Source organism: Hylobates moloch, unplaced genomic scaffold (assembly GCF_009828535.3).
Source record: "Hylobates moloch isolate HMO894 unplaced genomic scaffold, HMol_V3 SCAFFOLD_13, whole genome shotgun sequence".
In the NCBI taxonomy this organism is placed as follows: domain Eukaryota; kingdom Metazoa; phylum Chordata; class Mammalia; order Primates; family Hylobatidae; genus Hylobates; species Hylobates moloch.
In genome coordinates this window covers 66,183,788-66,760,503 of record NW_026652288.1, presented here as the reverse complement: position 1 = coordinate 66,760,503, position 576,716 = coordinate 66,183,788, and the positions used below count along the sequence as shown (strand labels likewise).

The 576,716-nt window shown below is 39.1% G+C and overlaps 7 protein-coding genes and 2 pseudogenes across 18 annotated transcripts; 6 read left to right on the top strand and 3 right to left on the bottom strand.

Annotated features, from left to right (window-relative positions):
- The first annotated feature begins 103,959 nt into the window (after window positions 1–103,959).
- IGSF10 (immunoglobulin superfamily member 10) lies at window positions 103,960–126,207 on the top strand. Its single transcript, XM_032173851.2, has 6 exons — window positions 103,960–104,153; window positions 105,498–105,627; window positions 108,879–109,269; window positions 113,384–117,730; window positions 118,768–119,668; window positions 123,952–126,207. The coding sequence occupies exons 1-6, from the start codon at window positions 103,960–103,962 to the stop codon at window positions 125,858–125,860; spliced, it is 7,872 nt and encodes a 2,623-aa protein (XP_032029742.1). The 3' UTR covers window positions 125,861–126,207.
- Window positions 126,208–126,628: 421 nt separating this feature from the next.
- MED12L (mediator complex subunit 12L) lies at window positions 126,629–464,743 on the bottom strand. Of its 4 annotated transcripts, XM_032173854.2 has the most exons (46): window positions 464,553–464,743; window positions 463,469–463,692; window positions 434,198–434,302; window positions 427,727–427,918; window positions 422,745–422,904; window positions 394,275–394,444; window positions 392,825–392,935; window positions 391,529–391,798; window positions 387,573–387,722; window positions 386,112–386,211; window positions 385,655–385,791; window positions 365,934–366,065; window positions 363,023–363,149; window positions 360,563–360,777; window positions 358,847–358,951; window positions 357,837–358,013; window positions 209,834–209,981; window positions 205,117–205,235; window positions 204,316–204,459; window positions 202,976–203,139; window positions 199,745–199,876; window positions 195,151–195,378; window positions 194,369–194,510; window positions 192,596–192,716; window positions 192,121–192,222; window positions 190,996–191,109; window positions 187,784–187,983; window positions 186,284–186,472; window positions 185,620–185,694; window positions 185,316–185,503; window positions 184,317–184,478; window positions 182,276–182,387; window positions 179,764–179,853; window positions 178,614–178,723; window positions 178,283–178,418; window positions 177,304–177,465; window positions 174,328–174,690; window positions 172,343–172,499; window positions 167,648–167,859; window positions 159,572–159,622; window positions 153,238–153,327; window positions 151,057–151,286; window positions 149,270–149,426; window positions 146,146–146,256; window positions 132,191–132,272; window positions 126,629–129,768 (listed from the first exon to the last, which is right to left on the bottom strand). In XM_032173854.2, exons 2-46 carry the CDS (start codon window positions 463,565–463,567, stop codon window positions 129,716–129,718), a joined length of 6,594 nt encoding a protein of 2,197 aa, XP_032029745.1. In that variant the 5' UTR covers window positions 463,568–463,692; window positions 464,553–464,743; the 3' UTR covers window positions 126,629–129,715. The 4 variants fall into 4 exon arrangements, with proteins under 4 accessions (XP_032029745.1, XP_058283069.1, XP_058283070.1 ...); XM_058427086.1 differs by lacking the exon at window positions 153,238–153,327; XM_058427087.1 differs by lacking the exons at window positions 153,238–153,327; window positions 159,572–159,622.
- Window positions 177,750–220,330, top strand: P2RY12 (purinergic receptor P2Y12). 3 transcript variants are annotated; one of them, XM_032173864.2, is made up of 3 exons: window positions 177,750–177,811; window positions 216,428–216,594; window positions 218,324–220,330. In XM_032173864.2, exon 3 carries the CDS (start codon window positions 218,338–218,340, stop codon window positions 219,364–219,366), a length of 1,029 nt encoding a protein of 342 aa, XP_032029755.1. In that variant the 5' UTR covers window positions 177,750–177,811; window positions 216,428–216,594; window positions 218,324–218,337; the 3' UTR covers window positions 219,367–220,330. The 3 variants fall into 3 exon arrangements, with proteins under 3 accessions (XP_032029755.1, XP_058283072.1, XP_032029754.1); XM_058427089.1 differs by lacking the exon at window positions 177,750–177,811 and adding an exon at window positions 209,982–210,242; XM_032173863.2 differs by lacking the exon at window positions 177,750–177,811 and having other exon boundaries at window positions 216,305–216,594.
- On the top strand, window positions 227,676–229,589 carry P2RY13 (purinergic receptor P2Y13). Its single transcript, XM_032173861.2, has 2 exons — window positions 227,676–227,723; window positions 228,198–229,589. Exons 1-2 carry the CDS (start codon window positions 227,676–227,678, stop codon window positions 229,212–229,214), a joined length of 1,065 nt encoding a protein of 354 aa, XP_032029752.1. The 3' UTR covers window positions 229,215–229,589.
- On the top strand, window positions 240,265–264,006 carry GPR87 (G protein-coupled receptor 87). 3 transcript variants are annotated; one of them, XM_032173860.2, is made up of 3 exons: window positions 240,265–240,499; window positions 257,407–257,538; window positions 262,560–264,006. In XM_032173860.2, exons 2-3 carry the CDS (start codon window positions 257,505–257,507, stop codon window positions 263,600–263,602), a joined length of 1,077 nt encoding a protein of 358 aa, XP_032029751.1. In that variant the 5' UTR covers window positions 240,265–240,499; window positions 257,407–257,504; the 3' UTR covers window positions 263,603–264,006. The 3 variants fall into 3 exon arrangements, 2 of the variants coding, with proteins under 2 accessions (XP_032029751.1, XP_058283071.1); XR_009209526.1 differs by lacking the exons at window positions 240,265–240,499; window positions 262,560–264,006 and adding an exon at window positions 256,140–256,264 and having other exon boundaries at window positions 257,407–257,661; XM_058427088.1 differs by lacking the exons at window positions 240,265–240,499; window positions 257,407–257,538 and adding an exon at window positions 258,368–258,499.
- P2RY14 (purinergic receptor P2Y14) lies at window positions 279,298–339,371 on the top strand. 2 transcript variants are annotated; one of them, XM_032173867.2, is made up of 3 exons: window positions 279,298–279,640; window positions 331,826–331,933; window positions 337,158–339,371. In XM_032173867.2, the coding sequence occupies exon 3, from the start codon at window positions 337,182–337,184 to the stop codon at window positions 338,196–338,198; it is 1,017 nt and encodes a 338-aa protein (XP_032029758.1). In that variant the 5' UTR covers window positions 279,298–279,640; window positions 331,826–331,933; window positions 337,158–337,181; the 3' UTR covers window positions 338,199–339,371. The 2 variants fall into 2 exon arrangements, with proteins under 2 accessions (XP_032029758.1, XP_058283073.1); XM_058427090.1 differs by lacking the exon at window positions 279,298–279,640 and having other exon boundaries at window positions 331,754–331,933; window positions 337,158–339,324.
- LOC116480428 (protein SET-like) lies at window positions 287,862–293,940 on the bottom strand (annotated as a pseudogene).
- On the top strand, window positions 348,262–353,733 carry GPR171 (G protein-coupled receptor 171). 4 transcript variants are annotated; one of them, XM_032173869.2, is made up of 3 exons: window positions 348,262–348,374; window positions 350,516–350,604; window positions 352,066–353,733. In XM_032173869.2, the coding sequence occupies exon 3, from the start codon at window positions 352,119–352,121 to the stop codon at window positions 353,076–353,078; it is 960 nt and encodes a 319-aa protein (XP_032029760.1). In that variant the 5' UTR covers window positions 348,262–348,374; window positions 350,516–350,604; window positions 352,066–352,118; the 3' UTR covers window positions 353,079–353,733. The 4 variants fall into 4 exon arrangements, with proteins under 4 accessions (XP_032029760.1, XP_032029761.1, XP_058283075.1 ...); XM_032173870.2 differs by having other exon boundaries at window positions 348,282–348,374; window positions 350,512–350,604; XM_058427092.1 differs by lacking the exon at window positions 350,516–350,604 and having other exon boundaries at window positions 348,282–348,374.
- Window positions 464,744–546,702: 81,959 nt separating the features above from the next.
- On the bottom strand, window positions 546,703–547,693 carry LOC116809472 (glycine cleavage system H protein, mitochondrial-like; annotated as a pseudogene).
- Between the last annotated feature and the right edge of the window lie 29,023 nt (window positions 547,694–576,716).

The window sequence follows — 576,716 nt, the reverse complement described above, 5'->3', positions numbered from 1 at the left end:
ACCTCTCTTAAATGTATTTACTCTTCCCCTAACATTGCCTACATCTCTCCTATGAAGAGGAAGGGTGTTTGAGCTTCAACCATCTGGCCTTTGTTTGAGTCACATATTTTGTGTGACTCCCATGCACAAGTGCACATAATAAATATGTATAGCTTTTTTCCTTTTAACCTGTCTATTGTCAGTTTATTTCAGCAGACTCAATTATTGAACCTTCAGAGGAAACATTTGAACTTTCCAACAAACCTAAAATTCTCCTCGTCCTCCTTCTCCCCTTACCGCACTTTTTGTTAGTCTCCTTCATTCATGCATTGAACAAATAAATGTTTTCCTCACAAACCCAAATTCCCACTCTTCCTCTCCTTCTAAAAGACTTTACAACGATCATTTGTGTAAGATGACCAGAGAAATGGTTATCCAAACTGACATGTTATAGACAGAACAAATGGTCAGCCAGACAGGATCCCAAGGCATTAAGCAATAAAACATGACTTCTATGAAAACAGGAACTTACCCTCCCTATGCACATCTTTAATCTGAAAGTTACCTACCATTTCCCCTACCATCCTCTCAAAGGCTGGAGAGGAGATTGTGTCAGCATTCTTCTTACTCTCCAGTGCTAAGTACTGAAATCTTTTTCTTTGAAACACATTCCATTACTCTCTCTGCTCCTTTCTCTCTCTCTCTCTCTCTCTCTCTTCCTTACTCTCTTCTTTTCCCCTCTACTGTATTTCTTTAACAAATTTTGCTGCTATTTACTAAAGCTTCTTACGTCTTGTTCAGTTTTTCTCTTCATTTTTTCATGACTTCAATATGCAAGCAGAAAACCTGTTCTATAGCAAAACCTTTTCCTTAGCATAACTCGTCTGTTTCATCAAAACTCCCATGAGAGAGCAAGGAAAAGTGTGCTCATTGAGTGCATTTTTCAGCTTAGTTTTGCGCAAAGAAAGTTATGATTCCAAAGACTTTCATACATTTTGGATAGTCTCACATTGTTTTAGTCCAAGTTAGTGGTACTTTTACCCATGGAAGTCTCTAAATTTTTTTTTGTGATTTTCCTGTGAATCTGATTAGCATACATGTCATTTGGCAAAATTCACACCATTGGCTACAGAAAAATAAAGATCAAGCTTTTAAAGAATGAAAGTTAGTTTTACTCAGAATTCTTACTGAGGACTAACCAGCGGGGCCTATGTAGCCCCAGAGCAGTTCCATCAGACTGCTGCAGCCCAGTATTTCATCCCACTGCTCATATACAGTTAGTGTGCGTTCAGTATGTGTGAAATCACATTAAACTTGCTCAGAAGTTACCCTGAGGCAGAATCATATCAAGGTTTGAGTGTAAGAGCATATCTGGTTATAGATTACAGATGCATAATCACTAACCCCTTGAGATGTTTTTTATTTACAGGGAAAGGCAAGGACTAGAGTCATTTATCTTTTAAGGAATATAGTGACTCAGGCCAGAGACATGGGGGGCTGCGTGCTCTATCCTGTTTTGTGTTCAAGGCATTTCTGCAGAGAGCTGCACGTTGTTACAGAGGCAGGGGCTTTGTGAAATCACGCTGGCAAGCAGAAATGAGTAAACATGGCTTCTTACATTTGTTGCTTTATCTCACAACACCCATAATTCTTTCGAAACAGGCCCTGTTCTCTAGACTCAATCAGTGCTACTTTGGTTAGGTCAGGCTGCTGGGAGACAAGACCATTATGATTCCTTGTAGGCTCAGTGGTGTACCATGGACCACTTTAATTCCTTCAAAGGTCTTAACAAGAGTTCTTTCATCCACACGCTTGATTTGATCATTTCCTTAATCCCAATATTAGTTCGATAAATTTTTTAACTGACTCAACTAGATGAAGATGATAAATAGCTATATTTTTCCAACCATGTAAGTCCTAGTTCCTCTCTATTGCCTCTAAATTCTGCTTGCAAAGTGGCCAGTGTTTTGTCTGTCTCATCTGCTTTATGTAGCATTTTACCATCTGCAGCTAGTAAAAGATAGTTGACCATTTTAATATTTTGTGTAGAAATCTCAAATCCAAAAAGTTTATTTAAATACATTTTTCATTTTTCCAGTTACCACAGATGACAGTTTTACACATGTTTTGTCACTATTAATGGGACACAATTTTTCCAGTCTGCTATGGCAGTTTCCTTAGTTCTCTTCCAGCCTTTGCTAAGTTTCCTTGCTACTTTAAAGCTTATGCTTGTCACCTGAATTAGAAGATGGTGCCACAAACTTCAGGGGTTTGTTATGCCAGCATTCTGCTTCAGGATACCAAATTCCATATCAATTATTTATTACCACAATGTAGTGCTGCATAACAAATCACCCCAAAACTTAGTCGTTAAAACGGAAACCATTTACTATTTCCCACAGATCTCTGGATAGCCTCGAACCCTTGCAAGCTATGAAAATGGCACTAACATATTTATTAAATAAAAAATTGTTAAAGCTAAATATTTCACTGGAACTCCAGAGGCATTCCTTAGGCTTTGTATAGTACCTGGTTTAAATTTGTTCTGAGGAAATAAGGTCTCAACCGTATCAATAGTGATGATATTTTTTGGTACAATTCAAAGATTGTATGAAATATTTTCTGGATCTGACAAAATATGGAACATCCTGATAAAAATATATGTTTAATGTGACTTTATAACCACTTCAGATGCAATATAGAAATGAAACTAGACAAGATTTTATATGAACAAAATGCAAATTATTACAGATAAAATAGGTAATGAACTATGAGAGTTAGGCGAAATCACAGAAGGTACCCAAACATGGAGAAAATCGCTTTGGCAAAAATTGAAATTTTTTGCTAGCCTTAGTTATTCATTATGAAGTTGTTTAGTACTAAAGATGTTAGCAAAATTTACAAAAAAAAAAAAAAGGCTGATCTGAGATGGGCGATTGATTTTTGTAAAGTATATAATTTTTTGTATTTTTATTTTTAGAGTTAAAATACATTCAAACAATGCAGCAAAGTGCCATTCCAATAAAATCTTTGGAAGTTAAGGGAAAAGCAAAAACTTTTGTAATTTTGACTAGGAAGAAGAAATTCATGTCTAAGAATCTCAATAACCACTTTGTGTGTGTGTGTGTGTGTGTGTGTATGTGTGCGTGTGTGTGTCAGGTCTCACTCTGTCACCAAGGCTGGAGTGGTGCAATCATGGCTCACTGCAGCTTCAAACTTGTGAGCTTAAGCAATCCTCCTGCCTCAGCCTCTGGAGTAGCTGGAACTACAGGAGTACGCCACTGTGTCTGGCTACTATTTTTCTTTTGATTTTTTGTTGTTGTTATTGTTGTTGTTGTTTTAGAGACAGGGTCTAGCTTGTTACCCAAGCTGATCTCTAACTTCTGTCTTCAAGTGCTCCTCCCACCTTGGTCACTCAAAGTGCTGGGATTACAGGCATGAGCCACCATGCCTGGCCTCAAAAGCAAATTCTAATGAAAATATTTTCTGCCCAGTGTTTTTCAACATAGAGTTTGACTGAGGAGACTTTTGAAAAACTTGAGGAATGTATCATTGTTTTGGGCTTGCTTTATAATATGCTAGTATTGAAAAACTCAGAAGATAAAAAATTAAGAAATACTGTATATATTGTAAATATACATTATATATATATATAGAGAGAGAGAGAGAGACAGAGACAGAGACACAGAGAGAGAGAGCTCTGAAAGAAAGTGGAAGTCATGATATACATGGATATACATGATATACATTATAAGAAAATTTAAAGTTTTAAGAATCTGTGATAGCAATTTGTTATAACTGATCACATTCTAATGTTTTAACATGGTATGAAACATTTTTAGTTCATTTCTGAATCTAAGTATTGCTTTAAGAACTTTTATTGACAATTTTAATAGCTACTACCTCAAAAGAATAGTTTTCCAGCTTAAAATAAATAAAAATATTATTTAATGAAAACTCAAGAACGATTATCTTCTCATTAGCTTCATTAGAATGCAGATTATGTGAAAATTTTGATTAGAACAATGATATGTGATTTTGCTGAAATAAAGGAAAGTACATTTTACAAAATATATAAGATAATTTGTCTTTATATTACCATTTATCCAAAATTGCTGACCCTTCAGCAGAACACTCAGATGTATAACCATAATTGTTACAGGCATCTCTATAACCATAAAATTTTATATCTTGAAAATTATTTCTTATATTTGACATCTGATTAACATTTCCTGAAATTAAAGTGCAGTTGACCCTTGAACAACATGAGTTTGAACTGTATGGATCTACTTATAGATGGATTTTTTCTTTCTTTTTTTGTTTTTGGATTGTGTTCAATTGAACTCAGATCAAAAATACATTATTGGGGTGATGCAAAACACATGAAAAAATAGAAGGCCAACATTTTGTGTACGTAGATTCTGCAGAGCTGACTGTGATACCTGAGGATGTATGGATTTTGGTACACTGTGGAGTGGGGTCTTGGAACCAATCCCCCACATACTGAGGGATGACTATAAGTTATTTCAAAAAAATAATAAATTAAATAGGAAACCACTGAACTCATTGAAAGTTTATAAGTGTGCATCAAAGAGAGTTAACATCTATGTTTAAGGGAACAAAGAGGTTTTATTCAGTACACAGCAAATTTCCCTGCAAGCCGAGAAACCACTCTTCACCTCTGGTTGCCAGTATGGTCTGAGTTTGCTTGGCGGGACAAGGTCAAACCTCATAGACACACAGGCAAGTTAGTCTTGAGATGGGTTTTCAGGGGCCACACTGAACCATGCTGGGTTGTTAGCAAGACTGGCCCAGGCAAGTCCATTACAAGGAGTGAGAGCCAATGGGGGACAAGGAGCAGAGCCAAATGACGGCACCAAGGGAGCAACATCAGCCTCAGATTTAACAGGCAAGCATAAAATCGCAGGCAGGAGCTTAGGCCAGATGTCAGGAACCAAGAACAGGAACAGACCAGGATATGAAGGGCCAACAGATAGGAAGAAATGATAGGATCAACTCCAGGGTACATGGACACAATCTAATTTGGTGCTGGCCACATGAAGCCAGATGGTCAGATCAGCTGAGTTCATGGCTCAGGGCATGGTCAGACAGTAGAAACGTAAAAAACAAGAAAAAAATTGTAATGACCAACTTCTTTTTTAAAAATCAGGTCTCTAAATATACCTAAAAAAAGATCTAGTTGGCAGCCATATGTGCCATCTCTATCCCAAAACACCCCTGAAAAGAAACATTTTAAATAGCCATTTGTGAAATTAAATTCTTCATAAATTAATTTTTCCAAGTTGGATCCTTTCCCTCACTGTATCCAGCGGATATGTGTAGCAACCTCAAATGCCCTTTCTCTTGTCTGAGAAAGCTCTTGGAATTTGTTCTCTTCTATTGGCCCGGACACAAGAACACTTAAAAATAAATTCTCAATTAAATATTATAAAAGACAATCTAGAAGATTTCACAACATTTTCCTTGATAACAAGTAAAGAACATTTCCTTGATAACAAGTAAAGAAATTCAAATGTTTGACCACAGGGAAATCAGGATGAAAATGTCAAACTCACTACTCCGGAGATATGCCAAAATGAAATAAGATTTTCTTTTGCCTCAGGTAAAATGGTGAAATTGTGTATAATTCCATGATTATTCATTTTTCTCTTACTATTAGCAGAGTCAAAATATAAGACAAATTATTAATGAACTTCTACAAGTCATTTTCTCCCTTTGTTGCTAAAAGTTCTCAATTTTATTTTTTATATTTAACTACTATAGTTTCTCAACCCAAATATTTCCAGGATTTTACACTTTAATTTTTCTTAAACCAAGGTCTCTCTTACAATCAACATGTATATTTATTGGAAATAGTCTCTTTCTTCAGAGGCTGTTATTAATTTCAATATGCCACTCAGAAATGAATGAATTATAACATTAAAAATTACAATAATCTTATAAGAAAAGGAATTCAATGAGACATATCTAGATTAGTTAACAAATTCTAAATTTTAATATAGAGATTCCTTTGATGTACATATTTTAATTTAACAGTAAAGAAGGTAGATTGAGTACATATATTTACTTTCTCTGCTTCTCTGGTTTCCAGTAAAATCATAGCAAAGAGCTGTCTAAAAAAGCATATCAACCAAAGACAAAGGGAAAAGGAAAGAAAATGACAGTCGCAAAATTTTGGAAGCTGTAATATGAATGAGTGATACTGACTTAGCAGAAGCAAAGCTAAATTCTGAAAGTTAAATCTCAAGGCTGGGCAGAAGAAATAAGTAAATATTTGAATTCACACTGCAAACCCTTAAATGCATAGGAATTGAGGATATCAGACAGCTCTGGATATAAAGAAGAAGACAGGACAAAAACTGGAAGATTGGTTGAAAATCTCTTCATGTTATATGCCAGGTCCATGCAGCTAAACAACTGTCCTCTCCTACTGGGGGCTACAGGTTTGTTCTCTGGAGCGTAAAATAGAGGATCTCTGGGCTGGTAGACAGCAGGCACAGATCGAGGTAAGGAATCACATCAGTTCCTACCACTTCCCTCCAAAAAAAGATAAAAATATTGACACCAGGACTTCCCCCAATGAAATGGCCCAGACAGAATATCAAGCGGTAAAGCCACCAACCAACTACTCCTCTCCATTTTTAGTGTCCTATTCTTAACTGTGAAAAAACAACCAAGGGTCACAAAGCATCAAAGAAAGAGACAAAAACAAACAAATAGATAAAAGCAGCTTTTATGCGACAGAGGCTATGCAAGTAGAAGAAAACTTTAAAAAAGAAAGAAAAGCAAACAAAAAATGATTACTAATGTCCTAGTATAGACAAAAAGAGAAATTGCATACATTTTAGAAAAGACAAAAAGAACAAAATGCCCTTAATAAAAGTGTTGAAAATTAAAACTATGACAAGAATTAGAAAAATAATATTTGGAAATTTTTCCAGAAATTAAAATTTTTAAAGTAAGAGCTGAAAAATAAAAGAAAAAAAGAAGAAATGCGAAAATTAGAAGATTATTAGTCCAAGAGGTCTGGCCTCTAAATAGCAGAAACTCTAAAAATAAAAATTAAATTAAATTAAAAAAAGGAAAAACTATCACTGCCAAAACAATTTGATAAAATTTCTAAGAACTGAAAGATAGGAATATTTTCACATTGAAAGGGTTGACTTACAATGAGTGAAATAACCATCATAAACTTTCAGGACACTGAAAAACAAAAATGAAATCCTAAGAGCTTTCAAAAATGTTTTTAAAAGCCACATACTATTCCAGTCATTAGTGTCATGCAACAAATTCTCCCAACACTTAGTGGATTAAAACAACAATTTTATTATGCTCTTGGGTTTTGTGGGTCAGTAATTTAGGCAGAGTACAGTAGGAACGGCTTATTTCTTCTCCACAATGTCTGTGACTTTAGCTGGGAAGACAACTAGAGATGACGGACAGATGGCTCAAATCATCTGAAGTCTCATTCACTCATATATTTAGCATTTGATGCTGGCTGTCAGCTCAAACCTTAGCTGGGGCTGTTGACAGAGGAACCCCGTGAGGCCTCTCTATTTGCCCTGAGTTTCCTTAGAGCATAATGTTTAGGGTAGTAAGACTTCTTATATTGCCACTTAAGGTTCCACAAACAAGTGTCCCCATGAACAAGGCAAAAGGCATACTGCTTATTCTAAACTAGCCTCGAAATTACCCCAACATGACTTCCGCTATAATGTATTGGATATAAGCAAATTACTGGCCATGCAGATTCAAAGGGAAGGTACACACATCTCAATGGGAGAGTAGAAAGGTCACATTGTAGAAAAGCATGTGAGACAAAGATATTTTGCAACCATTTTTGGAAATACAATCTTCCACACCACAAACATATAAAACTAGAATGACTTCAGGTTGCTCAAACAGTAAAACTGGAAGTTGTATAATGAGGGATTGATGCCATTAAAATATGAAGGAAAATACATTTAAACCTAGAAGTCCATTTGCAAGCTAACTGTGAATAACATGCCGGTGGATTCTTCACATTTTCAGACATGCAATATCTGGAGCATTTGTCTCCCATGCACTCTTTCTCATAAAGTTACTGAAGGATTTGCTCCAAGATGAAGTCTTAAACCAAGAAAGAAGAATATCTGGGATCTAGAAACCGGAGTACTCCATACAACGCAGAGGCAAAGAACATCTCTGAAAGAGGAAAACCAGAGTCCAATGACAACTATGCATCAGGTGCAGTAAGCCTCCAGTCCAGGGTCTAGGAGAAGCTGTTTCACAAACATGAGATTAATAGAATACATGATGTCTATACTGAGAGAAGACCTAGACAATTGGCAACAGTTTAGTTTTGAATAGCGCGCGCGTGTGTGTGTGTGTGTGTGCATTTATATAATATATGGAAAACTAAGGAGAGGAGTCAAAAGTAAGATTAATTACCAACTTTAGGAAGAACATAATTGTGCAAGAACATAATCACTGGCTACGGCATTGCTCAGCTGCAAAAAGCATTTACATACTGATGAACATATTTAACAAAATGAATATTGTTCTAATGAAAACTATTAAAAAGGATGGAGTGGATCTGGGAAGCTTGCATGTGTGTGGGAGGGTGTGGTTGTGAAAGGGAAATAAATCCTTATTTTTCATGGTAGAAAGTTAATAGAAAATGTCTAAAACTGAAACAATCCTGAAGAAGCAATATAAACATATTATTTAGAAATATGGAGAAAAGAGGCCAGGCACGGTGGCTCACGCCTATAATCCCAGCACTTTGGGAGGCCAAGGCGAGTGGATCACCTGAGGTCAGAAGTTCAAGACCAGCCTGGTCCACATGGTGAAACCCCATCTCTACTAAATATACAAAAATTAGCCAGGCATGGTGGCAGTTGCCTGTAATCCCAGCTACTTGGGAGGCTGAGGCAGGAGAATTGCTTGAACCCGGGAGGCGGAAGTTGCAATGAGCCGAGATTGCACCATTGTGCTTCAGCCTGGGCAAGAAGAGCAAAAACTTCGTCTCAAAAAAAAAGAAATATGGAGAAAAGAATTAATTTAAAAAATGTAAAGAGGCTATACTTATGGAATGGGGAAGAGGGACATAGAGGACTTTCACTTTAATCATCAGGCTTGTACAAGCAATTTATGTGCATATAATGTTGCCAAAAATAAACATACGCCAGGCATGATGGCTTACTTTGGGAAGCCAAGGAGAGATTTGAGCTCAGGAGTTTGAGACCATGCTGGGCGACATAGTGAGGCTTCATCTCTACTAAATATTAAAAAAAAAAAATTAGCCAGGCATGGTGGTGGACACCTGTACTCCCAGCTACCCAGGAGGCTGAGGTGGGAGGATCGCTTGAGCTGTGAGGGTCAAGGCTATGGTGAGCCATAATTACACCACTGCACTCAAGCCAAGGCAACAGAGCAAAACCTGTCTCAAAAGTAAATAAACATAAATAGTAAATAACAAGCATAGAAATTTATCAGTTGCTCTTGTTGGTGGGATGGTGGTGGTATATTGGTGGTGTAGATAATGCTGTATTTTGGTAGGAGAGGGTTTTCATAATAGTCTCACTGCATACTAATATCACCCCCTGAGCCTTGCCAACAGAGATTTTTGCTTCATGGTCCAGAGTGAGACCTGGTCATAGATCTGTTTTTGATGCTCCCAGGTTGAGAACCACTGCACTAAAGCTGGGGTCAGCAATATCTTTCTGTACAGAGCTAGGTAACAATTATGCTAGGCTTTTTTTGGCCACATATGATCTCTAATCTAATGTTTTGTTTTGATTTGATTTGTTTTGTTTTACAACCCTTTAAAAATGTAAAAACCAGGCTAAGCTCATCTGCTGTGAGCAACATTTGGATAGGGAGCAGTAATTTGTTAACCCCTGCACTACAGATTCCTAACCAGTTACCCTTCAGCACCCTTTTGCTGCTTCCTGATTCATGACAATTTCAATTAACAAATATTCACCACATGTTTATTTTCTTTCCATCCAAAAATGTTATCAAATTGACAAATGATTTTTAAAGTACAAATTCAAGGACAAAGGTGAGAAAGGTGAGGAGATGACAGCAGATGAGGAATGCCAATAAATAATCGGAAAATATAAATAAATAACAAACAGATGGAAGGCTGGTTCTTGACAAAGCAAAGTGCAGGAATGCTAAAGTGCAGACACCTGCAGAGGGATTGCAGGTGTGAATTGAGCCAATTTTCCCTACGGAAACTTAGAGAACTTCAGGACTTGATGGTCAAAAGTACCACAGAAATTGGGCTAAACCATAAGACCAAAAACAAGGGAAGTGATAGAAAGCCTATTATTTAGCAGTCAGAGCAAAGGCCTTTCTTCATCCTCCAAAGCTGCAAGGCAGAGGATTATAGAATTCTTCACTGTGAAATGGAGTAGCTCAAGAGAAAAATCTCTTAGTCTCTCCTACATGGGAAGAGCACCTTGCTGCCTTATTATCCTACAGTGAATTCTGCCAAACTGCACTCAGTGATTCCATTTGCTTCTCAGGGCCTCCTTCTAACTATAAGTGGGGAGCCAAGCATTGCCAGGTGTTTGAGAAAAGTCTCTAATGTGAAAACGGGCCCAAAATAATAGAAAATCAAGCCCAGAGAAAAAGAGAATATGCAAGGAGCATAAAAAAACTTTCAAAAGTATATAACTAATATCCTCAAAAAGATTAAAGGATATATTACAGTCGTGAAACAATAACAAAAGGCTATTAAGAAGGATCCAAGTAAGATTTTTAAAACACTTAAATGTAGAATAACTAAAATAGAAAATTCAACAGATATGAAAGATAAAGTTGTGAAAATGTCACAGAAACCAAGAGATAGAAGGAAAATTTAAAAATTAAGAAAGTTAGAGAATCAGTATAGAAGACCCAATAGCTCAACTAATAAGAGTTGCAGAGTAGAAAACAGAGAAAACAAAGGAGAGAAGAATCATCATAGAAATAAGACAATTTTCAAAACCAAAACACAAAAATCTTCAGATTGAAGGGCCTATTGCATGCATCATACAATAAATAAAATACACCAAAGGACATCACAATGCATTTCAAACCCCAGGGCATTAAAAAAAAAAAGAGAGAGACAATCTTAAATACTTTTAGAAAGAGAAAACAGGTCATTGAACAGAGGATTTGGAAATCAAATAGCATTAGACTTTCAGCAGCAAAACTAAAACAGCGTGGGTAAGTGGGTAGGGAATGAAATATAGAGCAATGTCTTTAAAATTCTCAGTGAAAATGCTCTCCAATTTAGAATTTTTAAGCCATCAAACTGTCATTCAAACATGGAAGCTGGATATATATTTTCAAACATTCCATGCATTCTTTCTTGAAAAGCTTTAGAGGTTGCTATACCAAAAGAAAGATGTGAGGTAGAGAAAACAGGAAATCCTATGGAGGTGAGAGCAGAGAAAACTCCAGAAAGACTGCTGTGTTGCAGCAGCCTGGAGAGCCACCAGGAGCAATTACAGCCAGTCAGAGGGCCCCTGCAGAATGTTCTCCAGGGCAAACCCAGTCCTGATGTGTTTGAGTACATTGGAAATATTAAAAGACATTTGACAGGCCAGGTGTGGTGGCTCATGCCTGTAATCCCAGCACTTTGGGAGGCTGAGGCGGGTGGATCACTTGAGGTCAGGAGTTCAAGACCAGCCTGGCCAACGTGGGGAAATCCCTTCTCTACTAAAAATACAAAATTAGCCGGGCGTGGTGGTGTGTGCCTGTAGTCCCAGCTACTTGGGAGACTGGGGCAGGAGAATTGCTTGAACCCGGGAGGCAGAGGTTGCAATGAGCCAAGATTGTGCCACTGAACTCCAGCCTGGGTGACAGAGTAAAACTTCGTCTCGAAAAAAGAAAAGACATTTGACAGATCTGTTTGAGCACTTAGGGGTAGGGAGTTGGAGGAAATTGTCAATAGCTACATAGAAAACTAAGCAAATGAGAAAACAGATACTTATTATAAGGTACATGGATATGCTTTGGCCAAGGAATAGGCCAAGGCAGATATCCAGGGCCTGCATGACTCAGCAAGTTTGGCACGCAGGCGCATACCTCCACTTGTTATATAACCTATTTGTGTAAGTTCATACTTGGCTCTGAGCCACTATTGTCTGTAAAAGGTATAATTGCCCTGCTGACACTGTGCACAGGGGCTTGGCTCAGCTCGACTGGTCATGGCTTTTGTTCAGGCGTTGGTATCCAGAGAAAGAGAGACAGCAAACAAAGCTGTTCATCTTGCACGTGAACAGAGGGGAGCCAGGACACAGCTTGGCATGGCACGGCATGGCACAACACTGCTCGTGCTCATGCCCAGAGAGAGAAAGAGTTAAGCTGCTGACCCTGAAGGCAAGGGAGAGCCAGCTGTGCAGCTGTAGGCATGGGGGTGGTAGAAGCCACAGAGCTGGAGCAGTCACCCAAGATAAAGGTGGACAGTGTAAGAGAGCTAATGTGGGTAAGCTGCTGATGAAAAAGCTACTGAATAAAACTACATTTCACCTGCCTATGGCCCCCTGAGTGTTCTTTCTGCCCATCGACCCACTCCTCCCCTTGGACCGCAGCATAGGCTGGACCCAGACCCCTGAACCTTACACTTATTTACTGCAGGAAAACAATAATCATGGACTTAGTCTCCTTGACTAAGGAGAGAATTCTTACAAATATACATAATGTAAAATGTAGTCTTAATTAAACCAAAATTCTGATATAATTATATTGAAAAATTGACTAGGGGAATTAGTAGGAGAGATTTTATAAAAGAGCTGAATCATTTTTTGAACAAAAATATCAATAGACGATGTCTAGAATTGGTGAAGATAAAGGACATTTTTAAAGATGAGCACATTGTTTTGAAATACAGTGGCAATGTCAGAAAAAAAGCTAAAATTGTGTGGCCTCTAGACAGCAGGTAAGTACAAAAATACCTTTAATAAAAACATATTATTTTAATAAGACAAAAGTATATAAAACAAATTACAAATCATCAACAGTAACTTTAAGCATTTCCTCCTTGAAAGGACATAATCGAACAGGATTACAGTATAGTTAGTTTTAAGAACCCAAATCAGAAACTATAAGAAGTTTTCCTTATGTAAATTCTTACTATAAACATTTCTGAGTTTATTTTATTTTTATAGTAAGTATTCAAGTTATATTGTTAGTGGAAAAACAAGGAAAGAACTGTATCCATAGCGGAATATAAATTTTAAGAAAAATACACATGCATATATATTTATACAAAGGGTATCCCTGCAAGGATGTAGCTGATGTTGAAAAGAGTTGATGCCTGTGAGGAAGAGGACTAGAATATGGAGGTCAGAAATGAGAGGAAGACTTGCTTATCCCTATATACTTCTGTGTATTTTCTTACTTTAAAATATACTTACGAATGAATTCTACTTAGGTTAAAGTAGGGAGATTTTCGTTATAGTGAGAAAATACAGTAAAAAATTACTATATGTGTCATATTATGTCCAATATTATATATAAAGAAAATGAGTATTTATATGCATTTTATGGTTCTGACATAAGATATACAGGAAGAAAAGCATTTGAGGACTGGATATATAAAATAATGGATTTATTCTGAAATGTTTTGAGTTTAGTGCCTGTGTGATATCCAGAATCTGGAGTACCTGTAAGTCATTTGGGCTGGAGATAGAGCAAGTGCTGTAAAAGCCACTGAATAAATAAGATCACCTGGGAAGCTTTTAAAGCGTGAATGAGAGGAGAAGGGAGTTGGGTGTGAAAGCAACAGTAATTTAAGGAACAACTCAGGAAAAGAGATTAAAATGAAGCCAAAGAATGTGTTAAGAACATTGGTCATGCTACCTGCTACATACACAATCCTTTCTAAGTAAGTTGTTTTGCTTAAGGGACAGTTACAAGTGGCCATGCTTAGCTTGCTTTGACCCCCATTTTCTCCCCAGCTGATTGGTCCAGCATGGGCCCCAGACATCCACCTATCTATCCACTCATCCACACATATAAATGTATATGTATTTATGTATTGTACTTCTGTATGTCCTTGAGAGAAGGAGGAAATGATGATGAATTTCAAAAGACATGAGGAGGTATTAATAAGAGGAAATAATAAAAAATAGAGATACTACAAAGAAAAAACTAGAACATATGCAGAAAGACAGAAGCCGATTTATCAAAAAGGACAATATAAAATTAGAAATATCAGCCTCCTAAAAGAATAGTGTCAACTTTAAAGTACAACTATGAGCAAATCTCTAAAAGTACTTTGTTTACTCAGTAATGTGTTTAAATCTCATCTATATGACTATAAAAAAACTGAATTTATGGCCTAGCAAATTAAACAAAGAACTTTAGTGTGCTAGCTAATCTCGCTGACATCAAATTCTAAAATATGATTATTTTTGACATGACTCAGCTCTGTATCATAACAGATTTTACTGTTTTGTTAGCCTCCCATATACTGTAAAGGTATACTGTCTTAAAGTCATTCTACTTCAACAGGCACATCTGACTTTCTGCCAGGAGGTTTGTAAAATATGTTTTAGATACTTGTGGACAGTCAAAAACATGACTGATGCAGGAGAAACTGATAGTTTATGAATCTTACTGCTAATCACGTCAGATGTAATAAATTTAAACTGCTGGTGTTTTGAAGGTATTTTAAAGTTTATTTTTTTAACCTTAAACGGAATCATTTGTTCCATACACACTATACAAACTTCAACATGATTTCCACTATCTGGAACTGAGCTCCCTCTGATGTCTCCCCTCTGCAGTTGTTCAAATAATTTCTTCTGTAGCCTTCACACTTAAAATGTGGATGGTTGCTCAGGTTTCAACAGTGAAAAACTGAGGAGATCCTCAGAGAGCAACAGAATTACTAGTGGATCTCCACTGTGGCTCTGAAAGTTCCTTTTGCCACGAAAGGTGTCATATTCACAGATTGCAGGGATTAGTTCATGTGCATTTTTGTGGGGGACTAGGCTTGTGAGGATGTAAAGCAACTGGAATTCTTGTACACTGCTGGTGGGCGTATAAACTAGTAAACACTTTGGAAAACTGCTAACATCCACAAAAGCCAAACAAATACATACCCTCTGACCCAGCAATACCACTGTAGGTATAGAGCCAAGAGAAGTACATAGATATATGTGCACCAGAGATATGAACAAGAATTTTCACATCACTACTATTTATAATAGCTCTAAACTGTCAACTTCTCACAGGCTATCAAAAGCAGAATGGATAACTACAATGTGGTTTAGTTACACGCTGCAGTACGACACACTAATGAGAATAAATGATCTGCAAATATACACAATAATATGGATACATCTCAAAAAAATAATGTTAAGCAAAAGAAGCTGGACACCAGAGCACATACTGTATTACTCCATACATAAAAAGTACAATGCAGGCAAAATTAATGTATTATCTTAGAAATTCAGATAAACTTACCCTTGGGTGAGGGTGACCAGAAGAGAATAATATAGATCAGAAGAACTGGTAATGTTCTGTTTTTCGATCTAGTGTTGGCTACACATGCTCAATTTTTGAAAATTAGCTGAGCTGTACACTTATGATATATATGCTTTTCTGTGTTTATTTCACACTTCTATTAAAAAATTTAAATTATGCTATTTGGTTGTGATGGGTGAGATTTCTTTATGACAATTAATTGAGGGATAGGCTTCTGATTTGTTCATTGATTTAGAAAGTCTTCTTTCACTTCCCGCCACAAAATGACACCACTGATGCCCAGCTAAGGGGATAAAAAACTTACTTAGGTTACTTAGGCTGGGACTAAGGCCAGTTCTGTCAGAAGCCTCTCACTACAGATTCCCTCCCTGCACCCCTTCTTTCTTAGATGAACGGACGGATGAACAGACAGACGAATGACAGACACACACAGAGATGATAGATAGATGATAGATGACAGAAATAGATAGATGATAGATGACAGATATAGATAAATGATAGATTATAGATATAGATAGATGGTAGATAGATGATAGATATAGATAGATGATAGATAGATAGATAGATAGATAGATAGATAGATGATAGATAGATAGATAGATAGATAGATGCTGTTGAAATAATGCTGGGTGAAAGGATTACAGCCTGAGAATAATCACGAAGGATCACTCTTCATTATCTATTGAGAGAACAACCAGCTGGGTGTTGGGGGTGGGGGTGGTCGGATTACAGATTCACATTGACACAATGAGTTTCAAGTGACTATGACATATTTTTTCTGCATCTCCATTTCTTAACTGTAAAAATAGGGAAAATATGTACTCTGCTTGCCATCCTGAGTTTGGGAAGAAGAAGAATATGTAAATATTTTAAGCCAAGATGTGTTAAAAGACCCTTAAGTAGAAACAATGCTCCACTTCTCTGGTTTGTCTAAGCACCAGTTTCTTGTTCCACCCTTAACACACAAACACCCAGGTGGAGTGAATTCACCTATTTGACGAATTTAAAACAAGGACGAGGGCAGTCATAGCTAGCTCCTCTCTTCCCCTTCCTTTTAAGAGCGGCTATGTGAAAGTTCACGTCTGCATCTGGTCTTCTCCCGGGTTACAGAGCAAGCCTCTAAGTGGGAAGCAGAGCGTTTTTCTGGACTGCTGTGACTTGTGACTCTTCTGTAGTCATGTGTAACATATGGACTCCACTGGAAAAAAGCAAGGATTAAAGTAAGTCCCTAATTCTAGGGATCTGTATTTGCGGGTCTAGCCTTACCAAAATCTAAGCCCCTTTCCAACAGCAATGAAGCTGATATTTGATCCCATCTGCCAGAAATTTTTGTTCCTCTTCCAATGTTTTTAAGAACACAGGCAAGAAAAAAAGCTGGCTCTTTATTGCGCCTCTTCAAATGCCCACAGAAACTGAAGTATTATTGTTATTGGGATGTGTTTTCATTTGCTGGAGTATCAGTTCTCACAATGCATGTTTTGTTCTAAAACCTTTTCTTTTTTCCTGAGCCCTTGCTGCCTGTGAAACAATTATAATGGTTTTAAGGGTCCAAGATTTAACTCACATTCTTTATGTGGCTTGTAAATTCAACTCAACATTGTTCTGTGACTACTACATGCCAGACACTGTGCTAGACTTGGGGGTTGAAAGACTAATTTTCTTAAAGCAATATTGTGTCCTGGACATTTTAAATTAAATTTCTTTATGGAAACTCTGCTCAGGGTCTGATGTCAGCAGTGTTAATGGAAAAACAGCATCAAAGTCTTGGTGATTGTGTTTGTTTAAATATTGGAACTAGATACCCTTTTTCTCACTTTTATATTCCAATGAATAATCCGAAGACTTACATTTCTCATTCTACTTAGGCTGTGGTCTTATGTTTCTTCTACTATTACTTGGCTGTGAAGTGAGGTATTTAACCATTTAAACCATTGTAATGTCCTTATTTAAGTGAGAGAGAATTAAAAACCAAATGAAACAAGCACAGACCCACAAAAAATCCAGGTCCTTCTCGTTATAAAAAGGGCAACAGCCTTTTTAAGCTTTTAGTTAATAAATAAATATATTAATGAGTGGGCAATAATGAACTTCTGTGGTCTTTGTGTTTCTGGTGTTATGGTGGTCCCAGGAGTGACCCATCACAATTCTAAGAAACCTCTAAGAATATTAAATATCTTTATCAGTGAAGTCTCAGAATGAGACTTTGACTCTGCATCTGACAATTAGTAGGTCCTTCTGAAGACCCATAACTAAACGTGAAGTTTGGCAACTATTAAGAATCCCACAATGTCGATCTCTGCCAAGTGGTGGACCCAGGAAAAGTGAGGAGTGAGTAATAGTCAGAGGAATCTGAAACTGAGGAAGCAGGAGGGCTCATGAGAGGGATCCTAGCTGCTCTGATGATTTCAAATCTTTTGGCCTAGCTAAACTACATCTTGGGGAACAGAAAGAACGTATGTCTATAATTACTGAACCACTGTGGGTAATTACTGGGAAATCATGGAAAACAGGAGGGGTTCCAGGAGACTGAAGGATGGAAAATGTTGCTCCAGTTTTTAGAAGGGAAAGAAGGTAGATTTATTGAATTACAGATAATTACAGATCAGAGAGCTTGACAAAAATCCTAGAAGGGATTTTTTTTTTTAAGAGTTCATGAACACTTAGAAGAGGAAACAGTGATGACTAAAGTTAGAATGGCTTTGTCAGTAACAGGCCATTACAGACTAACTTCACTGCTTGGTTTTGACAGTGTGGCTAAACTGGTGTATGAAGAAGGCATAGTATAAACCCTATTTCAGTTAATTATTAGTCAAGTGCTTCATCATAGCATCATGTACATGATGGGGAAAAATGAACTAGATGGTAGAACAATTAGCTTTGAATGACTGAATGATGTTGTCTCCATCTAAAAAGTGCAGACTTGCCTAGTGACAGGCTATAGTTCTGTCTTCTTGGCTTCAACCTCATCAATATTTCTCTATAATTTTGACAAAAATCAATAGCTCGTTACTTTCTGCAGCCTTCAGGGGAAAGTCACAAATCTTCGAGCATCTGTCTACCTTTGAGAGATAGTAACAAGCTGATTCTTTACTACCTATGTTGCTATGACTCAGTGCTATACATATTGAGTAAATCCTACACTCCTGCTCTAGCCACAACTGATTGACCAGAGTAACAATGCATGATCAAAGCAAATACTAATGTGCCCAACTTTAGGGAGGCAGAAAAACTGCCTTTGAGATGGCTTACCCAAAAATTTTTCCCTCACGGTCCCCCCATATTAAATCCTTGCAAATCATCCCAAGCAAATATTATTATTGGAAAGAATAAATGCTAGAATAAAGAGCAAACTTAAATTCTGTAGTTTGGGGATCTCACTCTTATTGGGCCTGCTGTTTGAAAAGCAACAGGACCTAGAATAATAGTTCTTTCAATACCCATCAGCCAAGGTAATTTGCCTGTGTCTTTCTGCTATTAAAAGGACTGGTTTATCACCTGCATATCAAATTTAAGAATCAAATGATGCTAGAAGTAGTTCACATAGTTAATGTCATGTATTACAGAATTAAGACTTAAAAATATCAACATATTAAATGAATGGGCCAAATTGAACAAAATGAGCTTCAAGGAGGAAAGTAAAGAGAAAACAAAATCTTTTTTAGCCTCTAGTCAAATCTGGTACTTTAGATTCGGCATTTTTTTGGTGAACATTTTATTGTTAACTTTGGTTAACAGTAACTGAAGTTAAGCTTTACAGTAGAATCAGGACAGATTTACAATGCTAATGAAACTTAAGCTTCGGTGTCCCTTCCTTGCATGGACCCTTTACAAAGCTGTCATGTAGGGCCATAGTGATAAGGTTGCCAAATAAAATACAGGATGCTCAATTAAGTTTGAATTTCAGATAAACAATGAATAACATTTTCACTTTAGTAGGTCCCACATAACCAATGCAACCTACGTTTTTATTTGCTAAATAAACTCTACATGGGAAAGAATCATCAACCTCAGACTGAGGGTCACCCTCTCTGCCCTGGTGGTGGTCTTAGATCCGTAGGTGGAGTTGAGAGGTTGCCGGTCCTACCTTCACATCCACGCAGCCCAAGTGACAACCTTGTCCCAGGGGACCTCTTTAAGTATCCAGACTTTGACTCCAAGGAGAAAGGCACAAATGAGATTTTTTCCCTGCTTCCTGCTCAGAAGTCAATGCTAGACTTCATGGCATTTCACCACCACCTCCCATCCCCTTAATCCCCCTAGGACTAGTAGCCATGGTGGGACAGGACACAGTGGCAGCTAGGACCTAGCCAACCTAGAAATTGCAGCTTCCAAAGAATATGAAGACTGAGATCAAGGGGCTGCAAACATTTGAAAGTCTGCCCCTGAAAGTAGTGCCATCTCAGCAAGAAGCTGCAGCTGGAGCTCCATGTACAGGATTACAAATAATAAACTGTGAAGTTGAAAGAAACTGCGAAACCATCAATTTCAAAAATGAATTTTGCTCTATCATTCTAGAGGAAAGACTTGATTATTTTTCTATTCTCTTTATTGAAAATGTAAGACTTGTGACAGAATGAAACAACCAAAGAAAATGCAGCACAAAAAAGTTAATTTAGAGGCATGTAAGCAAATAATTAGAATTAAAAGATTTCCTGACTTGCACTATTTGTAATACCTACCATATTTTATATATGTGTAATTTATTATAAATTCTAATTCTAAATGTGAACTTTTTATATCTTATTTTAAATAAAATAATTTTAACTTTTATCGTAGATTCAGAGCATACATGTGCAGGTTTGTTACATGAGTATATATAGTGATGGTGGGGTTTAGGATGCGATTGATCCCTTCACCCAGGTAGTGAGAATAGTACCGAATAGTTAGATTTTCAACCTTTCCCCCTTCTAGTAGTCCCAGTGTCTATTTTTGCCATCTTCATGTCCATGAGTATCCAATGTTTAGTTCCCACTTATAAGTGAGAAGTATATTATTTGGTTTTCTGTTTCTGCATTAATTCGCCTAGAATAATGGCCTCCAGCTGCAGCCATGTTGCTGCAAAGTATGTGATTTTGTTATTTTTTTTTCTTTTATTTGGGGTTTTTTATTACAGCCAAACATGCTCAAAAATAAGTTTTTGTGGCCCACATTATAATATCTCTACTAGGAATAAAATAAGGGATGATAACTAGATGTAATAGTTATGGCTTTTGCACTGTGTCAGATGTTGTTACCATTTGAGTTACATTTTCTCATTTAGTTCTCTCAAAAACCTTTAGAGATAGTATCATCTTTAATTTTACAGATGAGAAAACTGAAATGCAGATAGCTTTTTTTTTTTAATTGCCGAAGATCACACCCATAGAAACTGATAAAGCTGCTATTGGATCCCTTATCAGTCTGAGTCCAAAGTTCTTGTATGCTCGTAACTACCGTGACAGAACAGTTGGATGGCACTACATTTTTCATGCATCCAGTGAAGGTGATTCTGTAGTTTCCTCTAGATTCCTATAACCCTGCCCAAACCTTTATATATATAGATTCTAGATTCCTATAACCCTGTGCTGAAAAGGACATGAACTCATCATTTTTTATGGCTGCATAGTATTCCATGGTGTATATGTGCCACATGTGCGCATATATATATGTGTGCACATGTATATGTGCCACATGTGCATATATATGTGTGCAAATATGTGTCACATTTTCTTTATCAAGTCTATCATTGATGGACATTTGGGTTGGTTCCAAGTCTTTGCTATTGTAAACAGTGCAGCAATAAACATACATGTGCATGTGTCTTTATACAAGAATGATTTATAATCCTTTGGGTATATACCCAGTAATGGGATTGCTGGGTCAAATGGCATTTCTAGTTCCAGGTCCTTGAGAAATCGCCACACTGTCTTCCACAATGGTTGAACTAATTTACACTCCCACCAGCAGTATAAAAGTGTTCCTATTTCTCTACTTCTCCAGCATCTGTTGTTTCCTGACTTTTTAATGATTGCCATTCTAACTGATGTGAGACATTATCTCATTGTGGTTTTGACTTGCATTTCTCTAATGACCAGTGATAATGAGATTTTTTTCATATGTTTGTTGACTGCATAAATGTCTTCTTTTGAACAGACACTTCTGTTCATATTTTTTTTTATTATTATACTTCAGGTTTTAGGGTACATGTGCACAATGTGCAGGTTTGTTACATATGTATCCATGTGCCATGTTGGTTTGCTGCACCCATTAACTCATCATTTAGCATTAGGTGTATCTCCTAATGCTGTCCCTCCCCCCTCCCCCCACCCCACAACAGTCCCCAGAGCGTGATGTTCCCCTTCCTGTGTCCACGAGTTCTCATTGTTCAATTCCCACCTATGAGTGAGAACATGCAGTGTTTGGTTTTTTGTCCTTGTGATAGTTTACTGAGAATGATGGTTTCCAGTTTCATCCATGTCCCTACAAAGGACATGAACACATCATTTTTTATGGCTGCATAGTATTCCATGGTGTATATGTGCCACATTTTCTTAATCCATTCTATTGTTGTTGGACATTTAGGTTGGTTCTAAGTCTTTGGTATTGTGAATAGTGCTGCAATAAACATACATGTGCATGTGTCTTTATAGCAGCATGATTTATAGTCCTTTGGGTATATACCCAGTAATGGGATGGCTGGGTCAAATGGTATTTCTAGTTCTCGATCCCTGAGGAATGGCCACACTGACTTCCACAATGGTTGAACTAGTTTACAGTCCCACCAACAGTGTAAAAGTGTTCCTATTTCTCCACATCCTCTCCAGCACCTGTTGTTTCCTGAGTTTTTAATGATGGCCATTCTAACTGGTGTGAGATGGTATCTCACTGTGGTTTTGATTTGCATTTCTCTAATGGCCAGTGATGATGAGCATTTTTTCATGTGTTTTTTGGCTGCATAAATGTCTTCTTTTGAGAAGTGTCTGTTCATGTCCTTCGCCCACTTTTTGATGAGGTTGTTTGTTTTTTTCTTGTAAATTTGTTTGAGTTCATTGTAGATTCTGGATATTAGCCCTTTGTCAGATGAGTAGGTTGCAAAAATTTTCTCCCATTCTGTAGGTTGCCTGTTTATTCTGATGGTAGTTTCTTTTGCTGTGCAGAAGCTCTTTAGTTTAATTAGATCCCATTTGTCAATTTTGGCTTTTGTTGCCATTGCTTTTGGTGTTTTAGACATGAAGTCCTTGCCCACGCCTATGTCCTGAATGGTATTGCCTAGGTTTACTTGTAGGATTTTAATGGTTTTAGGTCTAACATGTAAGTCTTTAATCCATCTTGAATTAATTTTTGTATAAGGTGTAAGGAAGGGATCCAGTTTCAGCTTTCTACATATGGCTAGCCAGTTTTCCCAGCACCATTTATTAAATAGAGAATTCTTTCCCCATTGCTTGTTTTTGTCAGGTTTGTCAAAGATCAGATAGTTGTAGATATGCGGCATTATTTCTGAGGGCTCTGTTCTGTTCCATTGATCTATATCTCTGTTTTAGTACCAGTACCATGCTGTTTTGGTTACTGTAGCCTTGTAGTATAGTTTGAAGTCAGGTAGCATGATGCCTCCAGCTTTGTTCTTTTGGCTTAGGATTGACTTGGCGATGTGGGCTCTTTTTTGGTTCCATATGAACTTCAAAGTAGATTTTTCCAATTCTGTGAAGAAAGTCATTGGTAGCTTGATGGAGATGGCATTGAATCTATAAATTACCTTGGGCAGTATGGCCATTTTCACGATATTGATTCTTCCAACCCATGAGCATGGAATGTTCTTCCATTTGTTTGTATCCTGTTTTATTTCATTGAGCAGTGGTTTGTAGTTCTCCTTGAAGAGGTCCTTCACATCCCTTGTAAGTTGGATTCCTAGGTATTTTATTCTCTTTGAAGCAATTGTGAATGGGAGTTCACTCATGATTTGGCTCTCTGTTTGTCTGTGATTGGTGTACAAGAATGCTTGTGATTTTTGTACATTGATTTTGTATCCTGAGACTTTGCTGAAGTTGCTAATCAGCTTAAGGAGATTTTGGGCTGAGATAATGGGGTTTTCTAGATATACAATCATGTCATCTGCAAACAGGGATAATTTGACTTCCTCTTTTCCTAATTGAATACCATTTATTTGTTTCTCCTGCCTGATTGCCCTGACCAGAACTTCCAGCACTATGTTGAATAGAAGTGGTGAGAGAGGGCATCCCTGTCTTGTGCCAGTTTTCAAAGGGAATGCTTCCAGTTTTTGCCCATTCAGTATGATATTAGCTGTGGGTTTGTCATAGATAGCTCTTATTATTTTGAGATATGTCCCATCAATGCCTAATTTATTGAGAGTTTTTAGCCTGAAGGGTTGTTGAATTTTGCCAAAGGCCTTTTCTGCATCTATTGAGATAATCATGTGGTTTTTGTCTTTGGTTCTGTTTATATGCTGGATTATGTTTATTGATTTTCGTATGTTGAACCAGCCTTGCATCCCAGGGATGAAGCCCACTTGATCATGGTGGATAAGCTTTTTGATGTGCTGCTGGATTTGGTTTGCCAGTATTTTATTGAGGATTTTTGCATCAATGTTCATCAAGGATATTGGTCTGAAATTCTCTTTTTTGGTTATGTCTCTGCCAGGCTTTGGTATCAGGACGATGCTGGCCTCATAAAATGTGTTAGGGAGGATTCCCTCTTTTTCTCTTGATTGGAATACTTTCAGAAGGAATGGTACCAGTTCCTCCTTCTACCTCTGGTAGAATTCGGCTGTGAATCCATCAGGTCCTGGACTCTTTTTGGTTGGTAAGCTATTGATTATTGCCACAATTTCAGAACCTGTTATTGGTCTATTCAGAGATTCAACTTCTTCCTGATTTAGTCTTGGGAGGGCAGATTTGTCGAGGAATTTATCCATTTCTTCTAGATTTTCTAGTTTATTTGCATAGAGGTGTTTGTAGTATTCTCTGATGGTAGATTGTATTTCTGTGGGATCAGTGGTGATATCCCCTTTATCATTTTTTATTGCATCTATTTGATTCTTCTCTCTTTTCTTCTTTATTAGTCTTGCTAGCGGTCTATCAATTTTGTTGATCTTTTCAAAAAACCAGCTCCTGGATTCATTAATCTTTTGAATGGTTTTTTGTGTCTTTATTTCCTTCAGTTCTGCTCTGATTTTAGTTATTTCTAGCCTTCTGCTAGCTTTTGAATGTGTTTGCTCTTGCTTTTCTAGTTCTTTTAATTGTGATGTTAGGGTGTCAATTTTGGATGTTTCCTGCTTTCTCTTGTGGGCATTTAGTGCTATAAATTTCCCTCTATACACTGCTTTGAATGTGTCCCAGAGATTCTGGTATATTGTGTCTTTGTTCTTGTTGGTTTCAAAGAACATCTTTATTTCTGCCTTCATTTCGTTATGTACCCAGGAGTCATTCAGGAGCAGGTTGTTCAGTTTCCATGTAGTTGAGCAGTTTTGAGTGAGTTTCTTAATCCTGAGTTCTAGTTTGAGTGCACTGTGGTCTGAGAGACAGTTTGTTATAATTTCTGTTCTTTCACATTTGCTGAGGAGAGCTTTACTTCCAACTGTGTGGTCAATTTTGGAATAGGTGTGGTGTGGTGCTGAAGAAAATGTATATTCTGTTGATTTGGGGTGGAGAGTTCTGTAGATGTCTATTAGGTCTGCTTGGTGCAGAGCTGAGTTCAATTCCTGGATATCCTTGTTAACTTTCTGTCTCATTGATCTGTCTAATGTTGACAGTGGGGTGTTAAAATCTCCCATTATTATTGTGTGGGAGTTTAAGTCCCTTTGTAGGTCACTCAGGACTTGCTTTATGAATCTGGGTGCTCCTGTGTTGGGATAGTTAGCTCTTCTTGTTGAATTGATCCCTTTACCATTATGTAATGGCCTTTGTCTCTTTTGATCTTTGTTGGTTTAAAGTCTATTTTATCAGAGACTACGATTGCAACCCCTGCCTTTTTTTGTTTTCCATTTGCTTGATACATCTTCCTCCATCCCTTTATTTTGAGTCTATGTGTGTCTCTGCACGTAAGATGGGTTTCCTGAATACCGCACACTGATGGGTCTTGACTCCTTATCCAATTTGCCAGTCTGTGTCTTTTAATTGGAGCATTTAGCCCATTTACATTTAAAGTTAATATTGTTATGTGTGAATTTGGTCCTGTCATTATGATGTTAGTTGGTTATTTTGCTCGTTAGTTGATGCAGTTTCTTCCTAGCCTCGATGGTCTTTACAATTTGGCATGTTTTTGCAGTGGCTGGTACCGGTTTTTCCTTTCCATGTTTAGTGCTTCCTTCAGGAGCTCTTTTAGGGCAGGCCTGGTGGTGACAAAATCACTCAGCATTTGCTTGTCTGTAAAGTATTGTATTTCTCCTTCACTTATGAAGCTTAGTTTGGCTGGATATGAAATTCTGGGTTGAAAATTCTTTTCTTTAAGAATGTTGAATATTGGCCCCCACTCTCTTCTGGCTTGTAGAGTTTCTGCTGAGAGATCAGCTGTTAGTCTGATGGGCTTCCCTTTGTGGGTAACCCGACCTTTCTCTCTGGCTGCCCTTAACATTTTTTCCTTCATTTCAACTTTGGTGAATCTGACAATTATGTGTCTGGGAGTTGCTCTTCTCGAGGAGTATCTTTGTGGCATTCTTTGTATTTCCTGAATCTGAATGTTGGCCTGCCTTGCTAGATTGGGGAAGTTCTCCTGGATAATATCTTGCAGAGTGTTTTACAACTTGGTTCCATTCTCCCCGTCATTTTCAGGTACACCAATCAGACGTAGGTTTGGTCTTTTCACATAGTCCCAAATTTCTTGGAGGCTTTGTTCATTTCTTTTTATTCTTTTTTCTCTAAACTTCCCTTCTTGCTTCATTTCATTCATTTCATCTTCCATCAGTGATACCCTTTCTTCCAGTTGATCACATCGGCTGTCGAGGCTTCTGCAATCTTCACGTAGTTCTTGATACTTGGCTTTCAGCTCCATCAGCTCCTTTAAGCCCTTCTCTCCATTGGTTATTCTAGTTATCCATTCTTCTAATTTTTTTTCAAAGTTTTTAACTCCTTTGCTATTGTTTTGAATTTCCTCCCGTAGCTCGGAGTAGTTTGATCGTCTGAAGCCTTCTTCTCTCAACTCGTCAAAGTCATTCTCCGTCCAGCTTTGTTCTGCTGCTGGTGAGGAACTGGGTTCCTTTGGAGGAGGAGAGGTGCTCTGCTTTTTAGAGTTTCCAGTTTTTCTGCTCTGTTTTTTCCCCATCTTTGTGGTTTTATCTACCTTTGGTCTTTGATGATGGTGATGTACAGATGGGTTTTTGGTGTGGATGTCCTTTCTGTTTGTTAGTTTTCCTTCTACCAGACAGGATCCTCAGCTGCAGGTCTGTTGGAGTTTGCTAGAGGTCCACTCCAGACCGTTTGGCTGGGTGTCAGCAGCGATGGCTGCAGAACAGCGGATTTTCGTGAGACCACAAATTCAGCTGTCTGATAGTTGCTCTGGAAGTTTTGTCTCAGAGGAGTACCTGGCCGAGTGAGGTGTCAGTCTGTCCCTACTGGGGGGTGCCTCCCAGTTAGGCTGCTCGGGGGTCAGGGACCCACTTGAGGAGGCAGTCTGTCCGTTCTAGATCTCCAGCTGCGTGCTGGGAGAACCACTACTCTCTTCAAAGCTGTCAGTCAGACAGGGACATTTAAGTCTGCAGAGGTTCCTGCTGACTTTTGTTTGTCTGTGCCCTGCCCCCAGAGGTGGAGCCTACAGAGGCAGGCAGGCCTCCTTGAGCTGTGGAGGGCTCCACCCAGTTCGAGCTTCCTGGCTGCTTTGTTTACCTAAGCAAGCCTGGGCAATGGCGGGCGCCCCTCCCCCAGCCTCGCTGCCACCTTGCAGTTTGATCTCAGACTGCTGTGCTAGCAATCAGTGAGACTCCGTGGGCATAGGACCCTCGGAGTCAGGTGTGGGACACAATCTCCTGGTGTGCTGTTTTCCAGGCCCTTTGGAAAAGTGCAGTATTAGGGTGGGACTGACCCAATTTTCCAGGTGCTGTCTGTTACCCCCTTTCTTTGACTAGGAAAGGGAACTCTCTGACCCCTTGCGCTTCCCGAGTGAGGCAATGCCTCGCCCTGCTTCAGCTTGTGCACAGTGCGCTGCACCGACTGCCCTGCACCCACTGTTTGGCACTCCCTAATGAGATGAACTGGGTACCTCAAACGGAAATGCAGAAATCACCCATCTTCTGTGTCACTCACGCTGGGAGCTGTAGACCGGAGCTGTTCCTATTCAGCCATCTTGGCTCCGTGTCTGTTCATATTATTTGCTCACTTATTGAAAGGGTTGTTGTTGTTTTCTTGTAAATTTGTTTAAGTTCTTTGTAGATTCTGGATATTAGCTCTTTGTCTGATGGATAGATTGCAAAAATTTTCTCCCATTCTATAGGTCTGCTGTTCACTCTGATGATAGCTTCTTTTGCTGTGAAGTAGCTATTAGTTTAATTAGATCCCATTTGTCAATTTTGGCTTTTGTTGCCATTGCTTTTGGTGTTTTAGTCGTGAAGTCTTTGTCCATGCCTATGTCCTGAATGGTATTGCCTAGGTTTTCTTCTAGGGCTTTTATGGTTTTAGGTCTTCTGTGTAAGTCTTTAATCCATCTTGAATTAATTTTTGTATAAGGTGTAAGGAAGGGGTCCAGTTTCAGCTTTCTGCATATGGCTAGCCAGTTTTCCCAACACGATTTATTAAATAGGGAATCCTTTCCCCATTGCTTGTTTTAGTCAGGTTTGTCAAATATCAGATGGTTTAGATGTGTGGCATCATTTCTGAGGGCTCTGTTCTGTTCCATTGGTCTATATATCTGTTTTGGTACCAGTACCATGCTGTTTTGGTTACTGTAGCCTTGTAGCATAGTTTGAAGTCAGGTAGAGTGATGCCTCCAGCTTTCTTTTAGCTTAGATTGTCTTGGCCATGTGGGCTCTTTTTTGGTTCCATATGAAATTTAAAGTAGTTTTTTCCAATTCTGTGAAGAAACTCAGTGGTAGCTTGATGGGGATAGCATTGAATATATAAATTACTTTGGCCAGTATGGCCATTTTCACGATTTTGATTCTTCCTGTCCATGAGCATGGAATGTTTTCCCAGTTGTTTGTGTCCTCTCTTATTTCCTTGAGCAGTGGTTCTTGAAGAGGTCCTTCACATCCCCTGTAAGTTTTATTCCTAGGTATTTTATTCTCTTAGTAGCAGTTGTGAATGGGAGTTCACTCATGATTTGGCTCTGTTTGTCTGCTATTGGTGTATAGGAATGCTTATGATTTTTGCACATTGATTTTTGTATCCTGAGACTTTGCTTATCAGCTTAAGGAGATTTTAGACTGAGACGACTGGGTTTTCTAAATATACAATCATGTCATCTGTAAACAGAGACAATTTGACTTCCTCTTTTCCTAATTGAATACCCTCTATTTCTTCCTCTTGCCAATTGCCCTGACCAGAACTTCCAATACTATATTGAATAAGAGTGGTGAGAGAGGGCATCCCTGTCTTGTGCCAGTTTTCAAAGGGAATGCTTCCAGTTTTTGCCCATTCAGTATGATATTGGCTGTTGGTTTGTCATAAATAGCTCTTATTTTGAGATTCAGTCCATCAATGCCTAGTTTATTGAGAGTTTTTAGCATGACGGGCTGTTGAGTATTGTCGAAGGCCTTTTCTGCATCTATTGAGATAATCATGTGGTTTTTGTCATTGGTTCTGCTTATGTGATGGATTATGTTTATTAATTCAGGTATATTGAACTAGCCTTGCATCCCAGGGGTGAAGCTGACTTAATCTTGGTGGATAAGCTTTTTGATGTACTGCTGGATTTGGTTTGCCAGTATTTTATTGAGGATTTTTACATCAATCTTCATCAGGGATACTGGCCTGAAATTTTCTTTTTTGTTGTGTGTCTGCCAGGTTTTGGGATCAGGATGATGCTGGCCTCATAAAATGAGTTAGGATTCCCTCCTTTTCTATTGTTAGGAACAATTTCAGAAGGAATGATACCAGCTCCTCTTGGTAACTCTGGTAGAATTTGGCTGTGAATCCGTCTGGCCTTGGACTTTTTTGTGGTGTTTGTAGGCTATTAATTACTGCCCCAATTTCAGAACTTGTTATTGGTCTCTTCTGGGATTTGACTTCTTCCTGGTTTAGTCTTGGGAGGGTGTATGTGTCCAGGAATTTGTTCTTTTCTTCTAGATTTTCTGGTTTCTTTGCATAGAGGTGTTTATGGTATTCTTTGATGGCAGTTTGTATTTCTGTGGGATCAGTGGTGATATCCCCTTTATCATTTTTTATTGCATTTATTTGATTCTTCTCTCTTTTCTTCATTAGTCTTGCCAGCGGTCTATTTTGTTGATCTTTTCAAAAAACCAGCTGCTTTTCAAAAAACCAGCTCCTGGATTCATTGATATTTTGAAGGGTTTTTCGTGTCTCTATCTCCTTCAGTTCTGCTCTGATCTTAGTTATTTCTTACCTTCTGCTAGCTTTTGAATTTGTTTGGTCTTGCTTGTCTAGTTCTTTTAATTGTGATGTTAGGGTGTCAATTTTAGAACTTTCCTGCTTTCACTTGTGGACATTTAGTGCTATAAATTTCTCTCTACATGCTGCTTTAGATGTGTCCCAGAGTTTCTGGTATGTTGTGTCTTTGTTCTCATTGGTTTCAAAGAACTTACTTATTTCTGTCTTCATTTCATTATTTACCCAGTAGTCATTCAGGAGCAGGTTGTTCAGTTCCCATGTAGTTGGGCCATTTTGAGTGAGTTTCTTAATCCGGAGTTCTAGTTTGATCGCACTGTGGTCTGAGAGACTGTTTGTTATGATTTCCATTTTTTGCATTTGCTGAGGAGTGTTTTTAATTCCAATTATGTGTTCAGTTTTAGAATAAGTGTGATGTGGTGCTAAGAAGAATGTATGTTCTGTTCATTTGGGGTGGAGAGTTCTGTAGATGTCTGTTAGGTCTGCTTGGTCCAGAGGTGAGTTCAAGTCCTGGATATCCTTGTTAACTTTGTCTCATTGATCTAATATTGACAGTGGGGTGTTAGTCTCCCACTGTTACTGTATGGGAGTCTAAGTCTCCTTTTAGGTCTGTAAGAACTTGCTTTATGAATCTGGGTGCTCCTGTATTTGATGCATATATATTTAGGATAGTTAGCTCTTCTTGTTGAATTGATCCCTTTACCATTATGTAATGCCCTTCTTTGTCTCTTTCGATTTTTATTGTTTTAAAGTCTGTTTTATCAGATACTAGGATTGTGACCCCTGCTTTTTTTGCTTCCCATTTGCTTGGTAAATATTCTTCCATTTCTTTATTTTGAGCCTATGTGTGTCTTTGCACGTGAGATGGGTCTCCTGAATTCAGCATGCAGAACAGTCTGTGTCTTTTAATTGGGGCATTTAGCCCATTTACATTTAAGATTAATATTGTTATATGTGAATTTGATCCTGTCATTATGATGCTAGCTGGTTATTTTGCCTGTTAGTTGATGCCGTTTCTTCATAGCATCGATGGTCTTTACAATTTGGTATGTTTTTGAAGTGGCTGGTACTGGTTGTTCCTTTCCATGTTGAGTGCTTCCCTCAGGAGCTCTTGTAAGGCAGGCCTGGTGGGGACAAAATCTCTCAGCATTTGCTTGTCTGTAAAGGACTTTATTTCTCCTTCGCTTATGAAGCTTAGTTTGGGTTTGGCTGGATATGAAATTCTGGGTTGAAAATTCTCTTTTTTAAGTATGTTGAATATTGCACCCCCACCCCCACTCACTTCTGGCTTGTAGGGTTTCTGCCAAGAGATTCGCTGTTAGTTGCTTCCCTTTGTGGGTAACCCGATATTTCTCTCTGGATGCCCTTAACATTTTTTCCTTCATTTCAACCTTGGTGAATCTGATGATAATGTGTCTTGGGGTTGCTCTTCTTGAGGACTATCTTTATGGTGGTCTCTGTATTTCCTGAATTTGAATGTGGCCTGCGTTGCTAGGTTGGGGAAGTTCTCCTGGATAATATCCTGAAGAATGAAACTAAGTTGGGAAACACTCTCCCCATCTCTTTTAGGTGACCCACCCTATCAAACATAGATTTGGTCTTTTCACATAGTCCCATATTTTTTGGAGGCTTTGTTCATTTCTTTTCACTCTTTTTTCTCTAATTTTGACATCTTGCTTTATTTCATTACGTTGATATTCAATCTCTGATATCCTTTCTTCTGCTTGATCAATTTGACTATTGATACTTGTGTATGCTTCATGAAGTTCTTGTGCTGTGTTTTTCAGCTCCATCAGGTAATTTATGTTCTTCTCTAAACTGGTTATTCTAGTTAGCAATTCATCTAACCTTTTTTCAAGGTTCTTAACTTCCTTGAGTTGGGTTAGGACATGTTCCTTTAGCTTGGAGGAGTTTGCTGTTACCCACCTTCTGAAGCCTACTTCTGTCAATTCATTGAACTCATTCTCCATCCAGTTTTGTTCCCTTGCTGGCAAAAAGTTGTAATCCTTTGAAGGAGAAGAGGTGTTCTAGTTTTTGGAATTTTCAGCCTTTTTGTGCTGGTTTTTCCTCATCTTCGTGGAATTATCTACCTTTGGTCTTTGATGTTGGTAACCTTTGGATGTGGTCTCTGAGTGGACGTCCTTTTTATTGATGTTGATACTATTCCTTTCTGTTTGTTACTTTTCCTTCTAACAGTCAGGCCCCTCTGCTGCAGGTCTGCTGGAGTTTGCTGGAGGTCCACTCCAGACGCTGTTTGCCTAGGTATCACCAGCAGAGGCTGCAGAACAGCAAAGATTGCTGCCTGTTCCTTCCTCTGGAAGCTTCATCAGAGGGGCACCTGCCTGATGCTAGCCAGATCTCTCCTGTATGAGGTATCTGTCAGCCCCTACTGGGAGGTGTCACCCAGTCAAGATATTCAGGGGTCAGCAACCCACTTGAGGAGACAGTCTGTCCCTTATCAGAGCTTGAATGCTGTGCTGGGAGATCTGCTGTTCTCTTCAGAGCCATCAGGCAGGGATGTTTTCATCTGCTGAAGCTGTGCCCACAGCCGCCCCTTCCCCCAGCTGCTCTGTCCCAGGGAGATGGGGGTTTTATCTATAAGTCCCTGACTGGTGGTGCTACCTTTCTTTTTTCAGAGATGCCCTGCCCAGACAGGAGGAATCTAGAGAGGCAGTCTGGCCACAGCAGCCTTGCTGAACTGTGGTGGGCTCTGCCCAGTTCAAACTTCCTGGCAGCTTTGTTTACACTGTGAGGGTAAAATCACCTACTCAAGCCTCAGCAGTGGTGGACTCCCCTTCCCCCACCAGGCTCAAGCATCCCAGGTTGACCTCAGACTGCTGTGCTGGTACAAGAATTTCAAGCCAGTGGATCTTAGCTTGCTGGGCTCCATGGGGGTGGAACCCACCAAGCCAGACCACTTGGCTCCCTGGCTTCAGCCCCCTTTCCAGGGGAGTGAACGGTTCTGTCTCACTAGCATTCCAGGTGCACTGGGGTATGAAAAAAAGAAAAAAAAAAGAACTCCTACAGCTAGCTCGGTGTCTGCCCAAACAGCCCCTTAGTTTTTTGCTTAAACCCATGGCCCTGGTGGCATAGGAACCAGAGGGAATCTCTTGGTCTGCCAGTTGCAAAGACCATGGGAAAAAGCACATATCTGGATACCATTCCTCCTGGTACAGTCTCTCACAGCTTCCTTTGGCTAGGGGAGGGAAATCCTCCAACCCTTTGCATATCCCAGGTGAGGTGATGCCCCACCCTGCTTTGGTTCACCCTCCATGGGTTGCACTCACTGTCCAACCAGTCCCAGTGAGATGAACTGGGTACCTCAGTTGGAAATGCAGAAATCACTTGCCTTCTGCGTTGGTCTTGCTGGGAGATACAGACCGGAGCTCTTCCTATTCAGCCATCGTGCCAGCAAGTCCCCCATACCTAATTTTTATTCATAGTATTGTATGCTTTCTCTTTAAAAAAAAAAAAAACCTTATAAATTATATGAGCTTTAGGCCCTTCAAAATCTGGATCAGTCCCTGAATAGAATGACCTAATAGAATAAAACTATCAATGACAGCAAAAAGAATGAATAAACAGATAAAAGTGGAGGAAACCAACATTTCTGAGAGTCTATTATGTTTCAAGTTCACTGCTAATAATAATAGCTAATATTTATTAAGAGCTTTCTTATGCCAGGTCCTATCTAAAGAGCTTAACCTACTGTATCATTGCATTTAATCAGCATGATACTAGGAAAAAAAGCACTATGGGTATTATCTTCATGGTGTAAAGAAATGAGGCTAAAAACATAAAATATTTTGCTCAGGTCATGCAGCTATTAATTGATGAAGTTAAAATCTGAACCCAGGTTTCAATTTTTTTCTTCAAGACAGGATCTTGCTCTGTCACCCAGGATGGAGTATAGTGGCATGAACACGGCTCACTTCAGCCTTGACCTCCCAAGCTCAAGTGATCCTGCCACCTCAGTCTGCCAGGTAGCTGGGACTACAGGCATGCACCACCATGCCCAGCTAATTAAAAAAAAAAATTGTAGAGACAGAGTCTCACCATGTTGCCCAGGCTGGCCTCAAACTCCTGGCCTCAAATAATCCTTTCACCTCAGCCTTCCAAAGTGCTGGGATTATAGGCATGAGCCACTGCACCTGGCCCAGATTTGGATTTTAAAACAATTCTTTTTCTCCTCCTTATTCCTTTTCTTTTTTTTACACTAGAAATTATCTTCTGGGCAATTAATACCGGGACTTAAATATCCATTTGTTCCTTTTTCAGTCAACTAGCATTTTTATTGGACCTGTAACATGTAAGGTAATACAAAAGTTATGTAAGTCAAAAAGTATTTATGGGGACATTTTAATATCTGCCTTATCACTGCTATATAAAAAATCCATTGTCGACTCTTCAGAAATTTATTGGGCCCAGAAGAATTCTGACATTGTATTGTTCCTTAGGAATAGATGACCCCACAGACATGTTTTGATGAGGGAATTGCTTGAGAATGGAACGAGCATGAAGCATAAATGAGCCAAAAACAAAGAGTGAATCCAGCTCCCACTGGTGTCATATGGGCCTATTAGGTTAGGTGAGCCAAAAATCTTCCTATTTTCCAGAGCCAGGCTGGGCTGAGTTTTCTGTCACTTAAAGGCAAAATAACTTCAACAGGTATAATATCTAAAGGAAAAAAGTGACTTCTAAAGTCAGTAGTGGTTTTTGTATCAATGGAATAGGGAAAAAATTTTTTTTCTACAAATCCTACCAAAAGTCAGGAAGACCAGATCTGTACAGGGTTTAGGTTAGGTCAACAAAAAACAAATTCGGCAACTGAACTCTGCTCAGTTGTCACCCACATACGCTGGAGCTACATGAACTTCTCCTTCACATATGTTCATACCAGGATCAAGATGGTGGCCACAGTGCAGGCAATTTTGGCCTCTGCAGTGCGCACATATTCTGTCCAAGCACCTGATACAGAGGGTGGAAAGAAAGGCTTCCAGCAGGGACTAGGTGAAGATGAGGCCAAAAATATTAAGGATAACCAGGATAATTCGTTTGAAAGAAAGGGAGAAGACTGGAGTAAATCTGAAAGCAAATGCATCAGAAAAAGAAAAAAAATGAGATAATGAGAAAAACATCAAGGAAAGAAATTTAAATTTTTTTAATATTAGAGGAACTAGAAGAACCTAAATAACTTATGCAGAAAAATTAAGAGAAACCATGAATCAGAAAATTGCCAGAAGAAGCTAAAATTTTTTTTCAGTGTTTTATTTTTTATTTTTTATTATTATACTTCAGGTTTTAGGGTACATGTACACAATGTGCAGGTTTGTTACACATGTATCCATGTGCCATGTTGATTTCCTGCACCCATTAACTCGTCATTTAGCATTAGGTATATCTCCTAATGCTGTCCCTCCCCCCTCCCCCCACCCCACAACAGTCCCCAGACTGTTCCTCTTCCTGTGTCCATGAGTTCTCATTGTTCAATTCCCACCTATGAGTGAGAACATGTGGTGTTTGGTTTTTTATCCTTGCGATAGTTTACTGAGAATGATGTTTTCCAGTTTCATCCATGTCCCTACAAAGGACATGAACTCATTATTTTTTATGGCTGCATAGTATTCCATGGTGTATATGTGCCACATTTTCTTAATCCAGTCTATCGTTGTTGGACATTTGGGTTGGTTCCAAGTCTTTGCTATTGTGAATAGTGCCGCAATAAACATACGTGTGCATGTGTCTTTATAGCAGCATGATTTATAGTCCTTTGGGTATATACCCAGTAATGGGATGGCTGGGTCAAGTGGTATTTCTAGTTCTAGATCCCTGAGGAATCGTCACACTGACTTCCACAATGGTTGAACTAGTTTACAGTCCCACCAACAGTGTAAAAGTGTTCCTATTTCTCCACATCCTCTCCAGCACCTGTTGTTTCCTGATTTTTTTAATGATGGCCATTCTAACTGGTGTGAGATGGTATCTCACTGTGGTTTTGATTTGCATTTCTCTGATGGCCAGTGATGATGAGCATTTCTTCATGTGTTTTTTGGCTGCATAAATGTCTTCTTTTGAGAAGTGTCTGTTCATGTCCTTTGCCCACTTTTTGATGGGGTTGTTTTTTTCTTGTAAATTTGTTTGAGTTCATTGTAGATGAAGAAGCTAAATTTAAATTGACAATAGAAACTTCATAGTACTAAAACTCTGTGGAGTAGATACTCTGAATTCAAAGAGACTTCACAGTTTAAAAAGTTATTAAAAGATAAAATGATGCAACATTAAACATTTTTTCATTATACCAAGTCTCAACATCAGTTTGAGATTAGTATATTTCGGTGTTAATTTCCTAAAGATCACCAATTTATGGACAAAGTTATACAGCTAAAAAAAAAAAAAAATCAAGAAAAATGACAAGAAGAAAGGTCTGGCTTCTGGAGGGAAGGTCAAAGGCTTCCAGGCTTAGACAATCCAATAGACCGTGGAGCTCTGACAAGAAAAATAACAAGACTGGAGACATTTCCTCTTCTAAACCTTCACTCTGTTTCCCAATCTCTTCAACAGGTAGCTCAAATTTTCCCTTTCAGTTCTGCCAAAGGTTAGTCAGAAGTATCATGGTTATGTGCTAGATAAATAGTTCACTCCTGACACTAAGGTGCTCAGTGATGAGGGGCCTTGGAGCAACAAGGAGTTAAAATTGGTGTGGCAGGAAGAATTCTGAGATGACCTTTGAGATTCCCTCTCCCCGGTGTACATGTTCTGTATAGTCCCCTCCCCTTGAGTGTGGGTAAGATTGACTATGATGAACTTCACTCCTGTAATTAGGTTACTTCACATGGAAAAAAAGGTAAGGGATTTTTGCAGATGTAATGAAGTCTCAAATCAATGTACTTCGAGTTAATCGGAAGGGAGATTATCCCTGGTGGGCCTGACCAATTTGGTAAACCCCTTAAAAGAGTTTGGGCTCTTGTTGAAGGAAGGGATTCAAAGGGTAAGGGTATGGAGTGGGCCATGTGGTAAGGATGCTTAGGGTAGTCTCCAGTCACTAGTAGGCAAGAAAACTGAGATTTCTGTTCTACAGTCACAAGGAACTGAATTCTACCAACAATGTAAATAATCTTGGAAGCAGTTCTTTCCTTATTCATACCCTCAGGTAAGAATGCAGCTGGCTGGAACCATGATTTCAGCACTTTTGAGACCTTAATAGAGTACAGACTACTGGCCCACAGGAAATGTGAGATAATAGATTTGTGTTCTTTTAACCAGCTAACTTGGTGGCAATTTCTTACACAGCAATAGAAATTAATACAGTTAGGAAACTTGGATGCTACTCTATCTTAAACAAAAATCTTAAATAGTGTTTTTTTGTGGCTACCTGAATTCAGAGTGGCAACTAAATTGGAACTAAAATGTATATGTTATGCATATTCTGTAATATAGCCTTAATTGTACTTCCCTAAACTACTCGAATTTGTCAGAAAAAGGTGTTTGCAATAAAATCTAAACGGTTTTGTGTTAAAGATGATTATAATGATCGAGGCAGGGTGGCTGGTGCCTGTAATCCCAGTGACTCAGAAGGCTGAAGTGGAAGGATCACTTGAGCCCTGGAGCTCAAGACTACAGAGAGCTGTAATTGTGCCACTTCACTTCAGCCGGGGTGACAGAGCAAGGCTCTCTTTAAAAAAAAAAAAAAAAGAATGTAAAGCATTTTTAAAATTGTTACAAAGATTACCCATTTCATATTGACAATATTACAGCTGGAAAAGACATTTGATACTAAAAAGGAAAGAAGGAATGATGGAAGACAAGGAAGAAGGAAAAAATCAAAATCCACTCAGGTGAATCTGATAAAGTAGCTTTCCATTACATGTCTCAAATCAACCTTTGGAATATCTATGTATTTTTAACTTTTTAGGTTCAAGGGTACATGTGAAGGTTTGTTACACAGGTAAACTTGTGTCACAGGGGTTTATTGTACAAATCATCACCCAGGTATTAAGCCCAGAACCCAATAGTTATCTTTTCTGTTCCTCTCCCTTCTTCCACCCTCCACACTCAAGTAGACCACAGTGTCTGTTGTTTCCTTCTATGGGTTCATTAGTTCTCATCATTTAGCTCCCACTTATAAGTAAGAACATGTGGTATTTGGTTTTCTGTTCCTGTGTTAGTTTGCTTAGGATGATAACCTCCAACTTCATCCATGTTCCTGCAAAATACATGATCTTGTTCTTTTTTATGGCTGCATGGTATTCCATGGTGTATATGTACCACATTTTCTTTAATCTATCATTGATGGCCATTTAGGTTGATTCCATGTCTTTGCTGTTGTGAATAGTGCTGCAGTGAACATTCATGTTCCTGTGCCTTTATGGTAGAATAATTTATATCCCTCCAGGTATATGCCCAGTAATACATTGCTGGGTCAAGTAGTAGTTCTGCTTTTAGCTCTTTGAGGAATCACTAAGCTTCTTTCCACAATAACTGAATTGATTTACATTCTCACCCACAGTGTGTAAGTGTTCCCTTTTCTCTGCAACATCGCCAGCACCTGTTATTTTTTCTACTTTTTTGTAATCGCCATTCTGACTGATTTTGATTTGCATTTCTCTAATAATCAGTGATGTTGAGCTTTTTTAAATATGCTTGGCCACATGTATGTCTTCTTTTGAAAAATGTTCCTGTCCTTTGCCACGTTTTAATGGGGTTTTGTTTTTCTCTTGTAAATTTAAGTTCCTTATAGATGCTGAATATTAGACCTTTGTCAGATGCAAGGTTTGCAAAAATTTTCTCCCCTTCTGTAGGTTGTCTGTTTAATCTGCTGATAGTTTCCATTGCTGTTCAGAGGCTCTTAAATTTAATTAGATCCCACTTGTAAATTTTGGCATTTGTTGCAATTGCTTTTGGTGTCTTTGTCATGAAATCTTTGCCAGTTCCTACATTTAGGATGGTATTGCCTAGGTTGTCTCCCAAAGTATTCATAGTTTGGGGTTTTACATTTAAAAAGTTGCATTGATTTTTGTATATGGTGTAAGGAAGGAGTCCAGCTTCAATCTTCTGCATATGGCTGGCCAGTTATCCCAGCACCATTTATTGAATAGGGACTCTTTTCCCCATTGGTTGTTCTTGTCAGCTTTGTCAAAGATCAAATGGTCATAGGTGTGGGGCTTTATTTCTGGGATTTCTATTCTGTTCCATTGGTCTATGTGCCTGTTTTTGTACCAGTACTATGCTGTTTTGTTTACTGTAGCCCTGCAGTACAGTTTGAAGTCAAGTAACGTTATGTCTCCAGCTTTTGTTCATTTTGCTTAGGATTGCCTTGGATATGTGGCCTTTTTTTTTTGGTTCCATATGAATTTTAAAATAGTTTTTTCTAGTTTTGTGAAAAATGTCATTGGCAGTTTGATAGGAATAGCATTGAACCTATGAGTTGCTTTGGGCAGTATGGCCATTTTAATGGTATTGATTCTTCCTATCCATGAGCATGAGATGTTTTTCCATTCGTTTGTGTCATCTCTAAATTATTTGAGCAGTGTTTTGTTATTCTTTTTGTAGAAATCTTTCAGCTCCCTGGTTAGCTGTATTCTTAGGTATGTTATTCTTTTTGTGGCTATTGTGAATGGGATTGCCTTTCTGATTTGGCTCTCAATTTGGCTGTTGTTGGTATATAGGAATGCTAGTGATTTTTGTACATTAATTTGCTGAAGTTGTTTATCAGCTGAAGGAGATTTTGGGCTGAGACTACAAGGTTTTCTAAATAAAGAATCATGTCATCTGCAAACAGAGATAGTTTGACTTCCTCTCCTCCTATTTGGATGCACTTTCTTTCTCTTGCCTGTTTGCCCTGGCCAGAACTTCCAAAACTATGTTGAACAGCAGTGGTAAAAGAAGGCATCCTGGTCTTGCACCAGTTTTCAAGGGGAATGCTTCAAGCTTTTGCCCATTCAGTATAGTGTTGGCTGTCAGTTTGTCATAGATGGCTCTTATTATCTTGAGGTATTTTCCCTGAATACCTAGTTTGAGAGTTTTTAACATTAAGTATGTTGAATTTTATCAAAAGCCTTCTCCACATCTATTGAGATAATCGTGTGGTTTTTACTTTTAGTTCTGTTTATGTGATGAATCACATTTATTGATTTGTGTATGTTGAACCAACCTTGCATCTCAGGGATGAAGCCTACTTGATTGTAGTGGATTAGCTTTCTGATGAGCTGCTAGATATTTGCAAGCATTTTATTTAGGATTTTTGCATTGATGTTCATCAAGGATATTGGTGTGAAATTTTATTTTTCAGTTGTGTCTCTGCCAGGCTTTGGTATCAGGATGATGCTGGCCTCATAGAATGAGTTGGGGAAGAAGTTCTCCTCCTTAATTGTTTTGGAGCAGTTTCTGTAGGAATGACACCAGCTCTTTGTACATCTGGCAGAATTTAGCTGTGAAGCCATCAGGTCCTGAGATTTTTTTGATTGGCAAGCTATTAGTGATTCAATTTTTGATCTTGTTATTAGTCTGTTCAGGGATATTCTTCCTGGTTCAGTCTTGGGAGGTTGTATGTGTCTAGAAATGTAGCCATCTCTTCTAGGTTTTCTAGTTTGTGTTCATAATGGTGTTCATAGAAGTTTCTGATGGTTATCTTTATTTCTGTGAGGTCAGTGGTAACATTCCCTTCGTTTCTAATTGTGTTTATTTGGATTTTCTCTTTTTTCTTAGTAGTCTAGCTAGTGGCCTATCTTATTTTTTTCAAAAAGCCAACTCTAGGGTTCGTTGATCATTTGGATGGTTTTTTTGTATCTCAATTTCCTTCAGTTCAGCTCTGATTATGGTTATTTCTTGTCTTCTGCTAGCTTTGGGGTTGATTTGTTCTTCTCTAATTCTTTCAGTTGTGATATTTGATTGTTAATTTGAGATCTTTCTAATTTCCTGTTGTGGGCATTTAGTGCTATGAATTTCCCTCTTAACACTGCCTTAGCTATATCCCAGAGATTTTGATATGTTGTATCTTTGTTCTTATTAGCTTCAAATAACTTCTCAATTTCTGCTTTTGAATTTCATTATTTACCCCAAAGTCATTCAGGAGCATGTTGTTTAATTTCCATGTAATTGCATGGTTTTGAGTGATTTTCTTAGTCTTGAGTTCTATTTTTATTGCACTGTGGTCTGAGAGTGTGTTTGGTATGATTTTGATTTCTATTGCGTTTGCTGAGGATTGTTTTATGTCCAATTATGTGGTCAGTTTTACAGTATGCACCATGAAGCAATGAGAAGCATGATAGTCTGTTGTTTTTGGGTGGAGAGTTCTGTAAAGGTATATCAAATCCATTTGGCCCAATGTTGAGTTCAGGTCCTGAGTATCTTAATTTTCTGACTCGGTGATCTAATACTGTCAGTAGAGTATTGAAGTCTCCCACTATTATTGTATGGGAGTCTATGTCTCTCTCTGTAGGTCTCTAAGAACTTTCTTTATGAATCTGAGTGCTCATGTTTTGGGTATAAAACAGGATAGTTAGGTTTTCTTGAATTGAACCCTTTACCATTATGTAATGCCCTTCTTTGTCTTTTTTTGATCTTTGTTGGTTTGAAGTCTGTTTTGTCTGAAATTAGGATTGTAACCCCTGCTTTTTTGTTTTCCATTTGCTTGGCAAATTTTTCCTTCATCCCTTTGTTTTGAGCCTGTGGGTGTCATTATGTGTGAGATGGGTCATTTAAAGTCAGCATACTATTGGATCTTGCTTTTTTTATCCAGATTGCTACTCTGTGCCTTTTAAGTGGGGAATTTAGCCCATTTTTTATACATTCAAGGTTAGTATTGATATGTGTGGATTTGATTCTGTCATTGTGTATTAGCTGGTTATTATGTTGGCTTATTAGTGTGGTTGCTTTATAGGGGCACTGGTCTTATATTTAAGTCTGTTTTTGTATTAGCTAGTATTAGACTTTCATTTCTGTATTTAGTGCTCCTGTCAAGATCTCTTGTAAGGCAGGTCTGGTGATAACAAACTCATTCAACACTTTCTTATCTGAAAAAGATCTTATTTCTCCTTTGCCTAGGAAGCTTAGTTTGGCTGGATATTAAATTCTTTGTTGAAGATTATTTTCTTTAAAGATATTGAATATAGGCCCCCACTCTCTTCTGGCTTGTAGGGTTTCAGCTGAGAGGTCTACTGTTAGTCTTATGGGGTTCTTTGGAATATCATGAATGTATAAACAGTACGGTTTTTAATCAGAATACTTCTACCAGTGACATTTTTCATAAGAAGAATAAAATTTTTTATCAGTTTTGTCTGCTTTACATGTCTGAGAAGCAAGTTCTCTTTCATTCTCTTAAACTGCAATAGGACTACTTTTACCATCCTTTCCTAGCCAAGATATGCTAATAAACTGGACCACTTAAATATACTTTGGCAAGTTAACAGTTATGACCTCTGCAGTATTTTATAAAACATTTAATAAAGTCACCATTATGAAGACAAAACAAATTGAGGCAGGATTAGCTGGCAACAACAAAATATATCAATAAAATAAAATCGTGAATATCTGAAAAAGGTACACCAGAGTGCATTTTGTAAGCTACCACTTTTTTCAAATGGAAGTACATACATTGACTATCACTGAGGGGATACAGAAAAAAAAAGTGGAAAGGGAATCTGGTGAACCGAAGATTGGATTAGAAGACTTAGTTATCACTTTATACTCTTAGGACTTTTAGAATTCTCAAAACTTTCAGGTATTATTTCAGTATGAAGCAAAATAAAATCTTTAATATGTACTATAGCAAAATCAATATATTAGTCTTTCTTTCAGCTTGAAAAGTCAGTATGTTCTCACTGGGAGAGGTTTACTGAAAGAACGCACACAGTAGCCTACAGGCCCAGTATGTCTAAGACTTTACTGTCACCTGGGACAGTGGCTCTTTATCATTCACAGTACAGTAGCAATCAAAACTAGTCATTTTGTTTCCCTTCAGAAGTAAGAATTCATTGCTTTATTTTGCCTTTTTAGCATGCCTTTCACACTCTATACCTCAAAGAAAAAAGATGATGTCTATTCATTATCATTCTGCATGCAGCCCATCCATTTGTCAAAGTCTAGCACCAAAGTAACCATATTCTTAACAATGGGATGGCTGGCATTACTTAAATTTAGGGTAAGTTGAAAGTGACTCCCAGTCATATTAATATAACCCACCAAACCTAAATAAAATATATCCCCCAACTTAACCTCCCTTTAGCCAGGTACCAAACTGTGGCTATTCTAATGCGGCCTAACACAAAAATGATGAGGAAAGAGGATTGGAAAGAGACAGTGGTCCTAAATTGCAGTTAAAAATCTAACTTTTGAAATTTTTACAAAAATACATGACCCATGCAAGTGAGGGCTCTAAAACTTTAGCTTCATTAGCTTCACAGAAAAATGTGCCTCTGGGTGGCTGAATGTATGGAAGACCTGAGGCTGGCATAAAAATTAAGTTGCCGTAGTCTCCACAGACACATGAACAAGAAACAAATGCTAATTGCTTCATGTCACTGAGATTTTTTGTGGTTGGGTGTTTTACAATATTATTGTAGCAATAGCTAACTAATACAAATACAAGCAATCATACATATTCTGTGACCTCCCATCTCATCAGAACCATTTCATTTCCTTTATATTTTTAAGTATTCTGCTAGTTTTAAGTGTAAAGTCCCAATGCAGAGAAGCTGTCAAAGATAGCTGGCACTGTGCACATATAAATCAAGTCACCATTTTGGTAAGAGGAAGGAAAGAACCAAGTGAGGATGGAAATGTTCCCCCACTGAACACTAAATCTATCAAATTTAGAGCCTCAAAATACTAGCATACTCTTTAGAACGTCTCGTTCTTTGACATTTTTCCAATAGAGTGCCTCTCAGTTATCAATACCCAACTTTCATAGAACATACACATCTCTCAGTACAAAACTTTTGGCTGATACTTACATAGGAAATATTTATATTATGTCCCAAAACTCAATACAACATTTTAAATAAAACAACATGCAGATAAAGTCCTATGTGACATCCCAAATACAACTGGTGAGAAATCAGAGTTATATCCATATTTTGAAAAACACCCTCTCTGTCAATAAAGGGGATGTGTACTGCATTACTGCATTAAAGCAACTGTTTTGGTGACAATTGTACTCATTGCTTAGTGATTAGAAAATGGTATTTTAAACATTTTCTTCTTAACCTAATTGTTTTTACTGTTAAAAGAAAAACTTTAGCCAAATTAAATTTAAAACAGTTTAATTGAGCAAAGAACAATTCATGAACTGAGCAGCCTCCTGAGCCAGAGTAGGCTGAGACTCCAGTGCAGCCATGTGGTGGAAGATTTCTGGACAGAAAAAGGAAAGTGAAGAACAAAAAATGGAAGTGAGGTACAGAAATAACCAGATTGGTTATAGCTTGACATTTTTCTTATTTGAACACAGTTTGAACAGTTGGCCACCTTTGGCCAAAACTCAGTGATTGGCACAAGAGTTGACTACAGTCTGTATAAACTCCACTTAGGTTATAGTTTATGATGTACAGAAAAACCTTTAGGCTGAACTTAAAATATATAAGTAGGCAGCTTTAAGCTAAGCTTGATTTAACAATTCCCCCTTTTGGTCATCCTCTCAATTTTGCGAGAGTGGTTAGTCATTAAAAGCACCAAAACCATTGTAATGTATTTATTTGTCTTGAAACCCACTAGGAAATAACAGGACACTGGGGTTTGTAAGGTGAGAACAAGGACTTCAGGTTATATATTTTTTGTAAGGGTCAGTGTAGAGCATACTTCCTTATGCTGGAATGTCCTGTTTACAAGAGAAAAAAGCAAAACCCAGTCTGTTCTAGTATCTATGTTTCCTTAAAGTCTTAGTTTGATTATGTTACATTTAGCACAAGTGACTCCATTTTGGTTTGATCTGGTCTTTTGGTACTTAGTGCAAGAGCTCATTCCAGAACAATGGCCTCCCATAACTTTGTTTAAAAATTCCTCCCTTTTGGTCAGATTCTTACTTAGGTGAGAGTGTAACCAAAACATAGGGCCTCAGCGCCACTCTGTTACTATCATAGTGGATTTCCATTCTCAGCATGTCATTCACAGGTTACACTGCCCCCATGGTCACACATTTCTTTCAGCTCTTTTCAGTTGAAGGGAGACCATTTGACATTCTAAAGATGACTGCATGCAAACATTTAAAACTTTTGAGAGAATACAGTGCACCAGGGAGACTACTATTATGACTATCAGGAGGATAATACCAAGAGTTTGGAGTACCCTCCTTGGCCGGGGTGCCTGTAAACCAAACGACCTAAAATCAAGTAGATGAAAGAATGAGCTAAACAGTCTACTCACTTTAAGCAATCTCTTTGTTAATCCCCTACAACTAAATCTCTATAATACCTGATGTGATGTATTTCTCCATGGTCAACAAGAAGGGCCAGCAGCTGCAGAGACACTCCTGTTTAGTCAGTAAGTAATCTAGAGTGATTCTATTATTTGGCATAACTTTCACAATAGAATTTAAACTCTGTTGTGTAACCATAGCCTTTACAATATAATCTACTACAGAACTTATCATGAAGGATAAATTTCTAATCATTGCCTCATTTACTTCCAACCATAGAAAAAAGAACTTAACAAATGATGCCCTTCTAGAAGAGTGAAGACTTCCAGGCAATGTCACATAAATGTCCTATGTGACATCCCAAATACAATTGGTGAGAAATCAGAATTATATCCATATTTTGAAAAACACCCTCTCTGTCAACAAAGGGGATGTGTACTGCATTAGTGCATTAAAGCAACTGTTTTGGTGACAATTGTACTCATTGCTTAGTGATTAGAAAATGGTATTTTAAACATTTTCTTCCTAATCTAATTGTTTTTACTGTTAAAAGAAAAACTTTAGCCAAATTAAATTTAAAATAGTTTAATTGAGCAAATGTTCCAGGCAATGTTCTCTTCAACTCATGATGTAGGTTAAGAGGAGTGGACCAATGTTCTGCTTCTGGAACTTAACAAATGATGCCTTTCTAGAAGAGTGAAGACTTCCAGGCAATGTTCTCTTCAACCCATGATGTAGGTTAAGAGGAGTGGACAAATGTTCTGCTTCTGACTGATTATGAGACAATGTCTGTACCTTTAAAATTTCTCACATACATTGGGCCTTCATCTTCCATCTGTCAAGGCGTTAGTTTATCCACATATAAGCCTGGCTGCAAAATCCTTCACAGGTTAAAGTATACCCCACAAGTGCACACAACAGACTCCCTTTTCACTTCTATTGTTCATAGAGGCATAAGTGGGGCTGGGGAGGTGGGGAATTGAAAGACAAGGGTCTTGTGATAGTAATCTTGATCTGTCAAGATTGATATTGGACAGCGATAAAGCTACTCACGTCAAGGATGTCATCATCTTCCAGGGAGAAACTTCCCTGGTTACTTTTACCTTAAGGTTTCCAATGGGTGTACAGTTCTAAGAATGTGGAGGAACCTTCTGAGTTGTGAGATTATGAACCCAAGTTTCAAGGTCCTGAAGTTCTGCTGTAGCGTTGATGGCAAGGGCAGTCTACTTCAGAAGATCCAGTCTTTGGGTTCTAGATTATGAGGGTGTTGATTGTCCTCAGTCAGTGAACCATGAAAAGCTTTCTTTATTTGGTGAAAATGAATATGCACTGTGGCATAATGAGCATAATGTGTACTGTCAGCCCTCTTGCCCTCTTGCATGGGAAAGCTTTTATATAACCATGAAACATGAATTGAAAATGACAATTGAATGAAATCCCTCCATAAATATTTAAATGGCCCATCAGATAATGGAATATACCTGAAGTTTTTATTGGTTTGTCAAGCCCAAATTCCTGGGAAGACAAATACTGGTCATAAGCTATTTACCAATTTGGAAGTCACCATACACACAAACACACACACATATATGTAATATATATTATATATTATATATAAAATATTATATTTGATATATTTTTAAAATTATATATTACTACATATATTTTAGTCATTTTATCTTCTCCATGATGAGTCACAGAATGCAGAACTTTTATATTTTTATTATTATGATACTTTAAGTTTTAGGGTACATGTGTACAATGTGCAGGTTTGTTACATATGTATACATGTGCCATGTTGGTATGCTGCACCCATTAACTCGTCATTTAGCATTAGGTATATCTCCTAATGCTATCCCTCCCGCCACCCAACAACAGGCCCCGGTGTGTGATGTTCCCCTTCCTGTGTCCATGTGTTCTCATTGTTCAGTTCCCACCTATGAATGCGAACATGCGGTGTTTGGTTTTTTGTCCTTGCAATAGTTTGCTGAGAATGATGGTTTCCAGCTTCATCCATGTGCGTACAAAGGATATGAGCTCATCTTTTTAATGGCTGCATAGTATTCCATGGCATATATGTGCCACATTTTCTTAATCCAGTCTATCATTGATGGGCATTTGGGTTGGTTCCAAGTCTTTGCTATTGTGAACAGTGCTGCAGTAAATATATGTGTGCATGTGTCTTTATAGCAGCATGATTTACAATCCTTTGGGTATATACCCAGTAATGGGATGGCTGGGTCAAATTGTATTTCTAGTTCTAGATCCCTGAGGAATCGCCACGCTGATTTCCACAATGGTTGAACTAGTTTACAGTCAGACCAACCAACATGGTTTTTGTCTTTGATTCTGTTTATATGCTGGATTACATTTACTGATTTTTGTATGTTGAACCAGCCTTGCTTCCCAGGGATGAAGCCCACTTGATCATGGTGGATAAGTGTTCCTATTTCTCCACATTCTCTCCAGCACCTGTTGTTTCCTGACCTTTTAATGATCGCCATTCTAACTGGTGAGAGATGGTATCTCATTGTGGTTTTGATTTGCATTTCTCTGATGGCCAGTGATAAGGAACATTTTTTCATGTGTCTTTTGGATGCATAAATGTCTTCTTTTGAGAAGTGTCTGTTCATATCCTTCACCCACTTTTTGATGGGGTTGTTTTTTTCTTGTAAATTTGTTTGAGTTCATTGTAGATTCTGGATATTAGCCCTTTGTCAGATGAGTAGGTTGCAAAAATTTTCTCCCATTCTGTAGGTTGTCTGTTCACTCTGATGGTGGTTTCTTTTGCTGTGCAGAAGCTCTTTAGTTTAATTAGATCCCATTTGTCAATTTTAGCTTTTGTTGCCATTGCTTTTGGTGTTTTAGACATGAAGTCCTTGCCCATGCCTATGTCCTGAATGGTATTGCCTAGGTTTTCTTCTAGGGTTTTTATGGTGTTAGGTCTAACATGTAAGTCTTTAATCCATCTTGAATTAATTTTTGTATAAGGTGTAAGGAAGGGATCCAGTTTCAGCTTTCTCCATATGGCTAGCCAGTTTTCCCAGCACCATTTATTAAATAGGGAATCCTTTCCCCATTTCTTGTTTTTGTCAGGTTTGTCAAAGATCAGATAGTTGTAGATATGTGGCATTATTTCTGAGGGCTCTGTTTTGTTCCATTGATATATATCTCTGTTTTGGTACCAGTACCATGCTGTTTTGGTTACTGTAGCCTTGTAGTATAGTTTGAAGTCAGGTAGCATGATGCCTCCGGCTTTGTTCTTTTGGCCTAGGATTGACTTGCAAATGCAGGCTCTTTTTTGGTTCCATATGAACTTTAAAGTATTTTTTTCCAATTCTATGAAGAAAGTCATTAGTAGCTTGATAAGGATGGCATTGAATCTGTAAATTACCTTGGGCAGTATGGCCATTTTCACGATATTGATTCTTCCTACCCATGAGCATGGAATGTTCTTCCATTTGTTTTTATCCTCTTTTATTTCATTGAGCAGTGGTTTGTAGTTCTCTTTGAAGAGGTCCTTCACATCCCTTGTAAGTTGGATTCCTAGGTATTTTATTCTCTTTGAAGCAATTGTGAATGGGAGTTCACTCATGATTTGGCTCTCTGTTTGTCTGTTATTGGTGTATAAGAATGCTTGTGATTTTTCCAGATCGATTTTGTATCCTGAGACTTTGCTGAAGTTGCTTATCAGCTTAAAGAGATTTTGGGCTGAGACAATGGGGTTTTCTAGATATACAATCATGTTGTCTGCAAACGGGCAATTTGACTTCCTCTTTTCCTAATTGAATACCCTTTATTTCCTTCTCCTGCCTGATTGCCCTGGCTAGAATTTCCAAAACTGTGTTGAATAGGAGTGGTGAGAGAGGTCATCCCTGTCTTGTGCCAGTTTTCAGAGGGAATGCTTCCAGTTTTTGCCCATTCAGTATGATATTGGCTGTGGGTTTGTCATCGATAGCTCTTATTATTTTGAGACACGTCCCATCAATACCTAATTTATTGAGAGTTTTTAGCCTGAAGGGTTGTTGAGTTTTGTCAAAGGCCTTTTCTGCATCTGTTCAGATAATCATGTGGTTTTTGTCTTTGGTTCTGTTTATATGCTGGATTACATTTATTGATTTTCATATGTTGAACCAGCCTTGCTTCCCAGGGATGAAGCCCACTTGATCATGGTGGATAAGCTTTTTGATGTGTTGCTGGATTCAGTTTGCCAGTATTTTATTGAGGATTTTTGCATCAATGTTCATCAAGGATATTGGTCTAAAATTCTCTTTTTTTGTTGGGTCACAGCCAGGCTTTTGTATCAGGATGATGCTGGCCTCATAAAATGAGTTAGGGAGGATTCCCTCTTTTTCTATTGATTGGAATAGTTTCAGAAGGAATGGTACCAGCTCCTCCTTGTACCTCTGGTAGAATTTGGCTGTGAATCCGTCTGGTCCTGGACTTTTTTTGGTTGGTAAGCTATTAATTATTGCCTCAATTTCAGAGCCTGTTATTGGTCTATTCAGAGATTTAACTTCTTCCTGGTTTAGTCTTGGGAGGGTGTATGTATTGAGGAATTTATTCATTTCTTCTAGATTTTCTAGTTTATTTGCGTAGAGGTGTTTATAGTATTCTCTGATGGTAGCTTTTATTTCTGTTTGATCAGTGGTTTATATCCCCTTTGTCATTTTTTATTGCTTCTATTTAATTCTTATCTTTTCTTTATTAGTCTTGCTAGCAGCCTATCAGTTTTGTTGATCTTTCAAAAAACCAGCTCCTGCATTCATTGATTTTTTTGAAGGGTTTTTTGTGTCTCTATTTCCTTCAGTTCTGCTCTGATTTTAGTTATTTCTTGCCTTCTGCTAGCTTTTGAGTGTGTTTGCTCTTGCTTTTCTAGTTCTTTTAATTGTGATGTTAGGGTGTCAATTTTGGATGTTTCCTGCTTTCTCTTGTGGGCATTTAGTGCTATAAATTTCCCTCTACACACTGCTTTGAATGTGTCCCAAAGATTCTGGTATGTTGTGTGTTTGTTCTCGTTGGTTTCAAAGAACATCTTTATTTCTGCCTTCATTTCGTTATGTACCCAGTAGTCATTCAGGAGCAGGTTGTTCAGTTTCCATGTAGTTGAGTGGTTTTGAGTGAGTTTCTTAATCCTGAGTTCTAATTTGATTGCACTGTGGTCTGAGAGACAGTTTGTTATAATTTCTGTTCCTGTACATTTGCTGAGGAGTGCTTTACTTCCAACTATGTGGTCAATTTTGGAATAGGTGTGGTGCTGGGAACAATGTATATTCTATTGATTTGGGGTGGAGAGTTCTGTAGATGTCTGTTAGGTCTGCTTGGTGCAGAGCCGAGTTCAATTCCTGGACATCCTCGTTAACTTTCTGTCTCATTGATCTGTCTAATGTTGACAGTGGGGTGTTAAAGTCTCCCATTATTATTGTGTGGGAGTCTAAGTCTCTTTGTAGGTCACTCAGGACTTGTTTTATGAAACTGGGTGCTCCTGTATTGGGTGCATATATATTTAGGATAGTTAATTCTTCTTGTTGAATTGATCCCTTTACCATTATGTAATGGCCTTCTTTGTCTCTTTTGATCTTTGTTGGTTTAAAGTCTATTTTATCCAAGAATAGGATTGCAACCCCTGCCTTTTTTTGTTTTCCATTTGCTTGGTAGATATTCCTCCATCTCTTTATTTTGAGCCTATGTGTGTCTCTGCATGTGAGATGGGTTTCCTGAATACAGCACACTGATGGGTCTTGACTCTTTATCCAATTTGCCATTCTGTGTCTTTTAATTGGAGCATTTAGCCCATTTACATTTAAGGTTGGTATTGTTATGTGTGAATTTGATCCTGTCATTATGATGTTAGCTGGTTATTTTGCTCGTTAGTTGATGCAGTTTCTTCCTAGCCTTGATGGTCTTTACAATTTGGCATGTTTTTGCAGTGGCTGGTACCGGTTGTTCCTTTCCATTTTTAGTGCTTCCTTCAGGAGCTCTTTTGGGGCAGGCCTGGTGGTGACAAAATCACTCAGTATTTGCTTGTCTGCAAAGTATTTTATTTCTCCTTCACTTATGAAGCTTAGTTTGGCTGGATATGAAATTCTGGGTTGAAAATTCTTTTCTTTAGGAATTGGATATTGGCCCCCACTCTCTTCTGGCTTGTAGAGTTTCTGCTGAGAGATCAGCTGTTAGTCTGATGGGCTTCCCTTTGTGGGTAACCCGACCTTTCTCTCTGGCTGCCCTTAACATTTTTTCCTTCATTTCAACTTTGGTGAATCTGACAATTATGTGTCTTGGAGTTGCTCTTCTCGAGGAGTATCTTTGTGGAGTTCTCTGTATTTCCTGAATCTGAATGTGGGCCTGCCTTGCTAGATTGGGGAAGTTCTCCTGGATAACATCCTGCAGAGTGTTTTCCAACTTGGTTCCATTCTCTCCGTCACTTTCAGGTACACCAATCAGATGTAGATTTGGTCTTTTCACATAGTCCCAAATTTCTTGGAGGCTTTGTTCATTTCTTTTTATCCTTTTTTGTCTAAATGTCCCTTCTCACTTCATTTCATTCATTTCATCTTCCATCGCTGATACCCTTTCTTCTAGTTGATCGCATCAGCTCCTGAGGCTTCTGCATTCTTCACGTAGTTCTCAAGCCTTGGCTTTCAGCTCCATCAGCTCCTTTAAGCACATAAGTCCATGTTTAACATTGGACTGCTGTCCTTTAGAACACCAGTTGTTTCTACTATTTAGGTGCATAGCACTGATAACTGTTGGGTTATCATAGGTAATTTGACTGAGACTGTGGAGTTCATTCAAATTGTATATCTAAACAATTTAGTATTGGCTGATTTAGCATGAAAATCTGACAAAGTGTTTTCTTGGAATTCAATTAAATTTTGTTTTGCTTGGTTAGCAGTTTAATAAACCTGTCAGTCTTTTCATTAAAGCTCTAGGAATTCTTACCCAGTCCAAATGATGTGATTCTAAAGTTTTCAGATACTGATATTCAAGAGGGTTTTTCAGGGTACTTTCCATCCTTTCATGAATCTTCTTAAAGATACCTTATTCTAGGATTGTGTGCTGTGAAGTTTTCAGACTCTGCATCAGAGTTAAGCAATTAACTGTGGAAATGACTTTAGTAAAGACACAGTTGACAAGGAAATTTGCTTATTTCTGTGGTCTACAGTAACATAAAAACCATAATTATAATTGATAGCATGTACTCAAGACATATTAGAATTTTAGAAATCCCATACAATTTTGAAACATATATAATAACATTCATCAAAATATAACCTGAAGAAGGTTAAACATTATTTCTTATTTGACAGTGCTTCCCATGTAACTTAACATGTCAAATAATCCTGTTTGTTTCTCTTTTGGATGCTCCACGGGCCCTCTGAAGCATCCCAAAGTTAGAGGTCAGAAAGGACTTAATTTCAAAGCTGAAATTTGTTTTTGGAAAGCTTTTCAAATACGGCAAAGATTTAAAATATTTGACCACCATTGGATCACAGATAACTGTAAAACAATAGTCATTTAACCAGAGTACTAATTAGAAGATTTTTAAAAACAAAAACCTATACACTTTGATAAAGGAGACTCAGTTTTCCAAACAATCAAAGGACCTAAGACAGCATGAGACAGAATCTGTCTCTTTCCTCTTCCACACTTTTTTTCCTTTTTGCAGTTTACTCAAAAGGTAAAAAATACTTTATGTCTTGTTAATGCTATGCAAAATTTTTGTCAAAAGAGAACCAAATTTTATTTTTATATTAGTGTGTTATCAATACTGAAACTAATTTTAATAAAACCTCATAAAAACTTTCCATAAACCTTTCATTTTATGTTTTCCATAACTTCCTATTTTTATCTTGTTGTATCTATTTTTTACCCCTTCAATTTGAAACTTTTAAGTAACTTTAAGCCAAACAAAATTTTTAATACACATTTTTATGCCTTTATAACTTCCTCATCAAATGCATATTTTGCCTTTGTTTATACACTCTGTATATAGAATTGCTTCTCTCGTATCTAGTAGTTTTTAATGCTTAGTAGCCCAAATTTCTAGTAAAAACTCTAGAAAGTAATTTTGAACTGTTTTATATTAGTATTTGTAGATAAAACCATTTTATAATCTTTTAGAAAAATAGTTCTTCAAATTACTTATTGACAGATCTAGATCTAAATTTATTGACAGACCTTCATATTATTGTCAATTATTTATTGACAGCCTTTTTATACCATATAAAAATACTGTCCAGGTATATAGACTTAAACTCATGTTTAATAATTGATATTTAATATGATTTAACTGTGTCCTCACCCAAATCTCATCTTGAATTGTAGTTCCCATAATCCTCATGTGGGCAGAGGGACTTATGGGAGGTAATTGAATCATGGTGGTGGTTACCCTCATGCTCTTCTTATGATAGTGAGTTCACATGAGATCTGATGGTTTTATAAAAGGCTTTTCCCCTTTTGCTCTGCATGTCTCCTTCCTGCCATCATGTGAAGAAAGACATGTTTACTTTCCCTTCTGCCATGATTGTAAGTTTCCTGAGGCCTTCCCAGCCATGCAGAACTCTGGGTCAATTAAATCTCCTTTCTTTACAAATCATCAAGTCTCAGGCAGTCCTTTATAGCAGGATGAGACTGGAGGAATACAGTATTTCAGTATCTTACAGATTACTCATATTTTAAGATTATCTATTTAATATAACATGACTCTAAGATTTTAAATTACCAAAAAGAATTTTGAAACTCTGACACAGGTAGCTTCCCTAATGTCTTCCCCCAGTAAGTCTAGGTCCCAAGTAGCCACGTGGCTCCCAGGAGGAATATGAAGGTCAGGGCCCTTCTGAGTCTATCAGGACAGAAGACAGAACTGTGAAGACTATACCTAGAGGATCCAATCCCTCTCAAAATAACCAGGAGACAAAACAGGGAAAGCAGAGGAATAAAGGGCCATATTGGACTTGATTCTGGCTTGTAGCTGCTGGTCTAGGCACTAAGAACATGTCACCGGACTTCATCATGGCCACCTATCCAGACCCCTGAATCTAGAGACTAAACCAAAGCCATAAGCTCACAATCAAATCAAGCAAGTATCTAATTATATTTAACTGATAATTTTGAAACCAGTTCTATTTTTACCAACTATTTAAAAACTATAATAGCTTTATTTACCAAATATCACATATGCATATAGGCATACAAATACATAGAAGCAGATCTTATAGCTCTCATAAAGAATGTTCATTTGTCAGTTTTGAAATAGTTTTCTTTTTCCACATTTGGTCTATCAATCTTCCAATTACTGTTTTTGTTGCCATAAGAATTGTTAACTAGGCAATAAATTTACATTTCTAAAGGGACAACTCTTAGGTGGAACGAAAAATATTTTATATCTTGTAAGCACAGAGCTAAGATTTTAGGCCTACATATTGTTCAAACCAAAGGAATTTAGGCCTACATTTCATCAAACTAAGGGAAAAGAATCTGCTCAAATAAAGGTTCACTTAGGAGAAGATGGCCAGAAAAGAACCTTAAACAAAAGTATGACCTCTTATGTCAATTTAAAAGAATGGTAAGAGTTTTTATTGTACATAGGCAGAAATCTTTAAAAATGATTTCCTTTAATAAATGTAAATTCCTTTGACAAAAGAGTTTCAAAATAGCCAATTAAAATCCAGAAAGGTGTATTTGAGTTTAACAGGGTGTTCCTTTTAAATTACCTACTGTTTTTTAGCTAAAATTATGGAGTTCAGCGTAATTGGTGGAGTCCATAAAGGAACAGGGCCAAGAAAGCATCGTATGCCTGGATTCAGCATGGATAGATCTGAAAAAGAAGCAAGCCTAGGCCGGGTGTGGTGGCTCATGCCTATAATCCCAGCACTTTGGGAGGCCGAGGTGGGTGGATCATGAGGTCAGGAGATTGAGACCATCCTGGCCAACATGGTTGGTTTCACCCCATCTCTACTGAAAATACAAAAAAAATTAGCTGGGCGTGGTGGCATGTGCCTGTAGTCTCAGCTACTTGGGAGGCTGAGGCAGGAGAATCACTTGAACCTGGTTGGCAGAGGTTGCAGTGAGCCGAGATCAATGCCACTGTACTTCAGCCTGGCAACAGAGCAAGACTCCATCTCAAAAAAAAAAAAAAAATCAAGCCCTCCTAGTTTGCCTGCAGGCCTATGTTTTATATAAACACCTTATCTAGGTTAGCTTACTTTGCACCTTTGGGATGGAATACTAATTAAGCCAAAAGATTAGCAGATTTAATTTTTTATCAAATAGTCACTTAATCATTTTATTTGCCTTTTATAAAGCCTTTAAATGTATATATGGAAAATTTATAGAAAACTTCTGCATATTCATAGGTATCCCTAGATGAGACTAATTTGGGAGGCCTCATTTTCAAATGCAATTCAGTGCAGTGTTGTTCATTTGGAATGTCCACTGTAACTTATCTTTAGAAAGATTTCACCATTCCCATAAGACTTTGCTGTTTCCAGGACCTAACACCTATGCGTATATAAGCCAGAAAGAACTTAGTTCTCAGGGAACTAAGGATCCCCTTTTTACCTGATAATCTTGAAACCAGTTCTATTCAGTTCTATTCTATTAGTGAATGATTTTTTTCCTCACCTAAATGTGCAAATCTCATTGAATTGTTCCCATAATCCCCACTTGTGATGGGAGGGACCCGATGGGGGATAACTAAATCATGGGGGTGGTTTCACCCTTTCTATTCTCGTGATAGTAAGTTCTCACAAGATCTGATGGTTTTATAAAGGGCTTCCCACTTCACTCGGCTGCCATTCTCTCCCCTGTCACCATGTGAAGAAGGACATGTTTGCTTCCCTTTCCACCATGATTGTAAGTTTCCTGAGGCCTCCCCAGCCATGCAGAACTGTGAGTCAATTAAACCCCTTTTCTTTATAAATTACCCAGTTTCACACAGGTCTTCATAACAGCATGAGAACAAACTAATACAGTAAATTGGTACCATAGAGAGTGGGGTGCTACTATAAGGATACCTGAAAATGTGGAAGCATCTTTGGATGGGTAATAGGCAGAGGTTGGCAGAGTTTGGAGAGCTCAGAAGGAGACAGGAAAATGTGGGAAAGTTTGGAACTTCCCAGAGACCTGTTGAATGTCTTTGACCAAAATGCTGATGGTGATATGGACAATGAAGTCCAGGCTGAGGCGGTCTCAGATGGAGATGAGGAACTTATTGAGAACTGGAGAAAAGGTCACAGCCAAACCTTATCGGTACAGAAACAGCCAGATTGATTATAGCTCAGCATTTATCTTATTTGAACACGAACAGTTGGCCACGTTTGGCTAAAATTTGGTGGTTGCCACAAGAATAGACTACAGTCTGTATACAATTTCATTTAGGTTATAGCTCATGATGTGCAGAGAAACCTTTAGGCTGAACTTAAAATAGATAGCTTTAGGCTAACCTTTGTTTAACATTATTTATATATAGATGCTTGTATATGTTGTGGGAAATTGATTGGAAATGTGAGTTTGATATGTAACTATTGTAACTTTCATTTAAAATAATAGGAAATAGACCTCCAGTCAATATTTAAGAGAACAATTGATTTTCATGACGGGATTATTGACCATAAGCAAAAAGGATCCAGATTTTTTTATTAATCGTAAAGAATGTTCAGACATTATCTCTTCAGGTATTACCTCTGCCTCATTTTCTCTCTGCAAATTCTGAAACTCTGATTAAACATGTTAGAATTTCTCATTCCCAACTCTATGATGAAACCACCTTTGCAAACATTTATAACAGTGAGAAAAATTATGTCAGTAAAAGACCTAACCTAACCAACTCCATCTTGCCTTTAACCTCCAAACTGCCGTTGTTCTTTCCTGGGCAAAGACTAAATTAATATAGGAGGAATTTGTAGTTTAACTTTGAAACAGATGGGTAATAGGCCTTTCCAGAAACAAACCCCCTTCTTCTTGCCTGGGGCCAGACCACCTCTATAAGGTTAACAAATTAGCCACAAGATTAGAAATTATGGTTTCGGTGTCATGCAGCCAGAGGCCACTACATCCCCAATTGCTCCTAGGGATAACATCACTATTATAAAACCTAAGGTTGGTGTTTGATATATTTTCAGACCCTTCATTCTGATGCACCAGCAGGCACCACCCAGACTGGTAATTGGGCTCAACCAGTTCTGCAATCCCACCCAGAAACAGAAGACAGCAAGAAGAACTCCACCCCCCGCAATTTTATCTCCTATCTAACCAAGCAGCTCTCCCCTCTCCCTAACCCTCTGCCTGCCAAACTATCCTTAAAAAACTCCAGTCTCCCAATTTTCAAGGAGACTGAGTTGAATAATAAAACTCAGGTCTCCCATTTAGCCAACTTTGCGTGCATTAGACTCTTTCTCTGCTGCACTTCCTCTGTCTTAATAAATCAGCTGTATCTGAGCAGCGGGAAAGGAGACCCACTGGGCAGTTAAAATGTCATGAATTATTCTTTGTTTCTTCCTATCTTTTTATCTCTCTATGCTGCATTCTACACAATTTTTTCTAATATATCTCTTAGTTTACTCATTCTTTGTCTCTAATCTGTTAAGGCTATCTATTGATCTTAATTTTTATTGTATATAAGTGTATTTTATTTCTAGAAGTTCCACTTGTATTATTTTCAAATTCATGTTTTCATTGTTTCTTGTTCCTGCAAATATCTCTAAGTTTGCATTATATTACTTTAAAAACATAGTACTTGCAGTTAATTTATTGTCTGTGACTTATGTTTTAGCTGAAGACCTTGTGAATCTGCTTCTGCTCATTCTGTTTGTTCTCACTCTTGGTGTCTTATTTCCTAGTGGGCCTGATTATCTTTGAAAGTATGCTGGTCATTGTACTTGAAGATTAATTTGTAAAGCATTTTAGGGCCTAAGATAAAAGTATTTTCTTCCAGAGAGGATTTGCCTTTGCTTCTGCACTGCCAGCCTGGGGACCCTTTAGTTCAGGTTCGAGTCTTAAAGTTCATTATTTTTTGATATGATCTCACACAGAAAACATGAAGGTTGTTTTATTTCTGATTTACTCCGAGAGTGATGATGGAGTCCCAATTTATTTTGGAGAGAGTTTGCTATTTGCCTTCTACTTCAAGTAGAGAAGGCCCTTTAATTTCTGTCCTTCTCACTAAAGGACCTTTCAAAATAGAAGTTCAAATTTGCTAAGGCCACAAAAGCTCTCAAGACGAAAGCACCTTTCTGGTTTTCTTATCACTCTAGCTTTTGTTCAGTATTTTCTTGCTATATTGTTAGCTCTTCATAGATTTTAAGGAAGATTTTAAAATAATTTACATGAGCTCTTTAGTTCCTTTTAGTAAGAGGTTGGTCCAAATAACCAAGCCTGCCAAAACTGGAAGCTGGAAGTCTTACTTCAAGTCTCAAAATATTTTAAAGTAATAGAAAAAATTTTAATATATAGTAATTTTATAATATTGATAATAAAATGGAGGATTGAGCCATTATAAAAACAGATCGAATTAAATACCCTAGGTTCTGAATTTTTCCTTGCTAAAGTGTAGTTAAAAACAGGAAGCAGCTGTGGCAAAATCTATGGAGAGAGTTTTTGTTTATCTGCTTTTTTAGTGGAGCTAATATTCTACAAATACCATGCCAAAATACTAGGCCAAGAGAGACTAAAATACAAGCATCACTCCATAGGCTATTTTCTTTACCCATCTTCCCTTACACTTGAATCCATGACTTTCTCTAAACTCCAGAACATTAAGATTTTTACTGTGAAAAGGATTTATTTACAAAATGTTAAGATTTTTTCCTGAATTTGTTGTGGATACTATGAAAAACCTTCTGGCAAATCATCAATTCTTACTAACATAATGAAAAAAAAAGATCAAACTTGCTTCACACTTTGTGGATAAGAAAAACAGTTTACTGAACACTTGGTTCCATAGAAACGTGGCTATGGAGAGTCATAAGTGTAATATGAGCACTTAAATAAGGCCAAGAGTAATACATTTTAGACATGTGGCTGGATATATGGGGTTGGGTAGGAAGATCTATTAAGTAACTTCTCACTATCTTAATAGTTCTTAGGTCTGTAAAAAGTGATACATCCAATCTAGGACTCCTTGATTTAAATTAGAGAAGAAATAAAGAGAAACATGCTGAGAAATAAATGCTGAGCTGTTATCAATTTATTGTGTAACTTTACTGGCAAGAACAAAAGAGCTATTTCACTAATTTTTTCAAAAACAATGCTGATATTGTATAAACAATATCTGAAAAGGTCAAGGAAACATGTTTGTGAACTGTATTTTTCAAAGTGGTTACCTACATAAACACTCAATGTTCCTATGAAGACTCTTAATCATTTCTGGGACAGATTTGTTGACTATCATTTTGTTTGTTGGTTTGTGCAAAATCTCTAAAATTCTGTATCAACATTTTACAAATTTTGGCCAAACCACCAACCCAGCATTTCTCAAACTAAGGAGCCTGCAGATATTCTGTCCTGACATTCTTAGGTTTCAAGTTTGAGAAATACTCTAATACTTAGAAGGAATCCATTTACTGATGACTAACTTGAATAGATCCTTGAATGATAATAATCTTGGGTACTATTTTTTAAATGCCTTCTGCATACCAAGCTTTATACTAAGTTCGTTATTTTCAATATATTATCCTTTTTCTAATCCTGGAAGTTAGATGTTATGAGGATCCCTATTTTACATATAAAAAAGATTCAGAGAGACTGACAAGAACAGTAGAAATTAATAACTTGTTCCAGCTCTTGAATGAATTAGCTAGAATTCAAATCCTAGTCTGCATAACAAAAGTGCGGAAGACAGGGAAGCTTGAGGCAAACCTAAAAAGAAAAAATAAATAAAAAATAAAAAGTCCTCAAACTGCCTTACGGATCATTTCCAATGGTGTAAGCAGCCCTTGAATTTTGGGACAGATCTTTTTGGTATTTTATTATCCACAGGCTTATAATCAAGCAGGCTTTTGTTACCACTGTGGTAGACTGTATTTTTGTTCAAAATATCCATCCTTTTTGAGTTGTCCCTCTTCATGGGAGGATTATATATCCATGGTTCCTTGACCTTATAGATACATAATATCATGTGACTTCTAGCACCTTTCCCTGAAGGGAAATTTTACCCAATGGAAGTCAGGCATGGCCATGTGATTTGTGACCAGAAATATATGAACAGAAATGACAATAGAACCTGTAAGAGGGAACTCAAGATCTGCTATGATCTCTTAGTTGTTCCCTTGAGTTTGACAACAACAACCCCATAAATGGCTGCTCATTAGAGTTGAATACCAGAGAAAAGACAATATAGAATATATGTGCAAATGTGATGGATAAGTAATATCAGTGAGAAATACTTCTTTGTAACTACTAAACTTCGGAGTCACTTATTGCTTTTTTGAGTCTTGATTTCTTCGTTTGTAAATTGGGATGATAATACCTGTTTGTAGATATTGTGAAAAAAATTTTTTTTTTTTTTTTGAGATGGAGTCTTGCTCTGTCACCCAGGCTGGAGTGCAGTGGCGTGATCTCGGCTCACTGCAAGCTCCACCTCCCGGATTCACGCCATTCTCCTGCCTCAGCCTCCCGAGTAGCTGGGACTACAGGCGCCCGCCACCACACCCGGCTAATTTTTTGTATTTTTGGTAGAGACGGGGTTTCACCGTGGTCTCGATCTCCTGACCTCGTGATCCGCCCGCCTCGGCCTTCCAAAGTGCTGGGATTACAAGCGTGAGCCACCGCGTCTGGCCGGTATTGTGAAAATTTTGAGAATTGTCTAAGAAAATGAATTTAAAAAGCTGAACACATTGGTATGTGCCATGTCTGGCCATTACTATTCCCCGTTCTATTATTGAGCCATGTATTTAAGCAATTAAGTAAGCAGATGTATCTGAGCTTTCTTATGTCTGGGATGGGCTTGCTGCCCCAAAATAAAATCAAGATATCCCCATGTGAAATTTGGAATTCAAAATCTTTCTTCAGAATTCAAAAAAATAATAGCAAAATACACTGGTCCATTCCGCAAATATTAATAACTATCATGTATCCGATATTGTTTAGTGCCTAGGTCATACACAATACATGATTCATTCTCTTTTCCTAAAGGATGGCTAATCTAGTGCATTTATGAAACTTGTGGCAAATTAAAGCTTAAAATAGAAAATAAGATTACATTTTTTGACTGCAGCCGTATTTCTTTCCAGTAGAATAATTTGAACTACCAAGGTGCTATTCCTAAGAAGTTGAGTTGGCTACAATGGATAAATAAAATTCATTGGTAATTAATGTCAACATTGATATTAAATAATCATGCTGCTATTTTTAAATGATTTTATGACAATAGTGTAATTCTGTTTTGTTTATGCTATAATGTCTTTGCATCTTCTTTATACTACAATTTCTTTCATGGAAATCAAAATAGTATAACTTCAACCAAAATCTAAGAACACCAAGTCGTTCATCATTAAATTATAAATTGATTATAATTTGCTTTTACATGTAACATGGCAGCAGGCAAACCCATCAAGTCCTTAGATGTACATTTCTTTGCCTGCAGGGCCCATATTTTATTCTTCAGTTTTCAGAGCTCAGACAAATTATAAAGTGCATTTTAATCCCATCAAAAGCTACAGAGTTGGAGCAAATGGGGCACCTGAAACCACTGTGTGAGCTGAATCACCTGAGTGCGACAGACAGGAATAGAATGTCCTCTGGTGGGGTCCTAGATCCACACTGCTTCTTTATGAGTCTTAAGAATTATTTATTAAAATAAAAATACTAGGCATCCATTATGAACACAATTCTCTTGTTCATAGAGAGTTTATAGAGTGCCACAGATACTGAAGTCACAGTCCTTGACCTCGAACTCAGCAAACTGCTCTCTGAGCAAAACTCTGCTGTAATCCTCAGTTGCCATTTACTGAGAATTGGGTGGGGCAAGCAAAATCAGTTCTCTAGATCCTTGGAAAGATTTACTGTGTAATGCCACATGTTTTCTATTGCAGAAAACAATGTACAAAGTTCCCTGCCAATGCCAAACTTGACATCACTAAATTAAGTATTCTAAACGTATGCTTTCATTCAATTCCCCGTCGGCATTACCTTTTAGCAAAAGATCTGCAACCACTGGCAAGACTTTTTTAGTCAAATAAAATAAAGGAATTGTTCAGGGTATAATGCTTTTTGTTGCCAAATGCTCTCGACAAGATTAATAATTCAGATGAAATACATAGCCAAAGGAATTGTATGCTTTCTCTCATTTGAACAAATGTTTAATTATCTGCAGATGTGCAGGAAAACATGTACAAAAGTAAAATGTACTCACTTGCTATTACTTTAAATGTAAATGCATCCTATGGCTTCCTTTGCATATTAAGAATTTTAAAGGTAAACATTTGTTACAGATCTCTTGAAATAAAATCCTATTAAAAACAAATACAATATGAGCCAAAATGTCCATTTTAGCAGCCAGTTCCTGAACTAATATTATCCTGTATTGAGCAAAACTTTGATGGAACTGAAATCAGTATGCTCAAGTCTAAGTAGATATTCTGAAAATACACAAATGCAAAGTTGTTAACAATGAGGTCCATTAATGGGGAAAATTTCTACCTCATTGTCCAGCAGGACATCCTCATTCAGCTTCTGAAATGGCTGTCTGCTTTTAGTTCATTTCCCAATAAAAATTAAGATGTGTAAATTTTTAGTTTGTCTACTTTTATAACTTTAAGATGTCCCATTACTGCATTCGCTATACATTGTATAACAAATACCACTTCAAAGGCCTCTTCTGCATCTATTGAGATAATCATGTGGTTTTTGTCATTGGTTCTGTTTATATGCTGGATTATGTTTATTGATTTGCATATGTTGAACCAGCCTTGCATCTCAGGGATGAAACCCACTTGATTATGCTGTATACGCTTTTTGATGTGCTGCTGGATTTGGTTTGCCAGTATTTTATTGAGGATTTTTGCATCGATGTTCATCAGGGATATTGGTCTAAAAACTCTCAATAAATTAGGTACTGATGGGATGTATCTCAAAATAATAAGAGCTATCTATGACAAACCCATAGCCAATATCATACTGGAATGGCAAAAACTGGAAGCATTAGAAAACTGGCACAAGACAGGGATGCCCTCTCTCACCACTCCTATTCAACATAGTGTTGGAAGTTCTGGCCAGGGCAATCAGGCAGGAGAAGGAAATAAAGGGAATTCAATTAGGAAAAGAGGAAGTCAAATTGTTCCTGTTTGCAGACGACATGATTGTATATCTAGAAAACCCCATTGTCTCAGCCCAAAATCTCCGTAACCTGATAAGCAACTTCAGCAAAGTCTCAGGATACCAAATCAATGTGCAAAAATCACAAGCATTCTTATATACCAATAACAGACAGTGAGCCAAACCATGAGTGAACTCTCATTCACAATTGCTTTAAAGAGAATAAAATACCTAGGAATCCAACTTACAAGGGACCTGGAGGACTTCTTCAAGGAGAACTGCAAACCACTGCTCAATGAAATAAAAGAGGATACAAACAAATGGAAGAACATTCCATGCTCGTGGATAGGAAGAATCAATATTGTGAAAATGGCCATACTGCCCAAGGTAATTTATAGATTCAATGCCATCCCCATCAAGCTACCAATGACTTTCTTCACAGAATTGGAAAAAACTGCTTTAAAGTTCACATGGAACCAAAAAAGAGCCCACATTGCCAAGTCAATCCTAAGCCAAAAGAACAAATCTGGAGGCATCATGCTACCTGACTTCAAACTATACTACAAGGCTACAGTAACCAAAACAGCATGGTACTGGTACCAAAACAGAGCTATAAACCAATGGAACAGAGCAGAGGCCTCAGAAATAATGCCACATATCTACAACTATCTGATCTTTGACAAACCTGACAAAAACCGGAAATGGGGAAAGGATTCCCTATTTAATAAATAGTGCTGGGAAAACTGGCTAGCCATATGTAGAAAGCTGAAACTGGATCCCTTCCTTACACCTTATACTAAAATTAATTCAAGATGGATTAAAGACTTAAATGTTAGACCTAAAACCATAAAAACCCAGAAGAAAACCTAGGCAATACCATTCAGGACATAGGCATGGGCAAGGACTTCATGTCTAAAACACCAAAAGCAATGGCAACAAAAGCCAAAATTGACAAATGGGATCTAATTAAACTAAAGAGCTTCTGCACAGCAAAAGAAACTACCATCAGAGTGAACAGGCAACCTACAGAATGGGAGAAAATTTTTGCAACCTACTCATCTGACAAAGGGCTAATATCCAGAATCTACAATGAACTCAAACAAATTTACAAGAAAAAAACAACCCCATCAACAAGTGGGTGAAGGATATGAACAGACACTTCTCAAAAGAAGACATTTATGCAGCCAAAAAACACATGAAAAAATGCTCATCATCACTGGCCATCAGAGAAATGCAAATCAAAACCACAGTGAGATACCATCTCACACCAGTTAGAATGGCCATCATTAAAAAGTCAGGAAACAACAGGTGCTGGAGAGGATGTGGAGAAATAGGAACACTTTTACACTGTTGGTGGGACTGTAAACTAGTTCAACCATTGTGGAAGTCAGTGTGGCGATTCCTCAGGGATCTAGAACTAGAAATACCATTTGACCCAGCATCCCACTACTGGCTGTATACCCAAAGGAGTATAAATCATGTTGCTGTAAAGACACATGCACACATATGTTTATTGGAGCACTATTCACATAGCACATAGCAAAGACTTGGGACCAACCCAAATGTCCAACAATGATAAACTGGATTAAGAAAATGTGGCACATATACACCATGGAATACTATGCAGCCATACAAAAGGATGAGTTCCTGTCCTTTGTAGGGACATGGATGAAGCTGGAAACCATCATTCTCAGCAAACTATCACAAGGACAAAAAAAAACAAACACTGCATATTTTCACTCATAGGTGGGAATTGAACAATGAGAACACATGGACACAGGAAGGGGAACATCACACACCGGGGCCTGTTTTTGGGTGAGGAGAGGGGGAGGCGATAGCATTAGGAGATATACTTAATGTTAAATGACAAGTTAATGAGTGCAGCACACCAACATGGCACATGTATACATATGTAACAAACCTGTACATTGTGCACATGTACCCTCAAACTTAAAGTATAATAATAATAAAAAAAAAATACTACTTCAGAGCTTCTGACAAAAGCTGTGTGACCTTCAAATGAGACCTACTTTGCTGAAACGACATGTACATACAAACCAAGAAGGAATGTATCCTCCAATTTAGATGCAAAAGTGGCTTCTAGAATGGCCATATATTCAAAGTGTTTCATAAGTTTTTTCCTCTAATGGCACTGTATAGAACATGCATATCAGACTGAACCTTAATCATAGGTTGACTTTGACCAGTAGCATTACAGATATAAGCAAATATGGTAAAAATCCACCAAATCTCAATACAAACTTTAATATCAGTAGCAGAAAATGAAACAGGTTGATCCTATTCAGCCTGGTGCAGATGTACATATTGGGAAGTGGGAATACACTCACATATAAGATTGTGTCTAAATAGTTCACCAGTTTCAGGAAAAATATGTTATTTGGTGGTTTAGTATCCAATTTGTGAGAAATCCACAGTCTTTGGCTCATGTTCCCTTTTTCCCCTCTGGCTAGATGCCTTTTGGCCATTTCACTCCATGGGCCTATTTCCAGCAATGGCTAGAAAGAAGGAATAAAAAAAGGTAAATATCAACTTTAGTCATTTGGGATGCTTGTTATTAGTTCTATGAATGGTCTGATAAAAAAAACAGTGAAAATTAAATTTGTGATTTATTTGTCATTCTTAATTTTTCTCACTTTAATGTTGTCACGTATAATGCAGAATTGGTGTTTTAGCCCAAATTCTACCATTAAGCTTGACATGCTTTCATTGACGTTCATGGTAGATGATAATCACAGCCATAGTAGGTTTTGTTCCACAGATCCCCATTTAGTTTTCACATAACTGCATTTGTGCTATTTTTACTTTGCAACTGACCTTCTCTGTTATATGAGAATATAGTTAGAATTCAGTACCTTGATGAGCATAGGAAGTTTCCCATTCTAGTCATAATTTCTAAATTGCCCATGTCGCAGCTTTGGAATGATGTGGATTAAGTCAGTTAATGCCCAGAGAAAAAGTTTTGCTTAAAAGAGAAAACAGTAATCACATTTATGTAAGTATTAAACTGTGTCAGAAAGTATAAATGTCATTTCCATTTTCCAAGCAAACTTCAATATATGCTTTGGTGTTTTGGCACCACATGATAGTATGTACAACCAGACCAGGAGAATGTTCATCCTTACCTTGCATGTACTGTCTGGGCTCTCAATTTATTCTTTCTAGGTTTCTCAAAAAGCCCAATATTGAATTACATAAAGTACTAAGCCTTTCCCAGAAGGCTTCTGAAAAACATTTGGAATATTTTTTCCTAAAATGTGTTTGTGATTTAATGGCACTGACTTAAAATACAATTGTTAGACAAACCCTTGCTGATTATCTTGTTTTGCCAGCAAATCCTGGCACATGAATTTTATAGAGACATGTTGAAATTCATTACCATCAAGGAACAAGAGAATTACATTTAAAAGTAGGCCCTATTTTTGACAGAATCTATGAACAAAAGGTAAACTTTTCAGTATTTTCAATATGGAAGGATAATTACCTTGTAAGTACAATCAAGTCCAGTTACCATCAAGATCTGATTATTAAATTGTGAACTAAAATAGAAATGTAACCCTGAGTCATATTTACATTATTTGCTCATAAAATCAGCCCAGATATTCCATGAACAATTGAAAAGTCATCACTAAACAATGCAGAGGGGAAGAAAAAAATCCAAGTTTTTAGTTATTTGAATTAATAAGGCTGCCTTATGATTATTTTTTAATGCAGTTAACATTTTCATCGGAATTTAAAGCCATTCCCATTCAAGATATGCCTGAGGTTTTTGCACATACCTCCCCTCCTGTCTTTCTTCTTAACTTAGTAGAAAATTCTAGTTATATTTAGAAGACGTCGAAAAATCATTGTTTCTTCTTTTTTCTTTATTTTACAGAATACAACATTTTAGAATTAAAGGACTATTCATGTTAACCAATAGAATACTTTTGAAAATTTGGAATCCTGGGTCTCTTTCCAAGAAATAAAATTTTAAAAGGTATTTTGGAGAAGTCAAGTTGTAGATGTGGTATCTTAAAGCTACTAAATTAGAAATTTCTCAGTGTTTCTTATTTTCTCTTCCTAAATGTATTTATTAAACATCAGTAATAGTCCAGAACTACAATATAAATTGTTTTTTGTTTTTTTCTTTATAATGCTCTTGAGTTCTACTGTTTTAGTCATCTATGGCTGTGTAACAAATTACGCCCTAAAATTTAGTGACTTAGAGCAACGAATACATACTTGCCATCTCAGTTTCTGTGGGCTAGCAATTTTTTTTGTTTGTTTTTTAAACAAAAAAAGAAAAATTTGGTAACTTTTATTTTGTATATGTGAGGTTTACACCATATTATGGGAACATATACAGTCAGGTGTCACTTAACAATGGAAAAAAAATGTGTCCTTAGGCAATTTCTTCATTATATGAACATTATAGAGTGTACTTACACAAACGTAGCTGGTATATCCTACTATACACCTAGGCTATGTGGAATTAGTTTTATTGCTCGTAGGCTACAAAGAATACAGCTTAGAATTACAGCATTTTAGCATTCTGTACTGGATGTTATTGTACTGAATACTGCAGGCAACTGCAACACAGTTGTAAGTATTTGTGTATCTGAACATATCTAAACATAGAAAAAGGACAGTAAGAATATGTTATAAAAATTAAAAATGGCACATCTGTACAAGGTTGCTTCACTAAAATCTTGTGGGACCACCAGTGTATATGGGGGTCATCGTTGACCAAAATATTATTATGTAACACATGACTATAGATAGTAAAATGGTTACTATAGTGAAGCAAACTAATATATGAACTCACAGTGTTACTTTGGTGACAAGAGCAGCTAAAATCTACTTATTTAACAAAAACCAGTAATATAATTTTATTAACAATAATCCTCAGGTTGTACATTAGATCACTTGTTCATTCTATATATCTGCTACTTTGTTTTCTTTGACCTCTGTCCTCACCCCAGTAACCACTATTTCATTCTATGTAACCCTTTTTTCCCCCTAAAGACTCTACATATAAGTGAAATCATGCAATACTTTTGTTTTTGTGCCTGGGTCATTTTACTTAGCATAATGTCCTCCAGTTCCATTCATATTGTGGCAAATGGCAGGATCACTTTCCTTTTTATGGCTGATTAATATTTCTTTATAAACTATATACCTATGCATATATAAGCATACATATGCATATATAAAATATATATCTCACATTTCCTTTATCAACAGACAATTTCCAATCTTTACTATTGTAAATAATGCTGCAGTGAACATAGGAGTACAAATATCTTTTTGAAGTGATGATTTCATCTTCTTTGGGTATATATCCAAAGATAGATTGCTGTGTTATATGATGGGATTTTTTTGTTTGTTTGCTTTGTTTAATTTGTTTGAGAATGAGTCTCAGAAAACACTGAAAGCCTGTACTGTCACCCAGGCTGGAGTGCAGTGGCACGATCTTGGCTTACTGCAACTTCCACTTCCCAGTTTCAAGTGATTCTCCTGCCTCAGCCTCCCAAGTAGCTGGGATTACAGGCGTGCACCGCCACACCCAGCTAATTTTTGTATTTTTAGTAGAGGTGTCAGGTCGGTCTCAAACTCCTGATCTCAAGTGATCCTCCCAACTCAGTCCCCCAAAGTGCTGGGATTATGGTTCCAATTTTAATATGTTTAGAAAACTCCATGCTGTTTTCCATAATTGCTGAACCAGTCTACATTCTCATCAACAGTATGTTAGGGTTCCCTTTTTCTCCATATCCTCACCAACATTTGTTATTTCTTGCCATTTTGATGATAGTCATCCTAATGGGTGTGAGATGACATAGGGGTTTTAATTTGCATTTCCCCTAATCATTAGTGATGTTGAGCACCTCTTTATATACCTGTTGGCCATTTATATGTAGTCTTTGAAGAAATGTCTGCTCAGGTATTTTGCCCATTTAAAAAAAATCGTGTTATTTGTTTTTCTGTTATTGAGTCACAAGAGTTCTTTATAAATTTTGGATATTAGCTCTTTATCATATATGTGATTTGCAAATATTTTTTTCCAGCCTATAGGTTGCCTTTTCATTTTGCCGATTGTTGCCTTTGGTGTGCAGGAGTTTTTTAGTTTGGTGTGGTCTCATTCATTTATTTTTGCTTTTGTAGTCTGGGGTTTTGATGCAATATCCAAAAGAATAAATAATCATGACATATAATCTTTTTGATGTATTCTTACACTTGGTTTGCTAATGTTTTATCGAAGGTTTTTATATCAATTTTTATCAGAAATATTGGCCTGTAGTTTTGTTTTCTTGTGGTATCTTTGTATGGTTTATGTATCAAGGTTATGTTGGCTTCATGTGTTTGGAAGTATTCCCTCTGGCTCTATTTTTGGAAGCATTTAAGAAATACTGATACTCTTCTTTGAATGTTTGGTAGAACTCAGCTGTGAAGCCATCTGGTCCTGGGCTTTTCTTTGTTGGGAGATGTTTTATTACTTACTCAGTCTCTTGCTACTGGTGTATTTCTTCCTGACTCTATTTATGTATTTATTGTTTGTTAGTTTGTTTGTTTATTGTGACTGTGTCTCACACCATCACCCAGGCTGGAGTGCAGTGGCACAATCTTGGCTCGCTGCAATCTCTACCTCTTCGGTTCAAGAGAGTCTCTTGCCTCAGTTGCCCAAGTACCCGGGATTACAGGCACGCACCACCACACCTGGCTAATTTTTTGTATTTTTAGTAGAGACGGGGTCTCATCATGTTGGCCAGGTTGGTCTTGACCTCCTGACCTCAAGTAATCCACCTCCCATGGCCTCCCAAAGTGCTGGGATTACAGGCTTGAGCCACTGCGCCTGGTCAGCTCAATCTTGGCAAGTTATATTTTCCTAGAAATTTATCAATTTGCTCTAGGTTATTCAATGTGTTGGTATATAGTTGTTCATTATAATCCCTTATGATCCTTTTTATTTTTGAGGTGTCTGTTGCAATTTCTTCACTTTCATTTTCTGTTTTATTTATTTTTGCCTTCTCTCTCTTTTTCTTAGACTAGCTAAGGGTTTGTCCATTTTAATTTTCCAAAGAATCAACTTGGTTTTATTGATTCTTTCCATGGCTTTTCTGTTTTCTGTTTATTTCTGTTCTAATCTTTATTATTTCCTTCCTTCTGCTAATTTTGGGTTTGTTCATTCTTTTATATAGTTCCTTGAGGCATAATCTTTTACTATTTATTTGGAATTTTTTAATGTAGGTATTTAATGCTATTAACTTCTTCCCAAAACTGCTCTTACTACATCCATAAGTTTTGATATGTTGTGTTTCCATTGCCATTTGCCTCAAGAAATTTCTTATTTTCCCTTTTGATTTATTTATTAACTTATTGGTTGTTCAGGAGCATGTTGTTTAATCTCTACATATTTGTGAATTTTCCAAGATTCTTCTTGCTGTTTATTTCTGATTTCAAACCATTGTGGTCTGAAATAACATTAGACATTATGTCAATTTTCTGAAATTTGGTAAGACTTGTTTTGTGGCCTTTACATATAGTCTATCATGGAGAACGTTTTATGAATGCTAGAGAAAAATGTATATTCTGCTGTTGGGTGGAAAGTTCTAAATATGTCTGTTAGGTCTTTTTGGTAAAAAAAAAAAAAAATGCAGTTCAAATTCAGTAATCTCATATTAGTTTTCTGTCTAATTGATCTATCCATTGTTGAATATGGGATATCAAAATTCCCCACTATTGTATTGCTGTCTATGTCTCCCTTCATGTCCATTAATAGTTATACGTTTAGGTTCTACAATGTTGGGTGCAAATACATTTGCAATCACTCTGTCCTCTTGATGAATTGACCTCTTTATCATTAAATAATGACACTGTTTCTTGTGAGTTTTTGACTTAAAGTCAACTTTAAGTGTAGCCACCCCGATACCTTTTGATTACCATTCGCATGGACTATCTTCCTCTATCCCTTCACTTTCAGCCTATGTGTGTTCTTAAAGCTTAAGTGAGTCTTTTGAAAGCAGCATATAATTGGACCTTGTTTTTAAAACTTCATTCAGCTACTCTTGAGTGGAGAATTTAATGTTTAAATTAAAGGTTATTATTGATAAGTAAAGACTTATTACTGCCATTTTATTGTTTGTTTTCTGGTTGTTTTGTAGCTCCTTCATTCCTTCCTCTTTTATTATTATACTTTAAGTTCTGCGGTACATGTACAGAGTGTGCAGGTTCATTACATAGGTGTAGACGTGCCATGGTGGTTTGCTGCACCCATCAACCCATCATCTACATTAAGTATTTCTCCTAATGCTATCCCTCCCCTAGCCCCCAACCCCCAAACAGGCCCCAGTGTGTGATATTCCCCTCCCTGTGTCCATGTGTTCTCATTATTCAACTCCCACTTATGAGTGAGAACATGTGGTGTTTGGTTTTCTGTTCTTCTGTTAGTTTGCTGAGAATGATAGTTTCCAGCATCTTCCATGTGCCTGCAAAGGACATGAGCTCATCCTTTTTTATGGCTGCATAGTATTCCATGGTGCATACATGCCTCATTTTCTTTATCTAGTCCATCATTGATGGCATTTTGGTTGGTTCCAAGTCTTTGCTATTTTGAATAGTGCTGCAATAAACATATGTGTGCATGTGTCTTTAAAGTAGAACGATTTATAATCCTCTGGGTATATACCCAGTAATGGGATCACTGGGTCAAATGGTATTTCTAGTTCTAGATCCCTGAGGAATCACCACACTGTCTTCCCAATGGTTGAACTAATTTACAGTCCCACAAACAGTGTAAAAGCATTCTATTTCTCCACATCCTCTCCACCATCTGTTGTTTCCTACTTTTTAATGATTGCCATTCTAACTGGCATGAGATGGTATCTCACTCTGGTTTTGATTTGCATTTCTCTAATGAGCAGTGATGATGACCTTTTATTCATATGTTTGTTGGCTGCATGAATGTTTTCTTTTGAGAAGGGTCTGTTCATATCCCTCGCCCACTTTTTGGTGAGGTTGTTTCTTTCTTTCGTGTAAATTTGTTTAAGTTCTTTGTGGATATTAGCCCTTTGTCAGATAGATAGATTGCAAAAATTTTCTCCCATTCTGTAGGTTGCTTGTTCACTCTATGATAGTTTCTTTTGCTGTGCAGAAGCTCTTTAGTTTAATTGGATCCCATTTGTCAATTTTGGCTTTTGTTGCCATTGCTTTTGGTGTGTCAGTCATGAAGTCTTTGTCCATGCCTCTGTCCTGAATGGTATTGCCTAGGTTTTCTTCTGGGGATTTTACGGTTTTAGGTCTTACATTTAAGTCTTTAATCCATCTTGAGTTACTTTTTGTATAAGGTGTAAGGAACGGATCCAGTTTCAGCTTTCTCCATATGGCAAGCCAGTTTTCACAACATCCTTTATTAAATAGGGAATCCTTTCCCCATTGCTTGTTTTTGTCAGGTTTGTCAAAGATCAGATGGTTGTATATGTGTGGCCTTATTTCTGAGGCCTCTGTTCTGTTCCATTGGTCTATATATCTGTTTTGATACACATACCATGCTGTTTTGGTTACTGTAGACTTGTAGTATAGATTGATGTCAGGTAGCGTGATGCCTCCAGCTTTGTTCTTTTTGCTTAGGATTGTCTTGGCTATGCAGGCTCTTCTTTGGTTCCATATGAAATTTAAAGTAGTTTTTTTCTAATTCTGTGAAGAAAGTCAATTGTAGCTTGATGGGGATAGCATTGAATCTATAAATTACTTTGGGCAGTATGGCCATTTTCACAGTATTGATTGAAGGGCCTCTCCTTGAAGAGGTCCTTCACATTCCTTGTAAGTTGTATTCCTAGGTATTTTATTCTCTTTGTAGCAATTGTGAATGGGAGTTCACTCATGATTTGGCTCTCTGTTATTGGTATATAGGAACGCTTGTGATTTTTGCACATTGATTTTGTATCCTGAGACTTTGCAGAAATTGCTTATCAGCTTACGGAGATTTTGGGCTGTGATGATGGGGTTTTCTAAATATAAGATCATGTCATCTGAAAACAGAGACAATTTGCCTTCCTCATTTCCTAATTGAACACGCTTTTTTCTTTGTCTTGCCTGATTACCCTGGCCAGAACTTCCAATACTATGTTTAATAGGAGTGGTGAGAGAGGGCATCCTTGTCTTTTGCTGGTTTTCAAAGGAAATGCTTCCAGTTTTCGCCCATTCAGTGTGATATTGGCTGTTGGGTTGTCATAAATAATTCTTATTATTTTGAGACATGTTCCATCAATGCCTAGTGTATTGAGAGTTTTTAGCATGAAGGGCTGTAGAATTTTGTCGAAGGACTTCTGCATCTATTGAGATAATCATGTGGTTTTTGTCAGTGCTTCTGTTTATGTGATGGATTACATCTATTGATTCGAGTATGTTGAACCACCCTTGCATCCCAGGGATGAAGCCAACTTGATCATGGTGGATAAGCTTTTTGATGTGCTGCTGGATTTGGCTTGCCAGTATTTTATTGAGGATTTTTGCATCAATGTTCATCAGAGATATTGGCCTGAAATTTTCTTTTTTTTGTTGTGTGTCTGCCAGCAATGTATCAGGATGATGCTGGCCTCATAAAATAAGTTAGGGAGGAGTCCCTCTTTTTGTATTGTTTGGAATAGTTGCAGAAGGAATGGTACCAGCTCCTCTTTGTACCTCTGGTAGAATTCAGCTGTGAATCTGTCTGGTCTTGGACTTTTTTTGGTTGGTAGGCTATTAATTGCTGCCTCAATTTCAGAACTTGTTATTGGTCTGTTCAGGGATTCGACTTCTTCCTGGTTTAGTCTTGGGAGGGTGTATGTGTCCAGGAATTTATCCATTTCTTCTAGATTTTCTAGTTTATTTGCATAGAGGTGTTTATAGTATTCTGTTTTGGTAGTTTGTATTTCTGTGGGATCAGTGGTGATATTTTCTTTGTCATTTTTTATTTTATCTATTTGATTCTTCTTTCCTTTCTTCATTAGTCTGGCTAGTAGGCTATCTATTTGGTTGATCTTTAAAAAAATAAAACAGGTCTTGGATTCATTAATTTTTTTTTGAAGGGTACTTCATGTCTATCTCCTTCAGTTCTGCTCTGATCTTAGTTATTTCTTGTCTTCTGCTAGCTTTTGAATTTGTTTCTCTTGCTTCTCTAGTACTTTTAATTATGATGGTAGGATGTCAATTTTAGAACTTTCATGCTTTCACTTGTGGGCATTTGGTACTATAAATTTCCCTCTACACACTGCTTTAAATCTGTCCCAGAGATTCTGGTACATTGTGTCTTTGTTCTCATTTGTTTCAAAAACCATCTCTATTTCTGCCATCATTTCATTATTTACTTCTAATCTTGTCTTCTTGCTTTATTTCGTTGAGTAGTCATTCAGGAGGTTGTTCAGTTTCCATGTAGCTGTGAGGTTTTGAGTGAGTTTCTTAATCTTGGGTTCTAATTTGATTGCACTGTGGGCTGAGAGATTGTTTGTTATGATATCTGTTCTTTTGCATTTGCTGAGGAGTGTTTTACTTCCAATTATATGACCAGTTTTAGAATAAGTACAATGTGGTGCTGAGAAGAATGTATGTTCTCTTGATTTAGGGTGGAGAGTTCTGTAGATGTCTATTAGGTCTGCTTGGTCCAGAGGTGAGTTCAAGTCCTGGATATCCTTGTTAATTTTCTGTCTCGTTGATCTAATATTGACAGTGGGGTGTTAAAGTCTCCCACTATTATTGCATGGGAGTTTAAGTCTCTTTGTAGGGCTCTAAGAACTTGCTTTATGAATCTGGGTGCTCCTGTATTGGGTGCATATATATGTAGGATAGTTAGCTCTTCTTGTTGCATTGATCCCTTTACCATCATGTAATGCCCTTCTTTGTCTCTTTTTGTTGTTTTAAAGTCTGTTTTATCAGATACTAGGATTGCAATCCCTGGGTTTTGTTTTTGTTTTTGCTTTCCATTTGCTTGGTAAATCTTCCTCCATCCCTTTATTTTGAGCCTATGTGTGAGTCTTTGCATGTGAGATGGGTCTCCTGAATACAACACACCGATGGGTCTTGACTCCTTATCCAATTTGCCAGTCTGTGTCTTTTAATTGGGGCACTTAGCCCGTTTACTTTTAAGATTAATATTGTTATGTGTGAATTTGATCCTGGCATTATGATGCTAGCTGGTTATTTTGCCTGTTAGTTGATGCAGTTTCTTCATAGCATGGATGGTCTTTACAATTTGGTATGTCTTTGCAGTGGCTGGTACTGGATGATCCTTTCTATGGTTAGTGCTTCCTTCAGGAGCTCTTGTAAGGCAGGCCTGGTGGTGACAAAATCTCTCAGCATTTGCTTGTCTGTAAAGGGTTTTAGTTCTCCTTTGTTTATGAAGCTTAGTTTTGCTGGATACGAAATTCTGGGTTGAAAATTCTTTCCTTTAAGAATGTTGAATATTGGCCCCCACTCTCTTCTGGCTTGTAGGGTTTCTGCCAAGAGATCTGCTGTTAGTCTGATGAGCTTCCCTTTGTGCATAACCCAATCTTTCTCTCTGGCTGCCCTTTACATTTTTTCTTTCATTTCAACCTTGGTGAATCTGACGATTATGTGTCTTGGGGTTGCTCTTCTCAAGGAGTATCTTTGTGGTGTTCTCTGTATTTTCTGAATTTGAATGTTGGCCATCTTGCTAGATTGGGGAAGTTCTCCTGGATAATATCCTGAAGAGTGTTTTACAACTTGGTTCCATTCTCCCCATCACTTTCACATACACCCATCAAACGTAGATTTGGTCTTTTTACAAAGTCCTATACTTCTTGGAGGCTTTGTTCATTTCTTTTCTCTCTTTTTTCTCTAATCATTTCTTGCTTTATTTTATTTAGTTGATCTTCAATCTCTGATATCCTTTCTTCCACTTGATCGATTTGGCTATTGATACTTGTGTATGCTTCACGAAGTTCTTGTACTGTGTTTTTGAGCTCCATCAGGTCATTTATGTTCTTCTCTAAACTGATTATTCTAGTTAGCAATTAATCTAACTTTTTTTCAAGGCTACTAGATTCCTTGCATTTGGTTAAAACATGATCCTTTAGCTTGGAGGAGTTTGTTATTACCCACCTTCTGAAGCCTACTTCTGTCCGTTCATCACACTCATTCTCCATCCAGTTTTGTTCCCTTGCTGGTGAGGAGTTGTGATCCTTTGGAGGAGAAGAGGCTTTCAGTTTTTGGAATTTTCAGGCTTTTTGAGCTGGTGTCTCCCCATCTTCGTGGAATTATCTACCTTTTGTCTTTGAAGTTGGTGACCTTTGGATGGGGTCTGTGAGTGGACATCCTTTTTGTTGATGTTGATTCTATTCTTTTCTTTTTGTCAGTTTTCCTTCTAACAGGCCCCTCTGCCACAGGTCTGCTGGAGTTTGATGGAGGTCCACTGCAGATCCTGTTTGCCTGGGTATCACCGGCAGAGGCTGCAGAACAGCAAAGATTGCTGCCTGTTCCTTCCTCTGGAAACTTTGTCCCAGAGGGGCACCTGCCAGATGCCAGCCAGAGCTCTCCTGTATAAGGTGTCTGTTGGCCCTTACTGAGAGGTGTCTCCCAGTCAGGATACACAGGGGTCAGGGACCCACTTGAGGAGGCAGTCTGTCCCTTATCAGAGCTCGAACACTGTTCTAGGAGATCTGCGGCTCTCTTCAGAGCCATCAGGCAGGGACATTTAAGTCTGCTGAAGCTGTGCCCACAACTGCCCCTTCCCCCATGTGCTCTGTCCCAGGGAGGTGGGGGTTTTTATCTATAAGTCCCTGACTGGGGCTGCTGCCTTTTTTTCAGAGATGCCCAGCTCTGAGAGGAAGGAATCTAGAAAGGCAGTCTGGCTGCAGTGGCCTTGCTGAGCTGCAGTGGGCTCTGCCCAGTTCAGACTTCCAAGTGGCTTTGTTTATACTGTGAGGGTAAAACCGCCTATCGAGCCTTAGCAATGGCAGATGTCCCTCCCACCACCAAGCTTGAGCATTCCAGGTTGAGTTCAGACTGCTGTGCTGGCGTGAGAATTTCAAGCCATTGGATGTTAGCTTGCTGGGCTCCGAGGAGGTAGGACCCACTGAGCCAGACCACTTGGCTTTCTGGCTTCAGCCCCCTTCCAGGGGAGTGAACAGTTCTGTCTTGCTGGTGTTCCAGGTGCCACTGCGGTATAAAAAATAAAAATAAAAACTCATGCAGCTAGCTCAGTGTCTGCCCAAACAGCTGCTCAGTTTTGTGCTGGAAACCCAGGGCCCTAGAGACATAGGAACTGGAGGGAATCTCCTGGTCTGCAGGTTGTGAAGACCATGGGAAAAGCTCAATATCCGGGCCAGAGTGCACGGTACAGTCCTTAATGGCTTCCCTTGGCTAAGAGAGGGAGTTCCCTGACCCTTGTGCTTCCTGGGTGAGGCAACACCCCACCCTGCTTCAGTCGCCCTCCTTGGGCTGCACCCATTGTCCAACCAGTCCCAATGAGATGATCTAGGTACCTCAGTTAGAAATATAGAAATCATCCACCTTCTGTGTCTATCTTGATGGGAGCTACAGACCAGAGCTGTTCCTACTAGGCCATCTTGCCAGCAATCCCCCCTCTTTTCTTTTCTACATTTGTGATTTGTTAATTTTCTATAATGCTAAGCTTTGATTCCTTTCTTTCTCGTTTGTATATCTGCTGTGTTTTTTTATTTTGTGGTTACTATGAGGCTTACATAAAATATTTTATACTTACAATCTGCAATTTTAAGCTAAAAATAACTCTGTCACATAATGAAACTCTAGGTTTTTATCCCTGCCCTATTTATGTTTTGAATGTCATAATTTACATCTTTTTATGTTGTGTATTCCTTAACAACTTATTGTAGCTTTTGTTATTTTTGACCATTTTCACTTTAAACCTTCATATTGAAGATATATGTGGTTTACACACCAGCTTTAGAATATTGGCACATTCCAAATTTGACTCTAAATTTATCTCTACTAGTGAGTTTTATACTTTCATATGTGTTAATGACAGTAATTATCATCTTTTCATTTCCATTTGAAGAACTGCCTTAAGCATTTCTTATAAAATAGGACTATTGATGAATTTCCTCAGTTTTTGCTTATCTGAAAAGACTATTTCTCCTTCATTTTTGAATAACAGATTTGCTAAGCATAATATTCTTGGCCAGCAGGCCTTTTAAAAAAAAAAAAAAAAAAAAAAAAAAAAAAAAAAACACTTAGACTATATCATCCCATTCTCTCCTGGCCTGCAAGTTTTTCCCTGAGAAATCCACTAATAGTAATGAAGGTTCTCTTATCTATGACGTAGGTGCTTTTCTTTTGTGGTTTTTAGAATTCATTTTGTCTTTGACTTTTGACTGTTTTATTATAATATGCCTAAGACAGGACTTCCTTGGGTTGAATCTATTTTGAAACCTATAATCTTGATGTGTCTGCATGACCACATCTCATCCAGGACTTGGGATTTCCCCACAATTATTTTATTAAAGAAGCTTTCTTTGTCTTTCTCCATCTCTTCTTCCTATGGAATCCCTATAATCTGAATATTTGTTTGCTTAATAATGCCCTATAGACTGCCTTTATTCCTTAATTTTTTTGACCCTCTGAGTCATGTTAAAAAACCAGTCTTCAAGTTCATAGATTCTTTCCTCTGATCAGTATGGTCTGCTGTTGAAGCTTTCAATTGTATGTTTTATTTTATTCATTTAATTCTTCAGCTCCAAGATTAGTGGTAGTGGTGTTGGTGGTTGTTGTAATGATACCTGTCTCTTTGTTAAATTTCTCATTCTAATCATGAATTCCTTTTCTGATTTCATTGAACTGTCTATTTGTATTCTCTTGCATCTTGCTGAGTTTCCTTAAGATCATTGTTTTGAATTTTTGAATTTATTTTTGGGCAATCTATAAATTTTCATTTCTTTAGGGTTAGTTACTGAAGAATCATTGTGTTCCTTTGGTAGTATCTTGTTTTCTTTTTCATGCTTCTTGTGTCCCTGCATTGATATGTATGTCTCTGGTTGTGCAGTCAACTCTTCCAAATTTTATCAATTGGCTTTCATAGGGAAATACTTTTATCTGCAGATGTGCTTGGGTGTGTCGGTTGGGCAGGGTGTGGTGACTCTGGTTCCATGTGGGTATAGTGGAGTAATCTCCATGCAGTTTCTTTGGCTGTGATCAATGTTAACAATGACTGGGGGTGACTCAGTGATCTAGGCTGCAGGGGTTGTGGCAGTGACAGTAGCTGTATAAGTTATTAGGGTAAGGGCTTTAAGAATCCTCTTTGGTTAAAAGGTTTGCTAAGAGTTCCTCACAGTGGGAAATCTTAGTTGAGGGGATCTCTGTTGGTGCTGAGTCTTCCGTGGCTCATAGGTAGCCACAGTGGCACTGCAATCCAGGACATAGGTGTTTGGAGTAGCTGTGGAGTCAGGTTTGTGGACTTGAGGTCTTACAAAACTATTGCAGCCCTGGGGATTTAAGGTGCAGGTTCACTTTCTGAGGCACAAGTGAATGCATTTCTCCCACTAAGCCAGGGTCTGTTGCTCTAAGATACACCCAAGTTTTTATCCAGAGTCCTGAGATATAGCTGTGATTTTGACCCTGAGGGGTAGGGTGCAGCACTAGCCTGTGCAAGAAGGAAGGGATGCTTCAGAGCCTCAGGCCTTGAATTTAGGACCGCTTCAATTTGGGGCTGCAAATTAGCTCTGTGAGGCCAGGTGCAACAGCAGCAACATGGACCCAAGAATGGAAAGATGCTGCAGTTGCTTGGACCCTGTGGGTAGGGAACAATGCAGTGATGATACCCCTCCTTACAGAGGTGGAGTGCTGCACCTTAAACTGCAGAAGGCTAATGTATTTCCAGATAGGCAAGGTGCTATACCTATTCAGCCTGGAGAGTGAGGTTACACAGCTCATGCAAGGGTATGATTCCCTGGGATGCAAGGGCCTGCATCTGCTCAACCCCAGAAAGTGCAGCTACATGAGTCAGCAGAGCCTCTGGATCTCTGGGGGTCAGGCACCATGTCAGCTATGGTGCTGGGAAATGCAACTGTTCTGATGGGCTAGAGGCTCAGACTTCCTGGGGGGTAGCATGCTGTTGCCCTCAGCTTTGGCACTAGGGACACAAATAATTCCTTGTGCAGGAGGACTGAGGTCCCTGGGGGACAGGGTACTATGCCTGTTCTGAGGCTGAAGACACATTTCTCCAGTGTGCTGGAGATGCAGGTTGCTGGGGGAATGGGGTGCTACCTTGGCTGTGGTGCTGGGGGCACAACTGTTCTGGTAGTTCAAGCCTGTGGGTCGGCAGGGGTGGGGTATTACTTCAGTTCAGCCCTATAGGGAGACTCCAGCAGTAACTGGAATGGGGGGCATGGGGTGGCTTTGCAGGAGCTTGGCTCTGGGCGTAGGGCATAGCAGCAGGTCTGCTTGGGGATGGTGCACTACTGGGTGGGCATGGTGCAGCGGCAGCCGAACCTCAGGGATAGATAGATGCAATGGCTGCTTGCCACTGGAATAGCATGCACTCTACCTGTGCCTCTGCTTAGAAGATGGTGCAGAGCAATAGTAGCAAGGGCCATAGGGAGGTGGGCAGTGCACAGTGTCAGCTCCATCTCTGAAAGTAGCTCAGTGTGTGGACTCCTGGAGCTCTCTCAGCTGGGCTTAGACCCTGTGAGGACACCTATGAGGACTGAAAGTGTCCACGATGCTGATGGTGGCTGTTGGCATCCTATTTCTTACCTTTTCCCAGCAGAGAGAAGTCTCTCCTAGTCCCAAGCTGATCTCAACTGGGAAGATGGGGGTAGTGAGGGCAAGGTATTTCCTTCCCTTCTCCAGGCAGCATCCTGGGTTTCTGTGCTCTGCAGGATTTCTGCCGCTGCTTTGCTATTCTATGGTACTCTTCTTTATTTTGGTCAAAATATAGTTGTTTATTTGCTGTTTCGGGGGAGGATTTAGTGGGGAAGAAGAGCTCTAGGAGCTTCTAGTCAGCTATCCTGCTGACATTCTCAGGCAACTATTATTTTTAAAATCAAAGCAGTAAATGCAGACTTACCTTCATATGTGGCTATTTGGATATGCACTCCTGAATAGATGTGTGTGAAAAAAGGTGTGATAAAAGTAATGATTTCTCACTTATTTTTTTTCTTCATTAGATTACTAACTCTTCAATGCAAAGACTATGTCTCTTCATGATATAAGTTTCTATAGACTGCCTGGTATGAGACTAGAAGTGTCACTGATGTAAATAGCAGTGGCATAGAAGAGGAGGATACAAATTATATTCCATATTTATAGTTAAATGTGTCTGTTTGCAGACCTTTCATTCACTCCATAGCTATATTTTCCATATTCCCTTGCGTTGTTAAAAAGTGACATATTTATGAGCCACATATTTGGAGTTCTCAGATTCCAGTAAACACTCTTGGCCCTAACAAGGAAAGGTCTGTTCTGTGTTTCACTTTAGTGGAGGACATGTTTAACCACTGTGCTAGCTGGTGAATTGCTCTAAGTGTCCATGAGATTAGCCAGGAATTTCTTATGCTTTATTATTTTTATTAAGTAGAGAATTTAGTGTTAAATAGTAGTCAGGGCTGTCTTGACTCACTGTTCATTGTCCATCAAAGGAATATAAAAGAGCAGAAAATAAACTTAATAAAAAGACATTTTAATTAATTAGTTAATGACCCAAAAAGAGTAGAAAATAAATTTAATTAAAAGACATTTAAAACTTTGCTTTCACATTAAACAGAAAGAAACATTTGTTTCCAATATGTGCAGGAGTCACCCAGAATTTCCAACGATTTTTCTCATTAAGACTTGGGGTAAATCTGTCCTAGCTTGTTAATTACCAGCATCCTACTTTCCATCTAGTATTGTGTTTAATCCATGTACACGACAAAAACGTTGATCTACGTGAACTCTTTCAACTTTAGCTCTTTCACCTCCTACAACTGGGATTTCTTTGACCTAGACTACCGGATTGGAAAATATCTTGCTGCTATGTATTTGCAGGCATGACTTTCCTAAACTTAGCAGAAAAATAAGGCTTGCAAAATATTAAACACTATTTACCTGAGAGCTTAGGTGTTAGGAAGTTTTAAGAATTTAAAATGCTTCTTCTGAATATTTGATGAATCTTACCCTTGATATTTTTGGTTTAGGTTAATGTTCTCTGAGCATATATCAATTTTATTTAATACAAAAATCTTGTATTTTATCTTATCCAAAGCTACATCCATGACTTCATCCTATCACTTAAACACTTTCTCTCATATCACACTCTTTTTTTAGTCCCTAAGGATGGGCCTTGTGTGTGCTTTTATCTTTTAGTGTTTATCCTTCTTCTCAAATGCAAAATGATTCATTGTTATACAGCATTGGGATTTGATTGTCTTCTTATGATGATCAGAAGTAAATTCTCTCTTTTCTAAATATAGAATTCTGAAAAGAAAAGGGCATTTACTTGCAGACTGCAAAGTTTTAAATTATCTGTCTAGTTAGGCATCCTTTAAGACTGCATCAGAATCTTGTCAATGCTGGAATATGTTACTCTGGTATGCTGGCAGGATTCTCATGGAATACTGCACAAGAAACTCCCAATTACACAATGGCTATGATCTGTCCAAAAAGTGACTTTTGACTTCTAAAGATAAATCTCTTAAGGCAATGTTTAGACATTTAGTCCTGGATTTTAAGTGAAAGAAAACCCTCAAACTGTTCCCTTTTGTATTAGAAGTGCTAGATCAAAGTTTAATATGACAATAAATGCCAGTGTCCAGATAATGTCTCCATAACAAAGAACACCATGGGAATGTTCAGCTCTAACACAGGAGCAGGCAAACTATGGCCAAATCTCACCTCCTGACTATTTTGGTATGGTGAGCTAAGAATGGGTTTGTTTGTTTTGTTTTGTTTTGCCACTGCCTTGTCACTTTAATGGGTTTTAAGGTTTAAGGGGCTGCCTGAGGGTGTGGGGGCAGGCAGCCCGGTTCCTGCTCTGCTGGTGCTGCAACTGGATCCCCTGCACACCCTGGAGAAGGCAGCATGTAAGAATGGTTTTTGAATTTTTAAATGATTAAAAGCAAAATCAAAAGAATAATATTTTGTGATACATTAAAATTATATGAAATTTAAATTTCCATGGCTATAAATAAAGTTTTATCGGAGCATAGCCATGCTCACTTGTTTACGTATTATCTATGGCTGCTTTCCCTACAAAAGCAGAGTTGGGACTTGTGAAAGAGACCATATGGCCCACAAAGCCTAACATATCACTATCTGGTCCTTTGCAGAAAGTTTGTCAACCCCTTCTCTAACATCATGAACTTTGATCTGCATTGTTCAATGGTTATTCTCAGAATGTATTAAATTTAAATCTCTGTTGAAGGAAGTGAAAAACAAAGTAACTTCTCTATGATGGTCAGTGATTTTTGGAATCCTTTTTACTGGATCTTTCCATATAAAGCTTTGTTCTCTCATAATTTCCTAATACATGTCTATAGCTTATTTCAAGAGAAGAATGTCTAATATATTTTACAACATTGTTTAGTGACTTAAAATAACAATGAAAAATAAAAGCTTCTAAATATTTTGTGAATTATGTATATGAAGATAAATCCTTAAAATCTAAGACACCTCCCCTAAGAAACTCCCCCATTTATTCTATTTATACTTAATTCTGCAACATACTGGAAAACATTAGTACCTCTTGTATATATATAAAAGCATATAAAGCTTTCACAAAATTTTGGGACTTTGTTACTTTTCCCTACTATCAGAGAAACTGGGTTTGAAGAATCATGGCATTTTGGTATTAGAGAAGAATGGGCAAGGTTCTAATAAAATATAGTATTAAATCAATGACACAGCTGAGACTGAAAGAGGGAAGAGATAATAAACAGTGTAATTGTTGGCTTTAAAAAAAATTTGTAAAGCAGCATCCTGACAAGGATATGATTCTCTAGACCTTACCCTATTCAAGATTCCTACAACCCATGTTAGTACAACTCCATACCCCAGAATGCCTCAGTGGTGTAGAAAGGTTTATACCATAGCTGATGGCCTAACCCAGACACTGTGTATGGTTTGCCCATAATTTTGGTTTTGGATTCCTTCACTCTTCTTCCCAGTGGCTGACATCAGAAAACACCTGATAGGCATCCTCTAAACACAACTTCTAGGGTGGTTATGGAGGTTAATTATAGTGCACTTGAGTCTACATGTGCTGACAGCTCTGGTTCACTCTCCACTTGCTCTTAGAAAATGCTCATGAAATCCTGACTATATTGTATTGCCACCTCTCTAAACATAGCACATTCACTTTTGGACAACCTCTGATGCTTTGTCTCAACAAAACTGGAGGGGAAAAAAGATGACAGGCCTGTGGTGAGTGTAAGATTCTCCCCGGGGGCCTGAAGGCCTGAAAGCTTAAGGAGATGAATTAACTCCTCCCTTCTTAGGCCCAGTCCCAAGGTGCAAGGCCACTTGGCGTCAGCAGCGTGTGTCAGCAAGATAGCAGAAGCAGTAAGAGAGCCGGCCGGAAGATACCTACTCTGGCCGGAAGATACCCCTGAAGATCGAGAAAGAGGCCATCCAGGTACAATGTAGCAGTTACATCAGACTAGGATGCTTCCTGTTTGTAGGAGACTATAAAACCTTTGCCCCATCCTCATTTGGGGCAGAGGCCTATTAGGCCTCAGCCCGCCTGCACCCAGGCGCTCATTAAAACAGCATGTTTCTCCACACCTATTCGTGTTGTCTGTTGGCACACTCTCGGGGTTCAAACCGATACAAGAACCTTACAGTGAGGAGTCGACAAGGGATGAAAATTTGTATGTCTAGAAGCAGTTTAAAAGCAGTTTCTCTTCAAAACATCTTTTTTTATACCACTTTATAAGTATCTCAATACATCATAGCAGTAGCAGCAGTAAAATAGGTGATATCACAGATAATTATTGTGAAACATTTATTTCCTATCCAAAATGGAGCTTTGTAGTGTATCTGTCATAAATGTAAGTAGTCTTCTCTACCAGATGACTATAATTGCAAAGTCGAGTTTGATGCGATGTCTGCTGGAAGGATGATAGTACACTACCGCCCTTCTATGGACATTCCGTATGAACATACAAAACATATCTCTTGACTAGATCCTGTGCATAATAATGAAGAAACACATGATCTGGGGCTGAAAACCAGATTAGAAGAAAAAGCTGAACACCTTGAGCAAGGACTCATGACAAGTTAGCAAAATGTTCTTTACTACTAAGCGCTGTTAAAAGAAAACTTCAGAGAAATTAAATTTAACAAAGTTTAATTGAGCAAGAAAAAAAAAGAGATTTATGAATCAAGCAGTCCCCAGAATCACAGCAGATTCAGAGAGATTCCGGGGATTCCTCGTGGTCAGAACAAACTTACAGACAAAAAATGCAGAAATCAGAAGTGAGGTGCAGAAACAGCTGGACTGGTTACAAGTTGGCATTTGCCTTACTCAAACACAGTTTGAACACTCAGCAGTGTATGAGTGGTTGAAGTATAACTGCTAGGATAGGCCAATTGTTACAGGCATACACTCCTAAGTTAGGTTTTCAATCTTGTTTACTTATTAAGTTAGGTTATGGTTCATCCCCAAGGACTCTAATATAGAAGTATGAAATCCTTCTCAGGCCATATTTAATTTGCATTAACATTTCCCCCCTTTTGGTTAACCTCTCAATTTAGAGAGATGCACCAAAACTTTAGGCATTGACACCAGTCTCTCTCACAATCGAAAAGACTTATTTGGTCTCACTGCGGAGTTTACAAGTCCTCTTTAGTTTTAGTATGGAGCTTCACATGTCTTCTTTGGTGTCAATATGAAATTCACAAGTCACATCTTTTTTCCAGCTGAATGCATCTTTGTTCTTGCTGACCCAGTTGGAGTGAGACTATTAACTCTCAATGGATGGCTACATACAAAACATTTAAGACTTAAGAGGATACAGTGCACCAGGAGGGCTATTATTGTGACTATCAAGAGAATAATATCAAAATGCCAAGACATGCTCCTTAATAAAAGTTCTGATATAGTTTGGCTGTGTCCCCACCTAAATCTCATCTTGAAATCCCACATATTGTGGGAGGGACCCAGTGGGAGGTAACTGAATCATGGGGGAAAGTCTTTCCCATATTGTTCTCATGATAGTGAAATAAGTCTCACAAGATCTGGTGGTTTTGGAAAGAGGAGTTCCCCCACACAAGCTCTCTGCTTGCCTGCTGTCATCCACATAATATGTGACTTGCTCCTCGTGACTTACTCCTCCTTGCCTTCTGCCATGATTGTGAGGCTTCCCCAGCCATGTAGAACTGTAAGTCCAATTAAACCTCTTTCTTCTGTAAATTGCCCAGTCTTGGGTATGTCTTTATCAGCAGTGTGAAAATGGACTAATATGAACTGAACCAAATTAACCAAGTTAAGGTTTATACAATATAGGCAGTTCAACAATATTAGGGTCTAATTGGTCCTAGTCCTCATTTGGAGTGTGATAGCAACTAAAGACCCTAGTTTGCTGGAAAGTAGCCTAATTTAAAGAGGCGATCATTTTCCTTGTTACCCTGGTATAATACAAATCATAATAACTTGGAAACTTATTGGAAGAAATATAAAGATTAGAAACCCTTGGAAAACCCAAGCGTATGATCCACCACTTAGGATTATGTGCAAACCAACTGTTGCTCCTGTAAACACATCATGGGTTTCTTTCTCTTGAGAGATTTCTTTAAGGTATTTGGTAGTAGTGTCTAAGGAAACAGCAGTATCACCCACCTTTTAAATTAAGCTTTCTGTAGTAATGAAATCAGGGGTGAGATAAGTACAACATTCAGTTCTGTTTAACACCAAACATATGCCTTCAGCTTGAGCAAAAAAAGATCTAAAGCTGCATGATGTTCCATTAAGTGCTTGTTTTGAATGTGTATGTTGTCATCTACTTTTCAGAGGTAGCTTTTACCCACCTGAAACTCTGGGAGGTCTAATTGGCTACAAAATCTAAGATTCTCCCCAATTCACAAATTAGCTTTAAATTCCATACAACTGATACCCTACTACCACCAAGAGTGAGCCCCCAAGAACCCCACTGGAATATTTCCTCAGTGGAAACTAGCTTATCCTTGTCTTTTTCAAAGCTAGTGCTAATTTCAGTTATTGATCATTTTGGCCTCCAACTATAAGGGCTATCGTGAGAATTTTCAGGGAAAGCTATTCAAAAAACAGGAGCAAGCCAGGCAAAATAACAAGATCCAAACCAACGAGGAGGTAGAATAGAATATGCAGATTCTCCACAGACCCAATATAGATCCTCAGGGCTTGGAAAAAAGGGCCCCCTAGTTGCATTTGAGCAGGGGTCAGTCAAGTTTGTTCATCCATAAATCTGCATAGCTCCTGAACAACATCCAGTGGGAAATTTACTTTTTTTGTGGCTCCTTTATAGTATATAGTAAGGATGTATAATCACATTTATTAAGAGCAGACCCTACTGGGTTTAATCCAGTTACATTATACAAGCAATTTCTTGTACCAACATAGGTAATTCCCAAATCTTGAGTGCATAATACCTTGGAAGCACAATATACCTTTTGCTTGCATCACTTGGATTTTTTTTTATAATTGGTAATGATTGAGTTATCAATTGAAAAAGTTAGAGTGTTGTCTTTAGTGAGTGCAGGAAAGCAAATAGCAGTGGTGTTTAGAATATCAATAATAGTTTTCCATTCCTCCCTTGGAGTTTCAGGGTGATTCTCACTGGGAACACAGAGAGGCATTGGCATCAGCAGAATCATTTCCTGATTTTTTGGCATTAGCCCACAAACCCAACAATTACTCTGGTTTTGTGCTACAGCACAAGCTTGAGCTAAAGCCATCAACTGATTATGGTCCCATGGATTTTCCTGTAGGGCAAATAAAGGATTAGGGCAACAAAAGATGAGGAAAACAAAAACACATAAGGCTTTCATGATGGTAGAGAAGTCTTGATCCATGATCTTAGGAAAGCTGTCCACAACTAGGATGACGTCTGCTCTTGGAGAGAGATTTCCTTGGTCAACTTTATCTTAAAGTCTCCAACAGGTGTACAGTTCCACATGTCAGAGGGGTCCTTTTGAGTTGTGAGATGTGGATCCAAGGTTCAAGGCCCTGAAGCTTCGCTGCAGTGTGGGTGGTAAGAAGAACTTGGTATGGTCCTTTCCAACAAGGTTCAAAAGTAGTCTTCCTCTGATATTTTTTCCAGAAGACCCAGTCTCCAGGTTCTAAAGCATGGAGGGGCCGATTGTCCTCAGTTAGTGGATCTCAAAAAGTTTCCTTTACCTGGCAAAAGTACACTTGGGCATAATGCATTAAAGCCTTGCGGTACTTAGTTATATCAGAGTTTAAGACAGCAGTAGGAGCATGAGGACTTCCAGTGACTATTTCATAAGGGGTCAACTTATGTTTTCCAACAAAAGTGGATCTGATTGCCATTAAAGCCAAAGGTAGTACTTTTGGCCAAGGCAACCCAATTGATTCAGTTAACTTTGCCAACTTCATTTTTAATATGACGTTTGTTCTTTCAACCTTTTCAGAAGAGTGAGGGTGGTAGGGACAATGGTAATGCCACTGCGTTGGTAGCACCTTATATAACTGCTTTATAACTTGCCCAGTAAAATGAGTTCCTCTATCACTGGAAGATTTTTCCAGGGATCCCCCAATAAAGGAAAAAGATTTTCTAATTTCTTAGTATCACAGCATCAACTTTACTACATTGGAAGGCCTCTATCCAACCAGAAAACATGCAAACTATTGTAAGAATATGCTGATATCCCATTGAGGGTGACAATTGAATGAAGTCTATCTGTAAATGCTAAAATACTCCATCAGGTGGTAGACATATATTACCTGAAACTTTGATTGTTTTTCCAGGATTATTGCTTTGACAAGTCAAACATTGGTTATAAACCATTTTAGCAGTTTCGGAAGTCACCCCACCAGTATTTTTTTCATAATTTGGATCATTTTGTCTGTTCCATGATGAGTTGTGGAGTGCAGAGTTTTCAACAATGGAAGCTTCAAAGACTCAGGAAGCACCAGGCAGTCATCTGGGCTCTCTGTGAGTCTGCACTTTACATTAAATTTTCATCCTTTCAGATACCAATTTTGTTTTTCCAAATGAGATGCATTGCATTGTTTATTAAATAGGTCATCGTAAGGAAGCTGGCTTGGATTAATCTTATGTAGTTCATTCAGATTGCATATCTTAACAGTTTCAGCACTACCTGATTCAGCATAAAAATCTGCTAAAGCATTTTCCTGACTTTCAAGTTCCGTTCTACAAGTATGAGCTTCAATCTTAATAACAGCAATCTGCAATAGTAAAAGGATAGCAGAAAAGAGTTCATCTACTTTGAGTCAATTTTTGATGGGGGTTCCAGTAGATGTGAAAAACCGTCATAGCTTCTGTATCATTCCAAAATCTTGTACTACTCCAAAAGCATATCTGCTATCTGTATAAATATTTACTGACTTGTCCTTAGCTATATGACAAGCTCAGGTGAGGGCAAAAAGCTCTGCAGGTTGGGCCAACTTAAATTGAGGAAGAGTTCCCTTCTCTATTAACTCATTTTGGGTAGTAACAGTATATCTTGCCTGAAATTTTCCTTCTGAGTTTCTGGCATAGGATCCATCAATAAAAAAGTATTAATTCAGGATTATCCAGTGAAGTATCTTACAAATCAACATGAGGGGCCACTATTTCTGACACTACATGTATTATTCTGTTCTCACTGCTAGTAAAGATATACCTGAGACTGGGCCATTTATGAAGGAAAGAGGTTTTTAATTGACTCATAGTTCCACATGGCTGGGGAAGCAGAAGGTGAATGAGTAGCAAAGTAACGTCTTACATGGTGGCAGATAAGAGAGCATGTGCAGGAGAATTCCCCTTTATAAAACTATCAGATCTCATGAGGCTTATTCACTATCATGAGAACAGCATGGAAAAGACCCACCCCCATGATTCAATAATCACCACAGGGATTATTACAATTCAAGGTGCGATTTGGGTGGGGACACAGAGCCAAACCATATCATTACACTTACACAATTGTGGTCTTCACCATCATCGGGCAGAGATAACAGTATCAGGGTTAAGTAGATTACGGTGTTTTAGATGAAGATTAGAAGGAGATAGGAGAAGTAATTCATAAGATGTTAGTCTGCTTACTGAAAAATGCTGGGTTTGGTTGGAATTTAATAGACTTTACACAGTGTGTGGGACTTGCAAATTAAGTTCATTTCCTAAAACAAGATCTGATGAAGTTTCTACCAGCTTGGCCACTGCTGCTGCTGCTTTTAATCAATTAGGATATGCCTTAGTGACTGAGTATAATTGCAGGCTATAGTATGCAATGGGCCTATGTTTACCACCATGTTCTTGAGTAAGGACTCCTAATGCCTGATTGTTACACTCATGAACAAACAAGGTGAAAGGTTTAGTGTAATTTGGAAGTCCTAAAGATGAGGGCTGTTGTAAGGTCAACTTCATTTGGCCAAGAGCCTGCTCATGACTGTCTTCCCAATGTAAAGGCTCTGGTATAGCATTTTTAGTGAGCTCATACAATGGTGAAGCTATTAAGGAAAAAATTGGAACTCAGAATCTGCAACATCCTGCAAGTCCAAGAAAACTTAATTGTCTTTTGGTTGCAGGTCAAGGAAAACTTTGAATAGCTGTTATCCTCTTAGATGAGAGGGAAATTCCTTCAGCAGCCAAGTCGTGTCCCAAATAGTGGACTTTTTGCCTTGAAAACTTAAGTTTTTCCACTGAAGCATTGTGACCTTTATATGAAAGTTGCTGTAAAAGGTAAACTGAGTCCATTACACAGCATTCCTTAGTGGGACAGCATACATTCATCTATGTACTGAATGAGAGTAGAATTTTGAGGAAACTGTATTGCCATTAAGTCTTGATGCAATGCCTGGGAAAAATAGAAAGGGTTTTGGTAAATCCTTGTGGCCATACAGTCCAAGTGTACTGCTGATTTTACCAAGTAAAGGCAAACTAGTATTGACTCTCTTTATAAACTGGAATGCTAAAGAAGGCTAAGCAGAGATCTATTATTGTGAACACTTGGAATCAGTGGGTACATTAGATAATAAAGTATTAGAATTTGGGACTACAGGACATCTTGGTATTACAATTTTATTATTGCCTATAAATCTTGAACAAATCTTCAACCTCATCCTTTTGGTTTTTTAACTGCTAGGATTGGAGTGTTACAAGGGCTCCTGCATGGGAGTATGAGTCCTTGTTTAATTAAATCTTCTACAATTGGTTAGAGCTCTTGAATTGCTTTAGATTTTAGTGGATATTGGGGCAATTTAGGCAAAGGTTTAGGATGATCTATGTGGACTTTCGTAGGTTGCACACTTTTAATTCTTCCCATATCAGTTGGGGAAGAGGCCCATAAACATCTAAGTATTTTTGAGAGATCAGGGGTATTATCGGCCTGAGTTTCTATCTCATCAATTTATTTCTGTAGCCAGCATAACAATTCTGGTTCAGGAGAATCAGGAAACTCTGAAGAAGGTTTACGTGCCCTTTTAGCTTTGAAAGTAAATCTCACCCTAACAAGTTTACTGGAGCAGCATCACATAGTACAAAAGTATATTTTTCTGAAAACAGCCCCAATGTTAATTGGATGGGTTCAGATACAGGAATGTCTTGAACTTGATTTGAAACCCCCACCACAGAATGTAAATTATTTCAGCCATTGTGGAAGACAGTGTGGCAATTCCTCAAAAACCTAGAAACAGAAATACCATTTGACCCAGTAAACCAATTACTGGGTATATACCCAAAGGAATATAAATCATTCCATTATAAAGATACATGCATGCATATGTTCATTGCAGCACTATTCACGATAGCAAAGACATGGAATCAACTCAAATGCCCAACAATGATAGAATGAATAAAGAAAATGTAGTAAGTATACACCATGAAATACTATGCAGCTATAAAAAGGAATGAGATCATATCCTTTGCAGGGACATGGATGGAGCTGGAAGCCATTATCCTCAGCAAACTAATGCAAGAACAGAAAATCAAACACCATATGTTCTAATTTATAAGTGGGAGCTGAACAATGAGAACACATGGACACAGGGAGGGGAACAACATACACTGGGGCCTAGGGGGCAGGGCAGGGGGAGGGAGAGCATCAGGATAAATAGCTAATGCATGCAAGACTTAATACCTAGGTGATGGGTTGATAGGTGCAGCAAACCACCATGGCACACATTTACCTATGTAACCTGCACTTCCTGTACATGTATCCTGGAACGTAAAATTAATTTTAAAAATACAAATAAAAAACCCTCACCACAAAAATGACCTTTTTTACTTTGAGGGATTTACTGGCTTATTAAAGTGGGGTTTATGGTAGATAGAATAACTCCGGTACCCACCGGGACTGTACACGACTCCCCATTTATTTTAACCTGTTTCTCCATGTTCATTTAAAGGTATTAACAAGAGCAATTTAGCAGAGAATCCCTCGGAGCCATGTCAATGTCATTATTAGGAGGGCTAAGGTCTCTTGGGCTCCCTCTAGTGGAGAAACAGTTCAGCCTAAAGGGAGGCTTATTGGCCGACCTCTTATATAAAAGCGGTCAATCCCTTTTCCAATGCCCTGGTTGTTTGCAATAAAGGCAGACATCTTGGGGTAAAGAATTTCTTGTTCTAGGACCTCTCGGTTGTGATTTAAAATGAGAATGAGAAAGGTCCCTTTGGTCCCAGCCCCTGTAGCCGTTGTAACTGAAGGGTCAGCTTGTTAGCTTTTTGAGTTCTTTCTTGCTCTAGAGTCCTCTCAAAATGTTCAGCTAAGGCCACCAATTCAGTCATATCTGTAACTTCCCATCCAAGCTTATGTTTTTTAATTAAACTGCTAAGTTCAGGACGGAGTCCATTTATAATAGAGCAGTTAACGCTATTTCAGTCCCTGCAGGAAATACTCCTTGCTGTACTTTGAGCCCAGAATGTTCCACAATGTCTCTAAGCGAGTTCTGTAATCTCAAACTGGTTCATCCTTTTTTGTTGTTAACAAGATTGTATGACAGACTAATCAACTTTTTGCAGAAAAATTTTAGAAATTGAATGTAAAATGTTTTCAGCCATTTTAAACTACTTTTGGTCCTTCTCATGAGGGGCTTTTGGAGGGGTCTTTAATACCCTCCTCAGGTTTGTCCCGTTCTGCTGCTGCCATCCGTTCTTGAGCTTCACCAGGCCCTGATATCATGTGAATAAACTGGTAAAGGTCAGGAAGCCCTGGATCATAAGCTCCTACGAGGATTCTAAATTTCTCAGTAAATTTTTGAGATTTTCCCTTGAATAAGGGAAGTCCTTCACAATGGCTTTAAGCTCAGTTTTAGACCATGGAGTGAAAGTAGTTACAGCAGGCAGGCCTGGCTGATCATGTCTTACTCTGTAAGACATCTAACTTCCTCCTTTTCATCATTTTCAGGGTGAAAGTGTGTCCAGAATTGGTGGGTTCTTGGTCTCACTGACTTCAAGAATGAAGCCACGGACCCTCGCGGTGAGTGTTACAGTTCTTAAGGCAGCCCGTCTGGAGTTTGTTCCTTCTGATGTTCAGATGTGTTCGGAGTTTCTTCCTTCTGGTGAGTTCGTGGTCTCGCTGGCTCAGGAGTGAAGCTGCAGACCTTCCCGGTGAGTGTTACAGCTCATAAAGGCAGCGTGGACCCAAAGAGTGAGCAGCAGCAGGATTTATTGCAAACAGCGAAAGAACAAAGCTTCAACAGTGTGGAACAGGACCGAAGCAGGTTGCCACTGCTGGCTCAGGCAGCCTGCTTTTATTCTCTTATCTGGCCCCACCCACATCCTGCTGATTGGTAGAGCCGAGTGGCCTGTTTTGACAGGGTGCTGATTGGTGCGTTTACAATCCCTGAGCTAGACACAAAAGTTCTCCACTTCCCCACCAGATTAGCTAGATACAGAGTGTCCACACAAAGGTTCTCCAAGTCCCCACCAGAGTAGCTAGATACAGAGTGTCGATTGGTGCATTCACAAACCCTGAGCTAGACACAGGGTGCTGATTGGTGTGCTTATAAACCTTGAGCTAGATACAGAGTGCCCATTGGTGTATTTACAATCCCTTAGCTAGACATAAAGGTTTTCCACGTCCCTAGCAGACTCAGGAGCCCAGCTGGCTTCACTCAGTGGATCCCGCACTGGGGCTGCAGGTGGAGCTGCCTGCCAGTCCCACGCCCTGCGCCCGCACTCCTCAGCCCTTGGGTGGTCGATGGGACTGGGCGCCGTGGAGCAGGGGGCCGCGCTCGTCAGGGAGGCTCGGGCTGCACAGGAGCCCACGGGGCTGGAGGGTGGATGGGGAGGCTCAGGCATGGTGGGCTGCAGGTCCGGAGTCCTGCCCTGCAGGAAGGCAGCTAAGGCGCCGGCGAGCAATTGAGCACAGCAGCTGCTGGCCCAGGTGCTAAGCCCCTCACTGCCTGGCTGGCCGGGCCGGCCGCTCGGAGTGCGGGGCCTGCTGAGCCCACGCCCACCGGGAACTCACGCTGGCCCGCAAGCACCGCGTGCAGCCCCAGTTCCCAACTGCGCCTCTCCCTCCACACCTCCCCGCAAGCTGAGGGAGCCGGCTCCAGCCTTGGCCAGCCCAGAAAGGGGCTCCCACAACTCAGTGGCGGGCTGAAGGGCTCCTCAAGTGCCGCCCAAGTGGGAGCCCAGGCAGAGGAGGCGCCAAAAGCGAGCGAAGGCTGTGACGACTGCCAGCACGCTGTCACCTCTCAAAAGGGTAATTTAGCAAAAAAGTTAATGGACTCAGTATACAGGCAGAAATACGGATAAAGAGAAGAAACAGTCCAGGTTCAGTTAGAGCACAGTCCTCTTTTGTCATGTCCTTGGTCTGTTGCTTAAGCTTTCCATTTGCTTTTTGCAAAGAATCTTTCAAGGAGTTAATTTTTTATTCATTTAGTCTTTTGGAGACCTCTGCATACCAATGAAAAACTATGTCCCACTGCTTTTGGGGGCTTTCGGATGCCCCTTTTTCCAATATGCCTCACAAATAAACAATTTTTTCCAAATTAAAACTTCCTCATTGCGACCATCTTAATTCTAAGTTCTCTTTACTGAGGTTAACCCATTTTTCTAAAAATGCACATGTTCGGCTGGGCACAGTGGCTCGCTACCGTAATCCTAGCACTTTGGGAGGCCGAGGCAGGGGGATCACCTGAGATCAGGAGTTCGAGACTAGCCTGACCAACATGGTGAAACCCCGTCTCTACTAAAAATACAAAAATTAGCCGGGCATGGTGGCAGGTGCTTGTAGTCCCAGCTACACGGGAGGTGAAGGCAGGAGAATCACTTGAACCTAGGACGTAGAGGCTGCAGTGAGCTGAGATCGTGCCATTGCACTCCAGCATGGGAGACAGAGTGAGGCTGTCTCCAAAAAAAAAACAAACAAACAAACAAACAAAAAAACGTGCTGGGTCCATAATTTTTATACATAAAATTAGCTGGAGTCCCAGAAGGTGGAGTCCCAGACTCCTTGGACTGAGATTATTCCATTATTAAAAATAAAGTACCTACCCGAGGTCCAAGGCCTCTAACTGAATTCAATCCAGTTAATTATCAAATTCAATTTGATCTTAGACTCAGTGCAGTCTAAGTATTGCTCAAGTAAACTCAGAGACCCCAAAACACAAGTTTCAGAATCTGAAAGAAAACTGAATCTGGAGTTCAGAATCTGAGAGAAAACTCACCCATGACCTCCAGTTACAATCAAGAGAACAGTGAGCACAATGGGCTCAGCGGGTACCTCTCCTGGTCACCTGGTATTTCTGGCGGTCGCCAGAGTTTTACTTGTAATCCCACTTCTGATGCTAGATCTGTTAAAACTTCAGACAAATTAAATTTGACAAAGTTTAATTGAACAAGGTAAAAACACGATTCATGAATTGGACATCTTCCAGAGAGACTGCAGGGATGCCTCGTGGTCAGAACAAATTTATAGACAAAAAAAGGAAAATGATATACAGAAATCAGAAGTGAGGTAAAGAAACAGCTGGATTGGTTACGGGTTGGCATTTGCCTTATTTGAACACAGTTTGACACTCAGCAGTGTATGAGTGGTTGAAGTATGGCTGCTAGGATTGGCCAAGACTCAGCAACTGTTACAGGTGCATATTCCTAAGTTAGGTGTTCAATCTTGTCTACCTATTAAATTAGATTACAGTTCATCCACAAGGACTCAAATATAGAAGTACAATGTCCCTCTCAGGCCATATTTAGTTTCCTTTAACAGCACCATTGGTATCCTCTGGATATGACAGATGTCATAAGAAATTAAATCCTCCAAAAGACAGATGATACTGAGCTTCCTGGAGAAATCAGAAAAATGTGCCTAATTTGCCATTTCCCATTTGAGAAAATACAAGCTGGTCTATTCACTAATATGTTATATAGTAAAGTAATAATAATGTCTTTTCATTAAAAAGAAGAAGAAACTAGAAGAGTTCTCCAATCTCTTAGGTGCATCTCCTACCCAGGCTTAAGAAATCATGGGGAGTTCTGCAAACCTCAACCAATGGTTCTGATACAATACTTGTTATGAAAGCAACACAGAGCATTTACAGCGACCAGAGTACACAACTAAAGGCAGCAGAGCTACTCTTCAGGCATCTATTTCTAAACTCTTGACAACAACAATGGTCATTCTTGTGCTCCTTCTGCCTTAGTCTTCTCTCAGGTTTGCATCTATATGACGTTTCTAACTTTTATCTACTTCAGCCCTAGCTTTCCTAGGATCCTTGGATGTCACCAACAAAAATGTGAGATTCATCCATCATCTCTTTTATTCCCCATGTAAAATCTTAACTCTTGTTCCTCCAGATCTAAAATCTTTCTCTATTCTCACAACCACCACTTTAATTCATTGTCTTAAGGCTAGACTATTGTAATTGCCTCCCAGGTAGTTTTTCTATTTCCTATAATCCAGAGTCCATGGACTTATAAGAGGACCATGCATTTGCTTCAAATTTTTTTCCAGATCTTCCCAAACTGTACCCATATATGGTGTTCTGAAAGTTCTGAAAGGTTAGAGATCTGGAATACTATATATAAAGTCCTCAAGTCATGTAGTTTGACTTTAATTGGTGGAGTTGCAACTGTATTGGAAGAGAGATGATACTGATTTTCTTTCTACCTCCTTTTCCTGCATTATTTCTCTTCACGGCACTTATCACTTACCCTGCTAGTCTGTAACTTCAAAAAAGGAAAGGCCAAGATGTCAGTCTACTTCACTGCTATTGGAATCACTAAGTGGAGGTCTTGACTGTTTGGTTAATTGAATAATATGAAAATTGTGGAGCTGGGAGTTGGTAATGATTGTGCCTGATTAAAAGATATGTAGCAATTTTGGCATTTGGTTATCTGTTGACACATATGTAAGTCAGCTTTAAAATTCATAGCTTGTTATGATTGTCAGGTGATCTATGACTTGTAACTGCTTGGGCTTGGTTGGTTGGTGTTAAATACTCTGATTAGGAGGGTGATGTAAAGGATGGTATGGATGATAAATTAAGGATGAGGAGTAAGAAGTATGTAATTACTAGAAAAGACAGCAAATAATGTCAAAGACCTGGAGATGAGGGGAGATGTGATTCTCAGGGGTGATATAAAAGGTGAAGAAGATGTATATTTATTGTTATGTTTACTAGAAAAAATACAAAGCCTGAGAATTTACCAACAATACGGTTTAAGAAAAGAGTAACAAAAAGAGGGGGATGATTTAAAGAAAATCATTAGGTAAAACTATAGTGAGAGGTAATTAAAATGTCAAGCCATCCTTAAAGTGTAGGTAAATGACCATAGTCCAGGAAACACAGGTTTAGGAGTTCAGATTAACAATTAACTCAGAGTCTCTATGCTCAGCTCTGAGATCCTGGCAAATTGTACACTCAATTAACTTCTGCAAAATAAAGTTACAACTACAAAATAAAGTCATTATCATTGAATTTCATATATTTCTTATTAAATGAGGCCATATTCAAAGGTGAAAGTGATTTGTAAACCATACGAATCTATAGAAACATATTGCATTATTAAGCATGGTTAGAAAAAAGAGTGGTGAAACTTTTCTTTGATATGCTGTGGACTCTCCAAATTTTATAAATAGAAGCAGGAAGAAGTTAGAAAATATAAGGCTTTTTTTGTATTTTTGTAGAGACAGGGTTTCACCATATTGGCCAGACTGGTCTCAAATTCCTGACCTCAGGTGATCCTCCCGCCTTGGCCTCCCAAAGTGCTGGGATTACAGGCGTGAGCCACTGTACCCAGCCATGGTGGCATGTGCCTGTAATCCAAGCTACCCAGGAGGCTGAGGCAGGAGAATCGCTTGAACTCAGGATGCGGAGGTTGCGGTGAGCCAAGATCGCAACATTGCACTCCAGCCTGGGCAACAAGAGCAAAACTCTATCTCAAAAAAAAAAAAAAAAAAAAAAAAAACCAGAAAGAAAGAAAATGTAAGGCTTAAGAGCATTGGTTTTACAATTTTAAAATTAATTCAGTATTGTATTTTGGCTCTGAATCATTTAGCATCCTTTATTCTCAGCAATCTCATCTGAAAAACTGGTATAATTTTAGCACTTACCTCATCAGAATATTTCTGAGAACTAAGAAATACATATAAAGGCTTTGACACATATATACTCTAACTATAAAAGTAATTACAAATATTAGAATTGTTATTAAGTGGAGCAAATTGAACTAGAATTGGTGGCAATATGATTCAGGTTTCTAATAATTCTGCAAGATGACATGAAAAGTAGAAAATACGTCAGAGAAGAGCTCTGACATAAAGCAATTGTAGAGATTTATCTCATAAAAATTCTTGAGAGAAGCAAACATCCCTATCAGGAGTTCACTTTGAAATTGATAGCAAGAAAATGACCCCAGGCAACAAGCCTAGGAAAATAAGTTTAACATGTTGCTGTCATCTTTCTGTGGTTCATCCTAGTTGAGGTCCGGAAGTCCAGACCTGGGTGAGAAATTGACTAAAGAATACGAAGCCATGAGGTTGGTCACCACCAAGGAGCTTTGGGAGAAAGATAAACTGTGGCTGCCAAAACCCGACAAATATGCCACATTTCCAAAGCAAGCATCCAAGTTTGGACATCACATGAATTTTTAATTTAAAAGAATCTTGTCAGCTCTGCAGAGCTAAAGACCATGTTCATATACATGCTTCTAGGGTTACTTCTAACTCTGAGTCTCTGATTCTTTAATTCTCCTTTGGTAACTGACTTATTACTAACCATAAATCACGTGAATGCTCGGCATGGGATATGGCACATTATCCATGTTTAGCTAAGTGAGGCAGCCACAACTTTATGGTTAAACGTTCAGACCATAGGGCAAGACTGCCTGAGTTTGAATTAACGGCTTTTCTACTCACAAGCCACATGGCCTGGAGTTGTGTCACTTTCCTTTATGTACCTTACCTGTAAAATGGGAATAACATAAATACTTTCCTGTTAGGCTTTTTGGTGCTATGGTGAGGTTGAAATGAGGTGGTATTTGTAAAACATTTTTCAGAAGTTTTTTCACTAAACCAGCAATTCTCACATTGTGGCTGCATCAGAATCATGTGGAAGGCTTGTTAACACATGGACTCCTAAGCCTCCTTCCTACAGTTTCTGAATCAGTGGGTCTGGGATGGATCCCGCAAATTTTTGTTCTTAACAAAGTCCAAAGTAACGCTGATACTGGACCCATGACCTTATCTTGAGATCCACTGCCCTAAAACATTCATTGCAAATTGTCATCAGAAGCTTAAATGCAATGTAACTACATGGAAGGAAACAAGGTCATTTTAGTTATGTTAACTCAGTGTTTATGGGTATTGGGAGCCCCATCCAGAATTGCAGGAGATATTACATGTGGACAAGTTGGTAGAGGTGATTCTGGAGGCATCTCTGCCTCCAGATGGCAGGGGTGGAGATGAGACAGGAAAATGTAATCCAAGGAGAAACAGTAGTATTTAAATCCGGTTCTGTGATAATGATTTAAAAGAATTCCTCTGAGACATCTATATATGATGTAATATTATTTGGCAGTTAAAAACAAAAAAGGGAAATATTGCCATTTGTCACACACATGGATGAACCTGGAGGACATTATGCCAAGTGAAATAAGCCAGAAACCAAAAGAAAAATAGTGCATGATCTCACTTATATATGTGAAATCTTTTTCTAAAACGTGAATTATACAGAGATAGAGAATAAAAGTTGTTATAGGGGTTGGAGAAAGGAAATGGAAAAACGTAGATCAGAGAATACAAAGTAGCATACATGTAGGATGAACCAGTGTATAGATCTAATGTGCAAGAGGACTATAGTTAATAAAATTGTATGGTATTTGGGATTCTTGCTAAAAGAGTAGATTTTAGCTGCTCACGTCACAAAAACAAAAATGGTGTAACTATGTGAGATGATGGATATGTTGTTTCACTATAGTAACCATTTTACTATCTATATATAGCCTATAATATGTTGTATACCTTAAATATACGCAATATAATTTACTTATTTTTAAAAGAGGGGTTTAAATAAAACATTCACACTGCAGGCACCACAGGTCATTAACACTAACTTAGCCTTCAAATAGAACTTTGGGAGCCACAGGACCAAGGACAGCCTGCGGCGATTTACGTACACCCTTAAACCAAAAGGCCCACCTGTCAACAGGTGGAAGAGGTCAAGGAGGAAATGAACGGGCGGCCACTGAAACTGCTCTGCCACCCAGCCAGGACCTGCCAACTTGCTAGGAGAAAGCCCTGGGAATTTAAAAACGAGGAGGAAGAGTGAAGGCACGGCGAATTAGCTTCTCCACACGCTCGTAAATATAAAGAGGGGCCCGGTGGTCCTTTCTCATCCTTGTGCTGCTGAGCCCCGGCCGCGTCCCGAGACACAGAAGTCGGGCTCATCCCCCGCCCTCGCCCCGCCTTCCTTACTTCCCTCCCAGGGCTCCGGACCAGCTCCGCAGGACCCCAGCAGCTGAGCCCGGGACCTAGCCCGGGCAGCTCGAGCCCATTGGTCACCAGGGCAAACAGGTGAGCGCCTCGGCCAATCCTTCCCTGGAAAGGGCTGGAACCCCACGCCGGGTGGGGCTTGGCGTGGGAATGGAGCGAGTACCGTGGCTGCAGGAGCAGCCGCTGGAGCGGGGAGGACTGAGGATGGGGGAGGGAAGACGCACCCGGAGAAGGTAGGGGTAGGAAAGCACACGACAATTCTTCGGTGACTGGTGCCAGGCAAAAAAACACACACTGAGGAAAGACAATCAATAGATGGAGACATCTGTGACAGATTTGTCCAAAAAAGACAATTTGAGGAGAAGCTCTTGGGACTTTGGAGCAAAATGGAGTGATTAGTAGTAGTTAATATTCAAGTGACAACTTTAAGGAGTACTAAAGTACACTATTGAGGGAGGAGAAAGGAAATTTAAAACCCTCCACTTAGCCTTTTGTTTCTGCAACAGCAAGCATCATAATAAAAGAACGCTTCTGGGTTAATGTGGTTATGGGTTATAGAACTTTGAAGCTGTGGAAGCGGCTCCAGGCCTGCCTGAAGAGCATTACTCCTGAGCTGTAAGCCAAAAAGAATAAGGCTTTTTGCTCACTTTGGAGCAGAGAACTTCTCCTCCCTCAGGTTTGGACACAATTTTCCATTTCCTGGGAAGATTTTCTGTCTCTGCCTATGTCACAAGAGGATTCAGGACCTGAAAGAAGAGCTCAGGTATTGCTAATTCCTATTTCATTATGTACATTTTCAGGCTTACGTTTGTGAGAATCCCTTATTCATATGTTGTCTTATGCTTTTGATCCTCTTTTAAATAATTCGACTGTGGGCATACCCAGAACTTTTGGGCATACCTAGAACTTTTATTTAAGCTGAATGAGAGAATTACCTTCATCCTGCTGTTCCTTCCTTTGTTTATCTAATGATAAGGTGGAAATGCTGTCTCCAGTCATACAAAGCTTATTTAAAATTTTTGTAACCAGGTGGTTACAATGGCAAAAGTGGTCATATGATTAATCCTATCTTAAATTTTAATTTGGACTAAATTATAATAATACATCCATCATCTTTTTATCTGTATGAAAATCCAAGCAGTTCAGCCCCAGTGTTATTTCTCAGTGTAGTTTGTAGCTAAAGGGTGGTTGCTGGTGGAATCCAACATCATGCTATTCCACGGAACAGTGGGATTTATTACAAATTATGAAGGTCATTTTGCTTGGAAAAGCACAATAAAGAGTTTATTTCAATCCTGCATTTCAGGAGAGAATTAGGTTTGAATTCCTGGGCTTGCCCCACATATGGGTAACAGATACCATTTTTTTTTTTTTTTTTTTTCTGACAAGCTGAGCATATTTCTTCCCTGGTTATGCTCCCCACCTCCTGTGGCAGCCATGAGCTGGAGGAGGGACCAGGGAAAAAGGCAGAGAGATGTCCTAAGCTGAGCAAAAAAGACAGCATCACGCCTGCACAGGGTCAGCATGGCTCAAGCCCTCTCAGCTGGTCAGTCGCTGTTGCTTGTGATCATTACTTGGCAGTGAAGTGTTCGATGTATCTTTTTTTTTTTTTTTTTTTTTTGGCAGGGACTTGAAAACCGGTTACAAAGAGATTTATTCTCCCTTCCAGTAGATTATTACAATCTTTAAAAAATGTTTCTGAAGAAGGTTTAATAAAATGAAAAAACATATTATATATGAAATGATAAAACGTGTTACAAAATTGAGTTTGATCACATGTACACATATACACGTAAATGTATGTACACCTATACATATACACACAATAGATGAAAAAGGCTGGAAAGGAATACAACAACATGTTTAAGGATTATATAAGTGGTGAGATTGAGTAATTTTTTTCCTTTTTACTGCTTAATTACAGTTTCCAAATGTTTTATTAAGCACAGGTATTACTGTTATAATCAGTTTCTTGAAAGTTACTCTAAAGGAATTAATGTATATAAAGGAAACTAAATTCTATATATTTTAGTTGTCACAATATCTTTCTTATGGTTTCCAGTTTTCCTTTTAATGAATGCCTGAGTAATAGGGATTGCTGGTTTTCATTAAGAAGTGAGAAGCTGTGAAGAAATTTTCACAACAGTAAATATCCCACTTGATCATAAAGCATAGTGTGAGGCCAGCAGCACACACTATGGTTTTGTAAAGAGTACATATGACCACAAAGGGTAGGAATGGAATCGGCCACTTATGACCCTTAAAGAAGGTCTCCCAGATTCCCAGAGTGACTGTGTGGTGGTCCTGGGACTTTGCTCCACTGCTCTTTATAACCCTGAGGTGTGATGTTTTTTCAGGATGAAGGTAAAAGGCAGAGGAATTACCTGCTTGCTGGTCTCCTTTGCTGTGATCTGTCTGGTCGCCACCCCTGGGGGCAGGGCCTGTCCTCGCCGCTGTGCCTGTTATATGCCTACGGAGGTACACTGCACATTTCGGTACCTGACCTCCATCCCAGACAGCATCCCGCCCAATGTGGAACGCATCAATTTAGGGTGTGTGAGACCCCATGTTTCCTCTTCTCAGAGAGGGATCAATCACAGCGGTGACTTGTCCCTCAAACATCTGTGACTTTGGGAGATGAATCTCAATTGTTTTAACAATATTTCTTTTCTGAAATGAGCTCATGAGAATTTTGTTTGTTGGGGGCAATAAGAAAACTTTTCCTGGTAAACTTTTATTAGGAGAAAGTTCTTCTAGAATTTGAAGTCCCTCTTGGTAGGTTGGGAGACTCATGGTGGTAAAAAGCTTCATTCTGGCTACATTTTTGCTGGAAAATGATATAGTTTCTGTTAACTATTGGGGTTATGATCATTCATCATAAGAGATGACAGGGTAACTGGAAGTGTCTGCCTGTGTAATACACACACACACACACACACTATATATATATCCTTTTTATAGGCCCTTTGGTTTCTTTCCATACAAACTTATTTAAAATGGATGCCTAATTAAATTTTTTAAAATATGACTGTATTTTAAATGTTCATGAAAAAAAAGTCTGTGTCTGAATACACATGTTGGACTTAACATCGTTTATTTGACATTAGTGAGCATGTACTATGCACTGGGGATACAGTGGTAAGATATATTACTCACTTCTAGGAGGTGTATTGATAGTTAAAAAGACAAGAGAAATGTACGGTCAATACAATTAATAAAAACTAATATAGCATACAAAGTGTTTTAGAGACAGACACTGATATTAAGAGCTAACACTAAGGTTGTGCTCAGTAGGTGCTGGCATTAGGTTAAGCACTGCATCCATTTAATCCTCATAACCCCTTTGGAGTGGGTTCTATTATTTACATTTTATAGATGAGGAAACTGAGGCACAGAAAGGCTGCTGATTTTACCCGGGTTGCACCGCTACTCAGTTGAGTCTGAGCTCATAATCATACCCAAACCATACGCCCAAGCCTGGGCTCCAGAGCCCAGGCTTCTTAACCACTGCTGACGAATTCCACCTGGGGGAGTGGTGAGGCGATAGTGTCATGAAACAATGGGCTAGATATTAAGTGTTCACAAATAGAAAAAGATGAGGTCAAGGGCATTCCAACCTGAGGAAACAGCATATATATAAAAGTTTGAAAATGAGAAGAAATGTGACAAGTTCCCAGAATGTGAGGGGGGTAATTGTAACTGAAACGGCAAGAACTGGGTAGAGAGTCGACCTTCTGTGGCATCAGGTGAATTTCAGTATTTGAAGCATTTGATTGTCTCAATAGAGTACAGTTATAAAGAGAGGTATTGAGTTTTTTTGTGTTTATTTTGGTTATGACATGTGAACTTTAGTTGACAGACTTAGCTTATGCCTAGAATGTCATTTTTTATTTCAGATACAACAGCTTGGTTAGATTGATGGAAACAGATTTTTCTGGCCTGACCAAACTGGAGTTACTCATGCTTCACAGCAATGGCATTCACACAATCCCTGACAAGACCTTCTCAGATTTGCAGGCCTTGCAGGTGAGACTGATGGAGAGAGGGGGCAGGTTAAAGAGGTAAGGTGGGACCTGTGAGATAGACCTTCAAAGGCTGCCTATCTCTACACAATACGAAAATCAACATTCTATAAATTAGAAGCAAACCTCAATGGAGAATGTTAACGGATTTTTAACTGTGGAACTGTGTGTGTAAATTAGAATAATAAGAAAACTCTGAGGCAAGTTTTCTAATACCTCAAGCTAATAGAAAGAAACATCAATACCCAGAGATGATAAACCTTCAAAATTTAATCCTAAAAGGATACTTCTAGTCATGTTTATCTGGGAATTGAATGTGGTTCCTAAAAGTAATGACTATCTTAGACAGATAATAGTTTTATATAAATCAATGTACTGTTTTCAGTTTCATTTTATTTACTTATTCATGTTCTACCTTGTTCAAACAATTTTTTAAAGTTATGAGGACTCCCAAGGATGCATAAAATCATGCAAGAATGATCACAAAAGTAAGTGACAAAGTAAAAGGTAAAATAAGCCTAGAGATAAGAATAAAGGGAACACGAGGAAATGCATACATAGAGACCTTTATGTCTGCTGTAAGTAGGACTTGAAGCTTTTGAGACGCTAACAATACATGACATCTATTAAAACTTAAACTGTTCAGGAAAAGCACAGCCATGTATGATTTTAAATCAGAAAGAAATGTCTTACACAGCTCCTCATAAAATACAGTGTCATAAAATAAAGTCAATAATATCCTTATAAAAGATAAAGTACCTGTGTTCATAGAGCCTTCTAACATATACCAGAACTACGTAAGGGAGGTTATAACCATGGTGGAGAGCAATAGAGTATAATGCAGCTATGTGATTGTGTTGATTTGGTTAATCAGGCTCTATTTGGAATGTATGTCTTTGGAGGAATAGATGGATTGTGTGTCCTTTATAGAATTCTCTACATATATTTATTCTCTCGACCAAATTTTCAATGGATATTGAGGAACATTGAGTTGGAGATTGAACTCCCAGGTTACATTTGGGGCAAAGCTCTTCTATGTTGCCAACTTATTTTTTTCTTATTAGGGGTCTTGGCATTCTAGAAAAGCATTTTCAACAGAGATGATTGTTCAGGCCAAGTCAGGAAAATATGATGAGAAATTGTGTTTATTAGCATTTCTTTTTTCTTTATGGGAGAGAGTATGTTCAACTGGTAATTGGAGAGGGAATTGGAGAATACCTGAGCACTACTGAAATATTCAAAATTATTTTAATTGCAACTCAAAATTAGTCGTATTACTCATATCCAAAAAGTATAAGACAACCTCTTAATGTCCATCAACCAATGATAGATAAAGTGTTGTGCGTGTATACAGTAGAATACTATTCAGCAAAGAAAGGAATGAAGGGCTGATACATGCTATGAGAGGGATGGGTCTTGAAAACATTTTGCTAAGTGAAAGAAGCCAGACACAACGCCATAGAGTGTATGATTCCATTTATATAAAATATTTAGAATAGGCAAATCCATGGAAACAAAGTATATTCGTGGTTGTGAAGGGCTAAGAGGATGGGAAAAATGACTGCTAATGGGTATTAGTTTTTATTTTAAGGTGCAAAATAAAGTTTATTAGAAACTTTAGGCCGGGTGCAGTGGCTCACACCTGTAACCCCAGCACTTTGGGAGGCCGAGGGGGGGGCAGATCACCTGAGGTTGGGAGTTCGAGACCAGCCTGACCAACATAGAGAAACCCTGTCTCTACTAAATAATACAAAAAATTAGCCAGGCATGGTGGCGCATGCCTGTAATCCCAGTTACTCGGGAGACTGAGGCAGGATAATCGCTTGAACCCAAGAGACGGAGGTTGTAGTGAGCTGAGATCACTCCATTGCACTCCAGCCTGGGCAACAAGAGTGAAACTCCATCTCAAAAAAAAAAAAAAAAAAAAAAAAAACACAAAAAAGAAACTTTATTTAGAAGTTTCTGACAGTAGATATGGTTGCACAACTCTATGAATATATTAGAAAACAATAAATTGTACACTTTTTTATTATTTTTTGAGACAGAATCTTGCTCTGTCACCCAGGCTGGAGTGCAGTGGTACAATCTCAGCTCACTACAACCTCCACCTTCCAAGTTCAAATGATTCTCTGCCTCAGCCTCCTGAGTAGCTGGGAGTACGTGTGTGTGCCACCATGCCCGGCTAATTTTGTGTGTGTATACGTATTTTTAGTAGAGATGGGGTTTCACCATGTTGGCTAGGCTGGTCTCAAACTCCTGGCCTCAAGTGATCTGCCTGCCTCAGCCTCACAAAGTGCTGGGAGCCACCATGCCCAGCCAGTTGTACACTTTAAAAGGTAGATTTTATGGCATGTGAACTATAACTCAATAAATTAAAATCAATAGTCTCTCTTATGAAAAATTTATGTTTAAGAAATCCTAAATTTACTTGAAATACTAAGACTTAAAAAAACCTTATAAAAATTTTCAACCATGGAGAAAAGTAGAGAGAATATAATGAACTGTAATGGACCATTACCCAGCTGCAATAGTTATGGACTCATAGCAGATGTCTCACCTGCACCCCTACCCACTACTCTCCACTCCATTCAATTATTTTGAAACAAATCCAAATTTTCATAATACTCATCTGTAAGTACTTCTATATATCTCAAAATTAAGAAATATTTTTTAAATAACCACAATATCATTCATATATCTTAAATTTTAACAATCATTCCTGGCTGGGCGTGATGGCTCGTGCCTGTAATCCCAGCACTTTGGGAGGCTGAGGTGGGCGGATCACCTGAGGTCAGGAGTTTGAGACCAACCTTGCCAACATGGTGAAACCCCATCTCTACTAAAACTACAAAAATTAGCCGGGCATGGTGGTGGGTGCCTGTAATCCCAGCTACCCAGGAGGCTGAGGCAGGAGAATTGCTTGAACCCAGGAGGCGGAGTTGCAGTGAGCAGTGATCACAACACTGCACTCCAGCCTGGGCGACAGAGCAAGACTCTGTCTCAAAAAAAAAAAAAAAAAAAAAAAAAAGAAAATATATCTCATTCCTTAATATCAATAGGCAAATGTTCATGAGTGTTCTAATTTTTCTGATATTGTCATATTTAATTTGCAACGAATTTGATTGAATTGGGATCCTAAGAAGGTATACAAATTGCACTGAATTAATTTCAACATGTTTTGTTATTGATAGGACTTTTTCCTCTTGTGAAAATTCCTTTGACAATATAAATATGTTCTTTTTTTTTAATTCATAGGTCTTAAAAATGAGCTACAACAAAGTCCGAAAACTTCAGAAAGATACTTTTTATGGCCTCAGGAGCTTGACACGATTGCACATGGACCACAACAATATTGAGTTTATAAACCCAGAGGTTTTTTATGGGCTCAACTTTCTCCGCCTGGTGCACTTGGAAGGAAATCAGCTCACTAAGCTCCATCCAGATACATTTGTCTCTTTGAGCTACCTCCAGATATTTAAAATCTCTTTCATTAAGTTCCTATACTTGTCTGATAACTTCCTGACCTCCCTCCCTCAAGAGATGGTCTCCTATATGCCTGACCTAGACAGCCTTTACCTGCATGGGAACCCATGGACCTGTGATTGCCATTTAAAGTGGTTGTCTGACTGGATACAGGAGAAGCCAGGTATCTATATTGTTTATTTTTTTGTCCCAATTAAATGGAGGAAATCTGCTTGGAGGTGTTATAGTAGGAAGTGGAGAGGCCAGGATAATTTAGGAGAGAAAATAACATCTCAGAAATAATTCAAGAATAATTATTTACACATCATCTATGGCTGTGTTTTGGCTACTGTGGCAGTCAAGTAGTGTCAGAGAACTGTTTCACAAAGCCTAAAAATCCTTACTATCTGGCTCTTTATAAAAATGCTGCTGATCCCTGGCTTAGAGAATAAATCTCATGCTCCCTAGGCTACAAGCCAGGTCCTCCTAGTGTGGTGCTGGCCTATCCTCAGCCTCCTTTCCCTCCTCTCCAACCCTCAGCCCCGCCCATCCCAGGCACACAGGCAGTTTTTGCTCTTAACAACTCTGGACAACTTCTGCCACACCACAAACTGTTTTACCTCCTCATACCTGCTGCTGCCCCTGCCTGGAGCCCTTCCTTTCTTTTTCTGCTTGATGGTTCTCAGCCAGCCAGCAAACTGCTCAGTCCTTCTGAGAAGTCTGGCTGCTTCTCCACCCACCCCATCTCCATCAGAATAACCATTTCACCACTTGGGTTGTTTGCCTATACTTCCATTCTTGAATGGATAACATTTGGTTATATTTACTACTATTAGAAGTCTTTTGCCTTTCCTGTATCTAATTTATCTGTAACTGTGGTCTCAATATGTCCCAAACTTACATATATGTATAAAAACACATCATATATGCATTTATACATGTCATATGTACATATACGTATGCACACACACGTAATCACACACTGCATACTGATATCTCAGTCAACAACAGATGGCATATATAATGATGGTCCCATAAGATTTACAATGGAGGTGAAATAAAACTATTGCCTAGTGACATTGTAGCCATCATAAAGTGGTAGTGCAACATGTTACCTTTTCTAAGTTTAGATACATAAATAATTCCAATTGTATTACAATTGCTTAAAGTATTCAGTAGAGTAATATGCTGTATGGGTCTGTAGCCTAGGAGCAGTAGGCTTTACCATATAGCCTAGGTGTGTAGCAGGCTATACTAACTCGGTTTGTGTAAGTACACTCCATAGTGTTTGCACGACAAAATTGCCTAATGATGCATTTTTCAGAATGTGTCCCTGTTAATCAATTCATAACTCTATATATGTAAAATGATTAAACCCATAGGGGCTCACATCTTTCAGTCTTAATAATCAAGTGTTATCCTTTTGACTGAGATGACTTAATAATTTTTACAAGACCCATGGGTCAGTCACATCAACCTCTTCTGCTTTGAAAAATTTTCGTTGATTCCAAGAGATTCGACAGTTGTTCATGCCTTCAGTTGCCTCACTTGGCATGTGGTAGGCAATCCTTTTGCACTGATCTCAGTAGTTAAATGTAACACTCCTTTATCTACTTGTGGTTATCTTCTATTCTTTGATTCCGCAAAGATGTTGATGCAGCATTTCTATAAAGTGAATTTGTGGCTGTTTCTCTAATGAGCATTTATTTCATGAATATGAAATCTATGTTCTGCTGCTCTGTTTCCATTCTTTTTTACATACTTGACAACCTGTTTTAATGCTAAATCATAGTGTAATCTTAATTAAAACATTTTAAAGGCAAATTTAATATATGTCGTAGCACCAATACATGTGATACAATGGAAAGCAATGACAATAGCTATGACAGTCTTTATAGGTATACAAGCTGTGATAGCTATATTGATTGCCAATTTGTCAGTTGTTACTGTAAAACGTCTTCAATTGTAAGGCACATCTCAATTTATAAGTTGAAATGTGAAAAAACAAACAAAAAAACATGGTCATAGAATTAGGCACTTTTTCTTGCCTGCCTGTCTGCCTTTCTTCCTTCTGCTGATCTTTCCTGAGCATCCATTGGCCAGGGCTGGGGACATACAGATGAACAAGAATGAAGTTTATAGTTTAATGGGAAGACAGATAAATAAACAGGTTATTCTAATAGTGAATAATGAAAAAGTAGGATATAAGAGGTGAAAGGTACCAGAAGACTATAAAACAGGGAGCCCACCCAGAAGAAGTGCTGTTCAGACTGGGTTCTGAAGCATGATTGGTAAGTACTCGGGTCATGATGAAAGACACCAAGTGTACAGGACATAGAAGGAACAGCGTATGCCAGAGCCAATGGGGCATGGCAGGGTTGAGGAATGGAAAGGATTTCCATGGGGCTGGAACCGAGTATGATGGAGGGAATGGAGGTGATGTGGTCAGGTTTGCATTTGAGGCAAAATACCTGATGTCCAAGGCCTGCTAACTCTGGCTCAGTGTAAGCAATAATAAGCATGCCACAGTGTGAGCATATTCTATGATGAGGTTTCATTAAGCCAGAAGTCTGCCATGTTGTCTTAGCCCAGGGTACTGATAAGTAGGTAAAGGAATACAGCTTGTTGGCAAGTGGGTGATTGGGAGGCAACTCTTTTTTTTTTTTTTTTGAGACAGAGTTTTGCTCTTGTTGACCAGGCTGGAGTGCAATGGTGTGATCTTGGCTCACCACAACCTCTGCCTCCTGGGTTAAGTGATTCTCCTGTCTCAGCCTCCCGAGTAGCTGGGATTATAGACATGTGCCACCATGCCTGGCTAATTTTGTATTTTTAGTAGAGACGGGGTTTTTCCATGTTGGTCAGACTGGTCTCGAACTTCCAACCTCAGGTGATCCGCCCGCCTCAGCCTCCCAAAGTGCTGAGGTTACAGGCGTGAGCTATTGCGGCCGGCCAGGAGGCAACTCTTATGATTGTTCAAAGGTTTCCCAACTTGCCAGCCTCCTCCTCTGCATAGGTTTAGACTATAAAATTTGCGGAAGAATGCCTACTGGTCAGGCATCTGTCACATTACCTGTCACACTGTAGTACACACAGAATAGTTTGGTGTCCTTGGTCAGAGTGAGTTTCTTAAGCCTTTGAGAGGACATGTGCACACATGGGAAGGAGATTTGACCCTATCTAGCCACTCTGACAAATTAGATCTTCTAAGAAGTACAATGCTTTTTTAAGTGCTGTGTCCAGTGCATCATAGAAGAGCTACTACATGGAACGGCATGGATGTCTCGGGCTGTATTTTGTGTAAGGGAAAAGTCTATACCTCTTACCAAGTATTCCAGTGATGAGCCATTTTAAATAGGCTCACCAGAGCAGAGCTTTTAAATGGTATGTGATATCCAAATATTTGAAAGACAAGGCACCTATGACTTAGAAATTCTGGTCCTTATAATGCTGGTCCTAGTGCTGTAAGACTTGCAACCTCTGACTTCGCCAGAATGTCAGACCTTTAATGGGCCTCCCCACTGCCTTGGCACAGTGTTCTTCCCTCCCCCTTAAACCTGAACCTGCTCTAGTGCATCTACCTCATCCAAGGGAACCATCAACCATCCAGTTTCCAAAGTCATAAAATGGAGTCTTCCTTGACCCTTCCTTTTAGTCACTGTCCGTATTCAATCAATCCTCACCTCCTATTGATTGATTCTACCTGCTTCATTGTCTCCTGCATCCATCTGCTTCTCTTAATTCCTATTGCTACTAAGCTACACCAGGTCAAGGTACCCTGTAATTCGGTCAATATTCTTTTGGATAATGGAAATAAACTTGGGTTTTTTAATGATATCCAAGGAGTTATAAATAATCCTTTAACAAACAGCTTACCTTTTAGAGAACAATGAGGTCCTGTGGCCATATTAAAATGTTAAAATGAAGAAATAGAACTAAACTGTTATTAATAAAAACTGACAAACATGAGCATATCATTTTGTTTCCCTAGATAAAAAAAAATGACTAATTCAACTAATATTTACTGAGTACCAAATATATATCAGGCATTTGCTGAACATGGGAAATACTGCAGTGAATAAGATAGACAAAATTCTATGTCTATGCATATTATGTTGTAGCAGGGTATACATACATAGCTTTTTAAAAAATCAATTCAGAAGCAAAAAATCAGAAAACTTTCTATTGAACACTAAAATTTCCAAATTGTTTCAGCTTCTAGCAAAAGCTATTTCTTCAAAATGTTTATGTCAATTCATAAAGAGGTCATGACTGATAACTCAATTGTGATTTTTTTCCAGATGTAATAAAATGCAAAAAAGATAGAAGTCCCTCTAGTGCTCAGCAATGTCCACTTTGCATGAACCCTAGGACTTCTAAAGGCAAGCCCTTAGCTATGGTCTCAGCTGCAGCTTTCCAGTGTGCCAAGCCAACCATTGACTCATCCCTGAAATCAAAGAGCCTGACTATTCTGGAAGATAGTGGTTCTCCTTTCATCTCTCCCCAAGGTTTCATGGCACCCTTTGGCTCCCTCACTTTGAATATGACAGATCAGTCTGGAAATGAAGCTAACATGGTCTGCAGCATTCAAAAGCCCTCAAGGACATCACCCATTGCATTCACTGAAGAAAATGACTACATCGTGCTAGATACTTCATTTTCAACATTTTTGGTGTGCAACATAGATTACAGTCACATTCAGCCAGTGTGGCAAATTCTGGCTTTGTACAGTGATTCTCCTCTGATACTAGAAAGGAGCCACTTGCTTAGTGAAACACCGCAGCTCTATTACAAATATAAACAGGTGGCTCCTAAGCCTGAAGACATTTTTACCAACATAGAGGCAGATCTCAGAGCAGATCCCTCTTGGTTAATGCAAGACCAAATTTCCTTGCAGCTGAACAGAACTGCCACCACACTCAGTACATTACAGATCCAGTACTCCAGTGACGCTCAAATCACTTTACCAAGAGCAGAGATGAGGCCAGTGAAACATAAATGGACTATGATTTCAAGGGATAACAATACTAAGCTGGAACATACTGTCTTGGTAGGTGGAACTGTTGGCCTGAACTGCCCAGGCCAAGGAGACCCCACCCCACACTTGGAGTGGCTTCTAGCTGATGGAAGTAAAGTGAGAGCCCCTTATGTCAGTGAGGATGGACGGATCCTAATAGACAAAAGTGGAAAATTGGAACTCCAGATGGCTGATAGTTTTGACACAGGCATATATCACTGTATAAGCAGCAATTATGATGATGCAGATATTCTCACCTATAGAATAACTGTGGTAGAACCTTTGGTCGAAGCCCATCAGGAAAATGGGATTCATCACACAGTTTTCATTGGTGAAACACTTGATCTTCCATGCCATTCTACTGGTATCCCAGATGCCTCTATTAGCTGGGTTCTTCCAGGAAACAATGTGCTCTATCAGTCATCAAGAGACAAGAAAGTTCTTAACAATGGCACATTAAGAATATTACAGGTCACCCCGAAAGACCAAGGTTATTATCACTGTGTGGCAGCCAACCCATCAGGGGTTGATTTTTTGATTTTCCAAGTTTCAGTCAAGATGAAAGGACAAAGGCCCTTGGAGCATGATGGAGAAACAGAGGGATCTGGACTTGATGAGTCCAATTCTATTGCTCATCTTAAGGAGCCACCAGGTGCACAGCCTCGTACATCTGCTCTGATGGAGGCTGAGGTTGGAAAAAACACCTTAAGCACAAGTAAGAGGCACAACTATCGGGAATTAATACTCCAGCAACGTGGAGATTCAACACATCGACGTTTTAGGGAGAATAGGAGGCATTTCCCTCCCTCTGCTAGGAGAATTGACCCACAACACTGGGCGGCACTGTTGGAGAAAGCTAAAAAGAATGCTGTGCCAGACAAGCGAGAAAATACCACAGTGAGCCCGCCCCCAATGGTCACCCAACTCCCAAACATACCTGGTGAAGAAGACGATTCCTCAGGCATGCTCACTCTACATGAGGAATTTATGGTCCTGGACACTAAAGCTTTGAACCTTCCAGCAAGGACAGTGACTGCTGACTCCAGAACAATATCTGATGGTCCTATGACAAACATAAATTACGGCACAGAATTCTCTCCTGTTGTGAATTCACAAATACTACCACCTGAAGAACCCATAGATTTCAAATTGTCTACTGCTATTAAAACTATAGCCATGTCAAAGAATATAAACCCAACCATGTCAAGCCAAATACAAGGCACAACCAATCAACATTCATCCACTGTCTTTCCACTGCTACTTGGAGCAACTGAATTTCAGGACTCTGATCAGATGGGAAGAGGAAGACAGCATTTCCAAAGTGCACCCCCAATAACAGTGAGGACTATGATCAAAGATGTCAATGTCAAAATGCTTATTAGCACCACCAACAAACTATTATTAGAGTCAGTAAATACCACAAATAGTCATCAAACATCTGTAAGAGAAGTCAGTGAGCCCAGGCGCAATCACTTCTATTCTCACACTACTCAAATACTTAGCACCTCCACGTTCCCTTCAGATCCACACACAGCTGCTCATTCTCAGTTTCTGATCCCTAGAAATAGTACAGTTAACATCCCGCTGTTCAGACGCTTTGGGAGGCAGAGGAAAATTGGCGGAAGGGGGCGGATTATCAGCCCATATAGAACTCCAGTTCTCCGACGGCATAGATACAGCATTTTCAGGTCAACACCCAGAGGTTCTTCTGAGAAAAGCACTACAGCAGCATTCTCAGCCACAGTGCTCAATGTGACATGTCTGTCCTGTCTTCCCGGGGAGAGGCTCACCACTGCCACAGCAGCATTGTCTTTTCCAAGTGCTGCTCCTATCACCTTCCCCAAAGCTGACATTGCCAGAGTCCCATCAGAAGAGTCTACAACTCTAGTCCAGAATCCACTATTACTACTTGAGAACAAACCCAATGTAGATAGTGAGAAAACAACACCCACAATAAAATATTTCAGTACTGAAATTTCCCAAGTGACTCCAACTGGTGCAGTCATGACATATGCTCCAACATCCATACCTGTGGAAAAAACTCACAAAATAAATGCCGGTTACCCACGTGTGTCTAGCACCAATGAAGCTAAAAGAGATTCAGTGATTACATCGTCACTTTCAGGTGCTATCACCAAGCCACCAATGACTATTATAGCCACTACAAGGTTTTCAAGAAGGAAAATTCCCTGGCATCAGAACTTTGTAAATAACCATAACCCAAAAGGCAGATTAAGGAATCAACATAAAGTTAGTTTACAAAAAAGCACAGCTGTGATGCTTCCTAAAACGTCTCCTGCTTTACCCAAAGTCTCCCCCTTCCATCTCACCACACTTTCAACAAGTGTGATGCAAATTCCATCTAATACCTTGACTACAACTCATCACACTACCACCAAAACACACAATCCTGGAAGTCTTCCAACAATGAAGGAGCTTCCCTTCCCACCCCTTAACCCTATACTTCCTAGTATTATAAGCAAAGACTCAAGTACAATAAGCATCATATCAACGCAAACAGCAATACCAGCAACAACTCCTACCTTCCCTGCATCTGTCATCACTTATGAAACCCAAACAGAGAGATCCAGAGCACAAACAATACAAAGAGAACAGGAGCCTCAAAAGAAGAATAGGACTGACCCAAACATCTCTCCATACCAGAGTTCTGGCTTCACTACATCCACTACTATGACACCTCCTGTTCTAACCACAGCTGAAACTTCAGTCAAGCCCAGTGTCTCTGCATTCGCTCATTCCCCACCAGAAAACACAACTGGGATTTCAAGCACAATCAGTTTTCATTCAAGAACTCTTAATCTGACAGATGTGATTGAAGAACAAGCCCAAGCGAGTACTCAGACTTTGAAGAGCACAATTGCTTCTGAAACAACTTTGTCCAGCAAATCACACCAGAGTACCACAACTAGGAAAGCAATCATTAGACACTCAACCATCTCACCATTCCTGAGCAGCAGTGCTACTCTAATGCCAGTTCCCATCTCCCCTCCCTTTACTCAGAGAGCAGTTACTGACAACGTGGCAACTCCCATTTCCGGGCTTATGACAAATACAGTGGTCAAGCTGCATGAATCCTCAAGGCACAATGCTAAACCACAGCAATTAGTAGCAGAGGTTGCAACATCTTCCAAGGCTCACCCAAATGCCAAGTTCACAACTGGAACCACTCACTTCATCTACTCTAATCTGTTACATTCTACTCCCATGCCAGCACTAACAACAGTTAAATCACAGAATTCTAAATTAACTCTATCTCCCTGGGCAGAAAACCAATTTTGGCACAAACCATACTCAGAAATTGCTGAAAAAGGCAAAAAGCCAGAAGTAAGCATGTTGGCTACTACAGGCGTGTCAGAGACCACCACTCTTGCTTCAGATTGGGATGGACAGAAGAATGCAAAGAGTGACTTTGATAAGAAACCACTTCAAGAAGTAACAACTTCCAAACTCCTTCCCTTTGACTCTTTGTCTAGATATATATTTGAAAAGCCCAGAATAGTTGGAGGAAAAGCTGCAAGTTTTACTATTCCAGCTAACTCGGATGCCTTTCTTCCCTGTGAAGCTGTTGGAAATCCCCTGCCCACCATTCATTGGACCAGAGTCCCATCAGGTATTTGAAACTTTTTCTTTACACTTAGTTTTTGTTAGAAAACAAGAAGAAGAATGTTATGTTTTGGGATTAAACATCCAAAGAATCAGTTTCAAATTTTTCTAAGACATAGAAACTATTAATATCCTCATTTGACACTGGCATATTTTCACTCATCAGAAGGGCTTAAAATATGTTAATGAACATTTTTTGGAATGCCTCAACAGCTGATTCAAAGTAATATGATTTGAAAGAGAGAGAGTGGTTATTGTGTTGAACCATCTGGCTTTTAAAGTAAAATTATATGAATAAAAAAATCCAGGCTGGGCACGGTGGCTCACGCCTGTAATCCCAGCACTTTGGGGAGGCCGAGGCGGGTGGATTACCTGAGGTCAGGAGTTCAGGATCAGCCTGGCCAACATGGTGAAACCCACTCTCTACTAAAAAAAAAATATAAAAATTAGCTGGGTGTGGTGGTGTGCCTGTAGTCCCAGCTACTCGGGAGGCTGAGACAGGAGAATTGCTTGAACCCAGGAGGCGGAGGTTGCAGTGAGCCAAGATCACGCCATTGCACTCCAGCCTGGGCGACGAGTGAAACTCCATCTCAATAAAAATAAAATAAAATAATCCAGGAATAATTTTAGCAATCTGAAGACTAGATGTCCTAATTTTTTTTTTTTTTTTTTTTTTTTTTTGGTCTGTCACCTAGGGTGGAGTGCAGTGGTACAATCATGTCTCCAGGGGCTCAAGCGATCCTCCTATCTGAGCCACCTGAGTAGCTGGGACTACAAGTGCACACCACCATACCTAGCTAATACTTTATTTTTTGTTTGTAGAGATAGAGTCTCACTATGTTTCCAAGGCTGGTCTTGAACTGCTGGGCTCAAGTGATTCTCCCACCTCAGCCTCCCAAAGTGTTGGGATTACACAAGTGAGCCATAGGGCTGGGCTTTCATTTTAATTTAAGTGTATTCTTAGTAGCCCAAAAAACGATAGCTTTATGTTTTCTGTCTGAACTTTGATGACCTATAGCAATAATTTTCTTTTTTTCTTCTCAGGACTTGATTTATCTAAGAGGAAACAGAATAGCAGGGTCCAGGTTCTCCCCAATGGTACTCTGTCCATCCAGAGGGTGGAAATTCAGGACCGCGGACAGTACTTATGTTCCGCATCCAATCTGTTTGGCACAGACCACCTTCATGTCACCTTGTCTGTGGTTTCCTATCCTCCCAGGATCCTGGAGAGACATACCAAAGAGATCACAGTTCATTCCGGAAGCACTGTGGAACTGAAGTGCAGAGCAGAAGGTAGGCCAAGCCCTACAGTTACCTGGATTCTTGCAAACCAAACAGTAGTCTCAGAATCATCCCAGGGAAGTAGGCAGGCCGTGGTGATGGTTGATGGAACATTGGTCATCCGCAATCTCAGTATTTATGACCGTGGCTTTTACAAATGTGTGGCCAGCAACCCAGGTGGCCAGGATTCACTGCTGGTTAAAATACAAGTCATTGCAGCACCACCTGTTATTCTAGAGCAAAGGAGGCAAGTCATTGTAGGAACTTGGGGTGAGAGTTTAAAACTGCCCTGTACTGCAAAAGGAACTCCTCAGCCCAGCGTTTACTGGGTCCTCTCTGATGGCACTGAAGTGAAACCATTACAGTTTACCAATTCCAAGTTGTTCTTATTTTCAAATGGGACTTTGTATATAAGAAACCTAGCCTCTTCAGACAGGGGCACTTATGAATGCATCGCTACCAGTTCCACTGGTTCAGAGCGAAGAGTAGTAATGCTTACAATGGAAGAGCGAGTGACCAGCCCCAGGATAGAAGTTGCATCCCAGAAAAGGACTGAAGTGAATTTTGGGGACAAATTACTACTGAACTGCTCAGCCACTGGGGAGCCCAAACCCCAAATAATGTGGAGGTTACCATCCAAGGCTGTGGTCGACCAGCAGCATAGGTAAGTCTATACCTTTGGGTTGGAATTATCTGCTTTATCTATTTAGCTGTACAACTTCTGAAATAGAAAAAGTGACACAGTGAGGCTAGCAGCAGTTTTAGAGTACAGATAGACTTTGGACATAAAGGAAACTCTCTCGAAAAAAACTAATCTTTTGAGATCATTTGAATACAAAAACCATTCTTTTCACATGCTTAACTCAAAGGGTCAACTTCTTAGGGTTTTTGTATATTTTAGGCAGAATAAAAAAATCTCATTTATCTCCATACTTGGCACAGTCTTAAAATAGTAACAGTAGGACAGGCACGGTGGCTCACGCCTGTAATCCTAGCACTTTGGGAGGCCAAGGCAGGTGGATCACCTGAGGTCAGGAGTTCAGGACTAGCTCGGCCAACATGGTGAAACCCTATCTCTACTAAAAGTACAAAAAAAAAAAAAAAAAATTAGTCGGGCATGGTGGCGGGTGCCTGTAATCCCAGCTGCTTGGGAGGCTGAGGCAGGAGAATTGCTTGAACCTGGGAGGTGGAGGTTGCAGTGAACCGAGATTGCACCACTGCACTCCAGCCTGGGCAACAGAGTGAGACTTTGTCTCAAAAAAAAAAAAATAGTAATTGTATAAATATATTCATACTCTCTATAAACAAAACAGAGAAGGGAATTTTTGTGATGCATTGGAGATTCTGGAAAGAGACACTCCGTTATTTTACTCGTCTGAATCCCCTATTTGACATTTTAAACTTCATTATAATCAGTACTTAATTTTTTCTTTCCTAAAATTACAAAGCACTTTGTGAAAGTCACAATATTAAGACCTCCACCAAGTGAAACGTATTCAGGGCCCCTGCATTCTGATGTGATGAGACACATATATACAAATACACACTTTCTCTGGTCTGTTATAGGCATAGGAATATATATATTTTTTTGAGACGGAGTCTCACACTGTTGCCCAGGCTGGAGTGCAGTGGCGTGATCTCTGCTCACTGCAAGCTCCGCCTCCCGGGTTCATGCCATTCTCCTACCTCAGCCTCCTGAGTAGCTGGGACTACAGGCACCCGCCACCACATCCGGCTAATTTTTTGTACTTTTAGTAGAGGCGGAGTTTCACCATGTTAGCCAGGATGGTCTTGATCTCCTGACCTCGTGATCTGCCCACCTTGGCCTCCCAAAGTGCTGGGATTACAGGCATGAGCCACTGCGCCCGGCCTCAATATTCATTTTATAGCTGGCTTTCTATATAAATTCTATCTTCAAAAATCAATAATTATAGCTTATGAGGTTTTTTTTTGCAAGTGGCATGACTTTACACAATGGTTTTCCATTACATGACAAAAAATGAGGATGAGAATTTCCATCTTATATATCTGTTTATTCATTAATAGAAAATATCCATGCAAAAAAAATTACACATAGTAAATGTGAATTTGTACTCATGCTTAGGAGTTGAAGATTTTTTTCTAATGACATGAGTTGATACTGAATACAGCTAATAAATTTAACTTGTGATCTTTAGTTCAAAAGTAAATGTTAATTTTCAAGTTTTTCAAATGTCATCAAAAATCACCTAAATTAAATTGAAATTTGTTTAGATTTAGAATTTTTAAATGCTGAGTTATGAAATGTGAGTTTTGTGCTTTGGAGAGGCTGAAGATGCCTCTACATTAGTCTTTATTAAGAATTCTGTCCTCCACTCTGGGAAACCTTCTATTTTCAAAAATATCTCTGTCAAAAATATTAGTTTATAAAAAGAAACATCAATAGTTCTGTCTCTTATATGTCACAATCTCCAGTTGCATCCAATGTAGGGGATATCACTCTAAGCCAGTCTTTCTCCAAGGGAAGATCCCCCTACCAGTAGCATTAGCATTGCCTAGGAATTTGTTGAATCAGGAGCTCTGATTTTGTTTTAATAAGCAATCTGCTCTTAAAAGCCCTCTAGGTGATTTTGTTGCTAAAATTTGATGCTTGTTTTCAAACTTAATTTTTTATGTTAGCTGGGAAGTTTGTTAAAGAGTGGGTTTCTATATCCTTGGCGAGACCTATTGAAACAGAATTTCAGGAAACCAAAGCCAGGAAATATGCACCTTAAACTCGGCCCATGTAATTCTAATGCAGCTGATGAGGGATCTTCACTAAGAACCAAGTTAGAACAGTGGTTCTTTGCTGCACATGGAAACCTTTAATCTGGAAAATTTTAAGAATCCTGATGCCCAAGCCATGCTCCACACATATTAAGTCAAATTCTGGAGGTGGGACCCAGACATCAGTATTATTTTAAACTCCACAGGTGATTTTAATGTTTAGCCAAGTTTAAGAACCAATACTTTTAGAAAGCATTAGGAAAGAATGCCAGTATAGCATGGTGGAAAGCATAAGGCTTGAGAACCAGCCCTGTGACCTAAGGCAAGTGGCTAAATCTCTCTAAATACCAATTTTTCAGCTGTATAGTGAGGGAATTACTTCAAGATTAAACAACCAGTGCAAAGCACCTGGCAGTTTCCCTTCATTTTAAGTGTATTCGTATTGATTTTACCTTGGTTTATATGCCAGAGAACTTCCTTCCATATTTGGGGAAAAAAAAAACTTTTTCTAATATTTTACTATAATACTTTCCATACTTACCTTTGCTGGAGAATAACAATGACTTGATGGCTGAGTGTGGTGGTTCACGCCTGTCATTCCAGCACTTTGGGAGACCAAGGCAGGAGGATCTCTTGAACCCAGAAGTTGGAGACCAGCCTTGGCAACACAGTGAGATCCTGTCTCTACAAAAAATAAAGAAATTAGGAGAGCATAGTGGTGTGTGTCTGTAGTCCCAGCTACTCAGAGGTTGAGGTTGGTGGATTGCTTGAACCTGGGAGGTGGAGGCTGCAGTGAGCCATGATCTCACCACTGCACTGTAGCCTGGGCTCCAGAGTGAGACCCTGTCTCAAAAAATATATAAATAAGTAAATAGAAAATAGGAGAGAAAGAAATGACTTGAGGCTGTTTGACCTGGTTAGCACTTATGCTATGAAAACAGTTTTTACTTTTCTCTCCAGTTTTATCTACCTGCTTAGCCCATGTTGCCCAAAAATAAGAAAGACGTTTTCTCATGTAGGTATCCCTGATAGCACTTTTAGCACCAGTTGAGTTTCCACTGGTCTAAAAAACTAGATTTAGTTTTACCAGGAAAGATCTGCCATCTGGTGGTTAAATTTGGTAATGGTAGGCTGTGCAGCCACTGTACATCTGGAGAAAAATGGTATTCCACACAGCTCAATCCAGTGCAAAAACCAGTCACTCTACAGGTGCCCATAGAGGGCAGATGCTGCTGCAACAACCTTCTAAGGAATCTTGCGTTGGTATTCTCTTTATAACAAAGTAAAATTTATTTTTTTTCTAAAACAGAGTTTCATTTTTGTCACCCAGACTAGAGTGTAGTGGTGCGATCTCGGCTCACTGCAACCCCAGCCTCCTGGGTTCAAGCGATTCTCAAGCCTTAGCCTCCCAAGTAGCTGGGATTACAGGCATGTGCCATCATGCTCAGCTAATTTTTTATATTTTTAGTCGAGATGGGGTTTTGCCGTGTTGGCCAGGCTAGTCTCAAACTCCTGCCCTCAAGTGATCTGCCCACATTGGCCTCCCAAAATGCTGGGATTACAGGTGTGAGCCACTGTGCCCAGCTAAAGTAGAATTTATTTTCTAACCAAATGATTCAATAATTGTTTTGTTACTAATAACTTTTTAGAAAGTATCATCTGGCATCTTTTCTGAGCAATTGAGTTTACCTACATATATTACAAAATGACCATGTTTGTGGATCCAGTTAGTTTGCTTGATATGTGAAATGGTCAAGGAAGTCATGGTGTCTAGAAATTCCATATTTCTAGCACGTCCCTCATCATTAAGATTTTTCTTAAATTACTATGTAACTGAGATTCATTTGAATTCCATCTGAGAAATACTTATTTGCACTAAATTATACCTGTTCAATTAGATAATTTCATCTTTCAGCAAATGGCTTAGAAGACAATAAGCTGGTAGTAATTTTATTTTTTATTGCAACAATTTAAAGCTAATCACACAAAAACAGGTAACTATGAGGTGATGGATATGCTAGTTAATCATGGTCATTTCAATATATATACATACCTCAAAATGTCATGTTCTACACCTCAAAGATACACAATTTTCATTGGTCATGCTTCAATAAGGCTGGGGCAGAGGGAGGCAATCCTGAGTAAAACAGTTTCCCTCATTGCTGACAGCTGCACACTCAAATGAATCCCTTTTCTCCTTAGAGTGGGCAGCGGGATCCACGTCTACCCAAATGGATCCCTGTTTATTGGATCAGTAACAGAAAAAGACAGTGGTGTCTACTTGTGTGCGGCAAGAAACAAAATGGGGGATGATCTGATACTGATGCATGTCAGCCTAAGACTGAAACCTGCCAAAATTGACCACAAGCAGTATTTTAGAAAGCAAGTGCTCCATGGGAAAGATTTCCAAGTAGATTGCAAAGCTTCTGGCTCCCCAATGCCAGAGATATCTTGGAGTTTGCCCGATGGAACCATGATCAACAATGCAATGCAAGCAGATGACAGTGGCCACAGGACCAGGAGATATACCCTTTTCAACAATGGAACTTTATACTTCAACAAAGTTGGGGTAGCAGAGGAAGGAGATTATACTTGCTATGCCCAGAACACCCTAGGGAAAGATGAAATGAAGGTTCACTTAACAGTTATAACGGCTGCTCCCCGGATAAGGCAGAGTAACAAAACCAACAAGAGAATCAAAGCTGGAGACACAGCTGTCCTTGACTGTGAGGTCATTGGGGATCCCAAACCAAAAATATTTTGGTTGCTGCCTTCCAATGACATGATTTCCTTCTCCACTGATAGGTACACATTTCATGCCAATGGGTCTTTGACCATCAACAAAGTGAAACTGCTCGATTCTGGAGAGTACGTATGTGTAGCCCGAAATCCCAGTGGGGATGACACCAAAATGTACAAACTGGATGTTGTCTCTAAACCTCCATTAATCAATGGTCTGTATACAAACAGAACTGTTATTAAAGCCACAGCTGTGAGACATTCCAAAAAACACTTTGACTGCAGAGCTGAAGGGACACCATATCCTGAAGTCATGTGGATCATGCCAGACAATATTTTCCTCACAGCCCCATACTATGGAAGCAGAATCACAGTCCATAAAAATGGAACCTTGGAAATTAGGAATGTGAGGCTTTCAGATTCAGCCGATTTTATCTGTGTGGCCCGAAATGAAGGTGGAGAGAGTGTGTTGGTAGTACAGTTAGAAGTACTGGAAATGCTGAGAAGACCGACATTCAGAAAACCATTTAATGAAAAAATAGTTGCCCAGCTGGGAAAGTCCACAGCATTGAATTGCTCTGTTGATGGTAACCCACCACCTGAAATAATCTGGATTTTACCAAATGGCACACGATTTTCCAATGGACCACAAAGTTACCAGTATCTGATAGCAAGCAATGGTTCTTTTATCATTTATAAAACAACTCGGGAGGATACAGGAAAATATCGCTGTGCAGCTAGGAATAAAGTTGGCTATATTGAGAAATTAGTCATATTAGAAATCGGCCAGAAGCCAGTTATTCTTACCGATGCACCAGGGACAGTAAAAGGCATCAGTGGAGAATCTCTATCACTGCATTGTGTGTCTGATGGAATCCCTAAGCCAAATATCAAATGGACTGTGCCAAGTGGTTATGTAGTAGACAGGCCTCAAATTAATGAGAAATACATATTGTATGACAATGGCACCTTAGTCATCAAAGAAGCAACAGCTTATGACAGAGGAAACTATATCTGTAAGGCTCAAAATAGTGTTGGTCATACACTAATTACTGTTCCAGTAATGATTGTAGCCTACCCTCCCCGAATTACAAATCGTCCACCCAGGAGTATTGTCACCAGGACAGGGGCAGCCTTTCAGCTCCACTGTGTGGCCTTGGGAGTTCCCAAGCCAGAAATCACGTGGGAGATGCCTGACCACTCCCTTCTCTCAACGGCAAGTAAAGAGAGGACACATGGAAGTGAGCAGCTTCACTTACAAGGTACCCTAGTCATTCAGAATCCCCAAACCTCCGATTCTGGGATATACAAATGCACAGCAAAGAATCCACTTGGTAGTGATTATGCAGCAACGTATATTCAAGTAATCTGACATGAAATAAAGTCAACATCTGGGAAGAATTTATTTTTTGGAAGAAGTTTAATCAAAGGCAGCCATAGGCATGTAAATGAATTTGAATACATTTACAGTATTAAATTTACAATGAACATGCAAAATAAAAGGACTTGTAAATAAATGCATTATGAACTGATGATACTGATTTCTTTAACGGATCTCAAAACAAACTTTTAACTTAAGGCACTTTTATTTTGCCAACAAATAACAATAAACATTAAAACGGTCCACTATAAAATAACAAATGGCTAATGTACCTGAATTTTTCAGTAAAAAAATGAACTTCTTTTAATACCAGTTGCCTAGTGTCCACCTCCTATCAATCAATCAATCAATCAATGTTACAAGCATGGCACTCAGAACAGAGACGACAATGGAAAATATTAAATCTACAATCTTTATGTAAATTTACCATCCTGATGTATAAATATTTTGTGGTTTATAAATTTTTTTGCTAAAACCTACAGAAAATAAGCACTGAACTGTCTTGATTATGATTCACCATTTGTTCACACTGAAAATTTTCATTGATTGATGGGGAATACAAAAATGTTTTAATAACTGCATTTAAAAATAAATGCAGGCTCACTTTTCCACATGTAAAAAGCAATGTAATACCTGCACATCATAAAATGTGAAAAGGGGGTTATTTTTGTCCAAATACACCCATTAAAAAGGTTTTAAAAATACAATGAAACTTCTTTATAACGTTAAGATCTAGCTCAGGCACCCCTGGTTTGGAGCTGTTTATAGGGAAATTTTTCTGAGGAATCGTTGCTCTATAAGCATTTCATTTCATTATTAATTAATTCTTTATGGGATGGGAAAATGCTTGGGAGGGTCTAGATCTATTATATATAATGAAGTTTCACTGTATTTAAAATCTGATCAATCCTACACAAAATGTTGCGTTTTTGTAATTCACTGAATTTATATGATTGATTGATCTTATCTAAATCTAAGGGTGGGGTTTTCCAGTGTAATTAATGTCTCCAGCATCTATTCAAACATTCACCTAGTACTTAAGAATTATAGGAGCTTTATAAATGGGAAAAAAATGCCATAGGTCTTAGATATCTCAGTGCACAAAACCGAGAATTACTAATAAATATGTTAGCCCCTGCCAATCATTTGAGCCATGTGGAATAGTACCCTTGGGTTTTCATCACACTGACTTTCAGCTAGCTCCATCTAAGCCTAAAATGTGACCTGGTTGCAACTTACTTATGTCTGATGTTAGTACCCTGTGGCTGGAAGTGGTCAAAGATAGATATGCATTGAAATTGATCTCCTCTACTTCCAGGCCAAGAAGGATAAATGCAATGACAAATGCAACCCTGTTAACCCTGCTAGGAAAAAGCCTACAGTGTAAACAAGAGAGTCTATGGGCTTCTTATATCCAAGAATTGTGATAGGTATAGCTGACTCCATTTGATTTCAAGGTCTTGTCTTTCTTTAAGGGGAGTTGGGGTCTCCATCTTATTCTAAGGTAATTTCCTCTGCTAAGGTAAAGTACCAGGTTCTGCCACAGGGCTTTCCCTTGTGACCAAAAGAATGCATTTGCAAGAAAAGGAAAAAAAAAAAAAAAAAGAAACCTCTCAAGATACAGAATTAACAGGGAGAAAATCTGAAGACTAAAGTAAAGTAATTCTAGTTATTTTCTTTATAATGCGCAGGGGTAAAACAGCATTCTTCAACTTTCAATAGAATCTTGGAATTAGAGTCGTAGCATAACTTCCTCACCTAAAAAAAGAACAAAGATATGCCCCACAGCTTTCATGTGCAAAATGATTAATAATTTAACTCACCTCTGCAAAGTATAAAGTGCATACAAATGCTATGCAATTATAACACTCATTCTTAAAACAGTATTACTGTTTGCAATGCTGAGCTACAAAATATATGGTTCAAACTGAACTGGCAAAGAAATCTGGAAATAACAAGGATGGAACATGACTCACTCACTAGGCACAACATTCACATTTCGGTTGTTTTGCCAATGCAGTCATTATATAGATATATTACTTTGAAGAAAACAACTTCATTAGCTTATCTAAGTATGATTCTTGAGAGGAAAAAATCTGATATACAAAACCAGCAAAAATGTGTACAGATACGTCTTCTGAAAGCAGATAGACTATTAATTTAGTGAAAAGAATGGTTTTTAATGTTTTGGCAAAGTCTTTTCCAGCCCAGAGTAAACACAAAATAGGCAGGCTGGAGTGAAATATTTTCACAGTGTACAAAGCAGTTCACATGGATGTTGCCACAGCAAAGTAAGCTGACATGTATTTGAGGTCATTTGCATGAGTCAAACTTTGCAATGAGTAACTCACCTAGGAAGATATAAATTATTTATATATAATGATTTGCAAAAGAAAATGTCTACTAAAGTTGTACTAGCTACATTTTAAAAAAGTAGATTTACATGGTCTGCTCATTATAGACAAGTCTATTCACAGTATGCTTGACTATATTATATGTAAAATCATATGGCAAAAGAAAATGAAATAACAGAACATGGGAAAATACCCCCCACATGTTTTAAAATGCCCTGCAATTTTCACATTCAAAATTTTATGCATCTAAATCTAAAAAAATATTATATGGAATACTCTTAAGTTACACAAACTGATAATTTACTGGTTTCTTTTTTACTCTAATAGGAGCAAATTACCACATATTTGAACAAAGTTAAAATAGTTACTATTTCTTTATAATAAATTTGATGTATAATTTACTTGTGCTTTCTGCACCAATTTATAAATACAGTATATGCAATACACAACCAAGACTGACACTGACAGTAATAATTAAATTCAAAATAGCAAATACTTACCATACAAAATAAACAGCAAATACACCTTTTATGAAAACCAGAGCCTTCTGGACTTTGGGGCCAGATTCTCTGGAAACCATGTCAAGTGTGAGCACTGGAATCTCAAGCCAGCTACTGGATTTTTTTTTCCCCTTAAGGTGGCATAAGGTTCAGGAGAACCAAAACTGGCAATAAATAGTTGGACGATTCCACTGCAGTTCTTTCAGGCCTTTAGGATTTACATGTTGTACCTTCACAATGACTCTCATCAATGATCTTGCCTCAAAACAAATTTAAGTACAGCTACTTCTAACAGGTTTCCGCACATCTTAGGGCAGCTCTCAAAGAAACCTTGGTTTAGGTTCTTGGTTTAAGAAGTTTAAGTACTAAGCAACAATCTGTTTCAGCACCTTTTGACCACAACAAAAGCAAAGAAAAGTCCTACATAAATAAGAACAAAGTTTATAAAGTGCTTATGAGATTCCAAACGTTTCAAATTAGAGCGATGCAAATAAATGTCCGTTTCACCATCACAGATGAATGCAGAATAAACGGGCCATGTTTCTGTCAAGGTCTGACATGCCTTTCAAATCAGTAGTTTGGTCCAGCACAGTTTGTAAAATAAAATTAAAAAAAAAAAACTTCATCATTAATGAATGAAATATATAAATACTTTAAATCCATCATAATCCATTCTTTCTAGAAATGTGAGATTCAAAAAAAGCACCAATTTCAAAAGGTCTGCTAGCACACTCTTCTGGGAGTAGGCCTGCCTGCATGATTCACATTTGTAAACCTACTATAGAGGTGAATTCAACAAAATCAAACCACAACTTCTCCTTGGCTTTTTGTCTAAACACCTTTTTTTTTTGTGTGTGTGAGATGTAGCATAAAATATAGTAAAATGTCAAATGAAAAAACAAAGGGACATTTTTAAAATGACTAATGCATTAAATTTGATTTTCTGTTTTTCAGTGCAAACATAAAACGTCATGTCTTCTCCTCTTGCAGATTCAGAAATGTGAAGGATGCCCATACGGAGTCACTCCTTGCTGTGGCTGGTTGCCTAAGGAGAAAAATAAATTCAACCAAAATTACAGATACAAAACTATTGCACAGATGGATGCTACCCTCTTGTCACTGCTCTCAGTACCAGCTGCAGGTACAGGGAAACAGAATGGCCAGAGAGTACTATCCTTGTCCTGAAAAACCCTTGTGGTGGGATTCAAGTACCACCCTGCAGAGGGGACAACTTTATTCACAGTCCACACTTGCCAATGCAAGGCTGCAGGATTTAGGTTACTGGCCCATCCAGAGTGTCTCCCTCTGAACTAAACTACTTGGTATTAACTTTCAAAAGGAGTACAGCAAAAGTTTCATAAAACATTGAAACTTCTCAAAATGCTTATAAAAGTCAGCTATTCTACTTTAACACATAATTGGTAAGAAAAAATTAGATTGGAACTGGGCAATTTTCTGCAAATGGCCACAAGGTATGTGCAACAGAACTGTGCAAGAGTACATGCAGGTGCAAGAGTGTCCGTGTGTGACGACTCGAGCATGTGCCTATGTAGACATGCATGCCTGCACATGCATACAGAAACAAGGAATGGTCAGTAGATACCAAAAAATGACATGGGCTTAGAAACAGCTACTGCGTGTTTAACTCTGGAGTATTCAAATCCGGAGGCCCCATTCACATGGGCCATGCTATCAAAGGAGCCCTCTGGAGCTGTGTGGTGAGCAGCTCAGTTCAGTCACCACCCTTCAACAATGAAGTCTGGCATAACTGCTTATCAGGCAGCTGAGTATATACTGTGGTTAAGAGGTGGGCTCTGGAAGGAATGCTTCTGAGTTCAAGTCTCAGCTCTATTAGCTGAAAAACCTTGGGCAAATTAGTCAATGTCCCTGTTCTTCAGTTGTTTCCTCATCTGTAATGTGGGAACAGTGATAATACGTAATCTCACAGGGTGGGTTAAAAATAAAGTAAATCAATACATGGAACAGTAATAATACGTAATCTCACAGGGTGGGTTAAAAATAAAGTAAATCAATACTAGGACATGGAAAGTCCTAGTGCCTGGGTCCTAGAAAGTACTCCATAAATGATGGCTTTAACAAAAAGCTGAGCTCTGGTAGACAGGAACTAAGAGTAGACATCTTTCCCCAAACAGGTGCCACTTTATAAAAATCATAGGTACCTATTTCTAAACACTAGAAGAAAAAATCTGCCTTAAGATTGTATTTTCTATAAGGACTCTGGAATTAGTGAAACATAATGAGATTTTAATTACAAATGTGTTTTAATAGACCACATCTATTAAACAGTAAACAGTAGCTAGAAATGAAGATTTACTTGATTTAACTGACATTAAATGAGGCCATAAGAGGAAAATATTTTTAAAGAAGAAAAAAAATCTTGGGTATCCACTGGTAGAGACACTAAGGTGTAAGAGGGACATCCCTCTGTCAGAAAATCAACTCACACAGCAGCCAGGCAGAAAATTAAGACAAAACCAAGCTGCCCCTCAGTAATTACATGACCTGTTTCCTTACCTCTCAGCAGGCTACCAGACCTGCACCACTGCCTTCACCACAAACTGGTCTTCACTCTGGTACCTCACAAGTACATAATCCAAGACCAAGAGGAAACTGCTAGTCTCACTCATTGCACGGATGGAAAAACTACACAATCCAGATAATGGTGGCCAAGTTGACACCAAAATTTACATCTCCTGACTTCCAGGCTAATATTCTTTTCATCGCAGGGAGCTTGCTCCCACTTCTAAAAGGATTTTCTGTCCTATGACACCAGCCCAGGGATGATTCAATTCATGGGAGCACACTGCTGGCATTGAGATGAGGTATGATGAAATGGGCTATTGGTAAATTCTCTAGAAAGGCAGCACATTAAAAAACAAAACAAAACCAAAAAAAACACCACATCAGCACTACAGGCAAGATTACTAGGGAGAAAACACTGTCTCGCCATGCTGTCTATGATGTTATAGGTTTTGATTTGTGAGTCACTATCAGAAGGGTAGGATGGTGCAGTGGTAAGAATATTCACAGTCTGACAGTTTAGTGCTGGCCTCTCTGTATCTGAAAATCTTTGGGAGGCCAGCTAACTTTATCTGTATAATTAAGGGCATTAGCTGATGCTTCCTGAACTCTCTAGCTTTAAACAAAGGACACCTTTGATTCCATAGGAGTCCCCCCAATGAGAAGAAATATTTCTAGGTACTGGTGGAAGCAAAAAGAAAGTATCTTCACTGAATTTGAGAACAACTGGGGCTTTCCCAGGAAAGGAAGCATTCAAGCCAAAACCAAAACAAGACAGAATGAAAATACCTTGGGCTAAACCAAATAACATGAACATTGTACTGAGGAAGATGGTACCATCTTGGGAGAGCCGCCACTTTATGTTTTGCTGGTTTATTTTTAATTTTCCAGGAGCCGTCTGTTCCATGACACACAGGGGTACTTACTGGAAAGCTGCTTCTGGAGCTGCCGCACCAAGGCGGCCGTCTGCTGCTGCTGCTGGGTCTGCTGCAAGCCTTGCCTGGGAAACTGTAATGGTGACAGGAGAAAGGACAGAAATCATCCCATGGTGCCAATCACAGACAAGAACAGATACTAACTCGCAGGGCCAGACAGTCTGTAAGGCACTTCTCAACACTTCACGGAAAAAGGGCCATGACAAGTGTGTGTGGATTAATTTTCATCTACACCTTGTTGTACATCTGGTGAACATCTGAAGTACCCCATCTATTCAGGAACCCACGCTCCAGGTTATCAGTTGGCATTTATTTGAAGAGCCCCAATGAAGAACTCCACACTACAGATATAGCTCAGCAGCTCAAAGATCCTGGTCATCTCACCCTTCACCAGCTAGCTCATGAGTATCATGATATTAATTTGGTAAAATGAAAGCTCTCTGGTTGGAAGATTTGTTCAAGGACTACAGGCTGTGCCTTGCACAAATGGGAGAAAATAATCTGGTGAGGCAGAGTGGTGCCCTAGGACTAGGGCTCATTTGAGACTACACCGTCCCCATATGATGGAGGATGAAGGTTCGCTAATCCCAGCCTCAGAGCCGGGGCCTAGGCAGGATGAGTGAGTGAGGCCCTAACTTTAAGAAAGTGCTAATTCCCAGGGCCATGCAAATACAGGCTCTGTAGGAAGAACCAGGTTAGAGGCACAGTATAGGGGGCCACATGCCCTGATTCTATCCATTAAGTTGATGCAAGAAATTGTGGTTATTCCAAAGAGGAAAAAAGTCAGCATCTACTAGAAGCAAAATTACTTTTGGTTAGAATCACTGGTAGTGCCAATTTGCTTTTTTATCTTAATCTTCAAATTTCAGACTATCGTTTTCTCCTTTTCTTTCTTCCCCTTCTCTCCTCCCCCGACCCTCTTCTCTCCTCCTGGTCTGTCACTGTCATAAAGGAGGCGTTCTGACACAGGCACATACACCAGCACTGTGCTGGCTGTTTCCCATGTGCCCACGCTCTGTGTGCTCACCAGGCTGCCTGTGTGGAGGGCATCAACAAGGCTGGCCCCTCTGCCCTCCAACTTCTAGGTGGGGAGGGGGTGTTCCCAGGAGACTGGAGCATAGGAACACCGTGAGGCTGGGAGGGAGCAGAGTGAAGTTTTGTTTTTGCCAATTTTCCTCCATGAGAGTCTCTGCTGGCTGGCCACGCCCCACTCCTGGAAGGTTGCAGCTCCCATCAGGTAGCCTCCCTACCTCTCTCCCCTTCTCGTCCTGCTGGGATTAGGGGCAGTCAGTGAGTGCGCCATCACCCCCGGCTGGTTTTCCATACCTTTGTAATTTGTCTTTTGAAAAAGACTCCTCAATTACCCAACGCCAGTGCAAAATCTATTTCCTCCTCAGAGCTTGCCAAGAATAGCCCAGGATTGTTAAGTACAGTTGCCAGATTTAGCAAATAAAAACAAAGCATGTCCAGTTAAATGTAATTTTCAAATAATAATGTTTTAGTTCCAAACATGTCCCAAATATTGCACATGACAAATACTGCATTTAGTATAAGTATATCCCATGCAGTATTTGGGATATACACTAAAGTGTTATTCATTGTTTACCTGAAACTCAAATTTAACTGGGAGCCATGTATTTTATCTGGCAATCCTGTCTTATCCTCTATTTAGAGGGCACTACCAAGCTGATACTTTCAAAACTGAATATTTGGCATGACAGCTGGTTTAACTGTTTCTCTCCCACTAGTCAGTGAGTGACTGAAGGACAAGGGCTTGGCATATCTACTGATGTATCTGTAATATCCAGCACTGCCAGGCACACAGCAGGTGCTCAGTAGCAACTGATGGAATGACTAATTCTAAGAGCCTTCAATTCCCACAACTTTCCTAATAACAAGATCCACAAAACTAATGAACTATTTCCTCCACCAATGTTACTATTTTCCCCAATACAAATTAGAGAAGCAGCAGCTTGCCATTTTTTTCCATTGCCCAAATCAAGAGTAAAAAATAAAAATCAATCTTTCATTTATATGGAAATGCTAGTATTCTTTTCTATTCAATAGTTTTTATGCTTACTTAGGGAAACTGTTGTACTATGTGCCAGGTACTGTTCCAGACATTCTATGTGTCTATTAGCATATTTAATCCTGACTCAGCTGTAACTGTCCTCAATCTCTTATCCAAAGTCCTAAGACAGGTATGTGCTTTGGAATCTGAACATATGCAGTTTACTAAGAAACATTCCTAATATGCAGACCAGGCAAAATGTAGGACAGCACTCCATAATCAAGCATATTACATTTCTGTAGCAAGCACATGAATAATTCTATCAGGTAGGATAAGTGAAAAGAGCCTCATGTCTATTCAGGTCAGCCTTTGCCACCAATGAGTTCACGTCAAATTTTGCTGTTCACTTCTGACTGGTTAAGACTGCTGCCCCCAGAAAATGTCCCATATCTATCACATCTATCATCTTACAGACTGATTTTGGTGAATACATTTAAAATCTACTTTTAGCAATTCTGGAATATACATTATTAACTATAGTCACCTTGCTATGCAATAGATCAACAAAACTTATTCCTCCTGTCTAAATGAAACTTTGGACCCTTTGACCAACCACTACATTCCCCTCAAGCCTATCCGTGATTGAAAATACCAGCTTCCAAATATCACTTATTCGGAAATAATTAGATTCTAAAAGGCTGGCTATAAAGATGTCTAAGCTGACTGAACAGCATATTGGGGTACATGGTATATAGTCAACATTTATTCACTCAACAAACACATAGCTGCCTTCTTTATGTTCATTTAAAGCCTGCTTCAAATAGAGTATTTCACAGAATAAAACACTATAGTGGTTGCCTCAGACACTATATTTTGCAGCACCTAGGCAGTAACTAGGTATACCCTAGGAAGCTTGTGTATACGTGTGTGCGTGTGTGTGTTGGGGAGTGCAGGGTGGTCTGAGGGTGGCTTAAGAGGTAGTACATAGTCAGAGGACCTCAAATTGTGATCCAGGGATTCCTGGGAGAGGTCCCCAAGACTCTGTCAGGTTATCTGCAAGGTCAAAACCATTTTCAAAATAAATACTAAGACATTATCTGCTTTTTTCACTTATTTTCTCATGCACATACATTACAGCTTTTCCAGAGCCTACATAACATGTGCTATTACAACAAATCAAATGTTCTCTATTAAACCAAACATTGAAGAAATGTTCAAAAATGTAAACCAGGCAAGGCACAGTGAGTCACACCTGTAATCCCAGCACTCTGAGAGGCCAAGGTGAGCAGACAGCTTGAGCCTGGGAGTTCAAGACCAGCCTGGGCAACATGGCAAATCGCCATCTCTACAAAAAATTACTAAAATTAGCCAGGCATGGTGGTGCATGCCTGTAGTTCTAGCTACTTGGGAGGCTGATGTGGGAGGATCACTTGAGCCTATGAGGTCAAGGCTGCAGTGAGCCGTGATTGTACCACTGCATTCCAGCCGGGGTAACAAAGTAAGACCCTGTCTCAAAAAAAAAAAAAGTAAAACCATGTCATTCTCATATAACTTTATTTTGAAACATGTGCCTATTTCTCATAAAAGCATGTTACTTCTAGTAACATGAGTTTATCTTTAGGTACCAAACATAACAATATTCAGTATTAACAGATATTTGTTTTGATTTCTAACATGGTAAATACTGATACACAAAAGGTCTTTGGGTCCACAATAATTTTTGAACATGAAAAGATTCTGAGGCCAAGAAATTTGACCAGCTTCCTTAAACTGACCAGAAGTACATGGTCTATATCTACAATCTTCTTACAGTGTTTTACCACATCTACTTCCTCTCAAGGCCTCTGGATACTAATTTTAATTTGCTTTCACCTATACATGCACAGGCACTAGGCCCCAGATGCAATTTCTCTGGGCTCTGGAGCACCTACCACTAGGGGACGAGGGCTGCCTCCAACACCCTACAGAAGCCTCACTACTGAGCATTTCAATTCAAACTGAACCCTTCCTGTGAAGAACTGAACCCTGTATGTGGCTAAGGAAGCACAAAATCACTGGGGGAAATGTAAAGGATTATCCCTCTGGGATTCCTCTCTAGACTTCCTGAATTAGAATTTCTGTAGCTAATGTGCTAGAAATCTGAATTTTTAAAATGGCTCCCCCAAGTGGTTCAGGTGCTTGGTGAGATTCTGGAATCATCACTGTGGTGGCAGTTGAATTTTTAATTTACCAAAACAGGTCAATAAATAGGTTCAGTGAGGTTTACTAGAGGTCCCCCAAATCATAATCTATGTATGTTTTGCCTTCCCTATTCAAATGTGATAAATGAAGTGGGAAAGATTTTTTGGCCCATATCCATACAGGAGATGATCTCTCCCCTCTGTGCCTTTGCAGATATTCATCCCTTCTCCTGGAATACACTTCCTCCCCACTTCATTCCACTCTACCCTTCCCATAAATCTACTCATCCTTCAAAGATCAGCTGAAGTTATCATCCATTCCCTCACGCATTTAAAGAGTGAATCACTGCTTTTGTACCCTTAGTACTATGTAAATGCCTCTATTAGCAAACATATGGTTTAACATGATAATTGCTTCTCTCTCTAGGATTCTGGATTTTTACTTCTCAGAGGCAGAAGCCATGCCATGCTCCTGCTGTAACCACAAGACCGAATACCCAGCTTAATACTGTCAGGTATAACTAATCAACATGGTATAACCACTCTCCAGGAAATATCATTGTTTGCTGAATTTAAAAAAAAAAACAAAACACAAAAACAAAAACAAAAATGTATTTACTGTAGTTCCCAGCTACTTGGAAGGCTGAGGTGGAAAGATCACTTGAACCTAAGAGTCTGAGACTGCAGTGAGCCATGGTCACACCGCTGCACCCCAGCCTGGCTGACAAGAGTGAGACTCTGTCTCTAAAATAAATTAAAATTAAAATTCTGATAATGTATTTTTATGTATTTTGACTGATCGCTAAATTCCGATTTTATTCAATAACATTTACTTCTTCTGCTCAATCACAGCATAGGCAAAAATGTGCTGCTAATTAGTAATTTCTATTTAAATAAACATCATTTAAATATTTTTTGTCTCAAAACTTGAGCTTGCCCCGTCAGCGAAAGCATATGCTGACAAAATCAGCCACAGGACTGATTCAGTGATGGACCTACGGATGCTCAGATGGTCTGGACACCCTGCCTCCTGAATTGTGATTTCCCTTTCTTATGGATAATGTGTGATTTTAACAAAGGTTTTTTTCATTGCTTTGACATCCAACAAATGAGTCATTCAACAAATATTTATCAAAATCCAGGCAATCTCCTGGGTTCCAAGGGCACCAGAGTAAAATACATCCCTTCCCTCATGACAGTTAAGAGGTTTTTGCTGTGACCACTACATGTGTTACCAAAAGAACAAAGCAGCAAGGCAACACTTATTTTAAAACTGCACTACCAGCTGACGGAGTCCACAGACAGATTCCTCCGATGAATGAAGCATGGTCGTCCGTCCATACAAGCGGCAGCGGAAGGAACAACAACGTATAGGGTTGTGCATGCACTCAGCCACACCTCCACTCTCACAGGGTGGCACACTCTCAGTCCACACTCTCAGACAGAGCTAGCAGCTGATGTGTTTCAGAATCTGTTACGTGTTTATTTTCAAGGTAACTAGTAACTTGCATAGAGTCTTTTTTTTTTTTTTGAGACAGAGTTTCGCTCAGTCGTCCAGGCTACAGTGCAGTGGCACCATCTCGGCTCACTGCAAGCTCCGCCTCCTGGGGTTCACACCATTCTCCTGCCTCAGCCTCCCGAGTAGCTGGGACTACCGGCGCCCACCACCACACCCAGCTAATTTTTTGTATTTTTAGTACAGACGGGGTTTCACCGTGTTAGCCAGGATGGTCTCAATCTCCTGACCTCGTGATCCACCTGCCTCAGCCTCCCAAAGTGCTGGGATTACAGGCATGAGCCATCGCTTTCGGCAGAGTCATCTTTTTAAATCTGTACACAGTTCAGTAAGAAAAAAGTACTATATCAAATATATTGGCTATCCAGTTACCAGAAATCTCCTGATATTTCTTCCCCAACCTCTTTCTATAAATATTAGTTCTTCTTTTCCTTCAAAAAGAAAAAAAAAAATTTTCCAAATTCATGCAAAGGAAGGCAACATAGCTCAATGTTCTCTGGACCTAATTTCTTCCACTTCAAAAGGAGAATCATATCATCTGTACATGCTACTTCCCAATTCCAGAGGCAGACTGAAAAAAATCTCAATTTCTCTGAATGGAACAAATGAATTTCTTGAGGAAGAGTAAAGGACAATTTCACAAGTGATCACTGACTAAAATTTAATGGAATTAAGTAACTATTGCTACCATTATGCATATTTTTAAAAGGCAAATATTCAATACAATATGAAACAGACACAAGGATCAGTCGATGTAAAAAGCCAACTATTTAAAGCTTTCTGTTAGCATATTTTTTTAAGTCACCAAACTAACACAACCTGAGTTTAAGATGAAAGGAAATGACGCAGCGGGATGGTGTCAACATTATTTTCTTAACACTGGAAGTTTTAAAGAAAAGATCATGGTCTGTCAACATATTTAGTTAAGAGCTAATTTAATCATAACAACACATAAGCATTAAAAATATTTTTCAAGTCAAGAACTATAATTTAGGCCAAAATTAGACATGCCAAATATATTTTCCCAGCAAGGGCACCCATGTCTTTATCTCCAGATGTTTTCCTTCACAGAATACAAGCAACTTAAGTAAGTAAATGACAACACAGGCATTGATATTAAGTCCAGACCAGATTTAATTTGTAAACATAGGCTTTTCTTAGTCTTTCTTGCTCTTTTCACAGAAAAACTCTGTTTTCTGGTGACACGTTTTAAAGAAGCACTAATTTCTGTCCTGAGTCACTTTTTACAAGTTGTTAACTTTTTATAAGTTTTTAAAGTGATTTTTTACAGCCAAAACCAAGGGCTGATCATTGTCTCACATATCTCAGCTGATGCCATCAACAAGCAAAGAGATGAACAAAATAGTCAAAAAGCAATGAATCCATTCTGCACATGTACTCCAGAGCTTAAAGTATAAAAAAAAAAAAAAAATAGCTGGGTGTGGTGGCAGGTACCTGTAATCCCAGCTACTCGGGAGGCTGAGGCAGGAGAATCGCTTGAACCAGGGAGGCGGAGGTTGCAGTGAGCCAAGATCACACCACTACACTCCAGCCTGGGTGACAGAGCAAGACTCCATTTCAAAATATATATATATATATATATTTTATGATCTCCTAGAATGCATTAAAATAGAATGGACTTGTGCAAAAGCTAAAAAAAAAAGAACTAGTTCTGTTCCTCTTACAACAGCAACAAAAGAAAAAATATATTTTCATTAATTCTAAATAAAACTTGAATTCTAACTCAAAAAAATTAACATTCAACTTTTTCTTTTCAAAAAAAAAAAAAAAAAAAGCAATGAATCAAATCCTACTGCCTTCAACATCTGCCACATTCAGCCTCCTCTCCGGTCAAGGCTTCCCAAACTTCTCTCACCTTCTGACCTGTTATTATTTCGGTTGAATTATGTTCCCTAAAAAAGACATGTTGGAGTCCTAACACCCTGTACCTCAGAATGCGACCTTATTTAGAAACAGGGTCTTTACAGTGGTAATCAAGTTGAAATTAGGTAATTAGGATGGGACCTAAACCAATATGACTGGTGTCCTTATAAAAAGTGGAAATGTATAAGGACTGGTGTCCTTATAAAAAAGAAGACATGTATATGCCCAGGGAGAATGCCTGTGAAGGTGAAGGTAAAGCTCAGGGTGCTGCTTCCACGGGCCGAGCGATGCCAAAGAGTCCCAGCAAGCCACCAGAAGCTGGAGGAGAGGCATGGAACAGATTATCTCTCACAGCCCTCAGAGGGAACCAACCCTGCTGACACCCTGATCTTGGACTTCTGGCCTCCAAAACAGACAATACATTTCTGTTGCTGAAGACATCTAGTTTGCGTACTTTGTTAGGGAGTTCTAGCAAACTAATACAATGCCTCCAGCTCTTCTATCAAAAATTCAGCAACCATAAACTCCTTTCCACAGGCAGTGCTGCCATTGAGCCACTTCCTATGATTCTAAGTCCTCCAGTGGCAGGACGTGATGTTTCACTGGCACGCTCTATAACACCTGGCAGGGTGCTGGTCTCCACCACACACAGATGACCGCAATGACTTCTGCACTACCCTAAGAAAAAAGCATTTATTGAATTCAACTGTGAATGTCACCAGATAGCAGCAGGACAAGTCATGGGATGGGGGGCATTGTGTTACCATTACTACTTCTGCTTTGATACAGCATGAAGCAGAAAGAATCCCAAAACAGGAAGAGTTCACTTATCTTCAACAGCTACCTTACCACCCTCTTCTCTAGCAAAGAAAAAAACAAAGAATGGAGAGCTTTGGCTAGTACCAAGAACTGACTCTGCTGGAGATGTTTATAAAATATAAATAAATATATTTATAATACCTATAATGCATCTTAGTGGAACTATTGAGAAAAAGAAAAATACCAAAAGATAAAAGGAAATATAAAAATTTTCTTGCCAGGTATGGTGGCTCACGCCTCTAATCCCAGCACTTTGGGAGGCCCAGGCAGGTGGATCACTTGAGGTCAGGAGTTCGAGACACCTGGCCAACATGGTGAAACCCCATCTCTACGAAAAATACAAAAATTAGCCTAGTGTGATGGTGCGTGCCTGTAATCTCAGCTTCTTCGGAAGCTGAGGCACAAGAACTGCTGGAACTCGGGAGGTAGAGGTTGCAGTGAGCCAGGACTGCGCCACTGCACTTCAGCCTGGGTGAGAGAGCAACACTCTGTCTCCAAACACAAACAAACAAAGAAAAACACAGTAAAGCACAGGAGGAAGCATGATTGGAAAACTAGTGACAAAGAAATTTGGGGAAGAGGTATGTGGATGGACCTCTCTGAGTGGTTGAAAACTGTGAAGATATTTGTATTCCATGTGAGTGCTCGCCAGTGGGTGACCTCAGCAGAGGAAGATTTTAATCAAGTGGATAGGATGACCCATTCTGTGGACACCACTCAGCCTCTTTCCCCAGCCACCACTTTCATTCCTCAATGGGCCCATGAACAAAGTGGCCATGGTGGCAGGGATTGAGGCTACGCACAGGCTCAGCCACATGGACTTCCACTCACAAAGGATGACCTGGCTACGGCCACCACTGAGTGCCCAATTTGCCAACAGCAGAGACCAACACTGAGCCCACGATATGCCACCATTCCTCAGGGTGATCAGCCAGCTACATGGTGGCAGGTTGATTATATTGGACTTCTTCCGCCACAGAAATGGCAGAGGTTTGTCCTCACTGGAAGACACTTGGATGTGGGTTTGCCTGTCCTGAAACGCAACGCTTCTGCCAAGGCTACCATCCGTGGACTCACAGAACGCCTTATCCACCAGCATGGTATTCCACACAGCACTGCCTCTGACCAAGGCACTGACTTTACAGCTACAGAAGTGCAGCAGTGGGCTCATGCTCATGGAATTCACTGGTCTTACCATGTTCCCCATCATCCTGAAGCAGCTGGATGGACAGAATGGTGGAATGGCCTTTTGAAGTTACAATTACAATGCCAATTAGGTGACAATACTTTGCAGGGCTGTGGCAAAGTTCTCCAGAAGGCCATGTATGCTCTGAATCAGTATTCAATATATAGTACTGTTTCTCCCATAGCCAGGATTCACAAGTCCAGGAATCAAGGGGTGGAAGTGAAAGTGGCACGACTCACCATCACTCCTAGTGATCCACTAGCAAAATTTTTGCTTCCTGTTCCTGCAACATTACGTTCTGCTGGCCTAGAGGTCTTAGTTCCAGAGGGAGGAACACTGCCACTAGGAATACAATGATTCTATTAAACTGGAAGTTAAGATTGCCACCTGGACACTTTGGGCTCCTCCTACCTTTAAACCAACAGGCTAAGAAGGGCGTTACAGTGTTGGCTGGGGTGATTGACCCGGACTATCAAGATGAAATCAGTCTACTACTCCACAACGGAGGTAAGGAAGAGTATTCATGGAATACATGAGATCCATTAGGGCATCTCTTAGTGTTACCATGCCCTGTGATTAAGATCAATGGGAAACTACAACAGCCCAATCTAGACAGGACTACAAATGATCCAGACCCCACAGGAATGAAGGTTTGGGTCACTCAACCAGGAAAAAAAACACGACCTGCTGAGGTGCCTGCTGAAGGTGAAGGGAATACAGAACGGGTAGTAGTAGAAGGTAGTCATCAATACCAGCTATGACCACATGACCAGTGGCAGAAAAGAGGACTGTAACTGTCATGAGTATTTCCTCCTTCTTTTGTTAAAAACGTGTTTGTACAGGTATACACTTGTACTAACATCTTAATTTTATTTCCTTTTCCTTTATCATGTGACATAGGATTTACTGACTTCATATCAGCATTTAAGTATTGTTAACTTTATGTAAGAGTATTTGGGTTGGGGATTGGTGCGTTTCCGGTTGCATGAAGGATAGTTGTATTGTTAGCTGTAATTACAACCTTACTACTATTGTCTTTATTTGAAGATTATGTCTGATCTCAGGACGTATGTATGGGCTCAAGTTGACAAGCGGTGGACTTGTGATGGTTAGTACTGAATGTCAACTTGATTAGATTGAAGGATGCAAAGTATTGATCCTCGGTGTGTCTGTGAGGGTGTTGCCAAAGGAGATTAACATTTTTAGAGTCAATGGGCTGGGGAAGGCAGACCCACCCTTAATCTGGTGCGCACCATCTAATCAGCTGCCAGCGAATATAAAGCAGGCAGAAAAACATGAACAGGAGAGACTGGCCTAGCCTCCCTGCCTACATCTTTCTCCCGTGTTGGATGCTTCCTGCCCTCAAACACCGGACTCCCAAGTTCTTCAGTTTTGGAACTCAGACTGGCTCTCCTTGCTCCTCAGCCTGCAGACAGCCTATTGTGGAACCTTGTGGTGGTGTGAGTTAATACTTAATAAACTCCCCTTTATATATATACGTATCTATTCCATTAGTTCTGTCCCTCTAGAGAACCCTAACTAATACAAATACCAACTGCTAAATGCAGAAACATAAGAGTAAGAAAATCACCATTTTGTACCCATCACAGAGTAAGAACTAGTGTTTGGTAGTACAATAGGGCAACAATGGTTTACAACAATTTACTATATGTCTCAAAATCACTAAAAGAGTAGAAGTGGAATACAAAGAAATACAAAGCAACACGAAGTAACACAAAGAAATTAGAAATGCTTGAAGCAATTATGGGTACCCTAATTACCCTGATTTGATCATTACACATTGAAAGCTTGTATCGAAATCTCACGTATCTGTACACAAATATGTACAAATGTTATGTATCCATAATTGAAAGAATTAAAAATTAAAAAAAGAAAATAATTTTTCCACATCCATAGTAAAAATGAATTTAGGCAAGAATAATTTAATAGATGCTAACAGTAGTGTGTGAAGATTTGATGAGTAATGACAGATTTATCAAACTATTCTCATAAATTATTAATTACAAAGGGAAAATAATAAGTTCACAGTGGGGAGATCTATCAGACACAAGACACACAAAAGGATTCCAGTAATATCACCAACAATGTATATCCTAATGCCATACACTGAAAAGGACACAATGGCACCTCTAATATTGTTGCCAAAAATGTATAAACTGAATCTAATCATGATTAATCTAGGCAGATAAATCAAATTGAGTAGCATTCTACAAAATAAACATTCCATAGACCTTAAAAATGTCAACTTCATGAAGACAAAAAGGCAGCTTTGGAGTTGGTCTAGATGAAGGTGAGTAAAAAGACATGAAAGCTAAATGCAAAATGTGATGATCCTGAACCAGGGGGAAAAAAAAAAAATCAATGCAATAAAGAGCATTAATTTGTCTATTTGCAAAAGAGTTATCGGTTATAAAGCATTGTAGTAATGTTCAATTTCCTAATTTTAATAATAATACCCAGTTTTTATAAGAGAATATCTTTGTTTTGGAAAAAAACAAGCTAAAGTACTTGGAGTAAAGAGGCACATGTATGTTTAAATGGCAGTAGGTGGGGGGAGTGAAAGCGAATAATAAAGCAAATGTGACAAAATGTTAAGAATCAGTAAATCTAGGTAAAGGGCTTATAGAAATTCTTTGTACTATTCTTGCAACTTTTCTGTCATTTGAAATTATTTCAAAACAAAAAGTTGTATCTCGTTCTTGTATATGGGACACTAGACTCAGCTAACAGTGGTGCATCCAAAGGAACCTCTTCTACAACATTTGCTAAGTAACAGCCAGTTCCTGCTAATACACATTGGATAAGTAGGCAGTCAGTGCAGTTTTACATACTACCTCTACTTTAAGAAGGTTTTCTGAAGTAGATTGCAATAAATGTCACAAACATATGTATTTTTTTAATCAGAGCTGGAAAAACTAGATCCATAATTAAAAAGAATTAACTTAAAAATGGGGAATAGGCTGGGCACAGTGGCTCACGCCTGTAATCCCAGCATTTTGGGAGGCCAAGGTGGGTGGATCACCTGAGGTCATGAGGTCAAGACCACAATCTGGCCAACATGGTGAAACCCCATCTCTACTAAAAATACAAAAATTAGCTGGGTGTGGTGGCAGGTGCCTGTAATCCCAGCTACTTGGGAGGCTGAGGCAGGAGAATTGCTTGAACCTGGGAGGCAGAGGTTGCAGTGAGCTGAGATCCCACTGCACTCCAGCTTGAGTGACAGAGTGAGATTCTGTCTCACAAAAAAAAAAAAAAAAAAAAGGGCTGGGGGAGCGGAACAAACTGGCTTAGGCAGAGTTTGTTAAATGTACTATGGATGCCCTATTCCAGTTGACCATGTTCTGGTCAATCTGATTTGGACACAGTTCTTTAACCACCTAACTCTACTCTGATCCCTCCTCAGGTACTATCTCTACACCACTTTGTTCCCCCTTTTCTACAAGTTGTGAAATCAGCCAGTTTAAAAATCCTGTGCTGAAGGCAGTCTATACTAGTGTTTCCCAAAGTGTGAGACATGAGCAGTAAGCCAGCTCGTCGTAGGTAGGACTCATTCATGCAGTTCACATCGCTCAGTTAAATGGAGATTCCCTTCTAAATTCTTTTTGAATTTACTTTCATAGATATTTCCAATATGTGGCAAGTGATATAATTATGGATGGTAGTGATAAAATGCTTCTTTGAAAAATACATTTATTTAAGCAAATATAATAAGATGACAGTTTAAAAAAAGTAATTAATGAAACAGGAATATGGCATTGCAAAAGTAAATGCTGTTGTAAATGACTGAGGTTTAGAAAATTTTGATGGCTATGCATATGACATTTCCAAATTTGATTTATGAAGCTAGAGAAGTGAACTACCTGACTGCGAGTTACATGAAAATTCTTGCAGCAAGTGCTAACTGAATGAAAAACAATTTCCTATTGAAGATAATAGATAATATTTTAGAAAGCGTGCCCATCGTTTTTGAGATTATAGTAAAAATCAAAGTATGGTAAGATAATCTTTTAAACATACATAGTAAATCATCATTTTAACATTGTTTAGGAAAAAAAGACCATGTCTCAATGTAAAAATTTTTGTCTGTGGAATAGTCCGAAAAATTTTGAAGAAGAACAACAGTATAACCTACTGAATCCCAAATATTTGCTTGTATCTTCCTACGAAAATAAATATACCAACTACAATGACAACAAAACTCTAGTAAAGTTCTAGGAAAAATTTTTAGGGTATATTTAGGCTTTGTCGATTCTTAACAATCTTATGAACAATGCAACCTGCTTTTAAAGAAGAAACCCACATGTCTGATTCCAAAACACCAGGCCTTACCAAGGGTTGCTGGGGCTGCATTGCTTGGAGACCAAGGGTCTGACTCTGGGGCTGTGAGGACTGCTGGGGCTGGGGAGGCTGCTGGGGCTGGGGCTGCTGGGGCTGCTGCATCTGGAAAGAGGGTAAAAAGGTTATACACTTAAAAGGAAGACGGTAACAGCATTACTGAATCTGTTTCCCCCATATACCTTTTATCTAATTTTTATGTTGCAGTAAAAACAATATATACCTGCCTGCTGCATCTCTACCTTGCTGAACCTCATTCATCCTTTTGAGGGCAAGACCTAAACCTGCTTATCCATAAAGCCTTCTAGGACCACCCCAACCCCACGGATCTCTTCCAGTGGCAGTCAGTACTGCTGTCTATTCCACACTGTGCTGTCTGGGGCCATCCTTTCTGCTTACTGTTTTAATTCCTTTCATGTCCTTTGTCCTTCCACATGTTTTATCCCTTCTTACACTACAGGTTGGACACGGACTGCTCAGTAGTAATCTTCTCATTCCTTATGATATCTGGCAGAATTCTTATAGGTTTTTTTTTTTTTTTTCCCAAAAGGAAGAGGCAGGCTAGTCACCATGACACCTTCTGGCATAATTTACGTCATAAATTCAGAAATCACGTCAGTAACAGGGTTGGCTCAAACACACAGCTCTTGGAAAATGCTTCCAAGTCACAGAAGAAGCAAAGACCAGACATCCACCAGGTGGGACACAGAGGAGAGAAAAATATTAATAGTTGTTTTGTTTTGTCTCAATGACCTTTAAAATTTCCTCCACCCAAACACTTCATCCTGATAATGACAGTCTAGACATTTCTTCATCTTTTGCACTTTTCCAACTTGGTTTGCATACTATCCCCTCAGTTACTGGTCTTCTTTACAGCCAAGTAATAAATAGCTATTGCCATTTGGCATTTCTCACTAAGTGACAATGCTCATGGATCTGGAATCCTAGCAGAGGTCTGGGTAGCATGATCCCAACAGGAACAATGCAAGTTGGACCAAAATCACAATGATTGCAATATGGTTCTCCAGTTAGCCCTCTAGAACCTCTTCTAAGAAAAATTAACCCAACTTCATCATTATTAACTTTTTACTTTACAGAGGTGGCCAGTCACCAAAAAAGAAGTATAATCCTGTTGTAGAAGCAAATCACTTATCTCCAGGGAAGAATGTGTTGATGATGAAAAAAATTACCAGAAGGACATATTATGCTAATTAGGATAAAAAGTACATATGGTCCAATAAGAAAAGGCTTTCCGTATTTGCAGCCTTGAAAAACACCAACATAAGATTTAAAACTGATAAGTAAACAAATAATGTGGTAACTTTCCTCAGTGATTTGGAAATAAGAAAATCTAAACTACAGCAAAATATAAATTATCAATCCTAAAAAATTCTGAAACATAGCCTCAGAACTTGGAAAAAAATGATTTAAGGAAGTGAGTACTAATGGTTATATTAATGATAATAGTCATAACATTAATCGTAAAATTATCAAATGAGTGGTTTACTTGAATATTCTTATTTAATCCTTTCTACATATTTAAGAGATAGGTACTATAAGTATTTCCATGACAAAACAGGATTAGAGGGCTTTTACCATTGGAAACAACAACTATACAATGATTGAGATTGCTATCTGAAGGCCATACTCTCCTAATCGGTTACCACATGTTATCAATTTTGTGATACAACTTTTTTTTTTTTTTTTTTGACATTTTTAACAGGTCACAAATTGGGATGGAACTAATGACATCTTACTACTAATGGCATCTTATAATTGGGAAGCCCAGTTCCAGAGGGTGTGTTGGCTTTTGCCTGTCACCTGGGCACTACCAACCAGAATTTTGCGGATCACACTGAATTCAGACTCAAACCCACCTGAGCTTGTGGTTCAAATGCTCAGGGGAGATATTTGTTTCTCCCCTCTATCCAGTGTCAAGGATAAGACATCCAAGCTCCTTTGTGTCCCTTCCTGCATGGCAGGTTTACTTCTCACTGACCTCATACCGAGCTGAGAGTACAGCCCTTGGGCACTCCAGCTCTACTAGACTCCTCATTTTTGGTGTTCTGTTCTTGGTAGTATATAAAATAAGAGTGTATCTCAAGTTGGACTGCTGGTAAGATTACAGCCCACTGTACAGTCTCCTTAGGAAATCTCCAATCCAATAACATAGGACAAGCTTGTTAATATTAAAGACAAATGACACAGGTAAACATAATGGCCTATATTTTTTAAATAAGCAAGTCAGAAACAAGAACGTATCAAGGAAGCTGGGTGTGGTGGCTCACACCTGTAATCCCAGCACTTTGGGAGGCTGAGGTGGGCGGATCACTTGAGGTCAGGAGTTTGAGACCAGCCTGGCCAACATGGCAAAAACCCGTCTCTACTAAAAACACAAAAAAATTAGCCAGGGGTGATGGCGGGCGCCTGTAATCCCTGCTACTCAGGAGGCTGAGGCAGGAGAATCACTTGAACCCGGGAGGTGGAGGTTGTCCAGCCTGGGCGACAGAGGGAGACTCCGTCTCAAGGAAAAAAAAAAAAATGTATCAAGGGGAAGAACCCTTTATCTAAGTGACTTAAAATGTACATCAAATAAGTGAATGACAGTTCTCTGGATTCTAACAAAGACAAGATGAAATATCCTTTGAAACAGTCCATGTTCCTCCCATTTCACAGCCTTATCAGACCAGAGGTGTAATAGAAATGTTTTTAGATTACAGAATGCTCTAGGAATCTGATGAAAGCTCTGGATGGCTCAGTTTTTTGTTTCCACATTTATGAAACTTTTAAAAAATCTGCATGGCTCCTACTTAAACAGAGACTGGGTAATCTGAGGCTAACTCTATTAAAGGCATTCGTCTGCCCTCCCAAACCTTTGTGAAATGGGAAGAACGTTCTGCAAAACGTACTCTTCTGCCCATAACCGGGTAGATACACAGAGAAAATAAAATTCTTGCCAAGTTGTAACTAAACTGTACCAAGGTAGCTCCTAGCATCAAATACACAGGGATCCTTGGAATTTGGCAATTGACATCTACAGTGTTTTTCATTTTTTATGACTTGCATATTTGCACTGTCTGAAGGGTGATGGCACTGCCCTCATCTCCCTGCCCCGTACCTGGAGGAGTCTCTGCTGCTGTCGAACTTGCGGCTGTCTGGGTCTCATGGGATCCTGAGGCAGGGGCACGGAGGGAAGGTTTGGATGTGCAGAAGTCAGCACAGCATCAATTCCCCCGCCCACCAGAGGGCTCTGCTGTAGAGCCTGATGGTTCAGTCTGGCAAAGAATAATGCAACTTGGTTCAGGCCCAAGTATAATGTCAAACTTTTAATCAGTGCTACCAGCACATGACATACACCACCCAAGAAACAATCAGTGCTCAATAATCCTTTGCACAATTCAAATAGACTAAAGCCCAGTGGTTAAAATAAAGATGTGACCACTTGAAGAAGTACAGCAAGCACATGACTTAAGGTAAAATTGTAGTCATGCAATAAATCACTTTTTAAACATTTAATAGTTTTTAATAACAAGGAATATTAATTGAGCATTTACTTTGAAGCAGGCACTGTACTAAAGATCTGAAATGTGTTACTTCATTTACTCCCCACCAGAGAGCCCTTTAAGGTCAGCAGTTTTGTTATCCCTACTTTAAAAATGAAAAAACAGAGCTAGAGGTAACTTATTAAGAAAGCAAATGGCACAGGTGGGATTTGAACCCAGAACTTTGGGGCTTTGAAGTTCAAGTCTGTGGACCATGCTATGCTGCTATTTATTATAAAAATTGTACATACAATGCACATTTTCCAAATTATTATCCAAAATATCTATTTTCTCAAATGTGTTACCATCAACCTTGCCAACTTTCCAAAGAGCAATTACTTGGAGTCGTCATGCAGACATTGATGGTAACAGATGGGAGCTGTGCTGCAATCCACTAGATTGACACGTTTTACATGATACTTCTAAGACAGTACTATCCAACAGAACTTTCTACGATGGCTGCAATGTTTTCTCTCTGCACTGTCCAATAAGATAACTACTAGCCACAAGAACTAACTACATAATTTTGGGGTCTCAGTGAATAACGAAAACACAAGGCTCCCTGATCAAAACTTAGTAAGAATTCCCACAGAGAAACTGCAGAGCATTAAACTAAGCATGAAGCCTTTTTAAACACAGGCCCTTCTAAACACAGCGCACATCACACACCATTGAAGCTAGTCCTGCTGGCCACATTTGGCTACCACTGAACACTTGAAATGTGACTAGTGTGACTGAGGAACTATATTTTTAATTTAATTTTAAATAGTCTAAATTTAAACAGCCACAGGTGGTTGGCAGCCACTACAACAGATAGTACAGTTATACACTCTAAGGGATCTAATTAAACAAGAACAGAAAAAAGTCTATCATAATCCTGTTTTGCCAAACATCTTTGAAGTGGAAAAGGTAGAAACTAAGTTATGACAAAACTCTCATGTGCATCATGCACAATTAGTATTGCAGTCATATATTTTATTGCTCCAATCAATAAACTGTAGTAAGGCATTCCTAACAATAATCAAGAGTTTTCTCTGTTAGATGTGTTCAGAGAATTTTTAAAAGAGAAGAGGAAAAAAAAGAATACTGAAGCAAACACACTATCAATTAAAGACTGTTACATTCATGTCTTGGAAGATATGAGTCAAAACTGTAAGGATCTTTAATGAAATAAACAAGATGGAACATTCTTTATGTTGAACCTCTATCTGGATACTACTAAAAACGAGATGACAGAATGCAAATTATTTGCAAATATGCAAGCTCATAAAAACAATGATAAAGTACCATGCCCTATAAGAAGCATAAGAAACCCAAGAATGTGACTGTTCACTATTGCCATCATCATTTCTACATGTATCACCTCTGAGAGCCAGTCAGGGGCTGCAGGTACGGCGAGGCCTGCTGCTGAACATAGCCACTCGGCTGCTGCTGAATCTGTCTGAGTCTTTCCATTAGCACGGGGTTGGAATGTGCAGCCGGATAGGCTCTGGAGTTATAGCTGGGAGACATGACCACACTGCCAGCCTGCTGCTGCGATGTCTGCTGCAAAGGCATCTGTGTCCCATACATTGTATAGCCCTGGGGCATGGTCTGCAGGTAGGCACAAGGGAAGAAGTCAGTGTTTCAATTTATCACCCAGCTTTCCCATCACTACGATATATGGGGCAAAAACAAACCCATGATGACTCCCCTGAAATTCACTGTTTTCAAAGGTTCTCATAACTCAAAATTTGAGGAGGACTACCCTGGATGCAGGGAATCTGGTCAGAAAAGCCACAGAATGATCTGGCTGTGTAATGATTCACCGGAAATATCAACTTAAAAAAAATGAATCCTCATTTAGTTAAACTGGCTTTTAAGATTAGCTGCTTATTTTTAGAGAAGAAAAGGCATGTTTCTATATAGAAATAATCAGGCAAGCATCTAAATCTTCAGTGCACAGATGATATCAAAGTTCAACAGATCCCAAATATTATTAATATCATTTCCGAAATTAGAAAAGCTACCCATGCTCAAATGTAAATTAAAATAATGAAATACACTTTCCCAATATGTGACTACACCTTTTCAGGTCTGATAAATGTGTGTGTAGTAACTAACCAGTTCCAAAATAACAAAAAACTATTAATACCTTAGCCAGGAATGGTGCAATTGGTAACTCTTCATTATCCTCTACTACTGGCTGGACCTAGTTTGGCACTCTACTAATAATGTGAACACTTAATTTACCTAATGAATATTAATATACAAGTACCTAGTTCTTTGTATATTGTCACCTTATGGAAAAGAGAAACCTGAAGTTCTGTTGGATCACTAGGTACAATTTATGGAACACAATGCTAATTAAGGTAGAACAACATTGCTCTTCAAATCCTCAAAGCACCACATTTTCAGGTAGTTTAATGCCTCTGACTTGGAAGACAGAGAAATGGATAATGAACTTCTAAGCAGGCAACATGAATGGATCCAGGCTGAAGGACTCAGTGCCTGTGTAGGTCAATGTGGGCTTTTCTTTCAGCTATGGACATAGATTGAATTGCCAACCCAACTAGCAATCTTGCCAACACCCCTGTGTTCCTGATTCCCAGAGGGATAGGGTGAGAGTATATGAATACAGAAATAGCAAAATTATTAGTAAAAGTAGCTCAAGGTTTGCATTATTGTGTATCAGGCACTATGTTAGTTCCATAGGTTGTTCCATAGGTTGTCCTCATACCCTTCATCTCTATTTTACAGAGAAGGAAACCAAAGCTCAGAGTAAGTAACTCACACAATGTCACACAGATAGTTAAGTTGCTAGGAACTGTGCCAAAGTCTGATTTCAAGCCCCGTTATTTTGTTATTCTACCGTGATTCCTCATTGATGCTATCTTTGAATATGACAATTTCTATTTATTTATTTATTTTGAGACAGGGTCTTGCTCTGTTGTCCAAGGCTGAAGTGCAGTGGTCCGATCACAGCTCACTGCAACCTTAACCTCCCAAGCTCAAGCCATCCTCCACTTTAGCCTCCTGTGCAGCTAGGACTATAGGTGCATGCCACCACGCCTGGCTAATTTTTTAATTTTTATTTTCTTTTGTAGAGACTGGGTCTCACTATGTTACCCAGGCTGGTCTCAAATTCCGGGGCTGAAGCAATCCTCTCACCTTGGCCTCTCAAAGTGCAGATTACAGGCATGAGCCACTCAGTCCAGCCCAAATATGACAACTTCAAAACTGAATTACATCATTATACATTATCATAAAAGAAGTAACTCTGGGATTGTTAAGTATTTCAATATCTACAATCATCAATAATAAAAGGTTTGAATTTACACTTTTAAAGGGTTTTCTAGAATGTTTTATGCTCTTTAATCAATCCTAAGACTTGTTCAACAACCCTGATAATGCTTTTTTGAAATGTCAATTATAATCTATAAGTAGAAGAAGTAATCAAGTTCTAGACCCTATAGGGAGTTGATATATTCTATTTACTTAATTTCCCACCTCCAATAAACAGCTTTGAAAATCCTGTCAGTACCTACGAAGCAAATGTGGGTACCTGTGCTTGCTGCAGCCCTGGATACTGAGGGAGCTGAGGGGAGGGCCGTGCTTGCGCAGCAAAGAGAGCAGCCTGGTCCCCCGGCTGGCCCTGGAAAACAAAGCCAAAGCAAACTCTTGATCATAACAGCAAGGGCTTGATTTGAGCTTCTGGTTAATAATCCAAATAACCCACATCTAATCTCATTACATGGATAAAGAACTCAAAAAGATTTTCAAAATGTATTAAATATTATTTCTCATCAATATCCTATGTGTGTTTAGACTGTTGAACTTATTCCTTCCAAAAAAGACTACAGATTTTCTCAATGATAACAAAGACATAAATGCAAGCCTAAGTTATCAATGGTCTGCTCAGCAGAGAGGCTGTCAGCTGGCTTCCAATACATGCCAGGGTATAAATGTACCGCTAAGTGTGAAATCTGGAACCACAGGGCTGCACTACCCAGTGTCTATACAGGGAAGAGAACATGTGGTACAGACACATGGTGGCATATAAAATTTTTATGACTTTTTAATGAAGCTTCTTCACAGTGACCTACTAATTGCCTATTTAGCCAGATATTCAAGGAATACATTTGGTACTTTCTATGACTCTAAAAATCAATGAGAATATAGTCGATAAATTTTGTAAGTTAATGGCAAACATAATTCCAACCAACTACAATGCAAAATACAACCAATTAACATCTGTTCACCAATCTTAATCTAATACATGTTTTGGCCATAAGAAAACAAATATATTCACAAAAGCAATGGTATGTGTGTTTTATGTTTTGGTGGCAGAAGTTACTTCATGGAAGCTTGCAGTAATAATCATAAAAAGAAGCCTAGTTTCCTACCACTCTGGTTTTTTTCAGGACTTACTGATTATAAAGAATAAGATTTATTGTAGGATTATTTTACTACTGTCTTTAACAGAGATTCTCATTTTAAAAAGTGCTAAATTATAGTTACATAAAGCTATTTTAATGTACTTGAAAAGTAGTGTAGGTATTTCTAGCAGGGGAAAGGGATAAATATGTAGCTTAAGAGGAAGGATATCAACGATTATTAAGAATCAATCATATTTCAGAGGCTGGGCTTCTGGTTCTTACTCTCATTTTCTCACAAGAACCCTATAGGAAAGGAGCATCATCCTCATCTTCTTCAGACAGGAAAAGCCAGGCTCAAAGAGCTTAAGCAACTTAGCAAGCTTGCCCAGCAAGACCTGGCAATGCCATGATCTAAACTCCAGGAAGTCTGACTTGAAAGCCTAGGACTCTTTCCATTATCATGAGATGCCTCCATGTGTGACATTAAGGATGAAAATACTTATTTGGTGCTTATTCTTCAAGGACATATAGCCTCTTAAAATCATCCTAATGAGAAACCAAAAGGACAATCTCTATTAAGACTTACTAATGAGATACCAAAACCAAATGCATACCTAAGACAGTTAAGCCCTTTCTCTGATCCCCACCAAAAAAATCACGGGGCCATTTACAAAACTTCAGCATCTCTCTAGGTGACTATCTATCTACGCATGAATGAAACATAAATTTTTGAGTGTACCTCTGAGGGTATATCTATACATACAAGAATCTTACTTTCAGAGAGGGCTATCATGAAGATACTCTTAGTCTCTAGCTCATTAATGTGTTAAAAAACAATTCTATCTCCATTTGCTTGAGTTAGAGAAAAATAACCCAAACTTCCTCTGTGAGAACCCATACCATGACAGTATGACCATCAGGAGCCTAAAACTGTTCTTCCCAAAGAATCCAAATGGCTCTTGATCCTCCAAACACTATGCCAAGGAATCATTACATCAACCAGATCCTTAAAGACCACTCCTGGACACTAGCATCATACAAGGTCCCTGAGACATACTGTTGTGCTTCTTTGTAGAGACAAATATACGTATATTACCATTTTTATAAAACAGAAAAATCAACTATTTATATATGAGTTAGAAACTAGGGATCGATAGCCAACACTCGTGCCCTCTTTTGGCTTTGTGGGAAACGGGATGTGATCTGCATGTGACAGCTGCATGCAGATGCATAAAGCAGATGTTTTCTAACTCTTTGCTCTTCTTTTGCTTTTATTGAAGAACTTTATGAAACACATTATGACTTACATGGTGGGGGGAGCTAGAATACTAATAAGGTATATATCTGAGCTATTGGGCAATACTCTTATTTACATATATTAGTTGAGATCATGGGAATTTAAGAAATAGGAACTGGGCAGGTGTGGTGGCTCACGCCTGTAATCTCAGCACTTTGGGAGGCCGAGGCAGGTGAATCACTTGAGTCCAGGAGTTCGAGACCAGCCTGGGCAACATGGTAAAATCCCATCTCTACAAAAAATACAAAAAATTAGCTGGATGTGCTGACACATGCCTGCAGTCTCAGCTACTTGGAAGGTTGAGGTGAGAGGACTGCTTGAGCCTGGGAGGCAGAGGTTGCAGTGAGCCAAGATTGTGCCACTGCACTCCAGCCTGGGCACCAGAGTGAGATCCTAGCTCAAAAAAAAAAAAGAAGAAATGGAAACTGAAAACTATTACTCTACATTTTAAAAAATCACAAAGCATTCAGAAAATCGTGCCATACTTTTAAAAGGAAAAAGAAATACAAACTGAAATACAGTTTTTGTATATAGTTTTATACCATGTTCAGGTACACACCCTAAAACTTTCCACTTTTATATCTAAAGGTGAACTATTTATATGTGAGCATATTATGTTCCCTCCTGACCACCAGTTTGTCTCAACATACTACTTAAGTATGGAAAATAATTCAGATATGCAATATTCTCCCTGAGAAAATCACAAACACCCCTATTTGACTAGCACTTCCCAATTTTGCCGTGCACAGCTGTTTTATCATCATGTGCTCCTAAAAAGAAAACACCCTAATCTCTCCTATCAGAATGAAATGGATTCCTACTTTGTTTTTCCCAGAATAATGTCAGGAACACATTATTTCAATTTGTAGAAACAGTTCAATTAGTTGAGAACAGAATAAATAAGTTCTTTAATAACTTGAAATATTTTACAAATGTTAAATAAGAACCACAATGTGGGAATAATCAAGGAAACTAGAGACTGAGAATTAGTAAAAAACTTTTAAATGTCGGTAGGCATGGGTTTGGCCACATTAAACCAAGAACAGACGATCTAACATGTCATCCAAACTAGGACAAGATGGGCAAGAGAGCAAAGTGACAGACCATGCCTGGCAAATCAGGACATCTGGTCACCTTAGTTATCTGTTAATTTCTGAAAATTTTTCAAGCTTTATTTTTAATTAGTGCCTAGCACATATAGTAAGTGCTCAGTAAATATCTGTTCAGAATAACTAAGATCTAATTTAGTTTATCTGTTAACCAAGAAATCCAGAGGCAAATTAGGATTTATATTTGAGCATCAATTACTTTACCAAGTGCTTTCTAATTGCCTCACAGTTGTCAGCACCATCTCTTGAAAACTCAAATTTAATGTTTAGCATCTATCATTCTACTGATCGCTTCTTTCTGCCAGCATTAGTATCTGAAGAGTAACTTAATTTCTCCCTATTTATTCTGCTCAACCAAAACAATTGAGGCCACTTCAACTTCCTATTTTTTAATGCATGGAGAGAACTGTCTGGGAACATGATTTGTTTGTTTTTGTTTATGTGAAACACAAAGTGAGACAGCATCTCACTTTGTTGCCAAGGCTGGAGTGCAGTGGCAAGATCATACTTCACTGTGGCCTCAAATTCCTGGACTCAAGAGATCCTCCAACCTTGGCCTCCTAAAGTGTTGGGATTACAGGTATGAGCCACTGCATCCAGCCTGCAGGAAGATGGTTTTTGGTGGCATATTTGTGTCTAGCCAGGTGCTATGTGACTTTAAACATATCACTAAGAGAGAACAAGATATTTGTTCCCTGCTCAAGCTTCTATGGCTCAGATACCTGACTTGTATGTGCAAAGGGAATGATCTACAGAGAACTGGGACTGTCTAATAATTATATAAGCCCATCTCTACATTGCTACCTGAAGTAAATTCCTACACATGGTCTCTTTACTTCATTTTTATGCACTTTGCTTTGGGCTTACCTCTATAAACAAAATATAACATTAAATAAATATGTACTTTCTAAAATTTTTAAAAAATTTCTAAAGAAGCTGTGCTGTTCGATATTGACCTATCTTCCTAACCTTTATAAGAAGAGTTCTCTCTCTTACTGGTATATTTTTTAATTAGACAGAAGTATGTGAGCTCAGAGAGATGTTGACTCAAAGGCTTTTGGCATAATTTGAAATGAATGCATCCGATAAGTTTTAAATTTTTGATAAATGATCCTCAAACATAATTTTCATTCTTCTGTGTCTTAATCTGATCTGTATTAGCAACTACACCCTCAATCAAATGAGAAAATGTGACGATCTCCTTTTCACGCAGGACTGGTTATACCTCCAATTAGCAATCAGTAAGGATTATAATCAGAGCATTTCAGAATCAGGAGTTTCCTATCCACTCAATTTACTAGTAATGATTCAAAGCCTTATTTAGTAATTTTTCAGTAGTGTTTAAGGGTTACAAGTAGAGAGACAAGTTATATCTATGAAAACCACAGCCAGATTTTGTGACTTGGATTCTGGAAATACTGATTTGGAAAAAAGTAATAAAAGGCACATAACAAAAATCAGTGGGTAATGTTTTACGAGTCACCTAGCAGAAAGGGTTTTATTTATAACTCCTAGTTTGGAAGTTACTGAGTGCTTTAGGCTAAAACAACACATGGTATGAACTAGAAGTTGTGGTCATCACATCATACTGGTTTATTTCAACTGCAGACAACAGAGAGAGGAAACTCTAAATTATAAGAGGTCTTGTTGGCTAGTTATGCTTGATACTTTTAAAAGTTTTCACCTCAAATACAACTTGGTTGAGAATCAATGAATAGTAACTAACTGCTAGAATAGTCTGATTCATTCTAAAACAAACACATCCCATACAGTAATGAACCTTTATGATATTAGCATATCCATAAATTATAAGAACTGATTGAGTATATACTCATTAACTTCCTAAGAAAGCAGAATATTATAGAAAAATAAGAGTGGTAAAATGGATAGCAAAAATACACATTTTCATTACTTTGAATTAATATAGAAATCATGGAACCTTCTTTTGACTTTAAATACTTATAAATAAAATAGCTGTCAATAAAAACATTTTAAAAAAAGCCAGTGATTGATGCAAATTGTTTTCTATCTGAATTACATTATCATCTGAATAATAAACAATGCCCCATAGCAAACATAAGCTGTCTCCAAAACATTTTTGAACTTCATAGTTTAAGTTTTTCAATAAAATCCTCATCTGCCCCCTGAATACCATAAAGTGTCAAGAAAAACTGAGTATTTTCAGAAAAGTTTCCAAGCTTTCCTTTGCTGAAATAACTATTGGAGAAAATGCCTATACAACAAGTATTAAATAACCGAAATATTTTCAAAGTTTGAATATGCAGTTAAGGATATTTTTATCAATGTATAGATAATGTTACCCATTAAATTGGCAGTGAAACAAGTTAACTTACAGTCACATCTGAGATGTGTGCTCTTTTTTATTCTAATGCTTCTCGGGTTTATGCTGTGGGTTGGCTACCTAATACAGAAACCTATAAGTAATTTAATGTAAAACATGCATTCTTAGCTAGCCCAGGCAAAGCAGCAGAGATGAAGTCTTATGACATGCATGCACAAGACCTATGCTCAAAAAAAAATCTTCTCCATACTGGAAAGAAAATAGAGATGATGTGTTCCATTGAGATTTTGGGAATAGGCAGTGAGTGGGATGTGATGACAGGGTAAGTTTCATAACCACAGTTTTCATTATCTTGCATTGGCCTATGAATCAGCATGCCATGCGTTCCTCTACTAATGATATAAATTACCATAGAGAGAAGCAAGAGCTCAGGAATAGACAGGTTCAAAACTGGGACTGAGATGAAGGTGCATGAACTGGTCTATGTTCCCAAGCCCAGGCCATGAATGTCTATTGGTTTCTATACCATACATGTATATGATGGAAATCATGAGGCGATCAAAGGGGTGCACTTTCAGAAAAAAACTTCCATTAAATTAAACATGGTCAATGCATTCATGATTCTGTGTTACAGTCTCAAACATAAACCGAGTGAGTTACAGTGAAATGAAGACTATAATTATTACCAGCTACAGAAAAACCTGCTTCTCATTTTGACGTTCAAAGGGCAATGCTATAAAAATTTATTTAAAAAAAAAAAAAAAAAGAAAAGAAAAGAAAGAAAAAGGAAGGAATGACAGCAGGGGTGTTACCATTATGTTGTCAAAGTCTTCCAGAAGGGAGACAGCAGAGTTACAGAAGTCCTACAGAAAGGGGACAGCAAGAAAACGGCAGACAATACAGATAAGATTTTTTAGCCTAATGACGTGGGTAGCCAAAATACATATGAACTATTTCATTTAAAACAATGTTGCAGGAAGTCAAGACTTAAAAACATAGGCCCTATAAGGGTCTTATTAATTCATATGTCAAACATCCTCACTACAGACTGCAACACTGATAAACAATATGGTGATTTTCATGTACTAGAATAGCACAACATGGAGGTTAAATGGTGACATAAAAGAAGTAGAGGAGATATCAGACACCGAAACGTGCTGCAACTAAGGGGCTTAGGAACCCCCATGTGACCAACAAGGGGCTAGGGTCCTTCCCGCCCTAGGGCCAGTGGGGGAGCTCAGGACATGTGGGTCACATTAAGCAGACAAGACATTAAGTAAACAAGTCAGCAGGCCATATGTTCTTGAAGGATGTAATTAGCTCCATCCCCAGTAAATCCAAGTAAGAAGAGATCATCAGGTTAACCACACATTCAACCAATCACAGTAGACAACAAATATTTATAGTGCCACCATTGTTTGCACACTAAGAGGGAATCTGATTTAGGAAAAGTCAACTGAATACCTGGGGAAAATTGCTATTTCTCAACTAAATGAGTCCCTTTCTAAACCATTTATATATTCAAATTCCAAAGGATATATTACTGAGATGTTAAAAATTTCCCTGAGCTCACTGAGTTCTGGAGATAGAGATGAAGCAAAGGATTTCACCAATAACAGAAAAAGCATTTCACTATACTGAGGATTAGAAAGCATAGGAAGAATTTCCCAGGCAAATAATACCTATTCTCACCATTTTACATATAGGTACATAATTCATTGCATTTGTACATTGGTCTTTAGATCCAGCTGCCACGCTTGTATTGGTGATTCATTTCCTCACCCCTCCATCCAATCTTCTGCCCTCTCTCATAAAAATCAAGTTGCAAACACTATCTCCGAGCTCATTATATTTGCCTAATCACAATTTTAGCAAATAAAATCAGCACCTCCCTCATCATTCAAATAAACAGAGAAATACCAGATATAAGTAATAAGCGAAGCACCCACTTCCCTGGACATGCTTTCTACCCAAAAACCAAAATAACAGGGTTTAGGACATAATTACCAGGACAGTGGTTTTCTTCTCCTAAGTTCATTTTTGTCATTGAAATGTATATTAATTACACCCTCTGAATAAACACATTAGTTATCAATACTCAAAATATGTTTCAACAAGACTATTTTGCCTACCTTTAACAAATGAGACTATAATTTGAAATATGCTCTATTTATATGATCAGGAAATTTACAAAAGGGAAAACCTGAATAGCTAGCAAAGTTATAAAAAATGGTTAAACTCACAGGTAATCAGGACAATGCAAATTAAGATGTCATAATATAATACCATTTCACCTGCTCTGATTGAGAAAAATAAGGTCTGACAATACCAAGCATTGGTGGGAATATGGAGAAAGAAAAATGCTCATATACTATTCTAAGAGGAATCACCACCACTTTCAAAATAAATCAGCATTTCCATGTTCAGGTACACACCCTAAAACTTTCCACATGTATAGAAGAAATGCAAAAGAATGTTTACTCTAACAGTTAACAGTAAAAAAAAAAAAAAAAACTGAATAAATTAAATGACCATCAACTGAATGAATAAATAACATATTAATATTCATAATGAAATAACATCCAACAGGATAAATGAATGACTATAACATGAAGCAAAGTAGAAATAATTAAAATGTTAGCTACAAAAAAGCTGCAAAATACTATAACACGTGTGAGAACATTTACATAACATTTCAAATCTACAAACACTGTACAATGTTTATGCTGATGGATGCAAATGTATATATTAAAAGTATAAAAACATGCATAAGAAAGTAAAACACTAAATTCATGATGGGGATTCCCACTTTAGAAGAAGGGAGGGAAATGATGATACAAGGAGACTCATCCACATCTGTAATGTTTTGTTTAAAAAATAATCTACAGCATTATGGAAGAATATTATTTAATAAAGCTAGTAAGTGCATTAGTGATTATTACATTATTTTCTATTCTTGTCTCTATGCTTCAAATATGTATACCATTAAAGAGTGAGTGGGAGGGATAGAGAAAATAAACATATTCCAAGGTGATACCATTTCCTTAGGGTGGGAGATCAATTACCGAACAAAGGGTAATTGCTCAACTTAAATGGTAATCCAAGAGCATGTTCTCATGAAGTCACAGATTCATTTTTGCCAAGGAGCTAACAGCTCTGGGAGGTTCTGACTCAGTCATCCTTCCTTCTTTAAATTACCTATTTCCTTGATTTGGATACACAAATGATGGGACCTGCTCCACGGTGGATAATCTAACCTCTTTACAAGTCGCTACATGTACTAGCTATAACTGGGCACACATTTCTGTCCTCCGAAAGGAATCTTCCTCTTTTCTGTCCTGAAAAATCCTTATGATTAATGATCTGTATGGAGCCTATAACCAAGTGCATTTTTGAACCAATTTGTCTGAATCTATTCAAGCTAAACATATCTTCTGTCTATCCTTCTTTGGACTCTTGAAAATATGCTGTCTGCAATTATTACAAAGAACAATAAAAGAATTTACTATACTGAAAGGAAAAGTCAGGATAAAGAAACACCATAAATCAAGGCATAAAGTTCTTTTCCTGGGTCAAAACTTTAGATTGCTTCTGCAAGCCTCGTCCCTAGATGTTGATATTGTGAGAGGTATGAAAGTTCCTTAAGGCCTGGCGCAGCGGCTCACGCCTATAATCCCAGCACTATAGGATGTCGAGACAGGCGGATCACCTGAGGTCAGGAGTTCGAGACCAGCCTGGCCAACGTGGTAAAACACTGTCTCTATTACAAATACAAAAATCAGCCAGGCGTGGTGGTGCATGCCTGTAGTCCCAGCTACTCGGGAGGCTGAGGCAGGAGAATCGCTTGAACCTGGGAAGCAGAGGTTGCAGTGAGCGGAGATTAGGCCACTGCACTCCAGCCTGGGCGACAAAGGGAGACCCTGTCTCAAGAAAAAAAAAAAAAAAAAAAAAAGAAAGTTCCTTTAGATTCCTTCTGCAAGCTCCTTCCCTAGATGATTGATATGGTGAGAGGGATGGTGAGGTGAGATGAAAAAAAGTTCCTGTTGTCAAAAGAAAAATACCGAGTATAAGAAAGGAATGAGTGGAAAATAATTAAAGCAGTGTTTTGCATTATAACCAATATTCTATATTCTGTGATAGTTCTAACAGAATATGTGAAAAATATAATACAGTGATACTTTTAACAATGAGATTGGAATGAGTCTCTCAAGTATCACAGTATTTAAAGAACAAAAACACACCACTCTAAGAAGCTAAAATGACAATCAGGATGACAAAACAACATTCCTTTTTATCAGTTTGTTCTATTGGTAACCGCTAAGCAAATGAGAATCAAACCAATCCTATTAATGGCAATTTATGTAATTATACAAGCAAACCATTTGATATGCTTTTATTTTAAAGCTTAACATATTTAAGAAAACAATATTATTATGGGAAATGAATTTCTTTTGAAATAACAAACCATAAAAATACTAATAAGCAGCAACGATAAGTATGACAGCTAACACTTTTTGAGCACTTACTATGAGCCATCCACTGTTCTAAGGGCTGTTTTACACATACTTAATCATTAACTTCACAACTACCCTGTAAAGGAAGTACAGTATAGTATTAGCTCCATTTTATACATGGGACTCTGAAGCACAGAAAGATAGTGTAACCATTGGACTGAGTCCCATCTAAATACAGGACATTGAGTAAGAAATAGAAATAGTTTTTTTTTTTTCCAGTAGTCGCCACTTCTCTGCGGTTTCACTTCCCACAGTTTCAGTTACCTGCAGAAAACCGCAGTCCGAAAACAGGTGAGCACAGCACAGTAAGGGATTTTGAAAAAGACGACATTTACACGTTTGTTACAGTATAAATGTTCTATTTTACTATTAGTAAGATATTGTTAATATCTTACTGAGCCTAATTTATAAATTAAACTTTATCATATAGGTACCTATACATAGGAAAAAACATGGTCCATATCAGGTTTGGTCCTCTGTGGTTTCAGCAACCACTAAAGGTCTTACAACGTATTCCCTGTGCAGAGTGATGAGACTACTGTATTTTCCTAGATGAAGACTGCAACCAAGAAGAATGAAAACAGGTTTCTTGCCAAAACATCTTTCTGCATGTCCATATGCACTAAAGCTATAGGAAAATATACTCAACTATAACAATTATTACATCAAATAATCTCATTAAAATACTTAACTATATCCATGCTATTCAGCACTTGTTGTCTAGGTACTGTGTTAAACACTGTCTTAACACATCCCTGAGGAAATATAAGACAATCCATGACAGAATATTCCATGACTGACTGAAGCTCATGTACAATCTCTGCGGTGGAACTAGAGGGTTATTTTATGGAATTCTAGTTTTCATTGTGTATCACTGAAGGCTGGATGGTTTCTGCATATGCCAACTTCCCCCACTAGACAGAAGGAGGATAAGGGGATTCTGTGAGGTCTTAGATATATCCTGAGTTCAGGAATTTATGTTTACCTTTCCCATTTAGGTTTCCAAAACAACCGTGGCAGACGTCACTAGAAGGGTCAGTTTCTGGAAGCACTGGGAGGGAAAGCTATGAGAAGGGTGTGTGGATAAAAATCAGAGTGCTGAGGATTAAGGCTACTAAGAAACTTTAGGCTCCTGGAAGCAACTGTTCAAATCTTACATTATTCATTTGATACACCGCTCACAGATTGTACCGTGTGCTTAGCAGATGAAAGGATAATACAAAATAGTGTACAGCCCAGTGTCTGACCTCATAAGAAAAGGGGGTAATCAGTGGGTTACTAGAAAACTGTCGTAGGAAGCAGTCACATCCAAAACCTGGAGAAACTCATCAGCTTGTAAAAGCATCTGCTGAATTCCAAAATCAGTTTTGAAGGTTAATATAAATGGAAATTCTCTAATATGTTTGTTATGTTTAAGAAAATGGACCTCTGGAATAAAAATGTATCTACTTACTTTTCTCTACAAGAAGCCAAAAAATGAAAAAATAACTATATTATTAGTCCTTATATAGCTAGAGAAATTCAAATCATATGTGGGTGAGTAACCTGAGAAAATCTTCCTGCCATAGCATGAAATGGTCAGTACTTACTAGAAAAGCAAATTGTGCCCAGCAACATATATTAAAACAATTGATCAATATTGCTTATATTCCATATAATTGTCTTTAGATTTTGAAGGATTATCACAAGAATTTTTTTCTGCTATAACACCATATTTAGCTAAATTCCAGTTATATTAATAGCTTATACATGATCTATTAAGAGAGAGGAAAGGCACTAACATTTCCTCAGAACCTCCTAAGTACAGCTGCCATGACGGATGCTACATGCAAATCTCATTAGCTCAATGTACTACAGGATCACTGTACATTGTGACTGCATAATGTATGCATTTCTCTTCCTTTAAGAATACTATTTTCCTCAATTATCTAACACTTGAAGAATGATAAGAGAGAAAAAGACATATCCTATTTGTGAAAGCCCTTCAGAGACTCCATAGTTAAGTTTCAACTGTTAAAAACAATATGAAGTGAGTTTGAGATGAAGAGGTGAATATTGTACAATCACTGTTATGAAGTAGAGCTTTTACTATTTGAAAATGGCATTTCTGGTCTTAAAAGTTTAAAAAGAGAAGAATAAAGAAAAAAAAATCCAACATTGTAATGGAGTTAGCACAAAAGAATCAGAAAAAGAATGAAATAACAATTAATTCCCATTGGTACAAGCAGTACAACTGTAGGTGGTACAAAAAGATACAGCCAGGTATTTTTGGTAGCAGAAAGAAAAGTAATGGTGTCATCCAGGTACACTTCCCCAAATATGCAAGGATATCTTTGATTACATGTAGATTATTCAATTAAATGCTTTAAAAAAATTTCTAGCTGAAATCGTTTGTCATGGCTTATATCAGGAAGTGAACCTTTTAAAAACAGGTATATTTACCCATAAATGGCCCAGTGGGCTTTCCCCCAGTGCTAGGAACAATTTAACAGTATTTCAAAGTTAACTTGGCAGTAACAGTTTGAAAGTGGGCTATAAATAAGAAAAACTATGCCTTGTGATAAAAAGGTAGATATGAAAAAATGAATTAAAGTGGCAAGTTTTACATTATTCCATTTATTATTTTATTTATTTTTCTTGAGATGGAATCTCACTCTGTTGCCCAGGCTGGAGTGCAGTGGCGTGATCTCGGCTCACTGCAAACTCCACCTCCCAGGTTCAAGTGATTCTCCTGCCTCAGCCTCCCAAGTAGCTGGGATTACAGGCATGCTCCACCATGCCTAATTTTTGTATTTAGTAGAGACAGAGTTTCACCATGTTGGCCAGGCTGATCTCGAACTCCTGACCTCAAGTGATCCACCTGCCTCAGCCTCCCAAAGTGCTGGGATTAGAGGCGCAAGCCACCACGCCTGGCCGTAGGTGTTACTACTTTGAAAGAGGGCTAAATTCATTCTAGTGGGATGATTTTTCAACTTCTAGTGAAGTTTTTTAACTCAAAAATGATTTGAAGCAATAGTATAACTCTATTTTTGCTGATTCCCAAAAAGAGCTAAAAATCCCAATGAGGTTTTAAATGGCTCTAAACATGTTGCTTATTTAGGCAAATTAAATAATTTTTTCATATTTTAATCAAATGTTCATCATTTATGTGCAAGCAGCAGCTTAGGCCCATGTTTTCTGACACTCAGGGAGCTAAAGCAATTGTTAGAGGTCAGGGAGAGACAAGCACGTGGTGATAACTGTTGCTTGCGTCATCATACAGTTCAATTAGTTTCTTCTCTCTTGTTGTTATAATGACTAAACTTGTCATCACCATCCACCAAAATCATCACTAAGTAGCCCAAATGCAGGGAGTGCTGTAAATTACACAATGGAGATATGCCTAGAAAGTTATCCAAAAGACAAAGAATATTTTTTAAAGCATTTGAATTTCTTGCTATGTTGAAAGTATTATGGTTATTCTCAGAGCAGGATGTACCTGTAGATTCACTATTTCCATGTGATGATCACAAAGGTACCTAACTCAAAAAGTTACCCTGGTATCTTAAGATAGCTAATACATCTTAAGTGCTTAGAAATGTTTTGGCATATAGTAAGTGCTCTATTAGTGTTAGCTATTATTATCAAAACAGTGCATGACCATTTTAGAAAAGCTAGAAAATACAAGTATACAGAAACTAGAAAAAGAAATCCCCATTCTCACTTCACACTTTATTTTAATGTACAGACGCATAGGTTTTTCATGAGTTTGTACTAAGTGCTGACGTTTTCTTAAACATGGATCACTGTCTTCTATGAAGAACATTGGGTTATAGGCCACAAAAATAGAAATATAAATCAAAAATTAAATTGAATGTGTCCAGATCCTGACTGTTGTTTATAATTTATCTGCTCTAGACCTTATTAAATATACACTAGAAACAAAAATTAAAGGCAGGGCACTATCAGAGAAAACCTAAGAAACATCAGGGCTTCAGAGACATAACCTCACAGTAATAAGTCTAAAAATAATACATGAAACAAGAGCTGAAAGTAGTACAGAATACGGTGGTAATTATAATAGAAAAATGAGTGTTCAGAGAAGGTCACCTCAAGGATAAAGGCCTGCTTCTTCGAATTGACCTAAAAGTCATCAGCCCTTCTTTTTGTTTTGAGGTATACTTTTAATAAACCTAAGACATATCAAATTCTTATTTGAGCAATGATACAATGGAGGAAAAGTATTTACAAGCCTGCAACAGAGAGATAGACCTGCACTCACACAAGTATACAGGGATATGCATACAGAAAGAATATGCCACATACCCCAAACTTATCCCAAGCTAGCAGAGGTAATAAAATGCAAAGGACTCCGTTGCTGGGGTCTGGACAAACCTGTTGGAAAGGCCGAGTCTGGGCTTGCCTGAGAAGCCGCTGTTGCTGCTGCTGCTGCAGAAGCTTCATCTGTATCAACTGCTGCTGCGATGTGATTGCATGAAGAGAAGGCGGCTGCATCATGGCGCCCGAGCGCCGCTGTAGCATGTTTGACAGAGCTTGTTTGGTGTTGGTTGGGACAAAGGAGCCTGCAGGGTCCAATCTGGAGCCACCTACAAAAGCAACCAAAAGGAAACACTTTCTAACTACGTTAATGCAACAGGTCTTATTTATCAAAACACAGAAATTTCACCTTCTAAGTCTCACTTTATGAACAAAGTAGAAAAAAATGCACTGTCCCACCTGCCACAAATATTATAGACCTGTTGAGCTGCACAATTTACAAAAGATGGGGGGAGTGATGTAGAAGTGAATTATACTACTTTGATATAACTTCATGGAGGTCTTCAGTTCATAAATTGAAATGCGTAGAACATACAGTTGTTGGCATAATTTCATAATTACATGGGTTTTAAATTAGGCAAGGCCCTCAGGAACATATTACTTGTATAAAACATACTGCCTTTGTGATGTATTTTGCCAAGTTCTTAAGCCATTCATATAAATCCTTTTGTACTTTTCATCAAATCTGAAGCTCATGTCATTGAAGCCTTTTCACCACGGCAAAATGAAAATGCCTGTTTTATAGTAGAGGCATGAAAATACTTTAAAATCTTGAAATGCTTGCAAACTTCAAATACTATGATTGTAATGACAAAACATCTTTTTTGAAGGCTAAAAATCAAATAAACAAGCAACTATTATACTGATGCTTAAGAAACCACAGGAAATCCTTTACATATTTGTATATTATAATTTGTCATATGCCTTTAAAAGTTAGGGGGAAAAAAGTCGACATTTGCTGGCTTCACAATACATGTCAATTCTTCATTCACCAAAAATAGTCCTTGATATACATAAATGAAAAAAAACCTCTACATAAGCACCTCACAAAAGTTGTTTTATCTTTTCTATAAAGCAAGGTGTATGATGAAAACAAACATTTTAAAGCTGTTTTTTTGGAAAAACCCACATTCTTTTAAAGACTCAGTGCCACAATCAGCAATACAATTTATGAAGTTGTGAAAGGAAACTAAAAATCTTGGGATGCCAAACTCACTATGACAAAGGTAAAAGTCAATGTTGGGAACTGAGTCATGCAAAACTATCCCCCGGTTTGTTTCCTAAATAGATAGCTGCAAAGATAGAAGGCTATATATCTCCCTAGGAGGCCTCCCTCATAATTTGCTCACAAGGAAATTCCTTGTAGGCTCCAAAAGATTTACCCTAAAATTAACAGCTTATCTTTACGGTGGGAGGGGGGGTTGTGGGGGAGCAGGACAGAACTAGAAGTCATCCCTCCACTTATCAGAGACAAATATATACTTGACCTCTTCCTCTACTCTATGTTTACTTAATCTTATGTAAAAATGCAGATTCAACACCATAATTGACTAAACCTTTAACGTGCTTCTTTCATATGTAAAATGTAGATTCAGGGAATGCTGATCAAAGCCTCAAAAGAATGAAACTGCTTAGTCCTTTCATCTACTTCCCCTTCTTTTTCTTTCTTCTTTCCCCTACTGCCTACTCTTTCCCCTTTAAATACGGAAGTCCCCAAATCCTCTTTGGAAAAAGCACAGATGTTCCTGTGATTCTGTGTTCCTTTTTCCCAGGCATGTCCTCAACCTTGGCACGAGAAACCTCTAAAATGAGTGAGATTTGTCTCAGTCATCTTCTTCTATTTACAAAGTCATTCAGCAGCATTTGAAGAGCATTTGGAAAAAAACAGAAGATCAATCTAAGTAACACATGGCAGGGTAACTTCTGTTGAAGCAACAATCAGAATGTATATTACGTGTTAAGAATTATGTATATTAATATGTAAAAACAGACTCATTATAGAAAAGGGAAATTCTTTTTAAAGATTAAACTATAATCTAATTTTTAAAAATTTTCCTAACTCTATGATCTTGTACCTCTGAGAAACTACTGGAAAATATTACAAATATGGCTGAAGCCCTTTGTACACCTAATTACTTTCCTCACTTACTCCTACCAAATGCTACTCTGAATCTGGAGTTTGCTATCCTATGCATTTCCTTACAACTTTATCATACTGGTGTGTATATATGAGAAAGATTAGGAAAGATACGTTATGTTTTTGTATGTAAGTGATGGTGGGAGATTGTTTTGCATTTAAACCCTATATGAATGGAATCATGCTGTACATACTGTCTTGTAACTTTAGATTGTGCTTGTTTAAATGAAAATAAATTCGCTCATATAAATCCTCAAAAATAATATTTTTTCAAAATTTATTTATTTATTTTTACTTTCTGAGATGGAGTCTTGGCTCTGTCACCCAGGCTGGAGCGCAATGATGCAATCTCAGCTCAAGCAACCTTTGCCTCCTAGGTTCAAGTTATTCTCCTGCTTTGGCCTCCCAAGCAGCTGGGATTTCAGGCACCATCATGCCTGATTAATTTTGTTACTGTATTTTTAGTAGATAAGGGGTTTCACCATATTGGCCAGGCTGGTCTTGAACTCCTGACCTTAGGTGATCTGCCCACTTTGGCCTCCCAAAGTGGTGGGATTACAGGTGTCAGCCGCCGTGCCCAGCCCAAAATTTATTTTTTAAATGCCATCTCATACCTAAAGTTCCTCAACTTATAAAAAGCTTTCTATAGTATTCTACAGGGAGAGATTATGTGCTTTTACAAGCAGTTAGCTTTCAATTCACAGACAGTCCTTGTGTGTCAATATCTACAAACAAACTTCTACATCTCCAAAGTTTAAAATGGCTAAAAATTCACATGGAGCTTGGCATTAAAAAGAGGAAGTTTAAAAGGATGATGATTCCATCCTTCTTTTTCACTCTGAGTCTAGTTTGTAGTCTATATTCATTCACTCAACAATCTATTTTTAAAAGCCTACTATAAAGCCAGAGGTTCCTCTAAGTTCTGGGGATACTGCAGTGAACATAATAGAAAAAATATCTGCTACCAGGCTTACATTCTGGGAAGATAATAAATCAATAAGAAAGTAAGATATAAGCAAGTCTGATGCTGTAGAGCAAGCTCGTCCAACTCATGGCCTGTGTGCTGCATGAGGCCCAGGATCGCTTTGAATGCAGCCCAACAAAAATTCGTAAACGTTCTTAAAACATTATGAGATTTTTTTTTGTGATTTTTTTTTTTTTTTTTTTTGTAGTTGATCACCTATTGTTAGTGTATTTTATGTGTGGCCCAAGACAATTCTTCTTCCAATGTGGCCCAAGGAAGCCAAAAGATTGGACGCACCTGCAATAGAGAAACAGAAGAGAGAAACAGAGGGTACAGAGAAGGGGTATGGGTCTACAATTTAAAACAGGTTAGTGAAGACCCCAGTGAGAAAGTAATGTGACCAAGCCCAACGGAGACAGGCAGGAAGTGATGTAGATATCTGAGGGAGAGCACTGCAGGCACAGGGGTCAGCAAGTACAAATGCCCTGAGCTAGGAATATGTGAAGATCGCTTACTGAACATGTCTGTGGGGTCAGGCTACCTTCCAAAGGCTACATAACTATTACAATTTACTTTTAAATCTTACATATGTATGCGTGTGTAACATAAACTTTATTTCATCTTTTAAAAAGTAGGTATTTTGCACATTTTAGTCACTGCAATATCCTAGCATCCAAAACTGGGTCTGCTATATCATGAAGCTCAATACATTCTTGAATAAATAACTGAATCACCCACCCTATGGGAATAGGTATTAGCATATTCATTTTACAGATGACCAAAATGAGGCACAGAGAAATTAAAATTTGGCCAAGATTATATAGCAAGAGAGTGGTAGAACCAGATTTGAATCTAAAACGCTTAACTACCAGACCAGTTCCTTTAACCATTAATTTAGAGGACAAAATATGGATTTCCCCCTGCTATAAGCCATAAATGAAATATTTTCTTCCACAGACCTCAAAATGTCAAACTCAAGTTATAATAAAAATCACAATAGAAAAATTTTAAAAATTATTTGTTAAAATGGCACATCCTAACAATGCTGACAGAGTTCAAATAATTTAAATATGCTAAAACATGCAATGTTTCATATAGAAAGAAAATTGAATTCATTTTTAATTAAGAGATGTTTTCATTTAGAAAATTTTCATCTGGGACGAGAAATCTACTTGGGCTCAAACCAAAGCAATACTAAAATCAGGAACATTTACTATGGTAGTTTTCCTTGTTGTTATCTAAATCTTGCTGAACCAATTTTCTTAGTTGTCATGATAATTCAGAACAATAAAAGACACTGTGAAATATTGTGTAATCTTTTAAAACGCCAATACGAATTATATCTGATAAAAATACACACACATTTTATAACATAAAACCTTTATCAACTTTTATATCTTACAGCTTAGATTTTAATCACTGGCTAATTTCCTTTTAACACTAAATAAAAGTTCCAAAATCAGTACATAAACTCGTAATTTAACCTATTTTAGAAAACAAAAAAAATTTCTGTGAGAAGAGAATTACAGAAATGTCAACTGAGCACTCAGTAGTTGAAATGTCCAAGTTTTGTGGAGGTTTCAGGTTAAAAGCAAAGAGAACCACAAGCTGTTTCTCATCTCTGAGTGATCTGTGCTTTCTCATTACATACCTGGAGTAAGAGATTGGTTCTGAAGGAAAAACCCAGGCTGCTGGGGCTGGCCCACGAGGTTGTAACCCCACAAGGTGGACTGTGGATGGTGCATCATTTGGGAGGAGATAGGCGAGTAATTAGGAGGCACTCGGTATATGTTGCTCTGTGGATATTCCTTCAACATAAAGTTTTTTAAAAAGTTACTTAACTCCACATATTACACAGCTAATTAATGCAAATAACTTCAGTAAGCCATCTGAGGTACCCCCTATCCCAATGTACAAAGCTGTTTTTTATAAAGGAGAAGATGGAAGGAAGAGTGCTTCCTGGAAATCCCCTGGAAAATATTCATTTGAGGTAAACTTTTCCTTGACTTAAACAGTGCTTGGCTTGCAGTGGGCAGAGATGGAAAAGGATCTCTTCTGAATTCTGTTTCAAAAGACTACAAGTGTGTCAGGAATACCAATACTGAACAACACTCATCACTGAAAAAGCACCTTCAGTTGCTAAGACTTATGATCATTTCATCTTAGAAGGCCTTTCCACTATCTTGGGTCTGGAGAATTACGCCAGAGAGCCCTACAGTGCTTCAGAACCACTCTTTGGCCAAGATGGTATTTCACTTGCAATTTTCCAGACATCATTCTAAAGAAGTAGACACTCCCCTCATCCCCTATGCTTCCTCTTCCTTATAGTAGCTGCAAAGCCTGTAAGGATCTCAATTTCCCGACCTTCCCTGAAGGTCTCAATTTCCCTACCTTCCCTCATCTAGTCTAGCCCTAGAGGATGGAAGAGAAACAAAATCTCATTTCCCTGCAATTTTACCAAAGAGTATATCTCATTGAAAAGAGGGAGCTTCAGGAAGAATAGAGGAAGAGGGGACATGACCAGACTGACTTGGGGAGCAGGACTGGTTTCAGGGCTTTTGCATCTGAAAAGAACAAAAACCCATCCATGTGGACTGACAGGCTGGAAACCCCAAATTTGAGGGAGTGTCAGTCTGGACCATTTTAAACTTCCCTTCAAGACAAAGGATACTGGTAGGAAGACTGAATGAGAAGGGGGGCACTGATGCTCAAGTGGCATCCTAAAGTGGTAGTGGTCATTTCTAGAATAGTATTAATCACCAAGCTATCAGCTAGGAAAAAATATATTTTAGTTCTCACATAGGTAAACAATAACCAATCATGAATATCTGAATGAAATGGTGAATATTTCTTCCACTGTGCAGCAAGAATGCTGTGGAATTTCATTAAAAATGTCTCAAATCCTCTATCAAATATTTTCCAGGTTTTAATTTAATTTAAATAGAAAGATATTTTATGCATTACTTCTCAAGGTTTATAAAATTATTTCTAAATCACCATCAAATAGATTTCTGTTGTAATGAAAACTTTGTTATACGTGGGGAACACTAATAGAGAAGCAAGAAATAAAACTATTTTAAATTAGGCTTATCTTCATCTTTTTTAAAGTCTGAAAACATGGGAAAGAAGTAAAATATATGAAGGTAAGATGGAATAGTAAAACACAAAATCTCAGGAACATCCTATTGGCTATGTTAACTCCAACTTTTATCAAAGAAAAAGCAAGTAGAGCTTTTTATGTTAATTTACTGAAGGTATCAACCACATGAAATACAATAAATATTTTAGACATATTAAAGATATGTGAGAGAGTGGGATTGATTAGTTCTAAAAATTTCAAGTTTCAAATCTGAGGAAATTAGGAGGCACTGAAATATTAACTAAATATCACAATGGAAGCCTACAATTAAAATAAAATTATTAAAAGTGGAGAAGGGAAAATCAAAAGCTTTAATCTTTTGTCTGTGACAAGTCATTGTGTGCCATTCAGTTAATTACTGCAGAAACCTGTTAGGAGAACTGTCATAACAAAACTTATCCTGCTCTTGGTAATGTTTCGAGGGATATGATTTGGGCACGAGTAAATCTCATACTAAATGCTAATGAGCCAGGGTTCTCCTTCCTTTCCGCACTTACATCAACTCTTGAGCTAGATTTCGTCTTGCGCTTCCTTCCCTTTGTTTTCTTTTCTTCATCTGTTGTGGTTTTTCCCTGATCTGACAGCTCAGCTGACTTCCTTTCTGGTTCCTGAGAAACTGGAGATGTGGGCTCTTCCTCTTCCTCCTCAGGAGGCAGGGGCAGTGGCTGGAGGTAGTAACTGCGGGGCTTGGGCATGGGGTGTGTGTGATACAGCAGGAGATGATGCTGCTCCTCGTACTTGATCACTCTTCGGTCCACTCGGACTGTCCCAAACCAGGCCCAGGACAGAGGAGCTGGGTTCTTCTGACCCTCAAACAAGTCCCACGGGGATACCTTCTGCTTCGTAGAGACCTGGAGACCCTGTGGGAAAATAGCACTGTAAGACAGCACACTCAGATCTTTTCCTTATTCATAGGCCAGGCTTGTATGGGATATGGAGTCAGAGAACATTTTGGCTGGCGTGAGCCCTAGAGAACCCGAGAATACAGCAGAGAGGGTTACATAGCTACATCACCGGAGAGCAGTGGCTAGAATTCAGACCTTTGTAAATCTGGTTCTACAGTTCTTTAACCACATGATGCTCTGTTTAGGCAACATAGGCAGTCTAGCATATTTTATTGTTAATGTGTATTTCCTCTTTTTGCTAAAAAAATTCTAAAAATTTTTTGCTAAAAATTCTAACACTGCAAAATTAATCTTACTAAATTATAATCAGTTCTAAATCTCTGTATCTATTTATAATTTTGAAGATAATATCAAATTTAAGAGTCAAGTTATAGTCAACCTCTAATTGGGTTAGTATTAACTTCAATCCAAATCTGTATGAGCTTGGTTCAATATGGGGGCCCTGTACTTAATAAGCCATACTCTGAATATAATATTATTATTAGAGAATTAAATTGTAGCAGCAGGAATAAGTAAAGTCTTTCAACTCAAGCTTATCTTTACTGACTCTAAAAAAAAAAAAACTGTTACTCTGTTTTTATTCTTAACATTAATTGGTGACATCTCTTGGCACTTGCCTTAAAATCTCAATTTAAAAATATTTTTCCTTAAATGGCCCCCAAATAACTACTCAGTCATTCCCTAAGATGTGAGTGCTACTGTTGTTATCTATATGCATTCTTTTATGAGTAGCTTCATCTAAAACCAAGGTTCAGGCCAGGCACAGTGGCTCGTGTCTGTAATCCCAATACTTGGCGAGGCTGAGGTGGGTGGATCACCTGAGGTAAGGACTTTGAGACCAGCCTGGCCAACATGGTGAAACCCTATCTCTACTAAGAATACAAAAAAAGGCTAGGTGTGGTGGCTCACACCTGTAATCCCAGCAATTTGGGAGGCTGAGGCAGGTGGATCACGAGGTCAGGAGTTCAAGACCACCCTGGCCAAGATGGTGAAACTCCGTCTCCACTAAAAATACAAAAATTAGCCAGGCATGGTGGCAGGCACTTGTAATCCCAGCTACTCAGGAGGCTGAGGCAGAGAATTGCTTGAACCCAGGAGGTGGAGGTTGCAGTGAGCCGAGATCACGCCACTGCACTCCAGCCTGGGCGACAGAGCAAGACTCTGTCTTGAAAAAAAACAAAAACAAAAACAAAAACAAAATTAGCTGGTCCTGGTGATGCATGTCTGTAATCCCAGCTACTCAGGAGGTTGAGACAGGAGAATCGTTTGAACCCTAGAGACAGAGGTTGCAATGAGCCAAGATCGCACTACTGCACTCCAGCCTGGGCGACAGAGCAAGATTCCGTCTCAAAAAAAATAAATAAACAAATAAATAAGTAAAACAAAATAAAACCAAGGTTCAATTGCCACCTGTAAATTGACTGTTTCCTAATATTCATCTTGAGATGAGAACTTTTTCCTTGGTGTAAAAACCACATATCCAAAGGGATTCCAGATGTCTTACTACCAGGAAGTCCACTGACACTGCAAACTCAAACTTGACCAGGACTTTAGCTTTTTTTCTTTACACAAACTAGTATTAGATTCTCAGGCTACTCTAAATTCCCTGGTAAATCTGATTCTTTCATGTCTTCATATAAATTCTCCCTTTGTTTGTACCACAATTTTCCCTACCTCCCAGCTAACTCTTAATCCTTCAAAATGACTCGTGTCAATTTTCCTGGGGACCCTATTCTATCCCCTAATACTCTCTCTGTACCATGACACACAAATCTCATTACACTGTAATTGTGTCTACTTCCCCCTTGAGGGTAGGAACTCTGTCTTTCATCTTGGTGATTGTGGAATGTCTGTGGTTGCTTACTGTTCGTTAAAAGAATAACTGACCACTTTTCTCATATTTTAGAGAACCTTTTTAATATCTTATATAAATGTCCATTAAATACTGTTTGATAGGAATAGAGAATATCCTAACAATTAAAATAATTTTTACTTGAAATAGCTTACTACATGAAGGTTTTTGTTTTGTTTTGTTTTTTTTCCCAGAAACAGGGTCTCACTTTGTTGCCCAGGCTAGGGCGTAGTGGCTATTCACAGGCATGAGCCTAGCACATTGCAGACTTAAACTCCTGGCTTCAAGCAATCCTCTTGCCCCAGCCTCCCAATAGCTGGAACTAAAGACATGTGCCACCATGCTCAGCTTACAAGAAATTTTTTATTGATAAATATACTCTGCTTCTAAATCTGAAGTAAAATCAGAACTTATTTTTGCTTTTTTTTTTTTTTACACTAAGCTTTTACTTAGTTTTCTCTTGGTAGGTTTCCGAAAATTTACTTAAATTCAGGGAAAACATTTTAGGTCCTTTAAACATATAAAACGTAGATCTTCAAAGATATGACCTCTTTATATGATAATGCCAATGACTAAGTACACTTAGAAGACAAGAATATACCTTAAAAACATCAACAGCAAAATTGACATATTTTATATATCCTATGGTAAGACAAGAAAAAGTATTTCATTTTTTGTAAATAAATTTATATATAAGAAAAAACATTTACTCTTGCCTGTTTTTTATCTATAGAGTCAAATCCAGCAATTTTGTTTCCTTTTGTGTCAATCAAGGAACCCATAGGTTCACAAGTGATGACATCACATGTCTGTTTCGGCAAAGGTAGTAACTGTCGAACTTTGTCAATACTTTCTGATCGCTTGTCTCCCAGTTCTTTCTAAAGAAAAAAGAGAGAGAGAGAGAGAGAGAGAGTGAGAAGTGAGACAGAAATTACAATGAAGGCAAAAGTTAACCAGAAGGAAGTTCCCCTATGAAACATTTCCCTTTTTATAGCTTAGCGCATGTTCTTTAACCCTGAACATGGTCTACAAGGCAGTTCCAAATAGACTAGTGAGTGTTTCATTTCTTCTATTTAAGTAGAAAATAGAACACATACAAAGGCACTGTTGTTACACAACAAACATCATAGTGCTGAAATGACAAAAATCCAGGGAAGCGATCACAATCAGAAGGCAGGAGCTGCAGAACAGAACACTTTCTCATGTCCAGGGTCAGATTACAAGGTAACCATTGATTTATTTGATTGGTAACGCATCAGATTTATTTGGTTTCTTTTTTGCACTGTTTTCTTACAATTTTTTCTAAAGAGTCTGTTAGTGGTCAGTCAAATGAATCGATTTATAAATTTCAATGCAGATGGCTATTTTTTCAATTACACATGCCAGTCCAAGCATAGAGTTATCTTAAATCTATCTAATGTTAGTATTCTGGTTATATATTTAACAGTGGATTTCTAAAGTTCTTTAAAAAATTAAACATGTTTTATAATGTAATTGTTTTCAATAAAAAATAATCAAGGTTATGTGCATGTAACTTCTGGGTACTGATAAGGTTAGGTGAAACAAATAGCAAATAATCACATTAAATTAAGTTGAATACAATTAATAACATTTAATGAGTAGTAAATTAAAATGCACTAGATAATAAATCCATAAACAACTTGAGCTCATAATATAGGCTGATCTCAAACTTACTTTCAGTTTCTTTACTAAATTCATATATGCACGCTTGTTCTCTTCAGATCCCCCAGGGGATGCATTTGATAGGTCAGAGGCTAATGTTCCATTGATTAAAACACCCAGCATGTCAAGAACTGTTGTGAATAATTCACTAAGAAAGAAAATAATTATTTTCATCTTAAAGTGAAACTGAAATACACTTATTTAACTGAGTATTTTTATTCAAGTTCCAGAATTTTTAATAGTATCCAAGTAAATAAGATGTGGCAGAAATCATCATCAGTATATCAAAGCTTATAGCATGCATATATGTAACAAAATAAATGTGAAATGATAAAAAACATACTTGTTGGTGTGCATGTCAACAGTTCCTGAAGTAATGATCTGAAGGAGCAGGAGGGCCCAGTCTGTAGTCCACTGGGTGCTCCTCTGCACCGTGTCAAACATTCCTCCTACCTAGCAGACAAAATACAGTAAAATATCTGCATTCTGTAAAACAGAAAGTAACACCCCATTGCTTTATGTTATCAAATTTTGATTGTTTTTATTTAAAAAAACAAGGGATGCTCTAGTTTAGAGATTATCTTATCTTTTCTCTCACTTACCTACATGTTTATCACTATTTTCAGTTCTTTCAGCACAGTTCAGTCATTCAAAAATTAAATAAAATGAAGAAGGGAAGTGAGTAGCTGAATGTGGGCACCAATAAACTTAGCTTTCTTTTGTTCCAAATCTTTTATGATGTCCAGTTTTATGATGCAATTATAGTTGAATTAAACCTGAATAATGCCAAAGTCATGTAATCCAATTATCTGCAACTTTGTGTTTGCTGTACAATTACCATTGAATCTAAGCCTGCTATCATAATACCATATGGAAACATCCACTATCACAGCAGGGGTAGGCAGGAGGCTTGGCCTGCACACCTACCAGTTCACGTGTTGGGACAAGGTTAGAAACAACTGCAAAAGTATCAGACAGGCCATCCCCCAGAGGGGCCTGCACTTGGGCCTGCCTGATGGGAAAAGAAAACTCAAGGAATGCACAATATGTGAGACATTTTAAATTTCTATAAAACTTCTCCGTGGGATTTGTCTTTATAATCAATTTGATGGAAAGTTGGACAAAACTTTGAGTTAAAAGACTTTTTAAATGGTTTTAAATAAGTATAGTAGAAGCTAACACTGATCTTATAATAGTCTTCTCAGACTTACTCTTAGCACAAACTGAAGAGAAGGAGAGATTCACTGGGGTAGAGGTAGACAAGGCAAATCAATGCTTAAAATACCTAGCACTGTCTAGATGTCTGACCAGACAGGAAGGAAAGCAGCAAGGGAAACAGAAGGCTTTAGAAATAGGGAAGTAATTACAGAGAGCAAAGAGTGGAAGGCCTCACCTTGTAATGCAGACTTTGCACTTAGGAGAAGTGGAAAGCTGGAGGTATTTTCACATGTAGATATGTTTAATGGAGGGAAAATAGTAGAAAGGTCACTTACCAAATTTAGGCGGAGTTGCAATGCTTCGTGCATCATCTGCCGCGCTTTTATGTCATCTTGGTATCGTTCTTCTCTCCAGTTACTTAAAATCTAAGATCCGGAAAAAGAAATCTTTTTCTCCCCATTAAAGTTTAATTTTTCTCTCATTTAAAGATAAATTGAGCTTTATACTGATAGCAAAAAACAACTTCTTATCTTTAACAAATTAAGAAAAATAAAATTTTAGCTTTCTTCTTCCTCCATCCAGACAGAAATCTGGCTATTCATTTGTGCATTTGCCTTTCTAGGTGGAAGAAGAAAATCTTATATAATTATATAGCCTATGATTAAGTCTGGAAAAATGCTTGAGAGGGCCATCAAATTAAGCATTAATAAAAACTTTTAAAATACGTTACCTCATTGGTCTTATGAAGAAAAACACTGGAGAGACAGAATTACATTTTGCCTCCGTCCTGTGTTATATTTCTAGGGACTTGCTGAACCCTAGCAAATGTATTATTTCGATGTTTTATAGAAGAGAAAGTCTGCTATCTTATGTATGTGTCTTCCTTGATAAAGAGAATACACAGTACTTTGAAAAATATGGCATTGTAGACATCAGCCAAGTGGCTTTATCAGTTTATAAAGTGGGCTGCTTCTTCACTTCCTCACTGATTCATACTAATGCTGGAAAAGGAAAAATTTGCTTAGGAAAGGGAGCCACAAGTGGGCAACACCCTAAAATCAGACGAGATGAGCCAAAAAAAAAGAGTGCAATTCAAAACAAAAACAAAAAACCACCAACGAAAACCCTACCATGCTCTGAAATATGGTCATTGATGAGAGTCATCTTAAAAGAGTTCAATTGAGTCACATGCAGAAGTACTCCATCCCAACAGATGACCTGTAAGTACCTTGCATGGTGAGATGAAAGCACTTCCCAAATCTCATCAAAAGAAATGAACCTCTCCCTAAGGCTGGCTTAAGGGGGCAAGGCAGTTAACTAAACAACAAGCTCTCATGGAGCTCAAATAATAGTAGTGGGACAAATAAAACTAAGTGTAACAAGTGGTTTGAGGCATGGCAATGGCATAGAGAATGGCTGTGGTCCTATTTTTAGAGGGTGATCAAAGGCCTCCCGAAGGAGGTAACATCTGAACAGAGAACTGAATGAAGGGAGTAGGCCATGCTAATCTCTGGAAGGGAATCTTTCCACCTAAAGGGAAGAAAAGACGCACAGGCGCTGAAATGAGAATTTGCTCAGCAAGTTCAAGAACAGTAACATGGCCAGTGCAACAACAGTGGAGGAAAGAGGGCCATGACTGGTAGGAGACAAGGTAGGAAAGACAGCCAGTGTCAAATCATGTCTGGCCTTATCAGCCCGAATTTTTTATACCAGGTATACTGAGGTAATACGTGACTTACATTTAAAAAGCTTCACTATGATTGCTATATCTAGATCTCTCCTACCCAAAAGGTGAGAAATGACAAGAGGATCAAATAAGATTAAGTGTCCTTGTCCATGTCCATCTAGTAGCAATCGAGAGAAAGACATGGTGTCATAGAAACACAGCGCCACAAGAAGGGGTCAATTAGGCTCTGTATCAGTATAAAACACCTCATAAGACCAATCTATCCACTTTGCTTAATTCCATGCTCTCCAATTTCTACTGTGAATGCTCAGTTTCCTTACAGTATATAGATGCAAGAAACTCAAACAGTGACCAGGAGAACTGTGTTTGGTGAAAAGGCAATGCCCAAATTATTTCTAAATAAACCAATATGCCTTCTGATTTATTTCTTGTGTACTTGGTTGGCATCAATACAACTGAGTTTCTGAACCTACAGATTTCAAGCTGAAAACGTGCCTGATAACGTGGCATCCAAGCTTGAGGAGCTGGACTCTCTGCCATGCCTACTGAAGCACAGACTGCTCCAGGTCCTCTCCTATGAGGCAGAGTTAGGAGACGGGCAGATACTTCAAAGTTATACACAATATGTAAAATTTTACTTTTATAGGCAGTACACATTTATTATACATATCATTAATATAAAGTTGTTAATCTTGTGGTGTCTAGAATGCCAGGTAGAAGAATAAGGCATGGATTGTTTCTCAGCATCTACTGAAAACATTTTGTAACCTTACTAGTTTTTTTTTTTTTTTTGAGACAGAGTTTCACTATTGTTTCCCAGGCTGGTGTGCAATGGTGTGATCTCAGCTCACTGCAGCCTCTGCCTCCCAGGTTCAAGCAATTCTCCTGCCTCGGCCTCCCGAGTAGGTGGGATCATAGGCGCACGCCATCATGCCTGGCTAATTTTTGTATTTTTAGTAGAGACAGGGTTTCACCATGTTGGCCAGGCTGGTCTCGAACTCCTGGCCTCAGGTGATCCACCAGCCTCAGCCTCCCAAAGTCCTGGGATTACAGGCATAAGCCACCGTGCCTGGCCCTTATTAATCTCAGTATTTGAAAGGCAAATAAATGAATGCCATTAGAAAGATATTTGCCTGTCTTAATATTATACTATACTTTACCTGGTTAACTTGATTCTGGAGAGATGTTAGGAGGCCTTCCCTTTGTTCATCTTGTCCCTTAAGGCAGGTAAGTACCAGTGAGAGGAAGGGTTGTTGACTCAAAAGAGACATACTACAAAGGAAGTAATAACAACAGATCTAGTTAGAAATAATGCATTACTTCCTCTGGCAACATTCATTTCTTTGCCTCACTATTAGATAAATAAGAGAGGTGGTAAACAGCCAAAGACTGCTTGAAAGTTTAAATCATACCTCTACTTATGAGATTAAAAGCCACTGTAATGCTTCTAAATCACTTGGTATGCTCTAATTGCCCTCGAAGCCATTCTCAAACTAGCATCAATCCATACTGTATGTGAGCATGCTGGGCAGTGAGGGTAGAAGACAGTGAATTCATCTTCTACATCAATATGCAGAATTTTAAAATATACGTCAGAAAGATTATCAATTTATACACAGGATAAAATTTAAAATTTTTAAAGTTCTCATATAAAACTCTTGTTTTAGAGTGGGAAAACATGCCTATATGACTGTTGAGCTTGTTTTGGGGTTTGATTTTGTTTTTCAGCACATTTCCCAAGACCAAAAAGCAGGGTGTTAGTAGAGCTAATTTAGCAGGCAGGACTGAGGACTCCAAAAACAGTGTATTTGCTGGCGGCCTCTAGTGTGCAGCTCCAACACAGCCCACAGGCTCCAGCATAGCCCGCAGCATCCACTGGTAGAGGGGCGTCAAGGCATTTGGTTAAAAATTCTGTTTTAAATTGGCATTTTAACAAAATGTCTCCAATTAGAGAACAATCAACAAATCATATTGACAAACAAAGCGCCATGTCGGAAAGAAAAATTTCTTAAAATGAGACCTAGGCCAAAATATTTCAATCAGCATCATCCTCCATGGGCAGAATAAAGAGCCCCTGACGTGGGAAGAGCGATCTTTCAAGTCTCTTCAATACCATCTGTCCTGCCTATGGGAAGTTAGGCAATGCACATACACTCACCTATTAGCAAATATGATTTGAAAATTAAAATTATGCCTTCTTGTTGGTTAATTAATCCTGGCCAACATGGTAAAACAACCAGATGTAAAATAAATACAGTACATACAATGCTGGGTCTCTACCCAAATGTACCGTAGTTAAGAGCACAAGCTCAGAAGCCAGACCTCCTGGATTTAAACCCAGGCTTTATGTCCTCCACTGTGTGTCCTGGAGCAACTCAAGTAACCTTTAAGTGCCTGTTTCAACATGATATAAAGAAGATAATGAGAGTACCTACCACATGATTGCTATGAGAATTTTAAAAGCTCAGGTACATAATGAGTTTTAGAGAGGAGTTGCCATTTTGTAAGTGGTCAATAAATGGTGGCTACTATAGTATTATTCATTAGCAGACAAGAAACCTATATGCTTAATTTTTTTTTTTTTAATGGAAGAAATTATCAATTTTTTTCCTTTACTCCTAGGTTTCTTGGCATTTTCACATTAGGGTGAGGTTTCTTTCTTTCTCAGTAACACAGTTTTCAAATATAATTACTTGAAACCTTTTCTTGGGCATAAAATAAATTAAAACATTAGTTGTGGTGGCCTATGAGTTTTAATGTCTAGTCTAGAACAGGAGCCCTAAATATTAAAAATATGAGCAACTAATTCAGACACCAACATGCCAGAATTATATATTATATTTATTTTAAACACACATATCTAAGTAATAAAAAAATAGAAATAATTAAAAATAAAATACAGGGATCAGGTGGCTATCCAGATCTGATTCAGTTGGTCTAAAGCGGGTCTCAGAAATCACTGTTTTTAACAGTTCAGCAGTGATTTGGATATAAAGGCAGAATTGAGAACTAATGTATTAAGGATTATAACCTGAAACATTTTAGGAATAAGACAGCCTTGCCTAACAGAATATTCCCAGTTCCATTTAAAAACTAAACTTCAGTGGACTGTGGGTACAATGACCACACAGGTTTACAGGAAGTGAGACTTTCTCAATTATTCTTTAAATTCTCACACAGACGCACATCTTCCAGCCACACCTTTTCTGTTTCTGTCTGTCCCTTTCCTTTTTGGAAGAAGAACCCAAGTGCTGTCCCTTCTCCAGCTCTTCCCCAGCAGCTTTCAGCACTCTTCCTTGCACAGAAGTTGGCAGCCTGGCGATGAGGGGGGCCACCAACCATACACCCCTGCGTTCGGAGGAACTAAAATCAGAAACAGGTGTTACACCAGAGAAAGCATCCTTTCCCCCGCTCTCAGTTATAACAGAAACTCCAAAGCAAAACTTTGATGTACGAGACACACAGACTGTTCTAAAATTTCTCTTTTATTTCTGTATTATCTTTCCTTTTTCCGAACACTAGGCATTTGCATGAGCTTTCCACCTAAGCTTACAGAAAGCAATAAAACACGCAGTTCTGGAAGGATATTGTAACTAAACTGATTTTAATGTTTTCCTATGACCCTCTCTGATTAAAAACAATCACTTTGTCCAACAAACAATATACTTTTCTGTCACAGTTACAATAAGAAATATTATATGTAAGCATACTAATAGCTAATTTTTAAGGTTTAAAATTCGCTAGTTATACTTTAAACCAAAATGATGAAACACAAATCAATCTGCCTTTCGTGATTAAATAATTACTTTAAGATTTTATATGCCTACTGGTTCTAATTCTGCACAAAAATTACCAGGATATATTTGTGCAAAATGATAAATTAATAAAAATGGTGGAAAAAGCATTTCCCATATAATGAATACCACGTAACACAGTAGACTAAGGGACACTGAAAGCATGAACGAAACCTGAGTTCACCTGCAGTTTCAAGGTGGTTAGGCCTACTCAATCAAATATTCCAAATGCTATCATTCACCCCAGCTTTACTCATTAACTTATTAAAATAACAATAATCGCCACTTACAAGTAACTATGTTCTTCACATTCCTGTGACTTAAAGAAGAATCACAGTGCCACACAAAATTTACCATAACTTGTGAAAAATTCGTGATAGCTCAATAAAACAACAGACAAAAATACCTTAGGAATGTCTTTATTCCATTCTGTCTCGTGCTACTTGTATCAGCACTTCCAATACTGTTTGGGTTGAATAGGCTCATGCCAGAATTAGAAGAATTATTTAGGTCTGCAGACTGCTGGAAGACCTCTATTGTTGCCTTTGCAATATTGTCCAGTAAGTTGTTCATTTCGGCCACAGAACCAGAGCCCTAGAGTTAGATATAAGAATACTGGCACATATGTGTATTCCTTTATCTTCAAACATCAACGTGTTTTTGCTTTTTATAAAATTTCATACAGAGATAAGCTTTCAATATAAACTCACAGGGTCCTTCAAGCACTGTTTGATCATTAGCTGGAGTTCTAACCAGGATTGCCTCAGTGTCCACTGCTCAAGATTCTGGGAAAAATGGAAAGAATTAAAACATTATGGGTATCGAATGTGTTAAAATACAGTAATTCCTTATAGTACGCCTTCTCTCAAGAAAGAGCAGAATAATCATACACAATAAAATAATTTACATGAGTCAAAAGGTTCCTAATCTTGTTGCATATATATTCAGTAGCGATACAAACCAATAAACAGAAACATTAATTATTAATTAGTTAATACTATTCCTGACTCAGCTATGCACTGAAACTAAATAAGCATTTCTCCTTTCAAAGTCTATTTAACCAATCCATTCCAAAACGATTTCAATATTTCTTTAATAATATATTTAACATAGCCCCTCTCTGAAGCATATTTCTCACGTAAATACCACACTGATTTAAAATATCAATATTTGTTTGATGATCACATACAATTTGCAGCATGTACATCCACCCAAAAATAAAGTATGTCAATTCCACAGAAAATGTGTGGGGAATAAAAATCAGAATTAATTGAAATCACGAATTAGCAAGGACAAAAAAAGAGAGGAAGTAATTATTTTTATTATTACAAAGAATTTATCAAATGACAGAAAAACAATCTGTATATGACTGACCTGAAGAATACGCTTAATGTGCTGTCTTTGCAGGTTGTCCCCCTCGGTACATTCTTTAATGCCATGAGGATAACAGATAAGCTGCAGTAATTTCTGTGCTTGCATATTTGAAAGCACAGGGTCCAATATAAGTTCTTTGTCTGTACATAATCTTTCAGGTTCTTTTAAGCAATGCTCTCCTACCCATTCCTAAAAATAATATGGCAATTAGATTGACAGGCACTGGCTTTCGGTATATATACATATGCAGTAGGACCTCATAAATATATATATTTACATATATTTATGTGTATGGATATATTTTTCTTCCTAGCTTTGTCTGCAGACAGGTCATAGAATTAATGATACTCCATAACCATGAGCATACATAATACCCAGATCTTGGTTTCTAAGTAACATTCTCTGCTAAATAGAACCAAGGGCTCCTTAGAGGAATAGTTGATTCCAAGCCCGGGGCAGAGAAAGTACAACATGGGCCAGAAACTATGAAGATACCATCTATTTTTAAAATGTCAAATGATGTGAGAGACAGGATGAATAGATTCCTGCTGGACAAATCTGGGCCAGTCTGAACATGAAAATAACTAAGTACAGTATATTATAACCCATATGGATAATAAATAGATAAACAGGGAAGAGGAGGGCAGGCTCTTCCTTAAAATAGGACACAAACTGATATTATGAAGGGAGAGGAGGAGTTGGGGAAAAAAAAAAACCACCATTTTGCAACCATCATAGTAAAGACTAGATTGGGCAAATGAAAACGAATGCTTATGAGGGGTGGGGGAGTTAGATGAGGAAAAGAAAATTTGCACTGTCTCAAAGTATCTCCTCAAAGATTGCTTACTGCAAGGGGAAAATTAGTAACTATACAGTGGGGAAATCTTGAAACTATACAATGGAAACATCTTAATCAAAATTAACATCACCCTTGAGGTGCAAATGGACATCACATGCCTTCAGACATGATTACCTGAAAGAACTCAAGATTACTTCTGTAGTATCTTGGTCAGGGATGCATAATCTGAAGCTAATCTACAGGAAACCTCAGACAAATCCAACAATACTGGGACAATTAATAAAATCGAACTGTGGTCTATAGATGAGAAAAAATTACTGTACCAAAAGCTAAATTTTCTGATGTTTAATAGCCATATTTTGGTTATGTTATGAAATAATGCAATATTCAAAAGAATAAAACATACAATCTACTCTTAAATGAATGATTCAGAAAAAATAGGTATATGCACCCACATCTCCACATACAAATTACAAAGCACATGTAGCAAAATGTAAAAATTAGTAAATCTGTGTAAAGGATGGACATGAGTTTTTTTAAAAATAATTCTTGCAACTTTTCAGCAAACTTAAAATTATTTCAAAATAAAGTGAGAAAGAAAAAAAAGGCCCACCTATGCACAAGTTTCCTATAAGTGTAAGTAGCTCTCTCCAAAAGAAGAGTTACGTATTCAAAGTAAAAGGCAAATTAAATTAGAATACCTGTTGACAGATAGTCCTCAGTACGTATCTAGCGTATTCTCTTAAATTGGCAGTTTCTATGGAAATGCTTTTCCCACAGGATTTTGGATTTTGTGAGGCAGTCCAGATATCATCAGCATTCCCATCACATCGCAAACCTCTCATGGTGAAGTCATCATTCTTTAAAGAGCTGACACTGCTATTGCCAATTTTGGCATCTCCTAAGTAATAGAATCACAAAAGCAAAATCACAGAAGTTCATAATATTGCCAAATAATTGAGGAGCAAATAAGGATAGCTTTCAGGGATTTAAAATATGTGAATAATATTATTATTGAATAGCCAGTTGTTCAGGAATAGAGAGAATGGATCAGGAGAATAAATGCATGAACCCAGAGAAGTTTCTATCAGAAATGGAGAAAAAGCAAGTTCAAGACTCGGTCCTTATTTTGTTTGTATAATTATAGTTTCACCAAACTTGGAGAGGCCATTATGAATCACACTAAATAATCACAGAACATTGGTTTCACCAATACTTCAAGCACGAATGTATTCAAATTCATTTGACTTATAGACAAGGAAAAAATGGGTTACTCACCCTTCTAGATGTCCCTTTTCCATTTCTTCTCTTACAATGACTTATTTTCTATCCATAGGTCAAGAGAAAAGTTTTGCCTTAGCCCACCTTACTATCAACTTCTTGACAAGAGAGATTTATTTCCCTGGGAATGGAAAAGGGCAATGCATACTAAGGAAGCCCTGAAAAGTAGGGCATTCATTGAATAACCCCTGTTTTTTTACCTTCCTCTCTGTAACATACAAATTAGAAAACCTTACCTGATAAATATTTAGTATACTTAGTGAAATGAAGCTAAGGGAAGTGTTTTCTTCATAACAAAGTTCTGGGAAAGAAACTAAACAGAATGTCTGAATAGCTAGAAATAAGAAATCTCTAGCCATGAGAGACAAATAACTATCATATTTTAAAAGTGAGTGAGTAATAAAAACTCAAAATAAGGATTGCTAAATGACAACACAGCCTTCAAACTTCTGCCTGTTTACTCACAGGATCATAGGCCTTGACAAGAAAATTTCCTGGAACCAATAAATGCTTTTACAGTAGGCCTTCACTGCTTGCAGCAAGTGGGCAAAACAATGCCCAAGTTAATGGAAAAAGCCTTTTAAAACCCACAAGTCAACCACGAAAAAGTTTTGACTTTGCTGAAAAAATGGCTTAATGGGTATTTCCTAACAAAATCTTAAGCAGAAGAGAGGAATAAATAATGTATTTCAATTTATCAATATATAATCATATGTTTCTCATTAAAATACAAACACAAAGAGTACCAACTTCACTTTACCCACAGAATTTCATTTAATAGATCACTTCAGGAGCTGAAAGAAAAGACTAAACTCTACAAGTACCAAAATGTAGTATGCTTTCACTACCATTAGGTGATGTAAACAACTACCTCTATACCTTGAGTTATATTGTAGAAATTAAAAACCAAATTTGATATAACAGTCCCATCTCCCTAACTCAAAATATATCCTGGTGGATAGGACTTGAGAGTTGGTTAGAGCATGGTAGGGTGGATAAATTAGAGCTTCTGCAAATAAGAAAAGAGAAGAAAGGAAAAGAAAAGAAAGAGAAAAAACAGTATCTGCTAGCCCCATACTAGGAGATCCTCATTTAGTTTAGATGTTAGGATAACAGAGAAGGTATGAGAGTCTGTGCCAGGCCTTCTGCAATTGCATCGACAATAGAAAACATTGAGCATTCAGTGCCCACCTGGCTCAAAGCTCTGCTGACATTAAACTGACCTGATCCTGACTTATTAGACCGAGGGAATCCTCCAAATTATGTGGATGAAGAGGTGGGCAAATTTCACTTGAGATTAGACTAATCCTACAAATCATGGGGCCAGTGTCTAGAAGGTATTCATCTTGGTTTCTGCCATTAACATATTTGTCACTTATAGATTCACACTTCCAACATAATTTTATTGAAAACTGATTCTTTGCTAGTTTCTCTGATGAGCACTAGAAATACCACAGGTAAAAAGGCCAGTCCCTATCTCCATGGTCCCTACATTTATTAAGTAGAACCGACCAACTGACTTTCCCTTCAAATATGATCACAGTAGGGAAATTTCACTCACTGAAATGAGCACTTAATGTTGGCTGTATAAATCTATAAGCGCCTACACTCAGAGGAGGCTGTGGTCCTTGACGTGGCTCTACTTTCCCTTTTTACTACAAAATACACAGGCCCGTGTGTGTGTATCCTTTCTTAAGGTGAAGTTTTAATAGCTTGTTTTATGAAAATTCTGTTATCCTTCCTCATCATCACCAAATAACATTTCCCAAGCAGGGCAAGATTATAGCCCAAAACATGTTATTTAGGACTCATCTAAAGCAATTCCTACCCACTCAGTAATTTCTGTTCTAATGAAGGGGAGCTACTTCTGAACATAAGAGTCAAGACCAAAAGAAGGTACCCAAAGTTGGAATTAGGCACTCTGACTTGAAGACTTCCTAATCATTCAAAGCTTTTATGATTTACAGAATAATGTTTTAATGTATTGCCCTGTAAATGAAGAGAAAAGGCAGTGCTATTATTCCAGGAAAATTCTTACAAATAAGGATGTAAAGAACATCTTGGACATTATGAATTAAATGAAAAAAATTATTGTGAAACTTAATATTGATTTATCAATAATATCAACATCATTGCAACTATTGCCTGGGTCATCAAAAAACGAACTTAGAAGGAAATATACTCGTTCAGGGTCATGATAGGAGCAGAAATACTAAGATTAAGACTCAGATTTTCTGGTCTTCTGCTCTTGAAACATAATCTGGATAAAATGTAAACATTTAGTTAGATTATCAAGCATCCCTGTCTCTCACAAAGTGTGATTTCTGCCACCAAAGAAGGCAAAACAATCCTGTGGGTCTGAGGACCTATTTTACATCAGAATGAGACATTATGCAACTAAAATACCATAAAAAATATTACATGTAAGTTCCCCCAGAGACGCTAGATAAGGGACGGAATCTTCAGAGTCTGATGTATTTGGTCTAGGAGAAACCACTAATTTTTCCAGGAGAATAAGCGATCAAACAATATCATGTTTCCAATAATATTACTAGATTTAAACCTGAAAATAAATTATTTTGCCTTCATTTCTGGTGATTAACCAAGAAGCTTAGGGTCAGAATAATCTTACCAAGCATCATAATTGCTTTTAAGACAGCAAACACGGCTCCCACTTCAATGCTGTTGTGAGCAGCGGCTAAGAGGTGTCTATCACAAGATGATCTTATTCCAGGGAAAGGTTTGCCTACAAAAACAACAAATCTTTAATAGTCTCATCACCATCATTAGTAATGTTTTGTAATTTTTTACAGGCAGTCAGTCTTTCATTGTTAGACTGTGGGTGCTTAATTGCCATTAGCTTGCTTTAATTGATGCTTCATGGATTCACTAAGAAACACGGCCAGTACTCCTCACTTATCCTTTACATTTATTAAAACAATGTCGTTCCTCCTCAGAGAGCTACATCAACAAGATTAGTACGACCTTCACATATCTGTGTTGATTCTTACACAGACACACACCTATCTATATGGAAATAATCTTTAGGAACAGACTTCACCAACGCCCCTAAAATTCTTACTTTATTCCTTTTACTTAGTACAAGAATAAATGAGGGCCGAGTGTGGTGGCTCACGCCTGTAATCCCAGCACTTTGGGAGGCCAAGGCAGGTGGATCACAAGGTCAGGAATTCAAGAGCAGCCTGGCCAACACAGTGAAACCCCCATCTCTACTAAAAATACAAAAATTAGCCAGGCATGGTGGCACATGCCTATAGTCCCAGCTACTTGAGAGGCTGAGGCAAGAGAATTGCCTAAGCCCGGGAGGCAGAGGTTGCAGTGAGCCGAGATCACGCCACTGTACTCCAGCCTGGGTGACAGAGTAAGACTGTCTTGAAAAAAATAAAATGAAATAAAATAAATCACCATTGCCCTAAGCTGCTGTGATGTGGTTCAGAACCAACACACACAGTACGTGAGAGGACCATGCTGCCCACCAGCATGGCTTGGCCTAAGAGCAGAGGTATTTTTATTGCTTATTAACTCTTGATTCGTATTTCTCAGTATATCCTGATATTACACGGATAAAAGGTGCTGACAGCCCTCTCAATGAATAGTATCATCTCACCCTTCATCACCCCCAGGGCATGCCCAAAAAATTAAGAAGGCAATTACAGAAAGGGACAGCCTATTTGGTCATGTTAGAAACTTTAGCTACCAATGAAAAGGTAATCAGATTTTTCAGCAGTCAGCTCACCCGTTGCCTGAGGTAAGAAGCAGGCCTGGGGAGCTCGGAAGAGATGAAGCAGGAGTCGGCATGTCATTCTCGCCCCAGGCTCGGCGTCCGCATCTCCACAAGCTAGGAAAGGGGGATTGGAAAAGCAAGTTTTCTAACACACTTGGGAACAAATCCTTCAGGTTTCCTATTAAGCTAAATTTCCTGGAATAATTTAAATAAATTCTCCTTAAGGTAAGAAAATAAGGCCCTGGCTATTTTTCTGAGAAATCTTAGTGCTTCCTTAAAACAGACTATAACATAGCAGTTTCCCACCTTTTTCATGGTGATCCATGTTAATTTGTATAAAGTAACTATTACAATTCTACTATGTCTACCTTGATACTACACCACTTCCCAATATACATACCCTCAAATACTCCTTTCCCTGTCTTGTAATGTTAGAAACCACTCCATCAAGACAACAATCAACTGATGTTCATGGATGCTGCCTTACCTGCTGCTAGAAGAGAGGGAAGTGCGACATGCTGCACGACGTCCTCCAGGGAAAAACACTGTCGTGCTATCAGAATAGCAATGAAAGTAGCTAATGAATCATGGAATGAAAGGTCACTCACCTTCAAGAAAAACATTGACAGGTTTTAATACCTAACAACCTTGTAAGGAGTATCTAAGATTAATAACTAAGAGAATGTAGGCAATACCAATAAGATCTCAAATCCCAACATGAACCAGAAGAGGGAAATGGTAACATACCATGATGATTATCCTCTAGGCCTATTTCTATTTTATAAAACAATGAATGAGGTTTACCCACATTCCAATGCTGTAAGAAAATATTGAGCTTTGACTTGCATACATGCAAATGAAAAACAAAACAACAAAAATGCAAAATCAGGAAACCACTACAAGATGTAACATCATTAAAACATTTTGACAGAGTACAACAAGATATACCATTTAAGAGTCAGATAATTAGAAGGCAGGGAAAAACTAGGAGGCTCCACCTAGTTGAAAAACAAGCCTCACTAAGGTTTTGGAGTTCCTTTCAGTGATAACTACTAAGGATTCTTTAATGATTAAACTCGTTTTAAAAACAACTCTGAAAGTTTCCAATTGACTCTTAAATTTAAAAAGAAGAAAAAGAGACGGGGGAAATTAATTCAGTCATAGTGAAATCTTTACCTTTCCAGATCTCACGTGACCTTGGCAGAAAATAAGAAAAACAACTACAGTGGCAATCTTCATACTGATTCGTACCATATGCCAAGGACTATGGTTAACTTGCAAAAATCACCTTATTTATTAGCACACCACCATAAGGTTCACGCTATTATTAATTCCAATTTTTTAGATGAGGAATTGAAGCAGAAGGTAAAGTGTAACTTAAAAAAACAACTAAGAGACTAAGAAACTACATTAAAGATAAAAATTTAAGTCTCTTCTGTACAGAAAAGCAGGCCACATCTATGAATTTTATATACATAAATTCTTAAGTCTTCATATAATGAAGATACAGAGATAGGATTATCCAACCAGTCCTGATTAGCAGAATTCAGAAGTAAACCTTCAACTGAGAGGCAGGTGTAAAAATGTACAAAGAACTATGCATAAGAGATACTAATGTACGACAAGAGACTACTCCAATAAGTGGCAACAGGAGAAGTAAAGAATCAAGACAGATTTTTAAAGAAATATACACATCATGGATGCAACATGATATCCAAGGAAGTCAGTGATATATAAGAGGGGTATCTTTTCATCATCTTCCAGGCATTAATTGCCAAAAAACACTGGACATCCTCGGAATCTAGACCTGGACATTCTTATGTAACCCAACAAAGCCTTCATTTGTATACTAGGCCTTGCACTTAAAAATATCAAAGTGGCTCTCTTCAGACTGTGAACTGCTTTAGTTAGATTATGTCCCATGCTATGAGGAATCCAGGGCAGTTGGCAAAAAGAAAAAACAGCTCTGAAGAGACTATCCATATGGAAGAAATCTCAACTAAATGGAAATTCCAGGAAACAAAGAAATTCTTGGCCCCTCTGCTACAGATTAAACTATGCATTTTATTTATTTCTATTTTTTTCATGTATTTAATCCCTGGCAATGTCATTGTGGTTTATTGCTTTTGGACAGAGAAAGAAAAAATATTTTATAACATTTCAGTTGAATCAATTAAATAAAAGCCAAAAGCAAAAAGATTACCCACTAACTAAATATTTAATTGCACAGTTCAATTTTTAAATGAAAAAGAAAACTTACATCTACAGTGCAAAGTACATCATTAAACCCCCACACGTGATTTGAAGAACAACAAAGAGCCTTCAGAACCCCCAGCCATTCTGAACTAAGAACAGTGCAGCAAGCCGTAAGCTCAGAGGAGAAATTGGCTATGTCGTTAATCCTAGAAAAGAAAAAGAAAACACAGAAAGTAACCTTGTACAAAAGAGAAATACTCACCTGTGATATACTTAATTAACATATATTTCACTAACATCAAACAAGTCATTTTCTTAGATTCACAGATAAAATACTCATTTGTCAAACAACTTAGTAGAATCTTGAGAAGATAAAAATGGCTTCAAATATTTTTGACAATGCTGTTAAGCAACAAACAATAATCAGTACATATACGAATTAGAATATTTTTAGTTTCGTGAATAAATCTGAGCTACGATTTACATTTTTAAGGGCATCAAAAAATTTATAGACACTATGTAATTTAGGTGGACCCAAATATGGTTTTTTTCAAAACACAGGCATTTTTATTTATATCTTTATTATATGTTTTTGAAAATAAATCATGTAATTGTTGGCCATATTGAAAACATCTCATGCCAGAGTAATAAATAAGAAAGCACGGTCTCTCAGGTTAAGGAAATTAAAAGATAGTGCAGAGGTAAATTAAGGAATAAAAGAAGATTTAGAAAAAGCAAATGATAGCCAAATGTGAGTCCAGACACTTACTAACGACATCAATTTCAAAGAAGCACCGAGGCAACAACTCTTTGGTTAATCATGAATTCCAGGGTAACCCATCTCACCTGCCAGCATCCTGATGGCCCATACATACATTCATGAGTGTATTGCAGACAAAGCTGTAGCGATTGGCCGCATTGTCACTGAGGATCTTGCCCAGCATTGAGTAGTTGATGCTGCGGGCTGAGGGATTCTCAATAAAATCCATCATGAAGTCTGGATCCCATCGCAAGTTCGAATTTGCAGGCATCACATTATTATATATGGTTTGCTTTACTTTTGAACAGGCACTACTGAGGTTATAAGAAAAAAAGTTAAAACAGAAAAATGAAACTAGAATAACTAGAAAACTATTTCACTTAAGGACATATTAAATGGCAGGAACTGTAATGCATTCCTAGAGAAGATTCACATTATGAGTTCTTAATTTGAACTTCTTACTAATTGGCGCTAATCAAAGTACTTTGGAATGTAGAAATTCCTCAATAAATAATTTCTAAATAGGTGGAAGAACAAAACAGAAATGAAGTATTTGGTTATAAATCTTAATTATTTCCTAAATATGGTCTACATTTTACATGCTTTAAAAATCAAAGAAATTACTTTGGCTTCCAACAACTGTGTCTTAACAGTTGTTGAAAAGTGTTATTACTTAAAACTAAAAAAGGATTCAATTACACATAAGAGTACTCTTAATTACATATCTTACAAAACTATTTCTCTGGTATAGTGTACGGAGTAGAAGTTCGTGTGCTAAGACTATTCTGGAGACTATGGCACAGCTGTGAAAAAGAGAGGCACATTCCTTGTCTTCAATGAACTTACATTCTAGTAAGGGGATATGGATAATACATAAATTCTATGAAAGTGAAATAACTATTATATCATTCATAAAAACTTATCATGTTGTATTTCTCAGAGGCATTAAGAGATTTTTAAAGACCCTGGTCTATCATATAAAAACAGTTTATGTTTCAGTGAGTTACGTCTGAATCAGATATAGACTATTAGAAGTATAAAAGGAATTAGAATCTATCTCCTCCAAACCTGCTCTGTGAATGAGACTGGCAGAAGGATTTGATACAAAATCTCAGATTCTATATAAACTTAGCCATTTGTGCTTACCTTCTGTAGGTAGCAAATCCATAAACAACATTCACCCTCTCTATTCAAAAGCTCTTTTATGCATCAGAAAGTCTGTTTTATAGATTAAGTTTTTGGCAGCAAAAGTATTTGTGGTTTGTGGTGACCTATGGCTTTTTTTTTTAAACCCATATTGTTATATACTTGCATCAACGGCAGCCAGGAATGAGTCCCTCGAAGATGAAAAGTCATAAAGACTCTCTATTCTAAACTATTGCCACTGTCAACAGCTTTAAGAAAACAGAGATTGTTCAGTTCAATGTTTACCAAAATGTAGCTTCAGCTCTACTCCTTGAGAATCACCTTTGGGGTGTTTGTTAAAAATATAGAATCCCGGGCCTCCACTGTAGGTGTATAGAGTCTGTATGTGTAACAAGATCTCCCACATAAATCAAGTGCCAAATAATAATTGGGAAGCACTACTCTAACAAAGAGGACTAAAGTCATCTACTAAATGGCAGCAATTTCAATCTTCTACATTCTCTTTCTGTGTAGACAACTTATATTTTAAAAAATGTGTTGGCTGTCATTGAAGGATACAAGTTTGCAATTCAGGGTCATGACATTTTCAATTTCTTGAGGTTGATGTGAGAATTAAAGCTCTTGATGGAAATAACCCAGCACAGTGCTTGGCACACAGCAGTAGCTCAATCAGTGGTAGAGGTGACCAGTGTTGTATCTCCCCCAAATACTCCTCTCACACCACTGTGTGAATGGTGTTTCAGAAAAAAATACTCCTCTCACACAGCTTTATGAATGGTGGTTCAGATAAAATTATTAAAGTTGTTTTATCAGTACACTGATAGAAATCTCTCTGTGTATCTAGCTTTTGTTTGCCTGTTTTTCTTAATCTCAAACTACAAATAGGTCTCTGACTTCAAGATATCCCAAGAAAGTTGTATTTCTCTTTCATTTTTTTAAATAGAGGAAACTTTAGACAGTGCCAATCACTATGATGTGCCACTCTGCTGACCCCTAAGTCATTTCTCTATTCACTGTGTGCTGGTACCGTAAATTTCCACACACCCCACACCCAGAGCATGTTACTTGAATTACCTCATTTAACCTATCTGCACCACAATGCAGGAGTATTAAGGGTCAAATAGGCTATTGGGGCTGTCTGAGGAAGTTCACTATTAAAAAAAGGGCTGCTGTAAGAACTAAATCATGTAAGAGAAAGCTCTTTGAAAAATGTAAGCTGAAATGGAAAGCTCTATGTAAAGTAAGAGAAGAATGTAAGTATTTTCAAATTGTGACACAATTTCTGTGGAAAGATATTTCCTAAGACCCACTCAAATATTTCACAAAGGATTATTTTGAAACCTAACCCAATTCATATTTTCACTTTATTAATACCATTAAAAATATGAATTGTCTTAGATATAACTATCATTCAACAGATTTTTTTTTTCAGTGCCTACTAAGAGCAACATACTCTTCAAGACACTGGGATACAGCAGCGAAAAAAATAGAAAAAGCTTCTGCTGTCATCAAGTATACATTCTAAGGAGGAGCCAGACCATAAATAAATATAGAATCTATAGCAGGGGTAGCAAGTGCTGAGGCTGAGAATGATGACATGGGGGTGCTATTTAAAATGGTGTGCTCAGGGAGGCAGTCGTGAGTGAAGTGTGGGAGTGGGGCACACAAGTAACTGAGGACAAGTATCACAAGCAACGTAAGATAAAGTGCAAAAGCCCTAGTGTGGGTTGTTCTTAGAGTGTTTGATCAGTAAAGAGGTCTGTGTGGCCACAATAAACAGACGGAAAGAGATGAAAGAGAAGATGGGACCCTGCAGATCCTGAAGGCTAGGTAGGGATGGTGAATTTTATTGAGTGGGTGAAAAATCACTGAAAGCCTGTGAATCATTCGTATATTAAAAGGATCACTTTAGTGGATATGTTGAAAATGTGTTTTAGAGTTAAGGGTGCAAGCAAGGAAACTAGTTAGAAGAGCTCCGCAATGGTCCAAGCAAGAGGTATCCACAGTGGTAAAGAGAGGGTGAAGAATGGGCAGGTTCTAGAGACGCTTGGAGGGCAGAGATCACAGAATTTACAAACAAACCGGATATGAGGTATGACAAAGGAAAAAAAACGGTAGTTGAACATCCTTTCCCTACCTCCTTCTGGATTCCAAATTTGTTTTGTTAGCTATTACCTTCTACCACTCTCCTCCTACCCATCTATAGTTAATAATTGTCCTCAAAATAACATTAAATAAGCATTTACTCTCCAGCCCTAGTGCTGCCTGTGGGGGTAGCAAGGGCTAAGATGCAACGAATGACAGGAAGTTGGGGATGCTATTTGAAGTAGGAATGGCCATGGAAGCAGAAAGACAAACGGAGTGAAGAAGTCAGCATGCAAATAGCTCTGAAAGAATGTTCTGAGTGGGGTGATTCCAAGAGCAAAGCACAGAATATTGTCTCTCACACTTACAGTAATTTGTAATAAAAGGTTATAGCTACAGCAAAAAATAATTCAGTATGAATTCTGGATAAGAGTATTAAGAAAATAAAAATATTTATAAAAATGCAATTTTCTGGACTCATTAAACAATAAAATATTCCTTCAGCAATAAGATGTATTGACAGGAATCAAATACTACTATCATTATCGGGTCATGAATTTTAAGTCTAAGATAGCGAGTAGGTTAACTGCAGAATTTACAGTACCTTTTTGTGATTAATTCAGTTCTATTTTTTTCATACCAAGAAACATTAGATAGCATTTATCAAGCTGAACCTGAATCTAATACAATCTGTAACAGAAACCAGGTTTCCTACTTTTAATGCACATTGATTTAATGCTATTCAGTGAGGGTACTGGTCATTTTAAAAAAACTCATTAACACATGAAAAAGTTATCTGCTAAACAGCAAAATTGTTTTTGTGAAAAAAGAGGAAAAGTAAACAGTCTGAAAAAGTTCTAGAAAAGTGAATGGGGATATAGAACCTTCTATGAATCACTAGGAAATAAAAAATGAAACACTGTAATGTCCAAAGGATATTAAAGCTAATCCAAGTAATGCAAAAAGTCAGCTCAGAAAAGGTAGATATCAAAATCAAGAGGGATACAAATAAAGCAAAATACAAAGAGCTGCCTCATTGATCTATTAGATTTATAATCCAAATTGAATTTTAAACTTAAAACAGAAAGATATATCAAATAATCATTACTTCAGGAGGACTTACTTAAAATGCACTGTCTGTACAACATACAGAGAATGTAAAATCTTAAGAAATACTTTATTTATTGAAGAAATAAAATCAGACCTAACATCATTTCAATATTGGAAAAAAAAAACCCTATGATCACACATTTATATTGCATAATAGACTATCGTGTATTGTCCCTGTTTAATATTCAGTTTAAACAAATCATGAGTATATCAAAATTACTGCCTAATAGATACAATTGCAATTAGCTTTCATTATTCAAAAGGATGACAATATTGTCAGGGTCACTAACAAACATAGGCATGATCCTATTTCTGTCCTTTCGAGTCTCTTCTACTCACCTGAAGAGGTCTCCAAATTTACTTCTGAGGTGGCTACATGACACATAGAGATCATAGAGGTAGGCTAAGATGCATCTTTCAGGGGAAGAGCATTCTGAGGGGTTTACGACATGCTTGACCACACCACACAACCTGAGGAGAAAAATACACCAAGAAATGAGACACAGATTTGCTACCATATGGGTTATCATTTGACTCTTCTGGAGTGAAAATATGTATTACTTGGGTAAGAAAAAAGATATCAGATTGTTGAAACTAATAAATAGAATAGTAAATAACTCAGTACAATATAATTTTTCTATTATGACACTGAAATAGATTTTAAAAAAACTTCAGAAATGTCACTGATGACAAGAAACAAAGCAATGAAAGAAATTCCTTCATAAAGAAGGTACGTATGGAGGAATCCACCAATTAAGTTGCTGTGACTGAGACACAAAAGGAAAACTGTTGTAGAAAGCCCCTGCCTCCTCAGATTCACAAATTCAGTCAGTGTGCAAAGATTCCCAAGTTTTCTCCTTTGTAAAGGAGCAATTCTTCAAAGCAGTCAATCTGGGAAACCCATTTTCAAGTGCACAAGCAGTTCATGGTTTGGAGTCACATTCCCCTTATGCATGTATACATTCCCCTATGTATACAAACTAGAAATAAATTTATTTTAGTTTATCATATATAAGAAGATAAAGCCCCTTCTGTTTTGTGATATTCTGTATAACTCCTGTAGTTATAGGCCTCTTTGTCCATAGTTCATACAACACAGAAGTCCATACACTACAGATGTAAACACTCGTGGTCCATTCACCTATCTGTGCATCTGATTCCATCACCATCTTGTATTTTGTTACAGGGCTCAGCCATTATATTACACTAATGGAGTCACAGATGACAGATTATTAAAGATGAAAAAAGCCTTAGAAACTGATTCACCATCCTTATTGTATAAAGGAGGCTCTGAGAGGCAGAAAGGTGGGGTGACTTGCTCAAAGGCAAAGAGCTAGTTCTAGCAGAAGCAAGACAACAGCTTAGGTTTCCAGACTCCCAGATCAAACTCCTCTGTACTATTCAGGGGAAAGGGCAAAGTGGACAGAACATACGATGTCTAGGCCAAGAAGGACAATGGAATCACAGGTACCATAGGTGGAACCAAGGAGACTTCTTGAGGAAATGGCAATGTAGTACCCCAAACCCTGTGAACTGACATCAACAGATGAGACTACCTGGCAGCAGGTAAAAGCTGCCAATTAGAACAAAAGTGTCACACAATTAAGAAGAAAAGTAAGGATTCAACCTGTTAACTATATAAACAAGCAAACCAAAAACTATGCAGCCATAAAAAAGAACAAAATCATGCTCTTTGCAGCAATATAGATGCAGCTGCAGGCCATTATCCTAAGGAAACTAATGCAGAAACAGAAAGCCAAGAACATATTCTCACTGTAAGTGGGAGCTAAACATGAGGTACATGTGGACATAACAATGAGAACAACAGACACTGGGGACTACTGAAGTGGGGAGACAAGAGAGCGGGGGAAAGGTCTGCAAAACTACCTACTGAGTACTACGCTCACTTCCTGATGGTTTCTATCATACCCCAAAACCTCAGCACCATGCAATATACCTTTGTAATAAACCTGTACTTACATGCTCTTATTCTAAAATAAAAGTTAAACAAAATCCTGGTATTATCTATAAAGTGAAGAATTATTTTGTGACTAAAGTAAATAAACATTTATTGAGAGTCTGTTAGGTTTAGGTATCTGTTGTATAGTAGTCAGTGTTTCCTCAACTTCTTTGATTTGCCAGCAATAAGAAAAACTTTTCACATCGTGATCCAGTGTACTCGTTCACATAAGTACAAAGAAGTGAAATAATAGTTTTAAGAATAATACTTATCCTTACTAATATAAGGTAAAAATATAACAAAGTTAATGTCAAATATGATTTTATGAATATTTAACAGGATAAAAATTTTCAAGGCCAAACTAAATGATACTGAAATCAATTTCAAAATAACAATATTAAAAACAAAAAACAAAAACAAAAAAACTTGTCACAACCCATTAAATTCATTTCATGACCAACTAATGGGTTTCAATACACTATTTTAAAAGTAGAACACAGATTAAATAGCATGAATAAGCTTCCAGTTCAAAAGATTTTTATTAAAATCTGTGAGATTTATTAGCTATGTGATTATAGGGTACATCACTTCACCAAACACTTAACAGGCCTGAATCTCAATTTCTTGGGCTATAAAATAATACTAAATTCCAACTTTATACAGCAGTTGAGTTATTAAATAATTCTCTATTTCCTGAATTCTAATATGTAAATGTTCTTACATTCTGACGTTTTTAGGATGTTTCAGATTTCATTCCATAACACGTAATTAATACAAATAAAGGTAGCATTTCCTCTTTCCCAGAAGAGCTACTGTTAAATTGATATCATTCTAGAATAGCATATAAATTGATTACATGTGCTAGATTAAAAAAATAAAAGGTACTATAAAACCAAAGAAGCCCATGATTCTTTTGAGCTCAGAAGGAAAAACTGAAGAGAAAGAAATAACAGGTTGTCTTTCTGTGTTTAAATAAAAAGCCCTGGAGAGTGGATAAAAAGCAGCTTATGTAGGTTTTCGAGAGCTCATTACAGTAATTTGGTGCCCTTAGCCTCAGTCTTTAATGGAGGTGGTATTAGCTAATTCTGCAGCTCAACTTCACTAGTAGAGTGAGCCCAGCCTACAACTGAAAATGAAGTCATTTGTTCTAGGTTAATTCTTATCAAAAGATATCTTTAATCAAAGAAATGCAATTGAAGAACCAGATTTCTAAGATGATAATGTATGCAAAGCTTATCTGATGTTGAGTCTGCAAACATAAACTGAAATAACATGAATAAAGAAGTTACAGCATTCACTATTCATAATATGCTGGGATGCTGGCTAACATTAACCGTAGAGTGCTATAAATGACTAGCTTTGTACTTAGAAACCACGGAGAGGGAAGAAAGGCAAGGAGGAAGGGAGGAAGGAATCACACATTATTAGAAAGAACATACTTTACATGCTTAGATCTTTTTGATCAATGTTTTCTGGCAAGAGTGTTCTTTAACCAGGTGTTAACTGAAACAGGTATCAGTACTATTTTTCTTTTAAAACCACTATAATATTTCATCACTAGTTATACATTCTGAGATTGGAAAAACAACAATGACATGCTATATACCAACCCTTCAAACACCTGGGCTGTCTGATCAGGATTCAAGATCAGACAACTGTGATAGCGCCTGAGAACAGCCACGATGCAGACACACAGTCCTGTTGTATAACTTCCTGCCAGGCTGGAGGATTTTAGGAGCAGTTCAGCTTCCACAACACTCAGTTCATTTAGTAACTGTAACAGGAGAAAAGATTGAATAAAAATGTAGGTGCCAAAACAAATAGAGAAAACATTTATTTTTATAAACCATAGATATACTGAGTTATTACCCTACAAATACATTCCCTGAATTTAACTTTTTAAAAATTTTTAATCCTTTTCCAATTTATAGAGTTGTTCTTCTGTCTAGACAGCAGGATGTATACAATCAGGAAGTACCCAGTGCTGAAATAAGGTACTGAAACTTTATGGCAGTGCAAGGTTCTGGACTGTAATTTTAGAAAACCCCACCCCTCACTTTTCTCCCCTTTGTCTTTTTAATAAAATGAAAGTTATTTGGCTTTTCATTAACAAAGTTAATATCTCCTATAAAATAAACAAAGGAAACCAAGTCTTATTTCTGTTTGCTAATAACAGAAGTAAATAATGAACTCAAATGTGCATAAGAAATAACACAGTGGGGCAAATCAAATTATAAGGTTTGTTCTGGCTCTTAACCTAAAACATGCTCTATTATAAAGAGCAAATAAACTTTCATCTTTCCTTCAGCACAATAACAAAGACCAAAAGAAAAACAACAACAACAAAAAAAAAACAGAAGAAACACTCAGAACTCTCACATTTTTAAATGGTATATATTTTGGCACCAATGATAATTATTTAATTGAAAACTATGAATACAACTATAAATAAAATATTAGTTTAAGACTGTTAATTCACAATGTCTAAATTATTCAAAAATGTACTATGTCCCTAAAATAATGTTAATGCACAGCAATTGGTTCATTTGATTTCTATTTTTTAAATTTTATTTATTTATTATTTATTTATTTATTTTTGAGACAGGGCCTTGCACTGTCTCACAGGCTTGAGTGCAGTTGTATGATCATGACTCATTGCATCCTTGACCTCCTGGGCTTAAGTGAGTCTCCTGCCTCAGTCTCCCAAGTAGGTGGGACTACAGGCATGCAACCAGCTAATTTTTAAAGTTTTTGTGGAGATGGGGTCTCACTAAGTTGCCCAGGCTGGTCTAAAACTCCTAGATTCAAGCAATCCTCCTACCTCGGCCTCCCAAAGTGCTGGGATTACAAGCACAAGCCACTGTGCCCAGCTAATTGGCTCACTTTAAATCGCACAATGCCCGGTGGATTTGCTTTCCTAAAAGTAAGAGAAACATGGTCTCTTTGACACCTGTATTGCGAAGTCAATTAGTCCATTGATGTTCAGTGCTGGCTCCATGAGATCAAAGATGAGCTGAATGTGGTGAGCCAAAGGCAGGTGATAGGATGTTCCCGACGCAAAGCTTGTGATTTGTTCTAGCACATTGTTAGAAATCTGTGCAAACAAAAGTGAAAATATTGTAAGACCAATATGCTAAATAATCTTTTACTAAGATAAATCATTTTTACTTTTTAAGACAGTTGAATTTATACACGATTCTACTTTGACGAAAGTCAAAACATATTTCTATAGAAACTATAAAACTATGTACAAAGAAAATGATTTTTTCATAACTACAATTTTAAAAAAGTACAGAAAGTTGTCATTCAGACCTAAATCTTAAGTATTCTAATGGTAGAATAACTACAAATATTAATTTTTAGACACATCCATTTGAATATTAATGGATTTGTAAAGCAAAACAGATGTGTTTTCTTCTCAATTTCATAGTATTTTATTTCAATCATCAACAGATTTCTCATCAATTGCAATATAGGACCAAACTCTAATAACCTAACTATTTCATTAGCTATTACTTTATATGTCACTGATTATTATCAAAAGGACAAAAAAAGACATAATAAAAATTAATCCTTCTGAGGAAGGCAACCTGACACTTAAAGAACTACTCAATAGTCTGAGATACTTCCAAGTATGTTCATAAAATATATGTCTAAAACCATTAAGGCTGAGAAAATATCCTGCATGGAAAAAATTTTTCAGGAAATTAGAATACTGTAAATGCATAATAAAACAGCTTTAAATGGCTACCTGAGATGTCACTTGATGTTGATCAAAATACGAAAGGAGCTGGAGTTTAGTGAACACAGTCTCCAGTGTTGGAAATGTCTCCTGTTTGTTCTTCCTGGCTTTTTGTCCTTCGTCCCCAACTACATAAACATAAAGCAGATCCATTATTTTCCATTTAATAGAAGCTCTTGACATTTTTAATGGATACTTTTTTTTAAAGTACAGCATACATAGAGAAAAGTGCACAAATTCTATGAATTTCAATAAAATAAATACACAATAAGACTTGAATACAAAGTAACAGAATGGAATCTCAGAAACTCCCTCAGGCCTCTCTAGGCACGTCGTCTCCCTCCCTAGGAGATCAAAATCCTGACATCTAACAACTTAGATTGCTATTGCCTACACTGGAACTTTATATAAAGGAAATCATATAGTGTATGCTTTCCACATCTGGCATCTTGCAATCAACAGTATGCTTTTTAAGATTGACTCATATTGCTGAGGTAATTTTAATTTGTTCTAAAAACTAATAATTCTCACTTATTTACAGTATTCCAATGTGTGACTGTACCAGCATTTACTTAACCATTCTAGTGAGTAGTTTCCAGATTTTAGCTATCATAAAAAGTGCCTTTATGAACATTTCTCACTAAACAACTTTTAAATTATAATGATATCCACAATGAAGGTGGGGAGATCTCCTGGGCTCACTTTGACTTAATCAAACACTTGCTTGGCATCTTCTTTGGAGACTCATCTTGTTACTTTTCTGACACACTTTAACATATTTTTAAAAAAAGAAATTACATGATTCCCTTTTTAATGGCGGCAAAAAATTAAATCACTCCACATTAATGAAGAAGTGCCATGTTTATCAAATTAGCATAAAGAGGTTTGAAGAAAATTCCAATTAAAAAAAATTAACACTGCTTATTCTAGGGGTACTCTTCTTAACTGTTCTAACAATAAGATCCAAAACTAGATTCAATCCTGTTTCTAAATACTTTAATATTTTATATTTACAAAGACAAATCTAAAAACAAAAAGAAAAGTTGGATATACGATTGATAATGTCATTTCTAGCACTGTGATTCTAAGTAGTTAAAGGCTACCAAGACAAGAGTTCTACTCCTCACACTGTCCTCTTCTTTAGGAAAGTTTAATTTCAGAAAACAAATGTTGCTTTATGGATTTCTCTATTAAAGACACAAGAAATGAACAAGACTTCACTGAACTCACAAATATTTTGCTAATGGCAAATGTAATGGTCTTAAACAATAACATGAAAATAAAAGAGACTTCTCTTTCAACAATAAGCAATTAGTAGTTAGAGTCAAAAACAAAATAAAACAAAACACCACAAGGCTGGTTCTTTTCTAATTCCCTAAACAAAGAAACCTTGATGCCAGAGTACATCAGAATTTAAAGGTGCTGGGGTAACATAAGTTAAAAGCTTGTGCCACTTTTGGCCAGTAACACCAAATACAATGCAAAGATTAGGTATTAACAAATTCATTAAACCTGCTTATTTTTTCAATATCTATTCTCAAAAGTACAAATTATGTATGAAATTTTGCCTTCACTGTAGCTGCTCACGTGTCATGAGCATGTTTAAAACAACCAAGTTTTGAATTTTTCATTTACTAACATCTTTGATCCAAGGCTGAAGAGCTAACATCAACAGTTTTGTGTACAAAATGCCTTAAAAGTGAAATTAATGTATTGATTCAGTTCTTCCTGGGACAAAATAAATAAACAATAACAACAGACTTAAAGAAGTAGATCCTACTAAAAACTCCTAAGTGCACCTTTTTATTTGTTTGTGCTAATAGACTCCATTTATCTATGTATCACTAACTTCTTAAAACTTCATCTAAAAGAATGTAATTGGTTCTTTGCAATTTATACTCATTTTAACAGCAAAATGTAAGAAATCAGTGGTGGTTCTCAATGAAATACTTTAATGACATTTACATGAGTAACATTATAGTCAATATATATTTTTTCCTCATCTTTCTTATGTTAATTTGCTTTTATAACATATTATTGCTCTTTCGTTGCTTAATTTTAATTTTCCTTTTTAAAGTCTTTAAATCCTGAAACTTTAGCCTCTTAAAGGTTGTCATAGTAAACTTCACTAATATTTTCAAAAGATACACCATTGACAACCAAAAAAGATAACTGGTCAAGGCAAATGAAAAATGAACTTTGATCATTCAACTGGAAATGTTATTTAAACTTTATATTATAAATTCCCCTAGGCAAGACCTGGCTGATCTGGCAACACTCCTAATGAGTTGGTTCCTCAAAATATTATTTTCATGTGTTCCCCGAAATCAAATACATGCTAACACAAGGTCTGTTCTCCTTACCAGCACTCATGTTGCTGAAAAAAGTGGGCGTATTTCCATTAATATGAAGTACAGTTAGCTAATTTCTGGTGCCTACACTAACTTTTAACTAGTGACTTAAAATTAAGATTATTTACAAGACAGTAGCTCACTACATCCCAAATTAACAACTTTCTGGTTAAGGAACTTTATCTAAAATGAAAGAAAGTCAAAAATCCCCTCCCAACGATGTGGTTCCACAGATGATATTTCTATTTACTGATAAAGGTTGAGGATCCCTATTCTGAGAATCCAAAATCTGAAATTCTCCAAAATATGAAACTTTGAGTGCAGACATAATGCTACAAGTAGAAAATTCCACACTTGATCTCATGTGACAGGTCACAGTCAAAGTGTAGACACACAACACAGTTTATTAAGCATCTCCAAGAGAAAAATAAAATTACTTTCAGGGTATGTATATAAAGTGTATATGAAACATAAATGAGTTTCATGTTTAGACTTGGGTCTCATCCCCAAGATTTCTCATTATATATGCAAATATTCAAAAATGTGAAAATATCCAAAATCCAAAACCCTTCTGGTCCCAAGCACTTCATATAAGGAATACTTAACCTGTTTCTCAAAAGGCAGCACAGAACAACAATGTTTTTCGCTTTGTGAGTTCATATGCTAGAATTGCCTATTTGAGGGACTGCTACAAAGACAGGACAAACTGTAGTGTGGCATTAAAAAGCTGTGAAGGAAGTTAGTAGGCTCAACAGAAAAGGATACCACATTGCTTCCTTCCCCTTCCCATACCCCTCAGCCTTCTAAAAAATTCCGCAGGATCTGGAAAGACCCTCTAAAAATAATTTAAATAAAATATGTATTACTGAACCTCCTGAAGGAAATACTGACTCCCCCCACCCCATTTCCAAGTATACCAAAAAGTAGTTTTAAATATTCTTTGCTAGCTAGTTTCAGGGCTTCTAAATTCAATCTTCTAAACACAACTGTTTCCTCTTTTCTCTAAGACACAGAAAACACCAAAACAACAGATAAACAGTTTTCTTAGACAGAGCACTTTCTTTTTTCAAGCTCAATAATGACATGTCAACAAGAAGGTTTCATTTCCCTTCCACAACTCTTGGTTGCTTCCTCAGAGAGCTGAGGTATTTCAAAGTCCTTAACCGGGAACGGAAGGGAGTTAGGGAAGGTGATGCGAATAGCAGGAAGGATAACTTTCCCACTGTGTTCTGAGGACTATCACCTCTGATATCAGATACCCAGAACGCCATATGCAGACGGAAACACATTGCCACTTGTACCATGTTTCTGCATGTGCATCATGATTGACCGGGAAGAAAGAGAACCTATCTGCATTATTAAGATCTGTATTTTTCTCTAGTAAAGATCTAGGGTGGACAAATTCTAGCAAATTATCCTGCTGAAGTCTAAGAGCTGGATCTCCTGTGAAGAGTCCATAAAAAAGTGTATGTACTACAGAACAGTAGGGCTCCTAGAGGTGGTTTATACCATGTGCAGGAAGAATGTTGTTTACATAGGGTAAACACAAACTTCCTTTTTCCTTCTGCGATTTAAGTATTAGAGAAATAAACACCAGTGGTGGTAGCAGGATACCTAATGATATTTTTAAAATAATTTGATTGCCTAATGAAATAAACAAACCTTAAAAAGAATAATTAGGCAAACGTGAAGTGGATAATTACAAAATTCCAATTATGCAATGTGGTGATACAACATAAAGGCACAGCTTCACTGTAAAAACTATGTCAAAAGGATGAGGAAAGAGCATTCCAACTAAAGAAGACATTATAGAGCAAAGATCAAATTTTCTTTTATTTGAAATCATTTGGAGATATAGGTAGTCATCACTACCTACTGCAATTATTTTTCTCAATAATGTAAGAAAAGATGAGCAAATATGCTGTCATGATTTTCAATTAACATGCAAATGTGAGTGCCCCAGAACAAAAACTAACCACAAGCTTGGAAAATTATGGTAAAGAAACAGAGAAATGGATCTCTTCCAGACTAACGGTTTTCAACTCATTCTTCAGTACTTCATTTATTACTACTACAGAAAATTTGAGAAGTATACCAAAAATCAGAATAAATTACCTACACCTACCTGTGGATTATAGTATTTTAATACAATAATATTTAATATTAATACCTTGTATTAATATTTTAATACAAGAGTTACTATAAATGGAAACAAGGCTTTAAAATTTAAATGTGCTTGTTCACATTTCAATGTGAGAGTCATTCAGGAGGGGAAACGCTCTGTTGACAGTGACATAGAACACTTTGATAAAGACTGTGCTCAGAGGGAAGGCAAAAGGCAATACAATGGGAGTAAATGCATTAAGGTTCTTTACCCCCTGTCTCTGTGGTGCTCTTCTTGTTTAGAATTTTCAGGATATCTTTGGTAATCTTCTTCAGCTGATGCCTTGCTTCATCACGCTCTTTGCCGACTCCATAGAGAAGGATTGTGCGCTGGTTACATTCATGACTTGAAGATTCATCCTGAAAAACAGAAAATGCATTCTGAAACTCTTGTCTGCAGGGGTGGGGTTGCATTTCATATCCCTGAAATGCACTGACCACAGCACCTCCATGCTGCCTTGCGGTGGTGGCATCCCGCCCTGCCTTCAATTCACCTCAACCTCCACTGGCAACACCCTTGTTTTTCCAGTTTGGAACTTGCTAACGTTATTAAAAAAAAAAAAAAGTGTCAACTGACCTGAAGTCTTAATAGAAGCACTTGATGTGGGCGTACCCTACAAAGTAAGTTTTGGCTATTGAAAAACTTTTCATTGTTTAAAATTGAACATGGTATTAATTTCACATCCTGTAACATATTGTCTAGTCATATTTTTCCCTTAAGGAAAATGTTATCTCTTCATAAGCCTGGTTTTATATATAGCAATAGCAAATATTTACATTTAGGGAAAAATATCTTGCTAGGATCCTCAAACACCTTCATAAAAAATATTCCTGGACAGGGTGCAGTGGCTCATGTCTGTAATCCCAGTGCTTTGGGAGGCCAAGGTGGGAGGATCTCTTGAGGACAGGAGTTCAAGACCAGCCTGGAAAAGAGCGAGACTTCATCTCTACAAAACTACACATATTCCATTTATTTCCAATATGACTGTGTGAGATATATGTATATTTATTTCCAAATGACAAAACAATAAAGCGTGTAGGTGTCACTAGGTGTGAGGCAAACAGCTGAAAATGCAAACATGTTCTGACATCACCACTCTTCCCTTCTGGACCACCTCTCCACCACTACCCCATAGGCACAGTGAATCCAAGCACCATTTTTTTCCCACGTGGGGAAGAAATTTAGTCACAGCATAACGAAAGCATATGCACACCACTGAACACATTCCTCAGCCAAAGTAAGAGAGTCCAGGATGTGCCCTCTCTTGTGCCTGGCTCTGAATCTTTCTATAGCAATTTCTCTCTTGGATTTTATAATCTTCCATTTTCTTAGAAAATGTCCAAATCTATCCTTTGGTAAACCTCCTTTTCTTACTCTATGTATATTTTTGCCCTTGGCAAGCACTTACCCTTCCCAACAGCATCCGTCTTATCCGTCTTATCCTAAGGAGCTTATGTGAGAAAAGAATTCCTCACAGAGAAAACAAACTGCACTGTGTTCCTAATTAGCAGTGGCAGCAACAAAGAACAAAAACCTCAGACTAGGAGAAGTCCAATGTTTGATCTGGAGTACTTCACGTGTACTCTGCACAAAGTAACATATTGCTTCTGCAGCGTTAAACCAAGAGCCTGTTTTTCTCTCTCCAATTCCGTTACTTGGCTCTCAGTCTTTGTGTTGGTCTTTCTCAGGGACACACTTGCCACTGCTTCCCATTGCACTGGTTCCTTTTTTATTATACATTACAAGAAATAAACATTTATATGCCCTGCCAATCCATCTATTCCCCACCCCCAAATGATTCTTAATATTTCAGGTGTTCAAATTTGCCTCCAAAAAAAAAAAGAAGCAGCTAGGAGCAAGTTTCTCTTAGAAGCTGTTCTTAATATCCTGAGTACCTCTCCCAAATTTTCAAAACATATTCCCAATCATAGGATACAAATGACATAAGCAGTGATCCCTAGAGCTGGCTGCGCATCTGAATGAGCTGAGCTGCTTGCTAATTTCCCATTTTCGTTGTTGCTACAGAGAATTACTGATATATTTCTTTTTTGTTTTTTTTTTTTTTTTGGTCTGGTGGGTTGTGTACATATGAACCCTAGGAAGGAAACAGGAGGGCACTAAGAAAATTATGAAAAATGAAGGCAGTGCCAGTCACGTGCTTTGGCAATTGTTTTCAGTTACAGCATATATAAAATGGTCCTAATGTAAATGTCCATGTGATGACTTTAGCACAGTTATTCAGTAACTGTTTATAGAATATCTATTTAAGGCAAGACAAAATGCTAGGAGCCCTGAAAAAATACAAGGATAAATGATTCCTGTCTTCAAGAAGCACAGAATCAATGTCATCAAAGCAGTATTTACAGACCTAGAAGTCCAAAGAGGGGTGGTCAAAAAAAGTATCCTAGAAAGAGCCACATGCTCCTCACAATCGCACAGGATCACTATGGCCCCAAATTTACCAATAATAGCCCAAGCTTGGGGTAAGAGAGCTGTGACTGCACGCTGGTTGTGCTACTTGCCAGGTCCATGATCTCGAATAATAAACCTTCCTAAACCTCTGATTCTTCCTCTGAAAAATGGGGTAACATCCCTTCCTTGCAAGGTTTTTGTGAGAAAATCTGGGATAAAGCATGTAAAATGCTTCAAAGCATAATGGACAGTGTTCACTACTGTTAATTCACATGCTAGACTTCTACTCCTCCCCTGCACATCCCCCACACCCACACTGAACTGCATTACTCAACATTTCACCAAGACTCTAGGGCACTTCCTCCCTTTGCTGTTGCTCGTCCTTACACCTAAAATACTCTCATAGCTGCAATTTCACTTGCTGAAATGCTATGTACAAATACAGTGTCAGTTCCCTCACTCTGTCACTCCAGTTTATTGAAAACCTCCCCACAGAAGGAGTAAGGAGGGGAAGTAGACTTTGGAGCATTTATTACAGTATAATTCACTTATTTTCTAGGTATTTGTTTAATGTCTGTCTTCCTCATTAGTGTGTAAATTTTGTGGAAGACTCCATGTCTGTTTTGTTCATTTTTATAATCTCCTTAATAGGAAATGAGTTAGCATTTAATATTTGTTGAACATACTAAATACAAAATAAGTGGACTAATGAACAAATATATAGCTAAAGGAATAGGGCAGAGATGAAGATAAGGAGAAAAACTAGTTTTGTAGGAAACTTTACCTGATGATTAAGTGTTGAGAAAAATGAAGGGGAGATGTGAGAGACAAAGCTAGAGCAAAAAAGTGTGTAGGGTGAACTAAGTTTTAGTGGTGGGAATGAAGACTAAGAAGCAAAATGAAGAGGTATCTAAGAAGTTAGGAAAGGATCAGGCTTTTGAACCCAAGGAGTAAATGTGCATCTCACTGGACTTCGAGATGTATCCACTAGTTAAAATCTATTTATAATGTATAATAATAAATTGTATTGTTTATATTACCAAATAATTATTATTAAATAATCTATTTACAATGTATAAAAAATACATTAACACATTATAACAGCAAGATACTTCTGAATTTACATGTAATTGCAAGGAATTTGAAGGGTAGGTAGAAATGTGTAAACGTCCAGTAATTGGTTTGATATGGGCCTAACACAGAGGTGACAGCTCAGGAATAAGGGCAGTATGTCAAGTCCTGGGAGGGGTGCAAAACCTTCACATTATGTTTAGGGAAGAAGGGCTAAGAGAGCTGAGATGGTGAGGGGGGAAATAAGCCAGCAAATGGTGCACATACACACTCTTTAATTAACAAGATACTATAATTCGGGGTCACACAAGTCAGGGGAGGGGATATGTAAGAAAGAGTGTCACATATATATACTTTATTTATATATATAAAGTATTTATATATACTTTATTTATATAAAGTATATATAAATAAATATATTTATTTATTTTACAAGAATATTACAGGAATGAAGAAATTAACAGGTTTTTTTTAATAATTAGTAACTATACATAGAGTATATTTTCTGTAAATCAAGAAAATAGGAGGCTGATTTAACTAGATTTGTATATGAAATCTTTGTTCTACACAGCTTATAGTCCACAGTATGACTGATATTTGTATATATACTAGTCCTCTACTTACAAGCAAAACACTTAAGACTGGGATGTCAGATAACTAGGTCACAAAAGACGGCATTCTTTTTTGCGAAATATTTCAATGCCCAAGACTCGTTATTTTTGGAACCTGTTGATATCTAACCTAAATTTCTATATTCCAATGGATAAAGCCAAGCTAGCAGACATGACTATGCACTGCTTTAAAACACATACCCTCAAACAAAATATTAATGTCAAAATGACCACATTTAGAATCAGAGACCACTGGAACTAAAACAGCCTAAGAGCTAATCAAATGTCATAATTATATCTCTATCCTCCTGCCCAGTTCCAAAAGACTACAGGTTTCAGAGTAATCCCATTTGAAGCAAACATTTTCAGATGAGCAGACTACCTTTAGTAGACTTGGTAAAATAAACAAACCAATTAAGCCACTTAAAAGTAAAAATTCTGTTCATTTTTCTAACTCATTCAATTATACAAAATAACCAAATCAACCAAAGTTAGCTCTGTTCCCAACACTAACACAAATAACTACAAACTGTATGTGTTGATGTTATTTACTAATGAGAGATTAGAGTATATATAACTTGCTCTGCTTCTATTCATATGAAAATATACTTCTGTAACTGAGATACTTTTCACTTAAAGATTTTAGTCACTTTCAGCATTAAGTGTTCTAACTGGCAGCCTTCCTCCAATGAAAAAATGTTATCAGAGGTGGTTTGTAAATAGGTATGTGGTTGTGAGTTAAAAATCAGAGGAAAGATAAAGTTAATTTAGATCAAGAACTGAAGCCCTTCTTTTATCCCTTAAATCTCTACTGTTAGCCCTTCTAGAGGTTTAGAAATATAAATTCTCAATAAGGTAGTATGACTTAAGTATCCTGAATTAGAAATATGGCAGATTGATTTGTTAAAAATAATCATCACTTTCTTGAATAAGCCTTGTTTCATTTGATGGTCTTAGAAAAAGTATCATAAACATCCTTTAGCATTTACAATTTGCTGTAAGGGCGAGTATGGTCCTTACTTTATTGAAAGACATACAACCATCCCACATGAGATTCACTTCTCACTACTGGGCCTCAGTGGGAGAGGAGTTGAGGAGAGGGTGTGATAGGGAAGATTCTCAGGTACAGAAATTCACAAATACAGATTCTAGGACTAACTACACAGCACAGGTCAGAATGGGGTCTCCATCTAACTTCACTGCTCTGCTCCTCAGTTCCCCTCATCCAGAGACTGAGGATGATATGCGTACCTCAGAGAACAGCTGAGATAATAAAGTGAGTTAATTCATGACAGTGTAAGAAATTAAATATTGACAATTATTATTTGAAGTATATACAGCATAAAAGCTCTTTTTAAAATTTTGAGACTCCAACAAATAAGGAAGGCTAAGATTTGTTTACAAGTCATATTTAAAAATAACAATACAACCCTTTCCAAGAGTTTAATATCAAACCAATCCCTTTAAGATGACCAACATTCGGGGATTATTACGTGTCTGAAATGACTGATAGTAATAGCTTCAAGTTCTAAACGGCAACAAAATTCTTGTTCCATTTAAATCAGTGGTCCTCACATTTGAGTGTATCAAGCATCAATGGAAGGCTCACTAAAATACAGATGCAGGGTGGGGCACCCCAGAGTTTTTGATTCACTCAGCTAGATTGGTGCCCCAAAATGTGCATTTCTAGCAAGTTCCCAAGTGATGCAGAGCTGCTGCTCTGCACTATGAAAACCAATGAAGATATTTAACATGTAAAGACACAAATACTCAAAACGCAGAAGAAACAACCAAAACATGTGTTCACAGCAAAGGCACCAACACAAATGATTTCCACTGGTAACAGAAGGACACTGCAGTTTGAGACACCAGGGGGGTGTGTTTCTGCAAAGCAATATTTACATAAAGTTAAAGCACCAAAACACTTTGCCCTTCAATCTCACCCCTAACATATTTTTTGCCCTTCTGGTTTCAAAGTTAAGTAACTGTAAATAATTGTGATATGAGGATGCCTTAATTTAACGTTATATTTTCCCAAAAACTCAAAATTAGGTAAAGAAACAAAAAAAAATTGTTTTTATTTAAATTCTATTCAAGAAAATCATGAACGACACTGTATATAATAAGCCTGGCAATGGATACAATCACTTTTCTAATGTAATTTTGGAATCTGCTAATTTATAATAGAAGGAAGCTGTTTCACCTACAAAGGAGTTAATCAAACACAGGTTTAAAATAATGACATTATTAACCAAGGAAAAAACAAAGGGCCAGAGACTTAACATCCCTAGCCAGCACACATTTTGAGTTAACGTAATTACTTGCTAGAAGAAAATACATCACCCAGTGTTGTACACCATATATTTCAGATAAATTAACCACCCAAGAAAGCAAGCTTAAAATCTTCTCCAGGAAGCAGACTTCGAAGGCTTGATCTCAACTTGGATTTATCATTTGCATAGAAAATAGCCATAACTCGAAGTTATAAATCATCAACTCTAGCAGGTTTCAGTAAAAAGCCGCAAGATTTTAAATTGCTTTTTAAAAGATGACTTCTCAGCCATCCTCATCCCACATTTCCTGGGAAACAAAAGCAGAAGTCCTAAAAGAGGACAGATAGAAATTCAGTGTCTGCATAGCTTTGAGTCCAGTGTTTGAAGACAATCTCTGATTGTGAAGCCCTCTCTTTCTCTCCTTCTATTTCTCTCTAGAACACTCAAGACTTTACTGATGAAAACTCAGGAAATTCTCTATCACAAAGAGGTCTGGCAACTAAACTAAGACATTAAAAGGAAAATACCAGATGCCACTCTGCAGGTTGCAATAACTGCTACTTACCGGATACATTCAAACCCTCCAGAATCAACACAGTTATCAGGTAATGTTATTTCTACAAGTACTTGACAAATATATGTATTTACACTCTGATACGTGTGTACATTTTTTCCAAGTTTCTCTTAAAATTGTAAACCTTAATAACTATCAATGCAAGCATGTATTTGGAACTAAAATTAAAATTAAAATAGAAGTCTAATTAATGATGTCAGAGACAATTGTTTAGTCTCTTCATTAAGAAAAATTATACAAAGCATAGAAATAAAATATAAATGGTCTTAGTTACTTTGCCTCAAATATAAAATGAGATTTAAATACAGATAAAGGGAGCTGAAATTCTCAATGTCAAGAATACTTGTTAAATAACTTACAGACTACACAAAATGTATATTCACAAAGTCGAATTTCCAAAACTGTCAGGGATGAACTAAGACCACACAGCAGTAGCAGGGAAGATTAAAATCAGTGATCTTGTATTACAAAACATTAGGTTTTGTTTAGCATTATTTTAAAGCGCTAAATAGGTGAGGAGATGTTGAAAATTGAAGCCATACTGTGACAACATGATTCTTAATTGTTTTCCTTCCAGAATTAAGGATAGAAAGGAATTCCATGGACATTTTGGGGAATTTAAGGGCTACATTCATTTATCTAAATATCTTTTACACAAAGTTATCTTTTAAAATTTGTTATTTGTACTTTCAATATATCTGATTATTAAGAATATTTTATACAGAATCAATTTCATTTATCTCTGGTGAAATAAAAAGATTACAAAAGTCATTTCAAATTTCTAAGATGTAGATGCCATATAGCATATTCGAGTCACTTGTTAGTTTTCTTTATAGCTGCCTATTGTGGTAATAACCTATATTTTATTTTAGCTACCATTACACACTCCATAAATCTGGAAAGTATGCCCTGTTTTGAGGAATGCCAACTCATGACCATATATACACAGGCCATCTCTGTCTCTTATTTGTTCTTTACTGTTTTAAAATTTACACTGAATGATATTCAAGAAAATGTATGCAGCAACTTCAAAACACTGAGCAAAGTTGGAAATAAGATACACATGGGTTAAAATATTTGCAGCCGAATAATGAATCTCCACAAGGCCAATTTTTGAATGAGTGACTGAGCAATATAGAGGCAGGAATATCTTCCAAATATAAAGAAAAAAGGTTCAACTTTTTTTTTTAACTGATTCAGTATTTTATTCAATAAGTTTCCCAAGAGTAATTTATACCAATTTCTTCCCCCTTTTTATTACTTTAGGATTCTAACAGGCAATTATCCATCATTTGTCTCTCAACTGTTTTGACGGTACTACAGTAAAAGAAGCTCAGAAATAAGGACGTTGGGGGAAAAGTGACTGTGAATAGAAACCAAAAAGCTAAAAGGCATGGAGGGGAAGCTAGAGAAGAGTAAAGCACAGCCCCATTATTTCTCTTCTAGCTTTTGCATATAAATATGAGTGAGCTCTAAGTCAAAATGTGCTTTAAGAGGCAAACATTCAACAAATAAAAAAATACTAAGCATCTATAACTTCACATATTGTACTTCAGATCATTTCTTTTCAGCAGAGATGCAATATTTGCTGCAATGAAGTATTTTGGGATTCAGTTTTCTGTGTTCATACTAACTAGTACAATGAAGATGAGAAAACTCAACTTTTAGAGGAGGCTGTGTCCAAAAAAGTTACACACAGAGATAACAGCAATAATAACTACCTTAGGCTGAAAATAACCATCCTCTCTTTTGTTCTCTAGGTAACCAACAAGAAATGCAAGCCATCAACAACCTCACCTCTGCACCTGGGAACACCAGTCTGTGCACCAGAGACTACAAAATCACCCAGGTCCTCTTCCCACTGCTCTACACTGTCCTGTTTTTTGTTGGACTTATCACAAATGGCCTGGCGATGAGGATTTTCTTTCAAATCCGGAGTAAATCAAACTTTATTATTTTTCTTAAGAACACAGTCATTTCTGATCTTCTCATGATTCTGACTTTTCCATTCAAAATTCTTAGTGATGCCAAACTGGGAACAGGACCACTGAGAACTTTTGTGTGTCAAGTTACCTCCGTCATATTTTATTTCACAATGTATATCAGTATTTCATTCCTGGGACTGATAACTATCGATCGCTACCAGAAGACCACCAGGCCATTTAAAACATCCAACCCCAAAAATCTCTTGGCGGCTAAGATTCTCTCTGTTGTCATCTGGGCATTCATGTTCTTACTCTCTTTGCCTAACATGATTCTGACCAACAGGCAGCCGAGAGACAAGAATGTGAAGAAATGCTCTTTCCTTAAATCAGAGTTCGGTCTAGTCTGGCATGAAATAGTAAATTACATCTGTCAAGTCATTTTCTGGATTAATTTCTTAATTGTTATTGTATGTTATACACTCATTACAAAAGAACTATACCGGTCATATGTAAGAACGAGGGGTGTAGGTAAAGTCCCCAGGAAAAAGGTGAACGTCAAAGTTTTCATTATCATTGCTGTATTCTTTATTTGTTTTGTTCCTTTCCATTTTGCCCGAATTCCTTACACCCTGAGCCAAACCCGGGATGTCTTTGACTGCACCGCTGAAAATACTCTGTTCTATGTGAAAGAGAGCACTCTGTGGTTAACTTCCTTAAATGCATGCCTGGATCCGTTCATCTATTTTTTCCTTTGCAAGTCCTTCAGAAATTCCTTGATAAGTATGCTGAAGTGCCCCAATTCTGCAACATCTCTGTCCCAGGACAATAGGAAAAAAGAACAGGATGGTGGAGACCCAAATGAAGAGACTCCAATTTAAACAAATTAACTGAGGAAACATTTCAATCTCTTTGTGTTCAGAACTAGTTAAAACAAAGTGCTAAGTAAAAATATTAACTGACGAAGAAGCAACTAAGTTAATAATAATGACTCTTAAAACAAGTAATAGAAGATTACAAAAGCAATTTTCATTTACCTTTCCAGTATGAAAAGCTATCTTAAAATATAGAAAACTGATCTAACCTGTAGCTGTATTAGTAGCAAAACAAATGTCATGCTGCATGCAAAACTACACAGAATTCATGTTTTGCAGAGTTTTGCCAAAATGAGTAATCATATAATATTTACTGTAATTTTTAAAATACATTATTGCTCACAATTTTATTTTTTCATAATCAACTAAGGAAGAATGATCAATTGGATTTAATCTTCTTACCAAAAATGATAGTTAAAATGTATATATATCCTAGTCCCCTAACCAAATCCTGACCTATTGGGATACTTATAAAAATTTAAGTGGGATACACAAAGAATAATAACTATTAACTTTAATTATTAGCAAAAACCTAAGGGATTTAAACTAATTGAAACTGTATTTGATTGGACTTAATTTTTTTATGTTTATTTAGAAGATAAAGATTTAAAGAAGACCTTTACAATAAAGAGAAGAAATATCAAAGTCATTAAAATAAGGAGAGTTACTTTTATGACATTCTAATACTAAAAAATATAGAAATATTTCCTTAATTCTAGAGAAACTAGTTTTACTAATTTTTTACAACTTCAATAATACCATCATTGACACTTACCTTTATTAATTAGCTTCTAGAAATTAGCTGCTAATTAGGTTAATGAACATTTTACCTTAGTGAAAAAAATTAATTAAATATGATTACAAAGTTGCACAGCATAACTACTGACAGAAAAGTGATTGATCTGTTTGTAATTACCTGTTTGTATTGGTGTGTATAAAATACAAAATTTACATTAAACTCTAAATCATTCTTTGTTGTAAATTCTTTGTTCAAAGATATTAGATACCATGCTCACCATACCATATACAACTACATCAAATCCATTTAAGAAAGAATTAATGCCAACACTTTTATTACATGTTATTGTGCAAAGTCTCTTCTGAAGATGATATCTCATTTCAATAAGTTCCAATGTAAATGATAAAACAGGTCAGACTTATAACATGCAGTCTAATTCTACACAAGGCATATTCGCTATTTTAACATAAACAAAACATATAACACATGTGGAAGTTTACATCACTTATCTCTATTTTTTATGATCCTCAGAGGTGACTCTCAAACAGAGGGAGGAACAGACCTCAATATCTAAATATAATGCCAGAAGAAATAAAAGGGTGTACTGTTGTATAAAGTTCACTGAACTTTAATAATAATCACTTTTATTGAAACCCTCTACAACCTCTGCTGAGTTCTATTTCAATACGAAGCTGAACTTATTTAACTACTAAGTGGTATTTATTTCCAACCAGCCACATTTCCTTCTCCAGCACCACTAACAGTGAGCACTTAGTGTCAGTGGAGATACAGAGACAGTTCATATAGTATGTAGCCTATATACTGCTAGGATAAACAGCAGTAACAATTTCTGCTATGTAGACTAATACAGTTCACTCTAAAATCATATGCATAAATTTATATGTTCTACAGGAATACCAGGATATTTGAGGTAGAAGATAATCTAGAGATCAACTAATCTAACCTTCTTCTTTTGCATATAACAAAAATGAAAGGCAGACTCATCCCTCCACCCATTCAAGTCGGGGTAGAGCATGGATTGAAACTGACTACTTCACAGTGTCATGGAGGTCAGATGTTGGGAGACTACAGAGTGGACACAAACTACCCCACAAATCTTTGTCACTGAGATGACAATTTCCACAAGAGATGAAATAAACAGAAATGCTAATAGTAATATGGTATTTTAGTAAAAATAACTGAAAGTATTTGAAATTACCTATGTTTTATGGGTATGTATATATGCCATGGAAATTTTACATGAAACTCTAAAATCACACTTTGCTGGGATTTCTTTGATCAGAGACCTTAGACATCATATACTCCTACATCAAACTAAACCCATTCAAAAACAGTGTGAGAGTCAGTATTTATGGAGTGATCATTATACATAAAACATGCCATTATCTCTAGCTTTTGGCATATTAATATATATATTAACCCCACATTTCACAGTAAGTTTTATTTTTTTAAATGAAGCCAAATTTTGTAGACTCAGGTCCAGACGTGAAAAGTTCAAAAGATGAGACAACAAAATGTAGTCTTGCCCACAGCCTCAGTGGCTTACAAGTCCTAAAGGTAGTGGTTATTGACAGTTTTTCTCAGTGGTTTCTTACAGAAAAGGTCTGAAGCAGGTGTTGGCAAACTATAGCCCACAAGCCAAATCCCAGCCCACTGCCTATTTTTGTACCTTGGGATTTAGGAATGTTTTGTTTTCATTTTTGTTTTTAATTGTCATGGATACATAATAACTGTACATATTTATGGGAGTAGAATGACAGTTACCAGAGAGTCATGGGGAAGGAGGAGATAGAGAGGGACTGGTAAATGAGTACAAAAATACAGTTAGTGAGAAGGAATAATACCTAGCGTTCCATAGCACAATAGGGTGACTACAGTTAAAAATAATGTATTGTATATTTCAAAGTAACTCAAAGAGTGGTTCCTAACAGAAAGAAATGAATGCCTGAGGTGATGATGGATATCCCAGTTACCCTGATTTGACCATTACACATTGTATACTTACATAAAATATCACGTGTACCCCTTTTCAAATGTTTGTGAGGAAAAAAATCAAATGAATAAAGTTTCATGCCGAATGAAATTTATATGAAATTCAAATTTCAATGTCCATAAATAAGGTTTTATTGGAATACAACTATTCAGGTTTTATCCATGGCTGCTTTCATGCTATGACAGAGCTGAGTTGCTATGATGTAGACTGCATGGCTCACAAAACCTAAGTATTTTCTAACTGGCTCTATAAAAAAAAGAAGACTGGGGGACCTGGCGCAGTGGCTCACACCTGTAATCCCAGTACTTTGGGAGGCCGAGGCAGGCAGATCACTTGAGGCCAGGAGTTTGAGACCAGCCTGGCCAACATGGTGAAGCCCTGTCTCTACTAAAAAAATAAAAATTAGCTGGGCATGGTGGCGGGCACCTGTAGTCCCAGCTATGCAGGAGGCTGAGGCAGGAGAATCACTTGAACACACAAGGTTGCAGTGAGCCGAGATTGAGCCACTGCACTCCAGCCTGGGCAACAGAGTGCGACTCCATCTCTAAATAAATAAACAAATAAAAATTAAAAAAGAAGACTGCTTCCCCCTGGACCAGTACTTTAAAAACAGGCGGAAAAAAACCTTTTACAAAAAAACAAAACAAACAAACAAAAAAAAACAACTCTCTTTTTGTACCTAGGTGTTTCAATCATTTTGCACTGAAGACATCTGATCACTGTTCACTGCCAACACTCAAGGTGTGATTACAATACTGCCAGTGGGAACTAAAGATGTGGAAATGCACTTAATAATCAATAGGTAGTGAGAAATCGCCTTTTTTGTTTTTTTAAATGGGGCAAGAGCATGAAAAGGCAATTTCCAGGAGAAATAGAAATGGCAAAAAAAAGAAAAAACACATAACATCATCAATAAGGAAATAAATTTATATTTATATAACATGGCTTTTTCACTTATAGATTTCAAATTAATTTAAAAGATTTTTTTTTCTTTTTTTTGAGATAGAGTCTTGTTCTGTCACACAGGCTGGAGTGCAGTGACATGATATCGGCTCACTGCAACCTCCACCTCTCGGGTTCAAGCAATTCTCTGCCTCAGCCTCCTGAGTAGCTGGGATTACAGGCACCCGCCACCATGCCTGGCTAATTTTCGTATTTTTAGTAGAGACGGGGTTTCACCATCTTGGCCAGGCTGGTCTTGGACTCCTGACCTCATGATCCACCCACCTTGGCCTCCCAAAGTGCTAGGATTACAGGCGTGAGCCACCATGCCCGGCTGAGAATCCCACTCTTAATTGAACAATAAAGTGGTACAATCTTTCTGGAAAACTATTTGAAAATATTATTTAACATTTTGACAAATAACTTTTTCCTAGAAGGACTGAGCCAATAATCCTTCTTCTAGGAAACTTCCTACAAACATGCTAGAAAAAATGCTCAAAAATATATGGACACATACATGCTCTATAGCATTGTTTTTAATAGAGAAAAACTATTATTGTAAACTAACTACATGCCCATCAGTCGCAGCTTAACTATGGTACATTTATGTAGCATAACTGATTTTAAATTTGATTGGCAAGTCGTTAGAGAAATGCAGATCAAAGCCACAATGAGACATCATCTCACACCAGTTAAAATGGCTAACATTTAAAAGTCAAAAAATAACAGACACTGGTGAGGCTGTGGAGAGAAGGGAACACTTATGCACTACTGGTGGGAAAATAAATTAGTTCAGCCACTGTGGAAAGCCGTTTGGCTTTTCTCAAAGGACTTAAAACAGAATTACCATTCAACCCAGCAATCCCATGACCGGGTATATACATAAAGGAATAGGCATTATTCTATCCTAGAGACACATGCATGTGTATGTTCATCACAGCACTATTCACAAAAGCAAAGACACAGAAGCAACCTAAATTCTCATCATTGGTAGACTGGATAAAGAAAATGTGGTACATATACACCATGAAATACTATGCAGCCACACAAAAGAAAGAGATCGTGTCCTCTGCAACAACATGGATGAAGCTGGAGGCCATTATTCTAAGCAAACTAACACAGGAACAGGAAACCAAATACCAGATGTTGTCACTTATAAGTGGGAGCTAAACACTGAATTCATATGGACAAAAAGAAGGAAACAACGAACACCAGGGCCTACATTGAGGGTGGTGGGTGGGAGGAGGGTAAGGACTGAAAAACTACCCAACCGATACTATGCTTATTACCTGGGTGACAAAAAAATCTGTATACCAAACCCCTACAAAACACAATTTACCTATGTAACAAACCTGCACATGTACCCCTGAACCTAAAATAAAGTTAAAAAAAAAAAAATCATGTCAGTCTACATGTACTAACATGGAATGAAAACAAAAATCCAATATATAAATAAATGTAAATATATTTGTACACATATATTGGCATGTATATGTATTAACTTTCACTTTCTACTATATATGTTTGTGTTTCAATTTTTAAACATATAATTTCCTTTTATAATAAAAATGTGAAATATTAAATGTTCCAAATAGCAGTGAATTTATTGCCTATCTCTAGTTACATGTAGATATTTTCTACTATTGTTCTTACTCAGAAAAACAGATTGCTATATTAATAAAAAGTATAACTTATTTCAGCTTATTATTACCACTTTTAGTTTACCACTTTTAGTTAGTCTTGTATGGAATTTTTAAAACAATTTCACATAATCTGAGAAAGTACCATGGTATACTTTGATGGGAAGTAAAAGTCTTTTCTAAGAGTATAGAAGTATAGGAGTTCCTACTTCAATTTTCATCCCAAATGAAAGCAAATGCTTCCTCATCTTTTCACATATTATTTATATGGTACTGGGCCTTGGACTGTCAATTTTGATCCAAATCTCAAATGAGACTACAAATGGAAATAGTAATTTATTCCTATCTGGCTAGAGACTGATTTCTGTGACTTTTCATTTTATCTTCTTTTTATCCCTTCTGATCACACTGCTTTCACTCAATTTACATTGGCATAAAGTTTCACAAGTCCATTAAACATTGTGGCTGATTGTTTCCTTCTCACACATCAGGAACTTCCAGCTCAAGAACTCCAGAATTTGGCAAACAATTCCACTGTCACCCTATCTATGGCTTACTCTGAGGCAGGGGAGTGAGACAGGTTCCAAGCATGGGCTCTGGAACCAGACCGACTGTGTGACTTTATGGCAGATTTGGGTTGCATGATTTGGGGAAAATGGCTTAACTTCTGCATTTCCTTTTTTCTCAACTCTAAAAATGGGACCAATCTCTGGGGACTGTTAAGGATTAAATAAGATAATATAATCACTTAAAACAGTATAGCTAGTGTGACTTTACTGATTTTTAACTACATTTCCTTAGAGCCCTACAGGATCTTAAACGTTTAGTTTATTCCCATTTGATAGGCTCCTAGCTTCTGGGATCTTTCACTGTATCTTCTTTGATTCTTCTCTCCTTTCATGAGACGTTACCATATGTATGCACAACATTCCAATTTTCTTTCAATTTCATTTAACAAGAAACTCACATGATACCTACCACATGACAGACATTATTCTAAGCACTGGTGAATGTTCACTCATTTTATTCTTTTAACAACACTGTAAAGCAAATACTATTATTTATTTTTATTGTAAAGATAAGGCAACCATTTCATAGTGGGCATAAGCAGCTTGCCTAAGGTCACAAGAAAAGAAAGAATTGGAAAAAGGAATTGAGCCCAGGCACTCTGGCGCCTAAACATTCTGCTGAGCAGTTTCTCAGCTGTGTCTTCAAGGGCAAAAGGCCTCCCCAGCAGGCAATAGTGCTGCTGTGAACTAAGGAAAAATCAGCTAATACATAAGAAGCACAAACACACAGAAATGAATGATCTATTGGATATTTACTATGGTCAAACACTTTGACATCTACCACATTTAAGAGAATCTATTTCCATAACTCTAGAAACAGGCACCGTAAGTCAGTTCCTCTTTGGAAAGTTTCCCACACTTCAGTGTTTTGAAATTTGACCAAGAAGTGATTTCCAGTTTTCAGATTGTGAAATTATCCTGCACAGAATTTATCTTGCTTAAAGAAAAACTATTCCAGATCTTCCTTTAGATTATGGATTTGGGGCTATAGGAAAATTTACAATTAATTTTGTAGGTTAAATTTCTCTACTTAAGAAATAAAGGATTTTTGTCCTCTGCTGAAGCAAACAAAAAGATATACATTTATATTTAAGACATACATGTATGTTCTATTACGTTAATGAAATCTTGAATCTATACTCCCAAGGATTAATTTATTTCAATCAAAGAGAAATTTTTCAAACTGTGCCATTATTGGGTAGTCTAATCAAAACTATTAGACATTGTATTGCCTCAAATTTTAAAATGTCCAGGGGGATATTAAGTTTTTCTTCTCAGAATTCAAAGCCAAGTCATCCAAAACTTTGTGATCAACCAACACTAGTCTCATCTAACTCCATGGTAACACTTGTGGCAAGAAACATGAAATGAAACTCACCATGGAGAACTCCACATCCTCCATAAGATCTCCTAATTTCCGCTTTTCCTATGCCTACCTAGCAAGTAGATTTCTGCCATGGACAACAATTTTCTCTATGCAAAAGCACAATTACATCTTTCAAACTTGAAGAGAGTTAAAGGAAAAAATGGACAGATATTGGCCCAATGTTGATTGATGAAATTCCTGAAGTCCTCTGTACTCAAAATACACCAAATACAAAAAAGATTTCCAAAAATGGCCCTCTACTAAGTGAAGGAGTATAATGTCTCTACCTGGATTTGCAATTCATTCCCATGACTAAAAGCCACTAAAAGTGGCTAACATTTTTTAGTGTCTCCTATATGTCAAGCACCATTCCAGGCAATCAATTCATTCTTAGTAACACAGTGTGGTAGATACTATTTTCAAACCCATTACGCAGATGAGGAAATTGAGACACACAGCTGTTGAATCATTTATCTATAATCTAATCCCAATTAATTGGTGGAACTGGGATTCTAACTCCAAAAATCTGGATCTAATAGTCTTCACCTCTTAGAAAACATGATGTTAACTCTCAGAGATCCCCAAACCAGAAGACTAAGACAAATATCTACAAAAATAAACATACCATCCTCCTGAACACAAATTACTGGAAAATCCAGTTTACAAGGATACAGAAGATTATTCTGTCTGATTTTAGATAGACTTATTGTCCTACTTGACAGTAATTTGGGACTATTTTCTTCATCTTTCTACTTCCCACTATATACAAGAGGCACTCAAAAAGTTCACTGAACATGCAGATCAAGAAGATAAACTTCAAGAAAGTTATGAAGAAATTTAAAGATAATTGCAAATAAGCTTCTTTATTCAAGTCACAGATTAACAGTATGAAAGTTTGAACTAAAATAGAGTATTAGCAAATGCCCCAAAGGTCTAAATATGAAGAGGTCCTAATGGGTCACATTACATAAGTAAAAATAAGGAAGGAAATCCACTATAAGAAAGCAGAACATTTGCTTCACATGCTCTTTTGTAGGCTGAACTAATGACTGCCGCCATAAGAAGACAGAGAGAACTGAGTATCCTCCCAAAGGTGAATTTCAATTTTTATTATGAGTGTGCTTGCTTATATAAAAGATAGAATATGCTTAAGGGAAAAAAGGTGCTTTAAAGTTAATATTCTACAAACCATAGTTTATGAGCATAAGAAATTGCATAATTTATAGCAATCTGATGTATTAGCAATAACAATGTATTATTATCTCTTAAACAGTGTTTTGTTTTATGGCTAACAGTAGCACCTGTGAATGAGGTAGAACCTGTTATTTGGATTTCACAAAGATGTGAAAGTAATGGTACTGTTAAAAGTACCAAAAATGTATTATATGCTTTAAAAATTCTAGCCAGAAAACAGTATTTTCCTTCTCAACACATCTATTGAAAGTGTTGGATAAATGTAGGGTGTTAATATGCTATAAACATAAAGTCTGTTTTTAAAAAATTGCATTTGAAAATCATGAAGGGCTTTTTGTTTTCTTTTGTTTGTATATATGTTTATTGGTAACAGGTGATACTGGAAGCAATGAACACCACAGTGATGCAAGGCTTCAACAGATCTGAGCAGTGCCCCAGAGACACTCGGATAGTACAGCTGGTATTCCCAGCCCTCTATACAGTGGTTTTCTTGACTGGCATCGTGCTGAATACTTTGGCTCTGTGGGTGTTTGTTCACATCCCCAGCTCTTCCACCTTCATCATCTACCTCAAAAACACTTTGGTGGCCGACTTGATAATAACACTCATGCTTCCTTTCAAAATCCTCTCTGACTCACACCTGGCACCCTGGCAGCTCAGAGCTTTTGTGTGTCGTTTTTCTTCGGTGATATTTTATGAGACCATGTATGTGGGCATCGTGCTGTTAGGGCTCATAGCCTTTGACAGATTCCTCAAGATCATCAGACCTTTGAGAAATATTTTTCTAAAGAAACCTGTTTTTGCAAAAACGGTCTCAATCTTCATCTGGTCCTTTTTGTTCTTCATCTCCCTGCCAAATATGATCTTGAGCAACAAGGATGCAACACCATCGTCTGTGAAAAAGTGTGCTTCCTTAAAGGGGCCTCTGGGGCTGAAATGGCATCAAATGGTAAATAACATATCCCAGTTTATTTTCTGGACTGTTTTTGTCCTAATGCTTGTGTTTTATGTGGTTATTGCAAAAAAAGTATATGATTCTTATAGAAAGTCCAAAAGCAAGGACAGAAAAAACAACAAAAAGCTGGAAGGCAAAGTATTTGTTGTGGTGGTTGTCTTCTTTGTGTGTTTTGCTCCATTTCATTTTGCCAGAGTTCCATATACTCACAGTCAAACCAACAATAAGACTGACTGTAGACTGCAAAATCAACTGTTTATTGCTAAAGAAACAACTCTCTTTTTGGCAGCAACTAACATTTGTATGGATCCCTTAATATACATATTCTTATGTAAAAAATTCACAGAAAAGCTACCATGTATGCGAGGGAGAAAGACCACAGCACCAAGCCAAGAAAATCACAGCAGTCAGACAGACAATATAACCTTAGGCTGACAACTATACATAGGGTTAACTTCTATTTATTGATGAGACTTCCGTAGATAATGTGGAAATCAAATTTAACCAAGAATAAAAGATTGGAACAAATGCTCTCTTACATTATCCTGGTGTACAGAAAAGATTATATAAATTTTAAATCCACATACATCTATTCATAAGCTGAATGAACCATTACTAAGAGAATGCAACAGGATACAAATGGCCACTAGAGGTCATTATTTCAAGAGCATTTCACTCTAACACTTTGGAAAAGATTAAGGAGAAATGTATATCCCTACAAACCTCCCCTCCAAACACCTTCTCACATTCTTTTCCACAATTCACACAACTCTACTGCTTTTGTGCCCCTTAAATGTAGATATGTGCTGGGGGAAAAAAAAAAAAAAAAAGCCCAACTCTTGAAGTCCATTGTTGAAAACTGCAGCCAGGGTTGAAAGGAATGCAGACTTGAAGAGTCTGAGGAACTGAAGTGGGTCAGCAAGACCTCTGAAATCCTGGGTAAAGGATTTTCTCCTTACAATTACAAACAGCGTCTTTCACGTTACAATAATATACCATAGGAGGCACAAGCACCATTATTAAGCTACTTTGCTTACACCTTAAGTGTGTACAATTCAAGTGTGAGAATGCTGTATTAACTATTCTTTGGAATTCTCCTTCTGTCCAGCAAATACTCTAATGATGGTCAAACATGCCACCTACTCAGCAATGCCTTCCTGGACCACAACCCCTATGCCCCTGCCCCATCCTCCTGGTTAAAAATAATTACTTCTACTGTTTGGGTGTGTGATAGGGTTCTCAATGCAGATCCCCCTTTTCTAGTTAGCTATATTCTTGACTGCATCCGCTAAAAATGTTAAAGCTTCTTGAGAGACAGACATGCCAGATTTTCTCGATATCTCCCACAATACGCCCTACAGTCTTCATGGTCTACAGATGTTTTCAATAGAATTGCTATTCTTGATACATACAGAGATATAATTGCTGACCCATAATCAGTAACATCCATATTGGGAGATTTTTCAAACGATGGTGACCTGCTTGTACTTATTTACCTTGGTATTTTTTCTTGCATCCTTTTGTGATTCAAAAAAGTAAAATGTGGCTTCCTGAAATGATGGATAAGAGTCTATACCTTCTAGAAAAAATACACGAAGGAGTAGTTAAGCTCTGTAAATGTGCCACAAGCTCCAACATGACCATCATAAGGTGAAGCCCACGTTTTCTTCCATGGCCTCAAAGGCCCTAGAACTTGCCTACCTTTCTGGCCTTACCTCCTAGCTACTTATCCATCTCTTGAACTTTATACTCTTGTATAAATTTCTAACTTTCAGAAAATGCCATGCTCCGTTTTGGCACCACACATGTATATTTCCCTCTGGTACACTTAGAAGACTCTTATCCATCTGTGAAACCCTATGTTGCCATCCCTTAGTCCATGAAATATTACCTGGCCAACATCCCACCATCACCTCAAATCCAATCACCCCCTCCTCTGATGCTGTCACACCTATATTATTAAACTTATCACATTGCATTGTAATTACTTCCTGACCTTTGTATCTACTCTTTTAATAACCAATGTATATTTTTGAAAGGAGAGACTGTTTCATTGCGCAATCAATAAATGTTTGATAAAATAAAGCCCATTTGGTTTATTTTAAAAATGCATTAGAGAAGCAAAAGGGAAGCCAACTCTCACTGATGTTTCTATTATCCAAAGACAACATAAATTTCTTGAAATGAAAGCTCAAGCTCTCTCTGGCTACTCTCCTATAACATGTATGTAGGGCCTGAAAATTGTGGTGCTCCTGGGGTCACTAGTGAATGATCGTGACAACAGTAGGATCACGGAATAGCCAAATCCAAAGTAAAGCTATTGACCAAATCCTTTAGCTATGCACTGTTGATAATGGTTAAGTAAAATTTGTAACTGTAGCATATAACAAACACCTTCAGAAAGTACTCTTGATGTCTTGATCTTCATTCTCTCCACTAAAGGAATCAAATAATCATTACTATTAGGGATGTCACTAAATCCATATTACCTCTACTGAGTACATTACACAATCACAAGTAGACTATAGTCTTGTAAATAACTGCATCCAAGCTACCCTTGTTAAACAGCCAGTTATGTTTGGTGGGGTAACCTATGTATTTTGCCTCTAATGACATTTTCAATCTCTACTTAATGTGGGTACACCTAAAGTATACAATTTTTAGGAAAGATCTTCCAAGATAAATTCCAAGACCAAATCTGTCATCCATAAATACAAATACTTCATTCCATTATAATATTCCACTCAAAGGCAGAGTGCCTGATCTGTAGAATAAAATAATCTGTTACATCAAGAACTTGGTGAAGAGTCATAGTAGAGATATCTTAAAATCACATTCACAAAATGAAGAACTTCCTAAACGAGCAATCACAAATACTAAGTTCTAAAATATTAAAAAAAAAAGACGCTACAATATAGTCATAAATGATACACCAAAAAGAATAAAAGAAAATAGTAGCTTTGGATTGATAGAATATGTGAGCTCAGAATACAAAGGCTTTTGTCAAAAATTAAAATGTAATTACTTGTACAAAAAAAATAGGATAAGATCTTCCCAATAACCTTCAGGAAAAGGGGGGGGTTGAAGGAAGTGCAGTTCCCACACACGGAAGAATTCTTGAGAAACCAAAGAAAATAACTGTAAAGTGGAAAGGATGAGGCAGAGAAGGAGGGAGAATTCTCAATTCATGGAAGCCAAAAGGTAGATAAAGTCATTATGTCAAAACTTATAAAAGAATCATTCAATCTTATTAATCCCATTATTTCTTACATTCCATATCCATTTAAAAGCTTTTGCCTTTCATAACTTTCCAAGGTATTCTTTCTAAAATACGTATATCTTACCCCGACATAAACTGTATTCCTTCAGCAAGTTAACAGATCAAAGTTCACACAGATATTAGCAGAATATCCAGAGCAAAAAAACCCAAAGTCAGTATTATCTATTATTTAAGAAAAAACATACTTAGAAGAGAGTAGCCCTACTAAGGAAAGTGCAGAATTTACAAATCATCTGAAGCACCCAGAAACACATCTCAATATTTGAAATATTACATAGAAACCAAATGTAGGAAATATGAATACAGAACACATGTGCCATACTAGTTCGCAAATTTTAGTGGCTACCAGAATCGGCTGGAGAGATTCTCAAAATACAGACTGCTAGACCCATCAAAACAACAAAAGCAGCACATCTGCCTCCTTTAATAATCCCAGGCAGGCTATGAAATGCTTATTATCTTCATTTTAGAGATCAAGAAGTTGAGAAACAGAAAGGCTAAGTAACTTGCATGAGGTCACAAAGCTTGCCATCTGCAGGAATGGGGCTTTGAGATGTGGCTTCTAAGCCCATATTCTTAACCACTGTATTTACAACCTCAGATCTAATTTTCTCAAGAGAATTCACAATTCCAGTCTCTCATGCTATATTTCCTGTTATTTACAAAACTTCCGTAGCCACCCCCATGCTCCCTGACCCCACAAAAACAATACATTTCTGTGTGGGTAGTAACCAGCCCAGATGCTGCCAGGTAATAAGCCCTGGCCTACAGGCTAACAAGAACCTCCCAGGACCTTACCCAGGCAGTTCACAGTCATTTCCTGAATGCCTGCTGTGTGCCAGGCTCTTTACAAAGATTATCATCTTTCTAATTCTTACTACAATCTTATGAGACAAATACTACTAGGCTCTCTAGTTAAAAATAGGAACAAAACTGAAGCACAAAGTAAACATACACCTTACCCATGATGCACATCACTCACCAACAAATGGGGCAAAGCTGGGACTGAAACCCAGGCAGGTGGTCTCAAGACCAGCACCTCAACTGCTCTGGTCACCGCCTCTCTGTCCTGTCAGTCAGACTTAGCAGAATTCCTCAAAGGCCCCACTAGGGAGAATGAGGAGGCTTCTTAAGAGGGGAAGACAGAAGTCTCAACACGAGTGGGCTTCAATAACCTCAGGGGTATGAATGGTGCAATCGTGGCACCTACAATTACTTCGGGGGTCCGTCCAGCACTTGAGAGCTCAGGGGGAGTAAAATCCCCAATAGTGGATTCCTTTGTTCATTTAGCCAGTCACTCCTTCATCATCAACTTGGCTACAGGGCCTTTTGCATCTCTAGAAGGTGAACACTGGTAAGGAACACAGATTTTAACGACTCAAGACGTGATAAGAGGTGTGAGAGACACACCACAGAAGGAATACGCAATTAATTCCACATGGAGAAAATGAAGAAGGGTTCACAGGAGATGGAAATTTGAACTGGAACTTGAAGAAAACAGAGCATTCAAAAGGGAACCCTGCGGCACAATGAGCAGTTTCAAGGCAGGCTTAGGTAGAGGTGGAACGGTGCTGTGGTTGGAGTGTGAGGGTTGCAGGGGGCCTGAGCCTGCAGCACATGACATAGGCAATACATTTGGGACAGAGATGCAGGACTGTACAGCCAAGCACTGTATTGGGACATGTGGTCTTCACTAATGAGTCGCTGAAGGCTTCTAAGATGAAGAACCACATGTTCTGGGCTGTGCTTTAGGAAAATCAATGGACCAACTATAGGATGATTCGAGATTGAAGGAAGAGCAGTGAGACCAGGTCAATTAAAGAGGTCTTCCATGTATGCAGGCAAGAATGATGGGGAAAACATCTGACATGGACCTTCCAGACATTCTCAGGGAGAGAGGTTTCAAGTTCAGAGTCCAAGACCATTGAAAGTGGGGGACTCTATGTAAAATGTGGTTAATATGTAAAATATATTAGCAATGGGATCCATAATGCCTCCACCCCCTTCTCCTCCAATTGAGGGTTGATTTCTCTCAGGATCGTTAGCTTGAATGACTTGCTAGGTCATCATCACAGAAGCGGATTTGGGGTCTGTTCCCTTTGAGGTATCAGTGAGAGAGCTAGGGTCAAAGAGCCCACAGCTGGGCCAAAATATGGACCCGGGCTCCAAAAATAGGACTAAGATTAGAGGTGGAGGGAATAATCTTTTTTGAGACAGGAAGAGAAAAAGGAATGAGATGAGAACCCCAGAGGCCATACTACACAGGTCTCATGGTCAGAACAGACAGAAGAGGAACAGGGGATGATGCCTTGGAACTGGGAGGAGCGGGTAGTGTTAGTATAAAAGGAGAATCAGGAAGTCCAGTGTACTGAATACCAAGGAACAAGAGAGATTCAAAGAGGAAGTGATAGCCAACAGAATTACACACTCTAAATTTAGTCAAAAGTGATGAATCTATAACTATAAGGTCAACGATAACTCTGAGGTGGAGGTGGGGTGAGCTCCATTTGTGAATGGGAAGTGAGGAAGTAGAAGCAACCCTTATCTTCCCATAATGGATAAGTCAGTTTAAAAGAGTTCCATAGGGGGCCAGATGCAGTAGCTCACACCTATAATCTCAGCATTTTGGGAGGCCAAGGCAGGTGAATTGCTTGAGCCCAGGAGTTTGAGACCAGCATGGACAACATGGTGAAACCTCAACTCTAACAAAAAAAAAAAAAAAAAAAATTAGCTGGGCCTGGTGGCATGCACCTGTAGTCCCAGCAACTCGGGAGGCAAAAGTGGGAGAATCACTTGAGTCCAGGAGGTTGAGGCTGCAGTAAGCCATGATCACACCACTGCACTCCAGCCTGGATGACAGAGCAAGACCCTGCCTCAAAAGACTTCCATGGAGAAACAAATCAGCTTTTATATTAGTTAGGCTTTTCCCAGGGATTTCTATGAACATGTAGAATAGTTCCTTCCTATGCTATGATGTGCATAGTGAATATGCTCCATGTGAAATAGGAAACAGAGAAGTACAAATCAAATAGTTGGGTGCAACCACACAGGCCAGAGAACTCAGCCTTGGTCAGAAATTGGGTGTACCAATATCTTCAATATCCATGTAACCCAGGTTTCTGCTTCCTTGCCTCCATTCTCATTCTAATATGAAGTCCTTATAGAAAAAAATAAGATGGGAAGAAAGGAAGTCGGGGGAAAGGAGAGATGGGGACACTAAGAGAAAATGGCAAGGAATGGAAGTTGAGACAACTGGGGGGAGTGATAAAAGGGAAAGAAAAAGGCAAGATAATATGAAAGAGAAAGGAAATTAAAGACTTAAAGAAGTAAACCAGTTCTTTAAAAATTACATCACTTACTCAGCATGTGAACTTTTGCCACTCTTGTAATACAACTCAAACTGACAAACATTCTGAGGCATAATAATAGAATGTCCACCTTTATTTTTGAACTTCAGTTTAAACGTTAAATGTGAGTATATGACTTTACTTACTGGTGTTGATCTTAAGTAATTGTATCTAATGTATTTCTGAAGGCTTTTATAGCTTTGGTTTTTTTTTTTAAATATTAGCTTTATGTATTGACTTTATATCATATATACACATAATGTCACTGGTCTTTAAATCTTTGTTTTTTTATTCTATTTAACTGTACAACTGAGTTTCCTAAGTCCAAAAATGCCCAAACTATGAATGAATGAAGCTTTATCCTGAACACAGTAACCCTACTGAGACGACCTCCCTTCTCTCCCCATATATTCTGACCTCAGCTTTTATAGATTCCCACAATTTCAGATAGTCTGGAATAAAGAAGTCCAAACTTCCTCCTTTACAGGAGAAAAAAACTGTCAAAAAAGATTATAAAAAGCATTTCAAGCAATCATCAATTTGTCACTAATAGGAAACCAGAAGCTTTCTAAAAGCAACCAAAATTATGGATGTACCTTAACTTCTGAGTTGAGGCATATCATTCCAACTCCACCATGCATCAGACACCCCATTCATTCGCTTGCTCTCCCTTCACCTTATGACAAAAGACAAAGTGCTCCTGTACCCTTAAATGCCAACCAAGTTCCAAACACTATGGAACTACCCTGTATATATTTACCCTGAATAGATTACCTCATTTAAGCTTTACAGCCCTACATGGCAGGCATTCCCATGCTCATTTTCAGAAGATATGCCTCGCCCAAAGTAAAAAAAAAAGCTGCTAAGTGGAGATGTTCCAAATTGGAGTTTAACTGACCCCAATCACTAGTCTTCTCACAGCCGGACACTGCCTCTCGCATAAGCAAGATTTACAAAGCAAGGAGATAGATTAAGTTGCCCAGCACAGGAAGGAGTATCAGTAAAAGCACAACAGTCAGAGATGCAGCCTTATCTCCAGACTCAATCTCCAAACCATCCCCGTTCCCTTTAATCAAATGAAGTTCTCATACCAGAAAAAGGTGTTCCGCATAAAGCAGACCTGATAGATACAAATAATTTCAAATGACAGATTAAACACAGTAATTCAAGCATAGGGACCCAATGATACCAATCTTGTCAAAAGACTGACTATTAAAGGGTTTATAATAATTATACTCAGCACAAATTCTCAGCTACTGGATGTGAGCCACAATTAAAATGACTTGTGTACAGAGATGGAACAGTAAGATTTGGGCAAAGGTTTTACTATAATCTTTGTTGCATGTTTCAGCCAAATGGAAAAGACCAACATGGGCATTCAAGAGCGATCACCTTGAGCTATGTTGCAATTAGATCCCTGCTTGTCTTTGTTTTGTAATAACGAGTTAGTGTACTATAAGGGACTATGATGCCCTTTATATGTGCATTTTCCTTAAGAAGAAACAGATACATCTGAGATTAGTGATACAGAAAAGTGAGATTATAACACAAATACTATGCCTACCAACACTGGGAGGAAACATTGTCCCCAGGTCCACACCGATGCAGAAAAGCCAAAGAAAGAAGAGAGGAAAAAGTCACATGCCATGGAGAAACAACTAGAAGACCAAGGGGAGCCTTGGTAATACATTTGCTCAATGTCTCATATCAAAAAAGTGAGAAAACAGAATAAAGAGTTCATTTCAGGACTGAGAAAGGCTTAAGAGTAATCTTACCTAATTTTAATTCCTCTGAAGATGTGACACTTTTTCTCCTTGAGCGCCCCTGTCTCTTTAAGAATACATTTTGAAAAATCAGTAAGATTACAGGAATCCTCATTTGAATTTCTGTGACTAAACCAAATATGTTTGGTTTAGTTTGTTGCCAGTTTGTTGTATTTTGAGTAGAAGAGTTACGCTATGCAGATTTTGCCATTTTTCATGATGATTCATAAATAATAAATGAGGTACTGCTCATAATTTGACATTTTACTGTTGTCAGTAAATATGTTGGGTTGGGGAAGAGTATATTTGAAAAACAGTAACAATTTATAAATCTAGATGAAATCTAGCTGAACACTTCTTTCAATTTGTTTGTAGTCTTAATATCTTTAAAAATAATGTTAGAAAAAAAATCACCCTAGTATAAAAACAAAACAAACAAAATATTTTAAAGTTTTCTGGTGGCCGACACACACACACACACACACCCCAGGATGTTCTGTATTTAAAATAAATTTGGGGTTTGTAATGGCTAAACAAAATTAATAAAAGAGTGCCCTGCACTTCACAGGATTTTCCAATGAAGTGGAAAGGAAATTATTGCTATAAAGATTCCCGGGGCTTTTATGAAATGTGAGACTTGCTATAAAAATCTGCAGGAAAAAAATTATGCTGGTTTACCTTTCGATTATGTGAACAATAATAAAGCTATGGGCTGGCTGTTAGCTGCTCTTTGCATCAAAGTGTTACAATTTTTTCATGACTAAACATGTATTACTTCCCTTTTGGAATGTTAGGTAAGACCAGCTTTCACAAGTCCCAACTTGAGACTGGCATAATATACTCTAAGACTAAACGCATAAAGGCTGCCTTGCGTTAACTTTGTTACTATACTAAATTTGCGCTGCCAGCCAACGAAACACTGAAACACTCCAAGCCAGCTGTTAGGCTAGTCCCGGGCATGTTGCTTACAGAGGTATTGGGGAAGGAAAAAGTGCATCCTATCCCAAGCCCACTTCAGGAGAAAAAGGGGGCCACCTACTGTAGTGAAGGGACATCACCTTATTTCCTACTTAACACCATCACACATAAAGTTAAAGATGCTTCATTACACAGGAAAATTTCATCGGCCCCTCACAAACCCTTCTTCGCACTTAGAAGGGCCTATGATAACCCTTTCACAGTAGGGCCCTCCCTTTTTTTTTAAAGGTCTTTATTATTATAACAGAAGCCTGTCAAATATCTGTCAGAATAAGCTCCCTACTAAGATTTTATACACATCACTGGAAATTTGGGGTGATAATCCTCAGTACCTGCAGCAAAGTTCTTTGCTCAACATACTTTTATGGGGGCCACAAGAGATGCTTCTCCCTTTGACTGACGCCTTTAGTACTTAACAGTTAGTTGTTCTGGCAGTAAAATGTCAAATTATGAACAGTACCTCATTTATTATTTATGAATCATCATGAAAAATGGCAAAAAGGTCAACATAAGAACAAGTCTCCCAAACTAAAGTCTGCATAGCATAACTCTTCTGCTCAAAATACAACAAAGTGGCTTCAAAAAAAAAAAAAAGAAGAAGAAGAAAAGAAACTGGCTTTAAATGCTAAAAATGAAATCAATGGAGAAGTATAAAATAGCACAGAGAGTCAAAACTAAATGAAAGATTGTTTGTAAATCTGCAAATTCTTAAAAGATTGGGCCATTATTAAGTTGGCTAATTGTTATTCAAACACCTTCCCTAGGACTAGCTACTTTTCCATAACATACTTAATCCACCCAAAGCAGAATGAAAAAAAAAAAATTAAAATTGTAGGTGTCTATTTTGGTATGGTTAGGAAGCAGATACGAAAATACAAAACATATAATTTTGATACCCAACTCTAGATTTTTAAGTTAAACACCCATTTGTTTTTCTGTAAAAACATAAGGAAAATCAACTAGTAGGTACACATTATTTCCTTAAGAAGACACAAGTAAACACTAAGTAATACCTATTATAGGTTTACTAACTCCAAAATGGTTTTCACCTTTGATTATTTTCATTTATCTTCATCCACGATAACAGGTTTTGATTCCATTTGATGAAATCTTATTTTTTTAAATTTATTTAAGTGTTGCATTCAAGAAAATATCAGAATCTTTGAGATTCTCATCTGAAAGCAAGAAAATTATTTACAAATCAGAAAAAGTGGCCGGGTGCAGTGGCTCACACATGTAATCCCAGCACTTTGGGAGGCTAAGGCGGGCGGATCATGAGGTCAGGAGTTCGACACCAGCCTGGCCAACGTAGTGAAATCCTGTCTCTACTAAAAATACAAAAAATTAGCCGGGTGTGGTGGCGGGCACCTGTAATCCTAGCTACTCGGGAGGCTGAGGCAGGAGAATCACTTGAATCCGGGAGGTAGAGGTTGCAGCAAGCTGAGATCATGCCACTGCATACCAGCCCAGTCAACAGCGTGAGACTCCATCTCAAAAAAAAAAAAAAAAAAGTGATATGATTATATAAATTTGTCATTGTTGCATGCTTTTTTAAAGCAATAAAATTAATTGTTTTATGTTAAAGGTCAGCATTCAAAGGAGTCAGTGAACCCAGCCCCTGAATAATTTAACATATTTTGAATATTTATCATTGTGTATGTGTAAAAATATGTCTATAGATTTCATGAGTTTCATGAGACTACAAGTTTCCAAAGTTATCAATTACAACAATAAACACATTTTTAGTCTTTAAATAATATGTAGAATAATATTTTCAAAGAATTCATCTGTCATAAAGCATATTCTTATTCCTTTTAATCCAAAATTTAATTGGCAGGAAGGCTGCAAATACATGTTTTCTAGATAGCAATAGGAGGCTGGGAAAAAAAAAAAAAAACCTAAAAATTGGATCTGATGAGTTAGTAGGCCCCAACCTGAGACTTCATCCCCCACTCGTTAAGCAGACTTCTGGCAGTCTAAGCTCCAGCCCTCTGTGTTTCCTTCAGGTGAATCACCATCTGATTCCTGCAGGTTCAGGAAATACTCTTCCCCAGTCGACAAATCTCACCTACTCTTAGTTGTGAGTCATTTACATTAGCAAGACAGCAAGTTGTTCCAGTAGTTGCCGGGCAGGAGAATTTGAAAGGGTGCCCCAAAGGACAATCTCTAAAGGGGTAAGGGAGATACCTACCTTGTCTGGTAGGGGAGATGTTTCGTTTTTATGCTTTACCAGAAAATCAGCTTCCCTGCCGACCTTAGTTTCAAAGCTTATTCTTAATTAGAGACAAGAAACTTGTTTCAACTTGAAGACACCGTATGAGGTGAATGGACAGCCAGCCACCACAATGAAAGGTAAATGAAAAATTTTTCATTTTCTTAAAAGCCCTGGTTGATAAGACACAGCAATGATTAAAAACTGTAATTATACTTCTGCTTAACTCTGAGGTTTGAAGAAAAACTAGAAATTAGAATGCTGACAATAAGATATGAGGCACCACTGTGAGCCATGAAGCTTCAACTGTTTCCAGCTCAGGCAGGCAGAAATATAAACTACATATTGTGCCTTCAAAAGTAGAAACAATGTTTTGGCAATCACTCCTATTTAGCACATTTTTTTTAACCACATTTACTTTATTAGATGAGTAAAAGCCAAAGTCTCTCATAATTGTTTCCCAGGACCCAAAACTTAAAATTTGTTTCATAATCGTTTATCCGTATTTTTTTTTTAAAGAGACAGACAAAGATTTTTCTCTTTCCCAACTGTCTCATTTTGATAAAATAATCTCAGTCTTTTCATTGTACCACAAAGAACAGGGCAATCCTCATTCTGATCCCTGGAGAAGTCATGTTAAAACATGTCAGGAAAGGCATTGAGAAAACTGCCCAGTGACTGACAAACAGGTTAGGAACAGCTTACTTTTGTTCCACATTCAAACTGTTTGGGAAGTTTTCACTGCAGTGAGGAAAACAAGAAGCAAGCATGGAGATCTCAGTTCTTTTAAATTTTAATAAGGACTTTTAAAAGATAGATGAGCCTAAAGTAGAGTGACTTTTTGATTTCTTAAGATTTATCTGCTATAGAATTTTACATCACATTCTCAAGTTGAATCTGCTTTTATGTTAGGTATATTAACATTTTTAACAAGACATTTCTTTCATAATTGTTCTCCAATTTACTAGCAATATGAATAGCAACAAATCTGGTTCTATATTACTTTATACTGGGGGGGAAAAAGCCAGACACCTTGTTGATATTTATTATTTCTGCCAATTGAGATTAACTGTCTCCATGAAGTTAGGGATCAAAGAGGCATATTCTCTTAATCCTTCAGCAACATCTCATCCTCAGACTCTTGTTTCTGACCTCTACTTGAAATGTGTTGCAGGTATACGTGGGTTAAGGACAAGGGCCTAGAAGAGCAGATAGATGGCTGAATTTCACATTTAAGGATACAGCCTACAAAAAGAAAATATCCCGCCAGAAAATCCTTATTTCATGAAGACACTGAGAAAATGCTCTAACCAGAGATAACATGCTAAGAGGATTTACTGCATTCAGAGATGTGGGTGGGAAAAGGAAGACTAAGTTAAAAGGAATGTTCTTATTTAGAGTTGTGCTGTTTGTGCTCTTCAGAGTCTGTCTGCTTTTCTTCCTTAATATCTTGGCATTTAACTCTCTTTAGGAACAACAACAACAAAATATTTCATGCTTAGCTCTTTAAAATGCCACAGAAAGTTAAGATAGAGAAGACCACAATGGCCATTACTTCTTCGTATGCTCCTGAAATAAGAAAAGCCTGGAAAACCCATGAAAATCCCTCAAAGCCCAATAAAGGGTAAGGTTGTGAAGATAGGACAGAAGTGAGGCGAAATCTATGTAAAGTCACCTCCCTAGAAGCATCCCCCAGTCTCCAGGATAGATGTTCTCTACGCAGGCAAGAGGCAGTAGTTTGGATTTAAAGTAGAAAGCCCAGGACTCACAGCAAAATGACCTGGGTTTAAGGGCTGATTGTACCAAATATTATTAGTGTGACTTAGGCAAGTCTCTGAATTCCCCAGGAGCTCACTTCCCTTCCTCACAGGTAAAATGAAGGGATTAGATCAGATGGTCATTAGAGGCCCCTTGTATCTCTAGATTCCCACGATCCAGGTGATACGCTGAGATGCTGGGGTTGGTAATGGAAGAACCTAAGGCTTGAACCAAGCACACAGGAATGCTTGAGAGGAAATGGGGTAGAGCCACAAATGAGGACCTTCCCAATTCTGCCCCTAGCCGGCTACATGATGTTCATCAAATCTCGACTTCGCTAGGTCTCAGATTCTTCCTCTGCAAGATGAAGATGAATGTACTATTTGCTCTTCCTACCTGGCTGAAAGTTTTCCAATAATACAAGTATTAATACAAGTGCCAGCTGCAGTTCTTATACTTGTAACTATCTAAAGCAGGGAGGCAAGAGCAGAAGCAAATGCGACGTGACCCTGCTGTTAAAAACTAGATGAGATGCACCCACCTCTCAGACCTTCTGCTTCAGGCCAATGGTGAAAGACAGGTTCTATCTGACCTTACAAATATTACCAAACCCTCTACCTCCTTATATGGCAAACACAGGCAGAATAGAGTATTTGTTCTCTATCCTATACCTAATTAACATATGTTTTGTTTCATTAATATTCTTATTAGCCAAACATAAAAAAATTACACTAAAATACATTTAAGCGAGAGCACTGAGGGAATAAGTTCCATTTAGTGTAAGTCATGACATTAGGTCATTCATATCAATGATTCTATAGTTTCTCTTAAACAGCAATTTCTAATGATTTCCATCATTTTAAAAGAAGAGCAAAGCTCCTTAAATGACTTTTTCTAATGTACTAGATAGGATCTGTATGGCACAAACGGTCCTTCTATCCTTAATACTAAAACAACAATAATTAGCATACACATCTAGCTTGATATCTGACAAGATTACTGCATATTTTATCATGCATTTTTGTTTTTTTGAGACGGAGTCTCACTCTGTCACCAGGTTGGAGTGCAGTTGCGTGATCTTGGCTCACCGCAACCTCCGCCTCCTGAGTTCAAGCGATTCTCCTGCCTCAGCCTCCCAAGTGGCTGGGATTATAGGCGCCCACCATCATGCCCAGCTAATTTTTGTATTTTTAGTAGAGATGGGGTTTCACCATGTTGGCCAGGATGGTCTCAATCTCTTGACCCCGTGATCCGCCCACCTTGGCCTCCCAAAATGCTGGGATTACAGGCGTGAGCCACCGCACCCAGCCTTATCATGCATTTTTTTTTTTTAACTCAGACATCCTTGAGGTATAAATTACTATTATCCACTTTTGCAGCTGAGCAAACCGAGGCTTAACCAGCATACCAGTAGGGAGCAGAGCTCTGACCTTGAACCACTGCCTACAGTCAACCATGCTCTATTTGCTGTTAACCTCTTTTTGTGGGTAGTTTCATATGTAAAATGATACAGACTTATTGCATATTTACCGTATACTAGTACCATAGTATAGACTACAGTAGATAAATGGCCATCTTGGGTGCATGATCCCCTGCAATCAAGTTGGAGCTATTTTAACTTGCTAGTTTTCCCAAAGGAGGCATCAGATGCTAATCAGCACATGAATACCAAATTTCTGTGCAGGCAGTAGCAAAGCGGCAGTTGGGAGCACAGCACTGAGATGGGCTTACGTTCTGTTCAAATCCAGGCTCTGCCCCTCATTAGTGGTGTTAATGAGGGCAAGCTCTAGCACTCCAGCGACAGACAGCACGTATCTGCTCAAAGAACAAATAACATGTGCAAATAGCCCAAGTATACTGTATTCCAAGTATTCTCTCTAAGCCTCAGGTTTTTTTCATCTGAAAAATTACAGTACTAATTCTTACTACCCACTCAAGTAGCATGTCAATACTGAGTTATTACTACATGTCAAGTTTGAATAAAAGGTCTATGCTATGGTAATACTTCATTCAAAACAATCTTATGAGGACTGTTTTACAGAAGAAGAAAAAGGCACAGAGGGGTTGGGTAACCTGCCCAAGTAAGTGGCAAACCTGTAATGTGAATCCAAAGTCCTTTTAATAAATTAAAATATACATAGGTAATTTAGAACACTTCTAGGCACACAATAATACTAGCCAGCATTTGGGGAGCTCTTTTACTGTTGTTGTATGTAGCAAGATAGACACTTAGACTTCTCAAGCTCCCAGAAAGGGTTTTGCCCTGTAGCCTGAACAGGCTCTCAGGTCAATGATATTACTGTCTCTTGACCACCAGAGCAACTCTCTGGAGGACACAGAACAAACTTGTTTTCCAAGTCCTTGAGTCTAGAGGGTACCCTTTACTGACTATATCAAGATTCGGAAGTCTCCAAAGCAGAGGCCAGTATACCAAAAGGGCAACAGAAACAAAATGATCTGAAGTCCCTGTACTAAAGGAGCTTATGATCTAGTTAAGAAAGAAAAATGTTAACAGAATACTTGGACTGTTTGCACATACTAGAGTATGAAGCTCTGTGGCTCTCAGGCTGAGAACTGAAAAGAGAGATCCAAGAAAACAACGCATAAATATCTGTTGCCTCTAGACTGTAGGCATTTGAGGATTTGCTATACTCTTTTGGGGGTGGACGACCTACCTGTCCAAACTTGTTCCTCCTCAGACCTGCTAGGCCCCAAAATTACAAATAAAACTGAAAATAAATCACTGGGCCTTTCAAAACTTTTTAAGATAAACCAGCTCCAAGACAAATTGGGAAAAACTGCAAAATTAATTGTTTTTCTTGTTGTTGTTTTTGAGACGGAGTCTCGCTTTTGTCACCCAGGCTGGAGTGCAATGGCACGATCTTGGCTCACTGCAACCTCTGCAACCACTGCCTCCCAGGTTCAAGCGATTCTCCTGCCTCAGCTCCTGAGTAGCTGGAATTACAGGTGCCCGCCACCACGCCCGGCTAATTTTTGTATTTTTAGTAGAGACGGGGTTTCACCATGTGGGTCAGGCTGGTCTCGAACTCCTGACCTCGTGATCTGCCCACCTCGACCTCCCAAAGTGCTGGGATTACAGGCATGAGCCACCGCGCCTGGCCTAAAATTAACTCTTTACTAGATATATTTATATAGAAAACAGTGCTACATATCATGACGAAGTAGAATGTGGCTCACAGTAATATGCAATCCTTAAATAATCACAGCAACAATTGTATTCTAGTTGTCACACCCAAGCATTTTAAAAACCTAAAAAATGAAAACTGAGGATAATGGCTTGCATTAGGTCAAAACGGTACATGCCTATATTATATATAGCAAAACAAATTAATAGAAGAATAGTAAATGCCATTTAAAAGGTAATTACTACATCAATGTGTCAGCATATACCATGATGGCTGCTGGAAAAATAAAACTATAGTATCTGTTAAACATCAATATTCCCTTTACTCTAAAACATTCATTCTAATTTCATAATGTAAACAACACTAAATATATATATATACACACACACACACAGTTTATATATATATATATATATATATATATATATATAATTTTAAAAACTATTCATTCTGTACCTAGAGCCAACAGTACAATACCTCAAGTATTATCTCTACTTTTCATCCTAAGACCCAGAAATGCTAATATGTACCCAATCCTTCACAAAGTCATGCTGGATCTTACCATGGTCTGTTTATATCCAGTTTACAGTCTATATGAAATTGCAAATAAGACAGGCACTAAACAACTGGCCAGTGCGGAACTCAGTTTGAGTGCTCACAGTTGCAGGCACCTGAAATATAAATGTCATGGTACACTACTTCTTGCTCTGATGGCTTCCCCATCCTGGAAGATGCTCTCAGCAAAATAACTGTCTCACAGCCAGGGTGGCAAAGCCAAACATCTCTACCCTTAAAGTTTTTCCCCACCCCAGCTCCTATCTAGAGATGGTACATTTCCCATACTGCCTCCCTTTTCTCTTCTGTCAATTACAACCTGATTAACTTCATGCCAACTAAGCTCTCCTTCCAATGTACTCATATAATTATTTTATTTACTTATAATCTTTCTGGTTCCAACAACAACAACAAAAATGAGGTGTTTTATGGGGATGCTTAATATGAAGTTAATTCAAATGAACTTAAATTTAAACAAATGAAGCCTGGGAAAAAGAATAGTCGGAAATTAAAAACCATATGAGAAATTAGTTCACCAAATGCATTCATCCCTATCAGATGGTGTTGGGCCTTAAGGTGGATCTCAACTCCAACAGGAAAACAAGAAGGCAAAATGATTTGGTTTTGATAAATTCATAGCTGGCCTACAGAACACCATTCTTATTATGTAGAGTAGAAATAACTTTCTCCCATGAGTCTTAACATAAAGAACCAATGTCGTACTGAACACCCAAAGAGTAGGCACAGTGAAAAGGGTTGAATTCTTGAAGACACCAACTCAAAGCTTAATCCAGGCAAAGCCATTTTACAGAGGCAGGATAAGACAACATAATGGGGTCCAGGCATGTGGCTCACTTGAAATATTTTCATCTTACTGCTGTTTCTTCATAATTGTTCTAAGGAAACCTTTCTGCCTCCTTCTCCCCAGTGTACTTTATTCTAATTATGAAAATTTCACAAGTGTTAGACATATTAGCTGTCTTTTATTAGCACACTGGTACTGTTGTTTCTTCTTACACCTGGCTGACTTTCCTCACTGACATAACCTGTGGGGCTGCTGCTGGCATTTGAATTTGCAGCCCTCCACTTTAGCTCCCTCAACTTTAGAATGAGCTATTCAGAAACGTCAGCAGGCCCAGCGTTTGATTGGCCTCCTAATGGTTTGATCAGGCCTTCTTCTGGTCTTCGGCCATGCCTTACACAGGTCAATGGCCAATTCCTACCTACTCTTGTCTCCACCCTCCCTGGGTTGTACCCTTTCACTTCAGAAGGCAGAAAAAAAGATTGTTAAAAATAAACAACAAAAAACTGACATATGCCTTCCAATATGAAATTAAGTCAGAGAGAAGGCCAAATTCCATGATTGCCTAATAGTAAGTCAAAGGTGTTTTTGAACTCTGACTCTGTGCCCGCAGGTACTCTGCTAGACCCTGGAAATAAAGGATGCAAGGACACTCTGGTAGTCAGGCAAACAACAAAAATAGAATACAACAGCTGGAGGTATGGGAAACCACAGGGGCTGAGGAGCACTTATGTGGCACATGGGGATAACATGGAAGGCTTTGAGAAGAGGAGGCAGATGAGTTAGACCTGAAGGCAGCATAGACAGCTTGCCTAATAGACAAGGGGGAGAAGAGATTTTCAGGATAAAATGCAAGGTAAGGAGGGTCTGGTGCAGGAGCTAGAAAGTGAGCAGTATACAGGTCAGGTCAGGAGGTCCTCATTACCTGCAGAGGAGCCTGAGTTGTGCCCCGTATAAGACAGTAAGCCAGTGAAGATTGCGACAGAAGAGGACATCAAGCAAAGAAATGTGAATAGCAGGAAAATGCATGTGGCAAATATTAAGATAATACAAATATACAGGTTACTATTTCTCCTAGTTGAGGAAGTTACTACATCTATAAATCAAACCAGAGAAAAATATTTTAATTCAAATATTCCTATTAGTCTAAGAGACATTGTTTAAAAAATGATTAATGCCAGAAGTTGATAAATTCACTGAAGTAGGAATTACTTTGAAGAAACGTTGTGTGTGTGTGTGTGTGTGTGTGTGTGTGTGTGTGTGTTGTGTGTGTGTGTGTGTGTGTGTGTGTGTGTGTGTGTGTATTTCATGAAATGAGTTATATGTGATCCCAGATCCTTTTACTACATATGAGTGAGGTTGGGTTATTTATTTGTATTCATGAGAAGAGAAAAATGAGAGTGAGTGTTTGATGCTGATTAAGAAATGTGAAATATCAGGCCGGGCACGGTGGCTCACGCTTGTAATCCCAGCACTTTGGGAGGCCGAGGCGGGCGGATCACGAGGTCAGGAGATCGAGACCACGGTGAAACCCCGTCTCTACTAAAAATACAAAAAAAAAAAAAAAATTAGCCGGGCGTGGTGGCGGGCGCCTGTAGTCCCAGCTACTCCGAGAGGCTGAGGCAGGAGAATGGCGTGAACCCGGGAGGCGGAGCTTGCAGTGAGCCGAGATTGCGCCACTGCACTCCAGCCTGGGCGACAGAGCGAGACTCCGTCTCAAAAAAAAAAAAAAAAAAAGAAATGTGAAATATCCACTCATATTAAAGACTTCACTTGAGAATTTTTAAATTGTCAATGAAGACAAGTGATGAAATTGAAGGAAAAATGCTCTCTTAGGTAATTGTCTTACTCCATTAACTTAAACCGCATAAAGGTTTGGTTAAGCTGTGATTAGAAGAATAAGGGTAGCTAATCTGACAACAGTTCTAATGGGAAAGGCCTGGAGAATACCTGCACCACACCCCACAGCCCAGAAAACTACGATGACTGTATTAAAATATCAAGGTGACACCACCACCACCACCATGAAGAATGATTATAACTCTTAAGTAGAATGCTTAAGCCACAGGATGCTATTCCAAAACAAGGAACAGCATCTACGTGAACTTGTGAAAAGCATTCTGCATCTTTTAATAGGCTAGTAAACAGTAATCAAACAACTAAAGACTTACCTGGAGTCTTGAATTCTAAGAATATTTTTAAGGGCCAGAAGTCCCTTGAAATGTATTTAGTTTAGAACATATTCATTTAAAACCACTATGGTGGCTACTGGGACTGTGGCCCCTAACCTGACTAGCCTCTTACATAAATGATCCAGAAGTTACCTATATGGAATTTATACTTTGCTTAAACAGAAAATAAAAATACACGTTTCAACTCAGTAAGTTGTAAAATTTGAGTAAAATTCTTATTACTCACAACAACTACATAGTAATGTGATACAGATCTCCTGACCTGACTCATAATAGCCACATAGTAAAGTGAGTAGTAGGAATTTTACTCAAATTTTACAACTTACTGAGTTAAAAGGTGTATTTTTATTTTCTGTTTAAGAAAAGCACTTACCGTTTAAGCAAAGTATATTTGCCATGAATTACACCTTTACATTACTATAGCACTTACAATATAAAATTGACTTAACATATGTTCTCTTACCACATTCACACAGCACCCTTGGGAATTACGTCAGGTATTTATTATTCTCCCTGTTTCATAGATGAGGAGGCTCAAGCTCTGTGAGGTACAATGCTTAACAGGGTCACAGAGTCAAAGATTGAGCCAAAAACTTAACAGCTACCTACTGAATCCAGGTCTAGGATACTTTGTACTGGTCAGGGAATCTCAGTCTAGAACACTTTCTACCAGGGAAGCTACTTCTGACACTCCACTAGGCTAGCAAAGCAACACCACAGAGGCAGCCTGTTCTGGGGTCATAAAACCTAGAAGCTCATTTCCTGGTTTTGCCCCTCACCATCTGTGTGGTATTGGGCAGGTTGTTGAATCTTGCTCAGTTCCCTCACTTGTCAAAAAGAATAGTCAGGTTTGAGGTTAAGGTTATAAAGAACCATTAGACACAAATCTTGTCTTCAGGGAGTTTACAATCCACTTTATATCAACCCCCCATCCGCTCTAAACACACACACACACACACACACACACACACACACACACACACGCACACACACACACCAAGTTACCTGAGGTCACCTAAAAAAAAGTTAACTCTAAATTGTTAACCAAAATAGGTCTATTTGTAAGCTACATGTACCAGCAAAACTATGAGAACAGAACATCAGTGTAGCACCTGAAAAACCTGAATGAAGGGCTGCTGTGCTTTGCATTCCAACACATTTAGGAGACTAACTCCATGCATGCATTAATGAAATGTGCTATGAATACAGTGACCTAATTCCATTACAATAAGAGGTAACTCATAGCCAGTGAGGTAATCTGCCTCTTTCCCCAGGCCTTCAGCAGAGCTATAATCTTAGCATTGTTGAAAAACACACATAAATTTACAAACACACATACACATAAAGTCAGGCTTAAACTGAGAAAGATTCTTAGATTATAGGTGATTCCAAAATAGAAGAGATCCTGTATCTTTCAAATAAACTTTCTATCAGATGGCTTTTGTGAAGACTATCTCTTTACCACAAAAATGCAGGAACTACATGAATATCTCTATATAATCAACCAGTTCAGTATAGCTTTTCAGAAGTAAAGTGGCAAAGTAAACCTTCAGATCTCAAATTCTTACAATTTCAGATGTGAACTTTTAGAGGGAAAACTGGAGAGTGGAGGACAGATAGGAAAGGTATTGATATTATAACTCTGTCATTTGAGAACCACCACTACCAAACACTAAGTCAAAAATTAATCATGAGCAATATGATTAATTTTTTTTTTTAATTTTTACCACAAAAATGCAGGAACTACATGAATATCTCTATATAATCAACCAGTTCAGTATAGCTTTTCAGAAGTAAAGTGGCAAAGTACACCTTCAGATCTCAAATTCCTACAATTTCAGATGTGAACTTTTAGAGGGAAAACTGGAGAGTGGAGGACAGATAGGAAAGGTATTGATATTATAACTCTGTCATTTGAGAACCACCACTACCAAACACTAAGTCAAAAATTAATCATGAGCAACTGCATTTAGGGAGCCAGTTTACTGGCATTGATATTTCAAGATCCTGACCAGAGGGCAATAACAAGAGAGATAAAGCCCAGGGAGAGTGGAAGCATTGCCATGGCATGGCAGGGCACACCTGCCCACTCTTCCTGCTGACGGAGTTTCCCCCAGCATGGTACAAATGACTCCCCACCGATGCCAAGATCCAAACCAGTGAACTGCAACAGCAGGCTGGCTCTGTGTGGACCACAAGGCTGGGTGTCCAAAGTAGCTGTTCAGTAGTCCTGGATGTTGTCCTCCCATAGCCCTTCTGGGGAGAGAGCAAATGTTTGGGTATCCAACACAACTGGGGTCAAGTCCCTACTCCACTACTCAGAAGCTTTTCGTAACACCAGAAACCTCGGTTTTTCCCCACCAAAAGCAGTTTTGTAACACAATCAGTAGGGTTTTCACTTAAAGGCCCCAGTAGAGGGGCAGGCACAGAGAAAAGCTCCACCGTGACTATTAACACATTCTCAGGTGTGAACCAAACAACATGACCTCCTGTCACTACATTTTCTGGGTTGCTAAGGGGTATAAGAAAAACCATTTGAAAAGAAATGCTAAGTGATGGTCAGTATACAAGAAAAATCAGGCATTTGCAGGGAGGAGAGACACAGAAGAAGAGAAAGATATATTTATAATCAAAGTAGAACAATTGGGGACCTATAGAGGTTAAGTATAGCCACATAAGATTAAATGAAAAGCGGAATAATGGTTGCAAAATCAAGTGACTGTAGGACCCAGCAGGTAAGCTCCCGAAAGAGGCGGCCCAGGGATGTCAATGAGTATGCTGTGAGCTGGAGAACTGGAGAGAGCTCACTTCCCCATCAGGAAGGGGCAACAAATACTGCTGGATTGTTCATGCTGGATGCTAGCAAATCTTCTCATCTTTCAAAATGGGATCCAAATCTGGATTCTTATGTGAAATTTCCTGATGTTTTCAACATTGTTCAGGCCAAATAAAACTAGACCTCTAGTTTGGAAGATTAGCAGTTCCTTCACAAGCTTGATGGAGAAAACAGACTCCTACCTCTGCCCAATACTGCCCCCCTCCCACTTCCTGTCCTCTAAAATAACCCCCCAGAATCATTCTTCACTTTTACTCCACAACAGTATAATAGAACTGTAATTTCAGTTTCTATTGTATTTGATATGAATCCCAGCTCTACCCATTACTCACAGTGTGAGTCAGGGCAAGTTAATTAAACTGTCTGAATCTCGTATCTTCCTACCTGGCGGGGGTGGAAATATATCTAGGTCCTAGGGTTGCTCTGAAGATTGCTTAAGTTATCAACCACCAAGTTCGGGGTCCAAAAGCAAGGAGAAACTGAGAATATGTTGATCCTTTTCCACCACCCCCATTTTAAAAGTAGCTTAAACCAACAACAAAGAAACATGGTTAGTAAAATAGCCAAAGGAAAATAGCAATGGGTGGCTGGAAAAAAAAACAGGTCTCTAAGCAGCGATACCATCTAACCTCAGGAATGACTGTGAAACCTGGGCCTACCACAAACATCACATTCTTGTGTGGTTTCATCAGCTCTCAGCAGAAGGAACAGTAGGTGGCAGGGCAGGATTCCCGCCCAGGATCCAGGTCCTGGAACCAAGCTCTTTACTACCACTGAAGCAATCTTCCTTGCAACACCCTGCAAGTGCTGGGACATGCAGACAGTGCACAGCCACTGTAGTAAAAGCACACAGGGAGCCCTGAAGCTGAGGCGCTGATCGTTCAGAAAGACAGCAGGCAGGTGAGGCTCTGAGACAATTTAAAGGAAGGGCAAGCTATTGGAGCAAAAGTATCAGTCAAATGACCCCTGAGAGGGCAGCTGAGGCCACCAGCCACACAGCCATCTCAGCATAAACAAGGTACAAGGATCCACCCCCATCAACCCTCTTGTCCAACCTATGAAGCACTAAATAAATTCAACTGTGTACCTATGATATACAGCAGGAACTAAAACGACTTCAGCTCCACCCTGCACAAGTACACAGGCTGCTTTGTAAACGTTCATCATTTTAACCTCGCAGTCAACCTATAATGGACGAGTCTTCATACCCATTTATACAGGCAGAAATGGAGGGTTAGAAGCTAAAAGCAACAGAGCTGGGGCTATAATCCGAAGAATCAGAGAATCAAATCCTCGCTCTATGCACTCCACCATGGTGCCACCATACTTGGCTAGAGGTCAAGGCAGGATTTTTTTTTTTTTTTTTAATCCAAGCTGGAAAAAAAAATTTTTTTTGAAACAGAGTCTCACTCTGTCACCCAGGCTGGAGTGCAGTGGCATGACCTCGGCTCACTGCAAGGTCTCCCGGGTTCAAGCGATTCTCCTGCCTCAGCCTCCCGAATAGCTGGGACCACAGGTGCATGCCACCACGCCCAGCTAATTTTTGTGTTTCTAGTAGAGACGGGGTTTCACCATGTTGGCCACGCTGGTCTCGAACTCCTGACCTCAGGTGATCCACCCGCCTCGGCCTCCCAAAGTGCTGGGATTACAGGCATGAGCCACCGCACCCAGCCAGAACATTTTTAAATGCCAGACATTGAATGATATGCTTAAGAAAACCCTCCGTTAATCCTTCATCTATCTCCACCTCTCAACCTTCTCTGTCTCCTTTCTGTCGCAGGCATGTTCTTTTTTTGAAAGAGTTTTCTGAGATTGCTGCCTCCACTTCCTCACCTTACAATCATTACTCAGCCCTCTGTCATTAGGCTTCTCTCCTCAAAACACCCTGGGCCCCCCAGCACATGGAGCACTGGCAAAGATGAACAATGACCTTTTTGTTGCTGAATCCCATCCAATGGCACTTTGCTGTCCTATGTCACTTGACTTCCCCCACAGGATAAAACTAGTCACAATTCCTCATTTCTTAAACTCTCTTTTTGGTTCACATGACATTATTCTTTTTCGGTAATCCTCCCAACTCTCTGGCCTCTCCTTCAGGCACTCCCCTCACCCTAAGACTGCTCCATTAAAAAGTCTACATTAGCTCTCTGCTATTCTCACTCCACTGTATGGTTTTGGGTTTTTTGTTTGTTTGATTTGAGACGGAGTCTCACCCTGTCATCCAGGCGGCAGTGCAGTGGTGTGATCTCAGTTCACTGCAACTTCCGCCTCCTGGGTTCAAGCAATTCTCCTACCTCAGCCTCCCCAGTAGCTGGGATTACAGGCGCATGCCACATCACACGGCTAATTTTTGTATTTTTAGTAGAGATGGGGTTTCACCATGTTGGCCAGGCTTGTCTCAAACTCCTGACCTCAGGTAATCTACCCACCATGGCCTCCCAAAGTGCTGGGATTACAGGCGTGAGCCACCATGCACGGCCGACTGTGCAGTTTCATCTTGGACAATCTCATTCATTCCCACAGCTTCTTCTATCACCTATTTTCTATTGGCCTTAAACAGACATCACCAGCCAGCAGTACTTCTCCAAGCTCCAGATCTGTCTCTTTAATCATCTAGTAGACACCTCCACATGCATACTACACAGGCATCATGCAATCAACCAATCCAAAACTAAACTCCACCCATCCCAGTACATGCTTGTCCTTTCATGGGTCCTACATCAGCGAAAGAGACTAAAATCTACAGTCAAATACCTGGGAGGCCTCCAACAACCTTCTAACCCTTTTCACCAGCATCATTCAGCCACAAATTCTTTAAGTTGCCACATATTTTGTCATATATCTCCATCTCTACATGCTGTCACCAGTTCCTCAGCAGACTATACCTTATCTTTGGCTACACTCAGCATTTCCATGTGCTCCTTTCTGATTGGACCTTGGGCAAACCTGCCACAACCTGGGCATAATAGTTGTCATAGAACCTCTGTAATCCTTGCTTCCCCTCAGTTTGGGTACACCTCTGTATCTTCACAGCATCCCAAACCTCTCATTCGATATTGAAATGGTCTGTTTATTTCTGGATTCTCAACTAGACTCTAAACTTGAGGACAGAAATGTACCTTTCTCTTCTTTATAAACTCCAGGGCCTGAAATATGAGCAGACTCTTAGTAAACGACCTTATGAAAGAGATTAGGTTATGGCTGGTCCTGAAGAAGTAGTAGAGATTTCCAAGGTAGGGAGAGAGGGGAGAAAGGAGGCCATTCACAGGGCAGGAATGGGTATGAAGAAAAGTAGGGAACTAAACTCAGGCATATCGCTGAGTGTCTGCAGTTTGGTTAAACCAGAGAGTTCCAATAAGAGTAACAAGATCTTGAATTTAATTTAGGCAAAGATTAATGGAAATAACAGAAGCAGAAACTGGCATTTAGAAAGCACTTAATTTATAAATGTATATTCAATTTAACCTCATGAAGCAGGGATGCTAGATACTATAAAGTAGGTATTATTGTTCCCATGATTCAAAAGAATATGGGGCAAGCAGATTTCTTGAAAGTCTATTGTGACCTCTTAGTTACCAGAATTTAGCATGTTCTGACTTTCACATTCCGTGATCTTTAAAACTACAAGAATAACTCCTAATCTTTAGTTAGTAATTATAATTCAAGAATTGCCTTACCATACAGTAACACAGCATTAAGGTGCAAAAGAATAATATCTCTCATACCCTCCACTCCTGCCCCCAACCCCAGCAGACACTAATCGACTTTCTGCCTCTACAGATTTGCCTTTTCTGGACATTTCACCTAAAGACATGTAGTCTTTAGGTATCTGGCTTCTTTCTCATGCAAAATGTTTTCAAGGTTCATCTATACGATAGCTATATTTCATTTATTTTTATTGGGTAATATTCCATCCTTTGCCTATACCACAGTTGACTCATCTACTCTCCAGTCAGCACTTGGCTTCTTTCTGCTTTTAACTATCATGAATAATGCTGTTATAAACAACTGCATACAAGTCATTGCATGGGCATAAGTTTTCATTTCTCGTGGCTAGATACCTAGAGGTAGAACTACTGGGTCATATGATACATTTGATTTTAACTTTTCAAGAAACTGCCAAACTCTTTCCAGAGTGGCTGTACCGTTTTAAATTCTTATCATCAGTGTATGAGGGGTCCTCTTTTCCCCACCCTCAGCAACACTTGTTACTATCTGTCTTTTTCAGATACAGCCATTCTGGTAGACGCAAGATGGTATAGCACTGTGGTTCTCATTTGAATTTCCCTGCTGACTAATGATATTCAGTGTCCTTCCATGTGCTTTGGTGCAATGTCTAGATAAATCTTTTGACCTTTTTAAAATTGGGTTGTGTTCTCCTTAATAAGAAGCTGTAACAGTTCTTTGCATATTCTAAACAGAAATCCTTTATCAGAAATGTAACATGCAAATATTTTCTCCCAGTCTCCTCTCTCTATGTCCTGCTTATTGGCCAACTGTCTGCTCTCTCTCTCTTACTGCAACTGTCACTGAGGAAGGTTACAGGAAGCCATCTGAAGAGGACAACCATACAACTTGAGAACAGAGAAACATAAAACTAAAAATGTGCTTATCAGGTAATTTCCTTGAAATGTTTCCATGAGAAACTGGATTCAAGCTTTTTAGGCTCACTGAAATCCAAAGATCATTATTATAAAGTCTAGAAAATTAACTGCATCAGTCATTCTCCCCAGTAAACTTTAATAAATAAAAAGAAAGTAGAGTTTTACCTCTTTGCCTTACATTAAAAAATAACGTGATGCTGGCACCCAAAAAGGAGGGCTTCTAAGAACCTTAATCATTGCCTATGCTGCATTAACCGAAAAACACTTTCTGAGTTCTGCTGTGTACCACATACTGGAGCTGTTCAAGGTGACATATGGATAGACTGTCTAAACTCTCAAAAGAGTGGATTCTGGGTGGAGAGAATCACTGAAAAATTAAAAACCATTTTTTCCATCTGCTACCAAATCAAGTACCTTAGCTACATGTGATATTTGCAAACAGAAGAGAAGGACACACACAGGAACATAAAAGGAAATAATAACTGCCTCTCCACTTACTGCAAACTCTTACACATACTCCTGCCTCCCACGTGCCCTTTCCCTGCTATCTCAGCACATATGCAGGGACAAAAGTAACTGCTCACACCAGCCTCAAGTTTGCTCTGTGCTTGAACAGAATGAGGTTACTTGGGGTCTCTTTAAGCAACATCAGTGATGGGACCTGAAAGTCTCACATGGTTTTACTTCATGAGAAAGAGTGTGATTTCCCCTAACGGTAAACTGTCCTATAAGCACATTTTATTTCAGCTGCACTTTCCACAACAGTTCCCAGGAATTCTGCTTTCTATGGTCAATACGTGATGGAACCCAGAGAACAGGGAACAGACCCAGCTGCAGGGGAAGGGGTGGGGGAAATCATGTTTGATAATATCCAACATTGCACACACATATGGTCTCAGCTAGCCTTTATTAAGATGTCGTGAAGAATGCAAAGCTCAGAAAAGTTAAGGTATGTAGCCAAAGTCACCCACAAGACATAACTCCCATCAGGGAATTATGAAAGAGGGCAACTCCGTGTGGCCCAGGTGTTCATCTCCAAAGAGCACATGCTTTCTGAATCGTGGAGGCAACTGCTTTAACTGAAAAGACCAAAATCTTGTATTTTAAAATTCCTTCCCAACTGATTTTTTCCTCATTTTTCATTTTCTCCCCAGAAATCAAACCAGGAATAACCTATGCTGAACCCACACCTCAATCGTCCCCAAGTGTTTCCTGACACGCATCTTTGCTTACAGTGCATCACAACTGAAGAATGGGGCTCAACTTGACGCTTGCAAAATTACCAAGTAAGCCGTCGGAAGAGATACAGAGAAAATCTTACTTTATCAATGACTATCATTTCCACTGTTTGGGAATTTGGGGAGTTTAATGGTGAGAGAACCAACTAACAAAATAAACCAGCATTTAGCTTTGTGTTTCCTTATGTATAAAACAGCAAACATGCAGGACAGTATCGCTGAGATAAATTTAGCTTGCTATCATTTTGTTTTAAACTTTGTTTCATCTAGACATCATCTCTAAAATGACAAGTAGGATTAAATTAATAATATTTATGGAAGATTTTAAACACAAACTAAAATTATGTATTACTTTGCAGATTTAATAGTCTAAACCAAGGTTCATGAGGTTCCCCAAGAGGCCAGAGATAACATCTACCTAATCTACTGGGTAACTACTTAGAAAATGATCATATCTAAATACAAAAAATTAGCCAGGTGTGGTGGCGCACGTTTGTAGTCCCTGCTACTCGGGAGGCTGAGGGACTAGAATCGCTTGAACCCTGCAGACGGAGGTTGCAGTGAGCCGAGATTGCACCACTGCACTCCAGCCTGGGTGACAGAGCAAGACTCTGTATCAGAAAAAAAAGAAAGGAGGAGAGAGAGAGAGAGAGAGAGAGAGAGAGAGAGAGGAGGGAGAGAGAGGAAAGAAAGAAAGAGAGAGAGAAGGAAGGAAGATAGGAAGGAAGGTAGGGAGGGAGGGAGGGAGGGAGGGAGGGAGGGAGGCAGGGAGGAAGGAAGGGACAGACAGAGCTAGGCAGCTGTGCCATGGTAGTGACACCCTATAATTTGAATGACTTTTATTATTTCATTCCCACCTGGCAGGTAGAGCAGTGACATATGTTGATACTTTCACATTTTGTGCCAAGTGACACGTCCCAGTGAACAATGATGTAGCTTCACCAAAGGCAAAAGTGGCAGATTCTTCCCTACTGTCATTCATAATGTGACTCTATTAACAAGACAAACGGTAATTAAGCTTTATGTTATAGAATGCATACCTACTAAGTACTAGATACTGTAGTCAAAACATTTGCAAAGCATTTAACTCTCAGAAGATCCAGTAAGACGGCTATGTATTCCATTTTACAGTTATTAAGAGGCTAAACCAGCAGTGTCAAATAGAACTTTCTACATTGATGAAAATTCCCTGTATCTGCACTGGCCAATACAGTAGCCAGATGTGGTTACCGGGAAACTTGAACATAGCTAGTATGACTGAGGAAATTAATTTTTTAACTTACGTTTAATTTAAATTTAAAAGTTTAAAGCCACATGTGGTTTGTGCTGTATCTGGCTACAAAGCCCAAGCATTCCCCAACACACACACTCAGTCCTGTACACACACATGCACAAACCTATTCCCCCTGCAAAGATAGCTAAAGTTCCCTTACGGCCCAAACAAATACCACCCTCACACGTGGCACAAAATAATTTACTATGGAACTAGTAAACTGAGTTCTTATGTCACTGCATTTGTTAATTTAAAAGGAATTGGAATGAGAGTCAGAGAGAATACCAAAGGAGGTTTTACTCTCAATTATCACACTGTGTCAAGCCCTGCACTACACAACCCAGGGAATACCACCCTAGTAAACAAGAAGAAGGGATGGGGAACTCATGTTTGATAATATCCAACATTGCATGCACATATTGTGAGAAAACAGCCTTTACACTGTAAAATAGCTTCTAATTTTTCTTAATTGAATCACCAAGCTACTGTCAATTAAAGACGTTCCCTAACTTGGCCAAGTTCTTTACTGTCAGGGAAGAACAACATGATAAAACTGCCTGGGTGAAGAAAGCCATTCACTTTTACTGGTCAATATTCCTGAGTGGACACATCATATAGAGAAATGCTTCTGAGTACACCCATACGTTTTGGAAATATTTAAGGCAATGATAGAGAATAAATGATGGGCGTTAGCTGGCAAAAAAGAATATGATATAAACTTAATTCTAAAAAACAAATTAATCACACAAAACTCTCAAAGTTAAGTTTTGAGCCTTCCAGAGCAACCAGATGAGTAATGGCTCATCTGCTTCTTACAAACCATTTTTTGTCTCTACTACCACATTGTTTCAGCAAATAACCCATAACAGGCTTTAACCATTAATTTAAGCTTTGTTGCCTAAATGTGAAATCTGTGAATGAAGTAATAACCAGGCCTAGGCCTATCCCATTGAATTAAGAAGTCCTATAGTCCAAAATGTTAATTCTATACATAAACTAAGGAAGCAAATACCGTGAGGTTACACAGTCAAGTTCAACACCAGACTGTCTCAATGCCACAAAACAGTTCAATAACCACTGTGGAAAGAAGCCAATCCTACGTGATCGTTTTAATTTACAAATATATATATATATATATATATATGTATACACACACACACAACCTTTTTTGACATTCTGATTGGAGACTATCTTTAATAATAACCATAATTGTTAGGCAAATCATCAAAATCATCATTTAATAAGAATGTGTTCATATAATTAAACTTTAAAATATTATAATAATATATGGAACTCATATCCTTAAGCAACACTGTGAAGTAGAGGTTCTTGCACTCCACGATAGGGATGCATAGCAGATCCCCAGGCAGCCAACACCAGCAGTTGAAATATTCCCTGCCAAATATGCTGTAGCTCGTGAACTAATATATTTGTATTTAAAATGATTTTGAAAAGCAATTCATAAGTAATTGTTACAAGGCACAGCCAGCACCTCAGGAGATGACATGGCTGCTCCTTTTCAGGCTGTGTCCATTTAAATTCTGATTTAAACTCACATATCCTCTATTTCCCTAAGAGTTCTATCCCAGGTTAGATGAAAGTGACTGCTAATCATTTAATTGGGTAAATTAATTCAAGCAGACATCTTAACTCAGTTAAAGCCACACATCTTAAGAAGCTCCTAATGTCACTGATACTGATTTGGATCTTATGATGCAAGAACAGCCAAGACTACAACACGTCATTAAGTCAAAATAGGCTTAAATGATACTGTACAAGGAAATATTACAAACTGGCAGCAGTAATATAGATGGCTGCTGAATCAGGCATTTTAACTTGTAAAGCTTAGTAATACTATGGGTCTCATAACAGGCTAGTCCAGATATAAATTACTAGCCTGTGTAAGGATAGTTAGGCCAGGGAAACCAGTTTTTAAAAACACTCACATTAAGGAATAAAAGGGAAAGAATTAGAAAGAGGACAAGGTTACTTAAGAAGAGCCTGCATTTAGATGTCAAGCAGCAATTTAGGAATCTGTTTTTGGATTTTAATCATCAAAACTTTCCTGTTTCTCTTCTCAAAGAAGGGAACCAAAACAGACACTAAACTGCCTATGTGCAGGGCAGTGAGGGCTTAAATTCATGGTGTTATCTCTATAACAAAACCATTTCAAAACATAACTATGACTATAGTAACTATTATTAATTACAGGGAAGTAAAAATTCAGAAATGATCTTCCTTCTAACCTTACCTCCAAAAGGTGAATCTATAAATGAATTTCATTAGTTCAGGTTCCCCAAAAATAATGACGATAAAATGTGCTTAAATGGCCAAGAGATTTACTGGGGAAAATGGCTACCAGGGAAAATGGGGACAAGCAGAAGGCTGGCACAGCCTTCCAACCACTTGTGGGAGAAAGAAGGAAGGAAGATTGAGTAGGAACAGTGCAGTTTGAAGAAAGTTCAAAGAAAAGGTTTGAAGACTGGTAAGTACTCCTCCAGCCAAAGTCTTTTGTCAGAGAAACCCGTCTTCTTACAAAGACAGGTTTGTCTTGGTGTCCCTGCCATGCTCAGTCACAGGCCCCGAGCAGTCCGCGGGAAGCGTGGCAGCAGCAAGAATGTGGTGGTGGATCCACAGCAGGAGCTGCCTGTCCATCATGCTCCCCAAAGTAGGAGACATGAGAGGCCCATGTCCATGGCTGCCACATAAGTCAAATGCTCATGACCCATTTCACTGATTATATGATGCAGTGATATGGTACAGGTCTTTAACAACAGAAACTAAAAATGCCAAAAAAGCAAAAGGTTTAAAAATTCCCACAATAAATACAATAGGTGTAACCTAGCCTTGTAAACAAAAAAAATATACCAGGTTGCAATTACTTTTAACAAGTTGTCCTCTTTGGCAATAAACTGTAAAACTGCAAAACTTAATGAGAAAACAAAATCAGCATTTAATCACTGGACTATACAAAAACATATTTGTGGATATTCTTGACTATACAAATGCATTTTAATGAAGAATTTACTAGATGACGTGTAAATATTTATAATAATCAGCAGTAACTTTACACCAGCCTGCAACTTAAATTCTACTAAGGTGAAAACAGATTTCAGAGAATCAGCAAGTCAGATCTGTATCTATCCAGGACTTTTTTTGTCTGTTCACTTTAGAAGACAGTAGATTTTCTTTCTATTTACAAAAAAATGCCATGACATTTTCTTTCTATTCATATCAATGGTCCCTAAAAGATCTTAAGGAGTATAAGAAAGTCATAGGCAAAAAATTCAGAATGACTCACTAGTTTTACAGCTTCTTAATTCTTAAGATTAAACAGCTTAAAACTCAGGCAAGGGAAGGGAAGATATATTCAAAGAGGGTGCCAAAGACTACACTGAAACAATAACCATGTGCTGGCTATCGTATTTTCTTGTTATAGAAAATTTCAATTTCCTGTCCACATTTTGTTGATTCTATTTGTAATGATATCAAACATGGGAGTAAGAATCGGAATAATTTACACTGGTATGTTTATTTTCAAAAGGCTGGCAAAGGGGATCAGAAATGGGACTTTTAACTCAAGGGTCCTGATATGAGGGAGGCAGGGTAGTGAGAGAGGGTCGCTAATTCTTTGGCCACTCAAAACATTAACAATGTGCTACCTTGACTCTGTAAATCATTGATGACATCTTTAAGTTCACCTGAAATAACAAAAAGTTGGGTCTGTAAGGGAACCTAGTGGCCTGTGGGCACGCTTGCCAAGCACTGAAGTCCTATCTCCCCACTTCTCCTACAGATAACGAGCTGCACGGCCAAGAGAGTCACAATTCAGGCAACAGGAGCGATGGACCAGGAAAGAACACCACCCTTCACAATGAATTTGACATGATTGTCTTGCCGGTGCTTTATCTCATTATATTTGTGGCAAGCATCTTGCTGAATGGTTTAGCAGTGTGGATCTTCTTCCACATTAGGAATAAAACCAGCTTCATATTCTATCTCAAAAACATAGTGGTCGCAGACCTCATAATGACGCTGACATTTCCATTTCGAATAGTCCATGATGCAGGATTTGGACCTTGGTACTTCAAGTTTATTCTCTGCAGATACACTTCAGTTTTGTTTTATGCAAACATGTATACTTCCATCATGTTCCTTGGGCTGATAAGCATTGATCGCTATCTGAAGGTGGTCAAGCCATTTGGGGACTCTCGGATGTATAGCATAACCTTTACGAAGGTTTTATCTGTTTGTGTTTGGGTGATCATGGCTGTTTTGTCTTTGCCAAACATCATCCTAACAAATGGTCAGCCAACAGAGGACAATATCCACGACTGCTTGAAACTTAAAAGTCCTCTGGGGGTCAAATGGCATACGGCAGTCACCTATGTGAACAGCTGCTTGTTTGTGGCCGTGCTGGTGATTCTGATCGGATGTTACATAGCCATATCCAGGTACATCCACAAATCCAGCAGGCAATTCATAAGTCAGTCAAGCCGAAAGCGAAAACATAACCAGAGCATCAGGGTTGTTGTGGCTGTGTTTTTTACTTGCTTTCTACCATATCACTTGTGCAGAATTCCTTTTACTTTTAGTCACTTAGACAGGCTTTTAGATGAATCTGCACATAAAATCCTGTATTACTGCAAAGAAATGACACTTTTCTTGTCTGCATGTAATGTGTGCCTGGATCCAATAATTTACTTTTTCATGTGTAGGTCATTTTCAAGAAGGCTGTTCAAAAAATCAAATATCAGAACTAGGAGTGAAAGCATCAGATCACTGCAAAGTGTGAGAAGATCAGAAGTTCGCATATATTATGATTATACTGATGTGTAGGCCTTTTATTGTTTGTTGGAATCGATAAGTACAAAGTGTAAATAAATGTTTCTTTTCATTAATCTTGCTTGAGCCCATCAAAAATATGAATTCAAAGAACTGAAATAGTATGAAATGGGGTCATAATTTGAAAGTAAGGAAAACATTAAAGCATAGCAAAGAGATAAACAAGAGGTAGCACATGGGTGAATGGCAGGGTTAATGGCTGGAAGTCTGAGGAGCAGAGTGAAAGGCCAGAATGAGCCACAGCAATGTCCCTGCACTGTGGCCATCCTCCAGGAAAAGTTGCTGCTCTGAAGCCACTTTTGCAGAGAACAAAAAGCATAGAAAAGAGAATTATTATCTATCTTTGAAGTTTAAGGACGGGAAAAGAAAATACTACTTTCCATCTATAAACTAAGATCTTTGGCAATCATCCTCTCGTTCTCTGTGTGTGGGGATTTTTTTAAATTATTTTTTTCCTTTACTCAACACTATAGAAATGAAGGTAGAGGGGTGTGTGTGTGTGTGTGTGTGTGTGTGTGTGTGTGTGTGTGTGTGTTTAAGGGCTTCATTTTTAGGACCCTCTGTGTCCAGGTCAGAGCCCACCTTCATTCAGGGCTCCAAAAGCAAGCAGGAATCAGCTGCGGAAATGCTTCTGCCTCCTCTCCCTGCTTCATGCCTCACCCCGACTCCTGTGTTACTACCTTTCATTCCTCTGGGTAAGATATTGCCCTCCAGCATCGTAAATGCCTCGTGGGGGATGCATTAACAGAGGAGGAGTGAAGCCATGTTTGCTGACTAAAAGAAGACGTTATGGTTAACAGTCAAACACACGTGAATAACACAGTACAATACTTCATTTAGAGTCTTGTAAACTGCAAGGTTCTAAGAAGCTCAAAGGAGCAAAAATGAGAGCACAGAATAACTTAGCTCAACACTGACTATCATTGTTAGGTACAGGAAAAGGATTCAGGGACTACAAAGAATCTCACTCTAAGTGTCTAGTGTCTTACTCTAAGTCAGTCAGGTTTAGCAGAGAGGTTAGTAGCAAAAGGGTGAAAAGGATTATCTGAGGACTTCTATCAAAATATCTGTCCATCAAGATTCCAATTCTATAAATGCAATGGACACTGAAGTGCATGAATTTATATATACCTCAGTTGGTCATTTGCATGGCTATCCCCACCCCCAATTGTGTGTCACTAGCTAGATTAAGATAGTCATATTTTAGATCAGCTAATTAAGAAAAGGCATTCTGAAAGGCCAATTCTTTTCTCCACTTTCCCCAGAAAGCCACGGGTAAATTACAGCTTCCCTATATATATATAAAGGAGGAGAAGACCAGCCTGACCAACATGGAGAAACCCTGTCTCTACTAAAAATACAAAATTAGCCAGGCGTGGTGGCGCATGCCTGTAATCCCAGCTACTTGGGAGGCTGAGGCAGGAGAATTGCTTGAACCTGTGAGGTGAAGGTTGCAGTGAGCCGAGATCGTGCCATTGCATTCCAGCCTGGGCAACAAGAGCAAAATTCCGTCTCAAAAAAAAAAGAGGAGCAAGCCGTGCGCAGTGGCTCACACCTGTAATCCCAGCACTTAGGGAGGCCAAGGTCAGGAGCTCAAGACCAGCCTGACCAACATGGTGAAACCCCATCTCTACTAAAAATATAAAAATTAGCTGGGCATGGTGGCACACACCTGTAATCCCAGCTACTTAGAAGGCTGAGGCAGGAGAATCTCTTGAACCCCGGATGGGGAGGTTGCAGTGAGCCAAGATCATGCCACTGCACTCCAGCCTGGACAAAAGAGCAAAACTCCAGCAAAAAAAAAAAAAGAAAAGGAGCAATATTGTAGCTGGGAAAATACCTTCAGTACAACATGTCCTATCCTCTTCATCCTCTGTTTCTACCACACCACAGCTCCCAGTCAATAATCTCAAAAATGATATTATCTACTTTCGTGTTTATATAAGCTAATAAATGTATGACCTCTTTAACAACATCAATTGGCTCCATTCAGCACTCTGAAGTTTAGCAAGTACTTCTCTATCCCATATCTCATTTAATCCTTTCATTCAGGCCTCAATTCTAAGAGGTCTTTAAAACATCTAAATCCCACTTTAATGTTTCTAAAATTAGACTGCTATATAGTTACTAGGCATGTTTAATGTGATAGTAGCTTTATTTCTCCTACATGACATTATTAAATCAATGGAATATCTTCAGACATGGGCTAAAAATATAGAGATCATCCCTATTTTTTTAAAAGTCATATGACAAAAACCACCAATATCACACTGCTTATATTTCATACCAACTCCCCCGCTGTGGCATGAAAAATATTTATCCAGGCCAATGAAAAATGAATCATTTACATGAGCTAAATAACATCATTGGGAATAATACATGATGTTAGTGTCAGAAGTTACATAATACTCTATTAATATTGAAGAAAATAATTACATTTGATTGCTTTTTCCAAACTGCCTTTTGGGAATAATCTAAAATTTGAAATCCAAAATTTCTTACTTAGGGCTTTTGGATTACATTCAGTATTTCAGAATCCTTCCAGAAAGCAACAAATAGTGTATTTATTCTTCCTTTTACGCAGAAAGGAAACATATTCACAGAATTTCCAAAAGGAAATTTTCTATTCTTCATAAAACTGACATTCAGAGAAACTGATCTTGTACAAAATCTTTCAATGTATGTGTTACTGACTGTTATATTCATTAAACCACTTCATAAATATTTTATCCTCAATTTGAAATAGTATGATAGTATTTTGTTTCTCAACCATAGTTTCAAGAGAATGGTGCCTAGGGGAGTGCATAAATTTAAATACTCAAGTCAAAATTTTGTGTGTGTGCACGCATGCAAACAAAAGAATACAGCTTAAACATAAAAAAAAGTAATGACCACCATGAGGAAATGTGATATACTAGGAAAAAAAAAAAAAAAGGACAAAATAAAGCTTAGGAACCATTTAAATCTTATAAAGACTGCCCCCAGACTAAACACCACAAGAAGCCAATTATCAATAAATACTAAGCACATGCCATATAAAAAGATACTGTGCTCAGCATGATACATAAAAGAATCTCTGGATACCCCTAAATGACTTCTAAAATTAAATACATAAGAACAAACATTTTCGATTTTCAACATAATACAAGTATCATAGTAGATGCAGAATTCAGCACACTCTCCAGTCCTCCATCACCATCTAGTGGTAAAATTCACAAAACAGGTGAAGATAATTCAATTTTTGTCCTATATATAGCATTCCAATTCACAGTAACACAGCCTAGCACTTTGCTACAGTTTTCCTTTAAACATCCTTATTAATGCTAATGTATACATATGTGTATCCTGCAGCTGCCTAGTTCAATGTAATATGGAAATGCTTGACGAGAATAATTAATGCTGTCAAGAAGTTTTGTTACAGATGTAAAAAAAAAAACTAACAAGGCTGTAATAACATGAATTTCATGGGAAAATGCTACAAATAGACTGTTCTTTCTAAATTAACTTACAGAAAAATTTTAAAAATGTATAATTTATAGTTTCAAAAGTACACAAAATTCAATCATTAGAATTGAACAGGGAGGAGTGAGACTATCAGTGTTAAATAAAATTTTCCATCAATTTATCAAGAAACTCATAAGATTCATTTTCAATGCAACTTTCATTTTGAATACTCTTAAAGTTTTCTTATATGCCACAATGAAAGGAAATCATCTAAAATTATAAAAATGATTTTAAAAAAATGTCATCCTTAGAGACACACATCTCTTTTTCTCCTTAGCTGGAAACTCAAGATACAGAATTAAACTGGAAATTCCTTTTATTTCAGTTTAGGCAAACATTCTTAATAAAAGTAAACTGGCCAACCTCTCTTTGAATTATGTTAGCGTACGGTTGGAAGTGGTGGCTCATGCCTGTAATCCCAGCACTCTGGGAGGCCAAGGTGGGCGGATCACAAGGTCAGGAGTTCAAAACCATCCCGGCCAACATGGTGAAACCCCATCTCTACTAAAAGAATACAAAAATTACCCAGGCATGGTGGCATGCACCTGTAATCCCAGTTATTCAGGAGGCTGAAGCAGGAGAACTGCTCGAACCGGGGTGAACCCGGGAGGCAGAGGTTGCAGTGAGCCGAGATCACACCACTGCACTCCAGCCCGCGTGACAGAGCAAGACTCTGTCTTTAAAAAAAAAAAAAAAAGAAGAAGAATTATGTTCGAGAAAATTCAGTGGTTGTTGTCTGGACAGACTCCCCAGAAACTCCTAGAATTGAACCATACTTCTGATTTAATCAGCCTATGAACAAGAATCTGCAAATAGATACTAGGTTCCCCAGGGTCTCCAAGTCTAGGTATAGGTTTAAATGTTACATGCAAGACTTTCCAACATTCTGGACACATTTACATAAATATATATGCAGACAAACACATCGCATGTATAGTTGAGGCTAACAAGTTTAGCATAAAGAATGCAAATCAGCCCCTTAAGCCATGATAGTTTTAAAGCAGTCTTAAAAAGCTATATCCAATGCTTAAGATGGTTACTGCTAGCCTAAAGCAAAATATCTTTCATAACATAGAAAGCCATCTGTCAATTACCCAACGATGAATTACCTCTATGTATTTTGCAAAAAACCTGAACATATCATATGTCTTTGAATAGTTCTTGACTTCTCAGTATATAACTTATAGTACAGAGTGAATATCTTTTTCTATGCTTTATAGAATTGTCATGTTCCTTTGCAAGTATGAGTTAACTTCCAACACTTTACCCTTTGTGCTTTCCACGTCATGAAATATTTCAAAAATTCCTTAATTGTGAAGTTTCTTGTCAGCCTCACTTACTCTGGGATATCTCATCCGTTCATTGTAGATGTTAATAACTTTGCCTTCACTAAGTTCATCTAACAGCATATTATAGAGGTTTAACCTTCCCCTGGTTAGCTATTTCTTTTGTAATTCCATATGCCTGTGATTCAAATTTCACTTCCTATATTATCACTTTTCATTTCTCTCCTGAACTTTCATTTTTGTTGGTATATTCTCTTTCAAATATCTCTTTTTGTAAAATGTCATGGAGTTTATTACTGGCAAACAAGGAGGCAACACAACTACACACTTTGCTGCCACATGTGCATGAACTGAATACCAGATGTGCAGTGACCAATCTCCAACAGACTTTGAAAGAAGTGAGATGATCGGCCACTCCTGTATGTTATTTACATGACAATCTGCGAACTAGAGAGCTATCAACTAAGTTTGTACTTTATGCAACTACTTACAGTTAATATAATGTGGTAACTAAAATTTGGACTGTTGCTGGGAGACTGGTATTATTTAACTAAATCATGATAACTCAAATATATGTCAGAACTGTGAAATCAAGGACTGCCTGCCTATAAGTGTATATGTAACCATAATCATAATTCAAAGGAAAAACGGAAAGAAAAATATATAGTGACATGTAATGTAACATGTAAATGCTTAGGCACAATGATTTGAAATAATGTCATTCATTTATTCAACATGAAGTGGTCAAATGCTTGGATCTATACATTTAATTGTGTGAATTTTATCAGATACAAATATTTGTGACCCAAACATAACTTATATTATTACCATTAGTGATGTGGATCTCCAAAATAAATAATTCTTGACAAGATTCCAAATAAACTATTTAGTAGACAGTAGCTACATACTTGGAAAAATTAGGCTGCTGTATATTAAACCAGACAAAATATGTTTATATGTAAAACAGACTTAAATTATAGGCTCAGATATTGATGAACAAGTTTTTCACCCATGGGAAAGTTAATGGGTCACTCCTATCAGCAGCACGGGACAATTCTTCACTGTGTAAGAATTGTGCCTCATACTTTGCATGCTATAAAGCATTCATGGCCCCAGCCACTGAACATAGGGACAACAAGAAAAGATCCTGAAATCAACAAATACTCTCTGGGGCAGTAATGCCTACATTGAGAACCCTGATTTGGATTCCTGAGCCATTTGTGGAAACAGAAAAAAATACGACCAAGGTTTCAAGCAATATAGAAACCCAGACCACTAGATATCAGTAGGTACCAACCAAATTTGGGAAGGGATAGAGTATTAATAAATAAAGGGTAAACTTTTTCTGGGCCGCTTCTATTAATCACAAAAATGGTAAAAAAGAAAGCAATGATTTCTATAAAGTTTATTAAAAAGCTTCAATAGATGCCTGCTTTGAAGTTTTGTACAAATGCCATTTGAAAGATAACTATAGATATATAGATATACTTCCCATAGAAACCCCTAAAGCGGCAAGTTAAAAATAGTGATAATGATCAAATCTTACATAGTGCTCATCAGTCGCTGTCCTACATGCTTTACTTTTTAATAAACCTTTAAATCACCACAAGAACCTTATGTAGTAGATGTCCTATTACAGATGAAGAAACCAAGGCACACCTAGCTAGGAAGTGAAGTGATGGTGGCAGGTTTTGAAGCTCCGGGATCTGACTACAAAGTCCATGCTGTCACCAGGACTGCAACACTTTCTGTCTCCACCCCATCCAAGGAGGCCCCTTACCCTTGAACTCATTTAACAATACCATCATATACCCAGGCCCCTGAACTGAAAATCTGAGTGCCCTCTTTTCTTCATTCTCATTAACAACCTTTTACCAAATCCTGTCACTCCACCCCCAGAAATAGACAAGGCAGGTCTCTGCCCTGCCTGGCCTGGTACCCACTGTAGCTCAACCCCAGTGGTAGCATGTCTGGTCTCATGGATAAGAAAGGATTTTGGAGGTGGGCAGACCTGGATCCCACCTCTTACTTTGTGCCATCTGAGAGAGGAAAAATAAACGCCATGATTTACAGTGATGGCAATACTACTTGAGGTCTTGATTTTTCTGCTCCTTGCCAGTCTTTTGCATACTCTTTTCTAGAACTTTTAACATTGACTGATTATTTTCTAATAATATTAAAATACCTAATGTCTACTGAGCACTCCCTACATACCTGCACCCGACTTATATTGACCCATTTAATCCCCAAAACAAACCCATAAGGAAGTACTAGCATTGCCCCTAATTAGAGATGAAGAAGTAACTTTCTAAGGCTTGGGTTGAAGCTGGGAAGCCCTCTCAACTAAAGCCTGAAAAAACTGATTAATAAGCATAACAGACAACATCTAACTATGAGAACATTAGTTTAAGCCAGTCAATCATACACTTTTTATCATTTTATTCCCTTATAATTATAAATTAGAATGGCTCGTGTAATTTATTGTCAAAACCAGGACACTTTTGAGAGCGAAAGTGTTACTTGCTGAGCTGGCACAGCAGGTTTCAACTGGGACTGTGTGGGCAAACAAGAATATATGCCCCTATGTTCACAATACATAGGAAAATATGTCTATGTTAGGATAGCATTACCTAATAAAACAAGCAGCTTAAGGAAAAAGAACTCCATGAATCCAGCCGTTTCATCAATGAAAAGCTCCCCCTCCTGTGAAGCTTCTTCCATGGAGCTAACACAAACTGTGAACCCCTGGATGCTGGATTAGCAGCTATTCAACAAAAATCTCTCATGGCTGCTTCCTAGGAGCATGGAGAACAGTTTTCTGAGTTAGTGCCTGTTGCTTGAAGTTTTTTGCTTAACACCACAAGAAGGAACACAGCCCATCCAATTTGAATATTTGCTTTTGCTTGCAGAAGAAATAAATAATCTAAATTCTAATTTATATTTTTTCTCGACTCCAAAGCAAAACAAATCTTTCCTAATACTATGGACTGGTAGGTACAAAATTTATGTTCTGTATTGATTTCAAGAGACCTTTAGAGACAGACACTATATTTGTCTTTCCAAGGCACTGGTCTCCCTGCAGACCACAACTAAATGAAAAGCTGATCAGGAGGTAGAGCCATGTGAGGGCACAGAGTACCCTAACTACAACAGCAGGATCACAGGAAGTCTATGATTCTCCTGAGAGAGACTGATGATTGCAAAACCCAATCAAGTAGAAGCTGGGCTCTGAATAAATCCTCCTATCATAACCACACACCATCATACAACTCACCTCTCTTAGTTCATTCCTGCTGCTGTAACAAAATACTTTAAACTGAGTAATTTATAAACAACAGAAATGTCTTGCTCACAGTACTGAAAGCTGGGAAGTCCAAGATCAAGGAGCCAACGGATTCCGTGTGAGGTGAGGACCTATTCCTCATGGATGGTGCCCTGTATCCTTACATGGCGGAAGGTCAAAGGGCCTCTTTTATACAATCACTGATCCCACTCACAAGGGCTCTACCCTCATGGCCTAGTCACCTCCCAAAGGCCCCACCTCTTAATACCAACACATTGGGGATTAGATTTCAACATGTTTTTTTCTTTTATTTATTTTTTTTTTTCAACAGGTTTTTGGGGAACAGGTGGTGCTTGGTTACATGGAGAGGTTCTTTAGAGGTGATTTTTGAGATTTTGGTGCATCCATCACCCGAGCAGTGTACAATGTACCCAATGTGTAGTCTTTTATCCCTGGCTCCCCTCCCATCCTTTCCCGAGTCCCCAGAGTCCACTGTATTACTCTTTTTTTTTTTTTTCTTTGAGACAGAGTTTCGCTCTGTCACCCAGGCTGGAGTGCAGTGGTGCGATCTCTGCTCGCTGCAAGCTCCGCCTCCCGGGTTCACACCATTCTCCTCCTGCCTCGGCCTCCCGAGCAGCTGGGACTACAGGCACCTGCCACCACGCCCGGCTAATTTTTTGTATGTCTTAGTAGAGACGGGGTTTCACCGTGTTAGCCAGAATGGTCTTGATCTCCTGACCTCATGATCCGCCTGCCTCGGCCTCCCAAAGTGCTGGGATTACAGGCGTGAGCCACCACGTCTGGCCAGTCCACTGTATTATTCTTATGCCTTTGTATCCTCATAGCTAAGCTCCCACTTGTAAGTGAGAACATATGCTTGGTTTTCCATTCCTGAGTTACTTCATTAAGAATAATGATCTCTAACTCCATCCAGGTTACTGCAAATGCCATTATTTTGTTTCTTTTTATCAACACATAAATATTAGAGAGACACAAACATTCAGACCATAGCACCACCTCATGACCACTAAGAACTAGACAAGGGTAACCAGCACAGCTGTTCCTTAAATGGCTCATTCAAAGACTAAATATAAAATTTTGGGCTGGGCACAGTGGCTCACGCCTTCAATCCCAGCACTTTGGGAGGCCAAGATGGGTGGATCACCTGAGGTCGGGAGTTCGAGACCAGCCTGACCAACATAGAGAAACTCTGTTGCTACTAAAAATACAAAATTAGCCAGGTGTGGTGGTGCATACCTGAAATCCCAGCTACTTGGGAGGCTGAGGCAGGAGAATCGCTTGAACCCGGGAGGCGGAGGTTGTGGTGGGCTGAGATCATGCCATTGCACTCCAGCCTGGGCAACAAGGGCGAAAACTCTGTCTCAAAAAAAAAAAAAAAAAAAAACAAACCAACAACAAAAAAAAAATTTGGCCTCACTGATTCTTCATTCTGATTAAACTAACTGGTCCATACATAGTAGCCTAAGAATAACTGTTGTGCTCAAATTATTAATTATAAAGATATGCAGCTCTCTACAGCATTAATTGCCTAAAACCACAATTCTAGTCAGGCCACCAAGGAAATTAAATTACCAAGATAACCACATAACCCTCCCACAAGCCAGAAATAAAAATAAGTGTGCTTAGCTAAAATCATTTGCTAGGCAGAGATGACTGACCTACATAATTTCAGGTGCGGCTTATTCTTTGGGTAGAAAACAAACAAACAAACAAAACTCTACATATGATCACCCACAGCACTTCCTTTGATTTCAGTTAACCCTCAGTCAAGTTCCCTGAAAAGTCAACACCACAAATCTTTCCTTAAACTTACTGAGGCCATGCTCCTCCCACACATCGTGGCAGGATGACAAGCAGCACTGTTTATCAGAACAACTGTGGGAAAGTTTATCTGACAAAAACGAAGTATGTTCCTACATTCGTTAAGTTTCATTCCAGCTCACTCAGTGACTTCCCAAGGCCTGTTTTCCTAACTTGTTCTATCACTGTATTAAAAAGCTGGGCAGTTAGGGTACTGAGTAAAGAAACTGTCTGATAAAGCAGCATGTCATCCTCTTAGTTACCTGTCCTAAGTTGAATCATTATGCAGGTCAGGGATTCAGACATCTACAAAACAGGTTCAAAAGAGTACAACTACAAGTGATTAGATGATTTAATACACTTGGGATAATATTATTTAAAATATTCATAGTCGGCCAGGCACGGTGGCTCACACTTGTAATCCCAGCACTTTGGGAGGCCGAGGCGGGCGGATCACGAGGTCAGGAGATCGAGACCACGGTGAAACCCCATCTCTACTAAAAATACAAAAAAATTAGCCGGGCGTGGTGGCGGGCGCCTGTAGTCCCAGCTACTCGGAGAGGCTGAGGCAGGAGAATGGCGTGAACCCGGGAGGCGGAGCTTGCAGTGAGCGGAGATTGCGCCACTGCACTCCAGCCTGGGCGACTGAGCGGGACTCCGTCTCAAAAAAAAAAAAAAAAAAAAAAAAAAAAAAAAAAAAAAAAAAAATTCACAGTCATTGTTCTCAGATGATTTCCATTATCTAATTTATCTTTACTTGCAGAACCAGAGCACGGAGTTGGAGAATATTCTCTGTATTCCCCATATTTTGGTTACAGATATTCAATTAACAAATACTTCTGAGCACGTACTATGGTAGTGAACACCATGGGTACAAAACAAAGCCAGCAAGGACGGCCAGGCATGATACAGACACACAGGCCACATCAGAAGAATAATGACAACACTGAGGTATTAGGGACATGTCCAAAGACGTGATGAGTCTTGCAAGCAAATGGGAACAAAAGGAAGATAATGAGAGATGACACATTTGTGAGACCTCAAGGTGAAAATGAAAATGCTTTCGTCTGCTTCCTCAGCATCTTTCCAAAAAAAATACTGAAAAGAGAAAATACACATACAAAAGTTTTTGTTTTTGTAACAAAGTTCTAAATTCTGACTCTTTGCTAACATCAACCGAGATTCAGTCCTTCTGATTTTCATGATTTAAATCCAATCTAATGCTAGCAATACAGAAAATCGGTTTGCACACTTCAACTAATTGGGATTAGACAATCAACCATGACTCAATGTTAGTATCCATACCAAAGTGAGGTTTTGTGAACTGCCTATAATACATGTACAAATTGAACCTATTAATTTTTTTAAAACTGTTACTTCTTTCAATCTACCAGAAGCGGGTGATATTGTACCAGGCATTTCTCCATTGTAATTCTCAGATGAAGGCAAGTGCACAATTGCCAATGAAGTCCCATGTCCTGTCATTCATTGGAAGAGGTTTAACAAAAAGGCATTATTTTATAATGCAGTGACTTATATCACATTTTAATGATATAATTTCTGCCCCCTTTCTCCACTACTCTAAATCAACAAGCTGGTAGAACTGAATGCTTCACATAGAGAAACATAGAAAGGCATGTCTGCATTCAATGTTTTCCTATCAGATTACATTTTCTCAAAACACTTTTTCAATTATTTTACTACAAAGCTCAAAAACTTTACGGCACACTAAATTAGGAAGTCCTGAGCATGACATTTTGGATCCCCCACATTACGCGCTGCTCCACCTTTGCTGGCTTTCCTAACATTAAACCTCGGCTCACATCATTCTTTTAACACAGTACCAAGTTGAATTTCACCCCCATTCTACAAGTAAAAGAGCCATCCAACAAGAAGCATTTTGGATGCCAGTTCCTTCAGAGACCCTATAGAGGACGATTTCCAAATATGCTTCCTTTAAATATCCTTGTACACTGTATTTTCATAAAATGCTTACACCGGGCCTTTACCAAAATCCTCTGTATTCTTATGTCAACATCTTTCTCAACAACCGGTGAAATCTTTTTGGCAGCCGTGCCCCGCAACACATACAAAACACATGCACAATTATAAATAACTTGCCAGAAAAAAAAAAAAAAAAAAAACATCTAAAAAAAACTAAATTATATAACCCAGCAAATATCTGCTATGGTTAAAATAAATTCATTGAAAATGTTCATATTTATCTGAAAATCCATCAATAGGTACTGATTAAACAAATTATGGAATACTACAAAGCTACGAAAAAGAATAAGGTCCATACAGGGCTCACATGAACAAGTCTCCAAGGGAGCAAGTGGGGACGAGGCCGGGTGCGCTGGTGTCTTACTCACTATGCTCAATAAAGCAACCAGGGAAAGGCAGGGGAAGGGCAGTAACAATGAAGTTGTGTCCGTACTTAAAGAAAAATGATTTCAAAAGACCTATGGTAACAATTATGCATAGTTGAATTCTGGGGTAAGGAGCAAAATAGGACATTTATGGAATCAAGATGTAAGCCAGCCAGCTATTTATGCGCAGTTGATGACGGGCTGGATAGAAACTGACTGGAAACAGTTACAGACATATTTGGGGATTACGTGTGTTAAACTCATTCTATTTGTAGTATGAATACACAAGGGATGTTTATATATAACCAGTCCTATTACTAATAAGGCAGAGTCCTGCCTGGAAATGGTATTGGAGAATGTGTGAGCACGTAGGGTGGGCTAGGGGTGGTTGTCATATCGGGGTATGTTGAGGGCTCTGAGAAAAAGATTAGTCAGGAGGAAATCACAGTACTTTAATCTTAGGATTCCACAAAAGGAAATGGGAATTCAGAACTATTTAGCATAAATCAAAACACCACAGATAAAAGGAAAATATTGACTATTTTAGATTTTGTTTTTTAAAAGATTCTTGCACACAAAGGACCAGACCTTCTATTATTTTAATTATAATGTCGTTATTGGCTATGTTGTAATTATGCCTGGTCTCTAGTGTTGAAAAGAGTCATTACCTATGTTGCTAAAAGTCATAATAAAATATCTTTTTATTTTTTTATTTTTTTTTTTTTGAGACGGAGTCTCACTCTGTTGCCTAGGGTGAAGTACAGTGGTGCGATCTCAGCTCACTGCAGCTTCCACCTCCTGGGTTCAAGTGATTCTCCTGCCTCAGCCTCCTGAGCAGCTGGGATCACAGGCGAACTCCACCACACCCAGCTAACTTTTTTTTTTTTTTTTTTTGTATTTTTGGTAGCGATAGGGTTTCACCATGTTGGTCAGGCTGGTCGGGAGCTCCTGACCTTGTGACCTGCCTGCCCCGGCCTCCCGAAGTGCTGAGATTACAGGCGTGAGCCACCGCGCCCAGCCTAAAATATCTAATTTCAAAAACATATGAAGATAGAATAAATATTGTTTGTCAGGCTAAAATATTTTTTCAAACATTAATACTTACTTCCAATTCTAACAAAAGAAAATGTGTACAAGCTCAACTGTGATTTAAGCATAGCCACAAAATGTCCAGCACAACCTAAAGACTACTTCAAAGTCCAGTCCTGCTACTTTCTAGCTTAAATAACTGTTAGTTAAATTTTCTGAGGCTCTATTTTCTTACTTGTAAAAAAAAGAATAGTTACTTCTCCAAGGGTTGCCAGGTGTTTTGGCTGTGAAAGGATCTAGTAGGGACAGAGTACGCTTCAATCAAGTGTATGAGTATGTGCATTTGAGACGATCCAATCTTTCCAGATGAGCTTTCAAGTGTCTGGCTGTCTGCCCCCTCCCCACCCCTCACCATCCTTGTCCTGCTACGTGCCAATAAAACCACAGAACAGAGGTCACAAGCTGACTGCTCACAAGCCCAATACAGTGCACAGTCAGGTTTTGTTTTAGCCCACAGGGTATCAGGTCTACACTGGTTTGTAAGGTATTCGATTTAGACACCAACAAATGAAATCAGAGGAGACACATAAAGGCAGTAGCAGTGCACAGGCTCCAGGCTCTGCCCAGCTCCAGCGACCTGATGTAACATCTCCATGCCTCAGTTTCCTTGTCTATTAAGAAAAAGGTGGGGCAGAAGTAGTAGACAGACCTACTTTACTCATGGGGTCATTGTGAGTAATCAAGTTAAAACAGACAGAGTGTTTAGAACAGTACATGCAAATCAGCGTTTAATGTTCTGAAGACACTGGCTCATCCCAAGATGAGGCCCATGACTCTGGCAAGCTTCCAGACACAACTGACCCCTGGGTGGGCCCTTTAGCTCTCCATTTCTCCATAATCCCTCTATTCCCAATTGTCTTACATAGAGTCCAACCCATTTGTACCACCTGCCATGAGGGAACCACCTGAAAGGCTATCCTTTTGGCTTTGGACTTTGCAACTCCTGGCATTAAGAGGAAAGCAAGCAGCTCCAGTCAAAGAAATTACCATGTTCTCCCCAGTCATACTCAATAACATGTATGTGGAACACCCCACGGGGAAGTCAAGAAGCACAAAAGGGACCTGGAACAATTAATGGGTGTTTTTGAGACGATCAGAGTAAACAGCATCTCCTGCAATAAATCAGGGAAGTCTTAAGAGTTGCAGCTTAGAGATACTGTTCATCCAGATCATCCATTTAATCAGCAAAATGTTTACATCTGGAGGACTCTGCAATGCACCCTGGTAATAACCAGGCTCTAGCAGCTCCTCCTAACCTCCACTTGTCCTTAAGTTTATTTACCCACCAGATGTCACTGCAGCTGAAGCTAACAAGCCTCTCTATGCACATCAGTATTCTTAGCCCCTCAATCAAAGCATCAGTGAGGACTATTGGGGCCCTCTGGGGGTCTGAAGAAGAGTCCCTCTGGCAGGGAGAAATGGGGAACTTCTCTAAACAAGCTCTGTGTCTTACAGGTCTTTGCCAAGGATCAATAGTGACTAGTAAGTCTGTGAGACAGAAAGTGAGAAAATACTCTTCATGAGGGAAATAACTGTTTGGGTATGTGTTAGTCACTACTCCATCTCCAACGTCCATAACACTGCCTCCTACATAGCAAGTACATATAAAGCAACTAGAATAGTAACTGGCATGTCATAAGCCAGTTATAATTATTATAACTGTAAATGTATAGTTACGTTTTTAAGGCAAGCTTAACTTCACTAGTTGTTACCCATAATTTGGCAATGGAACAGCCTAAGTAAATACACTTAAAATGCAGGAGCCTTATAAAGTAAGCTTTTCAGCCCCTTGTCTTCCTTCTTTCTGGTTCTGAGTTACACACTTTGAAGAGGACTTTGTAGCCATCTTCTGAGAACTTCCAAATCTAATGGCACTAATAGTCAATGCGACAGACAGTGGAGCACTGCAGGACGTCACCAATTATATTACAGAGCCTGAAAGGAACTAAAAATATGAAGACTTTCAAAATAGTAACACAGCACAAACACCAAAATGTTAACACACGAGGAGTTTATCTGAAGTCCTACTTGTGATCTATTTATCAGTAATGTTCAAATATGGGAAAATTCATGTGGAAAAATGACAATGCAACACCTCTTATCTAGAATATGTCGACATTGGTGTCAAAATACTTCTTTATTCTGTTAATTTCGCATTTCCAGGTAGCTCCAACTACCCATATCTGCATGTTATACTGTGAAGCTGCTGACAATTTTCTCTGAGGGTGCTTCAGAAAGAATCATATCTTACACATCAGTTCTCCACCTCATACCACATGTTGAATTTGACAATGGCAAAGGTTAGAAAAGAAAACAGGTTGTTGCCTGGCTGTGCATCAGATGATGTAGGGATGTTGGGAAAAGGAGGAGGAGAAATAAAAACGCAGGACTGTTTTTGCATTACTGGAGGAAAGGAACTAGCTCAGAAGTCAGCCTGACACCCACAGAGATTAAAACGTCTCTTCCTTCCTCTTTGTTTCCACATCCCAGTCTTCAATAAATTCTATCTGACCACAGCAGCAGAGGGACCCACTATCTTGTGGTTTCTGTCAAGTTCCTGATTTTCATCCATAGTTGAAGATGAGCAAGAACTCTGTAACAGTGTTACCTTGGAGCCTACATTGAGAGGTATTTCAAAATGAGTGAAGCGTGACTCTAACAGATGAAGGCCTAGACGCAGGTAAGAAAACAGCTTTTCCATGAAACGACTTGCGTGTATGTGACTGGTACATGGGAACAGAAAAGATTTCTGAGCTGGGCAGCAACAAAGCTGAGGAACGCTGAACCATTGCCACTCACATTTTTCTCAGTAGGTTATTTTTTGTTTGACAACTATAATTGGCATATTAATATATTTCCCCATGCTAACATGGGGATCCAATACTGAAATATTATCGTTTATGATTTAGGATTTCCAGTCATGGCTGTCAAAATATATCTGTGATGAAGAGATATCAAAGAAAATGTTTAAAAGGTATTCATCCAGGACAAACATTTCAAAAGCTCGTAAATGTGTATTAAAATTGCTTCTCAAAACTACAAAATCGATTAGCATAATACTTAGGTCAGTATGTTTTTGTTTGCAATTGCATATGTGTACAGATATACAGTTGCATTTACTTGTACATACACATATAGGTAAAAGTTTTTATCTTTGTCATTATTAGGATAAGTTAACCCCATTAACACCTACTAAAATAAAATGGCTTTAAATTGTAAATCACAAAAATATCTGTCCTATGCATAGCAAATATTTGAGTTCATATGCTACTTATTTATAGTCTATGACTAATCAACTAAATTACTTACAATTCTTTAAACATTATAAATTAAATTACATTCAGGAGAATTAGCACAGACCCACAATGTCAGCTTATTCAACCAAGCCCATGCAATCCATCTTGTCTACACATATTTTTGTTAACCAAGGACAATCAATCCTACAGAGAAAATGAATCAAAGATCACGCTAGTAAAAAAATAGTTAGCATATTCATCTTTCTAAAACATACAAACTTGATAATCAGTTTTAGCACTAAAAAAAACCTAGCCATTAAGTTAAAAAGAAAACAGTGCACTCAGAAAATACCAAAATGGCATATTTTATGATTTGTAAATATGCAATGAATTTTATATTTCGATAAAATTTATGAACACTATATATACAAACATGCATACAATTGTGTGCACACAATTAACACACTGGTATATATGAATGAACTCTATATTGCCATGTCTGGAAAAAAAAAGAAAAACAAGGAGGCCAGGCATGGTGGCTCACACCTGTAATCCCAGCACTTTGTGAGGCCAAGGTGAGTGGATCATTTGAGGTCAGGAGTTCAAGACCAGCCTGGCCAACATGGTGAAACCCCTATTTCCACTAAAAATACAAAAATTAGCCGGGCAGTAGTGGTGCATGCCTGTAATCCCAGCTACTCAGGAGGCTGAGGCAGGAGAATCGCTTGAGCCTGGGAGGCAGAGGTTGCGGTGAGCTGAGATCGGGCCACTGCACTCCAGTCTGGGTGAGAGAGTGAGACCCTATCTCAAAAAAAAAAAAAAAAAAAAAACAAACAGTGGGGAGATTCCAAGGTACTCAAAGCATGAAGACACAGGGGAAGTGGGCAGGGTGCAGAGAAGGAAGTATAATTTCCTGAAGTGTTACGGTGCCCACTTCACAGTTGAAGCAGGTACAGAGGGTGTGACTATCCTGAGCAAGGCCACCTATGATGCTTCTAAAGTGCTGAACAGAAGAAGAATACTGTTCCCTAGAAGAACGTTCACTCTATAAAGTGGTTCTGAGTGAATTTAGATGTTGAGGCTTCCCTAAGCCTAAGGCTCTAAGAACTCAGAAGTCATCAGGTTTATTCCATTTGGCTCCAGGATTTCCTTAGAAGTTAGGTCCGTCACAAGTGAGCTGTTTCAGCCTCCCAGTGTGAGCAGTCCCTAGAATACCAAAAACAGACCAGTCCAGGAGGTAGGTTGACACGAACACAAGCATATTCTGCCATCGTCATGAGCATCCTCACCTGCAGAAGGCTGTCTAGTGGAGGATGATGGACAATAAGGAGAGTTTCCTTTAACTGAAAATTATATTAGTACAAGAGTGCCAAGTTTGTTTGGGTAGAGCAGTGGATCTCAAAGTGTAGATACTAGACCAGCTGAATCAACATCACCAGTGAGCTTGTTAGACATGCAAATTATTGACCCCAAACCTACAGAATCAGAAACAATGGGGGTGGAACCCAGCAATCTCTTTTAACATGCCTCCAGGTAATTCTGCTGCACATTCAGTTTTGGGTGACCCCATGTCCTGGGACAGCTCCAGTTTTCACCTGTTGTCTGGGCATAATTGGAAATAGTGCCTCCTTTCTATCTCAAAAGTGTCCTTGACTGTATAATAAATTAATTATGATCATCAATATGATCACCCTGCCAGTTCACACTGGATGCTAAGAAGGCATTTCATTGGTCAGATGCTGTCTACTACTTGGGATTTCAAATTAGCTTCAAGTCTGGTGCTACACCCATGGCCTCCCCACCATCACCCCGCAATACTAAAAGATGCATAGCCTCCTAAAAGTCTGAGCAGCAAAGCTAGATAAATCAACTTCAGTACAAATATCCTATCTTGATGAGAAAAAATACGTACAACCAAACTATGTAAAATCTATTTTAAATCCCCAGCTTCCTAAGTAGCATGAGAATCAGGTCTCCAAAACCCTCTTTACTAAATTTTCTGGTTCTTCTTTACAGGGAATTTTCTTTTCCTCCCTAGCACCCTTGAAAAGGATAAATCTAGTAATTAATGAATGCTATTTTTATAGTAATCATTTGGTTACATTAATTCACTGAAACACCAAGTTTACCACAGCAAAGCTTCTCAATCCACCTGTTCTTTAAAGTCAAAGTGAAATACTGGTCATATGCTTTTAGATCTGATTAGATTCCTTTGAAATTTTTGTCTTTACTCGGTATAAATTAAATTGCTAGCTTTTTATTTTTCACTGAAACCTCCCATCTGTTATTTTTGAAAAGCATCAAAGGCCTTAGATATCATGTTCTGACCCCTCATCATTCAAATAAGAGAACAGCCAGGGACGGGTGCTGGCTTTTACCCAATTACATGACATCTGCTGTTCAGGTTAAGATATCACAGAAAAGAGGAAAAGATCAGTTAGTCGGCCTTCTGAGGTTGGCCCAAAGCGATCTGTACACTTGTGGTGTGATCACTTAGAAAAAAAATCTGATCCTCGAAACCTTCCAGGATCATACACACACACTTATTTTCATCACATCACTCAGAGCCTCTAGACTCTAGGAGCCATTTATACCAAGCAGATGGGAAATGTGCCACCTTCTATAGTGGGAGAGATACCTGGCTGGAAAGAACTCACCTGTTGCTGATGCAGTCTTCCCAGTGAGTCCAGCCCTAAGGTCAAAGGTTGGTAGGAGAGTTCATACAAGGCTTCATCTAAGAACATTTCCATCCTGCTACAGATGATGAATGAAATCCCCTTCTCATTCTAGGGATATTTCGGCCATTTACTCATTCAACACTTATTCCTTACATGAGGCAGCCAACATTCTAGGATGGTAGGGATGGTGTGATGAAAAAGTTCTGAGCCTCTGGTGGCTTACATTCTAACAGACATATCCACAAACCTTAACATCATCACTCCTAGGAATTGATAGTCATTCAATTATGACAACAATCTTTGGGCATATTATAACTTATAAGATTACATTTTTATTTCCTTAATGGGGATTTGGAGATGATTCTAATCTCATCAGAAGTCATTTACTGACTAGATCCAAATCCCTAACCTTAATCCAGCTGGGAGCTGATAGCCCTGCATGTACAGATGACAAAAACAGAATATGAAAAATGATACTTAGTTCAGTTAAATGTCCTAGGAGGTGGCCTTTAGTGTTGAATTTTCTTTCTCTCCTGGCCCCCAAAACTGCCTACCTATGTTTCTGCACAAGGATTTCACTGCCTCTTTCCCCACTATAAATATGCCTATAAGCACTACCTTTACAGAAGTGAAAAAAGGAAGAGGGAGGATATGGTCTGAGATAAAAAGAAAACCTAAGATGTCAGACCAGCTGTCCCTGTTATCACTGAGTTTGATACACAGCAGCCGTCCTTATAACTGGTACCACTGAGGCAAGTTAGTTAAGGAAAAATACAGGTTAACCAAAATAACAGGTTAAGTAGGAATTATTTTTAGAAACCTTAAATACATTATTTTAATTTGAAATACAAAGTGCACATTCATTGCTTAATCTTTTGGTTTTGTGGCAGCGAGGCCTTTTTTCTGAGTATGGGTTGGTTCATTAGATATCTGCACCAATTTTCTTTCATGAGCCACGACTTTAGCACACTGCCAGTCAAATCCAGTTTCTCAGTTTAGTTCAAGTAGTGTGAGAACTTTAAAATGCTTTAGAAGCCACATGATTTAAAAAATCCAGACCCAGTCCTAGACTTTAAAGTCCCTCAAAAGAACAGACTCTGTCTTAGCCTCATAACACCATGAAGTTTTCAATAAATGTTATATGAATGGACAAAAATGAGGGTCTTAAATATGATTTGAAAACAACAGTCTGCATCACCAATTTTTATTTAAATCCACTCCTACCCCAACTAAGAAATCTAAAAAATCCAGACCCAGTCCTAGACTTTAAAGTCCCTCAAAAGAACAGACTCTGTCTTAGCCTTATAACACAGTGAGGTTTTCAATAAACGCTATATGCACGGACAAAAATGAGGGTCTTAAATATGATTTGGAAACAACAGTCCACATCACCAATTTTTATTTAAATCCACTCCTACCCCAATTAAGAAATGGTATATGCCTTGTTCTAAGGAAGACAACCAGTCCCTATGTGTACAATGCCAAGTAGTATAGCATAATAATGAAAAGTGTGCATTCTAGAATGAGACTTTTTGGCTTTAAATCTTGACTCCACCACTTATTCTAATACAACCTTAATAAAGTCACCTAACAACTCTATGCCTCATTTTCCTTACTGAGTTATGGAGATTAAATGAGTTATATACATAAATTACCCAGAACAGTAATTGGCATTAGAACACAATCAGGCCGGGCACGGTGGCTCACGCCTGTAATTCCAGCACTTTGGGAGGCCGAGGCGGGCGGATCACAAGGTCAGAAGTTTGAGACCAGCCTGGCCAACATGGTGAAACTCCGTTTCTACTAAAAAAAAAAAAAAAAAAAAATTAGCCGGGCATGGTGGTGGGTGCCTGTAATCCCAGCTGCTCAGGAGGCTGAGGCAGGACAATTGCTTGAACCCGGGAGGCAGAGATTGCAGTGAGCTGAGATTGCACCACTGCACCACAGCCTGAGTGACAGAGCAAGATTCCATCTAAAAAAAGACAAACACAATCAATGTTTATTGCTGTCATTGCCAGCATCATCTTCTTTCCCAGTAACATAGTGTGGTGCTCTGATGACTATAAGAACAATGGAAGCCAAAGAGATATACAGGTTGAATATTCCTTGATCAAACTGCTTTGGACCAGGAGCGTTTCAGATTTCAGATTTTTTCAGATTTTGGAATATTTGCATTACACTTAGCAGATGAGAATCCCTAATCTGAAATGTTCCAATGAACATTTCTTTTGAGAGTAATGTCAGCCTTCAAAAAGTTTCGGATATTGAAGCACTTCGGACTTCAGATTTTGGGATTAGGGATACTCAACTTGTATTCAAAATTCCAGTGTGTTCCTTAACCTCTCCCTGCTCAGTTGACTCATCTGTAGAAAACAGAACAAAACCACCTAGAAGAATGGCTGTAAGAGTTATCATGCCTGGTACATAGTTGAGAGTCAAAACCTTATAGCCATTAACACTCATACAAGGAAGAGAATCTACAACTCCACACTTCAATCCATATCCACAGATGTCCCCACCTCCTGCACGTCTGTCAACCTCTACCCACCAAATCTTAACCAGGATTTGGTTGCGTACTCAATATATTACTTGGGGCAGAGGACAAACAACCTTTCCCGAGTATGCACTTTGTAAGAAGATACACACTGAAAAACAGGATATAATCTAGGAAAAATTAAATGGTGCTTTTAATTTATAAGTTAAAAAATGGGAATTTGGGAGGAGGAAATACCACTGTGTGCTGGTGCACCTGGAGAACAGAAGGAGCAGAATTAAGATGAGTCTTGAAAGAGGGACATGATACATATATATGAGAAATGATACACTGATAACTATGGGAATGATACACTGAGTAGAAAAACAACTTCAATTTATGTTTATTGGCCCAAAAACATGTCCTGTTTTATTTTTATCTTGACCTCTTGACTTGAGAAACCTTGACCCTATTTGAGAAATCTTCTCCCCAAGTCCTAAAAACATTTACCTCTTTGCATCTTCAAAACACAGCACCAACCATCTATTGTCCAGAAAGCCTTTTCTGTTTATCCTGCCTTTTCCTGCAAGCTCATGTGGTACACACTGTCACTTCTGCCCTCTTTCAAGCATACTATACCATTTACACACACATTACAATCTGCTCTGTGTATGCTCAACATCCGTATTGCTTCAAGAGCAAGTTTTGTGCCTTTGACTTTTTCCCCTAATTTATATTGGGGTATAAACCACATACAATAAATGAAAATTAGATTTTAAGTGTACAGTTCAATGAGGTTTGACACCATATAATCACCACCCCAATTAAGATAAATAGTATTTCCAACACAAAAATTTCATCATTCTCTTTTCTAGGCACAGCCATCTACATTCCTAATTTCTCTCATTAGAGCTTAGTTCTATCAGTATTAGAACTACACTGAAATGGAATCACAAGGTACATAGTCGTTTGTGTCTGACTTGTTTTGCTCAACATGTTATGAGATTTAACTTGTTTTGCTCAGCATGTTTTGAGATTTATCTATGTTGTTGGCCCGTATCATCCTCCGGATCACCACATGGTATTCTATGAGTATACCACAATTTGTTTACCCATTTTAATCTGTTGATAAGCATTTGGGTTGTTCCCAACTTTTGGCTATTGTGAAAAAAGTTGCTATGAATATTCTAATATAAGTCTTTCTATGGACATACACTTTTATTTCTCCTGGGTAAACACCTAGGATTGAACTTACTAGGTCACAAGGAAGCAACATGTTTAACTTGATAAGAAGTGACCCGTTATTCAAAGTAGATTTACTATTTTACACTATAACCAAAAATATACCAAAGTATCAATTATTCTATTTCCTCGTCAATTCTTAACATTGTCAAGTTTTTTTTCCATTCTAATGGGTGAAAGTACTACCTTATTGTTACTTTAATTTGTATTTCCCTGTTGACAAGTGAGGCTGAGAATCTTTTCATGTGCTCTTTGACCAAACAGCTTCCTTTGTGAATTATTTGTTCACGTCTTTTCAGCATTTTTTTAAGAAACTGAGTTTGTCTTTTTATTATAGAGTAACGAAAATTATTCAAATAGTCTGAGCCTTTAACAGAGATATTTTTGTGAATATTTACTCCCCAATCTATGGCTTGCCTTCACTTTCTTAACGGTGTCTACAAAAAAAACGAAAGTTTTAAATTTGGGGATTTTTTTTTTTTTTTTTTTTTGGTTTTTGGGTATGTGTACACATTTAGTTTTATTCTAACAAAGCAACTTGTACACTTTTAACATTTAAAACTAAGTGTCATCTTTCCTTTCCAGTGAAATAAAAAGAAAATTTTAAAATAGACAGGTACAAAAGTACAATAGAGAATGTGAATTCTAAATAATATCCTGCAGGTTCTGCGGATTGTCCCATCGAGTGGCAGGGCAAGAGTCATCATTAGGAGAAAACTTATTTTAAACGTGTCATGTTAAACTGCAAAGATGTCCATTAAACATCACAATTAAATATGCCAAAGGAAAAGCCATGTTGTCAAAATACACACTTAACCCACCCAAACATCTCAAACTCACCCTTTGCTGAACTTACATAGTCTCATTTTTTGTTTTTTCTTTTTTTAAACAAGTAGACAGATACATGTTGGCAAATGCTAACTATCCATATTCACATAGAGACACAGTGTTCTGAGCCTAATACACAGAGAAAGGAAGAAAAGCGCTAAAATTCTGTGCACTACTACACAGGGGCTTAGCACCATCCAACTTCCAGCAGAGCAAAGGGAGGTTTTTCTTTTTTCCCCAGAGAGTTCAGTAGTATTGAATCCATACAGTTTTCGTTCAGAAAAGAAGGGATAAAAATGAATTTGGAAAGGAAAGGGGTAGAGATCTTTTTCCCATTGTATTCTGCTCAAGTTATTTTCCCCCCAAATAAGTTGAGAACCATGGTGTAGAGAAAAAGAGACTTCAAGAACAAGGCAGCTGAGCCCAAGAAAAAACACACACACACACACACACACACACACACACACACACACACACACACACACACACACACGACAGCTTGCTCCCAGGAACTGGAGAAAATTTTTAAAAAGGAAGGTTGGAACCTATCAGTGTTCTATTTAGTCATTTTCTCCTTCATCCCCCTTTCTTTCCTCCATTTCATCATCATCATCTTCTTCTTCACCTTCATCCTTATCCCCTTTCTTTATCAATATCTTCCCATCCTTCTTCATCATTTATCTCCTTCCCTTTCTTCATCATCCATATTGAAAACCAAGTAGTACTGTAATGGATTTGGCCAAGTATTATCTTTGATGAACTCTCCTAACTCAACAACACCTGCATCAGAACGGTCAGTAAAGCAGGTAAAGAAGCTCTCTGGTTCTTCATGCTGCCTCTTCCTGATGACTTTCCTCTGCGTTTGACTGGAACGTTTTCATCATATCCTTTCCAGATTTGCATTTGATTTCAGTGGACTCTAAAAATAGATCACCACTCTCATTCAGATGAAATTCCTTGGAGATAACTTTATTTTCAAACTAAAGATTTTCATCAAAATAAAAATATTTCTATAACCTGATTTAATACCTCCAAATTCTGTCACTTCAACTCTTCAAATAATACAGTGCCTCTTTGTCTTCCTCCCCAAGTAATGTAGACACTTGTGGATGGCTGACAAATGCTGTTACCCAAAAATTTGAGATTCGGGCAATCAATTTTGACCTCTTCCAAAAAATGGTTGGCAGAATTTGTTATACTTCTGTTCTGCTTTCACAATCTCCCCACTGGCTTGTTCGTTAAGTCTCTGAATTTCTTTTTTTTTTTTTTTTGTGAGAGGGAGTTTCGCTCTTATTGCCCAGGCTGGAGTGCAATGGTGCGATCTCAGGTCACTGCAACCTCCACCTCCCAGGTTCTAGTGATTCTCCTGCCTCAGCCTCCCGAGCAGCTGGAATTACAGGCATGCACCACCACACCTGGCTAATTTTGTATTTTTAGTAGAGATGGGGTTTCTGCATGTTGGTCAGACTGGTCTCGAACTCCCAACCTCAGGTGATCCACCCGCCTCAGACTCCCAGAGTATAGGCGTGAGCCACTGCGCCCGGCCTGTATTTCCTTTTGTACGTCATCAACATATTCAATTGCTTCTTTCTGTTCTTTTTCTCCCTTCCTCGGCAAGCCCAGAGAGGCCAATGTCTCCTCCAGTCTCAGAGCAGGAAGTAGTCTTGGTTTTGGGGGTCACACTGCTAGGAAAGTTCAAGAACCAGACCACAATTCTTTCTCGTCAGGAAGACGCTCAGAAAACTTAATTTTTTTTGTTTTGTGGCTAAAAAATTTTGCATACTAAAAAACCAACTGAAGGTTGGGAAAGTATTTTACATTTTCCTCTAGAAGCTCTGTGGTCTTAGTTTTACCTTTAGGTCTATGATACATCTTAAATTGCTTCCTTGATTCCTCCATTTCATCTGTTAATAGCTCTCTGCAGAGAACAAGTGCTTTGTAAACACTGCTGACTCACTTATAAATGCCCCATAGGTTAGAAGAAATGTGTTTTCAAAGCTTACTAAAGGCTCTATGCTCAGCCTCAGTAACATTCTAGATTTTAAAAACCACTAATAGGAATGAACTCACAAATTAGACAAAATGGAGAAACCTGGAAGCTTCCATTTAGAACTCATGTTATGGTCCCGCCCTAGGACATGCCTTGACTAGTGCAGGAATGAATAATCCAGTTTCATTTCTGTACAAATAGCAGTTTAACTCAGCACAGAAAATGGAGAGCAGTAGGCTCACCATATTTTCTTCCTTTTTGTATATATGTTAGAAAATTACCACGTCATTAGCACAGACTGAATTCTTTTTAATGAATTAGGGAATAAAACAGTAATTCACAGCAGCTCTGTTGAAAACTGACTTATATATATAAGTAATAAATGTTACAAGATACTACTCTCAAGAGACATTTTCTATAGCCTAAAACACTGGCATTATTTTATAGGATTTAGGTAGCTTTAAAAAGTGTTTTACTAATGCTTTGTATTGAAAACATGTAAACTCAAAACATAGAAAGAACTATTCCTACTGTTTAAAGACTACCACCCAATGCACCCAATGCAGAGTAAAACAGAGCATTTCCAGCTATTTCCTTGAGGCTTTACTAAGAACGCATAAGACTGAAAAGAGCAAAAATTACCCTTGTCCATTTTACTGGCATTTGGAGAAATTCATAAATTAGGATAACAGCGCATTTCATAAGTACTAAGCAATTGATAAAATACTCTACGTACAAAGAAATTTTAAAAAGCTATTCTCAAATACTATATTTTGACAGCTGTTTCCTTGACATTATTCAGCCAAAACACGCTCCATGTTTAGCAAGGTTCCTTTCTTATTACTCTGCCTTAGTGCCTAAGTTTCTACACCACAATTAGGCAATTCTTTTTAACGAATTAGGCCATAAAACAGTAATTCACAGCAGCTCTGTTGAAAACTGACATATATATATAAGTAATACGTGTTACAAGATATTACTCTCAAGAGACATTTTCTATAGCCTAAAACACTGGCATTATTTTATAGGATTCAGGTGGCTTTAAAAAAAATGTTTTAAATTCATAAGAAAACTATTTACTTCTAAGCAAGGACGGAGGCTCTCATTTGTAGCTTGCACTTTTCTGTTTTTAACAATTACCCAGATTCACAAGCTAACATTTCAGGGATAATCAATAGTGGCTTAGAATTTTGGGTGAAAAAAGAGAAAGTATCATATAACCTTGATATTGTTTCTTTCTAAAGAGAAAAGGGGATTTGTGATTAGCTACTTAAATTTGATTATGTTATACACTTAAATTCCTTTTCTCATGAAGTATTTCAATGACTACCATTTCCTTATTAGCACTTCATTATTGTTATGCCTTTCTAAATGACAATGTACAATCCTTTTCACAGCCAAAGGTCACAAAGAATAAAGAAAGCAAAAACCTCCCAGTAAGGAATACTGTCATAAGTCACATCTTCCATGAAGTGTTTAGTTAATAGTTCCTGTAACAGTCAAAATAAACTTCACTTCAAGAATGTAAGGAGTTCTAACATGCAAGAAATGCACTCTAGAATGAGCTGCCCAGACAATTTTAAATTAGGAAAAAGTCTTATGTACTTTACCGTATAGATGTAATTTGTCAACATTATGTATAAAGTAAATCCAAACATCTCATAAAATCCATTTTAAACCATACTGAAAACACTCCAGGACAGACTGGATTGACTTCATGTGAAGGTGGGGGTTTATAAAAGTTACAGAATCCTACAATATACTGGGCATGACAGCATACCAATTCCTTCCCAGGAGGAAGTTTTCCCTTCGTAGGACATCTACAGCACTTTTTTGCTCTGACTTTAGCCTTTCTTCTTACCAGGCAGCTAACTATTTCCTGCATGTATGCTTTATTTTTCCCCGTGCCAAGCCACCAAGTCCCAAAGCTTTCCTCCCATGGCTGGAGTTCCTTTCCACTGATACATTCATATCACTTGCTCATCCACTCCTTCATTTACTTAAAATCTTCAAGGTACTAGAATGGGAAAGAATGTTCAAGGAAAATAAGACAGCAACCCCCATCTCTTATATAGCTAACGCTAAGGTGGAAGTCAAAATTGAAATGAGATTTTTAAAAAGGACTGCACTATTATACAACTGCTTCTGTAAAAATATAATTTTAAAAATGTCTAGAGTCTAGGCAACCTGTGTTTAATGTTAAATTCGTTCACTCAACAATAAACTGCTTTCTACCTGGACGGTACTGTAAATGTGATCCTAAAAGTCTCTTCTGTTTGAGATTACCAGATACATGCAGTGATAGGGTTCAAATATTTCACAAATTTGTTAACATTTTGGCTTTGATAAGTTCATGTCCTCATTTTAATAGAAGATGTTGAATACGTTGGAAATTGAGGTCATGAAGGGAAATCTACTTATTTAACAGAAATCAGATGAGCCTTCCTCAAATGCACAGAGGCAGGACCATCATTAGCATAAAGTTGCCGTAACAATGTTGTGCTGCAAACAAAAGCACTAAGGAGAAAGGGGAACTGAAAGGGGAAAGATGGCAGCAAACCCAAGGGCACCTGTGCACACTGCCAAGTCGAATCTAGGTCAGTAGCTCAGGAACTCTTGTAACTGAGTAACTTGAAGGCACAGACAACAATTAAATGCCTCTTTGAACCAGAACCAGTCAGACTTGCCCAGCACTGATGCCCTTTGCCTGCCATCTTCAATTCTAAGGGCCACAAGACCCTGTTCCAAGCCCTTCCATGATTCCCTGAAAAGGACCAAGAGACCCTTCCAATTTCATAGGTGTTCTGACTTTAATTTGCAGGGAGAAATTTTTTTATACAAACACAATCTTACCAATATATAAGACAGAACCGGAAATACTATACTCTTGGTGAGGCTGAGATGGGGACACCATCCGTCTCCCTGGAACCCCTAGAAGGCCTATGAGGACTGCCAGAAGCCAGCCAAAAAACATTTTAAAACCTACTCAGATTCCTCCGTATAAAAAGGAATATTCTTATGATGAGCCTGCTGTATACTGCCTATTTTCTTAGGGAGAAACCCTGAATATACTGAAAATCTGTCATCAGTGATTTGAGAGGAGATGGGGGGGATGATGGCAGTGACTGGCAAGTAGGCAGTTGAGATGAGAATAAAGACTCCAAAAGGCTCTCATGGTGTAAGACACAAATATAAGAGTAAGGAAGCAGAAGATAATGATACTCAAAAAAGAGAAATCAGTCTGTGAAACTTCTGCTTTTTAAAAAATTCTCAGAAATTCCACGTCTGTGTTGGGAAGAATAAACTGAACAGGTTCATTTCCCTGATCTTTTTAACTTTAAAAGCTAAAAGATTTACTCAGTTTCCATGATGACTATTTAAAGTCTCAAAATAGAGCATTGTACATTATATTCTGCGAGTAGCTCCCCTTTATTCCTTCATTAGCTCAACCATTATTAACTGAATACTTCCACTGTGCCAGATACTGCTCTAGGTGCTGGTGACACACAGCATACTAAGTGGTTCTGCACTGAAGAATAATCTAGCAGGCTGGAGGCAGGACACAATGGGGAGTTCTGGAAAATAGGGTGAGAGGAAGAAATCATCATGAAGATGAGAGATCAGAACAGAAATAAGGGAGACAAAGAGGGAGAAAGAGCAAATGGAGAAGATGGGTGTGCTATCTTTGAAGTGGAGGAGCAAGAGCAAGAAGGCCAGTGTGGCTACAAGAGAAGGGCAAGGCAGTGGCCACAGGAGGTACAGTCAAGGAACCAGGCAGGGCCAGTTGGTCATGTAGAGCCATGCAGGCCATGATCAAACTCTGGATGTTTTCTAAGCGTGATGAGACCACACACACACATACACACACACACACTGGGTGGGTCTGAGCAAGGGAGTAGCAAGACTCAATTTGTTTTTACAGCTCCTTCTTGCAGCTGGCTGGGGTAGGGGGCACAGGCAGGGAGGTCACAGGAGGCTCCTGCTCCCAGCATTGATTATGACAGAGCAGTTTTTAATACACAAATTAAACTGCAATTTGAGGGAAACAATTTCAGGGGAAAGAAACCCCATCAACTATAAATGAGAAAACTCTCCATACTGGTTATGGTTATCTTAGAGATGTGCGCTTTACATAATCATAAACCAACTAATGAGCTCAGGTTTGAATTTCTGAGATAGGCCATAAGGCATTTTCAATAAAAGCTCTTAAGCAGTTTCTTCTTTCCTACCTGACAAAATACACTCCTATTGCCCTCGTGAGAAGAGTTCAGTTCTTCCATTTAGAAGATGGCATGTCCAATAATTACTTAATTTTATGCTAAGTGAGCACAAACTCTTTTTGATGTCACAGCAAACAAGTGCTTACAAAATAATGAAATCAATTACAGCAGTTGTACTGAAGACCAATCTCAAAACCCAACCTTCAAAGATTTTAGGGGAATGTGGAGGGAACAAGGAAATACAAGTACAGAGATCTTTAAACGGTGAACAATGAAATAACCCAAATGTCCAGTAACAGAAAAATGGTTATGATTCTTTTCTTCAGTGAAATGAAGTGGAACTACTCAAAAGAAAAAGGCAGAACTTCAAAAACTGAAATGGAAAAGTCACCATGATATACTGCTAAGTGGGTAGGGGAGAGGGAAGGAGTGGTGGTAAGAGATCTCAGCCTCTGTCCATCATTATCTGCCTTTCTACAATTTCTAACATTAACTGAAGGCTGTGCCACACTTTACCCTGCACTGACTTCAACACTGCTTTGTATTGTCTCACTGAATTCTTACCACAACCCTATGGCGTAAAGAGAATTATTACCATTTAACAGATGAGTTAGGTATTTTACCAAGAGTCACAGAGCTGATAAGTGGGGGGGGGTGGTACGTGAATCCAGGAATTCCAACCCTGTAGCCTGCATTCTTAACCTCTATATTACATTAATCTCTTAGAGATGAGTCCTTATTCACTGAACATATTAAATCAATTTGTTCTTGGATTGTTTCTTTCAAATAACACTTAAAAAATTTTAAACTTCCATTTGATGTTCTGGGAAATAATTTCAAGGAAAATTAAATTAACGATAAAACACGCAAAGCTCATGACATTTTGGAAAGTTGATATGACCCAAGTTGGCATTAAACTCAAAATCAAAGAACAAAACAACTTTACAAACGTTATTTAAAGGCTCAGTGACTGACGATAATTCTGTCAGCCTTCACTATGATAGCAAATTGTGAACACCACATTTGTACATTTCCTTCTGGTTCCACATGTTTGTAATAATGCAATGTTATCCAGTTTAACATGAAACAGATGCTCATAAGTTTAAGACACTCTGGGGAGGTCCACTCAGCCGGCATTATTTCAGCAGTTTCACGTGCTGATGACAAAGGACTGAAAGACAGCTGAAGGTGAGGCTGGTTAGCCAAATCACTAAAGGGTGCTGGGCCATCCTAAAAGCACAGAGCCTGTGCACACTCCTCAGCTGTTGATCCATCTCTGCACCCACTTCGCCCATGCGACATGTCCTAATTCTCACTCGTCAACCCCATGTACTCCTACATGGGTCTCTTCCCCAATGCCACCCCACGCAACAGTCATTCATTGCAGTGTTTTCTCTTCCTCCTAAAGACCAGCAGAGGGTACATATTTAAGATGCCCTAGAGAACTATGGTTTCCCCGCCTCAGCTCAAATCCTTACCAGCTACGTGTCTCCAGGCAAAATGCTTAACCTCACCAAGCCTCACTGCCCTCTATCATTCAACTGAGGAGACATTAACAGGACTTACTTTATATAGAAGCTATCGGGTTTTAATGAGTTAATATAAATAAGGAATTTAGAACAGTATCTGGCATACAATAAAAACTCAGTAAGTCTTAGGTATTATTATTATTCCTGTTATTTTCCTAGTGCATTTTACCATTTGCAACAAAATAACAGGTTACCCAAGAATAAATCTGTCAGTGATTTTAATTTTCTGCTTTCTATTTTTCTGTATTTTCTAATGTATCTACATTGCCCATGCATCCCTTAGCAAATTTAAAAAACACATAAACAAACTAAGCTTTTAACATAGGCTTCACCAAATTTCCTCCACAGTGGCTGGCACAGGGACCTCCAAAAGGCTCAACTATGTAAAGTCTATGGCTGAGCAAGCAGGCACCCACTGTTGCCAGCCAGGTGTCAGGGCCACCCCATAGGTACCATGTTTACATTCACCACAGGGCCCAGCATTAATGTCTGGAGATACCTCAGTGTGCAAATTCTTCCAACAAAAAGTTGGGGGCAAATCACAGTCCAGGGCTACTCATGCTACTGGAGATGAACAATAATCAAATTCTCAAATCCAAACTATCACTAGTGTGACTTAAAATCTAATACTTCTAATGGGATACATCTTGAAACCAAAATGTTTCCTTTATAACAGGGGACTTAATCAGGAGAGTTCATGAATTCCCTGCTAGTGCATAAAATATGTCTGTACATTTTTCTAGCTATCTAACTTTCATCAAATTCTGAAAGGTATTCATAACCCAAAGCTACTAAAAAATTGTTGTTTTAACAGTGATTCTCAAACTTTAACATGTTTGTTAAAACATCTACCCCTTCAGCTGAGTGCAGTGGCACATACCTGTAATCCTAGCACATTGGGAGGCCGAGGCGGGTGAATCACTTGAGGTCAGGAGTTCAAGACCAGCCTGGCCAACATGGTGAAACCCCGTCTCTACTAAAAATACAAAAAAATTAGCCAGGCATGGTGACGAACGCCTGTATTCCCAGCTACTTGGGAGGCTGAGGCACAAGAATATCTTGAACTCAGGAGGTGGAGGTTATAGTGCGCCAAGATCACACCACTGCACTGCGGCCTGGATGACACAGCAAGACTCTGTCTCAAAACACACCAAAACAAAACAAAAAAACACCATCTACCACTGGACCCCTCCCCAGAGGCTGAGTTTCAGGAATGGAGGTGTCTGGGAGTCTTGGGTAACTTGCATTTCCAGCAAGTTCTCAGGTAATGCTGATCCAGGCCCAGGAACCACACTTTGAGAACCACCAGCTTAAGGAGTCATGTGGGCATTTTTACTTTATTCTGAAGATAAGCAACCAACCTCTCTAACAGAAGTAATGTATGAAAACTAATGGCTGTTTCTCCATTACTTACCCATGAATTACCTAGCAAGCCATGGCCACCATCCCTCCTACCCTCCACAATTCTAAGTAGGCTACACTTGACTATCAGTTCAGTCCTGCAAATATTTATCATATTCCTTATATCCTATTAGATTAGAAACTAGCTTTGATATTAGGATAAAACAGTGGCTGTGAATGTATCTCCACCTCTGCCTTTTGGGGTTTTTTTTGGTCTCTCCATCATTTGTTCATGCAAAATACCTCTCTAATCTGTCTCATTCATGGGCATTTCCAAAAGAGAATGGGGACGAGTATAATTTAGTTTATAAAATTGCACCCTCTCTTATTTCAGAATTAAATGCATAAATAAACATGGCCCTGAAGATCAAGATGCTTCCCCTCCAAAAACAAAAGCCGATGACATCCCATTGTTAAACATACAGGGATCCTCAGGCCATGCTTGCCCTGCAACACACAGAACCAAAGACACCATACACATCCACACCATCAAAGAAATCAGTCTGGGGAGATGGAAACTGGAAGGCCAGAAAAATGGATGTGACGCCATCAAGATAAAGATAAATGTTGACTTTACTAGAGATGCCTCAGCTTTAAGTATAATTTAATCTAAGTACAACTAAGGCAGGAACAGTATTCTGAAGAGAAAAAAAAGATTACAGTTACTTACAAGAATAAATACAGTTATTTACCTTTTAAAGACTAGGTCCAAATACCTACAAACCTCAGAAAAGTGATCACTGGGAAACAAAGCCGGTCAGCATTGAGCTGTGCTTATGTAAAATGTCATTAAAAACCAGCTTTAGGGCCAGGCGCAGTGGTTCAGGTCTATAATTCCAGCACGTTGGCAGACTGTGGCAGGAGGATCACTTGAGTTCAGAAGTTCAAGACCAACCAGGGCAACATGGTGAGACCCCTATCTCTATGAAAAATTTAAAAATTAGCTGGACACAGCGGTATGCGCCTGTAGTCCCAGCTACTTGGGAGGCTAATATGGGAGGACTGCTTAAACCCAGGAGTTTAAGGCTGCAGTCAGCCACTATCATGCCACCTCACTCCAGCCTGGACAACAGAGCAAGACCCTGTCTCAAAAAACAAACAACAACAACAAAAACTGGCTTTTAAAAGATATTAGTAGACCTAAATTAAGAAGCAAATGAGAGGTTAACATAAGTTCATAATGCAGTTTGGCTATATCAATTCTCAACAGAGCCCATACAATTTCATTAGGCTAGATAAGGTGACGTTGCAGCTATTTTTAAACACCACGTCCATTAAGTTTACTAGCCCTCATTCTTTCCACAACTGAAACACACTCATGATCTGCTACCCTAACCCCACCAATGGTGTCCCCAGTCCCACCCATCACCATATCCCCAGCAGTGAGCTGAATGCTGTGGTTGACAAAAACAAAACAGAAAATAACCCGAGCTCCCCACTTCAAAGTGCCTACAAATCTTTTATGTATCACATGAAAAAAATATTTATCACATACCAAAAAGGGATTGGTTTCCAAACTTAGAATTAAAATACAAGGATTACAGAGAGGACAGAACAGGATGAACTAACACAGTCAGAGACGTCATGAAGGAATCAGCTTTAAAACAGAATAAACAGAGTGGAAAAAGAATGCACTAGGGCAAGAACTATAAACCAGGACTCTAAACTTTTGTTTGGAAATGCTATGAGCTCTTTTAAGTGGAAGAATTCTCCGAAAGATTAACACAGAGTATTTATACACAGTAGAAGTTCAATAAATTTGCACATAGTAGCATTCACTACAAAGAGAGACAAAGTAAAACCTACCTATCTTGAGGCTCATTTTAAGATGTTTATGAAGACTTGAGCTTGCAAAAAATTTTTAGTATTTGAAAATTGTATTTTCATTATCCAGTGTCTACTTATTCTTAAGGTGAACACATACCCCAGTTTGCCTGAGACAGACCCAGTTCACTCCTGCTGTCCCCACGTAATTAAGTCCTCTTTTCATTCTCAGAAGTGTCCAGGTTGACTAATAAGTTAGAAGACCACCCTATCCAAATCAGTACTGGTTAAGCATTTGGTGAATAAAATCTCACTGGAAGTATTTCCTAGGGCTCTGTACCTCAGATCAGAAAATTCCTCCTTAAATCTTAAAGGCTTTAAGAAAAATATAGCATAGTTCAAAAGGAGTGCCTATTTCTGAAGGAAAGCCAGAGGTTGATAGCACCTCACAGAAACCATTGTTCTCAGAGAGTTGTGTGGCCGTAATCCTACAGCAGGATAACTAATCAAACACAAAGAGCTGAAATATGCAGAGGCACCACCTTAGGTGAGCCTTTCAGTCCATGTGTTAAAAAAGGGTTCTCCTTGGCCGGGCGCGGTGGCTCACGCTTGTAATCCCAGCACTTTGGGAGGCCGAGGCGGGCGGATCATGAGGTCAGGAGATCGAGACCACGGTGAAACCCCGTCTCTACTAAAAGTACAAAAAAATTAGCCGGGCGTGGTGGCGGGCGCCTGTAGTCCCAGCTACTCGGAGAGGCTGAGGCAGGAGAATGGTGTGAACCCGGGAGGCAGAGCTTGCAGCGAGCCGAGATCGCGCCACTGCACTCCAGCCTGGGTGAGAGAGCGAGACTCCGTCTCAAAAAAAAAAAAAAAAAAAGGTTCTCCTTATTCCAGTATATTTAAAGTATGTCATTTCCCAAATGCTTTTAAAAATTAAATTTGATCGATTGCTAATAGTAAATACATATATATTACATATGTGTGTGTAGCACCACTTAACAGCACCATTTCACAGGTGGCAAAGGCAAAGCCTGCAGAAGCTAACAGCACACACACACCTGAATCCACAGCTCCTGTCCACAAAGCCTCCTCTACCTTAGAGTAGGCAAAGACCTGACCCTAAAGGACTTTTTTTTTTGAGACAGAATCTTGCTCTGTCGCCCAGGCTGGAGTGCAGTGGCATGATCTCAGCTCACCGCAACCTCCACCTCCCAAGTTCAAGCAATTCTCCTGCCTCAGCTTCCCAAGCAGCTGGGACTACAGGCATGCACCACCACACCTGGCTAACTTTTTGTATTTTTAGTAGAGATGGAGTTTCACCATGTTGATCAGGCTGGACTCTTTTTAAAAAGCCCAAGGATGTTTATTTGTTGAGGCTAGATCTAAAGTGAACAAAGGTAGAAAAGGAAAATCTCCAAGTTCCTCAGGATGTACCACAACCCTAGAAATTTAGCAGTCATTCGAAAAATCAGCTAAGAATGTGAAAATTCTCATTGTTCTGTTGCAAGGCATACCCTGGAATTTAACCCAGGGCCAGCCTCAGATAGCATTTCATGAATCAGTCTTTTCATTTTATTCTTCAAGAAAATAACAGAAAATTTTCTTCACCTGGTTTATACACAATGACCACATTAGAAAGTACTAAAAATTATTTTGTCAGCAACAAGCCAACAAACAGAATTACAGAAAGTGGGAAGAACTAGTGAAATTATATTAGAAAGCAACAATTGTGAGGGTCCAGAGTACTTGATTATGCCCGAGCTAGTTCCCATCTAGCTTCCAGATCTTTCTAATCCATCTCAGAGTGGCCTCATACCATATCAGAACTCCCACTTTGGGCCTCTGGAAGAAAATGAATCCCAGGAGTTTGCCTGTAAATGCCTTGGAGCACCTCAGGGACCCACAGATTGGAATGGTATAGATACTGGGCCTGCACCTTCACTAATCAGGAATATCAAAAATAAATACAGCTTTATGCCAGAAAAATTGAACTTGTGGCCAAAACAAATTGTTTCTTATGTTATCTATTTACAAAGTGCCTAAAAGAAGCTAGAGAGGGAAGGTGGGGAAAGAAGCAGCAAATATTAATTGCCATTCAAAGGCTGTAGTAGGGAGAAAGGAGGAGGAACTTGGAATATAAAAATTTGTGTGAATCTCATCTAAGTCAAGTGATCCACATGACACTTGAACAAAAGGTGGTCTAAAATGTACGCCAGAGGAAAATTGTTGTGAGATATAGCTCCATAAATACCATGTTTAAACTGAATTTCAAAAGCATGTTTTCTCCAAGCAATCATCTTTTAAAGATGGTATGAAGGCCCACACAATGCAAATCTTGAAGCTCCTTTCAGTTCTCCATATACGAAATAATACTGATGACAGACAATATTTATTTTTCTCTTCTATGTGCCAGGCATACAGAACAATATTGCTAACAGTATTCTGAAGTAGATATTACAATCACTTTTGTACAGATTCTCCTAACAATGAGGGTGCTGAAGCACAGAGAGGTTAAGTAATGTGCCCCATGACACACAGCTAATGTGTAACTCAGCCAGTATTCTGGAGACAATGCTCTTAATCATTCAGATATATTGTTTCTCACATAAAAAATTTAAAAAACAGGACTACAGGTCAACAAATGTTTCAACTGTCTAAGAGATTAATATGTGATGGAAAGGTTCTGAAAATATTCAAACTACAACATGCCAACTGGCATACAGTAAACTGAGAATTAAATTGAAGTTGAAGAATAAATGGTACAGAGAAAGAAACTACAAAAAGATGCTTTCCAGGCGAAGTCCCTTCAAAATCATTCCAAATGGTTCTAGAAAACTTAACAGCTCGAAAATGTCTAAAATCTCTCATAAGCATTTCTTTTTAAAACTACACCATTTCTTGTATCTCAGAAGCAGCTGTATCATGTGCTGCTTTTCTGTTGTTTTCAAATCTATGTGCTTCTAATACAGGGTTAAGTATCCTAACTCCCGGCAAATCATACATACTTCGTATGTGGAAATGATAAGTGATATTTGATTTGGCAAATGGCAAGAGATTATTTAGCAAATTCAAACATTATTTTCCCCATGACCCATTTAAAAAAAAAAAAAAAAACCTGCCATTTCCCACCAAGAAAAAAAAGAATAGATTAACAACCAGTCAGGTGAATTAACAAAATATTAACAAAATGCTCTGCTTGTATGAGTTTTTGTTCTCCTTACCTAAGAAAAATAAATGTTTCCTGCCTTTACTATTATTTAGCATCTCTTAGATCTTAAAATAAGAGAAACTCATCTTTAGTGTAATAAGCTTTTGTCTTTCCTGTAGGGCAGCAGTCTGTTGTGATTTCTGGCAATGGAGAGGTACTTTAGGACCACATGTTTTGCCTACATTAGGAAAAAAAATAGCAAAACCCTAATTTCTGTGGTTGACAAGAGGGAAGAAAGATGGAGCCATCCTCATTCGCACTCCCTGTGGAGACACGGTGGGACTGGCAATGGGGGCCAAGGGAAAGACCACCGGCTCTGATTGATCCTGGATGCGTCTCCATCCCTTCCTCACTGAGACCACAGAGTAAAGCACAGATGAGAATATCTCCTATTACCTTAGGCATGTTGAGGCAAAAATGTAAAGCTCCGAGAAGCACTCCATCATGTGTACCCATCCTTAATAGTTTGAGTTTACCAGGTACTGCATATGAGATCTTATTTCCTCTTGTATTATATTTATAATTTGAAAATACTTTCCGTGGGTTATGTACAGCTATGTATCTAAAAGAGCCTTCCTAAAACCACAGTGGCTGGCTCAAAGACCTACTCAAATTTGGCTCTTTCCATAACAATTAACATTCATTAAAAACACAAAGCATAGCACTGTATTTCTATCTAGCATATGTTGAACAATGCAGTTTTGAAAGCATTGTAAAGGAACAATTAGCCTGTCATAGTAAAAAGAGACCCTACCATTTACTGACCTTAGAGCTAGGCATTATAGTAAGAAAATATACCTTATGTGATTTAAACTTTCCAACAACTTTAATAGTGCAGGTAGTACTAGACTCTTTTTGCAGATGGGGAAACAGATTGAGAGAGATTACATAACTAGCCCGAGGTCTCCTGGTTTATAAGAGGCAGTGCTGCTGGCTTTTATATCCAAATTTAACTCCATATGCCACGTTATGTAGCATTAACTGCAAAGAATCACAATTAATCTAATCCTGACTTTGTCTCTATGCTGGAGTAAACAAGTTCGCTGTATTTTTTCTTCATTTGTCCTGGATAAAACACTAGCTTAAGATGGCCAAAGGTTTCATCTCAGGGACCAGTTTTGACAAGACTTTCTAATCTCCACCATAGAAGGGAAGCTGCAGGAAAAAAGGCATGTGTTCAGTTAGAGATGTCTGAAAAGGCCCATAGCAGCACAGACCCTCCTCCCCAGCCATGGCAGAACCACAGCTGGTGGGCATTTATACCCAAACCACCTGTCCACATCCCCGGCCCCCTCCCCCTGGCCTTTCCTGCTGGGCAATTTAACTGCTGTAGACTTTCCGTCTACTCTACTGGATGCTCATTATCTAGAAACTCCCTCCCCCAACTTTTGAACTATGGCAAAAGCTAAGGTAGATATTTAAGTCACACTGCATGTCACATATGAAGGGTACCCATTAGTATAAATCCCAAAACAGCATTTTTACAAAAAATGGAAGTCCCTGTATCCCTCTCACATCCCGTTATTTGGCTGATAGTTCTATCCTCAGATTGCTCCTTCTTACATGAAATTGGTCTCCCAACAGTTTCATCAATTCCATAAGCCAATCCTCAGACTCCTATTTGTGACTCGAAAGTTCCTATCTTTTAAGTGCTTCTCTACATTTTTAAATGAATACAAGCAAAGGCCTTGCTTATTATAATACTATATTTATATTGTTAAGTATAATAGAAAGTTTCCGGGAAAACTACAGAAAAAAAGAGCAGCAAGGCAAAGTATCAGAATCTGACTTAGACTTTTGGTAGCAGACAAGTCTCAACTATCCTGACAAGAATGAAAAACACAGTTTTGGAAGTGTGTATATATATCATGTATGTGACATTTATAAGACAGCAATAATTGCAACCTGCCAAAAGCAAAATGCCTAAAACTGGTAAGCTAGAAGGTCTCTCCAGTGAAATGTAACACAAAGTTATTAACAACAAGCACATTTGTCAACACAAATCTCCTCCGCCTGTTGAGCTGTAATGCTAAGAAGCATCTATGCTGCAAAAGTTTTATCATATACATAAACATGCACTTGGACTTCACATTTCTCTCTAAATGCAGCTATTCACAAAAGTACTTTTAAGCTTACACATACAGGTATAGCTAAGAACTAGATTAAATACAGTTTGGTTCAAGTTATAATACTAAAATAATAAGAGTTAACATTTATATAGCATGTTTACATATCTCAACTAATTATAAATGGGAAAACAGGCAGGCAGAACCCAGAGGGAAGCCTGCCCTCATTAGACCAAGACAGCAAGGTTTCCCCTGATCACGAGATGAAATTAGGGAGTTGCAACCCTTCAAACGTAAATGTTAAGCCCCTGCTATAAATAATACTCATATAGCTCTAAGTTATGTGAATGAAAGATGCTGATTTATCCAATAATTGTAGACATAATTATCTAGGTAAAGGGAAATGTGCACGGTGAGCTAAATCCTCATCTTCCACACAAGGAAGTCAACAGACACTATCAAAAGCCAAGAACCTCCAGTTACATAAGAAATACAGGCACTAATACCTAAAAATAGCTAAAAGGAAAAAGAGGTGGCTGAAAGGAAATAGCTAAAAGGAAAAAGAGGTGGCTACCAGGGCATAAGAAAAGGGTATGGACTTCTATTTTTTTCATTATACGTTTTTTTAAATTGTTTCTTAAAGTACACAAATGCATAACTTTGATAAATCTTAAAAGTTTAGATTAAGAAAAAAAAACAAGAAAAAAATCAAAACAAAAAGAAGGTATATCAAATGTATCCATTTCTTGGACTAGAAGAGAAGAAAAAAAAAGTAGTGGAGGTCCTCACTGATTAAATTAAATCACCTTCTTGGATATGAAAGACCGTTTTCCATGGAGCTAAGTCTTAGGAGTCAGGTGTCCATGGATTGCTCTCGGCAAAAGGATGATGTTTCAAGCCCAGAAAGTCATCCTGGACAGCCTGGCAATATGGACGAGAGAGGCTGCAAAAAAGTCACCTGCCCCACCCCATTCCCCAGACAAGCCAAATGATTCCATGAATGAGACTGGGGCAACATCAGCAAAATACCCACCCACCCCCCTTGCAAAAAAAGAAAAAATCAGAAGACACAGCCATCATCATCTGTGATACAGTACAAAGCCTGAGGGGTGGCCTAAGTAGAATTAAATTAAGCACTATAGGAATTCAGAAAGAGGAAAACCATTCATTCTCAGTAAGAACATAAAGGAAAGCTCCACAAAAAAGTTGAAATTTAAAAGGGCCCATGCCAGGCTTAGGAAACAACCCAACAAAGGCGAGAGGAGGGAGAACAGATAGTGTGTTTGGAAATGAACATGATCTAAGCCATATTAAAATGTGTATCTTATGCTGCTGTTGCTCCACTCTAAACTGGAGTGAGGGGTAAGAGTGGAAGGCCCCAGTGGTTTCCGGCACAGTGCAAAACTTGAGTGCAGTATACGTGCCTCTCAATTAACTCATTTATAGGAATATACTTTCCATATTCAAGTTGGCTTTTCTCAGAACAGGCTCTTAAATCCTAGACACTGACATTTATATCACTATACAGGGTGCCTGTCATGACCCCAGATCTCCAGAAGTCCTTAGCTGCATGCTAGTGGATTCTGTCAATACATTTTCTTTACAATTTCCCAAGAGTGTTGAACTCAAAAGAAAGGGACTTCAGTTTAAGGCAACATAATTTCTCCCTTTAGCTCACAACATGTAATATTTATTTTAAGGGCAAGTTCCCTTAAAATAAATATTCCCCTAAATGTATACACATTCCTTATGTCATTTTAATGTAGTACATGCTCCTTTTAACACTACAGTCACTGTTTTAAATCAATAAAATAGGACCAGGTTTGATCCACACAACCCCAAGTACGAGTTTTGGTTAAAATACACACATTTTACTCAAGGTTTTCTAGATAAGTTCTAGCAGTTAGTAGATTACATACGAACAAACCTACTCCTGCATAGCAAACTGAATATGTACAAAAGACAGTCTATTTGTATGCATCATAAGCCTTCAAAAATAAAAATGAACATATTAACTTTTACTTTTTTACTTTCACTCTGGCCTTTATGAACAGGTTTAGAAGTACCATTTATGAAACACAAGTATAAGTAAAACTTGAAAGAGAAAATTAAGGAAGCAACACATCTTTACTTTTATATTCCTTTAATTAAATGAATAAAAATGTCAGGTGCCAAAGATGCAAAATTAAGACACTGACCTGGCTCTCAACAGCTCACACAATCTAGTTGGGAGAAACAACTGGCAGACAATTAAAAATCAGTATTTATGCCAGAGATTGCAATTATTTTCTGTGAAAAATCAGACCTTAGCGATGACCTTGAGCAACAGGATATGAATAACTCCCATGAGCTTAGCGTTCCAATAATGGAACACTAGGCATAAACAAGTTAAGCACTACTCCTGGTTGTACCTCCCACAGTATTTAATACAGAAGGTTACTAATAAATTATTAGTTGGTTGACTGGATAAAGAGATGGCTAGAAAGATGAATGAATGGAGATATTAATAGTACTTTTTGGTAACAGAGGAAGGTGAGTTTATCCTGCATAGGGAGGGAGGGGATGGGTGGTCCAGGAATAACCTCTCATAGGAAAGGGTGGGCCAACTGCATCTGAAAGTAGTATGTTTCCACAGGGATGATAAACACACAGGTTGAACAGAACTCAGACAAATTTATTAGACAGTTATTTAATAATTTCAAGGTATGTTAAAAGAATCACAAAATCTGTGACTTCAAAGCTATTTTTACTTAGGATGAGGGTAAACATTTAATTTTTAAGGTGATTCCATGTACATAAATATCAGATATAAACAGATCAGGTGGCATGTGGATATAATAAAGACTGAGAAGCAAGTACACAAATAGCTGAAATTTTTAAAAATGCAATTCAAATTCAGAATAAGCCAGGTGAAAGGAGAAGAGAAATTATTCCAGAGAGCTATTCTAGGCAGAGAAAAGATCTTAAGCCCAAGCAAGGGGGCAAGAACCACAGATATTCACAGTGTTCAAACAATTGAGTGTTACTGTGATATACAGACCAAGGCAAATAGTGGCGGAAGAAGAGGTGTCAAATCACAGAGCACTCTACTGAATTAAACACCAAGAACTTACCTTGTAAGTGTTAGAGACCCACAAAAGGGACACAGTGCTGCTTGTATTTTAGAGGGATTCCTCTCACGGGTGAGTGGAGGACACACCCTGTGGGTGGGAGGCAGACTGAAGGCAGGGAACACAGACAAAAAATGACCTGAGGTTTGGTGGGAATAACAATCAAGAAATATTTAAGCGTAAAAAAAAAAATCACCGGGCTTTCGTGACTGGCTAGGAATGGATGAGACAGAGTGTTTAATGGTTGACAGCCTGGGTAATGGGTAGATGGTATTATCACAAATTGAGAGAGACACACTGAGTAGGAAGAACCCAAGAAGCATCTGGGTAGAAAGGTGCAAGGAACAACAGTGTACAGAGGTGCAAGGTGGTGAGAGATGCTGGCAGAGATGTCACAAGTGCTAACAGGGCAGGGCAAGGGCAGAGAAAGGCAAAAGCATGGGGCTCAGGATGGAATCCATAAAATATCAACGTTTGAGGGCAAGCCCTTAATCATGGAGGGAACAGTGTCAGAAAGGTACAAGGGCAGTATGGCAAAGTACCACAGAGAGAGTCATCATCAAAAGCTGCCTTAATGCCTCATACCCATTAAGATGGCTACTACTAAAAAAAAAGAACAAACACAACACACGAATGGAAAACAAGTGTTAGCAAGGATGTGGGGAAAGTGACACCTTTGTGCACTGTTGGTGGGAACGTAAAATGGTTCATTCAGCCTCTATGGAAAACAGTATAGCAATTCCTTTAGAAAATTAACATAGGATTACCACATGATCCAGCAATTTTGCTTCTGGGCAAATAACCAAAAGAACTGAAAGTAGGGTCTTAAGCAGATATTTGTATACCCACTTTCATAGCAGCATTGTTCACAATAGCCAAAAGGTGGACGCTACCCAAGGGACTATGGACAGATGAATAAACAAAATGTGGTATATACATATAGCGGAGTATTATTCAGTCTTAAAAAGAAATGAATTGTCACATGCTACAAAATGGATGAACCTTAAAGACATTATGCTAAGTGAATTAAGCCAGTCACAAAAGGACAAATACTGTATGATTCCAATTCTATGAGATAGCTAGAGTAGTCAACTTCGTAGAGAAGAACAGTAGTTACCAGGGACTAGGGGCAAGGGAAAATGGGGAATTATTATTTAATGGGTACAGAATTTTAGTTTTGCAAGATGAAAACAGTTCTAGAGATGCATGGTGATGATGGTTACACAACAATGTGAATGTAATTAATGTCACCGAACACTTAAAAATAGTTAAGGTGGCAAATGTTACGTGTATTTTACCACAATCCCAAAAAAGCTACCTCAAAGACAAAAAGAAAATCTTTCAAAATGTCAATTGGATTGAGGAATGTGCAATGAGGAGGTCTTTGGCAGTTCTAGAGGAGTGCTGAGGACAGAAGGCAGAGTGGACTAGATTACAGAGTGAATGGGAAAGTGGAGACAGCAAATGCAGACCATTTCCAACAAGTTTGGATAAGGAGATAAAGGTACCATTTGGATGACTGCTAATAAAGAGGATTCACATTTAAGGGAGAGCTTTGAGGGTTTTCGCTTTATTTTATTTGATAATGATAACAGGCATGACTGATCGTGAACATGCCTCTCTAGGACAGAAGGAAGGAAAATGGTAAAATGGGAAAAGTTGATGCTATAGGCCCTAAACTGGATGAATTCAACTAGACGGAGTATAGGAGACTCAGGCCTTTCCTCCTGAAAGATGTATTATGACTGTATTAATCCAGAGCATAATTTCAGAGAGCCCCAGGAACAATTTGCTAAAGAAGGAAATATCCAGGCACTGGGGTCAAGTAACAACCCAGGACAGAAACAGAATGTTGTGAAACCAGATTTAAGTCAAGGAGTAATATGAAGAATGATTGGAGACCCAAAAGCCCCAATTCAAGGCTGGAAATGTGTCAGAATAACAGATGGAGTAGAAGAGGTACTGGCATGCATCAAGTCCATCCCTAGAGCAGGGTAAGTCTAGAGGAGCAAATCCCCCAAGTCCCAGAGGAGATAGCATAGTCTTGGGGATCCTTTCAATATCTCTTCTCATTTGACAGTTATCTTGCCCTGCACCAATCAAGACCCTCAAGTTAACACCTGCTTAAACAGCTTTCCTGCCTCCTCCCCCGGTACTGAAAGAAGGAAACGTGCAGATGTTTTACTCTCAAATATTTTTTGGTTTTCCAACTAATCTCAAGGAATTAGTTTGAAGCCATGTGAATTACAACTTAAAAATACTTCCCAATAAATACAGAAGCTATTATTACAACAGCTTCACAGGAAAAGGTCATAAACAAGCATGGGAAAGATCTATCTTCCTGCTGGCTGGAGCTCTCACTTGCTCGGTCTCCCTTTTCACAGCCGGTTTCATACTATTTACTATTTGGTCAGGCCGTGCTAATCTGTAACCCTAAGCAAATCCAAATCAGGTCCAACTTACACAAGCATATATTAGAGCTGGGCTCCAAAGAATACTGGACATCTGTAGTACCTGACATTCAAGCATTTGGCGAGATGTCAATATTTCAGAGAGCACTTTAAATGTTTTGATTTGAAAGCTAATGCACTGTTTCCCACTGGTCAACACGAGCAGTCCAGCAGAAAGCAAAATCTATTTCCCTCAACATCAAATGCTACACTCAGTTGCTGATCCTATCTTACCTACAGAGAACCTAAGAGACTGGAAAAATTGGTAAGTAAGAAAATTCCATCTAATGCAGAGTACAGTTAAATAATATTTGTGATTCCAGTGTAAAATGGCTTTGTGTAGTGCTGACATCCTGAATTTTTTTTAATGGATGGAGTCACAGAGTTATAGGCTATGCAAGACTTTTCCAAATTCAAGTAATAAATCAAGTCTAGTTAACTTTTCCTTGTAAATATCCTTTTTTAATTTGATAAGCCATGATTTCCTTTCATGGGGCTTGTACATTAGGCATTAGGAAATTCCTATTTTAAAAAATTTGTAAACTTACTATCCAGACAGTCGGATGGGTATGTGGATAGTGAGAAAAATTAGTATTTGGTATGATAAAGTGGACCAGTACAGCTGGGTTATGATATATATAATCTCAGGGCAAAGACAGTCCAATAAAGAATGAATATACTGAAGAAAGAAAACAAAAAACAGACAGTTTGGTTTAAAAGCACAAAATGCTAAAACTCTACAAAAACTGAAACCAAAGGTGAAATATTTCATGCAAGGCAGCTGTGACGTCTTCTCTAAAATATTAAATGCATGGTCACTGGTATGGATTTAATGGTGAGTCACAATTTATTTTCAAAGGAAAGAAATAGGAATCAAATAGGTCTCATAGTTGCTGTTTTATTTTTTATTAGTGTCTTAGGTTTTAATTTTCCTTTCCTTGGTTCTTCTGATTCCTTCCTCTGAGCGTTAAACATTTAAATAACAAACATTCATAGCATTTTTTGTTTTAATTTGTAGATGGCAAGGACAAGGAATATTATTGTGTTGTTTTTCTATAAATTATGTAGTAATTTCCAAAAATCTAGACTAATAGATAATTTAAAAACTTAATACATGCTTAGAATCTACTCCAGATTATTTCCCAGGCAAAAAAAAAAAAAAGAAGAAAGTAAACAAATGAAAATCTTTTTAAAAGGAGCCCTGTCTTCTGAATACATTATAAGAACACTGCAACTAAGGGAAGGCAGAGCTTTTTTAAAAATTGTGACTCTTGTCAACAAATGACTCTCTAAATGGAGAAAATGAAACTTCTTAAGTCCTAATTCATTTTTATACCTCCCAACTTTCTTGCCAGTATTCCACAAAGAAAGCATTCACAAGAGAAAAGTGAAAAAAAATTATGTATGTGTGTATGTGTATATATGTGTGTAAATACATATATAAAATATCCCACTGTGTGTGTATATACACACACACATATATAACCCACTGTGAAAGTGTGTGTGCATGTGTATCCCAGTTAACATAATTAAAATGACTAGACTAGCATTTGCAACTCTCCACATCAGTCCATCAGTCCCATCCATTATAGGGGAAGATGCTTCACTGCCTTTAGTGTTTCTTCAACACTAAACATTTAACAAGTCGCTAGGGATCAACACATGGAACTCAAGAAAGCCTGAGGAGAAAAAAATCCAGAGTAAAATTTTGTTTTGAAAACTATAATAAAATCTAGGCTTACTTGCCTGTTGCCATACTGTCTTTGATATTGATACAAATACATATATTTTAACATTTGTAATTTTACTAATAACTTTTGGTATTGCCATTTTTGGAGGTAAAAAATAGTAAAATATCAGCAATTTGATGACTCAACCTACTAAAGAGATACAGTCTCAAAAGGCAATCCTAGATGCCAAGGGGGAAGGAGAAAACCACTAATGATATTTTACATAATTTTTATGTGATAGCGAGATCTAGGACTTCTAACTAACACTTCCAAGTACAAGTACTAAACTCCCATGAGTACAGTCCCCCGTTTTTAAAGGCTTTACACAGATACTCTCATCTCACTGGATGCTTTTGGTAACCAGGAGACACTGGAAAAGGCCTTCTATTCTTGCCCCTGTTTCACCAATTAGCAAATGGGGTTCTAGAGAGGTTCAGTGATTCAGGCAAGATGACAAAGCTAATCAGACCAAGCATGGTACTTGAAGAATAAAGTCATCTGACTTCAAATCCACTACCCTTTTACCTATCACTCCTTGTCTCTGACCTAAGGAAATGACCAGGTCCAATAAAAACCATGATTAATATATAAATACAAGTTAGATGCAAGAGTGCACAAAATTGGTCAGTCTCTTGACTGGATATTTACATAACAGCAGCAATAATCACACTGTATAAAATAGTCAATATTATTGGGACTCAGATTTTCATAGAAGCAATCTTGCATGGTGGATAAAGGAGATGCTTACAGATAAACAACTAGATTTGAATCTGCCATGATCTTGAGCTACACCTTTTGTTTTGTTTTTTAGCTCTTTCACCTCTGTGACCCTCTTCTGTCCCACTTCCTATTAAATAAATTTAAAAACAGACAAAGCCAAACAGCTGCTGAGAAACTAAGCAAGACATGCTAGTACCTGGCACGCAGCAGCTATTCAATTAAAATGGAGTTTCCTTCCCATCCCTGCTAATAACTTATTAGGATAAAAGTGTAAAATCCCATTGGAAACTGCTTGAGCTGTAATCTGAGAGTCAGAGGGCCAAAAAAGAAATCACAGAAATCAAGGGTAAGGAGTACCTCTCCCAATTTACCTGCTATCACTCCCACAAAAAACTGGGCGTCATGTCAGTACACAGGTAGTGAACATCTATCAACACAGGCCCATTGACTACCTACTACCTTAACTAATATATACTGTAAAAAACGGGGCCACTCCTTCCTGGCCAGAACAATGGTCCTGACAATTATGGAGCCTGGAACTACAGGTCAGGGGCTGTGAGACCCACAGGTGGTGGCCATATACAGAAAAAAAAAAAAAAAAAAAAAGGTGGGAGAAAGACATGAGGATTACTACCTGTTTGATTCACACATCTGGTGGGTAGATAAACAACCTTAAAAATGCTCAAGAAAACAAGGTGAAAGATATGTGTTCTGTACAAGTTACAAAAATGAACTCGGGAAGTTTCGTATATTTTTAAATTTAATTACTCTTCATAAAATGTGGTGTCCTTTTTTGATATTTATAGACAGTCCACTATAATACATATATTTAATAGCTTAAGCGCTGAAGTGCTAAAACAAGCAAACTAACAACCATAACAAAATCTCTTATTAGAAAATATAGCTAAATATATTTTAGGCAAGAATTCTCATTTTGGTCTCAGGATCCCTTTTACTCTTAAAAAATTACTGAGGACCTCAAAGAGCTTTTGTGTATACCTATCCATACTTATTATTTTAGAAATTAAAATTGTGACAGTTATAAAACCTTTAAATAGCATGTTAACACAAGTAACATTTTTATAAAAAATATTTTCAAAAAAATTTATGTCAAGAAGTCGCATTATTCTACATTTTTGCAAATCTCTTTAACATCTGGCCTAGAGAAGACAGTTGGGTTCTCATATCCACTTCCATGTCCAATCTCTTGCAAAAAGTTTAGATTAAAAGTATGTTGAAGAAAATCCAATCTCATATAGATAAATAATGGCCTTCTGGATTTTCTTCTTTGACAGCACAAAACTCAACAGGTGGTTTTTTAAAGCATGATTGCAATATCGGATCTAAAACTATATCAATGAATATTTTATACTTCGTAACACTGAAATCTTTTGGTCTTGACCTTTAAGTCTATGTGTTTTACTTATGCTCAATTTTACAACATCATACATTGGTCATGTAGATAAAACACATTCATGCAGAAATTTGTAAATATAAACACTTTTCATTCTACAGTACCAAAAAATCATACTAATTAATATTGCCCCTCCTCACAGTGTCAATACCAGAAAGCTACGAAACTCACAAGAGCAGACAGAAGCTTTCTAAAATTCTGCTTTCAGTTTGAAAGCTTGAATTTTATCATTGTCAAAAATTGTCTCTTAGTTCATTCAGTTTTGAGAAAATGTTTGCCAAACACCCAAGTCGAATTATTAGTTTGTCATTCGATCAAGTAAAAATGGTGTTCCATGAAAAATGCATCTAATTCAGCTTATAACTCAATTATACAAGTGTTCATTCCTCTAGACAATCATCATAAGTAGCAAATGTACTTTATACATAATTAATATTTTGGCACACTAAACATTAAAAAGACATATTTTTATGGTTGAGATTTAATAAAAACAACTAGCATTGCTTTATTAAGCAATTGGTAAAACCGATTTTTCTTTTCTTGTTTAAGATTGTATGTCAGTAAGGTATAAAATGCAATGAACAGTTGAGTGCACTGCCTTGATCTGTGCTAAGATACCTGAACATTTTACACATCACGGCTTTTGCACCATCAGTGCAAATTTCAGCACGATGAAAACAGCAACATCTTAACACTCTTATAAAGATGGATTTGACTTCACAGTGTCTCTGAAAGGGTGTCAGGAACCCCTATGGTTCTGCAGACTACATTTTAAAAACCACTGTTCTAGGCTGGGCACGGTGGCTCACGCCTGTAATCCCAGCACTTTGGAAGGCTGAGGCGATCACAAGGTCAGGTGTTCAAGACCAGCCTGGCCAACACGGTGAAACCCCATCTCTACTAAAAATACAAAAAATTAGCTGGGCGTGGTGGCATGCACCTGTAGTCCCAGCTACCATGGAGGCTGAGGCAGGAGAATCGCTTGAACCTGGGAAACGGAGGTTGCAGTGAGCCGAGACTGGTACTCCAGCCTGAGCAACAGAGTGAGATTCTGTCTCAAACAAACAAAAAAAAAGTTTGGCATCACTCCCTGAAGTTTAGCATTCATGCTGTCCTCGACTCAGCAATTTAATTCCTAGGTTTATATCCACGAGAAATTTTCAAATGTCCATCAATAGGCAACAAAGATATGCATCTCGGCATGACTCACAATGGCAAAAACCTGGAAATACCCCAAATACAAGAAACTGAATTAACTATGATATGGTCACACAGCAGAATGCTATACAGTGACCAAAACAAAATTAATTATAGCAATACTTAATAACATGGATGTGTATGATATATATGAAATCAAATTTTATATATTTATGTCAGTAAAATATATAGAAAAATCATGAAGAGATTACATACAGTTTTAAAATCATAACTTCACACACACTTTTAGGAATACATATAGACGTTACAAAAATATGTAAAACAGGAAAAGTGAAAGATTGAAGAACACAGGATTCAGGTAATGTGGAATAAAAGTATCCACAGAGATGGCATGGGGGTGGGAAGACGGACCATTTAGACAAGAGCAGCTGCTTACTGTCAAGGTCTTGGCTTTCGTTTTGGTTACCGAGTCTGAAGGAGATTATTAACATCGTTAAGAATAACAAAATAAATCTGTAAAAAGTCATCCTTGCTTGAATGCTGCATAACAAGAATGCGTCCTGAATCAAGAATTATGATTATTCTAATTCTGTGATCCAGAGATTTAAAAGGATATCTATATATGTTAATCTACTATGCACATTGAAGTGACAATTTAAAATATAAAAGTACATTTTAAAACTCTAGAAGTGCTGAACAAACTCATCATTTGGCAGTTAAGGAAATCCTTAATTTGACCAAAGTTGTATGAGTAAGTTCATTCTGAAATTCCATAAATATTCATTGAGCTTCTAACAGTAGAGCAGGCTCTATTCTGGGACCTCCTAATTTTGCCGTTAACAAGAGAAATAAATTCTGGTCTGGCAAAGCTTACCTTTAAGAAGCGCGTATGTAAGAATGGGGGAAAGGAGAATTAAGTTAAAAAATATTAGATTGGTGCAAAAGTAATTGCAGTTTTTGCCATTGAAAGTAATCACAAAAACCACAATTATTTTTGCACCAACCTAATATTTTAAACAACAAAGGGAGACAAGAGAAAACAAACATGGTAAGAGGCTAGAGAATGCCACATAGGGGAAATGGCTATGTTAGATGCTATGAACAGGAAAGGCCTTGCTGAGAAGGTGACATTTTAACAGAGACCAGCATGTGGCAGCCACACAAAGGTACCAGAGACTGACAATCACAGGCAGAAGCCACCTGCAAGGACCTCTGCCCAAGTGAGTTGCTTTTACTTATTTTCTTTTTTTTCTTTTTTGAGATGGAGTCTAGCTCTGTCACCAGGCTGGAGTGCAGTGGCGCGACCTCAGCTCACTGCAACCTCTGCCTCCCAGGTTCAAGGAATTCTCCTGCCTCAGCCTCCCGAGTAACTGGGATTACAAGCACGCATCACCATGCCCAGCAAATTTCTGTATTTTTAGTAGAGACGGGGTTTCACCATGTTAGCCATGATGGTCTCGACCTCCTGACCTCGTGATCTGCCCACCTCAGCCTTCCAAAGTGTCGAGATTACAAGTGTGAGCCACCATGCCAGGTCATGAGTTGCTTTTAGATCTTTTCAGAATCAAACTTCAACCCCACTATAGGGAATATTCAAATTCGCCTGAACATTCCTGCTACTCTTATGCAGAGCTTGACAAAACTCAGCTGGTCATGCTTGCAGGGCCCTGCCCCCATCAGTTTACAAAGGTCCAGAAATCTTTCACAATTTAATGAGACTGAGGAAAACATGCACCTGCTCAGAGTTCTGCCAGGCATTAGATAACCAAAAAGTTCAAGTGGGTAGGTTAAGCTTTTACTTTTTATTTTGAATTTTTGTTCCACTGGACCAAAATACCAAAGTAGCTTAATAATCTACATCTACAAGGAATACTGGTTTGCCTGCCAAAGGCACCAAGTGTCTGCTACCCTGCTTTCTTCACAACCTCCACTGCATACAAAAAAACACACCTGAGCTTTTTCTACAAGTTAACCATGTTCATGACGTGGTTAGAAATAGAAGAGATAGAAGAAAGTTTGCTGGAACGTTTGCTGCTTCAGGCTGGACAGATTCTTATTACAGGTAAAAGAGTCACACAGCTGAGGATAGGCTTCTGCTACCCACCAGGAGAGTGATGGTGACCCCTGGTTAAGGAACTTGAGAGCAGGGTTAATGATAGTCCACATTACATGGGCATCACTTATGCCAGGCTTCTCCCAGCCATTTATTAGAAGAGAGGCATGCAACCAAGTTAAGAACATACAGGTTGGATATTATAGTCACTGAGGCTTTGAAGGGTTGGGTCCTAGTTGTAGGGACTCTGATTATCGTCTCTGGGAACTTACTCAACCCATTAAGCTCCCTTCATCTTTCTTCCTGTGTAAAATAAGGATATTTTTGGTCATTCATCAGAAAGTTTATACAGCACCTAGTATGAACCATTTGCTGGGTTAACTGAAAATACAAAGCTCTCTCCCAACACAGTAAAACAGACAAGCTAGTAAAAACAAATACTTTCAATAGGATGCAATATTCTCTATTGATTAAGGCTGTAAACTGGCAATGACCTCGATTCAAATCTCAGCTCTACAACATACTATTTGCAATACCTAGACAGACAATTTATTCAAGCTCTCTAGGCTTTGTTATCCTCCAATATAAAACACGATTACTTCTATCTTGTCAGGACCACTTGAAGCTTTAAAAGTTACTAACTGTAGTTAATTCAGTTTCACTGCTGCATAAAATTTCACTAGGCAAATAATGGGTTTTTTACCCATTCTCCTGTCAATAATCATCTGGGTTATTTCCATATTTTTGCTATTATAAACAGTGCTTCTATGAGTGTTCTTGGACGTGCTTCCTGGCATGCATCTGCAGTTTTCTAGGGCATACACCTAAAAGTTAAAATGCTCAGCTACAGAGTGAGTGAATGCTCATCTTCACTAAATATTTCCAATTCCCTTTCCAAAGTGATAGACTTTTTAAATTTCTCTACTCAGCATTATGTTTTTACAGTCCTAAAAGATTACATATAGCGTGAACAATTTTTACAAAGGAATGTATGTACATATGGACTAAAATCATTAGTTTTAAAAGGGAGGAAATAAAAAACACACAATTCAGGACAGAGTTACCTCAAGGCAGAGAAAGGCGGATGGCAGAGGAGGAACAGGAACGATCCAAGAGTGCCTGTGGGACTCTCGCTCTCAAGTCGGTGCTGTGTTTTTGTTTTTGTTTTTTTTGAGACGGAGTTTCACTCTTGTTGCCCAGGCTGGAGTGCAATGGCGTGATCTCGGCTCACCACAACCTCTGCCTCCCGGGTTCAAGCAATTCTCCTGCCTCAGCCTCCCGAGTAGCTGGGATTACAGGCACCCGCCACCACGCCCAGCTAATTTTGTATTTTTAGTAGAGACGGGGGGTTTCTCCATGTTGGTCAGGCTGGTCTCGAACTCCCGACCTCAGGTGATCCACCAGCCTCGGCCTCCCAAAGTGCTGGGATTACAGGCGTGAGCCACTACACCCGGCCCAGTGCTATATTCTTTTTGTTGTGCTTTAACTTATACTACATGTAGTCTTTTCAAAGTATCAAACATTCCATTGAAAAGAAAGACTATTTTTAAAAGCAATTAACACTGTGTTTGGTAAAACACAAAACTCAAAATGAATGGTAGCTATTGCTACAGAATGTGATGAGAATAAGAGATGACAAGACAGCATAGCTTAAGGTGAGGCATGACTAAACTCAGAGGGCATGAGTGCTACCTTGTGGAGGTGAGGCAGCCGGGCTTGTCAACATCCAGAGCTGCAAATGACCCAGATCTGCAGAAACCTCAGATGTTCAGGGAAGGAGGGGAAAGAAATGGGGCTGCTCAGATGCCAGAACAGCAGGCTCTGAGCTCCAAGAGGGCAGGGACAATGTTGGTGTTTTTTATTGCTTTATCACCAATAGCACAAACACTGTCTGGCAGTAAGTGTTAGAAGAATATTTGAAAGGTGAAAAGAAAATTTTGTTTTATAGATGATGGTTTTAAACAATATTAAAAAAAAAAAAAAAACTTAGTTTCAAGGGTACATGTGAAGGTTATATAGGTAAACTCATGCCACAGGGATTTGTTGCAGATTTTTTGGTCAGGTACTAAGTCTAGTACCCAATAGTTATCTTTTCTGCTCCTCTCCCCGCTCCCACCCTCCACCCTCAAAGTAGGCCTCAGTGTCTACTGTTCCCTTTGTATCCATGGCATTTCCTAATTGGTTTGGTCTGAGCACTTCCTTGCTTTCTGATCAAAAGATGTCACAACTCAGCTTATACTTTTCCTGTACCTGATCGGAAATCAGTAATTTCTCTTAAGGAGCCCTGTTTCCTTTCAGTGGCTAGTGAGAGTTCGAAACAAGATTAGCTCACTGACACTGGGAAGTCACTACTTCTGCATTGGCAGGGGGGTTTCACTTTTGTTATTTAAAAATGGCTTGAGCAAGTTTACAGCTATTGGGGTGTCATGACTTCCGGACATACAGATTTTATTACTTTTTTTTATTAAGGACTTTGAGCAGGTGTAGCTCCAACTTATAAGTGAGAACATGTGGTATTTGGTTTTCTGTTCCTTTGTTAGTTTGCTAAGGATAATGGTTTCCAGCTCCATCCATATTTCCACAAGACATGATCTCATTCTTCTTTATGGCTGCATAGTATTCCATGGCGTATATGTGCCACATTTTCTTTATCCAGTCTGTCACTGATGTACATTTGATTCCATGTCTTTGCTATTGTGAAATAGTGCTGAAATGAACATTCATGTGCATGTGTCTTAATGGTAGGATGATTTCTATTCCTCTGGGTTTATACTCAGTAATGAGATGGCTGGGTCAAACGGTAGTTCTGTTTTCACACCAATCAGAATGGCTATCATTAAAAAGTCAAAAAATAACAGATGCTGGCAAGGTTGCAGAGAAAAGAGAACACCTCTAGACATTGGTGGGAGTGTAAATGAGTTCAACCATTGTGGAAAGCAACGCTGTGATTGTTCAAAGAGCTACAAACAATGTTTTAAATAAAGACTACTTTGGCATAGATGAGTATATAGAAAGAGAAAAGAAAATGGCCAAGAATAGAACAAGAAACATCAATTTTAAGGATGGGCAGAGGAGACCCTACAGGAAAGTAAGAAGGAAAGGTAAGGAAAATAGCAGAGACACGCAGAAGACTGTTATTAGGCATTTGTTACCTGTCAGGCACTGAGCACAGGACCCTTCCCTCAAAACCAATACACACACACACGTGTGTGTGTGTACATGTATATATGCATATAGGCATGCATATATTAGCAAAAAAATTCCATGAATACACAAGTTTATACACACATACAAACATAACACTTTGTTTTCTTGTACTTAAGTACTTTGAAAATAAGTTGCAGGTAATCATGACCCTTCCCTTCTAACTACTTCAATATGCATCTCTGAATACTCTCTCGCTTAACCACACCATCAATATTTCTGGGAAGATCATTACTCAGTAATATTACCTAATCTAGAATCTGTATTCAGATTTATACAACTGTCTCAAAACAATTTGTATGGCTATTCCCTCCAGTCAACAATCACCACTCATTCATGGTGCTATTTCTCTTTGGCCTGTTTTAATCTACGACTGTCCCCTTCCAGCCCATCATGTTTGTTTCTCGTGGCATTGATTTTTTTAAAGAGTCTAGGTTGGTTGCTTTATCAAGTGTTTCATATTCTAAATTTGTCTGATTGCTCACTGAAGATTTTTGATACAGTTTATTACAAAAGTATGTTGTGTACATCTAATTACATCATATCAGGAGGCACACGATGTCAGATTACCTCATTTTTGGTAAGTTGGATCATTCAGTGACCACCAGATCTCTCTGCTTCAGAGGTATACTTTTTATTACTCTAAATGATGGGGGAGTATGTTTTCAGACTGGAAGATACTATTCTCCCACACCCATTCACCCAGTGGCTTTTGGCCACAATTGAAGATTATTGCCTGAATCAGTTATCACACTGAGGTTGCAAAATGGTGATGTCCTAAATTCTACCCTTCTTCTACCTTTACTAGCCAGCATTCTTCTGTAAATAAGAGCTTTCTCATTTGCATCCTACCTTTTTGTAATCTATACTTTTAATATCACCATAAACTCCTGAATTTGTTTTGGTTTTCAATGTCTTTTCATCTGTTGCTATCATTCTCATTAATGCCCAAACTGTCCCAGATCTAGGAGTGCCCTCAAGTCGGCTTCTGTGTCCTTTTTTGGCATTTCCTAATTGGTCTGAGCACTTCCTTGCTTTCTGATCAAAAGATGTCACAACTCAGCTTATACTTTTCCTGTACCTGATCGGAAATCAGTAATTTCTCTTAAGGAGCCCTGTTTCCTTTCAGTGGCTAGTGAGAGTTCGAAACAAGATGAGCTCACTGACACTGAGAAGTCACTACTTCTGCATTGGCAGGGGGGTTTCACTTTTGTTATTTAAAAATGGCTTGAGCAAGTTTACAGCTATTGTGTCATGACTTCCAGACATACGGATTTTATTACTTTTTTTTTATTAAGGACTTTGAGCAGGTGTAAAGTTTGAAGGGAAGTAGCCCCTAGACAGAAAGAGATGCTGAAAATAGACAAGAGAAAAGCAATAACACATACAGAGAGTTCAAAGAAACATTAGAAGGAAGTGGAAGTGCATTTAAAAAAAAAAAAAAAAAAGCATGGAGTAAAACAAAACTAGTCCTGGCACATTTCACAGTCCAAGGATGTCAATGAGCATCAAAGTATAGTGTATAGTATAAAGAGAAAGGAGTGTTTATCAGAATTTTTTTACATACAGGTATTATATCTGAGGCAATAATGAAATGGCATCTAACAGCTCCCCTGGGGCAGGGCAAGACATAAGACTATTTTCTTACACTGTGCTTGACTGACTCCTATTGAAATCCATGGGAAAGGTGAAATATCACAAGTGGAATGTTCTAAAACAGACACGCATATTCAAGAACAGATCCCAGCCGGGTGCGGTGGCTCACGCCTGTAATCCCAGCAATTTAGGAGGCCGAGACTTGCGGATCACAAGGTCAGGAGATCAAGACCATCCTGGCTAACATGGTGAAATCCTGTCTCTACTAAAAATACAAAAACAAAAATTAGCCAGGCATGGTGGCGGGCACCTGTAGTCCCAGCTACTTGGGAGGCAGAGGTGGGAGAATGGCGTGAACCCGGGAGGCAAAGCTTGCAGTGAGCTGAGATCGCACCACTGCACTCCAGCCTGGCAACAGAGCGAGACTCCGTATCCAAAACAAAAACAAAACAAAAAACAAAAAAACAGATCCCAACACGTGAGCCTAGGACTCATAAAAAGTAAAGGTCTTTGATTTCAAATACAACTTGAACAACATCTTCAAGCTGCATAAAAGTGCATCTTTCACCCTTAAGTCCTACTAAGTTTGAAACTAATACAGTTGCTCCATTGTTGCATGCTCTAGTTAATAAAACACAAATTCGTTTAAGAATTGCTCAATTCGCCTGGCGCAGTGGCTCACGCCTGTAATCCCAGCACTTTGGGAGGCGGAGGCGGGCGGATCACGAGGTCAGGAGATTGAGACCACGATGAATCCCCGTCTCCACTAAAAATACAAAAAAAAGCCAGGCGTGGTGGTGGGTGCCTGTAGTACCAGCTACTAGGGAGGCTGAGGCAGGAGAATGGCGTGAACCCAGGAGGCGGATCTTGCAGTGAGCCAAGATCGTGCCACTGCACTCCAGCCTGGGCAACAAAGTGAGACTCTGTCTCAAAAAAAAAAAAAAAAAAAAATTAGCCAGGCATGGTGGCACGAGCCTGTAGTCCCAGCTACTCGGGAGGCTGACACAGGAGAATCGCTTGAACCCGGGAGGCGAGGTTGCAGTGAGCGGAGATCGCGAAACTGCACTCCAGCCTGAGCAACAGAGCAAGACTCCGTCTCAAAAAAAAAAAAAAAGAATCGCTGAATTTATAAGTTATTACCACAGTATGTTTTATTAAAATCAAAGAACCCTCTAACAGGGATTAATACACAAAACAGGGAGGAAACATACAACACTTTGGGTTAGAGAGTATATGGGAATCACTTCTGTACAGTATTTCCACTCCCACTTAAAATTCTGGATATTTATATTCTTTTCCTTTGGCTATATAAGCCTGAATCTTGAACAAACACACAAGTGGTTGATATTTAGCTAAGCAGTTAAAGCTGTTGTTTTCTCACACATGGAAATTTGTCTTCATCTTCACAGCAAAGGATAACCACTAATGGTCTAACAGCCCCATGATCTGCAGATCTGAGTACCGCTTGCCTGAGAAATGCAAACACCATCTCAGTGAGGCGAAAAGAGGTCATGGATTCATTTCCTTGCCTGGCCCCAGGGAATAGACCACATATTCCAAAACAATGCTGTAGAAGAACAGGCTGGAAAAAATTCAGTAATTCAGGCAGCTCAACCTAGTTCCAGGAGAAAAAGGAATTGGTTCCCAAAACCCTGAAGCCAGGAGTTATGCAGAGCTTTGTGCCACTCTCATGAAAGATTAGCATTATGTACGGACTGGTAAATTAGAACTGAAACGCTCTGGACTTCATAAATACGCTCTGTTGTTGAGTGCCACTTCCTGTGACTAGAACAGAGGGATCATCAGAAGCAAAACCTCTCCCAATTTGTCCCTTGTTCAAGCACTGCTGGGCCACATACTGGAGGAAGCTCAGAGCACTCTGCAAAGGGTTTTGCATTACTCTAAATGATGGGCCTCCTGCAGCCCTGAATTTCAGTGTAGAAGAGCGTCAACTTCAATAAACTTAAAGAAGCAGGGGAAACTGTCAGGAGCCTGACAGTTCATTCTGTTATCAGCTGAGTCACTCCCTGTCTGTGCAGTGTTCCCACTGAGTCACACCCTGCCTCATACCAAGTATTTGATTCTTATGGGAACAGGAACCCTAGAGGTAGCTGAGGTAGCTACTACTTCCCCCCTCATTTTAGACATGTAAAAACTGATACACAAAGGCAGTTAGTAATTATCGCAATATTCTAGCGCCATACATGTAGCCAAGGCCCACTGTATCCCATAAACACGCATGTAATCATTATGCTGCACTGTCTGTCCTCTGTCCACTATTCCAACAGAGCAGTAAGTAAAGCCCACTTCACATTCCTAGACCTTAGCATATGCATTACTTACTGCTGATGAGTTATTCAATTACAGTTAAGGTCTGACCCCAACAAGAAAGCTAAATTCTCTTCCTGTATCAAAATCATCTGAAATATACCTACCATTAAGGGGTCATTCCAGTGGTTCTCAAGAAAATTTAGAAATGTCTGGGGGACATGGCTGGTTGCACAAACCATGGCGTTCTACTGCCACCTCGTGGATACAGGCCAGGGATGCGGCTAAACACCCAACAATACACAAGACAGCCCACCCACAAAGAACTGAAACCCAAAAAAACACTCAACAGTGCCAAGGCTGAGAAACCCTGGACTATTCCAATCATTATCAGCAAAAAATTACAAGTCCATCCTGACTACCAAGATGCAGTCCCTAGAGTAAAGGCTAATAGTGGGTGGCCATTTTCCCGGCCCCCGGTTTGGCATTCGGGAAGACTGCATGACTATGTATCCACAGGAGGTCATGAGATGCCTATGCCACACCTCCCCCTCCACTGACAGCTCCCGTGATCCATTTGCATAATCACAAAGTGAAGACAGGCTGGAGTTCTTAGACATGCCAAATATGTTAGACTTGCACTCTGCCAAAAGCTATGCTAAAAGTGTTTTGAGGGAAGCGGTTAGAATACAAAGTAAAGACTATGTTTGGACATTATCAGTTTATAATCCATCCTAATCCGTCTCCCCTTCCCATTCTCACACATAATCAACAGTTGGATCTGTTTGTAGCAGAAATTCAGATTTCTTTTATCTTCATGGGTTGTAAAGACTGTGAATAGGAAGATCAAGAGGGAATCAAGAGAGGGCCGAGTTTATGCTTTGGTGGAGGAGGAAGTTCTTGGGTATCTGCAATTCAGCCTAAGAAGAATATTTAGATATTTCTAATGTGAAAACTTAGCACAGCTCCTCACTTAAAGTATGTGGCCACAACATTCGGCCAATTTTAAGTTACATTAACACATGTTGGTCACTGACCTGGATTCTAACTGAAGGTAAAGTCGATGGGTCATAGCAGCAGGAGTTAGGATCAAGTGACCTGATCTTGAGCTCACATCTACTGCCAGAGAAAACTGGCTGAAGGTGACAAACAGCAGCAAGCAGAGCTCTCCTTGTGCCAGGGGCCCCGGGGATCTGTGTGTGGCATCCAAACCACATGCAGCAGATCTAGGTTTCTCCCTGCAGAAGAGTTTCCACCATTTATAGGTTAATGTTACCTGTTGTAATCACCATTCATGATAGTCCGACTCTATATCTCTCTTTGGATATCAGCGCAGGAGATAGAAAACTGAGTCAAAAAATCAGAAACTCATTTTAAACACTTTTAGAAACCGGCAAATAAAAATGAGGTTCTCTATGCTGCAGTATCTGGAAGATAACTGAAGAAACTGAAGGCATCCACCTCATGCAAAACCTTAAAACTCAGATAAAAATCAAAAATAATATATATACTCTCAAACATACACACATGTACATTCCTTTCCTGAAAGAAAAATACTGGCTGACTTCTCAAGATGCGACTCCAGCAAAATGTTGAAGGGCCTGTGTAAAGGATCACATTCATATAAAACATGCTGCCCCCACATTCTTTCAGGAGCAGGGGAGCCCTGGCTTGGAGTCAAGCAGACATTAGTTTGAATACTGTCTGGCTACGTGTTAGGTGCCCTTTGATGAATCACTTGACCATTTTAAGCATCACTGTCCTCATTTGTAAGGTAAAGGTTTACTCACTGGCAAGGTTCCATCATGTTACCCAAGAGCTTAGGCCATCCATTTTCCCCCACTGTGACAGCCTCTCATGTCAGTCTTGATGCCTGTTCCTATAGCTCTCTCACCCCAAAACTCCCTCCCTCTTCTTCTTTGCCTAGCTAAAGCCAACTCATGTGTCAATCTTCATTATCACATGCTCCAGGAAGGCTGCCCTGATGCCACCATTTCTGAAACTAGATACGTGCTCACTCTGTTCCTGTGCTTCCTCCTTCAATGATGACCCCGGGTCATACCTTGAAGTGTCCCTCTGTTCAGCCTCCCACTAGACTGGAATCTTCCTGAGAGTTCCCTGATGTGTTTCCATAGGGCATGGCAAGCATGTTCTGATGGCTTTAGTGAGCAAATGGACAAAAGGCCTTGGCAAAGAAGAAATATCAGGGGTACACAGGAGCCAAAGGTTACAATGTACTTTACAAACAGCACATTTCAACAAGGGGAAATCAATGATATCAAATGCTGCAAAGAGGTCAGGAAACAGAATAACTGAGAAAAAGACAACAGACTTAGAAATTAGGTCCCTGACAGCTTCTGAAAAGTGTGGGGAGTGTCAAACATCAAATGCTCTGGGTGATGAAAAAAGATAGGGGGTGGGAGAGTTCCTTCTTCTGGGTGAAGGAGAAAGTGAGATTCTCCTTGACCGGGCCTAGACAGGGCACGGACAAGAGTGCCACAGGAATGCACAACACCGATGAGACAGCTACCGATAGGATCTGACAGAAAGCTGCTATGGTTTGAGTGTCCCTTTCGAAATTCATTTGAAATTGATTTGCCATTGTGATGGCATTAAGAGGCGGTACCTTTAAGAGATGATTAGATCATGATAGCAAAGGCCTCGTGAGCAAATTAATGATATTATTGCAGAAGTTGGCCCTCTTTTTCTCTTGATCTCACATGCTCACTTGCCCTTCCACCATGACGCAGCAGGAAGGCCTCACCAGATGCATCACCTCCATCTTGAGCTTCAGAGAAGCCAGAACCATGAACCAAATTAATTTCCTTTCTTTATAAATGACTCAATATGTAGTATTGTTATAGCAGCAGACAATAGACTAACACAGGAGCTAAGCAGAAGAAGGATTTCTCAGAAACAAGGGGAGTGTAGCCAATTACAGAGAAAGAACAGTCACTTCTGTGAAGTCGAGGGCACCCTGGACAGGTCTATGACTTAGAAGCACAGGACATTGTTTACCCAGCCCTAAGGAGTCACACTGCTGGGGCAGAAAGGCAAGCCCAATGGGCAGAGTGAAAGAAGTTCTAAAATATCCAGCTCTCCTTGGGTAAGAAAGGCTAGGAGTCTGATGACAGAGGGAATTAAATAACACTAGTAAATAATATAAAATATTTTAAAGATGTAAAATGCTGTAAGTTATTTCAGTAACATAAAATGTAATAAGCATGTTCTGATGGCTTTAGTGAGCAAATGAACAAAAGGCCGTGGCAAAGGAAGAAATATCAGGGGGTACACAGGAGCCAAAGGTTACAATGTACTTTATAAACAGCAGATTTCAACAAGGGGAAATCAGTGATATCAAATGGTGCAAAGAGGGTGAGGAAATAGGATAAATGAGAAAAAGACAACAGACTTAGAAATTAGCTCCCTGACAGCTTCTGAGAAGCATGGTGAGTGTCAAATATCAAATGCTCTGGGTAATGAAAAAAGATAGGGGGTTGGAGGAGGGTACCTTCTTCTGGGTGAAGGAGAAAGTTAGATTCTCCTTGATTGAGCCTAGAGAGGGCACGGACAAGAGTGCCACAAGAATGCAGAACAGGGATGAGACAGTTATTTGTAAATTATTTTAGTAACATAAAATTTAATAACACGACTATAAATACACGACACATAAATACTATGAAAACCACGTAAGCGATCGCATCGACACCAAACAAAAAAAAGTGTTAAACGTTAAGGCACGAGAGATTAAAGCAGCAAGAAAATGGCTTCAGTAAGTTTAAAAATGTATAAATGATTACATACATCTATACTATTTTCTATTGATACAGAATCAGCTAGAAAACAAGTATTTATCTCATAGAAAAAGATCTAGAGCACCGTGTATTAAAGCTTTTGATGTCTGGACTGAAAGGAAGGAAAAAATATACAAAAGTTGTACCTTTATAAGAACTGAAAAAAGAAGAGGAAGAAAAATGCACGTCGTAAATGGGTACTGATAAAAGCATTATTTGAAGGCAATCCATTCTCCATAGATATTTCTATTCCTAATTATGAAATAATTTAAATAAACAAAAACAGAAGCGCAGACACTAATGTTGGTAACACCAGTGTACCAGTCACCAGTGTTAATAGGCAGTAATATTAGGCATATTTGATTCAGAATTTAAGAAATAAAATATCACAGATACAGCAAAGTCCAACCACCCTACCACTTGTAAGCTCCTACTTGTAAGTTAAAACACGTGGTATTTGGTTGGGTGTAAGGAGGCTGGACTTGCTCCTACTTCCCTCCCCGGAAGTAGGCAATGTTCTTTTCTTTTTTTCTTTTAGATTCAACAGTTACATGTGCAAGTTTGTTACTTGGGTATACTGTGTGACACTGAGCTTTTGGGCTTCTAGTGAACCCATCACCCAAATAGTGAACATAAAACCCAAGAGTAAGTTTTTCCACCATTTCCCCCCTTCCTACCTCCCCATCTTTGGAGTCTCCAGTGTCTACTGTTCCCATCTTTGTGTCCATGTGTATCCAATGTTTAGTTCCCACTTATAAGTGAAAAGATGTGGCATTTGGTTTTCTGTTTCTGTGTTAATTCACTTAGGATAATGGCCTCTAGCTACATCCATGTTGCTGCAAAGGACATGATTTCTTTTGTATGGCCGCATAGTATTCCACAGTGTATATGTACCATATTTTCTTTATCCAATCCACCATTGATAGGCACCTAGGTTGATTCTATGCCTTTGCTATTGTGAATAGTACTACAATAAACATGTGAGTGAAAATGTCTTTTTGGTAAAACAATTTGTTTTTCTTTGAGTATATACCTAGTAATGGGATTGCTGGGTGAAATGGTAATTTTATGTTTAGTTCTTTGAGAAATCTCTACACTGCTTTCAATAGGGACTGAACTAATTTACAATCCCACCAAGAGTACATAAGTGTTCTCTTTTTCCTGCAATCTCACTGACATTTGGTTTTTCTTTTTTTTTTTTTTGGACTTTTTAATAAAAGCCTCAATGTTGTGAAGTTAGAATATATCATTTACAACCAGCACATGTTCCATACTGCTCTAGGCCACTGAGATTATTACTCCATGCAGAACTTAACCTCTTTCTTTCCAAAGAGAATCTCATGACTTTTTAGAAACATTCTAAGTAAATATAAGATGATCACAATCACCACCTCTCAAATAGTTATAAAATACCAATTTACATTTCCAAGAGACCATAAAGATGGGAAGATTATGATGAAATGTAATGAATAAACTTGGGCAAAGATCCTAGATTTCAGGCCTACTTGGAATATAATTTTTCTTGTCTAAAGTCCTGACTACAACAAAAATATTTTACTATCATCACCTTTATTAAATGTCTCCTGGGCACAGGATCTGGGGAAAAAAAGTGATGCTAACTCAAAGAGTGGTACATGGACCAGCAGCATATCATGGTTTATTAGTCCACTTTCACACTGCTGATAAAGACATACTTGAGAATGGGCAATTTACAAAAGACAGAGATTTACTGGACTTATAGTTGCACATGGCTGAGGGGGCTTCACAATCATGGTGGAAGGTGAAAGGCACGTCTCACATGGTAGCAGACAAGAGAAGAGAGCTTGTGCAGGGCAACTCCCATTTTTAAAACCATCAGATCTCATGAGACCCATCCGCTATCACAAGAACAGCACAGAAAGACCTACTCCCATAATTCAATCATCTACCACCAGGTCCCTCCCACAACACATGGAAATTATGGGAGCCACAAGATGAGATTTGGGTGGGGACACAAAGCCAAACCATATCATTCCACCCCTGGCCCCTCCCAAATCTCATATCTTCACATTTCAAAACCAATCATGTCTTCCAACAGTCCCTCAAAGTCTCAATTCATTTCAGCATTATCTCAAAAGTCCACAGTCCAGAGTCTCATCCCAGACAAGGCAAGTCCCTTCCGCCTATGAGCCTGTAAAATCTAAAGCAAGTTAGTTACTTCCTAGATACAATGCAGTACAGGCATTGGGTAAATACAGCCATTCCAAATGGGAGGAACTGGCTGAAACAAAGGGGCTACAGGCCCCATCCAATTCCAAAATCCAGCAGGGCAGTCAAATCATAAAGTTCCCAAATGATCTCCTTTGACTCCATGTCTCACACCCAGGTCAAACAATGCAAGAGGTGGGTTCCCATGGTCTTGAGCAGCTCCACCCCTGTGGCTTTGCAGGGTATGGCCTCCCTCCTGGCATTGAGTGTCTGCAGCTTTTCCAGGCCAATGGCGCAAGCTGTCAAGGGATCTACTATTCTGGAGTCTGGAGAATGTTGGCCCTCTTCTCACAGCTCCATTAGACGGTGCCCCAGTAGGCACTCTGTGTGGGGGCTCCGACCCCACATTTCCCTTCCACACTGCCCTAGCAGAGGTTCTCCATGAGAGCCCTGCCCCTGCAGCAAACTTCTGCCTGGATATCCAGGCATTTCCACACATCTTCTGAAATCTAGGCAGAGGTTCCCAAACCCCAATTCTTGACTTCTGTGCACTTGCAGGCTCAACACCACATGGAAGCTGCCAAGGCTTGAGGCTTGCACCCTCTGAAGCCCTGACCTGAGCTCTACAAGGGCCCCTTTCAGCCACATTAGAGTGGCTGGGACACAGGGCACCAATTCTCCAGGCTGTACATAGCACAGAGACCCTGGGCGGGGCCCACGAAACCACTTTTTCCTTCTAGGCCTCCAGGCCTGTGATGGGATGGGCTTGCTGTGAAGACCTTTGACATGCCCTGGATACATTTTCCCCATTTTCTTGGGGATTAATATTCAGCTCTTCGTTGCTTATGCAAACTTCTGAGGCCGGCTTGAATTTCTCCTCAGAAAATGGGATTTTCTTTCCTATTGCATTGTCAGGCTGCAAATTTTCTGAACTTTAACGCTCTGCTTCCCTTATAAAACTGAATGCTTTTAAAAGCACCCAAGTCACCTCTTTAATGCTTTGCTGCTTAGAAATTTCTTCAGCTAGATACCCTAAATCATCTCCCTCAAGTTCAAAGTTCCACAAATCTCTAGGGTAGGGGCAAAATGCCTCCTGTCTCTTTGCTAAAACATAACAAGAGTCACTTTTGCTCCATTTCCCAACAAGTTCCATCTGAGACCACCTCACCCTGGACTTTATCGTTCATATCACTATCAGCATTTTGGGCAAAGGCATTCAACAAGTCTCTAGGAAGTTCCAAACTTTCCTACATTTTCCTGTCTTCTTCTGAGCCCTCCAAACTGTTCCAAACTCTGCCTGTTGCCCAGTTCCAAAGTTGCTTCCACATTTTCAGGTATCTTTTCAGCAACGTGCCACTCTACTGGCACCAATTTACTATATTAGTCCATTTTCACACTACTAATAAAGACATACCAGAAACAGGACAGTTTACAAAAGAAAGAGGTTTACTGGACTTACAGTTCCACGTGGTGGCAGGCCTCACAATCACGGCAGAAGGTGAAAGGCATGTCTCAAATGGCAGCAGAAAAGAGAAGAGAGCTTGTGCAGGGCAACTCTCGTTTTTAAAACCATCAGATCTCATGAGACCCATTCACTATCACAAGAACAGCACAGAAAGACCCACCCCCATAATTCAATCATCTTCCACCAGGGCTCCCTCCCACAACACGTGGGTATTACAGGAGCTACAAGATGAGATTTGGGTGGGGACCAGAGCCAAACCATATTACATGCCAAACTCCAGACATAATGGAATCTCGGTCCTCATTTTAGCAAGATCCCAGGTAATGTGTATGCACATTAAAGTTTAGGGAGCACTCACTGGTTTAAAGAATTCAGAAATACGAAAACCTAGACTAAGGCAGAACCAAATCCAACCACCATTTTGCTAAACCTTTCTTCTTCCTATCAGACCACATGGCTTTCAGGTGTTATCTCTGCAAAGTCCACACATCAGTCTCATTAGACCGGTGGTAATCAAATGAGGGCAATTTTGTCCCTCAGAGGATATTTGGCAAAGTCTAGAAACATTTTTGATTACCGCAACTTGGGCAGGGGGGTTACTGGCATCTAGTAGGCAGAAGTCAGAAATGCTGCTAAACATCTTACAATGCAGAGGACAGCTCCCAAAAATAAATATCTGGCCCAAAAGGTCAAGAAGACAAAGGTTTTTAAAAAACAAAACAATTTTAAAAATCCACCTGCAATTAGACTTATGATTTCACGGCTAAGATGGATTGTTATATTCAGTCATTTGATAAATTGATTTGATCACCCATATCCAAGAGGGGGGTAATATAAACCAATAACCAAAACCACTTCATGCCCAAGCTCTCAAAGAGTTTAAGTTTCCCATAAGAGGCTGCAACCAAATCAATAATCAATACTGACAACAAATAGCAAGTACAGTGAAACAACAAACGCACATGTTGAAATATTTCACAATTACACAAGCTGAATTTAAGAAGTAAGTACAGACATATTTCCCCAATAAAAAGTCTGGTGCTCACTTAAATCTTTGGTTTTTTTGTTTCCTGTAATGCAGGATCTTTAATGAAAAAACACTTTGGCCACTTCAAGACGACAAACGCTCACTGGGCAAAACATCTTCATTGAAAAGAGACCTCATATTATGCAAAAAAAATCTTAAGAGGTAATTTTTTAAATCCCTCAAGTAGTATCAATAGCTTTGTTAATTTCATCAAAGTGCTATGAAGGAATAATTCTTTTCTTCAGAGAAGGAATTACAGCTCACAATTAGGAAGGTGGAAGGTGGTCTAATACAAGAGGAAAATAGGTCATGGTATATAATTATACAGATGAGTAATGAACTCAGAGCTGACTTAGCCTGCTTTTATTAAGATGAACGTATTTCTGGAGTGAGCATTGCTTTGCATAGCCTTGTATCAATTAAATTCTGTCCAAAGAGAGAACCCTGAGGTTATATGTAATACGTGACAACTTGGAAACACTTCATGCAGCACAATCCTAAGATATTACACTGCACTAAGGGACAAGTGCACTCACTATCTAAATCAGATTGAATCTTTGGCCTTGACATTCTAACTGTGCAAAAAAAAAAAAATTGTTGAAGGAAAGCAATCTACACAATGCTCCCATTACACTTTAATAACTGTCTTTGGGCCTCACAAATCTCATTCTGCCATGTTCTTTAATTATGTTACCAAAGACTCCAAAGGATAGTAGACAATGTAGGCTAAAACATTCCAGACCACTTCATTCTCATATATCTGGATTTGTGAAACAAGGCAAAGTTTCACCGAAGAAAATTTCAAGACTTACACTATTACAGTATACACCCCCTCTTTTTTTTTTTTTTGAGACTGAGTCTTCCTCTGTCACCTAGGCTGGAGTGCAATGGTGGGATCTCAGCTCACTGCAACCTCCGCCTCCCAGGTTCAAGCAATTCTCCTGCCTCAGCCTCCCAAGTAGCTAGGATTACAGGTGTGTGCCACCACACCCAGCTAATTTTTTATTTTTAGTAGAGGCGGGGTTTCATCATGTTGGCCAGGCTGGTCTCAATCTCCTGATCTCATGATCCACCCACCTCGGCCTCCCAAAGTGCTAGGATTACAGGTGTGAGCCACCACGTCCGGCTACAGTATCCCTTTTTAAAAAGTTTAGCTATATATATGAATCTTTCTTAAATGTGATCTCTAGAATTTGGGAAGCATTGTTTATATTCCTAAAGCCTCAAGGTTAACATAATGACAACTTTCACTACAGAAATTCAGTGATAATATCAGAAGTAACTATCAATGAGCAGGGCTCCACAAACAGACACCTACACAAACTGGCTCACCAGAATGCCTGCTTATCCAGTAATCCAGTTAATCATCAACCAGAAGTGCTGTTCACCTTTTAATTTTTTTCTGTTGCCTATCTCTCATCTTTAATGGACTGGCATGAGCTGGTAAGAAACAGTGAATCAACTGAGAAGTGGGCAGGGAAGGGAGGGTTGCTGAGCACACTAAAAGCTTCTTTTCTGATTCTTTTGGTTCTTATTTATTTTTACATTTTTGTATAAAATCAACATGAGAATAAAACGATTTCCTTCATTTGTGAAAGATTTGAAGTTTCTGTAGGTCCCTGTATGAGGACATTAAATCATCTCAATCTGTACTAAAGGAGAGGAGACTGAGCAGATATCACGAGGTCCAAATGATGCATGTCTTTTTTAATGATTTTGTCCTGTTTTTCATCCAACACATATTCCTGCCTTTTGGTCTCAATATATAATTTGGTCTTACTTACCTTAAGAGAGCTTCTTTTCCACACATCTCTCAGTCTATTACTGCTCGGGTCTGCCCTACAGAAAAGGCTGCCATGCTCTAAGACACTTGAACCCATAAGACAGAATGTTCTCACCATTAACCCCACTGCTTTTTTAAAAAAATCAGTATTTAAGAGTTCAAAAATTACTACCAAGAGTATCTTGGAATTTCTCTTTAGCTTGTTCCTTTAGAGTGTTCCTTTAAGATGAAGAAATCTGTCCTGGCATGAGCCTCTGCTGTATCAAACCAGACAGTGGCACAGTGTAGCAGAGGCACCCAACCAGCATGTCTAAAACCTTCCATCCTAAACTGGAGGCTCATCTGCAATTGCATCAAAACTGCCAAAATAGCAGTGTTTGGGGAAAGGGCGCAGGTAAGCTGTGGGCATTCACTCCGTTTCAGGAGGCAAAGCTGCTCTAGAAGTTTACCTTGGTCAGTCAGTCCCTTCCATCCAACTCAAAGTGGTAGCAGCAGTGAAGTGGAATGGTGTATATCACCAGGGCGTATGTATGCAGATTCCCAGCAACCTGAGGAATCTGAGAGCAGAGTTCTGGACCTGCAGCATTAGGTCACATGCAGAAATATTGCAGCTCAAAAATACGAAAGACACAAGACTCTGAGAAAATAATTTTATAAGGGTTTCTATAAGAAAAGGAATTATGTCTCTCATTAAATCATTTCTGGGATTCACTATTTCTATAAATAGTGGCTTCTATAATATTTCTAAAAGGAAAGGAATTTGGCTCTCATTAAATTATTTCTGGGAAATTATTCATTATTTCACCATATAATTATATATTACATAGTTAATATTTGTTTTCCAAAATAACATCTACAGTTTTTTATATTTTAAACTCAAGTGAATCCCACAACTCAGTACCTACCATGAGTATGACACCACAGTGGCCAGGCGCTGGGGGGTTGTGTGGCTTAGGACTGGGAAACCAAATTAGACCTGGGAATACAGCGGCATGCATTCTCTCAAGCTCTGCAAGACTGGCATTTAAACCAAAATGCATCTAACTGTCAAGAGACAGTTACCAGACAAATTAGTTACCAGACACAGACTCTTAGTCACAGTAGACAGTTAAAAATGGAAAATGTGCTCCCCCTCCCTTATCTTTTAAAATATGAAACAGGCTCATAAGGAGAAAGGTGATAGAAGACCTACAAAGAAGCAAATGAGTACAAACCCATCATGCCCAGAGCCAAGCACACAAGGCTACAGGCAAGAGGAAGAATAGTGCTAGTGAAAGGTTTTGTGGAGGAAGTGATTTGGGGTACTCATTCCTTCTATAGGAAGCCCATAGACTGGCAAAATCAAGTCTATCAATATTCCTAGTTTTGCCATAAAGCAAAAGGAAAGCATACGGGAAAGGAAAATATGCAGAAACAAGACATTCTTGCGTAGGAAGCAGCACACAAGTTTACATGGATGTACTATTTTTTACGTGGAATGTGACTGTATTTCATATTCCATATTTCAAAATATCCCTTTGTCATGCTTAAATTTATCGACCTAACTTGTCATTCACTGTGATATGCACTGTGCTGGCACCACCAATACAGATGAAAAAGATGCATTCTCTGACATCAAGGTACCCACTGTTCCCACAACCTTTCTTTCCCTTGATCCCTGAATAAATCTTAAGAGCAATGATTCATGCCTTGTATTTCCAGAGTGCATATTCATTTATTTCACAAATATTTTAACTATCTAATGCCCTAAATATTATGCAAAGAATACAAGAGTAAAAAAAAATGACATGATCTTTCTCCTCTGAAGGAGCTTGTAGTAGTGGAAGAGACAGACAGACAGCTGGAGAGAGGAGTGTTGATAGGAGAAAGACACAGGATAATAAGCACACACTCACCCCACCCCAAACCAGGCTCGGAAAGTTGAGGTTTCCTAAGGAAAGTGACAGCTAAGCTGAGGCCTCGAGGATGAAGAGAAGTTAGCCAGCCAAGAAGGTATGGAAACAGTTTTCCACACAAATGAAAGTCTGTGCAAAGGTCCAGGCTGAGAGGAATCATGGAACCTAAAAGGAGGCAAAAGGGCCCAGGACAGCAGGAACTCAGTGCTGGGGGTGGAGGCAGCAGGAGGCAGAATGAGAAAGCACTTCAACATTACCGACTTAGGACATTCTCTTGAGGGCAAGGACAGACTACTAACGGGTTTTAAGCAGGATAATTGGTATTGTTCACATATAAGATGGGCAGTAAACATTTGTTCTGATGTATCAAATAACCTTTTGAATTTAATTCTAGTCTTCCCTCTACCCTAAATCGACACTTCTGACATCAGTGAAGAATATACAGAATTCCTAAACAATAGAAGTTCTGGATAACACCTAGCACAGCACTGTCCAATAAAACCATAATGTGAACCACATATGTAATTTAAAATTTCTTAGTAGCCAGAGTCTTAAAAAGTAAAATTAAGTTAAATTTAAGATTAAAAATATATTTTATTTAATAGAGCATTTGTGGAATATTACTTCAACATGTGATCAATATTAAAAATATTGAGATATTTTACATTTTTTCATTCCAAGTCTGCAAAGTCTAGTGTGCATTTTATACTTACAGAACATCTCAATCTCGACTGGCCATATTTCAAGTGCTCAATACCCGCACATGGCTAGTGGCTACCATACTGAATGGTACAGATGTAGAATGTACTTTGGGAAGCATTTCTCAGAATGCTTAAAGTACTTTTTATCATGTTTGTATTTGTATTCTAATTTATTAAAATAATGCAAATCAGTTTTTCAATGAAAAAAAAAAACAGAAAAGCTCAATATTGAAAAGGTACCCATAATCCCACACCAAAAATACCAGTTAACATTTGAATGTATATGTGTTAGACACTGTCTCATGTCCAACATATACATATATGTAGAATACACTTTTCTAAAAGTAAGGTCTGTCTGAATAGCTCTTAATATGTAAATATTTATAATGATTTTTATGAATCCATAAAAATTTCTCTTTTAGGAAAAAACAATCACATTTCCAACATGGGTTTTAAAAAAATACATTACACATGGGATTCTGAAGAAAATAAAACATTAATTCTGCTTTTACAGTTATTACCTTTTAAGATTATACCTAAATGAGTATTTCCTAGAACTTTGGAGTTTTATAGGGAACCATTATTATTTTAGGGACGTGCTGGTCTCCGTATTACCTAGAAGTTCTCAGACTGCCCTGCTGCTCCAGTTTCTCTTTACTGCCACCTGTCTGCTCCATTCTTCCCTTTTCATTGCCCAAAAAAAAGGAAGAAGGAAGAGGGGGGGAAAGGGAAGGGGAGAGGGGAGAAGGAAGAAAGCAAGGGTGGGGGGGGTGGTAAAAGGGGAAAGAGGGAGGGAAAGGAGAAAAGGAAGACCAAAAGAAAGAAAAGGAAGAACAGAGGGAGGGAGGGAAGGAGGGAGGGATGAGTGTCTAACTTACACAGAGTAAAAAGGTGGCTTCAAAAATTTGGTAGGTTTGACTATATTCATTGCCCTTTGGCTTACTACTCAGCAAATGTCTTGGAGGCCATAAGTGCCCTGTGAGTGACCGGTTCACACCTCTTTTCAGGCCTCTGTCTTCGGAAGTTACAAGATGATCAATTCGACCTCCACACAGCCTCCAGATGAATCCTGCTCTCAGAACCTCCTGATCACTCAGCAGATCATTCCTGTGCTGTACTGTGTGGTCTTCATTGCAGGAATCCTACTCAATGGAGTGTCAGGATGGATATTCTTTTACGTGCCCAGCTCCAAGAGTTTCATCATCTATCTCAAGAACATTGTTATTGCTGACTTTGTGATGAGCCTGACTTTTCCTTTCAAGATCCTTGGTGACTCAGGCCTTGGTCCCTGGCAGCTGAACGTGTTTGTGTGCAGGGTCTCTGCCGTGCTCTTCTACGTCAACATGTATGTCAGCATTGTGTTCTTTGGGCTCATCAGCTTTGATAGATATTATAAAATTGTAAAGCCTCTTTGGACTTCTTTCATCCAGTCAGTGAGTTACAGCAAACTCCTGTCAGTGATAGTATGGATGCTCATGCTCCTCCTTGCTGTTCCAAATATTATTCTGACCAACCAGAGTGTTAGGGAGGTTACACACATAAAATGTATAGAACTGAAAAGTGAACTGGGACGGAAGTGGCACAAAGCATCAAACTACATCTTCGTGGGCATCTTCTGGATTGTGTTTCTTTTGTTAATCGTTTTCTACACTGCTATCACAAAGAAAATCTTTAAGTCCCACCTTAAGTCAAGTCGGAATTCCACTTCAGTCAAAAAGAAATCTAGCCGCAACATATTCAGCATCATGTTCGTATTTTTTGTCTGTTTTGTACCTTACCATATTGCCAGAATCCCCTACACAAAGAGTCAGACCGAAGCTCATTACAGCTGCCAGTCAAAAGAAATCTTGCTGTATATGAAAGAATTCACTCTGCTACTATCTGCTGCAAATGTATGCCTGGACCCTATTATTTATTTCTTTCTATGCCAGCCATTTAGGGAAATCTTATGTAAGAAATTGCACATCCCATTAAAAGCTCAGAATGACCTAGACATTTCCAGAATCAAAAGAGGAAATACAACACTTGAAAGCACAGAAACTTTGTGAGTTCCTACCCTCTTCCAAAGAAAGACCACGTGTGCATGTTGTCATCTTCAATTACATAAGAGAAATCAATAAGATATGCGTCTTCATCATAAATATCATCTCTAGCACTGCCATCCAATTTAGTTCAATAAAATTCAAATGTAAGTTTCCATGCTTTTTTGTAACATCAAAGAAAACATACCCATCAGTAATTTCTCTAATACTGACCTTTTATTCTCTATTAACAAAAAATTAATACATACAATTATCCAATTCTATTATATTAAAATAAGTTAAAGTTTATAACCACTAGTCTGGTCAGTTAATGTAGAAATTTAAATAGTAAATAAAACATGACATAATCAAAGACAACTCACTCAGCCATCTTCTTTCTCTAAACACCAGAATCTAGTATGTAATTGCTTTCAACACTGTCCTTAAAGACTAACTTGAAAGCAGGCACAGTTTGATGAAGGGCTAGAGAGCTGTTTGCAATAAAAAGTCAAGTTTTTTTTCCTGATTTAAAGAAGCAGGATAAGCAGACACCCAGACAATCACTTAAGAAACCCCTTATTGATTTATTTCTTGGCACTCCAAAGGAAAAGGAATATTAATTGTATACTTAGCAAGAAATTTTTTTTTTTCTGATAGCACTTTGAGGATATCAGATACATGCTAAATATGTTTTCTACAAAGACGTCATTTAATGAGCCTGGGGTTCTGGTGTTAGAATATTTTTAAGTAGGCTTTACTGAGAGAAACTAAATATTGGCATATGTTATTAGCAACTTCCCCTGTTCAATAGTACCGGAAAAATAAGATGACTGGGAAAAAGACATACCCACACCGTAGAACATATTCTATTGGCAAATGGGAAAGGAGACCATTTTCTTAGAAAGCAAATAAACTTGATTTTTTTTAATCTAAAATTTACATTAATGAGTGCAAAATAACACATAAAATGAAAATTCACACATCACATTTTTCTGGAAAACAGACGGATTTTACATCTGGAGACATGGCATACGGTTACTGGCTTATGAGCTACCGAAACTAAATTCTTTCTCTGCTATTAACTGGCTAGAAGACACTCATCTATTTTTCAAATGTTCTTTGAAAACATTTTTGTAACTAATGTTTATATCTATTTCATGCTTTACTGTCTACATACTAATAAAGAATGTTTCAATACTGTCTATTTTTTCTTAATAATCAACATATGAGGAAACATTACCAGATTTCCTCACAGTCAAGACATATGTAGTTTCTTTATATGCTCAATTATGCATGCTAATACAAGGGAGACAGTTACACAGAAAATTCAAAAATTCTATCTGCCACTGACTTTTCAGAATAAATACTCCAGATAGGGCATGGTGGCTCACACCTGTACTCCCAACACTTTGGGAGGCAAAGGTGGACAGATCACTTAAGTCCAGGAGTTCAAGACCAGCCTGGGCAACATGGTGAAACTCTGTCTCTCCAAAAAATATAATTAGCCAGGCGTGGTGGCATACGCCGATAGTCCCAGCTACTGGGGAGACTGAGGTGGGATGATCACCTGGGCCCAAGAGGCAGAGGTTGCAGTGAGCCATGACTGTGCTACTGTACTCCAGCCTGGGCAACAGAGCAAGACCCTATGTCAAAAAAAGAAACAAAAGGACTTCATATGTCCTATAACCTCATCAATATTTTAGGCAAAACTCAGAAAAAAATACCCTAAATTGGGGAAAAGCTGGACAGGTTTTTTTTCCCTCAGTATCTACTTTCCACTGTCCTGATAGTTCCCAATTCTGGGTCAATCAGACCCTCTCAAAAAATAAAAAACGAAAATTGCTATGCTATCACAAATGTGCTTGGTAAACTAAGCTTGCTATAATTGTTTATCTAACTACATCAGCAAAAAAAAAAACAAAAAAAAACAAAGGCTGTGTTTATTCTTCACGACTTACATTGGCCAGGACAAATGAGTAAATACTGGGGTTTTAAATGCCCCCTACTGGGCCATGGTAAAAACTGAAAGTGAAAAAGAGAAGAGTAGTAGCACCAAGAAATGCCTTTGTAAGCACGTGCTAAAGCAGAATAGCAATGCAAAAGTAATATTTTTCAGGAAACAACATGGATTGCAGATAAGGATATTGTGAAGCAACAGTTGAGTAATAGTTACTGCCTATTAGAACTTTCAGGTCCAGAGTAACAACTAAAAACCAAGTAGCAGAGCACCAGCAACAATAAATTAACCCAGCAACTTCCCAGAAATCACTAGCACTAATGTAGGTGGGCAACAGGGAACACTTGCCGGGTCCTTTTGTAGATAAAGCTACAGTGCAGGCACGCCAGTGTTCAGGGTGCCCACCGAGGCTTACAACTCAGGTGCCTGCAGAAGGCACTGTAAACACAGCTGTAAGGAAACAGGGGAAGCTAATGACGATGGTGTGCTGAGAGCCTCTGCCTCAGAGTCTGCCAAGAGAGGCCAAAGGGCTCTCAGCTCTAGTCAATTATTTCCTCATTTTTCAAGATACGAAAAGTCACAAAGTTTTTACATTGCTGGGGCACCAATGAAAAGAAAATATACCTGCAGATAGAATATGCCAATGGCTACTCTGTAACATATGGAATGTAGAAATCTCACAGAAAGATATTCAAAAGTCACTCATGACGACTAAAAATCTCCCTTTAACAGGAATCCTTACATTCCATTTTGATGCATAAGTGATTCAACTACCTATACAAAATGTTTTAAGGTGTTTTTATAAAAGGATTATTTGAGATAAGAGTAATCAAGAAACAGCTCATAGAAAGATCAAAATCATATAAAAAGATTACACACTGACATCTACCCACTGAGGTGGGTTAACCCTGCAATGGTCTTTTACAAAATGTTGTCATCACTAGTGCTCATTCATTGGTCATCTTCAGCCTCCGTCTTCTTTGTCCAGAAACAGAAGCAAAACTTTTCCTTCGGGAAAGTCATTCTGTCCTGTTCTCAACCAGGCAGCTATCACATGCAGCTGACCCCATTCCCCACATAAGGGGCCAGCCATAATTGACTCTAGGCAATCAGCATGTCTGATTCCACTGGCCACAAGTTGGGATGGAACATGATCCAATTTGACCTAATAAGAGCAAGTTCTAGGCTTCTGAAAAAATAATCTGGAGGGTGTGCCATGAAGATACAAAATCTAGAAGCACTTCTTTCATCTGGCTACCATAGGAAGAGAGCCTAGAGCACCCTATGAGTTGAAATTGACACCATGGAAGGCACACTGAAGACATGGTACAAACCCAGTCCTGGTTACAAACCTGAATGCCTGCATCAGTCCTCACCTAAAACCATACCCACAGCCAATAAGCCCAATTTTAGTTGGTTTCTTTTCTCTTTCTTTCTTTCTTTCTTTTGGCAACTACAAATGAGAAACTCATGATACACTGGCTTTATCTAACAGAGTAATCTAAAGAGTTCAGAAATTCTAGAAAACACCCTCACACAAAGCTGTACTTCTGCTTGATGATGTTAGTCAAGTATGTGTCATTAGTTCTGTGTTCTATCCTTAACCCTATCGCTGCCATCTGTATCTTTCAACTCTGGAGAAAAAGTATCAATAAATACAAAAAATATCTGTAACATTAAGAGATAATATTATACAAATTACAAATATAACAGATCACTCCCCCAAAATGACATGGGATTTCTTTTGGGTAAGCAGCACTGTGAGGGTTTGTGTATTTGGTACTGTGTGGTCTTCAACAGTAAAAGCCATTACTTCTTTTTGTTCACTATTTTCCACCAGACTCTAATGGCATGTGGATTACCGTTTCAAGACAAGACATCCCCGTCAAAAAAACCACTTTAACAAAATGTAGTTTTTCTTTCCCACAGGTCACTTTTCAAAATGTTTTAACCACTTCATAGTACTGCTTGCACAAAATGATTAAATGTCGTATTAATTTCTCTGCAGTAAATGTATGTGATAAATGTTACATGTAAATCAGCTACAAAAAAAGAAATAAAAAAGTGCGCCCCAAAGCAGTCTCAAGATTTTTAGGAAATATGAGATGTTACTGCATTCCTATCTCCCCCTGCTTCAATATAAGTTGGGTGTAAGTATGAAAGGAGTGTTATAAAAATAGGCCCACCTCAATAAACAGGAAAATATATGACAGGTATTCTCACTGATAAAGCTTATACGACTACTTGTTACTTTTTTAAGGTGTTCACTGTATGATTCTATGGCTTGTCTCATGGTCACAGTCATAGCCACTAGCCACTTCACTCCACTTCCTAAATATTGTATCATGTGTTTTGGGGACCTGTGATACAGGACTTAGGACCAGGAAGTAAATTTGTTCTTTATCAGCCTCCAGGTATCACCAGCCTTAACCCCCATGGTATCAGCATGGCAAGGGAAGCCCATACCTGCACTACTTCTCCCTTCTCTCCCAAATCCTCCCTCATTTGATGACCTGCTAAACCTGCCCCAAAAGTGTGTGACAAAGGGCTTACTTTCCTATCGTTCCATTTCCTGACACAAATGAACACCAAGAAAACATGGCCCTCATCATATCCATACAATATTACATATTACTTAAATTCTTGATTTTTCTATTTTCTTTTTTTGACATAGAGTCTCGCTCTTGTCCCCCCCGGCTGAAGTGCAGTGGCGTGATCTCAGCTCACTGCAACCTCCACCTCCAGGGTTCGATTCTCCTGCCTCAGGCTCCCAAGTAGCTGAGATTACAGGTACCCGCCACCATGGCTGGCTAATTTTTGTATTTTTAGTAAAGATGGGGTTTCACCATGTTTGCCAGGCTGGTCTCAAACTCCTGACCTCCGGTGATCCGTCTACCTCGGCCCCCAAAGTGCTGAGATGACAGGCGTGAGCGCCCGGCCTCAATGTTCTATTTTTTCTAAGCTAAAAGGGTCTCTACATTTAATTTGCAGCTTTTTTCAAGCTGTTAGTTATGTTGTACTTTCAACCATTATCTTTCTAAAGGAATACTAGCTCTCTCTGATATCATATTGACTGCATGAGAACATAATCCTTATAAAAGCCAATTTCAACTCCACATCAAATTCACTTTCTTGTTAAGAAAAACAAGCAACTATAAAAAAATCGTCATGGCCAAGTGTAGTTCTTATCTGGCTAATAGTATGAAAGTAGTTAGGTGAAAAGTAAGAAAAATGGTCTTATTTTAAATAAGAAAACCAGCATTTCTATCAAGGCCATTCAAAATAAGAGCTCCTTAAGTGTTTACAAAGTACATTCAGAATGTCCTAGTTAATGACAGATAAAGCTCTGAGAAACATTTAAAACCTAAATGAAAAAGAAGAAAATAAAAATCTATCTAAGCTATATCAAATAAAAACTTTGTAAGCCAATAAGCCAAATTCGCCTTTCTATCTGACCAAGCTGCCTCTCTCCTCAGACTTCCTTTCCCAGGACTAAAATCTCAGTCTCCTCTCTTCCCTCTCTACCCCATCCTGCAGTGATTTTACTTCTGCAGTGGTTCTCAGCTATTCCTCCCTTCCCATGTAATTTCAGATCCATATTGCTTCTCACTTAAAATGACTACAATCATTCCTTAACTGGTTTCTCATCGTCCACTTTCTCTCCTAACCAAGCAAACTCCAATGCTGGCAGATTTACCTAATACTGCCGAATTGACAGCTCCTTCCCTTGTATAACCATGAGCTCTCCAGTGCTTACTTTATTAAAATCCCAGGGAGCATCCAAGATTTGGTCTCAATCTTTTCCTCACAGAGACACCCAAGCCCCCAAATGGCCTGACAGTCCCCTCCAAAATTTCTCATACTCCAATCATCTGTGTCATCCCCCAAGCATGCCACCTTGCAGCTCATTCTGAAGAAGCTCCCGTTTACCCCACCACAGTCTGGGGCATTACACTTCCCGGATTCCCACAAGTTCTAACAGCACATAGCAGGTGATAAGATTCCTTATCATTCCTTTACAAAGCATAAAATATTCTCCAGGATAAGAGCTCAGGAGGCAGCCCGTAATCAATAAATATTTGCTGTTATAATTTTTCATAAATACTTGATCAAGAAATATTCACATGGCTGGGTACAGTGTTGTGCCCCTGTAGTCCTAGTTACTCAGGAGGCTGATGCAATAGGATCGCTTGAGCCAAGGAGTTTGGGACTGTAGCAAGCTATGATTAGACCTCTGAATAACCACTGCACTCCAGCCTGGACAACGTAAGATGACCCTGTCTTAAAACAAAAAAAAAAAAAATCACATGGCTAGGAAAAGGGAGATGTTCTCCAAAGAACTTTCTCCTGGAAAGTAACTAACGAGTTTTTAAAATGTGTTCTCTGCTTTGAAAATGTGTTAGTCACGGTCAGGCACGGTGGCTCACGCCTGTAATCTCAGCACTTTGGGAGGCCGAGGTGGGCAGATTACGAGGTCAAGAGATAGAGACCATCCTGGGTAACACGGTGAAACCCCGTCTCTACTAAAAATACAAAAACTTAGCTGGGCGTGGTGGTGGGTGCCTGTAGTCCCAGCTACTCAGGAGGCTGAGGCAGGAGAATGGCGTGAACCTGGGAGGCGGATCTTGCAGTGAGCTGAGATCGCACCACTGCACTCCAGCCTGGGTGACAGAGCAAGACTCTGTCTCAAAAAAAAAAAAAAAAAGATAATGTGTTAGTCATAAGTTCATAAGAAATGGACCATAAACAAACAAATGGGGAAAAAAAGACATGAAATTCAGTGACTAAAAAGAAACAAGATAATCTTTAAAAGTTCTTTATTATAAATTTCCCCTCCATAAATTATCTTTTAACCATGGACCAAATAGCAGTCACACCTCACAACCAAAAGGTAAAATGAAATGTTGATGCAATAACATCAACAAAAAGGCAGACAACCAAAAGGACTGTCAAGGGGAAATGACAGGGTAATGTGCCCAGCCATTCTTTTCACTGAGTTCACATTCCAAGAATATGCAAAAACAAATTTGCCTTCAAATCATTTCCAAACATGTATTCTCCATTTCAGTAAAGAAAAAAAAAACAAGGCAGAATTTAAATAATACAGAAACAGTAACATGGAAACCGTATGTCTATATTTCACTTTAAAACTACACTGCTTAATCACATCAGTCACTCTCAGATTTAAAGCTACCAATCTCAGAGCACGGAAAAAAATCTTTGGGCTAACCCAGGAGGGAAAGAGAATTATGTGCCAAAAAAAAAAAAAAAAAAATTATTTTCTTTCAAAACATAACCCTGAAGCACAACGGCTACAGAGAGAGGGCTGAATTGGAGTTGCACAGGCTGTGGCAGAAGTGACTGATCATAAAAATCTTCCATTTGTAAACTATTTTGATGTAAGAGTGTCCCAAATTCACATTCCAGAGGCTGAAAACTCCCTGAGGAAGGCAGGAACAGTGGTACACTGTTCTACCACCCAATGGCATGCAAATTCAAATGGTTACAAATACTAAATGGGAAGGGGGACTGGACTGACCTGATGGTCTCCATTGTAATCACTGTCCCCAGCACTTTCATTGTAAGAAGCATAACTAAGAGCTGGGATGCCAGGGTCTAACTGTGCAGGCTTAAGTGGGCCTTAATTTCTCTGCACCACAGTTTCCCCATCTGTAAGAGGCAGAATCTCCTGTATCTCATGGCTTGTTTTAACAAAAACAAGTCCTCAAACCCGTGCCTGGCTGTGGCAGTGACCACCGACCCCAACATTCGCTTTCCCCTTCCTCATTAGAGCCAAATGGCTTCCACGCTATGCCGAAAAAGCACATTTTAAAAACGCTAAATATTCAAAGCAAATATTTCTACTGAAATACTGTTGTCTGGTATTCCTGTTCAATAAAATCAAAAGCACATTTTGTATGGACAGGGGAGTTGACTACAGAAAATATTTTCTTTCTCAATTCATAACTTGGAGGACAGTTTAGCTTTAATTTTTATTTTACACATACAAAATATCCATGAAATATTCATAAGTAATGAATAGATTATTTCTTAAACAAAAAGTACTGCCATGACCAAGGTAAGGGAAAAATAACTTCACCTCACTTCTTCCCACTGGGGTGTGTATTAGCGATGACATGCAACTTCCCGGAACACTAAGTACAGTCACAAACACTTGTCCTCAGTGAAACAGATAGAAAAAAGTGGCTTATAGAAAATCAAATGAAACTCATATTAAACAATGAAAACTACACGTATTTCCACTGTGAATAAACTTCCACACAAAGCCAGGTTGCCTAAGCTCATTCTCAAAAGGAGGAATATGATTCATCTCTCTATTAAAAGATTAATTCTCACTATTCTAAAAATTAAATAGAACTCTGAGAACAAGGGCACTTCAGTGCTTTCACATTTGGCAATCCAGACACAGAAATTGTGGCCTGAGTAGATTTCTAAGTACAATTGTTTGTACTTTTCAATTGTGTCTATAACCTTAAAGTGAACCAGGGAAGTAAACATATAAAGAGACCTAACTAAAAAAAGCAAAACAGAAACTCTGTCAAAAATCTTTCATCCCAGTTTTCTCCACTCCATGGTAAAATCATTCACCACTGTTTGCAGTCAACTCCACCCATCTCTAAATTCTCTCCCTTTCATCTCCTCTACCCTCCAGTGAATGTAAACCCTGATCACTTCTCACTTACTTGTCTGCAAATGTATCTTTTCTACAAGTATGTTCTTCAATGAGTCCTGTACAATGTTGAAGCATACATACCTTAATAGAAAGATCCTTTCTTAGCACTATGATGATGAAGTTCACAGTGGTTCTTAACATAAAATGTTTGAGAAACATTTGCTTTTTCCCTCCTAGTGTATAATTTATGGTCTTCACTGGCAAAAATAATAATTATATGAATTTGGGAGAATGTCAGAATACCTGAGACGTGACCAATATCATCATAAGCATCTTTACATTTTTTTTCAAAAGTCTCCTCAGACCTTCCCTAAATTCTCCCTAGCTAGATACTTCTCATTTCATCTTTTGAGACATTTTTCTTTTTAAAAACTAATACCAAGGGATTAATTTTAGATCCTGGAAAGGTATCTTCTTTTTTTCTTATCTAGAAAACTGACCAAGTATTATTAAAACAAACCAAAGCACCTACCAAGCCAATGAAGCATTAGAAGAAACCAGACCCTAAATTACCAGGCAATGGCTTTGCATTTACACATCAACTTTGAACCAGAAAATTCAGAACTCTTGAAAAGATGTTTGTTAGGTCCCCCACCATGCCAGGCTTTTCAAACATTCAATAAACATTAGTTCTGCCACAGACACAATGAACATTTAACCAATAACTTAAATACACGCTGTAGGGTTTCTTCACACACAATCTATTAATTACTAAATACTATTTCAATTCATTAGACTGAGTCAAATGGACAAATACTTATTACAAGTCTAATCTCATAAATTGAATATATAATATATTCTTCAATGAAAAATTATAAACTATAAAATAGTATGAAAAACATTTAAGTGGAAATACATAAGCATAGAAAAAATTTAAAACTTATTTACCAAAAATATTAACAGTAATTATCTCTCTGCATATTCCTTTTTTATTTCTATTTCCAGATTTTTCTATAATGAACACAAAATTAGATAAATAAAATATATACATTAGCTGACTCTAAAACACATCTTTTTGTTTACTTCTTTTTTTAATAATAGGTGTCTCAGCAGGAATAAAAACTGCAACTGTTTTTTAAATTTTAATTTTGAAATGCTGTGTTACTACGTATACTGAAGAAATATTTGCTTAAACACCTTATATCTTTAATTATTAATCCCCGTCAAGGCATAAACAGTGATATTCTTTGAAATCATTATGACACAGAACATATCTTGGATACTTTAAAAAAAAAGGCTAGGTACTAAAATAGACAAATGAAGATCTTTTCTCTAAAAAATATGACAAGCAAATTGCTTAAGAAAGCATACATGAAATTGTATATATGAAAAAAACTTCTTTAGGAGACTTTCATAAAGTTAAACTACTTGCAAACCACAGTTTCATCTACGTCAATATGCAACATTTTAAAACCACACAAAAAGGAAAGGAAATTTTTAGTAAAGCCAGCAGCCTGCAATGGGGCTGCTACTGCTGCGGCTAACCAAACAGCTCATGCTTCTCTGAAGACTTGCAGCAAGGCCTGCTGAGGCTCACAGAAGATAGCCCCAGGTATGTCTTTTTAAACACTTAATATATTCAAATGCTTTTCCATGGAAAACAAAATTGTGATTTTTCAGTATTTAAGACTTATAAGTAGAAAAAGCCAAGCTGTATAAAAAAGCATCGATTTTTAATCTCTAAATAGGTCCTGGCTGTGAATGACACTATAATTTTCTTATATCTGATGAACCCATTCATCTGTCTCCAAAAGATAGGATAATTGACACCAGACTGAATACCTAAGTGAGAATAACTATTCAGTAACTCAATCTTATAACTGGGTGGGGATAGAGGCCATGTTGTAGATCTTCACAACAGGGAACAACAGGCCTTAAGATGACTTTCCTCTACAAACATTACAATAGGTGATTTCAAGAAGATTCCACTGTGATTCCCATAGAAAATCTAATAAGCTTTATTTTGTTTTTGTTTTGTTTTGTTTTGTTTTTGAGGAGTCTCGCTTTTTCGCCCAGGCTGGAGTGCAGTGGTGCGATCTCCGCTCACTTCAACCTCCACATCCCGGGTTCAAACGATTCTCCTGCCTTAGCCTCCTGAGTAGCTGGGATTACAGGTGCCCGCCACCGCGTTGGCTAATTTTTGTATTTTTAGTAGAGACAGGGTTTCACCATGTTGGCCAGGCTGGTCTTGAACTCTTGACCTCAAGTGATCCACCCGCCTCGGCCTCCCAAAGTGCTGGGATTACAGGCATGAGCCACTGTGCCCAGACAGTTTATTTGTTTTCTAAGCAATGGGCACTCTATCCAAACTACAGAGACAGTTAAAATCTTGTATTGTTGTTGCTGGACTACTTCTGAGTATCTCACATTTTCACCGGTAAGTAACTGTCTGGTAAAATATTTATTAAGCACTTAGTTCTCAAACTTGTGACACAGAACACAGGATGTTATTATACAATAGTTTAACCTCTAATTTACATAAGCAAAAATTTTAAATAAACAGATTTGTTTTTCACTGCAGTTTAGACAAAAGTTCATGAACGCAAATGTGAGAAATGTGAGATGCTCCATGATTCTTGAGAATTACTGAATGATTAGTTACTCATTTCAAATAAATTTTTCACGTATGGTATATATCGTCAGCTCTAGCTACAGAGAAAATTAATCAAAAGAAATTACTCTAATTCTTCTCTTTACTGTATAAGTCTCATTGATACAATAGTCTTATTTTATAGTTGTGCAGGCAATGGAGCACTTAAAGAAACATATTATGTTACCATTATTATGTAATATTTGAAATAAAAGTGCATAAGCCAAAATCCTAGGGCCTTAGAAAGTAACAATAAGCAAAGATGTGACACTACATCAATGCACACGATTACTAGTTTTTCACATAAAGAAGAAAAGTATGTTCAAAATTCCGAAGTACAAATAAATGGTAACTATCCAAATTCATGGTCGCCAAGGACATCGGTAAAGCCTGGAGTAGCTTTCAGATGTGAGGAGCTTCCTTAAAGCTCTGGAATAAGCAGGATTCAGGAATAGGAAGGATAAACGCAGAGAGCTTAGAAGATGACCAATAAGAGCAGATCTTAGTCCTGCCTGAACATGCTGTGAAAGCTTGAGGAACACACCAGTGCCAGCCCTCAGTCTCCTCAACTGACTTGGGGATTAGACTACAGGCTATCGATAAAGTTTCCACCCATCCTTAAAATCCTATGACTCCAAAATTTCTATCACATGCAAAAATATAAAGGCAGGAAGGAACTGTATACAGAACAGTAGAGATCCCACCAATCCCAGTCTTAATCTGGGATGTAAGTTGAGATGGTAGAGAGAAACTAGGCTGTGGAAGCTTTGAGAGCAAAGTTGGTTTAAACTTATTGGATAGGGCCTAGGTTTTGTTTTTAAATGTGCGTGTGAGTGAGAGAGAGAGACAGAGAGAGAGTGTGTGTGTACGGCATGCGTGTGCGTGGCTGTATGCATAAAACATCAAAATATATGAAAAGCCTAAACTTATATTCTTAGTATTTTGGTAAAAAGTTAAAAATGAATAGTTTATTTCAGCTTTATTACATAAAAATTGTTTAGAACATAGTTCCTGCCCACACAGTAAGCCCTTAGTAAAGACTGGCAGATACAATAATAATCATTATCATTTCTATCATCATCTTATTATTATTATTGAGGCAGTGTTTTGGAGTGGTTTTGAATGTGATTCTGAGATCAGACTGACTGAGTTGGAATCCTGGCTTTATATCTTACCAGCTACACAACCTTGGGTAAGTAACCCCACTATGCCTCAATTTCCTCATCTGTAAAGTAGGGACAGTAACAACACCTAGCTTATGGAAATGACAAGAAGTTAAATAAGTACATGTAAAGTATTTAGCATAATGCCAGATACAAACCAACTGCTTATTTTCATCGAGTTTGGTAAAGAATGACATTATTCATGGACTCTAACGTGCTAACTCAGGTAGGGAAAGAGAAAGGGCATGTAGCCTTTAAGCAGCACTTGAATTTAGAAAGTTTTGTGTACATCTGCCTTATTCATCTGTTTGCATATATTATTTCATTACAAATGCACACAAAGGATCATTAACTAATTGGGGAAATTAAAATTTAAAAAGATGTCAGAAGTTTTATTCTCTTATTAAAGGGCACTTACAGAGTAGCTGATCTGGCCTTCTATGTTGGTCACTATAACTTACTATTTGCTTCTTCTAAAAAGGTTGTATTATAATATAAAATGTTTCCTTGCTAAAATACAAAAATAATCTTCAGGTCTTTAAAACAAAAGAACATTGTTTAAAATGCAAAAGGGGGACCCACACCAACAGGCAGCACCAGAAAGGTTACTAATGTACCCTTAGCTCTAAGCATGTCAGTTTGAATAGACCAGGTCACAGGGAGCCCTATCAGTTTAACTTGAGCTTACAAACCCGCTCAATGTTCCAGATTTGGGAGGGACATGACAAGATTTCACTGTCATTATCAGTGGTGATCACAGTAGTTCTAAGGGTATGTCTTATGCTTCTGGGCTTTTAACTGCTTCAAAACCCACAATGAAAGAAAAAAAAGCGACTCAAGTGTTGAAGTCAGATGTTTTGATACTAATATAAATAAATCTTTCTCTAAGGATTTTGTAACCAATGAACATACATCCATGTTCTGGTAGTTGTGGGTTTTTTTGTTTGTTTTTGTTTTTTTTTCTGTTTGTTTTTGAGATGGTCTCGTGACCAGGCTGGAGATTTTCCATCAACTCCTTACTTCCCCTGTTAGCCTGGGTTCTCCCAGCCTTAGGAGCCACATGAATCTATGGAAAACAAAACACTAAAACAAGAAAAACACCAGAAGGCCTCACTGAAAGCTCTTCATGCTCAACCACAACCCTAGTTTCCTCTTTCTACTTCTCAGAATCTCGGTTCACTTATCTCCTCTGCAAACTAACTTCCAACCCAACTGGTAACAAGAACTACCAGAATGGAAAAACCTGAGGTTGAAAATATCCCTAACAAAAGCAAACTGCATGGGATTTCCTGAAAGTCACAAAATCAGACAATAGAAAACCCAGGCATCTTCACAATCTAGTATGTTCTCACCAGGCCACATGGTCTGGTAAGTTCACCAATAAAATTCTAAGAACTAGAAAGACAATGGTATTGTGAAGACAAATGTCTTTTAAAGAAAATAGTTGCTAATTTTAATTACTAACCTCCCTTTCCCTGTTTCTTTTACAGAGTCTTAGAAATTTTTTCTTTTCAATAAGCAGTCATCCTTACTTTCCATCAAGATGACAAACAGTTCGTTCTTCTGCCCAGTTTATAAAGATCTGGAGCCATTCACGTATTTTTTTTATTTAGTTTTCCTTGTTGGAATTATTGGAAGTTGTTTTGCAACCTGGGCTTTTATACAGAAGAATACAAATCACAGGTGTGTGAGCATCTACTTAATTAATTTGCTTACAGCCGATTTCCTGCTTACTCTGGCATTACCGGTGAAAATTGTTGTTGACTTGGGTGTGGCACCTTGGAAGCTGAAGATATTCCACTGCCAAGTAACAGCCTGCCTCATCTATATCAACATGTATTTATCAGTTATCTTCTTAGCATTTGTCAGCATTGACCGCTGTCTTCAGCTGACACACAGCTGCAAGATCTACCGAATACAAGAACCTGGATTTGCCAAAATGATATCAACCGTTGTGTGGCTAATGGTCCTTCTCATAATGGTGCCAAATATGATGATTCCCATCAAAGACATCAAGGAAAAGTCAAATGTGGGTTGTATGGAGTTTAAAAAGGAATTTGGAAGAAATTGGCATTTGCTGACAAATTTCATATGTGTAGCAATATTTTTAAATTTCTCAGCCATCATTTTAATATCCAATTGCCTTGTAATTCGACAGCTCTACAGAAACAAAGATAATGAAAATTACCCAAATGTGAAAAAGGCTCTCATCAACATACTTTTAGTGACCACGGGCTACATCATATGCTTCGTTCCTTACCACATTGTCCGAATCCCATACACCCTCAGCCAGACAGAAGTTATAACTGATTGCTCAACTAGGATTTCACTCTTCAAAGCCAAAGAGGCTACACTGCTCCTGGCTGTGTCGAACCTGTGCTTTGATCCTATCCTGTACTATCATCTCTCGAAAGCATTCCGCTCAAAGGTCACTGAGACTTTTGCCTCACCTAAAGAGACCAAGGCTCAGAAAGAAAAATTAAGATGTGAAAATAATGCATAAAAGACAGGATTTTTTGTGCTACCAATTCTGGCCTTACAGGACCATAAAGTTAATTACAACTTTGAAAGAGAACAAAAAAAAAAAAACTGAGTACGAAAAAATACAGTTAGCTAGCAAATATGGACAGGTTTACTTAGAAATCCTGTTTCTAAATGCAAGTCAAGCTTTATTGTTAGGCTTGCTGCTACTCATTAGCCCAAATATTTGTACAAAAAACTAAAGAGTCTCATTGAATGAATGTAAAGTCCTGCAATATCCTTGGAATCCAAAAGAGGTCCATGACATAGACCCAAAGGTATTCATGAGCTATTCATTTAAATGCCTGGAACTGACTTCTTGATAAAAATATAAAAAATAATTTCCATGTAAGTTACCAGAAACCCCACCAGCAACATAATTTTAAAGCCTTTCAGATTACTTTTAAAAAATGCAGCTTACATAAAACAACTTGTGCCTATTTTATTTCTAATCCATCACTTCAAAAGATGGTAATCTTTCAGCTCATTACTCCTCCAATTTTTAATGTCGAATTTTTTCTAACACAATAACCAAAAGCTTTTATTTATAAAAAGGCTTGAAAAATATAGACAATCTTTAATGTATTATTTGTACTTATATTCTATCTGTAGGTTATAATAAAGGCTTCCTGATGTTAGTAATAATACATTTAGTGACTTCTCATTTCTATTTTGAAGTAACATGAAACACAGAGGCCCTATAACATTTCAGAGGGAGTTGTTAAGTTATACTAACTACTGAAACTAGTGTTTTGGAACTAGAAAATCACATCGATAGCACATCAATGGTAAAACAGCACCAGTCAGATGGTCTTTATAAAATAGATACACTGACTTCACATAGCAAGGCCATGTTAGGAATGTAGCACGCGCTGAGCTACTCAGTGCCACCCAGGTCCAGAAAGATGAGCCTGACTTCATGTAGGGCCCCAGTTTAAAGTATAGGTGACTCCAGCCGGGCATGGTGGCTCACACACTTTGGGAGGCTGAGGTGGGCAGATCTCAGGTCAAGGGTTAGAGATTAGCCTGGCCAACATGGTGAAACCCCGTCTCTACTAAAAATACAAAATTTAGCCTGGTGTGATAGTGTACGCCTGTAATCTCAGCTACTTGGGAGGCTGAGGCAGGAGAATCATTTGAACCTGGGAGGCAGAGGTTGCAGTGAGCTGAGATTGCACCATTGCACTCCAGCCCGGGCAAAAAGAGTGAGACTCTATCACAAATAAATAAATAAATAACAATAAAGTATAAGGTGACTCCAGCTCTCAGAGTCACAACTCTGATCAAATTCTCTCCACTGCTGGTGATGCAGAAAGAATATACAGCATTAAATAAAAGACTTATTAGGAAAAGGAATACTGGAAAAATCTAGATAAGCATACATGATGACTTTGTGTTTTTTATTTCATTAGTAAAATAAGCCCATATAAAAATAGCTGGTAAATCCATTTGCATTAGCTGCAATGATGAAGAAATGGTGTTCCTGGAAGCTAGGAAAACAACTTTGATTCCAAATTCATTTTTGCATTTCACAAATTATTTTCTAAAGCTTGAAAATCCTATCTACAATTCCATAAATATATTCTGACTCTGCAGTGAATAATAAATGAGAAAATGCATGAAGTGCCTATTATAAAACGTACAACAAGATAATGCTATACAATTCTAGCTAGCTAATGGTAATGACAGAAACTCCAGCAGCCTCACACATCTGACACAGTGTAAATGACTTACCTCAGTGGCAGGCTGGCAGAATGCCTATCCACTAGAACCTGTGTTTGCTGGTAGTCTAGGAAACATGGTTCACTAATGGGCAGATCAAGTATTATTCACAGAATGCATCATGAAACTACTTTATTTTTCTGAATCTTTGGTCAAGCCCCCCTTAGTCCTCTTCTCCTTGGTCCTCATTTAGTAGGGCCCCATAGGAGAGATGGGGAGATGGAAAACACTTTTCTTAACCATATTTGTATAGTTTCCTCACATGCAATGAGAAGCTAGTCAGATTTTCTCTTTTTATTAAGGGAAAAAAAAAAAAACAGTAGCATTTCTAAAGTCAGTGTTATATTAGCATATCCTTTGGCTTCTTCTGAATTGAATTCATGGTAACAGGGAGTTTAGGGAAACCAGTGGTGGAAGGCTATTAAAAAATGTATCCTACACTATCAATTGTCTAGCAGTTCTTTCATGAATTGTTATAGTTAAATTATCTCATGATTCATTATGACACATGGTCAATGAAAATCATTTAAGCTCTTTCTTCCAAGGAAGTAGAATGTTAAATGCAGGGAAAGGCTGTAAAACCAAGGTCACAGGAACAACAGAATAAAGAAGCTGAGGCTTAGTGTCCAGCTCTGACACCCAGACACCTGGGAGAGAGACATGCAAAGCTCTGTTTACCCAAGAAAGGAACACATAACCCTCAACCACTCAACCAGTTTCAACCACTTTCAACATTTTGCCATCTTTGCTTAATTTCTCACCCCCCTTAATTCTTTCTTTTAAGTAAACTTTTTATTAATTTCCGATTTGCAGAGAAGTTGCAAAATAGTACAGAGAGTTCCATACGCCATTCAGCCAGTTTTCTCTAATGTAAATGACTTAAGAGAACCACAGTACATTTGTTGAAACTAAGAAGTTAACATTGGCATATTACTATTAAATAAACTCCGGACATTAATATTGTCTCCCTTTTTTACCCTGAACATTTTAAAAACAAATCCCAGACATCATGATAGCTCATCTATAAATTCTTCAGGATACATCTCTAAAATACAAGGCTACCCTTTCTGCTCCCCTAAATAAACTGTGAGATTATTCCACTATATTATAAATGAATAATGTCCATAGGCAACAGTTGAAAAGTATAGATATTATTCAGGCAGTGATAAATGAGAACAAACTTTGGCAAGTTTTGACATATCCCTGGACACAGAAAAATTAACAAAAAATGGATTAATTGTAATAAGGAAAAAAATATGGGTTTGATAATTTGACAAGTTCTGAAATGGCCCTGGACATAGAAAAATTACAAAAAAAAAAAGAGATTTTAACTGTCGTAAGAAAAAAATATATGAGTTTGGTAATTTTGAAAGTCATTTCAGGAGATATTCCAAAATATCAAAATAAATAAATAAATCAATAACAGAATACTTAGTTTTGCAGATCAAAACTCCTAGAAGACACCCAGAAAGTAACATAATACACCTACAATTACTTTTTCTTTTTTTTTTTTTTTTTTGAGACAGAGTCTCGCTCTGTTGCCCAGGCTGGAGTACAGTGGCACGATCTCAGCTCACTGCAAGCTCCGCCTCCCAGGTTCACGCCATTCTCCTGCCTCAGCCTCCCGAGTAGCTGGGACTACAGGCGCCCATCACCACACCTGGCTAATTTTTTGTATTTTTAGTAGATATGGGGTTTCACCATGTTAGCCAGGATGGTACTGATCTCCTGACCTCATGATCCGCCCACCTCGGCCTCCCAAAGTGCTGGGATTACAGGCGTGAGCCACTGCACCCGGCCCAATTACGCTTTTTATATGTAAAAGTAACACTCAATGAAAAAAAATGACTCACTGAAATTGTACTTAAAATAAAAATCCAGAAAAAAAGTTAGTGAATCCAAGAATAAACTCTTTTTTCAAATTTTGACCTAATTTTTATTTCTAATATTAAGAAACCAATTTTGTTACCCTTTAGAATAAAGCACATCACTTTGCTAAGATTCAAATGGTAAGTTTCCTGCCAAGCATTTCCCATTTGCTATACAATTCTTAAATTCAACCAGTCCAAATCTGAGCCTATCTTGTACAAGCCTCTATGAAGTCTTACCCAATTTTTCAACTAAAACGCTCTTGTTCTCTCCAATACTCATTCTTTGAGAGTGGAAGGGGCCCAGAAATGTCAACTGGCTCACCTTCCAGTGAGAATTTGAGTTTTTACTCAATTATTGCACGTATTTGAGTGCTTGCCATTTATAGATGTTTGTCTCCCGTCTTTCCTATGCCTCAAAATTCTTACTGACATTTGTCTTCCGTCTTTCCTATGCCTCAAAACTCTTACTCACTACAAGTACCTACCATAATACAGTGCACATAAAATCTACTCAGTAAATTTACTTTCAAATTAAAACACATTTACGCCTGGCACTGTGGCTCACGCCTGTAATCCCAGCACTTTGAGAGGCCTAGGTGGACGGATCACCTGAGGTCAAGAGCTCGAGACCAGCCTGCCCGAAATGGTGAAACCCTGTCTCTACTAAAAATACAAAAAATTAGCCAGGCGTTGTGGCGGGTGCCTGTAATCCCAGCTACTCGGGAGGCTGAGGCAAAAGAATCACTTGAACCTGGGAGGTGGAGGTTGTCGTGAGCCAAGATCGTGCCACTGTACTCCAGCCTGGGCAACAGGAGCCAAACTCCGTCTCAAAAAAAAAAAAAAAACAAAAGAAAAAAAGCACATTTAGATATCACCTGCAGTGACTCAAATGCTTTTTAATAAAAGGATACTAATATAGAAAATTTCATTTTCTAAATCTAATTAGCCACTAATATCACTACAAATTTGGACAGCATCAGTACATAAGCTTAAGATCAGAATTAGAACAGAAGCAGGAGCAAATGCAAAAAACTCACCTGCTATCATTATGTATTAGTCAAGAAAACAGTTGAATAATCTGATGTTTAACAGTTATTGATCTTATAATAAAATAATCAGGGTTTAGATTAACTGAAGCAATGACTTACCAGAGGTATAGGAAAATGTGTTGCATACTGTAAGTGGCGAAGGAGGTCGTAATTAGATGGAAAAATTAATTCCCTTGGCTTTTCCCTCTTCACCAACTTCTCACAATTAACTGACATTCTTCTGCCCAAGGAAGTGTTGGCATTCTCACAGGATTCTCCAGGCATAGGAGAAAAAATCTAAGTCATGTAAAACAAATGTTGGAGATTGTAAATGAAAGACAGCAAAACCAAACCACAGTGCTACATACCAAAACACAGACATAAGACACTTATACACCTTTTCCCACTTAACCACTTGGCAAAAAAAAATGAAGAAATTTTGTTAATTTCCACAAAATTCATATTCAGATCAGTATGAATCTGTGAGCATCACCCTCCATTTTCCAGATGAGAAAATGACAACCACACACATAAGAAATGTGTCTACACTACCTGGAAAGCTAAAGATAAAAGCAGAATTACGGGTAAGTGTTTTCCTCATAGCGCTACATTTCCTACAGAAACATATACATAATAATAAACTAGTAAGACTAACGAATAATAGACATAAAGGTTTCGGTCTGTACTCCAAACAATATTTTTTTAAAGTTATATATTGTGATTCACAAGGAAGAACACATCATAATTATATTGAAATAAAGTAGAAGAATGTATAATAAGCCCAAAGCCACCAAAGCTATTATACAGAAGCTGAAGATATACATAGCAAATCAACACAGACTGTCATGGTGAAACTACATTCACGCATTAATGAGATGATGATGAGCTCAAAATGAACAAAAAAGTTAGACAGCCAACTAGGAGGACAGGAGTGTTAGAATTTACAGAGTACGACATGTAACCAAAACTGAGGATGACCCGATTGTGTCAGATGATAGTTGTACCAAAGGAGGAATATGGCAAGAGTACATATCACAAATGTCATTCTGAGAACACAGAAGGATCGAGACAGGCTAGGATGGGAGCGGGTTAATTCTTAATTGTCAATAAGAATCAAAGATCGAACCTACTGGAAATTCCGAACCAAAGTCAGTTTTAAAGTCACTCTTGTCTACTTCATCAAAAATGTTAGTGGTTCCTGAGTCAATGCCCATATGCGCCATAATACTCTGTTCCTGATAATCGCCAGAGAAAGAAAGTAACATTGTAAGTTTTGGAGTTCATCAAGAAACTGAAGCTAAAACATGATAGTGGGATTTTTAACCATCTCTGTCTTTTGTTCCCCGTATTGTTTTCTTCCCCGCAAACTGAAGGAAGCTTTAAGACATGCCTTGCTTTGAACAGTCACATTTTTTTCCCTCATCATGAGAAAATTTAACTTCCATGGTATTTTAAGAGAAGAGCACACAAACATCCGGATTAAAAACAAGCATCCACAATTTCCTTCCTTGGGCTATTTCCTATCACATACTTTAATCGACTCTTCTTATTAAGAAAAATTTAAGACTATATCTGAAATATAAGACACATTAATATCTATAGAATAGAAAAGAAAAAGCAGGAGGATAGAAAACATGTAAACAGGTAAAGGAACTTCAGTTTTTAGCCCTGTAATTGCTACTGTCAATAAATTAAGAAAAGTGTTTAAATATTTTTAACCCGACACCATTTTGAAAACAAACCTTAACAGTATGAACTATGAATCCATGTTTGCAATTCTAACATCAGGTTTTTAATTATAAGTATAGCTACTGTTTTAAAAAATAATGGTATATGCCTAAACTGTAAGGTTGTTTTTTTGTGGTTTTTTTTTTTGGTTTTTTTTTGAGACAGTTTTGCTCTTGTTGCCCAGGCTGGAGTGCAATGGCGCAATCTCGGCTCACTGCAACCTCCACCTCCCGGGTTCAAGCAACTCTCCTGCCTCAGCCTCCCGAGTAGCTGGGACTACAGGCATATGCCACCATGCCCGGCTAATTTTGTATTTTTGGTACAGACAGGGTTTCTCCATGTTGGCCTCAAACTCCCACCTTCAGGTGATCTGCCCACCTCAGTCTCCCAAAGTGCTGGGATTACAGGCATCAGCCACCGTGCCCAGCCTAAACTGTCAGTTTTTAAGCAATTGTCACAAGTTCTCGTCATTTTCTACAACTTCCTATCACCGCCTCCATCTTTTTTGCCTTGAAAATTTCAGTATCTGGAACAATATTCAAAATACCAGAATTTGGCAGAAAATTATAAAGTCACACTCATAGCATAAAATAATTTGTTGAAAAGGACACTTCTATAACATTTGAGAAATAGAGATTAAACTTTTAATTAACTAAAATAAAAATATGTGTTGTGACTAACAAAGAATTTCCCATTATGAATAAAAGAGTGATATAAGTAATGAATGATACATTAGGGAAAAGATGATTCTTAGAATGAAAACTCAGCTGACACTTAAAGGTCAAAACAAGTCCAGTTTTGAGATACAATGTTAAAGAAAAACAAGAGATTAGAAACATCTAGAACTGAAAGTATATAATTCCAATCCTATGAAAAATGTTACGGCCTGTCAGATTATTTTCATCCCAGTTTTATAGTATCCAAAGGGAAATTCTGGAAGACATAAGAAGCTACGGTGTAAATATCTTTCCCACTTGAGAAGTAGAGATAAATAACCACTGGGGCAAAAGAATACAATGAAAAGCCATCACTCTTCTACCACTACATGACCCATTTGAACATGTTTCCCAGTAGAGTTTAGTTTCTGCAGGAGTGGGGCATCATATCCAGGGCCATACCTCCATTTTCACATCATGGTCCTTTGAATAGTGTTCGTCTGCATTTTCCCCTACTGGTGACCGCGGCCGGGTTGAGGCAGTGACTGACAAATCTCCTCGAGATATGAGGGTACACATGTATGCGTCATGGGAGAAGACGTCATGGCGGATGAACTCGCAGAAGAGCAGCACCAGGTTCACAAATTCCACCTTTTCACATTCACTGTTTGGGTCCGCTATAGAGAAACAAATTCAATGAAGAATTCCTTGAGAAGGTGGTAGAAAAAAACTAATTACTAAGGCTTAATATTTTCATTACTTTTCACAATCTTTTTGGGGGGAAAAAAAGATCTATTGGAAGATTTACTGAGGCACTAGCATTTTGGGCAGAACTGACAGGCAGGTTTTGATTGTCCCACCATAATTGAAAAATATCCAGTATGGTAAACATGATTACAAGTTTAAAGACAGTAGTCCTGGCTGGGCGCAGTGACTCACACCTGTAATCCCAGCACTTTGGGAGGCTGAGGTGGACAGATCCCCTGAGGTCAGCAGTTCGAGACCAGCTTGGCCAATATGGTGAAACCCCGTCTCTACCAAAAATACAAAAATTAGCTGGGCATGGTGGCGGATGCCTGCAAGCCCAGCTACTCGGGAGGCTGAGGCAGGAGAATCGCTTGAACCCAGGAGGCGGAGGTTGCAGTGAGCCAAGATCACACCACTGTACTCCAGCCTAGGCGACAAGAGCGAAACTCCATCTCAAAAAAAAAAAAAGAAGATAGTAGTCCTTAATAGCCATTCAAGTACTAATGTAAAAAAGCAAAATTTCAGGATCAGAAAAAAAGACAGCAGGATTAGACTGCTGTCCTCTGGTTTTACTAATAAAACAGTTCATGACTGCTTTTTCTAGCTTGAGTGTATCTGTGCAGTTGTGAGAATATGGGTGCACATTTTCAAAGGAGATTTTACAATTGAACCACAATTTAAATGGTGTTTGAAAAAAATGTAAGCAGGATCCACTAAAAAGAAAAAGGAACAACTGAATAAAAAGAACACAAACATGGAGCTCTGCAGATTATTTTTATTCATAACTAGCCTATTTAACTCACATTATGACTTTCAATATTGTCACTGCACTCTAAAGTTTTGTGACTACACCTTTAAGATAAGATTCAAAATTTGTAAGATGAACCTGCAAAGCTCAATCCTTGGTACCATCACATTCACAAACACCAATAGGAGACACATTTACCCAAGGAACATTAAGCTCATTTCCCTAAACCCTGAACCTAAATGTTTCCTCTTGCTCACTACCAAACTCAGTGATGAGCAGCCTCTCTCAGAGAACAGATCAGCTTTTTCTGACAGAGAGTAAATGAGACGAACTAGCAAAGACACAGGAGTAAGGAGTTTTTCCTAAAGAGAGAAAAAGAATGGGGAAGAAACGAGGGAAGCAAAGGGCAAATGTCTGTCTCCCCCAGGGTACAAGGTAAGTTAGAACTGCTAACTTCATGCCTGACAATATATTTTCCGCTATCAGGGATCTCTTCCGTCCTTTCACTTTTCTGCTTCCTTTTCCATGAATTACTCCTCCCTATATTCCAACCACTAGATTAGCTCCAGCACTTGCTCTCCTTCTAGCCTAGAAGCCACCAAATAACTGAGAGAGCCCCTTGTCTCAAAGAACCTCACCTGCAGGTCTCACTCAACCCAAAATGAGGCCCCTCCTCAGAGGACTCAGAAGAGTACTGTTTGTTGTTACTTTACCTCTTTCTTCACAAGCATCTTCCACTTCCTCAACCTTTTTCTCCTCCTTTCTATTGCTTTTGACTTTTTGCCATTTTTCTGTTACCTTAAGATCCTCCCTGTTGCATTCTGTCATATGAAAATCTCAGAATAATTTCAAGCCTACATAGCTCACAAAATATTTCAAAAGCGTTCACCCACAGTCTGAACCCACTGGGTGACTATTTCAGAAACCCTCAACTCCTCACTATAAAGGCAAAAAAAAGGGCTTGAGATGACATAAACATCCCAGAGAGTATAGTGAAGCAGCCAGGCATTTATAAATTACTTCCTTGTACCATGTCTCTGGCTATAGAGTACCGTTGCTTGATTCCCCCCACCCCCATGTTTAAGAGCAGGAACTAGAAAATCAGAAATATAAAAAAACTACTAAAAAAGAGAAAATTCCAAATCACAATCAATATACAGACAAATGTCACAAGACCTTACTTCCTTACATGAAGGAGTGAGGTGACTTTTAAAAATTATTTTAAAGTCTTTGAAGCTTGACTGATTTTAAAATTGCCTAAAAGTCTCCATTAAAAAACATGCCACAAAATTTTGCTCAGTAAAACGTACATTATATTCAGTGCCAAGAATATTAAATAAGATCTAAATTTTTAAAAAAGGAATCAGAAAAAAAAAAAGATCAATCCCTTATTTAAGATCTAGAGGCAAAGAGCTTTCTCTACTTACACAAAGAGGGGGCCTGTGTATCTAAAAACCTTAACAGCACGTTCTGGAAAACAGGCAAACTGGATCCAGCAAGAGAGGATGAAGAAATAGACTCCTTCTCATCTAAGACTTCTGATTCACCACATCTCTACAGATTAAAAATAAATAACAAAGTTAATTACAGAAGTATAGTCATAACAGATCATGAATTTGTTTATTTTTTATTAACATTTAAGTGCTCAGGTAAAACATGTAAAATTAATTGATATGTCTGTACTTATTTAAGGGACCATGCATCTTAGGTGAATATAATTTCTAAAAGTTGGAAAACACTCCCCCAGAACAACTCAAAGGATTTCAAAAACACCCCTGAAAAACATTATTCATGTGAATTATAAACTCTGCACAGTATTAGATGAGTGCCCACTAAATATATTACGGTACAACAAACTATTCATTATCCCTATGCAAAATTGCTAAAAATAATTTGAGGTTGTCTTCATTTTTAAATCCTTCATGTTTAACTATATTCTCCCTGGAAAATATTGGGGCATATATTATTGAATTGTTTTTGTCAGAATGGTTTATTTATTAGTGTTTTTGGAGAAACATGGTGTCAAACAAGAATGCTAACATAATTCCCCTAACAATATTCTTTCACTTACTCATCACATTCCGCCAATAAGATCTCTCAGAACCTCTGGGAATGTCCACAGTTCATGAAGTACCTCTAGGGAAGTTATTTAACTTCTATTTTCTTAAAGACAGAATTTACACAAGACCAGAACCTTGTTTTCTATTCTTTGTTATATTCCTTTGATCATTCCCATTTTCATTACTCTTTAATATCAAGATATTAATTATGTTAAGAATATCATTATTTTTCCAATCTATTCTCTCTTTGTGAAGGTCAAATTTTAAAGACAGTGATGTTTAACAAAAAAATCAATTATTTTAAATATCTCTGAAAGAATACATTTTTAGATATGGATACATTTAGGCTATTAAAATTACAAGGTAATCTATATGTGAACCTCTTCTGAAAGTGAAATGTGTATGTTTGTATGTCTGGAATACAGGCAGGAGAAAAGCAGTGTAAAAAAACACATATGCAATACAGAAGGAGCAATGAAATATTTGGGAAATTTCATTTTAGCTGCTGAAATTTATGGACTGCAATTCACCATAGAATAGTCCAACTATTCATAATGTATGGAAGAAAAGCAATGAAAGCTTTTCCTAATTTGCACACTGTACAATGGGTCATTTAGCTTACACCTTAACATTAATATCTTCAAGCCCCAGTTTCAACAATATGATCTTTCATTTTTGGTGAATACAACTTTCCTAACAGGAAGAGAAAAATGTCTATAAAATGTTCTTCCTATTTCATTTTTACTAGCTTCACAAGAAGGAGGTGTATTATCAGCAACACAGAGAGCCAGCTAAGGCTCATCCAGTCATGCAACAAACACCTTCTGAGCATCTACTATGCAATGAGCACTATTCTGTGCCAAGGAAACAACACTGAACAAGATGAGTGAGCTTTCTGCTGTCCAGCTCACCTTCTAGAGGGGGAAGGTAGGTTAAATAATAAGCAGATTAACTAGATGAATGTGCACTGTAACAAAGTAAAAACAGTGACGTGAGAAAGAGTGCTTGAGGGGTAGAACACTGTTAACTTTGATTACGTGGTGATGGAAGACCTTCCCCAGGTGACACATGTTGAGCTAGGAATGCTGGAAAGGAAGGGACACTTCTTGAGATGGGAATGCCAGGAAGAGGCTGGCCATGCAAAGACTAGGGAACAGAGTCTGCCACCTAGAAGGAACAACAAGAGCAGAGGCCTCTAGGTGACAGTGTGTTTTGTGTATTGAAGGGGTAGAAGTACCAAGGTGAATGGAGCTGTGACCCTGGGGAGAAGGGCACAAGATGAGGTGGAAAAGGCAGGTGAGGTAGCGCAGGAGATGCTGCAAAGGCTACAGTCAGGAGCCACAGAGAGTATCAGTAAGGAGACAATGTGATCTATTTACATTTCGAAAAGATGGGCAGTTGCTGTGTAGAGGAAGCAGAGAGATGAGGTAAGATGCCTCAAAGTTGCCAGGTGAGAGATGACAAGGACCTGGTCAGATGATATACACACATTCCCCATAGCCATCCCTGCTAACAGTCACAGGCAGAAAAGAAGGCCTGCTTAAAAAATTTCCCTCAACAAAAGCTAATGTTGACAAACTTAGTTTTGCTTTTTCCCTTATAATTTACTTCCAAGGCTTTAATTGCTCTGTCTGGGGCCAGAATATAATCTCAAAAGCAATACAAATCGGTATTTATAATATTATAATCATAACTGCCTCAAGAAAGTATATCCAAATCCACTAAAATATGTAGTTGTAAATTTCATAAAAGTTGGTATATCTTATACACATTTGCACATGTATACTGCACATGTGTGTGTATGTTGTGTGTATGCATATTTCAATATAGCAAAGAAATTTCCTTTTTCTAAATCAGATGCTAAAATTGTATTATTTTATCTTTTATTTATTTACTTTTTTAGAGACAGAGTCTCACTCTATCAACCAGGCTAGAGTACAGTGGCATCATCATAGCTCACTCCAGCCTCAAACTCCTGGGCTCAAGAGATTTTCCTGCCTTCTCCTCCCAAAGCACTGGGATTATAACAGGTGTGAGCCATTGTGCCCAGCCTAAAGTTTTATTTTAAAAGATACCATTTTTAAATTAGTTCAGAATATAAACGGCTGCATCAATTTAGAGAGATTCTACTATGACAATCTTATGTGAATTTTTTACATCCTCCCTTTTTCCCTCAAGAGCGAAAGAATAACATAATGAGGGTAAGAGAAAACAATCTTCCCCAAAACAGTAGTTTTACATTAGGGCATTCAACAAGCAGAAAGAAAATGGAACCTACCTCTGCCTCAATTTCTGCTTGCCTCTTCTCCAGGAGTTTTGCCACAGCCATGGCCCTGTGCTTGCCAGACCGTTTGCAGCTCACAGCCCATTCACATAACAGCGTCACCACAGCTTCATCGTTGGGCGCAACCTAGTGACCAACAGAGAGGGGTACCAGCCACATCAAATGAAACATTCACCCAGCAAGAGGCAGGAAGCAAGCAAGGGAATATCTAACACTTTAAAGCTTTTTTCCGTGTTTTATTATAGTAGCTTTAGAAAGCGCTTCCAAATCATTTTTAATTGAAATACAAAGACTAAACCTATACAAGGAAAGAAATCACTTACGCTGAATCTGTGACAATTCCAAAAGAATTAGAGCTTCCCTGTGGATACCTTCACTTACACAGGGACACAACCTAGCCCCAACTACTCTCTAGTACTCAAATTTCAAAACCAAACAGTAAGGGAAAAAACAACCACTGACTGCCAAGAACAGCTGTCACAAAGTCAAAGTACATCACTCTACTGTTGGCACCCTCAGGCCCCCCACTCACTCAATGCCTCATTCAGTAAATAATTCTAACAAGCCAGCTTATCCAGTGACCCACTCCAATACAAAATTAGAAGGAACAAACCAGAGGGGAGGCTGGAACGCTGGTAAAACACCCGTCCCAATGGAAATAACAAACATGAAAAATGACAGCCCAGCACCAAAAAGAACCAACAATGAAGGGCAGACACAGTCAACCAAGGACAGCAGTCAGGTCTAAGTAGGGCTCAGCATGGTGACCAGAACTGTCAGCCACAGTTGCCATGGCCTAGAAATAGGCACCAGCGACTGAGGATGAGGGGATGTTGGGGACCCAAATGACATGAGTCACGGATGGGGGTGCAGGGAGTGGTGAGCAGGGAAGATGGTACTTCTGTGCGATCTGTCCTTTCCTTTTAGAGGATCCACGCCGATCAACAGGACATCAACTACAAGCTTTTAATATGTCCCCGTGGGTGTAAACATTATGCCAGAAAAACTAGATAATCGCAGCATTAGCACTACAGGCTATGTGGGAAGTTAATACTTTAGAATCCATAAACTCAATTAAGATTACGATATGGCTATGAGCACACTCCACGGAAGAACATACATACATACACGCATGAACTTAGCACATTTTGGAATGTCTGTGCAGTCTGACAAGCCATCTAAGAATCCCAGAACAAGTATCCCTGATCAGCTGTAGATGCTAGCAAACAATTCAGATCATGAAAATCAGTTTATTCCAAGATTTTTATTCATCGTACCCTAAATTTTGTCATTTAAACCCATGTTTACTCAAACCAAAGAAATGAGTTACCTGAGGTAGATACCTCAAAGGGAGCTCTGTTTTCCTAATTTAAAACAAGAGAAGTAACTCAATTGAAAGAAATGTTTGAACATAACATGTAAAACAGAAAGTAAACTGGGAGGATTTTCTGCCCAGATTCACTCTAACCTATATAAACATAAAAATATAGAAGTTAATCCAGTGAAGGACCACATGCTTATAGGTTTAGAACATTAAAGATAACAAAAAGTTACCCTAAAAATACTGCTTTCAGTTTGTATTAATCTAAGCAGTAATATGCATCATATCGACATTTACACAGATTTTTTTCTCCTGCATCTTCAAGATTACACTAAAATGTGCTACAAGAAAAGAAACAGGTGATTTTAAAATTTAAAAACTTCTTGTCCCACTAAAGATTTTATGTGAGATTTAATATCTATGTGAAATTAGTGAGACATATAGAGGAACTGTATGTGATCAGTAATGTCTCAACAACTATGTGGGAGAACAGATCTCTTCAGATCTACTGAATGAACTACAACAAAAGAGAAGTCAAAACAAATCACATTACCACATCCCTTTCCAAAACAACAGCTAGTGTGCCCACATCATCTCTGAGAAAACAAACACAAACTCATCACACACGACACTCTGAAGATCCATAAACCAAGCACAGCGTACACACAGCATACACGATTCTGAAAAGGCAGGAGAAAGACAAATCTGATCTGGCCACTCATAATGTGCATGAGTGTTCGGTACTGTCAGGGATAGGAAGGCACATTTTCTTGCTCAAGAAGCTTACACTCAACAGATAAGAACCAAACAGCAAACACAGAGCAGAATAAGAGGCTCTATACGCTGCACATCAACAGGGACAATCCAGGGAAGGTTTTACGAGAGGCATGGTCTTGAACCTTCATATAGTCACACTGTTAACTAGGGTTTTATCCAGAGAGAAGACTACAGGAGGTTCTTATTTTCTGCTTTTATCATGCAAAAGAAAAACACTGTTTCTGTTTTGGGGAAAAAAAAAATGTAAACAGGCGTTGGAGGAAAAATATCAGATTTTTGATAAATAGAAAACAAAATGTAAAGGGCAGAAAAGACCTATCTAAACATAGTGGAAATCATATGCTTTCCTGCAGCCTTGGGGTATAACATCCACTTACACAACTATGTGCTAGGCACTGTGTTCTGCCCTATTTATATATATGATCTCATTTTACCCTTACAGAAACCTGGAAGTAGTTATCCCAACTGTGACGAGAGGCAAGCTAAACCCATGCCTCTAGCCCCAAACTCACCCCTAAGCTACTAAAACCCATCCGCTTCCTGGGCACCTCCACCTGCTGACCACAATCACCTGATCCCAAACTAATCTCATCCTACCCCTCAAATGCATTTCTTGTCCTGTATACTTTCTCTTAGAAAATGGCATCGCCATTCAGGCCAGAAAGCTGAGAGTCCTTCTCTCTCCCCAGCCGCATTCTACCTACACTCCAGTTTGAGCGCCTCAGACATGCTAAGCCCACCTCCACCTTGGGCCTCAGTGTTGGCAGCCCCTGCCCTCCAGTGCATTCCTTACCCCCCGAGTTTCACAGAACAGCCCCTTCTCTGCCCTAAAATCTGGAGGATTCAGGCTGACCAGAGGCTCCCTGGCCGCCCTTGCAAACGTCATGCTATTTCATTTGCTTAGCAGTGAATGCTGATATCTGAAAATGTTTTCTTCACTTATTTATAATCTTACTGTCTGCATTCTCTCACTAGTAAACAAGGATTTTAGGTGGGAACATCATGAATAAAGCCATTCAGCAGGCCTACTTACAGAAATCCTATGAATGACAAAAAAGAAACTCATTCTAATTTAGGGCAAATATTGGGTTTATCTTATGGCATACATCCAACAGCAGTCTGAACGAATTTTAAAAAGTAAAATACGGAAGCACTTTTATAGTATCTAGAGCATTCACAATCATTTTCAATCAGCTTGCTCTAATCTCTAAATTATGCTCCTGGAGATGCAAAGAAAATAAGCAGAGACATTTTCTCTCTCCTAATTCATATAATCTTCACTCCTTTAGGTGTCTTGTCATCTCAAGCAGCTTTAACTTACCTCATTAAAAAAAATAATAATTTAGCTAAATTAAAATGTTCTTTTTACATTTTCATGTCTTTATTCCACTGAGTTATTATTGCAAGGTCACAATGCTACATAAAATAAGCAAAATTATTCCTTTAAGACTGCCAGAAATGGTTATTACAAATGACAGGCTGGGCACGGTGGTTCACGCCTATAATCCCACACTTCGGGAGGCAGAGGAGGCAGATCACCTGAGGTTAGGAGTTCAAGACCAGCCTGACCAACATGGTGAAACCCCATCTCTACTAAAAATACAAAAATTAGCCAGGTATGGTGGTGCATGCCTGTAGTCCCAGCTACTCAGGAATCTGAGGCAGGAGAATCACTTGAACCCAGGAAGCGGAGGCTGCAGTGAGCCAAGATGATGCCTCTGCACTCCAGCCTGGGCAGCAGAGTGAGACCCCAGCTTAAAAAAAAAAAAAAAAAAAAAAAAAAAAAAAAAAAAAAAAAAAAAAAAAAAAAAAAAAGACAATGAGCTGAGTACAGTGGCATGCACCTGTAGTCCCAGCTACTGGGGAAGCTAAGGCAGGAGGATTACTTGAGCTCAGGAGTTCGAGGCTAGCCTGGGCAACATAGCCAGACCCTGTGTCTTAAAAAAAAAAAAAAAAAAAAAGGAAGGAAAGACATGGCAATGATTTCTACATTTATATAAAAGCACTAATGATGAGCTGAAATTACAACTACCAATTTTTATTTTTGAAAGAATAGATTTCACTTTTACATTTCTAAGCATGCTTGAGATAAAATACCCACCAATGTGACTTTCATTTTACTTACACTTTTGCATATATTCCAAATTTTAAGCGAACATATATTATTTTTAATACCAAAGAGATAAAATACATATTTTAAAAATATCTATAACATAATATCCTTAGATGCTGATTCCAAATACGAAATAAGCCTAGGATTTTGACACATCTCCAAATGGCTTTAAAAAAAGATTGCCAGCAAACTTAACCACCAAGAAAATAGAAGAGTTTTTTTTTTTAATCTGTTAAAAGTAAAATCACTTAAGAATTTAAAATCATTTAGGAAAGAATTTTTTTACTAATCATAAAAAATGACTTGCAAAGAAAACAATTTACTAGAGAAACTGGTCGATTCTTTGGAAGAAGAATAGGGTAGTTGCTTACATGTTAAACAATGTAGTGAAATAAAGCAAACATTGCCTGTATCTATGTGTATACTGTGCACTGAAGAAAATTAAATTTACAAAATGTCCTCTGGAATTCCAAGTCTGTGCAGAAGAGTTGGGTCCTTGATAATTTCCTAAAATAGATTCATAAAAATCCAATGAATATGGAAAGGTACACTTGTCTCTCAATGATATGACTCACCCAATTTAAGTAACTGACACATCTTCACCTATACATGCATAGAAAAGAACATATAAAGAAAAGAGTTATTTTGAACACATCCAGATGTCACCACTGGGGTTTGGGAGGCAGAATGTGCTAGAAATAGAAAACAAGTTCCAAGAGGGAGTCAATTCACTTCCAAAGGTACCCTTTAACGTGCTTTCTTTTTAAGTGTCCATAATATGGTAGGCACGGGGAAACAAAAATTTTAAAGATCTTGTCCCTATCCTCAAAATGCTCACCTTCTAGAGAAAAATGTCTAAAAGACAAGTAATCATAAAGTAACAAGACATTTCTAGAGTGGAGGAATAAGTAAGTCTAGCCTTCCACCCCTTAGGTATCTCCTGGGAGGGGAGCATACATCTGTCCCAACTTACTGACATCTGAGATCTCAACCTGAAGAAACTCCTGTGGACTACCTGCTGCAGTTATAGTCCCAATTTCTGATTTTTAGAAATTAAGTGAGTTGGCCAGGCGCGGTGGCTCACGCCTGTAATCCCAACACTTTGGGAGGCCGAGGCGGGCAGATCACGAGGTCAGGAGATCGAGACCATCTTGGCTAACATGGTGAAACCCCGTTTCTACTAAAAATACAAAAAATTAGCCAGGCGCGGAGGTGGGCGCCTGTAGTCCCAGCTACTCGGGAGGCTGAGGCAGGAGAACGGCATGAACCCGGGAGGCGGAGGTTGCAGTGAGCCGAGATTGCGCCACTGCACTCCAGCCTGGGCAACAGAGCGAGACTCTGTCTCAAAAAAAGAAATTAAGTGAATTAAGAAACCCAGAAATTAAAACCTTGAGGAAAATGCTGCTGAAAAGACTGAGCTTTTAAAAAATATAAAATTTCAGCCCAAAAATTTTCTTGTCCTTTTATCAATTACGCCTATAAAAAGTTATGCATTTCAAAATCTTATATTTAACCAATAAATATTTTCCAATACTAGCTAGATACCAAGAATGCAATGCCTACTATTTCTTAAATATCATAAAACCTGCCAAGTGATGCCATCCTTTCCTTAGGATATTTAGAGTGGTGGGAATAAAGGAATAGACAGGTTCTGTGCCTACTTTAAAAGAAATGGTATTATCCAAGAAGTTTTACGATGACTTACACTAACTTCTCAGAATGTCTTCAGCAATGGAACTATGAAAATTTCTGGTTTGTTTTTATTTCCATTTTTTCTGCAGGCAAATGGGCCAGATTTCAATGTCTGATTAAAGACATACAGATAAGGGCAGATGGGAGAGGCTTCCAATGGAACACAGGAAAAGGAAGGTCAATGGTGCATGACCAGCAGTAAATCCCAAGTCCTATCCAAGAGGGGTCGTTCTCAGCCCTCAGACAGTGTCTCCCACCATGCTTTCCTTCTTCCAGGAGCAGTACCCCTACTGCTCCTTCCCCTTCAAGGGGTAATTACAGTACCCCATCCTCTGAGCTTTATTGTTATAGTCTGCATTTGGAGCTGTGAGAGGCAGTGAAAATTTCAGGCAATTCTTTGGACATAAGAAAAACAAAATTCACTGCATCAGGTACTCATTAGGTGCAACGTCCTGTAAAACATTTCAGATGCCAAAGGTCTAGATCAGCCCTGACCAAATAAAGTGTATGTTTCTCTTATGATTAACCCCCCGCCCTTTGTTTTCGGTCTCGCTCTGCCACCCAGGCTGGAGTACAGTGGTGCAATCTCGGCTCACTGCAACCTCTGCCTCTTGGGTTCAAGCGATTCTCCTGCCTCAGCCTCCAGAGTAGCTGGGGTTACAGGTGGGTGCCACCTCACCTGGCTAATTTTTGTACTTTTAGTAGAGATGGGGTTTCACCACGTTGGCCAGACTGGTCTAGATCTCCTGACCTCAGGTGGTCCGCTCGCCTCAGCCTCCCAAAGTGCTGGGATTACAAGCATGAGCCACCACGCCCAGCCAAAAACTCATTTTTAGAATAGGTTTTCTACAGTATTATTGCTTATTCTAGTCATGGACTAACGTCATAGGATTGATAGCAGACCATAGCAGACACAATAAAAATAAAAAATTGAAAGTCTTAATGTTACATGTAAATCTTTTCAGTTGCTTCTAATGAAAATTTAATATAAAATAACTTGTGGATTAAGTTATGGGTTTAATCACGCTGAAAATCAATAATGATGATAGATTACCAAATTTACAGGTAGGAGTAATAAAGATAATTAACATGTACTGAGTGCCTACCCAATTTACAGTCAGACATTGCAATAAATGTGTTTCAGGAATTCTTTCTTTCAAGCTTTACAACCTATAAGCTGGTTATATTATCCCCAGTTTACAAATAAGGAAACTCCAAGGCATAGAGATGGGAAATAACTTGTCCAAGGTCACTCAGCTAAGTAATGGAGCTCTTCCCACAACATAACTCTTGGAAATGAACCAAACAGGTAAAGCAAAACCTGTGTGTCAAAAGAACCTGCGTAGGTAACTCTGTCCTTCCCTCCAGGGTACACAACACACAGTGGACTTTTGTGTGAGCTCCCAGCGCCTCTGGCTTCTCCTGACTCCACCCTCCTCAATGCTTACAGCCTCAAGAGTATTCTGCTCCCTTGTGCTGGAATATTTACTCCTATGTAACATGCACATTTCACAACACAGCTTTGTGGCTATTAGATCTCCAGCTATTGGCTTTAAATATACATTAGGAAGGCTCAGGTACCACCCTGGAGACGCAGCACTGAGAATAACCAAAAGGAAGTACTTCATTCCAAACACTACACAGGAGGGTTCAGGTCTTCACCGGGCAGAAACAGGCAGCTTTTCATATTGGCACTTTCTTTTTTTTTTTTTTTTTTTTTTTTGAGACAAAGTCTCATTCTATCGCCCAGGCTGGAGTGTAGTGGCACAATCTCAGCTCACTGCAACCTCCACCTCCCAGGTTCAAGCTATTCTCGTGGCACTTTCTAATGAATAGTAAGAAGTTGAACAATGTAAGCGTGCCTCCCTAGCTTTAAATGAGATACAGGTGAATGAGATAGATGAGAACAAGAGGTAGGCTTGAGGGGAGGGAATAATTGAGCCCTGGCATATAAAGTTAAGGTCAAAGAAAAAATAACAAACTATAGGCCCAGCCCTGGCATAAATCAAAACACATAATCATGGCAATAATAATATTAACAGTTTTAAATTTCCAACTACAGGTAGTAGCAGTAATTAAAAAATATGTATTGGCCAGGTGCAGTGGCTCATGCCTGTAATCTCAACACTTTGGGAAGCCAAGCAGGAACAATGGCTTGAGGCCAGGAATTCAAGATCAGCCTGGGCAATGTAGTGACACCCCATTTAAAATAAATTAAAAAAAAAAAAAAAAGCCAGGCATGGTAGTGTACACCTGTAGTCCCAGCTACTCAGGAGGCTGAGATGGGAGGAGAGCTTGAGCCTAGAAGTTCAAGTCTACAGTGAGATATGATTGTAGGCGACAGCGAGACCCTGTCTCAAAAACAAAAATTATTGAGCAAGTACTGGAAATTTTACACATATCATCTCTAATCTTAATAAACTTGAAAGCAGGTATTGCTATTTCCATTTCAAAGATAAGAAAACCGAGGTTCAAAGAAGTTAAGATGGTCATGGGCACTGAACTAGAAAACGGCACTAGGCTGTCCTAATTCCAAAGCCCCCATACATTCTGCTACACCATGCTGCTGCTCACATCACGGGTAAATCAAGATTACTTACAAAAGGAAGATCACCGTTACATGTAAGTCTCCTGAGTGGCTCACAAGGCCCAGGATCCCTGCTGCCCAGCACCACTCCTGCTAGCCATTGCCACCCTCTGTTCCAGCCCTGACTTCCGCCTCTCTAGGGACAAGCTAGACTTCTAACCTAATTGATACACAGAAAATAAAACCACAGGAGTGAATTACCAAAGATTTTATTCTGTCTCCAGATACTCATATAATATTATCTAGAGCACAATTCCATTTATTCTGTCTCTAACACATGCTAGACTTACTGTCATTTTCACAGTTTTATTTTCGGCACCTTCCGCAGTGCCTGGTGCAGAGTAGGTTCAACTGTTTTTAAAGCAAAGAGTAAAAGCAATACACTGTGTTACATTAAACCAAAGGAATAAACAAGGTAGATGGGGAGAAAGTTTAGAGATGCACTTAATTAATATGATAAGTAACTGAGACTGAATTCCGCAGTTGACTAAGTGTGACATACTAGAAGCATTCCCACTCCTCATTTAATGAGTCCAGGCTGCGGGCCTCAACACTATCACTTAGCATCATTTTGAAAGCATTAACCAATGAGAAGAGACAGGGATAAATATCTGAAAAGATATGGCAATGTGTCACTACAGTCTGCATAAAAGGATTATGCCCCACCCCACCCCCCACCAACCCAGAAAATTAACTGGAAAAACTTTATTAGAAGTAATAAAAGAGTTGAGCAACACGACCAGAATAAAATAAACAAGGAAAAAATGGTGAACAATATTAAGCAGTAGAAGAAAAGAAATCCTGTAGAATATTATGCATAGAGCAATTTCATTTATGTCCTCCAACCTTTATAGTTAAGTGTTCATATATGTATATGAAAGTTTCCATATTTATATTTCCAAAAGATATTTTTTCCCTAGGCAAGTAATGGACCTCTTGCCACAACATAACTCTTGAAAGTGAACCAAATATGGACCAAAATTAACAGTGGTTACTGCTGGTATATATGTTTGTTATATAGTAGGCCCTGTTCTAATGTTTTAATGACAATCCTATCATTTTACAGTTGAGCAAACTAAAGTCTAAAGGTTAAATAACTGTCAAATGTCTCAAAGCTACTAGGTCAAATCTGAGTCCAACTCAAGCTATCAGCCTCCACAGAGAGGGCTCTTATGCCAAAATACCTCCTGTCTGGGCAGGAGAGTGCGACAGGGGTCCACACTGTGGGCTGAATGAAACTTAATATCAAGAATGTATTCCTGTATTATATATATATAACGATTACAAGAAGAAACTTCTACAATGATAACAAACAAGAGAAAATGAATGGACATAAAATTCAAAAATCAATAAGGTCCTTCAAATAACAGCGTTGTTTATCTGGTCTTATGAATTTGGGGCATATCTACAGTGGCTACATAGTAAAAGTATTAATTCTGTAGCAAATAATCATAATTAATGATGTTATCTTCATCTCTAATAAAGCTATATCAAATGTGAAGAAAGGTTTTCAACATCAGGGGATTTGCCACATTCTTCTTTCTCAGGGAAGAGCAGGCACAAATCTGATAGATTAGGCCTAATTCCGTAATTCAGTAATTCAATGTATTTGGTAATTCAATAACCTAATAGTTGCAGAAGCTAACCACAGGTCTTCTATCCTTCAACAAATAAAGAAGGTAAAATAACTGACAACTACAGCTGAGAGGCAGGCTTCCTTTAGAAATTAGGAGGTACTTGGTGAGATCTTTTGCCAGTTTAAAATAAGAAATTTCTTAATATATTACCTAGGTTACATAATACCATAAAAAGGAGTGGGGGAAAAAAATCAATGACTTATTACTATCAGCAACAGCTAACTAAAAAGAGTTGAAACGTTTTTTAAAATTAAAAATAAAAGGACTTAAGATACTGAATAAAGCTCTTAACAGCTCTTTAATCTTAGACTAAAAGGACATGTTTATAAATGAAATCAATCACTCTTAGTCAAGGTCAAACAAAATGGTCACATTTGGAGGAAGATATTATTCATGTTACAGCACCAATAAATAATATGGAATAATATGTAGTGTAGTTCTATTAACAAGTCATATAGTTTGCAAGCTGAGGCATACTGTGAGGAGCTGGATGAATTGCAAGTCACAGAAGTAAAAAAGTTGGTCTTAACTGCTAATAGAACATAACCTTGCTGTACCTGGTCACAGTCACCGATATAAGGTAATAGGCCTAACACTGTTAACCATAAATTCACAAGATCTATTACATAAGCATAAATGGTATTCATTTTTTACAATCTTTATACATATGAACATTTCCAAGCCTGGCAAGGTGGCCCAGACATGGTCACCTGTAATCCCAGCAACTCGGGAGGATCACTTGAGCCTAGGAGTACAAGATCAGCCTGGGCAATATAGTGAGACTTTATCTTTAATTAGCCGGGTGTGTGGCGTGTGCCTGTAGTCCCAGCTACTCGGCTGGGGATCACATGAGCCCAGGAGTTCAGGGCTGCAATGAGCTGTGATCGCGCCACTGCACTCCAGCCTGGGCAACACAGCAAGACCCTGCCTCTTATAAGAAAAATTAAAATAAAAAAATTAAAAAAATATTTTGCATATATACATTTCCAAAAGATATTTGAGGTGGCTGATTTCTGACTGAGAAAGGGACAAGTTTTTCTAACTTCACATCCTTACAATCAATATTGATAGTCTTTAGGTCTTGTGACATCAGATAAACCAAACATATACCATGGAAGCAAAAGCAACTTCCTTTTTGTAAAGCAGTAGTTAAAAACAGAGGAGATCTAATTCTGGGAGGAAACAAGACAGATAATACAATCCTCTCTGAGTATTTAAATCAACTAATTTTTTACTTAGGTTTGTCATTTATTTGCACTTTAACAAAAAATGATTCTTCTAATCCTCCATCAACGTTTAAGTAATACAAATGAAAAAAATACAAGAGTTGTGAGAAATACGTAATTGCATAACAGAAAGTCATATAGGGGCTGATCCATAATTTCAAAGTAAAATCTCTCCAAAAGTCCTTAACAAGTACATGTCTCTCATATTTAAAATACAGACTGAGCATCCCTAATCTGAAAATATGAAATCTGAAATGCTCCAAAATCCGAAATGTTTTGAAGACCAACCTGATGCGCAAAGGAAGTGCTCGCTGGAGTATTTCACATTTCAGATTTTCAAATTGGGGTGCTCAGCTGGTAAGTATATAATGCAAATATTCCAAAATCTGAAAAAAGTTTAAACTCCTAAACACTTCTGCTCTCAAATATTTCACATAAGGGATATTCAAGCTATAATTAAAATATTATGCTTCATTTCCAAAATTCATCACTGTGCAAAAAACTTTACTGCTTGCCTTTTATGAAGGTCAAAGTAACATACAGATAAGAAGGAATTGCAAATTTCTAGAAGATGGTGCTTTGTTCTACTCACTTGACAACCAAAAGTTGTCCAGTCAAGAACATAACAACTGGCATTTACTAAGTGCTTATCAGGTACTGCCACATGAAGTGGATTCTATTAGTAAGGCCATTCTACAGACAGACTGACACTAAGGGAGATCTGAAGCCACTCAAATACTTGGCAGCAAAATGAAGATTGAAAATCAGGTCTGAACTGGCCTAAAGTCTGTGGTATCCTACCAAGGCCAGCGTGCTCAACTTGAGGTTTTGAATTTTCTAATTAAAATATTGTTTACTACGTTAAAACTGTCAAGCAAGCTTTTAAAAATAAATAGATTATTCCACCACATAAATGTACCAATATTCATATTTGGAAATTGTTTGTGAAAATTGTTCATGGCAATTGCAAAGGTGTCTTCCTCTCATTTCCAAAATTACATCTGAAACTTATTACTTCAGCTATATTGTTCACTGAAATAAAATCATTTTTTAAATAAACAGTACAAGAAATAGAATGTACTAGTTAAGAGTACCATTTGGATTGTACTGTTAATTGGAACTATTTAGGATTCCAATTCCTTTCTTCCACCAATGAGTTGGGTATCAGCCTCAACAATTTCTCATCCTCTCTAGCATTGGTTGCCCTGTCTAAAAAGTAAAACATTTTTAAAAAAGAGAAAGAAAGAAAAAGAAAAACATGCATCTCACAGGCCAGGGAAAAACTAAATAAGATGACATAACACTAAAACAGGGCTCGTTGTTTAAAAAGCACACAAAAAAGTTTAAAAAAAAGTCACATAATACTCAAAAACAAATCAAAAGGCCAACTCCAATCTAAACAATGTGTGACAGGCCCTTCTCAGTGACAGCAAGTCTAAATATCTGGATGCACAATTTTGTTTTCCCAACTATGTTACTAGAAACCAAACTTTTACGAACACATTATTCCAAAAAATAAGAAAATACTAGTTGTAAAAGACTACCAACGCTTCCTTTGGGTGTCCAGTAGGAAATGTGTTAGCTTCTGAAGCACAATACACTTCTGGCTGGGCTGTGATCAGCATCAACATAAATTCAGCACACCTGCATCTCAACAGCAAGCCATCCATGCATGTTTTCCTTGCTTGCTTGACTCTTGCCTTATTTGACTTTCTGCAGTCTTGGTTTTAGAAACTGACTTTTTTCCTTAAACAACAACAAAACCTAAGCATTTAAATGAACATGGTTTCCTTTACAACATGGTCCTGCAGCTACCCCAACCTGAGTGGGTCAATGCCATCCAACTGCCTCCCTACAGACAGTAAAGACTTTATGAAAACCAGCAAATGTCAAAAGCCTGACACATCCTGGCTGTGCCTTATGATTAGTAGACTGCATGATAGGTATCTGTGTGTGCCCACAGTAGCCCCAAGGGGCCCACTATGAGTCTCTGAACATATTCCTTCCAATTCTGCAGAGTTTTTAACTAACTATATACATCAGTCGGTAATAATAGCAGCTAGTGTTTATTAAGTACCCATTTACATGCTGGGGACTATAAATATTTGAATGGTTTATCACTCAAACATTATTTCATGTCATTTTCACATCATCAGGAAATAGCATGCCCATTTTACAAAATGAGGAAACTGAAACTCATCAAAAATACGTGAATTCTCCAGTGTCCCTAAAGAAATACACTAAACTGCTGATTTCACAGCAGAGAGCTCCCCTGTCAGCCACACCCCTACCTCTACCTGCACGTACTCTCTCCCACATCTGAATCTAAGCATTTGTAAGACTGACACATACAGATTCCATGACTGTATTCATCCCTACCTTTCCAAGCCAAATCTTACAGAGGTGCTTCCCCTTCCAGTTCACTGCCCGAGTAGCTTTTTAATGAGGTCTAAAAAATAAATTCAATAAATGCTACTGAGCATCTCCTGGGCCCCATGTATGGTACTTGGGGCTGATAATGTACATAAGGTGAGGAGAAGAAGAAACATAGACCCCAGGGAAAGTTGCAGGAAGACAAATGTGGAACAAGCACAGCATTGACAGAAGGCGAGCTTTTGTCCTCTGGATCATGGTGGTGAGGCAGAGTTCGCCAGCTGCACTGATACAAACCTGGCTGGGCCTGGGACACTCTGTGCCACAGGTGAGGAAAACACATTTTCTAAACTTAGGGCCTTTGCCATTCAAAACGTATCTATGAACTCATCACAACCTTTCAAAGAATTCTGCATGAATAGTCTAAGCATAAAACAAATCCAAACAATAGATATGTAAGTTTCCCCATCTGGGGTGTGTGGTTTTAGCAGCAGGGAAGGAGGAAACACACATGCTGCTGCAGGAACACTCTGTCCAGTGCAGCTGGTTCCATCTTTTCATTACTCAGGATAAAGCTGGCTTCCTGGGACCCCCAAAGAGAGAATTGAAAAGGCAGCTCTTCCTGCCACCTTTAGACTTTGCCTTCTATCCATGTCCTTGAGGCACCCCAAAGATGCAGCTGCCTCCGTCCTCACACTCATCCCAAGCAGAGAGACGCCAAGAGGAAGGAAGTGGTCTGAGGCCTCTGAAAAGCAAAGAGAGAAACTCCTCCTCCAGCTGCTCAGAGGTGAGGTCACAAGTGACAGGCTCAGTGAGCATGTGGAAACCAGGGGTCCCACCGTCCACATAACGACTCCTTTGTGTGGATGTCAGGATTTGCCACCTCCATCACCCAGACTAGAAATGGCTCTGAAACACTAGACAAGCAAATAAGTGAGTATACGTTGTAGAAGACACGTACCAGGAATTGGAAAGTGACAAGCATCTGAGTGAATACGGCCAACAGACACACTGCCTGGCTGCACAGTATTTTAAGATCAGGAAAGTTTACATGCAGATCTTGACATCCAGCTTCTCTTGAAATGTCGGATGATCAGGCAACAGTGGATCCCAAGTAGAATCTAAGAATTTGAGAGGCTTCCCTCTTCAGACAGGGTCTGCCCACTTCCCAGACACCTCAACCCCCACCACCTCCAGGCTGCCTTATACATAGCATCCCCCGACTCATTCCCACTACCTGCCTGGCCACTGTGGGACATGAGCCCTGACCTCAGTATTACCATCTTTACATCTCACACTACTCTGAATGGAAAACCAAGCAGCACAGATCTAGAATAAGGAAACACTCAGGTTTTTGAGATTTTTATTTTCACCTCCCTTGCCATTATACACAAAAGCCCAGACACAGAAACAGTGGCCAAGGAAATGGGGGGTAAAGGGCAACAGGGAGGGAGAGTAAAGAAATAGCGCATTCCAGGCCGGGTGCAGTGGCTCACGCCTGTAATTCCAGCACTTTGGGAGGCTGAGGTGGGTGGATCACGAGGTCAAGAGTTCAAGAACGGCCTGGCCAACATGGTGAAACCCCATCTCTACTAAAAATAGAAAAATTAGCTCGGGAGGCTGAGGCAGAGAATGGCTTGAACTCAGGAGGCGGAGGTTGCAGTGAGCCAAGATCACGCCACTGCACTCCAGCCTAGGTGACAGAGCAAGACTCCATCTCAAAAAAAAAAGAAAAAGAAAAAAAGAAATTATGCATTCCATGTGGAATCAGTGAAGGCACACCACACAGCCTGGCACACCCCAGTGTGGGCACAGCATCAGCTCCTACTCCCACTCTCATGACCACAGTCCAACCACAAGGCAGGGCCCAGGCCTCGAATGCCTTCATCCCATGCATTGCAGTTTTCAAGAAGCTTTCCCCAATACTGAAAACTGATTACACACACAAACTTCTCCCATCTGGACAGAAGTTCTCCCCTCCCTACAAGGAAGTAGAGAGGACTGTATTTCCCTGTCGCTGTTCCAGAGAAAAGGGAATTAAGGAATCGAGGAGGGTGAAATTCAGGTTTTCCAAACAGATGTGAGGAAGCAGGCTATGCAACCTGGGGCCTAGGCCTACCTAGACACGACTTCTAGTAACAGCAAACCTCCAACCTATTGCAACTACGGAAGTTGATCATTTTTATCTATCATGTTATCTAAATCCTGAATCAATTATGAAAACAAAAAAGGGGAAGTATATTTTTAAAAAGTGAGACCAATTTCTGAATCCTAACCACACGTAACTCCTTATCAGAGAACAGCATCATCACATTAGTTCTTCCAGTATACTAATAATTGCTATATTATTATTGTTAACAATTTTTAAAACATATTTGTATAGTGCCTTGTAATTCTCAAAGTGTTCATGTTTCCTTAGAGAAAAAAAGGGCAAGTAGTCTATGCCTACTTAACCAGGAAGGGCACTACTGCACAAAGCCTTGAGTAACTTACTCAAGATCACCAGCTGATCAGTTAACATGATGCTGCAGCACATGCATGAATTCCAGAAATACACAAAGTGACGTTGTAGTCAAGAAAACAGGGCTGGGCACGGTGGCTCATCCTGTAATCCCAGCACTTTGGGAGGCCAAGGGGGGTGCATCACTTGAGGCCAAGAGTTAGAGACCAGCCTGGCCAACATGGTGAAACCCCATCTCTACTAAAAATATAAAAATATTAACCGGGCGTGACAGCAGGGCACCTGTAATTCCAGCTACTTGGAAGGCTGAGGCAGGAGAATTGCTTGAACCCCAGAGGTGGAGGTTGCAGTGAGCCAAGATCACGCCACTGCACTCCAGCCTGGGAGCCAGACAGAGACTCCGTCTCAAAAAAAAGAAAAGAAAAAGAAAACAGTAACCCCTGTTAAGGAGTAAACAGAGAGATAAAACTTGATTACGTATACATACACATATACCTTGATACAGATACCAAGGACATATTTTAAAAATTAATTTAGTCCAGGCACACTGGCTCACACTTGTAATCCCAGCACTTTGAGAGTCCAAGGCAGATGGATCACTTGAGGCTAGGAGTTTGAGACCAGTCTGACTACAAATAGAAAAATTAGCTGGGCACAGTAGTATGTACCTATAATCCCAGCTACTGGGGAGGCTGAGGCATGAAAATTGTTTGAACCTGAGAGGCTGAGGTTGCAGGGAGCCGAGTCAGTACCACTGCACTCTAGCCTGGGCAACAGACTGAGACTGTCTTGGAAAAATAGTAATAATAATTCAATGTTAAGTATTACAGAAGGATCTATCTATTTTGTTATTCTTTTTGCCAGACTATTAAGAAAAGGTGATCAATCTGAATTACAGGTTGAAAACATAGTTTTCATCAAGTCTTTCTGAAGTTGAGTCAACATTCAAAATAATGACTGCTAAATGGGGCAACACTGATGGCCCTTCCAGAAATGTGCGTGCCTAGAGCCTCCAGGACTCTCAGTCCTGAGCACTTGTCGCCCTCTGGTGGCAGGCACCTTCCTGCATCCTGGGAGAAGTCACTCAGGTAGGGGAAGCTTCCAGCAGTGATATCCAAACATTTCCCACATACCCTCTCAGCTCAAAGAGTTTTTTTAGTAAAAACTTTCAACACACACTTATTTATAACTTCTATATCTATACGATCATAATAATTACATTCATTTCCGGAGACAAAAGAGGCTTTTGAAAATTATAATCTGAACAGAAGTTCTAATGACCTTCTTGCACCCTAATGGCTCATTGCAAGCACCCACTCTGGAGATATCTGTGATTTACAAAGAACCTCACAGTGTGATTTCATTCAGAAAGATTGCAACATAATTTCTGCCCTTGAATTTTTTTGAAAAAAAAAAACACCCTTATTTTTTTCTTGAGAGTGCTGTAACTTAAGTGTCTGCGGGTGAATGGGGCAATAATCCTGAAGTTAGCCAGGGCATACACTCTGAAGGTATATAGTCAGGCTAACCACAAAACTAAGGTGGTTGTGATAATCTTGGTAAAACCCTCACCAGGAAACAATGTAGCTTTTACTCAATACTTAGTGCAAAGAAGCTAAACAATCCAAGATCCCCCTGAATTTTGGGTATCCCTACTTTCCTTCCAAATAACTCACCTATACGTATTAAAAATCTTAGTATTCACGAAGCCTTTTATCTAAGAAAGTCTTTACTAAAAATACACTTTAAGGTTTCCACCCAAAAAGAGCACGTAGCACTCTAACTTGCCTCAGTAAGCAGAGGATTATATCAGCATGCTCCACTGAAGTAGGGAGGCATTGCTACTGAGACTTGCGATGAATTTAAAAAGCACACTCAATCGGTCCCTTGCTCTCAACGTTCTGAATGATCCTAGCTGTCACCATTAGTATTGAACCATATCTTTGAGAAGCAGGGTGATCAATCAAAAATTATTCCAAAAAGAATAATAATCTGGAATATGTATCAGGCTCACATAAAGGTAAGAGAAGGAAAGGTTTTTGATGGTGGTTGCTGTTGTTTCATCTTTTCTTTCCACATATGCATTCCCAAAAGCTAGCTGAAATATCAAAGATGCTTGCCATCGGCTACCTAAGGTATTGAAGGTGTCTTAAAACTTACCTATGCAGTCCTGGTGCCTAGCACAGGCTGTATATTATCATCGGCAGTTTTCATTGTGAAAAGAAGACAAACTTTTTATTTCTCCCCAAATAAGGTTGAGGAAAAAAACAACTGAATATCCTAGTTTTGGGGCAATTCATTCATGAAACAATCTATTGCTAGAAATGTGTAAGATAAAAATTGTCTGTGATTATTAATTTTAGATATTAACTTGGCTAGGCTATTGTATCCAGCTGTTTGGTCAAACACCAGTCTAGCTGTTGCTAAAAAGACTTTTTTAAGATGTGATTAAGATTTAAATCAGTAGACTTTGAGTAAAGCAGATTATGTTCTATAATGTGTGTGAGCCTAATCTAGCCCACAGAAAGCCTTAAAAGACTGAGGTCCCGGCCGGGCACGGTGGCTCAGGCCTGTAATCCCAGCACTTCAGGAGGCTGAGGCAGGCGAATCAGGAGGTCAGGATTCAAGATCAGCATGGCCAACATGGTGAAACCCCGTCTCTACTAAAAATACAAAAAATTAGCTGGGCATAGTGGTGGGTGCCTGTATTCCCAGCTACTCAGGAGGCTGAGGCAGGAGAATCACTTGAACCCGGGAGGCAGAGGTTGCAATGAGCTGAGATCGCGCCACTGCACTCCAGCCCAGGTGACAGTGTGAGACTCTATCTTAAAAAAAAAAAAAAAGACTGAGGTCCCCAGAGGAAGAAAGAATTCTGCCTCCAGACAGCCTTCGGACTCAAGACTGCCACATCAGTTTTTGAGTCTCCAGCCTGCCATGAATATCTCAAATTTGCCAGCCCCATAATCATGTGAGCCAATTTCTTAAAATAAATACCTTTCTCTTTTCTCCTCCCCTTTCTCTCTCTAGGTAGATAGATATAAACACATATGTACACATACATATATATATACACATACACATAACACACATTTTTTTTCTATTTCTCTGTAGAACCCTAACACATTGTCTGAGGATTTTTGAAAGATCATGACCACAAGTATTCATGCACTGCCCTCTGCTGTGCTAAATGTTAACATACATTCCCCCAAGTTAAAGCCAACCCACCATATTAAGTCCAATCACTAAATGAAGGATATTCTTCTAAAACTAAAATTGCAGAGTGATGGTAAAAGGGCCAAGAAAAATCTTGCCAGTCAATATATCAATATTCCTAGGTAGACAAGCCCTACTGACATTTTATTTTAATAATGGTGGGTAATCTTGGTCCAACAGAATGATTTCAAGTGTGTATGTCTTCTTAAGATACTACACTTCATAGAAAAGGTTTCTCCAGAGTTTTCTGAATGAGAAAGAAGAGAAAACACTATGAAAATAAAAGGTAAAAAGAATTTAAAAAAAATTAACTACCTCTTGGTTATCTTTGTTTTGGTTTGCCCAGAAAATCTTATGATAAAGTGTCTCCATTGAATTGCTGGAATCAGTTCGGTCAAAACAGTGACGATCCAAAACTTCCAACGTGTGCAAAACCCGACTAATAGTCACCCCTATAGGCAAAAATTAAACAAGTGGTTAATGAGGCCAAAAACAGAATAACACAGTACAAAATCACCATTCTATGTGAGGCAAAAGAAATTTTTTCAAATTATCATTCTTGGCATATGTTATCAAACAATCATCAACAAAACCAAACTTGACATTCTAGACAGCCAGGATCTAAAAGGCATAAACTGAAGATTGTCCTCAAAATTCACCAAGTGGCTCTGTCAAAAAGCTGCCTTATTCATGTGGAATGGTTTATAAGAAGCAAAAACACGGCATAAAGTCCAACATTCAAAAGCACTCGTTCCTCTGTGGCATTCTGTACCTGCTGTGGATTCTTGGCACTTGTCAAATGACCACCGAACTTCTACTGCACGGCCTCTTTGTTTTATCTGTTGTTCTACTTCATAAATCCTTGCCCGAACCTGAAAGATAATCACTTCTAATTAACTTGTGCTTGGAATGCCACAGCGCATGTCTAAATCATGTCAGGTTTTTCCACGTGAGTAAAGTATCCTACGGTGAACTACAATCTTGACTGCATTGTAAGAAATGCAGCCTGTGGCCCAATAAGTGAATTTTTAAAATTTACAAAGGGCAATGTCAGTTTTCAATAATAAATGTTCACAAAAATAAATGCTTACAAAATTTGTTTTAAGAGTGAAATTTCTTTTTTAGGACACCTCATGGAAAGGTGAACGTTCTAAAATAATCTCTTTGAGCCATTCTTCCATGTGTGAAAGCAACTTGCAATGTTCTATTAAGAAAACTGCTTGGTAAAAGACAGGGATCTTATTCTTTTTCTTTTTAATGGATGAATATGATTTTTTTTTATTATAAGTTTTAGCGTACATGTGCACAACGTGCAGGTTTGTAACATATGTATACATGCGCCATGTTGGTGTGCTGCACCCATTAACTCGTCATTTAGCATTAGGTATATCTCCTAATGCTATCCCTCCCCCCTCCCCCCACCCCACAACAGGCCCCGCTGTGTGATGTTCCCCTTCCTGTGTCCATGTGTTCTCATTGTTCAATTCCCACCTATGAGTGAGAACACGCGGTGTTTGGTTTTTTTGTCCTTGCGACAGTTTGCTGAGAATGATGGTTTCCAGCTTCATCCATATCCCTACAAAGGACGTGAAGTCATCATTTTTTATGGCTGCACAGTATTCCATGGTGTATATGTGCCACATTTTCTTAATCCAGTCTATCGTTGTTGGACATTTGGGTTGGTTCCAAGTCTTTCTATTGTGAATAGTGCCGCAATAAACATACGTGTGCATGTGTCTTTATAGCAGCATGATTTATATTCCTTTGGGTATATACCCAGTAATGGGATGGCTGGGTCAAATGGTATTTCTAGTTCTAGATCCCAAGACAAGGATCTTATTCTAAATATTAATCACAATCCTATGGTTCAAGTCACATAAGGCTTTGAAACAAATAACCCAGTACTAATAAGAACATATAATAATTACTAAATATCGAAACTACTACAGGAGTCATGATCATGTATTAGAACCACCACCATAATTACAGTCTGGGTGGCAGAACTCTCAGCAAGAACTGTTCAGCAAGATAGTGAAAAGAAATGGAGCAACTTCAAGAACTTCAGTAGTTCTGAAGAGGCTAAACAATTCTCTAAGGTCACCCAGAGTGTTAGTGGGCAAAACTGGGAATAGCACCCAAGCATCTAGATACTAAAACCTGTGCTTGACCCACTGTGCCCTGATGCCTCTCAAGAATGAAAACAGCCATCAAATCACTGAAACATTAAGTCTACCTGCTGATTGAAAGCCGTGTTCCCACCCGGCATGGGGAGGCTGGAAGGGGCCACCTGCAGCAGATCCAGGGGTGAGCCTGGGTTTGCGCTCTTATTTTCATTTGTGGAATAATTCCACACCAAGGCACTTGGGCAACAGAGAGTGACAGTCTGGAAATGAAACAGATAAAATTGAATGTTCAGAGGAAGGAGAAAAGCATTACAATAGCTAAACAGTAAAAATGACACCCTATCATCACTATATTACTGTCTCCTACTAGTAAGTTTAAAATACGAGTGTCTTACCCCATTCTCAACTTTGCAATTGAGAAGACAAAACTAAAAATTATTAAGTTGAAAGGGAGAAGGTACAGCTGTTGAGAAATTAAGGAATAGTATAATTCATAAGCTAATACTCCAACAGGAACCTGAAGGAACTTAATAAAAATGCAGTAATCATCACTTAAAAATCGTCATTTAAACCAATTTTTCTTGCAATTAAAAACATGAGATGAACTTAGAATATGTAATTTCTAAGGTTGTAAAAGCTGAAAAAAAATTATTTAAAAACAAAAACAAAATCAAATAATCATGTAATAGTAGCTTCATAAATGGTGGGCAAGCAGTAACCCCGGACAAGGGGTTGTCAAACTTTTTCTATAAGAAGCCTGATAGTAAATGTTTTAAGCTTTGCAGGCTACCTACAGTTTTTATCACATATTCTTCATTTTTGTTTTAATAATGCATTAAAAACATAAAACCTATTTTTAACTTGTGGGCCGAATTTGATCCACACAGCCTGTAGATCTACCTCGCCCTAGACACTTGCAGACACTCTTCACTCAACCAGAAGTACTTTATATGACCATCTTGCTTATATGTCACAACAACCCCATGATCTAGGTAGTGCTATCCCCCACCTTTACCAAAGAGGACCATGCGCCATGTAGATTAGTAACCAACCCAAGTTTGATTTTATTAATAGCACACATGCTCAGAACCACTATGTTATCCTGCTGCCTCCTAAATGTAAATTAAACATTATAGCTCACATTTAATTAAGCTAATTACACTTACTCTATGCTGAACACTATCTTGGAAGCTTTCCGTCATCATAACCTTAACCCTATGAGGTAATGAAGTAAGAACTATCATTACTCCCCAGTCAGACATGGGGAAACAGAGGCTCAAGGGCACAGTTACCAAGTGGCAGAGTGAGGCTTAAAATCAGGTCTGTAATAGCTTTAAAGTGTATATCTAAGCCATTATGCTCTTGTGCCGTTCAACAGCAAATATTGTTTTCAAAAATATGAAATTAAGTACGAAAAGCTGGCCAGGCACAGTGGCTTGCACATATAATCCCAGCGCTCTGGGAAGCCAAGGCAGAAGGATCACTTGAGCCCAGGAGCTTGAAACCAGCCTAGACAACACAGTGAAACCCCGTCTCTAAAAAAAATTTAAAAATTAGCTGGGTGTGGTGATGCACATCTGTAGTCCCAGCTACTAAGGAGGCTGACGGGGGAGGATCGCTTACTTGAAGCAGGAGGATCACTTGAGCCCAGGAGCTCCAGGTCGCAGTGAGTGAAGATTAGGCCACACTGCCCTCCAGCATGGGCAACAGAGCAAGACCCTGTCTCCATCAATTCATCAATCAATTTAAAAAAATAAAAAATAAAAAATAAAAACTCTGAGGTCTAGGAGACATCTTTGTGGAAACCAGATAGCAGATACAAAGAATGTCAAGTCCCTGAAACCTACCAATCCATCTCTTTCCACTGGGCTACATCCCTACTGCCTTCCTCATGCCTGTGACAATGTGGAGTTCTCAACTCCTCCTGACAGAGCCCTTCCCTGTGTCCTTGATTCCAAAGCCCTCTAATACCCAGGGCACTGATCTATCAAACACTCCTCCTTCTCCTATTTGCTCTTAGCCCACAAATAAGTTCAAATCTGCCCATCATAAAAAATATATATTTTTAACTCTCCACTCAGCTGCCATCTTTATCCACTATCCATTCTCTTCTCTTCCGTTCATAAACATGTTTCTCAAAAGAACAATTAGTACTATTTCTCCTTATTTTCCATCACTCCTCAACATTCCTTAATTTGGCTCCTTATCCACCATTCAATTAAATAGCTCTTTAAAAGCTCACCAATGAACACTATATTGTCAAAGACAACTTCAGCCATCTTCTCGCCAGATGTCTCCAATACTCTAGACATTGCCCACTACTAATTCCTTTTTGAAACTTTCTGCAGACCCCAGTTTAGCATAGTGGTTGAGTGTGGACTCTGGATACTGACTGCTTTGGTTTGGATTCCAGCTTTGCCACTTTCTTGCTCTGTAATCTATGCATTATTAATGTTATGAGAATAATAATGGTTCCCATCTCATAGGCTAGTTCCAAGAACTAAATGACTTAATAACATACGTTACAACTTAGAACAATGCCTAGACCATAATAAATGCTATCCATATGCTAATATAATTATGACAATATTACTGTTATTCCCATCATCTTTGGGCAACAATACTCTCCCCCTGTTCTCTCTCCAGTCTGGCCAACCTTCCCGGTCTCCTCCATGGACTTCCCCTCTGCCCGACTCTTAAGCACTCCTGTCCTTCAGGTTCACGGATTCTCTCTCACTACAAAATTCTTCAGGCAACCTCACTCCCTCTTGGGTTTTTGAACAGTCAAAGTTCTTGAAGGATTCGAATCCACACAAGTAGCCAACTGTCTGCCCAAATCTGCAGAATTGGACATGTAACAACTCTTGAACATATCCATTTGGAGGTTCTAAATAAAGGACAAAACAATCCAAAATAGTCCAAAGCTGAACTCCCTGAAATGCTTCCAAACTGATTTCTTTGCCTTGCAAGCCTCCTTCTTTCCTACCACCCCCCACACCAATCTTCCCTCTACTGTGGCCAATCAATCTAACGACATTACACAACTACCTGTGTCACTTTGCTGCATAAAACCCTCTGACGACGTCTCAATCATAAGGCCCATAGGGCGTCTTCTATGCCCTGACCCCCAACAGAGTTTATAATGTATGTCCCACTAATACCCACCTACACAAAAGATAACTGACCAGCCTCTGGGCCTCTTCCCATAGCGTTCCCTCTGCCAAGAAACTTTTACTACTTCTTTTTACTTGCTCTTTCTCAACTCATTAGAAGAACTAAAAAATTTCTTTCACAAAGCCTCCGTGAATTTTAGGCTGGGCTAGAGGTTCCCCTTTTCAACTGCCTTGGCCCCCTGTGTATCTCCCCAACAGCCCTTGTCATATTATTTGGAAACTGTCCATTTATGACCCAGTTTTCCTGAAAAGACAGTAAACTCTGAGAGTGGAGACCATGTCTTGAGGGTCAACTCTGTTTCAAAGCTCCTTAGTATACAGCAGAACACATCAAGAGCTCAAGAAATACGAACAGAACACTAAGCTGTGAGCTCCTCTAGAGCAGGACTGTATCTCATTCCTGATATTCCTGGTAGTATCAGCCCAGCAACCAGCATCTTACTGGATGTTCAAGGACTACACAAGCAACAATGCTTGGAAGACGAACGGAGCCCGATACATGATTTGGACTTTAAAGAAACACAGACAGGCAACCAACCCAAGATGTGAAGTGAGAAAGATTAAAAATGCTAGCTGGAGAAGCTGTCTTTCCAGAAGAACAATAATACAACTGACTTGTTCTGTGGGTTCCCTGAAGGATTTTTAATTGAACTGCTTAATGACCCTAATAAAGGACAACTGCAATAACACTCTCCTAGACGAATGCGTCAAATCTTCTCTCAGCTTGATCCATCATAGGGAAATAAAAACATAAAATTTCAATCAATAAATTACGTGGGTGAGGAAAAAACTAGAGTTGTAAAAAGTCAACTAGAGAATTGAAAATGCCATTCCCAACTCAATCACTTCCCACATTGAATTTTAACATAAAATAACAAGGGCCAAGGACTTACCTGCAACATACAACTAAGTCCATAAACCAGGGGACCATGCTGTGCACAGGAAAGAAAATCTGAGAAGGCCAGCTGCACGGGGCTCATGCCAGGGCCGGGGGGGCCAGGGCTGGGGGCCCCGATACTCGAGTTGTTTGGTCCTATCATCATGTGGGGTGAGTGGGCAGCAAGGAGGTTGGGGCTATCGCTCAGCAGCAAGGAAAGACGCCGGGCACAAAAGTAGGCAAGACGACGAGACAGGTAGGCCGACTGAACAAACTCATCTGAATACTGAGAAGTAGAAGGACACCAGACTTCAGTCATGTCTTATGCGTCTTGGTTAAATAACTATTTTAACACAGACTTTTTTTCATTTAAAAAAGAAAAACTTCAAAGGTATAAAGCAAGTGCTGTCCAATAGAAATAGAATGTGAGCCACACGTATAATTTTAAAGTTTCTAGGAGCCATGAAAAAAATAAAAAACAGGCAAAAATTAGAATAATATATTTTATTTAGCCCAATATATTCAAATGTTATCATTTCAACAGGTAATCAACATAAAAAGTATTACTATTATACACTTTTCCATACTAAGTCTGAAATCTGGTGTGCATTTTACACTTAGAGCACACATCAATTTGGACTGGTCACATTTCAAGAGCTCAGTAGCCACATCTGGCTAGTGGCTATTGTAATGGACAGTGCAGGTACAGACTATCTCAGGGGAGAGACACAGGAACCTATAGTATAGTCTGTGGGGAGGGTATGAGAGTGAAAGGGAGAACTGCCGTTCATTGGATATTCTTCCATCTTGCTTGAATTATCAAATACATGCATGGCCTAAGAATTTTTTTAAACAAATCTCATCTAGATACATCAAATTTAAGCACATCTTAGACCAATCATCAAAATAAAAAGTTTCCTATCCCAAAAGTCTCAAAGACTTGTCAAAAGAATGTAGAAGATCCTCTACCTTCAAAAGGGATGATTTGTTTTGTTTTCACAGAAATTTGTGTTATTATATGGAGACAGTATTTTAAAAGTTGGTTGCTTTGCTCAGTGATAGGAGAAATCAATGTGGGTAAAATTACTTAAAAATTAGGACACATGGATAAAAACTACCAACATGGTTAATACAAATGATGGCTAAAACTTATTAGAAGCCTTTATCACTTCATGTGTTACAGCATCAAAGACATTTTTTCCTTCATTTCAACAGGATATTTTTCCTTTTCCTCCTCCACTTACCTAATCATTCTTATCAGACTCATTTCTTGCCCATAAAACCAACTGCCTCAAGGGGACATGTACTATACCTGCAGCATTAGTGGTAGCAAGAGTTTAAGAAGATCGTCATCCATTGGTCTGATCTTTTCTAAAACATCCAGGATCCATGTCAAATATTCATGTTTTTCTAACATTCCTTCCTTAAATGAACAAAGAAAAATTACATTAATAATGTTAAAGAGAAAAACAAAAAAGGCACTGTCATTCTTATGCTTAAGTCTAACTGTACTACTGTTTTTGTTGTTGTTGTTAAACATAGTCTCATTGCTCACAGTCCAAATTCTAAACAAAACAAATAACTAATATGTTTTGTATAGTTTTTTGTTTTGTTTTTTAGAAATCTGCTCCAAATTGAGAAAAATTCATCCAACAACGAAAAAGAAAAAAAAATCAGAAGCTTTCACACCCCCAGTGTGTGTCAGGGTCCTGGCTAGATTTCGGGGGAGTATGAACTCATGCTCATAGAAGGAAACTTGGGTAACAGTGATAATTATAAAGAAAATAAGCACTGCTCACGCCATCATCTTAACAAAAGTGTGAAAATCCCATCAGACCCAATGCCCCCTTAATAGCTTCTTTCACTATCCCAAAATTAGTTTCAGATACTATCACCTATCTGCTGAGAGATACTTTTTCCAAGATGCAGTCTAAATTCTGAGCTCAGTAAAAGTCATAAAAGCTCAGGGCAGCACTAAAGTAGTCCTTCTTCTAAATGGAACTAGAATTTATTTTTACTGACTTAAAAATTAACAGTATTACTTCTCAAAAAGATCTTATTTTTTCCTATGTTGACCTCTTAGAAGAAGAGCATGAAAATTATAATAAAGGTTCTAAAGGGAAAATTTAGAAACCACATGTCCCCTCCCTCTTTAATCAAGATAACAGGTACTAAAATCTCTGCTAATAATAAGACTTGAACTGAAGTCATCTCTCCTACCTTACCGTGAATAAGGTAATTATGAGCCCAAGCGCCCTCTTCTGGTCAACAGTATTTACATCCGCTTGTCTGGGTGAGAGTTCAGTCATTCCTAAACGCCCTTACCCCTCCCTCCCCTCAGCAATGTTTGTATTTTCAGCTGCAGCTGAATTAAGATGACCTTTCTCTGGAACAACTTAGGTCTAAAGGAGGTCTGCTACCACAGAAGGCATCAGCACAAAGGTGTTTTTGAATAAATATATCGAATTTTGCAAAATAAAAGGTTTAGAAGGATTACATTTAATAGTGCAATTACAAAGTAATTAATAGCACTAATAGAGCTAACATGATTGAAAGCTGAAGATCAATATGTATAATAAGCTGTCATCCCAGGGCAGATGTGTCACCCTGAATACAATTCGATATGAGAAATGTCAGACTGCTTTCTTTGAATGTATTGGTTCATATAAAAATAGGATTTAACCCCAGAACACCAAACTATAAGGAATTTGCTGTCTTCTTAAAAGCATGGCACACAACTCTGCATGTCTTCAAAAGGTTACCTGGAACATGTGAAACGCTAGCTTTTCGTTGTATTCCCATTGCTTCATGGCTTGTTCCACCTCTGGTGGCACAGGGACAGGGCCATCGCCCGTGCTGGAGGCCATGTGGTAAAAGTCAGAAATCTTGGCCAACTGCTCTCGAAGATATCTGGTAGATATCTGTGTCCACTCTGCATTTTAAAAAAAGAAAAATATGAGTTTCTAGACACAATGGGTACAAGAATTAAATGTTTTCCTCCCCATTCTGATTATCTCGAGGGTGTACTGATAAAACAAACATCTGCTCCCTAAAAATGATCTGTGCCTGTACAAGCAGTGCTCAGAAAAGGATATCCACCCAAAGCCCTTACAGAATGCATGCTAGTGTGAGGTGGCCTGCCCTGTGGCAGCAGCCAGCTCTTGAAGAAACAGGCAGCTCTACCCTTATGCTTCTGTGACTCTTAACCTAGGAGAATAGATGTTCACTCTCGAATTGGGTCCATCTGGTGATCCTCTTTGTTAAACATCAGTTAGTATATCAAAAAAACAAAGGCAAAGCAAGACAGAATCATAAAGGGGAGATCTCAAGGAATCTCAAATTCTACAGCAAAAGAATTCAAAATCCCCCAAAAGCAGCTCTCTTAGTATCCATTTTTCAGGCTCCACATGGAATTTCAAATATGCCTAATTAAGATTTGTTTGTTTTTGTCAGTCTTTAAGAGGACAGACATTCATTCACTGCGGGCTGGACCATGAAAGCATTCCAACCCGCATTGCCCCAGGATGTATCAGGGACACCCGCATGGCCTCCCTCAGGACAATCATCTGGACTTTCAATTATTCTACTCTCATCAACCAACACAAGTGTCTCAAAACTCAGGGAGGGTGAAATCAGAGAGGTTGGGGAGCAACAAAGAGTGGGATACTGGAAAGGAAACAACCAAAGTAGCATCAGGAAAAAAAATCACTGAAATTATTCAAATATTTTAGGGGCACAAATTAAATCAGTGTGTTGCCTCTGGCAACCATGAGGGATGTGATGCCAACTTTAGCCCATTCTGTGGATAAAAATGTAATAATTGCATGCTCACAGCCAAATTTCCCCAAGGATTAGCAAAACAGCATTTCAGAAGAAAACACCCTACTGAAACATCACCACACAATGCTGTTTTCCCATTATTTGGCAATAGGTTCGCCCACCTTCTATTTTGACAAAAGAAAAAGTAGAAACTAAACATCTACTAGTCATTGAGTGCTTTGTTTTTACTTTTTAAATACCCTTAAAATTACTTAACAGAACCCAGAGATAACTACTGTTAAGTTTTCATCTAAACCACTTATTTTAATTGCGTCTTATTTAAAATTAAAATTCAAAGGCACGCTGGAGTTGTTAAACTTCGGTAACAAGCCAATGCGAAAAGATGAACAGATACTAGGTCGACGTTCTGTTCCTAGTTTTATAGTGTTTCTGAAAGCACCGATAACAGATATTAAAGTTAGTCCACTGGCATTAAAAACGGTAAACTATCTATGTCATCATGTTCTTCTGCCCTGTTATGGACTAACAGTCTCATGACACTCACTTGTTCAACAAAACAAAATACCAACCATCAGATGAGACAAGTTTAGCTTAGCTATAATAAGCAAAAACAAAAATAACAAGGATCCAAATCCTAACTTTTGTATGCCAACCCTTGCTATTAACTCACTCTCAGTATGGTACTATTCTCAATATCCCCACTGAATATTTTAGCCTCAGGAGCTAAAAATATTAATAACACACACATTCATACCCCCCTATTTTGTCTAGGGTATATCTTCTTTTTAAGATTTTTTTAAATATAGGAGAAATACATGTTCATTATAGAAAATTTATACTGTAGACATGAAAAGAAAAACCATCTGTAATGCCATCACCTATAATCATGAAATATTTTCATATATATCTTTCCATCTTTTCTACTCTAAGTATGCATGAATGTTTTTATAAACATATGCATATCTTTTTTAAAAATGTTGCTGAATATACTATTCCACAATCTGAACTCCTTTTGGGAATCCATAAATAAAGCCCTCTTAACCCTATGCTTTAAGTGTATTTAACTGACTTAAAGTTATATCAATCAGATAGATATAGGGCTCTGGGACATAAAATAGTCGAGTGGATGAGGATTAGTAAAACTGCAATTAAAAATTAAAAATAGAAAATAACACATAGTGACTAGTACTGTACTCCTTAATAATTATTAATAATGTTTATAATTATTCACAACTAGGGAATGGTAATGAAAGGGGACCAATGAGTGGACAGTGGCCAGATGGGCCCACTTTCAACTCAGCTCTCAGCCCTAAGTGCACAGCAGAACAGTGACGGGAACTTTTAACAAATACCAGTGCCTTAGGCCCCAACCCATCAGTTTCTAATTTAATTGGTCTGGAGTGAGACCCCAGTTTCAGGTGACAAAAAGAAAACAGAAGGCCGGGTGCGGTAGCTCACGCCTGTAATCCTAGCACCTTGGGAGGCAGAGGCAGGCCGATCACCTGAGGTCAGGAGTTCAAGACCAGCCTGGCCAACATGGCGAAACCCCGTCTCTACTAAAAATACAAAAATTAGTCAGACATAGTCGTGGATGCCTTTAATCCCAGCTACTCAGGAGGCTGAGGCAGGAGAATCACTTGAAGCTGGGAGGCAGAGGTTGCAGTGAGCCGAGATCACACCACTTCACTCCAGCATGGGCAACGGAGCGAGACTCCGTCTCAAAAAAAAAAAAAAAAAGAAAGAAAGAAAGAAAGAAAACAGAAATAGATACATACAGATTATACTGAAGATGAAGGGGCAGGGAATGTTCAGGGGTAGAAAATACACAGAAAGTGACTATGGAAGCTACTCTGAAAGTGGAGCAGTTCTAAATTCAGGCAATGCAGATGATACGAATACAGGTGTAGTTGTTGATGTTAAATAGAACTTAATATCCATGAAGCCAGATTATTAGAAAGTTTATGATCCTCAATGTTACTGAGAGTGGTGTGAGGGGTCAGGATTGAAAAGAATGACAGCTTTTTTGGACCATACTCTCCCTAGCATCCAGAATCCTGGAATCCTGGAACCACTATTCCTTCTTAATGCCTAACTCTAGGAACAGAAGGCTGACCTGGAAGGCGTTTCAGAGGTCATGCAGTCCACCCTAACATTTTAGAGGTGTTAGCACTGTGATCTTGGTCACCGATGCACAGCTAAACCAGTAGTACACTGAGTGCTTTGTTTTAGTAGTACAAAAATTGTGCCTTGCTCTAGTATATGAAAACACGTAAATTATAAACACATAATGGGTGACAGCAGAGATGTGTCACATTACATACAAGCAGCTCCTTCCAGGCCTGGGATACCTGCAGTATTAAAGAGAGAACTGGAAGCTCAGCAGAGGAGAAACACCCACCATGGAGGAAAATACAGAGCACTCCAAATGAAGTGAGGCTCACAAAGGTCACTGGCAGTGTTACACCATCAGAGAGGTAGTACAGGGCAGCATTTAGCGCTATTAGCAGAATGGACTTTGGAACAGGATGGCCTGGGGTCCAAATCTCAGATCTGCCACATATTAGTTGTGCAACCTGGAGCAAGGCATTTACCTCCACTAAATCTCAATCTCATTTTAAAGAGAGGCATTAATAATATACATATGCCTCAGAGTCATTGTAAGGATGAGTCACTTAGCATGAAGCATGCAACACGGAAATCAATAAGTGGTAGCTATTATCACCATCAGGATGAAAAGTCAGTAGAAAGGAAACGGATAGACCTTGAGTGTCAATAGACAGCACCTGCTGTCACTAATGTCAGACCCTGCCTCTGCCTCAGCTGAGTTAACACCCCATGGTTAATATAATCCAGACAATGCTCTGGATGAGTATTTATGGAATCAATCAATGTCAGTTTCACTGTTCAGTACCTTCAATGGGCCAGGCAGTGGCTCACACCTGTAATCCCAACACTTTGGGAGGCTGAGACAGGACGACTGCTTGAGCCTAGGAGTTTGAGGCCAGCCTGGGCAACACTGTGAGACATCGTTGTTACAAAAAAATCAACAAAATTAGCCAGGCATGGTGGCACACGCCTGTAGTCCCAGCTGCTCAGCAGGCTGAAGTCAGAAGGCCGCTTGAGCCCAGGAGATAAAAGCTGCAGTGAGCCCAGATTGCTCCACTGCACTCCAGACTGGGCAACTGAATGAAACCCTGTCTCCAAAAAAAAAAAAAAAGACCTTCAATGGATCCACAATTCTTAATGAATTAAGGCCAAATCCTTAGCTAGGAATTAAAATCATTTCAAACACTATCTACCATTTCTCACCACGCTAGCTCCAGTCGCTTTCTCTCTCATGTTTACAGTGCTTTATCCATCTAAAACACAGGCATACTTCATTTTATTGCACTTTGCCTTACTGGGCTTTGTAAATACTGCATTTTTTAAGAAATTGAAATTTTGTGGCATCATTTTCCCAACAGCATATGTTCACATCATGACTCTGTGTTACATTTTGGTAATTCTCTCAATGTTTCAAACTTTTCAGTTATTATTATGTCTGTTATGGTGATCTGTGATCAGTGATCTTTGAGTGACTATTTAAATGTCTTGAGGTGCCACGAACCATTCCCATATAAGACAGCCAACTTAATGGATAAATGTTGCATGTGTTCTGGCTGTTCCATCAACCTGTCTCTGTCCCGTATCTCTCTTCCCACCCCCCACCCCACTTCAGGCCTCCCTATTTCCTGAGATACAATATTAAAATTAGGCCAATGAATTAACCTACAATAGCCGTTAAGTGTTCAAGTGAAAGGAAGAGTCACACATCTCACTGTAAATCAAAAGCTAGAAATGATTAAGCTCAGTGAGGAAGGCACGTTAAAAGCCAAGACAGGCCAGATGCCAGGTCTCTTATGCCAAACAGCCAACCTATGGATGCAAAGGAAAGGATCTCAAAGGAAATTAAAAATGCTACTTCAGCCCAGGTGCGGTGGCTCACGCCTGTAATCCCAGCACTTTGGGAGGTAGAGGCAGGCGGCTCACGACGTCAGGAGACGGAGACCATCCCGGCTAACACGGTGAAACACCGTCTCTACTAAAAATACAAAAAATTAGCTGGGCGTGGTGGCGGGCGCCTGTAGTCCCAGCTACTCAAGAGGCTGAGGCAGGAGAATGGCATGAACCCGGGAGGCAGAGCTTGCAGTGAGCCCAGATGGTGCCACTGCACTCCAGCCTGGGCAACACAGCCAGACTCTGTCTAAAAAAAAAAAAAATGCTACTTCAGCAGTCACACAAACGATAAGAAAGCAAAACAACTTTATTGCTGATAGGGAGCAAGTTTCAGCAGTCGGGATAGAAGATCAAACCAGCCACAACATGCCCTTTAGGCAAAAGCCTAATCCAGGGCAAGGCCTCAACTCTCTTCAATTCTATGAAGGCTAAGAGAGGAAGCTGCAGAAGAAAAGTTGGAATCTAGCAGGAGCTAGTATGTGACGTTTAAGAAGCCATTGTCACAACATGGAAGTATAAGGTGAAGCAGCAATGCTGACGTAGAAGCTGCCGCAAGTGATCCAGAAGACCTAGCTGGGATCAATGATGAAGGTGACTACAGTGAACAACAGATTTTCAAGTTAGACAAAACAGCCTTCTGTTGGAAGAAGATGCCATCCAGGACTTTCATAGCTAGAAAAGAGAAGTCAAGGCCCAGCCTTAAAAGACAGGCTAACTTTCATGTTAGGGACTGATGTGGCTGATACTAACCTAAAACCAATGCTAATTCACCATTTGGAAAAGCCTATGGCCTTTAAGAATTATGCTAAATCTAGTCCGTCTGTTCTCTGTAAATAAAACAACAAAGCCTGGAGGACAGGATATTTGTTTACAGCATGGCTTACAGAATATTTTTAAGCCCACTCTTGAGACCTACTGCTCAGAAAAAAAACAGATACCTTTCAAAACATGACTGTTCACTGACAATGCACCTGGTCACCCAAGAGCTCTGATGGAGATGTACAAGGAGATTAATGTTGTTTTCATGCCTGTTAACACAACATCCATTCTGTAGCCCATGTTCAAGTAATTTTGACTTTCAAATATTATTATTTAAGACATATATTTCATTAGGCCATAGCTGCCGTAGATAGTGATTCCTCTGATGGATCTGGGCACAGTAAACTGAAAAGCTTCTGGAAAGGATTCACCATTCTAGATGCCATTAAGAACACTTGTGATTCATGTGTCAGGGCGTCAAATATTGACTTCCATAGGAGTTTGTAAGAAGTTGATTCCAACCTTCATGGATGAGTTTGAGAGGCTCAAGACTTCAGTGGAGGAGACAGCAACAGATGTGGAAACAGCAAGAGAACTAGAATTAGAAGGGGAGCCTGAAGATGGGACTTAATTGCTGCAACCTCCCAGTAAAACTAAGCATGAAGAGTTGTCTCTTATAAACGAGCAAACAAAGTGGTTTCTTCAGATGGAATCTACTCCTGGTGAAGATGTTGTGAACACTGCTGAAATGAAAACAAAGGATTTGGAATATTCCATAAACTTCGTTGATGAAACAGTAGCAGAGTTTGAGAGGACTGACTTCAATTTTGTAAAATGTTACCAAACAGCATCACATGCTACATAGAATTCTTTCATAAAATGAAGAGTCAATGAATGCGGCAAACTTCATTACTGTCTTCCTTTAAGACTTAAATTGCTACATCCACCCCCAACCTCCAGCAGCCACCACCTAGATCAGCCAGCAGCCATCAACCCTGAGGCAAGACCTTCTCTTAGCCAAAAGGTTACAACTCAGTGAAGGCTCAGATGACTGTTAGCATTTTTAGGGATGAAGTATTCCTTAATTCAGATGTTACTTTTTTTGACATATGCTATTGCACACTTAATGGGCTACAAGACAGTGTAAACATAACTTTTATATGCACTACGAAACCAAAATATTCGTGATTCACTTTATTGTAGCAGTCTGGAACCCATAATATCTCTGAAGAATGTCTGTACCTTCTCTACTCGCCTGTATTCTAACATTTAAGTTTCCTCTAGTCTCTGAACACCATTTCATCACCTAGCAGGGCTTTGTCTCCCGTCTCTGACATATTACAATTTCCTCCATCCTTCATCCCCATAAAACTACACCTTACACGCAGACAACACCTAAGTATTGATTTCAATCAATACACCATAAGGTCCTCCCAAAATAACTACCAAATCAAGTTCCTTCCCAATTATTCTGTCTCTCATTTCTTGATACAAACTTATTTCTTTTGTAGTTTAAACTCACCACTGCACACCTAAAATGTTTCAAACATGACAAATGGGAAAAGGCCAAATTCCTTCTCTAATACACTGTCTCTAATATAGCTAAATAGAAGCACCTGTTAATCAATGGCTATAAATGGGCCAGGCAAATACTGGACTTTCCATTCTTTTTCAATAAATTTCCTTGTAAATGTATGGGTATGTATGGGTTTTTATATAACCACATATGAAAAAACTAACTTTGTAAAGATTCATTTTCCCAGCTACTTCCTTTTCCATCATCAAAGCCAGTGGGAACTCACTATGTGAAATGAAATGCAACAGAGATTTTTTTTTTTTTTTTTTAACTCCAACCAAGTCCAGAGACTAAGGAGCAAATCTTTAAGGTGATCCACCTGACACAGCACTTTAAGTCAGAGGTGATGGACTCCTCAATGGAGAAATTCATTTCCTTGGAAATCCTTCTTTAGGCTATAAGACTACAATAGTACCCCCTTCTGAGTGGGAACAGCCTGCTTCTCAAAGCTGCAGGACATTGAGGGTTTAACCAGCCTGACGTTGGTGCAGACTGAATGAGAGAAAAAATACAAAATACAAAACCAAAAATTTCAGTACATGTCAGCTATCATATATGCCATTACTCAACCCTCAATAAGAATGGCTGAAAGATTTTCCACCATTTTTCTCACATTTTCTGTTGTTAAAATACTTTTTTGGTCAAAGATACAATTAACAGTGTGAAAAAATAACACACCAATTGGGAGAGAATATTTTCAAATCATATATAAGGGAGTTGGATCTAGAATACATGATGAACTATTAAACTCAATAATAAAAAGACCAGCCAATTAAAAAATAGGCAAAGGATCTGAACAGACATTTCTCCAAAAATAATAAACAAATGGCCAATAAGCACATTTAAGATGGTCAACATCAATAGCCAATAGAGAAATGCAAATCAAAACCATAATGAAATACCGCTAGGACAGCTATAATAAAAAGACTGATGATAACAAGTATTGACAAGGCTGTAGAGAAACTGAAATCCTCAGGTGTTCCTCATGGGAATATAAAATGATCAATGTAATACACGGAAAACAGTAGGATAGTTCCACAAAAGGTTAAATATAATGTCATCACATAACCCAGTAAGTTATACACACCCAGGAGAACTAGCCTGTATATCTAAGAGAAATGACACATGTCCACACAAAGACCTGTAAACAAATGTTCATAGCAGGATGTTCATTATAACCAAAAAGTGAAAACAATCCAATATCCATCAACTGATACCCAGATAAATAAAATGTGGCATATGCATACAATGGAATACCATTCGGCCCTAGGAGAGAATGAAGTAGTGAAACGTGCTACCACATGGATGTACTAGGAAAACATACGCTAACTGAAACAAGCCAGTTTCAAGGGACCACATATTGTATACTTCCATTTATATAAAATGTCCAGAAAAGGCAAATCTACAGAGAAAGTAGGTTAGTGGTTGCCTGCAGCTACTGAAGGGAAATGGGGAGTGACTGCTCATGGGCATGGGGTTTTTTAGGGGTAGTGAAAATGTTCTAAAATGTGGTTAATAGCTTCACAACTCTGTGAACATGCTAAAAAACATTGACTGTAGACTTTAAATGGATGAATTACATAGTATTTCAATTATATCAATAAAGCTGGTTTTTTAATATTCAAATATTTAAAATGTCTTCTTGAAGTACTTAACTACCAATAAAATGAAGTAAAAGATTATTTCTTCATGAAGTAAAAGAAAAGATTACTCCATACTGATAAAAAGTAATCCACTAGGAAATGATATAATTTCACAGGTGGAGGGAGACAGAGAGGATAAGGGGTAGAAAGAAGAGTGACTGTGAGTCAATGGTTAAAGCTGGGTGAAGAGTAAATGGGTGTTATTATATACTTCTATATTTGTACATGTTTGATGTCCCATAATAAAAGGGTTTAAAAAGTCAATCAGTTGTACCCTATAAAATGAGCCACAGAAAATCCAAAATCCCATACTCAGCCACTGTTCACCTGGGGAATGAAAAGTAGTCAGTGCACTGATTGGCTGCCTGGATAAATAGCCCAAATGAAAACTGCTGCCTCAGTGCCACAAGACCAGCAGTCAGACGGCTGGCCAGACTGCTGGGTTCTGCTGAATGATCAGATAGTTAAATCAGGTTCTCTGGCTGGAGAGCAGGAAAAGAGAGAAAAGGAGGGGTGGGGATGGGCTGTTGGTACACAGTGGAAATGACACAGTGTGATACATTACTGAAACACATTTTTGCTTTTAAAAAGTTTTCCTCTAACAGAATTACCTGTAGAACACTGGGGACAGATACAGAGTATCTGTTTTTGTCTGGATGACTCATTTTACTATGTTATTTTAAACCAGCCATTTCTCTCTGGTTTTAATTATTGTGCAATGACACCATGCAAAGTACTATTACTTAGGGATCAAGTAGGCAGCTCAAGATCAAATAAAATAAAAACCATCAATATGTAGCAGCAAACACTAAATGCCCATCACAGCCCTCTACTGGGATATGAGGCTACAAAGAGAAGAAAGTGGCCCTGCCTGAGGCGCACATGACACAAAAGTAGACAGCAACAAGATAAGTGCTCCAGTGTATCCTGGGACCCAGGAAAGGAAGCAAAGAGGCGTTTCATCCACATATTGGGGAAGGTACAAAGGAGTTCCACACACAGAAACGGCAGCATGTGACATTTCAGGCAATGCAGATGGCAGGAAGGCAGAGGGAGTCACCAGTGAGGCGAAGGAAGGTCCCCAGACGCCAGAGTTCCTCAAATGCTAGTGCACAAAATGGTCACCAGAGGGTGCTGGTTCAACGCACAGGTTTATTTCCAACTCCAGGGATTTCAACTCCAGAGGTCTGGAGTGGGGTCGAGAAATCTGCTTTTTTAATCAGCAGCCTGGAGGACTCTGACGCAGGCAGTGGCAAGCTATGGAGTTTGGTTTTTTATCACAAATGGGTAACTGAAACATTTTAAACACAGCAACGGCAAGATCAGATACGTAAATTAACACTATTTCTCAGGAAGTTGTAGGGGAAACCCTGGAAAGGAGGCTGCCAACTCCATCAGGGAGGTGACTGCAGCAGGGAACAAAGAGGCAGGTGCGACACCTTTGTGAGGCAGAAGAGGAAACACCCTAACATGGAGATGAAGGAAAGAGAAAGGGCAGCTAACACATTTCCAAATGGGTGGTCCCAGTGCCATCGATGGAGATGTGGAATTACAGAGAACAGCTGGGGAGGGGTGGCAGGGCTGGGTTCAGTTTGTTATTTCCTTAAATTGTTTTAATGAAACTTCTTATTTTGAGATAACTGTAGATTCACATCCAAGTGTAAGAAATAAACAGATCCCATGGACACTTTACCTAGTTTTGCCAAATGTTAACTTCTTTCAAAACTATAGTACAATATCGCAACCAGCATACTGACACTGAGGAAACTCACCAATCTTACCCAGGTTTCCCAGTTTTCACTTTAGTTTTGAATACGCTGGACTTAAAATGCTTGAGATATTCATGGGAAAACATGTCAAGGAGCAGGTGGATATGCAAGTCTGATACTCAGAAGGGTCAGGGGAAAGATGCAAATGTAGTGAACACTACCATATGTGGGATGCAATGCCTTAAAGAATGTGTTCATGACCATGGAAGTACCTAATAGACACAATCCTGGGGACAGATCAGTTTATCATGCAAAGTAACAATATTGGTAGTGCACCCACTGGACACTGGCCCTCTTCTAAGCCCCTGACATGCATTAACTAGCTTAAGAGTGGTGAAGGGCACAGGTTCTACAGTTAGCTGGCCTGGTTCCTGCCCTGGCTCCAATCACTTACCAGCTTGGGAGTTTTAGAGCAAGTCAGCCCCTGGGTGCTTCAGTTACTTGCCTGTAAAACAGGGCTAGTAAGTGTTCTTAGCCTATACAGAATTATTTTGAGGATTAAATGAGATGCAACATGCTAAAACAGTGACTGGCACAGAGCGAGTGCCCAGAAGAAACCAAACTTACAGGGTTTACAAGGTTGGGTAGAGAGGAGGCTACAAAAAAGGAGGAAGTAACCTTAGGTGAAAGTAGCATCTCTCCAACCAAGACTAGAGGAAGACGGGTAAGGACAACCGCTGCAGGTAGGTTTGCATGATGCAGGTATGTCGGGGGGCAGTGGGGAGCAGTGAATAGGTCGCTGAGGGAGACTGACAGGACTGTTCCTCTGGGACGTTCCTGGGACAGGTGGAGGGGAAGGGAAGGAAGACTGAAGAGAGAGGTGAAGAGGTGAAGACATGACCAGCCACAGTGAGTAAAGGGCCCTCTGCCTAAGGAGTGAATAACACAGCTGAGGAAGGGGGGCAGTACCCCAGGAAAGACAAGGCCATTATAAGGCAATGTTGCCCAGTTGTGTGTCAGGTAGTCAATGCTTAAAGATTTCAGAAGAAAAGAGACCAGGGTGGCCAAGTCGGAAAACAGGGGGCCAAGGCCTCTGGCAAGGATACAAATAGGGGAGAGGGGTCAACAAGGGAGGGTCTGACAAGAGCACAAAAGTCTTGTATTGCAAGGTTGCATGGAAACTCCCAACTGCATCTTTCTTCCTGTGAGGTTGCTGGGCTATATCCGATAGCTGAGGAGAACCATACTGGACACCTTTCTTGGATTCTCCCTCTCTCTGACAGGTCTCCAATTCTCATTTTCATTTTAACGCAAAAGTGCTAATTGTTGCATTTAGGGATTTTTTTTCCCCAGTTGTCCTTTTTCCCTATCAACCCCATACATGCATCTCAAGCTAAGGCATGTGGCAACCACAGAATCCAATTTTAGCCCTTAGAACAAGAATTTCTTATTCGACACATCAGTCACACCACCAGCTTCCCCCACAGCTACAGTTTCGGGGGCTTCCTTCTAACAGAGGGACACACTGAACATCTGCCACCAACAGGCTCAGCTCCTTCTCCAGGGCATGAGATAGCTGTCTGAAATTAATGTTGGAATTATCATATGGTAAATTTCTCTCCTCTTTTCAGATTTCTATATATATACCTGAGTGAGCAATAGCCTTGGCTTTGGTGAAATATTCCTATCATAGGGAATAACAGGGACAGCATTTTTACAAATATTAAATTGGTACACTTAATTAACCACTTAGGACATATCCCCACAGCCTTCTACATGTGACACCAAGTCATGAGTTTTACTGCCCCGGGACAGGAAGACTGTAGGAAGATGTAAGACTTGTCTTCTAGCAAGACACACAGGCCACCACTTTGCTTCCGTGTAGAGCACACACCTCTGTGCACTCCTCTGGCCAGGTCCTGGGGGACAATGCTCTAGAAGGGAGAAGAGGAGACATGGGGAAGAAAGGGAAGGCACCCACCCTCCTGAAGATTCAGGGGAATGGGAGCAAAAGAAAAAGGGAGGACAAGCACTGGTGAAAGACACTTGCTGCTAGCCCCACTCTGAAGACACAGAAGTTATTTAAATTATTACATCAGACATTTCACGACCCTCACTCCTCTCCCAGCTTCTACTGCAGAGGCAGTGGGAGGAAGCGCCCAATCATCTGAGGAGCAAAAATAAACAAACTACATTTTCTTTTTTCACTTTGCATTGGAATTTAATCCCATGATCAGCTGTAGTTAGAGTAACGTTTCAAGAGTTAAAGTGGCATTGTGCTTACTATTTAGGTCCTAAAGGCAGTTACTGTAAAGTTTCTATTTCTGAACAAGCTTTAGACAGCTAAGAGTCTTTCATTAGAACACAAATACAACAGACATCATATTGCCAGATGACCGTGTAAAATAACCCTAGAGCAAAAAACTCTAAAACACAGCAAAAATGCTTACACAGTACACAGACTAGCCAGATCCACCCCAGCATCCCTCTCATTCCCTGCTCCGGAACTCACTCCTGTATGATTTTTCTGGAGACTAAAGAATGATGCATGTTACATTCATTTTATTAAAGCTATTTGCTTTAGCTGTGTTAGACTCACAAAGACATTCCAACTATAATTTATTGACCCTTACCTGTTTTCCACCCGGCATACCCTATGAATTCCTTGACTACAAAATAACAGATTTGAATCAGGCTTTAGAGGCATGTTATTTGAGGGATTTCACTTGGAAGTTTATACACATTTGGAAAATGACTTTGAAACCTAATGTACTACTTTTTAATTAAAAAAAAAAAGCTTTCTATTTATCATGGAATTAACATTCCAGTGCAAATTGCAAAAATAAAGAACCTAGCTTTTATAAATAAGTCATTAAAAGGTTAGCTTAGAGCCATTTAAAAAACAAGGCCATTGTATGCACAGTATGGAACAAGCACCAATTTTTTAAAGGACTATTAAAAAATACACAAAATCTACACTTAAAAATACATGAAATATATCTCAGAGGATATGCATGAAACTGGTAAGAATTATTGCTTCTAAACTATGTAAGGAGGGGTCTGGGATGGAGGTAGGGGGTCTGAAGACAGTATGGTAGAAAGGAGACTTCACTATCCCTTTCTGAACATTTTGTGTTTTGGACCACATTTTGTAATATTACCTATTAGAAATTTTAGCTCATACAAGCAGCTATCTTTTCTTAAAATTATCTTGTTTATGCTTTAAGCAACAGATCTGCAAGATGCCCAACAAATTAAAACTCATTAAACATTGAGCTTTTGGAAACATTCTTCATACCTTAAGCAAACACCATTCTCCCACTCAGCTTCACACAGTTGACCTTCATTTGATGTGAGCAGCATGCGAATTCTGTAAATCAAACAGGACCCAGAAACAGAAGTCTAGGATGGAATTCCCCATTCTTCAACTTTCCATGAACTTTCTACCCTCATTTGTGAAATGGAGGCACTCAGCTACCTCAGAGAATTTTCAAGAAAACTAGCCCAAATGAGAAGCTATGAAACCAGCCTGTAAACTGCCAAAACTTTGAACAAGCTTATTTTATAGTATACTATCTTCCAAGTATGCACGTATGTACCAATAGCCATAAAGAGGGTAGGAAACCATGATTTACCAATTAAATCAAGGTTCTTATTAACATTTTATCATAGAAGATGACTGATTAATTCAAGTGGGAGTGAACATTTACTAGGACTGACTAGAAAAAACTGTTGAGTAGCAATGGAATCTTAACAGAAAATGTGGGACTAGACCATTCACCCAAAGTGACAAGACCAGAAGAAACGACAGTAGTAAAGACTGCAGCAAATATACTATCCAGAAGAGAACTATAAACTTAACTCATTTGCTCATAAGTTGCCAAAGAGGAAGATGGAAGATAACTGAAGAACCAAGAACTACTTAAGATCCAAAAAAAAAAAGAGTAAAAATCCCAATTCTTACTTAAAGGCTAGATTTCTTTAAGGCATAGCTCATATTTTACTACTACAGAAAACTTTCCCTAATTTTTCCAGTCAATCCATTATTTCCTATATGATTACAGCTAATTAGATACTAATGTACTACGCTCCGTTTTAGGTGTGTATCTTGGAACCACAAAAAGATGGTATCCCCTTAGAGACAAACAGCACAGCCCCCATTTGGTTAAAAATCTTCACAGCATCTACCCCAATGCATAGACTCTTGATAAACCTTTTTTAAACTAAATCACTCCTTATTCAAGTGAAATACAGTAATTTCTTTCAATGCATTTCTCTAAGAAATTCAAAAACTGGCCAGGCCCAGTGGCTCATGCCTGTAATCCCAGCACTTTCGGAGGTCAAGGCAGGTGGATCACGAGGTCAGGATTTCGAGACCAGCCTGGCCAACATAGTGAAACCCCATCTCTACTTAAAAAAAAAAAAAAAAAAAAAAAAAAGGGCCAGGCGCGGTGGCTCACGCCTGTAATCCCAGCACTGTGGGAGGCTGAGGCAGGTGGATCATGAGGTCAGGAGATCGAGACCATCATGGCTAACACGGTAAAACCCCATCTCTACTAAAAATACAAAAACTTAGCTGGGCATCGTGGCAGGTGCCTGTAGTCCCAGCTACTCGGGAGGCTGAGGCAGGAGAATGGCGTGAACCTGGGATGCGGAGCTTGCAGTGAGCCGAGATCGTGCCACTGCACTCCAGCCTGGGCAACAGAGCAGGATTCCATCTCAAAAAAAAAAAAAAAAATTATCTGGGTGTGGAGACATGGCCTATAATCCCAGCTACTCGGGAGGCTGAGGCAGGAGAATGACTCGAATCCAGGAGGCAGAGGTTGCAATGAGCCAAGACCAGGCCATTGCACTCCAGCCTGGGCAACAGAACAAGACTCCATCTCAAAAAAAAAAAATAAATAAATAAATAAATTCAAAAACTATCATGGGCAGACATTTTCTTTAATTTCACCAAAAAATTAATTAAACATAAATATACAACCACCACAACCACACACCAGCATTCTAACTTGGAACAGGGTATAATATTTTTACTTTGGAAAAGCTGAAATATGTTTCCACAGGGCAACAATCGGGCATACAAGAGTTACAGTGCAGCATATTAAACTTGATTAGAACTTTTTAAAGTTGCTGTAAATCAACAAAGTATGATGGCAGTAGCCAGAGGCTGGTGGAGGGGGAGAAAGCGGAATTGTTCAATGGGCAGTTTCAGTTTTGCAAGAGGAAAAAGTTCTACAAATCAGTTGTACGACAATGTGCATTGAGTTAATACTGCTGTACCATACACTTATTGTTGGTTACAATGGTAAATTTTATGTTATTTTACGTTAATAAATGGTCTGTAAATAGGGAAAATTTGCATATTCAATTAACTGAAAAGCTACATACCTGGAAAAATATTAGAGGTCTTCCAATTTTTGCAAACAACATCTACTTCATTTAAGTTAAGGTCCCAAGAAGCAAGCAGTTAGCTTAGAGAAAAGTAAGCTCTTGCAATTTATCTAAGAATAACTAAATTGTAATGCTACTGGGTAAGATGGCATTCCTTAAACTTCTTCCAAATCTTTTTCATAAAACATTCTTACAGCAAGATATCTTCCAGGAAAAGTACCAATGACAGCAAAAAATAGACAGTAATAATTTGGGACTGCAATTAGGCTTAGCTAACTTTTGTTTATATGAAAGCTCCTCTTGTACATGTCTTATAGAGTCCAATAGTTCTATATGATTTATTGTGAACACAACAGCCTATTGTCCATAAACTCAATTATTCTCCAAAAGCAAATTATTTTCAACTCTTTCATCTATTGTATTTACCTCTACCTCTAAATAACATGCTTACAGTCCTACTTCTTGATTGTAAGCATTACCCACTGGCTTCCTACTATGGAAGATGATGAACATTCAGCTCTCTTTCACCTCCCATCAAGACCTTGCTTACATATTTCTCCTATGCCTGTCCCGCCAATATTCTCCTCTCACAACTTGAGTAGGTCTAGTCCATGTTTATACTATGAAGGAAAACTTGGCAGAATCTAATAAAATTGAAAAATGTACTTACCAGGCATCAATATGAATTCATGTTTAGCTCAAGAGATACACACAATCACATACAGAAATATTTATGTGATATATCTATGAATCAATACTGATAGAAATGCTTGAATACATACATACATTAATGAATGAATGAATAGTAGGTAGGTAGGTAGGTAGGTAGGTAGGTAGGTAGGTAGGTAGGTAGATAAGAGACAAATCTCCCATGCAGAAGAATTTTAAATACTTTAAGTAGATACTCTGCCCTGAAGGAGGGGGATGGTTAACTCCCCACTTCTTAAGTGTGGACTGTCCATATTACTTCCTTCCAAAGAGTAAAGTGTGGAAAGGAATGGGAGGGAAATAACTTTACACTATAAACCCTGGTAAGTGCTACCTCAGCCAGGTGATCAAGGTTAACATCAACAGTCATAAGTCATGGTGATAGCATGTACCCTTGATGTAACATGATGAGAATGACACTTGACTTCTGTAACCCTGGTCTAACCATAAGAAAAACATCAAACAAATTCCAACAGAAGATAACCCTACAATATACCTGACTAGTACTCCTCAAAACTGTCAAACATCACTGAAACTGAGAAAATGTCACAGCCAAGAGAAGCCTAGGGAGATATGAGAACTAAATGTAATATAATATCCTGAATAAGATCCTGAAATGGAAAAGGGTCATGAGGTTAAAACTAAGGAAATCCAAATCAAGTATGGACTGACTTTTATAATAATCAATATTGGTTCGTTAATTATAATAAATGTATCATATTAATGCAAAATGTTAATAATGGGAGAAACTGCAAGGGTGAGGAGAATACATGGGAACTCTGTACTATCTTCTCAATTTCTCTGTAAATCTAAAAAGTTTTTTAACATTTTTGAAATAAAAACAAGGGACTAGCCAAACAAACTGTGGTACATCCACACAATGAAGGACTAAGAGGCCACAAAAAGGAACAGAGAACATCAAGTAATTGCTAGGATATTGTTAAGTTAAAAAAAAGGCAAGGTATCCAACAGTATATATAGTATGCTAACTACTACGTAAGGAGAAAGAAGAAATAAGAAGATACAAGTATTTGCATATTTTTTGCAAAAATAAAAACTGGAAGATTAAAAACTAGTAAGAACTGGTTACATCTGAAGATGGGGTAAAGGGAATTGTGTGAAAAGATGGAGATAGAAGCAAAACTTCTGCACATCTTTATATAGTTTTGACTCTTGAATATGTCAAGGTATTACATATTCCAAATATAAAATTAGTTCATAAGGGAAAAATATCAAACCCTAAAATGGAAAACAAACTGAAACAGTGTACCTTACTGCAGAGAGAATCATTTTAAGTGAAACACAGTCTAAAGCTCAAAAAAAATAAATTTCACATACTTTTAATATATCAGATTATAATTCTCAAGCCAGTATGTTTGTAGCAAGATAAAGCAGGTAAGTAACCACGTTCATTTACTAGAAATCATTTGATTGTTCATGTAATAGAAATGAAATAAACATAAAATTGAAGAAATTACTAAAAACTCTTTCTTGTTAAATAGGAAATGCTAAAGATAAACTGGAAATAGGAAAACCCCCACATATATGCACACACATGCAGACATGTGCGTCTCCATCCATTTACCCACTGATGGGGCCTAGACACAACATCCCAGTAGCAATGAACACATTTAGCACCCAGATCTTGCTTTCTAAATACCATTCCTCACTAGAAAGAAGCAGAGTTCCTTAGACAAAAGGCTCTTTGCAGATCTGAGGCAGGAAAATTACAAGCGCCTGGGACATCTTTCTGTGCCAGAAAGCAAGGAGATCCCATGACAAATGGTGTCATGTCAAAAGTTTACAAGGAGCTAGAAGGGTCTCTGGCCAATTTGGGGACAATTTTAACACGAAATTTAACAGAAGTGTTCTTGGTTGTAAGATACAGAATAAATAAAAGTCCATGAGCCCATAACAATGACAAAAAATAAACTTTTTTTTTTGGTTCTTTTTTTTTTTTTTGAGACAGAGTCTAACTCTGCTACCAGGCTGGAGTGCAGTGGTGCGATCTCAGCTCACTGCAACCTCTGCCTCCCAGGTTCAAGTGATTCTCCTGTCTCAGCCTCCTGAGTAGCTGGGATTACAGGCACATGCTGCCATGCCCAGTTAATTTTTGTATTTTTAGTAGAGACAGGGTTTCCCCATGTTGGCCAGGATGGTCTCGATCTCCTGACCTCGTGATCCACCCACCTCAGCCTCCCAAAGTGCTGGAATTACAGGTGTGAGCCACGGCGCACAGCCTAAACTTTTTTAATTTTATTATTATTATACTTTATCTTAGGGTACATGTGCGCAACGTGCAGGTTTGTTACATATGTATACATGTGCCATGTTGGTGTGCTGCACACATTAACTCATTATGTAGCATTAGGTATATCTCCTAATGCTATCCCTCCCCCGTCCCCTCACCCCACAACAGTCCCCGGAGTGTGATGTTCCCCTTCCTGTGTCCATGTGTTCTCATTGTTCAATTCCCACCTATGAGTGAGAACATGCAGTGTTTGGTTTTTTGTCCTTGCGATAGTTTGCTGAGAATGATGGTTAATAAATAAAAAAATAGAGAAACATTTTTCACCACTATGGAGGTGCAACTACAATTTCTACTCCAAAAATTGAAATCAAACGAAAGGATTTAGCATTTATTCTGCCTTTTTTAGAAAGAACTGTAATTTATCGCATGAGAGAAAACCCTCATTTACAGAAGAATGCCTACATCTTGCCATTCCCAAAGAAATAACTATTCTAGGCTCAGTTCATCAACAGATGTTAAAACTTTTAGGTAAAAGATTACTGAGGAATGGAATAGCTGCAGGGACCAAAGTCTCACCCCCAATAGCCCCATTCCTTCTATTGGAGAATGGTTTTTACCAGATAGCCAGAGTTACCTCACCGGTTAAAACCTATTTTTCATGCCTAAGCAAAGTGTGAATTTAAACTAAGCTTATACAAGCACTTCTGTCCAATCTTCAGGATTACTTTCAGCATAAACAAGGCAGATATCGCCTTTATGACAAACGAGATAGAAGGAACACTGTGAAAATGTGGAGGCAATCTTGACAAAACTAAATGCTTGTCCCTGGAATCAAAAAAGTTAGTATGCAATGTCTTCACAGACCCAAACTGCAAGTAAGCTGGGAGGCTTAGATAAGAAACCAGACTGTCAATTATGAGTTTAGCAGGACTTATTTTTGCAGTCCAAATGGCTCAGTGAATATGTCACAAATTAATTACCCACTGTGAAAGAAGGGTGGCTGTTTATTCTTTGTATTTTGGGAGCGATAAGGATAGTGGTTACAAGAGTATAGTCAACCAAGAAAAGTCTCTCATCTGACTCAAATCCCCACAAAACCTCAGGTGGCACAGAGGAAATGACTAGGGGTAAACAGAGCAGTGCCCCAGGCAGTTTAACCACGAAGCATTTTAAGCTTCTTTGAATCTATCTGTTCCCCCAAAAAAGACCTCATGCGCATGATATGTCTTGTCACTTTTCACCATATTGAATACCCAAAAATTCCTAGGCAGAATTAAGGCTGCTCATCTTGCAAGCAGTTTCATATTTCTTTTTCTAGTTTCCATGGCACCCTGGACTTTGCTTTGCTCCTCCTGTTCCCCATAGCACCCATGAGAACAAGAGTTCTGACTCTTCAGATGCTGCTCAGAGCCACCAGTCCTGCAGCCTGCTTCCTGCCGCGTCTTTCCACCTAGAGATGCTTGTTGCCTCCAGTGGCCCAGACCCACACCACACACAGACCACCAGCAGCTATCACCTCACAGCGAGGAGTGAGAAGCAGCCGCTCTAGTGGCAGGAGCCTGGGCAGGGATCCAGCTCCATCTAGGCCAGCAAGTTACTTAACTTCTCTGAGACTCAGGTCCCTCATACACAAAATGGAATAATGAAACCTACATTGCAAGGTTACAGATAAAGTCTGCAAAGTTCCCAACAGAGCAACACAGGATAATCAATAAATACTGGCTGGTAAGAGCAGTTCTAAGTAGCAGTTGTCGCATATTATCAATGGTCTACATTTACTGTGTGCCAGTCGCTGTTCTAAACACATTAAAGGTATTGATTCATTTCATTCTTAAAAAGTACTATCAGGCCAGGTGTGGTAGCTCACGCCTGTAATCCTAGCACTTTGGGAGGCCAAGGTGGATGGATCACCTGAGGTCAGGAGTTCAAGACCAGCCTGGCCAACATGGTGAAACCCCGTCTCTACAAAAATTAGACGAGCATGATGGCAGGTGCCTGTAATCCCAGCTACTTGGGAGGCTGAGGCGGGAGAACTGCTTGAACCCGAGAGGCGGAGGTTGGCGTGAGCCGAGATCACACCAATGCCCTCCAGCCTGGGCGACAGAGGAGACTCCATCTCAAATAAAAATAAATTAATAAATAAATAAGTACTGTCAATTATCCTCATTTTTTACAGACAAGAAACTGAGGGAAAGAGTCATAACAATAATAGTAACAAGAAACCCTTCCATGGCTTTTCATCATGCACCAGAGGGAACTCACATATCGCACTCTGGCAAACAAACCTTCACACAGGCTTTCATCACCTCCCCACTGGTAACTGACGCTCAAGTTGAAGTTAAATCCTGGAGGTGCAACAAGTCAAACTATTTGATAACCTATTTCTCTGCAGACATCATCCTTCTGTCAGAAATGTCCTTCCCTGAACAACAGCCCACTCCAGCTGTGTCCTCCTAGGAAACGCCTCTTCTTGCAAAAGTATACACCTAAGTCACTTCCTCTGTGAATCTCCTGGATGTTCCCAGTTCCCTCAGTGGCATATTCCTTAAGACTTCCTCTGTATTTTCTTCCTGTCACTATGAAGTCTTCCTTCTCTAATATTTGATTATTTGGATGCATGTCCCCTACTCATACTAGATGGCAGTGATTACACTGTCACACTCTTGTCCTCACTGACCAGCGGTGTCCAGCACAGGCCTGGAGCCAAGTTTGGACATTTATGCTGAGGGGTTCTGCACACCACCTGCACATCACCATCCTCATCCATGAAATGAGAATAACATATCTCTTTCACAGGCTATCTGAATAATAAGTCATAAAATGGACAAAACATACATAGAACCCAGCAAACATTTACTAATGAAATGGGGAACACTGTATCACTGCACACCAGAAGAACCCTGGCAGAGAGCCAATAGACCTGGTGTGGGACTGACCATTTTCAAACAGGCCAAAAAAAAAAAAAAAAAAAAAAAAAACCCACAACAGCAAGGGGATGGGGCATTCCCAAAGCCAACAAGCTTCTCCAAACAACCTAGATCATTTCCCAGCACAGATCGGGAGCTGATTCAACCTTGAAATGCAGTGAGCACCGTATCCCTGCTTATCACAATACCGGGGATTCCGTAAGTGCTTAAGAAATGCTAACTGTTAACAGTGACAGCAATAACAGCAATAAATGCTGTAGTTATTATTAGTTGATTCAGCAACAATAAGACTCCTCATGGGGAAAATTCCTACAAATAAATGTACAAAATTCTGTTATTACTAAAAAGTCATATTTCCTAATCTGTTCAAAGACTTCAACTGCATAACTCAATGTGAGTTTCACTTTTTCATTTTTAAGTATTAGCTAGCCTGTTTTAAATAATTTTCTCTGGTGAGCTCAAAATATTTAAGGCAGCTGAACAACCTTGTTCTCTTAAAAATGAAACTTAATTCAACTCTAAAAATATCTGAAACCGAACATGCATTATTTCTGGCGTACTCTCCCTCAAGTAGCAACATCAACTATTTCATGACATTTTCTAAACATCGTGTCCACCTAAACCTTTTTTTTTTCAGGTCTCACAAGGACTAAGAATTACAAACTCTTCTTTCAGGCTTCCCTAATTCTCCTCTATTTAAAATCTCTGTCTTGATGTTCAGATTTGTCCAAGTCAAATATTTCATTACCCACTTTGAAGTTACACGTGAGACCTCACTCAGAAACCCAAGGCGCTTCTCACTCCTCTCACTTTTGTGTATACACTGTACTGGGTACATCTTTGCTGACTGCAAGCTCCCCAGGGCAGCAACCCATTTAATCTACATTTGAGATCTGTAACTTTCCGCATAACGACAGTGAGGATCTCTGTGTTGCTCCTTGTTGCTGTGAGCCCACTTAACTTTGGGAAAAGTTCCCTTCAATAAAATCAAACAGCAGTGCTTTATAGCTCTGCTCCAGTGCTGAAAGTAGGAACTGAAAACAAAACACATGTTTCTATTACAAAGGAATAAAAGTCATTTCTACTGAAAACACTTTACAAATCCTAAGAACAATCATCAAGACAACGGAAGTCATAAAACCAATGCCAGAAAAGGGTGACACTTGATAGTCAATCTTGTCCCAAACGTGCTGAATGATTCTTTTTGCTATCAACGCCAGAACACAGAACCTATTACTAGAAGTTAATCTTCTGAAGTGTATGTGATTTAATCCAATTCAACACATATATATGTGTGTACTCGCTTGGCTGTATCCCTTGCTAGGAGTGTGAAACTTGCTACATTACATTATGGCTATGTCTACACAGCCAAATGCTTTCAAATATACTGTATAATTTGCTTTTAAAAGTTGAAAAAGTTGCTGAAGACAAAGGAGAATGTCATCAGAGGTATCAGGTGTAACGAAGTGATAGTAAAACAAGATTAGATATTTGAAAAACATGCTCTTTTCATACAGTATAAATAGAATCCTGCATTTTCAGTTAAAATACATATAAGAATATAGATAAAGGAACTGTATATTTACACAGGTAAATTACTAATTACAAAGGGTAGAATAGTAACTTTGCAGGAGAAAAATCCAATAGACACCACCTTAACCAAATCATCAAAGTTACCACCACCAGTATTGGGATATGATATACTGACTCATTCACAGCACCACCTCCAGGCAAAGGTATGTAACTTAAATCTATTAATGAGAAACTGGAGAAAGGAAAAATCGATGGACAGTCTACAAAATAACTGGTGTGCCTCCTTCAAAAATATCAAGGTCAAAAGAAAATGGCTAAGAACTGTTCTAGATTAAAGACAACTAAAAAAACATGACAAAGGCAACACAGACACTGGATTGAATCAAGGTTGAAAAGACTGATGTCTGGAGAAGCTAAGGACTTTGCATTAAATCACCTCGTCTCTTAGTGGCAGCACTGATAAAAGTAAAACCCAAAGCTCCCTCTGAGATGCTAGACCTGGGAACTAAGGGGTAAACTCCTGAAATTCATACATTTTAAAAATATTTCTCTTTGGCCGGGCGCGGTGGCTCATGCTTGTAATCCCAGCACTTTGGGAGGCCAAGGCGGGTGGATCATGATGTCAGGAGATCGAGACCACGGTGAAACCCCGTCTCTACTAAAAAAATACAAAAAAATTAGCCGGGCATGGTGGCGGGCACCTGTAGTCCCAGCTACTAGGAGAGGCTGAGGCAGGAGAATGGCGTGAACCCGGGAGGCGGAGCTTGCAGTGAGCCGAGATCGCGCCACTGCACTCCAGCGTGGGTGACAGAGCGAGACTCCGTCTCAAAAAATATATATATTTCTCATTTTAGCCTTTGGCCTGTCTTAGTTCAAAGCCTGGATACTCTAACATAAGAAATATTATTATAGGCACTTGATCTTCATGGAGTTAATATTCACAATTTTAAATACACATTAATAATCATAAAAACCTATGAACTGCAATATACTGTAAATCAACTGGATCAAAAAAACAGAATCATATGTTATCTGGCTTACAGAGGAAGAAAAAATACAGCTAGTGACTAAAGCTAGTAACCCGTCCATTATGGGTATGCAAAAAATAAAAGTTTTAACTTTTTGGTGGGGAGAAAAATAACCCTCCAAAAGTCCAACCAGCCATAGTGATAAGGAAATTAATGGTAAAACTAATGAATCCAACAAGTCCTTAATGTTCTTAAGTAGAAACTGGAGCTATACTTCCCTCCACTTAGTAGGGGAAATCATGTGGTCCTGGTGAAACACTCATATCTGGGATTTCCCAGAAATTACATAACCTTTCCAAATTATCAAGATCTATCAAACTGTTTTTTGTTTTTTTTGTTTGTTTTTTGAGGGAGAGGGTCTCTCTCTGTTGCCCAGGCTGGAGTGCAGCGGCTCAATCCCAGCTCACTGCAGCCTCAACTTCCTGGGCTCAAGCTATCCCCTCACCTCAGCCTCCTGAGTAGCTGGGAATACAGGTGTGCACCACCACACCATACTAATTTTTTTGGTGGGGAGGGTTGGAGAGACAAAGTCTCACTATGTTGCCTAGATTAGTCTTAAACTTCTGGGCTCAAGCGATCTTCCTGCCCTGGTCTCCCAAAGTGGTGGGATTATAGGCATGAGCCACCACGCCTGGCTTGAACTCTTATTTGCTCTAAAATTGTTTTAAGTTTCAGTTGTAAAAATCATTCCTGCATTTCCTTTTTGCATTTTTGTAGCAGTCAAAGTCAGATTAAACTGAACATCAAGAAAAACACTGACAAGAACATGTTACCAAAAAAATATATATGAAGAGAACATAAGGAATGGAGTAGTCTCTCCGATATAGCTGGTGATAATGAAAGATTCAAGGATTATCAATTGGGAGAAATTCTTTTAAATACATACATACACAAATGCAGAAATATGTAATCACATCACACACACACACAAACATAAATGTTTCAAGCCTAATTATTCATTTATTTATTTTAAAAATTACTGACCACCTTGTGTATGCCAAGTACTGTCTTCAGAGACTCAGCACTGAACAAATCTAGCAAAGTGGAGTGCAGTGGATGTAGACAGATTATAAAAAATTAATATAAAATATAACATCTGATGGTGTTAAGAACAATGAAGAAAAATAAAGCAGAATAAGAAGACAGTAACAGGGAGATATTTTGGCAGCAGTGGTCGGAGAAGGCTTTTCTTAGGAAGCGCGTCTGGGCAGAGACCACAGTGGAGCAAGGGGGCAGGCCCATGTGCACCCACAGGTGAAGGAAGAGCCGCGCCCACAGGTCAGCACGGCTCTGAGTTTGGAATGTGCAGGCAGGTCGCTGGCGTCGCTGAGTTACACAATCTGAGTGGGACAAGGGGCCATGCAAGAATTCTGGGCATAAGGGTGGCGTAATTTCTGCCCTAACAGGATCATTCTGGCTACAAAGTGGAAAGCTGACATTAGAGGAACAAAAACAAAAACAAGAAGATTGGCTAAAACCCTGCAATAGACAGGCAAAGGGGGTGGTGGTTTGGCCAGAGTAATAGCAGTGGACACAGAGGACCAAGTTTTCAGATTCTGGTTTTATTTTGAAAGTAAAGATGACAAGATTGTTGGCGGACTGAATGTAGGGTTTTGAGAGAAAGATAAATACCAGGAATGACAATTTGGCTCTTACCCTTACCCACCCAATAACTACACATAACATTTACTAGGAAGAAATGTCAGGAAGAAACAAGTTAAGGGATGGCAAGAAATCAAGACTTTGATTTGATATACATTATGTTTCAGATGCTGATTCAGACACTTCAGATGTCATCAAAGTGAAGGTGGCTAGTAAGCAATTGGATATCCAGGTCCTGGGGAGAAGTATTAATAAATCCAATGGAGACTGGCTGGGCAGTGGCTCACCCTGTAATCCCAGTACTCTGGGTGGTGCAGGGGAGAGGATCACTTGAGCCCAGGCTTTCCAAAAAACCCTGGGCAACACGGTGAGACCCTGTCTCTACAAAACATCAAAGAATTAGCCAGGCATGGTGACACACGCCTATAGTCCCAGAAACTTGAGAGGCTGAGGCAGGAAGATCACTTCAGCCCAGGAGTTTGAGGAAGCTGTGAGTTGTGATCAGGCCACTGCACTCCAACATGGGTGACTAAGACCCCCCACCTCTAAAAATAAATAAATAAGCTAATCCAGTGGACATACATACACACACACACACAAATGTAGATATATGAAGAAATATGTGTGTGTGAAGGCTGAATGAATGAAACTTCAAAAAGGATAACAGAGGAGAAGGGAGAAGAGAAACTTGAACATCATGTTGTATCTACTTCAGCACCATTTGAAAATTTTGTAATGAAAATGTATTACTTTAGTAATAAAAAGGGGCACTTCTTTTGTATTCCCTCAAATAAAATAAAATGCTGATAGGGGGAATAAACTCAGAGAAATATAAAGATAATAGAAGACCACTGTGAAAACAGCACTAAGAGGCCATCACTGTTAACTTGTGGATTACTACCTTCCAGGATCTTTTCCTGGGCATTTCTGGGCATTTCTTTTCTAAAATACAGTTTCTTTTTGCTTATTTCTTTTAACATGTATAGGATGATGCCGAACTCAAAGATGGCAGCCACAGAATTCACACCATGTTTTTGTTTTTAATTTTAAGTGTTCATGCTTTTACAGTGTGCTCCAATCACACCACTCCCCACCACTTTATACCCCAACTCATTTATCCAGGGCACCACCTGGCATCTGAAGACGTCTGTACTTTCTGTCCCTCCTCCTCAGAGATTTGTGATTGGACTCTCCCTTACAAAACCATAAGCTGTTTTCATTTCATAGAGAATTATTTATAAACCCAATCTCTAAATGGTCATATTTATATATAATTCTTTACGTACATTTCTGGTTTAGCATCACATCTTCTACAAAGCATGTTTTAGCACCACCTCAAGAAGTCACGGTCTAGAAACCAACATAGTGGGGACTCTGACTCAAAATACTGACCATGGTCAGCATACTGGACACTGGGGACCTGGTGAGAATAAGACCAACATTCCTGCCCTTACGGGCCTTACATTTTAGTGTATGTGAGGTGGGGCACAGAGTGACAGGTACAAATATTTTAAACATAATTTCAGATATTGAGATGGACATTGAATAAAATAATAACATGTGAGAACATCACCAGAAGTAGAGGGAAAGGAGAGAAAAAGAGGGAATGCAATTTAGGTAGGTGGCCAGAGAAAGCCTCCTGCAGAAATGACATTTAAGCCAAAGCTGCAGTGAAGAGACAGAAGCATGCAAATATCCCAGAGAAGACCAACCAAGTACAACAAACAAGAAACACAGAAGCCCTGAAAAGGGAAGGAGCTCTGCTCAGCATATTAGGGAGACAGAAGGAAGGCACTGTGGGTGGAACATCACAGGAACGGGGGGAGCTGGGGGTGGGGGCATCAGCGACGACTTCACTGGCCACAGTAAAGAATCTGGATCTGTATTCCCACTGTAATAAAAAATTGCTGTAAATTTATAAATAGAAATACAATATATCATTTAGGCTTGGAGATTAGTATAGTAGTTATGCAGAGAATACAATGTAAGGAGCAAAAGTAACAGCAGAGAAAGCTGCTAGAAGGCTGTGACTCCATCCAGTTAAGAGACGTCGGTGGCTTGGACCAGCATTTCAACAGCTGTGGTGGTGAAAAGTGTTCAGATTCAGGATATATTTTGGCAGTAAGATCAACAGCCCTTGCTAATGGAGTCAGGATTCCGAGACTGAGTGAACTAGGAACAGCTGCCCTATCCATACCCGAGTGAATCAGTCTCACCACAGACTTTCTCAACACTCACCATGCTGGGCTGTATCCAGAGGGTGCAGGCAACAATTACTTGCAAAATCAATAATGAAATGTAAGGTGTATTGTATTCTCCCACTTACCCAAATTCGGATCAGGAGCCTGACGTTTCTTAATTTTAGCTTCAGATATAGCAGAATAATAGGCACAAGTCATCTTGATCAGCCACGTTGCTCGAACCATTGGCACAGAATATTTAGCTAAATATGCAAAAACATCCTCTTTTTTACTAAGGATAGGAACCTAAAAAGAAACAACATAGTATATTTATAATAATCACATACTGTGTTCATCACTAGATAAACCTAAATAAAGGGGAAGCAAAAGAAAGGGTCTGTAAGTTACCTGCTGGCCCTAAGAAAGTATATCCTTGATGAATTTTCAAATAGTGCATGTAGTTTTTGTTTTTTTAAAGGAACGTTTTAAGCCAATTTTCATTAAGAAAAAAATAATCAAAACTAGGTGTAGCACAATATAAAAGTTTCATTAGTTGTGCTTTCCATTTTTTTTTAAATAAATGATTTTCAAATTCTCAGATGCTGAGAGCTACTCATCTTATCAACAGAGCAAGGAAAAATAATTTCATGACAGTCCTCCAAAGAATTTATCTCAAAATTGGAAGGGATAGACCAAGTGAAAATTGTCCCTACTCTATATTTTATCCAGGACCTTTTTTTGTGTGTGTACAAAGCTTTCTGATTAAAATTTCATAAGAGTAACAATTTCCAGAAAGCTTCTAAAAGTGACATTAGTACAAAATTTAAAAGAGAGGCTACAATGATGGATCAGTGAATCTGCCTAATAAACAGTGAGCCAGAAATAGCTAGGTAATTAATTTACTGGTTGAAATTAGGCACTTGAGGCAGTTAATTATGTCTTCCAGACCACAAAGGTACTATTTAGCAAATTAGTATCCCAATGTACACTGAATGGTTTGAAAGAGTTAATTCATTCTTCTAGTATCCCTCATAAATATCCTAAGAATAGCCCATTCATCTATATCATCTATTCAAGTTTATGAATATAAAGGAAGAAAAACAGTGAACAAAGACTATATTAGCCACGATGCAGCAGGATGAGAGCAATGAGACTGAGGGCCAAGGACATGCCCCACGCCAGCCATGACCCCCTCTGTACTCCACTCCTGAATGAAGCCTGTTTGGATAAGTCCTTCATTCCTGGGATCCTCATTTATGAACTGTGTTATTAACATCAACCCTGTCCACCTCACAGGGTAGTTATAAGGATAAAGCAAAACAATTACATGAATCAAAATTATAACGATTATTTTCTTGTCAGTTCCAAGGATTTCTCCACGCCAACCAAAGTGCTTTCAGGCCATGGATGTGACCCTTTCTTAGAGGATCCTGAACATCACTACTATAAATAACAAGAGCCCTGGTCTCTCTGTCCCAAACTCTTACTTTTGTGAAAATCAAGGCTTCAAACCAGCTAACTGATTCATATAGCATGGCATTTTTCTCTTAACCAAATCCTCACTCATACAGTGGATATCTGTGCACTGACATGTCAAAAATTTGACTATTCACACACTTGGTACAAAGTGCGATCCTAGAATAATTCTTTTTAAGAGCTCATTCTTTTAGTATGTGGCCCTTAAAAACAAGCAAACTATTTCACCTGGTCTTGCCAAAGAACCATAAAGCTTTTCAATGCTGAAGGAAAAGCTGCCTGGGTTGCACATTAAGATGCAACATATAGGCCCTGCATGGTGGCTCAGGACTGTAATACCAGCACTTTGGGAAACAGAAGCAGGTGGATCACTTGAGCCTAGGAGTTTGAGACCAGCCTGGGCAGCATGGCAAAACCTTACTAAAAATATAAAAATCAGGCGAGTGTGGTGGCACACTCAGCCCCAGCTACTCAGGAGGCTGAGGTGGGAGAATTGCTTGAGCCTGGGAGGTGGAGGTTGCAGTGAGTCAAGATCACGCCACTGCACTCCAGTCTGGGCAATACAGCAAGATCATGTCTCAAGAAAAAAAAAAAAAAGGATGCGGTATACCCACATACATATTTTATGGGCAAATGAAGACACATTAGATCATGTACAGTTCCTGCCTTGGGTGCTGACTTCAGAACACAGACCCCATGACAGAGGCAATTACACTGCACCCAACACAACTAAACGGAAGATAAAAGTCATATAAGCCAAAGCTAGAAGGCTTCCTCTCTGCAGACAGATACTAAATTTTATCTCCTTTAGACAAAAAAAGATACAATTTAACAGGAACATTTCCTGAAAATTAGGCTTACAAGGCACATCTCTCATGGAGCACAAGGCTCTCGGTTTACTGGCCATCATTTAAGTCAGGGACAGGAAAAGCACAGAGTTCAATATTTAGTTCAAGACCCGAGTTGCTGCTTTTCACTAGAATGTACAGTGTGGTATCAGTGAGTTAAATTTTCATTGTCAAGGTGAGACTGTCTCTCATTCAGACATGCCAAAAGGTTATATAGGTCAAGGCCTAAAACATAAACAAGTGCAAGTTAGCATCTCCACAAGAGTCACTACTAGTAGTTATCTTTCATAGATGCCTAAAGGATTTCCTTTGAACTACAATTGGGGAAAGAGGGAAAAAAATAAAACATCTGAACTTGTGAAATGTTTAGACAAGACAGCAAACAAAACTCAGCACAGATCTTACATTAACAGCACAATGCAAACCTCTACCTCACTGTCTCCGTACTAGCAGAACCTCATGAGAACTGGTTGACGCAAATCAAGACTTCAGAATTAAGAACATATGTGAAAGAAGTTACTCAATTAAGAAAGTAGACCGACCAGACACATTAATAATTTTGTGAAATCTACAGTTGGGCCAACTCAAAAAGAAAAATATATTTATACTGACTAAAGTATTGACTTCCTCACCTTGTTGCATTACATGTTGTTCAGTTAAGAATCCATCTGATTTTAAATGATAGCTAAAACTTGGCAATCACAGGGCAGTTGTCTAGTTCTAAATCAAGCTACAGCTGCATCTAAGTACAGAGAAAATTAAAACACCTAGCATGTGCTGGTTTTCAATCCACAGAAGGGTGTCCTATCACCTTTCTCCTTGGATGCATATTATCACTGCATCCTCTGTTTGATAAGCAAGGGTAAAGGCAAAAGAAAATTTCACAGACCACAGTAATCAAAGTCACCTGAAGGAAACAGGTGAAAGTTAATGAACTGTTCAAGACCTGGAAGAATATCCCTAGATGCCAGAAGTCTCCTTTTCCAAATCGATCTACAATTGTGATTGAGTTAAAAGGTCCTTTACAAGCCTCTCTGTGGATAACGCCTTGGCGCGCTGCGAAGCTTCACAGTAGCAGAAAACCAAGTCCTGAAACATGATCCATACAGGAAACTATTATGAACTCAAGATAAGATTTCAAAGATGACTCAGGATCTTAGCAGGTAAACCCAGGCTTTCTACCTGAAGCCATCGCACAGATGAATACCAAAAATTAAAGAAGTATTTGAACTCTCTATTATGAAGAACATGCAGAGAATGCATTGCTTTACCCCATTCTAAAAGAGATTTCACCATCTCAAGAAGATGATATGCTGAGGAGGGAAGGGGAAGGATTCTTGAAATGCCCAAGAAATGAATACTTCAAGGTATATTTAATTATTTTATAAAGAAAACATCTTCAAGTTTGTAAAGAATTAACATCAGGGCTTACCTGAGGAACACCTGACTTGGCCAGAGGCAGCTCCTAATAAAGAAAGAATAACGGCTAATACACCGCACCATGATTCAACTTCCTCCTACAAGAGGAGAAACCACTACTTCCCCAGAGCAAGGGCATCAACTCCTCAAGAGCAGCAAATCCAAAATATGCACTCTAAAAACTTATGAAAAAAGAAAACCTAAATGGAAAGATGTCAGGCTGGCAATATGGAAAGTATGAACTGTTAGTCAAAAGCCATCAAATATTGAAGGATGCCCTATGACTTACATGGCCTTCAGATACAATTCATGGGCCACAGTGGGACCACAAAGTAAATATTCACCACTGGAAAAGAAGTCATACATGGTTCAGCCTGGATTGAGACAGTGGTACTAACTGAATGGTAAGAGGTGGTTATGCTGACTGTTACACTCTTCCAAGATTTCAGTTGCCTTTCACCACTGAAATCTATGCAAGGCAATACAATGTTATGACATTAAGGCAAAATAAAGCCAATGGAAGCTACAGACACTATTTTCAAAGAGTTGCTTTGGAAAATAGGCAAATATACAAAAGAGCTCCCCTATAAACTGGGCCTATACCGAGCTGGTAAGGAAAACTTAATACAGGCACTCCTAACACTAAAGGGCCTCAGGAGAGATAAGAAAAGACCCCTGGGATTATTTCAAAGTTGTGCAAGAAATCAGAGATCCGGACTATGAGTGAGGTTTCTAGTTTCTTATATAAATTTCAAGAGGTATCTCATATTGTTTGGACCACAAGATTGTTGAATCTATGTATTATTTCCCACTTGAGAAAAATGACCAAAGGCAAAGATTTTAAAAGAACCTCCCACATCCCCTCCCCTATAAAAAAAGCTAGAAGCTATGAATAAACCTGCCCATTTTGTTCTAAAAATTTTTCAAAGAACAAGCACACACAGAATCACAATCTTTATCTCGCTTGGTAGGAAGGAGACAGCTTGAAGCATTTGGATGGGTACTTTTAAAGACAAGAAAATAACCTCAAAGCAAGAATCTTTTTAACAAATCTTGGACATCTTGGCCTAAGAAAACTGGAAATGTAATTTTTTTTTTTAAATGAAGTCTTCTTGCCTGTTCTCAATTTTAAAATCTTGTCTACCTAAAATCCACATGAACAGCTTGATATGCAGAATGTTTAGCGATTTATAGATGTCCTAGGCACCACACGCAATCAAAATAAAGGGGGAAACAGCATGGAGTAACACCCACCTGGGACCACAAACCTGCCAATGGGCTTGCAGTCTCAAAAAGAATTGGGAAAAACAAATATATACTTGAATATTATCCCAAACAGCTGATTATAAGACCATAACTAAAACAATGTAAGAAACATTTGATACCTTTTTTGCCAAAATAGAAAGTGGCTTATTTCCTGCTAAGTCAGAAAACCAACTATGAATTGCACTCTGGGATCGAGCAGTAACCAGCCAATAATTATCTTTAGCATTAACTTGTGGTTTCTTCTTTCCCGTGTCCTGGAAAGTGTTAAGCTTCAGTTTCTCAGCTAATATGCTGCTAAAATAAGCTCCAATCTGTGGAAAGAAGAGAAAAAAAGGGAAAGTTAAGACAATAAGCAAGTAGCTTAGTAGTACTATACATTAGTATTTTTCTTTATTGTTTCAACTGAAAATCTTCATACACCCCATCAGAAAATAAATTGGGTATTTAAGCCTTTGAAGCCAAGAGATGTGATTTCCTTACATTAACTATGATACACAGCACCTTTATACCACTATTCACAAGTAGTTCGGCGGAGGGGGGCAAGGAGAGCCTTTGGAAATCTCTGCTAAGATGAAATTAATTACATCCTGAATAAATTTCAGTAGAATGGATTCTGCTTTAATCCTTCAGCTGCTCTTTCTCCTTTCTAATACTACACACCCGTCAGGAGAGAATGCTTTCCCCAAGAGGAGAAAACCTAGTAATCACTCGGTAATCATTCTTTTTCTTGTTTCATCTTAATAGCACTTATTTTTGGAAAGGAAACTTGGTATTTACACTCAATGCTTTTAAACAAAGAGTCTAGAGAAATTTAATTTATTTAAATGGCAAATTTCAAAAGGTTCAATTAAATTTGGTATTCAACATTTTTTATTGGGCTGCCAATTTCAAAACTACAATGTTTCAAGAGAAAGCTAGTATTACCTGCTCTGAATGAGACAAAGTGGCAAAGAAAGCTACTATGAATTACTGTATCATTTTCATATTAACCAAATTAAAGACGGACAAGGAAAAAAGAAAGGAACAGGAAAGAAGTAACAAGAAGGCAGAGAACAAAGTAATATCTAAAAATTTTGTGAATCTCACTGGGTATGGTGGCTCACGCCTGTAATCACGGCACTTTGGGAAGCCAAGGCAGGCGGATCACCTGAGGTCAAGAGTTCGAGACCAGCCTGGCCAACATGGTGAAACCGCGTCTCTACTAAAAAAAAAAAAAAAAAAAAAAAAAAAATACAAAATTAGCCTGGCATGCACTTATAATCCCAGCTACTCAGGAGGCTGAGGCATGAGAATCACTTGAACGGACCAAATCACACCACTGCACTCACCTGGATGACAGATAAATCCATCAAAATAAATTCAGTGAATCTATAGAAAATCTGTTGGAATTTCTTCAAGAATCCTATCAAAGCATCACATTTCAGACTCTGGGAGTTCTTTAATACAATGATGCAGTTAATTTCTGATAAATACCCCCAATGAAGTTAGCAAAAAGTGGCAACCATGACTAAAATAAAATACTTACCCTGTTGAAGCAAAATAAGAATCACCACCTTAGTTAATGAGTCAATAAACAATTAGTCCATAGGTTGAAACACAGTTGTAAGCCATTAGCCAAATTCATCTATAGGGTGAAAAGCCTGACATTCTTTGATCGTTGTGATTGATGTAATGACAAGAAGTCTGGTTTTGGTGTGTTAATGTAATACAATAATAAAAATTAGAATAAGTAGAAAAGGAGTATGTCTTTTTTTAAATACAAACCACTGCAGTTTGTGATTTCTTTTAAAGCAAATATTTGCAGGATGTCCAAACAGTGAATAAATTAAGTGCAAAAATATAGGAAAACCAGCTGTTTGGAAATAAGCAGCCAGTAGCAGCCAATTGTTTAATTTTAAATTTCTCAATCGCTATTTGGTCTTTGCACCAAGAGCACAAAACACGTACAGCTGCAGATCGCTATACATTCAAAAGGTCTCTTATTTGCAATTATGTTTAAGTATTTAATAATAATAAGCAGAGCTCTAAAAATGAAAAAAGTAGTCTGAGCAATCTATTTTATAATTATATTCTCCTATATACTTAATGATAGCAATGGAACACAGTGACTGCACGTTTATGTATTAATTCCTGCTAACAAGCCCTTGTAAACAAATGCATACTGTTAACAGTCAAAATTCCCAAGAAAGCAAAAGACTAGAAAATACACATTGGGGCTCCATAAAAGGTCAAAACATGATTATAACATTTAATTGCAATAGCAATATATATTATTCAGAAATCAATCCATAAATACAATAAAAAGTAAAGAGCCGCCTCATTCCCAAGTCCCAATGCCTACCTCCAAGTAAACAATTTGATTCATTTCTTATGTGTCCTTCCATTGTTTCCTTGTGTGGATACAGGTGAGTAAACACACATCTGTTATTTTTCTCTTCCTTGTAAGTATAGCTCATTATGCACACTTAGTAAATGAGACCCTTCCTTATCTGTATACAGAAAGCTTCTTCATTTTTATAGACACATAACAATGTACTGTGTGGATATACATTTAATCAAGCTACCATTAATGGACATTTACAGCATTTTTTCCAAAATGTTGCTATTACAAATCACACTAAAATGAGTAGCCTTTCACATTTGTTATTTCATACATAGTCAGCTAGAGCTTTAGGATAGACTTCCAGAATTCAGACTATATAATTCTGCAATTTTAATAAGCATTGCCAAATTGCCCTCTAAAAGGTTTATACAATTGTGTACTCCCACAAACAAGGTATAAGAGGTAAGGTGTTTTTTATTTTTTATTTATTTTTTTTTTTTTTGAGACAGAGTCTCACTCTGTTATCCAGGCTAGAATGCACTGGAGTGATTTTCGGCTCACTGCAACCTCTGCCTCCTGAGATCAAGCTATTCTCCTGCCTCAGCCTCTCAGAGTAGCTGGGATTATGGGTGCCCACCACCACACCCAGCTATTTTTTTTTTTCCAGTAGAGACAGGGTTTCACCATGTTGGCCACGCTGGTCTCGAACTCCTGACTTCAGGTGATCCATCCGCCTCAGCCCCCCAAAGTGCTGGGATTACAGGTGTGAGCCACCACACACGGCCAGAAATAAGGTTAAATTTAACATTTGTTTCCATCCATCCAAAGCTATTTTCAAAAATAATTCATTTGATAAGAATGTGGGGAAAAAATTTAGGAGTTACATTATAATTCATGTATTTCATATTTATAAAATCAAATTCCCCTCAGAAGTCTTGGGTCCTTGAGTAAATCTCACAGAAAGAGTGGTAGCGGAAGTGTAATAGATGTTATTTCCATTTACTCAGTTATTTAAATTGACATAAAACTTTATACAACTGAACAATTTAGCAGTTCATATCAAGAGACATAAAGCATTCATACTTTCTGTTATGAGACTAAATTGTACATCCTCAAAATTCATCCTCAAGCCTTAACCCTCAATGTGACTATATTTGGAGATAGGGCCTTAAGGAGGTAATTAAGGTTAAATAAGGTGATAGGACTGGGCCTTAATCCAGTAGGACTTCATAAGAAGAGACACCACGGAGGAACACACAAGGAGAAAAGACCATGTGAAGACACAGTGAGAAGGTGGCCATCTGCAAGCCAAGGAGAGACGCATCTGGAGACATCAGACCTGCTGACACCTTATCTTGGACTTCCAGCCTTCAGATGGTGAGAAAATAAATTTCTGTTGTTTAAGACACCCAGTCTGAAGTATTTTGTTATAGCAGCCCTAGTAGATTAATACACCCTTTAACCAAGTAGTAATACAATTCAGGGAATTTATCCTAAAGAACAAAAGCTATACTTTCAAGTATGACTACAGTTTCTTTATAAATAACCATGAGAAATTGGCCACAAACTAATTGCTGTATATAGAGGTTTCAGTCAATTACAGCACATACATCATGGAATGTTATCTAGCCATGAATTATTATTCATATGACTACTTCAGCCATAACGAAAAGTGCATACAAAATAATGTTTCAATTTTTTAAAGTAGATCAATTAAGAAAGATGATAAGGCTCTGAGGCCGGGCACAGTGGCTCACATCTGTAATCGCGGCACTTTGGGAGGCCAAGGCAGGCAGATCACTTAAGGTGAGGAGTTCGAGACCATCCTGGCCAACATGGTGAAACCCTGTCTCTACAAAAATACAAAAATGAGCCAGATGTGGAGGCAGGTGTGGCCAGCTACTCGGGAGGCTGAGGCACGAGAATGGCTCGAACCTGAAAGGCAGAGGTTGCAGTGAGCGAAGATTGCGCCACTGCACTCCAGCCTGGGTGACGGAGCAAGACTCCACCTTGTAGATCTGGTTTGGGAGAGAAGAACATAAACCTGGAATACGTCTCAAAAAAAAAAAAAAAAAAGTTCTGGAGATGGATGGTGACAATGGTTGATGTTTGCAACAACGATGCAAATGTACTTAATGCCCACGAACTGTACACTTAAAAGTGGTTAAATGGTAAATGTTATGTATGTTTTATCATAATTTTTAAAAAGGATCACAAATTACATGTACATAATTGTGGTTGTAACGTAAAAAATTGTACCAAGATTGAAAAAAGACAAAACTGAAAACATTGTGTTTAGTCAATAGGACTATCTGCAGAAAATGTTTCTATGTTCTTTCACACCGCTTAAGTAATACTTCAGTTGATAGTTTAACAAATTGTCAATTATTTATATATTTGTGTGCACATAAAGAGAGATCTGGAATGATACACAAACCATTAACATGTTTCTCTGGAGAAGAGAAAGGAAACAGAAATTCACCTGCATGTCTGATTTCTTTTCATTTGTATGTATGCTTTTAATTTCACAAAAGTATTTTAATATCCAACTCAAAATATATGAAAAAAAATCAAACCCTAAAAGATTACAAATAGAAACACAAACAATTCTATTTATATTCCCCTTTTTTTTTTTTTTTGAGATGGAGTCTAGCTTTGTCACCCAGGCTGGAGTGCAGCGGCACAATCTTGGCTCACTGCAACCTCCGCCTCCTGGGTTCAAGCGATTCTCCTGCCTCAGCCTCCCAAGTAGCTGGGATTACAGGCGCCCACCACCACACCCAGCTAATTTTTATATTTTTAGTAGAGACAGGGTTTCACCATGTTGGCTGGGCTGGTCTCGAACTCCTCCTGCCTCGGCCTCCCCAAGTGCTGGGATTACAAGTGTGAGCCACCACACCTAGCCTATATTCCTAATTGATAAGATAAACACACAGAAAAAGACATTTAATTAAAAAAAAAAAATTTGAGCACAACATTCTGAGTATATACTTTTAATGAAAGTTAGTCTAAGAGCAAAAAGTATTGTAGAAAAATTCTACATTTATTCAGTGGTTTTGTTGTTCGAGTGGCAATGAAGTATTTTATTCTGGAACTTTTTTATGTGTGTTGTAAGGTAGAATAAATGAATAAATATATTGATATTATTAAGAGCTAGGGTTCTCACTTTGGGAGAAGGGAGACCTAAAAATGGAATACGAAAAAGCAGGGGAAATACCCTGCGGCATTGGGCTACAAATGGTAATGACAGGTAGGTAGAAAAAATATGTATCTATGAGTCCCATCTCTGTCCACTGAGAAAGCCTAGGAAGAATGACACTCCAGTAGCACTAAGCATCCAGATCTGGTTTGGGAAAGAACAAGATAAACTTGGAATATGTTTTGGTGCCAGAAGTAAGGAAGTGCTCAAAGGATGACAAGCACATGTAACCAACAGCCAGGTTAGCAGGGCCCCTACTGGGAGAACATGAACCAATTTGAGCATCAAAAAGAAAAATGAAGGTACGGATCATAACACGTCAAATTAAAAGAAAAAAAAAAATCCAAAGTGACAAAAAAAACCTCAGTTTAAAAGAAAGCACTTCTTTTAATAAAAGAATGCCAAGTAAAACATGCGTATGCAATAATTAGAAAACCTGCATTTTGCAATCACCAGCAAAATAAATCATTCAGCAGGAGTCATCAACTGATGCTAAAATAACAGGATGAAATTTTATTGAAGAATAGGATATTTATATCCTCTCAAATTATCACCTTGTAGACCTTACTAAGAGGTAGAGAGGACTACCTTTCCAATGCAGGAAGATGATAGACACCACCCGGACCAAGCGATCAAACTATAGCCAATAGTAGGGCAAACTGGCATTGTATGTCTCCTAGTATGATGCAATGTAGTCTTCTTACCAAAAATACCTAACCTGGATCCCGTCATGAGAAAACAATCAGAAAAATCTAGAATATAGCACTAGTATGTCAGACAACTGACCTGGGCTCTTCTAGAATAGCAGTCATAAAAGCCTTTTTTAAAAAAGGCACGAAAGGGGAGGAGGGAGAGGCAGAGAGCTGTACTGTACTAAATTAAAAGATGTGACAACGAAATGCAATGTATGATCCCTGATTGGATCCTGGGGCAGGACAGTATACAGGGTATTTGGGGGAAATCTGAATATGGATTGTGACTTAAATAACACTAATTTATCAACAGTGATTATTAAGGGTGTCACATATACATACTTCTTCAGGAGTTTGAGGAAACAAATAACATTACCTTTGATGGGTTAATTACAATATTTCTGGCTGAGCCATGTTCATCTCCAGTGAAGGCTGGCTGATTATTGAAGCCTTGCTTTACATTCACAGCAGTAAGTTCATCCTGTTCAAGAGAAGGTATTGATTAAGCAGAAGGATGTAAAAGCTTCAACATAATCCAACATATTGCATCCTAAGTAATGGCTAAATTTGTTACACTCTGTAGAGGAGAATTCTTGAAAGGACAACAATCAAAGAAGGCAGAAATTGAAGTTTAAACACCAATACATAAATACTTAAATGTGTAGAGGGATGAAGCAAATGTTAACTGTTGACTCTAGGTGCAGAGTATATGGGTATTCATTATACTATTCTTTTTGTTTGTTTGTTTGTTTTTTGGAGATGGAGTCTTGCTCTGTCGCCCAGCCTGGAGTGCAGTGGCGCAATCTCGGCTTACTGCAACCTCCACCTCCCGGGTTCAAGCCATTCTCCTGCCTCAGCCTCCCGAGTAGCTGGAATTACATACAGTCGCCTGCCACGATGCCCGGCTAATTTTTTATTTTTAGTAGAAATGGGATTTCACCATTTTGGCCAGGCTGGTCTCGAACTCCTGACCTCAAGTGATCCTCTGGCCTCAACCTCCCAAAGTGTTGGGATTACAGGTGTAAGCCACCCCATCCGGCCCATTATACTATTCTTTTAACTTTCCTGTAAGTTTAGATTTTTTTTAACTTATAAGTTAGAAAAAAAAATGAGCAAAAATCTCACAGAAATATAAAATGATAGGATTTTTTTAAGAATTGTTTCCAGGCCGGGTACGGTGGCTCACGCCTGTAATCGCAGCACTTTGGGAGGCCAAGGCAGGTAGATCACCTGAGTTTAGGAGTTCAAGACCAGCCTGGCCAACATAGGGAGACCCCATCTCTACTAAAAACAAAAATTAGCTGGGCGTGGTGGCAGGTGCCTGTGATCCCAGCTACTTTGGAGGCTGAGGCAGGAAAATCGCTAGAACCTGGGAGGCGGTGGTTGAAGTGAGCCGAGATCGCACCACTGCATTCCAGCGTGGGTGACAGAGTGAGACTCCATCTCAAAAAAAAAAAAAAAAATTGTTTCCAGAGAGCCCATAGTTTGACTCTCCATTCCTGGCCAACCCCTATGCACACACCTGTTTTATGATTAAGAAAGCTGGCTCACCAGCTTACCCAAGACAAATGGTAAATTAAAGACTGAAACACAAGGTTCCTAGGCACACACCTTATGATTACAGCCACACAACATCACAACCTACAACTGAAGGGAAGTTTAGAGCTGCAATGTTTTCTCACATATTTTGGCTCACTTGATCTTTGCCAACTCCAATTCCAAGGGAGACAGTAGGTATGTATCTTCATGCCCGTCGTACAGATGAGAAAAGTGTGCCTCACTAAGCTAGTGCAGCAACTGGACAAAGCCAGCATGGAAATACTATCTTCTAAATCCTAGACTAGGAAGAGAAATTTCCATGACACCATGCCACCAAAGAACAAATGCCACATGAAAATGTGGTCTAAAAATATGTGGCTACAACTCCTACTCTCCTTAAAAAGATCTCCTACTGGATAGATACAGGAATACTTTTCCAAGGTCACAACACATCAAAAATAACCCAAGGCTTAAAAAAAAAAAAAAAAAAAAAAAAAAAAACCTTCTTGCCCTACCCAGATTATCATTGAGTTATGGACTACATGGAACTACATCAGAGTTCCTAAAATACAGACTTGAAAGAATAAGAGGGAGAGGTTTGAGTAAATGAAGCTACCTCCTGCTCCCCTCACTCCAAGCCAAGAAATAATCCTAGTAACAGTTGGAGTAATGGTAGCCACGGCACAAGAATAAGATACACTTACTCCTCTATGTAACTACTGCATGCATAAAATGAAAAACAGCAATTGATCAAAATCACTGCTATGATTAATCAAGAAGCTTAGAACAAAATAGTTTATGACATTTAAGCACCTGACTCTAAAAAGGTCACCCTGGCTGAGAACAGAGGTCTCCTGGAGACATGCCATGTAACTTTACTTAATTATGTGTGCTCTTACTAATGCCTTGGCGGGCCACTGTTTTGGCAAGTTTTCAAAAGACCCCTCTATAGAAAATTTCACTCTATGGTAATCAAGTCTCCTCCAAGCATAGAAGGTCACTGAAATCGTGATCCACACAGAATATGAGCTACATGTACATTATCAGAAGATATCTCCAAACTGTTCCTACATTTTCAAATAAATTATGTGAAAATATAGAGCAAAACTACATAATGCATATTTTAAGTCAGAAACATTTCAGTCAACTTAAAGCAAATGTGCTACCAAAATTTCAGTAGTCTCTGAGTCTAAGAAAGTAGGAGTACCAGCAGTGAGCTCAGGGGAAAAGTAGGATGAGAAAACTGAATATTTATCTTTGATTTGCCATCAGAGTATTATAAGAAACATTGAGTAACAGCATATGTTTTTACTAAAAATACATTCTGGCCTAATCAAGAGGAATGTGTGAGATTTTAAGAACCAGATAGTTTAGTATTGCTTCACTTTTTAGTTTAAACTAACACCAGATCAGATAGCTGCTCATTGTATCCAACTGCTAATCGCTGGGACAAAGAGACACACCCACTCCTGAGTGTGTGCACAAACTCAGAATCCCCAGAAGGAAAAGAACATGGAACGATGGATACATATCTGTCATCTACCTCAGATTTTCCTCAAACTAGGAGCCACACAGATATTATTGGGAGCCTTGAGTTCTGAGAAGTTTAAACTTTGAATTCTAAATTTCATAAAAATACATGTAGAATTTGACCACTTCTCATCACCACTACTGCATCATCTCATCCTTAGGCAATGCAACGGCTCCTAACTGGTCTCCTAGCTTCTCCCCTTGCCCCCTGAAGGCCACTTTGAACACAGCAGCCATAGGCAGCTTTTTAAAACTCAAGTGAGACCATGTCACTCCTGCTCAAAACGCTCCATTTTACTCAAAGTACAAGCAAAGGTCCTATGATGTCCTAAAAGTTCCTGTGTGATCTTAACCCCATTATCTTTCTGGCCTCATCCCTAACCACACTTCCCTTCACTAACACTGTCTAGTCTCCTTGCAGTTTCTCCAACATACCAGCCCAGCACTCTCTAATCAGGGATTTTGCACTGTCTCTTCCCTCTGCCTAGACTGCTCTTTTTCCTGGTATCCACATGGTCAACGACCTGACCACCTTAACGTTTTGCTCAAATTTCACATTCTCAATGAGAAATGTGATGACTCTATTTAAAACTGGAACTGTCCACTCATTCCCTTTACCTCCCAGCATTCCTAATCCTTCAACAATCCATAGCATTTATCACCTAAAACACACTATAATTTACTTAGAATGTGTATTGGCTGTCTCCTCGACAAGAAGATAAGGTACGTAAAACTGGGGATCTTTATTTTGTTGACAAACGCAGGCCAAGCACAGAGTGCACAGATGCAGTGCCCAGCAAATAGCACACATCACAGGTGTTCAATAAATATTTGTTCAAAGAACAAATGAATGACATCCTATTCTGAACAATTAACATGAGCATATTCTGAGTCACTACCTCACGAATTTGGAGTTGTAATTTCATTTGTGTTTCTAACTAGCACTGCTTTGTCACCCAGAGTAAGGGCATTCACCCCATCAAACCCCACACACCATCCTGAAAACAAACATTGTATAACATCAATTTCCCTAGTGTGAAATGAAATTAATAGATAATTTACCTATACCAATATTTTTAAAATCAGTTATAATGCTCTCATTCTAAAAATTTTAAAAAGGAAAGTAACTTAAAATAGGCACTTCAACAGGAAACGCTCAGGCACTCTACAATGGACTCTCCCAACTGAAAGTGTGGTCCATGGCCCTGGAGCACTGGCATTACCTGCGAGCCTGTTAGAAAGGCAGAATCTCACTCCTCCCCCAGAGTCACAATCAGCCTCTTAGCAAATTCCCACATGATTCATGGACACATTAGACTTTGAAGAAGCAGGGCCCTAGAAGGCAGAGAATTGCTTGAACCCGGGAGGTGGAGGTTGCACTGAGCAGGGATCCTGCCACTGCACTCCAGCCTGGGCAACAGAGCGAGACTCTGTCTCAAAAAAAAAAAAAAAAGAAAGAAAAAGAAATTGTTAAATGTTTGTTCCTATTCCTAGCATTAGCATAACATAGTAACTACAAAATGCAAACTGATACAGGTGTGCTGTATTGCCATTTCAAATGATCAGGAAGAGCATAACATGAATTTTTTGAAACTGTGATACACTCTTGCTACAGTTTCAAACTAACAAAATAGTCTCCCAACATAGTAAGGGGCAACAGTTACATTCCTCAGAAACTCAGTGTATATTAAATGTATATTAAAATCATACAAAAAATACTTTGAGATCATACGTAAAACAGATTCCCATCTCAGATGGGAAAAAAACAGTTGAAGGTTTCAGTGACACATCTGAAAGTGCAGGGGACACAGGACAATTTTTCATAGAACCCACCCAGCTGCACACTGAAGACAGCCCCACCCACTCAATGGTAGCAGCCACAACCAACTAACTCCTCTTCCCCGCCCAGATTTCCACAGCACTTCCAGTGAGAGCCACGGACCCACCAGAGGGATAGCTTTTATCTTTTAGAGCCCTATTCTGAAAAGGAGGTTCACAGGCTCTGCGTTTAAGAAACACTGAGCTCCATACTGAAGTGTCAGTCAAAATCTTGCTCATGCTGCAACACGATAACAATGAGGATGCTCTAATTCCAACTCACTCGGCCATCCTCTGGCTTGCATTTGTGGTTCCAGGTGGATACACGCTGGCACCAGCTAAGACTGACTGATGGAGATGCAGACGAGTGGGGACAGCACTGTGGGTAAGAGCCCAGGGTCTGCAATCAGACAGCTCGAATTTAAACCCCCTACTCCATTTAAGAGGGACTCTAAGCAAGCTCTGGGACCATTGCTGTCCCTCCGTTTCCTCAATTGTAAAACGGGGATAGTAATAGTTTCTACCACGTTATCTCCATAACCCAGTTCAAAAAAAAAACAAAGCCCAGAGAGAAACTAACTTGGCCAAGGTCACATAGTCGTGACGAATTCCAAAAAGTCCATGCTCCCAACCATCAAACCATATAAAAATGGCTGGCAATTAGCATTGCTGCTATTGTTTGTATCACATTTTTGGTTCCAGAAAGTGATAACCTGAAGCTCCAGTTAGAAGAGATACAAAAAGCCTTCTTGGGAAATTAAAAAGACCCTTTCCTAAAAGCAGTGGCTCTCAAACTTTTACATCTATCAGAATCCTCTGAAGAACTTGCTAAAGCACAGCTGCTGGTCCCACCCACAGAGTTCCCACTTCAGTAGGTCAGAGGTGGTGCCTGAGAATCTGTATTTCTAACAACTTCCCAGGTGATGCTGATACAGAGACCATGCTAACATGAAGACTTGAGGTTTCTGCCTCTCTAGAAAACCAGGGTTTCCATGCCCAGTGCCAGTACAGGTCTCACCACCAAGAAGAAAATGGATGTCCCATCTTGGCTCGAGAGCAGGAGATCCCAAGAAGAAAAGTCCACTCAGAATTCTCTACCATGCCCCCTTCCTTCCCTCACTGTAAGGGCACAAACGCAAAGCTACACACACACACACACACACACACAGATCGAGGAAGGAACCAAGTGTATGAAGTTTTCACTTCACTCCTTTAACTTCCTATAGAACACTAGGGCCACAGAGCCAAAAAAGAAGCTGTCACTTCTGTGAGGTTTATTAGTACAAAACTTTAGGTCAGGGACCTAGAGAAACTAAGCGAAAGGAGGTAAAAATCCAGAGCATCACAACCAAAAAAATGCACCCCGATGGTCTATTTCCTGAAGTTTCTGAGAAGAATTAACATTAATGACAAAAATCCAAAAGATAAGAATAAGATTCAAGTTCCAGAGTGTTAACTATTGTTGCTTAGACATTATTTCTCAAACTCCAGCAATGCGCCAATAGACCCCTTTTAGAGGAAAACCACAGCTTGAGGGAGTCCTTAGACCCCAAGTTTGGGAAACTGGGCTGGACATGGACATTTAATGGTATTAGGCAGCATGAAGAGATTCCAAACAACAGGTAATGTGTGTTACCTGAACTCAAAAAACAAACTTTAATGACACTGCTCTGAAGGCTTTTGTCAAGTCTAATCAGGCAAAAATAGAAAGAGGAGAGTCCAAATTTTGGAACAGCATGCCTCTAAAACCCCCAAGCCAGAATGTTTAAGGGACACAAATAGCTTCCTCTTGTACTAGCCCCAAACCTCTTCAAAGATGTCTTGAAATAACGGAGGGTAACAGCCACCAACATTCTTATAATGCCTTTCCTTACAGAGATTTAAGCTTGTTCACTATATTCTAGCCAACAGTTCTTACAATAGAACTTCCAGCAACTACTCTGCCCATCTGCAAAGGTGAGGCAACTAAGATCCCAAAAACGTAAGGCACACACAACAGTCAGTCAAGATCTCTTTCCCAGGGTTGTGCTCTGGGAACCAGATCAACAGCACTGAACCTTTTAAAAGGACTCTTATTAAAGGTTGAACAACTTCCCATTGTACAACATGGAAAGTAAGAGAAAAAATAAAGCACTTTTAATAACTGTTGGAAAGCAGAAGAGACCATGAATCCAGACATACTTTTAAATATGTTTAACATTAACAGCATCTAGGGCAAAATAGTTGTACACGCATGTCCAAGACCAAGTATTAACTAAGCCAAGAGACAATGCCAGCTGAGAATGTGAATTCACAGTCCTCACCAAGCGGCCCAGAGTAGCAGTGCACCAAACCACTGTGCACATGGATTTCAACAGGTTAACAAAAAAGTAATCCAAACATAGAGAAAGGAGAACTCTCACAACTCTTGTCATTGGTTTCGACTAAAATAACAAGCTTTAAAGCAATCTAGGGAGACAGGCACACAGAGAGAAACAGAAACCAAAGTCCAGAAAATAGTCCATGCTAATATGAAAGGCCTGTGTTCACTCTGTATTTTTGTATTCTACACTGATAACAAAAATCAGACCTTCGGCCCGGCGTGGTGGCTCACACCTGTAATCCCAGCACTTTGGGAGGCCGAGGCAGGCAGATCACGAGAGGTCTGGAGATTGAGACCATCCTGGCTAACACGGTGAAACCCCATCTCTACTTAAAATACAAAAAAATTGCCAGGCGTGGTGGCGGCCGCATGTAGTCCCAGCTACTCAGGAGACAGGAGAATCACTTGAACCCGGGAGGCAGAGGTTGCAGTGAGCCGAGACTGAGCCACTGCACTCCAGCCTGGGCGACAGAGCAAGACTCCATCTCAAAAAAAAAAAAAAAAAAAAAATCAGACCTTCGATACTTTGGGTAACCTCCAAATGCATCCATAAATCTCATGCATTCACCTTGAACTTCACAGAATGATCTTATTTTTTGGATCACTTTCAAAGCAATCTTTTAATTTCAATGAAATGTTTCACTGGGAAAGTGAAAACATTTTGATGCTAGTCTGGGAATTTCTTAAGCTCTTTCGCACTCAAGAAAAAAAAATAAGCTCAGTTTAACACAATTTTCAATGGCCATCTCAAAGTCAGATAATGCACACAAATACATACTACAGACACTCATAACCTCCTGAGCGTTACCATCTATCACATAGAACATGCGCAGAAACTCCCAATTTTCTCCGTCCCCTAGTCACATCTAACAAACCAGTTCCATTACGGTTCAATGAATTGGACAGAAATGTCCACCAGGGATGAGAATGCCACAGAAGTAGAAAAATATCCCTCTACGCGCTAGTCAGGAAGGCTGGGTTAGCTCAAGTCTTACTCAGAACAAACAAAAAACTTTTCATGGTTTTATAGCTATATTTCCTAGCCTTGTCCACCTCTACCCCGAAAGAACATTCTCTCAGACCCCCAAGGATGTCTGTAAACCCCAGTTTGGGAAACTGGGCTATGATAATCCCCATTACAGATACATGTAATTGTTACTAGGCAACACCTACGGTTAGCAGATATAAAAGACCCGGAAGATAAGGGAAGAATCTTTTACTCCTCATAACTCATCATTAATCAAACCTATCCATACTTCTCTCAAAATGTATCTCCCCTTTATTCCTTCCTTTAAAATACTACAACCCCCCTCCCACCCACCACCCACCCCTCACCCCACCCCTACCAACTGAGGCAGCTGTTACAGCAGGATTCGGCTACTGCTCCGCACACATTTCACTCCTGTCCAGCATGCCTACTGGCCCTGGATGAATCTTCCTGAAACAGTTTTCTATTCTGCACTCCCCTATCCAAAAGCATCAGAAGGCTTTCTGCTCTTTTTCGCCTGAGAAGGGAAAAAGCAGCATCTAGCATAACTGTCTACAAATCCTCAATAACATCTCTGGTCTTCTCCCCACTCATCTCTGGCCCCAAATCAAAACACAGTCACCCAGGACTGGCATTCAAAGCCTTAAACAATCAAGCCCAGCATTCCAGTCTTGCTTCCATTCTAAGTGTGCTGCCAGTCACATGGATCTGCGTTTGAATGCATAGCCTTACGTACAATTGAGACTAAGATAACTGATCTCTGTACCTTGGTGGCTTTGTTTGAAAGGAGACAGGAATAACTCACAGGACTGAGGTTACGTAAGATTAAATGTGCAGAGTTTAGCACAGTGCCTGGTCCATTATTATGTGCCCTATAAATGGTGGCTATTGTTATTATAGCTGTTTTCTATTTTTATATTTTAACTTTCATTTAATCTATTTTATTATATGCCACCCCACATACACTGTCTTTTCAACCTCTAAGCCTTACATCATGCCATTCCCACCCCCCTGAAATACATTATTATGAAATATTTTATATTTTTCAAGCCACAACTCAAGGCTTGCTCCCCGTCCTTCATTCGATTAACAAATAATTATGCATACAGACTCTGCTAAGTCCAGGGGATTCCATAGTGAGCGAACTGCAAGTGTTATAAATACCCCAAAGTGCCTGCTCAGAAAGCACATAATAGTGGCTTAAACTAGTCTGGGGAGTTAGACAAGAATGCTCTGAAAAGGTGGCCTTTGACCTGAGCTCTGATTGCAAAGTAGGAGTTAACTTCAAGAGGATAGCCTCTTACAGGGGTAAGGTTCTGATATTTTGCATGAAATGATATAATATTAACTCTAAGGAGATCATGAATAGGTGGGGTGTAGATTGTCCAATTCCTAGAACAACTACTCCAAAAAACAACACAAGTAAGTATAACTAAAATGCAATTGGTAAACAAAAGTTATTTTTAAAATAGTCTAATAATCCAAAAAAAATAACCTGGGGACACAGAAAACAAATAGTAAAATGGCAGACCCAAAGCCAACTATATCAATAAGTATATTAAATGCTAATTAAATATTCATAGACTAAGACTCCAATTAGAAGACTGGAATTGTCAGAATGAGTAAAAAAGTAGAGCTCAACTACAGGCTATACTTTAAATATAAAGACATACTTTAAATATAGAGACGGATAAGTTGATAGTAAATGGATGAAAAAGACATATACCATGCAAACAATAAACATAAAAGAGTTGAAGTAGCTGTATTAATATCAGATATAGTAGACTTCAAGACAAAAAGTATTATCAGAGACAAAGAGGGACAAGTCATAATGATAAAAAGGTCAATTCATCAGAAAGGCATAACAATCATTGGTGCATGTGTGCATAACAAGAGGAAAGACAGAGGATGGGCATGGATAAAGTCTGCAGGGTTGGGAAAATTAAAGAAAGAATGCTGTCATAGCAGTAGCAGGAAATGGAATGCAGCTGTAAAAGATAAGAATGAAGCAGTACAGGTTGGGGGAGAGACTATGCAGGGTCTGTGAACCAAGTAAAGAGCTTCTGTCTTTATCATAAGAACAGTAAAGGTTTTAAGCAAGAAGGTGACATCAGGCCGGGCATGGTGGCTCATGCCTATAATCCTAGTACTTTGGGAGGCTGAGGCAGGGGGACTGCTTGAGACCAGGAGTTTCATATTAACCTGCCCAACATGGCGAGACCCTGTCTGTCTCTTAAAAAAAAAAGAAAGAAAGAAAGAAAGAAAGAAAGAAAGAAAGAAAGAAAGAAAGAAAAAAAAAAAACAGAGGGTGACATTATCCGACCTGAATAGAAGTGCAGTGTGGACAACTGACTGGAGCAGGGTCAGACCAACTGGGAGGCTGAGGGTAAGGGGATTGGGACCAGCTACCAGGCTCTCATGAGAGTTGGAATATCAGATAATAGTAGCTTGGACCAAGATGGTGGTGGTGGAAGTAAAGAGAAGGAAGAAATGGAGGGATATTTAGGAGGGAAACCCAACAGAATTTACGTTGATTTCTTGGATGGAATGACAAAGAGCAAGGTTGTCAAGGATGTCCTAGACTTTTGCGATGGTACATCTCCCCCATGTTGGGGGCTTTTTGCAAAGGAAGGGGAGCAGATCACAAGTTCAGGTATAAACATCGTAAGTTTGAGGCATCAGACACACAGAGAAAATGTTTCCAGTAGGCACTCAGCTATACAGGTCTAGAGAAGTCTAGGCTGGAGTCTTAAAGTCGTGAATTGTCTGCATATGGCTAGTGACTGAAGCCTGGAGATGGCTGGGATCACCTAGAGAGAAGGTCAAGTGAGAAAAGACCAGGACCTAGGACAGACCCTGGGAAAAATCCAGTATTGATTTAATAGCCAGTTAGAGGAGGATAAGCCTTCAAAAAAGACCGAGACGGTGTGGCCACAGAGGAGAGAAGGAAACTAGGAGTGTTTTACCTCAGAAGCTGAGGGAAGAAACTGCTTCCCAAAGGGTGGGAGCAACAGAATCAAGTGCTGCAGGGAACATGGCCATTCCGGATGACCTGAGAGGGGTGTCTCAGCAGAACGATGAGGGCAGAGCCAGACTGGAAAGAGCAGAGGAAGAAGTGGGAGGTGAGGAAGACAGTGAATACACCGGATGCTTCTGGAAGTCTGGAGAAAAAGGAGGAGAGATGCAAAAATGGGGTCTAGGTTAGGAGATCTAAGATGTGAGAGCTTGGTGCATGTTTTAATCACACCAGGAAGAAGGTGGTGAAGGAAGCAATTGAAGCTAACAGGAAGAAAGGGACATGGCAGATAAGTTGAAGCTCCTGAGAAAACAGGAGGGGATGACCTGCCAACCCAGGCCCTAGAAGGCAATAGCCAGTACCAGACCAACTCAGGAGGATGTGCAGAGCAGGATCTGGAGAGAGGCCCTGGAGCCACACTGTGATGGGTAGAATTGGGTCCCTCAAAGAGATATATCAAAGTCCTAACCCCTGTACCTCTGCATAGGACACTCTTTGGAAATAGGGTTTCTGCAGATACGACCAAGTTAAGACAGTCATGCTGAATTAGGGTGGGTCCTAATCTGGCATAGCTAATGTCCACATATAGAAGGGATGGACACAGAGGGAAGACAGTAATGTGAAGACAGAGGCAGAGATTGGAGTTAGGCTGCCACAACCAAGGAATACTTGGAGCTAGCAGAAGCTGGATGAGGCAAGGAAGGGTCCTGCACTAGAGGCTTCAGAGGGAGGATGGCCCTGCATATGTTGATTTCAAGCTTGCAGCCTCCAGAACCATGAGAGAATAAATGTCCATTGCTTTAAGCCATCCAGTGTTTGGTACTTCATTACAGCAGCCCTAGGAAATGAAAACATACAGGTAGGGGAGGGCAGGCTCTGCTCTATTCCCCATGGCAAGACTGCCCCGTAAAACCAGGATCCAGGCCATTTAGCAGCAGCACGGGGACCGTTACTGCAGAGTCTACAATGGCCAAGAAAAGCAGCTTCACTAAGGCTCTGGATAAGCAGACATCTCGGCTGCTGACTGCACAGCAATGGGAACTGATTTCTACTTGGAGCTCCTCTACTTGACATGATACTTAATAGCTGTTTGAGAAGTTTTTTAAAGGAAGCTAGGGAAGAATTCCCCATCGCAGCCAAAATATTTACAAGAGAAAGCATTAATACCAGCCTCCTGAAGAGGGCCAGAGGTAGGGGCCTGACTTAAGAAAGGCAGGACTTCCCTAAAAGGTCACCTTGTCCTTCTCCTGCCCCAACCCTTCTAACACCAGAGCCACCTTTGCATCAAAGCCACATATGAAAGTCAGCTCTTTACATCCACTGTCACCTATACTGCTATTAGCATTCACCCCCATCCAAATCACACCTGCAGGCCATCAATCACTAACTGTGGGGACCAACAAAACCAAAAGGATATGAGCTCAACACAAAACAGCAAATACTATCTTAACATCTGTACCTAGAGCAGGCAAAAAGAAAAAAATCATGGTAATAATACCACTCCCTCACATTTAAACAGCACATTCATGACCATCCTCATAATAGACACGTGGCTTAGGCAGGATGTGTCCCATTTTATAGGGTGAGAAACTGAGGCTGAGAGGTGAAAGTAAAATGGATGGTTAGGTGGCCGTATGAGAAGCAAGCCCCAAATAGGTCCAATGTATGCTCCAAGACAGTGAAATCTTTGAGGAGAGCACAGTGTGATTCCAACAAACTTAAACTGGAATCCCATATCCCTTTCTCTTCTGCGAAATGTAGATCACCCCACCTACCTCACATGTCTACTGTAAAGGGTAAGTGGAAATCAGTTGTGATACAATCCACACAGTAACTGGCACGCACACTAAGTACTTTAAAAATGGTATCACCATCATTATAATTATGATCTTTTGTATGACCAGCACATATGGTCCAAACTGAGCACATGACTGACTACTCAGTAAATTCAATTTGGATGGAAATGTCCACCATGAATGAAGTGTTGAACACACAGCTCTCAGAAGTGCCAATTTCCCATGACAACCTCCTTCATCCTACCCAGAAGTGTCCTAGTGAGACAGGCAGTTCCTCCTCCCTCATTTAAAAGTAGGAGAGAGCCTCTGATTCCAATTATATCTAAATATACTTAGCATTTACTCCACTCTTATCTAAATAATTGTATCCCATTAATTAATTCATATTCAAATCACATTCAAATGCACATCACCCTCTGATATCAAACACCTGGTTGTGGCTCTCAGAAAAAAATCTAGGAAACTGCAGGAGAAAAATACTTGAACTTTTAGATTTACATATTCATAAAGCAAGAAAGAAGACTTAAGGTATTTGCTAGTTTATTCTGCTCAGAATTATATTTAAGGCAGCCTCAAAACATAGTTTTCTCTTTAGATCCCTTATTGCTGAGGTATGCCATATAGTTCTTGCATTGCAACCTTACATAAGAAATTTTTCCTTTAAATCATTTTTCACAGAGTACTTAACAAGCTAGTGTGCTAGGTGATCTGAAGGCAGAGAACACAAACATAAGCCATGGTTTCTGTCCTCTGAAGTCCAGTTAATTGACTTACACCTAGCCATTATGTAGCTCCTTTCTTTTATCCTTCTTTCCCACCTCAATTCCATCTCTCACCCCATGCTCAGCACACATCTGCAGGAAGCCATGTTGTGGGAGACAATAAGAATGATTCCCCAACAAATGTATTGCAAATTCATGAAAAATAACAAGACTGGGTGCAGTGCTTCACATCTATAACCCCAACACTTTGCGAGGCCCAGGCGAGACGATCGCTTGATTGTCCAGGAATTCAAGACCAGCCTGGGCAACATAGTGAGACCTTGTCTCTACAAAAAACAACATAAATAAAAATTAGCCAGGCATGGTCCCAGCTACTTAGGAGGCAAAGGTGGAAGGACTGCTTGAGCCCAGAAGGTAGAGGTTGCAGTGAACATGGTTCACTGCAGAACATCCTTCTTCTTCTTGCTTGGAAAAGAGAGGAAAGAGAATGGAAATGTCTCTTTTTTGCTGTTGGTGGTGGCAATTTTGTTCATTACTTTTAGGCCAATTATTCAGAAACAGAGGAGCTAAACGTATAATTTTGAGTCAAGGAAACAAATTTCCCCTGGTAAACCTCAGAAAAACTAGTCTAAACAGTTAACCTCTGTTAGCACTTCTCAGCCTCCACCCTTTTTATTTTCAGGGGGCTTGCTCATCCTCCATCAAGCTTAGGAAACCTTCCAAGCAAATCTGGTGATTAACTATCACCCAAGCAGCCCACAAGGAGGTCAATAACAGGCGTTAAAGGGGGATTTAAAGCACAGGACAACCAGTATAAACCAAAGCTACAAGGGCCCTTTTAATAATAAGACCTTCAAGTAAACCAGCTAATGCCAGTTAGAAGTCACAGGGTGGGTGGGAGTCTGAGTATTCATTCCAATTCAGCACCACAGGAATTCAAATGCCTGTCCCATCACTGAAGACTGAGTACAAAACTGTGTCACTCTGAGGTCCTCGAGCAACAGGACCTACTATCCTAGCTGAACAGTGTTCCAAGAAATATGAGCGTTGTCTATTATCCTCTCTTCCTTTCCCTTGGCCAATCTGTCACCAACTGCCAATTCTTCTCCAGTCCTATTTAAAGCCCTGATCAGTCGGGCTCTTTTTACTTCACGCTTTGGTTACTACAGTCGTCTCTCTCCCAGCCTCCCCGACTCCACTCTCTCCCACACTGGATTTATTAGGCATGAGCTAGCGAGATAAATCTAACAGCAGAACCACGTGAGCTCACCACCATCCCCCACCCCTCAACCTGCTGGGGCTCCAGCAGACGCTCCACCAGGCCTGATCTGCAGGAAAAACTGCCCCCCTCCTCCTCCTTTCCAGCTTTTTCTTATGAAAGGGTACAGCATGTCCCACCCATTCTGGTCCTGCCTTTCTCAAGACCCTACATCAGCCAGTGTATCCTCCATGTGTCCAGCCCTCTCTTTTCTGAACTCACGCAGCATTCTTAGACTCACTATATAAATAGAGCAGAATGTTTACAGCATGGGCTCAGGGAGTCCAACTCCATCACTATGCCACTCAATGACCCTGGGCAAGTTAAGTACCTCTCTGTGCCTCAGTTTCTTCATTTCTAAGCAAGAGATAGTAATACCCACCTCACAGGTACCGTGAGGCTGGCATAAAACCAAACACCTAAAGCACTCAGAACAACCAACACAATAAATAGTGGCTATTATAATGTGATGTGGCACTTTGTACACTCTACGGAATGCTATTCTTCAATTTTCAAATAAATAAATAAAACTAATGAATTAGTCATTTTAAAAATTGTTTTATGTGGGTAGGTAAACTGACATTAACTTCTAGAGCATTGCTACCACCCTGAGTGTGGTCTGATACTGTCACTGGTCCTCAACATAAAATGTGCAAAAACTGAGAGTATTTGAAAACTTTTACAGCAATTTGACATTACCACTACATTCAAGCAGCATTTCATTTTCCTGGTAATTCATTTTTATATTAGTCTACAACAGATTGAAAATTAATTTTTCTAAAAACTGATCCTTCACCACAGTTATTTTGAGAAGCACATTTCCAGAGGAGACAGATAGGAGGCTTCTATTTCTTTTCTACACCCCCATATCACCTAACACAGTGGAAGACACATATCAAGTACTAAGTAAATGAAAATATAATTTCAAAAACATTTCAATTAGTTAATAACTTAAAAAGCAGATTCAAGTGAGTAGTAGAAATGTAAATAGTGTCTCCAATTCATAAAGATTCTTTTTCAAGAGGGAGTTTACATTTAGTCTGAAACTGACCAGAGTAAAAACAACTCTGACCCCAAAAATATTTTCCATACTGTCAAATAACAGCACTGTGTGAAGCTTTATTTAAAAAGAAGATTAAGAAGAACCTAAGCAATGTCAATATTAACCTTCTTTGCAGAACACAGGAGAATGATAAATTATTCAGCACTGCCTCGGCCACAGTTTTGATAGATCCTCCATACCTTTAGGTAAACTAGCACCTTAACAAAAAATTCCAACAACACTTCAAACAAAATACATTTTTATTAGTTCTTCATTCCTGCCAATGCCTTAAATAGTCCAAATCTCAACAACCTCATTAGATTATCCATGAATGAAATGGCTGGAAAAGGAAAGCGGCAAATTCTACCAAATTTTAATTGACAACAAGGAGGCAGTTGCACAGCTGATCTGCAGCACGCTGGATGTGGGTTGAAGGCTGAGTTATTCTTACTGAGGGAAATCTTGGCACATTCCAGCTGACTCTGGAAATGCCTGTAGAAAATTCAAGGTAAGTGGGGAGCCCTGTGTCAATTCTGTCTCCCCTCCTTTCTAAGAAGAAGAGATTTATAACAAGGTCAAAGCTATCACTTCCCTTGGATCCTCAATCCCCTGCCTCAGGGCCAGTTCAGCCTTGCTCAGACTGATAAAGGAAAACTAAGAGGAGGCAAATGGAGCTGGAGTCTCGCCGATGTTAACTGTCTCTTTGGGTCACTTAGCATCTGCACCCATAAATCCCTATCAACTGCCCTCCTCAGAGATCCCCTGACAGAGTCCAGGAAGTCTATCCCTAGAAAGTTCCATCTCTCCAGGTCATCCAGATCCTCCATCTCTTTGCACACTCTCAACAGGTAATCACACCCATGACTTCAATTATTTATGAATACATCACATTGGAAGCATTCAGAAATGAACTCATTCTCTCCTCCCCTCCCTCACCCACCCCATCCTTGGAAAACAGTTAAATTACTTCGTTCCCTATGGCATGTTAGTTTATGGACCACCATTGATCTACCTACCCAACAGTCTAAACAAGTAGTTTTCCAAGTCCAATATCTCTGGAGCTCTCGAGAACATTTTAACTATTTGTCTGTGAAAGGCCAGATTTTCTGCATGCTCTTCAACCCAAACAATGTCTCAAAACAGATTGAATGCAGAACTAAATACAAAAGTCTAGACATTAAAGAGATAGCAAAAACGTAAAATAATACTACTCTTTTTTCACTATTTTTTGTTTGGGGGAAAAGTTATTTTCCATTAAAAAACAGTTTAACATGAAATTGGTTGACTATAATTTTTTAATGTATATTTAAATTTCTCAGTTTTAATTTCTAACACAGTAATTATTGAGAGATGTAACCTACATAAATAAAAGCTTAATAGATCCTCAATGTTTAAGACTCCCAAGAGCAGAAAGTTTGGAAACCACTGGCTTAAGCTAAGTGTTGGTAAATTCTTGTGCTCCTTCCTCTTACTTCACATATCCACCTTATTGATTCTGCCATCCAAATAACATTTCTCATAAATTCACCCCTTGATATGATTTGGCTGTTTCCCCACCCAAATCTCATCTTGAATTGTAGTTCCCATAATCCCCACCTGTTATGGGAGGGACCTGGTGGGAGATAAATGAATCATGGGTGCAGTTTCCCCCATATCTTTCTCTTGGTAGTAAGTCTCATGAGAGCTGATGGTTTTATAAGGGGTTTTCCCTTTCACTTGGCTCTCATTCTCTCTTGCCTGCCACCACGTAAGACATGTCTTTCACCTTCCACCATGATTGTGAGGCCTCCCCAGCCACATGGAACTGTGAGTCCATTAAACCTCTTTTTCTTTATAAATTACCCAGTTTCAGGTATGTCTTTTTATCAGCAGTGTGAAAATGGGCTAATACACCCCTCCTTTCTTCCTGAGCTTCCCAATCCCACAGACCAAAAAACACTCCCCTAAAAGCTATTCACGTCAAATCCCACAACCTGTTAACGTGACCTCATTTGGAAAAGGGTCCTTGCAGATGTAATTAAGGATGAGATCATCATAGATTATCTGGGTGGGCCCTAAATCCAATGACAAGTGTCCTTATAAGAGACACCCAGAGGAAGACCATGTAAAGTGGAGAAGACCATGTAAAGATGGAGGCAAAAATTAGTGATGTGTGGACACAAGTCAAAGAAGCCCACGAACACCTGGAGCCACCACAGGCTGAAGGAGGCAAGGAAGGAGTCTCCTCCTAGAGCCTTCAGAGGGAATGTGGCCCTGCCAACACCCAGATTTCAGATTTCTGGCCTCTAGAACTGTGAGGGAATGAGTGAATGTTGGTTTAAGCCACCCAGTTTGTAGTCATTTGTTATGGCAGCCGCAGGAAGCCAATCACCCACTTCCAGTTCTGAATGTCAGGGACCACCTAGCTAGGCAATCCTTCTGCCTCAATATGACCCTCAGAGGCACTGTCCCTTGAAACTGCAACCTTCAATCATCTTAAATCTCATTCCCTTATCACCCTTGAACGGTGGCTGGCTTCCTCCACCATAATATCCAAAAGCCTCCACAAAGATCCCCATGACTGTGTCCCACCTTTCTTTCCCACACCAACCCAGCTCTCCCCTGAATGCCCCGCACCATGCGGCAGGCCCACAGCCCAAGGCATACCCACATCATTTTGTCCTGCGACCCTTTGCATGTGCTGCTCCTTCGTCCTGGAATTAATCTTCTTCCCTGTCCTCAACCCCATCCACTCCTACACACCCTCCAAGTTCCAGATTCAAAAATCTCTTTCTCTATCCACAGCACTTTGTACCTTCCTCTTAAAGAATATCTGAAACATTGTGCTCCTCATTTACAGGTCCATCACTCCCTCTAGACGACAGTTTCTCAACCCTGGAACTACTGACAGCAGCGGCCAATTAAGTCTTTGGTGTAGGGGGTTGTTTGGTGCATTGGTGAACATTAGCAGCATCCCTGGCTTCTACACACTATATGCAAGTACCAAGACACACACCCAGTTGTGGCAACCCAAAATGTCTCCAGACACTGCCAACATCCTGAGGAGAGAGAAAGAAAACGCACTGTCGCCCCTCGCCAGTTGAAATCCACTGCTCTAGACTGAAGGCCTGGGGCACCAGGACTGTATCTAATGCTCTTAGCATTTGTGGATTCTCATATGCATTCATAAAAGAAAGTTTTGAGTTCTAGGTGTAGGCCAGGCACTGTGTTGGAAGTCAGTGACACAGTAGGAAATACAAGTCTGTGGCCCTGTCCTCATAGCACCATAGCTGGCAAAGAGCCTACAAGGTGCTCAGTCATTTTTTGAATGACTGAATTTGTTTGGCATGCATATGTTATAGTAAGATTTTGTGCAAAACATGGAAAATAAAAATCCAATGGCTAATATTTTTCTCCTCTTCTCAGGGTAACAGCATTGTACAACTAAGAAAGATCCATTTATATAGAATGTCATGTACGTATTGCTTCCAGGAACTGGGCAACTGGTACCGCTTGTGTGCATCTCTCTCAAGAGAGCTGCCCATAAATAAGGGGGTATCTCAACCAAGAAGGTGAAACTAGATAGAAATGACCTCCAGCCCACAAATGCCAACGCCAGAGCTATCCCCAGAAGCTGCAGATAGGTCTGGGAACCTTCCATCAAAAAACACAATGACAAAAAGGAAGGGGTTTCTTTAGTATTCTTCCACCCCCCCCCCCCCCCCCCCCCACCCAGGAAACACCACACAAGATCTGGCGAGCTCTGAGAGGATCAAGTGGTGAGCTGAAGAGTTCCCAGCTCTCACAGAGGCACCGGGTGCCCTAAATTGCAGAGTGATTCTCATTTCCAGGGCAACGTGAGGGTGTTTACCAGAAGGGGAGGCTGTTTACAGACAGGCCAAGTAAAGTTGCAAGAACAAATCAGGGCACACAAGTGCTTGGCCCAGATCTGCTTTGACAAGCCACTTTAACCTGCCTGGGACTCAATTTCCTTTTGTACTGAATGAGACAGTTAGAACAATCCACCTCAAAGTTCCCTTCTAGCTATAAACATGCATGGCTTCCCCCCAAAAATAGCAGACCTACAGAATCTCCCTCTCTAAGCAAAACAGAACAGGGTTCTTCCTCCCTTCCCACCAAAATGCTTTCTGCCAGAAACAGAAATAAATAAAGGAGGCCGCTATTCAGCTCCCCCTCCATTTCTGATAGGACCAGGTCAGAATGCACTGCCTAATGGACAAGATGCCACTGCTCTTTGTCTCTTGCCATATATTCCTCATGAAGCCAAAGAGCAGGAGAGTTCCTGGAATGTGTAATCCCTGAGGAAAAAAAAGGGAGTGGGCGTGGGGGGCGGGGGGGGGGGTGGCCCTCATGCTGCAATTATTCAAGGATACCAAAATATAAACAGAAAGTATCTTGACAACATTACATGGCTACAAGAAATTGACATATGGTCCAACTGTGGCTTAAACCATGAGGATAGCTATGCATTGTTTACTTAACAAGAAGTCCAAGGAGAAGTTGTCCCAAGGTCAGTTTAGCAGCTAGCAATTTCATAAAGCCACTCAACTGACACCTCACGTTGTCTTTTCTCCATAGGCTTGTTGCCACAAGGCCATAAGATGGTTGCCCCAGCTCCAGCTATCATGTTCTTTTATTACCTTTCCAAAGACAGAAAACTAAGGAGTCTTCAGGTCATCAGGAGATGCCATTCTCCTCCTGTGCCTGTACTTTTATCAGACAAGAAACAAATATTTTCCAGGAGTCTAGATATATGCTTATCTCAACATGCAAGGGAACTAGAAAAGTGATAATCTGGCTTTCTTTTGAGATCGGCTCTCACTATGTTGCCCAGGCTACTATTGAACTCCTAGGCTCAAGTGATTCTCCCACCTCAGTCCCCAGAGTAGCTGGGATTACAGGCATGCACCACTGAGCCCTGCTAGGATCTGGCTTTAAAAAAAAGAAAAAAAAAGTTTTTGGTGAGAAGCAGGCAAGGGAAAAGCAGGATAATAATGATAGTGAAGTAGCCAACAAAGTGTCTGCCATCTATAACTACACCCGGTGGTATGCAGGTAAATGTTAACCAGCTTAGAATGAAAGAAAGTCAGCCAGGCACAGTGGCTCACCTGAGGTCAGGAGTTCAAGACCAACTTGGCCAACATGGCAAAAGTCCATCTTGACTAAAAATACAAAAATTAGCTGGGCATGGTGGCGTGTGCTTGTAATCCCAGTTACTCGGGAGGGTGAGGCAGGAGAATAGCTTGAAACTGGGAAGCAGAGGTTGCAGTGAGCCGAGATGGTGCCACTGCACTCCAGCCTGGGTGACAGAGCAAGACTACGTCTCTAATTTAAAAGAAAAAAAAATGAAATTAAGTTCTCATTTGTAGTATTTGCCAATTTCCTTGGTGTAAATACTACTACTATTGAATTGTATGGCCAATTTCAAGCTACCAACATGGTATCAACCATTTCATGAAATTCCTAAAATTTTAACAATCAGCTGGTATAAACCTGCCCCTCCAGGTCACTGAATTTATACCTTACATTTGATTAAAAAGTTAAGTTTACAATGCTGCTTCACATTTAAAATGCTCTATATATCAGATATTATTCTCTGCAACTTATAGGTGAGGAAAATGGCCAAATTGCCCAATATTACACAGTTCAAGTTGCAGAGCTGGAATGATCACCTAACAGTCCTAACTCCAGCCCTATCCAGCTTTTGGCAGATCACAGGTATATAAATGCTCTTTCTATACTCTATGAGATCCCTCTACCTAGGCACCACCTAAAGGGGCTCTAGGTTGGCTTGGATCTAACAGAAACCCACTTCTCTAAATCAGTCAAGGTTATTTAATAATTATTCTTTAACGTACTTCCTCCAATGACAAAAGTAGTACATATCTATTGTTACAGCTTAGAATACAAATTAGTACAAAGAAGAAAATAAAAATTATCCTTAATCTTATCCCCCAGAGATAACTGGTTGCATGTGAGTGGTAATCCTTCTAGATTGTGTATATATATTTTTAAGTCAAAATTAAGCTACTGTATAACTTAATGACATTGTTCTTTACATATACATACACATTTTCTAACAGAAAGAGAACTGTATCATGAACTCCCTTGTCACTGTCACCCAGCTTTAGAAATTATCTAAAGGTAATTAAAAGTCCAAGTGTTTCCACGCTCCCTTTTTGGGGAGGAATATAGGTAAGACGGTCCCCTCTACATTTCCCTTGGATTTCTTCCCCCCACCTGGTTTTTCTCAGATTCTGAAGTCAGCTTTTCTCCAAGCTAAGTCAATCACCCCTTCCTTCACTGCTCAAGAGACTTGACATTTTAACATCTTTCATCATGTTCATTCTTGTGGATCCTTCCAACTTCTCAAATTCCTGCCTAGTCTAGAAGCCCTGAGAATGGTATTCCCAGAACCTCATCGGAGAACAGCTTCAGAAGAAATACATCACAATTCTTGTAGTTTGCAAGTTTCACTTACTCTATGCTTCTACTTCTGGTTTTCTTTTTTCTTTAACTCACTACTACACTAACGAGGAGCCTTGTCTTTACACACTGGTGCATATATGCATGTGCACACATACACGTGCACACACCTGCGGGTGGCACTATTAACTGGTTCTGCTAGAATCTTTCAACTCTGTGCATCCTCATCCTCTCCTACCTCATGCTCACCCAGTGCAGTTTACTTTCCAGATCTCATTGTGTGATCCTCCAACCTCCTAAAGGATCACATTTCATCTCTTCAGGTGCTAGTCCAAGGGAAATATCTGACAGGCTAAAGGAGAGTGGTTGTACCCCTGACAGCCTTACAGGGGTCCCCAAAGAGCAAAACTGAGAACCCAGAGACACAGTCAAAGAAAATCCCACAACCGTGACAAGTTCAAAGAATGGCTTCATGGAACAAGGCAAGACCTGCTCGCTTATACCCCAGTTTAGCCAAGTGCATGCAGAAAGGAGATATAGCTATTTCAAAACGAAGGCATAAAACTCCCCTCTACTATAAACTGTGTACAGCAACAGAAAACAAGCCTATGCTGGGAACCACGGTTATTAGAACTTCAAGGAGGAAAGTAACTAAACTCATTTGCACTGTTTAGTACCAAAAGGTACTATACTTCGAGTAGCATTTATTATCCAAAAGATTCTAATACCTCAAATCAAGGGCAGCAGGTAGGAATAAGGGGGAGCCCAGGTCACAATGCTCTCTACAGATAAGGACAGCAAACTAAAGCAAAGGTTTTCAAGCTTGACATGTTTCGGAATCACCTAGAAAGCTTGTTTAAAATGCAAATTTCTGAGCTTCCTTCCCCGAATTGTGACTCAGCATGTCTGGGGTAGAGGTGGGCCACTTTATCTGCATTTTTTAAGAGACAGGGTATCACTCTGTAGCCCAAGCTGGAGTGCAATGGCAAGATCACAGCTCACTGCAGCCTTGACCTCCGGGGCTCAAGTGATCCTCTCACCTTGACCTCCCTAGTAGTTGGGACCACAGGTGTGCACCACCAAACCTGGCTTTCTGAATTTTTTGTAGAGATGAGGGGTCTCACTATGTTGCCCAGGCTGCCCTCAAATTTCTAGTTTCAAGCGATCCTCCAGCCTTGGTCTCCCAAAGTATATATGTCCATTTTTAACAAGCATCTTTCACATTCGGCTGCAGAGGCTGGCAGACCCTGAAAAATGACAACCAGCTGAGTTCCTCCTCCCTGGCCATAGAGTTTGGGTAGCAAACTGTGAGAAGCTGAAAACAGCAGGACCTCCCAACCAGTGCTTCCTACACTGCTCCTCTCCTAAGAGTCACCTGAGGCATGAGTTAAACACAAACATCAGTCCCTCCCTGAACACTGGGATTCTGGGAGGTCTGCAGCAGCGCCTTGGGGCCAGCCAATTAGTCTCAGGTGAGGAGCTGTCTGAAATCAAATATCTCCCTTGCCTCCTCTTTTGGTCCCCCAAGTCAACTGGTCAACCTGTCCTTTCTTCCCAGAAAACTTTATCAACATCCTCCCCTTTTGAAGAAACAAACTTTCTACCTCCCACACTCCACTTCCCCAGCTGCCTCTAAATCAGGCATTTATGTGTTTAAGAGTTTTCGATGCTAACAAGAAAACTAACAGGAGTTACCAAAATAAACCAAGCATTGAGACAGTTAAATGTTATAAATACTCACAATTGCTCACTAATAGTTCTTCTGCATTTATTAATTTCTTCATGAAGTATTTACTGAGCACCTGGTCTACTCCCAGGCACTAGGCTGTTCACAGATGTGAACACCACAGACAAGCCTCTGCTCTCATGCAGCTTACATTCCAGCCGGAAGGCAGGCCATGGAGAGAATAGCATCCTAATAATTGCACTTCAGACAGTGACAAGCGCTACAAAACATATTAACGCAGGGAAATGAACTCGCAAGGATGAGGGAAGACAGGCTGCAAGGAAGGCCTCCCTGTGCGGGAGTTTCTGAGCTAAGAACCAAATGACAGGAAACAAAACTGCTGCAGGGAGCAAGGGACAGGAACCTATACACAAGGAAGCTAGGCCTGTTGGAAGTAGAGAGGCAGCCTGTGGTCCCACCACACAGCAAGTTGGAAGGGGTGACTCAAAGCCCAGATCTTGAAAGGCAGGATCTTGTGGCTGTTATGGTAAGTACAACAGGAGACCCCCAGCATCCTTTAATAAGGGATCAGCTAATAGTGGCTGACCTGTGTTGAGTGCTGCCTGTGTGACAGGCACGATTCTACACACTTTGCATGCACTAGCTCATTTTCTCTTCCCAGCAACCCTATGAAGTTGGAAGAAATACAAACCTCATTCCATGGTTGAGGAAGCTGAGTCAAACAGGCAGTAAGTGGGGTAGCCAGAACTCAAAGCCAGACTGTTTGGCTGCAGGCAATGACTGTAGAGGTGAACAAGGGCCACAATGGTAGGGCCTTGAAGGCCAAGGTAAAGGGTTTGCATTTTATTTCAAGTGTAATGGAAAAAGCCACTGGAGGGGGACTGAGACTTCCTGGTCCATTCCCTTAGATCTGAACTAAGAGAGGGCACAAATTCTGGGACAAGAACACCAAATCTTGGCTGAGTTGGCTGTTAAACAAAACTACTGCGACTTCAGCCATACACAGAAGTCTAATCCAGCCCTGCTTGTATCAAGCAGAATGCTCTAGCCCCTGCAGAACTGGATGTCTTCCCTTTAGGTCAGGGTTCTCGAAGTGGGGCCCTAGACCAGCACCATCAGATCAACTGGGATCTTGTCACCAGTGCAATTTCTGAGGCCTGACCTCAGACCTACTGAATCTTAGAGACTCAGCAATCTGTTTTAACCAGCCCTCAGGGTAATCTGAATGTCCTCTGAGGTTGAAGAACCACCACTCTGGGATATCCGCATGCAGACACCACCATCACCACCAGCTCTCCGAAGTCATGCTGTGTATATCTTCGGGCAGCCCCTGCACTGCACACCAGGCCATTCTTCCTGTAGGTCCCTGCTGGTGGGGCTCTACAGCTCCTGATTCCCGGAAATCTCATTACTGCCCCAACCCATTTTTCTAACGAATTTGATTTTCTGCACATATTTACTCTTCAAATGTTTCCGCCTCTTTTTTTGTTTTTTGTTTTTGTTGTTGTTGTCTTGTTTTGTTTTTGAGACGCAGTCTTGCTCTGTCCCCCAGGCTGGAGTGCAATGGCACAGTCTCGGCTCACTGCAACCTCTGTCTCCCAGGTTCAAGCGATTCTCCTGCCTCAGCCTCCGAAGCAGCTGGGATTACAGGCGCCCACCACCATGCCCAACTAATTTTTTTTTTAGTAGAGACGGGGTTTCACCATGTTGTTCAGGCTGGTCTCGAACTCCTGACCTCAGGTGATCCACCCGCCTCAGCCTCCCAAAGTACTGGGATTACAGGCATGAACCACCACGCCTGGCCCTGTTTCAGTCTCTTTTGTCCCAGAGTAAACCTCCTCTTCCTTCTTACTTCTGGAGCTTTATTTTAGTTTCAGCCTTAACCTAGGCTCCAAAGCAGATAGATTCAGCTTTAACCTTGACTTTCCCCAACACCCCTCAGTCACCAGATTTCCCTTTTTAACTTATTCATCCCACATTTATTCATGTTCCAATAAATATTTGTGCCTTCAGCCTTCTAGGAACTAACTGTGCAGGTGCCAGTTACTTCTGCCATACCAAAACAGATCTCATCTATGCCCTCATGAAACTGACCTATTAGGGAGAGATGGCAAGATGCAAATAAGTATATAATTGTAAATGATATCTCAGAAAAGCCTGAGACTTGAATGATGAAGGGGCAGGCATGACAGTAGTTCATGACAGCAAACATATAGGGGCTGAATCTATGACAGATTCTGTTCTAAGTGCTTTTTACATATATTATCCAGGTAATCTTCCAACAGCCCTATGGGTTAAGTAGTATTATCACTCTCACTCTATATGGAAGGAAAATGAAGTATAGGGAGAATAGGGGCACGTAAACAGGACAGCCAGGGTCCCAACCCAAGCAGACTGGCTCCAGAGCCTACCTTTCTAACCACAGGCTAAGGTGAGAAGAGCTGAGTGGAATGCTGAGTGTGAGGGAGTGGCTAGACAGGTGTCCAGGCAGAAAGACCAGAACAGAATATGCAGGAGCCCTGGGGCAGAGAAGTCACCCTGAAGCCAGAAGGGAGACCAAGCATACTGGTGAAACTGGGGAGCATCTGGTGGATTGGAAATATATTTTGGAACTGAACAGGATGTGCGCATGGATGCAGAGACGCTGATGGATGAATGGGGTATAAGCAAGGAGGAGGTCTCAAGGATGACTGCCAGTTTTCTGATTCCCTGCTTTAAATGCTTGAGGACAGTCTGTTTGCAGGAAGCAAAGTATTATAACACAATATATAATGAAGTCCTATAGGATGCTGATGCACAGCAAGCTCTCAAATAAATATAACCAAGCCATCAAGCAGGTTAAAGCTTCCATATTCCGCCCCCCACCCCCATACTTCTCCACATGGGTCTTCGTTCAAAGGTTCCACCCTATCTGCTGGGAGCCCTTTTCTGAAATATATTACCACTGGTTAACAACAACAATAAAAATTACATTTATGATGACAAGAATAACTTCTACCAGGAGGAGGGTTTTTCTCACACAAATGTTGGTCTGAAATTTTTTCTGAAGCGCACAATCAAACTAATCTACAAATGAGAGGCTATGCAACTTGCCCAAGGCCACACAATTGCAAAAAAAAAAAAAGCTAAATCCAGGTCGGCCCAACTTGGAAGCCCAAACTTCCTCCATTAAATCAGCATTTTCCACCACACATATCTCCAATGAAACACAACTGTTGTTTTCGATACACAGATGAACTTTTAAAGTGTTAATAGTAATGGTCTCATTTTATTATGTATAATCATATACGTGTGTGCATGTAATATCAAATAGATTAAAAATAGTATGTAAACATGATTTGATATAAATTTTATATATATATATTTCAATAAATCCATGACTCCACGTGTAGTACTGCCCAGGAAACACAAAGTTTCTTAAAAATTAGTTTAAAGAAAACTTCAGAATAAAAGTACAGGTGGTACAGGGGTAGGGTAGAAATCTTGAGGGAGGTAGGACATAAATAACTAAAGCTTAGGAAACTCTACTTACCAACCACCCAATAACAGCCAAGCACCTGTTCCATATTGTACCCAAATTTGGCTACAGCCACACATAACTCTGGCTGCCTTGGGGGAAAGGGGATAACATCAGAAGATAATTTAGCATAAATCATCCTCAAAGCAGTATTAGTTTTGACATAAATACTGGTTTGGTGGTACAACTCCTCTGCTTATTCACCTATACACTTTGGTTAAACGAGTCAAGCTTTCCCAGGCCTGTTTCACTTAGTCAAAGGGAAGTTATAGAAAGTAGTCCCTAAGGTCGCTTCCAGTTTTAGAACTCCATAAAATGTTGTGAGACCCTGAAATCCAAAATTACTCTTTCCAGAATCAGAGGCCCCAATCCTGAAATGAGCATTGGCCTGAAGAACAAATGCTAAATAAGACCACACAGTACCCCAAGCCATCATGCCATCAATTATGCTGCCCTCTGGAAAGACACAGTAAGACATTAATTACAAGATGATAAAGTTCAACCAACGAAATGTCCCTGTCCCTATCAAAACTTTAAGAATTTCCCCCCAATAATTTTTAAGCTATTAACTGTACACTTGATCCTCAGCTTCTCTATTATTTCCAGTCCTTAACCATTAACTTCATTCTAAGTTGGGTAACGGGTAGGGAAAAAAATCTGGGAAATCTTCTCAAACCTCTACCATCCTGTAAAGCTGGTGCTGGAAACCACCTGTAAAACCTTCTCAGCTTTCATTGATGCTAGAGCATATTTAGTGTGCTAAACCTCTAAAAGGAGTTGCTGTTCCTTACTTCTCAGACACTTTATAAGCAAGACAGTTTAGCCAGAACAAGCACTTACTCTCCTAATGAAAGATACGTTTATCAAAAGGAAAGTCTTAACGACCCCTCCTTGCCTGGTTTACAAGGCCCTTTCTGTGCTATCAGTGGGCCCACGAACTTTTAATGGAGGGTTTTTAGATTCTCAGCAAGGTTAAGTTTTGAAATGTGGTCAGTTCGTGTTTAGCTGAACAGAAGATGGGTGGACTGCAGCTGGCAAACTCAGAAAGCACTGCTGGGTAGCAGGTGATCAAAAAAAAAAAAAAAAAGAGGCAAGTCCCTGGGCAAATGGTGTAGCCAAAGGTGATCATTATAACTAGAGACTTGTTACATAATTACTTGTTAACTCCTGACAAACAGATACACAGCCACAAAATGCCATGGTTATCCTAGCCATTGAAGCTTGTGTAGCTGGTGCCAGAGTCAAGGTGTCTCTAATTAATCTCATTCAAAGAAATAAGCAATCCTGGGAACTATTCCCTCCCAAGGTAACTCGCCTGCTTTTACATATACAAAACAGCCTCTAGCAATTAAGCCCATTGCCTCTAGAGACGATAATCAGTGTTTCTCCTTAATTTTAATTTTTAAAGGGCAGAAGGGTTACAGAGGTATATTCAGAGAGCTAAATATTTATCACTTCGATAAAAACGACTTCCATTCCAAACGGGAAAATTTGAAAAGCTACCCCCGACCTTCGTCCCTGGCCAGCAAACGCAAAACGCAAGACCTCAGTGTAGGATGCACTGCATTCCAACATTTTTCAAAAAGTTTACGACGATTTACCGAAGCGGCAAGAAGAAAAATAAAGCAAGCAGAAGCGGGTGAGAGCGAGCAGGGTTTCGGCAGGGAAGAAGCCCGAGAAGCGCCCGGCGGCGCCGTGCAAGGCCCGGCAACGGGAAAGCGACCGGCACACGGAGAGCGAGCGCCCCAGTGGAGCGCAGGGACTGACAGCCGCTCGGTCTCCGCAGCCGGGGGGTCGCCCAGCACCCCCAGCCTGGCCCCCGCCTCTAATCCCCCTCCCCGACCTCTTCCCCCGCAGCGCCGGCGATGCCCGCTGGGCCAACTTGGCCCCGGGTCAGTGCTGCAGAGCGCGGCCCCGGTTGCCTGGGAGGCCGCCGGCGCCCTTACCTCCTTCTGCTTGGGGTCCTGTGGGTAGACGTCGGGCGGCCCGAGCCTGGGGCGCTTCAGCGGTCTCTGCTCATAGCTGAGAAGCCCGAAGGCGGCCATGATCTCTCATGTTAACCGGCGAAATGAATGAGAGTTGGAGCTGGAGCAGCCGCCTCTGAGCACCAGGGAGCAGCACTTTGCAGACAGACTCCCTCTCTCCCCCTCCTCGCTCGCTCGCTGTGGCGCTGCAGGCAGGAGGAATAAAGCAGGTTGGATGCTGCCGCTGCCCGGCAGCAGACACGCACTGATGGGGACAGCCTTCGGCGAGTACTCGGCTGCGCTCGAGCCCCGGGACGCACAGCTCCGGTGGCGACAGCGGAGGGGCTAGAGGTCGGCCAGGGTCCTCCGCGGCGCCTGCCTCCTCTGCTCCCCCCCACCTTGTCCCCAGGGGGAGGAGCAGCTGATGGGAACGTGTGACTTTTTTCACCAATGGACCCAAACCCACCCCAGCTGGGCGCAGGATGGGGGTGGGGGTGGGGCACTGGAAAAAAAAAAAAAAAACTTTTCTTGGCGCCTAGGCTGGTGGCTCAAGTGCTCGCCCAAGGCGAGGGTGGCCCTCCCCTCCCGGGAAGTAGCTGTGGAGCGGACCGCCCCCGCCTCTCTTCCCCGGCAGGGACCCTTCCCCCGCCGCCACGCGCCCCGCAGACCCCGCCACCTGGGCGCGGACCCGGCCGGTGCAGGCGGAGAGAGGTCTGGAGGGGCCGCGAGACGCAGGGATGCGGCCGGTGGGAAGTGGCCGGTGCCTCCTAGACGCCCGCCAGGCTCCAGTGGCGCATCCGCAGCTACGGTCCCCTCGGCGGCTCCGGGCAGGCGCCGAGGCGCGCTGCTGGCGGTCGCGGCGGCTGGAGGGGGCCGTGCTCACGGTGGCGCGGGGCCGACTTAACCCTTTACAGTCCCTCCAGGGGCTGGGGAAGGGGGTGAGGAGCGATGGCTGTGAGCGCCGACGGGGGCAGCCAGCCCGCAGGCGTCTCGGGCTCCTCCAGCCCGCCGCCTCCCCCCGGCCCCAGCTCCTCTTCCCTTCCGCCCCCAACCCCCAACACTTTACCTGTTGGTCCGCGGCTAGCGGGCTGGGGCTGGCGGCGGCGGGGTCACTCCGGCCGCCGCAGCCTCCATCATTCGGGTTGGGATAGGGGAATTGGATTTGATTTTATTTGTGCGGTATCTGCCTCGCCCGGACGAGCTCCGGGAACGCCGCGAAGTTTGCCACTGTCTGGGGGCGGCGAGCGACGCCGGCTCGCCGCCGGCGTTCTCGCCCCCACGGCCCGGGAGCGCGAGCTTCCGAGTTGGCGGACGGCGGCGCGGCGTCCGCACTGAGCATGCCCAGCTCGGCGGCCGGACCGCGGAGGAGTTGGCTGAGAGCGCGGTGAGCGCGCTCCAATCCGCCTCTCCGGGTTTTCGCAGCCGCAGAGCGCGCAGCCCGCGGGCCCCGGCGCCGAAGCTGGCCCTGGGGTGAACCTGGGCGAGGGAGGGAGCGCCCTCTGGAGCCCTGCTCCAGGCCCCCCGCTGCGCCCTCCGCCTCGACCTCCCCAGAGGTCGCGGTCCCCGTGGCCTGGGCCGAAACCCTCACCTGCGCCGGGAGCGTGGAAGGGGCAGGGGGGTGATCTTCCAGGGCAGACTTTGGTCATCCAACCCGCCCTCGCTCCTCGCTTCGGGGCGCGGGCACCAAGATGCTTTGCCACCCGGCGCGAGCTCTGCGAGACCGCAGCCGCGGAGGCGGGCTCGGCCTGTCCTGAGGGACCCCGCGGGAGGCGTGCCCGGGAGAATGCGCCCGCACTTGGCCAAGAATGATGGCTGCCATTTATGGAGCCTTCGCTACGTGCCAGGATCTTGATAGTCAGAATCTCTGGTCCTTACAACCTTCCACGGTCTTACCCTTTTTATGGATGGAGAAATTGAGCCAACTCAGAGAGGACCACTGACTTGCCGAAAGCCACGAATCTAGTCGGAATTTGAACCCACCACTGTTTCTAAGTTTCTGACCTATTCTCCCTGAGTTGGACTTGGAGGGACTGGGTTCCTAACCTGCCCTTGCCAAATGGAGTCACGTTCTCCACGACTTCAGGCCTTCTGGGCCTTCCCTCTCTGTAAGGTGGTACAGGCAGATTCTAACCGGAAGCCTTTGATACATAGTAGGTGCTCTGGAAATGTTGGTTGAATCTGAACACCAACTTTGAGGTTTGTTGACATTTAAGCAAAGGGGGAAGAAGAAGGAGATAAATAAAGTGAAGGTAATGTGGTAGAGGCTAGTTCCTCACTCCTGATCCTGACCTGTGAGCACCTCCAAACCCAGTTTGAGGCTGAGTCAGGTGTTTAGCTTTTGGCTTCCTTAATCTGAACAATTAATTCTAGAGAACATTTACCTAACTTCACTGGAGGGCATTTCTTGACCACCTTCCCCATCTTGCCCCAGGATCTTCTCTTCCACTAATATCCTGGGATTAATTTCATGGCTGGACTTGCCCTTGTGATATAATCATCTATCAAATCTAGCTCCCTTGTTTGAAAGAAAGGACAGTTTTTTTTGTTTGTTTTCTTTGTTTGTTTGTGTTTTGAGACAGAACCTCGCTCTGTCACCCAGGCTGGAGTGCAGTGGTGCGATCTCGGCTCACTGCAAGCTCTGCCTCCTGGGTTCAGGCCATTCTCCTGCCTCAGCCTCCCGCGTAGCTGGGACTATAGGCGCCCTCCTCCACGCCCAGCTAATTTTTTGTATTTTTTTTTTTAGTAGAGACGGGGTTTCACCGTGTTAGCCAGGATGGTCTCGATCTCCTGACCTCGTGATCCGCCCACCTCGGCCTCCCAAAGTGCTGGGATTACAGGTGTGAGACACCGCGCCCGGCCGAAAGGGCGGTTTTTATTATCTAACTTTATTAGGGAAATTATTAATCATACAAAAAGCTGAAGGAATCATATAAGGAGCCCTCAAATATTCATCTCTCAGCTATAAAAATTAAAGTTACTATTTTTGTTCCATCTTTCTCCCCCATTCCCAACTCACTGACATACACTAGTAAGGACAGTTTTACTCATTGTTGCAACTCAGAAACACTGTATGGGACCTGACACATGGTGAGCATTCAAAAATGTTGGCTTATGGAATGGATGATAGGTAGGCGATGTGTGGATGGACTGATGATTGCATCATTAGTGGTACTTTGGGAATAATACCCTGCGCTGCTACTCAATCAAACACCCCTAGTTTGGGGGAGAAATGTAATCTCCGTTCTTCCCTTGGGATGCCTAAACAAGCGCCTCCAACTGAAACACTTTGAAGCACTTAAAATCTTATCTGCCCATAAGAATTTTATCTTAAAATCAAAATGTGTCAGTAGTGTGCCCCTGGTGTTTGGGAAGAAGGGAAAAATAATAGCCCTCTCCCTGTTGTTGTCCCTTCTTAACTCCCTCTCCTGAAACAGTCTGGCATGAATTCCTTGACCCTCTCAACACAAATAAATAAAGAGTGAAAACTTTAATATGCTTAGAAGCTTCCCCTAGGAATCATTAGTTTACTGCATGGATTTCCCATGGGCATTTGGCTCCTTACCCTGGGAAATCTTTGTAATCTACCCCCTACCTAGCAATCCAGTTTTTTCTCCTTAACCTCTTGCCCCAGTTAGCTTCCTTTCCTAATATGGAATTCCCAGGCTCTTCGTCTTCAAATACTCACCTCTACAGTCCTTAGAGTATGGGCTCCTATACAAAGCCCCTTCAAATTCCCCTGGCAAAAGGTGATCTTTTGGCTTTTTAGTGCCCTTAGCACTTAATTTTTATTATCTTAACACTTATTTATTGGCATGCATTTGAATATGTCACACAGAATAGTCTTGTTGCCTCATCCTCACCTTTTCCTCCTGGTCCCCTTCTTCCATTCCAGAATTAGTCTTTAAGCAGACTAAGGTCAGCTCATCATGATGGGCTTAACCTGTAACCCACTGTGTTCTATACAGTGCTTGAATTTCCCACGTGGTGCTGGTTAATATAGCAGATAGGCACACATTCTCGCTGAATAATGTGGGTTCCAGTTAATACTGTTCCTAAGGGGCATTTTATCTTTACCTAGCTAATGATTCCCTGGGACCAGGAACAATTTGCATGGAACAGAAATTAGAGAAGACCAGAGGCTCCCCAAATAGGTCCTAGCCTTGAACCTCAGCATAGCAAGACGGGATGAGTTCAGGTTCCTGAGGAAGTTTTGTATAGCTATCCAGGGAAATGGGGTTGAAATGTGGCTGGAGAAAGGTGAATGAATTACAAACCATTTTAAGCATATGGTGCTATATCCTCCAAGTATAAAGCTAAGTCTTCACTGCTGCTTTTGAGGGTTACCAGGTATTTAAAAGTTGACCCTTTTTCTTGGGTCATATTCAAGGGTTTCTCAAAGATTCCCTAACTGCTTATGTTCCCTCTGAAAGCCCTGATTTTCAGCATTCTGCAAGGAGTCCCTCACAGTTGGTATCCATTTGTGCTTTTGGGCAAATCCCTTTAATATAGCTCATGGCTGGCTTTCTCTCCCTACATTTGGTCTGCCAGAAATACACAAATGTCCTTTGCCTGTACATACGCTAGTGCAGGCATTTTCTAACCAGCCTCTTGCCCACCATGAACACACTCTGCAAGCCACAATTCTCCACCTTGAAAGTTCAATAGTCTAAATCAGAGACCAGTTCCTCAGGTTCATCCAAACTGCAGAGGACGAATGTCAAATGCTCAGGTCAGTGACCCTCTCAAAATTCTTTTCACGAGGTTTGAAGTGAGGAATAAAATTTCTCTGGTGAATGGCAGAGACACAATCATTTGCAGAGCAGTGGTTTTTCTTTGTTTTGTTTTGTTTGTTTGTTTTGTTTTGTTTGAGACAGAGTTTTGCTCTGTAACCCAGGCTGGAGTGCAGTGGCGCCATCTCTGCTCACTGCAGTCTCCACCTCCCGGGTTCAATCGATTCTCCTGCCTCAGCCTCCTGAGTAGCTGGGATCACAGGCGCATGCCCCCAGACCTGGCTAATTTTTGTATTTTTAGTAAAGATGGGATTTTGCCATGTTGGCCAGGCTAGTCTCAAACTCCTGGCCTGAAGTTATCCACCCACCTTGGCCTCCCAAAGTGCTGGGATTACAAGCATGAGCCACCACGCCTGACACAGCAGAGCAGATTTTTTAAATGACAGTGAAGAATGGCTAGGAGCAGAGGCAGGATGTTTCCCCATCAGAAACTGTGGTCCTAGCTGGGCATGGTGGCTCACACCTGTAATCCCAGCACTTTGGGAGGGCCCAGGTGGGTGGATCACTTGAGGCCAGGAGTTCAAGACCAGCCTGGCCAACATAGCAAACAAAAAATTAGCTGGGCGTGGTGGTGCATGCCTGTAGTCCCAGCTGCTTGGGAGGCTGAGGCAGGAGAATCGCTTGAACCTGGGAGGTGGAGGTTGCAGTGAGCCGAGATCGCCCCACTGCATTCCAGCCTGGGTATCAGAGACTCTGTCTCAAAAAAAGAAAAAAGAAAAGGAGAGGAGAGGGGAGGGGAGGGGAGGGGGAGGGGGAGAGGAGGGAAGGAGAGAGGAGAGGAGGGTTGGAGGGCGGCAGGGCAGCGCAGGGAAGGGCAGGGCAGGGCAGGGAAGGGTGTGGTCCTACTATTCCTATTCCTATTTTACAGATTAGTAGGTAGGGCTCCAGAGGTGAAGTTGCTGTTCCCAGGCCATTGAGTTAGCGACTAGCAAAGCCAGAATCAAACCTAGAATCTCTCTGACTCCCAAACTTACGCTTATTATTGTTGTCAATGTGTTACATGTATTAATTATCATTTACATAACACATAAAAGTGAGCCTTTGAAGACAGTTCTGGTATAAGAGAAGCAAAACTCCTGACAGCTCACTCTGGCATAGCAGCACAATTCCACTCAAGTGGAAAGAAACAATTCTCAGGGTAGTGCCTGTAAGTGAAGTAATTAAAGTTGCTAGCTTTCCTCATGAGATTGTTGCATATCCAGGTGTATATATTATTGTGTTTTGTTAACAGATTGTCTATAGGCAGTTTGCTTACTTTCCGTTTTTCTTACATCCCCATTATATTTCAATGTATTTGTCTCATGCCTACTTCTAAATCAAAAAAGAAAAATTTCCCCTTTATTTTAAACTCCCCAAAAAAGGAAAGATGATAATGACTTGGGAAGGTGGGTCAGAAGAGAGAAAAGAGAAATGGAAGAGTAATTTGAGGGTGTTTATTCAAATTGGGTTTTTAATACAGCATTTATGCTTACAGAGATATAAAAAATACAGACATTAAGACTCTCAAGCAGCACTGACCAATAGTTTTATATTGCTTGCCAGATTGGCACTTTTACATTTTCTATTGTTAAAGAAGTAAAAAGAAATAGATGAAATTAATTTTAGTGTACATTTGCTTAAGCCAGTACAACCAAATATTACCATTTCAATAGGTGATCAATACCAAAAAAAGTATTAGTGAGATACTTTACATTCTTTTTTATCTTAAGTATTTTAAATCTTGTGTGAATTTCATACCTATACCATCATTTCAGACCAGCCACATTTTACATTTCATGTGTGCAATAGTCACACGTGGCTAGTGGCTAACGTTGGTCAGCTCAGCTCTGAAGGAACGTTTCAGTCCGAATGAACCTGTAACATGTGAGTTTTTAATAATGACACTGAGGAAGGAGGTGAGTTTCCAAATTAAAAGAACAAAAAGTAATGAGAGAAGTAAAACAAGAGAGGCTGTGCATGGTGGCTCATGCCTGTAATCCCAGCACTTCGGGAGGCCAAGGCGGGTGGATCATCTGAGGTTAGGAGTTCAAGTCCAGCCTGGCCAACATGGTGAAACCCCATCTCTACCAAAAATACAAAACTTAGTCAGGTATGGTGGTGCACACCTGTAATTCCAGCTGCTCATTAGGCTGAGGCAGGAGAATTGTTTGAACCTGGGAGGTGGAGGTTGCAATGAGCCAAGATTGCGCCACTGCATTCCAGCCTGGGTGACAGAGCAAGACTCCATTTCAAAAAAAGAAAGAAAGAAAGAAAACAAGAGAAAGGTAAAGAAGAAAAGTAAAGGCAACTTGGGGAAGACAGTAGATACCCAAACAGTGCTTAGTTGCTAGACAGATGGAAACTTCAGGGGGCAAAGGACACACAAAGGAAAATCTGGGGATTTAAAATTAGAGGGTAAAATAAGAGAGTTTTAAATTACAAAGCTGAACCAATGACAAGGCTAAAGATTTAACCTCATTCACTAGCAAAATGGTGTCTGCCACATTTACGAAAAGAAGGCTGACTGGTTGGTTTCTGGAGAACGAAGGGGGTCACACAAACTTAGGTCACTGTTAATATCATTATCACACTCAGCTTTTCAGCACCAGAATCTTATTTTGTCAGCTGACCCAGAGTGATTCAATCTCTACAAGGCAGACAAATGCTCAACACACTCAAGAGTTCTGGCTTCTCAATACAAAGAAATACCCCCTTCCAGAGACTGAAAAACATATATCCTCTTATTCAGCTTACCTCCTTTCTAAAGTTTGTTGTAAAACAAAGTTAGCAAGCGGAAATTTGGTGACCATGAAATTACAGCAAAGGGAATTGGATAATCTCCTACGAGCAGTCACGCAGACTGTCCCACAGTAGAACTCATCTCCCTTATGACATGAATGGGATAGATGTCACACTGTGGCCCATCGGTCCCATTGGTGGATATACAGACAGGTTATTATTGTTCAATGCCTTTATTATTTACTTCATACCAGAGGTTCTCAGTGGTCCACAAATATTTGTTTGGATTGCTTTGGGCTTGCACAGTCACTTCTGGACTCTAGGAAAGTCTGCCTACACTGGGTCCACCTTTTCCAATGACACCAATCTGCTGGAGCTGAGAAGGGTCTGCCCCTTTGAGAGTGCTATGTTGTCACAGCCCCAACTGACCAGCTTCACTCAGAGGGCTGGCTAACCTGTTGAGATCCTATATCTTGAAAGAGTGAGATCCCTACTATATGGAGACCTCTGATAAGCAGGCCTGGCTTCAGACTTTCCTGTTGGGAAAGGAGAGAGAGAGAGATTACTTTTCAGTTATACAATGATTGATTAAGTTACTACCTTTTTATTGTTAACCAGTTAAGGATCCAGTCTTTATCATCAATTAGTTTCAGACTGTGACTAACCTGTTAGGATGGGTTACATCTGATGAAAATTATAATCTGGCCGGGCGCGGTGGCTCACGCTTGTAATCCCAGCACTTTGGGAGGCCGAGGCGGGCGGATCATGAGGTCAGGAGATCGAGACCACGGTGAAACCCCGTCTCTACTAAAAATACAAAAAATTAGCCAGGCGTGGTGGCAGGCGCCTGTAGCCCCAGCTACTCAGAGAGGCTGAGGCAGGAGAATGGCGTGAACCGGGGAGGCAGAGCTTGCAGTGAGCCGAGATTGAGCCACTGCACTCTAGCCTGGGTGAAAAAGCGAGACTCCGTCTCAAGAAAAAAAAAGAAAATTATAATCTGATAACTATTCATTATGAGATATTTCAGTTCTCAGAGAAATATTTTTCTCCAAGTTCTAGGGACATCCTCTTATACTTTCTTATCTATCTGCTGCAGTCACACAGAGCAAGAAAGCGTGGAAAATATATTAGATGGCAGAATCTGGATAGTAAACAAAATATCTTGATGGATTAAAATGATGAACTAAATGTAACAGGGTCAAATTTTATATAAGAATAAATTCTTTTTTCCCCTCTCTACTAGATATATCTAAGACTGGTACCTACTGTTTGCTAAATCTAAAGTTTAAATTCTAAGCAATAAAAAATAAACGCTGCCAACACTTTGCTCTCAGTAGCATTTGGGGAATAGTAGTGCACAAATCAATTGCATGAATCCTTTATATAATAGTATTTTTTATTAGTATTGTTAAAACATTGCCCAACATTCTCACCACTATGCCTCTTCCCAGGGCTGTTAACAAATAGAAGAGAAAGGAAAACACCTCTTGGCTACAGTTGTGGTATGCGGAACTGCAGAGTGAATATAAAAATTGTCTCGGAGAGGATGTTGCAAACCCAGATGGAGAAATGTGTCAGATCAGCAAAGGAGCCTGGAGAAGTTAGGGTCTCCTGACCCCTGGAACCTCAGCTACCTGGTCCAGTTTGGCTAACAGGAAGCAGGGGCCAGCTGGGAGTGTGGTGATGAGCAAAATAGACATTAAGTTCAAGTTGGGGCATCTTGAGTATGAAGAGACAAAGGGAGTCCTTTCTGAGCAGTAGTAAATGGAGGCTATAGAGGCTGTGACAGCTAGACTGAAACAGAAGATGAGAGTAGAGACTGACTGAGTAAGGATGAGAGCAGAGAGGAAGAAGAGCTGAGAACCAAGTTGTCGTCAAGACGGATGAAGGCTTGTGTGTAGGAGGCAGGCAGTTGGCTTGCCCTGCAGAATGGTGGGCTTTTTGCCCATTGCCAAGGTACATAATGAACGCGAGGACTCCCCATTAGATGACAGCACCAACAGTGGATGGGGGAGGTAGGGCAGAATAGCTGAATGGCATAAGATCAAAGGAGAATGGTTTTAACAAGACAGTGAAATATAATGTGGGGGAGTGAAGCAGACACTGTGGCAGACACTGCTTGTTCTCTGCCCGATATCTTTATCTTTATCTCTTTTCTTCCTTAGTAACGAAATCCTGAATTTGTTCTGGGGTACAATATGCCAGCTAAATATACTTACCTTCCTAGATTACCTTACATCTAGGGATGGCCATGTGGCACACTTCTAGCCAATGAGACATAAGCTTAACTTCTCTAGGGATTCTGAGAATGTTTTTCTTTCCTGATGCAGGCAACACCCTTTAGCTCCTTTTCTCTTCTCGCCTGGAATTTAGCCATGAAGTCTAGACTACAATGGGCATATTATGATCAAGAAGTTAGAAATATGGTATGAGGAAAAGGCAAGACAGCCCCAGAGATGTGAGTCCTGATTTCAACTGGCCATTGAACCAATACCAACAGCCATCTACAACCAGGTATCTGGTTATGTGAAGAATGAGCCCTACTTAATGAAACCAGTGTTAGTGACTTTTCTATTATTCATAATCTAATATATTCCCCATAGATATTAACCCACCTTGTTGAACTGAAATACTAAGGTAAGAGTGTTGCAGGAAGAGCCGTGTTCCAAGGGAAGAGGCCAGCTTTCCCAAGGTAGGAGGAAGGAGGTGAAAGTGTTAGAAAAGAAACTGTGTAGGTATAGCAATTTGCTAGCTATGGAGAAAGGATTCAAGAGGCCAGAGTGAAAGAGAATGAAAAGGAGAGAAGGGATGGAAGCCTGGGGCAGAAAGATGTGCAAAGCTTCATGAGAATGATAGCGTGGAAGTGGATCAGTTGACTATGTGGGCATAGGGGTAGAGACTACATTTTGAACCTAGACCAGCATGAACAGAAGTGAGATCCATGGAAGATTTGGTCTCCAAGTCTCTTTGAGGTCAGAAACCTTGTTATCTTCCCAGAGGGATTACCAGGTTGCACCAGTGGGACCATCATCTTTCCACATCCTTGGTTAGGAGAAAAAGGAGAAATGTCATCCCTTTCGGCTCTCTAGAGAATCATGTGCAGGTTTAAAGCTGAATAATGAAACCTTGGCAACTTATCTGGATTCCCTTTAAATCTCTCTGGGGTCAGAAATAGAAGCAACCCGAAGGAGGCGGGGAGGAACTGAAGGCCACGGGGCCTGCTAGGGCAGGGTGAGGGAGGCATTTTGCTCTCTTTTCTGGTAATTGGCCCACAAGAGCTGTTGTCTCCCCAAGGAGGCTAGTGTTCCCCTCCCTAAGTCCTTAGTCCCAAAGCAGAGTGACAGCCGTGAGCCTGCTAGATCATCCATGTTGCCATAGCAACAGGCTTGCCCTTGGAGCAGTGGGTTCATGACAAAATGATCAGCCATCTCTTAAAGGTTGTTGCTGTGTGTTGGACCAAGAATGCAGGCCAGGTGGGTGGGTATGAAGGCCTGGAGCCAAGAATATTCAGGGTAGGAATTTTATCCCAAATGGTGAAAAGCCTGAAGAGTCTGAGAATGAGTACAAGCTAAATCCAACCAGCCAGGGGCCAAAACAGAAGAAGCACTATTCAATCATCAAGCCCCAGGGACATCCCCATGATGAATTTGGTGGGGGAAAGTACGGAGTGGTAGTGAGAGTAAGAGAAGCCAGAGCAAGAGGGGTTGGAGTGTCTGTGATTCTTTTCTTAGGCTGCTGGCTACATGTTTTGTTAGATGAGCTGCATTAATAATATTCAGGGACTCTGGGTGGATACTGGCTGACCCCAACCCTGTTAAGCCATGGATAGTTGCTTCCAACTCTCATTCTTGCTCTAAGTCAATGAAAACCAATTCTGATGGTGTTCTAGGACTCCATCCTCACCTCTTCTTCAGTCCTTTCTCTGAAGTTCTCAGCATCTCTCTATGGGCCCATGAAACTGCGGATACCATCCAGGATACCTGACCAGTTTCTACAACCAGACATATTCCTAGATTCTCCTGTAGTTCTTAACTAGGATCAATCCACAGCTCTCTAGGCTGGGACCTAGTGGAATATAAGCTCCATCAGGGAAGGGTCTTTTACTGAGAGTTTATCACTGTATTCCTAACATAGCACAAGCCTGTCACATAGCAGGAGTTTAATAAATATTTATTAAATGAATAATTGAACAAGAGTGCTTGACAACTTTCATAACCCTCGCCTATTCCAGGTTATTGGACTCTTCTGTGGGCACTTGCCATAGTCATAGCCCTTCTTCTTCCAGGATGGACCCTCTTAGATCCAAGACCTTCTACCCACTTGTCACTGAAAGCTTCTATGACCAGAGATTCCTCATTAGCCACCTGGGTGGGCCCATGGACACCAGTGCCAGCCTTGACTAGGACAAATATTTCAAATGCCCCTTTAGGCACTGCAGTGATAGCTTTTTTTATACCCTTCTTGGTGACAACAGCATTAGTCCCCTGACCCAGAACTTGGATCTCAGCGTACTTCCTTCTTGTCGTCCTTCACAGGCAGCTCTATGAGAGTTGTGATGATATTGTAGATGCCCTTGAGGGTCTCCCTGCTACAACAGCCTAGGAGTAAAAAGTAGGATTATAATAATGTAATTTCACTCTGATTCACAATTGAAAAAGTGTAAAGCTTCTCTCCTAATATGCTAATATATATATATACGTGTCTGTTTTTAATTTTATTATAGCATTTACTGCTATTTGAAATTGCCTATATATTTGTTATCTGGCTCTTTGTCAGTTTCTGTCATAGGAATATAAGCTTTCTGGTGTCAAGAATGTTGTCTGTTTTGTTTACTACCTGTCCAGTAACTATTAAACGGATGAATTAATTACTCTGGATTAATTAGGGTCAGGGTAGGCCCTCTGTGTACCTAGGAACCCAGATCTCTGACTGCATTGTGAAATGCTTATTTTCCTCTTCACTTGTTCCATCTTTCCTTAGGCACAGGTCCAGTCGTTGCCTCTGATGTCAACACACTGCCAAGACACTTGGTGCTTCCTCTGCTGTCAAAGCCCCCAGCGTCATCTTACATCTACCCATACCAGAGAACCCAGTTCTCTGACTGCATTGTGGAAGGCCCAGTTTCCTCTTCACTTGCTCCATCTTTCCATGGGCACAGGTGCAGCCACTGCCTCAGGCATTCACCACACTGCCAAGGCCCTGGTGCTTCCTTTGCTATCAAAGCCCTCAGTGTCATCTTCCACCCATATCTGCCCAAACCACACTGCACCAAGGAGCCTGTTGAGCTGGGCCCAAGCCTGCATTTCCAACCCTGATAACATACCAGTGTGGAGATGTCCAGCTCCCCACTGAAGAGGAGGCAATCTCTTTCCCCTACCCTTTGTATTACCCACATCCCAAAACAAGGATTCCTTGAATGTCCAGATATTTTTTGTAAAAATAACCTTTTGATCTTTGCAGTAAAGTCCTTTGTTTAGGAATCTGACATTAGCCCATCTCAGTAACAAGTACAATGCTATACCAAGGCATCGGTATTAGATTAAGCTCGCATGCAGTGTTTTTCCCAATCTTTTATCCCCAAGGTCCCTCAATTTCTCTTCTTAGAGTTCCTAGGAAAGCCTCTGCCACTGCCTGTTCCTATAGCATGCCTTGACGTGTCTAAATTCTCCTATGGGCACAGTTAGAGCAGCAGCCAGAATGGCCACAACACAAGGAGTTTGGATTTTACCCTGTGGTGACAGGGAACAAATGGAAGCCTTGGATAAGGAGATTTTCTTGGAGAACCAGTGCCTTAGAGATAGATATGTACTGTTGATATGTAGGATGAGACACAGGAGAAGACTCTAGGCTGCCTTTGGTCATTGTAATTCACCCTCCCAAAGATCCTGACTGAACAGAATTCCACTTCCTTCCCATATTTCTGTGAGTCAATAGTTCTCTCTGAATATTGCTGGCTTTCTGGGTACTTGGTGGGTATGATTATTAACTTTTTTTTTTTTTTTTGAAACAGAGTCTCACTCAGCCGCCCAGGCTGGAGTGCAGTGGCACCATCTTGGCTCACTGCAACCACCGTCTCCCAGGTTCAAGCGATTCTCCCGCCTCAGTCTCCTGAATACCTGGGATTACAGGTGCCCGCCACCAAGCCCGGCTAATTTTTGTACTTTTAGTAGAAATGGAGTTTCACCATGTTGGCCTGTACAAAGCAAGATTCTGTCTAAAAAAAAAAAAAAAAATGCTAGCCCTTGCCTTAATGTAGGACTCACTTTGTGGTCCAATTCAAGAGCTCCCTGAGGATCAAACTGAATCTGGACCCAGTTGAGACCACATCTTTACTTAGCTCTGCACTTTGTCCTATCCCTCTTCCCTTCCTGCCTTTGGACTGTGAGTCAAAAAATAAATCACATGTCCCCTAAACCTTTATCAGGTTCTGCTACAAGGGAATCTGACCAGGAGGAAACAGAGGCAAGGAGGGCTAAGAAACTTTCCCAGGAGCCTCCCCAGACCACACAGTAGTAGATTTGAACCCAGGTAGTCTGAGCTCATGGTCTTTACCACTGCTCTTCATATGTAAAGAAATTGTTATGTGCCAATAAAAGTTATGTCTCAATAAACCTCAGCTCTCGCCTCCTTGCTCAGTTGCTGAGCATTGAAAGTCAATCAGACATGATTCTTGTGCTTCTCATAGCCTGCAAACTCATGGATGAGACAAACATAGTCACCAGTGGCAGCCAGTGGTTATAGGCATAAACACACACACACACAAACCCACATACATACACAAACATACACATATATAAGCCTACACACACATACATATACAAACCTATACAAACACATTAACACACATGGAAACCTATACACATATGCACATTCACACATGCATATGCACCCAAGCCATACCCTTACGATGGAATCCCCTATAGCTGCTAAAAAAGAAAGTCATAGGCTGCATGTTCTAGGAATATATTTGTTAATGGAATAAAGAAAATAAACAATATTTTGGAAATTTTAATCATATACATGTATTTCTTTTTAAAATATCAGTGGAATTGTTTTTTGTCTGTTTCCTTCATGTTTCTATACAATAAGATGTTTAAAAACACATAAACACATAAAACCTGAGGCACATTAATATTTGTAGAGGATACTTATGTAGCTCAGTAAATAATAATGGTACATGTGTGAAGCAACCTATAGCCTGATGAAAAGAAAATAACATAAAACTGCAGGTCATTTAGGGAAGTAATAATATGAACATTAAATCTTTAGATATTCATTTGTTGTAAGATTATTAAGCTATGTTTTCTAATTGCTGAATTCCCACAGAATCTGTGTTCTAAGGCCCTCTCCTCTAATGTCTCAGAGCTGCTATGTTTTGTTTTCTGATTCTGCAACATCTGTTGTTGGTCACAATGTTGGGCCCCTGAGGCCTGAACTGATGTGAAATGAACACTGAACCTGAAGTCCTAGGTTGCAATTACTGCTTTATAATTTACTGACATCGACTTTGGGCAAGTCACCTCTTTGAGCTTCATTTGTCTCATCTGTATATAAATGGAGGAAATAAAATCTACTTCACAGGTAGATTTTTATGAAAATTAAATGGGGTAACATTTGGATGGCACCTAGCCCAGCACCCAAGAAGATGGAAATAAAGGAATGAATAAATCCATAGCCAATAAACAACAAAGGGTATGCACTTACTGCAAGTGTCCCTGATTATTAATGCAACCCAGCAACCACAAGCAGCCATGAAAAGAAATCACAGACAGTCCTTCACCTAAATTGACCAATTAACATTTTGCCACATTTATTGTGTATCTGCTGTTGTTACTATTACTAAGGGTGGGGATGGTGGCAGTAGTAGTAGTAATAGAAGTAGTTTTGGTGGAATCATTTGAGAATAAGTTCCAGACATCGATCCTTTATCCATTAGATACATTGGCATGAGTTTCCTAATAGCAAAGACATTCTTTTATATATCCACAGTAAAATAATCAAATTCAAAATTTAACAGTGATCTATAGTTTATATTCAAATTTTCTTTTTTTTTTTTTTTTTTTTTTTTGAGACGGAGTCTCGCTCTGTCACCCAGGCTGGAGTGCAATGACATGATCTCAGCTCACTGCAACCTCTGCCTCCCAGGTTCAAGCAATTCTCCAGCCTCAACCTCCTGAGTAGCTGGGATTACAGGCACCTGCCACCATGCCCAGCTAATTTTTTATACTTTTAGTAGAGACGGGGTTTCACTATGTTGGTCAGGCTGGTCTTGAACCCCTGGCCTCAGGTGATCCACCCACCTCAACCTCCCAAAGTGCTGAGATTACAGGCGTGAGCTGCCGTGCCCAGCCTATATTCAAATTTTCTAATTGTCCCAATGTCCTTTATAGCTTTTTTTCCTTCAATCCAGGATCACATATAGTTGTTGTTTCTATTCTTTTCCTTTTTTGTCCTATATGAGAAGTCTTTGTCTATTCCAATATCACAAAGATTTTCTTCTGTTTTCTGTTGGAAGTTTTATAGTCCAAGTGTGGTGGCTCATGCCTGTTATCTCAGCACTATGGGAGGCCAAATTGGGAGAATTGCTTGAGCCCATGCATTCAAGACCAGCCTGGGCAACATAGCGAGACTCTGTCTCTACAAAAAAATTAAACATTAGCCAGCCATGGTGGCACATGCCTGTGGTCCCAGCTACTTGGGAGGCTGAGGTGAGAAGATGGCTTGAGCCCAGGGTTTGAAGGTGCAGTGAGTAGTGATGGTGCCTCTGCACTCCAGCCTGGGTGACACAATGAGACCTCATCTCAGAAAAGAAAAAAAGTTTCATAATTTTAGCCTGTATTTTTAAGTCTATAAATAGATATTTAACTTAATAGACTAAAATCTATTAATATCGTTGTTTATTTGATGCTCATATTTTCCCAGTTTTCCCAGTAGAAGCTGCTTCAAGGCAGTTTCCAAAGCCTTTTGACAGATTCTCTTAATTTTTTGAGCACTTCCTTATTTTCTGGCACATGATGTTTCAGGCTCATCTTGTACTTTAACTGCTCCAGCCCTGGAATCAGCATTTTTCCAAGGAGCCTCACTCCTTTTAGTGTGAGTGATATTTAAAAACCAAGATCTGGATACTGGTTGCTCATTGCTATTGGGTATTACTGCTTCTAGATTCTTTTAGAGGACAGAGCTAGGAAATATCTGTCTCTCTGTCTGTCTATGTAGATTATTCCAATTCCAGTGCAACAAATTAGATTCTTTTTTGTCTTCACTCATTTTATATATCTGCCTTCTCCCACAGTGAGAACCCTGGCTCCCAACACATCATATATGTACCTGTTTGCTTAGTTCTACAATACACAAAATAGTTTTAGAATTGCTATAACTATGGTCTACAAAAAACCTACTAAACAGAGTTTAAGTGTTTTTATTACTTTTTGTTTGTTTTTTGACTGAAGATATTTAGCCAAAGTATTGTATTCAAATGTTACTTGAATTATTTTTTTCCATGTAGATGTGCTATTCATTTGAAATATAGTTAATTGGTTTCTGTTTGCATTCCATTTGCATTTTTTCTCATACTTGTTTTTATTTAACATTATTTTAGAATTTATAGAGCATTAATATGGTTTTAAAGTAAAAACTATACAAAATATACACTCATAGAAGTATCAATTCCTCTTCTATTCCTTTCATTCTATTCCTATCTGCCGTCTATGGATAATCAATATATTAATTTCTAGTATATATTTCCTATGGTTTATTTATTTATATTTTTAAATTTATTTATTTATTTATTTATTTTGAGATGGAGTCTTGCTCTGTCGCCCAGGCTGGAGTGCAGTGGCATGATGATCTCTGCTCACTGCAACCTCGCCTCCAGGTTCCAGTGATTCTTCTGCCTCAGCCTCCTGAGTAGCTGGGATTACAGGCGTGTGCCACCACACCTGGCTAATTTTTGTAATTTTAGTAGAGATGGGGTTTCACCATGTTGGTCAGGCTGGTCTCAAACTCCTGACCTCGTGATCCGCCCGCCTCAGCCTCCCAAAGTGCTGGGATTACAGGCATGAGCCACCATGCCCACCCGGCCATTCCTATGTTTTTTGGTTTTTTTGTTTGTTTTTCTTTAAGAAATAAGCTTTCTTACTCATATGGCATACCATATATACGCTTTTGTATTTTGGTTTTTTACTTGATCGCATACCCTGCAAAACACTCCATATCAGTTCATAGAGATCTCCTAATTCATTTCCCTAGCTGCAGAGCACTCCATTGTGTTGATATCATAGTTTATTAAACCAGTCTCCATGCCAGGGATTTTAGGTTGTTTATATACCTTTTCAGTTGCAAGTAATGCTGTGTAGGTATTTTTGTATTGTTAGGGGTAGTATCAGTCTGGACACAGAGACTATGCAGTAATTAAAATGGGGAGATTTAATATTAAATTATTAAGCTATGATACAATAACATAAAGATGTAAAGAGAACTCTAAAGTCGGGCTGGCAAACTTCTTTATAATGGGACAGATAGTGAATATATTAGGCTTTCTAGGCCATACTTTCTCTGTCATAACCATTCAATGCTTTATAGACAACACATAAATAAATGGACCTGGCTGCATTTCAATAACATTTTATTTACAAAACAGGTAGGGAGCTGGATTTGGCCAGAAAACTATGGGGTTTGAACACAGTTTGCCAACCCTTGCTCTAAAGAATGCCCTAGGGCCAGTCTGGCACAGTGGCTCACACCCGTAATCCCAGCACTTTGGGAGGCTGAGGCAGGCGGATCACCTGAGGTCAGGAGTTTGAGACCAGCCTGGCCAACATGGTGAAACCCCGTTTCTACTAAAAATACAAAAATTCACTGGGCATGGTGGCAGGTGCCTGTAATCCCAGCTACTCGGGGGGCTGAGGCAGGAGAATCATTTGAACCTGGGAGGCAGAGGTTGCAGTGAGCTGAGATTGTGCCACTGCACTCCAGCCTGGGCAATAGAGCCGGACTCCATCTCAAAAAAAAAAAAAAAAAAAAAGACAAGAAGAAGAAGAATGCCCTAGGGCCTAGGGAGAATGCTCAAGGCAGCACAGACCTGGAAGGGAAACCCCCACCTTCCTAACAAGGTTAAAACCTAGTTGAAGAAGGTGTGGTTGTAGCTTATTGGATAGCCCAGCATTTGCTGGGTTCCCTGGGCCAAAGTTTGCCATAGCAGGAAAAAACCCTCAGACACACAGGTACATAGGGATGGTCAGGGACCCACCTGGAGCCACTTAGGGGACCCACCAGGAGGCTCACAGCAAGCTGGTCACTAGGCCTAGGCTGGGAATTGGAGGTTGCTGAGGGACCAAACACTCAGGTACCACCTGGTTCCACCACTGTCCTTCTACTGCCTCCACTCCCACCCCAGCCATTGCCCCACTGACAGGCTGTGCAGTAGAGCAAGTAAAAGCAAAATGCAGCTTACCAGAACTAGAAATTGCCCCCATTTCTCCTGCAATGTCCCTCCAGTGCCCTCTACTGACAAAGGTTAATTAACGTCGTGCTCTCTGTTGAGGAGAAATGCTTAAAGAGTCCAGTTGATTACCCCAGAGCAGGTACTGAAGGGTAAATTTGAAGCTGAAGTCTCCTGGGGTAAATTCTTAAAAGTTGGATTTGTGAATCAAGGATAAAAAAATATTTTTCTAGATTTTGATGATTTATTTCAGTGCAGTTGTATCATTCTGCATTGCCACCAACAATGTATGGGAATACTATGTGTTATTTTAAAACTTCATCAACGGCATTGCCAAACTTTTTACTTTTTGTCGCTATGATCGTTATGAAATCTTATCTCATTGTAGTTTTTTGTTTTGTTTTGTTTTGTTTTGTTTTGTTTTTTAGATGGAGCCTCGTTCTGTTGCCAGGCTGGAGTGCAGTGGGTGATCTCTGCTCACTGCAACCTCCACCTCCCGGGTTCAAGCAATTCTCCTGCCTCAGCCCCCACTGGTGGCTGGGATTACAGGCGTGCACCACCACACCTGGCTAATTTTTGTATTTTTAGTAGAGACGGGGTTTCACCATGTTGGCCAGGCTGATCTTGAACTCCTGACCTTAGATGATCCACCCGCCTCAGCCTCCCAAAGTGCTGGGATTGCAGGTGTGAGCCACCCGGCCTGGCCTCATTGTAGTTTTAATTTACATTTCTTTTACTATTTGTAAAGTTGAACATCTTCTCATATGCTAAGAGTGATAAACTTCATATCTTTCATCCACATCCCTACAGGGTTAGGAAATAAGTTCTTAAACTAGCTTAAAGCAGGAAAAATATCAGGTGAGCCACAACTGCAAATTACTTGTGAAGGAATAGTTTTGTAGAACTCTTGTTGTTTTTCCTAAGTTAGACACCAAAGTTTAATCTAAGTTCAGTTTATTTCAATATTTATTGAAACCTTCCTGTGGGCCAGGCACCAGAGCTGCAGAGAAAGACATAATCCTTGCTATTAATGAGCTTAGTGGTAAAAGAGACATATAAAATCACTTGGGAGATAGTAGAATATAGTGATTAAAATATGAATTAGGGTATGTGTGGACTTGGGTCCAAATTCTGACGTTGCCATTTCAACAACTAGCTGTGTAATATTGGATGAGTCATTTCTATCTTTGTGCTTCAGTTTCTTAAGGCAGAGATAATAATATATATCATAGAAATATTATAAGAACTACATGAGATATTATATGAAAACAACTGCATGCTGCTTGGTATATAGTAAACATACAACAAATGTTAGCTAATAATAATAAATTAAAATGAAATAATGAGTAGTGAAAAAATGATAGAGGAATTTACATCACACCATGATTGCATATATAAGCTCATTCCATTTTAGCTGAATTTAAATATATTATAACTAAGCCATCAAAAATGTTTAAACCATATGCAGTTGTTCAGTTTAATAAGAGAATCTATCAGATTTTTTCATATAATTTTCTTAGATATTGATAAAAGTAAATACTTAACAGCAGAATCACAAATACTGAAACAGCTAATCTGACATTCTGAATTGTTAATTATATAAATAAAGTGTTAGTAAAAAATACAAGACCATAGAATTTACGTATTATTGTCATCCATTGACAGTTTTAAAGAACTCAAAGACATACTTCAAGCAGGGAATCACAGTTCAATCGACTGATTCATTTACTAATTTCCTTTCAGTCTCTCTTTATTACTTAATATGTACTTAGAAACAAAAGTTGAATTCAAGGGTTACATTTAATATAAAATATCAAATGTTTAAATATATTTAATAAAAATGCTCAATTCACTATGATGCAATGTATTCTACCTCTTCTACTTCAACAGTCAGCAAAAATTTTCTAGGAACCATAATCTTGAATATTCCAAACGTGCAGCTATGTGCACAGCCATAAGAAAAAATAGTTGTTTTATTTTACCTAATTACAAATACTCCAGATATACCTTTGAGGGACATTAACAAAATACAGAAAAGCAAAAATGAATAAAAGTCACAGATAATTGTATCACTTGGAGATAAACTGTATTTGGGTTGTACCATCGTAAAACAAGTATTTATAGACCTCCTACTCTATGCAGGTGTATTAGTCCATTTTCACACTGTTATAAAGATGCTGCCTGGCCAGGTACGGTGGCTCAAGCCTGTAATCCCAGCACTTTGGGAGGCCGAGGTGGGCGGATCACGAGGTCAGGAGATCGAGACCATCCTGGCTAACACAGTGAAACCCCGTCTCTACTAAAAATACAAAAAAATCAGCCGAGCGTGGTGGCGGGCACCTGTAGTCCCAGCTACTCTGGAGGCTGAGGCAGGAGAATGGTGTGAACCCGGGAGGCGGAGCTTGCATTGAGCAGAGATCGCGCCACTGCACTCCAGCCTGGGCGACAGAGCAAGACTCCGTCTCAAAAAAAAAAAAAAAAAAAGATGCTACCTGAGATTGGGTAATTTATAAAGAAAAGAAATTTAATTGACTCACAATTCTGCATGCCTGGGGGTGCCTCAGGAAACTTAAAATCGGGCAGAATGGGAAACAGGCACTTCTTACATGGTGGCAGGCAAGAGAGAATAGAGAAATGGAGAGAGAGAGGGGAGAAAAGAGACAGAGAGAAGAACTGTTAAACACTTATAAAAGGATCAAATCTCATGAGAACTCACTATCACAAGAATATCATTTGGGAACTACCCTCATGATCCAATCACCTCCCACCAATTCCCACCCTCTTCGATATGTGGGGATTATGGGAATAACAACTGAGATGAGATTTGGGTGAGGACACTAATCAAACCTTATCAGCAGGTCTACGTGTTTTTTTTTTTTTTTTTTTTTTTTTTAAACGGAGTCTTGCTCAGTCACCCAGGCTGGAGTGCAATGGCGCAATCTCAGCTCACTGCAACCTCCGCCTCCCAGGTTCAAGTGATTCTCCTGTCTCAGCCTCCCAAATAGCTGGGATTACAGGTGTGCACCACCATCCCTGGCTAATTTTTTGTATTTTTAGCAGAGATGGGGTTTCACCATGTTGGCCAGGCTAGTCTTGAACTCCTGACCTTAGATGATCCACCCATCTCAGCCTCCTAAAGTGCTGGGATTACAGGTGTGAGCCACCATGCCCTGCCAGCAGGTCTAGTGTTAAACTCTGGAACTGCTTGTGCCAGAGGGAGGTGGGAAGCAACTCTGTGCTGCAAGACTGTTCCCTCCTGAACGAGTGATGGCCCCTGCTCTCTGGGCTGGAGACTTGGTCTGTAAAATCTGCTCTAGAGTGTCAAGCTACATTCCACATAAAATAGTTGTGTGTGTGATGATGTTCTGGGGACCCAGATGGCCATGCACAATCCTATGCAGTAACACAGAATCTAAATTCTAAAAATATGCATGCGATAACTTTTTCCAGTGGTTTTCATCTTTCATTGGGCAAAGAAAGCTAATGCTCATTGAAATTTTGACAGAACTTAAAGCCCTGCTTGGTTTTAAAGAAACTTGATGTCCAGAACCAAACTCATAAGATACAAATTATCAGGTGATTATTCTTGTGTAAAAAGTGATCTTCTTTACTAAAGCATTTCCTGCTATCACTTTTTCATTCTACTACATTAACTGAACAGGGGCTACTGTGAGTTATTTTCAGCTGAGTTCCACAAATATACTGAAATTTTCTATTTAATTTACCAGAAATTTATTTAAAGTATAAATTTTCAAGAACATATTAACTGTATACACCTCTAAATATCTCAAAATTTGACTCTTGCTTGGAACTGTGGAGGAATCCAGCTCCATGATTTAGCCATACACTATTTCTATTAACATTAGTTCCATTAGAATGCAACTCAATAGATGGGGCTTCCAAACTTTGCTAAAATTGCATTGGTTTGCAGAATAGCAATAGTTGTGTTAAGATTCATATCTTCCATAATAGCTTCTAATATTAAACTTTAAAGATCTTAAATTGATTTAGGTATGTTATTGGGTTCTCAGATAGGTCTTTCTTGTCATCTTTTCTCCTGTGGCCCCCTGTCACTATTGGTATCAAATCCATCTCAGGGACTGACTTCTTCAAATATCAGAATAAAAGAAAATACAAGTCCAAAATGTGCCTGTCACCTTGCAGACTCATTCTCTGATAAATATTTTTTGGTGTATATTTAATTAAATAAAAGGCATAGTGCTCAGAAATTGCCATTTTGACATATTTTATTTAAGGATTGATTGCATTTTCTAATATTTGTGAATGATATTAATATTCAAAAAAGAATCACAAGGGACCATCTGGAGTTGGACAGAAAGCAAGTGTTCAATAAATGACTCTCAGAAAGACTGCCCAACAGTTTTATATGTTGCTGGTGAGAATATAAATTGGTAGAGCCTTTCTGGAAAGCAATTTTGCAATCTATGATTTGATTTATTAATTCCATCTTGGAATTTAATCATAAGGAAATAATAAAAGATGCAAAGATATTTGTGCAGAGATGCTGATCATGTTAATTGGTAAAATGGTGAACATTAGAAAAAATTTAAAACCCCTCCATATGGGATTGGTTAAATAAATATATTACCTCCATATGATGTTGTGGCTGAGACTGCTTCCTGGTTGCTCAATCTCCATTCTCCTCTTCTTTGTTGTTAACAAGACTCTATGTTATTGGAGCCAGCAACATGCTTATTAATAATACTGTATTTCACAGCTTTCCTTTCAGACAAAGATGACCAATGAGATAAGAGCAGAAGTCCTTGGGTGGGACTTCCAAGTGCCTGGATTACTGCCTGGATCCAGCTGCCTTGATCACTGATATGATGGCTGAAACTCCAGCAGTCATTTGGGGACCATGAGAGACAAGCCAGGAGAATTGTAGTGACTGCAATTCTGACATTCTTGAACCACTGTAACAAAGCCAACAACTGCCTCCTTCCAGATGTCTCATTATATGAGAAAAAAAAATAAACCATTATAAGCTTATGCTAGTCAAACTCTGTTAATAATAATAAAAATAAAAAATAAACCATTATATGCTTATGCTAGTCAAACTCTGTTAATAATAATAAAAATAAAAAATAAGAAACCATTATATGCTTATGCTAGTCAAACTCTGTTTGGCTGTTAGTAGCAGCCAAACACAATTCCCAACTGACACAGATGAAACATTTTGCAACCATTTAAAATTATCTTTCTAAAAAATAGAATATTAAATGAGAAAGAATATAAAACTATGTGGTATGTCTATTTTGTTCTTAAATTAGACATATACATTATATATGAATGAATACGGCTATATAATACATTAAAATGTTGATAGTGCCTGTCTCAGGATTATGGTTTTTGTTTGTTTGTTTTTTGTTTTGTTTTGTTTTGTTTTTTTGAGACGGAGGTTCGCTCTGTTGCCCAGTCTGGAGTGCAGTGGCGTGATCTCGATTCACTGTAAGCTTCGCCTCCTGGGTTCACGCCATTCTCCTGTCTCAGCCTCCCGAGTAGCTGGGACTACAGACGCCCACCACCATGCCCCACTAATTTTTTGTATTTTTAGTAGAGACAGGGTTTCATCGTGTTAGCCAGGATGGTCTCCATCTCCTGACCTCGTGATCCACCCGCCTCGGCCTCCTGAGGTGCTGGAATTACAGGCGTGAGCCACCGCACCCCGCCAGGATTATGGGTTATTTATTATGATGATGATTTATGATTTTTTATGTTTGTAAATTTTTCAACATTGAGAATTTTTAAAAAACGTTTTTGAGGGCCGGGCGCAGTGGCTCACGCCTGTAATCCCAGCACTTTGGGAGGCCGAGGTGGGCAGATCACGAGGTCAGGAGATTGAGACCATCCTGGCTAACACGGTGAAACCCCATCTCTACTAAAAAATACAAAAAAAATTAGCCGGGTGTGGTGGCAGGTGCCTGTAGTCCCAGCTACTCGGGAGGCTGAGGCAGGAGAACGGCATGAACCCGGGGGGCGGAGCCTGCAGTGAGCCGAGATGGCGCCACTGCACTCCAGCCTGGGCGACAGAGCGACTCCGTCTCAAACAAACAAACAAACAAACAAAAAATATTTTTGAGATTGCCCGATATATACACATGACTGGTGGGAGGGGAGGGGAGGGTAAATTGGTTATATCTACACATTTTACAGAGCAATGGTCAACATAGATTAAAAGTTTTTATAGTATTTATACTCTTTAGCTCTCTATTTTCACTCTGAGGTGTCTATCTTGGTAAAATGAGACCCAAACAAAGAATTATCCACAATGATGTTTACTATAACATTACGTATGATACCAAAAAAATGAAAACAAACTAAATGTCCAACATTAGGAAAGTAGTTAAATAAATTATGATATATCCATCTTATTTTACAAATACATAGAAGTCACAATTAAAGCAAGAGAGATAACATTTTGGAACTAGGTTTAGAGTTATTTACATATTTTCAAATCCCCCCACTCACTGAGGCAACAATGGGCATAAGTGGAATGGAGGGGTACCCCCAATCTAGAAGACATTTCTACCCTCAGCTGGAATTAGATTTCTGTCTGAATCTATGGCAGGAAAATAGCTTTGTTGAGAAAGACAGAATAATTTTCTTTTCTTTTCTTTTTTTTTGAGACAAAGTTTTGCTCTATTGCTCAGTCTGGAGTGCAGTGGCTTGATCTCGGCTCACTGCAACCTCCGCCTTCCGGGTTCAAGCAATTCTTCTGCCTCAGCCTCCTGAGTAGCTGGGACTACAGGCGCGCACCACTATGCCCGACGAGTTTTTGTATTTTTAGTAGAGACGAAGTTTCACCATGTTGGTCAGGTTGGTTTCGAACTCCTGACCTTAGGTGATTTGCCTACCTTGGCATCCCAAAGTGCTGGGATTACAGGCATGAGCCACCGGGCCCTACTGATAGAAGAGTTTTCTAAATTATGTTAATATGTTAAGGGCCAATCCTAGCAGAGTCAATTCTTCAAGTTCTTTCTCTCTGCCATGGAAATGAGACCTCAAGATTGCCTGTCTAGGTAAGAGGAAGATATGATATACTAGATAGGGAATCTTGTAGTCCACCCCTTCCTGCTCAGAGGAAGCAGCAGCTGCCCTTTGCTCCACATCATGTGCTCTTGGCTTGCTTATGGTGCTGTGGAGCCTAAGTAGAGGCTTCCTATTCATGATGATAGTCTGCAGCAGGGCCCACCTTTCATCTCTCCATTTCTCTGCAGCCACATTGGGGAGTGGGTTGGATACCTCAACCAATGGAAAATGAGAGTCAGTGAATAAACCTCCCAGCCTCCCATCCTTTGGAAACACCGTTCTACCCAACGTCCCCAGAAGTTCCCCAGTAGGATTGAGCCCCAGTTGCCCAATGGCAACTAGTGCAATAACACACTTTATTTTAGCTTTTCCTTCTTTCCCATTTCTTCCCTGTTCTCACTTCTGCACTTCTGTTTCCTGGAATCACCTTCCAAATAAACAACCTGCATCTCAATCCTTACATCAAGCTCGTTTTCAGGGAAAACCGACCAAGACAGATGGAGTGTGGGAAAAAAGAAAAGGCAGAGAGGTATGGACTTTCTTTTGCCCCAGTTTGGAAGCTCAAAAACATTGAGTAATAACTCATTTCACCAGGTATATTTGACCAACATTTTTAAATTAAAAAAATGAATAAAAAAGAATATAGCAGAGTGCATATCATGTATAAAGGGGGAGTACTATCTCATGAAACTTCTGTTTCAGCAATGTGTATGTGTCAGTTTGTGTGTACAGGATCACAATGTATGATGTATTTCTTCCTGTGGATTGTGATATAAAAGCTGGAAGGCCTTTTTTGGTATCAAGAGGATACGGGGCTGGGCGTGGTGGCTCACGCCTGTAATCCCAGCACTTTGAGAAGCTGAGGCAGGTGGATCACCTGAGATCAGGAGTTCAAGACCAGCCTGGCCAACATGGTGAAACTCGTCTCTATTAAAAATACAAAAATTAGCCAGGTGTGGTGGCAGGCACCTGAACCCAGTAGGCGGAGGTTGCAGTGAGCCCAGATCATGACAATGTACTCCAGCCTGGGGGCAGAGCGAGACTCTGTCTCAAAAAAAAAAAAAAAGAGGATACTACATGGTACAAGGAATCCCTGCTGTGCTCCAACAAAATCACCTAAATATTTAAGAGAAAATTTTAATGACATGTAAAACTACTTGTGAACCGTTATCAAGATTGGGACTTGAAGTAATGGGAAATAATTTTAAAATACTGAATACAGTACAACTTCAACTATGTGAGAGGAAAACTGAAGTAAAAAACCAGAGTCATTCACTCATTTCCAGTTTTATCCAATAGGTAAATTCCAAAAACACCATATGCAATTTAAAGGTACCTAAATCAAAACAGGTGTTCTCATATGAAATAAGGCAAAAGCAGGAGACACATTTTTAGAAGTCACAAAGAAGCTAACTATTTTTCTTCTGGCTTTTCGAATTAATATTAACAATAATTAATGATTCGGCTTGGGGGAAAGGTGAGCTAAAAAAAATTGTGTTCATTCATGAAGCAAACAAACAAAAGGAGACTGCTGATACCTAATGAACCACAGACAACGGCGAGCCTATCAACAGCTGTGCTACTCTGTCTTCCCTAGGAGAAGAATTCTTCCTTTAGAAGGTGGCCATGTGCATTCTCAGCACTAAAACCTTGGTCACCGAGAAAGTATTGTTCTGAGGGCGTTTGCACTGAGCATGCCCTGGTAAGTGCTTTGACTGACAACCTCCCAGTGGACTCCAAGGTTGAGAGGCTTCTATTACTCACAAAGCCAGAGGCCTGCCTGAGTTACTGACATTTTCCAGTCATTGCCGCATTTCACAATCTCCATAAGGAGCAGGACTCTGCAGCTCTTGTTCCACAGTGCCTGGAACTGTGTTTTCCACGCAGAAAAAAAACATTTGTTGGATGAAAGAGGGAAAGTGAAGGGAGCACCTGTTCACAGATCCTAATCTTAGAAACATGCACAGCCCTAGGGAGGAAGAGGAGGCTGAGTGATGGTCCTGCTTCACGTGGCTGCAACAGCTGTATACCTTCCAGCATTGGCCGTGGCCTCCCGGGCACTTCAGACATTGCAGTTTCCACAGATTCTGCTGCCATCACCCATTTAGAAGACAACTGTGTATGTCTGCTTTGAAAAAGGTATTACTGTTTTCACTGTTTTATTGAAAAAGCATGTAAGTTAATTGTTAATATGTTGAGTGGAAGGCATATATAACAAAATATTTATCGTGTTTTCTTCTAGATAATAGGGTTATAGGAGGCAGCAAAATTACCGGGAATTTTAGCTCCTGTTTTGGGCCTAGCCTTGAACCAACTTTCTATATACTAGAACTATATTTTATCCTTGCATTAACCAATGAAACAGTTACTATTATCCTTATGCCACAGAGGAGGAAAATGCATAATATTAATAATAGTTAATAGTTATTGAGCAAAAACTATGTACCAAAAATAATGCTGCCAGCTTTATCTGTATAATCTCACTTACTTCTCACAACAACCCAATGAAAAAAGTACATTTATCTTCCCATTTTAGGGAGAAGTAAGGCTTTAGAGAGGCGACCTGAGAGGAAAGAGTGAACACAGCAGGTCTGGTGGCTTACTCCTTGCTCTCTCCAAAGGAACCATGATTGGCCCTTGGTCACCCTTAGGAATGTGGCCCTGAGAGAGTTCTTCATGTTATGATTGATAATTTTGTTATATACATCTGGATCAACGGACCATGTCTTACTTGCTTGTCAAGTTGCCTTGCACTAACGTCAAGATTGATGATGTGCACCTGGTTTCATTGTTGGGTCCTGGATTTTGGTTGCCATGGTAGATTGTGTAGCAGGATGTTTCTATGCTAACAGCCTCTGTAGAAAGACCTTGGACCCTGAGACTCAAAGAGTCTTCCCTGGGCAGAAACATTTCACCCATGTCTCTGAATTTCCCTGCCAGAGAGATCACTCTTGTGCAGCCTTGGATGAAAAAGAACTGTGGAAACTTGTGCCTGACCTCTCCAGACTCTAAAGATGCACATCTTTTTCCTGATGCTTTTGCTCTGTATCCTTTTCTACAGAAAATTCTAGTGCAAACTGCTACTGAATCTTGTGAATTCTTCACTGAATGAAACACTATCCAAGACCATGCAAGTATAAGGTGGTAGAATAGAATTCAGGGGCAGGCAGCCTAGCTTCTAGCCTGTTCTCCTAATTATCTACTACCATCTAACTAGCACACAATGGATACTGTACTCAAAATTAGTGCTTTTAACATTATTATTTCTTCACTTCCTTTACTTTCTAAATCTTTAATGAGCATGCAATATTTGATAATCAAAGGGAGAAAAAATTTGAAAATATACATGGTTGAGAGGGAGAAACAAGAAGATCCAGAAAAGAACAGACTAAAAGAAAGTACATTGGAGTGGTACGATATAATGAAGTGAAGGAGCAAGTTTAAAGATAAGGCAGTTTTATAGGATAAAATCTTCCCAATATTTGGGTGGGCAATGATTTATTAGATAGGACACATTTAGTATGAATCATAAGACAAAAAACTAGTAAATTTAACCTCATCAACATTAAAATTTCTGCTCTGTTAAGACACTGCTAAGAAACTAAAAAGGCAACTCACATATTGAAAAATGTGTAAGAAATATATCTGATGAAAGACTGATATCCAGTGTACATAAAGAATCTTTACAACTTAATAAAATATTAGAAATGAGCAAAATATTTGAACAGATATTTTATAAAAGAAGGTATAGAAATAGAAAATAAACACAAAAAAGATTCTCAATATGATTAACGATTAGGAAAATATGAATTAAAACCGCAATGAGATATGACTACACACCTGCCAGATGGCTAAAATTAAAGACTGACAATGTGGAGCAACTGGAACTCTTACACATTTCTGTTAGAAATTCAATAAGCTTGGAAAAACAGTTTGCAGTTTCTTAAACATACATAAGCTGTATAATGTAGTGTTCCCACTCCTATTTACCCAAGATAAGCGAAAACATATGTCTGCTCAAATATTTATGTATTAATGTTCATGGCTGTGCGTGGTGGCTCATGCCTGTAATTCCAGCACTTTGGGAGGTCGAGGCAGGTGGATCAAGAGTTCCAGACCAGCCTGGGCAACATAGTGAAATCCCATCTCTACAAAAAAAAAAACCACAAAAATTGGACAGGCATGGTGGCACGCGCTTCTAGTCCTAGCTACTGGGGGGACTGAGGTGGGAGGATTGCTTGAGCCCAGGAGGTTGAGGCTGCGGTGAGGCAAGATCCCACCACTGCACTCCAGCCTGGGTGACAGAGCGAGACCCTGTCTCAGCAACAATAAAATGTTCATAGCAGCTTTGTTTATAATAGCTGAAACCTGAAAACCACCCAGATATGCGTGGGCAGGTGAATGGATAAGGAAATTATGACTGATTAATTCAATGGAATACTACTCAGCAATAAAAGGGAACAAAGTTGATATGTACAACAACATAGATGAATCTTAAGAACATTATGCTGAGCAAAAGAAGTCAGACACGAAAGAATGCCTATTGTATGATTTTACTTATATGCAATTCCTTCGATTGCCTTGGGCTGGAGGGGGAGAGGATTGACTGCAAAGGGCCATGAGGTGAACTTTTGGAGTGATGGAAATGTTCTATATCTTAATTGTGGTGGCAGTTACATGGACATATACATTTGTCAAAACTTATCAAAGTATGTGCTTAAAATGAATGAGTTTTTTTTTAATGTATCATACTTTAATGTCGTTGATTTAAAAAAAAATAAGAAGGGGCTGGGAGGGGTGGCTCACGTCTGTAATCCCAGCAGTTTGGGAGGCTGAGGCAGACAGATCACCTGAGGTCAGGAGTTCAAGACCAGCCTGGCCAACATGGTGAAACCCTGTCTCTATTAAAAATACAAAAATTAGCTGGGCGTGGTGGCACATCCCTATAATCCCAGCTACTCAGGAGACTGAGGCAGGAGAAGCACTTGAACCTGGGAGACAGAGGTTGCGGTGAGCCGAGACCGCGCCACTGCACTCCAGCCTGGGTGACAGAGCAGCACTCCATCTCAAAAAAAAAAAAAAAAAAAAAAGGCAGTTGCATTGAAAGAGGAATTGTCAATTCTCTCAAATGTTACAGAAAGGCAAGGAGAAGGTAACTGGAAAAAGGCCATTGGATCTATCAGTTGAGGGTGACTGGGAGTTTCAAGATTATAAAACTAATAGACTTGGTATTCAGAAATCAGATTATTGGGATTTAAGAAGGGAATACTTGGCAGATAGAACAATTTGGGCTGCTTTTGATCCATGGAACACCAGATTCTGGCTCACACAGGCATATGCTAACCATATAGCAATAAATCTCAACCTGTGGAAATCCAAAACCCAGAAATCTAATAAAGCAATTAACTGTTTTGCTTATTAAAGATATTTTGTAACCTCAAGTAGAGGAATGTAAAGATTCCCTTCATCACTAGAAGTTTTTCTTTTTAAAGCAAACATTAATTATATTGTTAAGCCTTCTTAAGATTCTCTTACCAATTCTCAGCAGAAGGCCTCTCTTCCTACTAACCTGAGAAGGCTCCCTCTCACATTGGCATAAGATTCCTCATCTAGGTTCTTCATCATCCACAGTCCCCCTCTTCTACACCAGGAAGATGGATCCTGCTCTACTTACAGGCTCTCTCCCCTACTGCACCACGAATTCTACCAGCACCAGTGCTGAAAGGCATATTTGTCAGTATCTACAGTTATCCCCTTGCCACTGACTCCTTCCCTTTCTCTTTACCCGGCACTCCAACTTCAAACACTGTTCTCTACCTCTTTTCAATGCCGAAACCATCAAACTTCTCAAACAAGTCAAACCTTTAGGTCACGATTTCTTGATCATATTTTTCCCACAACTTGGCTTCCTCCCCCACCCCAAGAACCTCCCTTATGCCAAATCCAGTAGAATTCTGTAGACACACTCTCTCTAAGGTTTCTATAATATTCGACACGGAATGTCCCTTTTTGGCTTCTGAGAAACTTTTCTTCCCATTTCCATGCTAGAGTTCTGCCTTTCCTTTCTTTTCTTCAACTGAATCCTCTAGCCAATCAGTTGGGATATTCCCTTAAACATTTCCTCTACCCGCCCCTCTCTCAGTGCAACACTTCTCCAATGCTAAGGTGCATAGGACTTGCCTGAGAATCCTGTTAAAAAGCAGATTTGGATTCAATAGGTCTGGAGTGGGGCCTGAGATCTTGCACTCCTAACAAGCTCCTGCAGGAGATCCATGCTGCCAGTCCAGGGACAAGCTAAGTAGCAAAGTCTCAGAGAACAGAGCCTATATCCAGATTCAAACACTTTCATGTTCGCCAACTCCAGACGTGATGAGTCCAACATGAAATGCTCAGGAGTTACAGTCTAAGCACCACAGAGATGAACATTCAGTGAGGATTACCCATAACTTTATTATATAATTTTTTAAGGGAAAGCAGTTTTCCTCAATATATTAGAGATTGATAGGAAATACAAGCTCCAAACATGGCAGATAATTGGAGGGCTTGTTTTCCTTTAGAAACAGATGGAATGAGAAAGTGAAATTACATGAGGAGGATTCTGCGAATCCTCAGGCATGTGAAGTGGGATAGTTTTTCCTAGAATACTCATTGCTCACTGAGTGACAAGAAAAGATTCAGTCACTCTCAATTCCAAATAAACCAAACATATATTGCCTCACATGTGATTGTCCAATTGCATCCACCTCCTTTCTTTGTGCTCTTGAGTTGGCATTTGATTTCAGATTCCTCCTCCCAGAGTTATTCAGCTAAGCCAGTAATTCAACCTCCATGGGATGTCAATGATCACCTAGGAAGATAACAGCCTTGGTCCTTCTGTACCATGACTCTTTGAAAGCCCGGTTTCTTTTGTCTCCTTTCTTCCTGCTTATTAGAAATATTTTCCCCAAAGTTGGAGAATTCCTTCAATAGCATGATTTGGGCCTGGTGATTATGAGATGTCTCAGCTGCACTTTGTTATTTAATAAAAATAATAAAAATAATTTTTAAAAAGAGGTCACTTACTGTGTTTGCTACTTCAGCGATATATGGACACTAATTTCAAATCTTCTATGAGTCCACTAAAATCCTGCTCCAGTGAATATCAAGTGGCATTAGAACACAGAATATTTGGGAGCAATTTCTTGATAAAAGGCTTTGCCTACTGAGGATATTATTTCAGGCAACCAGAAAATAAAGACTGAATTATAAAGCAATTTGTGTCAAGATGCAAGTAATAGCTACTGGAATAGCAATTGAATGCTGTATTATCACTGCTACTGAAGTGAATCAAAATTAATTCACAGTGAACCATTTTCCCAAAGATGGTAAGAATTTGTGGGTTTACTATCATGAACAGCCAACAATAGAAGTTAGCATTTGTCAAATACTAAATGCAAATCTTCAAATAATTAAATAAGGTAAGAAGAGGCTAGGAAAAAGAATTTTCCTTTAGAGTTCATTGAGCAACACCTCACACCTCTTTGAGTTATCTAATGGGGAATAATTAAATGAGGACAGAGATGAAGTCAGACTTGATCTTAGGGTAAAAATGAAACACTTTTCTTTGTCTCAATATTCTGAGCAATTCATCCTAAAGAGGTTGCAGACTTCGGAGAAACACTGTTTGAAGCCCAGGGTGAAAGGGGAATGTATCTCTGTTTATCACTGAATCTCTGCTTGAGTCACACAATGACAAATCCGCATTTTCATATTCAAACATAAGAGCTGTAATGATTCAAGTGTTGTCCCGTCCATGCTTCCTGTCACCACCAATTGAATCCCCAAGGAAGGAATGTGGCATAGGAGGAGGCTTGGGAAGTGAAGTAAAGTACATGAGGTTTCAAGTGTTGGTTAGGCCATTTGCTAACTATGTGATTCTAAATAATTCCCTTGGTCCCTTACAGATTCAGTTGACACAAATGTCATTAATATTACCTAATCGTTAGAATGATGAGGGTTTAACAAGTTAACACACATGAACACTTAGCCCAGTCCATATAGAGTTGCTGTGATTACCAGCACACTTCACCACTTCAAACTTACCCTATGAAAGTCTGTCATGTTCTCTGTTATCTGTGGAATAAAGTCCAGTGTAGACTGATGGGCAAGAACCTCCAGATTCGTTCCCTTTCCATCCCAAACTAGTTAACTCACTCAGAGTATCCTTTGGGCTTTCTTATTTATTCATTAACTCATTCACTCTTTCATTGATTTATTAAATATTTATTAACTACCAATTAAGAAATAGGTATTGGAATATGTGCTGGGGTTCAAAAGGTAAATAAGACACAAAAGTGCTACCCTCAAAGCAGGTCTATCATGCAATGGGAAAGCCTCTATAAAAGATGTAAAGTGCTGTGAGAACACAAAGGAGGAAGCATTTAATTCAGACTTTGTTCTTCTCTTTGTTCTCAAGATCCTTCCCTATCTCTATTATATAAATCTTATTCAACTTTCAAAACCAGACATTTCCAAGCATTGACTCCTTCAACAGGCATTTATCGTGTGCTTACTGAATGCTTAGCCCATTACAAAGTGTGTTTTCGGCCAGGCACAGTGGCTTACACCTGTAATCCCAGCACTTTGGGAGGCTGAGGCGGGTGGATCACCTGAGGTTGGGAGTTCAAGACCAGCCTGACCAACATGGAGAAATCCTGTCTCTACTAAAAAATACAAAATTAGCCGGGCACGGTGGCCATACCTGTAATCCCAGCTACTTGGGAGGCTGAGGCAGGAGAATTGCTTGAACCCGGGAGGCAGATGTTACAGTCAGCCAAGATCGCACCAGTGAACTCCAGCCTGAGCAACAAGAGCAAAACTCCATCTCAAAAAAAAAAAAAAAAAACAAAAAAAAAACAAAACAAAACAAAGAAAGAAAGTGTGTTTTCACAACTCTGAATTGCTGCTCATTTGTTACCTATCAGATGTTCTCTTGCATTCTCAGTTATGCCATTATGTGTCTCTGTTTCCCAACTTGATTTTTAGTTCACTGAAATCAAGGATTTCATCTTCTTGGATGCATGCCCACAACTGCTAACAAAGTAGAAGCAAATACTAGATGATCAATAAATTTTTGTTTATTGTTTTTAAGTTTCAATGCCAAATTAAGTTTGAGGTTCAAACTAAATACCTCAGAATATTTACATGAATTAATTGATTAAAAATGATGTGTAACATGGGATATTGGCAGTGGATACTTGTACAAAAAAGGAGGAATGGATTCTGGGTAGAAAAATCAACTAACTTCGCCCTGTGTGGTGGCTCACACTTGTAATCCCAGCACTTTGGGATGCCAAGGCGGGCAGATCACTTGAGCTCAGGAGTTCGAGACCAGCCTGGCCAATATGATGAAACCCTGTCTCTACTAAAAATACAAAAATTAGCTGGGCGTGGTGGCGGGCACCTGTAATCCCAGCTACTCAGGAGGCTGAGGGAGGAGAATCACTTGAACCTAGGAGGTGGAGGTTGCAGTGAGCCGAGATCACGCAAATGCACTCCAGCCTGGGTGACAAGATCAAGACTCTGTCTCAAAAAAAAAAAAAAAAAAAAGGAAAACCAACAAACTCAACCACATCTCTGCTATGGTATTTTAAATACAGCAGGATTATGTTCCAGTATTTGACACTGAGAATGTTTTTTCTCAGTATTTATAAATCAGATATTGTAATTAGAATGACATTCAGATTTTTAAATTTTCATCCTGAAAGGACTTATACATATTTTCCAGGGCAAATGCCATTATCATTTAAATCCTTGATCAATTTTCTATACACTGCAGTGAAACCATTTCAATATTTGCTTTGTACTTCCATTTTTATTTTACCCAAATTATTTTCACTGGGTCAGTTCTCCTTTGTGTACAATTTCCAACAAAGGTTTGATTCACCATTCAAGTTATTGTCCATATGAAACTACTGATTATATTTTTGCCACTTTGAATTTTCTTTTGTCGCCCTCATTTTTAATAATTCCAATTTTATCTGGGTTGCATTGGACAGAGACAGATATAAAATACGAAGTAAAAGGTCTCATTTCTGGAAATTTATATTGTGCTGATAATTTCTATGAGTCTAATTTTTCATGTCAATTTTTAGTTTTCAATATCACTAAAAAGATATCATTCGCCAACCAGGTTTGTGCCTTTGCGATATATTTTATTTGTAAACAATATTAGCCATGATCAGTCAATTATTTCTCAAAAGTCTACTGTTTCCCAGTGATCTGGTCAAATTGTCCTTGGGATTAAAACAGCAGACTCAAATGGCACTGTCAACGGAGAAGAAACATAATGTCCTTCTACTTCAGAAGTCCCAGAAGAATAAAATGTTAAAATATCAGTTGGTGAGAGGCAAGTAGTTAAGAGTATGTACGCTGAAGGAATGCCTAGATTGCAATCCCATCTCTATCACTTACTAGCTGTGTGACTTTTGATAGCTTAACTTACTAATCTGTGCCTCAGTGTCCTCATTTGTCAAATAAAATTGATGTGAGGATTAAATAAGTTGTTAAATCAGTTAATAACTCAGAACAGTGCTTGGCACATACTGATTTTCGATAAAAGTTAGGTTCCATTATTACTACTTGAATAATTGTTTCAATAGCTTCCAAATACACCATACGCTTTCATATCTTTGTTCAGCTATGCCTCAATTTCCTCTTCTAAAAAATGGGGCTATTAATAAATCTCCCTCATAGAGTTGTTATAAAATCTGAATGTGTAATACAAGTGCTTGTAACAATGCGTGGCCCAGGTTTAAGTGCTGCAATAAGTGCTATGTTAGCTGCTATTATTATTTTCACCACAGAGTAAGTGAGTTTACAGTTTCCTTCTAAGGGCCTAAGAGCTAGTTTCCATAACGAATATTACAGAGACAACACAAGGACCCAGGGGTAAAGCGTGCTACTGAGGAGTATAAAACTAAGTTAAAAAGCAAAAGGAGCCTATGCAGCCATTTAAAATGATAATACACAAAAAATATATGCTCCATGACGACAGGAATTTTTGTCCTTTTTGTCCTCTGCTATATACCCAACACCTAGAACAGTGCCTGGGACATCTTAGGCAGTCTATAAATACTTGTAAAATGAATGAATACTTATAAAATGAATGAATGAATGAAGATGAAGACTATGTGGCAACATTGAAAGCATTTCTTATATGGCATTAAGTAAACAGAGCAACATATAAAATTATATCACGTTATCATCAATATATGCAAATAGTGAAGATGAAAAAGTAATGTATAGAATTAAAAATAGTTGTATTATTCTGTCTGTTACATTGTTATGTTATCTTTTTATAAGGTAACATAAAGAAGGCAAATGTTAAAAGTTCTTAAAGAAAAACTACAGCCATGTCATAACTTGATATAACTTGGGGCACCATACTCATATCCTTTTAAAGTTGATCCTGAGAAATCTATGATCATATAGAAAAAAATTGGACTTAAACCAATTAATTGGAACCCTTAATTAGTGAGATTACTTTTCAAATTTCTGATTTCAAGAGAAAAGTGAAAACAGTACACAGGCATAATATGTGTTTAATGCACACACACACACACACACACACACACACACACTTTCCTTCAGATTATATCTTGAGCTGATTATCCATTTAACTCAATCTCCTAGACCCTCTACATCCCCTGTACAGCACAATGAGTATTTATGTTCATAATGATCTTTCTGGGGCACTGCAAGGACTTCGATCATCAAAGATTCAATTATATTCAACACCCTACACTTCCTAAGGCATGAAAGAGCCTAATGCATTTTAGAAAGATTTTTCTATGGAAAGATTTGAACAAAGGGTGTTGGGTTAATTTCTAGTTAACTAGAAATTTAATTAACCAGAATGACATGTCCCCTGAACGTTCCCATTAAATGAGGTTTGATTGTACTTTGATTTCTGAAATCATTGTAGAGCTTCTTCCTATTAATAGTTTCTGGTGGAAAAGATATAATTCTAGAGTCAAACTGTTTAGGGAAGATTTTATTGTTCTCGGTTTTAAAGACAAAGAGACAACAGGCAGAAAAAAAATCCTCTTCTTGAATGGTTCTCTATGTTTGACTTTGACCCTTAGATATGCTGCAGGAAAGAAGTAGCCCAGTTAGAGAGAAAACAAGAGTTTGGGTTCTTATACTTTCTATTTAAGATGGTATTGATGTTATAATCCTCATTTGAGAAAGTGTATGTTAGCCATTTAAAATTAATTTATTTTTATTTGTTTCCCAGATGAATGGTCCTTCTAAAATAGAAAACTGAATGAGGACTCTGTTATTTCATTTGCAAAGCTTATTGAAGCACATATTTATGAAATTAGACATGGAGAAGTGAACCACTGCTCAACCACAACGAGAATTTTTTTTATTATTTCTGAGATAAAAGAAAATAAATTAATATGCATGTGGTAATTCCTCCACCTTCTTCTTCAACCTTGCTAGTGTCTCTTAGGAAGGAGTCTGGGTCTTTTGTGATGATAATGGCCTAATGGGCAAAGTTAAAAATCCCAAGGAGCCAGGGGCTCCATGAGAGGAGAGGCCTTGTGGACTAGATTTTATGCCTTTTTGAATATTAATTTTTAGTTTATCAAACCTTATGTACAATGAGATTGAAAAGACAATTATTTCTAAAGAGCATATAAGAAACCTGCAGTCCCTCTGACTGCCCCTTTCCCCATCCATCCAACAGTAGGCTTCCTCACAGGGTGTTGGGCTCTGAAAAGGCAAACCCTAATGTGCAAGAGCTTATCAAGTCTGTATTTGCATCATGTTTTCTGGAATACTATTGGCCAAATCAAGTCACATGACCCAGCCCACAGTCAATGTGGGAGGGGACTAGATAGGGCAGGAATGCTGAGAAGGGTGGTTCATTAGAGACTGTTAGCAAAATAATCTCCAACACATGCTGAAACCTCATCACTATATCTTTTTTTCTTTTCTCTTCTTTTTCTTTTCTTTTTTTTTTTTTTTTTTGAGGCAGAGTCTTGCTCTGCCCAGGTTCAAGTGTTTCTCCTGCCTCGTCTTGCTCTGTCTTCCAGGCTGGAGTGCAGAGGCGCGATCTCGGCTCACCACAACCTCCGCCTCCCAGGTTCATGTGTTTCTCCTGCCTCAGACTCCCGAGTAGCAGCTGGGATTACAGGCATCCACCACCACACACTGCTAATTTTTGTACTTTTAGTAGAGATGCGGTTTCACTGTGTTGGTCAGGCCGGTCTCAAACTCCTGTCCTCACATGATCCACCTGCCTCGGCCTCCCAAAGTGCTGGGATTATAAGCATAAGCCACCGTGCCCAGCCCATCACTATATCTTTTTGGTAATAATTTCCATCTTCTTAACTCAAAGATGAAATTCTACAGAGCTGTGTATTTTTTTGGTCCCATTTCATCTTCATCAAGGTCTTCTGAGGAATTCCGAGAGGTTCTCCATTCATAATGCACAGCAAACGTTCTTAGTGTCCACTTTCCTTGTCTTTCCCTCTGCATCTGAGCGGCAGTCTCCCTGTATTTGTTTTCTATTGTTGCCATAACAAAGTACCACACATTTGGCATCTTTTAAAAGACCACCATTGATTATCTGTAGGTCAGAAGTCCAGTGGGTTCAGCTGAGCACTCCACTGGGTACCAGGCTAAAATCAGGGTGTCAGCTAACCTGGATTTTTTTTATCTGGAAGCTCTGGGGGAGAATTGGCTTCAAGGCTCATTCAGGTCCTTGGCAGAATTCAGTTCCAGAGCTGGAAGATGGAGGTCCCTGTTTCCGTGTGGGCTGCTGACCAGAAGTTATTCTCAGCTTCTAGAGGCTGATCATGTTCTTTGGCTCTTGGCCCCCTTTGTCCTCAAAGCCAACAATGGTATATTAAATCCTTCTCATGCTTCACATCTCTCTGACCTCGCCTTCTACCTCGTCTCTCCTGCCTTGTCCTCTGACACATCTCTCTGCCTTTCTTTCCTATGTTTAAGGGCTCAGATGATTACTTGGGCCCACCCAGATAATCCAGGATAATCTCCCTATTAGTAACCTTAATTCCATTTGCAAAGTTCCCTTGTGGTAATACATAGATTAGTGGTTGCGTGAATAAACAAGGGACAAGAATCATGGGAGGCAGGACACCATTAGAATTCTGCCTACCATACTTCCCACATCTTTCTCTTTCCTGTCTTAAACTCCCCACAAAAATGTCTCTAAAATCCAGCCCTAGGTGGTGGAATAAAAATGTTTCTTCCCTCTTATCTCTAAAAATGCTCCTAAACCACAGGAAGAATAAACCAAAACACAAACTCAATTTTTTTATTAAACTAGAAAAAATCTTTTATATCACTAGTATATAGAGAAAGCAGATGGAAGACCTGTAAATTATTTAGCAGAGAGGAGGAAATTCAAAGTTGGTGCTGATAAGAAGCCAGATTGCCTCATAGAAGTTTAAGAAAGGCTCAAGATTCAAGGTACTAAGGGTGAAAAACCCTTCATTACCCATATTTGGTGTTTACCAATGAAAACCCCAGCTCATATCTCTTTTTTTAACTTTTATTTATGGACGTTTGGAATTGACGTTTAATAATTGTATATATTTACGGGATACACAGTGATATTTCAATACACATAATGTATATTTTTTATCTGATCAGAGTAATTAGCATATCCAACATATCCATCACAAAAAAATATTTATTGGCTAGAGGCAGTGGCTCACACCTGTAATCCTAGCACACTGGAAGGCTGAGGTGGCAGGATTGTTTGAGCCCGGTAGATCGAGGCTGCAGTGAACCATGACTGTACCACTGCACCCCAGCCTGGGCAACAGTGCAAGACCCTGTCTCAAAAAAAAATTATTATTTATTTGTTTCAGGAGCATTCAATATACTCCATCTATCTATTTAAACCATGTAATATGTTATTGTTAACTACAGTCATCCTACAGTGGTATAGAACACTACAGCATATTCTTCTTATCTAATTATAATTTTTTTTTTTTTTTTTTTTGAGACAGAGTCTTGCTCTGTCACCCAGGCTGGAGTGCAGTGGTGCAATCTGCAACCTCCACCTCCCGGGTTCAAGCAATTCTTGTGCCTCAGCCTTCCAAGTAGCTGGGACTACAGCTGTGTGTGCCACCATGCCCAGCTAATTTTTGTATTTTTTGGTAGAGACGGGGTTTCATCATGTTGGCCAGGCTTGTCTTGAACTCCTAGCTTCAAGTGATCCGCCCTTCTTGGCCTCCCAAGGTGTTGAAATTACAGGCGTGAGCCACTGCGTTCGGCCCTTGTTATAATTTTGTATCCTTTACATCTCTCCCTATTCCTCCCTTCCCCTTATTCTTCCCAGCCTCTAGTATCCTCTGTTCTATTTTTCACTTTTATGAGATCAACTTATTTTAGCTTCTGCATATGAGGGAGAACATGTGGTGTTTAACTTTCTGTTCCTAGCTTATTTCACTTAACATAATGTCCTCCAGTTCCATCCATGTTGTAGTGAGTGACAGGATTTCATGCTTTTTTAGGGCTGGATAGTATTCCATTGGGTATATATGCCACACCTGAAAGATTCATCTGTTATTGGACACCTAGGTTAATTCCATGTTTTGGTTATTGTGAATAATGCTGCAATAAACTTGGGAGTGCAGATGTCTCTCTACTCTAATGATTTCCTTTCCTTCAGATAAATGCTCAATAGTGAGACTGATGAATCATTTGTGGTTCTATTTGTAGTTTTTGAGGAATCGCCATAGTATTCTCTACAGTTGCTGTACTAGTTTACATTCCCACCAACAGTATATAAGAATTCTCTTTTCTCTGTGTCCTCATCCCAGCTCATCTCTTGACTCATCCATAGGAAGCCCACTAGTAGTCATGCCTCGCTCAAGCATACAAAGGCTCTAGTTAGCTTTATAATATAATACAATATAATAATATAAACAGAGTGCCAAGGATCACCAGACATTTGTAAAGACAAATACCAAAACCAACCAACCACACATACAAAAAGAATCCAGAGGAAATAGACAATTCAGGAGCAGAAGAAAACTCAAAAGAAATTATAATGAATACTCTCAGAGAGATACAAGAAACTCTTGCGTCCATAAAATAAGAAGAGTATATTATAAAAAGTAGTAATTAGGCTGGGCACAGTGGCTCACACCTGTAATCCCAGCACTTTGAGAGGCCAAGGTGGCTGGATCACCTGAAGTCAGGAGCTCGACACCAGCCTGGCCAACATGGTGAAATCTCATCTCTACTAAAAATACAAAATTAGCTGGGTGTGGTGGTGGGTGTCTGTAATCCCAGCTACTTGGGAGGCTGAGGCAGGAGAATCACTTGAACCCGGGAGGTGGAGTTTGCAGTGAGCCAAGATTGCACCATTGTACTCCAGTCTGGGCAACAGAGCGAGATTCTACCTCAAAAAATAAAAACAAATAAAAAATAAAATGTAGTAATTAGAAAATAAGAAAGAACCTTTTATAGGTAAAAAAAATATATTATTAGAAATGAAAAAGTTAATATATGGCTTGAAAGATGAAGTCTAGGATATTTCCCTGAAAATGGCTGGAATGGTACAACAGGAAAGAGAAGACAAGATCATTCAAAGATCATTATAAAATGCCCAATATCTGAATAATAGAGTTCCAGAAAGAGGGAAAAAAATAAGGAAAGGGGCAGTATTATTGAAAGAAGAATACACATATTTTAGACTTAAGGACTAGAAGAATTCTACCCATGTGTCCAGCACAATGAATGAAAAAAAGACCCATACTGATGCACATTATTGTGAAATTTCAGAAAGCCAGGATAAAGAAAAGCTTCAGAAAAAAATAGCCCACATTCGAACAATCAGGAATCAGAACATTATTTGTCCTGGCAGCAGCAGGAGTAGAAGCTCACAAAGAGTACAGCAATGCCTTCAAATTACTGAGGGAAAAATAACTTTCAACCTGGAATTCTGCACCCAGACTATCAATCAACTCTAAGGACAGAATAAAGAAATTATTAGACTTGCAGATTTCAAAAACAAAAATCTCTTGTTCACCCTTTCTCAGAGTGTTATTGGAGTGTGTCTCCACCCCATCCCCCAACCCTGTGCAGTGGGTAGACAAGTAAACTAGGAAAGAGGGATCCAGGAAACAGGAAATGCAGCAAAGAAGAAATGAAAATTCCCAAAATGCTGGCAAGAGGGGCCCCAGGACTACAGCTGGGCAACGGATCTAAAGAGTGACCAGTCCAACGTAGAGCTGAACAGAGGGCTCTTGAAAGAAATTCTTCATTAAAAACCAAAACCAAACCAAAGAAAACAAAACAGGGAAATGGTCGATTTTCTGACAGATTTGACTGTGTAGAAAACAGTACTAAGGGGTATTTTATGGAGTGGTTACAGTGTGCAGGAAGAGATCAACTTTTTTTTTAATAAAGTAATTTTAAAATGAGATGATTTTTTAACCTCAGGGAAAAAGTAGTAAAAGAAAGGAAATGCAATCTTAGTACATGACTTGGCTGAAGAGCCAACAATAAAAATAAAAATGCTGCATGCAGCTTTAATAAAAATGGAGATATAATAATAATAGTTATTATTATTATTTGAGACGGAGTCTTGCTGTGTCACCCAGGCCGGAGTTCAGTGGCTGATCTCGGCTCACTGCAACCTCCGCCTCCCGGGTTCAAGTGATTCTCCCGCCTCAACCTCCTGAGGAGCTGGGACTACAGGCACCTGCCACCATTCCCGGATAATTTTTTTGTATTTTTAGTAGAGACAGGGTTTCGCCCTGTTGGCCAGGCTGGTCTCGAGCTCCTAGCCTCAAGTGATCCACTCACCTTGGCCTCCCAAAGTGCTGGGATTACAGTCATGAGCCACCATACCCAGCTACAAATGGAGATATAATTATGCTACCAGGGTGGTGGGCAGGCAAGAGAAGGTACAAGCGAACGTGTTAAAAACTAGAGGACAGAGCTGAAAGTAGGGAGCTAGATGGTTGGGTGTAGGGAAGACCTGAGGGACTGCAGATTTTTTAAAATAAACTTTCTAGAAATAATTTTTTCTATCTATTTGCATGTGAAGTTTGATAAGCTAAAAATTAATATTTAAAAAGCACAAAATCCAGTCCACAGAGACTTTTTTCTCATCGGCCTCCCAGCTCCCTGCCATGGAGAAGAGAACCAACCACCTCAGCTGAGCCCAAGCCTCAGCGGACCCTCAGGATGAATATATAGCCTCGTGAATAGGCCAGGAGAAAAAGAGAAATATGCAGCCAACCCACAGAATCATGAGAAATAATAGATAGTTGATTTAAGATGCTACATTTTGGAGTCACTTTTTGTTATGCAGCAATAGATAAGTTATACAACATGTAACTAAGGCCAATAGATTTTTCTTTTTTTGAGATGGACCACGCCTGGCCTCGATTTGTTTTCCACATGTACACATCACTGAGAAGCACATTGCATATTGATTAAGTGTGTAAACTCTGTATCCAGACATTTACTAGCTATTTTCTACCTGTGAGGCTTTGGGTAAATTACTTATCTGTCATTTTTTTCACCTGTAAAATGGGGAATATTAATAATGAACTCATGGTTGTCATGAGAATTAAATGAGTGATGCACTAAGAAGCATGCTAAAAGTCCATACACACTCCCAGTGGCAGCTATTATTTCATCATTTTCCTTTAGGCAGATAAAAATGCTTAAAATGGGTCGGGTGCAGTGGCTCATGCCTGGGATCCCAGCACTCTGGGCGCCCAAGGCAGGCAGATCACCTGAGGTCAGGAGTTTGAGACCAGCCTGGCCAACATGGTGAAACCCCATCTCTACTAAAAATACAAAAACTTAGCCGGGCTTGGTGGCACATGCCTGTAATCCCAGCTACTCAGGAGGCTGAGGCAGGAGAATCGCTTGAACCTGGGAGGAAGAGGTTGCAGTGAGCTGAGATCACACCAGTGCACTGTAGCCTGGGTGACAGAGTGAGATTCCGTCTCAGAAAAATAAATGCTTAAAATGTAACTACTTGAATTATAAATATAAATCTGGGCAGCTGTAAGGTCTAGAGGCAAAGCCCTTAGGAATAAAATTGAGACTCCAGTCCTGATTTTCAGACCAAATGACTGGTCAAACAGGCCATTTGTTTGTTTGTTTGTTTGTTTAACTTTTTATAATAGAAGATTTTAAAGATATATAAAAAGTATTTGATCAACTTCTTTGTACTCAGCTTCGGTAGTTATCAACTCATGGCCAATCTTGTTTTATCTAAATTCTCCCTTCTTGCCCCACACTGGATTATTCAAAGCAAATACCAGAGATCATATCATTCATCTTTAAATATTTTAATGTGTATCTCTAAAAGATGAGATTCTTTTTTTAGTAACCAAACCAAATGTCAGTATTAAACTCCAAAAATTTAATAATTCTTTAATATTAACAAATATTAGAGTTAGAGTCAAAATTGCCCTGATTTTTTCTTTATATGTTTGTGCAAATCAGGATCTAAGCAAGATCCATACAGTGCACTTGATTGATAGATAAGCCTGAGGTATCATTTGTATAGTGAAACCAGGATAAATGCTTGGTTCTTTCCTTTTATTTACCAGTTTTCAGAATGAGATCTGGAATCCCAGATCCTCAAAAGGTGGACAATCTCTTCATCCTCTGTGGTCCTGATGTAAAATCACAGGGTTGGGCTAGGTAACATTTGAGCTTCTTCCACCTCTATGATTCTCATATTTGTCTCCATCATTCTTTTGAATTGTGCAAGCTTTTATATATAGGTGGTCTTTTCTTGAACCACTTCCTCCCCTTTGAGTATTCTTTCTCCTCTTCTCTGCCCAGCTAACTCCATTCTATAAAGCCCAGCTAGAATGTCACCTCATGTGCCATGGATTTAAGGGAACAAATGTTAATTTGGTGCTCATCGTGTTCTACTTCCCACCTCCACTCACACCACTCCCTCATCTGTTTTTTCTCCTCGCGTAGCACTTTGTACTCACTTTTCTTGGAGTCTTTACTATGTTGTATCTTAATTATTGGATCACATATCTGTTTCCTATGATCATATGCTGGTTCCTTGGGTCAATGAGATCAAAAATAAAATGTGAGTCTTATTGGAATGAGCCAATGTTGCCTGCACACTTCAGAGATATAATGATGACTTTTCAGAACTGATCATGTTGGTGAACTCCTAAAGGCCTCTTGACCTTTTGTAATCTCCATTCAACTTCCTATCTACGAAATGCTAAATGTGCTTGGGTTCGTTTTTGAATTGCCTGTAGGAGTGATCTTTATTTGAGTCCATGCATCTTGACTATAAATGGTAGCCATAATCTCCCAGCAGTTATCAGTGTCTAAAACAAGTGCAGTATAAAATGTGGCACTTGGATATAACTGAGAACACAGCATTTTGGAAGATTCAAATTCCCTTAGGACAGCACTAAACCTAAGAGAAGTGGGACTACTTTTTCTCATTGTGTGTATGGTTCTGCCATTTGCTCTTGGGTCATATGATTTCAGAGCATGGGTTGCCAGTCAAGTAACAAAAGTAAGAATGAATTGATAGTTTGTCTCACAAACAGAATTTGCCAAGAGTAGCAGGATAGAAACCACCATAGATGGGTTCCAGTTCTCTCTTAACAGAATGAAGCTAGTCCTCTTTGACTTCTACCTTGCTCTGTAAAAAAGAAACAATAACAAATGCTTCAAAATGATTTGACCAGGATGAGTGTGATGTTTTGAGCAGATTTGTGTTTCTACAACATACACACACACACACACACACACACTGAAAGATGGTCCCAGCATTAATTTTGAGGTGTTCCTTAGAAGTACCTTGGAAATTCCTTTGACAATAGTTTAAAACAGTAACATTCCTGTGACCCATAGAAAGTTAGCTACTTTAGGGTCCTATAAATATTACAATGTCATGACATTCAGGAAAAAAATGTTATCAACAGTGCAAAGAGTTATTGATTTATCCAAGTTAGGGCAATTCTTATTCCTCATATCTGTATATATGCCCAAATAGTTCCAAGAGACAAATAACACAGAAATGCCATTGCTGTTGATAGTGTGAGGTTGGTGTCTCCTGCTTTTGGGAGCCATATAAGTATTATGATTCCATGAATATTTTTGCCCAGGATCCTTAAATGTGTTCTAGATCCTCTGGGAAATTATTTCCAACTCTACAGAGTGCTCCTCAGAACCAATGCAGAGTAGGCTGAGGCTAAGGTGGCAGCCACAGAAGTTTCATAGTCTCGATTTAGGAATCAGGGGCTGCTTCAGTCCTCTTCCGCTCTCTAGCCCCTTCTCTGAAAAACAAAACAAACAACAACAACAACCTCCTCACACCCCTCAAACAACCAAAGCTATACCCGACTTGTCTTTTTTTTTTTTAAAGCAATGCTTTAAAAATGCATTAGAGATAACTTAAAATTTATGTAACAGGTTGATATCAATTCAGTCCCATATCCACTCCCACCCATCCCCATACCAGTCAAAAGACATACCAACCTAGGGTTAAGGATCTGATCGCTCCATTCCCCAACTGGGAACCATGACTCCACACTACTCTAGGAGAGTGCCAGCACACTGCATACACTATCTTGTTTAACCCTTCCAGTAACAGTCATTATCATTATTTTTTTCCAGAGGTGGTGAGGCTTTTGGGGTTGGACTCATATTATCTAAATTCTCAAGGGACTCACACAAACACCAGACTGCCAATTTGCTAATTTGAGAATAAAAACACTCGGGAGGCTGAGGGTCAGCACATCCTCTCCCTTCTGAAACAAAGCACGTGGAGAAAGCCAGGGGACTCACAGAAGGCTGCCTGTGGCCGCGTCATAGCAAAGGAACTTTATGGGGAGGAGCAGGAAGTCAGAGAGCCAGCCGGTGTGCACACCCCACTGGGCCTGTGGCCAGCCTCCCAGACAGAGGTTGCTCACCCTCAAACATTCTCTCTTTGGATATGGATACTCCTACTCTCAGATCAACTCATTCAACTACAACAATAACTGAGGACAAGAATTCTAGGTTCTGGGAATAGAAACTGACCCATGTTATCCAGCAGCTTCCTGTTTAGTTAGGGAGCCTGAATACAAACAATCACCATCTGGGCGAATGGACAAATCCATCCATTGGTTACACAGTGTTTCTCAAAGTGGAATCCATAGGTGCATTCTCTGGGGTAGGATACTTCACCATGAAAACTTTTCCTGTGTGTTTCCATTTCAATAATAATATAAAAATTGAGTATAAGAATATGGTGTTTCCTATGGATGGCCACCTTATAAGGGAGAGTTGCAGAAGAATTGAATTGTATACAAGACAGAATGGCAGGCCAAATACTGAGAATGCTCTTTAGAAGGCAGTATGATTGTCACATGATGAGAAGCAATTTAGTTTTAGTTACTACATTAAATTAATGTTGTTAACTTGAACATGATCAGGTTTGCAATTTTGTTTGTAATTTGTTTCTGTTTTTTGGTTTGCAATAATATAAGATCTTATGCGTATAAGGCATTTGTTAACAGCTTTATACGCATTCAAAAAACATTATTTAAAAGCAACATACATAAAACCTGGGTCTCATCAGAAAGCTTTTATCTTTTAAAGGGGTCCATATGATACTAAAATTTGAGAAACATTGGGTATAGCTGACTTTAATTGCATTTTAAGCATGATTGCCTTGATTAGATCCTTCAACAGCAATGAATTTGGGTTACCTACGCATATAAATAAATTACCCCCTTTGTATTGAGTTTTACTTATTGACGTCTGAGGAAGCTATATCATAAATTCCTGTACATTGACTACGCTACAAAAGTCATGGCCATTTCAGTCATGGTTGCCTCTCTTTCTTGCTCTCTTCTTTCTTTCAATGCATACGAGCACTGCATTGGGGCCTAAGTGTAACGGATACACATATGGAAGGGGTAGGAATGATCCCTGCCTTCATGGAGCTTATAGGCCAGAGCAGTGTATTCCAAATAATCCTGATGATAAGCGGTGCATGGGAACTTGTTATAACATATTTCCAGACCCCTCCTTAAACTGAGTAGATTCTCCAGGGAAGGGTCCAAGAAACTGTAAATTTAATAAACATCCCAGGTGAGGGTTGTCACGAGAATTTTTATGAACTTTTCTGGTAGATTCCACTTCTTTAAGTCTGGGGTTGAATCCAGGACCTGACCATGATATTAAAGGAAGGAGAATGGCAGCAAATCATTTTAGGTGGGAATGAGATAATCATATTCACATCTGAGAAAGGGGTCACCCTCCCCCTGTGGATAATGGATTAGCAAGGGGGAAAATGAGAGCCCTGAGACTAGTTAGGAAGCTATGGGGCTACTGAAGATGGAAATAATAGCAACCCAGACTAGAATAGTGGCAGTGGGACTTGAAATAGGTGAAAGGATTTGAGAAGCACTTAGGAAGAGAATCTACAGGACCTACTGATGGATTAATGTGGCGGCTGAAGGAGAAAGAAGCATCAAGATTGACTCCTGAATTTCTGGGCTCAGCCTTCTAAGCAGATGGAGAGGACTTTTGCTGGGATAGAAAGAGAAGAAGAAGAAAGGCTTTGGAGCATGGGTAGGGTAAATCATGAGTTTAGCTTGAGAAAATTTGAGATTAAAGTGTCATAGGTAAATCTAAGTGGAGATAGATGTTCAATATGAAGTTGTATATATGAATCCCTAGCTAAGGAGCACACTCAGGATGGATATTTTCATCTGGGAACCATCAGACAAAAGAATCGTTGATGGTATGACCGTGGATAAGATTTCCCAGTAAGGGTATATATGGAGAGACATGAGAATGCCTGAGGCAAAGAGAACTCTGAGGAACATTTAAAAAGACAAGATGCTAAATGGAGACATAAATGAAGAAGGCATAACTAGAGAGGTAAGAGAAAAACTAGAAAAGTAAGAAGTCACTGAATCCAGAAGAAAATATTGTTTCAAAGGGATGAAATGGCTAGCACTATGGAATGTTGCTGAGGGGTCAAATAAGATGAGTTGAAAAGTGTCCATTGGACTTAACAAATAGGTCACTGAAGACCTTGATGGGAACAGTTTCACTGACACAACCAAGGCATATATCAGTGGGTAGAGCGGGAAGTGAGAAAGGGGAGGCGGTAAGTAGGGTTGTGGGGGATTTGGGGGGTACTCTTTCAGGAAGTTTATCTGTGGAGGGAAGGAGAGAGTAATAAATAGAGGGATTGAGAGACTAAGGGTGGGAGAGACTTGAGCATGTTCAATGATATGAGGAGGAAAATGCAGAGAAGGAATATCTGTAGGTACCAAAGAAGGGGCACTGCTAAGAAAATAGTGTCTAGAAGCCTGGCAGGGAGAGAAAAGAGAGCATCTGGGGAGGAACTAGCCTTAGATGGAAAGCGGTACAGCTCTTCCTTTGAGATGGGAGGACCTGGGGGAAGGAAATGTAGGAGGAAGATGCTGTACATATGAGCCGTGGTGGGATGGGGCATAGCGTCATAGGTTTGAGGAGAATGGAGCACAGGAAAGGTGACTAACAAAACATAGCAGGGCCCTCTGGTGGCACTAAGGCTTGTTCAGGTCATTCCCCATGAAACAATAGGCCTGGTGGTGTGATTCTCCTCAGCAGCTCCGGCTCACTGAGTAGACTCAGAGAAGGTGAATAACTGGATTCACACAGGGTGGATCATTTTACAGAGGAATTTGATAGAAGAACAATGTATGAAGAAGTTGACGATATTGGTAAGAGTGTGGCTGAGGTGATGAGGGAAGGGAGGAAAGACAAGACATGGCTGATGAGTGCAGAGTGAAAGAGAGAGAGACAGATACAGAGGACCAGAGGCTCAATGAGGTTAAAGAACTGATGTGTGTATGTTTGTGTGTGGGGTATTACGAAGAAAGAACTGGAAAGAGAGGAGTCTGATCAGAAAGGAAGATGCCTGAACTTGTGATTCCACTGCTTTTCACCATGTTCTTAGTGGCCATGGAGATGGGTGGCGGAAGTGGAGTTAAGAAGGTCATTTGAGAAGAAGCATATTAGTTAAGGCAATGGTTAGCTGCTATAAGAAAAAAAACCTTCCAAAATCTCAATGGCTTACCATAGCCAAAGTTGATTTTTCACTCCCATAATAGGGTGATGTGGGTATTCTTCATTGGCAGCTCTTTTCCAGGTGGTGATTAGATAACCCATGGTCCTTTTGCCTTGTGTCTCTGATGTCTTCTGTGAGTGGGTCCTAAGGCCACCCTGAGATTCTCCACTGTAGTCAGCAGAAGGGGGAAGAGGCATGTGTATTATGTGTGAAAGGTTTTTGTTGCCCAAGCCAGAAGGTGGCCCATGTAGCTTATGCTCATATTCCACTGGCTGGAACTCAGTCACATGGCCACAGGCATGTTCTAGGGAGGCTGAGAAATGAGTGCTCAGGAAGAACATCGAGCAGGTTGGCGGTCAACCAGAAAACTCTGACAGAAATCAGGTGTTATGCAGTCACCATTTGGATGTGAAGACACCCAGGATGAATGAAGGCTGAAGGTGGAAATAAAGCCCTATCTGGGTCAAACATACTTCAGTGACAGAGACAGCGAAGAGGTGGCTTTTAGAGACAGCAAAGTGGGCAAGAGAGTAATGGCAACAGGCCCAAAGGCACCAGGTGGTTTCACCTTCCCTGAGGGTGGAGGATGATGGTGTGGAGGTGACAGTATGAACCTCACAAGACAAAGCCCTTCTTCCAGACTCGAGGGACTTGGAGGATTGGCAGCTTCCATGAGCAGGGGAGGTGGGGGGTGGCTACAGCCTGTGGGGCAAGTAGCATCCTTCAGAGGGAGGCTGGTGTCAGGGCCAAGGATTAGAATTATTAGGGAATCGGCTGAGGATATGGGGGATTTTGTTAACTGTGGATGAGTTTTGCAGAGGGCTGGGCAGAGAGAAGCAGGAAAGAAGTGTGAGGGGGAAGTCCAGAGCAGGATGGAAAGAAGAGAGATGACCAGAAGAAATCACATCTGAGTAGTGAGCCGGGATTCTTGGGGTGTGTAGCAAGGTGGATTTAGCTGGCCACAGTTGCCAAAAGAATCAATGTCTGACATTCCTGGTGACCAGAAGCACTGAAGTCTCCTGGGTACAGCCTAAGAAGGTTACTCTTCCAACAGAATTCAAGAATCTGATAGGAGAGATGTCAGTCCCTCTGGAAGAAGTCAGCAAAGTTGTGGCCTTGAATGGGAAGCGACAGAAGAGAGGTTCAGTGTTCATGGCTGAAGCAACAGGAAACTGCCTGGAATGGAACTTGTCAAGTGGGATGGGAGGTACAGGCCTGGGGTAGGAAGGTTCTCGCGCTCTGCTTAGAGGGCTCCCGGTGAACACCTGGCACAGAGCAGGCACACTGGTTGACTTAATTCCAATGTAAAATCAGATCATTTGAGAGGAATAGAAAGCTACCAAGCAATTGCTCTTTGTTGATGGGTTAAGAGATGAGAAGGCTCTGAGAACACACTTGAGATATGAAAACTGCACATTCACGTCTCAAAAGTATAGTAGCAAGCAGATCACACTGGCTTGCTATATGATATGTGACGAGGTAGTTCAATTTGAGGAAAAAACATCTTGTTGTTTGTAGAGCCAAAGAAGTCAAAGCTGTAAAGACCATATGATCTGTGGCAGCAGTTTCTCTTTGAAAACAGGTTTTGTAAGTAATCAGAGTAGGAGGCCTCATCGAGTAATGCATGAATCTTTCCAAATGTTGTTAACTGTCATGAAAGGATGCCAACTTTATTCTACGTTAGCTCGTATTCTGTTATCCTAATACAAGTGAAGGAATTATAGTAACAGTTATGATTAGTGGGATACTTTAAAATTCCACACACAAATGAAATATTTCCTTTTCCTACGTTTCACAGTGATATCCCCTGATGTATACCAGATATCCAGTGAAATGCATGTGAACCACAAATTGCCGTAATAGGTAGAGAGAAGAGAGTTAGAGAGCGAGAAGAGAGACAATGTATCAAAATTTGTATTTCATAATGTGAATAATATTCCCTCATTTTTTATTTCTGATTTCTGAGCTTTTACCGAGTTTCAGGGGTGAATCATCCTGGCTTTTTCTTTTTTTCTTTTTCTTTTATTTTTTTTTAAGTTCAGGAGTACATGTGCAGATTTCTTACATAGGTAAATTCATATCATGGGGGTTTGTTGGACAGATTATTTTGTCACACAGGTATTAAGCCTAGTACCTATTAGTTATTTTTCCTGATCCTCTCCCTCCTCCCACCCTCCACCCTCCGATGGGCTCCAGTGTGTGTTGTTCCCCTCTGTGTGTCCATGTGTTCTCATCATTTAGCACCCACCTGTAAGTGAGAACATGCGGTATTTGGTTTTCTGTTCCTGTGTTAGTTTGCAGAGGATAATGGCCTCCAGCTCCATCCATGTCCCTGCAAAGGACATGATCTCATTCTTTTTTATGGCTGCATGGTATTCCATGGTGTATATTTACCACATTTTCTTTATCCAGGCTATCACTGATGGGCGTTTAGTTTGATTCCATATCTTTCCTATTGTGAATAGTGCTGCAGTGAACATACGTGTGCATGTGTCTTTATAATAGAATGAATTATATTCCTTTGTTTTCCCTCATTTTTAAAATAGTAGTGCTTAATGCTTTGAGATGAGCAGAGTATGTTAAGAGACACCAGTAACTTATGGCTCCATTTTCATAATGCTGGTATCACTGATAGAGTTTGATCTGGAAGTAGTTTTATTATTTACCATTCACACACAAACCTCAGAAAGAGGTGTGGATTTTATATGTGACTTTGTCTTTACTAATTAAAGGAATAAAAGGAACTTCAAAGTACCTCACTACTTTTGAACTAATTTATATAAATAACTGCCTACACTTTATAGTGAGGGTGGATTTGACCTTTAGGGAAAGATCTTTTCTATAGAGCAATTGATTTTTGCCATTCCCTGGAGGATTTACTTAAAGGTTTTCCTGTAATCAAGCCTCCCTGGGAAAGACAAAGACATTATTTCTAACAAACGCCAGTTCTTCTATCAACATTGTATGGTCTAAAATCCATGTGTAGGATGTGCTGTGATACTTTCTTATGGTAGAGAGGCATCATGACTTGAATGGATAATTTCAGATTAGGCTGCACAAAAATTGTATGGAGACATTGTGATCTAAAAGGAATTTTTCCTGTCATAAATTGTTTTGACAGTTCTACCATCCAGTGTATACCTCTCGATGTTGCAAAATGAAATTTATAAAAGAACGTAGGCCCTTCTTCTTTCTGACTTACTACATGACTAGAGATGTTTTGGGGAAGAGAGACCTTAACAAGGCTTGGAGGAAAGGCATCAACAAAATATTTATTATTCTCTCAACTTCCTTTCTTCAAAGTATTATAATTGAGGTCATTATAAGTCTTTGCAAGCAACACTTTTCCCTGTGTGCTATACCTGTGTATTAGTCATGGTTCTCTTAGAGGGACAGAACTAATAGGATATATATCCATAGATGTATCATATATATCTATGGATATATATGATATATCCATATATATCATATATATCCATATCATATATAATAAACTCCCCTTTATACATACTATATATCCTATATATACATATATAGGATATATATCCATATAATGTATATATGGATATATACATTATCCATATATATGATATATATATCTATATATGGATATATAGGATATATAATATGTATATATGGATATATAAGATATATAATATGTATATATGTATATATATGTACATATAGGATATATAATGTATATAAAGGGGAGTTTATTAAGTATTAACTTACACGATCACAGGGTCCCACAATAGACTGTCTGTAAGCTGAGGAGCAAGGACAGCCAGTCCGAGTCCCACAACTGAAGAACTTGGAGTCTGATGTTTGAGGGCAGGAAGCATCCAGCATGGGAGAAAGATGTAGGCTGGGAAGCTAGGCCTGTCTCTCCTCTTCACGTTTTTCTGCCTGCTTTATATTTGCTGGAAGCTGATTAGATTGTGCCCATCAGAGTAAGGGTGGAGCTACCTTCCCCAGCCCATTGACTCAAATGTTAATCTCTTTTGGCAACACCCTCACAGACACACCTAGGATCAATACTTTGTATCCCTCAATCCAGTCAAGTTGACATTCAGTATTAACCATCACAACCCACTACCAGAAGACATTTATACAAATAAAACAGCATCTCACATTTCTTCAGAGAAGTTCCACGAAGCTGGTTCCAAATAAAAATGAATAAATGATGTTTATCTAGGTCCTACAGATAATGCTAAAAAGCAAAAATTGATTAGTCCATCAATTCTATTATGTACTGACACTAACACCCTCACATTTTTGAGGTTGACTTATTTTAAGAAAAAATAGTTTAGAAGATGCAAGGAAAAACAAAGAAAACCCCATTAATATGTACTGATTTTGTTGTAACATTAATTTGATAACTTTGCTATTGCATTTCAACAGTGGTGAAATAATTGTGTTAGTGTGACTTGGTGAAAACATCATACATATACAAATAAAGTTTATCATTTCTATTTCAGAGTCAGAGAAAGATCTGGGATTTGAAAATCAACTGCAATGATGTTGACGTGCATTACAAATCAATTCTCAACCATGGCAATCCAAAGTACTTATTCATGATAGCCAAAGAATAAATATAAATCCTGATCAAGTTATAAGAATCACCTTTTACATCCTCCTGCCTTTCAAAGGACAGCATTTCTCTCTATTGAAGATAGATATTTGAAGTAATAAGGTTCAAATTGTAGTACTTTTTTTTAAAGTACCTGCTTTAAGGCATCGAATTTACATTCAGATTATTCCTGAAATTTATTTAAAATGTATATACATTAATGGCCCAGAAAGCTGTCAACTTACATTTCTTCAACTACTGTGTTTTGAGGCAGCAATCTTACTATGTTTATCTTTATATCCCTAGTTCCATGCACATAGCAGCTCTTCTATAAATGTTTGTTGGAGATAGAGTAAGTGAATAGCTGAATGAGGCTTTAGGGTTAGGAGAAAGTCTGTACGATGTCATTTCCCTTCCATTATGATTCAACCTGAAGCATTCTGCAGCCTCTTTGGTCAGATGCAATTGATTTTCACATTTATATTCTGGTGTGGATGCAGCTCTGGGCTTTTAAATTTCTTCAATGGGAGGGATATTAGCACACATCACATCATATTATGGTTTGTTGAGTGTATTTATCCCTCCTAGAAGATTCTGAACTCCATACCTTTTCCAGTTTTACATTCCTGGAGGCTAACATGGCATGTGACACATGGTAGATCTTCAGCAAATATTCATGAATGAACTGGAAGCCTTGTGGGATTGCATCCTAGTCTTCTGTAGCTTGACCTTGGGCAAATCACTGCACCCCTATGGGTCACAGTTTCCTCATCCATAAAGTGAACACTTTTAGCATTCTGTGACTTCCTGCTTAACAGACTAGAAAGTAATACTTGGCTGTACAGTAGTAAAAACTGTGTAACTTATGGGAAATTTTCTCCTATGCAAACTTTATTAGGAAGAGGAAGGAGAAAGGAACTAGCATTTATTACATGACTTAAGTGATCAACTGTGCAGTCACTTTTTGAGATAGAATGTTATATTTCCATTGTAATAACATTATTTTGTAAGTGAAATATATTATGTATTATTTTATAGATATGAAAAATTGGCTTCAGAGAGGTATACAACTTGCCTAAGATCACATAGTTAGTGAATGGTTGGGTCAGGATTCAAATCTAGTTCTGCTGACTTCAAAGCCAGTATATTTTCCTTTATGCATATATGTTCTACCTGCTTAAATTTTGATTTTAAAAAATAAAAAAATGGAACCAGGCCAGGTGTGGTGGCTCATGTCTATAATCCCAGCACTTTGGGAGGCTGAAACAGGCAGATCACTTGAGGTTAGGAGCTCAAGACCAGCCTGGCCAACATGGTGAAACCCCATCTCTACTAAAAATACAAAAAGTTAGCCAAATGTGGTGATGGGCGCCTGTAATCCCAGATACTTAGAAGGCTAAGGCAGGAGAACTGCTGGAACCTGGGAAGCGGAGGCTGCAGTAAGCCTAGATTGCACTACTGCACTCCAGCCTGGACAACGGTGTGAGATGCCATCTCAAAAAAAAAAAAAAAAAAAAAAGGGAACCAGTTTGCACTGAAGGTGGGATAGATATTTTCATCTTGTGTTTCTTCCTTTTACAATTCGATTCAAGCAAAAATATGAGTGATTCTTGCCGAAATTGTATTTCCTAATTTTGTTTCATCTGCTTAAGTTCTATGAGAGAAGTAGAAACTGAGGGCATATCAAAATAAGGGGAAGAGGCTGTGGGGACAGTAACATGAGAAGGACTGGAGGCAAGATGAGAAAGTGACAGGAAAGGCCTGGTGGGGGCGGAGGGAGGACAAAGGACATTTGCCTGATAAGAGCTAAAGGAGCAGGTTATGTGAAAATAAAGATATTCGGGATTGACATAGGAAGTAACACGTTTGTGTGGTTTTAGAGGAAAAGTTCCATAAGGATCTCTGTATCCCATGTTAGATGGCTAGATGTCACAGCATATACCATGATGGGCCCAGGCCACTGCAATAGAATTTATATCTCTGATCTGATACCACAGTTTGTTTGTTTTTAGTGATAAGATCTCGCTCTGTTACCCAGGCTGGAGTGCAGTGGCATGATCACAGCTCACTGTAGCCTCGAACTCCTGGGCTCCAGCAATCCTCCTGCCTTAGACTCTCAAGTAGCTAGGACTACAGGTGTGCACCACCACACCTCGCTAATTTTCTAAAAAATTTTTTTTTTTTTTTTGTAGAGACAAGGTCTTGCTACATTGCCCAGGCTGATCTCAAACTTTTGGCCTCAAGCAATCCTCCCACCACAGCTTCCAAAGGCACTGGGATTACAGGTATGAGCCACCATGCCTGGCCTCTCACAGTTTTAAGGACTATTCTTTAAACTTTTCACTGCTTGATTTTGCTTTAGTGGGTTTACTTTCAACACAACATTTTTACCTGTTGTGGAATTACCAATGCCAGAGATCTGTTTGTTAGTGAGATCAAACTGCTCTCACACAATCATAGGCGAAGTGTGAGATGTATTTGTATCTCTATAGGAAATTTGAAGAAAGTTGATAGTATCTTTCCTAGGAAATAGAAATGGCTCTCTATAATGCCCAATTTTCTTTTCAATGCCTTAGGTTTTCTAAAAAGTTACTCACTAGTTCAGGTTCTAAAAGAGGTTTTATTCCAATAGAAGTTTTAAAAATCTAAATTTGTTGGGAAGAACGGGTGAGAGAAGCTCCTATATAGTGTGTATGCTCAAGAAGCCAGGTGGCTGAGGGTCAGCTAGCTAACATTGGTAAGTGATGACTGGCTCAGCCTGGGACAAACCAAACTAAGCTAGAGAAATTATTATTATTATTATTATTTTTAGATGGAGTCTTGCTCTGTCGCCCAGGCTGGAGTGCAGTGGCGCGATCTCGGCTCACTGCAAGCTCTGCCTCCTGGGTTCATGCCATTCTCCTGCCTCAGCCTCCTGAGTAGCTGGGACCACAGGCGCCCACAACCATGTCCAGCTAATTTTTTGTATTTTTAGTAGAGATAGGGTTTCACCGTGTTAGCCAGGATGGTCTCGATCTCCTGACCTCATGATCCACCTGCCTCGGCCTCCCAAAATGCTGGGATTACAGGTGTGAGCCACCGCACCTGGCTGAGAAATTATTATTTTTTTTACACTTTACAAAGGAACATTCATTATGAAGATGAAGCTTGTCCAACCAGTGGCCTGTGGGCCGCACATGGCCCAGGACAGCAGCTTTGAATGCAGCCCAACACAAATTCGTAAACTTTCTCAAAACATTATGAGATTTTTTTTGCAAATTTTTTTTAGCTCGTCAGTTGTCATTAGTGTTAGCGTATTTTAGGTATGGCTCAAGACAATTCTTCTTCTTCCAATGTGGCCCAGGGAAGCCAAAAATTTGGACACCCTGACGTAGACTGTGGTTTCTAACACCATTCTCCGATAAAAGGAACCAGGGCTCCTTGGAGAAATGGGTGATTCTAAGACTGGGACAGGAAATTTACAAGTTGAGCCTAAAGCATCTTCTAGTGCCAGGAAGTAAGGAAGTGCTCAAAGAAACCAAACCAGACCATTGTTAGGGTACATCAAAGGGACACTGGAGCCATCTGAAAGGGCTCCCAATGAGCAAAGCTGGAATGATTTGAGCACATAAAGAAGGTAGTATTGGATTATAACCTGAATTACAAAATAAATATGCATGAGTTCATACTGATATAAATAATTAAAAAAACAAAAAGAAAAATCTCTTGTACAGAAGAATTTCAAATAATTTATGCTTTACTTGGCCTTCAAGAAGGAAGAACATAATATCCCACTCCTTACGTCTGGGCTTCGCAGAGTGACTTCCTTCCAAAGAGCAAAGTATGGAAAAGGGATGGCAGGAGAAGAGTAACTTTACAGTGGAAAACTTGACAAACACCACCTCAGTGTTGTATCATGTACTACAAAGGGTTGTAGTACATGGCCTTGATATGACTTAAGGAAAATAGGACTCTACTCCTGCAGTTTTTCTCCCCAAAACCCATAGTCAGTACAATCATGAGAAGACTATCAGACAAATCCCAATACAAAGCATCCTACAAAATACCTGACCAGTACTCCTCAAAGCTGTCAAGGACATAAAAAACAATAAAAGTCTAAGAAACTGCAACAGTGTAGAGGAGTCCAAGGAGACATGACAACTAAATTAAGTGTGGCATTTTGGATGAAATTGTAGAACAGAAAAAACTTTGATTAAAAACTAAGGAAATCCGACTATGCTATAAACTTTAATTGATTATCATGCAGCTGGCTGGGCATGGTGGCTCATGCCTGTAATCCCAGCACTTTGGGAGGCCGAGACAGGAGGATCGATTAAACCCATGAATTCAAGGCCAGCCTGGGTAACATAGTGAGACCTCTATCTCAAAAAAAATAATGTATCGATACTGGTTAATTAATTTTAACAAGTATACCATACTAATATAAGATGTTAATAACAGAGGAAATTAGTAAGTGGGAAAACACAAAACATCAGTGTTTTTTTTCTGATAGGTTGTGGGATTAACAATGGGATGAGGAGGAAATTAATCCTAAAAGGATCTCTCACATTTTATTTAGCATAATTTCATTCTGTTTGAAATCTCTTACATTGAAAATCTTTACAATTTATGTGATTAAGAAAGTAATCAACAAATTTTCTAGATTTGTTCAGAAGTATTTGACAGATATCTTCAGAAATAATCTGAAGATATGAGATATTTTCCCATTCGTAATGAGGCAAGACACATTTGTCATGAACTGCAGCCAAATCTGGGGCATTACTAACGTGGAATATTTGTGGAATGTCCACGGGGTCTCAATGCCTTGTATGGGTGTGGTGGCTAGTTCTCAAATATGGCTCCCATCAGTTTCTCCCCTCCCTGAATGTGCATGCTTCTCCTCACATCAAGAGGTGGAACTTATTTGCCCTCCTCTTGAATCTGGACTGCCTTTATCACTGACTTTAACCCACAGAAGATTGTAGAAGTAACATTCTGAAATTCAAAAAAAAAAAAAAAAAAAGGCTTTAGGGGGAGCCGCAGATTCTACTTCCCATCTCGTGGGAACAAGCCTTCAAGCTGGGAGAAGCCCAAGCCACATGGGGAGGGCATTTGGAGTAGAACTGAGGCTCCTTGGGTGAGCCACCAGGCACCAGCCAGCACCAACAGCCAGCCATGTGAGTGAACTAGCTTCCTTGTTGATTCTCCAGATGGAATGCACCTCTGGCTGACATCACATGGAGCAGAAGAATCATTCAGCTGAGCCCAGTCAACCCACAATATCATGAGTGATAATAAAAAAATGTTGTCTCAAGCCATTATGTTTTGGTTTAGTTTTACATACAATAATAGAACTGAAACAATGGGCATAATATTTTACTCCATGTAGTGGACTGAACTGTGATCCCCTCAAATTCATGTATTGAAGTCCTAACTCCCACAGTGTTAGAAGGTGACTATATTTGGAGATAGAGCCTTTAAAGAAGTAATTAAGGTTAAATGAGGTTATAAGGATAGGGCCCTACTTACAAAAAGAGGGAGAGATACCAGGGATATGCATACATAGAGAAAGGGTCCAGTGAGGACACAGTGGGAAGGCAGCTATCTGCAAGCCAGGGGAAGAGGCCTCATCAGAAACCAAACCTGACAGCACCTTGATCTTGGACTTTTAGCATCCAGAACGGTGAGACAATAAATTTCTGTTGTTTAAACCATCCAATTTGCAGTATTTTGTTGTGGCAGCCCTAGTAAACCAATATTGGGCTGGTGCAAAAGTAACTGTGGGTTTTGCCATTACTTTTATTGATCTTAATCATTTAATCATTACTTTTAATGATTTTAATATATTCCATAGGGTTCATTTTACATAAGTATCTCATTCTTATTGGAGGTCTCACCAGTACTTTGTATACGGTTGGAGGTTGGGTAGATTAAAGGGGAAGAAAAAGTAATGATTACTATCCACCTTTTACAAACGAGGAGCCAGAGTCATGAACAGAGGCATTCTAGCCCCAAATCCAATGGCTTTTCTACTATACTACATTGCTAACTACTAAGGATTCTCTGTTGTTTGAGTTGGGTCACTCTTCTGCCTAGAAGAGATGAGGAAGAGTGAGAGTTTAGCAACCCAGCAGGCCTTGCCTCTGGAACCACGTCTATGGATTTGGGTTGAATATCTTCCTCCATGCTTGGGAGAAATGTACAGTGGCTGAAAAAGATTCTAGTTGTTTCCCACAGACAAAACTTTAGATGATTTAGAAGCTTGAAATGCCCTTCCTTTCTCCTCTTTCTCCTTCCTTCTTTCCTTCCTTCCTTCCTTCCTGCCTGCCTTCCTTCCTCCCTTCCTTCTTTCCTTCCTTTTTCTTTTTTGGTTTAATAATATTTACCATAAAAAACTTGAGTATTAAAGTGTTTCAAGCAAAAAAAGACAAATTTTGCCCCTTTTGTCCTTACCATACATCTATTCCAACCCTTTAGAAATAGTAGTTTGATGAGTATTTAGGGGTGTGTGTGTGCATGCATATGTGTATGTGCATGTGTGTGTATGTGTATGTGTATGTGTACGTGTGTGTACATGTATGCACATACACACACTTGCTTCCAGGCCCCTATTAATGTTCCTTTCCTTGGGAATGGCCCAATATACACAGAGAGAGATCTCTGGAGACTCTGAAAAATATTCTATATATTTCCTACCATTCTTAAACATGCTGATTGATCCAGAAATAGACAAATGACCCAAGTCAAGACAATCAGATTCTCTCTCCAATAGAGTATCAGAGGGACTGGGAGCTAGGTGCTGAGCCACTTCAATGGTAGCGCTCTGAAGAGAAGATCTGTGTAATGCTGCCACTGAGGCCTAGATGTTGCCCTGGGTCTTTTCCTTTCCTTTCCTAAATCTTGATAGTCCAATATTTGCCATTAATTTATGAGCTATCTCAGTACTCATCCAAAAAACAATTGTACTTTTTGCTCAAGCTAATCAAAACTAGTTTTTCTCTCTTGCAATCACAAAGTCTTAATGTATATACACATAAACATTGAATGTTCCTAAAATTGGATCATAGAATTTATGTTCTCAAATTTCTTTTTCCCCATTGTACTATATATCATTGATATAATTCTACACCAGTGCATAATAGATTTACTCTATTATTTTTAGGAACTGTACAGTCTTTTGTGTATGTACGTACTATAATAACACATTTATCTAGCCCTTTTTCATAGGTTATTTCCAGTTATTGCCATGAAAAACAATGCTGAGTGCAGAAAGGGGTTATGGGAAGCTGTAGAAACATGACTCCTTTCTGCTGTACTCCTAACTCCAATCATTCTGCCTCTCCTGAGACAAAGAGCTTTATGAGGCTCTAGATACCTAGCCTCTTTATGAGGCTCTGTAGAAGTTCCAGCAAAGAGAATTTTGTGCTCTGTGGACTGGGGAAGCCAGCTGGAGAATCCCTACTACCCACAGTCCCCATCCCTGGGACTTTGCATAAAGCAAGGAATCCTGTGAAAACCTTTGTCTCGGAGATCAGTGGCCCTCAATCCCACATGAGTGTGCCACGTCTCCCTGGCTCCTGGGAGACCTAGAGGAAGTTGGCCCAGGGGCAGAGTCCTCCCTGATCCCAAGACTGGGAGAGTACAGGATGATGGGAGCACAGGTGACCCCGAGGGGTCTGCAGCCTGCTGGCTTCTTCACTGCAGCCTCTCAGGAGAAAGAGCTGCACTATCTTCCAACACCTGTGGGAATGCTGTCTTGAAAACACTGCAGCAGCCAGTCATGAGCCAAGGAAGCAGACAAGAGCAACGAACACAGGCGTAAGATGGTCTGACAAAGAAAGGAAGACCACTCAGGTCAACCAGAACACATGCCCAGTAAAATCAAACTGAGGAGACACATAAAAAATTGATCAAAGGAGTACTCAAGGAGATGTAAGTAATCAGACACACACACACACACACACACACTCTCTCTCTCTCTCTCTCTCTCTTTCTCTCTTTCTAGAGCTAAAAATGTGATTTTCCATCTAAACAATTCAGTAGATAAACTGAAGGAGATTTACTAATTGTCTGGTAAATCAAATTGGAGAATCATCTCAAAATATAGATAAAAAATTAAAGAGAAGAAAATCCTTGGGGAAGGGGTAAAAGACTTGGAGGGTGCATCAAGGGTATCAAACTAACAAATAATAGAAGTTCCAGAGGAGCTAAAGGAACAGATGGAGGAGAGGCAATAATTAAACAAATTAGAAGAACATTTCCCTGCAAAGAAGAAAAATCTGAGTCTGCAAATTGTAAGGGCTCACCAAGCTCCAGGAATGATTGATGAGAAAACGTACACATTTAGGCATGCTAAAATTCTTGAATTCTAAAGATAAAGAGAAAATCTTACATGCTTCTAGAACAGAGGGAAAAACACTACCTACAAAAGAAAAAGAATAATATTCATATTAGCCATATAGATGACTAACAGAAAGAGCAGCAGCCCAAGAACCCTATGCTTGCCAAGCTCTCATTCATCTGACTGAGCCGGCAAAGCTGTTGATGGACATGCCAGAATTCAGAGTGCATATATTTCATGTAACCCACAACCCCCAGTATGGCATAAAACAGCATTTCTCAACTTTCATGTGCATTTAATCACCTGAGGATCTTGTTAAAATGCAGATTCCAATTCAGCAGGTCTGGGGTGACGATCAGAGATCCTGCATTTCTAATAAATTCCCAGGTGCTGGTCCGTGCTGCTGGTGAATGGACCACTGGCGTGGACTCTCGGGGTGATCCTTTGGGTTCCAATCTTGGCTCTACCTCTTCCTGGACATGTGAACTTGTTCTTTAAGTTTTCTATGCTTCAGTTTCTTCATCTGTAAAGTGCTTCAGTTTCTTCATCTGCCTCACAGAGTTGTAAAGATTAAATAACACACGTAAACTTCTTCAACTGTGCCTGGTACAAAGTAAGGATTCGATAAATATTGGCTGTTAACCTAATGGCAGACTCTCTGGGAATTTGTAATACAGGTGTTAAACAACAAGGGGTTTTAGAACAGAAGCAGCATGCTGCAAAGGCAATTGTACTATTGTAAATCAAAGTATTAAATGATCTCTGCAAATCTCAGACAATGAGGAGGGGAGAGGGGCTGGGCACCAGTGCTGCTGAGGCCTCATCTGGGAAATACTGAGGGGAGAGGGAGGAAACAAATGTATTCAGAGCTATTTTAGAATTCGTCTAGTGGGAATAATTACTGGCTTATTTTCAGATAGTAGAGAAAAATGTCTATGAGCATAGGAGTTGAGAAGGTGTCTGTTGACAGGATATAAAAGAATACTAGAATTTCCATATTACCACAAGAAAATAAAACGGACTGAACAGAAAATTTGTCAAACCAGCAAGAAAAGCTAAAGAGTAAAGTCAAATATTAATCTTCAGAATCTTGCAAGAAAATCTAAGAAATTGAAAGTCCACTCTAGGGTCAAAGGAGACCTTCTTGACTAATCTTGATAACACAGACACTGCCCCCACCCCACAGGCCTATTTGACTACATAGAAATGGCAAATTGGGGAAAATATTCATAAACTTATATAATAATGAGAGAGATTGGTTTGCTGATCACTAAATATATTTCCTTTCCTCAAGATATGCACTCCTTTTTCCCCAATCACATTTTTATAGCTTTACTGATGTACAATCAATATACAACAAACAACACATATTTAAATTGTACAATTTGATGAGTGTTGACATATAACACACCTATGAAACCATTACCACAATCAAGATAAAGAACATAACTATCACCCCCCAAAGGTTTCTTGGTGCCCCTGTGTAATCCATTCTTCTCTCTCCACCTCATCCCCATGGGGCTCACATATAGATTACACTTTTTCACCTTCCCATAGGCTATGGCCAAGCACCTAGGTGCTGCGTAAAGGAATGTGAGTGAAAGTAAGAGCATTCCTCCAGATCTGGCCCAAGAAACCTTTCTGTATTCCCTTATGTGCTGGCTGCATGACGACAGCCCAAGGTGAACTAAGGAGCCACTGTTGAAGATGGCAGAGCCCCCAACAGCCTGGGTCTTTGAACAACTGGGTAGAGCAGAGTATCCCTATCTCATTGTCAATAAACCTCTATTCTGTTAAATCACTGAGATTTTGGGTATTTGTTATGGCAATGTAGTACTACCTTAGCTAATACAATAACAGTCACAGAGCTCTTACAAACGGATAAGAAATGACCAAACAACCCAATGGAAAAAGATTAAGAAAAGTCAACTCATAGAAGAGCAAATCCAAATTATAAACACATGAAACATATGAAAAATGCTCACATACTAGTAAGTATGAAAATTCAGTAAAGTAACATAGACTAGTATCCATTAAAGAGACTAACAAGACTTATTGCCAGGGGTAAAAGGGAAAGGATATTCAAACATTGGTGATGAAAATGTGAGTTGCTACAGACTTTTTGAAAAATTAATCTGGCAATATATAGTAAAATGAAAAACATAAATACTCTGCTTTAGTAATTCTACTCCTGGAAACCTAACCCATAGAAGTAAAGGATAAAGGATAAAAAATATCTTTGCAAGAGAATGTTTATTACAGATGTGTGCACAACAAAAACAATTAAAACACAGCTGGAAACAAAACGAATACATATTAGTAAAGGAATGGTTGAATAAATGGTAAAATATCCTCTTCAAGGAAAGTTATGCTGCAAATTTGAAAAAAATAAATTAGAATTAAATCAGATAACAAGGATTTCCATGAAGTTTTGTTGAATAAGGAAAGGAAAATGCAGAAAAGTACATATAACACAAATGCATTTCCATTTAACAATGACCGGCCGGGCGCGGTGGCTCATGCTTGCAATCCCAGCACTTTGGGAGGCCGAGGCGGGCGGATCATGAGGTCAGGAGATAGAGACCACGGTGAAACCCCGTCTCTACTAAAAAAGCACAAAAAAATTAGCCGGGCGTGGTGGCGGGCGCCTGTAGTCCCAGCTACTCGGAGAGTCTGAGGCAGGAGAATGGCGTGAACCCGGGAGGCGGAGCTTGCAGTGAGCCGAGATTGCGCCACTGCACTCCAGCCTGGGCGACAGGGCGAGACTCCATCTCAAAAAAAAAAAAAAAAAAAAATGACCAAAACCTTCCAGTATATGTATATGTATATGCATATGCATATGTGTTCATGTATATGTGTTTGTGTGTGTGTGTGTGTGTGTGTGTGTGTATTTAAGAGTAACAGAAGACATTAAAACACGATTTTACCTAGTATGGTTGGGGGCAGGTAAAGTGGGATGAATTTTGGTTCCTTATAATGTCTACATTCAAATCCCCAGGACCTGTGATATTATATTGCAAAAGGGACTTTGCAATGTGATTATGTTAAGGATCTCAAATAGGGGGATCACCTGAATTATCCAGGAGGCCCAAAACTGCAAGAAAATAAATTTCTGTTTTAAGCCACTACATTTGTGGCAGCTTTTTACAGCATCAAAAGGAACAGGGGTGATATTGGTAGAGCATGTGTTAGGCAAAAATCCAAGACGACTCTCCAACCTTGTACAATCCTCACCCCTTGAGTGTGGGCGGAACTTGTGAATATGATGAGATATCACGCCTGTGATTATCTTATGTGGCAACAGTACATTTTTGCAGATGTAATTAAGGTTTGACTTTGAGATCATCAAAAGGGAGATTATCCTGAGTGAACCAAGTCTAATCAAGTGATCCTTGACATCAGATCTGAGAAGTGGCAGAGACTTTTACTCCCGCTGGCATTGAAGAAGCTAGTCACCATGAGTTCTCCAGCCACTAGGGAGTGAATTCTGCCAGTGGTCACATGAGTTTAGAAGAGGACCCCTGAGCCTCGGATGAGCCTGCAGCCTTGTAAGACCCTGAGCAGACGACATAGCTAAGCCATGCCCAGACACCCGACCCAAGGAAATTGTGAGATAATAAATGGATATTGTTTTCAGCTACTGAGCTAATAAAGAGAGTGAAAAGATAAAACAATGGGAAGATCAGGGGAGGAAAGGAAACACAGCACTAAAAACTAAGATTAATTATAGTTATATAAGACGGTATAGATATGTATGAAGTAAAAATTAATATTTTAAAAGTGAAAAAGAAATCTAATATACATTTGAAAATAGAAAGAACAATTGTAGACTGAATTTAGAAGACTTTGGAGGAGTTGTGTTTGAGAAAGGAAGGTAAATGTATTCATGCTGCTGTAGTATGCGATATGGGGAAAGACAGAAGGGGAAAGGATTTTCAGAAGTTTAACTGCGGGTCGTAGGTAGAATTCCCTTTGGTGCATATTTTGGGGGTTTCAGTGGAGTTTTCATCGTATTAAATGATTTGGGGATTCACTGGTATTTCTTTTGGATATAAGACAATGCTGTGACTGCCCAGGAAGTAGCTCTTTATTCTACGGATTATACGTGGAGCCATCTTATGCGAGTGTATCAATAGAATAGATTCTCTTTTTTTTTTTTTGAGATGGAGTCTCACTCTGTTGCCCAGGCTGGAGTGCAGTGGCGCAATCTCGGCTCACTGCAACCTCTGACTCCTGGGTTCAAGCGATTCTCCTGCCTCAGCATCCCAGGTAGCTGGGACCACAGGCGCCCGCCACCGTGCCCCGCTAATTGTTTTTTGTGTTTTTAGTAGAGACGGGGTTTCACCGTGTTAGCCAGGATGGTCTCTATCTCCTGACCTCATGATCCGCCCGCCTCGGCCTCCCAAAGTTTTGGAATTACAGGCATGAGCCACTGTGCCCGGCCGGATAGATTCTTACAAGTAGAATTGCTGAGTCCAAGAATATGTGCATTAAATTTTGATTAAATCTTTATATTTTCAATCTTGGTCTTCATAAAAAGCCTGTACCAATCTATAGTCCCCTTCACATAGGGAATGAGAGAGCCCATTTTTCTATGGCTTGCTGCAGTATTATAAATATTTATAATATTGCTTATTATAAACATTAAAGATTTTTGCCTATAAGGCAAAAAAATGGTAGGAATACATTTTTCTGATAAGCACCAGCCATTTGTACTATTTCTCTAAATTGCCTGTTCATAGCCTTCCAGCCTGAAATGGTTGTTGTCAAACTAAAGGCAAATCATCCACTGTGGGACACAGCAATAGAAAAACCTTCCCCTTCCAGCAGTATCACTGTGGAGCAGTGAAGGACTAAGTATCACATCATCTAAGCTATTCTCTTACTCTCAGAAAGCTGCTTTGGGAAAAAATTGTGGTGAGTAAAACAGTAAAAATATTCCTGCCTACTAATATATGTGATGCAACACAAATGAATCATTAAAATCATTGTAAGAATAGCTCTCATTTAAATATATAAAAGTCAGCAGGGAATTTTTTTCAGTGTTTGCTACAATAATCTACATTGACTTAATGTCTTGTCTCTTGCAAGGTTCTAAAAGCTTTGCCAAATTTATCTTGTTCACCTGCCTTGCTCTGCCAACTTTAGAAGGAGCTGGATCTACAGTGTCGAAACTTCATAGGGTAATATTTAGTTATCTTTTTCTTAAGAATCATTGGATAAACCAACATGGATGGCTCATTCACTCGTTCAAAAAATGTTTAGCACTGATTATGCACTAGGCATCCTGTAAGGTTGAGGACACAGTGTTGGACATAAATGACATACGTCCTGCCTTCATGGATTTACAATTTACTGGGAGAAGTCAGTTAGGTAAACAGACCTTTATTATATGGTGTAACAGTTGAGGAAATTCATTAAAACCCGAAAGATAATTGGAGGTGTCTGGTTTGGGGTGGCTACAGGGAAGCATGCTCCAAGCAGAGGAAACCACATGCCTTTTATTAAAGAATTATGACATGATCACATAATATTTCCTAAGCATGCACATCCTGGCATGGAATCAGTGACAAATTCTTGTGGACATTTTAAGAACCTCAATATAAAAGTCTCAGGATTGTTTTCAAAGTTTCTATTTCACCAGAATCTCTGCCCTGTCAGCCAGAAAAGGGTTTTACTAGGGCAGCTGGAAGTTCTTGCCTGCCCTATAATCATTCGACATTTATAGAGCATCTTCTCCGTGCCTGTTTATGTGCTGGACATTGTGAATACCTAGCTGAATCAGACACCATTGCTGCCTCAAGGGTCAATAGTCTCATCAGCAAGTAGGGAGGAGACAGACAAATAAATAACTATAATTCAATGTAAGTACTATAGAAGAGGAGGTATATATATTATGAGGTGAGAATAAAAGGACAGAATGAACTCACTCCTCCAGGGAGTTCTTAGGAAAGAACTCACAGATCTTGATGAGTAGCTCTCTACCAAGACATCAAATTGGGAAAGGGTTTGTGTTTAGTTTTTTGACAGAAGGGACACAAAGGCTGAAAAATGAAAAATGTGTGCAGGAAAAGTTAACGATGTGGCTGTGGCTGGAGAATAAGGTGCACGGTAGGCAGTAGAGAGAAACAGAAAGATAAGCAGTAACCTCTTGGTAAGCATCCTGACTGGGTTTGTGATGATGGAGCAATAATGTTCTAACTGTCATCACCAAGAGGAGATGGTTAATGTGTTACCCAGGATGTGTCATGGCAACCAGGCATCTATGCAAAGGGCACTTATTTTCAGAGCCCACTCCAAAGAAAAAGTAATAATTCAAGCCAAAAGATGTTTAATCCACTCTTCCCTCCCCACTCTTCAATTGTAGCTCCAAACAATGCAGATCCAAGAGGGATACTGCATACCCCAGAAGTTCCTTAGATTTGCCCAAGACCAGTCATTCCTGAGGCTAAATTTCAGAAGCTAAGGATTATTTGCAAAAGTCATAAAAATCAGAGGTGAAAGTGAGCACTGCTGCACAGGAGCCTAAGAATCAAATAGTGAGAAATACGCAGAAGAAGGCTGGTAAATTTTACTACCAGTTTCTTAATGAGGCTCAACTAGAGACAAATATAGCAAGCTATTATATATCCCCTTGGTGGGTAGCTGGATGTAACCATATATATAATAAACTTTGTAGAGTTCTCAGTTCAAAGTGTGGCTTTTGTCATCATCTTTGCCATCTTCATGAATTCCCTAGCTAAACAACTCCTCTGGATATTGTTTTGTATGTAGATGTCTGTCCTGAGCAGACAGCCAAGAGTCTAGTGCTCAGAGTGAAGAAAACCAGGTAACAAGGCCCCCGTCCAGACTGCTGTCTGGATGTGTTGCCTGCCATAGCAGTTTGAGGTGCTTGGACTTTATCCTGCAGGCCAGAAATTCCTTATCTCTACAGTAAATGCTCTACACAGATATTGACCTCTCAGATCTTGGGATAACCAGGTAGGACTTGGGACCGTCACAGCCCTGGAGTGTTATTTTTCAGTCACAAATAATCTCTTTCATTTAGCTCAGTGTATGCCTAAAAATATTACTGTTTCCTGTGTGTTGAGAGGTGAAAAGACCAGGAAGCACTCCTGTAATGGTGAGCTGTCACGAACTCTGACAATTCCCTCTATCACCCTGAAACATAGGTACCCCCAAATTTAAAGCTTTGGCTGTCCCTTCAGACCAGGGAAATATGCATGTAGAAGAGAAGATCTGGGACCTCCACACTGGTATAATGAAGGCAGATTATCAGGAGGATTGAGAGCAGAGAGGTGAAGTCATCATTAAATTATCCTTTGAGATGCAATTACATGAAAGATAGTGAATAGCTGCTATCCATCTCTTCTCAGAAATGAAATGGAACAGTGTTTAAACTGCAGCCTAAGGAATTAATGTTAGATACAAAGATGCAACAGAACCAATTCCATGCTCCCAAGACACATGTGTTTATAGTATGTGAGGCCTACTTCTGTACCTATCATGGTCTGCTTTGATTTGAATTCATTGTGTATTCATTTGCCATGCTTATTAATGCTTGTAGCCACAGTGCCTAACTCAGTGCCTCACATGGAGTAGGTTCTCAATAAATATTTGTTGCATTGCATTAACTTGTTAAGTGATGGTGATCAGGAAAGACAGGCTGGTGTTCTCTGAAAGTCATTAAATACAGAACAGTTTTCTCACTTGAAATGTCTTAGGAATCATGGACCACAGAACCACGATGTATTCTTTTACTCATTTTTATTTCTCACATCTCTGTCTCCCAAGTTCTAAACTAAGAAATTTATATTTCCTTCCATGGAGATGGTTAACTTGCTGAATTTTCAAGAGCAAAATGGTATCTATTATGTTCCTTTGAGCTTAAATCTATGAGATGTCCTCTAGTATAGATACATTCTGTAGTTGAAGATTCCCCATTCTGTTTGCTACATGTTTTGAGTACATTATGCTGTTCCTAATGATTCAGTTGCAAGTTTTTCACATTCTTGTGCTGCCCTCTTGCCCCCTTCCTGACTACACACTCCACCTGAGTTGGACAAGGGACCAATTAATGTGTTGTTTTATCTATTATATGTACTTTCCTTATCTTGAAATAGGAAAAGGAAAAATGGGAAAACATTGTCTTTGCTACTTACATGAATTTAAACAATCTTATAACTTTACTAGGACTTAAAAAAGACTTAAAAAAAACCCAAATCATTGGTGATCAATAAAACTGTAATCTGTATTATAATGCTACAAGTCTTAAAACCCGCTATATCAGTCAGGGTCCTGGCCGGGAGCAGATGACACACTCCAGGAATAACTGAGGAGGGTTTAATGAGGGGGTAGTTTCACAGAAATGGGGCAGAGTCATGGGAGCCAACAAGCAACAGTGAAGCACTCAGGAATGAGCCCCACTGGGGAGCTGTACCATCCATAGAATTGGAAGGGCAAAATGAAGGACCTGATGGAAGCTAAGCTCTGAGAGAGGGGCTTCCTGGCAGGAGCTGTGGTCTTAAGTAGAGGAACACAATGGTCAAAGCCTGGCAGGAGGTAAATAACCCATTCCTCTCTCCTCGCACCCTCTAATCTTCTGACGGTGGCACCCATTGGCCAAACCCAGTAGGAGGCCTGCAGATACCTACCTCCTAGGATATAGAAAATGGGGGGAAAGGGTAGAGACTATTTCTAGAGGGTCCAAAATTACACAGCCAGTCACTGTATCTGTCATGGTACGGTGACAACCCCTACAGGGCAAACCCCCACTTAGAATAATTCAAGAGGTCACCTGCAAAGCATCTATTTACAATACTGTGCATTATATAAGGAAACACAAGGGATAGGGCAGTAACCTGGAGTTAGTAGAAGTGAGGCTGTTATCACTCCAGCCCCAAAGAGACAAAGGGAGAATGCTGTTACCAGAACTTGGAAAGAGAGTATGTAGGGGAAGCTGCCTTGAGAGAAAACACCAAGCTTTGTCACCAGCCTAAGGGAGGGGCCAGGTGCATGGACACCCTGACCTCCTCCTCATGTCTTCTAGGCTCCCACAAGGGATTCCTATTGGTCAAAGCAAACTGGAGGCCAGAAGGCAAGGGAGTCCTTGTGACCTGTCCATATAAGTCAGCACCCTCCTCCCCTGCCCCAGTGAAGAACAAAGTGGAGAAGAGTGACCAGTGAATCTGGAGGAACCAAAGACATCTGGCATGCCAGCTTACAACTAAGTCACGAACTTTTCCCTTCTTCCCACCCTTTCTTTCCTTTCTTCCAACAAACTTTATTAACCTTTGTGCCAAGCACTGTGCTAGATGCTCTCACAGCAATTATTTTTTTTAACTCTTAAAACCTCCTTCGAAGGCAGGGGATGTTATTTTTCCCTAAACAAGCATCCTCTATTATGTTGATCTCTCAGTGGTTTTCAACTGTTTTAATACAAGAGCTCTTAAAAAAATAAAACCTCACGCCTGTAATCCCGGCATTTTGGGAGGCCGAGGCGGGCGGATCACGAGGTCAGGGACCATTCTGGCTAACACGGTGAAACCCCGTCTCTACTAAAAATACAAAAAAAAATTAGCCGGGCGTGGTGGCGGGCGCCTGTAGTCCCAGCTACTCGGGAGGCTGAAGCAGGAGAATGGCGTGAACCCGGGAGGCGGAGCTTGCAGTGAGCCGAGATTGCGCCACTGCACTCCAGCCTGGATGACAGAACCAGACTCCGTCTCAAAAATAAATAAATAAATAAAACCTCACTGGAAACCTAATGTATGAAACCGATAAACCAATATTCCTTAGCAGAAATTTTAAAAGATAAATTTACATTTCCTTATTATTAGGTTTACCAAGGAGAATAGTAACAATATTTTTGATAAACACAAGTTTGAAATCTATTTTACTGCCCTAGGTTGGCATCAGCAACCACAAACATTGACAGTCTCCCTGAAACAGACTTTGACAATCACTGATACAAGTGACTGAGAAAACATGAAGCTTTAACTTTTCAAATCTGTAACTCCTCAGCAAAGCCTCTTTTTTTTTTTTAAATCAAAATCTGATTACTAAAACACATGAGATGCAACTGACAGCTATACTTTTCTGGTCACCTGTTCAGGAAATATCTCATCCCTTTGAAAACTCAGCCTTTACGCCTCAGTTATCGAACACTTTGGAGCAGATTAGCCCAGGAAATGAAGGCTCTTGTTAAAAACATAGAGATTTAGGAAGCCAGGACGTGATTAACCATGTGGCGTTTTGCCAAATGAGCAGTTAACAACCAGGGCCAGGAAAACAAGTGCTGATTAGTAATCCCTGAGCTTACAAAAGTGGTTTAGACCCAGTCCTAACAATCCACTGTGACAGACCAGAAAATTCCTAGCCTATTGTAGCTGGAACTGTGCTGACTTTAAAAAAGTATTAGTCTAATCAAAATGTATTCATCAGGGCTTCTACGTGTTTTTTTAAAAAACTGTATGATTATTTACATTTAAATTTAGCACACTAGAAATCTCATAGGTGTTCTCTAAGAAACATAAAATTAAACTTTGAACCTACTCTATTTTTTATTTTTATAGATTTGAAAGGTAGACGTGCAGGTTTGTTACATGGATATATTGTGTAATGGTGAGGTTTGGGCTTCTAGTGTATCCATCATCCAAAGAGTGAACACTGTACCCAATAGGTAATTTTTCAACCCTCACCCTCCTCCCACCTTCACTTTTGGAGTCCCTGGTTTTCCCAGTTTTATCATTTCCCTCTGTATGTCCATGTGTATCCATTGTTTGGCTCCTGCTTATAAGTTAGAAAATGCAGTATTTGATTTTCTGTTTCTGAGTTATTTCACTTAGGATAATGGCCTCAACCTCCATCCATGTTGCTGGAAAGGACATGACTTCATTCCTTTTTATGGCTGCATAGTATTTCATTTTATATATATCACATTTTCTTTATTCAGTCAACTGCTGATGGACACTTAGATTGGTTCCATGACTTTGCTATTGTGAATAGAATCTACTCATGATGTTTTTAATGGTTAATATTTTTTAATGCTTTGATGTTGAATTTATTCATTCATTTACTCATTTAACATATATTTGAGTGTCGGCCATGCACCAAGAAGTGTTCTAAATACTGGTAATAAGTCTCAATGGGCTAAACCAGGAAAAACACTGCCTCTGAAGTTGATCAGAATTGGGATACCAGTTTTGAATACATTTGAGTGCAAGAAACAGAATGCCAAGCTTACACTGGCTCAAATTATCCTTTTTACTTCTGTCCAATCAGTAGAAGTCTGGAGGAAAGTCGTTGCTGACTGTGATTCAGGAGCTTGGCCATGAGGGGCCACATCTCTGCAGTGCTCTTAACCTTTCCCTCATATTCATCACTTCATGGTGACCAGATAGTTGTGAAGGAAGCAGGGACACCAGGAACGAGTTGGTGGTGGTGGCAGTGTTGGGAAGAGGAGTTATGCATATTTTAGTTGGGTCGTATTGAGTCAAGAGACTCCATGATGTGATGACACACGGCACATGTGTTCTGTGGACAATGAGAGATACAGAACTGTATTTAAGGACAGAAGTCAGAGTTGATGAGGCAAGGTAATGTGATCCCCAGTGTTGGAGGTGGGCCTGGTGGAAGGTGTTTGGGTCATGGGGCGGATTCCTCATGAATGGCTTGGGGCCATCCCCATGGTAATGAGTGACTTCTTCCTCTAGGTTCACCCAGACAGCTTGTTTTAAAGGGTGTGGCACCTCCCCCCTCTCTCCCCATGTGAAGTGCCTGTTCTCCCCTCACCTTCTGCCATGATTGTAAGCTTCCTGAGGCCCTCACCAGAAGCCAAACAGATGTTGGCACCATGCTTCTTGTACAGCCTGCACAACTGTAAGCCAAAATAAACTTCTTTTCTTTATAAATTACCCAGCCTCAGTCATTCCTTTATAGCAATGCAAAATGGCCAAACACATTCCCTCCTACCTAGTTCCAACAACAGAGGCAAAGGATGGCCATTTACACTTCTGTGGCCTTCCAAAGTCATCTCTGTCCACAGAGTAATGGGAAGTTCCTTACACTACTGCAGCACCAAAGGAAGTGGGGTGGTGGGGGAAAACCAGGCAAATTAACAGTGACTGAATGATTGTAGATAGAGGTTAGAGTTCAAGGAAAGTAGGAGATTGTGATTGGAGAACACCATGAAGGTCAAACATGGTCTTTCACGTGGAAAGAACAGAGCCAAAACATTGCTAAGATGATGAAATCAAATGAAAGCTCTTTGTCTCTCTGTATCTTCACTTGAGAGGAGAACTTTAACATTTTCCTTAGGGAAAAAAAAAAAAAAAACAGAGGTGGTTTCTCTAATCCCACAGAATTCCACGCTCTTTACATTGGAAAGTCACCTACTGGTCACCTAGTCCAGGCTGTCACCCCTTCCAAAACTGCCTTGGCAGCTGGCTGTTTGGCATCTCCCCGAGCACTCATGGGGTTGGATGCTCATCACTTGGTGAAGCAGTTCCTTACTTTCTGGGCAGGCCTGATTTTTAGACAATTGTCCTTGACATGCAATTGTCACTTGCTTCCCTGTAGCTTTAATTTATTGGTCCCAGTTTTATTTTCAGGTGCTTCATGAGTACATACTTTCCTTTTCTCAAATGAAGGGCCTTCCAATGCTTTAATGCTCTTTTCAGATTTCCACTAAGCATTTCTTTTTATTTGAGATTAAATATCCTAGCTCTTCAACCTTCCCTTCAGTGACATGGCTTTGGAACTCCTCACCATGCTGGTCTCTATCTCTCAGTTGGTCATGCAAGCCTGAGGCACCCAGAGTGGGAGACAGCGTTCTGTCTATAGGCTGAGCAGCATGGGGAACACTGGGACAACTCCCTCTCCAGAGTTGGACGCGGATGCTTCAACCACTATAGCCCAAGACTGCATTTGTCTCTCTAGCATGATGAGGCTATAACCCCATCTTCTGGGATTTTAGTGTACTACCACTTAGCTCTGTTTTCTTCTTGTGGCTTTGCATGGTACACATGAAATTTATCCTGAATTCTCCTTGTTTCATGACCTGGGTTAAATTCCACCCCCGTTTCTTACCCCTGGGAAATTTCTCATTACCAAGAACCATGATTTCTGCTTCTACTTCCCTAACTGAAGTGTTAGTTCAGTTTAGTTTGGTGACATTTATTGCATCATGTGTCAGGAATTGTATTATTGCTAAGATGGAGTGAGGGGATACGGATGAATTAGAGCACAATTACTACCCTAGGGCAGATTGCTGGCTAGAGGGAGAAGACACCCACATACACACACTGTTACAATATGACATAGGAAGAGCTGTGCCACATAAGCATAGTGACTATGGGGGCCCAGATGGGGAACTCTTGGCCCAAAGTAGAAATTCAGGGAGGGAGTTCCAGAAATGGAAGCATTTTGAACAGTAAGAATTAAGGGGTATCGAGAAGAATGTGGAAAGACAGAAAAAAAGGAAAGAAAAAAGTCAAGGAGGCAGGAAGCACAATGGTATGTGTGAGAAGCTACAGGCTATTTGGCAGTGCCAGAGCATCAAGTACTAGAAAAGGAGGGGCAAAGTCATGAAAACCTTACTTTCAAGCTAGGGCTTGACTCTGTAGGCAATGGGGAACCTTGAGATGTTTCAAGAAGATGTAGCTGGGGGAAGGGAGAGTAATCAGATTTGCATTTATCACTCTGGTCTCTGTAGAAAGAATATGTTTTGATGTGGCTTACCTGGAGGTAGGCAAATGGGTTGGGGATACTTAGGAGTCTAATGTGTTATTTCAAGTAAGAGATGTTGAGGACCTTAATGAAGACAGTGGTAGTAGTACACACAGTATAACAGATGCAGTTGGAGGCCTTGGTTGTGGAAAGCTGTGAATGGCAGAGAGCAACAATAATAGCCAAAGTCCAGATTAATTCCTAGAGATCTAGATCAAATGGCTAGGAGGATGGTGATAAAACTAGCTGAGAGGGTGGAAGAGATGTTTGGAAATCATGAGTTCAAGTTTAGACATGTAGAACTTGAATTGCTCACTGAACATCCAAGTATAACATCCAGCAAATAATTGGATTTATAAATCTGACTGTCACAGGAGAAACCAGGCTGAGAGATGGGGATCTTCAGTTCTTCAGTAGAAGTTAAGATCATGAGAAGAGATGAGCTGGTACAAGGAGAATACGTAGAGGAATAGCCAAAGGGCCAGTGTGTACCCATTAGGCATACAGTTATTTAAGACAGATTTTACAAATAAGTTCAGCATGATTTCCTTGGTTGACAGAGCCAAATTAGACTTTGTCCCCAACATTTAAAAATCAGGGAATTTTACCTTAAAATGAAGATTTCCAGATTCTCTTAAGACCAGGAGCTCTGCCCACTGGGCTTGCATTTTCATGTAGCAACATTCTACCAGAGCTGAGTAGTAATTTCCTTCTTTGAATGAGATACCTGTTCTTCAATTCTTTACTGTCTCCACTGTCTTTATAACACCAAGGCCAATGTCAACTTCTATTAATCCTTACATTGGTGCTGCTACTTCTTATAGCTGTTTCATTTTTTAAAAATATTGCTTGCCTGGCCTGATAGGCATTTGAGTTTTTAATTCCTGGCATAAAAGATGAGCAAAGTTAAGAGGATCACGTTAGGGAGATGAAGAAGTATGGTCAGAGAAATGGGAAGAAATCAGGAAAGAAATGTTCTAGTTGTCAAGAAATTACAAGAATGAAAAGTTCAATAGTGTCAAGTACTAGAGAGAGGTTGAACAAGGTAAGAATTGAAGTGCTTGGATTCCTCAAGGATCTAGAACTAGAAATACCATTTGACCCAGCAATCCCATTACTGGGCATATACCCAAAGGATTATAAATCATTCTATGATAAAGACACATGCACACATATGTTTTTTGCAGCACTATTCGCAATAGCAAAGACTTGGAACCAACCCAAATGTCCATCAATGATAGACTGGATTAAGAAAATGTGGCACATATACACCATGGAATACTATGCAGCCATAAAAATGGATGAGTTCATGTCCTTTGTAGGGACATGGATGAAGCTGGAAACCATCATTCTTAGCAAACTAACACAGGGACAGAAAACCAAACACTGCATGTTCTCACTCATAAGTGGGAGTTGAACAATTAGAACACATGGACACAAGGAGGGGAACATCACACACCGGGGTCTGTGGCAGGGAGGGGGCTATGGGAGGGATAACATTAGAAGAAATACCTAAGGTAGGTGATGGGTTTATGGGTGCAGAAAACCACCATGGCATGTGTATACCTACGTAACAAAACTGCACATTCTGTACATGTAACCCAGAACTTAAAGTATAATTAAAAAAAAAAAAAAAGAACTGAAGTGCCTGTTGGGTTTATCAATATGAACAACACTGGAGATCTTTAGAGAATCATTTTTAGCACAGGGATGGATGATGGAAGTGAGATCTCAGGGATGTGAGGAGTGAATGGGAGATGAGCAAGTGGAGACAAGTTAATTTTCCTCTCCAGAAATTTTGACTGGAAAGGGAGGAACAGGGCCAGGTGCGGTGGCTCATGCTTGTAATCCCAGCATTTTGGGAAGCCGAAGTGGGAGGATGACGAGGTCAGGAGTTCAAGACCAGCCTGGCCAACACAGTGAAACCCCGTCTCTACCAAAAATACAAAAATTAGCTGGGCATGGTGGCAGGCACCTGTAATCCCAGCTACTCAGGAGGCTGAGGCAGGAGAGTCACTTGAACCTGGGAGGCAGAGGTTGCAGTGAGCCAAGATCATGCCACTGCACTCCAGTCTGGGTGACAGAGCTAGATTCCATAAAAAAAAAAAAAAAGGAAGGAAGGAAGGAAGGAAGGAAGGAAGGAAGGAAGGAAGGAAGCAAGCAAGCAAGCAAGCAAGAAAGAAAGAAAGAAAAGAAAGAAAGAAAGAAAGAAAAGGAAAGAAAGAAGAAAAAAAGAAAGGGAGGAACAGATCTTGGCAGTAGCCCAAGACATTGGAAAGTAAACAGGAACAAAAGAGATTGTTATTTTCTAAAAGGAAGGTTTTGAACATATTTATGGATTGCATGCAAAGAGCCAATAGAAAGGAAAAATGGATGATATACGAGAGAAGTGATAATTTATAAAGGAGGGTGTCAGAGATGGGAGGGAATGAGATCAAGGGTGCAGATGAAGTGGCTGGCTTTGACCAAAAGAGAGGAACTCTTTATCCCCAAAAATGGTGGAGAAGAGAAAACCATGGGAAGAGGTGAGTTTGTAGGATCAAGTAGTTTATGTCCAGTCACTTTTCTTGATAAGGTAGAGGAAGAGTCATCTACTGAATGTGGGAACTGTGGATTGGAGTTAAAGATCTCAGGGAGAATGAAGGAGGGTTGGCAGTTTTCCTGGGTGGGAAAGGGAGTGGAGGCTCATGGAGGACCATCATCAGGATTGTTGAATGGCCCCAAAGACCCAGCTGAGGCTGGAGGTTGGGAATTCTTAGTGACACCAATCTGCATGGTTGAGTGATTTTCTCTAGCTCCATATACCTGAGAAACATACTCAGGTATGTAGCATATATTATAGCACATGGCAATACTCTCATTATGGCTGGCAAATATTATGGCTAAAAATACATAGTGAAAAAGTATGCATCAGTGTTCTCCACCCTTTAAGGTTGTGTCTACCATAACCTTAAATGTGTTAGCGTGTTAGAGACCTTAGCTTAACTCTTGGTGTCATCTTTTGTACATTCCTCAAGTTTTAGCAGCAGGAGGAAAATGATACTTGGTCAAGTAGCTCTCAGCAGTTTTCTAGGTTTCAGCTGACTAAAAGTGCTAATTCTGGTCCAGGATAAGTTAATCATGCCTCAGGCAGTCCACAGCATAAGGCAGAGGTAGAGTCCAAAGCCTATCCCAGCCTTGAATTGAGAAGGTCCTATCAAGAAAGTCAGAGAAGAGACAACAGTAAGAATTAAGAGATAAGACTGGGGTGGGGTAGAAGCCAGGGTGAACAAAAAGAAAAAATACTACTATGTAGAAAAGACTGGGAGAAAATAAGAAAAGACAGAAAGAAGAGGGAGGGAGAGATTTGCAAGTACAGAGACAGAAAGAGAAGGAAACATGAAAAAAGAAAAAAAGTGAGGAATAAAGTGAGAAAGAGAAGGAACTGAGAATCCTGGCTGGGAATCAGAGGCCTCCCCTCCATCTGCCTTGAGAGCTAGGTCTGGGGTCCCACCTATTTCTCTCTGTTGGGGGACACACATATTCACTCCTTTCCTCCAACCTGCTGCTGAAAGTCCAGGCCCTTTATTTTAAAGAATCTATGCCAATTAAATGAAAAGTGGTATCCAACAGAAGCCACAAGAATTCTTATTCCTTCTTCTTCTTCTTTTTTTTTTTTCTTTTTTTTTGTTTTGAGACAGAGTCTCTCTCTGTCACCCAGGCTGGAGTGCAGTGGTGCGATCTCAGCTCACTGCAACCTCCGTCTCCCAGGTTCAAGCGATTCTTCTGCCTCAGCCTCCTGAGTAGCTGGGACTACAGGCATGCGCCACCATGCCTGGCCAATTTCTGTGTTTTTAGTAGAGACAGGGTTTCACCATGTTGGCCAAGATGGTCTCAATCTCGTGACCTTTTGATCTGCCCATCTCGGCCTCCCAAAGTGCTGGGATTACAGGTGTGAGCCACTGCGCCTGGCCTTATTCCTTCTTTTTAAAATGATTTAACCTTCATGTGAAAGACTAGGCCTAGCATCAAGACTTTGCTGACAAAACAAAAGGGAAAACAAACTGAGAGGTTTAAAACTTTCTTCAACCAGTGATCATGGGCCCCCCACCTATGCTATGTTCTTGAAAATTAAGAAGAAAATATGTAAACAAAGTTTCATTTAAATCATCATTCTACAAAATAACCTTCTCTGAGTATGAAAGTACCAAGACCTTGCAACACACTCCCCTTCCTCAAGGAGCACACTGACAAGGACACTGAGAACACGGGCGTGGCCACAAGGTTTTCGGTTATGCTGACATCAGCATGTTCCTTAGCTGGGGGCTGTTATCGCCCCCTAAATATCCCCCAGGTGTTCCTCCAGGGGTTTTTTGTTTTGTCTTTTGTTCTTGTTGTTGTTGTTGTTTAAATGGCAGCTTCACTGAGACCCACCCCAGTTTTTGTGTAGTACTCTAAGCCACCCCACCACCATCTGCCAACTGGATTGCCTCCTTAATTCCTTTGATTGTAGAAGTCCTAGAGTCCCAAACTGTGTCATGGGTCCCCCAAGACCATCCCAGGTTTGGTGTTCACTAGAAGGACTCACAGGACTCAGCTAATAGTCACACGCCTGTGACTCATTGCAGTGAAATGATACAAAGAAAAGTCAGCAAAGGAAAAAGGCACACAAGGTGAAGTCAGGAGGAAACCAGGCACACGCTTCCAAGAGTCTTTTCCCAGCAGACTCACACAAGACATGTTGAATTCTTCCTGCCATGAATTGTGACAACACATGTGAAAATACTGTCTACCATGGAGGCTCATTAATGATTCAGCACCCAAAGTTTTGCTGGTAGCTGGTCACACTGGCACCTTCTGTCCAGCACATACTGAATTTCAGACTCCTAGAAGGAAAGCAGGTGTTTGACAGAAACCATATTGTTTGCATAGACAGTTTAGTTACAGTGAACCATTCTTATCGCTTATGGAAAGTTTTGTGTCAGTCTAGGGAACTGTTTACTATTCAAGTTTCCAGATACCAGCCAAGGGTCAACATTGCAAGCAGCTGGTCTAAGCATTGCAGCCTCAGGCCTGCTATTGTTCATTCTTTTCTGCATACCAACATTAATAAGATATTGATTGATTACAACAAATTTACCTTGCATTACTGCCTCAGAGCTCTTACCACTAATTAAAATTATAAGGTATTATATGTATATATGCATTTAATTACCTACTTGTTTATTTTCTTTTTTTTTTTTTTTTTTGGTGATTTATTTTTTATTATGTTAAAGGTGACAGATCTTGGCTTAAGAAAAACCAGATTTGTGACTAAAGGAAACATTTTCTTGTAGCTTTTCATTGTTCTGGCTTAAATTTCCTTTTAAAAAGTAACTTTCCATGAGTTAGCACTTTCACGAATACTAGCAGAGTCACTAAATGAAATATTAACATCAAAACAAAAAAAACATGATTAACGAAGAAGTATTTTATTATTTTGCTGCAAAGCTGTTGCTTCGCTGTATAAAAATAGCACCAGCAAATGCAGTGTACTGCAAAATTAAGATAGTGGTGTTCCTCATCTGACACTGTACAAGCAACAAAAACCTCTTCACTTCCAGTTATTTCCAATGGAAAGATCATTAAGTATTTCATCCCAAATCCAGGTATAGATACATGCAAGTTACAATATTATATAAGGCTTAAGAATAACAACCGTTATCTTTGAATTATGTAATTTTTATAACTAGTTTTTACCATGGATAATTTCATGAATTCTGAACACTACAGCCTAGTCTAAAAATCAGAGGATATTGTGAAAAAGATGCGTTATTATATTTATCTATAACCATTAGAAAGTTAAAGGGTATTTTCTTTCATTAGCAATGTTAACAGTAGTTTTTTTTTCCCCGTCGATAATGCTAAAAGTTGCTATTCTAAGTCTTCGGTCCACCACTAATTTAAGACAACTCTGCTGGGATGCATTATTTCATACTAGTTTATTTAGGAGTTCCATTTTCACCCCTCAATAGATTTTATGTATTTCTCATATGCTTCTTCACTCATAAGTTCATCTAGTTCTGAAGGGTTACTCAGTGTCATCTTGATCAGCCAACCATCTTCATAACAAGATTTGTTTACAAGTCCTGGATTTTCTGCAAGAGCTTCATTCATTTCAGTTACTTCTCCTGATAAAGGAGAATAGAGTTCACTAGCAGCTTTCACACTTTCCAAAGCACCAAACTCATCTTATTTGTTCAATTTTGTCCCAACTTCAGGCAGACTACAGTAAACAACATCTCCCAACGCTTCCTGTGCAAAATTGCTGATTCCCACTGTTGCAATGCCATTTTCTGTTGTTACCCATTCACGTTTCTCTGTGAATTTACGCACCGAGAGGAGAGCGGGTCCAGTGCGCAGCGTACGGACGGCGCCCACCCCCAGCTGCCAGGGCCTCGGCGGGCAGGGCGCGGGGGGTGACAGGACCGCACGCAGGGTGCAGAGCAGGGACCGCACGCTCCGCACCACTCGCAGCGCCATGTTCGCAAGCTACTTGTTTATTTTCTGCCTCTACCACTAGAATGTAAGCTCATGAAGGCGAGGACTTTGTCATATTCACAACTGTATCTTTAGCACTTCAAACAAGGCCTCCTCCATTATGGGCACTCAACAAATACTGATTGAAGGGATGAAAGAACAGATTAACAGTTCAGCCTAGGATAGAGTCAGATGTGAGATTTTTTTGGAATACTCGGCAAATACAAGTCCTTCACGGGTGGCCATGACTATCAGATCAAACAAGGCCTGAGCTATGCTCTTCACAGGCAGTATTGCTACAGAGATTCCTGGCCTGGTGCACTTCTAAAGTCAGAGTCTCTGGAGATCTCACCTGCAGCTGTATGAAGAAGAAAACATAAGAATGTTCTCTATCTGCACATTCCTTTCCCTTTCTCTTATTAAAAATAAACATTGTGCTGGTGAGTTTTTCCTGCGTTCCTCCCCACTCTCAGAAACAGTTCTAATGTCCAGATTAAGTATTTCCTAAGGGGAGAAAAAACTGTATTTCTTTTGAAGAATGACCATCTGTGCAGCTTTGGAGAAACCCTAGAGGACTCATGAATGGAAAAGGATCTCCAGGCCAAAAATCAGTTCTCGCTTAATGTCTTCTCTGGCTGTTGCTCTGGCAGTTGAATGGAGTCAGATTTTCATCTTATGTAATATGACAGGACAATTCAACTTCCATTGAGTGTAGCAAATATGCCTAGGGCGACATAGGACAGAACTAAGTGGTTACATAAACACACATGGAAACGTAAAAATTTTAAAGACAGGCTAAGCACTCCGAGGGACATGTTACCCCCAGGGGAAATTAACAGTTAGATCAACAAGCAGAGCTCTCCTCTAAGTCACACATGGATTTCATACAGTTTATGGCCATACTACTGGAGGGGAAAATGACTTTATGTACACATTTTTCATGACTTACTCTGAGAAGGAGAAAATAGGCAACACCTTTTATCTCAGGATATCAGGAGACAGAAAAAGGATGACCATGGGGCATACTAGTTGGGATCGGAACAAACAATGTATTAATCAGGGATTCTGCAGGAAACAGCACACTCAAAAGAACTTAGTGAAAGGGATTTCACTAATCGACTAGTTACAAAGGTATGGACAGGTTAAGGGAAACAACAAAGGATGGTGAGGCCTCCAGGGACTAACAGCAGCAGGAAGCCTGTTCTACTTTTAGGCCTGAAGGGAGCAAAGGGCGGAAGTTGTGTTATCAAAACCAGCACAATCTATAGTCCTTGGAGAGAATTCACCCAATAGGAGCTACAGCTATGTGCAGACAGAGCCCGAACCATGAGGAAACTGGAGGGAGAGCATATGGAGATGGGGGGAACGAATATAAGTAGCCCAAACTCTCTTTCTTCCTACCTACCAGTTTCTTGCTGATGCTTCTCACTGGCCAAAGGAAAGCACCAGGGGCAAGGAAGTCTGTGTAAGAAAGAGCACAGGGGTCAGCTTCCTGAGACACAGCAGGTTACAGAAGGGCCAAGAATGGGCAGACAAGGAGGAGAGGGCATGTGGACAAAAATCAACACAAATAATGCCTACTAGCCCTACTACTACTCGACTGCAGACAAGGGTTGACATTTGTTGGATGTGCTAGGCACAGTCCTATGCCCTTTACGTGAATCATCCCACTTAATACTTGTGATGCGATTTACTGTGAAATCAACTAAGTTGAAGCTTCAGGCCCCTCTATTGCACAGATACCTTTCAGGGACCTCAGAGGGACCCTAGCCATAAATTTACACAGTGCTGATGGAAATTTTGCAAATGTAAGATATGTTTACCTTAATTAATTAAAGTTACTATCGCTTTCCAATCAGACTTCGCTGCTGTTATGTTTCCCTTCCCATCAGGTGGCACTGAGTGTGGGAATTTTTTGGATATGGCTAATGGGATGTTGAGGTGAGATTACACTTAAGTTGGGTTTAATAAGAGATTTTTAGGTGGTTTTCAATCACACCAGTGTAGAAACGGCGTCCAGGAACACTCCTTCTATCTACTGTGCTGATTCGTCATGGAACCAAGCTTCACGGCCAGGGGTCGGGGTACGAAAGTGAGATACAGCACGTAATACTGGACATACGGCTACGGAGGAGACACGAGATTTGAAAAACTCGAGCCAGAAGCTAGCCTCTGTGGAATTCTTCTAATCATAGTACGTGTAAAATTGTAAGGGGAGGGTGGAATTCTCATTGATAACTAGACAATATGGAAGTTTTTTTCTTGGCAAAAATATACTGTAAAATTCAGTGCATACAATTGTAACAGCACTGTACTTTTTTCTCCTTCTTTGATGAGAATTGTGTGAAGTAGAAGAGTAGAATTTCTGTGCCTGGAGGGCATATACCAATATCAGCACCACTTATATGCAAATCTTCACAAATTCTACATTTTATCATGTATTTTGCAGGCCACCAAAGTAAAATTGAGAAAAAGATATATGTAAGTATATTCTAAAGTAATGTAATAATAGCGAATATTTACTAGCATGTACTATATCTGGCATTGTGCTAAGCATTTTATAGGTATTAACTCATTTAATCTTCACAGCAACCCTTTGAAGTAGGTGCTATTGTTATCCTCTTCCTGGCTTTTCTTTTCTTTTTTTTTGTTTTTTGTTTTGTTTTTTTTTTTTGAGACTGAGTCTCGCTCTATTGCCCAGGATGGAGTGAAGTGGCACGATATTGGCTCACTGCAATCTCCGCCCCCCAGGTTCAAGCAATTCTCCTGCTGCAGCTTCCCAAGTAGCTGAGATTACAAGTGTCCGCCACCATGCCCAGCTAATTTTTGTATTTTTAGTAGAGATGGGGTTTCACCATATTGGCCAGGCTGGTCTCAAACTCCTGACCTCAAATGATCCACCCACCTTGGCCTCCCAAAGTGCTGGGATTACAGGCGTTAGCTGCCGCACCCAGCCCTGTCTTTTACTTTCAAAAGCCTAAACTTATTATTGGGATCAGAATTTGAGGTGAGAGAGGAGTACTTCTGGGGAGGTGTGATCAAACAAGACTTTTCTCAAGATGACGTCCCAGGGACTGGAACAGACCTCAGTGGCTGGGCCCAAGGGCGGCGCCATGGCATGCCAAAGATGACCAAAGATAAAACATAGTGTGGAAATAGCTGACTGCAGACTTCAAGGAAACACTGGGCTGAGACAGTGGGGCATTTCAGCAATTAGTAGACTATTTAGCAGGGTGGCGGCCTGAAATTATCATTAAATTGATTTATGAAAATTAAAGAAATTAATTTTGTTTACAGAGTTTGAAGAATAAGACTTATATTTGCTATTTAATTTGAACTCTGTGAAAATAGAAACAAAGGAATTATACACCTTGGCTTCATCTCCTTCAAAAACTGAAATACCTAATAAAAAGAATATTGGTTTGGGGACCATAAATAACTGGCTCTGAATTCTAGCTCTGCTATTTATTAGCTAAGTGACCTTGAAAAATGCATAAAATTTCTGTGAGCCTCAGTTTCATCAACTGTAAAAATGGGAATAATAGTGTTATTGTAGGAATTATCTTAGTGCATTTAAAATTCCTGACCTGCTTCTTCATAACAGGCATTTAAATAATTGGTTTTCATTATAAAAGAAAATAAAATCTAAACACATTTTCTGGAAGAAAGCATTTCAGAAGCACAAATTACATACTACCCTTTCAATACCACCCAGCTAATATGCTTTATGAAGAAACCCAGCTGTAATTAAAAAAAAATTTTGAACTCACCCAACGTTTTTTTCCCCTGCTTCTAAAACTGGAAACCAAGGAGGTAACGTGTACCCATCTGTGCACCCACACCCTTTTGAATATGAAATTTAAATAAAAGTCTTCTCAGTCTGTTTATACAGTACTTCTTGGCTTTGAGGCAGATAGATCTGCTTCAATTAGAACCTAATCCTCCTCTCCTCATACTTGCCATGCTCTCACTAAAACTAGTGAGAGAGAAACAATAGTCCATTTAATTAAATTATGCTGAAGCCTGAATTCAATCCATCTGTGTATTGAGAAGTAAGATTTTGAATATTGATTATTCTTCCCTGCATGAAAACTTCACTATCTGCTCCGCATTCTCTCCCCAGTAAGGAATGATGCTTTCCCTACCATAGCAGATTTATTTTAAAACAAATTAAATAGGCCCAGTTCTAGAAAAAAAAACAATGTTATTGTTTCCCCTTTTCCCTTCAGCTCTCCATTTCGGGCTTCTGGAACTTTTCTCTCTGTCCTTACCCCACCCATCTTGTCTCAGGTGGCCACTTTCCTCCAGCTGCCCATTGTGGCTTTCCATTCCTTGGCAGCACCCTGGGCTACTAGTGTCTCTCTCTTTCCTCTCTGCCAGCCATCTTTTTTCTCCTAACAATCCCTTAGGAAGGGTCTCGCTGTGTCTGGGACCTCACCCTGAGCAACACTAGGGATCTCCTCTTTTTTGCCTGCCCAGAAATTATACAAAAGGTGTGTATGGAAATCTGAGTGAACTGATGTCCTGCTTCTAACCTATTTGGGTTGATTTGGTGACCCATATAGAATCTGAACCCCAATCCAGCTGTCAATGAAGGTGTTCAATAAACGGACTCCTTTCTACTCTGTGCAAAAGGGTAAGGGCCTACCCCTTGCCGTAATCAGCCAAGGAAGAAGAGTTGGGTCGATAAATTCAATTCATGATTAAGTGATTAAGGCAGTCACTTGCAACGCTGACTTTACCATAAAATAATTCAGAAAGCTTTTAATAATATTGAAGCCCTAGCCCCACTCCATCTGATTTAATTGATCTGGTGTTGGGCTCAGGATGTGTATTTTTTTGTGTGGTAAAAACACACCCCCCAGAAAACTTACCATCTTCCCTATTTTTAATTGCACAATTCAGTAGTGTTAAATATATTCACATGGTCATGAAACAAATTTCCACAACTTTTTCATCTTGCAAACCTGAAACTCTGTACCCATTAAACCACAATTCCTCATTTCCCCCTCCTTTCAGCCCGTGGTAAGCACCATTCTACTTTCTATTTCTATAAATTTGACTACTTTAGATATTCGTATAAGTAGAATTGTATAGTATTTGTCTTTTTTGTCACTGGCTTATTTCACTTAGCATAATATCCTCAAGGTTCATCCATACTGTAGCATGTGACAGAATTTCCTTCCTTTTAAAAGCTGAGTGATATTCCATTGTATGTATATACCACATTTTGTTTATCCATTTACCTGTCAGTGGACAGTTAGGTTGCTTCCATCTCTTGGCTACAGTGAATAGTGGTGCCTCTATGAACATTGGTATGCACCCTTGTTGGACATCTTTTGCCTAGATATGCAAGGGTTAATTTCTGAGCTCTCTATTCTATTCCATTGGTCTACACGTCTGTTTTTATGCCAATTTCACATTGTTTTGAGTACTGTAACTTTGTGATATGTTTTGAAATAGCATATTACAAAGTGTGTGTCCTTTAGAGTGTGATTCCACTAATTTTGTTTTTTTTCAAAATTTGGGGCCTCTGGAGATGCCATATGAATTTTCAGATGAATTTTTCTGTTTCTGCAAAAAATGCTATGGGAATTTTGATAGGAATTGCATTGAATTTGTAGATAGCTTTGAGTAATATGGACATCTTAACAATATTAAGTCCTCCAGTCTATGAACATGAGATGTCTTTTCATTTATTTGTATCTTCCTTAATTTATTTCAGCAATGATTTGTTTTTAGTATACAAGTCTTTCATGTCTTTGGTTAGGTTTACCGCTGAGAATTTTTATTCTTTTTGATTTCATTATAAATAGAATTGTTTTCTTAATTTTCTTTTCAGATTATACATTGTTGGTGTACAGAAATGTAGTCAATTTTTTCCATGCTGATTTTGTATCCTGCAACTTAGCTGAATTTGTTTATTAGTTCTAACAGACCTTTTTGTGTGTGAATGGAATTTTTAGGGTTTTTATATATGAAATCATGTCATCTGTGAACAGATAATTTTACTTCTTTCTTTCCTATTTGGATGACCTTTCTATCTTTTTCTTGTCCAATTGCTCTGGCTTGGACTTCAGTACTATGTTAAATAGAAGGAGTAGGAGCAGCTGTGCTTGCCTTGATCCTGATCCTGATCTTAGAGGAATGAGAATTTTTAAAATTTTCTTATTTCTGATCTTAGAGGAATGAGAATTTTTAAAAAGCTTTTCAAGTGATTCTAATTTGAATCCAGGCTTGAGAATTACTGGGTTAGGGATTCATTTCCCTCATCCCAGAAAAGCTGGAGCAGTGAAAATCAGGAAGGCACCTTAGGCCCCAAAGTGAAAGCTATGAAGGTAGGCTTCAATAGAATGCTTTTACTAGACCTGGTCATCGTCTCAAACCATTGGGCCTAGAGCATACAAGAAAGTTTCTGATACTGGTGACTAAGTGTTCATTGATTCTCGACAGGGCTGGAGAGGATATACTTGAGCATCAGGGGTTAACTCTTTTGATAGCCACAGTTGGTGAGGGGATGGAAACATCAAGGGTGGGTTTTCAGAATCAAAAAGACACAAATACTAGAAGAGGTAATGGACCAAAAAAAAAAAAATACTCCCCAGCATTCATTCTACTTCTGATAACCAGCTCTGATTCCTGTTTGTAGAGCTAATCTTTCCCCATCTGCTGCCCAAGTAGCTCTGATGGAATTGCCTCCAGCCTCTGTTCCGAGGGTGGCATGAAACTGAGGAATGGCTCATCAGAGCTTGTGTTTCCCTTGGCCACAGTAATTTCTTCAGAGACAGGCACATGGCTCCTTCAGAGCCACTGGGACACAAGGAAGCTTTTTCTTCAGATATCTGAAGCAAAGGCAGACTCTCTTTCTCTGTGCCTTGAACCTGAGGGGATGAAGAGTCTGAAGCTACTGTCACCATCAAGCCATGAAGTTTGAGGTAGAGATGAACACAGTGAAAGGCTGAGAAAAGGTGGAGTAATACTGAACCTGGATGACTTCTTTTGAACCCTGACACCAGCACTACCCCCAATCTTTTCAGTTATATAAGCATGAACAATTCCCTTCATGCCTAAGTCAGTTTAGGTTGGCGTTTCTGTTACTTGCAACCAAAAATCCTAGCTAACTGAGAAAATAAGACAGATATAAAAAGAAAATAAGAGTAAATGGTCAGACAGCCAGAACCCAGGCTAGCAGTCCCGGGCATGAGCTTTCAGCAACCAGAGCATGGCCCCTTGATATTGCAGCAATACTGCCCTTGAACAGAACCTAATCCCTGGCTGAGGTCAGCCAGCAACTGAAAAAGTTGGCCCACTCTGCTGACCTTGCAAGAATTGCTGCAGTCCCCACACCCTTCACACTTGACAGTCTTGCAGATTACTCTTCCTTCCTCTTCCACCACCCCTCAGGCTCTTAGCACCAACTCTTTTCCTCCCATCAACACTGCTTTGAGGAAAAGAACTAGTTAATTCGTTCACTCTAAGGTTTATATGACTCATGTGTTCCTATTTGTTAAAATATCTACATTTCCAAAGGGTGCAAAGTATCCTTTAAATTGCCTTAGTTCATTGCACAGTCCTTGAAGTCTAATTCGTTGCAAACAAATGAATTTGTCCATGCCTATATAGCTCTATATGACCCAATGATACAGTACTTTATTAATCATTAGAGAATACGGGAAGCCTCAGAGTTTACTTTCCTCCTATGCAGAAAAGTGCCCTAAAAAACATCAAGGAAACATCATCACCATCATCAATATTTATTAAACATTTATTATGTGTTTAGTATCGTAGGCATTGTTTAAGCACTTTACATACATTATCTGATCGAATCCTCACTGCTACTCTATGAAGTAGCCACATCATGAATCTCATGTTGCAGCTGAAGAAACTAAGGTGTAGAGAAGTTAAGCAACTTGTTCAAGGTGACACAGATGCTAAGTTGAAGAAAACGATGGAGCAAAAAAAACTATTAGAGGAACCAAGGTGGAGCTGGCTTCTAGGGCTCTTCATAGGTCTTAGGAGTTACAGCCAGGTATCTAATGAAATCATTGGCTGAAAATTTATTATATTTAACTTATATAATTTAAGAGCCAACTGGAATGTCCAGTGTTCAATTAAGATGAGAGAAAAAAGAGAACCAGTCAGAGTATCAGAAATAAAACTAGATCACATATCTGCTACTTTCCAGTCTGAGCTCTTTGCATTCATTTATTCATTCATTCTATCATTCATTTGTCATAAGCATTCATGAACATAGAGAATGTTCTTTTACTACATATGGAAAATGTTGGGGCTGCCTACATTAAAAAAAATACAGGCATGCCTCATTTTATTGTGCTTTGCTTTGTTGTGCTTCACTGATATTTCATTGTTTACAAATTGAAGGTTTGTGGCAACCTTGCCTTGAGAAAGCCTATTGGTGCCATTTTTCCAACAACGTGTGCTCACACACAAATGATAAGAAAGTGAAACAGCCTTATTGCTGTTTAGTGGTCTGGATAGAAGATCAAACCAGCCACAACATTCCCTTTAAGCCAAAACCTAATCCAGAGCAAAACCTAACTCTATTTAATTCTATAGAAGCTGAGAGAGGTGAGGAAGTTGCAGAAGAAAAGCTGAAAGCTAGCAGAGGCTGGTTCATGAGGTTTAAGGAAAGAAGCCATTTCCAGAACATAAAAGTACAATGTGAAGCAGGAAGTGCTAATGTGGAAGCTACAGCAAGTTATCCAGAAGATCTAGCTACAATCATTGATGAAGGTAACTACACTAAATAACAGATTTTTAGTGAAAACGAAACAGCCTTCTGTTGGAAAAAAAAAATGCCATGTAGGGCTTTCATAGCTAGAGAGGAGAAGTCAAGGCCTGGCTTCAAAGCTTCAAAGGGCAGGCCGGGGGTGGTAGCTCACGCCTGTAATCCCAACACTTTGGGAGGCTGAGGCAGGTGAACCACTTGAGGTCAGGAGCTTGAGACAAGACTGGCCAACATGGTGAAACCCCATCTCTACTAAAAAAACAAAAAATTAGCTGGTCATGGTGGCATGTGCCCGTAATCCCAGCTACTCAAGGAGGCTGAGGCAGGAGAATCACTTGAACCTGGGAGGCAGAGGTTGCAGTGAGGTGAGATCATGACACTGCACTCCAGCCTGAGCAAGAGTGAGACTCCATCTTAAAAAAAAAAAAAAAAAAAAAAAAGCTTCTCTTCCAAGGGCAGGCCGACTCTTTTGTAAAGGGCTAATGTAGCCAGTGACTTTAAGTTGAAGCTTGTGCTCATTTACCATTTTGAAAATCCTAAGGCCCTTAAGAATTATGCAAAATCCAGTCTGCCTGTGCTATATAAATGGAACAACAAAGCCAGGATGACAGCACATCTGTTTACTGCGTGGTTTACTGAATATTTTAAGCCCACTGTTCAGACCTACTGCTCAGAAAAAAAGATTTCTTTCAAAATACTACTGCTCATTTGTAATGGACCTAGTCATCCAAGAGCTCTGATAGAGATGTAGAGGAGATGAATGTTCTCATGCCTGCCAACACAGTATCCAATCCGCCACCCATAGATCAAGGAGTAATTTTGACTCTCAAGTCATACTATTTAAGAAAAATATTTCATAAGGCTATAGCTGCCACAGCGATTCCTCTGATGGATGTGGGCAAAGAAAATTGAAACCCTTCTGGAAAGGAATTGCCATTCTAGATTCCATTAAAAACATTCATGATTCATGGGAGGGGGTCAAAATATTAATATAGAAGTTTGGAAGAAGTTGATTCCCAACCTCATGGATGACTTTGAGAGGTTTAAGACTTTCATGGAGGAAATAACTGCAGATGTGATGAAAACAGCAAGAAAGCTAGAATTAGAAGTAGAGCCTGAAGATGCAGCTGAATTGCAGCAATCTCCTGATAAAACTTTAAGGATGGGATGAGTAGTTGCTTCTTATGAATGCGCAAGGAAAGTGGTTTCTTGAGGCGGAATCTACTCCTCATGAAGATGCTGCAAACACTGTTGAAATGACAACAAAGGATTTAGAATATTCCATAACCTTAGTTCATAAAGCAGTGGCAGGATTTGAGAGGACTGATGGCAGTTTTGAAGGAGAGTAAAATGCTGTCAAACGACATTGCATGCTACAGAGAAATCTTTTGTAAAAGGAAGAGTCAATTGGTGTGGCAAATTTCATTACTGTCTTATTTTAAGAAATTGCCGCAGCCACCCCACCTTCAGCAACACCACCCTGATCAATCAGCAGCCATCAACATTGAAGCAAGCGCCGCTACCAGCAAAAAGATTATGACTTGCTGAAGGCTGTAATGATTGTTACCATTTTTTTTTTAGCAATAAAGTGTTTTTATTTATGGTTTGAACTTTTTTTAGACATAATGCTATTGCATACTTTATAGACTACAATATAGCATAAACATAACTGTTACATGCACTGGGAAGCCAAAAAATTCGTGTGACCTGCTGTATTGTGACATTTGCTTTATTGTGGTGTTCTGGAATCAAACTTGCAATATCTCCAAGGTATGCCTCTATAAATATATAAGCAAAATAAATAAAGCTCTTTGTTCTCAAAAAACAATAGTGTAGGAGGAAAGGAGTTAAATCATTCCCGTAATGCATGATAATGGGCTAATCAGCCATTTAGAAAGGGTGGAACCATCTCTGTCTAGAGGTGCCAGGAAGACTTCTAAGAGAAGAAAGAGCAAAAGCTTTCAAAGGAAACCAAAGCAGGGAGGGGTAAATCTGGGAAGAAACTACACAGATGAGGACACAGGGGTATGAGAAGGTGAAGCTAGGAAGATGGACAGTTTTGATCATGAGGATTTTTTATGCCAGACTGAGGAATAATGCTTTCTATGGGTCTTGGGTGTTCTTGGTCAGATTTGCAATTATAAACAAATCAAATTTTTTAAAGTCTGTAGAGAAGAGGTTAGAGCTGGGTGGGAGTGCTAGGTGGGGTATTTTTCTTAATAGACTTTATTTTTTAAGAGCAATTTTAGGTTCACAGTAAAACTCAGAGGAAAGTACAGAGATTCCCCACCTACCCTCCTTCCCAACACATGTATAGCCTCCCCAATTATCAGTATCTGGGTGGGGGATTTTCAGCATGGCAGTGACCAGGTCAGGTTTGCTCTGGTTCAGAGTAGGAGTTGCAGTGGGGAAGGTGGGGGAGTAAGGGGAGGTGGTGGTGGTGATGCCTCTCAGAAGCTGATGGGAGATGGGTGGAGTTGCAGGGAGTCAGGTTCAGAGGCTCTTTTTGTTAGTCAGAGGAGGGCTCCTGAGTGCCTGAGCTGAGGCACAGCTGTGAAGATGGAGAACAGAGATGCATTAGAGAGATATTTAGGAAGAACACTCACAGAGCTCAATTACTGATCAGGCATGAGGAGTGAAGAAAAAAGAAATGGTGTGTCTACTTCCCTGGTTTCTGAGCTGGGAGACCAGGTGGCTGGTAAAGGCTGCTGCCTTTTTTTCTGCAATTAATACATTCAGGTTATAAACAGTTCAATAATACAGAAGCAGATGAAATAATCAGCGAAAGTTCCCTTCTGGTTTTTCTCCTTCACATTCAATGCCATTCCCCAAGGTATAGCCACTGTTAACATTTTGGCATATTCCTCCAAATGTTTTTCCATGCCTATACTGAACTTGATTAGTTTCTCAAACACAAAGAGTACTTCTACTGCGAAGACATCCTGCCAAATCTTTGAAATTTCTAAAGAAGATGTTTGCACTTGACCATGTGTATCACAACGTTGGGCAAAGTTTCGGGCAAGGGGATAGTTTCAGCAATGAGACTTCTTCCAGGAACCACACCTCTGAGAGTTCATTGTGGGCTACATCACAGATTCAGCCCTGTTCAGTACAGTTATTTGTAGGACCAAAAAATTGCTACATGGTGCCCAAGTGTAACACACCAGTAATTAAATTGATAAATCTTCTTTATTACCAATTCTCCTATAATATAGGTACATTCATGTCCCAAAGATAATCATAAAATATGTTTTCTTTGGTATTCAATGCCCTGGAAATGCCAACAGAATTGTGTCTGTATGTACATCAGCTTTTAGTTGGAAAATTAGCTATGGAAAATTTACTCTCTCCCCTGACCTGGAAAATATTACTCCTACAAATTAAAAATAAGGCAAATGTCATAAGGATGTGAGGAGATAACTTTGATGAGATAAGAAACTGCAGTTGAATGAGATCCTACATGCATATTCACAATACATTAAAGCCGCTCAAATTTTCAAAGAAAAAATGTCTGCCTTTTTTCTGGAGCTAAAATTAATCATATTGCATATACTAAATTGTGAGTATTCCTACAGGGAATTCATTGGTTGGAAGTTACTGCCAAGGACTAAAATGGAATAAAATAGCCCCACTTAAGAACTCTAAATCTTTCTAAAGTTATGTATTTCAGAGAGAACCTGTATGAAAAGATATATTAGAATGGTAACTAAGCATACTAGGATATTGAGCAAGAAATTGTCAAAAATTTAAGTCTTATGTTTAATGTTTTAAAATTTGGTATAAAAATAGGAACAAATATGTAGCAAGTGTTAATTCTTGGTCCAGCAGTTTTCTTAAAACATCCTTGATATTTTAACTGTTTCTGGTGAGGCATCTCCCCAGTTCAGAAAGTAATTATAATTTAAATAAAAATTATTATAATAAAGAATAGCTAACATTTATTAAGCATTTATTATATGCTAAGCACTATTTCAAAGTATTTATATTATTCCATTTCATCCTCACATCACATTATTATCACTGATTTTAAACATGTGGCTACTCCTGACTTTTAGAATTACTGGAGACTAAAGATCTGCTTATTTAGGGTGTTGTTTGGAGGTGACAAAAGATTCAATGGTTTCAAAACCTTTTGTGCAAGGAGGGAATTCTGGGAAGATGGCAAAGTAGGAAGCAACAGGAATTTGTCTGCCCACCTAGAAACCATTTCACTGGCAAAATCTGTCGGATGTAGCTATTTAGGAACTCTGGAGTCTGTTGAAAATTTGCAATGTCTAGGGAAGGCTTAGTAAATTGTGGTTAACTGTGGTCAGTTTCAGCTCTTAGTGCAGTAGCAGCTATCCATCCTTCACCCCCAGCCCCATGGTATGCAGGTGTGTACTTGTTCCCAAAGCAGCTTTTACACAGTTTGTGGGAGCCAGGGGACCCTCACCTCCAAATGCTGGGGATTTGTGCATTTGTGCTCTGCTTGCTGACTGCAGCTTCTTCTTCTGTTTTTTGTTTGTTTTGTTTTGTTTTGTTTTGAATAACCTGTGTGTGGATTTTTTTTTTTTTTAAACCAGGTCTTGCTCCATCACCCAGGCTGGAGTGCAGTCATGCGATCATAACTCACTGCAGCCTGGAACCTCTGGGCTCAGGAAATTCTCCCACTTCAGCCTCCCAAGTAGCTAGGACTACAGGCATGCACCAACACACCCAGCTAATTTTTAAAATTCTTTTAGAGACAAGGTCTCACTATGTTGCCTAGGCTGGTCTTGAACTACTGGCCCCAACGGATCCTCCCATCTCAGCTTCCCAAAGTACTCAGATTATAGGCATGAGCCACTGTGCCCAGCCATCACTGATTGCAGCTTCTGATCACAGAGGTGCAGACAAACATAGTTGGCCATTGTTGCTGCACCTCTCCCACTGTGGCAAGCCCCTCCCTGTCCAGTTGAAGTGACTTCCAAAGGAGTAAATGGCTGGCACCACTCTCCACATCCTTAGTTTTCTCTTTTTTCCCTTTTGGGAGGCAGACATTGAAGACTAGGACATTCAAAAGCAACTGCATATACATTGGCAATTAGAACAACTGTTCATGCCCAGAGAAAGACAGGCTCAGAAAAGACCTGAGAAGACCTTAATTTTACACCTCAGGCTTATCCTTGGCACATAAACAACCTACCTAAAACAATTTTTTAGAAAATAAAAAAATAATGAAAATAGTATAACCTGGGAAAGGGAAAGAATATGATTTCCAGAGTTACTGCATTATTAGATTTAAATGTCTGGTTTTTGATAAAAAAATTATAAGGCATACACAAAGAAACAGGAAAATATAGTCCATTCAAAGGAAAAAATAAATAAACAAAACAGCCCCTGAAAAAGATCTGATGGTGTCTGGGCACAGTGCCTCACACCAGTGCCTCACGCCAGCACTTTGGGAGGCCGAGGCAGGCAGATCACTTGAGGCCAGGAGTTCGAGACCAGCCTGGTCAACATGGTGAAACCCCATCTCTACTAAAAATACAAAACTTAGCCAGGTGTGCCGGTGCACACCTCTAGTCCCAGCTACTTGGGAGGCTGAAACACGAGAATCCCTTGAACCCAGGAGGTAGAGGTTGCAGTGAGCCGAGATCATGCCACTGTACTCCAGCCTGGGTGACGGAGTGAGACTCTGTCTCTAAATAAATAAATAAATAAATCTGATGGTAGATCTAGTTGACAAAAACCTTTAAAATTGCTGTCTTAAAGATGCTCAAATAACTAAAGGGAGATATGGAGAAAGTCAAGAAGATAATATTTGAACAAAGTGGTAATAGCCATAAAGAAATAGAAAATAGAAAACCTACAAAGAAACCAATAAGAAATTCTGGAGCTGAAATGTACAATAAGTGAAATAAAAAATTCACTGGAAGGATTCAAAGGCAGATTTGAGCAGGTTAAAGAAAGAGTCTATGAACCTGAACACAGAACAATGGAAATGACCATGTCTGAGAAACAGAAAGAAAAGAGATTAACAAAAAGTGAGCAGAGCCTAAGGGGCCTGTTGAACACCACCAACATACATACTGTGAGAAAAGGAGAAAGGGGTAGAGGAAACAGTTAAAGAAATAATGGTGGAAACTTTACAAATATGATGAAGAATATAAATGTAAATGCCAAGGAGTTCAAATAACTCCAAGTAAAATAAACTGAAAGAGACTCACATAGAGACAGATTATAATCAAACTTTCAAAAGACAAAGAGGGACTCATGAAAGCAGAAAGAGAGAAATAATTCATCATATGCAAGAAATCTTCAATAAGATTATCAGCAGATTTCTCATCAGAAGCTTTGGAGGCTAAAAGGCTGATATATCCAAAGTTCTAAAAGAAAAGAAAAAAAAGCTGTCAACCAAGATTCCTATATCTGGAAAACTGTCCTTCAAAGTGAAGGAGAAATTAAGATATTCCCAGATAAAACAAAAGCTGAGGGAGTTTGTCATCACCAGCCCTGCCCTGTAAGACACGTTCAAGGGAGTCAGCCACGGTAAAATAAAAGGACACTAGACAGTAACTCACAATCTTATAAATAAATAAGAATCTCAATAAAGATACACACACAAGCAATTATAAAAGTCAATATTATCATAACAACAGTTTGTAACACTACCTTTTGTTTTCTACATGGTTTAAGAGACTAACACATTGAAAAAAACAATTATTAGTTTAAAAGCTAGGATTTTTGTAACTTTGGTTTGTAACTCCACATTCTATTATCTATGTAATTTAAGAAACTAATGTATTTAAAATGTTACTGGAATATATTTTGGCATATGCAATAGAAAAAGATGTAATTTTGTGACATCAGCAACTAAAAGAGGTAGGGATGAGGCTGTAAAAAAGTAGATTTTTTCTTTATTATTCAAGTTAAGCTGGTATAAGTACAAATTAGAGTATTATAACTTTACTGTGTTAAATGTAATTCCCATAGTAACTACAAGGAATATAGTTATAGAATATACACAAAAGAAAATGAGAAAATAATTTAAACATTTAACTACAAAAAAACCCAATGAAACATAACAGAAGACAATAACGCAGGAAATGAGGGACAAAAATCTTACAAGGTATGTTGAAAACAAATAGTCAAATGACACAACTAAGTTCTTTCTTAGCAGTGATTAATATAAATATAAATAGATTAAACTCTCCAATCAAAAGAAAGATTGGCAGACTAGATAAAAAAACACATAATTAAACTATATGCTGTTTACAAGAGACTCACTTTAGATCAAATAGATTGAAAAAGACATGGATTGAAAGTGAACAGATGGAAAAAGATATTTCATGCAAATAGCAACTAAAAGAGAGCAGAAGCAGTGATAGTAATATCAGACAGAATAGGCTTTAAATACAAAAACGTTACAAGAGTCAAAGAAGGACATAACATTTTAATAAAAGGTTCAATACAGCAAGGAAAGATAACAATTATAAACCTTTATACATATCTAATAATAGACTGTCAAAATATATGAAGCAAAAACTAATCCAACTGAATGGAGAAATAGACAGTTCTACAATAATAGTCAGAGACTTCAATATCCCACTCTCAGTAATGGATAGAACAACCAGGCAGAAAATAAGTAAGGAAGTAGAGGACTTAAACAACACAATACACCAACTAGATGAAACAGACATATATAGAACACTTTACTCCCCAAATACGAGCATACATATTCTTCTCAAGTGCACATGTGACATTGCCCGGGATAGAATATAGAATAGGCCACGAGTTAAGTCTCAAGTCTCAATAGAATTAAACAGGTAGATGTCATGCAAAGTATCTTCATTGACTACAAGGGATAAAGTTAGAAATCAATAATTTAAAAAAGGTGGAAACTTCAAATACTTGTGGAAATTAAACACAATACTCTTAATCAATAGATCAAAGATGAAATCACAAGGGAAATTAGAAAGTACTTAGAGACAAATGAAAATAAAATACAACATATCAAAACTTACGGGACACATTGAAAAGAGGAAAATTTATAGCTAAATATTAGTCTTCCCTTATTCATGGAGGGTATATCCCAAGGTCCCCAGTGAATGCCTGAAACCTCAGCTAGTATCCTATATGTACGATGTTTTTTCCTATACATATATAGCTATGATAGTTTAATTTGTAAATTAGGCATAGTAAGAGATAAACAATAATAAAATAGAACAATTAAGCAATATATTGCAATGAAAGTTATGCAAATGTGTCTCTCTCTCAAAATATCTTATTGTCCTATACTCACCTATTTTTAGACCATAGTTGACTGTGGGTAATTGAAATTAAAGAAAGTAAAACCACAGATGAGAGGGCACTACCATAAATGCTTATATTAAAAACAAAGAACAATCTCAAATCAGCAATCTCACTTTACAAGTTAAGGAACTAGTAAAAGAGGAAGTAACTACACCCAAAGCTAGCAGAAGGATGGTAATAATAAAGATTAGAGCAGAGGTAAATGAAAAAGAATAGAAAACAATAGAGAAAATCAGTAAAACCTATGTTGGTTCTTTGAAGAGATCAACAAAATTGACAAAACTTTAGTCAGATGAACTAAGAAAAAAATGAGAACACTTAAATTACTAAAATCAGAAATGAAAATGGGGACATTACTACTGATTCTACAGAAATAAAAAGGATTATGAATATAGTACTATGAATTAGTGTATGCCAACAAATTAGATAACCTAGAAGAAAGAAATAGATAAGCTCCTAGAAACACAAAACCTACTGTATTAGTCAAGATTATCTAGAGGGATGGGACTAATGGAATAGATGTATATATAAAGGGGAGTTTATTTTTTATTTTTATTTATTTATTTTTAAACATATTTGCCTCATTTTATTTATTTTATTTTTAATTATACTTTAAGTTCTAGGGTACATGTGCACGACTGCAGGTTTGTTACATAGGTATACATGTGCCATGTTGGTTTGCTGCACCCATCAGTTCGTCATTTACATTAGGTATTTCTCCTAATGCTATCCCTCCCCCAGCCCCCACCCTCCAACAGGCCCAGTGTGTGATGTTGCCCTCCCTGTGTCCATGTGTTCCCATTGTTCAACTCCCACTTATGATTGAGAACATGCGGTGTTTGGTTTTCTGTCATAAAGGGGAGCTTATTAAGGAGTATTGACTCACACAATCACAAGGTGAAGTCCCACAATAGGCCACCTGCAAGCTGAGGAGCAAGGAAGCCAGTCTGAGACCCAAAACCTCAAAACCAGGGAAGGTGACAGTGCAGCCTTCACTTTGTGGCTAAAGGCTTGACAGCTCCTGGCAAACTACTGGTGTAAGTCCAAGAATCTAAAAGCTGAAGAACTTGGAGTCTGATGTTTGAGGGCAGGAAGCATCCAGCATGGGAGAAAGATAAAAGCTGGAAGACTTAGCCAGTCTAGTTCTTCCATGTTCCTCTGCCTGCTTTTATCCCAGTCATGGTGGCAGCTGATTAGATGGTGCCCATCCACATTGAGAGTGGGTCTGCCTCTCCCAGTCCACTGACTCAAATGTTAACCTCCTTTGGCAACAACCTCACAGACACACCCAGGAATAGTACTTTGCATCCTTCGATCCAATCAAGTTGACACTCAGTATTAACCATCATGCCTACCAAGACTAAATCATAAAAAAATAGAGAAAATTTGAATAGACTTATGACCAGTAAGGAGATTAAATCAGTAATCAAAAATCTCCTGACAAAGAAAAGCCCTGGACCTGATGGTTTCACTGCTAAATTCTACCAAACACTTAGAGAACTAGTATTCTTCTCAAACTTTTTCCAGAAAATGGAGAGGAAGGAACACATCCTAACTCATTCTATGAAGCCAGCAAGTACTCTGTTACAAAAGCCAGGCAAAGACACTGCAAGAAATTACAGACCAATATCCCTTATGAATACTGATGCAAAATTTCTTAACAAATAGTAGAAGACTGAATTCAGCAGTATATTAAAAGGATTATACATCATGACCAAACGAGATTTATTCCTGGAATGCAAGGATGATTCAATGTATGAAAATCACCAAATGCAATACACCCTATTAACAGAATGAAAGAAAAACCTACATGATCATCTCAATTGATGCAGAAAAAGCATTTGACAAAATTCAACATCCTTTCATAAAAAAAACCTCAATAAACTAGGAAGAAAAAGCAACCACTTCAACATAATAAAAGCCATATTTTAAAATCACAGCAAACATCATATTCAATGGTGAAAATTTGAAAGTCTTTCCTCTAATGAAGCAGGATGCCAGCTTTCACCACTTACATTTAACATAGTACTGCAAGTTCTAGCAAGAGCAATTAGGCAAGAAAAAGAAATAAAAGGCATCCATATTGGGAAGAAAGAAGAAAAAAAGTATGTGTAAGGAGGCCCTGTCCAAATCAAATATTTGGAACTGTTCCCTGGCTGAGAGTAAATTGCCCAGGTTGGGTACTGTATAAAATCGAACTTTAGCATTTGGTTCCACCCCTGACACACAGAGAATCTAAACTCAGAAACACTACCCTGGTACATCTTGGACTAGTCATTTCTAGCATAGGGTGGCAAATGTGGATGCCGCTGAGAATTGCTTCCAGATCGCAAATTAAGGAAAGGGTGTGTATTAATATTTCCTGGGGAGTTGCAGTGAGTGGCTGTGGATGCATGCATGAACAACAGCACATGTATCTTCAGTGACCTCCTACACAATAGTTATTAAAAGTTGAATTTGTTGCTGTCAAAACAATCAGACAGACTAAACAACCAAAACAACCATGTACATGTATCCATTGGAATCCTCACAAAGACATTTTATTAAGTGAAAAATCCTAGATGCAGAAGGGTTTGCATGGCATATTGCCGTTGGCTTAGAAGGCAAGTGGTAGAAGGAGGATGTATTTACATCTATGCTAAGATGATCAGAAAATATAACAGGAAAGTTTCATAAGAAATTATCTTGGCAGAAGAGTGCCTGGGAGACTGAAGGTCACAGATAAAAGAAGACTTTGTTTTCACTGTTTACTCTTTTACAATTTTTGAATTTCTAAAACCATGTGTATGTATTAACTATTTCGGATAAGACAGGTGACAGGTAGACGGATAGATAAATAGCAATAGCTAGTAGGATTTCTTACATCTGCCCCTTCCATATCTATTTTGTTAACCTTGCTTATGTCTTGAGAGGCTGACCTCTGGTTTCCTGTTGGGTTTGGTCAACGGGAGCACCAGCAGCAGATCAGAGGAGAGAAAAGGAAAAGAGTCAGGTCGAGCTGTCTATTCTGTCATCTTCCTCCCTGTGGGGTTATGGTGCACTCCAGAAGTCAACAGAAGGGCATAGTTCTTTTCAGGTGGCCCTCTCCACACAGGCTTCTCTATCTATAGGTTCAAGGACTATGCCCTCCCCAGCCCCCTTCAGTTCTGATAGGGACTCTATCATCCCTGGTAGTTTCCCTAAACCCCTCCCACATCTTTGTAAATTGTCCCTGTATTAAACTGTCCCTTTCAGATTATATTTGAGTGAGCCAAAGGTTCCTATTGGGATCCTAAGAGACAAACAACCAGAGAAATGAGAGAGACGAGGGGTGGGGAAGTGGGAAAGAGGTAACAAAAAGAAAAGAAACTGGAAGGGGATAGTGTAGAAGTGTTGCTTGACCAGAGGCACCACATTCCAGAGTCGAGCCCTCAGCATTACAAGTTCATTGACTTGTTTTTGCTAGGGCTCTGAAAATGGGTCTCTTCCTACTAAGGTCACAAGAGACTGAAGAATTATGATGATGATGATGATTATTATTATTATTATTTTAGAGACGGGGTCACACTATGTTGCCCAAACCTCAAATTATCCTCCTGCCTCAGCCTCCTAGGTTGCTGGGATACCAGGCAAGAGCCACCGCATCTGACTGAAGAATTAATCAGAATACCAGTTCACTTATTTAAAGTGAAAACTAGAACTTCCAAAGGGAGTATTATTAGAGTGTCTTCTGCACCATCACAAAAATAAAAACATATGTGTGGCATGAAATTAGTAGTAGGTAGACATTGCCTTATACATATTATGCCTTCGGCAGAATCCCGGAATGCACCAAGTTGCCTCGTGGAGATTATTTAATCTAATAATTTTTCAAACAAGTAGGAGATAACTCCCCCCAAGAATTTCAGAAGTGCGAAGCCTTTAAAAATATCTCTACATCCCCAAAAGATATTAAAATAATCCCTTAGGAGTTATTTCCTCCCTTGGCTGCTTTCCTTAACCCGCTGAAAATCACCGTCTGTGATAAGAACTGTTCCTGGTGACAGTGTTCCTTATCTGTACCTGTATAGGCAGAGAAAAGGTCCAGAAGCACAAATCATGTCAACCTACTCATCTGAAGAAGGAAAAAAATGAAAGCCAAGGAGGAAAGTTAACTTGAATGTGGTCATGGTAAGTTAGCACTAGGAAGTACCTCTATTGAACCCAGGTATCTTGATGATACTGCTTCTTCCAAAACATACTGAATGTTTACAATGGAACAATTTTTGAAGGAAGCACTTCTTAAATTATAATTCTTTTGCAAACAATGCTCCCTGTATGTAATAGTATATATAACACCTATGTTAAACAAAATATTAAATTGACTTGAATATCCTGTTTTTCTATTCTAAGAAAAAGGTTAATTCATATTGAAAGAGGTTATTCATTTGCATGAGAAAATAACTAGAGAGTTATATGCTGAGTGGTGACATTTAAAGATATTCTAATTGTTTTATTTAGATATAAGTCACATATAGTAAAATTCTTTTTTAGGTGTACAGTTCAAGAATTTTTGACAAATGTTTTCAGGTACATAATCCTGCCACAGTCGTCACTGAACAAAATTCCCTCCTGCGCCTCGGTAGGCAATACCCTCCCCCAACTTTCAGCCCTTGCCAACCTTTGATCTAATTTTTGTCCTTGATCTAAGCTTTGCCTTTTTCAGATGTCATATAAATGAAATCACTTGTGATCTTTTGAGTCTGGCTTATTCCACTTGGCAAAAACCATTTAAGATTTATTCATTTTGGTGCATGTGTTAGTTTGTTCCTTTTTTCTCCTGAGTAGTATGCCATTGCATAGATGTACCACTGTTTGTTTATCCATTCACCAGTTGATGAACATTTGGGTTGTTTGCATTTTGGGGTAATTATGAATAAAACCACTATAAACATTTATGTACAAATATTTATGTGGACTTTGCTTTCATTTCTCTTGGATAAATATCTGGAGTAGGATTACTAGGTCATATTTAAGTATGTGTTTAACTTTTAAAGAAACTGTTAAACTGTATCCCAAAGGGGCTGTGCCATCTGGCATTCCCACCAATATTCTAAAGGATTCCAGTTGCTCTGCATCCTCACCAGAATTTGGTGTTGTCAGTTGTTTGTTTGTTTTCTAAATTTTAGTCATTTTAACAAGTAGGCTGTGGTATCCCATTGCAGTTCTAACTAATGATACGGAGCATCCTTTCATGGGCTTCTTTGCTACCCATGTCTCTTCTTTGAAGAAGTATCTTTCAAATATTTTGCCCATTTTAAATTGGGGTATTCATTTTCTTATTGTTAAATTTAGAGATTTCTTTATATAATCTGTATACAAGTCCTTTATCATGTATATATTTTTTGCATACTTTTGCCCAGTCTGTGGCTTGTTTTTTTTTCATTGTTTAGTGTTTTTCAAAGAACAGAAAATTTTATCAACTTGTTTTTAATTTTATGGTTCATACTCTTTTTATCTATGAAATCTGTACCAGAGGAAACAAAGACCTTAGTCTATGTTTTCTTCTAGAAGCTTTACATTTTAGGCTTTACTCTTAGATCTATAATACATATCTAATAAATTTTGCATATGATATGGTTTTCCTTTTAAAATCTTTAAAATAATCTTTTTCATAATGATAAAATATTTCTTGTATAATTAATATGACAATGTCATCAGCTAGCTTAGCTTTCATTCCAGTAGAAGTGAAGGCACAGGGTGAAGCTTAGTTTTCCTCCATAAGGACTTCAGGTTTGTTGAATTTACATCTATTCTCAGTAGTGCCCATGGCTTGGTGCCCAGGCATTATACATCACTTAAAGACACAATGCCATGTCTGATCTAGCTTGCTGGTGATTGTCAGTACATGACAAGTCAAAGAGTTTTGGCTCCCAACTATGGTAATTGCACAGACAGTTCCCACTCCAGCTTAGGGTTCCCAGTGCTCACCACCTCCTTACCTAGCTGTGGCTGCTTATCTTGGAAAGAAACTTTATAGGTAAGGCATTCATAATCCCCTCTGGGGTTTCTTTGTCTACAACTGCCTTCACGTAATTTTTTCCAATAAGGACTGCACATATAAAATATACACAGAGAAGTAAAAATTAATAATGATCTTATATTCCTTTCGATCTGAATTTCCTGGAAAATGACTCAACCTAGAAATTTTGTCTTGCTTTATTAGTGCTTAATAAAACTGTCTTGGCCATCAGGTTTAAAATATTTAGTTTTAATACTTCACTGCCCTAGTGACTGGCCTATATTTTACCAAAGGAACAGTATTATTTTTCGAAGGTACACAGATATGCACTTCATTAAGGATTTTCATCTTCTCAGAGAGGGGCAAAGTATTTATTCTTTATAAGCAAACTAAAGGAGGAGAAAGTGTGCACATCTAGAACAGTTATGGTAGAAGATATTTGAAATATTAATTCATATGTGTTCTCTCCTCTCTACATGTCTGATTCCTTTATATCTCCCCTGAGGGTTGGAGGCAGAAAGAGTCAGATCTAAGCAGGACACACATTGCTGCCTGCCAATTTGCTAAAGGTTACTGTAGCCTGGGAAAGTAAAAAGGAGGAAGGCACCTAGTAGTCAGAAGGGAGTGTATTGGGAAACTAAGCTGGAGCTAGAGTGGAAGTCAAGTCCAAGATGATCTTACCCAGTTGTGCTGCTATCCAGTCCTTCTCGTGGCCAGCTAGTGAGGCCTGCCCCCAGACAGCAGCCTTGACCAACAGCAACCCAGCTTGGGCTGTGCTCCAGGACCCAGTTCAGCCCTCCCTACTCCTTCTGCTTCTCTCCATGAAGTCAATCCCAGGAAGTTCAGCAGCCCAGGACTCTTATGGTTCCTCCAGGATAAGAGGGTGGGGCCCTGAACACCTTTAGTGACAGTATGAAAGGGCAATACCCATCCCTGATGAAGGAACGACCAGACAAGGCCAGCTTGATTGAAAGCTCCCACTAAGCTAGGGCAGTGTTGGCCACAGAGACCTTGTGACTGGGGACGGTTGATACCAACACATATATGTACCTCACATAGGGTCTGAGTAGCTACCACCTGTCCCTTCACTAGGCAGCCATCACAGTTGGTTTCACCCAGTTCCCTGGACCAAGAGCCAGATGGTGGGGAGAGCTGAAAATCAGTGCCTCCCAGAAGCTTTCTTTAGAATGCACACAAATAGGAAGAAGACAAAACAAGTAAAAGACAAAGAAAACTTTGAAAACAGAGAACTGCACTTGACTGCTGGGAAGGAGAATGGCGACAGCTGGAGAAAAATTGAACAATAAATTTGGGCACTATAGGGCAGTTTAAGGCTTTCTTGGTGGGGAAAAAAATTGCTTCCTTCTCAATTTTTGCAGACTGGCTTCCAGTGATTTGACTTGCGTCTCTCGATATTACTTTTACATTTTCGGGAGACACAATCTGGTTGATTTAGATGTCTAATCCTAATCAAAGTAGGCTAGAGAGGGTGGGTCACATTGTTCAAATGTGGCTGCCAAAGAGTTTATATCTGTGGTGTGTGCCTGTAGTCCCAGCTACTTGACAGGCTGAGGCAGGAGAATCACTTAAGCCCAGGAGTTCAAGACTAGCCTGAAAATATAGTGAGATCCTGTCTTAAAACAAACAAACAAACAAAAGTTGGTAATCACCAAATCAAACTACCCCAAAATGTACTATTTTAGCACATCTATCCTAAGTTATATCAATGAGGAAAATTATTAACTGTTTCCCTGTGCTAGGAATGTGGTTTGCCTATTATCGTTAAAGGATGTGTCTTAAACTATGCCTTCTTTCTTCACCTCTTTAGGTTAAGTAACTTTTTCCTCCTTTCGGTAATAGCTCAGACATTCTGCTGGGTGAAGGTTAAGTATCAACATAGCCTTAATGTGAGATACCAACAAGAAACCCAGACAAATCCAAAGGTGTCACACTGGATCTTTTTTTTTTTTTTTTTTTTTTGAGATGGTGTCTTGCTCTGTCGCCCAGGCTGGAGTGCAGTGGTGCGATCTTGGCTCACTGTAAGCTCTGCCTCCCGGGTTCATGCCATTCTCCTGCCTCAGCCTCCCGAGTAGCTGGGACTACAGGCATCCGCCACCACGCCTGGCTAATTTTTTTTTTTGTATTTTTAGTAGAAACGGGGTTTCACCATATTAGCCAGGATTGTCTCGATCTCCTGACCTCGTGATCCACCCACCTCGGCCTCCCAAAGTGCTAGGATTACAGGTGTCAGCCACCGCGCCATGAGATCTTATTTAACAGACAGCATGGGCAGCAACTTTACTCCACTCCCTGGTTCCTCTCTGTGGCTTTTGTGTCAGAAGCACAATTCTTCCACTTATTCTAAATGTCTCCACAACCATCATCAGCCCCCAAAATCCCTGTACTGAATTCTCCCTCTCAGTCCAAATCCACTGCGGGTTCATCTGTATTCCAAGAGAACTTTGTTTTCTTTTTCTTCCTTTCCCTCAATCCTTTTAATCCTCTAGTTCAAGCAATTAGCTCTACAAATATTAGCTGCAATCAAGGTCTAGCACATGTGGTAATTTTCTCTCTAATAAATCAATCAATTCTTTCCATGGAGTGTTTTTTTCCCTTACAGTCATTAGAAAATTACAATGCTACTTGAGGATCACCAGCAACTTGAATTAGTCAAGGCACGTCAATCAAATTTGCCAGATTTTGCTTTAAAGATGAGAAAAATGGGGTAGATTTACAAAGGCCTCTTTTCTTAGAATAGGAAGCTTGATAGACCCTTGTTGAATCTCTCTTAGAGAGGCCTTGGAGTATAATGATCCATTTGGAGGAAAATCAAAATCAGTACTACCAGTGACAAATCAGACAAAACATAGAAGCTCTCATTAAATAATCTAAAAATTAATAATTGGAATAATCAGCCATGCAGTGTCCCTGGGCAATGCAATATTCCGTAATAGCTGACAGGTTAGCACAGCAAAGAAAAAAGAGACATAATCTATCAAATGGCCAAATTGTAGTTCTATGGCTTATTAAACTTTTTTTTCTTTAGTTAAAAAGAAACTGTGCTTCTCGAAGCTGTCTTTCGCGTTGGGGATAGGACACTGTAGGGAGTAGGGAGCTGGGGAGCCCAGTGACAACTCCTTGACCACCCACCCTCCCAGTATAGCAGCTCAATTTTTGTTTTATTTCACACAAGAGTTGTGTTGAGGGAATGGTTTTTCTTCTTAAAAATGATTTCAGAATCACCAATGCAGCCCAGACCACTCTTCATAAATATGTAAAATTAATGCCAGAGAAGGAATTCTTAACTTAGCGATAGAGCTGGAAATAGACCCTGGTCAGGATCTTCCCATGTCATGCCATACTGTCTCTTACACTTGGCGAACAAACCAGGGGAGAATTTGCATGCCTTTGGAATGCGGCTGCTTTTTTTTTTCTTTTGTTTTCAAATGGTTATAAGGAAAAACTGATGCAGCCAAGTTAGTGTGAGAAGAGGCACAAATGCTACACTGGAAGCGAAAACAGAGTCTGCAATTGTGCTCCTTTCTCTACAGAATCTCTAGTCACTCTGAAGAATTATATCATTATCCAGCACCTGGAAGGGGTCAGAGGAGGGGGAGGCCTAGTTCCATTTTCTTATGTCACCAAATGTATTCCTATTAAGATTGAGAGAAGTAAAGATTTCAGCAGGATACTTGGTGAAAACTTGCTGACATTAATGACTCAAATTCTCAGAGAGACTGCAAAGAAAATGGTGTCATCACTGTCATTCAAGACATTTAAGATGAAATTTCAAAAGAAGGCTGTCAGGCATAATGACTGCCAGGTTCCATTATATCATTCTCAGAGGGTGGATCACACACACTACTACGCAGCCTGTGGGTGGCTGATGCTGAAGTTTGAAAGGAAGCTGCATGGAGAAGAGGTGAGGGGGTGCTGCCTCACATGAACAGGATACAGCACCATTGATATTCACTTGGTGATTTGGGGGTAAATCTACGAATCGGGGCCTGGTCTTTAGTTGTGGATATGCTGAAACCTAGTGCTGAAAAAATGTAGGAAAGTTTGAGCTGTAAATGATAGTGCCTATTTATTAATTTGCTATGAGCATATTCCTCTCAAGCGACCCAGATGCTCATGTCTGTGTGCATTCCAGCACTGAGATGCCTGCAAAGCCTGGTTTGTAATCAGTAGATAGCTATGTGAAAAGGAGATAAGGGCAGTGGCTTCCAACCTTGGCTGCACAATGCAATCACCTGGGGTGATTCGACGCTAAGGCCATACTCTAAAATCAAATAAATCTGAATCTCGGGGATGAGGACACAGACATCAGTACTTTTAAAATCTTCTCAAGTGATTCTAATGAGCAGCAAAACTGAGAACCACTGTGTCAGAGCAAAGGGTGGGGTTTTAGGCCTCAAAGGGTGAGTCTCACCCTTTCCACTCAGGGATCTTTTATGTCATAGACCAGTGTTTGACTTGGTTTTGTTTTAAATCAGGAGTAGACATAGGTTTGCCAGTTTCTAAATTTGTCAGATAAAATCATTAAAAATTCAACTACCATTATCTCATTAAAGAAAGAAAATTTTAACAATAAAAATTAGGAATGGCCTAATTTCAGGATATAAGAGTAACTCAGTATGTTGTATTTATTTTTCCCACGTCTCTACAGACAAGTGAACATGTCACTACAGACTGATGCAAACTGATGCAACTGATGTGATCTAATTGCTCTCTACACCCATAATCAAGGCTTTCCTCCTTGGACAGCTTTAGATATAGTTGGCTGAGTTTGGGTTAATTAAACCACTGTCCTATGCTAACTATCATTCTCTTGCCATATCCTTTAGTAGGGGTTATTAATAGTATTGATTAAGTTGTAGGTGATTTCTTCTCCCAGGCTCTGGAAATGTTCTGTCTCTTCCAATTACAGAATATGTTGATTTAGTAAGCCCAGCTCTGCTTAGACATCTTAAACTAAGTTTTCTGGGGTGAAGTGCCCAAATAACCACTTATTGGGGGCACTGGCACCCACTTGTTTTGCCAGTGGATCATGATAGCAATTATTCTAAATCCAGTGGAGAATTCATTGGAGGGTCAAATAAACTACGATGAGTTGCTTATTCTGTGTTAAGTTATACAAAATAAAAAAGACTTACTAATATTGTAAACTTTATTTTAAGTGCCTCTTTGGAATCTTCTATATGCCCAGTTCTTCTGTGGCCATGTTTTACATTGCCCCTCTTCTCCCCGAAGGTACGCTGGCATTCTAGAATGACTTCTATACTTAGTTGTCTGTCCTCAACGAGACTGGCTATTGCAACTCCTAGGAGAGGCGAGCTGTGAGAGAAGTTTATCAGTACTCTGAGTCTATACCTCAAAATTCCCTTCAAAGTGTGCATAATGTAGAGACTTATTTATAGTGAAAATGGTGTGAAATACGTCTTCATTTCTTAATTTCCTCTAAGATGTCATGCTTAAAGGTGGATCAAAAGAATAGAAGCTAGCATACACATGTGCTTTTGGCCAACTGAAAAATTTCTATTTATTGATGTCTGTGTTCTTCAAACACTCAAGATGTGTAACTAATAATGGGCTAGTCTGCCCCTGTTACTCCCAGACGAACCCAACCCAAACTGAAATGTTTGCCATCTTTTCAAGGTCGGGGGCTTTGCTTGGAATAGAACATCAACCTCAGAAGTAGAAGACCTGGATTTGAATCCCAGCTCCACTACTCTCTTCAGCAAGTTGCTTAAACTCTGTGAGCCTCAATTTCCTTATATGTAAGATAGGAATAATTTCTTTTTCTTCTTCTTTCTTCTTTCTTATTCTTCTTCCTTCTTCCCTCCTCCTCCTCCTTCTCCTCCTCCTCCCTCCTCTTCTTCTTCCTCTTCTTCATTACTTTATATGCTAATTATGAGAATTACATAAGATAATTTAGGTAGAATACTTCACATGTTGCCAGACATAAGTTCTTACTAAACATTAACTTTGTAGGTCAGCGCTCAGGACAATAACATGGCATA

Bases quoted from the DNA above. Each gene is read 5' to 3' on its own strand.
- IGSF10 (XM_032173851.2), top strand. From the start codon at position 103,960: ATGAAGGTAAAAGGCAGAGGAATTACCTGCTTGCTGGTCTCCTTTGCT. The intron at 109,270-113,383 runs GTATCTATATTG...ATTTTTTTCCAG, and splicing joins CTGGATACAGGAGAAGCCAG to ATGTAATAAAATGCAAAAAA. The intron at 119,669-123,951 runs GTAAGTCTATAC...TTTTCTCCTTAG, and splicing joins GTGGTCGACCAGCAGCATAG to AGTGGGCAGCGGGATCCACG.
- GPR171 (XM_032173869.2), top strand. From the start codon at position 352,119: ATGACAAACAGTTCGTTCTTCTGCCCAGTTTATAAAGATCTGGAGCCA.
- GPR87 (XM_032173860.2), top strand. From the start codon at position 257,505: ATGGGGCTCAACTTGACGCTTGCAAAATTACCAA. The intron at 257,539-262,559 runs GTAAGCCGTCGG...CTTCTCCTACAG, and splicing joins GACGCTTGCAAAATTACCAA to ATAACGAGCTGCACGGCCAA.
- P2RY14 (XM_032173867.2), top strand. From the start codon at position 337,182: ATGATCAATTCGACCTCCACACAGCCTCCAGATGAATCCTGCTCTCAG.
- MED12L (XM_032173854.2), bottom strand. From the start codon at position 463,567: ATGGCCGCCTTCGGGCTTCTCAGCTATGAGCAGAGACCGCTGAAGCGC. The intron at 394,445-422,744 runs GTAAGTGGGAGA...TTTAAAATGCAG, and splicing joins GGCTCCTGATCCGAATTTGG to AGTGGACACAGATATCTACC. The intron at 358,014-358,846 runs GTAGGTTCGATC...TACATGACTTAG, and splicing joins ACTTTGGTTCGGAATTTCCA to ATTTTTTCTCCTATGCCTGG.
- P2RY13 (XM_032173861.2), top strand. From the start codon at position 227,676: ATGACTGCCGCCATAAGAAGACAGAGAGAACTGAGTATCCTCCCAAAG. The intron at 227,724-228,197 runs GTGAATTTCAAT...TATTGGTAACAG, and splicing joins AACTGAGTATCCTCCCAAAG to GTGATACTGGAAGCAATGAA.
- P2RY12 (XM_032173864.2), top strand. From the start codon at position 218,338: ATGCAAGCCATCAACAACCTCACCTCTGCACCTGGGAACACCAGTCTG.